We start from the raw sequence: 559,421 nt of genomic DNA, 5'->3' as shown, positions 1-559,421 counted from the left end.
ACACAGGAGCCCTGGTGCTCTGGTATTACAGTAAGCCTGTTAAGCATGAATTTCCAGAAGTCTTTGAAGCCTTTATTTAGAAAGAATCTGAAAAGGGAGTAGGCTCTGGTGAATCAACCTCTTTGTGGTGAGTAGGGAAACCTGATCAGGCAGCTGTTTATCTTCTGCAGTGGCTTTTGCACCCAGCATGGAGGGTGATGCTCCTGCGGCGGGGGCAGAGGGGCTGGCTGGGGACAGAGCTCGTCAGACCTGCTCCGGGCTGTGGGGAGAGTGGAGCAGGGCTGGCGGTGGTCGCGCAGAGGTGTGTTCCCAGGACATCAGAGAGCTCAGCCTCCCTGGCTGCTCCTTTTCCATGGGAATCGCAGCTTGTTCTGCCAGCAAGGTGGGAGAATGTGCCAGGCTTTGCACTTGCTGGGAAAGAACAATTGAGTTTGTTAATGAGTTTAAAGAGGTGTTTTCTTACAGCAGCATCCAGCACATCCCCCCTGGGACCTGCAGTGCTCTGTGGTAGGTTGAGGTGGAGTTTCTTGCCCAGGTCTTCCTTTTTTAGACAGCCAAGCCAATTGTACCAGAATATCTTAACTCCTCTGGTCTAAAGTAGTGTTAAGTGCTGGGTGGAAACCTATTTCACTTTGGGTAAGCTATAAAAAAAGAGATTCCTCACTTCTGTTTTAGCACTGCTCAGCCTGAGGAGGGGTGGCTGTGGTCCCTGGCTGGCTGAAGTGTTGAGTGCTGGCAGGTCCTGGCATCCATCAGCATTCCTGTGAGCCAGGGCGAGCTGCTGATTCTGTTCCACTTGTCTGGCTGCATGTTGGGCATCTGGGACTTGCATTCCCTTCCCACAGGGCTGCTCTAGGGGCCAAGTGCTGAAGATTAAGATGCTCTGACTGCTTGTGTATGTACAGCCTTGTTTTGCTTTGAAGAGCATCGCTTAAATTCAGGGCTCACAAAATCCAGCTTATAACCCAGGTCCCCTGAGAAGGATGGAGTAAATTAAATCTACATTAAATTTATTAAAATAAATCTGTCTTTTGCAGGGGATCATGAGTAAAACTTTTCTGGACCCTGCTGAGGTCCTAAATATGAGATGTTCCTGTGCCAGGCTGGCAGCTGCAGGCCCTGCCTGGAGCTTGGTCCTATCCTAGTCCATCCTATCTGAGAGCAACAGAGGCTGCTTCCTCATGGATGGGGTGAACAGAAGTGAGCCTCAAATGCAGGTCTACGAGGAGGACAGGCACTGCAGTCTCCAAACAGGTCGCAGTTTCCCCCCTCTGAATTTCTGTCCAGAAAGGAAAGAAATTTCTTGAGACTGAGCTGGCTTCACACCCTGGAGCAGCTGAAGCTCCACATGAAATGCTGCCTCCATCTCTCCTCCATCCTTCTGCTCCTCTGCAACCTCTCTGCTTTTCCCCTCCAGTACTTGGAGGGATGGATGCTGGGAGAGGAGGAGGCTGTGAGTGCTGGAAGTGTGGCTCAGGTGGGTGGCTGGCATGGAGATGTTCCCTGGGGAGCTGTGAGATCTGCCTCTCTCTGCCAAATAGTTTCTTGCTGCTGTTTGATCTGGCTGTTCCCAGCACTCAGGGGTGCCTGTGTCTGCCAGCCTGGCCTGGGAGGAGGAGGATGGTCCCTCAGCATGCTGGGGTGGGGCACAGTTGCTCTCCTTGCAGGAGGACCCAAGGAATGGCATCGCTGACCTCTGTCCCGTGTGTGGCAGCAGGGACTGCGTGGAGCTGCTCTGCTGGACTGTGCCACCTGTTTAGGATGGGGTGAGAGTTTGGGCTCCCAAAACTGGTCTGAGGCACTGCCAGGACATGTCCACAGACTCTGCTCTGTCTGGCTGCTATGGTACAACCACCTCTGCCCTTGTGGGCTCTTGAGCAAAGCAAGCCCACTCCTCCCCACCTCTTCCCAGGCTGTGTCACTCAGCACTGGGGCCTGCATCAGTCTGAAGCTTAAAAAAGAATCCCAAACTTGTCCTGATTTTGCAAGAGGCAGTTTTGGAGAAAGGATTACCCCAGCATCCCCTTCTGGAGCATGTTTGGGGAGCAGTGAGGTGGTTGTAGCAGCAGTAGCACAGAGGGGATTGGGGTGAGGGGCTGGGTGGGGTGCAGCCCCTCGGTCAGGCCCTGTGTGCAGGTGCTGTGGTGTTTCATGCCTGTTGCTAAGGAGCTGCCTCTGGCAGATCCAAGGCCCAGACTTTGTGGCACATGTTCATCCCCCTCCCACAGCAGCCCGTGTGGCCTTGTTCACTGGTGAGCTTTCCCCCTGCATGTGTAGGGCCAGGCTTGCTCAGTGTACTCAGCTGAGGATTTAATTCCAGATGCTCGAGATGACCCCCTTCCTCTGAGGGCAGCCAGCGTGCTGATAAAACACTGTGATGCTATAAATAAACATGTCGGCTCCACAAGGGAGAAAAGCCTTCAGTATGAGCAGGAGTTTGTTCTAAACAGAAGCCCAGGAGTTGGCTTTCTTCTCTCAGGAGGTACATTGACCCTTGGTTTTGGGGAGGAGCTGGAAAATGTAGGTTTCCCTGTTGCTCTCAGCCTGATGGAAGAAAGTGCTTGCAAGAGGGGGAAGGATTGACCTGCCTGGGAAAGGATTCACACAAGATTTGTTCTCCTGCTTTTCTGCAGGCACACACCTGCCCAGCCTCCCTCTGGAGACTTCTGTGTTGCTGGAATGAGGACATCCTTGTGTGCCCATACTACCTGCCCCTCCTCGTGCTGGGCTGGACTCTAGCTAAAGAGCTCGTGCATAGCTGAAATAATGGCTGTGGGTCACTTTGCCCCTGTGGCAGAGCTGTCACTCCCCTGGGGTTGCTACAGGTGGAGTTTTTCCAGGCTGTGCTGAGGAGCTGCTCCAGCCTTCCTACAGCATGGGGCTGCTTTTGGAGGGCCTGGGCTTCCTGCAGCCTGTGTGGGACAGCCAGGTGGGTCCTCCTGCCTCAGCCTGGCAGTGGACACGTACAACCCTGTTGCCACAGCCAGGGCGACAGGCACTGCTGGCTCTTGGGATGGCATTTGTTGAGCTTGGATTTGCAGGGCTGGAAATGAGCTCGCTGGGAGGTCGGGAAGGGAGGGACTGTCCCTTTCATTGCTGTGAGTGGTTTGGCTGATCCAACCCCTTGCAGGGTGCAGAGGGCAAGTGCCAGCCTGGGGAAGGAACAGCTGAGCAGCAGAGCTTGCTCTTGCTCCTGGGGGCTAAATGATGCTAAAGTTTGTGCCACTGCAGAGGGGCTGCAGCTGGGCTCGTGCGTGGCAGGAGCATCGCCACCAGCTTGGGGACAGAGAGGGGTCAGACACAGCAACCACTCTGTATTGCACAGGGAGCCTGTCTGGAGCTCTGAGCAGAGAGCTGAGCTGGGTGTGAGCTGTGTGATGGCTGGCAGGCTGTGGGAGGTGGGATGCCCCCCTGGGTCACTGGGAGCAGCAGCCAAGTCCTCCAGGAGCTGCAGGCTGCTGGTGCTGTGGGAGATGCTGCTCCGTGTGTGTCAGCTCCAGACAAATCACTTCCCGGAGCCCAGCTACAGGCTTGGGTTTGAGTTGAGATGGAAAGCATAGGCGATTCTTCCAGACAACTCCTCTCTTTCCACATGAGAGGTCAGATCCGTTTCCTGCCCCTATGCTGGGCTCTTGTGAAGGAAGAAGATAAAAACCTCCCCAGACAATCCTTAACCTTGTGCCAAACCTGCTGCTGCCTCCAGCACTTGTTGTAAGCTCTGCTCTTGCCTCACTGGCTTGTGAAATGTGCAAGACTATTTGTGTCTCAAGAACTGACAGGATGGACCCAGGAGGATGGGGACAGCTGAGATTTAATTAGGAGCTGTGGGTTTAATTAGTAGTGTCTCAATATATTCATGCTCAAGAGAGTTGTGTATCTTGTGAGTTTTCAGTCTTCCTGCTCATCCCTTTCTGTCTGAAGCTGTTTGGGTGTGTTTCTGTGTAAGGGCCATCAGTAGAAAAACCTCATCCTGCCCCTCTTTGCTGCCTCAGCTCCCTCGGTGTCTGCTTTTCATGGAACTTTTCTAGGAATTACCCAGTCTCTACAAACTGAGAGTAACTTCCTCTGCCTGTGGGTCTTGCTCTCTCCCAGGCTTTCCATTTTTCCAGCGCTATCTGGTCCTGCTTTTCTGGCAGCGTGGGGAGCCTCAAACCCCTCATCTTCATACCGATCCAGGGCTGGAGGATCTCAGGGTGTACCCAAACTTGTGATCTTTGCTGAACCCAGAGGTGTCACTCCAAGGTGGAGCTGTGGTGCTGTGTGTTGAGGTGACCTCCTGCTGCCCATCCTCTGTCGAGCACGGGTCCCTAGTACCATACTTTGGGGAGGGGTTGGGGCTCAGGGGGATCCTTCACCCCCCTTCTCCCAGGGCTGCTTCTGGCCCCTAGGATGGAAAATGGCTCATTCCCAGCTCATGGATGCTCTGAGTCCCTGCAGCTCTGGGTACTCGGATGGCAGCTTGAGGGAACCAGTTAAAATGTGGTGATCGCTGTCTGCCACGGCTTTGATGGAGGGGGACGAGGGAAGGGGGCTCTGGCTTCCCAAGGCTGGTTTCCACAAAATTAAGGCTTCTCTGATGCAGACTCACTTGACTCCCACAACTGCCACAGCACTTTCTCTTCCCCTGCTCTCTTGTTAGCCGCATCCAGGCGTGCGTGAGTCTCCACGTGGTGACCTGGGTAAGCTTCAGCTGGCAAAATCCCAGGGCTGCTTGTAAGTGCCACTTCAGAGCTCAGTTGCCAGCTCTTCGTCTGTCCTTGCAGAGGACAGGGAAGGCTGGGATGGTCTGTTTGTCCCGCCTAAGCTGCTGCCAACTGCAACAACCACCACCTCCAACTGTGTCAGGGGAGGGTTAGGTTGGATATCAGGGAAAGGTTCTTCCCCCAGAGGGTGCTGGGCACTGCCCAGGCTCCCCAGGGAATGGGCACGGCCCCGAGGCTGCCAGAGCTCCAGGAGCGTTTGGACAGCGCTGCCAGGGATGCCCAGGGTGGGGCTGTTGGGGGGTCTGTGCAGGGACAGGGGTGGGATTGATGATCTTGGTGGTCCCTTCCAGCTCAGGATATTTTGTGATTCTATGAACTGGTTTTGCTGCTTCCCCTGCCCAGCCTAGAAAATCCAAACTGACTAAGAGGCAGCATCTCCTTCCCTCCCCCTCTGCCCATACCTGTTGTGGCAGGTGTGTGACACAGGTGGGACTTGAAGTCAGAGGTGTTCCCTTGTGACTGGAGCTGAGTGCAGAGTGGCCACTGAGCCTCTGCATGCTCAGCACATGGCTGGATTTTGGAAGCAGGGGTGTGCACACACAAGCTGCCCCTGGCAGAGGAGGGTATGCGTGTCCTGTGCTTTCCTCATGCCCAAGATGCCATGCCAGCTCCCCCGAGAAGGGTGGCTCTCTGGGTCAGGAGAAAAAGCAGTTTGAAGTCTACGGCTGCTCTCCTTAAATCACCTTGGAAGAAGGCAGACGTGTCCAGCTCCTGGCATCTCTATTTTTACTTTGTGCAGAGATGGATATGGCTGAGCTGTCTCCTTTTATTTCCAGCGTTTGGCGCGTGCTGCAGCGCGTTGCTAAAGATGTGCCTCGCTGGATGCGGAGCTGCCCGCTTCCCTCAGTCCCTGAGGGACTGCGGGGGTGAAGGGCTCTTGCCTTCTGCATGGCTTCATCATTCTTTTCTTCTCTACTTGCTGCTCTCTGCCTCCCCCTCCCACTCCCCGTAGAGATTTTGGACTTTGCTTTTTTCCTATATTTATTCAAATCAGCCTGGATAAACAGGGAGCAGGAGGGAGGTGACTGGGGCCACTGGTAACACTGGATTCCTGAGGTGTTTTTAATGGGTTTCTAACAACTGGAACTGGCCTATTCTGATGCAGAAACTCTTGTTATTTCCTGTGTCTGCAGCCTGATAGTTCCAAGATTTCCTTGGAAAGGCCCAGACTGTGCATTTTGCTTCCTGACAGGCAGGCTGATGAGCTCTGTGCTCAGGTGGGTCCATTGCAGCAGCTCTGGTGCTGCTGGTTTTGCCAGGTGTGTCCTGGCAATGCCATTTTTAGGTTCCAGCTGCCCCCAGAACCATGTGTCCAAGCTGTGCCTGTCACACATCCCTGTCCCTCGTCTTGCTTGTGGGCAGGAGCCTGGACACGAGAGAGCCAGGCAAGTCCCCAGTATCTCACTCTGCCCATGGGATGCTCATGAGAGGCTGATTTCATGGTTCACTGCTCCAAAACTTGGTTAGAAGTGAGATGAATTGTTTGATCTGTTGAACCAGGCACCTCAGAAACCTCCCAAATATCCCAGCCCTGCAGCCCCCAGGTTTTCCTGCTCTGGGGGTGAAATTGGGGGGGGCTCTCTGGGGGTCCTGGACCTGCTGCCCCCAACATCACCCACCCTGTGGGGGCCTGGGGATCTGCTGGGCTCCTCCAGGAGCCAGGGATATGCAGTCCCTGTGTCCAGCCACACTGTCAGCTGTGGGGCAATAGCTCAGAGCTATTGTCCACCCCATTTCTTCCCCAAGGAGGTGGGGGGAGCTCATGTGTCTGGAGCAGGTTGGAGAAGATGCTCCATAACAAATCTCTGCCCCCTGAGCTGCTCCAAGGCTTGTCCTACATGTGGTGACTTCGTGTGCCTGATGATGGGACACTGGGAACTTTGGGGAGCGTAGAGGGAAGGGGAGAGTGAAATTCCTTCAAACTTTTCAGCTGGAAATGCTGCTTTCTGTCCCTTGGGGCTGACATGGCAGCCCCAGGGTGTGTGATGGTCAGGGAATGTGGCTGGAGAGGGTTTGGTGGGGCTGAAGGACTGGAACCCCTCAGAGCCCCAGAGCAATCCCTCCAGGGACTGTCCCTCCTCTCTAGGCACAGGCTGCCTGTGACCACACCAGTTTGGGATGTCAGTGATTAATTGGGAAGCCTTGGAGCTGACAGCTCCTGTGCTGGAAAACTCCTTAGCAAACTGCAGGGGTACTTTTGGACACGGTCTGACTTTAGCCCTCGTGCTGAGCCATGGCAGCAGGGCCCACCAGCCATGGGCTGGCTCTGAGTGTCAGACTGCAAACCTTTGCTTGCTGAGCCTGTCTGCTGTGGGAGGGGAGCTGGGCCACAGCATGTGTTCCTGAGCATTCCCACCCGCCTGCCTCCCTGGAGCAGGAGAGCCTCTGCACCACAGTGCAGCATCGGGCTGCAGTCAGAGTCTGTCGGCCCCTTATCTGGGCGTTGAACAGATGGTGGTGATCCATAAACTCCTGTGGTGCCGGGAGGCTGAGGGGGAGCCTGCTCAGGGGCTGTTGCTCCTCAAGGATGTGAACGTTCTCCAGTTTTTGGTTGGGTTTTTCTTGCTCGCCATCTCCTGTGTGAAAATGTGGGAATGGAGCGGGTGAGCCTGGGGTTGATTTGGCTGGATCCATCTGTGTTACGTGGGCTAACTGAGAGTGGGACAGGCTTGGTGTGAGCCCAGAGATGTGGCAGTGTGTCTGATGTGGGAGCATGGTACCAGTGTGTGGATACACAGGACACCGCCCTGCTAAAACCTTTCCTGCTCCTGATGCTGAGGCCCCTCCGTGGCTTTGGCTCTGCCATCTGGCAAAAGAGAGCATTGGATGTCACCTGGGGATGTGTGGAGGGTTCATTGGATGCTTCACCTCGGGAGGGTACCTGCATCTGTTCAGATGTGCTCTGTGCTGTGCTGGGTGAGTTCCCATCCCAGGCCACGGTATCCTGTTCTTCCCCTGCCTTGGAAATGCCGAAGCACATCACAGACACAAACAAGCCAGGGATGTGTCAGCCTCACTGCTGTATTGATGTTTGGTTAATGAGAGTTGGCATCTGGAGCTGCTTATCCTTTGTCCTTGAGTGTAGAACAACACTTGGACTGCAATGGGCTCTTCATCTCACAGCCATGATCAGCTGTGAGGGTATGGCAGGAGCTCTGATGGGGGAGGCTGTTCTTCCTTGTGGGATTACAGACTTTAAGCCCTGAGGAGCTCATTCCATCTGACTGCATGACCCCCCTCGCTGTGACTGGGGTAAGAACTATGTGTTCCCCCCGCAGAGAGGGCTCTATTTGGGGTTCTTTCCACCCTGTCTCAAGTCAGCATGGGAGACAAGGTCACATTGGCCAGGCAGGTGCTCTGGAGAGCTGTTTGAGGTGGTTGCAAGCAGCAATAACGTGCAGCCCTCAGTGTTTGGGTAGATGGCTGGAGGTGTTGATATCAACAGGGCTGAGTGCTCTTGTGGAGGGGAGGGGGAGAGCTCCTAAGCCGAGGCAAACTGGTCACCTGCTTCCCAGGGAGATGCTTCCTGTGGATGCAGCTGGAATACGGGGCAGCAGATAGGTCAAACAGGCAAAGAGTCTGTCTGGTGGATCCTGTCACCTTTCTGCCAGCAGAACTATTCACCTGGCAAATGGGGCTAAGGACATTCTGTGGGCTCCAGTTAAGGTCTTGCAAAACCTGATGGGATTCAGGTGGGAGATGTTCAGTCTGGGACAGCCCTGAAGGCTCTGTTTGTGCCACAGATAGGTCTGCCTGTGTGCTCTGCATGGGGGCAGCTCTGCAGATCGCCTCTTGCTGTGCAGCAAGGCCAGTCTGTCACGTTTGTCTGTGTCTGTGGTCTGGTGTCGACATCAGAATCTAATTTCAACCTGCTGAGTATTGGCCAAGACTAACTGAAAATGTCTGTGGGGAGCTCCTCTGAGAGCCACGTAGCTCTCCTGAGCCACGCTGCAGGCTGAGCTGTGGGGTGACTTTCTCCAGGCAAGGCACAAACATGGCTCAAATTACTGTCCTTGCTTTTGGGAGGGTCAGATGGCACCTCTGATGCTTCCAGACCTTGCTGTGTGGCTTTGCTGAGCCCTGTGTCTCTAACAGAGGAGGAAGCCACTCCCTTGGAAGTGGCTGTGGGGAAGCAATGTGTGTGTGGACATTTTGGAGGTCCTGATGCAGGACAGGTGTTAATGGGCAAAGTGCTTTTGCTGAAAGCCTTTGAAGCTGAGACTGACCCCAGGAGCTGGGCGCAGGCTCCCAGGGGCTGGGAATGTCCTCTGAGGGTGACAGGGCTGTGAAATCAAGCAGCAGAGAGCTTGTCCAGGCTGCACTGGAGGGTCCAGCTCTCTGTTGCTGCTTCAGATAGGGCTGTACCCCTTGTTCAGCTGGTTAATGGGCTTGTGCCAGACACGTCTGTCCTCCCAGGGACAGTGAGACACTGTGGGATGCCTGGCTCCTTGTGGGGTGGGAGGCAGCAGAGCCTTTGCTGCTCATCCCTGTCTGGACAGGGACACCCAAGGTTTCTGCTCTCAGCCAGAGTGCCAAGGCTGGTGCAGGTTTTGGGAGGGAATACTGCTTCATTTTGGGGGAAAACTGGAGCGAGGTTTACCTGTCAGGGAGCTGCAATCACAGCTGGTAAGGGCTTCCACAGTGCAAGGAAAGCAGCTTGAGGATTTCTAAGGTGATAATATCTAGGAATAGCACTGGGGTAGCAGGGAGTGCTCAGTTGTGCTGGGAGTGCTGAAAAACAGGCTTTTGGAATGAAAGCATGACCTGCTTCCTCTGCTCCATTTTCCCACCCTGTGTGTGTTTTTCTGAGACACTGCTCCTGCACAGTACAGTACCTGAAGCAAGTCTGAAGCTGAGGTTTTGCTTTCTCCCAGTGCTGACGTGTGTCCTGTCTCTTCACAGCCATCAAGGTGAGCTGCATTGGATCCTGTGGGGTGTCCAGCAAGATCAATGACACAGCATGGACTGTGGAGGAGCAGTACTTCAACAGCACGCTGTCCCTGGCAGACAAAGGTACGGTCTCAAAGGCCTGGTGGAGATGTGTGGTCCAGAGATGCTTTACAGAAATGTATCACCAAGACTTCAACATCCCCTCGATGTGAAATACCCCTCACAGGCTGCCTTGGCTTGTGCACAGAGGATGTGAGCCAGGATTAGAGACTGCAAGAGCTTAGTGGGAGCTGTGCAGGGAAGGATCCTGAGCAGAACTTGGCAGCCGCCCTGCAAGCACTGCTGGCATCCTGTGGCCCTGAAGCAGAGCTGTCACAGGGACTGCTCCCTGTCTCAAGGCTCTGTGGGCTCCCCCTGCTCTGCTTCCTGCGTGTGTTTATGATTGTCACGAAACACTGATCAAAGCTGGTCAGTAGCAGGCAGGAGTTTGTTCTGAAGGGATGTGGAGGTGTCACTTGTGTTCCAGGAGAAGCGCTGGCAGCATGGCAGGACCAGCCTAGGACAGCTACCTCTGCTCCCAGTGAGATGGACAGAGATAGCAATGGTGTTGTATTGTCCTGTGGGTAAAGTGACACCAGCAGCCTCTGGGGGGACCTGGGCCTGAATGAATGCTGTCTTTCTGCTGTTAAATAGGTCAGCCCTACCACAAATAATTCATGCTGTGCCCTGGCTCCTGTTGAAATCAAGATGTGCCAGTACTCACCTGCTGAAGGCAGTGGCTGTAACAGGAACATGGCAAAAGCCCAGGATAGCAGAAGCTCAGCCCTCTGATACTGTTTTATCTAATAACAGGAAATGGGTAAAACTGAAATGGCAGTTTCTGCTAGCTCAGCAATTTTCCAAGCAGAGCTTTTAGCATTGAGGGGAGACTGAGCTCATCCTCACAGCAACTGGTGCGAGTGCTGCTTGCTCTCAGGTCCCTGCCAAGGGAGACAGTTGCCTGGCTGGCTCTTGGCTCACGGCCTGGGGGCTGCAGTCAGAGATAAACTGCCTGGGAGGGCAATGGGAAACATTCCTGCCCGATTCTGGATGTGCTGAGCACAGAGAGCCCAGCTGTGAATGTCGGGGGGCACAATCACAGAGGGGTCTATAAGGTGCTGCAGACCATTGGGCTTAGGTGAGTTGGGAGCTGTAGGCTGTGAGTGAGTGTGGACTTGTGGGGAGGTTTAAACCTGCAGCTGCACTGAAAAATGCTCCTTCCAACTTTTGTTCCTAATATTTAATGATTTGAGGGAGAGCTGTGATCTTGTGGGCAGATCTGTGCCGGTCAAGCTGAGCAGTGGCAAAAGCCAGGTGGGAGGGTGGAGTGGGAGGAGGTGGGTGTGCTGTTTGTTGGGTTTGCAGCCTCTGGAAGACTTTGATAGCTGCCTTGGCAGTCGGTTCTTGTGAGGTTGGCCTTGAGAGCCATCCCCTTGATAAATAGGACTAGAGTGAATTGGGAAGGATGGAGGGAAAAGCCATGTGCTGAAGTGTGCCCTTTGAAGGCCTGACATCCAAATGTGGCCAAAATTTGGTGTTCCCAGTTCTTAAAGTGTTTGTGGGATACCCTGGTCTTTTGGCTCTTGCTTTTCTGGGACCCAGACTCGTGTGTACCTCCCTGTGCATTGCTGTTATCTGTCACCCACTGGTATCACAGGCTCTGCCAGCCCTGATGTGGGTGCTTGGGACTGGCAGCAGGGCTGGGCTGCTGGCTCTGCACTGGCGGTGGTCACAGAGCCATGTGCCTGGGCTGTGAGTGGGACTGGATGGGCCAGCTGATGTCTCCCAGAGCTGCCACAGCTGCCTGCAGGTGAGGCAAGAAACTGCAGTGCGTGACTTACCTGAGATGTAATGAACTGAAGGGAAAATCTGTCCCTGTAGAGCCGTGTGATCAGAAACTGAGCTGTGTTGTGCTGTTGTTCCTGTCCTGCCTTGCAGAGTGCAGTGAGGTTGTGAGGAAAGCCCAGCCCCAGGTACCAGCAGTTGGTCTGGAGCAGTGTGCTGGGAACTCACAGTCACCGACCTCTGTTCCTCAGCTTTTTGTGTCCAAAAACTTGTGTGGACACAACTGCTGGGAGCTCTCAGCCCAATTCCCAGCTGTAGGGAAGCAGAGAGGGAGAGAGTGGGCAGTCCCTGTGTGTGGGACTGCAGCCAAGGGGGGATTTGCCCTTCATGCTCAGGAATTATTGTCCTGGACTTGCAGGTTTGTCCCATGTCTGCATTCAGGCAGGACAGCTGGGCCCTGGGAGGATGGAGAGGGGAGCAATGGGATGTGGATGGAAGGGACAGTGTCGATGCTGCCTTTGGACCCGAGTCCACCAGCAGAGATGGCTTCGAAGCTGACCCTTGCATTTGCTGCGCTGGCTTGCAGGGGTGTGGAACAAAAGCCCTGGGGGCTGGCACTGCTCCAGCCTGCGGCACGGGGACAGAGAGAGCTGTCTGCTGTCACAGCCCTCGCTGTGACATTGATGCGTGTCTGGGCTGGCCGAGCAGAGGGAGCTGGGCTGCGTCTCCGTGTCCCTGCCTCTGTGTCTGCCTGTCTGTCTGCCTCCTCCGAGGGGCTGCTGGCAGTGCAGTGTCCTGGCACAGTGAGGCGGTGGCAGGGCTGTGCTGGGGGAGCCCTGCGATGGCCTTGTGCAGGCACAGCCTCGGCGCTGACTCAGCCGTGGCGTTTTTAGGCTTTCCAGGAATAGCTCTCAGCTGTCCTGGCCTTTCCTAAAGAGAGCATGAAGGAGCTCCAGACAGATGGAGTGTCCCATGTGGGTGTTCCCTGGGTGCCTCCCTGCGGGGCTGACCCGGCAGGGAGGGGAAACTGAGGCAGGCTGGATTCCTGGCTCTTGGGGCATGGGGTGGTGAGGGTGATGGCAGGGGCCCAGGGTGAGGGTGAGTTAAGGGAGTTGGAAGCATTTCCAAGCAAGGACTCCTAAAGGAGCATGAGGCCAGCCTGGCCACTGGCCCAGCACACAACTGCTTCCCTGGCCAGCACCAGCAGCCACCCGTGACAGAGCCCCACAAGCAAAGGTTACTGTGGTGGCACCTGGTATGGTCCTGCAGGTGTATAAAAACCATGCAAAATCCTCCCAGGGTGAATCCGTGCTTGTTCTTCCAGGTGAGGGTTGGCTGTGCCCGCCTCACCTCCTCCCACCAAAAAGCAAACAGCAGAAGGGAGGGCAGGACTGTGGGAGGCCCTGGTGTCAGGTGGAGGGACTGCCTTCCTGCTGTGCCCCCAGAGGTCTTACCCACACAGGAGATGTCACTGCCTGAGAATGAGTTGAGGAAGGCGAGGAATTTGCTTCTGCCTCAGAGGACTCTTCTGTTCCTGCCTTCCCCCCACTACAGCAGTGCTGTTACCTCTTCTTTTTGAACAAGTGCATTAACAAAAAAGAGGTAAGGAGGAGCAGCATGTCCCTGCTGGGGGGAAGCTGGCAGCCAGGCTGTGCCCTGGGGCAGAGGGGGATGCCAGGCTGTCCTCTGACACCATCCCCAGTTCATCCAGCCTGATAATATTGGCTTGGCTAGAGGAGGAATCCCAGGTGTCCCCAAGGCCACACAGCGAATGGGGCTCTGTCTTGCCCATCCCTGGTGAGTGGCCCAGCTCCAGCGGTGCCACCGCAGTGCTGGCACCTGTGGAGGTGGTGCAGGGAGGCAGGCTCAGCCTGACAAACAGCCCGCCTCGCTCTCTCCCTTCCCACATCCTGAGCAGGAACTTTAAAAAACACAAATCCGTGCTCTTTGAGGACACGGTGGGGGGGAAGGAGAGAGGAGGTTTGCAAAACTGTTGAGGCTCAGATTGCTCTTTAAGCCTCCAAGAGTGACTCCACACTTCTCGTCCCACGCACCTTTGCATTGAAATAAGTGAGGGGGCAGCTCGTCCTCTGTGGCATCAGCCGCTGCTGGTATTACACACTGCTTTGGGTTTTTTCTTAAGGCTGTACATTGCATGAAAAAGGAGGCAGGCCCTGAAATAACCCAGATGCCCACTTTGGCACTCATTTAAGGCACTTTCCTTTCTCTCCCCGCCTTGGAACAGGGTGTGGAGGACCCGGCTGTGCCACTGGAGCATCTGCAGGTTGGTGATGAATGTTGCTGCAGGGGACCCTGCTCCCCTCAGGGCTTGTCCCCACTCGAGCAGGGCATCCTCTGTGCTCTGGGAAAGCCTCTGGTGGGGCAGGGCAGGAGCTGGAGGCAGCAGGCAGCCGTGAGGAGCAGGGGATTGTGCTGTAGCCTTGGCAATCACACACAGGCCAGTGGTTTAATGAACTCGGGCTCTTTACATAAAAGCTGCTGGGAAGTGCAGAGTGTGCCAGCTGCTCCGGAGCCTCTCGCTGCTCTGTTTGCTGGAGAGGCTGCTGTGCTACAGAGGTCACTCAGCCCACTGAGGGCTCCCAGCGGGGCTCATTGTTTGCCTCCTGGAGGGCAGGCTAAGAGGGTATTTACTTTTCCCACTTGGACTTTGATTGCTTGCTGGTGTTGGTTTTTCCTTGCGAGAGGGGTGGGGGCTGCTGGGTTTCTGTAGGTGCCAGCAGTGCAGGGGATCAAGTGGCAGCGAGCACAGAATGGCACCGCTTGTACCCACTGCTCTCGGGCACAGAGATGCTTCTCTTGATCCAATATAATGGAGTGATTCAGCTCTGTGGAGCCTCCTGCTCCTCTCCCCCTCCCTGCTGTGGCTCTGCCCTTGTTCAGCCAGAGAGGAGCAGGTCCATCCTGTGCCTGTACCCCCATGGGGCTGTCCCTTCCCTGCATCTCCAGCTGCATGCACAGCTCTTGCCCTGTGGAAGGGTTGTGCATGCAAAGGTAGACTTCTGGTTTTTTCATTCCCTCCTTGTACCTGAGTTGAACTTGTGCAGGGAGCTGGATGTAATTTCCAGCTGACCTTTCTTTTGGCAGCTTGTTAGTTAGCTTGAAGGCGCTGCAGGGATTTCCTGGCAGCTCCACATGCTTCCTCTGCTGGCAAATTTCTTGCACAAAGAGCTGAAAAGGGGCAGCTGTGCATCACCTCTTCCCTGGGGTGGTTCTCTGTCGGCCTGGCACAACACCTTCATGGCCAGCAGTTGGCACAGGGTAACAATCTTGGCTCCCAGCTGAATTTAAAAATCTTGGTGACCTGACTAAGCAGCAATGTGAGACTTGTGCAGCTTGTTCTGTGCGAGCAGGAGGTCTCAGAGCAGCAGGTGATGCTCCTGGACAGCCCCTGCCCAGGTGAGAGCAGGAGGGTGTCCATGGGCAGCAGTGAGCCATTAAGGGTGTGCTGGTGCCAGCTCCTGGCCACACTGTGCTGCCAGGTTCAGGAGCAGTAGCTGCAGGTTCAGCCCAGGAAAACCTCACCGAAGGATCTGCAGTTGCCTTGGGCCACAGCCGCTTCCTCAGCACTTCCCAATTTCTTGCCTCAGTAGACCAGTTAATCCTCTGGGGTTTTTTGCAGCGTTGCCATACTGCCAGATCCTGCTAATTCATTGAGAATGTCTCTGGAAACTGCTGACACAGAGGTTTATGAGCAGTGGAGCTCTCGCCTCAGTGCTGGGCACTCTGCTGCACCTCCTGTGTTACAGAAAGGTTTATCTCAGCAGCATTACCTGTGTTGGAGTGCTGGAGGCTGTTCCTGCGGTGTGTTGTGCGTTTGCAGAGCTGGAGTGAGCGAGTTGCTGCCTTGAAAGGGAGCGTGGAGCCTGCTGGGGCTGTGCTCCATCGCTGCCACACAGAGCAGGAGAGCTCTTGTTGGAGCTGAACACTGAGGTTTTCCCAGCAGCTTTGGCTGTGCTTGCTGGCAGGTTGCTCTTCTGGCTCTTGGCTGCTCCCTCTGTGGCACCTGTGCCTGCTGATGGCACGAGCAAATGTGTGCATTTCCCCTCCTTTGTTGCAGTTTGTAATCCCCTGTATTAACTTCATTCATCGGAGGCCGAGTTGAGTCCTGTGCTAAAGCTGCAATGGCTCAGCATCACCTCAAGTGCCCTGGCACAGACTTAATGGTCCCTTCTGACAGCTCTGATAGAGCCTCCTGAGAGCTAAGGAGCTCTGGCCTCCTGCTTACATCTAATATTCAGTTTTCTGGCAGCAGAAGTGGATGAGGAGAGAGGGGAGGACAGGAGTAAGCGGGGTGCTGGCTGCTGGGACTGCAGTGAGAGTGACATCTCTGCCTGTGGCTGGGCACTTGGGGTCCTGTGGCACAGTGCAGAGCTAGGGCTGCTCATTTCTCCACCCCGAAGTGGAAAACATGAACCTGCTGCTTCCCTGCTCTCTGCCTGGAGAGCCTTGAGAGGAGAGTACTCAAGCCATGCATCAGCAACACCAGAATCAGTCTAACTCAGCACCTTTGGAGGAGCTCGCCTTCCCCAGGGCCGATTTTAGGCAGCAGGAAGAAAGACCATATTGCTACAAGTGATGGCACAGGGACCAGCAGGCACTAGGTACCTTTCTATACTCCTTGAATTGGCCAACACAGTTAATGCATCACTCGTTAAGTAGCCAGGGAGAAATTGCCATATGGTCTGGCCTGCTGTTCCTCTACTAGAAGAACCAAAAAATCTGTGTACTCCAAAGGTGCAGCCTGTTCCCATTCTAGCATCCGTGTGTGCAGCAGGAGGGAGCAGAGCTGGGGAGGGACTGGTGGGGAGGGACGGGGGTTGGGGCAGGAGCCCCATTTCAGCCACTCCCTGTCTCCTGTGCCTGGGGTGCAGGGACACCTTCCAGGCTCCTAGTGGTGGCTACAGAGCTGATACCATCCTCCTCTTTGGGGGATGGAGGGAGTGACACACAGAATATTCACCTCTTTTGCCCTGCGTAGCTGTGAGTGAAGCTTGGTGAGGCAGAGGTGTGTGCTGTGCCACACGCCGTGGTTCCTGGCCTGCAGCCTGCTGTGTGTCACACGTCTGGGCTGGCTGTCCCAGCACACCGCAGGGCAAACCCTCATAGGAGAGGAATGAAGGCTCATCCGAGTCTGCCGTGTCTGTGCAGGAGCGACCAAGGCACCTCCCAACTCCCTTCTGCCATCCTGGAGGTCCTGGCTTTGTTATGGTGGCCGTGACCCTTGTGGAGAGGTGGCTGTGACTGCCTGGTACTTCCAGACGGAGGCTCTGGGGCTGGGGCAGCCAGCGTGGGAGGAGGGTTTGGCAGGTGTCCCTGCAGTGGCACTGGTTGGAACGTGCAGCCCAGGCAGATCTGGCCCCGCCGGTGCTGTCAGACTGGGCTGTTTGCACAGAAAGCTGCCAGACAGCCCTGGGAAGGTGGGTGGGACACGGCAAGCAGGGCTGTGTCCTTGTTCCTGTGGGGTTGGATCCTCCTGAGCCCCAGCCCAGCCCTGCTCTTGTGCTGGGCAGAGGCTGCTGGAGGACCTTTCCCAGCCCTTGGCCAGCTGCAGGCAGGGCAGGGTGTGGGCAGGGAGCTTCCCCTCGCTCTGGAGGGATGATGGCTTTGAAGGGTTGGTGATTTCTCTGGCTGCCAACTCCGCCTGGGTGGGGGCCTGGCAGCACCAGCCGGGCATGCTGCACTGCTCGGACCAGAGCCCAGACACTTCCAGCAGCTGTGGTGGAGTAAACTCGACTTGGATCATTTGTTTAAGAGTGTAAATACAGACCTGTGGTCATTTCACCCCCAACGGGTGTGATGGTGTCAGTTTTCCCTTGCAGTGGTGCAGCAGTGCTCTGGTTTGCAGTGAGTGCAGGGAAACCTTTGTTTGCGTGGGAAGAGACCTTAAAGATCACCCAGTTCCACTCCTGCCATGGGCAGGGACACCTTCCACTGTCCCAGGCTGCTCCAAGCCCTGTCCAACCTGGTCTTGGACACTTCCAGGGATCCAGGGGCAGCCCCAGCTGCTCTGGGCACCCTGTGCCAGGGCCTGCCCACCCTCCCAGGGAACAATTCCTTCCCGATATCCCCCTTGTCCTGGCACTACATGCTCTTGTCCCCAGTCCCTCTCCAGCTCTCCTGGAGCCCCTTTAGGCACTGGAAGGGGCTCTGAGGTGTCCCTGGAACCTTCTCTTCTCCAGGTGAACACCTCCAGCTGTCCCAGCCTGGTTTCTGAGAAGAGGGGCTCCAGCCTTGGAGCGTCTTCATGGCCTCCTCTGGACTCTCTCCGGCAGCTCCAGGTCCTTCCTGTGCTGGGCCCCAAGGCTGGAGGCAGCTCTGCAGGTGGGGTCTCACCTGAGCAGAGCTGATGGACTGAATCCCCCCCTTTCCTGCTGCCCACACTGGGGGCTCAGCCCAGCACGCAGGGGGTGCCTGGGGTCAGCACACACAACGGGGGCACACTGAGCTTCTCATCCACCAACATTCCCAAGTCCTTCTCCTCAGGGCTTTTCTCTATCCGTTCTCTGCCCAGCCTGTGTTTTTGCTTGGGTTTGCCCTGACCCAGCTGCAGGACCTTGCACTTGGCCTTGTCAAATTTCCCGAGATTCTCACAGGCCCAGCCCCTTCAGCCTGGCAAGGTCTCTCTGGATGGCAACCCAGCATCACCAGGGGAGCCAGAAGACTTGGCATCAGCCCTCTGGATCGAGGCATTTCTTTTCTGTAAATGAAATATTCCGGGAGTCCTCCACATCCAGTGGTACAAGTGAACAACCCCAGTGCCTGTGTGGAACGGAGGGGAGCAGCTGAGCCATGAATGGGAGAGACCAGACAGCTTTCCACTGGATTCAGGGAAATCTCCAAGGTTCTTCTGCACTGTTAGTGTGTTGTTGCTGCTCCTGCTGTCTGGACTTGGGTTTTTTTCTAGGCTATCTGGGGCAGCAGCTTCTTTCCCTTCAGGAATTTTTCGGGAGGAAGTTTCCCAAGGCTGTGCGGGGGCGGCCAGTCTCTGCTGGCTTGACTCCTACCAGGGGGAAAGGCTGCTGCAGGTATGGCCCCACAGCAGAGCCCTGCTAGGCCAGCTGCCTCTGCTGCCTAATGACTTTCTCAAGGTATTTTTAGCTGCACATAAACTTCAGGAAAAGCTTTTTTGCAGCCGAGGACACTGTGGCCTTTGTTCCGGCTTCTGGGAATGGGGAGGTGCTGGCTCAGCGTGGCTGCGGTGGCTGGCACAGCCCTGTCCCCTCACAGTTGTTTGTGACCTGCCCCTGTTGGAGGGGTCTCAATGCCCCCCTCGAGCAGTGCTGAACTCCTGCTGACCTGCTGTGCCCTGCCCAGGCTTGGGGGTGCTTTGGCAAAGCCTCTGGTTCTGGAGCAGCATGGAAAAGGCAGCTCTTCCCAAGTGTTGGGATGGCCATGGGTCCCACCATGGCTGGAAATCAGCTCACCTCTGCCTGCTGCCAACAGCTGTCTCTGCTGCAAAGTCCACTTGTAGATGAAATTAGCACATTAAACGTCCTGGATTGTTGCTTCAAGCTCTCTGGGCTGGAATGACAGGGGTGATGAGTGGCTTTCCATGGGCCATGTGTTCCCCTTGCTGCTGGGATGTTGGGATTGCACAGCAGATGCAGCTGTGGAATGGCTCTGGACACGCTGCCTGATGCTGCATCTCCCCTGCTGTGATCTGGGGATTTGCAGGCTGTTCAGTGGGTCACACCCAACAGGTCAGTGGGCACTTGGGTTTGGTCAGGACCATCAGGGTGGTCTGGGCTGACCTGTGGGCAGTTCCCATCTGGTGACCTACTCAGAGCTTGGGCTACCTGTGCAGAAACTGCCTCAGTGCCAGCGAGTCGCATGGTGGCTCTGACAGCCAAACCACATCCTCCATGGGTGATGCTGCCCACGCGTGTTCCTGGGAGAGTTCATGGCCTTGCTCAGTGATGCTGTGTGAGTTAAAAACTGTGAAAGTGCTCACAGGCTCACTTCTAGCCCAACTTCCTGTTGGTGCACCTGAGCTGGGCAGGAGTTGGACAGAAATGGCTTGTTGGATGGTGCTGCCTGTAATGTAGAATAGGGGCTTTTACTTGGGTCTGTGGGCTCATCCTAAGGGTCCTGGAAAGGCTGTGAAGTTTCATGCTCCTAGCAGGAGACCTGGAATCACTGCCTGCACCTTCATTTGGAGCTCTGCAGGTCACACAGCTGGGAATTCTCTTGGTGGAAACTCGGTGACCGCTCCCCTCTGGAACTGCCACCTCCCTCCCTTCTGCAGGGCAGGAGCAGGACTCACTCCCACTCCTTTTCAGGTGGAGAAAGTCCCTGTACTGCAATGCCCGGGACAGCTGATGTATTCCAGTAACCCATTTGCTTTCTGGAAGTAGAGATAATGGGTGTAAGATCAATGTTGAATGGTGCCCATTAGAAGACAGAAACCCTCAGGGCACCAAACAAGGGCTGGGTTCATCTAGTCATTCACATTAACCAGGCTTATCCTGGAAGCAACCAGCCAAGGCACCAGCTGCATCTCACCTGGCACCTTTGCTGAGCCAGGCTGCCCAGGAGGGAACAGGAGAGGCTGTTCCACACCTGCCTCTGAGCCTGCCCAGATCTGGAGCATCAGGCCTGGCAGCGAGGGCAGAGCCTGGCTTGGTGCCTCCACCTGGTGACAGCGCCGGGTGCTGCATTTTAGCCTACATAATTCAGGTTTGTTTGGAGGACGGGAGGGGAATCAGCAGGGAGGTGATGGCGATGAGCAAATCTTGTTCCTCTCTGTGAGGACAAAGTGTATAAATAGACATCTCTGATGTTGTCCCGACGAGCCTTTGCAGAGATCCGTGATGAGGCGCGTCTTGGATTATTTATCCCGCTGTCCCTGCGGGCGGGACGCACTCACTGGGGTGTCCCTCGTCCCCATGGAGCGGCTGAACGAGCAGAGAGGCAGAGATCCAGCTTTTCATAGCATGAATGATGCACCAAGTCCTGCCTGGGCTGCGGTGTCAGTGGGGGGGATTTACTCCTCTCTTCCCCACCTCCCCCTTCCATGTAATCCACTTAATCCCCTGACGACAGGACTCGATTACTGTCAGCTCTGCAGAGCCAGCACTGCTAACCAGCAAGCTGCCTCCTCCTGTCTTGCAACAACAAAAGCACCAGCCAGATCTGGGGTTTTGGTACCTCCAGCAATGATCCTACAAAGCAGAACAAACACAGCTCAATTTACTGGGTATCCAGGTCTCCTCTCAGCTCTGACAAAACCTCTTGTATGTATGTGGATTTGACAAATGTGGATAAACCTCAAAGGTTTTCTTGCTGAAGGCAACTTTGGGAGCTGCCTGGTGTTACTGGATCACACTGTGGGTCCAGTTCAGCTGTGACACTACCCTGGAGGGAATCTGGGATCTGGGAGTGCTGGAGGGTGGATGGAGTTGAGGAGTTGGAATCTGTTGTTTTAGCCATGAGCTGGATCTTGGCTCTGCCCTGTGCCCTCGAGGCCATTCCAGAGCAATGGTTGAAAAAAACAAGTGCTGAGGTTTTGATGTTGTGGCAATATTTTTCTGCTCTCCTGTTGTCTCAGAAGCTGGGCTGAGGTATCGCAGGTCCCTTCTTGGGACCAGGGGTGGGTGGACCTCTGGTTCCAGCTCCTGAACCCTGTGCCTCTGTGAGGGGCTTGGCGTGTAGCTGGATGGCCACCAGAACTCCCTACCACCCTCAGACTGTGCCTGTGATCTCTCACATTCCCCCTGACTGCCTGACAGGGAGAAGACTTGAGGAAAAATAAACCCACAGTGGCCCTGCTGACCCCTGTGTGGACAGCCTGGGATGACCACTTGCTGTGGCACTGGGATCCCTTGGACCCTGCCCCAAACCACTTTATTTACAGGATATCTTAATGCAGAACCTCTCCTGTCCCAAGGAGGGGTGGGTGGCAGCAGGTGCTCCTGGTGGCTCAAGCACTGCCCATCGGATCTGGAGCTGTCTGGTGGCTGTAGGCAGCTGAACAGGCTGCGTGTGATTCCCTGGGTGGTGGCCTCTCTCCCACAAGATCACACATTCCAAGGAGCAGCCTCTCAGCCTGTCTCACTTACCCTTCACTCTTGTTTCCACAGGGGTCCTGACGGCTGGAGAGCACAACTTTCCCTTCCAGTTCCTGCTGCCAGGTAAGATGCAGAAATGTGGCTGAAGGCCCTTCCCTGGAAGCCTTGGCTTTTGCATATCCTTCCAGTTCAGAAACTGGCCTGACTCAGCCTTATGATCTTTTCTTTCTCTCTCGACTCCAGCTTCTGCTCCTACATCATTTGAAGGCCCTTTTGGCAAGGTCCTGCATCAGGTGAAAGCTGTGATAGACACACCTCGCTTCTCCAAGGACTACAAATGCAACAAGATCTTCTACGTTCTCTGCCCTCTCAACCTGAACGACATCCCTGACATCGAGGTAAGAACGAGGAGGGGCTTGGCTGGGAAATGCCAACACTTCAGCACTTGTCCTTGTCCTGCTGTCTGAGGAGTCACTGTGTGGCTGGACAGCTCTGACTGCATGCTGTGACTATGCAAGAGCATAGTCCTCATCTCTCCTGCCTTGCTGTCAGTACCTGCTCCAGGTGATTTCTGACTCTTGTGTGTGTTGCTTTGAAAGGTTTCTCTGAATTTTCGCGCATGCAAGCCAACAGCTTCAGGTGCTTGGAGAGACCTGGGTTTGGGGAACCTGCTTTGGAGGGGGACGCAACTAATAGGACAGGAGAACAGTGGGGCTGGGGAAGTGAGACCTGTTGTTTATGGTGTTGCCATGTTTCTGATTCTTTGCATCCTCTTAGATGCAAATATTTCTGCTTGCTTGTTTTGAATCTCTTGAGTGTTTTCCCAGAGGCTCTCTGACTCTCTTGAGCCAACACCTCTGTCTGTGCCGTCCTGCAGCAGCCCAACACTATGTCCATCACCAAGAAGTTCAACTACAAGCTTGTGAAAAGTGGCAACATCATCCTGACGGCCACGTCGGATCTGAAGGGCTACATCGTGGGCCAGGCCATCCAGCTCCGCACGGACATAGAGAACAAGTCTGGCCGGGACACCGGCGCTGTGGTGGCCAGTCTGCTCCAGGTCAGTGTCCAGTGGGGCCATTCTCTGGCTTGTGCTGGTGCTCCACCCCATGGAGGCCTCTGTGAAACTGGGGTCAGCGAGGAGGCCAAATCTCCAGCTCTGTTTCTCTGTACATTCCTGGGGACAGAAAAGGTAGAACTTGTCTTGCTTATCCCTGCTCAGTCTTTCACAACAATGGGTATTCCTTGGGTTTGTGCTTGTGCCTATTTGACAAAGCAGTTGGGTGGGTTTGTGTCCTGACTTACATTTGGGAGACAGGAGACCACCTGCAGCCTCTGTGCAAGCTGTGTTTCCTCCTGCCTGTGCAGAAAGTGGCCTATAAATCCAAGCGCTGGATTTATGACCTGAGGACCATCGCCGAGGTGGAAGGCTCCGGGGTGAAAGCCTGGAAACATGCAGAATGGAAGGAGCAGATCCTGGTTCCAGCACTGCCCCAGTCCATTCTGCAGGGCTGCAGCCTCATCCACATCGACTACTACATCCAGGTGAGTTTATCCACAGTATCCCTGGGCTGGGCTGCAGCTCTGTGCCCCCTCCCAGGCTGAGCTGTGTGGTGTGGGTGGTCCTGACACCAGGTGAACCTTCCCACTGCCATGTATAACGAGGATGCCACTGTTTTCCCTTCTCTTCCAGGTTTCCCTCAAGTCCCCAGAGGTTTCTGTCACTCTCCCCATCTACATTGGTAACATTGCTGTGAACAGAGTCCCGCTGAGCCCCTCCCGCTCCATCCAGCACATCCCATCTGTGGTGGTCCCCAGTGCCCCCCCGGAGGAAGAGGAGGCTGCCAGTGGCTATCACCCCATGGACAATGTCTCCATCCCCACCAAAAGCCATTCCCAGCAGCAGCCCTTTAGCTACGCCCCAGGACTGAGCTTCCAGGAGATACGGGCGGACTCGGAGCAGACGGGCTCCCCAAACCACCCCACGCTCTGCCTGTCCACGGGAGCCACTGTCCCCTACTACGCCGAGGGGAACGTGGTGCCTGTCCCCACAGCCAGCTCGCTCATCCTGCCCCCGGAGTACAGCACGTGGGGATACCCCTACGGTGAGCAGCGCTCCTGGGATCTGGGACTGGGGGGAAATGGCTCCTACCACCAGACTGTGCTAGCTGTGAACTGTTGGGAATCTGGGGATTCAGTCAGTCTGCTGGAGGCTACTGTCAGAGGGGATTGTGACATCTCTCTGCCTGCTTTATCCTCTGGAGGAGTCCCCTCTTCCAGCTGTAAAAGCCAGCTGTCCTTCCCATATCCACGCCCATGCCTGCCCTGGGCTCCTCATGAGAGGATCTCCCTGCTCTTAAATGAGCTTTCAGCCTCCCACTGATAGAAAAACTTCTTGGCTTGTGGTGAGGCTGGTGGGAACAGAGCCAGGAAAATGATGTCACTGAAATCTTCTGTCTGACTTGGAGTGGGCCTGCAGCTGGTCTGAAGCTGTGGGGGTGGGAGCTGAGGAAGTGTCCGGGGTGGAACAGCTCAGGGAAATCCCAGCGTGCCAGAGTCCTGTGGAGCTGTGCTGGGTTCCTGGAGCTGTGCTGGGCTGGCAGGGCCAGCAGTGTCTCTTAGCACAGTCCTACCCAAATCAACCCCTCTGTTTGCACTGGGGTAACGGGACACTCCATGTGTCACTTCAGCCCTGGGTTGGGGCACATGGAGCATGGGTGATCTGGAGCTGCTGGAGGACAGGAGGATGCTTGGGAAGGAAAGGGAGGAACAGAACAGGACTGTGAGGTGGTGATTTTAATCTCTGTGTGCATCAGGGCAGGGATGGGACTGGCTGACTCAAATCCTACAAACCCCATGTACCTCAGCAGGGCAGGCTGTGGGGCCCTGGCAGGGAGTGTGTGTTGGTGGATTGCTTAACTCTGCCCTGGGTTACACAGACTGGGGTGAAGGGAACCTCCCAAACACACACCATAACCTCTCTCATTCTTCCTTTCCTCCGCAGAGGCACCTCCGTCCTACGAGCAGAGCTGCAGCAGTGCCAACTCCAGCATCAGCAATGGCAATTAGCCCTCCCCTGCTCTGAGCCCCGCCGGCGCTGCCCACCCTGGTACCACGGGGCACCCGCCTGTGGCAAAGTCTGGTACAGCACAAGGTGTCTTCTTGTCTCTCTGGCTGCTTTGGGGGGGGAGCTGCCACATCCCAGCCTGGGCTTTTTAAGTCTCTTTCTAGGGAGGGGGGTAAAAAACCAAAAAGAGCGGCCAGAGCAGCCTGCATGCGTGTAGGAGAGGTCTGGGAAACCGAACTGCCTCCTGCTGCTGCACCAAGTGCTGGAGAGCTGGGTTTGCCGCCGGGGTGCCCTGGGCAGCAGCCTGTTCCAGTACTGTAGTCAACACTAACTGCTTTACTATCAAAGCACCTGCGATGCCTTATCTGAAACACTCCTGACTTGGCACAGCTCCACTGTAGGGGAAGGCTGGGCTGTGTGGACTTTCTCTCCTCTTTCAGGGCCCATGTGCTCTCCACAAGTGGTTTTGACAGCCCTTCCTCCTTGTCCTCAGAGGTCCTAAGGGTAGCAGGAGGTTTCTTGGAGTAAGCAGGTTCGGAAGGTCAGGGACTTTTAAAAAGCCAAAAGCACAAGCCCTCGCTGTACCTGAGCTGTGGGGGAGTGACTGGCAGTGTGAGTGGCCATGGGCAGGGGGGGGTTCATGGGGGCACTTGCTGATAAGCCCTGATGAACTGTGGGGGGAGCCTGGTGTTCCATGGGGTGCCCTTTTCCACCACGGGTGGCTTTTCTCCACAGAGCCCTGTGGGACACAGCCCATCCTCGCTCGCTGCTGGGCCCTGGCACACAGGACAACAGCACTGGTCACTCTGCGAGCGGGGGGACCCCATCCCATGTCCCACCTCCCGCCCCTGCAGGGTGCCCTCTCCTCCCAGGCCAGAGTTACGTGACCATCAATCACAAAAGTCTGTCTGATGCTACCTCTGAGTCTGCCCAGGGGCCCGGCCCGTGGCATCCCTTCCCTCTGGGCCCACCCTCTGCGGGGCTCAGCCTGGGCTGTCCCCAGGAGTGGCTCTCCCTGCCAAGGCAGTGCACGAGGGTGTGTGGTGGCACTGTGTGTCCCCTGAGCCTCAGCAGAATGTGACAATGAACACAAACCGCGTGGGAACTGCTGTGCCTCGCCCGCAGCCTCCGCTGCACCCGGCAGTCAGGGCAACAAGCTGGGGTTTCTTGCAATTTTTCTTTTGTGCTTTCCCCCACCCCCCCACCACCTTGTTTAGCTTGTTTAGCACTGACTACCCGAGCTGAGGAAACCACAAGTCACATCCTTCAGAGCCACAGGTGCCCAGCCAGGCTGGAGTTGTGGCCGCCAGACCTCCGGCACCTCAGAGTTGGTCCTCACATGGCCTCAGGCTGGGCAAGCAATATCTGACAGACCTTTAGGAGCATTTCCAGCTGCTGCTCCTTGCTCAGCCACCTCTGCACACCCCTCAGGCAGCTGGGACAGGCCCTGCTTTGCACTCTTTCTTTGCAAATGCTTTTTTATTTTGTTTTATTTTTTTTTTAAGCATCGAACTGCTTTAAGGGTAACGTAGCAAAGGTGCTGTTCTGAGCAGTGCTGGCACAACCACGCTGATAGAGTGATTGTCATTGTCCCTGAATATATATAAATATATATATATATATAGATGAAGTTTTGTTTTTAATGATTGAATTCAGAAATACAAATTTTAATACTGTATTTAATAAATTATTCTAAGAGAAATGCTGTGCTTTTCATCCATTTCTGATGCTGATCCATGTGCCTGTTCATGCCAAATCCAGGAATGCACCTTGCTGATTTCTTACAAAATGAAGTGAGGTTTTTTTGCTCTCACCAGGAAGGGTGGTGACCTCTGCCAAGGCAGCTCGGGGAAAACAAACACAGTGTGGGCTGACCACAGTGCCAGGCTCAAAATTCCACATGGCTGGAGGGAATTTGGCATCACGTGGGCTTGGCTCTGGAGAGAGCAGCCTCTGCACTGCTGCTCCCCAGGCTCTGTGTCCTGAAGCCAGGATTTGTCCGAGTGGCCCAGGAGTCTTGGGCAGTGCTCACTGCTGGTGGGGAGGAAGAGGAGAGCAGACTCTGCCTTTAGGAGGATGGAGATGGCACAGCCAAGGTCTGGCTGGAAGGGCTCGAGACCAGCAGGCCGAGCCCTCTCCTAAAGGAATAAATTTATTGAAAGTGGAAGAAGGCTCCTCCCCACACCCCCTCTTTGCTGATCCCATGTCTGAGGCATGCAGGTGTTCCCTAAATGCTGTCACTGCAGGCTGTGATCTGTGTCCTGGACACAAAGATCCTTCTTCATTCTCTGCTCAGCTTATGCCTCTGCCCGGCTTCCATGATTTCACTCTCCTTTGCCTGCCATGAGCAGCATTCTTGATCCACAATGGATCAAAGGCAGGTACAGCTCTTCCCAGTGCTCTTCCTCTTCCTCCCACTTGGCCGAACCTGTCTGGCCTGGCTCAGCCTGCCTGCAGCTCCCGTGGCCTTCCTTGCTGCTGGCTGTGCATATCCTTCAACCCAAATCCCTTCCACACCTCTGGAAAAATTCCTATAAAGTGTCAATGCTTCTGGAGCTTCTGGGCTGGGCTGCAGGCTCCTGACCCAGCCAGGCTCTGGGAGAGGCAGATGGAGCTGGGACCAGGACTGGTTTCCCAGCTCCTTCTCCGTCCCTGGAGCTGAGCTGCTGCTGCTGTGTCCAGCCCACGTTCCTTGGCTGGAAAATGGGATTGCTGTTTGCTTGCTGTGGCCAGAGCCCCGGGCTGTTTTTCCAGACTCCCAGCCAGCATCTGTCCTGTCCTCCTTGTCTCACCTTTGCTTTGGGCACATCCCATCCACGGTGGAGGCTGTGGAGGAGGGAGCCCTCACCCAGCCCATGCTGTGCCCTGTGTCTCTGCAGTGCTCCTGAACTTGCTCTCCCAAATTATATTTGCTACAAACTGGTCCTTGGGAGCTCTCCTGTACACGGAGTCCCCGTTGGAAAGCAAGGAGCAAACGCGAACGCTCCTGACCAGTGAGGAGTGTCCATCACCACCGGCTGCTGTGGAGGGAGCAGGAAGGAGCTGGAGCTACACCTCAGGGTGGTCCTCAACCTTTTGGATGCCAGGGCTGCTCCACAGCACAGCTGCTGTGCAGGGGCCCCTCTCAGCCCTGCAAGGTGGCTCTGGCCAGGGTGAGCAGGTCATCACCCCGGGGTTGTCTCTGAGCAAGAGAATTGACATAACAAATGACAATCAGTGTTTTCCAACCCTCCTGCCCCGCCTTGCCTGTCCCAGGCTGCGCAGGGAAGTGAAGCCTGACACAAAGAGCCTTGCTGATGTTTTATCGAGCCCTTTGAAATGGGCCAGGACTGAAATGGGCAGGATGGAGGGGTTAGTCCAGCTCTCCTCGAGCCCCCCTTGCAGAGGTGGCCCCAGGGCACAGTCAGCAGGTCCTGGGGTGTATGAGGGCTTTGGATGAGCACAGTGGGACAAACCCAGTATTTGGGTTTGGATTGGAGTTTGTCTGCTCACCCTCTCCAGAGAGGATCAACCCCTCTGCCCTCTGTCCACAGCCCCTTGAAGTCCTGGGGAGCTCCTTTAGGGCCTTGGTCATCCCTGCCTCCTCTTGCTGAGCACTGGAATAAAGAGGGGGGAAAAAGCACCCATTTTTCCAAACACAGCTCTGGGTAAAAAACCTCAGCACCTGGGGATTCATTCAAATTCCTGGCTCAGATTTTTGAAGCAATTGTTGCTGAGTTTGTTTGAAATGGGGAGGGGGAGCAGTGGGGCATGAGAGAAGCTTGCGAGTTGTTTCCAAACTCAAGTGTTCAATGGAAACAACCAAAAATACCATCAGTTCTTTTTTTTTAATTTCTGTTGCTTTTATGTCCTTCATGGTTTTGTTCTTTTCCTGCTCTCCACATGCCCCACCTCTGTATCTTTGGCTTTTTCAGTGTTTGTGTCCCACTAAACTCTACTTTGGCATCTGCTGTCCCGCTGCCTGCAGGGGATGGGGAAAGGGGAGTCGGGGGATGCAAAGGCTCTTCTTTCTTTTGGACAGTGATTCTTTTTTAACTTTCCACTGAACTTCCAGGAGTTTTGTAAAAATAGATATTTTCTGCTAGGACGTTTTCCTGTTAAGCCAGCACAAGACAGGAGATACAGGGTGTTCCAGGCTCCATTTGGGTTTTATTCTATATTTTAAAATATTTCAAACTATCTGCAACAGGAATGACCCATCCCTCCTCCCCAAGAGATACTGGTGAGGTAAAACCCTCAGAACTTGTGCCCTTTCTTGTACCACTACTCATGGCTGTAATTCCTTATTCCTGTGGTTCTCTTTACGGATTTTGGGGTTTTATACAACAATTTGTGATGGCTCTGTACAACCTAAGACTTCTGTACAATTTATAACTGGGTTTTGAAATGTAAACTCGCAGTTTTCCATGTTAACCATGGCTTCTGGGGGGTATTTTTGTCCTGGGTTTTAACCCCCCAAATGTAAAGAACTGGAAAAATGTAAATAAAGATGATCTTTTTTAAGACCATGGCTGTTTTGCTTGGGGTATGTGATGATCATAAATGATACCTCAGCTGTCTGGATGCTGAGACCTGAGAGTGAGAAGTGGTTCAGGGCTGTCACTGGAGGCATCCCCACTGGAGCTGGAGCTTGGAAGGTGGTTTAGACTGGAGGCTAAAGCGAAGGCAGAGGAGTGGCTGGGGTGGGAAGACCATGGTGGGCTGAAGGAACTGTTGCTCGCTCACATGGTGAATCACAGAATCATGGAATATCCTGAGCTGGAAGGGACCCACAGCGATCATCCAGCCCAACCCTGCACAGACCCCCCAACAACCCCACCCTGGGCATCCCTGGCAGCGCTGTCCAAACGCTCCTGGAGCTCTGGCAGCCTCGGGGCCGTGCCCATTCCCTGGGGAGTCTGGGCAGTGCCCAGCACCCTCTGGGGGAAGAACCTTTCCCTCATCTCCAGCCTAAAACCCCCCCGACGCAGCTTGGTGGGCAGGTGCCGCGGGAAGGACGCGGCTGCGGCCGGAGGAAGCGCCGGGGCGCTGGGGCTGTGCTCTTCCTGCTGCCAGGAATCCCAGGATGTGGAGCTGCGGCTCCGCTCGCCCGGCTCGGGGCGGGAGAGGGCGATGTCCGCCCGGCTGGAGCTCGGCGCGGCCGCGCAGAGGCTGCGAGGCGGCTCCGGCTGCCCAGCCGAGCCCCGAGCCCTGTCCCGGCTCCCAGCAGCTGCTCCAGGAAAACAGGGAGTTCTGGCACAGCGCAGCCCATCCTCGCCCCGCTGCCCTTCGCTCAGGATGGGCTTGAGGTGGACAAGAGCCGTGGCCGATGGTGATGGGCTGCAAAGGCTCTGTGTGTTCCCGGGTATTTCGGCTTCTTTTGGGAGCCTTTCCCTTCCCTGATGGCTTGGGGAGGTTTGTCCCAGTGGCTGCCGCGTCCCTGTGTCCATCTGGGAAAGACAAGAGCTGCAGCAAATGCTGGAGAGGAGCCACCAGAGCCCGTCCCGATGCGCGTCCGCCCTCACCCACCGCCCTCATCCCCGCCCCGGTGCCACCCCGGGGTGCCGGGTCTGGTTTGCAGGGGCAGGGATGAAGGCAGGCAATTCCCAACATCCCACATGGAGCATCCCCAGTGCGGGATGGGGCGATGCTGGGTGTCCCCAGTGCGGGATTTGGGGATGTCCAGGCTGACACCGGCCCTTGCTGGAGCAGAGGTTTCCAGAGGTGGTTCTTTGTGCGGGGAGCAGTCGCCTCATCCCCGGGGAATCCCAGGGGAAGGACACCCACCCTGCCACCACCCTCCTCCGAGCTTCAGCTCATCCCCCGGGAGCGATGGGACCCCCAGGGCCCCTCTGTGTCCCCGCCGAGCGAGAGGCACCGGAGGGGCCGCGCCGGGGGCTCCGCGGCGACGCTGCCACGGCCCTGCCGGTGCGCAGGGGGTTCTCTGGGGGGTTGGTTAATTAATTAATTAATTAATTAATTAGCTGCCGCTGCCAAACGGAGGGAGAGGCTGCTCGGAGGGGGTGGAGCGGGCGGGGGGCGGGTCCCCAGGCCCGGGGACTCTTATTTTGACCGCGGCGCTGCCGGGCGGGCGCTGCTGCCGCTGCCGGGCCGCGCTCCGGGGCCGCCGCCTCCTTCCCCTCCCGGGCCGGCAGCGCCCGGAGCGGCCCCGGAGCCGCTCGCCGTGTCCTGGGGGTTCGCCCGAGGCTCTGAGCGGCTTTGGGAGCCTCTCGGGGTCCCTCACACCCCCCGAGTGCCTCCGCTCCCCGGCACCCGCGGGGTCCGGGCGTCCCCGTGGGGACCGGCCCGGGGTGACCGGGAGGGACACGCAGCCCGGGCTGGCCCCGCTGCGGATGCTCCGGTAGAGCTGCGGCGCTTTGCTGTCACAGCTCGTCCCAAAGCCGGGGTGGGTCAGCGCGGTGTGAGCGGGCAGCGGGGGCACCGCCGCCCCAGCAGCACGGACTGCCCGGTGTCACTCCGAGCATCGCGACAGCGACGGCCCCGGGGCTGGCACAGCTGTGCCAGGAGGGGCCAGGGGCTGAAGGTGTGGGGCGGGAGCGGGGTAACCCCGGCCTGGCCCCAGCACCGGACAAGGGCTCCCCATGGCCGCTGCCCCCGGCCCGGAGCGCTGCAGGGTGAGAGACTCCGGCAGAGCAAAGTGAGAATATCCTCGGTGGGGAGGGACCCACAGCGATCATCCAGCCCGATTGCACAGACCCCCCAACAGCCCCACCCTGGGCATCCCTGGCAGCGCTGTCCAAACGCTCCTGGAGCTCTGGCAGCCTCGGGGCCGTGCCCATTCCCTGGGGAGCCTGGGCAGTGCCCAGCAGCCTCTGGGGGAAGAACCTTTCCCTGCTCTCAGCCTGAGCCTGCCCTGGCCCAGCTCCAGCCGCTCCCTGGGTGCTGTCCCTGGCCCAGGAGCAGAGATCGGAGCTGCCCCTCGGGAGGAGCTGGAACAGAACTGGCCATTTGGCCACTCAGAGGAGCGAGGTGACAGCTGGGGCTGCAGGAGAGCGGCCTGAGGACCAAGGGATGGTGTGTGTCCTCCAGAAAGTGGATAGTAAATGTGTAAATTGACTTCAGAGCACTCAGAGGCTCCTGTTTCCCTCCGGGAAACACGGATTGCTCTGTCCAGGAGGCTGGTGCAGCAGTACCTGCCCATCCCTGTGTCTCCCTGGGGCAGGTGTGATGTCCCCTGAGTGGCTTCTGAGGGCAACTGTGGGGTCAATGAGCCCTTGCAAGTGTTTATCTCCCCCCTTGTGCTATTTTCTGCTTTACTGGAGAGCTGTAAAAGCCATAATTGTTTTACAATCATGGGTTTAGGGCCTGGGCATTAAAGGAGGAGTCCTGTGGGGTTTGGGAGGGTCGAAGCTGCTGTGGGTGCTCGGGGTGTGGGAAAGGGAGTGAAGAGGCTGGAAGTCACCCTTCTATGGGGCAGAGCCAGGGCGAGCTGCTCCCTCTGCCCCATCCCTGACTTCAGGTGACACAGACACAAAAACCTTGCACGAGCTGGGCTGAAAATGACCCAAATGTGGGAGAAGCTACAAAAGGAGGTGATTTTCGATGGTTATCTTTTTGGCAGGAAAGACAGAGGGACTTTTTGACTCGTTCTGGGATCTTGCAGGGATTTTGTGTAGGTTTTTCGGCAAGTTCTGGTGCTGGGTGCTGCTGAAAGTTTGGGAAGCTCGTTATGTGTTCAGTTGCGAACGGCGGCTGCCCTTCCCCCCGCAGTCTCGAGGTATGCTGGGGACCCGGGGCTCTTGGCAGCAACAGTGAAGAGCCGCGGTTTGAGGGTGCGGGGAGCGCGGGGTCTGTCCCCGTGTCACCGCTGTCCCCGTGTCACCGCATCCCCGTCCCCGCGCCGGCCGTACGGCACCTCCCGATGGGCGCCGCCATGACGCCGTACGGACAGCGGGGCCCCTGGGGGCCGCCATGCTGCCGCGCGCATGCGCCGTGCCCGGCCGAGCGTCTCCATTGAGAAGAATGAGGGGCAAGGGGCGGAGCCAAGGCGCGAGGAGCCGCCGGGGGGGCGGGGCTGCGCTCCGGGGCTCCGGCCATGGCCACAGTGGATGCCGAGGTGAGTGAGAGCGGCGGCGTCCATCTACCCGGGCGGGGGAAGGAAGATGGGGGAGCGTGGAGTGGTATCGCCCAGGGCCAGGCGGGTTCTGTCGGAGGCCGGGAGGGGGGCCGTGCCCCCGCCGCCCCATGGTTCAGTCCAACTCCTCTGAGGGGAAGAATGTGGGAGCTGCTGCCATTGTGTGTAGGGGGGCCCGGGACTCTGTATAAGTTACACCCCTCCACGGTGAGTCAGTGGTATGTGCCATACAGATTCCGGGGCTCCCCCCAATGGGAGCGAGTGCGTGTGGCGGAGGCGGGAGGGGGGAGCGGCGGGGCCGCGATCCATGTTCCGGGGCCCCCCCATGCGGCGGGGCGGCGCTGGCGCGGCTCCATCCAGAGTCCGGGGCTCGGCCCGGCGCGGCGGCGGCGGCGGCGGGCGGGCCGGTGCTATGAGCTATGCAGGGTCCGGGGCGGCGGCGGGCGGGAGCCATGCAGGGTCCCGGGCCCGCGGGGCGGGAGGAGCCCCAGGGGGGACCCGGGGCTGCGCATCCCGGGGGAGCCCAGCTCGGGAGTCTGTGCTCCCGGTGCTCCCGGTGCGCTCCTCCGGGAACAGAGTAACAGCTCCGTGCCTCCCCTGGGCCGCGCCGACCCGCCCGGCTGCTCCCGAGCGGGGCCGGGGCTGCCCTGCCGCACTGGGCATGTAGAATCAGTCATGGAACGGTTTGGGTTGGAAGGGACTTAAAGCTCGTGCAGTCCCACTGGGACACCTTCCACCGTCCCGGGTTGCTCCAAGCCCCGTCTAACCTGGCCTTGGACACTCGCAGGGACGGGGCAGCCCAAGGATGCCTGTGCCAGCCGGAGCCGGGCCGGGGGTGGCTGTGCCCTCAGAGCCCCTCAGAGCCCCTCAGAGCCCCTGTCGCCCCGCCGGGCTCGGGGGCACATGGGCACCGGCCCCGCATCCCCCGGGAGAACGGGCACTGCCGTGGGCTGGCAGCCGGCCGGGGCTGTGACCGTGCCCAGGGAGGCGAGGGCGCGCAGGGCTGCAGCACCGCTCCTCGGGCCGGGCTCAAAGCCCTGCCCGGCTGGGCGAGAGAATACAGAGGTGCTGTAAGTCCGTGCCCTCCGGTGAGCACTGGAGTGCAGCCGGGCTGGTGCTGAGCCTTCGTGCACGAAGGGAGCCACGAGGTGATGGGACAGGTGTGCATCGTACACGGGCTGTGACACAGGTGTGCAGGGACTGTCGTGCAGGTGTGCATCGCACACAGGCTGCGGTACAGGGGTACAGTCGTTCACAGGCTGTAATACAGGTGTGCATTGTATGCAAGGCTGTGGTCCAGGTGTGCATCATACACAGTATTACATACATAATATAGGTGTACACTTGTGTATGGACTGTAATACAGGTGTGCAGTCACGCACAGGCTGTAGTTCAGGTGTATGTCATACACAGATGTGCACTGTACATAGACTAACACAGGTGCACGGTTGTACATGGGCTGTAATACAGGTGTACACCTATGTACAGACTGTCATCCAGGTGTGCATCACACTCAGACTGTGATCCAGGTGCACACTCGTGTACGGACCAACCGGAGCTGGGGCTGAGTGGCTGCTGGTGACCGCAGCCAGGTGTGGTCACTGATCTGTGGCCACCCAGGTGTGACAGGCTGGCCGCTGTCTCTCCCAGCTCTCTCTCTCTGCAGTACCTTGTTGACAAGGTTGTGCTCTGGCCCAGAACGTCTGCCCTGGGTGGGGTGAAGTTTGTGGCACGGCCACGCAGGTGACACTGGCAGGGCTTTGAAAGTGCTGCAGACAGCCTGGATTTATTACTCAGACAGGATTCCCATCGTTGTTGCTGGGAGATTGTCCAAGGCTTCCTTTATGTTTTCTGTTCCATCACAATTGGCCTGATCCTGGTGCCTTTCCCTTGTGCTTTTGAAGAGGATCAGTGTTAATTTTTCCCTGTGATAGAGGAATCAGCCCTTGAGTGCCTCTGTGACTCCATGGTCCAGTTTTGCTTCCAGGAGAGTGGCACGGCTGTAACTGGGGCAGGAGTTGGCTCATAACTCATCAACTCCTGATGTACAGGTCAGTCCTAACCCTCCAGACACACAGGTTTTATTTTGGGAAGCATCTCCCAGGAGCCCTGGTTGGGTCTGCCCCGTGTGCAGAGCATTAAGAGCCACTGCTCTTGGGAGTCAGGCAGAATATCCACAGATGTTGCTGTGGATTATGGGGAGGGAACAGTGACTCATTTGGAGTTTAATTCCTCCCCTCCCCCATGGACTCAGTTCTGTCTGAGGCCACATCTTGCTTATACCCCTCTGAGGCCAGAGGGGAGGAAGTTGGTGTAAGTCAGGCTGGAATGTGGGGACTGGAGGAGAAGCTCTTTGCTTCCCCAGTGCTGGTGTGGGAGAGCAAGGAAAAACATCCCACATCCACGGTGTTCTGCCACATGCAACACGGAATTGTTTCACTTGGTTAAGAGAGGTGCAGAGGTGTGTTTTTGGGAGGAGATCCTTGCTCCCAGCAAAGAGGGAGGGGGCAGGTTGGGAAGGTGATGTCTGTGTGTCTGCAGGGAGTGCCCAACCACCTGCAGACAACTCTGCTGGCGGTCACTGAACTCCAGACAAAAACTCCCAGTCTAGAACAGCTTCTTGACAGATCTTAGTGTTGATGATGGGTGAGGGAGAATCCCTTTAAACACCAAGTTCTTGCTAAATCCTGTGACCTTCAGTGGTTGTTCTCTTCTGTTACCTGCCCCAGGTGATCTCTGTGTTGGGGAATGGCTGTGCTGCAGTCCTTAGGTGCAGGAACCACGAGGCTGCAGAGAAATCTGATTTTGCTGTTGGTTTTCTTTAGTAGATATCTTACATCCAGTCCAGTTTGGCATTGTTACGTGCCTTAGACCTACTGTACTAAAGCTTAAAATTTAAGGAGTTGAGTTTTGAGGAATTGAGCCTTGCTCAGCCAGTTTTGTGATGGTGCATGTTCATCAGATTTGATGCTTCTCCTCCAGTGTGCATCAGTTTGGTGAAGAGCTGCCCTTGCGTTTGTGTGTTTCCTAAAATACTTCTTAGGTGCAGTTTGAAGTTCAAGCTGTGATGTTTTTCCTGGGGCTCGTGGTAACCTGGGGAGGCTGGAGCAGGAAGCGAGGTGCGTGTGTGGCTTTGAGTGAAGTGGTTCCCTTCAGAAGTCACACTGCATTTTTCATCATTTTTTCCCTTCCGTCTGTTCGGATCTGTAAAACCTCTTTTCTGGAGGTGCAGCTTTGATCTCTAAAGCGACGAGCCGGCAGAGCGGGCAGGATTCCCGGCTGGATCTGGGATGGACTCAGCACCCAGCAGCTCCCCGTGCTGGGGCTGAGCAGTTCTCAGACCAGCTGTGATGCTGAGGCTTTGCCCTGGCTCTGATCCCGGCTTTCATCCCCCTCCAGCCGGTCCTGGGAGTTCTGCTGAGCCCCCTGCCAGCTCAGTGACCTCCCCATGGCATCAAGGGACAGCATTTCCCTGGCTCTGGCTGGAGAGAGGCTCCTGTGGCAGGTGCTGAGTGCAGGAGGGATCACAGGAGCAGCCAGGAGCTGAGGAGCAGTGCCTTGGAGCAGCGAGCAGGGAGGGAAGTGCTGCAGATTCCCACTCTTTGTCTGGCAGGTGTCGCACAATGCAGCTCTGCTTTCAGGCCTGCCCTCCCTCATTGCCTCCCGCCAGTCAGGAGAGGCCTCTGTGGCTTTTAATTCACATCCCGTTTAAATCAGTTACCTCAGGAAAACCTGGTGCACTCCAAGCCCCACCATCCCTCCTCAGAGCTGTGTCCTGCTGCTTCCCTGGGGATCCGGAGTGCACCGAGGTGTGTTCACACCGCACTGAACGCGGGCAGCACACCTGGCTTTCACTGGTGTTACATTTCTCCCGGGGCACCAGGTTAATACATTTTAACTGTGTCTTTGTGCAGGGAAAGAAGGTGTTTGTGGTTTTTTTCCCCCCTCTCTGATACTCATAAGGTGGTTTTAGAACTTTCCTGAAGTTGGGGAGGTTGCTTTGTTAACATGGTTATAATTACCCACAGCCCTGGCAAAGTCTTACCCGCTGTCAAATGGGTGCTAACTTCTAGTTTTTCCATGAATTCTCACATGCTATGGGCTAGCAAAGGCCTGTGGGGAACTCATCCTTTTCTTCCATCTAGAGAAACTTTAAATAATAACGGAATGAGCAAATACGACTTGTGAAGCTTTAAGAAAGCCTTAGAAGTGCCCTTCAGTTGTGCTAAGCTGATGTGACTGAGCCAATGTGACTTAAGAGAGCATCTGAAGAATGTTTTGTCAGTCGAGGCAGAATCAAAGGCCTGGGTTATACTTTAAATAAACTCTTCCAATATAATTATGCTGGCTGGGGAGGATGATTCTTCATTTCTTCTTGCTGAAATTGTAATAAAAGTCCTTGCTGTGGATGCAGCTTTATTAGTTTAGAGGTGATCCCAGACCAAGGTGGCTTATTTTTTGCTTTCCAAAGCAGAGCCTTGGTCTCCATTTGGGAAGTTTTGCCCACTTAATTCTCTGTCCATGAATACAAAGCAATTGCTCTCCCACTGCTGTGTCAGCAGAAGCCCTGGGAGAGATGCAATTACCAGCAAAAACCCCACAGCAACAAGGAAAAGAAGCAGCTCCTGCATGGAGGGAGCCTGTTGGAGTCTCTGGAGCTGAATGCCTCCCCTTGGAGCAGCTGGGCCAGGTGAGGAAGGCACGAGCATCCCTGAACCAGTGCCATTTCCAAATGTGCACGAGGACAGCTGGTATTGCAATGATCAGGGAATGATCTGGAACGCCAGTCCGAGGCTTTGCTCTTTATCAGCTTGCCTGGCCTTTTGGCCTTTTGTTCTCTGTCCCTTCCCCTCTCCACCCCAGAAATGCTCTTCCCCTCTTCTTTTTCCCGGCAAAGTGTTGGTTTGGATCACTGCATCCCAGAAAAGGAGGAGGTGAGAGGGGATTGTGTTTTGTGCAGGGCTGTGAGAGGTTCAAGGAATCTGTTTGGGTGCTTCAAGACACATTTGGCTGGAGAGTTCCCTGTTCCTGACTGTTGTGGAAGCCAAAGATCACCACGAAGGTGGAACAGGGAGCAGTCCTGTGACTCTGTCCTCCCTTGGTGTGGGGCTGTGTGGGTAGAAACATCCCACTGGTGATGGCTGGAGTCTGGTTGAAGTGGTAAAGAAAATCCAACAGGGAATGAAGAGTTTGGTGTGGCCCTCCTGGCTCTGGGAAGTTCATAAACCTGGAACAAACCCTGTTTGGAAAAGCGCTCGCTGTGGTACTTCTGTGTCTGAAATAGAAATGCTTTCTTGCTTTTAAGTAAAACTTTGTAGCATAGCAAAGTATCAAGCACATCCAACATACCCTCTTCAAGTGGAAAATGTTGCTCCAAGAGGATTCCTGTTTCCTTAATGCCCAGCGTGATCCCCACCATTGTCTTGCTGTCTGCTTCCATCTCAGCCTGGGTTTCCATCTGGGATGGTTCAAAGCTGCTGCCTGGCTCATGGTGCAGGCAGTCCTGAGCCAGGTGAGCCCACCTGAGTTGTCTGTGTGTACCAGGGGCTGGCTTGGGAGTGGGGATGGGCTGTTCAATATTAAATGCATCCTTTTTCAGTGTCTCCTTCTCGCAGGAGAGCTCTCGGACGCAGTGTCAGTTCAGGACAGGGAGATGCTGAGTGGCAGAGCAGAAAATTCAGGTCCACTTCTGTTTGCATAAGGCTGATCATCCTGCAGAGCCAGCACATGGACAGGGAGGAAATTTGCAGGTGGTGCAGCTGGGGAGGAAGTAAATATGGAGCAAGATAACCAGGCTGACATGGATAAACTCAAAATAAAGCCAGGTAAGTGACTTAGCGTTTAAGGGAAATGTGAAATTGTGCGAACAGGGATAAAAGTAATGACAGTGATTACATATCCTTGGGTCAGCTGGGCCTGTACCTGCTCCAGAAGGTGTTGTGAGCTCAGTACAGCATTTGCAGCAGCAGCAGAGACTGGGGAGCTGAGCTGAGTGGCGATCAGTGGTGCCAAAGACAGTGCAGGCCCATTTCTCTGGTGTGGGGAGAGTCAGTCCAGGAGCCCTGGGATGCTGCAGCAACACTGCCTGCTCCTGCTGCCCTTGCTGGTGAAAAGAGGAGGAATGAGATGTTTATTGCTTCTGAGAGCAGGGGGCAGCCAGGATCAACCTGATGGGCTGAGCCATCCCTAGAGCCAGAGGGAGCAGGGCACCAGGGCACCTCCCTGGAGAGGGAATGGCAGTCCAGGTGTCCGAGCTGCAACAGGCTGTGCTGGGGCCTTGGCTGTGGTAAGAGTTGTTCAGAGTGCTGCTGCAGACTTTTAATAATTTGGAACTCAAGTGCAGATGTGGACAGAAGGATTTGAGCGTGTTGTCTTGCAAAAAGGAGCCCTGGTCTCCCCAGGCTCTTGGCCGTGACCTGCAGGTGCATTTCAGTACAGCCTTGAGTGCAGTGAAATAAATTTTTCCCTCCTTCTTTTCATTTTTAAGCATCAAGTCCTGGTTTCTTGAGAATCTGAGCTACCTTCTTCCTCTCCAGTTGCACATTTCCAATCCTTGCAGTTTCAGAGGAAGTTTTAATAGGTAATTTCTCCCACAGGCTCAAAGCCAAAAGGCAAATTACCCCCAATGCTTTATCCAGCTTCAGTGGGAATTGGGGATGTTTCATACTGCTGACCCAGAGCATTCAGAAGCTCTGCTTCTCTCAAAAATCATAATATTGTTTCAAGAAGTGGGAAATTAAACATGCACGTGGTAGAAGACTTAGAAAGGATTAATGGGTTTCAAAATTACATGCTTCATCCAGCTGCTGATTTGGGAATTGAAAGTATGCCTGTTGCAGGATTGGGAGGGAGTTACTGAAACGTGGTGTTCCTTGGTGTCTGATGAATGCAAATGTCCCAAATCTGTGATTCCAAAGCTTTGCCCAACCTCCAGACTGACTCCAGGTTTGATGCTGGATTAGCTCAGCCCAGGTGGGAGCAGCTGGGTGGAAAAGCCCTGTGTATATTTTACTTTTTCTTTCCTGTAGTTTAATTCATCTTTTCTTGATTATCTCAGCTCCTGGGGTGTCACCCAAGGCACGTTTTTAGGCTGCTTTGACTGAAGTTCATTCTCTGTCTGTGAGTTTTGCTTTAGGCACATGGAAGGGACTCATGGAAGGTGCTGGAGTCTTCTCCTGCCTTTTGAAGAGGATTTGCCATCTCAAGGGGCAGCACCTCCAGCCTGGAGGTCACTGGGACCTGCACTAAATAGGAGATGGGTGTTTAAGTCACTTGCATTTTTGGGACCTGAGAAATTAAGTTACTGTTTTGGTGTATTTCTTATGTCCACTGGGCTTGGCAGCAAATTCACAGCCTGTCAAGTGTGAGTTTGGAGGTGTAAAGAAGAGAATGTATTTGGGAGATGAAAGCATCAACAATGGTCTGGGAGCTGGTGTGTGTGGTTCCATGTAGGATCCTGCCAGTTTGCACATAAACCTCCAGATTATGAGAATATAAAACATGGGTCTGAATATTTTATTAATTGAAGAGTATTATTAATATTTGATGGATTAAATCAACACCCAGAAGGCTCTGCAAAAAGCACCACTGCTAAACTGGTAACCAAGACATGAGGTGCTTCTGATTGAAAACTTGTTTGTAATGGCTTTTGTCAGCTCTGTGTTTTAAATGTTAAGGATCCGTGAATCCCATACACCAGAAATCCTTTTGTTCTTTGGGTTAGGAAGGGTGTTTTTCAGTCTTGCTAGGCTGGATTCAGATTGGTGCTTTAATGCCTTCTTAGTATGCAAAGGTGATTGTTTATAAGGTGTCCCGTCGGGCCTGGAGGTGACATCTGGAATATTTAATCCCTTTTGCCACACTTTGAGGACAAATAACGACTGTTCCTTTAAAGATGGCCCTCGGATGAGCTGGAATATTTCCTCTTGCTGTGGTGCCAGCTCCTGTAGCTCCGGGAGCGTGTGTGGAGAGGTGAGGTGACCATCCTGGCTGTCCTTTAATCGACATCCCCCTGCACCAGGGAGATGCCACCAGCGAGCAGAGAAACTGCAGATCCGTCTGCTTTGAGTTTGGGAATTTACAGCGCCAGGAGTGAGCGCAGCCTCCGGCGTGCAGCGTTGGGAAAGGCCAGCGAGGGGGGATCATATTCTGTCTTTTATTTCCACTCTGGTTTCTAGGAACTGCAAGTTATATTTCTTATGTTTTTTTCAAGATTTTTTTAAGATTTCTGCCACACACAGTGAACTCCATGCCTATCTCATAGTTCTTTTGGGGTTTTTTTGTGAGTTTTGTTGTCTCCTTCCCTATAGAAGGTGCCCTTTGTGCCGGTGATCTGGTTATGTTCCTGTGTTTCTAGGAGTTTGCCTTTGATAAGAGCACATTGGTCTTAATCATTTATGACTTTCATTAAAACCTTCTTGGTTTGATGTTTTCTCAGCCCTCCAGACTGCCCTCACAGAGGCTGCTTTATAGATATCATTTATCTCCTGCCCCTGTTGTGACAGCAGCCCCACATTTTCCCTCCTGCTGCAGATGCTGGTGCTTTGTGCAGGGAGGACGTGCACGTTCCATGGCTGTTGCTGCTGGGATTGTGGCTCGTGTCTGACCTGGAACTGGGGTTTGAGGCTGTGTGAATGACATGGGACACTCGGATCCTCCCCATCTCCATCCCCATCCCTATCCCCAACCCCATCCCCAGCCAGCGTGTGGGCTGAAGCACCGACCCAGTGTGATCCCAGTGCTGTGGAGGAGGAGGAGAAGGGCAGGAGGTGATGAGGAATGAGGTTGATCCGTCAGGTCTGGGCCTTGGCCAGTGCTGGAAGTTTCACCAGCCAAGTTGCCTTTCTTCACCGGGCCTTTGTTCCCAGCCACGCTTCCGATGAAAGGCAGGAACGGCGGCTGCTCCGCTGGCTGCAGGAAACCTCCTCCCCACGCTGCACTGGAGCCCATCCCCTCCAGGGCTGCCTTGGGGCTGTGACCCCCAGGCTGGCACTTGTGGGGTGCCCAAGCTGCCTCCTGCGACAGGGAGGAGAACCAGCTGGGAGGGGGGATTTCCATTGTCTGCCTTGGGATGAGCCTCAGCCTGCTGTGCCTCTCCAGGGTGGGCAAACCCTAAGGAAATGGCTTGGATATTCCCAGTGACCTCCCAAGAACAGGGAGGTTTGATCTGGTCCCCCCCCACTCGTGACCCAGAAGCTCGAGGCCGGCGTGGGCAGAGCTGCAGAATTTGCAGATGTGTCCAAAGAGCTGCAGGAGGATGCCCCGTGTCTGTGTGTATTTATACACTGGATGCCGAGGGATAGCCGAAATTCTTCTTTAAATGACCAAAACTCCACAAGTGGAAGTTGGCGTGGGGCTGCCAAGAGTAACTCCTGATGCAACAGTGTCTGCTTTAAAGAGCGATGTAAACGTTTCCTGCGTGTGTCCCCGGTGACTCAGAGCCCTCCCTGCCCCATGGTGATGCTGATGCAGTTGCTGATCCCTGCCAAAGCAAGCAGTCCACACAAGGAGATTAGACAACAGTCCCTGCTCCCCCGCTGGGTGCTCGTTAACATTTCCTTGCTGATGTATTATTAATTAAGCTAATTTTTATTGCCCTGTAAGTATGGAGGGTGTTTTGCAAGCGCAGAGCGTAACCTGCTTGTGGCCCAGGGTTCCTGAAGCGTGGTCCCATGTGCGAAATGAGGCTTGGACTGTGTGGTTGAGTGTTGAGAAAAGGTAAATCTGTGGGTTTTGCTTTCTTTTTTCCCTCTTGGCAGCTTCCTGGCTCTGTGTCTGGGGCTGGTGAGTGTGGTGCTGTCTGAGCTGAGGGCTGAGGAGGTGCTGTCTATGCAGAATTAGTGCAGACAGATAACAGGACTTCAGTGCAAGCAGCGTTTGCAGCATTGACCCTCCATAAGACAGAAGATTACCCAGATGGGAGTATAATATTAAAAAGAGTTTTGGGACCTGATCCAAACCTACAGGAGTCAGGGAGGGATTTGCCATCAGCTGCAGTGAGAGCAGCCTCCCTGCAGCGTACCCAGGCAATGGGGCAGTCAGCAGCTTAAACAAAAGAAGTGAAAGAAGTGTCCCGGCAAGGCTGGTTGAGGTTTTGCTGCCTGTGATGCTTTTCCCATCTGTAAAACAGAGGTAATATTTTCCCAAAGTTCAAAGGCCTGACTTGGTGTTGGAAGCCTTTAACTGGAAGTGTTGAAGAACTGCTGAATGTTAATTTTTAAATGTACAGATTATCTTCATTAGGTAAGAGATGGCGAGTTACATAATGGTCACTATTATGTGTGCTCTGGTTTTTGGCTTTATTCCTTGACATCATGGCCAGGCCTGATGAAGGGAATAGAGAACTTCTAGAAGCACTTTGTAAAGTATGATCTATTTGTGATCAAAGCCAGTGTGACTCTGAATGTCCAGCTCCTCTTCTTTGGACTTGTGATAGCAGCCTCGGATTCACCTTGAAAATGGGATCTGTGATCTTTCATATGGTCTTATTTTGTTCTTAAATTAGGCTAATGCATTCTGTTCCAGCCAATGCAATTATTAACAAACCTGGGCAATTATGGCACCTATTGTACAGACATTCTGTGCTCCTTGCTAGGAAAAATACACTTTTAATAAACAAATCCACTTTGACAACCTGTCAAGGACTTTTCTAAAGCAAAATTGAAAGTGTCACCTCAGTGACCTTTCCTTTTTGTTCTGTTGTGTTTGGTTTTTTTACGTGGCTTTGCAAGAGCACAGCAGTTGCAGCTGGAGGTTCAGGTCTGGTTTCACAGGGCAGGGGAGTGGAGGAAAGCAGGGAGGGGATCACAAGGGCTGGGTCCCCCCACCAGCATCCCCTGCCCTGCTGTGTCACAGTGCAGCATCCTCCTAGCCACAGGCTGCATCTGGCCTTGCAGAAACCCTGGGAAAAACCCTGCTCTCTTGGTTGGTGCAGCTGGTTTACTTTGTAATTAAAAAAAAAAAAATTTTTTTTGAATGAGAAAAAGCCCTTAAAATGTTTTGGCACAAGTTCTCTGTGCTTTCTTTTATTCCACATGTGACAAACCCATGTGGTTGCAGTCTCTTGCTCAGCCTGGGTAGGATCCACTCGGTCGTGGGCTGCCACCAGGAGTTCAAGGCAGTTCTTAAATCCTACTTAAACCTCCCTCTCCAGCAGATTGGCTTTGTTTGGCTCTGGGCACAGGAGTGGGAAGGAGTGTGTTATATTCAGTACTAGAAGTTAAATTGCACGGAAGGAAAATCAGCCAGGATTGTTTTCTCACTGCATTATCAGAATTGTGTGAAGGTTTGGCCCTTGGTGAGGGTTGTGCTAACTGGAAATATCCCTGCGTGTCACATCACCCGGGGAGGAAAGAGAGGGTTTCCTGCCTCTGCCAGGCATTCCCTGCTCCCTGGGTGTCTGAACAGATTGTTCTTCCCTTGCTGCCCAGGGACTGAGAGGCACAGGCCACCTCTGCAAGTGAATCCCCAAAAAAATGGGTAACTGCAGAATCACTGAATCAATCAGGTTGGAAGGACCACAGTGGCTCATCCAGTTTCTTTCCATGGGAATACTTGAATCAAAATGATTGTTAATCTCCATGTGAGTTGAGCAGTGAGTTTTCCCAAGCTGAGTTTCAGAGCTAATCCCCTGTAACTGCTGCTGTTATCTGGGTGCTGTGTCTCCTCCCCTGAGCTCCCCAGCTGCGCTGTGGCACTGGGCACATCTGTCCCTCCCCACAGGAGGCTGTATCACATCACGGCCTGCTGGTCTGGGCAGCTGCTGGGAGGAGCAGTTAACATCTCTATCTTTTCTAATGCATCTTCTGAGTTGCTGATGTGACAGCAGCAGCTTCTCCAGGGATGTGGTGCCCAAAATCAGATTAAAAACCCTTTCTTTGCCCTGCCATCTCTCAGGAGTGTGGTGGGGGATCTACCTGTGGCGTGGGTTGTTTGAATGGACCTGGGGAGGAGCCTGCAAAGCTGCTGGAGTTGCTGAGCTATATGGGGGAATAGCCCATGGTCCAGCACAGACCCAAAGCAGGAGAAAGAGGATCAGGGCTGTGCTGCTGAGAGCTCTGCTCTGGAATTACCCAACGAGGCCACACAGGAGGCTTTGGGACTTGCAAACATTAATGCTGCAGAGTAATAATCACTAATTATTACAGGAATACTATGCCAGAGCTTTCAGCAGTGCAGGGAGAGGTGTTTGTGGTGACACAATGGCCCAGACACTGGGAACAGGGCTGCACGTCCAGGCCCTGGCTGTGTGGGCAGGTGTGAGCCATGCCTCCATCCAGGAATGCTGCCTCGGAACGCTGTGTGGGTGTCTTGGATGGCTTGAACGTGGCTGCAGTTTTTGCTGGCAAAATTAGCCTTGCTGAGTGAAGTGAGCCACTTCCATGGCATAAAGATAATTTTGGATGGGCTCCTGGGCTCCTCCCAGCCCTCCTCAGCAGAGCAGGAAAGCCAGGAAGAAGCAGATGTGGCATGTTTTCCCCTCAGTTACAGGTTTTTACCCACTGGATTTGTGGAAATAATTGACAGGATGATCATGGCAGTTCCTTTGCATTTTGAAAGCAACAGCTATTGATGAGGACTGTATTTGTATAATGCTGGTACCCAGACTGAAGTTTTTTGTGGGAAGTCTTGGGGCTCGTTCAGGCTACTGAACACAGGTGTGACAGGAGAGCATGTCTGTTGGTCTAACTTTGACCTGTCTCAACAGAACTGTCATGTATAAAGGTGCCTTTATCAGGGATGGCTAAAAAGTTGCCAGAATTGTGGCTGGACTAGTGTTCAGGTCCTTGGAGTAAAGTACTCTTTTTTACATGATACAGATCCAGCATTTGTCATTCTGTTTGAATTTTTTTGTATTTCGCTGTGGTTTTTGTTTTATTGGTAAAATGGGGAAGAAGCTATTTTGGAATTGAAAAGCTGGGCTGTAGGTGCCAATTGAGGTGAGGCTGGAGCACATCCCAGTGCTCTGTGTGCCATGGGAGAGGTGCATTGCTGAGCAGAGCAGAGGTGGGGACCGTGATTCTCCCAGAGCTGTGAGCAGGCACGAGGAGACATCTGAGCAGTGATACTGGGCTGGTTTGGAAGGTCACAGCCACAGCCATGGATATCAGGGCCTTGGATCAAGTTGCAGCAAACCCTTCAGTTTTCCTGAGGTGTGGAGCCTCGCTCTGGCAGCCTTGGCCATCTGTTCCCAGCGCCAGGCAGGCTCCGGTGCTGGGATCCTCAGCAGCTCATGTGACTTCTCCACCTCTGAATTTTAATCCAGAGGGTGGATAAATACTGTTCATCCTCTTTGCTGCTTGGTCTGTAACCTGTGCAGGTGGTCACAAGGAGGTGAGGCCGGCTTTGAGCCTCACTTCCCCGAAGCTGGTCCTCATTTCATAAGCCACCCTGAGGATTTTTGTGTCTTCATCAGCTTCACTGAAGGATTTGCTTAAGATTTGAAAAAAAAAAGGATTTGTTTTTTTGCTTTTATACTTCAAGCCAGACACCTCCAGGACTTCTCCTGATGCTGCCACTTAGTTTGTCTGAGTGGTTTGTAATCCCATGTAGCAAATGTGACTCCTGCAAGGGGCTCACTTTCCTCTCAGAGCTTTCTGGAAGCTGTTGGCAGCCCCAGGGTTAAAGCCACTGGTGCAGGTGACAGGAAGACCAGGCACAGAGGGACAGTTTTTGTTACATGACAAAGATTGCCCTTAAACAGTGCTTTTTTATCTTGAGAGACAAATCAGAGTTAGCCAGATCCTTGTGACCAGTGCAGAGCAAATGACTCCAAGTGTGTGTGAAGGATCTTCTGAGCTCTTCCAAAGTTCTCCAGGATTAGGGTTGGGCTGCAGGCAGCCCGATGCAGCAAACACAACCCTCCATGGGTGGGTTTTGGCAGTGGGTTGCCATCATCACACAGCAGCCTGGTGTTTGCGGTCTGTCCCTCCCCAGCTCCAGGGGGTGACAGTTCCGATCAGGACGCTCTCCACACACCTTGGGCGCAGTGTCCCCATGCTGAAGGTGCCAGAAGGGACAAAGGGAATCCCTGAATCAGTTTGCTTTGAGGATTGTTTCCTAAAGTATCCATGTTCCTTACATCAAGGGCCACTCTGGTAAGGCCTGCAAGGTGCAGTGGGATCCCATGAAGAGACTGATGGTGTCTACCCAGCCCAGTGAACTTCTGCACCTCATTTGGATTTCTGACCATGTCTGCTGCTGCAAGGACAACCTGCTGGACATGCAAGCAGGGATTTACTCTGCCTTGACAGAAAAGTCTGTTCCTAATTCCTGCCTCTGTGCGCCAAAGTCAGCTGCGAGTGGCATCCTCGTGCTGGGCATGAAAGGATGGATCACGGAGAGGAGCAGTGCCCTGGTCAGTCATGGGGCTCCTGATAAGAAGCAGATGTGGGGCTGAGCTGCTGGAATTTCTTACTGGCATGATCTCCTTGCTAAATTACCATTCTGCCCAGCAGAGGATTGGAGATAGCAGCTCCCTGCTCCAAGGGAGGTCTCCTGGTCCCATTTTACATTGTTGCTGTCTCCTTGATCACATCCTCGGTGGGGCTGTGGAGTCCTTTTGTTCTCTGCTCTACTTTCCAGCATTTTTGTTGCTCTAGCAACACTTTCAGCCCCAAAGCAGCAGGATCCTGGTGCTAACACAATGCTGCATTTGAAAGAAGGAAGCAGAGCACGACAGGTGATCTCCAGCTTTTGTATGGAATGGCTGTGCCTTGAGATGGGAGGATGAATGGCAGGTTGTGATATCTTATTGTTTTGCAACTGGCATTGCTTTTGTCATAAAAGGTGAGAAAGAGTCTTGTGTTACTGCCACAGCTGTGGTTTGTGAAGTTGCTGCATTATTTTCCTTGTGTGGAGTAGAACAGCACAGGTTCGAGTGGGGCTGTGGGAGCCAGGCCCATGGCAGGCAGCTCCTTTCTGGGCAGATAAATAATGTTTTCCATGCTCAGCAACTCCAGCAGCTTTGCAGGCTCCTCCCCAGAGCTGTGCTGCCACTGGACTGTCCTTACGGCGTGGATGCACTGACCTGCTGTTCATCTGAAGGAAAAGGGTCCATATTTTATATCAGAAGACTGCAGGTATTGTGTGAAAATCTTTCTGGTGGGTTTCCTGCAAAACTCAGGAGCCACTGGTGCTCTGCAGTGCAGTTTGTGGGATCCCGTCGGCTGCTTTGGCATTTTGTAGCTTCTCTATAAATGGTGAGAGTGATACAGGAAGATGCATTTAACACTTTTTTTTTCTCCTGAGTGCTCTCCTGTGCTTTGCCAGGGTGCTGCAGACAAGGCTGGCAGTGTAGAGGCCACCCATAGGTGCTCTGTGGGTAAGAAGAGAGGAAATCCTTTTCAGATTTTGGCCACAGCTTCCCACAGCTTCCTGCTGGCCCAGCCACTGCTGAAAGGACCCGAGTGCACCGTGTGTAGATGGAAGTGAAAACCTCAGTAGGCTCCCCCTCAAGAAGTCCGTCCCAACTACCAAGTACAGTTGAAATAATCCATTATCTGCTGCCTTTCACCCAACCTTCCCTCCCAGACCACTGAAAAGTGTTGAAGACTGAGGACATTTAGAATGTATCCTCAGATACCTGAATTTCGTGGCAAATGGAGTATGAAGAGTGAGTACCAGTTATGGGATTGATCTTGTTTCCAGTGGGTCACCCCTTTTTATGCTTATTATGCTGTTCTTTTGGTACTTTTGGGGTGTTTCCATGACTTGTGCAAGAAGCCATGGACAAGCAGGGAAGGTACCAGAGTTTTTGGAGTCTCCAGAACTAGATGGAAGGTTATGATTGCCCTTGCAATGACAGATAGATAAATAGATACATTAGATAGATAGATAGAAGGTTGCCATTGCAGTGGGCTGGCATTCCAGCTGCGTGCTCAGTCTTTTTCAAATTAAATAGGCAATCTTTATCTCTTTTCATATAAATGAGCCTGTAAAGGGAGTGCACTGAGATCATAAAAGCCTCCATGAGTTTTCAGCTGGTTTTCTTTGTTGCACTGTTGGCACCGCTGGGTTTAAACCCTCGCCCCTGGGTCACACTGAAATGCTCAAGAGGAGCCTTTGGCTCGTGTGCTTGTGTTGTGTTTAGGCCATGAGAAAGCAGGGAAGCACATTTCCTGGGATGAAATGATTAATTGTACACCCAGGGCCCCGAGGTCACAGCAGGGGGATAAGAGAGGTGCCATTAATTTGCCGTCTTGGTGGTGTTAAACACGTTTTTGTTGGGGTTTGAGGCTCCTGGTGAGCAGCAAGGTGTGTCCCAGGGATTGGTGAGTGTTTGGGAAGGCTGCCATGCTCTGCTTTTCCCCTGCAAGTCATTTTTCAAAGGAGAAGGGTTTTGCTTTCTCCTCTCCCTCTCATCATCTTCATCCAGCTGCCACTCATGCTACTCCTGAGAGATAAGGAGTGTCGGGGTGGATTTCAGCACACCACGTTCTATCTCCTGTGCTGTAAATTAGTGATAGCCACCACATGTTCTGCAGGAATCTCCCTGACCTGGCTGCTCTTCCAGCCAGTTTGAAGGCTGGGTGGGTTTTTAAATGATGATATTTTAAAATTTGAGAACAGCTTTGATTTATTGACCTGCTGCCTCCACAAATCGAGCTGTCTGGGCTGGCATCTGCAGATAAGAGGCTGTCGAGTAATTGCTTATTATTGACTGATTGCCAGCTTGGGCTGTTTGCTTGCAGAAGAATCAATAGTAGTCAATCTTCAAAGTCTAAACTCTCAGGGAGTATGACTGGTTTCCAAATTAGGAACGACAGGTCAGGATAACTCCATGTTTGCTGTCCCACCTTCATGGGTGTAATCCTGCCGTGGAGGAGGAAGCGTGGGACATGTTCTTCCTCCATCGAGGCTTTTTCACATCTGCCTTCTCCAAAGGCCGGGGTTTTCTTTGCAGGGGTTTTCAGGGTCAGATCCCACCCTGGCTCCAGACCTTCCCTGGAGGAGCTGGGGCAGGCTCAGCAGCACCTGAGATCCGTGGGAGGAGAGGGCAGGGTGAAGTGCAGCCATCAGTCATTAAGTCCCCGAAGGATGGAGCAAGGGAGGGGTGGCTGAACAGCCTGTGCTCTGACACATCCAAACCAACCAGTTTGGATGCTTTATAAATAAAACAAAGCCTCTATTTTAATGCATGATAACAGAGATTCCCTTTCTGGGGGTGATTCTGTTTAGGTGGCAACAGAGCAAAATATCCAGTGTCACCACAGGTTTTATCATTTCTTGCGGGGATGGTCGCTATGGTGAGTGCTCGTTGTCAAACGCAGCCATAGCCCTTCTTTAACACTCTCCTGACATCCTGCCTTTCTGTGGATTCACTTGTAGGGCTTCAAACATTAAAGGGGCTTCATGGCATCAAAGACACTCAGGACTTCTGGAAAAATAAATACATGTTTAGGTGGTTGTACTGGCTGGGGTGAAGCCTGGCGCTGGATCTGGGAAGCGATCGCAGACCTTGAGCTGCAGCCCCCTCTGGGTTTTCCCTGGGCTCAGGGGTTGTGATTTTCCCTGGACTCAGGGGTTGCAGTCTGGTCTCTATGTGTCCTAGACTCAGGCTGGGTTTAAAACTTGAAATAAGAGCCTTTGGGGGGAGGGGGAGGCTTGGATCTCTTTCAGCTACAAAGAGCAATTAAGCAACAGGACATAAAATAGATAAATGGGAAGGGGAAGGGCAGAACCCTGGAATATGAGAAGATGAAAATGGAAGAAACTTCCATTCTGCAGTGTATTTGTCCTTAATTTTGGAGCTTTATTTTCACCAGGAAGGCTTTGATTCGAGGTGCATCATTTGAGGTGAGGGAGAAATATCTGAAATAGAGCAGTTTAATCTACAGTGGTCTAGGAGAGAATGGACAAGATTACTTGAACAGCCTTGCTTAGGTACTGGATTTGTTGTCTACCAGCAAATCCTCATTTGCATGGGTCCTTAATCTGTGGAGTTAAATGTGTCTCAGGATCTGTTACCAACTGTGATGCAGAGTTGAGAACTAGATTTTTTAAAGCTGTTCCTTTTTATTTGAATGTTTCCCCTCCCCTCCCCCTCCCTGCACCCCAAATTATCTTCCTGATTTTTTTCTGAAAAGCAAAGATGAGCCAACAAGTGATGCAAAAGGAAAAATCTGCCAGCGAGAAGAAGCTGGTTTTGGCTCCAGATTCAGTGGATGAACTGTCCACCATCCTGTAGAGAAAAGCCAAGGTCAGACATTTCGAACGAGTGTCGCAGGGAAACCACCGCCCCCCCTTCCTGAAAGGGGCCATGGACGTGAAATCTTTCAACCTCCTTGGAGCTGGAGGCCTGGGCAGAGATCCTTTGTGGAGCCCTGGGAAGGGCTTTAGCCCTTGGTTTGGGGGCTGCTCGCTCTGCCTGGAGCCCTGAAATGGCATTTCCTCATGTGTGCAGCAGCCCTCACTCATGAAATGGATGCAAGTGCTGAAAAAGCTCCCGCGTGAGCATGCTCACTGGAAGATTAATCCTTTAGAGGGAGTTGGAGAGTTAAGCTACTGTAATTTCTCTGCAGTTGGCTGCAGTAAACAACTGCTCTAAAGACACGAGGAAAAAAATTGACGGAGGTATATGGCATTAATGTACATATCTTTTTGTGTTTCTCCTTTCAGGTTGAGGGTTTGAGAAAGGTTTTTTTCTCTAAGAGCCGGGGAAGAGGGAGCTGTGTAATGATTTTATGGGTGACCTTCATGTTGTGGTTTCTTTTTTTCCTCCAGGCCAAAGTAATCCTATTTCCGTGCAAGGCCATACTGAGGCTCGGGCTGACTTTCTAGAGCTGGGGTAGAGCACCAGGGTGGCTTCGTGTTGAGTTAAATGATGAGAGGAGGTGAGGCCTTGCTGCTCGTTGAGCTGTGTTGGCAGAAGGGAGCTGAAAACACCTCGTCCTGTTTAGTTGTGAGCAGAACCCAGTGGGACTCGATCTATCATGCTTCTGTTGGGAAGAAAATGTGTGACAGGATTAGCTTTGCCTACAGAAGAATAGTCTTTTGCTTTTGATTATTATTATTATTTTGCTCCCCCTCCTCCCCATGCCTGAGGAGCTGCAATCCCGTGTCAGATGGGGGAAGGAAAACAATCCTTGAGCTATTTTGGCTTTGCTTTGAAGGCTGATGACTCTCGGCGTGTTGAGGAGGGATGCCTTGGCAGCCAGGTAAGTGTTGCAGGCACAGGGATTGTGTCAAGGTGAAACTGAGCCCCTTCCTCCCCAATCCCTGCTTTGTGGGAGCATCCTGGAGGAAGGGAAACCTCGGATAGTTCCTAATGAGCAAAGAGTGTTTTCTCTACTCTCCTCCAGAAGCGTGGGTGAAGGAGGATGTGATTTACCATCCCTGGTGCTTTGTATCAGCTTCCTCTGAACGCTGCACAAGCCATGGAGGGCCAACCTGGGGCTCCCAGGACGTCTGGGTGGCTTGATTTTTGTCAGGCTGCTCGAGCTGGGGGAGGCAGTGCTCCCCGGCCACGGCTCGTGTCCTTACCTCTCACAAGCATCGCTCTGATCCTTGGGGATGGTGAGGAAATGGAGGTGATCTGTCAGCAAAACTTGCCTGGCGTGGGGGCGGGGGTGGGGAAGGGCACTGTTTTGTTCTGTACCTGACTGGGATGAGTGGGAGCTGGAGGGGCTGGAGGTCACCCCTGGGCAGTCCCCCAGGACTGAGCGTGGCTGGAAGGAGGGCACACCCTTCCTCCCTCCAGGAGGGAATAATCACTGGTGCAACGCTGCCTGTGCCACTGCAAACCTCTGGCTCTGGGAGCAGTCCTGGTGTTGGCCGGTGTGAAATTTATGTCCAGCGGCTTTTATCGGAAAATGGCTTCACGTTTCCTTGGTGTGGTGTGAAGAAGGGAATAACAATAATTCAATAATTTAGCAAATGTCAGTGGCTCCCACTAGGTTCGTCCTGAGGTTGCTGTCAGCTTCCATGTGATACCCAGGTGGATTCTAACACTGCTGGATGAGTTCAGAAGGGCAATTCTATTACAGACTTGGCTGAGCTTGAGATGCTGCAGATTTGAAGAAAATTTTGCCACCCCAACGTTGAGGTTTTTTTGCTTAGTCCCTCCTTTTTCCCTTCCTTTCCAGAAGCTCTGGCTAGCACAGACTGTCTGTTCTGTGGATGGTTTTAGGGAACATTGGTGGCTGTGTGCGTAGGGGGAATAATTAGCTACCAAATGCAAATAGATTGTTTCTTGCTGTTTCAAAATCATTGTAATTTCTATTGATGATGGGTTAATTATAACTTCATTTTGATGGGCGTGAGGGAAATGATAGAGATACAGCAATATAAGTCTATATAGGGAGGGATGTTGTTGTCAGAATATTGTTTTGGAGATGATGGTGGGAACAAAGACTCGTGTCGTGGAGGACCACGGTTGTGTCAGGATTTGGTGGTGCTGCTTGTTTCTCAGTGGTGGATGAATGTTTTCTCTTTCACATATTTTAACTGATGCCAGTGATGTATCTGTCACCATGACAAGGGGTTTTAGTTCAGAGAAAAATGATCAAATTCTATTTAAAAGCCCATTTGGTAGAAGAACTGGGAAGTAGTATTTTTGAGAAGCAAAGTTGAAAGCAAGAAAGTTAAAGGAAACCTTAAAAATCTGTGATCAGGGTATAACAAAATTGCATCTTTAGGCTCTGAGGTGTGTGGGTGGGGGCTGCTTTACCAGGCCAGGGCCCAGAGGCCCCGAGACACCAGGACTGGTCCTTGGTCTGGGACAAGGTGCTGGGCCCTGGCCTGGATCCATCATCTCATTCATTATTTCAGCCTCACTGGGAAGAGTAATCAAGTTCATCCCTGAAATGGTTTGGAGCAGCTTTAAACATTTTCCTCCCATCTCCAGTCCCAGAATGGGGGAAAGGCTCAGCAAAGGGACAAAGGTGACACGTTCCTTAGTGCCATGGGTTTTGGCTCAAAGCAGAGGATAAAACCCTCATCCTCTTCTTGTTTTAGAGTAGAATGGGGGAGATGAGCTATTTTCAGTGGCTGAGGAGAGTCTCCAGCACAGAGGACCGTGCTTCAGCCTGACCAAGCCTTTGGTGGCCTGGGGCCTCGATGCCTCTGGATCGGAGCAGCTTTTGGGAGAGCCTCATCCCTCCTGTGCAGGGCTCCTCTCTTCCAGGGAGACATTCAGCTCCTTTCCAGCAAGCCCTGGAACAGACAAGTCTGGAAGGAAGAAAATAGCTACGACCAAATTTAATTTCAGTTTGTGGGTTTGTTCTTGGGCTCTGCCAGAGGAGTTCTGCAGGTCCCCACTGGGTGCTCCCATGGAGTGGGGGCCTCTCTCTCGTTGCAAACCCCGAGCACTCTGGTGTGGCTGAGCCGAGGGAGGTTCTTCATCCCATGGAACTGTGTCCAGTGCCTGCTGCAGGGTGTGGGATGTGCAGGGAATGCAGGGCAGGGACTCCTGGATGCTTTTTTGAGATGGGTGACTTGGACTTTGCAGGAGGATTCATTGCTTGAATTTGCACATTCCTGTCTTTAGATTTGTGTGAAAAGTTCTGCCTGTGTGGCCAGTTTTGTCTCTTTCTCCACCAGCACAGCTTTGTTCAGTGGAGGAACTGAAACCTCAATTTGGGACTTGCTCACCTTTTTGGTATCGTATCAGCCCAGGACTGTATTCAAACCAGAAAGAACAAGATGGAACTGAATCCTACAGGTGTACCTAAAAAAACCTCGTGCAACCTTGGCAATCCCAGGGAGGAGGAAGTGACTGCTGGATGTACGTGGCATGCAAGTCCCAGTCTTTAATAATCAAATGGTGGCCACTTCAAAGCCTGGTGGCTTTGCTTCTCTCCCTTCCAACTGCTTCAGCCAGCCTGGACTCAAATGGCAATGCCTTTAAGAGGAGACATTATGACATGAGCCTTGTAATTATTGGCTGTGATGAATCTTCTCTGTGGGGATGCTGGGTGGAAGGGTTTGCTGTCACGCACAGCATTTCTCCACCTTCAGAGGAGTTTTATTTCCTGCTCTCCTGCCTTCCTGGCCAGTTTGAAATGTAACTTATGGCTGAATTTTGGCTTCCTTAACACCCTGGGCTCAGTCCTTGCTGCTGCATCCTTGTTTGGTGTCCTTTGGCAGTACTATCCACCTGCCCAAACGCTCCTGGGTGAAGCAGGGAAGGGTCTTGGAGCATCCTGTGCTCCTTGGAGCTGATGGAGCCCTGCATGGAGAGAGGACCTGAGCAAGCCTGAAAGCACCAGCTGGCAGAGGGGACTCCTTACCCACTTTTCCCTGAGGATTAGTGAGTGAAGTTACAGACACGGGAAGGAGCTGCGATTTTTAACCCAGATGTGAAATTATAGAGTAACTCCGTTCCTATGGTGGATGGGATTTAATGCATCGACCAGCTCAGAGGACATCTGGGTTTCTGAGGGTGACAGAAGCAGTGCACAGGGTACATCATGCTGGGAAAAATATGGTTGTGGGAAAGGGAAGATGGAAGAAAAATCCTGCTTTAAGGACCTGCAGGGGAGAGGTGGAGTTAAACAGAGCTGGGAGAGAGCAGAAACGCAGGAAAGAGGGCTGTAAGGAGAGGTCTGGGAGGGATGGATGGATGGATGGATGGATGGGGTTTGAAGGTGGTGGTGAAGTGATTTGGTGGCTCCTAAAAACCCAAAAAGGCAGAGAAAGGAGGAGGAAACAAACTGCAGATGATTCTTCAGGCGCTGTCAAGTCTGTGACCTACTTGCTGCCACAGTGCTCTGCAGCTGGAGGAGCACACAGAAGAAATGGCTGTGCCCTGTGGGAAGCACAGGGTGCTGGGAGGTGCAGGAGCTCTTCCCAGTGGTGCTTCCTCCAGCTGCTGGGATGTGGCTGTGCCAGGGCACCTGGAGTTTGTGACTGGAGGAAGGACAGGGAGCGGTTGGAGCCATTTCCTGCTGGAGGGAGACAGTGCTGGATCCTGGAACCAGGCTCAGATTTGTGAGCTGCCATAAACACATGTGCTCCTGGATGCTGGAGATCCTTCCCTTAGGGATGTGGAGCACTGGAAAACTGGCCTGTGTGGGGACATGGCTCACCCAGACACCCTGGACAGTGGGGATTATTCATCCCTCACCTCCTCATAATCCATCGCAAACTGAAAGTCTGCCTTCTCCTGCTTCTGCTCCTCCAGGAGCCCCCACTAACCTGATCATTCTTAATCTTGTGTTATTTTCCAGATCATCAATTTGATTTCTCAGTACTTCTGCAGTCCTTAGTGTTCCTGGGAATCTGTGCCTCCATCAATTATCTCTGTTTCTTTTCGAGGCTGTAGCAACCTTGAACCACAGTCTCCATCCTATTTTTGTAACTCATTCTGCTTATTAGAGGAGTCCTCCAGAAATAACTCTCCAGTTCTTACCAAGATACCCCACATTTTTCTCAGTAAATAATTTCATCTCTTGCTAATACGAACTTGAAGGCTCTCCTCTTCCTTTTGTTGCCTTCTCCCTCTGGGGTTTGGGAGTGAAATACCTTTAATTTAATCCATATATGTAGGTGTACATGTGTGTCACAGGGTGTCAGAGCCTCCTTTAACCACGTTAATTGTGATGCTGAACATCTGCTGCCAAAGGCTGGTGTCCAGTAGTGGCTGCCTCAGATTTACCTCTGGTCCAAATGAGATTGGGAAGTGGCCTCTGTATCTTTTTGGGGGCCTGTTCTGATTTGCTGTATTAAATAAATATATAAAGTGGCTCTAAGAGTGAAATGCCAGCCTTCCTTCTGCTGAAGGCATAGAGGCAGTGATTAGTGAGTCAGCAGTCCAAGGTTAACTCCAAAACTTCTGCACTTCCCTTGCAAACTCCACCCCAGGAAATAATTTCTCTGGAAAGGAAAATGAAAGAAACCTGTCTTCTGTTTTTCAGAAGTTGTGAATTGTGCTCTTGTTTAAGCTGATTATTTTATTTATTCCAATAATCCTCTCTTCCAGAATAAAGGAAAATTAATTGTCTTCCTATTTCCATAATGGTTTGCCCTTCAGACAGTTGCCAGGCAAAGTGCTTAAAACTGAAATGAAAAGATGGTGAATGCTTAAAATCATGGAGCTACTGTAGGAACATGTTTGTATTTAATAGGGTGGTATCACACAGTCCCAGAGTGTTATTTGCTCTGGGTTCTGGAGGATTATGAGGGTTTTTTTTTTTGCTTCTGCATATGAAAATGGGGTCAAGCCTGCTGTGGTAGATAGTGCAAGTCTTAGGTAGGATTTTGCTGGAGAGATGGACTGCCTGCAGCTGAGACCCTAAAATTATCCAGCATTAATGGGGAGAGTTGTCATTGGGCTTGGTTGTGTTTGTCTGCAGGGGCAGTGCCTGGAGATGGGCAAGGACTTCCTTCCTTTCAGGTGTGATGGGACAAGATTTTCCCTGCTGGAGCTTTTCACTGACACCTACCTGGCTCTTGGTTATTTTAAACTCTGTCTGGCTAAAAAAAAAAGTTACCTGATTAGTATGGGAAAATGCTGGAATGTTTCCTTAAAAGGCTCCAGAGTGATGCAATATTCAGTGCTGAATCTCAGAGCTAAATGAGTGCCTTGGTGGGTGCGTTGGTTGGGGAAGGGAGTTCTGTGTTTTATCATCCAACACATTTATTTTTCATCCCAGGCCTGCTCTGGGGAAGGTGCTGTGGGAGCACTGACAGAGCTCCACCCTCCAGGTCAGCATCAGGGCAGTGCTGGATCTCCCCTCTGCTTTGCTTTCTTGTTTTATCCCAACAAGTTTTGGGAAATCAGTAAAAACCTGGAGCTGAGGATGGTTGTGCTTCCAGTGGGGTTTACCCTGAGGGTGGGTGAAGAGAAAAAGCCCAGTGTGGTAACCTGAGAGTCTTGTGTGATGACCAGGGTTTGTTGCCCAGTCATTCATGTCCCCACAAGCCTTGCACATCCAGGTGGGGCTCCCAGGCACAGGAACAGTGGAGGTGGAGCTCATCTCCTCTGTATCCAGGGAAAAGCTGCTGGCACTGGATGTGGCCCTGGCTCATTCCTCACCTCGCAGCGTGACTGGAGGCGTGGGGCAGTTCCAGCGTTGTGTGTCCACACAAGAAACCAGATGGGAATAAATTCTTCATATCTCTCCCATGTTTCCCTCTCCCCTTATGTGAAACTGCTCTGAAGGAGCAGAGTGTAATCCATCACAGAAGAGAGAAGGGCAGGAGTTAATTCATTTTCATGATCTCTCCGTAGCACTTAGTCCAGCTATAATAGTGAATTGTCGTGCTTGGCTGCTGCCTAATCCCATAAGGGACCCACAGGGAGAGGGCTGGGCAGGAAGGACCCGTGGCCCCTGGGTATTTCCATTAGCTGAGGAGCACATGAGATCATCTGCTCCATTTCCAGCTAGTTTTGAGCTGCCATCTCAAGCAGGAGAACAACAGGGGCATCTCAACACCACCCAGCTCCGGAGACCACTGTGCCCAGGTGGGACAGTGGCTCATCACCCGAGTGTCCCTGAGCACAGGGCAGGGAGGGAGCCTCTCCTGCTTAGAGGGAGTTTAGGGAATATAAAACCAGGTGTGTGAGCAACCTCCCCAGGTCTCACCTGCTCTGCTGTGCTTGCAGCAATGTTTTGTTTTCCTTTAAACATCATAAACCCAGCAGGGGAACTCATTACCACGAGTCCCCACAGACTTTGATTTTGCCAAACATTGATTTCAAATCACTCTCCCTCCTTTTAATAGGGGAGATCTCTCTCCTCTCCCTGTGCAGGCATCTTAGGAAGGTGTAGGTGTGGGCTGCAGCAGAAACCTGCCCAGTTTTGTTCGTTCTGTAGCTGCTAGGGATTGCTGTTTCTTGCTGTTGGTGCCTTTGGCTCGTGCATAGCATGGAAGAAGTTATCCCAGACAGAGAACACCCATGTGGCCAGCTCCTGTCAGTCGAAAGCTGCTGTTGATTTCAGTATTTTAGGCTCAGTCCCTTCAATCCCAGATGGAGCTGTATTTCCAGCTAGTACACACCCATACAGTTCATTGAGGGAGGTGAAAATGCTCCAATTTGCAGCAGTTATGGCCCCGATCCGTGGGCAGTGTCAGCTCCCTGTGCACGACGTGGGGAGAGGAGCCTGGATGCGTCAGTCACGCACTCGTGTAAAATAGCTCCCTGCTTGCTGCTGTGGCTGCCAGAAGGACTTTTGAAATGGCAAAGGTTGTGAAATCATGGCAGGAAACACCAGAGGCTGGAGCTGGGCCAGAGGAGGAGCTGCCCCTTCCTACGGCACAGCCAGGACTGGAAAAGTGAGCGTTTGTGGCTTTATTTTTGCAAGACCCCTTCCTTGTGCTGCAGGCACTCCGTGTGCCAGGCCTGTAGGCCTCTTTCAAATGGCAGGAGTTTCACAGATGTAGCCTTTGCTCCTGCTCTTTGATGCTCTGTGCAGCAGGAGCTGTGTTTGGGACCTGGGGGCTGTTACCTCTCCCAGGAGACAAAACAGCTTTTGAAAATTAATAACTGTTTTCTAGTCCCCACCACTGTACTGGTAATCATGTGCTTTTGTCTCCTGCTCCTCCCTGCGGGAGTTTTTGCCTTTCCTGGGTCTCATTCTGATCCCTTATTGCAAAAATAAATCCTGGACTGGTGCTGAAATGAGTTGTCTGATGCTCTGCATCATCTGTGGCTGTCCAGGGAGGGAAGGAGCTGGTTAATGTGTTAAACATTTTGCTTTGGACAAGGGCACCCAATCTCCCTTTCTCTGTGTCCTGTCTGGCTGAAGGAAGAGAAATTTATCACATGTGGGCATTATAAAGCATTGGAAGGGGCTGCCTAGGGCAGTGGTGGAGTAACCATCACTGGAAGTGTTCAAAAACCATGTGGATGTGGGACTTGGGGACACAGGTTAGTGGTGAACATGGGGGTGGTTGGATCTGATGATCTTAGAGGTGTTTCCCAGCCTTAATGATTCTGTGATTTTCTCACGGCGCTGTGGTTAGGATTGATTATTGCACAGCATTTCCCTCATCCTGTCCCCTCCCAGCACGTCAGGTCAGTGTCACATCTGCACAGGGGGTGGATGGAGGGGGCTGACAGATCCCCATCGTTACCCAGGAGCCTGTAAAGGAACGTTTAGCACTGGCAGGATCACCATGGGTTCTGGTTTCCATCCTCTGGAGCTCATGGACAAGAAAATCTCAGAATCCCAGGCTGGTTTGGGTTGGAAGGGACCTTCCAGATCATCTCATTCCAACCCCTGTGCAGGAACACCTTCCCCCAACCCAGGCTGCTCCAAGCCCCAATGTCCAGCCTGGCCTTGGGCACTGCCAGGGATCCAGGGGCAGCCCCAGCTGCTCTGGGCACCCTGTGCCAGGGCCTGCCCACCCTCCCAGGGAGCAATTCCTGCCCAATATCCCAGCTAAACCTACTCTGCTTCAGTTTGAAGCCATTCCCCCTTGTCCTGTCACTAAATAATAAAACTGCTGAAAAGCAGGTGTTGGTGGGTGCTCCCTGCTTGTGCAGCTCCCTCAGGAAACCCCTTCCTAGTCCTGCTGTTTGCTGGGAACAACTTCTTCCCACTGTCCATGGAATGGCCTGGTCTGACTGGTTTTTTTTTTGGGCACCTTTGCTGGTGTCCCAGGATGGCAGCTCCATCCTGGTCCCTTGGGGAACTTCAGGAGGAGAGGAATTCACAATGTAGACTGCATCTCTATAAAGAAAATACAGTTTTTTCTGTAAGTTTTGTAAGATCATTGCTGCTGTTTGCTCTGAATGCTGTATTGTGCCTCTTCATGGTTGTGGCTTCCTTTATCTCCTCACACCTGTAATGTCAAAGCACTAAGCATGAACTTTAACTATAAAATTTGAGCCATCTGGGACTGGGGGTGGGGAGGAAGGGGAGGAGTTGCTTCCAAAAATCTGGTTAAAAATCAAGCTGCTGGATTCTGAGTGACAGTTCAGTCATAGCTGCTTTTTCCTGTTTACTTTTCCTTGGGATTTGGAAACTCACACAGGGCCTGGATGCTGCACTAGGAGATGGACACCTAAATTTGCGGTGTTTGCTATTGGTTCTTTCTTTGGAGAGGGAACTGGAGTAATAGATATTTATATATATATATTATACATCAAATTGACTGAACAAACTCCTCTTACCAAGTCCCTGCTGCATTTTGAAGCAGGTGGAAGAGTTGCCATGGCTGCAGTGATGGTTATTGGGCCTTTTTGAGGTTTCCACGGCTCAAAAAGAATAAAAAAAAAAAAGATGATTTAGATTTAGGGAAACACCACCAACAAAACCCCCCAAAACAAACAAATCTTTATCACATTTCCAATCTTCCATCTCCCCCCAGTTCCAAATGTGCTTTTTAAAGAGTTTCAAATGCTTGTTGGCATAGAAACTGCAGAATGGAAGTGAAGCATGCAAATGTAAAAGGAGCCATTCTGCTGAGCAACATGGCCTGAGCCTCTGCAAAGCTGACTGAAATCTTTTACGCGGCAAAGAAAATTGTCCAGATGTTGCTTGAATTATAATGGCACTAAATATTTCAGTTTTTCAATTTACATAAATCCAAAGAGGCTTGAAATGTAGGCAATGCAGCTCCATTACCAGTGGGCTTTCTTTTCTTATGAAAGAATTTGTAGTCCAAAAATATTACTAAAATGTGTTTGGCTCCGAGTAGTGCCAAATCCTCATTAAAACATGTGGATATTTCTGTGGTTTAATCTGTTAGAAATGCATTCAGGATCCAGTTATGTTAAATTAAGCAACAATATTGGCCTGGATGTTGTTTGAAATATTAAATGTGGCAGTCGGAACACCAAGCAAAATGTTTGCACATTTTAATCGCTCGATGAGCAATTTTTTAAAATATATTTTATTCCAAGGAATGATCAAGAGTGCTTAAAAACTGTCCCTGCTCTCCTTGAGCTGCTTCCTTCCCCCTGCCAGGCTCTGGGAGCAGCACAGGATCCTGACTCCTCCGTCCCACCGTGGGATGGGGATGGATTTGTGTTGTGCCAGGAGGATGCTGCTCCTTTGAGCATCTTCGTCACCCCCTTCCACGCTGTGGAACTTCTGGATAAACCCATGTAGGCTCCTTGTTGGGAATGTAAAAACCCAGCATGGCCTGAGGGATTTGTCACCCCAGACTTGCCCTACGAGGTTTTTCCTGCTGATGCTTCGCTCTCTTGGGGATTCCCAAAGATTTCCTGGGACCAAACACCTCTGAACTTGCCTGGCTCCTGGTTAGTTTATCCCTGTGCTGGTGGCTCTGGCAGGATGGAGGCTCTGTGCTCTGAAAGTGCTGTGGCAGGAGGGCTCCTTCCCAGCACGGAAAGCCATGGATTGCAAGGACACTTTGACTTGCTGAGGATTTATTTCCTATTTATTTCCCCCCTCCGAGGTTTTAATTGCCCCATGGTAAGGCAGGTCCTTCTTCCTGCTTTAATGCAGCCAAGCCAAGGAGGGAATTTGCAGTTGGGAATGTGGGAGTGGCACAGGGAGCCATGAAACTCTGCCTGTGCCCTAGGACACGTTCATAATACATGTGGGGTATAGAAAATATCCCTGTGGGAGGGTTTCTAACGGGGCAGGAGGGGCTGTTTGATTTTAAATCTGACACATTGCCAAAGCAATTCTACACTGGCGCCTTTGTAACCCTCATTTAAAGTTAAAAACGAGGGAAGTGGGGTATATGGGCAGGTTTTCTGAAGTCTTTGGTTTTGGGGCTTTTTGAATTGCATGGCAGCTTGTGCTGCATCAAAACCAGAGCAGGATGGTTCTGCCTGTACCTGTGTGTGACTCTTTGGCATTCACACCTCTGTTGTCAGGCATCAAAAGGGGTAGAAGATTGGTGGGCTCAAAAAATTCAGCCAGGTTTGACTTTGCCTTTTTAGTATAACATTCATACTTTTCTATGGGATAGTTTTGCAGCTTTGTTTTTTTTAAAAAAAACCCCTCCAAACCCTGAAGTTCAGTGCAATTTTCTTTATTATTTTAATTTCAAGCATATGCAGAGTTATATATATATATATTAAAAAGTCAAGCTATATATATATCTATATCTGATGATAAATGGGGATGGTTAATGATTCATGATGGAAGAAAGCAAGTGAAAGTAGAAGGCACAGTGGAATGGGGTCATTGCTGAAAATGTCTTCTGCAAAAGCAAATGGGAACGCTGGGGAGGGCAGGCAGAGCTCCAGAGTGGGAAGGGAATCAGCAGCAATCCCAATTTTGGCTGGGTTTTGTGGCTCTGGAATGCACCACGTGGAGGGTTCCACCAACACCGAGGGGTAGATTTTGTGTTGTGGTAAGTCTGGAAGGCCTGAGCTCGGTGGAATTTGGTTCTCCCTGCAAAATTTGGCTTTCACCTCTAGAAAAATTCATGACAAAATATTTGATGAATTTTTCGGCGGGACACAGGCTGAGTTGACCTTAATTTTGGAAGGATCTTGTTGCAACACAGCTGTGCAAATCAGCACAGCTGGATCCACAGGGAAGTAGCTCTTTAAAACAAAATGATGGCAACAACCCCCCTTCTTCCCAAGCAGACTGACTGAAGGTGAAGTCAGCTGCTGAGAGCAGGGCGGCGTTACTGGGGTTGCAGTGGGGTGTAAGAACCTGGGAAAAACAAATGGATACGAATCCCTTGAATTACTGGACTTGGCTCCTTGCCTCCCTGCAGAGTTAGTCCTGCTGTACAAACACCTGGCATTTATTTAGGCTGGTGTGGAGGGATGATGCTGTTGAAGGAAGATTTGTGTGTACTTGTGGGTTTTTTGCTTGTGCATCGCAGTGGATGCAGCCTCGTCTTGAGTTTTTCGAGTCAAACTTGGATTTGTGGTATCCATTCATTCCCTTGGGAATGGGGCATGTTTAGATTCACAGAGGGATGTGCAGGGCTTTACAGGACCTTCTGCAAGGCTTTTTTCAGTGTGGAGAGGAAGAGGAGTGTTAGATGCAGTTTGAAATGACAGGCACCTTGGGCTGCTTTAGAGCTGATCCTTAACTCTGCTCCTTCTAAAAAAGGATTTAGGAAAAAAAAGTATTAGTGCTCCAGGCAGGTCACAGCATATTGACCTGTAAACATCCAGCCTTGCAGGTTTTCCACACGTCAGGAAAGGGGAATATCAGAAATACTGCAGTGGTGGTGGCAGTACCTGAGGGATATTCCCTTTATACCCACCTGGCTGAGCGGGGCTTTCCCTCCTCCTTCCTTAAGGGAGGGAAAAATGCCACGGAGTGATTCTGCTGCTGGGATGGGAATATTGTGCTTGAGGCTTAGAAGCATTTGTGTTTATCTCAGGTGCCTGCTGATAGACCTGATCCAGGAAGGAGGGGACAGGACAGCTGGGAGGGTCCCTCTCTGTTGCCTCGGGGCTGCCAATGCAGAATAGGGAAGGGTGCACATCCAGGGAAAAGATGATGAAGGATTTGACTTCCTCCCAGGGTTTTTGCTTTGAAACACTGTATCCCTGAGCCTAAATGAGGGCACTTCTATTTGGAAGCCTTCCCATGAGTGGGATTGTTCTGGAGTGCCCTGAGCAAGCCCCATCCATGCCTGCAGCTCCTAGTGCTCTCCCAGTGCAGAGCCACAGCTCCCATGGGATCTGTCCTGAGAGCTGAGCACACCAAGGAGGCAGTAAAAGCTGGGTGATGTTTGCCAGGTGATGCAGCAGCTCTGGGCTCCAATCTCAGCGTCTGGAGAAGGATCACCCCATAGACTGTGGATTTGGGGAATGTGCTGTGGTGATGCCGTGAAGATCCCCCCTCTGCTCCTGGGGTCTGGCTGGGTATCCTCAGCTCTCACAGGCAGGGAATCCTGGAGATCTTCTTTGGAGGGCCATATTCTGCCCCCCTGGCTGGTTTTTCTTGGCTTTTGCATGAAAACACTGCTGCAGCTCCATTCCCCAAGTGCAGCAGAGTCATTATTGAAGCTGCCTTGGTGCACTGCTCTGGGCCTGGCTTTGTGGTTGTGATGCAGCTGCTGAAAAGTTTCACGTGAAACTCCAGAGCTTCCAGCCACCAAGTTAATGTCTTACAAAACTGCTGGAGGAAGGGAAGCTGACTCCAGCAGTCCTTGAGTTTGTTTAACTGGAGCTCAGGGGTGATCAAGGCTGGCATTTGGCTTCCTGTTGCAGAACAGAAATACTCAGGATTTTTTTTTTCCCTCATTGCCCGTCTGCTTTTATTTTATTTTATTTTTGGTATTGTCACCAAACCAGAACTAATGACTTCTGCTTGTTCTTTCTCTGGGGTGAGGCTGTATGACAGTGGACGAGAAGCTTCCAAAAGTCCATCATACTTTTGATGCACATTTGAATTCAGCAGATCGGCACTGGGAGGGAGAGTCTGGGCCCTGCACAGCCCTTTCCTGTTTCTTGTGTAATAAAAATAGTGCAAATGGTCTTTTTCTCTGTGAGCAGAACTTCTCCCTGGTAGAATCCTGCCTTCCCTTGCTTTGCTTCCCAAACAGATTCTGGTTGCTGTGGCCGAGAGTGGGCAGAGGAGGAGAGGGGCTGCTGGGCAGACGTTCTGCAAAGTTCATCTTTCCCAATCTCTGGTTCACAGCTCTGAGAGCTGCTTGTTATTGCAGCATTTTGTGGTTTGTTTGGCTTTTTCTTCCTAGTGTTTCACTGTATTTTGAGTCCTTCAGTTTAAAATGTTAACAAAATGAAGCTCTGTGCCTCCTTGTGAGGCAAATGAATGGGTTTTATACAGGGGGGTGGGAAGGGGGGAGAACTGGAGGGAAGTTATTTTTGAAAGGTGGTTTAATTTTTGATGTGAAACCACTGCCTAATCTTCAAGTGAATGGACCATTTGCATCTTGCTGTAATGTCTGCACATGGGGAGGAGATGCTCTCCTAGAAGAATGGTGTGGAGCTGGGCCAGGGAGGTTCAGGTTGGATGTCAGGGAAAGGTTCTTCCCCCAGAGGGTGCTGGGCACTGCCCAGGCTCCCCAGGGAATGGGCACGGCCCCGAGGCTGCCAGAGCTCCAGGAGCGTTTGGACAGCGCTGCCAGGGATGCCCAGGGTGGGGCTGTTGGGGGATCTATGCAGGGCCAGGAGCTGCACTGGATGATCCTTGTGGGTCCCTTCAACTCAGGACAGTCTGTGATTCTAAAAGTAGATTTGAAAAACTTTGTCTGAGCTGGCCACTCAAAATCAGTGTGTGACTTTTGATTTAATTTTTTTTTGTTGTTCTACAGAGCCTTCCTGTGGGAAAGCATCACAATGAGCTTGTCAGTCTTAGCCTTGAGCTCCCCAGAATGCCTTCGCCTCTTGTCTTTCAGAATACAGCAAGGCTGTAGTGTTGTGGCTCTGGGAGCCCAAGGAAATAGGATGGTTTAATGCTTCAGATATTAAAATAAATCCCATGAGTGTCATCCCAAATTCAAACCCGAGTTCTGAGGTCTCCAGACACACCTGGGGCTCACAGCATCCATCAGCTCATTGTCCCTCCCAAACCCACAGCGTTTAAACTGATAGGAAGTGGTGTCATCTCCCTCTATTTCCACATTTCCTTTTGTTTGGTCCCATCTTTTCACCCCAGCCTTTGCCAGGTGTTTCATGCATCTGCGTTAAAACCCCATAACGGAGCTCATGCCCTTGCCCCAGGGGCTTGACTTGCAGCCCAGTTATCTGACAAAACATTTCTAAGGAACTTCTGGGAATTTATTGCTCCTGTTGGTCGATTCCAACGTGTCTGACTCCTTTTATGAGTCTGGCCTGTGTCCTGGTGTCACAGATTCACCCACGTGGCATCCACCCACTTTCAAACTTGGCAACGGGCATAAAGAGCTCCTCAGTGATTGCAAGGTCACTGTTCTGCATAAATATTTCCCCTCCCCTCCAAAAACTTGTTGGTTAAGGGAATATCAGACAGAGGGAGAAAATACTGACGTGTTTGTTACGTACATGATGTGGTTTGGGGTTTTCTGGTTGTTTTTAAATAACGGAGGATTTTTTTCAAGGGAGCTTGAAGTGCTCAAACTTCACTGGAATTTAAATTTGACTCATCCCATATGGACTGTCCAGACGCATTTCTTGCTGGCCCAGCTTGGCCAGTTGAGGTGACTCAGTAAATCAGCAGCAGAGCATGACTTCACATCCAGTTCTCCTGTATCCTGTTCCTCTGCTCTGTTTGTGAAGGACCACTCCAGAAATTTTTGGCACTTAATTCTCCAAACCTTGAGTTTTCCCGTCTGCGAAAGTGGATACATTAATATTGCCTGCTATTCCCATCTCTTATTATAAATTGCTTTATAAAGTCCTAGTTCTTTTTATTGTTACAATATCTCTAAGCAAATCACCATGTATCTCTCAGATTCTTTTTTACCTGGTGATGTTTAGATGTTTTTTCAGTACTTGCTCTGCTTTTGATGAGGAAGAACTAGGTGGCTTTTCTTGGTCTTCCCCCAGAATTCATTCAACAGTCTCCAAAACTCCTTGAGACTGTGGCATTGGTTGGAATAAAATGTAGTAATTACAATACTTGGTAAAGGGTGCACATTGTTGTTGGGTGTGGGGGATTTGCTTCCAGGATTCCCTGACAGCAGCAGAAATGAAACCCTGAGCTGGTGGTGCTGAGTGCTCTTCAAGTCAATGTACTGAACAGAGATTTTAATTTTTCAAGCTCGAGGGTGAGACCCTGTGGGAGTTCTGCTGGACATTTGCCGGGTTTGGGGTTTTGGTGCCTTTTGTTTACAGACTGCCCCCCAGGTGATTGGTCCTACTGTGGGCATGTTGAAGAGGAGAGCAAGGCTGCTCTGTCAGGGAAGTGGCCTTGCCAAGCTCGGAACCCCTTCGGAATACCTGGAATGTTGGAGTTCCAAGGCCTGAAGTGTGAAGCATCCAAGGTTCACATCAGATTTAGTGCTGGCCATTTGCTCCAGTATCAACTCTGGAATTCTCCAGGGAGAGGGAACGGCAAGGCTTTGTTCCTTATGTGGAGGAAGGAGACTGTTCTTGTTCTGTCACCTCCTGTTTGTGCAGCTCCCATGGCTTTTTCTATCCAGTGATCCTAACAGGAACAGGAGAAGTTTGGGGCTCTGTTCCCTTGGATGTGAAGATCACCTTCTCAGGTAGAGATTGCAACCCAGGCATGCTGAGAATGACGTTTGTGCTGAGCAGGCCTCGGGGAGGGTGTGTTTGAGGAGCCATAATTTTGTTTGCTGTTCTCACGTGTCCATTTTACTCCGTCTCTGACGGATTTGTGAGAGGTGCTGAGCTCCTGACAGAGGCTCCGGAGGGTGGGGGCACCGACTCCCTTTGTAAATGAGCCTATGGATAACTCAGCTCTGACACTTTTGCCCTCCCTCCTGTTTCATGCCCTCACAGAGAGGTTGTGTGTCATTGCTTTAGGATTTACTGCCCTCCCTGGGAGGATCTGGTGGGAGTGGGTCTGGGAGAAGAGTTATGGCTGCACAGAAAATCTGGCTTCCCACTTCCCTACTGTGTGTCTAGGGGAAAAGTTGGGCTTAAAACTGCCAAAACACATTTACAAGATGTTATCACTTTTCTATTTTATTAAGCTTGTGTTGACTCTTCAGGCTGTGTTGGAGGCAGGTGTGTTTGAGCTGTGTCTCCTTTGGAGAGATGTGGCAGGAGCAGGACAGGATTTCCCTCTTAGATTGCTCCTCCACTGGAGCCACCATCCCTAGCCCAGGGTAAACAAATCACTCTGGTTTTTGTTGGTTTTTTTCTACCTGTCCCCAAGGAAACAATATAAATGCCATGCCTCGAGTGTGCATCCATTGAGGGAAAACAGGGTTTTTAAATAGTAATGAACTCTGGTTTTCCCTTAGTGCAGCAAACCAATGGTTCATTAGTGAAATACATTAATAATTCTCTTATGAACCGTGTTGGTAGGTGAATCTGCTTTAATTCCTTTGTATCAGAAAGAGCTGCAGGTATGGATGTCTTCGTTACATAAAATAAAAAAAAGGGAAGAAAGCAATGCTTGCAAATTAGTCTTTGTTTCCAAGGAAACAAATTTGACATGCTTGAGCTGTGCGAGATGCAAACACCGCTCGATTCAGCAGACATGCCTCGGGATTTTATGGTCTGAATATTATTTTTAAACTACCTTCAATTTCAAGGCAAGGCAGAGGATGGGAATAGAATTTGTTGGCAGGGTGTATCAATCTGTGCTTAATGAAGGCACTGGGCGGTATCTGGGATTGCCCAGTGTGGCGTGGAGGGAATTGATCCTGCTCTGGGAGCAGAGGGCCCTGATGAAGGTCTCTGGTAAGGGGCAGCCTGGGGCCAAATGGCCTTTGGTGGCATCCTTCAGCAGGAAGAGAGGTCTGAGGGGAGCTCAGCACGCTGAATTAGTGTGGTTTATCCTGGGTCACTTTACCAAATGTTTTGTGCTCTAAAAATATTTCAGTAAAAAGCAGCTCGCCAGCGCTTGGCGTGCCAGGCTGCCTGGCGCTCCCGAGGCGGACACGGTCCCAAAGAATTCGCTAAAAAGCTGTGGCTTGGTGTTGAGGACTGGGCTGTATTTATCAGGGAAGGGATGAGGGAACAACGTCATGAGTTGTTTGCGTAGTGCGTCTGGCACAGATGTGCTGGGGCCTGATGAAAATCTTGGCTTGAACTTGGCTTGTGGCATTGTACAGAACGGCTGTAGTGCTGTTGTGATTCCCTTGGAAGTTCTGTTCAGGAAAAAAGCTGGTTTGGTGTTCAGCTGCCACCCTGGTGTTTCCTGAAATGCTGCGTTGATAAAGTAAATCGTTTTATTTTTGAATTTTCCTCAAACTCCAGCTCTGGGGAGACACTGCTCGTGTGCCACAGGAAGCGAACATCGCTCGGCAGAGCACACACAATTCACGGATTTCAACATCCAGAGTTGGTTTTGGCCTGGGCCCAACATGAGGAACAGGATATATATGTTCCAACTTTGTTGGGATTGAATAACCACTTTTTGCCCTGGCAAAGCTTTATTTTGCACCAACTGTCTTTGCTTTCTGGAGTAGTTCAGTGAGCTGGAAGGGATCTGTAGGAGACATGCAAAGGATATGTGGGGAAATACAAGTTTTTAAGGAATAGTCAAGCTCCATGTGCAGATCACTCAGAGTATGCAGGGCTGCATTCCCCAGGTGTGCTCCAACATTGTGTGTCTTTCATATTTTGTTGTTTGAAAACCTGGGAAGGATTTAAAAAAAAAAAATCCTCTATTAGTTCTTCCTTGAAACAGTCCTACTGCATCGAGGGGACAAGGCAATGATGGAGGAATTTCAGGGCTGATGAGTGAAAAACAAACCTTTCTTAAAATTCAGGTCCTTAGGAAAGCATAGCATGAAATGTGTTACACTGCACTCTCTTTCCTCCTCTTTCATCCTGCTGTTTAACTTTGTTGCAAATGGAGTTAAAATAACCTTCAAGGAGCTTAGGGTAGACTGGGGTAGGTTTAGCTTTAAGATGGCTGGGAAGCACTATTTGCATTGCCAGCTAAAAGCCTTGCTTGAAGCCTGTTGGGGGAAAAAATAATATTAATGGCATTTCATGAAAACATTGTAATTTGTGGAAGGCCCAGAGTGACAAATTGGCTGGTTTGAGTGTCACTGGGAAATGCTCCTCTTGCACAAGGCTTGCCTGAGACAGGATTTTCCTTGCTTTTGTTCTAAAACGAGATGCTTGCTGCCTAAAAATGCCTGCGATCCCTGCAGTGAGAGCTTCGCCTCCTTGACAAGAGGATGGGAAGAGGAAGGTTGGCTGGATCGGGATGAATCCTGCACCTTTTTTTTTTTTTTCCCCCTTTTTTTTTTTTTTTTGCTAATGACACTTCCTTATGCTTACATTTCATTAAAGCTCTGAAATGGCTGAAGATCAGCCCGTACTGAGCATGCTCCGGGGTGGAGGCTGCACCCATGGAGTGAGATGGATTTGTGGCTGGAGGAGGGATAGGCCTGGAGTCAGGACCTGGAGGGACCCGCAGCCGGGATGGAGGTAGGGCAAATCCATCGGTTCCTTGCCGTGCCCCTGGGCTGGGGGAGCCAGGAGACCGGATGGAGTGAAAACTGTTGGAATTGATTCAAAAGCAGTGTAGTTAAACCACTGACACGAGATGGCTTCAAACGCTTCCTGCGGATCCGCGGGGAGGGGTTTGGAATACTGACCTTTGCTGGCTGGCGGGCCTGCGTGAGGAAGGGACCTGTGTAATGTCAGGGTGGTGACATGAGGTGACAGCAGGCAGGGGCTGCAGCCAGGGCTGAGCCTTCATATTGGCAGGCACGTGATTGTGTCTCATCGTGGGCTCGGGCGCTAATTATTATTAATGGGGAGCCTCACAGGGCTCAGACCTGCTCTGAGCAGTTTAAACCCAGATCCGTCTGGGATTGTGGGAGGGTGAAAGAATGTTAAGCTCAAACTCCCCTCTTTCAGACTTATTTTGCATTCCAGTGATGGCAAAGAAACCTTGCCACATCAGGTCCTCCAAACTGGCATGGAGAGGAGGGAATATGCACGTTTATTCCTTTGGCTGAGGGATTTTTCTGTGCTTCTTGCAGGGGTTTAATGTGTTGGTGAGTGGGTTTGGGGGAAGGCAGTGCGAGTTGTGCTCGGTTGGGCTCTTGGATTTCACCCGTAGTTGCCAGCTTTTTACAAGGAATGTGTAAGCACCAGCAGGTATGTGCTGCACGAGCCGATTGACTCCAGTTGTTGTACAAGCACGCTGCGTGGTGAGGTGCCAATAAAACATTTACATTGGCTCTGGATGTTTGTGTTAGCGAGGTGTAGGGGAGCTCTGGGTTGGTGTGGAGTTGGTGTGGAGTCAGCTCCCTCTGACCTGTCCCCTCACACATGGGAGGTGTGACACGGGGGGCCCACCCGGCATTCCGGCCTGGCTGTAGAGACAGGTAAGGCAAGGGGTTTGCTCTGTCAGGGCACTGTGAATCCTTGGGTGGTACAGCGTTATGTGTTTGACTTTCTGAACAGAAATCTCTGTGATCATGGGCTGTCTGTGTGCTGTAAGGTAGATCAGCTCTTCCTTCAGGGCAACTCTGGCCACTTTCCACAGCATGGTTCAGGGGGTGACTGGCAAAGATTTGATTTTATTGCTGTGTCCCTGGTGATGGGCATTCTGCATGATGAGTCTCTTCATTACCTAAAGCTACTTGCCTGTTTATTGCCTGGTTCCATCTTTCTTGTGAACCCAACTCTTCCTCGGTGCTTTCTGGGCCTGTTTTGCTACCTCAGCCCTGTGCTGAGCTGGTGAGCAGCTTGCTTACTGAGCTGGCTTTTATGTTCCCTGCATAAAATCCTGCTGGAGTCCAGCTTGCTGGCCAGGCAGAACTTCTCCTACTCTTTAATGGTCACTGGCTTGTTTATGGCTGGATGAATGCACAAAGAGAAGCGTTTCTGTAAAACAAACAGCTTTGTGATTGTACAGAGAGAGGGAAAAGGGGCTGATTTTCTTTGGCTCAGATGGGGGCTGCCTTTATGGCTTTGCAGAATTCACCCCGGTGGCTTTTCCTCCTTGTGTGACTCTGGCAGTGGAGGTGATCTCAGCCCCAGGTTTTCATGTAGGGTCTGGTTCCCTTGATGAGGAAATTGGACTTAATCAGTTTCAGCTGCTGGAAGCCCACTGGTGTGCTAATTCCTATTGTGCTGTGGGAAGGTGTAAGGTAGCCTTAAAGACCCACTGCCACCTTATGGCAGTTGCTGAGAAGCAGCGTCTGTGGAGCCAATTCCGTACACACATCATGCTCGCTCTATTTCTCCTCTCCTCTTAACCAGGGATATTTGCATGGAGGCAGGAGCTTTGTTTTTACAGAGTTCATCTGCTCCTTCTGTTCCTTGCAGAAATTTGATAAAGTCAGCAGGATGGCTGGGAGAGCCGTCAACGGGCACTGTTCCATAGGAGCTCACGATATGGGGAGAGACACAAAGGCTTCGTGGAGCACTGATTCTCCTCCAGTGAAGAACTTGCTTATTTTCATGTCAGTGCCTTAATCCTTAAAAAAAATAGGTGTGAGGTCAAAGAACAGGGCCACACTGAACACGTGAGGCTCGTTGGCAGGATCTCCAGCGCTTGTTGCAGCAGGAGGAGGATGGAATGTGCACAGCCATTTTCCCAGCCTGCTGCTGGCAGGGCACTGCAGGATGGCTTTGCACTGACAAATGGGGCCACTGTCCCCAAATAAACCAATAAAACATTTGTCTGTGGAGCAGTGAGTGTGCTGGAAGCACAAACTTGCTCGCTGTGCTGGGGGTAGCATGCTGGATTTAGGACCCTTCTGCAGCAAGGCTGTGTTTGTACTGTAGGAGCTCTTGCTATGCCATAGCTGAATGCAGGGGAGAAATGGTGGATTTAGAGTTCCAAAATAGAAGGAGCTGTGGTTACTGTAAGTTAAAGCTGAAGGAATTTATAATTGGGAACTGTTAGGAATACAGTATGTTCTAAATTACAGCTGTCTGGCCAATATGCTGCTAAATAAAGTTCTAGGATTGCCCTGTAAATGAAATATTCAACACATATTCTTATCAAAACATAGCAACATCTCCCAGAGAGCTCACATCTCAATTGCTGTCCAAGAGGATCTTTTTTCTGCTCCTTTTTTTTTTCCTTTTTAGTGTGTATGATGTACTCAATGCAACGTCCCGGAGAACATTTCTTGTTTCCTATTAAGTAAAAACAGTTTTCAGCTCTGCTGGGGAAAAGGGGGGAAGGAAGGGAGATAGCTTGGAAGCTTTGGGGGGAAAAAAACCAGGTTTTGAAAGGCAGGGAAAGCTGTGATTCCAACAGATGCATTAATGACTGCCTGTTCTTCCAAAGCTGTTACCTGAGCCTGGAGGTGCACATTGGAGGATACTGGGGATAGCCAGTGTGCCCTGGGACATTCTGATTAAGAAATGTTGGATATCATGGTTGAAGAGCGAAAGGAACATTTGAATAGCTTGTGGTGGAGCTGGAGAATGGTTTATAGCAGTGCAGAAACAATCGGGATTCCTGCAGAAATGCTCATCTCATACCCAAAGTCCCTTCAGCTTGTTGTGCTTTTGGGATTGCTTCCGAGGAGGCTGAAAGGGAGCATCAGATTTGATCAGCTGGAGGGTCTGCAAGAAGAGGAGCCTGATGGAAAAAAGGAAGTAAGGAAAACCCTCTGTATTTTGCAGAGCTAAATATTGTTCTTCCTATAAAAAGAAAAACCTCCCTTTGCCTCCCACTTTGGCTTCCCCTGCAAGGGAGCTGTGAAAATGCTGGACTTAATGGTGTCATTAAGCAAGAGCCCTGAGGAACCCGGTGTCCTTTGTGAAGGGAGGTGTTTGTGCTGCTCCCTTCCTCCTGAAAATGTGGAATTTCTGAAAGGGATGTTCGAGCCTTCCATCAGAGAAGGGAGGCCAGAGAGACGTGGAGTGAAAATACCCTGTAATCTGTGGGCCCTGTGAGGAATGTTTGGAAACGGGGGTGTCAGGCATGGTGGGAAGGCTGCTGGAGAGCACTTGGGTTAAATAAAGGGCACAGCTTCTCGGGGCACGGGCCTGTTCTCATCCTCCATCAGCAGCAAAACCTCTTCCACAGCCAGCCTGGAGATGGGTCTGTGACTGCTGGTGTGCAGCACCTGACCCCTGCCAAGGGGGGACAAGGGGGTCCCAGGCAGGAGGCACCTCTCCCACAGCCAATGGCTGTGCCCTGGGAGCTTCTTGCTCCTTTTGGATGACATAAATGTCAGGTTTCACTGACTGACACCCAGGCATTCCCTGTGGCAGAGATGCTGCTACAACGCCGATCGATTGCTTTACTCAAGTTGGTTGTTGAAGCATCTGCAGTGCCCTGACGAGCTCTGCTTTTTCCTTTTTGTTTCTAAACAGTGTTTAGTGCTTTCAAGGATGGCCATGAGATGTGAAAAGCGTCTCTGGTAGCATCTGCTCTCAGTGTATATTTAACCTCAGCAGTGAAAACATGTCTGGTGTGGAGATGCAGTGGGGAGGCTGCGGCTGTGCTGCCGGTCTCGGAAAGGGAATGTTGACTGTGGTGGATCATTGACACTGCCTTTGTTAATATCTTCGTTTCTATTTCTGGGTTTTTAATGAAAGCTTGGTAATTTCATGCTGCAAGGAAGGGCAGCACGTCAACTGTTTTAAAACCATCTTTGGTTTGAAGTACAGTAATCTTTCGATGCGGTGGATAATGCAACTTCTCTCTGAATAGCCAGGGTTTGTTGCTTTTGTTTGGGGATTTTTGAATTTGTCTTTAAATGAGTTACCTCTACACCTCTCAGCGGCTGAGAGAAAGGCCAGGAAAATCTCATTTTGTGTATATTAAAACTTAAGATTCACATCAAACAAAAACCCAGTGGGTGAAGGAGTGATCCTTTCTTTATACTGTTACCTCAAATACTCCTTGCCTATGAATTTCAATCATCTCGATTTAGCCTTGTGTGTTTTAACTGTTTAGTAGTGAAACTTCTCCAGAGTGTGGAGAGGAAAACAACATCCTCATAGCCGAGGGAGATCTGTAGCAGCTCTTTGCTGCTTTCATTATTGCAGCTCTGCAAATGTGCCTGGCCACGGTGGTGAAAGAGCTGCTGGGACTGGAGGAAACGTGGCTTGTGGATGTTTCCAGCCTGGCAGAGCTGGCCATGGCTTTGTGCTGTGCTGAGGCCTGGACTCGTCTGGTGCTGGGGCAGGGCAGACACCATCCCCGGGCTCCTCCAAACCTCCCTATGGATTTGGATGGCTTCTCCCTCCCTACAGTGCAGGCTGCTCCCTGCCCTCCCCAGCTCACTGTCACACGTTACACTCCACTCGTCTTCACTTTAGTTTCTGCTCTTAAAGAGAACTCTGTCTCTTAAGGAGGACGCTCTCCTGTGCTCTCCTCTTTTGGAAAGCTGTTTTTCCTTTGGCCAGGAGCATGCGGGTGGTGCCACGGGGCCATGTCGGAGTTTCCTTTTCCTTCTGGCCTCTTCCCCGAGGTTGCCGGCCGCCCTCCCCCTGCTCGGGGGGAGGTTCTCCAGCCTGACACCCGGCTCCAGCAGCCTCCTGCTCCTGCCTTCGATAAATGCCAGTCTTCCTTGAATCCCTTCCAGCCGAGCTCTGCTTACAGATGTTCCTGCGAGCTGCTCTGGCAGTTTTACTGGGAGCCTGAGCAGATATGAAGGTTGCCAAGAGTTTATGCTTAATGGTGAAGTGGAACAGAGTCAAACTACTTTTATTTTGAAGTTAAAATTTCTTCTGTTATCTTGCTGGCTGGGCCAGCAGTATCGTAGGGTTTGACATAGGTTGATCTTAGAGCTCCTGCACCTTGAAGTGAACTATCCCTTCATTAGGGTGAGGATGAGGATGGATCCATGAAGATGTCCCTTCATTCCATTCCCCCCCCACTTTTCCATGACTGTGTTTGTGATACCCTTTTAAAGTCAGTTGTACCAGGTCAGGTTATTAATCCCCAAAGTGAAAATGATCTCCCTTTCAGATCAGCAGTTCGGATCTCGAAGACACTGTCTTGGACACTGCTCACTGCATCAGTTTAACCCATGTGCCTTCATCCCAGCTCTCAGAGGTCAGGGGCTTTGTTAAGCACAACAAAATCAGCCCGGGGACATCCCCAAGCCACTCACATCCCTCCGTGTCCCTCCTGCCTCTCCTTTTCCCACGGGCAAGTGCTACTCTTGAAGGCCACAGGACAGCACTCTGGTTTAAAAAGCTTTCTCTTTTTTTCAGGCAAGTGATCAGTTTTGAGGCCTGGCGCCCTGTCAGAAAGTTGACAGATGATCTGCATTACCGGTGCGTCCCCGGGATGCCCGGGATAATCGCGCTCCAATGGACGCCCTGGAGCCGGCAGGTTCTCTGTGAAATGGCTGCAGTGGAGGGAGCAGTGAAATGGGCTCTTCTGGGCATGCTCACTCTGTAGAGGGAGCTTTATCACATGAGCAGAAACTGAATCACTGCTCATGAGGATCTGGAATATGCAACTCTTGGAGTCTTCACCAGAAGAAGACAACAGCTGCCCGCAGGTACCGCAGGGTCCGTCCACCTCCCGTGCCTGGTGAGGCCCTGGCAGGGCAGGCTGTGTCCTGCCGGGCAAGGAGAAGCCTTGGAGAGGAGGAGCAGAGGCCGGGGAAGCATGGCCGGGGTTATTTGTTCATTTGTTTGGATATTCCTGCGCTCGGCTGCCCCGTGCGCGGGAGGGCAGGCGGGCTGGGATGCTCCATCCTGCTGGGATGGCTGTTCCAGGGGCTGTGCCGTGGGCTCCGAGGGGCCTCAGCACCCGGCATCGCTCCGGGAAACCTCGGGCTTTGTTCCTTCGTGCCTTTCGTTTGTCTCCTGGGGTGGGGAGGCTTGCTTGGGGTTGGTGTGGTTTTGGGCTTTTTTTGGGTATTTTTAGGGTTTGTTTGTGCTTTTAAAGTGTGAAGTTTCTGGAAAATTCTCCAAGGAGCCCTCCCTGCTTGTAGCTCTTAGAAGAAAAAGGAGCAAAGCTTTGGGTGTCCGAGCTGCTCGAAGACTGATCTTCTGAAGGGGAGGAGAGGGCCTGTGGCCACATGGCACCTCCTCACTGGGTCTCTTGACAGCCTCTGCCTATGGCTCACTTGGGTGGAGGCCAGAGCCAACAAAATTTTACCAGGAAGAAACAATCCTTTTTATTTTCGGGTGACTTCCTCCCCTCTCTTCTTCTTTTTTTTTTTTTTTTTTTTCCCTTTTCTTCATAGTAGCAATCCAAGGAAACAGCTGATTAAAAGGAAACATCCCCGGTTGATTTCATGGCAGGAGGTCCATGTCTGCAACATATTTTAAAATCCAGCCCCCTGGTTTTGCCCTTGGGAAATTTTTTTTTTTTTTGCCCTGTGATTTGTGTTAGTGCAAGAACTCTGTTGGCTGCCACAGACCTCGGTGAGATTTGGGATGGACACAGAAGGTCCCAGGGCCGTGGAAGGCACGGACACCCCTGCAAAACACTGGCCTGAGCTTGCTGTGCTCCAGGGAGACCCTCAAAGCTGCAGTGCAGACACAATATTGAATTTTCAAGCAAGGAGCAAGATGTGAAGATGGCATTTAAAAGATTAGGAAGCTTACACAGGACAATCTGTGATACCTGATCTAAATATCTATCGTGTCTCCACTGAACTATAAATGTGCTCGTTGTTCATCATCCAGAAGAAAAGGAAAAGGCATCAGAAGTCACGAGGAGAGAGATGAGATTTCTCTTTAACAGTGAAGAGCTGAGGCCTTGACCTGCTGCCTGAGCAGCTCCACCCAGGGAGAAAATGGGTTTTAGGCTTGATGAAGGCTGAGGAGACAGCCAAAAACCCGCTGAGGTGTGTGAGGTGTGCTCCTGTGTGGTGGTGACCACAGTGACACCTGTGTGGCACCGGCTGAAAGCACCCAACGCTCCGTCCCTGCCGGCTGGGGCCCTTTGGAAGCGTCTGCAGGGACGCAGAAAAGCCTGACCTACTTTGGAGGGAAGAGAGCAGCCGAGGTCTGGGCTTGGCACTGCTTCTCAGCAAGGGTTAAGAGCCCAAAGTGGGGCCTTTGGGTCTTGGTTTTGTTCCGTTTCATGTATTTAACTGACTGTGCAGTGCCAGCATGAGCTCTTGCCCTTGTCCCAGAACATGTTTGGGTAGAACTGGCTCTGTGGCATACACGGGGCATATTCCTGCTGCTCAGCCTCTGTGGGACCAGCCCTGGGCAGGGGGCAGAGGCAGCTCCATGGTCTGGCTCCCCTGAGCTCTCCCATGTGGTGCCATCTCCTAAGGAAAGAGGATTGTGTGCACCTCATGCAATGGCAGCGAGTTGTTTTATTCAGGTAAACAAGGAGTTTTAAGGAGCTTCACTCTCCTGGCCAGCTGGTTTGGGGGAGGGCTGGCTTGATTCCTGCTGCTCCTCTTTGTTTTCCTTTTGCTGCTTTTCCCTGAAGTTTTTCCTTCTCGCCTTCCCGCTCCTGGAGCTGAGAGTGGTCGAGGAATGGCCGCAGCAGGAGAGTGACCGTGTGTTGGGGTCAGCCCAAAGGCTTGGGGCACTGATGGCGTGTGCTCCCTGCTTGCAAGCCTTGGAGGACCATATGTTCCTGCAGTGACATGGAATGTCAGTGATTTGGAAACGAATCCCTGAGTTTATAATCCTTAACTCCCATTTTCAGCCAGTTATTTTCTCTGACTCCTCTGAATTCAGAGTTTTGACACCAGCCCCTCTTTGCAGACCCTTGTGGCCCCTCGTGTTTCCAGTGGGATTTGTCCCTCTTGTGCCCGTGTGAGCTCCTTGGTCCCTCGGGTGGAGGATACGTGTCTGGCTTTGCTGTAGGGTGGTGTTGGTCCTGGAGGGGGGCAGCGTGCCAGGATTTACAGTAGTCAGGAAAGGAGCAGGAGCGAAGCTCTCAAACTGTACGAGCTAATTGGAAAGTATCCATTAAAAAAAAAAAAAGAAAAGGAAAATATAGAAGGGGAGAAAATGTTGAGCAATCTTTTAAAAAATATCCTGGACTCCAACACAACAGCTTGCATCCCCCAAACCAGGTGATTTATTTATGTTTTTCCTTCAGTCCCCATCAGGAGGGGGAAGGACGTGGAGAAGGGTTGAGGCAGTGGGGGTTAAGAAGGTCTGACGTGCAAGTGTCCTCCCTGCAATGCTACCATACTGTGCCCAAGCAGCACAGTGCCTCTTGCAAAGGAAGCTTTTCACAACTTGTCCTTGTTCCAAGGATGAGGAAACCTCCAGCTCTTCTGGCATTTTCTCTCTGTCGTAAGTCAGAGCTGCTTTCACCTGTGAAGTATGATCAGCACAGACGGGGAGAGGGCTGGAACGGAGTGGGGCTCTGAGCAACCTTGCAAGGCTTTTCATGGAGTTCTTGGTGTTAAATGAGGAACATTTCCCCTCCTCCTCTCCTCGTTTTCCTGTGTGCCTGCAAAAATACTCTGGTTTGCATTTAAAGGAGAAAACTGTATGTGCTGGGACTAAGCCAACTTGTTTATTTAAGGGAAATACCATATTTCCAACCCCTTCTCTCACAGAGGAAGGCTCAGCAGAGGATGGCAGACTGGGCTGGGGATTACATTTTTAGGTGACATCGAAGCACAGTTGTGATTCGAAGAAGCTAAAAATCATGGCTGGCATTCTGCATCGAGCCCTGCGAGTTCCTCCTCCCCACAGCCCCCACAGGGGTTAACCTCTCCCTCCAAAGCAGGTGGATTTTCACCTAAATCAAGGAGGAAAAAAAGGAGAAAAAAGAAACAAAACCCACCAGAATAAACAACAAACCCACCACCATCACCCCCCAGGCTTCTACTTGTCCAAGGTTTCGCAGTTTGCCTTCCCCCAAGGGGGTGTTTGTGGCGGGGGCCGGGGCGCTGGGCAGGGACACGGGCCCTGTGTCCCTGTCAAAAGATGGCAGGTCCGTGTGTCCGTAAACAATGCGGTTATGAAATGGCAGCGCGGCCGCGCTGAGCATGCTCGGGAGCTGCCTGTAGGGGGAGGCGAGCCAGAAAGATGATCTAATTCCGTGCAATTCTTGGGATTGAAGGAAAAGACCAGGCTCCACTCTTAATGACAGAGCAGAAAAACCAGGCCCCACGCCGGGGACGAAGCCCGTAGGCCATGGAGGAGAGGGTGTGAGGATCTCCCACCTCCAGGACTTCGGGTGCTGGGCAGCGCTGTGTCGCTTTCTCGCCCTCCAGCAGAGTAAGGCCTTGGTGAGGTTTTGCTGTAGTTATTAGAGGGACAGGCCCGAGGGTGCAAGTTTTATGATTATGATTATTTTCATTATTATTTGTCTTTTTTTTCCCCCCTTCTCTCCGTCCGCTTTCCCGGCTCGCAGGCACTGCTGTCTCGCTGCTTGGCCGCTCCACAGCCGGAGGTGACCCAGGTGGAGGTGGTGTGGGCAGCTCAGCCAGGTCCTTGTGGTCCCACAGGAACCCACGAGGGGCTTTCCCTCCTCTGCTGCCCCATGTGCCCTTTGGCTGGGCACTGTGGGGATGAGCAGGGGGACAGGGACCCGCTCCACTGGCTGTGGTGCTTTTGGGTGGGAGGAAGAGGAGAGTGGAGGCTGAAGAGGTACCTGAGCCCCATTGATGGGGATGAGCTGCCTCCCAGCTCCCCTGCCCTGGACTGCTGGATTCTGCTTGCTCCAGGCTCCTCTTGGTGCTCTGGTTTTGTCCTGGCTCAGCCAGTTCCTGGGGACTGGGTGTTTCTGAAATGGCTGGTTTGCTTTTGCTAGAGATAGTGATGAATCTTGGTCTCCATTTTAGGGTTTTCTTCCCCCCCTCCCCTTCTGGGGGCTAGGAGAAGGCAGGCAGCAGCTGGACTCCTTGCTACCCTCAGCCCATGGAAGGAGGGGACGCCTTTGTCTGCTCTGGATTTACATTTGCCTGCACACACAAGTTGCACTGGCTTTAACTCTACTGGGATGCAGCTAGATGGGCCTGGAAGCAGTGAGGAAGTGTAAATCGATCTCCCCTTTCCAGGAGGGCACGGGCTCTGCAGACCCCCCTTGCCTGAAGCCTGCACGCCGTCGTGGAATGCCTTGCCTTGGGAGAAGTCACTTTAAGTCCTGTTGTGTTTCGTGCACGTGTCTCCGTGTTCCCAGCTGTTGCATGCAGGGACTTGCACCTCTTTCTGTGCTTCCCCCCTTCTGGGGAGTTGACGTGTGCGGCTGGAATAGGAGAGAGGACATGGGGGTTGAGAAGGAAATGTTTCTTTTCTATGGAGAAGAGTCTGGGTGAAAGGATTTCAGGAGACAAAAGCATGGCAAAGAATTTGATTTGGGAGCAAACTTCAGGCTGAGGGCAGTGCTTGTTGTGAGCTGCAGATAAAATTCCATGTTCACATGATTGCATGAGGCTTATAAGGAAGTGGCCTTAGCCTGAAAAAAAGGAGCTTTGAAACTGGTGACTGCTTTGTAGGCCAGGTATGCTGGTGGTTGTGTTTCTTTCCTTCTCCAGATCAAATGCTTCCGTTGTTTCTAATGACAGGCCCGTGGTCAGCGTCCCCACGAGCCTTGAGCCCAGGCCTTGCCCAAGCACAGTGGCGAGATCTGAAATGAGCAGCCTCCCCGTGCCTACAAAAGAAACACTCTCTTTCTACAAACATTCTCTTAATCATTACTTCCTATATAATTAACTACAAAATGTTTGTCTTCTCTTCAAGGCAAAGGTTATTATGAGCAGGCTGGTTTGGGTTGTGTTATTTTTATTTATTTTTTTTTTAGGAGAAGGAGGGAAAAAATGAGTGAATAAGAATCTGCTGCTGCTGGGGTTGCATCATTTGTTGAGAGATTTGCCTGTGCCTTGCTCCGGCGTTGCTGCAGCCCTCGTTTTCCTGGCTGGTGGGAGCTTTCCCTGGGGCTGTGTCCTGAGTGGGGTCTGGTGTCACCTCAGAGGGGTTGGTGACCAGCTGGAGGCTTCCAGGCAGGATCAGTGCTGGCCATCCCGCAGAGGTGTTGGTGCATCTGCTGCCCCGGATGGGAACGGGCCACTTTGAGGGGTCTCCTGCTCCCAGCCCTCTTCCAGATGGACCTGCTGTGTGTGCACGGCTCTGCTCACAGCAACGCTGCTGCCGAGCCTCAGGTTCCCAGACCGTTGATTTTTAAGACATAAAAAAAAAAAAAAAAAAAAAAAAAAAAAAAAAGACCCTGGTGAAGGTAGACATCTTGGCACCTCAGCCTGCGCTCCTTCCCGGGCTGCCGGGAGAGCAGAGAGCTCGGGCTCATGATGTAACTCTGCTCCCTTGGGCTTGGTAAGCTGCAATATGTTGGAGTTTTGCTGTGCATGTGTTGTCTTTGCCTATAAAACCTGTTTGGACCTTTGCGAAGGGCACCCGGATGGCTGATGAAAATGCCATGGAGAGGAGGCTGTGAAAGCTCTTTCTGTGTTTCCCAGCTTTGTTCTTTTTCTTTTCTTTCTTTTCCCCTTTCTTTTTTTTTTTTCCCCCCTTGGTGGGCTTTTTTTTCTTTTTGGTTTTTGTTTGTTTTGTTTTAAAGGCACCACTGTAGTTTGTAGTCATCATCTGTTTGGAAATGCTGCAGAGCCTTTCCATGGCCGGTCTGACCTGTCTTCCATCCCCTCCAAAGACCTCATGGAGGAGAGGAAGCTTGTTTTCTTGTAAACAGAGGCAGAGAGGAAAAAACTAAACCAGCAGTAGCCCCTCTGCTTGGCTCCTCATGGCTCTTAAAGCCCTTTCAAAGACCCAATCAGTCTTTCTTCAGATGCACTAATTTTTTCTACCCTTTGAAACCTAAAAATTAAGGGTTGGGGGGGGGGCAAGAACGCTTCGTGGCTGGTGGTGTGTGCTCTTTATGGAGGTTGTCCAGCCACGGATGGTTAATAATCAGTGTGGGGTGGGCGAGGGAATGGAGGCAGACGGCTGCGGGAAAGGGGGAAAGGAGGAAAAAAATAAATGGAGCGAGTGAGACTTTTATTGTGAAGCAGCGTGTGCTTGGCAGTTGGCTTTGTTGGGACTGCTGCAAGAGCAGACATTTCTCGGCGGGGAGGGTGGGTATAGGATTTCCCTGCCAATCGGGAGCGGACGGATGGGGCATGGGGAGGGTGAGCAGAAAGGGAAGTTTGCTCTGGATTTAAGGGAGGGGAGGGCAAAAAAAACCCAACACACACACACACACACATACACACAAAAGCTGGAGGTATTGACACTGGCGGTGAAGTTGGTGCTAAGTTGGCTGGGTGGAGCTGGGTGGGAATGAATGGTCCTGGGTGCCCCGTGGGTGCCCCTCGGTGCTGGGCGCATCTGCCGGGTGCTGATGGAGCAAGGACGGGAGAGCGCTGGCCTGGGGGGACGAGGCTTCGAGTGCTTCGCAGGGGTTTCCTGTAGCTTCCTTCTGATCAAAAAATGCTTCAAAATTCACAGTTGGCTTTTTATTTTGTTTTTCAATTATTATTTTATTTTCTACCTCGATGCCGAGTTTTTGTTGGGAAGTTGTAACGTTGTCACCTCTGATTTGTCTCTGAGATAGGAAGCAGGAGAGCCTGTGAGATGCCACCTCAGCCAGCCTTGCCTTGGCACCCAGCTTTTGTTCTCTTAAAGGACAAAAGTGGTGGTTTCTCGCTTGGAGTTGGGAATTCTGCTTTGAGAGCTGGGCAGGCAGCTCTGAGCTCCTGGTGACTGCAGTGAGGAGGGAGGGTGGTCAAGGTCTGATTGACTCCAGGGTTCCTGCAGTGGCTTTTCTTCATGGGCGAGCAGCAGCAACGCCTCTGTGGAAGGGAGAGTGTGGGCGATGTGTGGAGTGAGGGTAGTGCTTAGAAAATGCAGAAAAGCTTAGGCTCAGATGGCTAAGAATGGCCTCTGGAAATCCTGGGGCTTCTTGTATGAGTCAGTGTAGTAGCAGGAATATCAAGACCTCTCCTTGTTGCAACAAAGGTTGGGAAAACAAACTGGTCCCTGTTAGACTGACTGAGGCTCTTTATTTGCTGCTGGTGCCTGTGGCGAGGGCCTGGGTGCCCCTGGCTGTGGTGGGAGCCAGGGGTGCCCTCGAGCACTCAGAGCTCTCTTTGCTCAAGTCTTGCAGCAGGATAGTCCATGAGAAAAACCGAGGTTACTCCCAGTTTACAAGAGGTCTGGCTAGAGGAGAGGTAGGGTTTACAAGCTCATGTTTGCAGCAAGGATATATATTACTGGCTCAGCAAAGAAATAAATAAAACAGCTGCTCAATGCTCAGACTTTGGGCTGTGTTTTATGATCATTTCTCAATGGAAACTGTTGGCCAGTGTCTGCTGAAGGTAGGTTCTGTGTCAGGCTGGGCTGAGCTGAGCTTTCTGATGCTCACAGCAGCTTTTTGGTCTGTGACTGGAGATCTGAAGGTGCTGTGCTTGGAACACAAGTTCCTGGTGCTGAGAGCACTGAGATGGGGCTGGGTTTGTGTCTGATTGTGCTCAGGGCAGGCTGGGGACAGGCAGGGACGGGCAGCCACCCACAGCCTCTGTCCTGTGCTGCAGGATCCATCCTTGAAGTGCTCTTAGCTCCAGGCCTGGCAGGTGGTGGAGGCTTTCCCAGGAATCTCTCTCCCTCCTTCCTTTAGCGTGTGTCTCCTTGCCATGGTGGCATTTGGGCGCAGGACAGGGCAGTCCCGCAGGGATTTGGGGCTGGATGAGCCCTGCGTGGGGCTGGGGGCTGCTCTGGCAGCACTGAGTTCACAAACCTGGCAGGGTGGCTGGTGACTGAAACAGCAGCACCAAAGCCCTGCTCCCCTGCCAGGCCTGGACAACCCCGCATGGGCATGGGCGAGCTGCTGTGGGAAGGTTTGGGAGCTGCCACGCCGGGCTCCGTGCGTGTCTCATCCCCCTCACTTGCTTGAAGGGAGGTGGGCAGGTTGTTTTTCTTTCTTTATCACCCAGTGTGCTTTAAACCTTGTGATTTGCATGGCTGCAGGCACCATCTGCTCCCCGTGCTGGCCTACAACAGTTGGCTTGACCTGGGCTTATTCTTGTGCCGGCGGCGCCAGCGGCGCACGCTGAACCCGGCACCGACCTCCAGCTCTGCAGGGCACTCCCCATCTCTGCCTCCACACCAGTTCTCTCCTTAAACACAGCTGTGGTGAAGACCCCTTCTAGTTTATTATTTTTGAAATACCGTTTTCCTTCTGGTTTATTTTGGTAGGTTTGGTTGGGTTTTTTTTGTTGTTTGGTCTTGCTACTTCAAAATAGAAGGAGAAGGAGAAGGTACTAAGGCTGCAAACCTGAGCTAACAATGTGATGCCAGGCATGTGAAAGGCAGAGGAGATGAGCAGGTGTTCCCTTTTTACATAAAATTTTTTTTAAAAAAGGAGGGGAAAAGAGAAAAATTGCTTTCTATAGAATTAAAAATAGAGCTCATTAACTTTAATGAACATGGGTGTTATGAATGAGGAGTTAGCTGTAGCTGACTGATGGTTTGTGTTTTGGATGTTCATTTGAATGAGCTGCAAAAAAACCCAACCAAGCCACCAAAAGCACATGGGCTGGAAATGTTGATAAATGAGGTTGTAGTGAGAAGTCTGATAGATCTACCTCCCCCACCCAAAGCCTAGAAACTTTTGGGGGAGTCAGAGTCACCTTCTCGAGATGCCTTCCATGCAGATGGACTCAGCTGGATTCCCAGGCACGTTGTACTGGGAAAATCTGTCTGGCTGCATCCAACCCAGAGCTGGGAGGTGCCAGCCCTGGGCACAGCCCGCAGCCCCTGTGCTCCTTGGGCTGTCAGCCGGGGCCAGCCTTGCCGTGTTTTATCTGTGACCTGTGCCTTGGTGGCAGCTTCCTGGCAGCCTTATTTTGCAGAGGGAGGTTTGGCCGTGCTGTAAACAGGATGTGTCCATGATTGTCTCTTCTTTTGAATGCAACGCGTGTCTGAGCACTGAGCTCAACCCTGATATTGCTGTTTTTTCTGCCCCACCACAGCGAGCAGTGCTGAGTAAGGGAGAGCCAAGGAAAGACGGCTGCATGAAGACTGAGCTGCTGAAAGACATCACCAACAACAAAGAGGAAGGTGAGCACCTGCCCTGGTTTGAGAGTCAGAGCTGGCTCGTGAGGTGGGCACGTGATGGGGACATAAGTGGGGGCTTGGAGCTGTGCTCAGTCCCCCCAGCACCTCAGGTGTGCTTCCACAAACATAGGCTCCCTTCTCCTGTGTTTATTCTCAGCAGGGCTCTTCCACTGAGGATGCAGATTTGCTTTTCAGTCCATCCCTCACCACTCCCCTGAAGGAGATCTAATTTTCACTTCTGCTTTGCTTTGAAGTGCACAGGAGTTACTTTGAACTTCCTGTGTGTGACTGGTTTTAGCTGAACTCTGATCCCTTCCCATGCTGACCTTTTCCTCCCTCTAGGAATGTTGACTTTCTGTTTTGCTGTGGGTTTCTCTGTCACTGCAGAGCAACCCCAATGGCTGCAGGGTGGCTGGAGGGGTCAGGCACCCTACACCTTGTGGCTCCTGTGTGGGTTCTGCAGCTTTCACTGTGCAGGATGCAGCACAGGTTCATTTGACAAAGTCTTTTCCTGCAGGGTTGTCTGTGAGTTACATGCACACAAATCTAAGGGCTTAATAAATGTGTCAGTGGGATTAGGGAAAAAAACCCCACCACCCTTTATCTCTCCCCCAACTCCCTCCTTTCTTTCCATGGTTTTGTTATTCCTGGACTAGTTACTTCTCGTAGGTCTTCAGGGATTTGGTGTATTTTTGTTCTCCTTTCCATAATAGAGCATTAGGAAAGCACTGAACTGGCCCCATCGAAATCCCTGCTCTTATCTAGAAGCGAAATTTTGGACTTAACTCTGTTGTGTGTGAGTACAGCATTGCTTTTTCTTTCTTTTCTGTCCAGCATAATGTTTTGTCAAGCTGCTCTAGTTAGAAAGTAAAGCTCAGAGGAAGCAGAAATACTGAATGCTGTGTCAGGTGCTTGGATATTAACTGGGAGCACAGGAATCCTGCTGCCAGCAGTGGTGGCATAGGGACCTCTGGTCTGGGCAGAGCAGAGACAAAGTGTGAGGTGTCAGGAGGTGTCAGTGGGAGGTCGTGTTGCTCTGGGGGAGACTCACTTTGATCCCATGCCTTGCTTAGCTCAGGACTATAAAGCTTGTTTGTGTAGCTCTTGGCTGATCCTAAGGTGTCAAGAGTCTGTGGAGGTAAAAAACCCCAAAGGAGGGTGGGAAGAGACATTTCTGTGCCTCTTGGCTGATTTTGACTTGGAGCAAATGCTGTGTCAGAAGGAAGCTGGGAACCCTCCCTGTGCAGGAACAGCATCGAGACTTCACAAGGTGCTGAAATTCCAGCCACTCCAGTTCATTGTCCAGCTCTGTTCCCAGGGAAAGGAGGCTCCTAAATGTGAGCTGGGTGGTCTCCATTCTTCTGGAGCGTTCAGAATGGGTCCTCCCTCCCCAGGCACAGTATGTGTGTCACAGACCATGGTGTGTGTGGTGCAGTTCTGGGACGTTGTCCCTCCTGTCCTGGCTCCCCAGCTGGGATCCTTGGAGGATCATCACCACCAGAACGTCGGTTCACATCCCAAAAGCCTGTTAATGACAGTGTTTAGAGCCGGCACAGAATTCACATTTTTGACTGTTGCATGAACATGAAATCATTCCAGCAGACTTGCAGGATGGCATGGAATAGTTTCTTTGAGCCCAGTTTCCTGGCTCGGGGATGGAGCTGGGATGTGTAGAGGGAGAAGCACCCTGAAGTCTCAGCTTTCTCTCCTCAAGTTTTCTTGAACAGTCATTTCCCTTTGGTAGGAGGATGGTACTGTTTAATATCTTTGTCAGTGGCACAGACTGGTTTCGTTTGGGCTGCTGAGGGTGTGTTTGATGGCAGCCATGGCCTGCAATGTGTGACTGAACCTGCTCTGGATTGTGTTCCCTTTGGGAAAACCCCCTTGGCAGGTAGCCTGTCAATATTAAACCTGGCATCTAAACTTCCAGAGGCTTGAAGCTGCAGATCCAGAGGCTGACTAAAGGTGCTGTTTGGGCTACAGGCTGAGTGTGAATTGCTGTGTTTTCCCCTTTTCACTCCCCCCTGACTCAGAAAGGTGCTGATGCTGAGGGGGCAGGTCATTCCCCATTGGAATTGTGCCTCTGAATGGCCTTGCACCAGTTACACCTCTGTACAAACTTCAGCTTTCCCTGAATCCAAGATGAGACAGGAAATTCAGGTAGCTTGAAGCCTTGGCCGATATTTAGGGGTCTGACCCCAAGCAAGGCCTGTCAGCTGCAGTGGTGCCTGTGAGCACTGCCTGGCTCCAGCTCTGGTGAACATCATCGTGTTGGAGATCTCCATGAGGATCTCCTGTTGCAGGGAGGGCTCCTGCTCTGGTTTCATAGAATCCCAGACTGGTTTGGGTTGGAAGAGACCTTAAAGCTCATCTCATTCCACTTCCTGCCATGGGCAGGGACACCTTCCATAGACCAGGGTGCTCCAAGCCCCATCCGGCCCGGCCCTTGTTAATGTGCTGGTTTGAGGTGGTCCTCAGCCTGTCAACCTTCATTTGGGACATCTCAGCAGCTGGGGATGGGTTGTTGTGTTTGGGATGGGGTGGGTGCTCTCAGGGAGCATCCTGAGGGTGGGAGGCCCTTGGGTGGGCAGTTGTGGTGCTCTGCTCTCTGTTCCTCGAGAGGGAGGTGTTGCAGAAATGCCCTGTGGTTCCCACCGGGGCTGTCCTCTTCTGCCTCCATCCTGATAAAGACAAATAATTGAACTCTAAATGTAGCAAATTTGTAGGAATAAGCTCTTTGCATGTTCCAGCGCTTTCATTTCCAGTTCTGGGGGTGAGTCCCAGCTTGTGGAAGTTGCTCACTAGGCTCAGTGTCGCTGTCTGTGTAAAATTGCTCAACACAGATAGAAAAAAGCTGTGGATGAGGCTGTTTTGTTGTCGGTGGGAAATGTTCCAGTTCAGTTTTACGTGTGGGTGTGAGCTTAGGTCCGTATTTCCCTTTGACAGGGTGGGGAAGGGGGCAGGGAGATGGGAGATGAGTGGAAAAAAGCTTTTATTAGGCCATATTGTCTTTAGTCTGACTCAGAGAGAAACTATTAAAAAGTGGTTTCTTTGCAAGAATCGCAAGTGAATTCAGCTCTCCTCATGTGCTTCACTCCCAGCTCTGCGTCTCCCTTGACCTTTCAAGGCAAACCACTCCTTTTGTGATTCCCCAAGCCCAGGGATGGAAAGTTCCAGTAAAGCAGCAGCGCAAAGGAGCAGGAATGGGTGTTGGGAATGAAGTTCCCCATTAGCTCCGGTGTTTCTGAGCCTTCACCCAGGGCAGCTGCTTTACAAGAGCCACGGTGCTGGAGCCTAGTGCTGGGTGAGACCTGCACAGTCACTGCTCTCAGATAAACTTCAGCCTGCTTTGAGAGACTGTCAGGGGTTTAAACTCTTGGAGGGGCCTTTTTTTCCCCCTTTTTCTCCCTCTAATTATTGCAGGTAGGAAGCTGCTGTGAGCACGGGAAGTGCTGCTTTCCACTGAGCAGCTGCAGCTTCTGCATGCCCAGGTGCAGGGATGGCAGCTTGAAAGGAGGGAAGGACTGATCTGCTCTCCTCAGGTACTTGGCACTGGGAGCCCCTGCTGAGGCTGACAGCAGGAGAGCAGGCAGAGCAAAGTGATGCTTCAACATTTGAGATGTTCACCCAGCTGTGCACCCAAGCACTCCCTGGGTTTGGGACTCTTGCTCCAGGAAGGATGCTGGCAGCTCTGGAGCAGGAGCATCCCTTGGGCACAGCTGGGCTTGGGGCCTCGTGGCCAATATTGTTAGCAAAGGGATGAGTGAGTTTCCTGGAGGCTGTTAACCTGCTCTGAGTCATTAAACTGTTGAGCCAGTTTAACTGTTAATGTTCAAAGTGTGTCCTGGGGGCTAGGAGGGCCAAGGGAATACTGGAGGGCATTTTGGTGTGGCCAGCAGGTCAGGGGAGATGATCCTTTCGTTCTACTCGGCCTCAGCATCTGGAGTTGTGGGTTCAGTTCTGGTCTCCATGGTTCAAGAAAGACAAGGAGCTGCTGGAGAGGCTCCAGTGGAGGCTACAAAGATGATGAGGGGTCTGGAGCATCTCTCATGTGAGGGGAGACTGCAGGAGCTGGGTCAGGTTAGTGTGGAGCAGAGAAGACTCAGAGGGGATCTGATTAATGCACATAAATATCTCCTGGGGGTGTCAGAGGATGCTGCCAGACTCTGTTCAGTGGTGCCAGTGACAGGACGAGAAGCAATGGCCACAAACTAAACCACAAGAAGTTCCACCTCAGCATGAGGAAGGTAAAAAGAGCCCTGGGACAGGTGCCCAGGGAGACTGTGGAGCTTCCCTCTCTGGAGATGTTCCAAACCCACCTGGATGTGTTCCTGTGTCACCTGCTTCAGGGAGGAATGACATCTGTGGTCTGGAAACACCTGGACACCACCCACCTTCACAAGGGGTTGGGGGGGAAGAAGAGACCATCAGTAACTCATCCCAGAGAGGAACTTTTGCCTGAAAACATTCATCTGTGTTTCTTGGCTTCAAAGTGCTCTGCTTTTTGGCTTCGATCACAGAATCCCAGAATTCCAGACTGGTTTGGGTTGGAAGGGACCTTAAAGATGATCCAGTTCCAACCCCCTGCCATGGACAGCGAGGCCATTCCCTGGGTCAGGCTGCTCAGGGCCCCTTCCAGCCTTCAGTGAGAGGTGCTTTCCTTCCCCATGGATTCAGGGTCCCCAGCTACCACCTCTCTCTGATCTGTGTGGTTTCAGCCCCAACATCTTCATCCTTTTGATGGCAGCTGGGCTCTTCTCTGCTTGGCAGTTTTGCTTTTTGTTTTTGTCAGAGGAGGAAGAGGGGAGGGAACTGCTGTAACACAGGGATTAAAAACAGGTGCATTTCTCACTTTTATCCAGCAGGACAGTTGGGTATTGAATCAAAGTCTGTGGGATCTGCAGTGTTATGAGGATGATCTGCAAAGTGGTTAAGGTGGAACATCTGTGAGATGTGTGTGTAAATACAGCTGTATGCACTGCTTGGACTGTACTCCCAAATCCTGAGCTTTTCCTTTAAGCTCTCTCTGTGCTTAGTTCATTTAAGCTAAGTTCATTTAAGCCCTGTCTTTGATTAAACGTTTCTCTTGCAGCAGCTGAAGCCTCTTGGCTCTGCCAGGGCTCTGTGCTGGGGGCTCTGGAAAGGCATGGAAAATCCCATGGGCAGAGTGTCTTGCCTCCACCAGAGCTCAGCACCAAGATACTCAGAAAAATGTGTAAAAGTTCCAGATCAGATAATAGTGCATTTGTTGGAGAATAATTTTTTATTTCTGTTTCTTTTCTTCCTCTCTCCCTTTTCCCTCAGACCTGGTGGCAGCAGTTTGGCCTGGAGTACAAGGGCTCCTAACGCTTGCATATTTTTCTTATTTTGTCTCACTGAGCAGTGAACTCCAAACTTTAAAAATACATTTAAGCCTTTACATTTTTCAGAACATTGTCAGAATTACACTGAGTTTGGAGTTGATACCTGGCCTGCCCCAGACGGGAAGTTTCTGGTGGGTGATCGTCCCCTTGGGTCCCCACAGAGGTGATGGTGTCCCCTCCAGCTGTGGCCAGGATGGCTGGTGGGGACAGTAACACATCTGTTAGACAGCCTCTGCCCACAGATAAGTTTTGGCAGGCTGGACCCAGCTCTGGCAAGCTCTAGGGCAGGACTGGAGCCAGGTCTGGCTCTGCTGAAAGGGCTGGAAACCCCAGCAGGCAAAGACAGCAAAGAAAGGATGTCTGGGCTGGGAGAGCAGAGGTGGGTTTAATTTTACCTAATTTAGGGCTTTTTTTGAAGTTACTATTCTAATTCTGAATTAATCCAGCTTGTTTCTGCTTATCCATGGTAGCAGGCAGGTTGGACATGGTCCAGGCAGGGGTGAGTTTGTCCAAAGATGTCTAAAGTCAGCCTGGGCTGCTTTTGAGCTGTTGGCTTCTCTCCTTTGGTTGCAGCAGTGGCTTAGGGACACCCTGAAGTCTGACACCTAAAATTAGATGAGGTGGTCTCATCCTGTCTTGGCTTCTCTTCACCAGAGTCTGTTTTCTTCAGGGCAATTTTAATTCCATTTTGAATGACTGTGATATTCTGAGAAGAAAACTTGAGCCTGACCCTTCTGCTTGAGCCTGGGCAGGGCTGGGAGCTCTGCAGTGCTCTCAGGGGGTTGGTAACTCAGAGGAGGGATTTAAATTTATTATTGGGTATTCTTTTTGCCACGTGGAGTCATGGGGATAATGGAATAGCCCAACTTCCTGAGTCTTAAACTGCTTGTGTTTCTAGAACATACCCAGCCCCTAAATGATGTTTTTACTGAAGTTTGTGCCAACTTGGTATCAACTTCAAACACCACCAGTAAATCTCTTGGGCACATTACCTGCGTTTTAAATGAATCCAGGCTCAGATGGACATTCAGGCAGTGTTGGGGTCCATGGGAGAAGCTTTTCCTGTTGCATCTGGCACTGGGGATGCCTAAAGGAGCTTTGAAAACACCGGGATGCTTCTAATTAATAAGGTTACACTTCATGGATGCAGGCTAGAGCTTCCTACCTTTTATTTCTTTTTAATTAAAGAAAGGATGGTTGTAGGTTAAAGAGCAGTGAATGAGTGGGAGAGAAAACTGAATGTGGAGAAAACCTCGTTTTGGCCTACTTAGAAGGGATGAGAGCTGTAAAGTCACAAAGTTTTAGAGAAGTACCAACTTTAGTTTTATAATTCCCTTGCACTTGTGGCACAGGAGCAGAAAAGCAGCTGAGCAGCGTTTTCAAGGTGAGAACTCACTACCACGAGGTGTAGTTGAAATGAGGATTTTAGCAGGTTTTCAGTGAAGCTTCTTTTTGGGAATGGAAAAGGGGGGGATGAAAAGGCCACGTCAGGAGGAAACATTTCTTTAGGTGTCTGGAGCTGCTGAAGAGCTTCTGTGGGCTGCTTCATTCAGTGAATTGTCATTGTGAGGCACCTGCTGGCTCTGGTTTGTGTTCCCATCCCTGTCTGCGGGCCACAGTTCAGCCAGGCTGTAAAATATGTTGAGTTTTGTCTATTCAGCAGTGCTGTGCAGGTGCCCTCGGTGAACCTGAGGCTTGCTGAGCGTGGTCAGAGCTGCAGACGTGTCCTGTCACACGGGGATGGAGCACACGGAGTGCCAGTGGAGCTGGAGCCAAGCCTGGGATGGCAATTCCTGTTCTCCTCTTACCAGATCAGGTGTTTTGGTTGGGAAAACCAGACCAGCTCACTTGAGTTGGCCACAGAAATTAAGTGATGCAGCTCCTGACATAACTGGTTCTCTGTGGGCAGCTCTTTAACTTGTGTTCAAATTTGGGACAATGGGGTGGTGCTTCTTGCAGGAGCTCAGTGTGTAGAAAACAAAGCCATTCCAAACTATTCATGGATTTTAGTGCTGCCAGAAGAGGGAGTGGGAAAATGGAGAGGATTTTTCCCCAAACAAAGGGAAGGTCCTGCCTGCGGTGTCTCAGACTTGTTGGAGGCTGGAGGGGGACACGGTTTCTCTTCCTATTCCGTCCCTGCCCTCTGCTATGAAGTTCCATCTCTCTGTTTCATCAAATCTCTGCTCACACAGGGTGGGAAGGCTGGTGCCTGTTTATAGGGGACTGATGCCACTTCCACAGTCAGTCAGATTGCATTTCACAATAAGTGAAATAAGTGTGTGTGTGTGTGTGATTTTAATTTTAGCCTCATGGATTTTTCATAAAGCCCGTGATGCTTTCTGGAGTAATGCAGTTACTTTTTCCCCAGGGCAATGCTCTAATTCACATTGTTTTGGTTGTCTTCATGGCAGGTAGAGCAATTCTTGCCCTCTGCTTATTCAGTTTATCTCACAGTCAGCCACTGAGGTTATTTGACTGCTCTGGTGGGAGAGCACAGTATTTAAATCAACAAATATTGAAGGCTTCATTCAGCCAGGTGCCTAAAGCTGAGCTCTAGAAACCTCCAGCTGTGGTTAGAGATCTTATTTTTTGTTGTTTTGTTTTTTTTTTTTTTCCTGGCACTGACTTTGCTGCAATAATTGCTTTAATGGCCTTTTAAAGACACTGAATGCAGAAAGAGAAACAAGAATTGAAAGAATAAAGGCATAGTTGTGGCTCCCTCTGCCCACAGCTTGTCAAATAGTTAAATAAAACAGCAAAAAAAGGAGCACTTTATCTTCTCTCAGAGTTGTAGCTATCAAAACCAAACCCTTGTGCCTCTTTCTGTGCACAGGGGGGTCTGGGTGGTGTGAGAGGGAGCAGGTGGAGGTGATAACATCAAATCCTGCTTGGAGAACCTTCAATCACTGCTCCTGCAGGTGGGGTTTGTGTCTCTGTGTGCTCCAGAGAGCACTGGTGAGCGATTTTTGAATGCTTTGGAGCTCTCTCTGGATGCTGTGAGCCAGCAGGGGCCACATGGGAGGCAATCCCAGCCTGGGCTGCCTGGAATTAGGGGGAATGAATCTCTTAGTGCAGGTGTCACATCAGGAGAAATGGCCAGAGCTGATCCCCAGGGAAAAGTGAGCACTCAGGGTTTGAAGAGACTTTCCAGATGTGTCTGGAAAGATGCTTTGTGCCAACATCTGTGGCTTTCAGCTGGAAATCAGAGCATCAGTGGGACTGTCCCCCTCTTAACTGATGAGCAGGATGAGGCTGGAGGGGTCGGATGCTGCAAGAGGTCTTTGATACCCCCTGGGCAGAGCCTGGTGAGAGTTCAGCAGTGACCATGGGACTGTGTGTCCATTGGATGCTCCATCTACTGACCAGGCCTAAGAAGGCTTTCAGTTTGCTGGAAATGTCTTTAAATCTCAGATGGGAACCAAAACCCAGGAAGTTTCGGGAATAAAAGATTGAGATACTGGAATGCATCACTTTTAGAATCTAGAGCTGCCAGTGCTGTTTGGGCAGGAATCGTACCCAAATCTTTCAGGTCAACCCAGTGGGAAGGAGGTGTTAAATATCAGGGAAAGGTTCTTCCCCCAGAGGGTGCTGGGCACTGCCCAGGCTCCCCAGGGAATGGGCACAGCCCCGAGGCTGCCAGAGCTGCAGGAGCGTTTGGACAGCGCTGCCAGGGATGCCCAGGGTGGGGCTGTTGGGGGGTCTGTGCAGGGCCAGGGTTGGACTGGATGATCCTGGTGGGTCCTTTCCAGCTCGGGATACTCAGTGATTCCATGATTGAAATGGACTAAACAAATGCATTAAAAAAGGGTGGAAAAAGGAGGAGATTTCTTTTTCCCAGTGGAAGTGGAAAGAGAATTTGGGTGGGTTTTGGGAGGAGCTGTTCTGGTGAGCTGTGCAGTGCTGGGTCTCCTCCCTGCTGACCTTTGCAGGGAGCTGCCTGTGCTTGGAGCTCAGCTTTGCAGAGTCAGCCCAGGCATGCTGGGCTTGGCATCCCAGGATCCTGGTGGTCCTTCATGCTTTAGCCTGGCACCAGGTTTTGCCAGGTCAGAAGAGACATTTGTGAGTCCTATGAGCAGCAGCTGAGGGAGCTGGGAAAGGGGCTGGAGCCCCAGGAGAGGCTGAGGGAGCTGGGAAAGGGGCTCAGCCTGGAGCAGAGGAGGCTCAGGGGGGACCTTGTGGCTCTGCACAAGTCCCTGACAGGAGGGGGCAGCCGGGGGGGTCGGGCTCTGCTCGCAGGGAACAGGGACAGGAGGAGAGGGAACGGCCTCAGGCTGGGCCAGGGCAGGCTCAGAGTGGACAGCAGCAGGAATTTCTTCCCTGGAATGGGCTGCTCAGGAAGGTTTGGAGTCCCCATCCCTGGAGGTGTCCAAGGAACACCTGGACGTGGCACTCAGTGCTCTGGCCTGGGTGACAAGGTGGGGGTTGGTCACAGGTTGGACTCGATGGTCTTAGAGGTCTTTTCCAACCTAGATTCTGGGATTCAGAATGTTTTCCTTGCCTGTTTGTGCTTCAAGGGCAGTGTGAAATGAGGTGCTGATACCCAGTGGTCTGGCGCTCATCCAGTGTGACTCCAGGCTCTTTGGATCCTGCAGGTGAAAATTGCTTTGGTGGGAGCTGGATTGAATCAATCCCCCCTGCTCTGACAGTTCTTGTGTTTCTTTTCATGACTGTCTGGTCTCTGGAAGGAAAACAAGCCAAGGAATCCCTAACAGCAGGTTGATGTAATCATTGCACTGAGCGTGCCAGTGAATTGTTATCGCTCCTGGTTGCCTGGGGAGCTGCTGGTTTGTCGTGTCAGAAACTTTCCTGCCAGTACATGACATTCATAGTCGGATTTTTTTCAGCTTGGATCTGAAATCTTTGATAGGATGAAATCATTGATGGGGGAGCAGGGAAGTGTTTGGAAGGGAAGGAAAAGGAATGTTTTACATGGGCATTGTTGAGCATGAGCTCTGTCAGGCTATGAAAACCTTGCTGCATTTGAATCATAGAACTATTTTAATCAAGAAATGCATTTACCACGCTTCACTCCTGTGTTTACTCCTGCTGTTACCTCTGAAATGACACCACGAATCCTGGTCCTGTCGTGCTTTGTCGTGCTGAAAGAGCCAATTCCCACTGAACAACATTCCCAGGAGAGCTGGGACAGCCAGGGAGTTATTCCTTGTGATGTTCCCTGCAGCAGCAGAGCCCTGATGTGGTCATTTGGCTGCTGGGCTGTGTCTGTGCCACAAAAGCTCACAGGGACAGCTCTACCAGCAAAGCTTTTCCATGTTATTGTGGCTCTGGGAAGGGCTTTGCCAGAGATCGGGATGCAAGATGGGGCAGAGTTTTGTTTGCCAGGCGAGCTGTTGACATATGGTCCAATAAATGCAGTTATTGGAAAAGCCAGAGATAATATTTACCTTGAGAAATCCGTTGTTGGGAATAAATGGCAAGTGGGAGTGAGTGCACTGCTGTCACCTGGGCCACCCACCCCAAATGTCACCGTGTGAGGATCCAGGAGGGCCGGGCACGTGAGTGAGGGAACAACCTGACACTCAGTGCTGTGCTTTAGTTGATGTGGTGGTGGTGGTTGATCCATGGTTGGATGGTCTTGCAGGTCTTTCCCAACCCTAAATGTTCTGGGATTCTGTGATCTACATCAGGCAGGCTGCTGGAGGAGAGGGCTGCTCTTACACTGTGAGTAGCTGTATCTCCTCCTGGGAGTTTCAATACCACTTGTGACCCTTTTCTCCTCTCTTCCTCCCTGTCCTCCCTCTCCCTCCAGGGTTTAATGCCATGGCTGCAGATGAAAGTGCTACAGAAAAGCAAGTGGGGGAACCAAAAATGGCAGTAGACGGGGAAACCAACGGTTCCTGTGAGCACAGCGAGGGTGGGGGCCACCCAAACCCAGCGAAAAACACTCAGGACAACACGAAAGTGAGCCAGCAGGACTCTACTACTAAATTAAATAGGATAGCAGAGAACGGCATTTCGGAGCGGGACGGCGAGCCTGGGAAGCAAAACCATCTGAAAGCAAATGACTTCACACAGACTTCAGTCACAGGGAGCAATGGATATATCCTAACCAAGCAGATGGCACAGGAGCAGCCTCTAAGGACTACCAGCTTTGCTTCTCTCACTGGCCACGCTGCAAAAACCCTGCCTGGAGGAGCAGGCAAAGGCAGGACTGTGGGGTCCTTTGCCCAGCTCCAAGCCACGATGCCAAGCAAGCTCGGGGAGGGCAGTAAGGACACGGATGCTAAAAAAGGCCCCGCTGCTAACGCTGAAGTCAAGGTCCACCGAGCACGGAAGACAATGCCTAAACCCACCCCCAGCCTGGTAATGTACCTGCCCAGCACCCAGTGCTGCTGCTGGGCTTGCTCTTGGCTTTCTCTGGGGGTGTGAGGGATACCTGGCTGCATGGCAACACGTGGCATTCAGAGCTTGCCCACTGAGTGGATTGGTTTTTTATTTTATATATTTATATATATATATATTTATTTATTTTAATTTTTTCTCTTCCTACAGACAGACAGAGATGTTAAAATAGATGGTCACATGGCCCCCACCAGCTCCTGTCCCCAGTGTGTTTCTAAATATATAATTGATCAATTGCCTCCTCCAACAGATCTATGTGAGACACTAAATGGCCTTTCTCTCATGGCTCTATTGCTCATCAGCCTCTGCTGACATCCAGAGCTGCTTGTGAAACAAATTAGATTTCTTCTAAGGTCGACCCAAAGGAAATTAAGCATAGCATGTAAACTTGAGGCTCCTCCTAAGCTTGGAAGCTGTCAAGGAGCTGATCTGTTAGGCAGCTTGATTGCATTGCTGTAGGAATCATTATAGGGCTAAAGCAGATGATGATTTCTCTCCATGCTGGGAAATGTTCTCTCCAGAATCCTTAGGAGTGGATTTACCATCACTCAATAAAGCAGAGCCCTGCTTTTTTTTGGGAGGTGTAAGGAGGTGTCATTTGGTGCATTCATGTCATAGAGGGGAGGGCAGAAATGGGCCTTGCTTTGTCATGGGACAGGTTTGGTTATTTTTTGTTCTTTGCCAGAGGCAGGGAATAGATCCTGCAACAGGCAGATCTCCACTACAAGCAGTTGGTTTTCATCCCAGAGATGCTTTATGTGACTACAGTGAGCTCAACCCTCTCTCTGTGCTGTGCCTGAGGGTGGAGGGAGACTGGCCTTTGGGTCAAGGGAAGGATTAGCCATGGGAGTCATTCCCAGAAACGCATGGGAGCTGCTGCAGCCTTGGTGGGTTCTCTGGGATGGATTGGTGCTGTGATGCAGCAGATCCAAAGTGGCCCTCAGATGCCTCCCACATCATAGCACAGCAGTGGTGTGGTGTGAAGGGCTCAAAGCTGTGAGTCCCTGTGGTCTGGAGCAGGGAAAGAGAGAGAAAAAAGGGAAAAGAGAAGGGTGGCACCTTGCCAGCCCCAGATGGGGAAAGGTCTCTTGGCTGCGGCACCACCTGTGCCTCCGGAAGCAGCTGGGAGTCCAAAGAGCACAGCAAGATCACAAACCTGTGGGCACCAGGCTTGGGAGAGGGGCAGAAACCACACCTGCCTGCCAGGATTTCCAGCCAGCCCTCCCCAGCCACTCATTTCCCCTCTGCCTTCCCCTGGCCGTATTTGAATTCTCTGCTCTCACCCCGGCTGTGCGTCCTGGCTTGCACAGGGAAGCCCAGCTGCCATAAATCTCCCGTGAGGATATCTCTCACCCAAGGAAGGCTTTGCAGCCCAAACTGCCTCCAGCCCCCAGTTGTGCACTGGAATTAGGCCGGGCAAACTCCCAGACCCTTGTGGAATTTAACACACACAGATCCCATGGGGCTGAGCAATTGAAAGAGGCAATTCCCGCCTAAAAGGCGACTGCTAGATTAGGAGGGAGTGTTTTCCTCATTCATATTTTATGATACATCAGAAGAATATTTATATTCAGCCCCTTGGGCTTCAAGGTTTGTGTCTGGGAAGTGCCGTGTGGTGTTCAGGAGCTCTGGGAGTGCTGGGACGTGGCTCGCTGGGATGGTGCTGCTGATCCTAATTTGCTCACAGGACAAAAGCAGCTTCAGAAACCCAAAGCCTGCAATTGTTGGGCTGCTCTAGAAGGTACACAGCCTGTCCTGAGCTCCTCTGGCCATTTGCCTTGGGCTTAAAATAGGGAGAGAAGCAACATTCCCAGGAAGGGTGGTGAGAAGAGGTTGTTCCTATGTTCTCAGCTCAAGCCTCTGCAGCTGAATGGGAACCCAAGATTTGATCTCAGTTCTGCAAGACAATGAAACATCTGTTGTGTTCAGCCTTCCTGATAATTACTACCTCATTTTCCCCCATTGTCTCTGGAATTTACATGCTATTTTCTTTGGAGCAGCAGAGTCCTTGGTAGTTGTCATTTTTCTATCCCGATTATTTCTTTGTTGAACTGCTTAGAGGAGGCTCCTCAGCCCAGCAGCTCAGGAGCTTTTCCTGCACCAACCTTCACACCTTTCCCCTTCAAAACTACCATGAAATCAGGTGCTGTATCCCAGGAAATAAATTGTGGAAATCACCCAGAAGCTGATATTACAGAGGAAGTTTGCTTGGCTAGTATTTTTTAGAGCATTGTTGTTTTCTTGGTGAAACTGTTCTTGCAGAACTGTTCTGCCCGGGAGGAGGAGGGGAGGAAGGTATTTTGCTGCCTGCAAAGTGTGAACATTTGTTCCCCCTGGTTCCTGCAGAAACCCACTGGGGCCAAAAAATTGTTTTCTGTAATCCAATAGCTGCCAGGGGACCTTGGTAGCCTTTTCCTGCACACATGAATTGGTCTCTGAAAGGAAGAAGAGAATTTTCTCACCAATTTAACGAGCTTTTTCTCTGTTTAGGAGTTGCTTCCTGAATTGGGATTGAAGCTGAATCTGAAACAGGTGACAATTTTAATTGATGTTGTCGCATGTTAAGGTGGTTTTTGAACAGAGACCTCGGCAGAGTTGTTGACAGCATCATTTCTGCTCCCCTTCTGAACAGAGCAGTCACACAAGCATTGCACCTTTTGGAGGAATCTTTCTTTCACTCCTAATCCATTTTACAACCCTGTTAAGTACCCAAAAGTTCCCAGGGCCAGGCCACAGACTGAAAGGCAAGTGTGTGTCTGTGTGTGTGTCCTGTGCTTGGAGAAGGCCCCTCCTGCTTGGAAACCACAGTTTCTGAGCTTAACATCAGGAAAACATAAGGGATAAAGGATGATAAAGGGAGTGAGAGCATCCCAGAGGAGCAGGTGTCTGAATTGGGAATCCCAGGTTGTGTTCCCTTTCCTTGGTGACCACAAGGCTGGAGTTTGGGGTGTGTGTCTCTGGTGGTATTTTTTTATGCTGTGCAGAGGATTGGGTCAGGAAATAGTGCAAAAATCCTTTAAATGAGTGTTTTGGCCTGATGCACAGTGGGCCACATCCCTAAAATGCCAGGTACCAGATTAACTGGGGAGACAATGTGGACTGGGAGGAAGAGCATGGAGCAGGAGATGCTTTGCTTATGTTGGTCTTTCTACCAATATTCATCAAACTATTCCTTTAAATTCCTGATCCCAGAGCTTTTAAACTTCCTCCTTTGTGTGTGCACACAGGTGCTGCTGTGCTCACCTGCCTGGGCTGGGGCTGCTCTGCGGGAGAACACCTGGCCTGAGAACACCCTGTGCCCGTCTCTCGAGGCCAGGCAGGTGGCAGCTGGGGAATTGCAGGGGTCTGGGATTGCTCAGAGAGCTCTGACCCTCCCGTGTGCAGCAAACGTAAAGCAAAAGGGCAGGGCCTAATGGGGTGATGGTAATGGGGATGTTGTGTCCTTGGGGAGGACTGAGAAGGTGCATCCAGGACCCCCTCCAGATGGGTATCCAGGTGTGCTCCACGGGACTGAAAGTGTGAAATCCATCAGTGTGAGCTTGGGCAGAGTTAAATGCCATGGAATCACAAAATATCCTGAGCTGGAAGGGACCCACCAGGATCATCCAGTCCAACCTCTGGCCCTGCCCAGCCCCCCCAACAGCCCCACCCTGGGCATCCCTGGCAGCGCTGTCCAAACGCTCCTGGAGCTCTGGCAGCCTCGGGGCCGTGCCCATTCCCTGGGGAGCCTGGGCAGTGCCCAGCACCCTCTGGGGGAAGAACCTTTCCCTGCTCTCAGCCTGAGCCTGCCCTGGCCCAGCTCCAGCCGCTCCCTGGGTGCTGTCCCTGGCCCAGGAGCAGAGATCGGAGCTGCCCCTCGGGAGGAGCTGCAGCCCCCGGGGAGCTCTGCCCTCAGTCTGCTCCAGCTGAACAATCCCAGTGCCCTCAGCTGCTCCTCATGGGCCCCTCCAGACCCTTCACCATCTTCCCTGATGGAAAATCTCCTTCAGGAGTGGCAAGGTTGCCACTGGGCTTCTTATACAGAGGGGTTGCTGTAGAGGGAAGTGAGAATGAGGGCTGTTGTGCAGTACATTTAATTCAATATTTAACCGGTTGTGCTGGTGCTGCTGAGGCGGCCGTGCTGGCTGGAGGTGCTGCCCCAGCTCTGACCACAGCCCACAGAAATAACGGCCCTGGCCCCAGCAGAGGAGTTTATTTCTGTCAGGAGCCCTGGTGTCACATCTAGCTTGGGCTCCCCTGTTTCGTTTTGACTGATGTGTGACACTCCCTTGCCTTGGAGCTGCTTGGTGCAGGAGGGGACAGGGATGAGATCCCACAGCCCTGAGTGCTCTGCTTCAGAAACACATTGAATGCAGGTTTGGGGGAACAGCTACGCTTAAGCTCAGTCTACCTGGCTGCCCAAATTATGTTTTTATGTAGATACATGACTGCACTAAGATCAGTGCAGTTGCAATCAAGTCTCAGTGGAATCCCCCCTCTAATGGGCACATGTTAATCAGCAGATGAAAGGTGGATCAGCCTTGCAGCTGGTCTGATCTAGACTAAGACCAAAGCCTTGCAGGTTTGTTGCTCCAAGCAAGACTTGATCAGGCTCCTGAAATTCAGCAGTGAAAAACACAATCCTACAGCAGCAGAGCAAAGGCAGAGCAGCACCACTACCGCTCCTATCATCTGCTTGTGATCAATTTTTTATAGCAGACTGATATTTCTTGCTTAACCACCACTCACCAGTTGTTAGAGGCGGATCCCCCGGGAGCTGCTGCTTTGTGCTCTTCAAAGGCAGCGCCTTGGTACAAATCTCCTCACCCTGTGCCTGATGGATGGAGAGGCTGAGCTGCTCCCTGGCAGCTGCCCTGTTCCCAGTGGCAGTGCTGGTCACCTCACTCCTCCTGCCCGGTTGGCTCTGGTTTACAGCTCTGGTTTACAGCTCGTTCTGTGCTGGAGATGCAAGTCCTGCAAAGAAGAGAGATAAGGGAGCGTGTAATCTAAGCCTGAGGTGGTTTCAGGCCTAAAGAGCCCTTCTGCAAAGGGCTAAGAGCTGCCCTGCTCCCAGGCAGGACCTGTGTTTGTGTTCTTCCATCAACACTCTGGTTTCTCTCCCAGCCTGCTGATTCTGGTAATGGAAAAACCCTTTAGATGCTGAGCAGTGGGAAAAATGCCACGTGGGGTTTAGGGAGCCAGCACAGGGATCCATTACAGAGGTTGGTTTGTTCTGTAGTTTTGCTTTCAGGAAAAAAACCAAAACAACTGAGGGTACTCTATCTTTTGCCATTCTTAGTAACTTCTCCCTGCTGCTATTGGGAACTTCTGTGCCAGTGATACAAATGTGGTCGATCCCATTAAAATGTAGACAGCACTTGAGTTTAATTTTTGTAAACACATCGAATGTTGTGTTCTTGCCCCAGTCTAAGCAGATTTCTTGGCTGTATTTCTCACAAGGGGGTTGGACAAAGTGGTGTTCCCATGTTTGCTGTTTGCAGGCACAAGCATTTGTTGGAACATCTGCCCACCTTCTTCACTATTCCCAACATGAAATTGTGACTTTACAGTCTTTTGCAGAGGATGAGCTGATACCACATGAGAAGCTGCAAGAAATGAAGATGTTGCTGTTGCAGTTTCTTTTTCTCTCTCATTTATAGTCCTTTCTTGGCCTCCAGTGGCCCACACGTGTGGGGTTAGGACAACATGTGCCCATGGGGAGCTCAAACTGCATCCTGGAGTTTCCTTTGCATGGGATTCTGCTCTCAGTACTTCTCTCAAACTGTGGGTAAAACCTGTTAGTAAGAACAGCAAAGATGGAACTGTTTTATGTAGCTGAGAACCAGGAAGGGTGGTGAGAGGACTGACTATGGGTGTATAAAAATTCATGCTGATCCTTTTTATTACAATCCTTAGATGGAACATTTTTTAATGTGTATATATATATATATATATACACACACACATGAGAGATCTCTTCACCTCTTTCTGGGAATTCTTGCTCTTTACCATTGTTGCACATGCCTCCAAGTAAATCTTTATCTCACAAGACTCAATTTAATTTAAAAAAACTTTGACCAGAATTGCCATGAAGCAGTCACATTTAGCAGTTGTCATGCAGCCTGTTGAAGATTTTAAATTTATTTCTGTGTTGTAATTACAGAGGGAAAAAAAAACCCCAAGCTAATAGCATACTACTTTTTAATTTAAAATTTGGTTTGTATTCTTTCAAACAGCCTGGCACGTCCTGAATATGAATTCCTGATGTTTTTGGAGTAACAGCACCTTTTATCAGAGACCAGTTGCAAAACCCTGCACTTACAGGACACAAAGTGCAGCCCTTGTTTACACTTGTGTCAGATCTGCCTGTCCCAAGCTCATTTTTCTAATTTTAAGTTAGAAATGGAAGGCATTTGGAACTTGGGAATTCTCAGAATAATTTGTAGCCCACAGTTACTGTTAACCTTTAGATCTATAAACTCAGGACTTTTCAGAGGTATAAATAGTGTTGTTGAGACTATTCTTGGCATACTGTACCCTGCACTCCTGACGTGCATTTTTTAAGGGGTGGAACAACTGGGAGCAGACTCAGGAGTGATCCGAGGTCCAGCAGATGATCCTATGGGCACTTAATTTGCTCATTCTTTTAAAATTATTGAGGAGGAAGTTTAAAAAAAAAGCAGCAGTTAGTCATAGTCCATAAGTATCTCCTGAGAGTGAGAGGTTCTGATGAGACAGGGCTTTTTAATTTAGTTGCAAGAGCATGATGCATTTAATTATTTGACAGTGAGAGCAATTAAGCATTGGAACAACATATCAAAGGCTGTGGTGGATTTGTCGTCTTTGAAATCGTTAATCCAAGACTTGGTGCCCTTTTTAGAAAAGCTGTGGCAATTGAGCCATAAGTTATGGGCTTGATGCAGGAATCATTGGCACTTTGATGGCCTTTTGCTGTGGGTCATTTCTGATTATCATTAGAGCTTTGCTTGGCCTGGCTCTGCCAGCACCACACACGTGGCACAGCCTAATTAGGGGAATCAGCCTCTTCCCAGTTTGTTCCCAAGGTCACATTGCTTGAGAGCAGTGGCTGAGGGTGCCTGTCTGAACCTGAGTGCTTTTATTGCTTCCTGCTTTTTATTCCAGCCTTGCTTTTGCCTGGATTCCTCTTTCTGTTTGGGTTTTTCAGCTGTTGCTTCACAGGTCCCCGTAAGAAGAGTTCTCCTGCAAGTGGAGCAGCACTTAAACCTTGGAATCATGGAATGGTTTGGGCTGGAAGGGACCTTAAAGCTCATCCAGTGCCACCCCTGCCATGGGCAGGGACACCTCCCACTGTCCCAGGCTGCTCCAAGCCCCAATGTCCAGCCTGGCCTTGGGCAGTGCCAGGGATCCAGGGGCAGCCCCAGCTGCTCTGGGCACCCTGTGCCAGGGCCTGCCCACCCTCCCAGGGAACAATTCCTTCCTAATATCCCATCCAGCCCTGCTCTGTTTCAGTGGGAAGCCATTCCCTGTGTCCTGTCACTCTGTGCCCTTGTAAAGAGTCTCTGTCTTTCTTGTAGCTCCTTCAGGTACTGGAAGGCCGCAGTGAGGTCTCCCCAGAGCCTTCACTTTTCCAGGCTGAACAATCCCAGTTCTCCCAGTGTTTCCTTGTGTTCTGCTGCCTGTGCTCCTGTTTTGCTGGAGCAGCTCTGCCCAACGTGCCTGCTGTACAGCTGGATCACCTGTGGGATAAATCAGAGGACAAATCCAGTGTAAAATGTCATGGCAGAGGCAGCTTTTACCCCACTGGCTGTTGACACTGTGGGAGAGAAGGACAAGCAGTGACTTTGTTTCAGGTTCCTCCATGTGTTTCCTTTGCTCATGTCAGGAAAATTAATCCACCAACACCAGAGGTTTATGTCCAGAAAGGAGACAGAGGAGTCCTGTTACTTTATTCGAATAAAGGGAAAGGCCATGGGGCATTCCCGTGGGGTCTCTCAGATTTTTGGAGGGCGCAGCCTCCTTTTTATCCCAATTTCCCAGCAGCATTTCCCTCTCTCTTTCCCCACTGGCTGAGGTACTTGAGAGGTGCAGACTTCCCAAAATGCCTAATACCTAAGGTTCCCTTCTGATGTACAACCCCCCTTTATTTTAGTTCTTATGGAATTTATGGCTCTTCCCATTGTTTCTTTCATCTCTCAATATCCAATTTCATTTATCAGCAGACCTACAGTTTATTTGTAAAGACAAATCTCTTTCTTTCCATTCATCTATCAGTGGAATCCTTCCCATTGTTTCTTTTATCTCTCAGTACTAGTTTTATCTTCCAGCAGGCCCACAGCTTGTTTGTAAAGACAAGTCCCTCATTCCTTTCACTCACCAGGGACCTCCTTGCTGGGCTGAAACAGGAAGATGTTTCAGTGAGCTGGGCTGAGGGGCCTTGCACTGACCTTGACTTCCCTTTGCCACACTTGCCACGAAAGGCACAGGAGTAAAAGCGCCATTAAACCATGACTGTTTAAAGAATAAACACAGATGGAAAAGGGAAACACAAATACAGGCTGGACCTCTCTGAGGCTTTTAGGGAACACAGAATGGAGTTAGACACTCAGGAAGGGAATTGTTTCCTAAATTAGAGGAGAAAACATTGAAGTAACAACAAAAGCTGAGAAATGGCACTCAGGGACGTGGTTTAGTTGTGGGCTTGGTACTGCTGGGTTAATGGTTGGACTTGGTGACCTTAAAGGTCTTGTCCAGCCTAAATGATTGTCTGTGGAGCTGCAGGAACCCTTCTTTCATAACCAGAGGTGCAGGATGAGACTTTGTATTGAGTTCAAGCTTAGATCAGAGGTGTGAGAGGCTGTGGTGCCTGAGAGGGGCTGCAGGAGCAACTACAGAATTCCTGTAGTTTGCAGCAGGAACTTGGAGCCTGTCTGGGGCTTGGAATAGCAACAGCTGGAGTGGGAATATGTGGTTTAAGGGCAGCTTGGACAGGTGTCTGTAGATGCACCTGCAGTGTCACACAAAGAGCTTCTTTGCCTGTGTTTGTCGTGTGCTGGGCTAGAGGGGGGAGCCTTTGCTGAGGCTCGATGGTGCCAAATGCTGTCCAGAAGGAAAGATCCCTTTCCTTTGCTGCCTGCTCCTCCAAAACAGCTCTCCATGAGTGTTCTGAGCTTGCTTGGCATGACAGCCACACTCAGGGTGTGTTCCAGGTGCATTGGTTGCATTGGTTCCTCCCTTCCAGAGTCACCCAAAGCTGTGTAAACAGGGTCTGCTCCTTGTCATTACCTGTGCAGGGTCACCTGTCACCAGCACAGCCTTCAGCCAGTGAGGGACTCACCTCAGCCAGGCTGGCAGTGTTTGGGCAAAGCCCCCTGATGTGCTGGAGGAGGGGCTGTGTGCTTCTGCTGGGAATGTGGGGTCCTGCCTTCAGATGGAAGTGATTATGGTCGAGAGAAAGGAATTGAAATTCATTTCCTAATTTTTTAAAAATTACTTATTCAACGCAGGAACTCAATTTGACTGCCTTTTGTTTTCCAGCATGCAAGTAAAGACCCCAAAGATGGGAGAGACAGCAGAGATCAGAAGGAATCCAAGGAGAAGGACTTTGAGAACATGCTGGACTTCGTGAAGCCGTTGTCGTTGCCCTCTCTCCCGGGCCTTCACCAGTCACTACCTCAGAACCAGAGCTATGTGGCCACCACCAAGTCGCAGACAGGTAAAAAGGGAAGGGTTGGAATGTTTTAATCCTCAGCATCACCCACCTCCCAAACCTGTGGGTGGGGCTGAGGAGATGAGGAGGTTAACAAGGACTAAAACCTCTGTTAGCACCTTTTTGCCCCTCAATCCCCTCCAGGGTTCCCCTCCCTGTTGCTGTGCTGCCACAGCCCTTGTCTGTCAGAGTTGTCTCTTCTGAGAAATCGTGTCCCCAGGCTCCTGCTGCTCCCCTCTGGGTGCTGGACAGGGGACATCCCTGCAGCCCCCTGCTGAAGTCCCCTCCCAAGTGAAGGGAGCGTTTCCCGTGCAGTCCTTGCTGCCCCACTGTGTCCTGGCATGCAGGGTCCCCCAGGTGTGCTCTGCCAGGCTCCTCTCGTGCCTCTGCTAAAACCTTTCCTTGGAGGGGACACTTCACTCCCTTTTTCCTCTGGGATATTCTGAAGATTTCTAACAATTCTGAAGGGCTTTGAATCTCACCACAGCTGCTTGGCAAGAATTACAGCCTTATAAATAAAATTAATTTGGTTTGCAGAATTTTTTTAGAGGTCTCTTCATAAATTTTGGTGAAATTTCATTATCATGGAAGATGAAGAAATGCTTTCAAGGGACAGGCTGTGCAAGTGCAAACAACACCAGTGGTGCTGAAGCTGGCTGTTCCTAAAAGAGCCTGCACCAAGCATCCTTCTGCTGGGCATTCACCAAAGACAGCAGCAGGCAGGGAGCTGTGATGTCTGCTTTGATTAGAAGGCCAAGAGGGAGATTTAACAAATTAAGACCCAATCTAAAGAGTGAAAGGAATCAAACAGGCTTCCACAGTAGGTGTGAAATGAGGTTAAGTGGCAAACAGCTCTTAATGTAAGGTGCCTTTTCCTTTTGTGTTCTTCAGTTATTGTCAGATTGCTTCCATTGTCAGTCGGTATTGTTGGCCTTGCAGTCTCAATTTGAGCAATTGGATTCCATTCAGCCTCCTACAACATCAGCAGCATGGCCAAATGCAGGATAATTTAAGGATTTGTGTGGTGATGGAGGGGCCAGAAGGAGTGTGCAGAGGGTACTCAGAGTTTGGGAAGCTATGCAGCCCTGGCAGGAAGCTGTTTGTGTGTCTGCATATCCGTGTGTGTAATCTTCTGCTCTGCTTGACTTGTAAATAGATGGTTGGAGTGGGAGGTTTCCTCAGGTCGTGCCCTCAAGTGTGATTTCATAGAATCACAGAAGGTTTGGGTTGGAAGGGACCTTTCAGATCATCCCATTCTGACCCCTATGCAGGGACACCTTCCACTGTCCCAGGCTGCTCCAAGCCCCAATGTCCAGCCTGGCCTTGGGCACTGCCAGGGATCCAGGGGCAGCCCCAGCTGCTCTGGGCACCCTGTGCCAGGGCCTGCCCACCCTCCCAGGGAACAATTCCTTCCCAATCTCCCATCCAGCCCTGCTCTGTTTCAGTGGGAAGCCATTCCCCCTTGTCCTGTTACTCCAGGCCTTTGTCCAAAATCCCTCTCCAGTACAGCCCCTGCTCTCTATCCCATCTTTTCATTCCTGAGCAAACTTTGGGTTCCTTCTGCTTCTCTCTTCCAGCTGCTGCAGTATCTCGGAAGAAAAAACGGAGAATGGGAACCTATAGCCTGGTTCCCAAGAAAAAGACCAAAGTGTTAAAACAGAGAACAATGATTGAGATGTTTAAGAGCATAACTCATTCCTCTGTGGGTGCCAAGGTAAGGGCAGCACTGAGCCCGCTGCACATGTCTGTTGTCAGTCACATGTCCCTTTTTCTAGACACCAAACCCGTGTGGAGGTGCAGGGATGTGCTGCTTTGTGCAGCTTTGCTGCTTTGGGAATGACAGCTTCAGAGTGGCTGCTCACATACCAGCTCCTAAACAAACCTTTTCCAGTGAGTGTTCCCCTTCTGGCATGTGAATCCTGGGCAAGTGGAGAGATTTCAAGCGTGCCCCTTTTTGTTTTGGTTCTCAAGGTCTTGTGTTGCTGCTTGAGGCTGTACAGAAAAACACTTGGTTACTTACAGAAGTTTAGACAGGGACTCACCCCTGATTAAATTCTGCTTTTGCTGCGACCCATGCCCTGAAGTTTTGGTCTTAAAATGCAAGGAGAGCAGTGCTAGGATTTCAAGGAGTGATACAAAAATCCCAATGTGATATAACTTCCCTTTCCATTCCCTGGAAGCTTTCCTGCACCCCTGGTGGAGCTGCCCCTCCATGTTTGAGTGGGGTTCTCCTCCCCTCATGCCCTGTGCAGTCTGGAATGACTCCTTGTGGTCCCCAGGTCCAACAGGGTGAGGTGACACATGAAGGGACACAGAGCCAGCTGTAGAGCTCCCAGCACAGAGCAGATCTGGGATGGATCCAGCTGCTCTGTCCCAGGAATTGATGTTGTCTTTGCGTCTCGTGTGCTTGGGCGACTTGCAGAGTGACAAGGAGCTGGGGGATGGCAGCCCTCACGTGAACGGGGAGAGCATAGATGTGGACTCTGAAGAGGAGGACTCGGATGAGCTGGAAGAGGAGGATGATCACGGAGCAGATCAGGCGGCCGTGTTCCCTGGGGATGACAACAGGACCTCCAAGGACAGCGCGTCCGACGCAGACAACGCCAGGAAGGTGATTTCCATGCCCTGGGGAGCAGGATGGGACACTGCTGGGGTATCAGGGATAGGAGGGCCATGGATGGAACTAATTTCTAGGTTTTTTCCTCTGCAAGATGACAGAAGGATCAGCATAGGTAGAGAGGCTCTTTGGTGACCATTTCCTGCTTCCTGTTGCACCTGTGAGGGTCTTCCCTACACAGGTCTGTGATCCACTTTGCAGAACCCCCACCTCGTGTGGTTCTGGGGTTCACTGAACCAACAGGAGACATCTTCCCAATCTTGCTTGGGAAAGCACTAAAATAATTTAGTTAGGGTTTTTCCCAAAATTTTGATACGTTATACAGTCATGATGCTGGTTTGGGATTATCAAGGAAGTTGAAATTTGGTTGGGAAACTTTATTCTGGAGTAGAATTTTTTTTTTTTCTCCCTCTACCATCCCCATGGATTTTCCTTGACATGATTGGAATGTGCTGAGGTGCAGCCTTGGAGCTTCTGCCCTGTTTGTGCATGTGCAGGCTGAGGCTGGGGGCTGGGGGGATGCTCTGATGGGTGTGGGGCTCAACAGGACAGGGCAGGGGGGGATGCTCTGTTTTGGGACTCCCGACCTGATTGACTCCTTCTGTTCTCGGGCAAATGGTGGCTGCAGATCGATGATGGCGAGTCTGAGGAAGAACAAGAGTCTGTAGAATCTGGGGAGGAGGAGGAGGATGGAGACGAGTCTGACTTGGTAAGCTGGGCTGCTAAATGTGTTTCGTGGCCTGTTGATAATAATTTTTCCCCTTTGCACCGCTGCCAGAAAGAGAGAGAGAGGGCAAAGGCAAAGCGCTGCAGTTTCAATCCTCCTTGACAAAACTCATTCTCTGAAACCACCCACACACGGAGTATTGTTTTCCACAAGGTGCTTAACCCTGATCCGTGGCACAATTAATTGCTTTCTGATGCTAACTAATGGGCTTTTGTTGTTTTCAACAAGGTGTTGACTGCTTTTAATCATTTGAATGTTAGCAGAGGTGTTGAAGGGTGCTTGAGTTCCTCCAATGCACAGTTGGCAGGTGCAAAGCTTCCTTACCAACCTGAAGGTCTGCTGGGGTGGGGTTGTTCCCAAACCCATTGGCCCAGCCTAAATTCGCTGATCCTGATGAGCAGCTCTTACCAGGGAGACAAACACCCCACAGACAGACAGACAGACACACACACACTCTCCCTGGGACCTTGGTTGTACAGCACCAGGTCAAGCCTGTCAGCAGCTGCTGGGGATTTCTACTTTTTATTTTTAGATGGTTGGTGAAGAGAACCTGATGGGTTTTTTTAATTTAAATTGTTTGTTGATTATCTCTGTCCTCCACCCTCCCCTTTCCTTAAAAACTGTGCTCCTTTTCCACAGCCTCTCAAGTTTAAGGCACCCCAACTCTTCAGTCACCTTGAGAAAATTCTTGACTTCATTTTCTTGGTGTTTTGAGCTGAAGGTAGAATCATACACACAAAACACATCAAGTGAATCACTGAAGCTCTTTAGGGTCTTGCTCCCTGTGCTCTGACACTCCAGCAGCCTGGGAGGAGCAGGGGCTGTGCAGCCTGTCCCTTTTTTGGGTACCTGAGGCCAGTCTGTCGTGTGAGCCCGCACCAAGGGTTGGGCTGGGACTCGCATCCCAACTGCAGCTGAGATCTCCACATCCTGGACAGTGTTTGAGCTCTGCTGAGTCACTCAGCTCCCAGACAGGACTGGCTCACACACAAACCTCTCCCCCACGAGCAGAGTGATGCAGCTGGGGTAAAGCCACGTGCTGAGCCCACACTCAGGGATTTTGGGGCAGCACAGACACCCCAGAGAGCCAGGGCTCAGCTCCACGTGTTCCCTCACGGGGAGAGCAGGGCCCTGCACAGCTGCCTGTGGAGGTAGGGCCTGATCCAGCTGCTTGTAGTGGTACCAGGAGGTTTTTCCAAGCCTTTGCTGGCAGCTGGATAAGCATCAGGAGCCGACAGTTTCAGTCTGAACATGAATTTTATGATTGATGTGTTGAACCCTGGCAGGGTTGGGGTGCCTGATTCCCGTTCTGCTGTTGACTTTGAAACCCCGCCCCACACAACTGATTTTTTTTAAACCAAGCCCCAAAGTCTGTTGAGATTCATACATGTGGCTGAATACTTGCTGCATGATTGGTCTGTGCTGCCCTGTGCCTGGCTCAGGGAGGGGGCTGCTCTGCTGCTCTAGAGTTCAGTTCCCCCGGGTCCACCCTCACAGGCGGCTCTTCAAATGCAGAACGGTTGAGAAATATGAACATTTTAGTTTGAAAACCCCACTGCCAGAGTTCAAGAATCGTTGGGACAACACTCTGAGGCACAGGGTGGGGTGTTTGTGCAGGACCAGGAGTTGGACTTGGTGATCTTTGTGGGTCCCTTCCAGCTCAGGATATTCTGTGATTCTGTGATTCTACAATTTTTTTTTTGGGAGAAGCTGGGAGTGTGTGTGTGCGCCTGCCCACTTGCAGTGCTGCTCATGAGTGTGGTGTGAGGGCCTCCATGGAAGAGAAAGTGCAGCCTGCCCTGCTGAACTGACAGGAAATCCACCCACACGTGTGCCTGAGTTTCCTTTTCAGTGCTATAAAGGCCTCTTAGCACCCCTTGGTTTCAAACCCCTGGTCCTTCTCACACAACTCGAGCTGGGTGAGGGCTGTTCCACAGAGAGACCCTGGTGCCACCATGCCTGACGTGCACGTGGCCTCTCTGGTCCTTCAGAGCTCCGAGTCCAGTGTCAAGAAGAAGCTGCTGAAGAGGAAAGGGAAGACGGACAGTCCATGGCTGAAACCCACCCGCAAGAGGAGGCGGAGGAATAAAAAGAAACAAGGTGGTGTGCTAGGTAATTAATGGGGTTTTGTGCCTTAATTCCACCCCAATGAACCTTCCAGGTGCAGGGCTCACTCTTCCTTCCCGAGGTTGGGCTGTGAACTTGCCTCTCACTGGCAGGACCTGCTGGTGTCACTTCAACAGCAGAACACGTGGCTTTGTCCTTGGCATGCTGGAGGAATTTTACTTTATTCATGAAATCCCTTTATTTTAGAGTATCCAAAAAAAGGCCTCATGGGGCTTACAGAGAGGAGGAAGAGGAATTTTATATGGGTAGATAGTGACAGGACAAGGGGGAATGAATGGCTTCAGACTAAAAGGGGGAAATTGAGGTTAGAAATACAGGAGAAATTGTTCCCTTTGAGGGAGGTGAGGCCCTGGCACAGGGTGCCCAGAGAAGCTGTGGCTGCCCCTGGATCCCTGACAGTGTCCAAGGCCAGGCTGGACATTGGGGCTTGGAGCCACCTGGGATAGTGGAAAGTGTCCCTGCCCATGGCAGGGGGTTGGAATGAGATGATCTTTAAAGTTCCTTCCAACCCAAACCAGGCTGTGCTTCTGTGACTCATGTCCATGTGGACTCCTGTCCCATGAGCTCAGGGGAACATGTTTAGATGAAGAAGGAGATGAAAGAACCACCCTGGAATGGTGCTCCATTGCTTTTGTGTGGATGTTTGTGCAGCTGAATAGGATGTGCAAGCTTGGCTTTGCTTCTTCTGGAAGCACCACAGTGTCTGGGAGGAGCTGCCTCGGGCCCATCTCAAGTGTGGGTGTTGTTCAGGGGGTCACTCTTGTTTGTGCTGAGCCACCTGGCACCAAAGAAGGTTTCAGTGAGCTCTGTTGGAAGCTGAGAGGTGAGGAGAGCCAGGAATGCAGGCTGGATGTGATGATGCTTCTTTGGGAAAGATAACAGCATGGGAGAGATGAAGTGGATAGTGCAGCTGTGCCTCCAGCCTCATTGCTAAGGTTTCATACATCCACTGCCACTAAAGGGTTTATTTTTATCTTTCTGGGCTCACTAATTCCATGTAAAAAGGTCATTTTTGTGTCAGCAGCTTTTTGGGACTTTTGAGTGAATTGATCGTTCCAGCCCCTGCTCTGTGCCTGGGCTCTGTCAGACACCTGGCTTGCTCCTCTTCCTCCCAATGGCTGTAGGGACCCTTGGTCCCTGTCACTGCAGATACCTCATTCTGCATTTCACATGCAGGCTGGTTCTCTGCCCCCAGTAAAGCTGGGAGCTGGTCTTAGAGAGTGACCAAACCCTCTTGGCCAAGCTGGACTGGGAGAAACAAACCAGGAGAGAAAGCGAAGCCAAGGGAGTGTGAAGAGACTGAAAATTCCCTCTCAGGCTTTGAGGGGTCCCCCAGAATCTCTTCCCAGCAGCAGCTCTGTTCACATAGAGCCAGAACTTGGCTTTTATGTGTTTCCCCTCCCTTGAAGCTGGGTGTCACCTGTCTCATCCTCCTCCCGAGGTGGCTCTGCATGGCCGGCCTGTACCTGAGCCCTGCGCAGCAGGTGGATGCTCAAGCCCTGCTTCTGCCCTTCCCTGTGCCCTTGCAGAGGCAGAGCTCGGCTCATTTATTCCCTTTTCTTGTCGTTCCCTGCCTGGGGGCAGGTGGAAGCTCAGTGTGGCCAGACCAGTGCCCAGCCATGCCCCGTGTGCCCAGATGTGTTGGCACATTCCCTGTGCTCTGCACTCCTACAGGGAGCCCCCACAGCCCGGGCCTGAGGCACGGCCTCACGGCCTCGGGGTGGGTTTACCTGTGGGCTCTGTGTAAATCCCCTGTTCCCATCCAGGTGCTGAAGCCTATAAACCCTCGCTGGGCAGCAGGGAGGGCCCTGGCCAGGAGAACAGCATGGAGTACATGGAGGTGTCCCTGGATTCCCTGGATCTCCGGGTGAAGGGGATCCTCTCCTCGCCAGCAGGAGGTGAGTGCTGGGGCTGGGGTTGAGGCTGGGGTTGGGTCTAGGTTTGGGGTTGGGGCTGGGGTTGTGGTAAGGGCTGGTTTTGTGTCTGGGTTTGGGTTTGGGGTCGGGGTTGGGGCTGGGTTTGGGTCAGGGCTGGGTTTGGGGTCTGGCTTGAATTTGAGTTTGGGGCCTGGTTTGAGGTCAGGACTGTGTTTGGGGTCGGCTTTGGGTTTGGGGTCGGCTTTGGGGTCCCTTTGTTCGGCGGGCGGTGCCGTGCGGGGCCCCGGCTGCCCCCTGGCGGCCACAGAGCTCGCAGAGCAACAGGAGTGGGGTGGGATTGGGATAGGGATGGGGATGGGGAGAGGGATGGGGATTAGGGATGGGGATTAGGGATGGGGATTAGGGTGAGGATAGGGCTGGAGCTGGGATAGGGATGGTGGGGCTGGGATAGGGATGAGAGTGAGGATAGGGATGGAGTTGGGATAGGGATTGGGATGATGATAGGGATAGGGATGAGGACAGATACGGGCTGGGGCTACATTGGGGATGAGGATGAGGATAGGAATGTGGCTGGGATGGGGATGAGGACGATGGTGGGGATGGCATTGGCTGGGGTAATGACAGGGATAGGTCTGGAGTAGGGATGGGAATGGGGCTGAGGATGAAGAGGAGATGGGAATGGGGCTGGGCTTGGGTTGAGGATGAATGTAGGGTGGGGCTGGGATAGGGCAGGGATAGAAATGGGGATGGATTTGGGATGGGGATGAGGCTGGGGATGTGGATGAGGATAGGGATAGTGCTGGGATGGAATGAGGGTGCAGAAGGGATCCCAGTTCCAGTGGGGCACATTACCTTGGGAATGCACTCACCAAGGGTCCAAGGCACTGCCCCAGTCCCCCTGTCCCACTCAGCAGCTCCCCTCCACTCCCTGAAATACCCCCCCAAAATCGCTGCTGCCTCAGGAATGTCTTCTTCAGCCCTGGGAAGAGCAGGGACTGGAGCTGGGCCCTTTGTGCTCAGCCCCAGCTGCTGCTCTCAGTGCTGATCCAGCATCCCCTGGCTGGATCCGCCCGCTGCTCCCTCAAAGGTTGTGTGGCTCCTTTGATAGAGCCACATCAAAGAGAGGGTGGGAGCCTTCCCCGCCAAGGGAGGGTCAGGAGGGACGAGGGATGCTTTCACCAGAGCCTGTGGATGTCAAACAGATTAGGGAAGTGACAGCTCGGAAGGAGAGCAATGAGCTTTGTGATTTGTGCTCCCAGAGAAAACTCTTAAACCTTTAAGATCTTGACAGGATTTTACATGAAAACGGCAAGGACTTTTCCTGGGCTTGTGTGTCTTGGGATATCCCTTTGCTAGGCTTGGGCTTGCAACTCGTTGGCCAAATTCTGTGAATTTCTGTGATTCTGTGATTCCGTAAAGGAATTCCTGTTGGGATGAAAAGGGCTTGTGCTGGGCTGGTGGGGTCAGAGCCATGGGCAGGGGAAGGCTGCCATTGCCAGGGCAGCTGAAGAGGAATCTCCCCCAGGGATGAAGTTAAATCTGCAAAACCTCACAGCAAGATAACTCTCCATTCAAAAGCTTAAAAAACAGCAGCGAGCTTCCTTCTCAGTGTGAGTCAATCCCGTAGCAGCGGGTGGGGAAAGCTTGGGATGCTTCAGGGTGAACCAGCCCAAAACCCAAAGGCTTCTGTGTTGTAAACATTGCAAAGAGAGAGTTTGGGGCAGGACTGGAAGAGGAGGGTAGGGCTGGAATCAACCCCTTTGTCACTAGGCCAGTGTTTTGCAGCCTTGGGTAACCCAGTGGTTGATTTCAATCCAGAGGAACCGCAGGAATATTCCCACAGTGACCCCCCTCAAAAGCCCTCATCCACCTTTTCACAGGTTTGTAAATGTTCAACATCTGAGCAAAAGAGATGAGGAAAAGGCAAGAACATGGGAGCATCTTGCTGCTTCCTTTTCCCTGGTTTGTTCTCTTTCCAAAATAAATAATTCTTGGTTGGCTGAGACCAAACAGTCCCAGGAATTTTGTTTTCCCATCTGTGTAATCAGCCTTTGGAAACAGGAGTTTGTACTTTCCTGATCATCTCTATTTATCACTCCACACTGCCTATTCAAATTTCCACCTCCGGGTGGTTTCCTACAGATTTCCTGGTGCCGGAGCCCAGTGTTGTGGGGAGGAGAGAGAGGCTGATAAAAACCTGCACCTCACTGCTTTGCCTTCCTGAGGTTTTCTCAGACTAAACTGATCTTAACTTACCATTCTTGATTTCAGCACAGTCAGCTGAGTGTGGCTGGACTTGGAGAAGCACAGGAGGCTTTTGCAAACTCCAGCTGGTGTTCAAGGGTCTCTTTTACAGGGCTAAAGCCTTGAGAGCATTTCAGGACATGGAATGGGAAGAAGTCACAGGACATGGCTGGTGTGGATGGACAGAATCCTTTCTTTTGGAAGAGGATTTGAGTTGATTCCCTGGTTTCGTGTGCCCCAGGTCTCTCCAATGGCCCTGAAGCAATGGAAGTGGATGGTCTCCAGGAAGTGCCCCTGTGTAGCTGTCGAATGGAAACCCCCAAAAGCAGAGAGATCACCACGTTAGCCAACAACCAGTGCATGGCCACGGAGAGTGTGGATAACGAGGTAGGAGCCTGTCCTTTAGCTTCCCACAGCCTTTCCTGCCGAGGACAAGGCCATAAAGAGTGAAAAGCTGTGCCAGGAGCACGTGTGGGGTCACACAGGGGCTCTGGGCCTGCTAGACTGGGACCCTCTGGTGTGAGGAATGGCAGGGCCAGGGTCCCCCTCACTCAGCTGAGGGCTCCAGCACTCTGTGCCTGTCTCAGCGCCGGGGTGAGGCCACTGGGAAGGGAGTGGGTGCTGTGTCTGCGCTGGGAGAGGCTCTGGGTGGGTCTCTCTGGCTTGTCCTGGCCTGTGTGGCTGGATCTGGTTGGTGTAACATTCACACTTGAGGCCAAGTGAGCTAAAATACATGAACCTGCATCAGAGGGAGCAAATCCAGTCGAGGATTGGAGCTGGTTTGCCTTGACCACGAAGGAACTGCTGCAAACCTTTCTGTGGCGAGGTGTTGAGTTTCAGGAGCTTGGCATGGCCTCTGCTGCCCCAGCCTTCCTCTCTCCTCCTCTCGTTCTCTCCCAAAGCTTCCATGTCCTGGCAGCTCTGCAGCCCCAGGTCTGACTGCCTGACAGGGGTTGCACTCTATGCCTTTGGGTCGCTCACAGCTGGGCTGGTTTGGCTCTGCTGGTTCCAGAAGTGTGGAAGGAAGTGGCAGAAGTGACTCCATTCCAAAATGTGGGAAGTGAGAACTGCAGGGCAGGGATGCACTTGATGGATTCTCCTTTTACTGGGAGGCGCTGGGGTTTCTTTTCAGCTTCAGCCTCACTGCAGCTCTCTCACACTCACTGGTGGTGGCACAAGGAGTGAGAACATCCCTAGTTCTCCTCTAGGATCCCAGGAGAAGGGAGGATGGAGAGACAAAGGGATAATCAGGTTTGTAGACCAGCTCTATTAGTATGTTAGACCACTCTGTTAGTGTGTGCTGGAGAGAGGAATTTCCAAAGAATGGCAAAATTGATTCATCAAAGAGAAAATGTCCTGGGAGACATCTCTGTCCAGAGAGAGGGGGGACCCCAGGGTTTCTGAACAAACACAAGGTGTGGGAAAGCATTCCTGCTCCTGGCTGCGGTGGGTTGACAGTTCTGTCCCTGGATAAATCACAGGGAGGAATAGCAAAGGCCATGCTTTATGTTAGATTCTTTTTAATAATGGGATAAGTGACTCAGAGATATTATAGGAATATTTTATGTGTGAACAGTGGCTTCTCCAGACTGTCATGTCCTTGGAGAGTGTTATAAATAGCTATGAGCACCCTGCTGCACTCTTTAATGGTTGGAAAACAGCAATTAATCATGTTGAACTTTTCTTAGAGTTTCTAACAAATAATAAAGTGTGGCATAGTAGTGCAGGGTCTTCCTCACATGGGTGGCGCAGCTTTCCACTTGTTAATGGCATTTCCTCAGCTCAGTAAAATCCCTCCTCAGGAAAAGATCCATGGTCCCCTCGTGCCACCCCTGCAGCCCCCGGGGTCGGGGTGGTGACAGGGATCAGTCTGGCCAAGGTGTCCCAGCCACAGGAAGGCTTTGCAGCTGGAATTCGGGAAAGCTGAGTTGGAGATGCTGGGGTGAATGGTGAGCCTAGGTTAATATCCATTCTGTTTTCCCACAGGGGTGTTGTTTCTGCAGGAGTGGAATTAAAAAAAATTAGAGAGAAAGTTTAATTTTGTTGAGAAAAAGCAGCAAATCCTTGGCTGGAGCAGAGGGACAGTCTGTGGCACTGAGCCCCTGACTGACCCTGTCATGAGGACAATAAACTCTGCACCTTCCCTGCAAGGGACATTTCCTTGGAGCAGCCTCTCACTTTCATATTCCTAGTTTATAAATCTCCTTTGCCAGGTATTTGGGGAAAGCAGGATTATTATCAAGGGGAGCTTGAAACAGGATGCAGAGAGCGCTGTGTCGTGCTGGCAGGTGACAGCTGGGCTGGGACAGTGTGGTGGCTGCAGGAGGTGCTGATCCCTCTGTGCAGCAGAGCAAGGAACACTGGCTGGGAACAGGGAACCCCAATGATGGAACCTGCTGCCAGTGGCAGGACAAGGTGGGGCACAAGAAGGCCTGGAGTGATAGGAGAAGGGGGATGGCTTTAAGCTGTAGGAGGGCAGGTGAAGATTGGATATTGGGAAGGAATTGTTCCCTGGGAGGGTGGGCAGGCCCTGGCACAGGGTGCCCAGAGCAGCTGGGGCTGCCCCTGGATCCCTGGCAGTGCCCAAGGCCAGGCTGGACATTGGGGCTTGGAGCAGCCTGGGACAGTGGGAGGTGTCCCTGCCCATGACAGGGGTGGCACTGGATGAGCTTTAAGGTCCCTCCAACCCAAACCATTCCATGATTCTGTGATTCTCTGATTTTTAAGCCCAGAGCTGTAGATTGGTGAAATCCTTTGGAAAACCTGCTCCAAACACGACTTCAGCTGAGCTCTCATGAAAGCCTGGCTCTTCATCCCTGTGGTCTGGGCAGAGGCCAGTGCTGGAACCAGCACAGACGATAACTTCTCTGGCAATGAGGAGCAATTATTTTTCCCTTTATCTTGCTGTGACTCCGACTTCTGAGCAGTAACAAGATTTAGTGCGTACGGTCTCGTTCTCTTGGTCACTGACACCCGCTCTTCCTGGCAAGAGGAGAGTGTGTGTTGTGTGAGTCAGGCCCCTGGGACTGCCCCTTCTGCTGCTTGGCTGTTGCCTATTTCCAGTTATGATTTTGTTGTCGTTGTTGCAAGGAACAAATGACTCGGGGTGCACATGCATGTTAGTTAGTAAATGATGCATTCCTTCCTGAGAGCAGCTTTCACAGCTTCCTGCTGCACTGCTAATGCTCTCTGGCACACAGCTGAATTCCTGTGAAAAAGCCAGGCCTCCTCGAGGCAGCGTGCAAAATCTTCCTCCGCACAAGCACAGGGAGTGTTGTGGTCTCCAGTAATTTCATTTCCTTTAATTTCTCCTGTTCCAGCTGGGCCGATGCACAAACAGTGTGGTTAAGTATGAACTGATGCGCCCGTCTAACAAAGTCCAGCTTTTGGTGCTGTGTGAGGACCATAGAGGGAGGATGGTGAAACACCAGTGTTGCCCTGGCTGTGGATACTTTTGCACTGCAGTAAGTCCGTGCTCTCAATCTAGGGAAGGGGGTACCTGTTGCAGTAGCTGGAAGCTGAAGGTGGAGATGGTCCCTAAAGGGGTTTCCTGACTTCCTGGCATCAGCCCCACCTCGTTCCACAGCACATCAGGAGGTGTTTTCAATAGGAATGTGTGTGAGGGTAGCTGAAATCATCAGCTTTATCTTCCTGGAGACCCCCAAGGGGTGCTACCAAAGGGATTTCACATGCTGGAAGTGTTGCCTTTGGAATTTCTTTGGAACAAGGGTTTGTTGTTTTTCTTTCTGTGTACAGATCAATCACATCAAAAAATGTCTTAGCTTGGTTTGTAAATGAACCTGTGCCCCCACTTCTGTGTCCCCTCAGGATGGGGATCCTGAGTGGTGGCACTGGACCAAGGCAGTGTTGGAGATCTCAATTAGATCAGATATTAGGAAGATTAAATATTAGGAAGAAACTCTTCCCTGTGAGGGTGGTGAGGCCCTGGCACAGGGTGCCCAGAGAAGCTGCGGCTGCCCCTGGATCCCTGAAGTGTCCGAGGCCAGGTTGGAGCAACCTGGGATAGTGAAAGGTGTCCCTGCCCATGGCAGGGGGGTGGAACCAGATGAGATTTAAGGTCCCTTCCAACCTAAACCACTCTGTGATCTCCTGCTGCTTCTTCCACCTCTGCCACCGAGGCTTTTAAGGGACTTGGTGCAGTCCTTTAGTGGCCAGTGTCCTGCTTTCCCTGTGGATAAAGCTGAAGGGCACCAATCGAGGCCTCACGGAGTGATGATGAGGCTTAATTGTGTGATGCTGGTATTTTCGAGATGACTCAAGGAAAGATGCTGCAGTAGTCTCAAGCGTTATTGTAGTAAATGGAGCCATCCTGGGTTTTCCTGCTGAGTCAAAGATCATTTAGAAGATAAAACCCTCAAAACCCTTCAAGGCATTTTGCAAAGCTGAAATAGAGTTAATTAGATGGCTTGGGAGGACTGAATTCAGGAGAAGAGGGGGTTTGACTGGCCTTTCCTTGCACTCTCTCACATCTCTCAGTGCTGTGTCCTGGTGCACAGAGGTGAACCTGGAGTGTTTGTCTGTGCCACCCATCACCAGCCCAGAGCACAGCAGGGCTTCAGGCAGCACTGACACCACAGGGCAAGGAGTTCTGGGGTCCTGCACAGCAGTTGCAGGGACTTTGCTAGAAAGGGAAAATAATTAGAAGAGGAATTGCCCAGTTTGTTGCATGAGCAGACAGCTTGGTTGGGTTAATTAGGCTGGTCCAGGCAGAAGAGTCACATAATTTGGGTTACAGTGGTGTCAGTGACAGATTCTTGCAGATTCTTGAATGCTTTGTGTACAGCTGTGTTTTAGGTAGCTTTAATGCTGGCTCAGCACAGGTCTGAAGTTTTCTTTTCCGGTTTTGGGGGCGTCCTTACAGTGCACTGGCACTTCTAGAGACAGAAGCGAGAACTTCAAGCGTTAGAGGGAAGAGCTGGAAATTGGGACTCCTTTGTTCTGTTTCCCAAGCACAATTCAAAACCTTGCTTTGCAGTCCTTAACCAAGTGAGTTTTTCCCCCTTTACCTTGATTTTGTTCTCTTCTAAAGAAGTGGCAGTGCTTGCTTTACTGTACTGGACGCAGCGGGGCCGAGAGAGGTGGTGAGAGGAGTGGCATGGAGCGTGTGAAGGGGTGAGGCACGGCCCGAGCCGGGGCTGAATTCCTTCTCTGTGGTTTTTTAAGGGCACTTTCATGGAGTGTCAGCCTGAGAGCAGCATCTCCCACCGCTTCCACAAGAGCTGTGCCTCGCAGGTGAATGACACCAGCTACTGCCCACACTGCGGGGAGGAGGCCTCCAAGGCCAAGGAGGTGACAATAGCCAAGGCTGACACGACCTCCACGGTGTCCCTGAGCTACGAGCAGCAGAAACCGGCGGCTGTGGAGGGCAGGGCCGACACCACGACGGGGAGGTGAGCTTGGGAGCATGGGGGGATCTCAAACCTCCAGGCTCTGATTTGAATGTTTGGGCTCCTCCTGACGAGCCAAGTGCTGCCTGCGCCGGCTCAGCTGCAGGAATCCGCAGGGGTGTTTTGTGTCACTTGCTGGCCCAGAGCTGAGGCAGAGGCTCTGGAGGTGGGAGGGTTCAGGAGTTAAACCATTCCTTCCTCTTATTGCTAGGAGCGGAATAATAGTGGGATTAGTTGATGTTGCCAGGTTTGCTGAGTGGCAGAGATTCCCATCTGCAGCTCCTGACTTGCACCCGTGAGCACAAGTGCAAAGAGAGGAGGAAAGCACAAATCAAACCAGCCCTGTGTTGCACAGTGCTCTGACTTCCCATCCCTTCTGGCCTTGTTTAGGTGGCTTTAAGTCTTGTCCCATGTGCCTGGGTCTCCCGTAGCACAGAGCACATCAAGATGTAATCACAAGGCAGTGCAGTTCCTTTCTGGGGCAAGTTCTTACCGAAAAATATATTGGTTTGTGTTTTGATTTCAGTTACACTTATCTGAATTTAAAATGCATTTGCTTTCCTTTTTTGGCATAAGAGAGACACTGTTGTGTATTTTTAATGGTTGTGCTTTGGCTGTCTCTCATTTTTCCTCTTCAGTGGCACTGGGATGAGGTTGTCAGAGGAAGACAAGCCAGAAAGTTCGGCTGCCGAAGGGTTTGACATGGCTGGGTCTTCAGTTTTTCCAAAGCCTACTACTAGCTTGACCCAGGGACCAGTTAAAGAAACTCTGGAAAGTGCCCTGATTGCCCTGGACTCCGAAAAGTAAGAAGAAAAACCATTGGGTCACTCCAGTTCCCAGCAAAGTTGCTTAGCCTAGAGAAAATGAGATTTAGCTTCTCTGGATTTTGGTCCAGCTCAGAGCTTTTATTGTTCACTTTGCTCATTAGTCATCCCCAACAGATTTGGGAGAACTGTTACAGCTCTAAATGTCTTATTGATTACTCTGGAGGATTTAGTTTTTCACTGGCTCTTCAGCTGCAGCTGTAACTTCTGGGGGCTCCTGTTCACAGCAGTGAGACCCAGAATTTGTTGCTGAGCTGCACTGAACAGATCCAGTCCTCATTGGAACAGGGCTGGCTGGGGCTAGAGCTGGAAATTTTAAGACCTCATTCTGGAGACTTGTTTTTCTGGAGCTGTATCAGAGAATCAGAGAAGGTTTAGGTTAGAACTGACCTTAAAGATCACCTTGTTCCACCCCCTGCTGTGGGCACAGACACCTTCCACTATCCCAGGTTGCTCCAAGCCCCAATGTCCAAGCTGGCCTTGGACACTTCCAGGGATCCAGGGGCACCCTGTGCCGGGGCCTTCCCACCCTCCCAGGGAAGGATTTCTTTCATATATTTAATCCTAAATTTCCCCTTTCAGTCTGAAGCCATTCCCTGTGTCCTATCTCTCCATCCCTTGTCCCCAGTCCCTCTCCAGCTCTCCTGGAGCCCCTTTAAGCCCTGCAAGGGGCTCTGAGCTCTCCCTGGAGCCTTCTCTTCTCTGGATAAACACCTCCAGCTGTCCCAGCCTGGTTTCAGAGCAGAGGGGCTCCAGCCTTGGGAGCAGCTCGGGGGCCTCCTCTGGATTCACTCCAGCAGCTCCACATCCTCGTGCTGGGGATCCCAGATTTGGAGGCAGCTCTGCAGGTGGGGTCTCACCTGAGTGGGACAGAGGGGTAGAACCCCCTCTCCCCTGCTGCTCACACTGAGGGATGAGCCCAGAACTCCCTAGGCCAGACTTTGTCACGCCCATGGGTGGCCGTGGGGGAGTGACATTCCTGGTTGTTTTCCCTGGGGATTAATTCCATTAATTCACCTTTTCCCCGCTCCTGCAGGCCCAAGAAGCTGCGGTTCCACCCGAAGCAGTTGTACTTCTCTGCCAGGCAAGGGGAGCTGCAGAAGGTCCTGCTGATGTTGGGTAGGTGCCTCCTCCCCACGCCAGGGCCCGTCTGGCAGCACTCCCAGCTCCTGCCAGGCAGTGCCAGCGGCCACTTCCCAGCATGGCATCACGTCACATTCCCACTGCCCCCGGGGAGTGGAGCTGGAGCAGAGACACTCCCGCAAGGGATGTGTCATTGCAAAGGGCTTCATCTCCCTGGGAAATGTGCTCTGTTCCCCACTCGTGTCTGCATTCGAGTGTGGGTTTATCCACACAAGCTGGTTGTGTCCCCAAAATGACCTCCATGGGGTTTTTCCCATCCCCTGTCCATGCAGTGGATCCATATTTGCATCCAGTAGAGAGGGAAAAGATGGGAGTCAGCTTAAGCCAAGACCCATCAGCAAGAGGGCAAAAAGGAAGAGCTCAGTCCATGGGGTTTGTTTTGGGGTACAGAGCTGCCTGTCACCAGATGCCTTTGAGCTGCTGAGCTTGTTTTTACCAAGCAATATTCCCCAGGAATCTCCCCCTCTGAAGGACACGATGTTTCCTCAGGATGCTTCCTTTCCTCTCCGGTACTTTGCTGTACATTTTTGGACGCTTTCTGTTCTTGCCCTTTATCAGTTCATTCTTTTTTTTTTTTTTTTTTTTTGTCTAGCAAGTGTTTGCTCCATTGTTCCTGTCTTCAATAGCACAGAAATGTTACTCATTGATATTTAACTACAGCCTCATCATACACAACGTGTTATCATGCCCAGACATCTTTGTCTGGCTGTCAGCATCATCTGTCAGTCTCTGCACAGCTGTGAGAATCTCTGGCCAGATCCTGAGCCTGCGTGGACAAATTCCATCCATGCTGCAGCTCTGTCTTTGCAGGGGTGCAACAAGGATCACTGACATTAATTGCAGTTAACAGTGGTGGGACAGAGGCCAGGTGGTGCCAACCCTGTGCTGTTCCTAATTTCTGGGTTGCTTTAAACCTAGCAGTGATTTTTTTTTCTTTTTATCCTCGTGCGCTGTTTGTTGTTTTTGAGAATCTGAGGGACGTGGATTTGGAGAGGTAGCAATACCTTAAAAAAGTATTGAATTCCATGGTGTTTCTAAGCCCTGGGTTTGAGGGCTGTTGCATATTGAATGTTCAGGGGACTGCCCTGGGAGCTTTCTGGTGAAATGTGCACTGAGACGTGAGCAGGGCTGAGGACGGGCTGGGAACCCATCCTTTAAAAGCCTGTGGCTGAGGCATGATTCTCCTGTTACACTTCAATCTCTGAATTGTGGTTGAAAGTGTCTCTGCTCTGTTTTGCAGTGGATGGAATTGACCCTAATTTTAAAATGGAGCATCAGAGTAAGAGAACCCCTCTCCATGCTGCCGCCGAGTCTGGCCACGTGGACATCTGCCATATGCTCATTCAGGTCTGTCTGCACTCCAGTCCTCTGTACGAGCCATTTGCTGTGGGCTTTGGTCTGTCCCACATGGAATCAGCAGTGGAAAATCCCTCCTGTAAAAAACCTCCTCAATGCCAGGGCTTTGCTGAGGGAGGAGTGGGGCAGAGTAACGGGAGGGCTTGGAGGACACAGCTGAAATCGTCCTTCTGGGCTGTTCTCCAGGCAAGGAGCAGGGGAAGACTGGATGCAGGGCACTGTGGGGCAGGTGGGGATCTGTGCCTCAGCACAGCCAGAGCTGGGCGCTGCCAGATGTGCCAGCACAGCCTGCTGCACTGCCAGGTGTGCTGCCAGGCTGCAGGGGATCTCCAGGCTCTTTGTTTTGACCTCCAAGCCAGGCTGCTCTTTGTGACGAGGGCAGTGAGGCTCTGGAGCCTGGCAGCTGCCAGGCCCTGCCTTCCCTTCTGTCAAAACCTGAGGAACTCCAGCAGGATTTTCCTCTGCAGTGTGAATGTCTCACCTGTGGAAAGGAGTGAAGGGATGGTGTAAGTTTGGTTTCTTGTCTGGGATATGGATTCTGACTGAGGGAAGATGGTCAAAGCTGTAGAGATGTCGTTGAGCCTTCTCCGAAACGATGTGAAGAAGAAAAAGAAGGATTAAAAAAAGTTACAGTTTTTCTTCTTTGTACTGGTGTACCTGCTCTGGAGTGACTGGAAGTGTTTTGTTTACCCTGTGGGATTGGGAAACCTTAAAGGGCTGTTGAGAAGGCAGCAGTGACTGACCCTTGGAAATGATCCTGCTGGGAGGATGCATTTCAGCACCCGGAGCTGGAGGCTTTCAAGTGCTGTTTGAAGGCAGCAATGGCTGCTCTCACTGAGATTACTGCATGTGAAGACAGTGGAATGAGGAAAAGGAGCAAAACTTGTGAGATACTACAAACAATTTAATTATCAGTAGGGTTGGTTTGTTTCCAGAGTGCTTCATCTTGTCTCTCCCTGATGTCTGGCTTCTGCACCAGCCAGTGTTTGGCTGGGCATGGCCCCAGCCTGTTCCACGTGAAATGCCTCTCCTCTGCTTCAAATAGCTCTGGCTGTGCAAAAGAATCAAAACAAAGGAATTCAGTGGGAGGCACCTGAAAGCAACTCCTTGTGCCAGGTGAACCTGAGTCAGCTGCTGTGAACAGGTCTGAGCCTCACTCACACACACACACACACACACACACACACCCCTGCCAAGAGCTGTGTGCCTGAGACCTTCTGGGTTTGAGTTTTGGGTGGTTCCTGAGCTCAGCCCAAGGGTTAAAGCAGGCAGGATAACCTGACAGAGCCACGGGTTGGAAAAGAGTGAGGTTTTGGTTGAAGGCACTCTGGGTTGAAGTGAACATCTCCTCAGAGACCTCTGTGGAAATGGTGCCATTGCCTTCCACAGGAATATTTAGCCAATCCCCAGGATGTTTTTTACAGCTCCTGCTTCTGTTGCAATCAGCAAGTTGTTCCTACTGCTTGTGACATTGAGAAGAGCTGGTTGTTTTAGTCTAAATGATAGACCAGGGAAAACAAAGCTGCTGCAAGAAGGAGGAGGCTGATTCTTCCAAATTGTTACACAAACAATATCTAGAAAGTAGGAGTACAAAATCTATTAATAACAGGAGTTATTTAATACCAGCTGTTGGCTTCCTTACAGTTCCTTCCTGGCTGGGGAAGGCAGGAGAGGGGGCAGGCAGCGTGTGCTGTTTCCAGAGCAGGTGGGGTTGCACTGCCTTCTTTCCTGGTTTTATTTCTCCCTTTTTATTCTTTTTTCCCCTGCTTAATATGGCTAAATTTCAGGAAAAAGTCTTGTTATTAAATCTCTACTCCCACATCCTTCCTGTGCTAATTGGCCTTGTCTTTGGCCTCCCAACAGGCTGGTGCTAACATTGACACCTGCTCCGAGGACCAGAGGACCCCACTGATGGAAGCAGCAGAAAACAACCACCTGGAAACTGTGAAATACCTGATCAAGGCTGGAGCACTTGTAGATCCCAAGGTAGTTTATTCCTTATATTTTTCTCCTGAGGAAGCCTCTGTCCAACATTTCTTCCTTGGAGTTTTGGGTGGAAGTGCCCAGGCTGAGGAGAAATGGGCTGGGTTGTTTTGGAGCAAAGGCTGGAAGTGTCATAATCTCATTTTCCTGCTGGCCATGAACTGTTTGGGGCAAGTGTTGCCACTTTGTGGCACCAACTGTCAGGGGGATTTGATTTCATAAGTCTTAGTGTCACAAATCTGTTGCAGTGGAGTTGGATTTCAGAGTTCCCTTCTCTGTAGACTCTAATAATGAGACTTTTGGGGTGATGTTTTAAAGTGGGCTGGTAATTAGATGCTTGCCAAGCCAGGAAAAATGACAGAGGAAGCTTTCCTTTCCAAAGGACTGATGTGTGGATTCTTGCAGTCACGCAAGTGGCAAAGCTGAACCCCATCTTTAAACTCTACCCCTTAATTTAAACCAAAACAATAAAATGCAGCTGTCTCTTTGCCTTTAGCATGCTCTGGTTGCATTGCAATCTTGGAAAATATACAGATCATTTATTAGTCACATAAATCAAATGCTATTTGGAGCACAGGAACCCTCCCCATGTGAACTCCTTATTGTCACAACCTGCTGCTCTTGGCTGGGTTTGGGAAGGAACTGGCAGGATTGCACAGGGTACCAAGTGCTGCCCAATCCAAGCCTTAAATGGATCCTTGGGAGGCTGGTTCCGAGCTGGGAAGGGGGAAAGGACAAGACAGGCACGTGTGGGTTCATGCTGGCCACTGTCCCAAACGTCTTGGAGCAGCCCAGACATCTCACCTGATTTATTCCCATGGGAGAGAAGAGAGGGGAATTTGTGCTTCTGAAGGTAAAGGGAAGGAGATAAATTCTGAGCTTGCAAAACCAAACTAGAAGCCTGAGATCACACCTGAGGACTAGGCTGGTTTATTATGTTAATTAGTTTCTTGTGCCAGCTCAGGCCTCTGTTTGAAAGCAGCAGCGTTGGTTTGGAAGCAGCTCCAGCTGTTTCCATGGGAAATCCAGCCCTTACCTGGGGCAGGTGTGTGTGGAGCCCTGGGGCTGCAGGGGAGGGAGCTGGGTGGGGGCTTCCCAGCCCCCAGGGGGAAGCTGTTGGTCCTGTTACCAGGATGGAAAAGCCCCACTCAAAACCTGAAGAGATTTTACAATAAAATCTGCCTGCTCTCCCAGGGCTGAGGGGCTGTGCTTGGGCCTTGCCAATCCAAGGGGAAAGCTGTGGAATTCTTCAGATGGAGCAGGCACTTACACGGGTGGAGAAACTCCTTCTGTGTCCCAAGGAGCCCCCATGCTGCAATCCCTGACCTGAGATGTCCCCTCCTTTCTCAGAGAGTTGTTCCCTCACCCTGCATCACATCAGCTCCATCCCAAAGCTCTCACCTCCAGTGGTGCTTCCAGGGATTTAGCTGGAAGGAGTCATTTGGTTTTCAGTCTTTTGTTTCATCCTCCTGATTTCCTGCTCTCCCAGCCTTACTCTGTGCTAAGCTCTTGGGATGTAAATGCCTGATAAAATCAGGCTGCAGCCAGAGAGATCTTTGGTGTGAGGGTGGGAGCATCTCCATCATGACTCACAGCCTGTCCATCTCCTCCAGACCTTGTATTCCCAGCTCCCAAAGGCGTTTTTCCTTTCAAACCTCGAGGCTGTTTTTATCTCCTGTCTGGGCAGATGGCTGTGGGCAGGCTGGGGACAGACACCACACCCCTGTGCCCTGCTGCCAGGTGCTGGGATAAGACCTTGGGCTAACAAAACCCAGCAAAAAACCTGGAGAAATGGAGCATTTCAAGTTGAGACAAGGCGACTTTTCTGATGTAAAGTGCAAACTTTGCCCGCGTGAGGAATTTCTGCTTCCCTTTGGCTCTCCAGTACATGGAGAGGAGTGGGGAAGGGGGCATCACTGCCAAAGTTTGGGGCTGGTACCTTTGCCAGGCTTTGCAAAGCCCTTTGCACTCTCAGCCTCCTTCTCTGCGCGGGTGGCACCTCTTTGGTGTGAAGCTCCTGAGCTCTGCTCAGTGCTGGCCCTGGCTCCTGCTCTCTGCCCTCCTGCCAGTGGGCTGGGGGCTTTTGGAGTTCCATCTGGGAACTTCTCTGCTGTTCCTGAGCGTCCCTGAGGGTTTGTTCTGTGCTTGCGTGCAGGATGCCGAGGGCTCCACGTGTCTGCACTTGGCAGCCAAGAAGGGGCACTATGACGTGGTTCAGTACCTGCTCTCCAATGGGAAGATGGATGTCAACTGCCAGGTGAGGCCTTCCCTCTGCCAGGAGCTGCTTTTCCCAGGCCAGGGACTCCCTCAGCACTGTGCTGACTGCCCAGGGCTCACTTAAGTACGGTCCTGCTGCTGGAGGACACCTCCACATCATTCCAGGGTGACAATCCTGTGGGCCTCCCGTCTGCTGGGGACTGCGATGCCCTCACTGCCCTCAGGGAAACTTCCCTTGGTTTGCAGTTTCTCCTTGGCCCTGACTTTGCTGTGGAGCAAAGTTGCTCCAGGGTGTCCTTGTGCTTTTCCTAGTGGGGGGATCATGGACAATGGTGTGGGATGGGTCAAGCCTGGCACTTGTCATTGTGGGGTTTGTCCATTGCTGTGGGGTTTGTCCATTGCTGTGGGGTGACACAGAGCTGCACCTGAGGCAGGTCCTCCAGGCTTCTCAGGGAGTTTCTCCAAGATCTTTTACACAACCTGGGTGCTCATTGTGCTTTTTGGACAGTACTTGGACAACCTGGAGATGCAATGCCAGCCTGCTGAGCCGGAATAAACTCCAGCTGGCTCAGGTGTGCTGCTCCAGTGACGCTGGGTTCTGCAGGACCTGAGGGACCTGCAGCAGTGCAGACTGAAGGGGAATGATGAGAGGGACCAGGGGGAGGGCAGGGGTGTGTGGGGAGCCCGCAGGAGGCTGTGTCTGTCCTGTGTGTCACCCTTTGCTGTCCCTGCCCAGGATGACGGGGGCTGGACGCCGATGATCTGGGCCACGGAGTACAAGCACATTGAGCTGGTGAAGCTGCTGCTGGCCAAGGGCTCGGACATCAACATCCGTGACAACGTAAGGCTCCTCTGGAATCTCCTTCAGGAATTACAAACAATCTCTGTTTAAACCCCAGCCACGCTCGAGGTGACAGATTTTGGGCTCAGTCCCTTGCCACAATGTGAGTGAGAGAGTTTTCCTGTATTCTGGGAAGAAGTTTGGCGGCTGCTGGGCTGTCGTTTCCCTGCAGCTGCTCTGTCACAGCCTGTAAGGATGCTGTTTGGAATTCTCAGCTCTGAGCCTCGCCAATTCCCATCCCTCTGGGTCCATTGTGCTGCCGCTGGACACTGCACCAGGCAGATCCCCTCGAGTCCAGACCTACCAGCTCCATGTTTGTCCCAGGCCAGTGACTCTGGGTGTGGGTTAGGGGCACTCTGTGTGCCTTTTGAGGGGAATGAGCTCGTATTTGTGTTTCCGGATGGGCTGGGCACTCTGCCAGCAGCTCTCAAAGCCTGGCTTTTCCTGGGCGTCACCAGCACAAAGCTCTGATGTGTCCAGAGCATGGCCAGGCTGGAGCTGGCTCCTGGCCTGCTCTTCACCTCCATAAATCCTGCTGCAGTGGGATGCACCCAGTGCTTGAGTCCCTGGGAGCTCTGTGGGACCCACAGCACTGCCTGAGGGGCTGTGCCTGCTGCTTTCCCAGGGATTTACAAGGAAATGGAGAAGATACAAAGGAGATACTGTCTGCTTTTCTCCCAGCTTCTTCAGGAGTGTCATTGTAGCAGCACAGCTCCTCTTTTTCCTTATACTATGTTTCTCATTTTTTCTTTGGAGTCTCTACGGATATTGAAGTGTGGTGTCACCCCATTCCTGGAAGTGTCCAAGGCCAGGTTGTGGACAGGGCTTGGAGCAGCCTGGGATAGTGGAAGGTGTCCCTGCCCATGGCAGGGGGTGGGACTGGATGAGCTTTGAGGTCTCTTCCAACCCAAACCAAAGCAAACCCTTCTGTGTCTCTGTGATTGTGTGGTTTTACCCCAGCCAGTCACTGAGCCCCTCACAGTCCCAGTGGGGAGAGAATCAGAAGGGTAAAAGGTAGAAAAAGACTTCTGGGTTGAGATACAGACAGTTTAATAAGGAAAGCCAAAGCCACACACACAGGCAAAGCAAAACAGGGAATTCATTCCCCTCTTCCCATGGTTGGACAGGTGTTCAGCACTACCAGGAGAGCAGGGCCCCATCCCACAGAGCGGTGACCTGGGAAGACAAAAACCATCACTCCCAATATCCCCCTTCCTTCTTCCCCCACTTTATATCCCGAGCTGATGTCAGATGGTCTGGAATATCCCTTTGGTCAGGGTCACCTGTCCTGCTGTGTCCTCCCAGCTTTCCATGTCCCCCAGTCTCCTCCCCAGTGTGGAGGAGGGCTCTGTGTCAGCCCTGCTCAGCAACTGCAAAACCATCTCTGTGTCACCACCCCTGTGTTCAGCACAGCCCCACACCAGCCACTGGGAAGAAACCACAGCTAAAACCAGCACACTTAGGTAGTTCCCAGTTCCCAGGCAGGTCTGGATCCAATGCTGTTCCTAAAAACAAGGTGAGAGGGGGCTTCTTGGGCTGTTCCATCTGATTGCTGACTCGGAACGAAACGGACTCGTTTGATCTGTCACAGCTTCAAGATCACACGTTAATGATGAACATCAAATCAACTCAGTCAACAATTTACTTGAAAGAAAACTGTGCTCTTAACAGCTGTGCATGTCACACATCCATCCTGGACCTGCAGCTGGGGTGTCCTGATGGATGTGGTTTAAGGACATTTAAGGACAAATGTCACTCGTGCTGGGAAACATCCCACTCTGGGAGAAATGCTTTTGATTGTGATGCTGCCTTTTAGGCAGGAGCAATGCAAGGCAGAGCCCCAGACCAGGTGTCTGTGGCCTGTCTGGGCTGCAGCATGTGGATGCAACCCACAGGATGGATGTTTTCTGTACACTGGTATGGGATTTTTCTAGATGATACCATAAAGGGAGGCAGGAGCTGGGTAGAAAAGTGTCTCCCCCTCCTTGGTGGGTAGCTCCCCATTTAAGGCAGGACCTTAAGTTATGTGGTAACCCCGCAAACACTCCAGCAGCAGCTTTGTTTTTGCTTTAAAAAGAAGAAAAAAGCAGAATAGCTGTGTGATCATTACTATCATTTCACTGTTGTCATCGACGTCTTCAGAGCCTGTTGTGGGGAAGGGATCGACGTGTGCTGCAAATTGCAGTGTAACAGAAAACAGCATCATCACTTAAAATATCCCCATCAGAAAGATGAGTGTTCAGCTATTTCCAGTGCTGCTGGTGAGAGATGAGTACACACAGTATTTAAGAGATGCCTGGAGTCAGATTGATTGCTTACCCCGTGGCTCCTGATTCTCTTTCTGGCACCTTCACATACCCTATGCGCTCTTTTTCTCCTTAATTTCGTGCTGTGCTCTTTTTCTCCTTAATTTTGCAGCCCTGGGAGGCACAGTAGCTTTCCTGGCTGTTGGGGCTGGGGAAACTCAGCTTCCAGCCTTTTCCAGCATGTTTGTTCATGTCTGTCACCTCTTTCCTGGATTGATCCAGATTGGTTTGCGGCTTAGAGACAGACGAGCTGTCTGTGTGTGTGTAGAGAAGGTGATGGATTGCCTTGTGTGCAGCCTCCCTGTGCTTGGTATGCAGAGGTGGATGGAGTGGGAACTCCCTCCTTTGCTGCTCCAAGGTTTCCCTGTCCACCCTGGCACTCCCAGCCAGAGGGAGCAGCGTGGGGATGGCAGCCACACATTGAACGCTGCAGGTGCGGAGCTGAGGAAGGTGAGGTCCCGAAGCCAGGGGGTTTTAAACAATCTCTGCTCTGTTCTCTTTCCTTCCAGGAGGAGAACATTTGTTTGCACTGGGCTGCTTTTTCTGGCTGTGTTGACATCGCTGAGATCCTGCTGGCAGCAAAGTGTGACCTGCACGCCGTGAACATCCACGGCGACTCGCCCCTGCACATCGCGGCCCGAGAGAACCGCTACGAGTGTGTGGTGTAAGTGCACTGCTCACCCCTCTCCCTGCCTCTCTGGCTGCTGCCTGCCAGGCTCAGGAGAGCCTCTGGAATGCCTTTGGCCTTCACACACAGCCCAGGATTGGGATGGAGGGCTTGTTTTGCTCCCGGGGTGGTGGGCGCGAGGTACCAGCTGCTGCCAGAGCTGCTCAGCAGACGTGGCGCGTTCTGGAGTCTGAGGGGCTGTGCTCAGCCTGGGCTTCCCAGCAGGAAGGTGTCAGGCTTCCTTGATTAAAGCTTTTTTTTCCCCACAACTAGCATGGTAACAGGGCTTTTCCTTTGCTTCATCCCTGCTCTGAATAAAACCATCATGCTCTCACCAAAAGCTGGTGAGTGTAAACAAGGGCCAAGTCCAACACCAGTTTCCTGTGGGACTCTTCCATTTCCAGCCTACTCTTCCCACCCCATATCTTTCCCTGCCAGAGAGAGTTTCAAGCCTGTCTGAAGTTAGGCTGGTACCAGCAAGGTACCTGAAGCAAGGCAAGGTTTGCCCAGAGCTCTCATGGGTGCCCAGAGCTCCAGTCTGTGGCTTCTGTCAGAAGAATTCACTGAACCATGCTTAATAAAGAAAATTCAGGTGATTATTCACTACTACAGATTCTTCCTCGTCCCTTAAGGGCTGGCTGGAGGATGTGATGCAGCTTGGTTTCCCCTTGCCTGGTTTCTCCTGGGGAATCCTTATCCTTCCTTGCTGTTTTGCAGTCTCTTTCTTTCCCGTGGCTCGGATGTCACTTTAAAGAACAAGGAGGGTGAGACCCCGCTGCAGTGCTCCAGCCTTAACTCTCAGGTCTGGGTGGCCCTACAGATGAACAAGACTCTCAAAGAATCATCTTCTGAGAAGCCTGCCCAGATAGAGAAGGTGGTGAGCAGGTGAGAATAGGGCTGGCTTTGCTTGTGGGTCATGAAATTGAGCCCTTGCACAGGGAAGGCTGGGGGCCTGGTTTAAGAAAGAATTGGTGTGAAGGTCAGTGTGAGCTTAGCCAGAACTAAGCCCATGCTGATTCAGTCCATGGTTTGCAAATTCGTCCTCCAAATGGAAATATTCACAAGCACAAAGAACCATCTATGAGGCAGGGTGGGAAAACATGAGCTCTGTTCTAGTCTGAATGGCTTTGAGTGCTCAGTGCTCAAGGATGGTGTATGAATGGCCCCTTCTTTGGGGGGACTTTCCTTCTGTGACAGTTCTTTCTCCACTGACAGAGACATTGCCCGGGGCTACGAGCGGATCCCCATTCCCTGTGTCAATTCCGTGGACAGTGAGCCCTGTCCCAGCAACTACAAATACGTGTCACAGAACTGTGTCACCTCCCCGATGGACATTGACAGGAACATCACTCATTTACAGGTGAGGGATCCTGGTTTGCTCCTGTTCTGGGCTGTGCAGTGCTCCTCAGAACAGATTTGGCATTCCAGTTGGGAATGCTGAGTCCTAATATTGCTGTCAAATTCCAGCTAAGGTTGAGTTCCTCACCTCCAGCTCTTATGTAGGAGATGGGATTTTGATTTTCTTCAGTTTTGAGGCTTAAGCTGAGCTCTGTGTTCAGCTGTAGCACCGGCCATCTGGTGCTGGCTGCTGTGGCTCCCATTTATCCTTATCCTCTGTTCTGAGGCTGGAGAGTCAGGGATTTGTTGGGAGACCTTTCCCATGGACTGCAGCACCCAGGCCGAGGTCTTGGCTGTGATGCTGCAGTCCTGGAAGGGCTGGGTGGGGAAAGTTTAGGGTTAGGGTGAGGGTGAGCCCTGCTGGGCACAGCTCTGAGGTGGCTGAAGTGACCTTCCTGTGGCCAGTCCCTGTTGTGCAGCAGCTGGTGGTGGGGCTGTGCTGGCTGGGGGATGCCGGGGAAGCAGCCAGCTGGAGTGGGAAGTGGGAAGCAGCAGGGGAGGACTGAGCACAGTTGCATCATCTCCCAGCTCTGGTCCCTCCTTGGAGCTTTCCTTGTCCCCAAGTGTGGAGAGCAGCTCACAGGGCATGGGGGAGGGTTAATAACAGGGACATCCTCCCGTGAGCAGTGAGGCTGGCTCAGAATGAGATCCCTCCTTGCAGGGCAGAGTCCTTTGGTGCTCAGTGCACACAGAAATAAAGAATGGAGTTAAACTGCCACTGAATGGTGGAGCTGCTGATCCTTCTGGCCGAGGAGCTGCACCAAGAGGAGGAGATGTGGTTTCAGTAGTGTGAGTGGTGTGGAATTGACCCTTTGCTTCTCTTGCAGTATTGTGTCTGCATAGATGACTGCTCCTCCAGTAACTGCATGTGTGGCCAGCTCAGCATGCGCTGCTGGTACGACAAGGTGAGGACACACAGCCCCCTCCTGGCTCACACCAGGGCTTGAGAGCTCAACTTTGCCTAATTCAGTTCCTTTCACTCAAAACCAACTCAAAACCAGGTCGGACAGGGCTTGGAGCAACCCTGGTCTAGTGGGAGATGTCCCTGCCCATGGAAGGGGTTGGAATGAGCTGAGCTTTAAAGTCCCTTCCAACCCAAACCATTCTCTGCTTCTGTAATTCCAGCTCCTTTCTTCTTGACTTAAAATGCCTGAAGTTGTAGTCTCAGCTCTGAGACATGTGTGATAATCCAAACTGCGTGCTTAGGGCAGCTTTTCTTGTGTTACTTATTTGTGTTCCTCTCGTGCCAACTGAGCCATTAGTTACACCCACGTGATAGGGAGCATTTAATAACCCATGCGTGAAGTCAGCTTCCATTTCAGAGCAACGTGGAAAGTGCTGTAAGATGTAAACAAAGGGAAGGGAGGAGAGAGAGAATTTGTTTTTTTAGCTGCTTTTTATTTATTGTGATTCTTGTGGTTGAAGGCAAAGTAAAGATGTTTTCACTGCCACACTGCCAGAAGTCAGGTTTGTTTCGGGTAAATGCTTCAACCCTCCAGGGAGGTTTGGAGATTCTTCTTTGGGCAGGTGCTGCAAAGATCAGAAGTTCTGTGAATCTCTGCACGTTTCTCCCACGAGGAATGTTGGCATCTTTCTTGGCTTTGTAGCCATTTTATTTACACATTAATAGGTAATTACACCTCTCAAGCCTTAAAAGCCAAATTTGTTAAATAGGATAAATTGCATCCATCACTTCCTTAATCCTGTATGTTGGTAAATAATTGAACTGAATTTTTTGGGACTGTTATTTGGGAAGGTAATGTGGTTCACAGAACTTGGGTGTACTGGCCTTGGGCTCTGGAAGTTCAGGCCTTATTCCAGAGGCAGACTAAGCATCCACTTCTCCCCTCCAGCACAGCAAATGACAATAATGATGATGATGCACACCAGTTTTCTGCACAGCACCGGGAGGTATTTTTTAGTGCTGTGTAGGGTGATGCCAGGCAGCAAAAATCTAAATTCTCTGGCTGTTTGTCAGCTGTGGGTGACAGTGCTGCTGTCAGGGTAGAGCAAAATCACTGCAGAACCTGAGCTCTGACGCTGGGTTTGGGGAGGTCAGGGCACGACTCTGCCTTGGGGTTCTCTGGCCTGATTTTACCCTGGGGGGAATTTCTCCCTGTGGTTTTGGGGATCCCAGTAGCAGACAAATAACCCAGTCTGGGGTGGCTCTCTCCTTCAGGATGGCCGACTCCTGCCTGAGTTCAACATGGCTGAGCCCCCCCTGATCTTTGAGTGCAACCACGCGTGCTCGTGCTGGAGAACCTGCAGGAACCGGGTGGTGCAGAACGGCCTCAGGTGAGCAGGAGGGGCCAAACACAGCTGATCTGGGCAGGACCAACCCCAAACCCATGAGCTTTCTGCTCTCAGCTCACCCATAAACCCACAAAACCCAGCACAGAAGCTGGGGCTGGTGGATGAAAGTGGGTTCCTGCCTGCTGCTGGTGGGAATGAAGCAGCAGTGGGTTGATGAGCTCAATTAACATCTCAATTAGTATTTGCACCCTGCCCATAGCACCATCAGGTGGGAACTGCAGTGTTCTTTCATCAGCTGAGCATAAAACATACAAATGGCTTGTGGGTTTGCATGCACAGCCCAAGTGTGGTGTCTCAGAGGGAGAGCTGAGAAGGATATGACAGCAACAGAGCTGCAGAGTCTTAATTCCGAAGGTCTCGTGAGCCAGCAGTCTAGATCAGAAATACAGGCCAGCATGCCCAGACTGGGCTGCTTAAAATTCCCAAGTTAGTGGCATGATTCCCCCTGAACTGGATACCTGAACACCTGATGGCTTCGCTGCTCCAGGTAAGACCAGTGGGATTTTGGTGCCTGGCTAAAAATGTCCATGTTTTGGTTTGGACCTCTGCTGTGGAGGAGTTTGACACTGCACTAAGCTCAAAGGGATCCCACTGGAAAAAAAAAAAAGACTTTTTGGATTTTTTTTATAGTGCTGACAACACTCTTTTTGCAAGCTTTGTAGTTTCAATGACATTTTGCAATGTTAAAAATAAGCAAGGAAGAAACTCGATGTGTTTCCACAGAACTTTACCTCTCTCTGGTTTTCCCTGCCAAGCTCCCAAGTTCCAGTGCCTCCGTGGGTGTTTCTTCAGGAGCTGTACAGCCAGAGCTGTTGCTTTTGCATTTTTTGCCTTGCTGAAGCATTTTTTCTGAAAGATGGGAAGGGTTGGAAGCCCCGCCATGAGCCAGGGGGAGCAGCTCTGCTGGGAAGGAGGGTCAGGTGCTGGGCAGAGCCCGCGGTCCCCAGGGAAGCAGCGGGAAAGGCTCCTGCTGTGGGGCTGCAGCTGACACAGGGGTGCTGCTGCTCCATTTTCAGTGCTTCCTTTGTCAGATTCACTCAAATTAACTCTGCCTGGCAGAGCACACGTATCCAGCTGGCAGCCTGGCCCAGCTCAGCTGGCAGGCTCAGCTCAGAGCCGTGGCCCCACTGCCGCCGGTGTCAGCTCCAGTGCAGAGCCCAGACCTGAGCTGGGCTCTGCTCTGCTCTGCTGGACGAGGCAAAACCTGGGGGAGCTTCCCCAAGCCCCAAACCCAGTGTTAGACCCGGTGTCTCTGAGAGCAATCATTCTCCTGAGGTCATGGTTTGCCTTGGTGAAGTTGTGGGCAAACAGGATGAAATTCACATCCCATGGTTTGAGCTGACAGTGCAGCAGGGAGTGGGGAGGGGGAAGAGAAGTACTGGGAAAAGCAACAGGGTGAAGTTAAGGTGAGCATCAGATTTCACTTAATTCCGATAACAGCATTGCTGAGAGTGGTTTTGGGTTCCCTCAGGGACAGAGCAAGCTTTTCCTAGCCCTGGAGACTGTTCATCTTGCACTTAACTCAGGTTCTGGCTGAGCATGAGGCAGAATGACTTACAGGATTGTTTCTCTGCCTATAAACCCCATCAGTAAAATTCCACAGAGCGGCTGTTACACCAAGAAGTCTTAAGTTGCAGCGTTTCTTCCTTGTCTTTCAGCCAGGCAGCTGGATATGGTGGAATTGCTGAATGCCCTGGTCTTGGCAGAGGGGCAGAGGGGTCAGAGCACTTAGCTCAAGGTGTTCTTTAGTCCCTGGGAGCTCCCTGCCTTCGCCCTCAGCACCACTCCCTGCACAGCTCCACTGCCCTAAATCCCCTTCCACCTTCCCTGCTTCTCCTAGGGCTGCATGGAGGGGAAGGAAATGCTGTGAGATTCTGATATCCTCTGTAAATCATCATCACACAGAGCATCCAGCCCTGTCCCCTCTTCCCCAGGGGTGCAGCTGGGCAGGCAGAAGGGGCTGCCTGGCACCTGTCCCTTGTCTCTGGGCTGTTTCCATGCCAGCATCTGCCTGCAGCTGGGAGCTGTGGGAGTGGAGCATCCCTGCAGTGTGAGAACGGAGGGTGAACATTCAAATCCTCTGGGAGTGCGTGGTGGTGGAAGGTGCTGGCTTTTTGCTCACCTCTCCACGAAAATCCGTTCTTTCCGTGGAGTGCTGCCATCAATGTGGCTTCATTTCCTCTTCTCCTCTTTCCCAGGACTCGGTTGCAGCTTTACCGGACACAAAAGATGGGCTGGGGAGTGCGGACGATGCAGGACATTCCTCTGGGAACCTTTGTGTGCGAGTAAGTTGTGCAGCTTCCATCAGCCCAGCAGATCCAGCACTTCCCAAATCCAGCACTTCCCCAGGGCACACGAACTTTGCTCTTCTTTAAGGAGAGGTTTTCATGCAAATCAAGCTGGCATTGAGCCCAGCTGCTGCCCTCAACCAGAGGTTTCCTGACTCCACTTCCTGCTCTGTCTGTCCTTTTCCTCACAGCGTGGAGCTTTCTCCACCCCCCTCTGTCTTGCTGGGATCTGGGCTCAGCTCTTTCCCCTCTGGAACCCAAGTGATGGGGGAAAAGCACATTTGGGTTGTGCTGCAAATGCGCTCAACTCATTCATGTGCCGTGGATATGGGACACTGCAGGCCAGGGCAGTTTGGAACAACTTTCTCTGCTTCAATCCTGACTTCTCCAGAGGTTTTCCAGTGTCACAGCTCTGGCTTTAGTCTGATTCAGCAAAACAGTGAAGCACTTGGGGTTAAGCACATGTTTTGGCCCTGACTCAATAAAGTACTTAGGCACAGAAATGTTCAGATTTATGTCAAGTGAAAAACCTGTCATCAGACCTCACAGTTTTAGGCTTTAAAGTGGTATGTGTGCTTTATTAAATAGTTTGGAAAGTGTTGTCTTCATTGCAATACAACAGTGAGTGAAGACCTTCTAAATAAGGCTGGACTCGTGTCCGTCATGGAAATGGCTGCTGGGGGTTTTTAGAACTAGTTATTGATGTGTTATGGAATTGGGGTGGGGGATTGAGGGAGATTATTGCAGTATTAAAGAAAAAAGAAAGGAAAAGATAATTCTGCAGCAAATTGGCCAAGTATTTATTCTGTGTCAGGAGCTGCCAGCTGCTAAAATTTTTTTTTAGAGATAAAGCCAAAAGCTGCTGTTTGTGGGGAGTGGCTCAGGCCTGTCCTCATGCAGGGCTTTCTGTAAGTACCAAAGGTCCCAGAGTCCCAGTGCAGTGCCCAGGGATGAGCCAGAGCCCGTGAATAAACTGCTCCCAAAGGAAAAAAGGCACTGACTTCAGCAAATCCTGCTGGAATGGCAGCACACAGCAGGAGCAGGCAGTGAGGAGGCAGCCCAGGGAAGGTGTGATGAACACAGACATTGCAGAGCACGTGGGGCTGATGGGGTGCAGATCCCACAGCCTGACTCTGCCCCCACGCTTGCCGGGAGCTGCTGGCACTGTTTCAGTGCTGGGCACTATCTTCGTTATCTAAATGAGCTGCTTACTAACCAGCTGAGCTAATTAACGTGGTGCCCGTGCACATTCCTCCTTGTGCCACACACTCATTTACTCACTCACCAACTCAGTCCTCTGCTCCATGAGTCCTTCCTGTGATTCTCTATGAGCATCCCATAGACCTGGCTCCTTCTTTTCCTCCTCTCTGGAAAGCAGCCCCAGTGCTGGCAGTGCCTGGGGCTGCCAGGACACAGCAGATCCCGGGATCAGCTCCTCTGGAAGAGCATTTGGTGTTAAACACCTGGATTAGAGCCCTGGGAGGGCAGTTGCTTTGTCCAGGGGTCGTTATCTGCTTTGGAAGGATGATTGCATTGGTGTGACCTTTATTCTGTAACTCTTCACGGGCACCAGGAGCGGCTGAGGGAGCTGGGAAAGGGGCTCAGCCTGGAGCAAAGGAGGCTCAGGGGGGACCTTGTGGCTCTGCACAAGTCCCTGACAGGAGGGGGCAGCCGGGGGGGTCGGGCTCTGCTCCCAGGGAATCAGTGAAAGGGAAAACAGCCTCCAGCTGCACATGGGGAGGTTCAGATCAGAGACAGGAAAATGGCTTTTTGCTGAAAGAGTGGTCAGGCACTGGAATGAGTCACCCAGGGAGGTGTTGGAGTCACCACCTCTGGGAGTGTTCAAAAAGAATCTGGATGTGGCAGCTGGGGATGTGGTTTGGGGTGATTGTGGTGGTGCTGGGGTCATGATGGGACTCGATGATTCTGAGGGTTTCTCCCAACTGTGATGATTCTGTGACTCTGTAGCTGCCTCCTGTCCCTCCAGCACAGCCCTGGAAGCAGCAGCTTGGCGAGGGGAGGTGGCAGTGCCACCCTCCTGTCCCACTGGGCTCCCCCAGAGCTCTGCAGCTCCTCAGGGCTGTGCTCACATGCAGGTTTCTCCCTGGCCTTGGAATTTGGTGCTGTTCAGAAGCTGCTGTTGCTCACCCTGTGCAGCTGTTGCTGTGGGCTGGGTTGAATCTGTTCTGTTCATGTTGGTAGGTGGTGGAGCTGCTCCTTCTGCAAACAGCACAGCTGCTGCTGACTTTTGTTGGAAAGGCTGGGAATTAGTGGGATGCAGAAAGCAGAGGATCTGCTCTGTTCCTTTTGCATCCATTTATGGGTTTGGAATATTCACTCTGTTTCAGCAGTGCTTTAGGAAGGTAGCAGCTGCATCAGGCCAGGTGTTTTAGCCACACCTTCAGCCAGAGAAGCCCCAGGCCTCCTGCTCCCACATCCTGTGGAAAACACTGGAGCCTGTGCTAGGGACTGCTTGTTGCTCTTGGTTTTTGCATGGAGTGCCCTCTGATCACAGAGTCGTTAAGGTTTGAAAGACCTCCAGGATTATCAGTTCCAACCCCAGTCAAGGCCAGCCTGTTTGAGCAGTGCTGAGTGGCCCTGTGAAGCTCTGGCATGGAGTTATTTGCCATCAGCCTGCTGAACACCCTGGTGGGAAGAAAGACACTGCCTTGACCACAGGAGCTCTTAAATGAAGGGGCTCCTGCTGTTTTTTGGGTAGGAACATGCACCCCTTGCATGTCCTCCCCTAACTTTGGGCCTGGAAAATCAGGAACCTGTTGCTATCTGTGAACAGCCTTGGAAAGGAAATGAGTTACAAGAAACAGGCTTTAAAGGAGCATCAAACTAACAATTTTTCATTTGATTGTGGTATTTTATTTCATGGAATTATAACCCTGCAGTGGCTGTTCCTGGGCACGAGGCCTCTCTGGGCAGAATTATTCAGCTGTTCTCAGCTGCTGCTGCTGCCCACTGGGCCTTTCCACAGCAGCTTCTCCCTCTCTGGCCACGTTTCTGTGCTTTAGGCCTCCAAGGAGTGGGTGATTTCCAGCAGTAGAGCAGTGAGGGCAAACAGGAGGCTCCCAGTTGGGAGCTACAGCCAAAAATCCCTGGTCACAGAGCACAGGGATCCTCTCCAGGTTTGTGTTTCCTGGCTCTCAGCCTCCCCAGCCTGGGAGTTAAATGCTGCCTTGAGCCCCAGGGGGATTGGAGGCCGTTGTTTAACACTTGGAATGTGCCTGAGGGCTGTGGGAATGCTGTGAGAGGACTGCTGGTCATGGGAGTTCTGTTGATGCTGCAAAGAATATTTATTCATGTGCAATAATTTGTGTTTCACTGCAGGCTGGGAACACTCACATACCAAAATCAGAAACACTGACTGGTTTGGGTTGGGAGGGACCTTAAATCCCATCTCATTTCCACTGTCCCATGGGCAGGGACACCTTCCACTGCCCCAGATTGCTCCAAGCCCTGTCCTTGGACACTTGCAAAGCTGCTGTGCTGCTGCTTCTTTCTCACATCCTCCCTTAGTCCCTCCACTCTGAGTCTGTTACTTTGACTGAAGCAGCTCAGGGCAGGAAGTGTTGAACCTTGATGGTCCCAAGCTATTTAAAATGGAGACAGGGAGATGTGGGAACACCAGTGCCATGGGGACTCCTGCAGCAAGGGAGGTTTGCACCAAACCCAGACCTCTCTGGCTGTGAAAGGTGGGGCTGCATTTGGAACTTCTCAGCAAGCCCAGGCCAAGCAAAATCTGCATCATTCTGCTTGGAGGACTTGCCTGTCACCTGTTTTTACAACAGGGCGGTTGTAGCTGGGGTCACAGCTCGGATTTATTCTGAGAAGGAAGCCCAGATCCTTCCAGGGATCCTGCCAGGACCTAGGACTTTTAAACCAAAACTTTTTAAGTTGTGTAGCCTATAATTGCTCAAACTACCCTGGGAAATACAGGAGGGGCAGACACAAACGTTTTGTTTTGGGGTGTGAACAGCACGAGCACTGCAGTGGTTGTGGGACAACCTGAGTCTGAACAGGAACTTCAGGAGACTTGGATTCGTGTGTTGATCTTGGCCAACAAAGAGATTTGCAAAAGGAAACTTATTCCTCAGGAAAAATGTAAATTGATTTTTAATATTAAAGTGGTTTTAATATCATTAAAGTCATTTTCAATATTATTTAAGTGTTGCTCTGAAGGGAAAAGAGTTTGGAGCCAGATTTTCACTGCTGGACATTAACAGGGCTCTGTTTGGTGGCTCGGAGCTGACCAGCACTGTGGCTGTGCTTGCCCATCTGTGGCTGGGCTGCCTCCCTGTGCCTCTCTCTTCCCAAAAAGAAGTGTTCAAACCTGTGATCACAGGAGCCTCTCATTCCTGCCTGTCCTTTGCCCACAGGTACGTTGGGGAGCTGATCTCCGACTCCGAGGCCGATGTCCGTGAGGAGGACTCCTACCTCTTCGACCTGGACAACAAGGTACGGTGTCTGCAGGTGTCCAGAGAGACAAACCCGAGGTCCTGCCTCCCCAAAAGAGCCCAGAGAAAGTTTGTCTCCGTCTTGATGTACAGCAAAATCCTGCAGAGAGCACAACTGCTGTGCTTTGTTGGAAATGTGGTTGAGGTGAGATTTAGGGCTGGTTAAAAGGGCAGCAGAACCAACTCGTGCTGCCCACGCTACTTCTGAGCAAGATGCTCCTCTGTCAAAGCCCTTGGAGCATCCTGAGGTCAATTGTCCAGGGCTTGGTACTCCGAAGCTGGCACCTGTGTGATTGGCAGCTCTGTGAGTTCTTCATAAAGTGATGATGAGCTGAAGACTGAAAAAAAAAACCCCAGCAAACCCTGTTCACTCATAAAGGATCCATGAGATACCCTGGCAGGGGCTTGTCCTGCTGCTTGTTTCCCTGCACTGCTCTGTGAGGGCTCTCAGGGCAGCAATTTGGCTTTGCAAAGCACCATCTGAAAGTTTTAAGCAAGGCCATGACTTCAGACTCCCCCTGGGGAAGGAGAAGTGAGAAAAGGTGAGCTGGGGACTTGCAGGAGTGGGGTGCCTTCCAAGGAAGGCTGTAAAACACTCTGTGCCTTGTTTCTGTCATCAGCTGGTGACAAAGAAGCTGGGCTTTATTTTTTGTTCTCGTCTGTTTTTTAAAGCAACACACGTTTGAGAGCTGAAAAATGATAAACAATGAGTCTGGTGTGAAAACAGGGGGTTGGACTGAAATTAAGAAGTTGAAAGGGACTTCAGCCTGGTTTGTGCATTTATGAGCAAGAGCCCGCCTGGGCCCTGCCCTGCCTCTTGCATCCCTGAGGGAGAACCTCTGTGCTGGCTCCTGGGAAGCCATCAGGGAAGCAGGGAGGGAGGCCAAGGTGGAGCATCTTTAGAAAACCAGGCACCAAATCACTGAGGGATGGTTAAAGCTGCCCATCAGGCTGGGCAGAGAAGGGCAGGGCAGAGCCAGCAGGTCCTGTGTCCTCCAGAGCGATGGGGCATTGCCAAGGGTGTGAATCCCAACCCCAGAGGAGCCTCGAGGTCCTGGTGTGTCTGGAAGGAATGGCCTGAATGGATCTGTGCTGTGGTGAGAGTGCTTGGGCTGTCCTTGCTGTTGTCTGGGTTGTCATTTGTTGTCCCTGTTCCTTGAGTTGTCACTCACAGCCCCGTGTGAGGTGATCATGGAGTGTCCCGGGTCCTGCTGTGGGTGTGGGAGTGGTGCTGCCATCCTGCCCCACCATGGTATTTCCATGGATGAAACTGGGGGAGTGAAATCATTTAAATCATTGATTTATGGAATCAGAGCTGGTGACACCGTGTGTGCTCCAGGCCCGTTGGGGTGGTGCCTCCCCCAGTTTTTGGGATGATTTCCTGGGCTCCTGCACCCCTGAGTGTGACCTGGCACAGCTCATCCGTTAATGATCCGAGGTGCTTGTCCAAAAGGGACTTGGAGCACCACTAATGGATCCTTTTGCTTTTGGCCTCTTTGCAACTGAAATTAGCTGCTGTAATTAAAGCCTCTGCTTTGCACAGTCATTCTCTGCTGGAATAAAAAAGCCCTGAGGGGAGTTCTTTTATTTTCAAGGAAAACAAAGTATTACTGCTCTCTGGGCTCTCTGGAAAGGGAATTTCTGTGTTCTCACTTTCACTCTTATCTGCAAAACCCTGTGTTTTCTCCAGGCTCTGGCTTTGTGTTTCCAAGCTGTCATGTTCAATTAGAGGACAGAACAGATGCCTGTTCCCCCATCCAGGGGCTGGTACCCACAAGGTGTCTGCACTGAACATCAATCCCGTTGTGCCAAACTGGTGCTTGGGTTGGGAGAAGTGGCGTGCCAGAGTGTTAAAAAACAGCTCTTGGGGTGTGTGGGGGCAGAGCGCTGTGCAGAAAACTCTTTTTTCAGGGTACTGTTGAATATAAATTGATTATAAAAGTGTGTGTGTGTGTTTTCAATCCTTCCAAACCCGCAGTGAGTGCCCTGCCCTGGCTGTTCCCGGAGCTCTCCAGAGTATTAATGGGGACACCAACAGCCTGGTCATTTATTTAAATCCAGTAACTCCCAAGGCCAGCGTGTTCTAACGAGCGCTGCCCCGTTTCTCCCCAGGATGGAGAGGTTTACTGCATTGATGCCCGTTTCTACGGCAACATCAGCCGCTTCATCAACCACCTGTGCGAGCCCAACCTCATCCCAGTGCGGGTGTTCATGTCCCACCAGGACCTGCGCTTCCCCAGGATCGCCTTCTTCAGCACCAGGCACATAGAGGCTGGAGAGGAGATCGGGTACGTGCCACCCCCCTGCCACCATCGAGGGGGATGAGAGCTCTGGGTCTCTCCAGCCCTTTGCTCCAGGGGTTGTGTCTCGGGGATCCCCCTGAAGTTTGCAAAGCCCCAGGCTCAACCTGGCTGTGTCCACTCAGAGCCCTGAACCCCCTGCCCTGGGCTGAGCCCCAGCGTGGGCAGCAGGGGAGGGGGATTGTGCCCCTGTGCCCCTGTGCTCAGGTGAGACCCCACCTGCAGAGCTGCCCCAGCCCCGGGGCCCAGCACAGGAAGGACCTGGAGCTGCTGGAGAGAGGCCAGAGGAGGCCCCGGAGCTGCTCCAAGGGCCCCTCTGCTCTGGAGCCAGGCTGGGAGAGCTGGGGGTGCTCACCTGGAGAGGAGAAGGCTCCAGGGAGAGCTCCGAGCCCCTTGCAGGGCCTAAAGGGGCTCCAGGAGAGCTGGAGAGGGACTGGGGACAAGGCATGGAGGGACAGGGCACAGGGAATGGCTTCCCACTGCCAGAGGGCAGGGATAGATTAGATTAGATTAGATTAGATTAGATTAGATTAGATTAGATAAAGGATCCCCTACAATGAGGGTGGGCAGGCCCTGGCACAGGGTGCCCAGAGCAGCTGGGGCTGCCCCATCCCTGGAGGTGTCCAAGGCCAGGTTGGATGGAGCTCCAATGGAAGATGCCCCTGCCCATGGAATAGGATGATCTTTCAGGTTCCTCCACCCCAAACCATCCCGGGATTCCCCGAAGCTGCAGCAGCACCGACGTCCCCTCGCTCCCCTTTGCTGCTGCCGTTCCCTGACCCCTCCTGTGTCTCTCTCTTGCAGCTTCGACTACGGGGACAGGTTCTGGGACATCAAAGGCAAATTCTTCAGCTGTCAGTGTGGTTCACCCAAGTGCAAACACTCGAGCTCAGCGCTGGCCCAGCGGCAGGCGAGCACCTCGGCCCAGGACACGCAGGAGAACGGGCTCCCCGACACCAGCTCCGCCACGGCCACCGGCCCCTTTTGAGACTGACTCCTTCCAACCCCATAGATTCACATACTGTCTGAATTTCCATTTAAAAGAGAAAGAAGAGAGAGAGGAGGAAAAAAAAAAAAAAAAAAGACACAAAACCACACAAAAAATTAAAAAAAAAAAAAAAAGAGAAAAGAAAAAAAAATAAAAAGAAAAAAAACCCGCTCAAGGAAAGCCAAGGGTTTGTGACACTTAGGGCTGTGCCACCGACTGTTACTTGAGGAAGGAGTGAAAGCAAATCCCGCCTCCGTGATGTTGTTCTCCCCTCCCTGCTCCTGGAAAGCTGCTGGGTTTCACAGCTGTGTGTGCAGGGGTGGCTGTTGCATTTTTTTTTTTGCCACCCGAGCTGTCCTGGCCTCCTCTCTGAACATGCTGAGTGTTGTCAGAGCCAGGGGGAGCCGCCCGTCCTCGGAATGTCGCTCATTGCCTGGATCCCTCCCGCCCACTCACTCCAGTTCACCCACAATAAACTCTGGATGCTTGATGGGACTTCGTTTCTGGGAGGGAGCGGGAGGTGCTGGCTCTGGGTTTGCTTGGCACAGCCCCGGGGCAGGTTCTGCTGGTTGGGTTTTTGTTGGTTTGGTTGGTTTTTTGGTTGGTTGGTTGTTTTTGGGTTTGGTTTTTTTTTTTTTTTTTTTGATCTATAAATGAATTAATTCCTCCCCCATCTCGCAGGACGTTGTGGTGGGGCCTTTCCAGGGGTGTTTCCTACAACCACCCTCAGTTCTCTCCAACCCCCACGGCTTTTTTCTCATCTGATGAGAAGAATGCCAGAGTCCTTCCAATCCCTGTGACCCCTGGCTCTCTCCCTCCTGGATTTTCTCCGTTCAAACCAGCTCTGGTCCAGGCCCTGGTCGTGTCTCAGTGTTGGGTTCCTCCGTGAAGGAACTCCCCTCACCCCGTCCCAGGAGTGGTTTTAGAGAGGGAAGGCTGAAGAGGATTTTACAAGACACTAATTCCTAAAGAAAACCAGTTTTCCCCCCCCTTTTTTAAAGATAAAATGAATGATATATATATTATAGAGAACCTGGACTGGCTGGGGTGGACAGATGTGTCACGGTGAGAAGATCCCAGATGCCACCAGCTCGTCTGCTCCCATCCCTTTGCTCCACGCCGGGCACCTTGGATTGATTTTTAAGCCACATGCTATGAGGTTTCAATAAACTGATTTATTTTTTACCATTATTGAAACATCGGGGACAAGCATTAAAAACATGGAGAAAAAAAAAAAAAGCTTAAAAAAAAAAAAAAACAACAAAAACACCAACAAAACAAAACCCACAAAAAAACCAAAAAAACCAAAACGACAACAAAAAGAAACCACAAAACAAAACGGTGCTGATTCTGGTGTGATTTTTGCTCACCACGTGAATATAAACTTATCAATTGTATAAAAAGAACAAAGTGATTTTAGTATAAAAATGCAGGAAAAAAAACAAAACTTTTTTTAAATTGTTAGTATTGTAGTGTGAATAAATTTGCCATCACCTTTTGTGTGGTGGCTGGGCAGGTCATTATCTTAATTTTTTTTTTTTTTTTTGCATATATCTTTAAATACTGTAATTAGTGCAGTAACAAGTTTTTGTTTTTGTTTTTTTTTTTTGTTCATCTCTTCTAGAACATTCATAATGCCATCATGTTTATTATTATTATTTTTTTTTCTGTTAATGTTTTTGACAGTTTTAAAGGAGCAGCCTTTTGGCTCTGATCATTTTCTTGTTCTGTTTTCAATGAAATCAATAAAAAAAAGAAAAAAAAAGTGCTTTAAAAGGAGTTTGGCTTTTTTTATCTGCTGGGGTGAGGGATGGCGCAGGCTGGGACTGAACTGCTCCTTGGTGGGCTTGAAAATGAAGAAAGTAACAACAAAAATCCCCATTCTTGCAAAGAAAAGCAGCCTGAGTGACTGTTTGCCTTTTATTTGGGGGGGGGAGGGGGTTTGAGGCTGTTTGTTAAAATTTTGTGTAATTAAAAGTTTGGGAGCCTGAATTCTGGATGGGCACCCTGAGGTTTGGCGATCCTGGGATGTCTCCCCACCCCGTGCCAGGGGGAAATGAAATGGAAAACGCCAGGGAAGGAGGTGAGGGGGAGAAGCTGCTTGGGAGCAATCCCTGGGGGTGTTCCCAGCACGGGGCTCTGGGGCTGAGCCCAGTCCCTCACCTGCTCCCAGAGGGTTTTCCTGCTCCAGGGCCAGGGGTGTGGGGCGTGGAGGGGTCAGAGCCAGCTCGGGGGGATCACAGGGCACTGAAAGCCCCTGCACACCGAGCTGAGGAGTTCTCCTGGCTCATCTCTCGGGGTGCTGGTGGACAGGGGGGTGTTAAAAAGCACCCAAAGGCAGCGTCCATCGCCCTGGGCTGACCTGGGCCAGCAGAGCCATAAAATTACCCTGGACACCCGAGCTCATCTGGCTTCTCTTTATAGACTCCTTCCCTCTCTTTGTGCTGCCGTGACCTCCTCTGAGGAGGAAATATGAGCGAGGCTGATGGTTATCCTGCAGCCCAGGTAAGAGTTATAAAAACCTCTATAAATGTGGAATTTCACCCCACGTCTCATTCCTGAGCCTTTGCCAGAGCTGGAAGAAATATTGCTTTATCTCCCTGCTAGCACAGAATATTCCCTCGTCTGCTGAAGGAGCTCCCTTATCACCCTTTTAATTTCCTATCTGGTGCTCCAAGCAGGATGAAAAGCCTCGGCTGCTGTCACTGGAGGCAGGGAAAGGCCTCGATGGCTGTGAGAGGGAGAACCAGCCTGGGGTTTAAATTTAAGGCTGCAGGAGGGATGGGAGTGATGGGGGGACAGGAGCTGGTGCCAGGGGAGGTCAGGCTCGGCCTCCCTGTCCCTCCCCCGGGCCCAGAAACGGCCTGAATGCCCAGAAAAACCCAATATTGCTGGGTGCTGCCTGCGGGGAGAGCTGTGCCTCACCTGGGAGGGGGAGGTAGGACGAGCTCAGCCCCACACATGCGTTTTTGCTATCTCTGCCTTTTAATCTCTAATTAACCAACGTGAGAGTCATTAAGGAGGGCTCAGGCCCTCAGGACTGTGTTAAACATCTGCTGGGGCTCCCTCTTTGCTGGTGGCACTGGGGACACACAGGAGGTGTTGCTCAGGTGCCATGGGAGGGGACAGCACCCGGCCAGGGAGGGGCACCTGGGTCACCTCTGCTGTCCCTGCAGCATCAGAGGGGCCCAGCAGCCCCCACAGCAAGGAAATGCCCCCGTGCTTGGGAGGTTTTTAATGGATAAATGCCCTCCAGCCCTCTGGGATGGGTGTGGGAGTGGAAGGAAGTTGGGGCACCAGGAGTGTCCCCACCTCGCCACGCCCTGATCAGCACCAGCAAAGGTGGGGTTTGTGGAGCTGCTCCTCTCCCTCCTTGCTCCTGGAGCCCCTGGAGGTTTGCAGGGAGCTGGGATGAAGGTCCCACACCTGCACTGGGGGGTTCTGCCCCAGGGCTGCTGGTGAAGCCACCAGAGCCTGGTGTTGAGCTGGGATTAATTTCCCCTTGTCACAAAGTGTCCCAGCTGAGCTGGTGGCAGCAGGGCCTGGGCAAAGCCAGGCTTTGTTTAAACACTCAGCGCTCTGCTCTGTAGCAGGGATAAGAGATTCCATTAAAAGGGCTGCTGTTGGACAGGATCCATTTGCCAGCTTTCCTGGCTGCAGTCTGCAAAACCCTGCAGGAATAGACAGCGCTGGACACGTGGAGCCTCCTGCCCTGTTCCCCTCCAAGAAGGGTTTGCAAAAGCTACAAAATTCCTCGGAGCCCAGCAGAGCCTTTGGGATGAGCTAACTTCCAGGAGCTGGCAGGGAGCTGTGGGCATGCCAAAGGTTGAGCTCTGCATTTGGGATGCTTTTCCCTTCCCCAAGGAAAGGAGGGACAGGGGAAGAACCACCCCCGATCCTCTTTTCAGACCAATCTACCCCATTTCCAGCCCCCCTTCCCGGCCATACACGGCCAGTGCTGGCAGCTGGTGCCTGCCCTGGGCTCTGCTGTGTGAGCAAAGGGCTGGAGGGATGCTCTGTAACCAAATAATGTGGAGCAGAGCTAAAATGAGGATCTGTGTTGTTGATCAGATAGAAACCAAAACGATTTTGGGGCTGGAGTTTTTCCCTACTGGGGGTTTGCTTTTTGCTCTGTGCTCATCCCTTGGGAGCCTGGGAATGCGGAGCCCACTGTGAGGAGGATGGAAAGCACCTGGATATGGAGAGCTTTCCCTCTGGAGGAGCCTCCATCTGTGAGCTCAGAATGAGGCTGATTTAAATGGTGATTTATTTGTCTGCAACGTGCAATGAGCTCGGAAAAAAAACTCTCAGCAATCCTGGATTGAAAAGCAAGAAATCATTGAGGTTTTTCTCCCTCCTTTCAGAAAATACAGCGGCAATGAAACAGCAGTGATGGGTGAATAATAAAACCCTTCTGTGGAGCTCACTCGTGCTAGATAAAGTATAAAGCCCCACTGATGCAGGGCTCAGGGTGAGCAGAAAATATTCCACCTGAGCAACAGCAATTAGTGCACTCGGCTCTGCCTTTGTTGTGCTCTGTAAATACAATTCTGAGCAGCAAATAAGCAGATAAGCTTTACCCAGACGTAACAGGACAAATATCCTTTTCTCCTGCCTCTGCTGGGAAGAGAATTTCTCTCTGGTCGTGCAGCTGCTGGGGGAAAAGAGCTGGAATAAATTGCCTGGGAGTTCGTGAGCAGCGAACGTGGCCCGCACCATTAGCAAAGTGACTTTATAAATGAGCAAAAGGGGAGCGGGGAGAATATTCTCATTTATATCGTGAGAATCCCTCTGGCACAGGCATGAGCTGGAAGAAGTTGAGGAACTTCTGCGGCGTTTTGTTCTCCTGATGGCTGCGCTCCCCTCCTGCTCCAGGGAGCTGCTTTTCTGCCCTGGAGCAAATCCCCGGAGCTCTTGGGGGGAGCAGGACGAGTCAGGGACCCGAGGGATGCTGGAGCCGCGGTCAGGGGTGGAGAAAGAGCAGGAGATCAGCGGGCAGGGGTTTGATGCTCAGCACCAGCACGCAGGGACTGGGGGGGAAATGCCGAAATGATGCATTTTAGTGGGAGGCAAAACCCAACTGAGGCAGCTTTGTGCTGATGCAGGTTGTGCCTGAGCTACCCCGCCTTTCATTAGGGTGTAAATGCTCCTTTTGGGCTCAAATAGGGTTAAATTGCTCACTGTGGGACGCGGATGTGCCCTGCCCTGCCCCGGGGCTGGCTGAGGTCGGTGCTGGATGAGCAATTCCTCCCCTCGCTGGCTCCTCACTCACCCCCCAGGAAGGTTTGGGATGTTTTAAGTGTTCTTAGAGAGCTCTAATGAGTGCCGTGCTGGTGCTGGGCAGAGGATGGGGACACAAAAGTGGTCCCTGGGAGCCCCCCGGGCGGGTCCATCAGCCAGACCCCAAATGAAACATTTCTCTGGAGCGACAGTTGTGCTGCATATTGGATTCTGTTAAAGGAATTCAATTTAGAGAGCATCACGCCAGGCAGAGGAGGAGGAGAAGGGCAAAACATTATGGCTAAATAATTCCAATTAACCATTCCAGACCCTTCTGGCTAATTCAGTTGGAGTAAGTGTGGGGATCTGCAGGGCTGAGATCCTCCCGCAGCACCAGGGAGTGTCTGGGGGCTGGAGCTGAGGAGAGGCTGGTTGGATGTTATTGAGCTTTATTTCTTGAGACAGAACAGAGAAGGAAGAATCTGGACTGTGAGGCAGAGCTGGAGCACCTCTCCTGCAGCCAGTCCTCGCTGCCGCTTCCCTTGGCACATGCAGCGATTTCCAGGCTAATTCCTAAATCAGTGTAAACATCAAAGCAGTGCCTGGAACGGGGCAAATGATCCAGCTCAGCTCTGCTCTGGAAAAACAACCCAGATCCCGATGTGGAGCTTTACCAGAAGGCTGGAGATCAGCCCTGGGTTTTAACGCCAGATCTTTGTGGTAGAGAAACTTAATTTCACTCTTCAGGTTACTGATTATTCTTCTTTGACTTCCTGAGTAGTTGCCCCTGGTATTGAGACCAACAAGTGTCAGGCCCTTTGCTTTCTCCAGCTGCATTTCAGGCCAATTCCCAAATCTGGGTGGCAGGAATTATTTATTCATTGTTGAGTGGTGAAAAATCCCGAGATTTCAGCTCAGAATCAAAGGAAGTTCAAACACTTGGAGGTTTGGGAAGTGCTTTGCAGCTCTGACCTGGGTTTTACCCTCCCCACATCTCCAGAATATCCTGAGCTGGAAGAGACCCACAAGGATCCCCAAAGTCCAGCTCCTGGCCCTGCACAGAACAGCCCCACAAATCCTGCAGGGAATATTTTCCCTGAGCTTCTAAACCACCTCTCATTCCTTCAGTCCCCTCCTGTGGCATCCTAAAAAAAATGATGATGAAGACTCAAAAGCAGTTGTGGGTTGTTTTTTCTCCCCCAAATGTTTGAATAGCTCCCCATGCCTCTCTGCAAACCTCTTCCCTCTGGTTGTTGTCTTTTCTTGTTGGAAGTCTTAATTTTGCTAATTAATTAAACAGCCCCTGTGTTTGTGTAAGTTCATGAGGTTTGTGGTCACTGATGCAACAACCTCTGAGGGTAAAGTATAAACCCCCAAATCTTTGGGTGCCTTTGGTTTTGAGCCTCATGGAAAACACTGTTTTTCTGCTTGATTTATCATCTTTCTCCTCTTTTCCATTTTTCTGTGTTTTCATTCTCTAGTTTGATACTTGTCTCTCCCGTTTCCCTTCTGAGGCTTCTCCCCTCTCTGGCTGTGAGGGGGGAAACACAAAAGCTTTGGATTTTCTCCTAGCAGGAAAGGCAGCTCCCACCTGGGCTGACCCAGCCCTGAGCTGCTCAGGCTCTGCCAGGGGCTCAGGGCTTAAAAACAAAGTGCTGCTGCTATTTAACAACAACACAAAAGATCCACAAGTGCCATCAGCTCGGGGGTTTTGCTGCTCTGAGACCTCCAGCTCGTGAGGGTACCCAGAGCTTGGGTTTCTTTAGGGGGCTTTTTCCTCCTTCTCTTCCCAGAGTAGCTGAGCTCTTGATGTTGGTTCAGGAATCTTCGCTCTGCTGGAGAGATGCAGGTCTGGAAGCTGTCAAGGAGCTTCTTTTATGAGCACTTGAAAGTGAAAAAAAATACAAAGAAATGGGTGCTTGAAGAGTAGAGGGGACTAATGAAGCTTTTTTATCTTGGCAATTTGTGTGTACACAGAGTGGGGGCAAGGGGAATCCTACGGAGTGTAGCAAACCCATGTAGGGCAAGGGAGTTAATAGGATGGAAATGAAATCAATATCCAGGGCTTAATTAAGAAGCTGTTTGTATTCCCAGCCCAGGAAAAAGCCCCCCCCAAGATCAGAGGTGCCAAACACTTGCTGGAGTGCAGCCTCACATGGGCTGCGTCCTGCAGGCCCCTGACAGCCCAAGGGGCTTGGCAAAGGTTATTTTTGGCTGTTCCTTCAGGAAACAGCAAGAGGAGAAGGCAATGGGGAGAAATGAGGACGCAGCCCAATGGTCCTCCAGCTACGGCTTCAAACTGGAAGAGAGTAAATTTAGTTGGATATTGGGAAGGAATTGTTCCCTGGGAGGGTGGGCAGGCCCTGGCACAGGGTGCCCAGAGCAGCTGGGGCTGCCCCTGGATCCCTGGCAGTGCCCAAGGCCAGGCTGGACACTGGGGCTTGGAGCAGCCTGGGACAGTGGGAGGTGTCCCTGCCCATGGCAGGAGTGGGATGAGATGAATTTTAAGGTCCCTTCAACCCAAACCACTCTGATTCTGTGATCCCATGATATTTGGGGTTAGTCACAAACCCCAAACACCTTCTGAGCAGGGAGAGGACTTGTAGGGCCACAAGGTGGGATGAGGAGGGAACAGCACTTGGGAAGTATTGAGTTCTTTTGCTTTCATGCCACTCGCAGAGGGAGCCTGATGTGTTTATTTCTCAGTGAAGGGAGAAATGCAGCTGTTCCCAAGAACTAATCCTTCCATAAACCGTCTGAAATAGGAACAGTACAGACCCACTAAAGAGAAATATTCTAAACAGAGAGCTGGGCTGCTCAGATGTTGGGTGTTAGCGGTTGTTTCAGGACTGGAGCAAGCAACCAATTTCTGATTAAAACACTGATGTGTTGTTGTTGTGGTTACACATAAACTGAACAAGGCACTCAGAAGGGTTGGGAGATGAAGGAAATAAGCCCATGCCTGGCAGGGTGAGCACGGGCTGGACCTGGTGTTTGCAGGGGAGGCTGCTGGGGCTGGGAGTATATAGAAGAGCAGAACTGTTCACAAACACCCTGGAGGGCTGTCCCCCATCCCAGCAGGGAGGTGACACCTCAGGGTGGGCAAAATGGTCTCGCTCCTGTCCGGTTTCCTCTCCCCAGGCAGTGTAAATCAGTCTCAGTGATGTTTGCTGGTTTATATGGGACTGGTTTCACTGGTGACCGCCCCACTTCGTGCCCTCTGCTGCTGCTGGGATTCAATTCCTGCTGCTCCCAGCTCTCCCTGCTTTAGGGAGCCACCTTTCCTGCAGGATGAGCTGCTCCCTGGGTGGTTTTGGACAGAAGAATCAGCCTGTGTGGCTCTGGCTGCCTGTTCCATGCTGCCATCCCTTTCCCTGCCCTGCTGGGGCTGTGTTCTGTGGGGCTCATCCAGCCTGTGTCCCCCCAAACCCCTGCCTGAGGGGCTCCTTGGGAGCAGGGAGTGATGCTGGCAGCTTCGGGAGCACAAGGATGTTCTGTTCTCCTTTGTTCCCACTCAGCTCAGCCCCCAAAACCAAGGGGGGCTTGTCAGGGGTGTCTTGGGGACACTGCCACGACCTCGCTGCCTGTGCAGGAGGTGCCACCAGCCGTGCTCAGACACCCAAGCCCTGCTCCCACAGCAGCTCCCATGGCACTGAACTCGGTCCTTGTTGCTCTAAAGCATAAAGAACTCACTCCACCCTTACCAAACCCTTCTGGTGATGGACTGACCCCTGCTTCTGGTGTTTTTGGCCTTCAGTCCTCACTGGACAGATGACCCACGGGGTGGTGGCAGTGCTGGGAGCTGAGCTGACCCCTCAGCTGCCTGGCACGAATTCTCATTTCCACTCCACCCAAGTGATGGTCCCTCTAATTCTCAGGTTCCGGGAGAGGATGTCAGGTGGATTCTGAAATCCCCTGAAGTTCCTTGGCAGGGAAGCTGTCCCTCCCCTGAAGGCCTGGGAGCTGCAATTAGTGTGTGCAACCGGCAGAGATGCCAGGGCTGCAGATCCTGGCTGGACACCTGGATTTCTCCAAGGAACAGCAAACACCATCCCTCGACAGGAACACGGGGAGGGCAGAGGGACAGGCAAAAAAAACCAACCTGAGGAGAGGACCAGTCCTGGCTGCATCCAAAGGCCCTGGATTAGCTCTCTGGGGGAATATTTCATCTGAGGATCACAGAGGTTTCTTGGGTCTTCAAGAAAACATCGAACACCTGGCGTGAAAGGCAGAGTGAAAGTGCCCCTGCTGGACGGGCTCCTCCACCCAGCCCACCCTCCCCAGCACCAGCTCTCCCTGGATTTCCGTTTTCTTCCTCCAGGAGAAGTCCAAGGCTTGCAGCAGACTGAGCTGGGGTAACCGCCAAGGGGAGAGAGAGGCCGTGGGGTTTGGAATTTTTTTGGTTGGGATCGTAATAGATTATTTTTGTTATTCTAAGACTGTGGGGCATTTCTGTGACCGCAGAAAACCAAGCCATGGCACAGGAGCAATAATAGGATAGAAGTTGCTTTGTAATAGAAATAATAATGCAAGCACGGGCTTGAATTGAACCTTTAAAACCACATCTGACCTCCCTTTGGAATCCCACAGGTTTTCAGAATTACTTTAATTTTTGTCTTGTGAAAAAACCGCAGTCAGGTGTGAAAAGTCTTGGAGCTCCAGGACTTGGGTGCCTCTCGCTGAGGTGCTTGTGGGAATCCCACAGGGCTACAAATGCTTCTTGAAACTTTGCCTCGATTTTTACAGATGGAAATGCTTTAGAGACACTGACAGCGTGTTTGTGTTCCAGAAGCTGGCAGTGGGTTTAGTGCTTGTGAAAAGCTGCCAGATCCCTTCAAGGCCCCTCTCTGACCACTGGGCTCCACTTGCTGCCAAAGCTGAGACAAGAAAATGGCCCTCCTGGTCCTACATCTGCTTTGCTTCACTTTATTTATTGTTTTTAACCCCTGTTCTTGCCAGTTCTTGTGCTGTGGAATTGTCAGCTGCGGTTTCTTCCTCTAATTTCCCATTTTCTGGCATTCCTGGGCCTTTCCTGCAGCACTCCCAGTGAAAAGCTTGCTCAGCTTTGCTGCATTTGGGCAGTTTTCCCCTCCTTTCTGGGCCAGCCCGTGCAGTTCAGTGGCGTTGGAAACATCAACTCTTCAGCCATCTGAAGAAATAAATGTTTGGTTGTGCTCTGTTTGCTGATTAAAATGATTTTCTCAGCAATAGCAGCTCTCAGTGTCTCCTCTGATGTGAGCAGGAACAATTAAGTCCTCTCAGTAATGCAGATAAATAATGCCTTTGGAGAGTCCTGAGTGCACCATAAATCAGCAGCCGTGTTCCTGAGGTGCCACCTCCTCGTGTCCTGGCGCTGAGTGGTGGCAGCAGGCTCTGGTCACCTGCTGGCCCCTAATGCCACCCGTGATGGCACTGCCTGAAGGCTCTGGCGGTGCCACGGTGTCCCCAGGGCCCGCTTGGCACCTGGCAGGGCTTTATGGGATCTGTTTCTGAGGATTTGGGGCTGTCCCTCCTCCAAACAGCCCCAGCACAGAGAGAAGCGCTGCCAGCCCTACGCCAGTGAAACCTGGCCTGGCCTGGCAGGACCCAGGGCTATGGACACATAAATACACATTTACATTTAAATATATATAGGTTTTTATGTATATCCATGTAAATAGCAACATTTGGGGGTTTTGTCTTTAGTTTTGTTGTTGTTTGAACTTTGGGAGCCCGGACTGAGTATCTGTAAGGGAAGAGAGAAGTGCCTAACAAAGAGATTATCTGGGGAAAACCGGGGGAAATATGGGAAAGGAGCAACTCTTGCACCGACTACCCAGCAGGACATGGCTGTGGATTCTGAACTTACTCTGTGCTTATTCCTTGAATCTTAACTCATTTGCTGTCTGCTCGAGGTTGTTCTCAGAAGACTTTCTGGGTCAGAGGAGCTGATGGTGCCTCTGTTTTAAAGCATCAGGAGCTCCTAACGGGGTCCATCGTGTTAGGAGGGAAGCGTCTCATCCCTGATTGCTGCTGGCTGTTTGTGCCTGATTCTCTGGGCATGGTGAAGGCTTGGGTGGTTCCAGGCATGGCCAGAGGTGGGGGTTTAGAGATGAGGGAAAAATTTCCGCTGGGAGCTTGGTGTACAGATTTGGGTGGAGATGTCCAGGTGTCCCCTCTGCCCAGCTGCTCCCTAAATTTGGGCTCCTCTCAAGACTTAAAGGCACCAAGTTTCCACTAGAAATTTTTGGGGTGGAATGGGCAGAAAGAGAGCGAATATCTCCATAAACAGCCGAAGGAGCTGCGTGTGGCCGTGCAGGGGGTGGAGGAGCTGCCACACGGCGCTGGCAGCGCCTCCATCCAGCGCCATTCCCGAGGCTCCCTCCTGCTCCTGATGCAGCCAGGACAGGGCTGGCGGCAGAGACGCTCCCGGTGCCCCGAAGAGCCGCTGTCCCCCGGCTGGGGGGACACCTCCCCCGGCGATTTCCCTTGCAAATAATTAGGCTTTCAAAGACTAAGACCGAAAGGTGTCTAATTGAGGCCGCCCTGCTGAGTGCCGGGTGAGCGCGCAGGTGACAGCCGGGGTGACAGCCGGGGTGACAGCCGGGGTGACAGCCGGGGGAAGCCGCCCCCAGCCCCTGCCCCACTGCCCCGCGTGGGGTGAGCGGAGCTTCAGTTCTGCCCGTGCCGGAGCAGAGGGCGCTGGAGCCCCAGAAAACTCCCGAGGATGCGGCGAGCGGCTCCAGACCCACCCGATCCCGCCGCTCCTGCCGCTGCCAGGGTTGAGGAGCGGATTCTGCGGGATGCAGGCGCTCCTTGAGGTTGGACAGGGATGGGAAGTGCTCCCATCTGGGTGGTCCCTGTCCCGCGGGGTGCCCGTCTCGGCAGCCTGGGGCCGGGCAGGGGACAGGCGGCGGCGGCTGGAGGTGATGATTTTCCTCCGAGGCATTTTCCCATCCTCTCCCAGCAGCTCCGCGCACTCCGAGGAGACCAGACCTTCGCTGGGTCTGTGTCCCTCGGCCATCAGCTCAGGGCAGCGTGTGCTACTGGCCCTCCACGGCATCTCCTGGGGTTCCAGGCTCTTTTCCTTGACATCCTGAAAGGGAAAAGCACCTGAACATGATGGTGGTCACCTGCTTACGTATTTGGAATCGACACTAATTAGCACCTTCTTAGCCCCTCCCTGCTGGCTCTCTAACCCATAGAAGATCCTCACATTGTTTATTCATCACTTTAATGCGGTAATCTTGGTTCACTGACAGTTTTTCCCCTGTTCCGGCACGCTGGGAGTTGATTTTCAGGCTTTACCAGGTTTCTGTTTGGCTGCGCTCTGCTTCCCTCCGATATCTTGGTAAGACAATAGGAAATGGTCTCAAGTTGCTCCAGGGGAAGTTTAGATTGGATATTAGGGAAAATTGCTTCCCTCGAATGGTGTCAAGCACTGGAACAGGCTGCCCGGGGCGGTGATGAAGTCACCGTCCCCGGAGGGATTTAAAAGTCCTGTGGATGCGGCACCTGGGGACATGGTGGCCTTGGCAGTGCTGGGTGAACGCTTGGACTCGGTGACTTTAGAGGCATTTTCCAACCCGAAAATTCCGTGATTCTGTTTCCAGAGGAGCTCTGACCCCTTCGCACTCTCCCGCTTGCAGCGAGTGAAAGCGCGGCTCCCGCCTGAGCTGCCCCGGTTCCGTGGCACTGCCCGGGGAGGAGCTCCTCAGGTGTCCCCCAAGACCTCCGGGCGGTCTCTGGGCATCGACCCCGGGGCTGCAGCTGCCGAAGAGAGCCTGGGAGGCTGTGGGACTGTGGGAAGGGGGAAGAGCAGCCCCGGTAGCTCACAAAGGTGGGGCAGGTCCCTCCTTCCCCGCTGCAGCCAGCGCGTCCCCGGGGCTGCGCTCTGTCCCTGTCCGGGCGTGACACCGCTCCCGGGCAGCGAGCTCAGCTCACCCTGAGGGGTTTTGCGGAGTTGTGATCCCAATTTTCTCCCATCAGCCAGAGAGAGCAGCTCCCCTTCCCCCCTTTCGCTTCCCGTCTGTGCAGTGGGGATCAGCTTAAGGGATTAACTCCTCCTGTTCCTCAGCCTCTCCTCCCTGCGCCGGGTGAGCCAACGGAGAGAGTCATAGAGACTGTGTGACCACAAGAGATTAATTAAACAGTAAGCCCTAATTACCGAGGCTAGGGCTGACCGACTTACTGTGTCTGTAAAACAGCTGAATACTTAATTTAGACCGGAATGTGGACATAACTTCCACCATTAGCTGAATAAACAAGGAGCACCCGAGCTAAACGGATCGGCTGCCTGGCGGATGCGGGGCCGCAAGCGGAGCTGTCTCCTGGGCAGCCTCGGGTGCCCTCCGCCTCCTTCCGCGGGGCCGCGGATTTTGGGGCTGGGAGCTGCTTTCTGAAGCACCAACCGGCCCCAGGCCTGGGGGATTCCCAGCCTGTCAGTGTTACTCAGCTTTCAGGCTGCTTCTCCAAGTCGTTGTCATTTGCATTCCACTGCAGGTTTGGAAAAAAACAAATGGGGGAGAGACTGAAAGGCGTAAAAGCAAACCCCAACCCCAACTCCCATGTAAGGCAGTGGAAGTAGGGCAGCCAGCTCCTGCTCCTGCCTCTCAATATCTTCCTTAATAACAATAACAGATCCTAGGAAGTGAAACTCAATCTGTGGCTGCAGAGCTTTTTGTTGTGTTTCTCCCTTTCCGTGGGCATTAACCTTTCAGATTTAGGAGGCTGGGCAGTGGGCATTGCTTTTTTTTTTTTTTTTTTTTTTTTTTTAATTCCTACTATCCGTGCTTGCTGCAAGGCTCCTGATCCAGTCCTAGGCAGAGTGACAGCCATTCCCCCATTAACTGCAGCTCACTGAGCACCTCACCAGACCTTGAATTGGTGGCTTAGGTGGGCTGGAGGCGCCGAGCGGGTTTGAAGCCTCACTCTGCAGAGGAGGAGAGAACATCCCAGGATCATGGAGATAACAACTGAAACAGGGAAGACACAAGCAAAGGGATCCTGATGCCTGTTTTGAGATGGAGGAAATGGTGATGTAAAGGCTGGAGGTGTGGCTGTGTGCCTGGGGGGTGTTGGAAATGCTCGTGACAAAGCCTTGGGGACCCCCAGGTGTCCTGGCTCTGGTTTCAGCCCTTGGCCAGCGAACCTCAGCCCTGTAAGAGCACAAACAGCAGCACGTTGGCCACAATAACTCCTGCACCTGCAGGGCTTGGGGAAGGGGAGAGTTACCCCTGCCCTGCCTGTGTTCCTGTGTATGTGACGTGAGTGAAGGTATCTGCAACCTCACCTGAGAAAAGTTAATTAAATACCCAATTTTTAAGGCAACTTCCCCACATTTTTGCAGGCAGGATGCATTTTGGTTTGTGCCACATTGAGCTGAAGACCCCATATGGGAAACTGATCCTTCTTTTCACATGGCACTAAACCCTATTCCTTTTCCTAGTTAAAAAGGCCAAAACCAACTTGAAAATGGGAATATTTGGGATGGATTCGAAGACATTCCCGGGAACATTACCCTGCGCTGATTTCCTGCAGAGGTGGTGCTGTGTGAGGTGGGTGCCACCAGCCTGGCTCGAGCTGCCCCGGCATTTCCAAAGGATGAAGGATGAAGTGACTGCAGCTGCAGCAGGTTTGGTGCTGTCATTGCTCCAGGTTGTTCTCTGCTCCATGGTGATGCCCTCAGGGAGCTGGGCTTGCCCAGCCAGCTGTTTCCAGCTGTTCCAGAGCAAAGGCTTATTTCTAGTACAGGAAAACACCACAGAGGTTCTCTGCTCTCCCTCCATGCCCTCCCTCAGGCGTGTGGCATAAGCAAGACCCTGATTACTGATGTTGCAAACACATTTTTGCCACATTTTTGCAGCTGTTGGGTGCAGAACCCCCCCCAGCAGCTGCAGGGGTCTGTTTTCTCCCTTAATTCCACAGCAACAGCCGTCCTCTAAGTGAGGAAGGAGAAGGCTTTGCAGTGTGGCCCTCTCCTTGTGAAATATTTGGCTTGGCCCCAAGTTCTTCAAAACTGTGGATGGCTTTGGGAATCTGGGCTCTCCTGCACTTTGTCTTTGGGCATTTCATCCCAAGGTGTGGCAGCTGAGAACATGGAGCCGTGTCCCTGGGTGTTCGTTTCTCTTCTATGCCTGAATAGTTTCTCTTGCCCATCACTGAGAAGAAGAAAAGCTCTCGGTCTTTAATCAATCTGTATCCAATAATAACGCTGAAAATAACCCAGGCAAGGTGTGACTCCTGCTGCAGCGGGATTTGACACCTGATGTACTGGGAGATTTGAAGAATGTCCAGCAAACTCCTGTGGGGGACAAGCACAGAGGGCTGGGCTTGTGTCTTCAGCTGGAATTAACCTTTGGGCAAGTGACTGGTGAAATTCCCAAATTTCTCCGGCTTCTTTTGCCCATCTGGCTCCAGATCTGGATCTGGTGCTCCGTCAGTTCTTATGATGCTTCTCCCTCCTGGATTTCCAGAGTGAAGCTCACGCAGAGCTGAGCCTGTACACGACTCGAGTTCAGAGAAAGTCAGATTTGAAAAGCTGTTTTGACATCGAGATGCTGAGATCTGAGCTCCAGGCAAACGTTCAGAAGAGCCTGAGGAGAGGAGAGACCTGAATCTTAAGGAGGATTAGATGTCTAATCATTTACCACAGACAGGGATGTGCTGTAAGACAGGCAAAGACTCCCCAAATCTCCCTCTCCTGGTGATCAAGTCCTCAGTTAAACTGAGGCCCAAACAATGGAAGAGAAGGTGTGAAGTTGTCTTTTCCTGCTTGGCGGGTCTGGGAGACCAATGGGGGAGAAATGATCTTAGAAATGCTGAGGGAAATAAAAATATGAAGCCTGTTATACTTTTAAGTCCCTTTTATCTCTCATCCTCTCAGAGTTAGTTCCCTGCCACAGGCACTGTCTGTGTGCAAATGTTCCTTTCCCACAGAGCAAACCCTTCTCTGGTGGTGCTGGAGCTCAGGAGGGAGCTCTGAGCACCACAGAGGTTTCTTGTCCCTCTCCATCCCACGGGCAGCTTTGCTTCCTTGTGTCCTGTGATTTCCTGGTTATTTGCTGTGCGTTTTCCTGCATGGTGTGGTGCAGACTTTGGCCCTGCTTGTTGATGCATTTTCTGAGCTGGAAACCTCATTTTTGAGCTACCTGGGACTGAGCTCAGCTTGCTCCTGCCACATCCAGCAGCTGGGTTTCGAGTCGTGATCCACCTACAAAGGAACCAAGTTCAAGAGGAACAGAACGAGCACACCAGCTCCTGGTCCCCTGGGGCTCACTTGGGGTGGGGAGGTGACGTGGGGAAGGTGCTGAGCAGGGACTCCCAGCTCCTGCTTTCCCTCCCTGCCCTGCTGGGGGCTCTGAGCACTAATCCATTCCCCTTTCCTCAATTCTGGCCATTTCAACCGATTCTTTAAACACCACCCTTGGTCTGTCGTGGCCTGGGAGAGGCCTGGGAGAGCTGTGTGGTGCTGTGGGATTGGGATGGCTCCAGCCTGGGAGGTCTGTGCAGCCCCTCGTGCCAGCCTGGGGGCTTTGCCAGCAGCGTCTCCCCTGCAAGGGGTGAGCTCAGGGTCTCTCTCTTGCTCCACGTTTGTGCAGCAGCTGAGGGGAATTGGCCCTGGGGGTTTAGGACACTGAACAATGCCATGATCAGGACTTTCATAGGAGGAGCTGTACCTTCAAAAGTCCTCTTTTGCCTTTGCTCACTCTCTTATTCTTGATAAAAATATCAGAGCATCTTCCTTGTGGCTTTTGCTCAAAGCCGTTCTACATCCTCTGGCAGACCTGAGCACCAGCTTTAACAATTTCCTCTGCCTGCATGGCAGCAGGGCTTTCCTCCAGCACAGCTGGTGCAAAATGAGAGCAAGGAGAGCAGAAATCCCTGGCCAGGAACACCTTGGGAAGCTGCTTTTCTTGGCCCGAAGCTCTGGACCTTCCTGTGGGCTGGAAGGAGATGTACAGCCTGTGTTGTTTGTTTCTTTTTAAAGGAAATGTGGTCCTGGGAGCTGCTCTGCTGGGCAATGCCCTGGGCCCAGAGCCTCGAGATGGGATGGAAGAGGCTCCTCTGTTCCTCAGTCAGGAATTCTGAGTAAATAACAGCCTTCCTGCAGTTCCTCAGCTCACCTGGACACAAGTGGGCTTTGCCCTTCCCTCTGAGCCACTCCAGGTGTAGGGCAGGATCCAGGGAAGTCACGGCATGGTGGGAGCCCTTTCGTCTCTTAAAGGCTGAAATCTCCTTTCCTGCTGCTCGTTTTGCAAACGTCCCCGCTCTGTCCTGCTCAGGGGTTGTGTCCCTGAATTTTAGCCACTGTCCCTCACACTGGAAGCGTGTGCTGCTGCCTCTGGAGCACAGCAAGCTGGAAATCCACCTTGTGATTTAACCAGAAACCCCTCCAGAGGTGGATCCAGACTGTCCCAGCAGCTCCAGGGAGCTGCCCTGCCAGGGCAAACAAACAGTGCCACGGGTGCCTGCCATGATCCAAGCGTCCCAGTCATCCGGCAGGAAAACTCCTGCAATTCCGGGCCATTTCCTCTGCTCCAACTGCACCTTGCCAGATGGAAGTGCTGCTCCATTAAGCCCAGTCATCTGCCTCAGGCTTGGGATGCAGGTGAAAGTCCAGGGAAACGCTTGGTTGCCTGGCAAAGCTGCTCGGGGAGGAGGAAGGCTCCTTGCTGAGCAGTGCTGGAGAGCAGAGTGATTCACTCACCTCTGTCTTCGGGGCTTGCGAGGAGGAGTCACTCATGACCGAGTCCTTTTTTAGAATTTTCCATGGAATGCTCTTTGCTCTCCCATAATGGGAGATTATGGATGTCTGACCTGTTTCGGTGCTCTAAATTTTTTGCTTTCTCTTAACTCCCCTGCTTTTCTTCTAATCTTGAAAAGCCCAACTAAACCCTGACGCTTCCCCTCTCAAAGCCGAATAATTAATCCTCGCAATCGCGATCTCCTTCTCTTCTTTAAGGCTTTCAGTGCTTAAGGTTTGCGTGATCTTCCTTAGGGTGTGAAAGAGAAAACAATCCAGGGAAAAAGCCCTGAGCATGCAGATTGAGGAAAGGGCAAACTGGTTGAACAGAGCATCCTCATGATACACTCACATCATTTTCTCGCTGTCACGAACACCCCCACCACCCTGGCTGCTGATTTCACTGCAGTGCTGTGGTGGGGAGTTTGTTCTGGGAGAGGCAGAGTGGTTTGGTGGCTGTAGGAAAAGGGAAGGGGACGTGGAGGTCAGGATTTTCCCTGATTCTCAATAAGACCTGATGCAGAACCCAACATTTTTTTGTTTTTCACCTTTTCAGAGCTGTTGTGTCATCCATCCATCCCCCTGGTCTCGTAAGCACAGGAGGATGAAGATTTGTGGAAACCAATGTATTTTTTTCTCCAGATGCTGATTTCTGTCTGAAGAGGTGAGGGATTATTGAAAAGGGCGTTTTCTCTTCTAGTGGTCACTAAGAAGAAGTCAGGTTTTCCACTGAAAAAGGATGTAGGAGATGTAGTGGCCAGAAGCAGAAAAGTGAAAAATTAAACCACTAAATAAGTAAGTTTAATAAGAATGGGACGACTAAATAAATCAGCTGGAGGAAACTTGGCTTTCAGCTGAAAGATAAATCCATCATAGAATGAAATGCAGTGAGGATAAAAATGTTTTTTAGGGAAAATTTTAAAGGAAGAAGAACTCCCTGCACCCTCCCTCTCCGTCCACGAAATAAGGGAACTTTCCCATTCGTGTGGATCAGCTCAGCAGTGCTCAGGGGTGAAGACTCCTAGGAGGAAACACTCGTTCGAATCCCTGCCCGAGGTCTGTTTGGGTGGAACAGGGCTGCTGAACCACTCCAGCATCTGTCTCCGGGCAAAGTTTTTCCCAAAGACTCCAGCACTCAGCTTAATCTGCAAGTCCCAAACCTGGGGTGGGGAAAACGATCTTTTATTGCATCGCCAGCAAGGGCAGGGGAAGGCAACCTCCAGACCGGAGCTGCTTCTCGCTGCCCCGGTCCCCCAGGGCTCGCAGAGCCCTGTCCGTGTCCGGGGCTGGTGGCTCCTGCTGCGTGCGACCCTGGAGGCAGCAGGATGTGATTCACCTCCTTCCCTCGCTGTTCGCCGTGTGTTAGAGCCGCTCCCGGCTCCCCTCGGCTACCGGGTGCTGCCTCCGGGAGCGGCTCCTGGCTGTGCTGCAGTGTGCGAGCCCTTCAGACACCCAGCCCCGGCGCAAGGAGCCGGTTTCTTCCGGAGAGTCACCCTTTGCGTCTTGCCAGGCCTTATTTGTGTCACTTGTGGCTGCTGCCAGCGCTCTGCCTGGCTCCTGAAGCCAGCAGATGTTATTGCTCCAGGCTTGCCTGGTCGGTGGGTTGGTTTTGCACGGAGACAGCTTGGATGACTAAGGCAAAAACCACATCAGCGGCAGAGTCCAGGCTTTCCTTGCTGTGGAGGAAGTGAAAATGTCCCCCTGTTGACAGCCCTGACTTCTTCGGAGGGTCCCTTGTCAAAGTTAATAGTTTCTATCCCAAATTTAGCCTAAATGCAAAAGCATTTCCTCGCCAGCTACCGCAGTGACTGTTGCCGTGCGGCGCTCCAGGAACAAGGAGGAGTTATCTCCCTGACTTGTGCTGGAGGGAAGCAACAGAGGGTGCTGGAATAAACAGGATTAAAGGATTTCATCCATAAATACGGGATTAAAGGTATCCAGCGCTCTGCAGGAGTAATTCAAACCAAGGAGAAACAAAGTAAGTTGTGCAGAAGGGCGCAGCTCTGCTCGCGGCCAGCCCGTGCCGCACATCCCCGCACCGACCCAGCCCCGGGAGCGCCGCGGGGGCCGCATCCCCCGCCCCGCACCCCTCCGTGCCCGGCCCCGAGCCCCGGGGGCTGCCAGCTGAGCCCCCCCTCGCCCCGCACCCCATTTCCCACTGTGACCCCCCCCACCCTCGCGGCCGCGGGGTTCTGATGGCACAGCGGGGTGACCGGAGCTGCGCTGCCCAGCGCTGCCCGCGCCGAGGCTCGGGGCACCCGTGGGTGCACATCTGGGCAGCGCACATCTGGGCAGTGCACATCTGGGCAGCGGCGCGCAGGCGCGGGGGCTGCCTCGCCCGTGCCCCCCACCCATCCAAGCGGCGGCACCTCCGCCCGGGGCTCTGCGCGCCCGCGGAGCGCTGCGCAGGGGCGGGGGGGGGCATCGAGCCCTCCTTCCCCGGGGAGTGGCCGCGGCTCCGCCGTATTTACCGGGGTGGGCGGCGGCGGCCGGGCCGGGCCGGCTCCATCCCTCCCTCCCCTCCCCGCCCGCCCCCGGTGCCGGTGACTGGAGCGGGCGGAGCCGCGGCGGCCGATTGGCTCCGGGCATCACATGCGGCGGGGCCGGGCCGTGCCGGAGCCGTGCCGGGCTGGGTTGGGCACGGCGGAGCGCTCCCGCGGCGGGCACGGCAAGCAGCGCAGCCCCTTCCCAGCCCAGCGCCCCGTCGCCGAAGGGACCGCGGCCACCGCGGCCACCCGCCGCCGCCCCGGCCATGAGGTCGGGCCGGAGAGACGCCACCTGTGCGGGGAGGTGAGCGGAGCTCCGGCGCCTTCCTCCTACCCCCGGGCAGCCACAGCGGCGGGGAAAAGCAGGGGGTGGAGGAAGGAAAAGGGATATTTTTTTGTTTTATAATATATCGATCTATTTTTGCCGCGATCCATCCCGATCCCGCAACTGAAGCCCCCGGAGGGAGAAGTGCTGCGCGCTGTGATGCGTCTTCCTCTCGCCTCGGCTGCCAGTTTGGATTGTAGCGCCCGGCTCCGTGCACTGCGAGGATGGCTCGGTTTGGGGATGATCTGCCAACCCGCTATGGAGGTGGAGGGCCGGCCGGGGCTGGAAGAGGGAGCAGCCGGCAAGGTGGCCCCCAAGCCGGCCAGAGGATGTATAAACAGTCGATGGCTCAGAGAGCCAGGACTATGGCTCTCTACAACCCCATCCCTGTCAAACAGAACTGCTTCACAGTCAACAGATCCCTCTTCATCTTCAGTGAAGATAATGTTATACGGAAATACGCCAAGCGAATAACAGAGTGGCCATATCCTTTGGGGGAGGCTGTGTGGGCACGGAGGGGAAGGTGGGGAGGGGAGAGGGAGGCTGAGGGGCAGAGACCCCTCCAGGCAGCGCAGAGCGAGTGTCTGGTGCTGCTGCAGACGGTGTGATCGGGCTGTGCGATGGGTGTGTGTGCCGGGGAGCCGTGTGCCCGACATGATGCACGGCCGTGGCAGTGGGAATATGGGAATCAGGGAATCGCTTCCGTGGGAGCACCGAGGGTGCTTTTGGTGTGCTTGATACCAGGGGTGTGTGTAAGACGTGTCAGGGTGTCTTTAGGGGTGAGATGTACAGGTGCACGGACTGACATTTCCTACAATTCAAGTCAGGTTCTGTGAGATTCGTGCCCATGAATCCTGATTTTTATTTCCATCTTGGAGCCTTTCTACTCTTCTGTCTTCCTGTGAATGGTAGAAGGAACGTGGGATAAAAATGGTGACACCTTGGCACTGAAGCTGCATTGGTAGTAGGGGACATTGACAGCCCAGGTAAATCCCCGGAATGCAATCATTGCAGCTCGGTTTTAGCACATCCCCTCCTGAATCCATTCGAATCAACGTGAATCACGACACTCTGATTAGGTGCGTAGCCTGAGCTTAGGCTGCACGAAAAGAAAAATTAAAATTAGCAAAACCTTGTGGCAGAAGGAGGCAGTAAGTGGGGAGAGGGATCATCTGCTGTATGGTGAAAGAGGCAGATACTTTCTGTCTGAGACCCAGCTCCCAGGCCAGGCGAGCTGCAGTGAGAAGGGGGCTTTGCTCGGAATGATGGTTGTAAGCTGTGAGCAGAGGGGAGCAGGCTGAGGCTCCCAGGGAGCGGATTTTGTGTGTGTGTGTGTGTGTGTGTGTGTGTGTACAGGAGTGCTTTACACTGGGGGTCTCGAGGGAGCCGCTTGTTTTCTTTTCATTTCATATCACACCCCTGTTAATCCTCAGCTAACAGCAGCAGGGCCTCCTTCCAGCCTCCTAGCAACACTTTCAGTTGCCACAGAGGCCAGCTCCTGTTTAGACTTCCCCAGTTTTCACTTCCTGAGAGGCTAACAGGAAAAATACACCAGTGGAGTCAATGCACTTCCCTTCTCTTTGAGCACACACACACATACACACACGTATTGCTCTTTCTGTCCATATTATACAATCCCAGCGACTGCTGCATTTCCTCATCCATTTCTCCTTCCCTGCTTTTAAGTGTGGATAAACAAGCCCCCAAACCCCCGGTGACGGGCAGAGCATCGCCTGGGCTGTGCGGGTAGACTCAGTCTTTCCCTCTCCTGCCTCTTGGGCGATTCGGCTGCGCCTTTCCGGGGCATGTGGGGAGGGGACCCCTGGCGCTGCGGAGCCGGCGGGACCGGCGGAGCCACCGGCCCTTCCCCGAGCCGGAGCGGCGGGGCCGGCGGGCGGGCGGGGCCGGGCGCTGTCCGCCGTGCTGAGCCGGGCTGTCCGCGGTGCTGGGCTGAGCTGATCGCGGTGCTGGGCTGAGCCTATCGTGGTGTTGAGCTGAGCTGACCACGGTGCTGAGCCGAGCTGACCACGGTGCTGAGCCGAGCTGACCACGGTGCTGAAGCCAGGCTGACCGCGGTGCTGGTCTGAGCTTATCATGGTGTTGAGCTGAGCTGACCACGGTTCTGAAGCCGGGCGGACCGTAGTGCTGAGATGAGCTGACCGCGGTGTTGAGCTGCGCCGACCACAGTTCTGAAGCCAGGCTGACCACAGTGCTGAGCTGAGCTCATTGTGGTACTGAGCCGGGCTGATGGTGGTGCTGAGCCAAGCTGACCACGGTGCTGAGCTGAGCTCCCCGTGATGTTGAACCAACCTCTCCACGGTGCCGAACCGAGCTCTTTGTGGTGCTGAACTGAGCCCTCCAGGGTGTTGTATCTGCGGTGCAGCTCAGCGCTGTCCCTGCTGCTGAGCAGAGCTCTCCGCGGTGCTGAGAGGAGCTCCCCGTGGTGTTGAGCTGAGCTCCCTGTGGTGCTGAGCCCATCTCTCTGTGGTACTGAGTCCATCTCTCCACGGTGCTGGGTCCATCTCTTCATGGTGCTGGGTTCCTCTCTCCATGGTGCTGAGTCCATCTCTCCATCGTGCTGGGTCCATCTCTCCATGGTGCTCAGTCCATCTCTCCATGGTGCTGGGTTCATCTCTCCATGGTGCTCAGTCCATCTCTCCATGGTGCTGGGTCCATCTCTCCGCGGTGCTGGGTCCATCTCTCCATGGTGCTCAGTCCATCTCTCCATGGTGCTCAGTCCATCTCTCCATGGTGCTGGGTCCATCTCTCCATCGTGCTGGGTCCATCTCTCCATGGTGCTCAGTCCATCTCTCCATGGTGCTGGGTCCATCTCTCTGTGGTGCTGGGTCCATCTCTCCATGGTGCTGGGTCCATCTCTCCGCGGTGCTGGGTCCATCTCTCCATGGTGCTCAGTCCATCTCTCCATGGTGCTGGGTCCATCTCTCCATGGAGCTGAGCAGAGCCATCGCCTGCCTGCGGCCCCGCTGCTGCCCGTGGCGTGGCTCCGCCCTGGGAGAGCTGGGGCTTGGCACAGCTCAGGGTGGGAGATGCTGGCAAAAGGCAAGGGGGGACCTGGCGCTGGGTTTGGATCCTTTCCCCTTCCCACTTCCCTCCTGCAACCCAAAAAGGTGCTGAGGGTTTTATTTTCGCTGGGAAGTGGACATTGCAATCGAGCAGTAATTGATGTTTTAGACCTGTGTAGATACTCTAAATCAAACTTTTCGTGCCCATCACTTATTTGCACCACGTGCTGAAGTTAAATGTTTCGGGAGAAAAATTCAGCAGACGGTGTTCAGCTGTATAATCTATTTGGAAGCAGTTTAGCTTATCAATCTCATTGAAAATCGATAATGACTAGTAGTTTTTATTTCCTTTGGGCCTTTTGCTTTCTTGCTCCCAAATTCTTTGAGCAGCTCAGACTGCGTGTGAGTCTCTAACTCTCTCAAAGAAGAGAGGAGCCAATTGCCTGCTTTTCTTCCAAACACACCCCGGAAACAACCAAGGAAGTCAAGGAGTCCAAATGTCTTAAAAAAATATGAGAAATCTTAGAATGCTCAGTTAATGCAACTCTGTGGGGAGAAACAGGATTTGGATGGGGTTCTCCTTGTGTGGTCCAGTGTCTTCTTTAACTTGTGGTCCCCACTCCATTTGAATACATGATTTTAGCTACAATCATAGCCAATTGTATCGTGCTGGCTCTGGAACAACATTTGCCGGATGGAGACAAGACACCGATGTCAGAGAGATTGGTGAGTTGCATTCATTTATTTCCAGCTATTTTTTGTTCCTGGCCTAATACAGAAAGCAGTCGGCCACTGGGTGTTGGGAGTGTTTGGATCTATTTTAAAGATCCACGCGTAAACAAACAGGCATTGATCTGACAGTCGGGAAATATCTGTCACAGCAAGGATAACTGTCCCCTCCCGATCCCATCTGCACAAGAATGCTTCATCACTCCAGCCAGCCCTGCCCAGCTGCAGGAGGGAGCTGGAGCTTGTGTTATCATCAGAAGGGCTTCAAACTTAGGTTGTCTCTAAACCAGGACAGCAAGGGGCTGATGAATGCTTAGAACTATCTCTGGAATCAAATGAACTTCTGTGTCATTTCCATTTTCCCAGGGAGTGGTAGAACAGAGTAACCTTTTAGGATTCGTGTGTCTCTTCCTGCCACAGCACAGATCCTTCAAAGCAAACTTTGGGTTCAGATGATCAGACTTCCTTTCCAAAAAAAAAAACAACCCGACAATGGAACCGGCTTACAGAGAAAAATAATTCACCCGCAGGCTTTATGGTAATGAGCCCAATTACCTTATTTCAAAAGAAAATAGAAGAATAGCTTCAAAACAATTCTCCCATTTATCATCACTGTAGGAAAACTGTGTAATTCTTGGTTTGATTTTTCTCCTGCTTCTAATGATCTGGAATGTCTTGCATGCCTAAATGCATTAATCCTGGTGAATGTTGAAAGGCTGGATAAATATGGATCCATATGTGTTTTCCATGTAGATACTATATTATGCAAACAAAGATAACATTAGGCTTGCTGCCAGAAACGAGAGCCTCTGAGTATTGGTTGCTGCAGTTCCTAAGGATGGTCCATGCCAGTGGGCAGCTCTCAGAATCTCATTCTTCAGAAGCAGGAAGAAGTGTGTTGGTGAGAAATCTGGAGAGCCAGGGTCTGAATTTGATGCTGGTTTGGAAATGGATCTGCTCTTGCGGGGGGGCTTGCTTCCTCTCCCTGCTGGAATTATTTTTAATGAAGAAGATACGAGGATAAAATGAATAAATGATTGTATGTAGATCTTTCTGCCATTAAGCCTGGCTTTGTGTGCTTTGGGGTTGGGTGGCAAGGCCAGCCTGGGGGTGTGAGAAAAGCACAGGTTTAGAGCCAGGACTGAGCTGGGAAAGTGCTTTCTGTGGTTTTAAACATATGGATTAGTGAGGGGAAAAGTAGTTTTGGGGATGTTCTGGCTTGGCAATCCTTTGGTTCATGTTGGTTTTATGTTCCTCTATATCCTTTGATTTATAAGGGCATCCTAGAGGTGTTTTCTTGTCCTTTTCCCCATTGTAATAATTCCATTTTACAGCACACACACCTTCAGATCCTGCCTAAAACATTCCAAAGGGGGGCAGTGGCATTGCCACCGAACAGCGCGAGAGAGCTGTGGGAGTTGAATGCACAATCTCTGCCCTGTTGGCTCTGCCTTGGTGTGGAGGGAAGAATTAACCCCAAATTTTTGTCCCAAGCACCGTTGTGTTTGCTCCAGGTATTCTGAAGCCGTTTTAACCACAGCACATTCCTACCTCTGAAACATAAAGGGATTTTTCATAGAGCAGCACTGCGAATCTTTACAAGTCATGAAATAGTTTTTATTTTCGACATAAGCTGGAAAGATAAGCACTGTGAGCAAGAAAAACTGTCTTCTAGTTTTCAAAGTGAAACCTCTTTAGAATTCTCCTGTTAGGTCTATAAACTGAAAGTTGTTTCATTGCAAATGTTACAAATCCGCATTGACCACAGTGGGGGAACATTCCCGTACATTTCCCATACATTTGCAGGCTTGCTGAGCCAAATTCTAAGTCCGTGCAGAACAGCAGGTGCTTTATTGCTGTCTTTAGCAGGAATGGAATTGGTCTTTTTTTGGATAATGGTTAATGCATACAGCTTTTCTTCTCCTGGGTTCACTAAAATCTCCAAATTGGAGATCATCATTGAAGAGTTAATCAGATATTAAAGATACGAGGTGCACATCACAAGCCTTTTGTGGCTGGGAGATGTAGGCAGAGTTGTGGAAGGAAAACTGAAGTTGCCTTTTGTCTTTTAATCAAAATTTTCCTCTTTTTATCTCCCCAAGAGCCAGGATATGATCCTGCAGTGCAATCTCACTGGGATGTTTTCTGTGCTCCTGTTATTATCAGACAGGGTTAACTGAGCACAGGTCTCAGTACATGAAATATTCCAAGGTTTTGAGTGGCTGAGTTAGGATAATTCTCTCTCTGCCCATTTTCTGCATGCACAGAAAAGCATTACTTGGCTCTGGGCTGGAAATTCTGGTCAAAACAAAAGCACCAGTCTGGTGATCAGAGCATTTAGTGGTGAACCGGAGGATTGGCTCTGGTCCTTGATCATCCAACAAGAGGAATAAAGCCATTTTCCCACCAGCAGCAGACTGACCCAACCCCGAGGCTCTTTCCTGCTCCGAGCTGGAAGTCTCACATGCTCTGGATGCTGGGAATGTTTCCCTCACATCAGGAACTGTCCAGTGGAACAGGTTTGCCCCTGTCCATCTCCACCCAGTGGGCTGTGGAGTCAGCCTCCCTCTATCCCAATAAATATTGCATTGTTTGTACACACTGGAGTGATGCCAGCTGCGAAGATGCTGAGGGAGCTGTTCTGAGCAGCCCAGAGCCTGGTGGGGAGAGCTCCAAATGTGGGAATGTGAACTTCCCATCGCAGCCCCGAACGGCCTTGCGGGTGCCTTGCTCTCGAGGCTGTCCAGACAGAGACCTCCTTCTCTCCCTGACTCCTTCCTGATTGCTCAGTTTTCCGTGAGAAGCTTCAGGAGACTTCTCCCAGAAGGACAGCGATGATTTCAGCACTCGCAGGGTGGGCAATCCCTTTTCTGCCCCTGTTTGAAGGCACCAGAGGGGCTGTGGGGTGTTCGCTGCAGGCCCGGGGTGTTTGGCTTCCCTGGGTGTTTTGGAAGTGAGGACAGAACATAACTTTTCCCAGATTTTCAGCATGACAGCTCCGGCAATTTCCTAATGGATTTAATGCTTTCTCTCATCCACAGGCACTTAGAGCAGCAATATGTCAGCTGCTCATATTAACCTTTGCATGAACAAAGCCTTTCACACCCAAACCTCTCCAGGCTGTCACATCTGAAGGCCAAGGAAAGACACTAGGACGTGAAGTAGGAATGGTAATGACTTTCCAGCCTCAGAAGTTGTTTCTGATCAGAAACATATTGATTAAATGTGTGTTTGGCCCAGTCTCAAGCTCTGCTGTGTCCACAGCAAACAACTTGCTGGCACAGCTCTGGCTGCTGCCCAGATTCTCCGCCCTCCTTCCAAGCAGGCACGCGGATCCTCATTATCACCTGCTCTGCCCCTCTTGAACCCGAGCAGGGGCACAGACTGGTCTGAAGGGGCTGCAGGGTGTCCTAGCAGGGACTCTGAGCTGAGGCAGGGCCATTTCAGTGCTGCACAGGAATCCACCCACATCCTTCCCTCCTTCCATCACACACAGTCAGGCAAATCCTTTTTTCCAGCAGAAGGACCTCTCCCCATTGGGGCATAAATTTTATTTTTCATCTCATCGTTACTGCCCTGATTCTTGGGCTGAGTCAGTGTAAATTTAGGCAGGCTTTAGAAAAGACCCTCTTTCTTTCACCTCTTATTTCCCCAGCTACTCGCTGCCAACCCTACAGATGAGAGTTTTTCTTTGTAACAAATACCCAAATCCATCTGTGAGCCTTCCTGCTTCCCTAGAAGCTGACAAAAACTCCTTTGACCCACTTCCTGAGAGCTCTGTGTAGCCCTAGCTTTGGGAAGAGCACATCCCATCAAACCCTGGAGTACCTGGAGCCTGGCTCTTTAAAGCTGGGAGCTGTAATCACCAGGCACCTGACCTAGATTGAGCAGAGACTGGAGTAGATACCAGGCTTCAAGGAAGTGAGGGAGTAATGTGGAGGAGTGGATGTGGGTAAAGGTAGCTTTTTTTGTGTGTGTTAGAAGAGCTATTTTTAGAGGTATGCGAGTAGTTGTGGGATGGGAATTTGGGATGGGATGGGATGGGCTGGGAGGCCTTTGTGTGCAGGGATTATTTGGAGCTGTTGAACCAGGAGCTGTTGGGGGGTTGAGGAACAGGCGGACTGGGCTGTCAGAGGGCTCCTGTGTCCATGAGGGAAGGCAGAGGAGCAGCAAGGTAATTCCTGGAATCACAGAGGATGATTTCTGACCCCTTCTCCCCTATTCCCTCTTTTCTGTACTGGGTTGGAGCCCTGATGCCTCCAGCTCTTGCTGTGGAGCAGCTGCTGGAAGAGCATTGTAGGATTTCTGCTGAAGGTCATAAAAGGTCTGATGGCCCTTGCTGCTGTTTCTCTGTGGGCAAACAGCCCTGAGATGGGCAGCTGGAGGTCTGGCAGTGCTGGCTCCTCTGAGCATCCTCTGAGCAGCATCAGTGAGGGACAGAGGGCTTGGAAGTGCTGCTGCTTGTGGAAACCCCTCCTTGTCTGGAGGGAAAGGCAGTTTTGGGTGTGGGTTTCATTTTCTCCTCTCCATTTCAGCCAGAGGCTCAGTGGGAGCTCAACAGGCCCCTGTTCTGTTTTGCTCTCTGGCCAGCAGTGAGTGTATCTGGAGGTGACTGTCATCTCACCATGGGGCGTGGGAGGTGGAGCTGCTGGGGCTGTGAGGTCAGAAAGGTGGAAGGAAATAGAGGTAACATGGGGTGAAAGATGGAAGGTGTGGAAGAGCTCTTCCCACTGAGGTGTGTGGGGATATGGGGACCAAAACTTGAATTCAGCCACTGATGGAAAAGCCTCTCCAGAGGTTGTATTTTCCAGCAGCTTGGAGGCATCCTCAGTGATTGGAGCTCTCTGGTGGCCTTGCTGAGCTGGGTTTAACCAGCCAAGCCTCCCTGGCAGGGCTGTGCTGTCATGTTACAGATCCCGGTGTGGGTCAGGCTGGAAGGGACCACAGGGGCTCCTCCTCCCTCCTACCTGCTCCAGCAGGGCCATCCCAGAGCACAGGGCACAGCATTGTGTTCAGATGGCTCTGGAATATCTCCAGTCAGAGAGACTCCACCCCTCTCTGGGCTCTGTTCAGGGCTGGGCACTGCCCAGGGCAGCAGTTCTGCCTCCTGTGCAGGGGAATTGCTGGGATCAGTCCCTGCCCGTGGCTCTGGTGCCGCTGCTGGGCCCTGGAGCAGAGCCTGATCCACGCTCTGTCCCCTCCCTGCAGCCAGGGACACCCAGGGCTGAGGACCCCTCTCAGCTGTGTCACCTCTCAAGGCTGACCAGGCCCAACTTTCAGGGGTGAAAACCTTAATTTCTGGAGCAAGTGCTGTCCTGAAGTGCGGGTCTGTGCCGGAGCTGAGCGGGAGTTGCCGTGCTTGTGTCAAACCTGCTTCTTCCTTGGTTCTGGGGCCACAGGCCTCAACATCCCTGCTCTTTTTCCATCAGAGAACAAACAATCCCCTTTTGTCCTTGGGAGAATTGCAAAATAGAAACAACTGTGCCTCGAACAGCAGCTCAGCTCTTTGGTTCTGGTGGCCAGAAATGCCAAAGCCACTGGAAAAAGGATTTCAAATCTCTCAATGTGGAAGTTTGCTTCTTTTTGGGTACAGCTGCTTTACTTCCACTGAGTTCAGCTGAAAACCAGGATTTAGGGCACATTTGGAATTGGTTACTGGTGCCAGAGCTGATGAGCACGTTCTTGAAATTGATGCCCATTGCTTTTACCTCTTGCTTTGTTCCCGTTTCTTGCCCAAATCTTCCTTCCAATTGTGGATGCTTCCATTTGGCTCCGAGTTTGTGGTGAAACTCCTGTCAATAGAGGCTAGTCCCCCGAGATCTGCTGCAGAGATGGAATAAAGGCCTTAGTAAAACTGTGGAGACTGAGCTTGATTTTCTCTGTAGTGAGCTAGGACACGAATCTGCCATCCCAAGGGATGTGTTAGTCTGCACCATGGACCTGAGACACAAATCTTGCTGCTCCTGCTGTTCATGGGAGGGACTGGGGATTTCTCCCTGAACCAGATCCCCAGTGAAAGGAAAACAAATGAGGCTGCAGCTGTGAAAATTGATAAAATGGAGGAGAAAGAGCGAAGAAAGAACTGATGGAATAAATGATAAATAAATAATTTCCTGTCAGTGTTGTCAGGCTTGCTGTGCTAGCTGTTGCTGCCCAAGACACCCTCTTGTTTCATGTTCCTGGATGAATTGTGGAGCACCTTCTGTGCCAATAACTCCAGGAATCTGTGATCTCTAATTTAAATATACCCTTGGAGCAAAATTTCCGCATCAAAATTCCCTCCGGAACATTCCGTCAAGGTGGAAAGTGTGGGGTGAAACCATCGGGATGAAGGCCAATGGAATTGCCAATTTGAAAAGAAAATTAATTTCAGAGAAATGATAATGAAATTCCTCTCTGAGCTGAGTTCCAGTAAACTTAAACCTTCTAATTCAGCTCTGTTCAAAGAGTGGGAAAGGTGTGAAGCTGGTGCCTGTAGCTGTTTAGAGGGCTGGTCATCAGAGCAGGAGCATGGATCTCTCCTTGACTCCTTTAATTTTCCTTCTTTTCCAGGACGACACTGAGCCGTACTTTATTGGAATATTTTGTTTTGAAGCTGGTATCAAAATCATCGCTCTGGGCTTTGTTTTCCACAAAGGCTCTTACCTGCGGAATGGCTGGAACGTGATGGATTTTGTCGTGGTCCTCACAGGGTAAGCGACCTCCCCTCACCCTGAGCTTAACGGGGGCTCTCGCTCTGCTTTGTGGTGTTGGTTTGCTCTGGGTTGGGCTGGGATTGACTGGAGTGAAACAGCACTGAACCCCTGCATTTCTGGCTGGAGTAAATCTAAAGAATGGCTCTTGTGCTGAATGAATCACTTGCCAAGCGTTTGAACCAACTCAAAAGTGGTTTTGAGGATATTTCTTTGTAGATATTCCAGTGCGTATCTGATCCCGACACTTCCTGACATTTCCGTGACTTTGCAGCTTCTAATTGCCACTGGCACTTGAACCTGATTTAAATCAATTTCTTTTCTGACGTTACAGGATGACTTTAAAAGTCAACCTGGAGTGTGCTAACAAATTAAATGCATCCCGTTTTTAGGCTGTTACAACTCTGAAATTGGCCAGGTTTCTGCAGGAATGAATTTATTCCCCTGTAACATAACTTTTCTCAAAAGAACTCGAAGATGTTTGAAAAGAATTCAAAATGTCTTATTAAGGATGGAGGTGAAAAGGTTGCGTGTGCGTTTTGTACCCTGGTTTGAGATGATATCACTGATTTCTCTCTTGAAAATGCTGATGATATTTTACATTATGCATTGCAGCAGTTTCTGCCTATTTATATAAAGAGAGGTGGATAATGCAAACATAAACATGAACACTTCTAGTTGACAAATTGGCCTTTAAAGCTTCAGAGGAAACGATCCAAAGGTCTGCGTGAGGTCCTGAGCTTGCAGCCTTCATCTTGGAAGGATTTCAGTTCATTTTCCCCCAGAAACTGCAGCCTGGCTCCTGGTATTGATATGCTTCCCAAATCTATCCTTTCACACACCTTCCCTGCCTGGTGAACGTGGATATTCCCTGCTCCTGGTGGTGGTGTGGAGCAGGGAAATGCTTGCATACATATACAAATGTATTCATTAGCTACATGATCACTGTAATTCCATTTGCATTCAGGGCACCCTGTGATACAGCACTTGAGAGGCCAAAGGGAATTCTTGATGTATTAAGAGGAAGAGAATAAATATGCAGGGCTTGATTCTCCTGCTGCTGGGGCTGGGTATTTAATCAATAGAAACTTCAGTGGAGGCACAAGGAGAATCAGATTTCCATACTTAGAAGCACGGGGGGTACCAGGATGAGAAGAGAATTAGCACAGATGCTACAATTATTCTCACTGACACTCTGTTCTGATTCCTAGTTAGCTCCACACGTTAAAAAAAAATATAAAATCAAGGCCCTGATTCTGGAAAGGGCTTTGGCATTGGTTGAATTTATCCTACAGCAAAGCATTCCAGTGTATGCTGGGATTCAGCTGACTCCAGTGGTTCTCTACTGACAGCTAAGGCTCTACAGAAAAGCTTTTCTGAATCCCAGCCATATTGTTTAGGCATGGCTTGTATTCCTTTTATTTTTTTTTTCTTCATAAACACAAGACTCCAGAGTTTGTTGGCTTTGTTTTACAACCGAGACATTCAAAGTTTTGCAGCAGCGGCTGAGACGGCCGCGGGATCCCCCCGGAACGCGCGGTGCCTCCGGCGGCTCCCCGGTGCTGGGTTCATTGTGGGAGCTGTTTGCAGCACTGTTTGATCCTGGAGCATAATTGTGGAATATCAGCTCAATGAGGCAGCTGGAACAAGCTGGAACAAGGACCCCCGGTGCCATCTGCGAGCCCGCGGGTGCCTTTGAAGTGCCATCCTGTTAACGTCACCGCTGCTGTTTCCAATGGTGACACCAACTGGGCCCTGCTGAAATTGTCTTGTACAAGGGCTTCCCACCAGGCAGCAGTGCAGGGGTGGCAAAGGCTGAACTCATCGGCGTCAAGTCCAAGAGTCATCTCCACCGAGGAAATCCAGACCTCTAATCCTTGTAATTTAACAAGGCGCTTGAGCTGGTGCCCGGTTTTTGGTGTTAGGGGGAAGGTACTGAAAATAACAGTTACTCATGCTTGGTTTGATGCTTTCCTGAATATTTCCAGCCCAGGTGGAGGGAGCACTGAAAGCTCTGCAGCTTCACACAGGGGGTTGAATTAGTGTTTTCTCTGCTGCCTGGTGTGTTTTGCTCTGCATTTCCCAGATCCTGATTAAGTTCTTAGCTCACTCCTGTGTTGCCATGGGGTTGTGCTGGAAACCTGGAGTTCCTCTTCCTTGGGTTTCCTTCAGTGGCCAGAAACCCTTTCACGTGCCCACTGCCTGGCTGAGCTTGGTTGAGAGGGGAAACCTGGGCAGGGGTGTTTATTTGAGCCAAAATCCTCTTCATTTCTGCATCAAGACTTTAAAGTCAGGTTGTGGAGCAAGAAATTTACTGCTGGCAGACCCTCCAGGGAGGGGCTGCAAGGTGGTGACATGAGTGGGACCTTCATTTTCACTTCTGTGGAAGGCAGACTCGGATCTGTGTTTCAAAAAATGATCTAGCTGTAATTTATTAGGGAATAATAAAAAAGGACAGTGCTAAGCCAGTCCTTAACGTGTTCTTATAAATATAGATAGGTAGGACATCAGTTTTTGAAATATCACTTTGCTACTCCATCAAAAGCTTCCCTTTGCCATATGTGCAAGATTTCAACTTGAAAATGTTACTTCGTGTTTCCCAGGCAGTGCTCAGTTCCCAAGCTCAGTTTTACATTGATCTTCAATATTAAAGAGGGATTTTGATTCCTCTCCTTTTATTTATATTTTTTTTTTATTTCTCTGTAAGCACAAAAGATCATGACAACGTTCCATGATGCCCCACACAGGGTTGTGTACCAGCTAGTCCGGCCGAGTGCCCGTTTCTATTAAGGTAAATGGGGAATGGCAGAAAAATCTGATCTCATTTTCAGCTTTTAGCTAAGCCCCAGAAAAGCAAAGAGCAGCTCTACTCTCGTTCTCTGTTTCCATAGGAAAAAGGCCAGCCAGAGTCTGGGTGTGTTTTGGAGGAGGCTGTGGGGGAAGGCTCTGCATCGACTGAACTTAGCCTTATGTAAATATTCCAGTGATCATGCAGCAATCCTTCCCACCTGCTTTTTCCAACCCTTTTCTGTTTTTTTTTTTCTTTCTTTTTTTGGATTGCTACTCAATGCCTGCACCCTGGAATTATTGATAAATATATTTTTTATCTACCTGCAGCGAAGGAGATTTTGTTTGTCAAAAGCAGACAGCAGAACTTGTTAATCAGGAAATACATCAGGGCTGTGTTCCGTGCAGCCAGGATCAATATCCTATTGAGCTAAACTCGAGTCTAACAGATAGTGGCCCAAAATGGCTTTGGTTTGTTGTTCCAGAAAACACTCCCTCGGTTTCTTTCCCCAGCAATGCTGTGGTGCCTATTTCTCATTTGCTTCCAAGGAAACCTGCGGATCTGCTCTTAATAAAGGCCTGGGAAAAGAATAGGTTGCTCTTCTTGCAAGATTTGGTTTCCCCTGTAATTTTTTTTAGTGATTTCTTGTGATCTCCATCAGTTGTAGACGCGTCTCAATGGAAGCTGCCCTGCTGGGATGGGCCTGTTGCTGTTGGGGAGAAAAACACATATTTTATAGGTCCTGCTCATTTTATTTCCATGTTTCTGTGGGATTGCATTGGCTCCAGTGATGACATCACCCATTAGCAGCTCTAAATCACACAAAATTGCAGGTTCTCAGTTGGCCTGGGACTGGATGATCTTAATGCACTTTTTCCAAGGTGGAGGCAAAAGGGATTTTTAAACTCTGTTGCTGCAACGTGTTTTGGGTTGAAAATCTCAGAAATCCACAGTTGTCTTGGGAACAAATTTGTCCTGTCCTCAGACTCCTCAGCTGGAGCCATGAGCTCTGCTTCAGGGCTTGGGGGGTTCAGACCTGCTCCTCTTGGAGTTCATGGGAGGCTTTTTCCTGGGCTTTGGATGCAAAGCCTGAAGAACTGCTGGGTTTCCATAGAGCTGTGTCATGTGCTGCCTGCTGAGGGGAAGAATGGAGAACAAGGCATGATAAAATGACATTGATCTTTGGTTCCCAAAATTCAGATATCTAGGGATTTTTGAGGGGGAAAAAAAGGCTTTTAAACCGTGATGTCCAAGGGGTCCATGCGCAGTTGTGTTTTGGGGCTTGTTCAGCCTTTTGGTTTCATCATATCATGGATAACGGGCCTTAGGGTTTAATTCCATACCCCAAGAAAGGAGCTGCTTCTCCCTTTTTCATCACCAGCTACCTGAGATTCCCCTTGGTGCCTTCTAGCAAGGCTGGAAGAAGAATTCCTTCTTCTGCATGCCTATGGTTTTATGAAATGCCAGCATTTCCCCAGTCAGAGATTTATGCTGCCCAACCTCCCTTGACCTGAGGGCTTTTCTGTGCACCACAGGCCTTTGCTGCTGCTCTGCTCCTTTCCCAGATCTTCCATGTCCTCATGGAGTGACCACAACCATGTGATGTTTGTCCAACACCAAGAGTGGCTAAAGGCTGGTATGAAATAACGGAGCGCCTGACAGGATCATGCTCTGTCCTTTATGAGCAGAATTAATTCCTTTTGGCTTCCAATCAGCCTGGATTAAACACTCTCGAAGAGTCCTGGTGGCTTCTTGAGCCAGTTGGATCAGCTGCCTGGATCTCTGGGTGGGACTGGCAGAGACAGCATGTGCCAGGCCCGGAGCTGCCAAATGATGTGCACAAAGTCTCGGTGTGGGTACGGATGTCTCAGGCTGTCTGGAACAAATCACAAAAGCCAGAATTATCTTGATTGTCTGAGAAATGTGCTCCCAGCTCCTGATGCTGCTAATAATTTGGAAGGCAAGTCATTTAGTGACAGCATAAAGCCCTGCTCATCCTCGATGGGAGCGTTGCTGGTTACCAGGATCATCCTGCTATGTGGGCAGTGGGAGCTGCTATTCCTGGTGCTGTGTTTGAGGAGCAGCAGCCTTGGATGCAGCAATGACTGACAGAGTGGGAGGCACAGGAACCACCCAGCCTGGGCTGTGCAGCAGGTTTGGACCTCGGTTCTTCCCCTCTGAGGTGGATGTACCTCCCAGACAGGGTGTGGGGGGGGACATGAGAGCAGGGAAGTATTTGAGAAGGAAATGCCTGGTTGAGGCCTGGGATTCTTAAAGCTGGCAAATATTCATGGATGCTTTGGCTCCAACATTTCTTTTTTTTTAACATGTGCATGTTCCTGAGCATTCAGAAGCCCCTAAATGAGGATATCTGAGCTATGGGGTCCTGTGGGACTGGCTCTGGTGTACTTGGTTTACAAGGGTGACAGGACAAGGGGAATGGCCTCAAAATGGCAGAGAGTAGATTTAGATGGGATATTAGGAAAAAAGTTCTTCCCTGGGAGGGTGGGCAGGCCCTGGCACAGGGTGCCCAGAGCAGCTGGGGCTGCCCCTGGATCCCTGGCAGTGCCCAAGGCCAGGCTGGACATTGGGGCTTGGAGCAGCCTGGGACAGTGGGAGGTGTCTCTGCCCATGGCAGGGGTGGCACTGGATGAGCTTTAAGGTCCCTTCCAACCCAAACCAGTCTGGGATCCTTTGATTCTATATTCCACCTGCAAGTAACCCTAGAGCTAATGAGAAAAATGAAATTCAGATGAAATCAACCCTCTTGGATGGCCTGCAGCCTCCCTTTAGGTGGTTGCTCAATGCTTTGTTTATCAGCTGTGGGTCTGGAGATGTAGGCAATGAAGGGGTCAGAGCAGGGAAGTGCAGATTTCCCTCTGCTTTCCTGAGGTGGAAATTTTGGCACTTCTGTGCTAGAAAGCAAAGCAGAGCAGCAACAGGAGCTGGGGAAAGGGATACTTTGAGAAGGGACAAGCTCTGTCCTGGCTGGCTGTCCCCAGGAGAAGGAGCCCTCTGGTCGGGGTGCTGATGGACTCAGGGCGAGCGCTGTCAGCACCGTGCATGAGTCATGCCAAGAGCAAAGCCTTTATGGGTTTTAATGCAGCTGATCCCTGTTTTCAATTTCTTTTATGCTCTGGTTATGGATGGACACTTGCTGGCGCTCAGAAAAGCAAAGGGTCCCTTCTGAAATTAAATCAGATAAAGGTGGACAAGACACAGGGATTCACCTGCAAGGTGTTACCCGGTGTTCTGGCTGGGGGGTGAGGGCAGCAAGGGAGGACGGCAAGCAACCAAATTTTCTTTTTTGAAGCAGAGAGAGTTTATAACTGGGAGGGAGGAGGTCTCAGGTTGAACAGAAAGTTTTCCTATCCTCTGTCCCTTGGCTGTCTGGGCTCCTGGAAGCTGCAGAATCCATTCCCTTCAGAGAAGACCCTGGACAGGGAGGAAGAGTTTGAGGGCTCTAAACCCATCTGGCAAATGTCCCTGTTTCCTTTTTTGCCCAGTGGGGCAGCAGCTTCCTTGGGACTGGATCTTGTTTTCTCTCTGGGCTTGTTTCTCCTGGCAAAGGGGGACCCAGGCCGTGCTGAGCCTCTTGGAGTGTTAATTAGGGCTCGTGTCTTTTTTTGTTGCTTGTAGTGGCTTTTCTGCATCGATTTTGGTGGGGGATGGCTGGAGGCAGGCTGAGAGAAGCGGGTGGGTGAGTAATTGTGTGGCTGGCTGCTAAATCAGGAGACTTTCCTGGGCAGAGGAGGACTCGGGGCTGTGCTTAGAGGAAGGCTGCAGATGGTCCCAGCCCCTCAGAGGAGCTGCAGGTGGGGACAGCCCTTCCCTGGCAGAAATTATCCTTCTCTGGCTCTGCTCTGGTGGTGGCAAACGAAACGTTTCAGGTCAGAGAACTTCTCAAGGGCAAGCAGATAATGAGATTGATGTGCTGCTCTCTTACTTTATTAAAAGGGACCGCGAGGTATCGAGTACCTGGGATGGGAAGTGATAATGATGGAACAGCACGAGGAGCCAGGAAGCTGAGGCATGAACAACCCCCTTTTTATTAAAGAGAGAGGGAGCAAAAATATCCAGGTTTCCATCTTTGTTTTGTGCCTGTTTGTGCTGCCTGGAAGATTTGTGCTCACAAAGAGGGGACTGCCAGACAGTATTTGGGGGTGGTCACCTCTCCCTGAAGCTGGGCAGCTGCCAAGGAGAAGGGATCATCCCAAGTGAAAGCAAGGGATGCTTCTCATGGCAGCCAGGGCTTTATCAAAGGCAGGCAGGATTGTTAGTCCAGAGTCCAGACAGTATTTTTAGATTTTATGGCTCTCAAAGGCAGGTGGGTGGCGGGGAAATATTTTCCCTTGTGAGGGAAGCAGCTGCACAGGCAACTGGGGAGCCTGCAGGTGGGAAGAGGACTCTGGACCTTGGGATCTGCTCCTAATGTGTGACCCTGCCCTGGCAACCGTCTCCTGTGGGCACCTAGAGGTGGAAAACATTGGTAGCTGCTCTTGGAGCTGGGTCTGGACACTGGGAATTCAACCCCAAACCAGCAAATCAAACTGCAGCTCTGAAGTGCTCTAATTTTTTTTATTTTTAATGCTTCCTAGTTTAAAAACAAACCAAAAAAAAAAAATCGCCAAGCCCAAAATACCCGACTCCTGTGTGTGGTGTGAGTGCTGTCCCATAATTAGATGAGGAGGAGGGTGCAGGTTACCTCAGACTCCTGTTTCTCAAATGGTGCTTCTGCTGCTGTGTCCCAGTTCCCAAAGGACCAGCTTTGGATGGCAAAATGCTCCTCTGAGAGGAGACGAACCTGCTTGTGACTGTGGAAAAGGCTGAGGATTTGGAAAATCAGCCTGGTTTTAAAGGTAATCTAAGCCTGAGCGCCAACGGTGTCACCTCTGCACACACATCCTTGGATCCATATCTCACCCCAAAGGCTTTGGGTGGTCTCAGGCCATTCCCTTCCTCAGGGCTCTCTGAAAACATCATGAAAACTTGGATTTGGAAAACTTGGATTTGGAAAACTGATTTTCCATTCTGTTCTTGCTGAACCACCAGCGAGGTGTGTAGGATGCTGTGGCCAGGGCCAGGCTTCAGCACTGAAAGCTGGAATCAGAGGATCTGTGAATTCCAGGTCAAGCCAAGTCCAGGATCAGCACCTGGAGATGCTTTTCCACACAATTCCACAAGATTTTTTGCTTAACTTCAGCTCTCTTGCATCTTCTCTGTGCTGAAGGGTCTGACCGAGGTGGGATGGAGGGAAGGGATCCCATGTGGATGAGGTCAGGCTTCAGGATGACTCCCTTGGATGAACTCCTGACTGTGGGAAGGCCACTCTTCTGCCCTGGGGAAGCCCAGCAGCTCAGGCTGAGAACGTCCTGCTTCCTGTGGCACACCTCAAACCTGTGGGGTGAGCTTAGAGGCCTTGGAAAATCCCCTGATCCTCGCAAAGGAGCACGGCCACCTAACCCATACACAGGAGAAACCTTTCCTTCCTGGCATGGTCAGCATCAGCTAAATGGATGCCTGACGCCATGGTGTCTCCTCCCTCCTCCATTTTCCCATATTTTGGTGGCCACAAACATCACCTGTCATGGGTTTAGGATTAATTAACCAAACAAACTCATTTTCTCGGTGATCTCAGGGTGGAGCGTTCAGGAAACAGGTCAGGCTTTTCTGGTGGATATTCTTATTCTGTCAGTGCTGGAGTTGTCTTGGTTTCCGAGCTGGCTGCAGGGCTGGGTGTGTTTGTGTGGGTGGTTCTCGTGATCAGCTGCAGAATTTTAAAAGCCTCCCTCTGGAGCAAGAAGTTCAGGTTACTCCTGAGTTAAACCCAATTTTAGACAATAATGGGTTTAGCTGTTGGCTCAGCTCGAGTCAGTTCAGGTTGGGCTGGGTGAGATTTAAGCAAGGAAGGGATCAGGAGTAGAGATTGGAGCAGTGCTGGGCTTCCCTGGGAATAGAAATTGTTCTCGGGGCTCTCAAAGAGGGCAGGGCTGCTCTAAATCAGGAACCTGTGGGCAGAAGGTCGTTCCTTAGGGAAGTTTCTGAAGAGGGGCTGAGGTTGACTCCCCTCCTTTGCCTCGTTACACAAGTTCCCTGTAGGGCCCTGCACAACTGGGAGCTCCCAGAGTCAGGCTGAGGCTTTAGGAGCACGTTGATGGTCCATGGGATGGTGTAGAAGTACAGAACTGAAGGACAAAATGAGCTGCTTGGAGGAGACAGAGACATTTTCAGCTACAAAATGTTCCGGGGCTGAAGAACTCTGATAATCAGAAATACTTGGTTGGATGTAGCTTGCTTCTGGTACAATAAGGACTTAAAAGAACTTAAATTGGGGCTCTCAGCTTATTTTCCAATTAAAAAGAAGAAAAAGAAGGAAGACAGTTCAATCTTTCATTCTTTTGGCTTAGTTTCCCCCTCTCAAACACCTCTCAAACATCCTTAAATAAAGTTTGGGCATGGGAGCTTAGGATGAAGGCTGCAAAAATGATTCAAGGGTCAAAGAAATGTCCATTTAAGGAGAAATGAAAAGGCTGAGAGAGTTAAAATTAAGAGCAAAGTCTCATAAGGGTGAGGTAGATAAGGAAAAGCCAAGAGGAAATCATGGTTTGGTAGGATTCAAAAAGCATCAGTGACGAAAATGAAGTTTTAGAACTTCTTCACTAATGGAAATGTAATTAACCCATGGAAATCATCACAAGCATTTGCTCCAGCTGAAATGGGCTGGTTTGGGTCTTGAGACCAAAGCAGCCTTGAGATCATCTTCAGATCCACCAGAGGGGAAATGGGTTTTTTTGAAGGGGGATGATTAGACCCTTTCCCTGGTGCTCCCTGGAATAAGTTAGGTGGAAATGTGAACAGGCTGTTTCATAATTGTCCTTTTCTTTATCTTGTAATTTCTTGTGAATCCAGCGGGAGCCACGGCTCGGGAGCAGGATCCAGCCTGTTACAGCCTGACCTGGGAATACAGCTGTGTCAGTTCAGACACGAACCAGTATCAATAGGAGTGCTGCTATTTCATCTCTTAATGTCTGATTCAAAGATCAAACATCTCCCTGCTCCAGCTCAGAGAGAAACTTCAATGCTCCAGCGCTGAGCGCGCCCTCCAACCCCGCGAGCCTCAGCTGCGGGAAAAGATCTGGGGTTGAAAACTGTCACTCGTTTAAAATGAATCCCAGGTGGTTTCTGGTAATGGGGATGTCACTTTGATAAAGGAGGCCTTGTTTTGTGCAGGAGGGAGGTCTGGCACCCTCAGACCAGGTGCTGCAGGGGTGTCACTGCTCCCTTTCCCTGGTGGAACATTCCCCTGACCTTGCTTTGGGAGGATCTCGGCCGCAGCCTCCCAACTTTGCAGGATTTGGAACAGAGGAGAAGATTCTGGCAGGTGAAATTATCTAATCAGAGGGTGGCCCTGTCCTCAATGAGGCTTCAGTCAGACCTGAGAGCTCGTCCAGCTGCCGCAAGTCAGGCATGAAAGCTCTCCTGCTGGGGAGGAGCATTAACAAACCTCCCTCCCAGTGCCAAAGACAAATCTCTGCTGCGTTTCTGGCCTCCAGCGCTGGGAGAAGGGCGGCAGCCAAAGGCTCTGTGAGATTGCAGGGAGTTATTTCTGCATGGGGAAGGCATCTGCAGTGTCGGCTGCTGGTGGGTGGGTAACACCTTTCCTGAGGGTCATAGGTGTGGAGAAAAGATGAGGTGAAGTATCGGCTTGATAAAGACATGGACTGCTGCATCCTGGCTCCTCTGGCTGCAGGAGGAAGGCTGAAGTCCAGAAAACTCCTTGAATTTCTTTTTAATCCCATTATTTTCAGAAGTTCATATCCATGTGCTCTAAGTAAGTGATGCTGTACCTGTTCAAAATCATTTAGCTGATAACATCCATAACCTCACCACAGATCTCTGCAGCTTATCTCTGCCCTGGGAAATGTGCTGAAATGAAAAATTTTACCTTCTTTCTCTCCTGATGCCAAATCTCAGCCTTATTTACCCACTTCCTGGGCAGAAGCATTCCAAATTCCTGAAGTTCTGGGGCCAAATTTACCTCCAGGACTGGCTGGAGGAATCCCAATCTTCTTTAAATGTCTTTTTCTGTAATAATCAATAAAGCCCTAAAATTGGATAGGTACAATAAAAGAGGATTTGGAAATGCTCAGCTTGGTTACCAGTTGTAAAGACAGGACCACCCCAAGCCTATTTTTAAAAAACATTTAATTTTTTTCTCTCTCAGGTTACAACTTCAACTATGACAGGTACAAAATGATGGTAACCCCTGTCTTTCACAAGGGGTGAAAAGGACAAAGGAAGCTCGGCCTCATCCAATTTTTTGTTTTAATTTGAAGCATGAAGGAATATGAGACTATGGGAACAGTTAATGCTGAGGCAGATCCAGGATAATGCAGTTCTAGTTCTCTTCTGGAGCAGATTGGGCAATGGATGGGATTTTGGGTGTTCTGTTTTTCTCTTCTGCTCATGTCTTTGGCTGATCAAGGATTTTAGGCTGTTGCTTTTCCCTTTGTTTCCACATTTCCACCTCTTTAAAAATGAAGGCAGCGCTGGTACCTGACTTTGTAACGTACTCGTGAAGGAGGCTGGCTGTCAGCACTGAAAAGTAGTGAGTTTAAAACGTCTCAAAAGAAGTAAAAATAAGTCTTTAAAAATGTTAAAGTGTGGAGAATTTGAATCAGAAGTAAAAGAGATGGTAACAGCATCATCTCCTAGAAATGCAGCTGCTCACTCACAGTGAGTGGGAGACTCTTGCACGGAGCTCGGCGTTCGTGTTCCACGGGGAATGTGTTAAATCCATGGCGTGGCACACGCAGAACTGCAACTGTGGGTGTCTGTCAGAGCTGAACCCGAGGCTGGATTGGACCTTTGGGGGAGGTGACATGTTCTGAGCCAAAATGTCCATGAGTGTTGTCGCTGGCTTGTGGCGTGACACTGCTCCCCTTGGACGGAGCAGGTGTGGCTGAAGGGAGAGAGGGGAACGTCCCCCACGGCAAAGTCAGTGCTCAGGATCTTGAATTGCTTTGAATTGCTGGAATCACAGGTAGATTTTCAAAAGTTGTGGCTCAAGAATGGAAGGGGGAAGCTGGGAGTGTTTTCCTGGTGCCTCTTTCCATAGGAGAGGGATGGGGCTGTAAAGGTTTCCTGCAGCACAAGCCTCCCCAGGGGTCCAGCAGTGCTGAAGCCACAGCTGTGACCTCAGGCCAGGTTCAGCTCTTTGGGTTTCAAAGGCCACGTCTGAGCAATCAGCCAAGGCCTGCTTGGCATGAAGGTGCCCAGGGGACAAAAGAAAACAAAAATTGTATTTATTTTTCCTTTTTGGAACCTGGAAGCCCTCCAGCTCATCAAACAGCACTTCTGCTTCTGATCCCTCTAGGGCTGCCCTCTGATCTGGCTTGTGTGGGAAGGATGAGAAACCCTTTCTTTGTAACTACAAACCTCTGGTGTCCCACTGTGAGGGGTGGAAAATGCAGAATTAGTGTCCCTTTTCCTCAAATCAACCTTCTTGTCCATTAGCAGGAATGGAATAGCCCCCCTGCATCTTTGGAAACCTTTGTTCCACGGGAGGAAGGTTTGGGTGAGGCTTAATTTCCATCTAATAGCCTGTTAAAACCTTCCCATGGTTTCTTGGAGAATGCCATTAAGAATCAATTACATTAATGGGGCTCAGTTGGAGCTGTGCTGAAATATGGATGGGATCAAGGAAAGTGACTTTGCAAAACAGGGCCCTTGGTGCTGCAGCCATTTATTCCTCTTGATCTTCCCAGGTTTCTGTGTGGACCAAACCTGCCTTGGATGTTGTCAGCTCGGCAGAAGCTGAGCTTGTTCAGGGACGAGGGGTCAGTGTCATGAACTGTGGTGTAAAGCCACTGCCAGGGGGGTTAGGAGGGAGTAATTCCCTTCTCCTGGTAGCGATGGTGTTGGACTGCTCGGTTAAAATCCTCCCAGCATCACTGGCAGCTCCAGGAGATCCTCCAGGCCTTGTTCACCCAGCTCTGCACAGCTTGATCTGCCACCTTAGAGGTGTCTGGGACTCCTTGCTGCTGACATTGCAGAGTGTCCATGAGCTTATCATGTGACAAAGGGCCTGGAGATACGAGAGGATCGAGAGAAGAACTTCCTGTCCGTGGCTGCTGGGTTGTTAAACTGATTGTAACGTGGGTTGTGAAAGAGGATCCTTATCCGTGGAAAGAGGATGGTGACAGAGAGAGGCTGGATGTCCTTGCAGGAGAGGTGCATGGAAAGGTGAGTCCTGCTGTAAAGCTGCTCAGGACCTTGTGTAAAGGTGGGACCGAGAGGTCACTGTCCACTGAGAGGTCACTGTCCACTGCCCCTTCCATGGGCTGGCATTTAATGGGTGCCCCACTGCTCAGGGCTGTGCTGCAGGGGCAGAGCCTCTTGCCTCCCCATACAGCTCATGTTTGGCTGTGGTGGCACTGCTTTGGCCCTGCTGCTGGTGTAGGAAACACGACTGGAGCTGCGATTGCAGTGAATATGCTGGGGAAAGCTCCACCTGAACCCTCGTGGTGTTGGGATGAAGGATTGAGGTGGGGTTGGGAAGGAGCCTGTAGTGGCCACTGTGACTCAGAGTGAAGACAGCTCAAGAGAGGGACAGAGACGACGCCTTGGTGTGTGTCTGTTGTGCACTTTCCATTGTACTTTGAGCCTCTTGGATGTTTTTTTTTGCAGGAATGTTCGTAGAAAGGGATCTGTGGAATCCAGCTGCCTTGTGCCAGTGTTTCCAAACACTGCGTGGGCAGCTCAGCTGCAGGCGAGTGGCCTGAGGGACTGAGCTGTGAGGCAGAGCCCCGTGGTGTTTGCATCCAAGTGCCAGGCAGTGCATGGGTGTCTGTGAGGTGCAGGGAAAGCCACAAGTGTTGGGTGCTGCCTCTTGTCCAGGAGGAGCTTGTGACTTACAAGAGCTCATCATCCCCAGACTCATGAGGTCACACTTAGGTCCGGATTCCTCTTTACAAATGAGGGGCTCGAGCAAAACCAAACCGAAATGTGTAAGAGATTTAAAGTAGAACCGGGGTGAGCATCCCCCTGGTTTCTCTGCGTGCCTTGAGTGAAGGACTCACGAGCCCCAGCTGAAGAGAACCCCCCGCTGCCGGAGCCGCGGCATTGACGCAGGCGACAGGTATGAAACTGCTGAGCTGGTACCCTTCAGCAGAGCTGCATCCCGGGCAAGGGCTCCACTCGTGTCTGACTGCCCTGAATATCCCAGGGCTGGGATCTCAGCTGGCACCTGAGCTCCCGGGGCTGTCTGCCCTGCCTTGGCACTGCCCGAGGAGCGCCCGGGGCTTGGCGCGCACCGAGTGCTGCAGACCCCGCGAAGGTGACTCCATGGAAATCACTCTTGGGATGCTCAGTTTGCTTTTGGAATTGGAGGCTGGAGAGCTGTGCCTTTTCTGGAGCTCCTCCGTTAGGGAACCGGCTCCGGCATGGAGCCTGTGCCGGATGCGGAGCCTCTCCCCCCGTGCCTTCATTAAATGCAGCAGAACCAAACCCACCTCTTGCCACTTCCCACCTCATCCAGCCCGAGCTGTGCGTGTGGGGAAGATCCGTAAATCCCTGAGCTCAGGCTCGGTGTAACCTTGGAGCAGAGTGATGGGAAGGGCGTTGCTGAAGACCAGCCCCAGCCAGACTTAGCTGTGCCTCGTTCTTGGAAACGAGCTGTGTTTCAGGCAAATATCCTGGATTTTTTTAGCCTGTCTCTTGCTGTTCATTTTCTCCCTGGCACTGGGACTGCAATTCCAGGAACCCTGGCTATACTTGAAAGCGCCTCTCAGACAGAGATAAAAGTAATTAAACCTCTCAGCTATCTCCGTTTTTTGGGTTTTTTTTTGACTTATTGTACTTTTTCAAACGTGGATTTAAGATGGGGACAAAATGTACGGGCTGAGATCTGTGAGCCTGTTCCAACATCAGGTGAGCAGGTGAACGGAGGATGAAGAGATCCTTCATGAAAGGGCTCCAGAGCTGCTCCTGGAGCAAGGAGGGGTGGTTGGCTGCTGCCAGGTGCAGCCTTTCTTACACTTCCCCTCTTCTCCCCACGTAATTAACTCGTTAAATTTAGCTGTCTGAGAGGTATGGAAATGCATGTGGTGCAACTGCTTTGGTTGTGCAAATCACTGTGATTTCAGCTTCCTTGAAAAATCAAGGGAATTGTTTCATGCCGTGCAGACGCACTGAAAGAACTGAGTTTCGTGTGAAAAGCAGATTAAAAAGGCAAGACAACTGGGGAAAATGAGGAGTAACGTTTTTGTCTAATCTGGATTATGATGATTTTGAGCTTTTAATGTTCTCAATTTTAATTTTTTCACTTCGGTTTTATTTGGGAAATTAAACTGTGACATCCCTTCAAGTAGAAAAGACCAGACTCTAAAGGTTCCAATTTAACAATGCTGGCACGTAAAATATTCTCCATGCTCCCTTTCTTCAAGGAAAGGTTTTGGCAAACTTGGCTTGAGTTACTGAAGTGTTGTGGTTGACATAAATCCAGGAGGAATGTGTGTGAGGGAAGTCAACAAAAACTATCCAGCAAAAAGTTTCTCTCCTGCTGCTGTGCTACTCAATTTCTGGGCAGATGGAGCCAGCTGAGAGTCAGAGCATCCTTAAAAATGCAGTGTTTGGATGAAATGTTTTCTCTGTTAATAACTCTTCCTGATTGCCCTGTGCTTGCCCGTGTGGAGTGATGGCCCGGCCTGCAAAAGCTGAATTTGAACTTACTTAGGTTAATTTTAGGGTTGCACCCCAAAGCTGTGGTCCTTGGAGTTGTTTTGACTCATCACAGAATCATTTCGGTTGGAAAACGCCTGAGAGATCATCAGATCCAACCTGTGACTGACCTCCACCTGGTCGCCACTCAGCCCAGAGCACTGAGTGCCACGTCCGGTCTTTTCTTAAACAGCTCCAGGGATGGGCACCCCACCACCTCCCTGGACAGCCCCATCCAAAGTTTAATCACCCTTTCTGGGAAGAAATTCTTCCTGCTGTCCAAGCTGAAACTGCCTTTGTGCAGCCTGAGGCCGTTCCCTCTCCTCCTGTCCCTGTTCCCTGAGAGCAGAGCCCGACCCCCCCGGCTGCCCCCTCCTGTCAGGGACTTGTGCAGAGCCACAAGGTCCCCCCTGAGCCTCCTTTGCTCCAGGCTGAGCCCCTTTCCCAGCTCCCTCAGCCTCTCCTGGGGCTCCAGCCCCTTCCCCAGCTCTGTTCCCTTCCCTGGAGACGCTCCAGCCCCTCAAAGTCCTTCTTGTGAGTGGCCCAGAACTGGGCGCAGCACCCGAGTGCTGAGTCCGGGGGGAATTTTATGGGTCTCCATCTGCTGAGGAGCTGGGCTGCTCTGAGCCAGCCTGCCCTGCCCATCCCTGACGGAAAACCCTTGGTTGTTGTCATCCGTGGAGAGGGTGAGAGGCCGGTGACGGAGCACACGGAGCAGGTGAGGTCAGCTCAGGTGCCCGGTGGGGTGGACGTGGTTCATCCTGTGCTCCCGGGGTGCACGTGGCCTCCTCACGCTGTCAAACATTAACCTGCCCCTCCACACACACCTGTCCCTGAGCCTTTCCCACCTGTGCATGCAGCACACACCTGGTGGGTCCTGTCCCAGCTCTGTTTGCTCTCAGGGCTCAGCTCCTGAGGGGTACAGCACGTAGGGAGGAAGGCTCCAGGTCTGCCTCATCCTGACCATGAACGGGAGGAGATGACCTTCCTGGGAGCACAGAAACACTCAGTGGGGAAAATCCTGGAACAGGGACATCCCACCAGGCACCTGCTCTGTGCCCAGAGTGTTTTGCTCAGGTGCAAAGCAGACTCGGTGCCCCAAACCCATTTTCTGCCCAGCAGTTTGTTGGCAGTGGGGCAACGTTGGCATTTACCTGCCTGGCTGCTCTTTGATCACCCCCACACTCCTCCACCGGGCTCCAGCTTTGTTTGAGGTGGCAGAAGGGATTGTTCTAATCTCATTTTCCATCTTTATTGTTCAGTGCACAGCCCTAAGTCTTATTTACAGTCTTATTCAAACCGTGGGCTGAACATGGGAATCTTCATTTCCTTCCAGGCCTCTTTTTTATGGACCTCATTGCTGCAGTCTGAGAGCTTCACACCAACATTAACTCAATTTCACAACACCCCTGTGAGACAGACTTTGATGTTTCCTATTTTACGGTGCAAAGGGAGGTATAGGAATATCAAAGACAAAAGTAACCATTAATTTTCATTTAATGCCTTCAAAACCTGTTTTTGGGAACAGCAATAGGCTCGTTTTTCCTGCATGGGCTCATTCCCTGGCAAGTTTTAGGGCACTAATCCAAACAGAAAGATTTCTAGGGCTTCTCATGAACTCACACCAGAGTTTCCTTATGGTTTTTCTTGATTTAGGGCTCGGACACCACCTAGAAAACTCCACCTAAAAGTAGGAAACTATAAACAATAAAAAGAGGTGGGAGTGTGTGGCTTTAAGCCTGTTGGTAACTTCATGTATTTCTCATCTCATGATGCACACAGGAAATAAAAATCCTGTAGGTGATGGTGGCAAAGAACGTCCTAGTGGACATTTTAACTTAAAACTGACAGTTTATGCAACTTGTACTGAATCTCATCTGGAACCTTCCACCACCCATCCCATCACTGAGCCCTCTTTGCCATCTGTTAGCCAACAGTGGGTTTTGAAGTTGCTGCTCACAGAGCTGTGCTGTGGAGGAGCAAACTTCGTGGCATTATTTCATCCCTTGGTGTATCTGTGCTTCAGGAGGAAAATGTCCAAGAATAATTGAGATGAATCAGGTTTCTATATGTGGCTTTTTTGAATATTTAACATCTTAGATCTTGTGAAGCAAAAGGGGCAAGGAACAAGCGCTGTTTATTTTTAGGGCTGGGAAGGGGATGAAGATGCTGGCCTAGATCCTGTACTCCTTCCAGGAGGAGCAAGGCAGAAAGCAACCATGAACTGAGCGAGTCTTTGTGTGATGGGCAGGATTTCTTGGGTTTATTTGAGCTGACAAAACCCAGTTGGTTTCCATGTTGAGTTGTTTGAGTTGCGGAGTGAAAAAGTAAGAAAGAAATCATGCGAGAACTTTGAATAAAACCTCTTCCCTCTCTGGTTTTGTTTCAGTTGTCCGAACTGAGAATTGTCTAAACACTTAAAAAGGATGAAAGTCAATAAAGTAAGAGAAGACTTTCTCCCTGTCTCCATCTCTTCCCCCATTCAATGCCAGGTTTACACCTTGCTCAGCAGCAATTCCAGGGTTTTGCTTTTCCCAGCTGGGAAATCTTGGGAGTTTTGGGGGCTCTTCCTCTTTCCCTCCTCTTCCCTGTGCCGTTCCTGATGCTTTGCACTGGTTCCAGTGAAAATTCACCTTAACGCTGCTGACCTGTTCTCAGAAATTCAGCTGGGTCATACATGGCCCCCAAATTAATCTCTAGTTAGGGATTGGGGAAAAATCTGTGTTTGCAGTGCATTTCTTACTGGGAGATATTGCTGTTACTTTAAAATTAAAAATAAGAGCAAGATATCCTGAAAAAAATAGAAATAAGTGGGGTGAAAAACTGTTCTTCAGCCGAGACTGAGAATGGAAAATTTCTACCCAAAAGAAGAATATTTCTGGAAATGACAACTCAATGGAAACATAGTTCTCTAATGCATTCACTGTTAAGTGAACATTATTTATATTGCAGGAGAGAAACACAATGTGGCAGAAGTTATTTGGTTGGAAAAAAAATAGAAAACCCATGAGCAGACATTCACCGTTTGCAAGTGGGGAGCCTGGGATACAGATGAGCTAAAGGATGAAGACTCCAGACTCTTGCTCTTGCAATTTGCATTTTGTTGGTATATATAAAATGAAATTAGGTTTATATTTGTTTCAAGCAGAAGTGCTTAGCAGGCATAGGAAAAGCTGTCTGCAACGTTAAGCATATATTCCAAGTTTTCTTGGAACGAGACCGTCAGGAGGAAATAGCTCCTCTTTTTCTATTCTTGCTGAGGTAGGATCATGTTCTTTACATTGTCTAATAGCAAGTCTAATGCCATTTTTGAGACTCTTTTTTGGAGAGGCAGCACATTCTCAGCCATGTGATCCTGCATTCTGCTGTTGTTTTGGGGTAATACTTGGGTGCTTCTTGTTCCAAAGGGGAGATGCAAATCCCTCCTGCTTTGGGCTGACTTGTGGGACTGACAGGAGAATTCAGTTCTGGGGCAAATCTACACAGGGATTTTATTCTTCCTTCTCTTTATTCATCCCTTCTAAAGCTGTTGTAATGGTTTGGGCTCTACAGTCGTGTGGTAGGCTCTGGGTGTGTCACCGGGACCTACAGCCCCAAGGATTTTGGTGTGTCAAATTCTGCATGGAGAATGTGATGGGAAGCTGAGGGAGCTCCCAGCGCTCCTCCTCTTTCCCAGTTCTGGTGTGCAAAGGGAGTTTTCCAACACACCCGTCCATCCTGCAGTCTCTGGGAAGAAAACCTGACTGAGCAGCTGCTTTTTCAGGGCTCACCTACCTTTGGAAAGAGCTTTTCCTTTTGCCAGTGGGAAGGGCAGGGTTTAGGGTTTACATTTTAGCAGTTTGCTGTGGGTGGCAGATCCTCAACCCTCTTATTGCTGATTTCAGTGGGTTTCAGATCAGATCCCAAAATCCTTTGGCCATGTTGCAGGACAGATTTCCCAGCTGAGAGCTCCTGTATCCTACGGAGTTATTCCCTCAGCAATAAAGAGAGCCAGATTGGCAGCTAAAATATTTTCTCTCTTTGCAATGCCTTTTTAACATTCAAAATTTATGGATGTCTTTATGCCCATAAAACACAGCAAGTATATCCTCTGTCCCATTCCAGCATCACTTGCCTAAATCTGAATCCATCACTTTGAAATGATATCCTTGCAAATGGGGTGCATGACGAATAATGGAATATCTTGAACCCTACTAACTTCAAACTAATGTCCTTTACTGCCCGGTAATTACTGTCCCATAAACGAATCCTTTGTGCCTCTGGATGAGGCTTTCTAGCCCCTCATGCCCCAAAGTCCTTCAAGCTGTCCCTTTCAAGCTGGCCTGAACCAAAAATATACAAGGACTGTGGGTCCTGATAAGATTTTAGCCCTTTAATTGGTTTTTTGGAACTGTTGGAGGCTGGGAGTGTGGCTGGAGCAGATCTCTGGATGACTTTGTCCCGGACACTGGAGTGATTTGCAAGGGCCCTGTTGCTTTTTAAGGCTCAGCCTGGTGCTTGTGACATCAGCTTGTTCTTGACCCTCCTGGAGCAAAAACCAGATTGTCGTGGTCATCTTTTGTTGCAAATATGTTCTCCCCTGTCCTTATGGCTCTGAGTAGGTGCTTCAGGAACATCTCAGGACAAGAATTTTGCTGCTGAAAGGAGAGAAGAACTCCAGCCCTGGGCTAATGTAACTCTCATCCTTCCGCGTGCCAGGTTTGCTTCTGTTTCCCAGTGCCCCAGGCACACGGATGGAAAATCTGACCCCACTTATTTCATGTGAGAAACACCTGGTGGCACTGAGCATCAGGAATTTTCAATTGTCTGTCTTCCAGGAAAGGCTTTTCTCCCACTTCCCCAGTGCTTTGTGCTTGATCTTGCTGAACTCAAAAGTTGCTCTCTTGGCTGTAGGTGAGGAACTGACCCTGGTGTCCAAAAGAAGCCATATCAACAGGAATATCTCCCCTGTTTTAGGATGCTCACTCTGTCTTACACTCTAATGATCAGTGCTCCCCATTTCCCCTTTTGTGGCTTTTCAATTTGTTAATTTTTACAGTGCTATTCAAGCTATTCTGTACAAATCTGAGCTCCAGGGTGGGGCTTTTTGCACCTTCTTGTCATTTGATACAGAAAGATCATGAGCAGGAAGCCAGGCAGATACGTTCCTTCTATCCCATCCAGGGCATCTAAGGATGCAGAGGGATGGACAAGGTATGTGGAACGACCTGAACCTGTCTGGGGGCTAACGAATCTGCTCCAGAATTACCTCATGTCATAATGACTTCTTGGTGCCAGAATCCTCAGGAAAAATCCACCCCAACCTGAAGGACCATCAGTCTGTGTCATTAAACAGGACCTGACCCAATCAACCAGAGCTATTTAAAATTTAAATATAATCTCTCGGGTGTCTGTGTCCTCATGAATCTCCGGACGCTGTGAATGTGCCTTAGTTCTTCCAACAGAAGATTTCAAAAAAGGTTTAACTCCTCTCTCTCATGCTTAGGATCACAAGCGAGATGATCTAAATAAATGGATGTGCTGCCATTGGGTTATTTCATCTTCATAAGGGCCATTTAACCCCCTTCTGCTTTTTCTGCTGGTGCAAGGGAGCTCTCCAAAGGAAAGGGTCAAGGAACTCGATGCAGACAATCGATGCCATCCTCGGAGCTGTCCTTGCCAGGCCCCCAGCTTGAAATATCTCGGATGACACTGAAAGACTCCCCGCAGAGCTCTGAGAATCCGGGATGAATGAGGATCCTTGGATTAAATGATGATTAAGTGCCTGATGAAATGAGATGAATGAGGTGCTGCCAGGCAAGAACTCCTCCATTATCACAGCTGACCCCGGGCCAAATTTCCTCCCTTTCCCCATCTGTAAAAATGGAAATTTATTGCGTCACGAGTTAAGGGTGAAGTTGTGTCTTAGAAACCTTCTTGCTCTGGAGGGCAGAGAGCACCTTTCTGTTCACAGCTGCTGCCCAAGTAATCATGGAATCATGGAATAGCCTGCGTTGGAAGAAGCCTTAAAAACCATCTTGGGACACCTTCAGCTATCCCAGGCTGCTCCAAGCCCCATCCAGCCTGGCCTTGGACACTTCCAGGGATCCAGGGAGAGCCACAGCTTCCCTGAGAAACCTGTGCCAGTGTTTTATCCCCCTCATAATAAAGAACTTCTCCCTGATATCCCATCTAAACCTAGATCCTAGGAGGATCCCTTCCCATCTTGTAAAGAGGGGGAAAAAAAAGGAGGGACATAAAAAAAGCAGATTGAAAATGGCTCCATGGCAATGACAGACACCCGTGGCGTTCTTCTGGAGATTTTTTTCCTGGAAGGGACTGTTTCTTGCACAGTCAGTTGATTCCTGTCCCTTCCTGGATGATGCTGTTTCCCTGAGCCAGGCAGAAATATCAGCTGTGACTCTGGTCTTGTCCCATGGTGTAAGTCATGGCCACCAAGAGAAACTTGTCCTCCACCTGGTTGAGGGTAGAATCACAAGAGCTTGGTTTTCCTGCATTCCAATTTATTTTGGTTACTGTGGACCAAATACTGAATGATCCTTTATTTCAAAGGAAGCCAGAGATCTCCCTGAGATTGTTCCAAGTGAGCTCTACAAGCTTCTTCATCCAAATTTTAGTCTGGGAGCAGCTGAGGTGATACTTTCTGCCTCTTTGCACAGACGGATTGTCCAGGAAACCCTCAGGAAAATCCTGGCGAGTCAGAGTGGAAAATGTTGACCAGAAACAGCAAAAGGTCACGGCAATGTGGGACAGGGAGAGATGGACAGGGCTGCTCTGGAGGGCTCCAATGGTTGGGCCCAGGTGATTTCCTCAGTGCTGTGGAACCTGGTTCATCCAGAGGGGCTGGAAAGTGGATCTGGGAATTGCCTTTGGTGTCAGACAGATGATTCAGCTGGGCCTGGTGGCTGGAGATGACTCAAGTGAGAAATGGCAGGACCTCTGGTTATGGGCAGCTGAGTCGTGTGGTGCTGGGCAAGGCTGAGCTTCCTCAGCTCAGGTATCTTCTAAAGACAGGGATTACCTGGGAAAAGAAATTATTGTCTTTGCCAATTCCATGAAAATTCAGCAGGAAACGTGCTGGTTTTGCAGGTGATGATGTTTTACAGGTTTGGGTGCTGTGAGCTTGACACGAGGATGCTCTGAGGCTGTTGGCTCTTGCCAAGGAGAGACAGCAAAGGGCTCTCAGCTGGGCTGTGACCTTCTCCAGGGGCTGGGCCACCCCAGGTCTCCTTCACCCTCGTTTTCTAAACTCGGACGTGTTCGTTAAGAGCTGTTGGCAATTTGCTCCAGCACATTTTGCTGGACAAAGGGCTCTCCTGAAGGCCAAAAAGTCTGTTCAGAGCATACACAGGGAAACAAGTAACACCATGAAGAAAACATGAGATTTCCTTTTTTAATCTCTCAATCCATTTGGTGAAATATGCACGTTTCAAGCCAAAAATGGAGAAAGAAGAAAATTGAAAGGGTTTCATTTTGAAATATATTGCTTTTACGTACTTGAAATGGTTCTTTTGACTTTATGCTTGGAAACAGCACTGATCTAAACTGTAAATAAAAATTAATTAAGTGACTCAGACACCATAAATCTGTTCCCTTCAGGTCAAATGAAATATTTGGTTGGCCTTAGGTGGCTTTTCTCGGATGCTTTTCCCCCGGGAAAGCACAATGTCTGCAAATGGTCTTTCACTGGTGTCTCTGCCCATGGCGTGGGGTTGGAATGAGAGGGGCTTTAAGGTCCCTCCGAACCCAAACCATCCTGTGATTCTATAAAATTATTTTCTCCAAATTATTTAGATCATCAAACTGAAAAGCTCGTCTGGATCATCCAACTGAAAAGTTCCCTTGTCCAGCTCCAGGTGGCAATAATTATTTTTCCTGTTGTTTCTGCACTCAGAGATACAATTTTCCCCTCAGGAAGGTGACAGCAATTAGGATTTTCCTTTGCCAGTCTCCTCTGAAACACATTCCTCTTGGATTAGAAGGGATCTGCCTTGGGAAGAACTTGGACCCGACAGAGAAACACAATAAAGTAAATAGAGGAGAATCAGGAAATGGAGATTATTTGTCTTGCAGCAAGCCCTGAAAGGGATTCTGGGGGGAAAAAAGCATGATGTAAAAAAGAAGAAGCTTTTATTCTGTTTATCTGGGCTGTTTTAAAACCTTTTTTTGGGAAGGATGTTGATAGGAAGGATATTGTTCTACGCAAAGCCGTGTTGGGTCTGTGGCCTGTAATTCCAGCAGAAATACCTGGAATAAACCCAATTCCTCAGTGTAGCATTTGGGCACTGCTGGTGGCAGGTCCTGGCTGTTAAATTCAGTTCAGAAGATCTGAAGGGGCCACTGAGAGAGCTCAGGTCTTAGAAGGAAACAAGAAAGGGATGCTGAAAGGTTATGGATCTCCTGCCAGCATTTTCCTGGAAAACATGGAACGTTACAGTCGGTTCTTGTGCAACAAAGAGAAGCTTGAGCAGGCTTCAAACACAGGAAATCACAGAGGGCTGCAGCCAAGGAGGAGGTGAACCCAAGGCAGACAAGAGGTAGGAAGATGCATCTCCAAGCAAAATTCCCAGGAGGTGGAAGCACAGGTGGCTCTTGCCTCATAGAGACCTTTTATTTTCTCTTCTTTCTCAGGAAAATGTTTGAAAATCCCCGACTCTGCAGTGATTATCTCAAGTTTAAGAGGTTTAGAAAAAGGACAGTTTCTATCCTCAGGCCTGTTCCTCCCAGGACAGATGAATTGCTGGAGAGGCACTTGAAGATTTCAATCCATTTTGGTTTTCCTTCATCTCCTTCAGCCTCTGTGCTGCTGATCCAGAGGGGCATGGAAGTTCCCCAGTTTTCCTTGGATTTCAATGAAGTTGTAAGAAACCAGCCTTCTCTTCATTTTACTCTTCACCAAAAGCTCTGAAGCTTTAATGCTCCTTTGGAAGCTGTGGCTCATAAAATGGGGCTTTGGTGGGGAAGGGGAGGAACAACTTTGGAGGCAAAACCCCCTTTCAGTAACCACCCCCTCTGCCAAAGCAAGAATTCACCCTCTGCCTCTCCCTGAGAGGGAAAAGGAGCCGAGCGAAGAAGGAGCAGAGCTTTCCTGACGAATTCCTGGCTGGAGCGGGTGTGGCAGCCCCCAGTCACCGCCCCGAGTGCCGCACTCCCGGCTCCTTTTCGCTGCTGTTTTCTGGCCTCTGAGCTGGGCAGGATTCTCTCACAGCCTCTTTGTAACTCCTCTACAGAACAACTTGCCCCAGATGGCCCTGGGCCGGTTGTAGGCCAGTCCTGGGAGCCCTCAGGCAGGAGAGGAGCAGCTGGGCTGTGCCTCCTTTTCCAACACGTCTTTCCCAGGCATTTCCTCTGCCCTCAGTGTGCGCTCATTCAATATTTACAGATTTTGTTGTTGTTTTGAGCTGGGAGGTTTGATCCTCTCATTTCTCAGGGTCTCTTCTCTCCTGGTGCTTGCCACAGCAGTTTCACCCAGCACAAGTTTCATCTGATTTAGGAGGAGGGACGTAAAATCTTGTTAGAAATTGGGTTTTGTCCATCTTTGGTTTTTTTTTTCCCACTGGGTTTAATCAGTTGTATTCCCCATCCGGGACGAAGAGCTTCTTCCATTTCACATTGGATCTTCCAAAGAGGAGCCATTTCTAGAACTGTTGAGGTGGAAAAGTATTTTTTTATACGTAGAATCATGGATGGTTTGGGTTGGGCTTGTTCCACCCTCCTGCCATGGGCAGGGACACCTCCCACTGTCCCAGGCTGCTCCAAGCCTTGTCCACCCTGGCCTTGGACACTGCCAGGGATCCAGGGGCAGCCACAGCTTCTCTGGGCACACACAGTCCCCCTTCCCCTGCACACACCACTGCCTCTGAGTGCTTTCTTCCAGTGTTCCTAAATTCAAAGCATCCAAAAAGTGCTTTTATTGAAGTGAATTTCTTGTCACAGCTCTTCAGCAGAAGCAGGGCTCTGTCCTGGGTGATCTTACATTCCAATCATCACGTCTAAAGTATTTTAATTTAAGGAATTATTACCTAACCTTTCATTTTATGAACCTATTTATCTCCATTTGGAAAGACCCCATAGATGATCCAGGCCTGTATTTTACTCGATCCTATGCGAACAGGAATTGGATCTGAAACCAATTAGAGGCTCAATTTTGACCTGTGGGCTAGTTATTAATCTTTGGTTTGCCAGACAATCCAACTCCTTCCTCCAGCACAAGAGCTCCACATGTGGATTTTGGGAATGGGATTCAGAAGGAATTAAGCTTTCATGGAAGGCGGGAATTGTTGCATCTCCTCTGACAGGAAACCTCGGTTAGCACTGATGGAGAATGTGTTAACGGTCCAGAAAAGTGGGGTGTGAGGATGCAGGGGTCAAAATCTCATGGAATTAGTGAGCTTAGCCAAGGATTTCAGGATTTCAGGAGGGGGGGACCAAGCAGGCAGGATGGGAGCAGGGGAGTCAGTGCTGACAGCCATGGAAAGACAGCTCACACCATGGAGGGGAAAAATTGAGTTTCTAGATGATAATGCACCCTAAAAGAGTGGTAACTGTGGAGAAAGGGGTGAGAGATCTGGGTGAAGCTGTGAAGAGTGAGTGGAAAATCTCCTCAATGCCAGGCAATAGTGACAATAGTAATAAACCCATTAGCATTACACTGGGATAAAAAAAAAGTCAATATATCAGCAAAAGAGCCTTTCCTGAGCTGCTCTCTGACCCCTGTGTCTAATGGAGTTCATGGAACAGCAATGGAAGCTGTCAGGATGAGAACCAGTAGCACTGGAGCAATATTAATGAAAAACCTGGGGTCAGTTAATGTAAAAGATGACTAAAAGGGGACAGGAGAGATGTAAAAAATAAGAAACAACAGGCCAGTGAATCAGCAGCTCCTTTTCTTCCTCATGATGCACACAGGGAAATTGCAGGAAATTACTGAAAATCGGAACAAGAAAGAAACTCCACGTGGGAGGAAGCGTCGTGTTTGTACCCACAGAGGACCAAAGGACTTCTCCTGAGTCCAGAGGATGATGAGAGGGATGGAGAACCTTCCCTCTGAGGAAAGGCTGGGAGAATTGGGATTGTTCAGCCTGGAGAAGAGAAACTTCATGGAGACCTAATTGTGGCCTTCCAGTGCCTGAAGGAGCCAACAGGAAAGATGGGATAGAGACAATTTACAGGGCCATGGAGTGCCAGGGCACAGGGAATGGCTTCCCACTGCCAGAGGGCAGGGATGGATGGGATATTGGGAAGAAATTGTTCCCTGGGAGGGTGGGCAGGCCCTGGCACAGGGTGCCCAGAGCAGCTGGGGCTGCCCCTGGATCCCTGGCAGTGCCCAAGGCCAGGCTGGACACTGGGGCTTGGAGCAGCCTGGGACAGTGGGAGGTGTCCCTGCCCATGGCAGGGGATGGGATGGGATGAGCTTTAAGGTCCCTTCCTGCCCAGAGCATTCCATGATTCCAGGATTCCATGACACAACCCAGGACCTCGGTCTCCAGGCGCTGTCAGGGCTGAGGGGCTGGGTCTATGATGTCTCCAAACAGCCCAGCACTGCTGGTGCTGCACGGAAGATGAGCTGTCCTGGTTGTGTTTCATGGCACCTGCAGGCCTGGAAGGGAGGGAAGGAGGCAAATGTGAAACACTCCGGGATTTCCTGCCTCTTCTCCAAGGAATTTGGGCAAGGCCTCAGTTGAGGATGGATTTTCTCAGACATCTCTCTGTCCAGAAAATGCCTTGTCACACACAAAATTGACTCCAGAGCGGAGATGGATTTCAATCTGTGCTATGGGTGGAAGGTCCAGGGGCTCTGTGGTCTCATCCCACGCCAGTTATTCCCTCCCTCCACTGAAGGAATGTGCAGGTGACAAGGAAAAAAGGTGTTTGGTGCCCGTGGGTGCCTGCTGGGGGTGTGCAGGGCCAGGCAGCACCACGGCAGCATCCTGGGGATGCTTCCAGAGGCCTGGTGGGTGGCTGGGGAGGAGACCTGTCTGTGGCTAAAAACACAGCCCGGGGGGCGAATGGGGGATCTCCCCAGCGGGACACAGCTGCTGCGGGGCTGGCCCTGCTCTGGGCATCCCCCTCACCCACCCCACCCCACCCGGCCCAGAGGGGCTGGGCTCTGCTTGCTGTCACGTTGAAAGGAGCTGGGGAGAGCCACTTCCCCCAGTTCCTCGCCTGGTTTCTATGGTGATGTTGCACTCAGCTGTGTTCAGCAGGTCTGGGTTTATTTCCCGGCAGATAAGGCAGCCTGTGCTGATCCACTGCAGCCTGGGCTCTGGGGCTTGGCAACAAGTCAGGCTGGGTGCCCCTGAGCTGGAGTGGGTCTGGGTGCAAGGTTTTTCCACGCTGGATTCGGCAGTGGAGGGAATTAGCTCATAAAATCATATTTTGGTCGTTTGTTGCGGCTGTTTGGTGCCCCGAAGCCGGGAGGCCGGGAAGCACATGGAAATGTGCGTTCTCCTGTTCCTCCTCTGCGTTCCCTGGCGCAGAAAGCTCAGGGACAGCCAGCTCGGGCTTGGCTGGAATGCAGTGCATTATGTGGGAGGGAAAACGTGTGAGAGAAGGGTGTTGGAAGCAGTGGGAGAGGGGCTGGGCTGGGGGTGTTCAGGCTGGATCTGTGTGGGCTCCAGGTGAGTAATTCACACCCTTTCCCTCCACCAGGGAGCTGCAGCATTCCCAGCCCCACTCCACCTGGGGGATCTTTGGGAGCAGACCCACCTGTGTTTGTCTCCAAGGTGGCCTGAAGGCTTTGGGTGCTGGTGAGGGAAGGGGAAGGAAGGTGATGAAGGGATGATGGGGTCACTTCTTGCTGCTCTTGGGACTGGACACCTTCCCTTTAGTTGGCTCACACGGCTGCAGCCCATCCATCCCCACAGGAAGTGCCAGTCATGGAGATCCCCCAGGATCCTGTCCACACTCAGACCCCGGAGAAGAAGGCTCAGTCCCACTGTTGGTGCAGCAGCTCAGCTTTGACAGGGGTGTTATTTGGGAACTGAGGTATTTTCTTTAGCCTTCTCCAAAGGAAACAAAATTCCAAACTTGCCCTTGGCTGTGCTTTTTCCTTTTGCTGTGTGCAGAGCTGTGACCCTGCCACACGCCAAGATGAGCTTCTCCCACCTGAGTCGTGCTGGAGTGTTTGCTGCAGAGGGCAAAAAATAGAGCTGGGGAGAAAATGGGACCCCCCCCCCCAACCCAGCAAGCCAGGCTGTGACCTTTGAAAAGACCTGAAAAGTGAATTATTTTAATGATTTAACATGTTTTCCTACAGCTGGGAGACCTGGGGGGGAAGAGGAAGACTGAGAATATTGCAGCAGAACTCATAGCAGAGAGTGATGCTGCTCCTCTGAGCAGGAGAAAGGGGACAGGCAGTCCCACAGGCTGGGGCTGGGCCCTGGGGACCCTGCAACCCCAAATGCTGGGGCTCTGTGTGCCCTGGGGACCCTGCAACCCCAAATGCTGGGGCTCTGTGTGCCTCGTGGAGCTGGCAGTGCAGAAGTGCCAGCAGCTCGTGAGCCATCTCGCCGTGCCCTGTTGATTATCGGGCTCTCAGCTCCATCTCTGTCACTGTCATCTCTTCCCCTCCGTGCCCCCGGGCTAAAGCCCAGCTCAAGGGCTGGGTTCCCATCCCAGGAAGACTCTTGGAGCCTGCTGAGTGCTGCCTGTGTGAGGCAGAGGCTCTGCTGTGGGCTCACACGGCATCTGTGCCTTCACAGGCGGCGTGGTGGCACCAGCCAGGCTCCCGCACGGTGACGCAGGTCCTTGGCTGCCTCGCTGCTACACTTCACACCTCTCCCAGGCACGACTGATCTCAGCAGTGGCATTTTAACATCCCCACCACCGCCACAGCTCCGGGCTGACGCTTCCAGCACATTCGATTCCTTCACAAAGGGCCGTGGTTTGGAGCAGACCTGTGAAAACAAGGGAAGGTTTCACTTAGGAAGTTGCAAATTTAAGCTCATCCCAGGTCCCTCTCGAAGTTGCTGCCCACATCCCGCAGTCTGAGGGTGGAGCATCATCAGCAAACGGAGGGCTCAGCTCCAGCCACCTGTGATCAACCCTCAGCTCTTTGGCCAGTTTGGCACCAGGGACCTGCCTCAGACTGGAGAAGGGACTGAGGGAAAACCAGCCCTGGTTCTGAGGGGCTCAGAGGCAGCTGGGAATGAATGCTATGGAGAAAACACAGCACATCTTGAGGAAGCTCCTGAACCCGGGGCAGCTCCCAGGATGTCCGGGCTCCATAAGGAGTACAGGCTGGATGAGCGTGGTGAGGCCCTGGCACAGGGTGCCCAGAGCAGCTGTGGCTGCTCCTGGATCCCTGGAAGTGCCCAAGGCCAGGCTGGATGGGGCTTGGAGCAGCCTGAGATACTGGGAGGTGTCCCTGCCCCAGCAGCAAGATGAACTTTCAGGTCCCTTCCACCCCAAACCATTCTGTCACTCCACGATATTTCTGGATTCCATTGATCTTTTTCCTCTATGTTTTCAAGACCAAAATATTTTCTTGGCCCCAAGATGAGGATATTGATGTTGGCCAGCTCAGGAAGCTTCCTCAATTTCCTCCAGGTCTCCAGGACACTCCTGGATCCCAAGCACTGCCCAACTCCACGTTTCATAAGGGAAGTTCAGCAAGGTTATGGTTATAGCCAGTCAGAGCTGCAGACGAGTGACCTGGGGTGCAGCTAATTGTGCAGCTTTGGTTTATTTTTGTCCATCCCAGACTAACAGCTTGTATGTCTGACGGGAGCTCGCTTTTTCCTTTCCCCTTCCAGTGGAGGATTATTAATAGATGAGGCTTCAACAAAGGAAAGACCATTTGAGAAATAAGATGGGACACTTGCTCCACAGTGGAAAAAAACATCAGCACACACCCACATGAAACATTCTTTTCTTTTTAAAGCACATTGACAGTGAAGGCCTCTCTCCTTCGGGAGGCATCCGTGTTCCCCAGAGTTCATGATTCAGCCAGCATTCCTGCCCTCTTCTAATAGATACAGATTGGAAGGACTTTCCCCCCCTCCCCATTGTGCTTGAATGATTTGAACTCAGGTCAGCTCCTGACTTGCAAAAGGCTGGGCTTGAGCATCATCTCCTTTTATCGCTCCTAGCTGAGACTTCATGGTCTCCAGGCTCTACATAAAATGGGACTAAGCATAATAAAATCTCCTGCTGCAGGGCAAAATATAATTACCTGAAGGGAGCAGGCAGAAACTGTTTTTCTTTTGTGGACAGTCCTGATTAATACAAAGTGGGTTGATGAGGGTATTTCTGACAAGCAGTTATGGGCCATCACTGGAAATGGACTCTGTGTGCCAAAGGTCTTTGCTGCTGATACACTGAAGGCTCATTTCATGGGGCTTGGGAGGTGAATTTGGAGAAATAAAGGAACTTTAGGCTCTGGGAGGCTTTGGATTCAGAGCTGAAGGAGAACTTTGCAGCAGAGTGGTACAAAGTGTCTGTGGAGAAGGAAACGAGGAGCTCAAAGTGTTTATGGAGAAGGAAGTGCTGCCTCCATCCAGGCACTGAGCCATTCCCAGGGTGCCACCACCCTGCTGGCCTGGTCACACATCCAGCCTGGCCACCTGTGAGACCCATGAGATGTATTTGTCCTCAAATCTTGGCCCCTGTGGTGCTTTAACACCCTTTCCTTCAGCTCAACAAGTGGCCTCCAAATGGAGGGATTGGCTCAGGGCAGAATTTATTTTGTCCATGCAGCACCTGCCCTTTTCCCCAAGGATCCTGGTGAAAGATCCCATTTGTTAGGAAAATGCCTGAGAGTGTGGGCAGCACTGATGGAAAAACGAGAAACCACTGAGCTCAGCAGGAGGGGTTTTGTTTGAAGGCCTCGAGACACCTTTGGCCCAGCTACCAGGTGAGGAATGGCATGGAGCTGATCTTTTCCAGGTGGTTCAAACCCTCCCGGAATTCTGGGACCAGGGGAGTGAGGGGAAGGTTGAAAAAGGCAGAGGAGGAGCAGCTTCTCCCTTGATTTCAAAGAGAGAGTTGCTGCTGGCTGAGCTTGGGCACAAAGGCTGAGTTCTGGATTCTAGCACCACCTTTGAGGCCAGAGATGTGTTTGCTCCTGAATTCCTCCTCTGGGAGAACAGCAGGGAACAGCAGGTATCTGGTTGACATCTTTGAGTGTTGTGTCTCTTGAGAATGGAGGTTTTTGGGGTTTCTTTATGTGTCATTTGCCTTTAAAACTCTGTTTGGGTGAGGGGTGATGGGGTGGGGGAGTTTGTGGGCCTGCTGTGGTGTCCCAGGATGCGCTATGGGAAGGTGCCCAGGTTTCAACTCCAGTGATGCTGCAGCATCCCTTTGAAACTGTCTCTTGTTTTCCTGTTGGTTTGATAGGGAAAGCTGCTGGGGCTTCTTTGGAAAGAGGAAAAAAAAGGCTCTGTAGCTCTGCTGTTATCCTTAAAGTTGGGCTGTGAAATTCAGGCTCCAGGGAAGGCAGCCAGGTCCTTCTGCTGAGTTGGAGACTTTTAAAGGCCTTTCCTCCTGAGTTAAACCAAACAAGAGCTGTATTTCCTTGGAGAACCAGAGCAATTTGGGATTGTGTGTTGGGAAAGAGGCTCAGCCCTATGTCAAATCCTTCTTGCTTTGCTCCATAGCTGCATCTTTAATGATAATTTAGTGATCCAGCCCTAATTTTCCTGTTTGTGTGGTGCAAGTGAAAATAAAGTTGCCACAGGAGCAGGTTTATATAACCCCTCTGTCCTGCTGGGCTGGATTTCTTGTCTCTCCTGTTGGCTGCAGGTAATTGGTGCCTCTGTTGCCATTAAAATTTTAAAAAAGCCTCGAACAAAGTGATACAAACTGTTCCAGTTTTGGAACTCAGCTCTGAAATACAGCAGAAAATAAGAAATATAACCTCTCCAAAAGCCCTGTTAGCTCTCCACCCATGAAATACGGAGATCTGCTGAGATTCCAACTGTTTTGCCGGAAGTGTGGCACCAAAACTAAAAACCTGTGGGCTATGTGAGGACATGCACAAGCAAGAAGGGTATGGAACAGGGACCATGTGATTCATAACTTGGCCAAGTGAGTTTTTTTTCTTGGAGTTAAATCCTTAATCTTGTTAAAATTTTATTTATGAAGTACCTTCTTGGAGGCACTTAAGGTGTTGCACAAGCTATAAAAATGCACTAATAAAGAAAATAGCCTCATAAAAAAGTACAGAAATGAAAAGAAGTACTTAAAAGGTGCTATCACACAGACAGCAGCTATTACAGGTCATATATTGATGTCAAAATTGTCCCTCCTTATGCTGTAAAGATTAATAATTTGCCACTGGGAGCTCAGGTACCATGGTGACAGGGCCAGGGTTAGATTTGGAGGAGAACAGAGGAGATGAAAAAGTTGGAGGCAAAGTAAAGGATGCTTTGTTGGCCTTGGAAAGTGGGGAATGTCAGCCTGGATCAGAACAGGGTTCTGGGGACAGGAAGGGAATTGGTTCTCCTTGGGCTTTAGCCTGAAGCTTTAATGACCAGAGCAACCTGGGAGAGTAGAAGGTGTCCCTGCCCATGGCAGCGGGTGGAAGGAGATGAGTTCTAATGTCCCTTCCAACCCAAACCAGTCTGGGATTCTCTGCACACAAAAAATTCTGTCCAGTGAGTGCCGAGGTGTCCTCTTGATGTTGGTCTTGAACTGGGATCTCGTGGCTTTGTGCTTATTTAGAGGTGGAAAATCTGCATCACCCACTCCTCTCTTGCTGTTCCTATTCTGTTCCCATCCTGCAAAGTTTCTGGTCCAGGGAGTTCCCAGCCTGTGGTTCCTCAGGCTGGGATAAAGGCCCCGGGTGCTGGCAGGGACGTGCAGGGTGTAGGAGGTTAAAGACTGCACAAAAAGTGACTGATGCAGCTCCCTCTGCTGAGCCTGGAGACAGCCCCCACTATTGTTCAACACTGGTGCTCAGCAAATCGTGCCTTTTGTAAGAAAAGTGGGTTTTTTAATCAGTGGCAATTGGTATGTGAGCTCCCAGAAAGAGGAGCAAAACATCCCCCCACTTCCCTCCCCACCCCCGTTTGCAGCCCCCAGTTTATTCTGCCTGCTCTATTTTTGCCTTCCCAGAGTTACTGGGAGAACAAGATTAGCAACTGATCATTTATGCTGATTTTCCAGGCGCTGAGATGTCTTTCATTAAAGCTGTCATTCAAGGGGAAACGTTACCTCGCGCGTTCGCTTTCGCCGCGCGCTACAACTCCGGGTGCCACTCGTATCCACGGGACGGGGACATCTGGGTGTTCCTGGCTGGGGATTTGATTTGTCTTGAAGGGAAGAGAGAGGCCTGGGGGCAGTCGGTCCAAGTTGTGTCTGATTCCATCCCTCAGCGCTCCCTGGAAAGCTGTGGCCTGGCAGAGGTGGCAGCAGGAGCCGGCCGTGGTGTGCTGGAGCCGTGCTTGTGTGATCCCAGCTTTTATCCAGCCACAGGTGAAGGTGCTCCCGTGGCCTCAGGAAAGCAAGGGCTTGTTGATCAAGGAAAGCCTGCATTTGCCTCCCAAGGGTGTGGAAAACGCTTCCCAGCCTTTGATTTAGAGGCACTTACGGGCTGAGGCTGGGGGTGTGCCTGTCTCCAGGATGGAGGTGGGGTGGAAATGTGCCAGCTCCGTAAAAGCTTTCGGGAGGGCTCCCCCGAGGCGCTGCAGCAGCCCTCGCTCCGTGCTGGGGATGGGAGGCTGGGAAGGGATCTGCCTCCTGCTCCTTGCCAGGCCAGCATCCTGCTGCTGCTGCTCCCTGGCACCCGGCCTTTGCTGAAGGTGTTTCCCTGCTTGGCTCTGGAGCCGTGCGTGGCTTTGATGCCCCACGGCTCTGCTGATATCCCACCAGGCTCCCAGCCAGCTCCCCCTGCCCTTCCAGGCTCCAGCACGGGCACTGGGCTCAGACACGGGGATAATTGGGCCCAGCCTGTGATCACCTCCGTTTTTATTCCCTTTGTCACCACAGGCAGCATCAGCAGTGGGCAGAGGCTGCTGCCTTCCCCCACCTCGCCACCCATTGCTTCTCTCCACGAGCTCCATTTTGATCCATGACACTCCTGGCAACTTGTAGCATCACCTACCCAGGCTTTGATGTGCAGGGACTGAAGTATGTTAGAGGCAGCATAAAAATTGCATGTAATTATCCTTGGTCTGGTTCTGTGGGAACAGGGAAGCATCAATATTGATGGGTGAGAGCATTTATGTTTTATGTGAGCATGTATCTCCTCTCCTCCATATTCAGCAGGAGTTTTTGATCCCTGCCTGTGTGCTGCACCATTAGAACTACTCTTGTGCTGGTTCCTCTCCCCCTGGGGCTGGGGACCGAGTGCTGAGGTGCTTCCAGAGCTCATGACAGTGGCTGGAGCCTGGCCCTGGGGGATCTGCAGCTGGGAGCGGGGCGACAGCTTCCCCAATGCCCCTGGGTTCTGTCTCTGACTGCACTTCTGCACCGCTGCTGACACCCGTGAATAATTCAGGCTGGGAGATGGAAGAGGGAGGATGAGCGCTCTCAGGGCTGGGAGAAGGGGGGTGCTGGCAACAGGGAGTGGTCACAGCCCTGTAATGGCCACGGACTGGGCAGGGAGGGCATCAGGCTCTGCTGTGTGCTTTGGGGGTTTATCCCCTGGTGCAGGGAGGGCAAGGCTGGCCCTGGAGAAACCTGAACTCTCTCCTCACCCCGAGGGTGGAGGGGATGTGCTCTAGCAGGGGGTGGGTGGTGCAGGGAGGGGCTGGTGATGCTCAGCAATGTTTGTGCACCCAACATCCCACGTGGGAGAGAATCCTCCTCCTCTCTGCTCCCCCCTGCCTTGACCAGGACCAGGCATTTCCCACCTCACTTTCCCTTCTGCACCCAACCCGTGCTGCTGCTCTGGCTTTTCTTTCCCGTGGGGATTGTGTTTGGACCCCACTCAGTTCAGTAAGCAGCTGCACTTGAGGAATTTGTGCCCTCGATGTCTTTAAAGGTCTGTCCCTTAAGAGGAACGTGCTGGGCAAACCCTGGGGGAAGCGTTTAGCCAGGAATGGGATTATTGGATGAGATGCTGCAGCACTCTGGGTCATCCCCAATTCCTGATGTGACCCTTGGGGTGTCCTGTGCAGGGCCAGGAGTTGGACTCGGTGGTCCTGGTGGGTCCCTTCCAGCTCAGGATGCTCTGTGGGGACAGGACAGTGGCAGCAACCCCGGTGTGAGCTTCCAGAGGGACCTTTCTGTGCCCAGTGGGGTTTGCTCTGAACCAGAGCTTAGGAATGAGTCTGGAAAAGCTTTTTGAGAGGGTTAAATGACCAAGAGCCACACAACAGAGGGACACTGTGGGACAATCATCCCCTTTGGGGCAAAGCACAGGGTCCGTGGGATCTGTCTGCTCCTAGCACCATCAGACACTTCCAGCACCGTTGGGCTGCACCCTCAGGCTTCCAAGCTCCCAACGTTTTGCATCTTTAACAAACCTGGATCTTGAATCTGGTGTGCTGGAGTGTTGCTGAAATCCATCCAGTACATGGAAAACAGGCTGGGGTTTCTGGATGGGGCAGGACAGAGACAAACTGATGATGCTACAGGACCTGAGGTGTGGACAGACAGAGGCTCTGAGGCCGTGGGATGGTTTTTGGGGTGTCAGTCTATGGAGTGTGTTCCTGTTGGTGTTTTATGGTGCCCTGGGATAAAGGAAACATTCCAGCTGTGCTGTAAAGACATTTATGCTCACCCAGAGGTCGTGCCTACCCCGCGTTTCTGGCCCTGGAGTATCTGTGCTGATGATTCCAGACCTGCCCAAGTCTTCAGGGAGCTGTGCCCGTTCTGCAGGGATACCTGGGAGCACGCTCCAAGCACAGCCTTGCAGCGGCTCCTTCCTCCTGCCACTCGTTATTCCTGCTCTCAGCCCTCGGAGGAGGGACTGGATGGGAAATGTCACTGCTCTGGTATTTGTAACTGTGAGTGGCTTCTCCCAAGGGAAGCTGCCATTTTGCTCATCCTGCATCAAAATGGATTTCCTGCCCAGAGATGGAGGAAACCACAGAAACAGCAAACAAGGGAAATACTCCCTCCTGGTCACTGTGAAATGTATAATCCTCCATATACATGGGAAGAGATTGACATTTTCCTGCTGCTTTGCTCCTGTGGTGACTTTAAAAATGTCCTTTGTGTGAGATACCTGTGGAACTTTGGTCCCTTTAGTAAATCCTGTGTAGTACAGAATCACAGGATACTCAGAGTAGGAAGGGTCCCACTGGGATCATCCAGTCCCACTCCTGGCCCTGCACAGAGCCCCCAGCAATCCCACCCTGTGCATCCCTGGCAGCGCTGTCCAAATGCTCCTGGAGCTCTGGCAGCCTCGGGGGTGCCAATAGTAGATACTATTATAGTACCTACTACCTAAATACTCATATTATAGTGTCTAGTGCATAGTGTATATATCAAATACTATTTGCAGTGTCTACAGAACTCGGTACCTCATCAGGCTCTCAGTGGCAGCTCCTCTTGATTTTTAATTCTCTCCTAATTACAATCAAGGCCCCCAGAAACCCCCTTTTTTGAGCAGTTTGCTCCTCTTGCAGTGAGCTGCTTTGATGAGGAGACTCCATCCTGCTGGGTGGTTGTGAGCAGTGCTGTAAATGGAGATCCCCAGGGGCTGCTCACATCGAGTCAGAGTTGAGGATGGAGGTTTTACTCTCCAGTTGAATCCTGGAGCTTCACTGGCTGGTGCTGACAACTCTCCTGGAGTGTGTTGGTTCAATGTGACATTTCCAAGAAAAATCAACTCAATCAATTTCGCAGCTGTTTCAAAAATATAAAATTTTTAATGTTGGACTTTGTGTGTTGAGTGTCCCCCATTATTTCATGGGAGGATGGTGGAGATTTGGGTGAGTGACCTCCAGAGCTTCTCTCTGCTGTCCCTTCTCTGGTGGATTCCTCTACTCACCAGTCCAATCTGATTGCAAACAGGCTGGAAAAAGTATTATTTTTGATTTTTAAAAAAGCCTCTCTTTGCCAAAATGCATTATTTTAAAGACTATTACAGCTGATATTTGTCTGAGTTGTTTGACTCTTGAAAGAAATAACTTTTTGGCTTTAAAAACAGGAGCCAGCTGCCCACAGCTTTTATTTCCAGCATATTGTAGCTTCTCAGCGCAATTAGAAGCAGCCTCTGTTGCAAGGCACTCATTTAGACTCTGACCTAGGGCTGAGATTAAACAATTCCTCTGCAGGTTTGTCCCTGTGTTGGCACATTTGATGCATTGCTGATCCAATTAAGTTTTCACACAATGGCTGTATTGTTACTGCAGGACTTCTTTGTTTATTAACCTTTCTTGGGGAGAAATTCCTTCCCTCACCTTCAGCACATTGGACATCTGCTAATGTCCCTCAATGGGGAAGGAGCAGAGTCAGGAGGAGCTGGAGGAGCCGCAGTCAGGCAGGGGAGGTGACACGGCTCCAACAGGGCTCAGGTGAGGGGAGTCAGCAGTTTGTAGGAGAGGATTCCAGCTGGTGAGAGAAATATCTTTTATCCATCCCTTCTTCCATTAAAGCTTTCCGCGTTGGGTGGTTTTTGCAACCTTGAATCGCCCGTGGTTTTTGTGGAAATAGATTTTGCTCTCCCTGGTGGCATTTCACCCCCGCTGTGTTTGGGCTCTGCTACTGTGGACTGATGGAATCTCAGAGGGGTTTGGGTGGGAAGAGAGCTTAACATTTATCCAGTGCCACCCCCTGCCACGGGCAGGGACACCTTCCACTGTCCTAGGCTGCTCCAGCCTGGCCTTGGGCACTGCCAGGGATCCAGGGGCAGCCCCAGCTGCTCTGGGCACCCTGTGCCAGGGCCTGCCCACCCTCACAACAATTAATGTCGCTTAATCACTTGTAATGTTGTTTCTGCCCCATCACTGACTTGTGTCTGATGTGTAGTGCCAGGATTTTGGCTACAGGGGTTTGCAGAATCACTCTGTGTGTTCTTTTACTATCCAGCAGCACAATTATAATGATCCCTCCAATTGCAGGCGTGAAATCCTCTGATTTCTGTTTCCTGCCGTTGTTTTCCCTGTGCAAATTCTGGCAGAGTAAGAAGTAAAACTCTTGTAAAATATTAGTAAAGCAAAGCTTCCTGTTCAGTGCCACAGCAAGAGGAAGGGGCTGCAGGTAACCCAAGCACCTCTTTATTGTAATTCTTGTGCTCCAGGTCTCTGTCCCAAGTCCAAAGCACCAGCCCGGCTCTGTCCCTACCAGTGAAACATTGAGAACACACTTAAGCAGGGTTTATTCCTGGGGTTCAATGCACGCTTGCCTTGGACCCTTGGATCAGGGCCTGCACAAACATGAACAGGAGAAGTTTGCTTTCCATGACTTTGAACAAACCCCAGGCTTATTTCCTCATGGTTCTGTCCTGCAGCCAAAGTTCTCTGGCCCTTTTCCTTTGCTCTTCTGCATCGACCCTGGAGCAGTTCACGACACCCCAAATATCTGAGCAGCTGATTTCCCTGCTCAGCTATTTGCCACCCTGCAACAACCCCTTCAGGAATTCTGGATTTAAGCAGCAGCCTGGCTGAGAGCAAGCTGTGGTGAAGGATGTTTGAGTCCCCAGGAGCTTTCTTTATCAAAGAACCAAAGCAAATGGCTGCTTCAGCCTTTACTCCAGTGTTTGCTGTGCTTTGACTGCTCTCTTTTGGAAATGGCACCTGTGGTGTCCATGGCACCCCCTGAGAGTAGGCAGAACCCCCTCAAAGATGAAAAACCTTGGAAGGGGCTGGAAAAGAACAAGGCTGGCTCTTAAACTCAACACACGGTTCTGTTACGTCATTTAAAGGGAATTTTCTTTCCTCCAGTTACCCCTAAAAATACAGATTATTCATTCCAGCAGCACAGCTCCACTGGCCATCAGTTGGGAAGCTGAGGAAGAGGGGAAATCTTCAAACATCTTGGGAATCCTTGGCAATCCAAGAGGCTCATCAGCAGACAGGCAGCAGGATCCCATTCCCTTCCCTTCGGATGTTCACCAGCTGGAGCTCTTCCACGACATCCCAATCCCAAGAGCACAGTGAACCCCACCTGGAGGGGTTTTGTGCCTCTTGAGGACCTCCAGTTCTCCCAGCACTGCCCTATTTTTTTTTTTTTTAATGCCTTAGATATTTTTAGCTGTTGAGGGACAAATTTAGTTAATGCATTCAGCTCTGACGTCAAAGCCAGAGCCAGTGGGTAGCTGGAATAGATAACATTTTATTTAATCATCTTGCTAAGCAATTTTTTCCCCCTTCCTTTCTTTTTCTAGAGGATCTAGAAAGGCAGTTCAGGCTGGGCCAGACTGTGACTACAGGGGAAGCTTGGTTTGTTTTGGTCTCCACGAGGAGCCTCATTCCCCACCTTGTTGCTCTTCAGGCAATGAGTTTTGTTGGAAAAGGGAGGCTGAGGTGCTTTGCTGTGGGTCTGACATCATCAAAAGTTTGTTGTTGATAAGTGGTCAGTTGTGTTTGGCCCTTTCTGGGCCTGGTGCATGGAGGAGGTGAATTACAGAGCAATTACTGAGTTCTTGCTTTGCTCCCTGGCTCACACCCCGGTGTGTTGGGCAGTGGCATTTCAGTCAATTGTCCCTTCCTGAATTAGCCAGTGCTGGGTTAAACCATAAACTGGGCCCAGCCCCATGGCATGAGACCCATGGAGAGCTGGTGTGGGAGTTAATCCAAGGAATAACTGTACAAAAACACCCTCCACGAGCAGCAAAATATCATTATCATTATTATCTCTGCATGCAGAGGTTCTGCCCAAAGTCAGGTTCTTGCTAAAAGAAGTGAAGGAACAGAATAAACATCTCCACTCACACAGCTCCAGTGAGGGTACAGGCACATAAACTTAATGCTAGGAAATTTTGTGTACATCTCTTTTCAATGAAATTTTCCTGCTCAAGTCTCTCTTGGAAGGGAATGTTTGGAGGAGCAGCGAGTTTGGTTTGACACTCCACAGGGGAGCCTGGGCTTTGGCCCTTGGCACTGCTGTTGCTGTGGCAAAGTGCTTGATTTCCCTTTCCTAACACATCCCCCAAGGAAAGGGGAACACGAGGCTGCCTTTGGGGCTGGCTGGAGATGGAGCAGCTGTGCTGCTGAGGTTTTGTTGTGCTGCTGAGGTGTGTTGTGCTCAGAGAGGACTAAACCCCAAGCTGCGTCCCATTAGCTCCCAGCAGCCAGCTGAAGCCTGTGAGCATCTTCACACTGAGTTAAATCTTGAGGATAACACAGGAGAGAGGTTCTACAGGTAGCTTTAGAGCTGGGTAATTGTTTCCCCTTAAAGCAGCCCCGGGACTTGCTGGAGCCTTGGCTGTGCTGAGCATTTCAGCCTCTGAGGTTGCTGTGAGTTGTGCAATGCCATGGGACCCCCTGTCTGCAGAGCACTGAGGTGACAATGTCCATGGGAATCCCAGTGCCAGCTCTTCCCAGCCAGCCAGATGGGGACAAAACCTCTCTGGTGACTCCAGGTGACAGTCTGGGCTTGGCTAGTCCTGGTGCCCTGTGGTCCCTGCTCTGGCTCTGCCATGGTTGGAGCTTGTCCTGCTTGGTAACAACTTGAGGTTGTTTCACCTTCTGTGCCAGAGAGGCAAAGATCTCCTTTAGGGGCTCCCACAGGCTCAAGATGAGGAACACCACGAATCCTCCTGGGAGCTGGACCTGGTTTCCCTGTTCCCTTGGCTTTGCTGTGCAGGCAAAGCTCAGACAGTCAACACCACAGCAGAGCCCTCCAGGTTCTCTCATTTGCAGAGGATATTGGTACAAGTGACTCCAGGGCCCCTCACAAGCAGCTCCTGCCTGTGCCCAAGCCTGTTTTGCCTTCTGTGATCCATCCAGAGTTCCCTCCCCTCCTGCTGCCAGCAGCTCCCATCATTCTGGCTCTGCCTCCAGGCTCATTCTCCAGGTAACAATGTTCTTTCTCTGCGACAGTAAACCCAAACATTTTTCTCAGCAGACAGGTCTCTTTGTGCTATTATGTGATTTTATATCTTTTTGTCTCTGTAAGTGAACGCTGCTGCAATCTGCATCGTAGGAGATTTTTAGGGGGTCTTAGAGGAATTCAAGGATTGGGGTCTGGTCACTGCTATATGGGGTACGTTGATGCAGGAGTGAGCCGGTTTTGTGATTTACATGCTGCTCAGCCTGGATTTGGGCCCTGACCAGCACTGCTTCAGCCACAGAGCAATGACTTTCTCCCCTAAATTGATTCCTGTGAAGGGTTCTGCTGGGATTCCTCCTCACATCAGGCAGGTGAGCTCAGCTGGAGCTTGCCAAATCTTTTAATTCTGCCCTGCTCTGGCTGTTGCAAAGCTCAGCACGTTTATACTGAAGTGAAGGTCAGCTGCACCAACTTTCTTCAGCCCAACTTAGACCTCGAATATTTGAGGAAGGACTTTGGGTGTTGTGTTTTTATTCAGGATCTCCCAAGCAGATTTTATAGCGCTGCAAACTCTCCCCAGGTCTGGGATGCCTGGAGGTGCCACTGTGATACAAATACAACAATTTCCCTGTTCTCCAGGGGAAGGAATTGGGCTTGTTCATGGTTTTCCTGCTCTTTATGGGGCAGAAGAGCCAGGCCAAGCTGTGAGTAGCTCAGCACAGCTCAGAGGTTTCAGCCAAGAGCTCTACATGGTAATGAAGCTGCATCTGTGGCTCTGAGCACGCCATGAAGTCAATGCCTCCAGTTCCTCTGCAGACACCCCCTGCCATGGTATTTATAGAGCACCTGCTGGTGGGTGGTGTGATTCTTTCTTGTATTGCTTCTTTTTTTTTTTTTATTTAATTTTTTAAAATTTTTCATTCATGAAGGATGAGGCTGCGCCGCCCACTCGGGAGCGGTGCCGTATCCTGAGCGCTGCAGGAGCAAGGCTCCGATCCCTCCCTCAGGGAGCAGCTCTGCAGGGAGCTGGTGAGGATTTCAGGAGGGATGGATGAATTCCCACTGCTCTGCAGTGTCTGGGTGCCTCATGGGACTGTGGTCCTAGGCCAGGCTGAGCTGCTTTGGGTTTTTGGCTCCCACCTCCTCTGCTCTGTGCTTGCCACTCTCTGAATCTCTCCTGTGATGGGCAGACTGGGATTTTTTTGTTGATTGTCCACATTTTCCCTTCTGCAAATCACGGCTGCTTTACCAAAGTCTCAAATTTTTACACCCAGAATCCCTTTTTGCTTTTTTTTTTCCCCCCCCATCACTCCACCCCTTCAGCAGCTTCCCCAGCATCTCCAGCACCCACCCCTGCTCGCCTGCGGTCCTTCCTTGCCGGGTGTTCCTCGCCCCCTTCTCCCTGACAGCTTCTCTGCTGTTCCTGATGAACCCTGATGCCTTCCTGGGGGCCTCAGGCCTACGCCACCCTCTTGGTTTCTCTTCCATGCTGTGGCCTTCCTGGGGAAAAAAGCAACTTCCCTTTGCTTATGGAACAGGGAAGTCCCAGCTGCTTGAGAGCCCCTCCAGCACCTCCCTGAGCTATGCAAGGGAAGGGAACTGGGATCACTCTGGGGCTCTGTGCTGGAGGGAACTGGGATCGCTCTGGGGCCCTGTGCTGGAGGGAAGGGAACTGGGATCACTCTGGGGCTCTGTGCTGGAGGGAAGGGAACTGGGATCACTTTGGGGCTCTGTGCTGGAGGGAACTGGGATCACTTTGGGGCCCTGTGCTGGAGGGAAGGGAACTGGGATCGCTCTGGGGCTCTGCTGGAAGGAAGGGAACTGGGATCACTCTGGGGCTCTGTGCTGTTTCCCTTGGAGCTGGAGCATGGAAAAGGGATAAAGCTGCATCCCCCAAAGGGCAGGAGAAGCTTTTTGCAAGGTGTCAGACTTGCCTGAGCGTGGGGCAGGTGCTGGGAGGTGCCAGCAGACCTCAGAGGACCCCGTCCCGCTCGTGCCTGGCACCCTCCCAGCCCGGTTCTGGCAGGCAGCAGCTCTGAGACACATGGATACCTGCCTGCCAGGACCTGGATCAATCCCACTGGCTTCCCACAAGGCCCCAAGCAGCCATCAGATGGTGGTTGAGCATCCCCACTGTTCTGGGCTGGACTGGGACCAGCAGCTCGTGGGCTGGGCACGTGCTGGCCACGCTGGGCGGTGTGTGCTGCATGTGGGGCTGCCCAGCATGGCGGCTTCCAGGTGGGTTTTTTTTGGCCTTGCCCTTCCTCAGGGATAGGGAATGTCAGTCCCATCAAATCCACTTCAGTGCCGAATGTGGGATGAGCCATCCTCTGAGGACAGAGTTATTTTGTTGGCTTTTTAGAGAGCTGCTGAGCACTTTGGAGTGAAGCTGGGATGCAAAGGAGAAAAAGGAATTGCCATTAATTGGGGAAAAACCTGGATTCATCCCAAAAAAACTGGAACGATGCACCTGACCCTAGTGAACAGAATTCTTTGAAGGTAAAAACTTCTGGATGCTTGTGCCCACAAGCCCTTTAAATCAGGACATCCAGGGATCAGTCTCTTTACTTTTGCTTGTGTAACTTCACGTGGGTTTTATTCCTCTGCTGAAATCCAATAACAGAAAACATTTGGAAGAAATTAAGTCAATTTAAACAGTGAGCTGGAGAGAGAATGCTTCCTCCAGCTCCCAATCCATCTCCATCCCTGCCAGGGGAAAGCTGAACTTCCAGGGAGACAAAGGGACAAGGCTGGAGTCCTGCTCAGGGGGGTCTCTGGGGCTGCCCGTGCCAGGGTACAGGTGGTACCTGGGTTTGAGCCCTGTCATGCTCTGCAATATGGGATTGCTCACACTGGGGGACAAGTCTGAGCTGTTCCCCTTGTGGGGACACTCAGTGGTCCTGCTCCATTCCAGGAGGAGCACTTTGTCCTGTGGGGATGGATTTCTTTGCCAACAACCCCTGAGCAGGAGGAATAGGAATGGGAATGGAGGCAAAGAATGGAGGTAGAGCTGTAGCAGGAGGGCTGGAGGGAAACTGTGATTGAGCAGCTACAAACCAAGGCCCTGCAAAAGGTTTTTTGGGTAAAAGATTTGAGGAATTGAGGACGAATTCTCCCAAATTTAGGAGCACTTGAGCCAAACCAAGTGGTTTTACCTGGACCCGTGGCAGCTACCAGGTCAAGGCAGCTGCTTTCAACCTTTCTGAGTTCCTGGCTCCCCAGACAGGAGATGCAGTTTGGAGTGTCCATAATGAACTTGGGGTTTGCATCTCTTTATATCCCCTCAGGGATAAACCAGAGGCCTTCCTGTGAGGTGTTTGGCAGATGAGGGACAGTGGCAAGGGTGGGACATTGCCCTGTGCTGGGAACACCAACACTTCAGGGGTGTCCCCCCCCTCTCTGTCTCTGGGACACCTGGAGGAACAGGTCTGTGTGTCACCAAAGACAACTGAGCAGGATTTGGCTGATTTTGCTGGCTCCAAAGGCAGAGGGAGGAGCTGGGCAGGCTCAGGAGCGGTGCTGAGAAAGGAGAGCTGTGGGCAGGGAGGGGCTGCTGCTCTGAGCTGGTCTGGGAAGTCTGAGTGCTTGGGATAATGACCTCAGACCTCTTCAGGGTGGGCTCTGCTGCTCTCTGCTCACTGCTGCAGCATTCCCAGCTCCTATAACCATGAGGGCTAAAACTTTGTGTTGTTTTCGGCTGGTTTTTTTGGGCCATTCTCTTCGGAGTTGGACTTGATGATCCTTATGGGACTCTTGAACTCAGAATATTCTTTTATTCCATGCTACCCATGAGTTTTTTGGTATTCTTTGCTTTTTAAATAAATGGCTCCTCTCTACCAGTGCTCTTGGTTGCAGAGTAGAGTTTCAAACCAGGACTGCACTGGCTTCAAATGTGCAAGAAGGAACCTGATGGGAACTCTTGACAAAGCCTCCGTGTTCCCCAGCCTGGCTGCAGGAGGAGGGGAGGCTGAGTGCTGAGCTGTGAGCACATGGCAATGTCAGCAGGGTCATGGGGACAGGCCCCAGCCACCAAATTTCACTTCAGGTTTGCTGTTGCAAACGTAAGCTGTGAATTCCTGCCTGGAAGTGTCAGGCTGTCCTCCTGTATCGATGGCATTCCGAGCTGGGATCGCGAATCCCGCGCTGCAAAAACACGATTAGGAGGGAGACAATAAACAGAGCAGCCATTGCTGATGCCACAGAATGCATTCTGCCCTTCCAATATCAATTTTTCCATTTCCTTTTCTAATTTCTAGTAATTGAGCTCAATGAGCCTGCTTGGAGCTGATTTCTTGATCCAGTTTTCTTTACATCTATTTCTGATTTTTGGCCTCGCTCCAGCTGCTTGCTTGATGGTGCATTTTATTTCAGCTTCTTAATTTGCTGTTGGAGTTGTCAACACCGTGGGGCCCCCTTGCTGCTCTGCTCTGCTTAAGTGGAGTGGATATATTCCTTGGATTTGTTAACCTTGGATTTGTTAACCTCTTGCTTGCTGCTGATGCCACAGCCCTGGCAGGTGGCATCAGGGGACATCAGGTGAGTTTAAACAGCCAAGGTGAGGCTGGATGAGCTGGGAGAGGGAACAAGCCACAGAGGTGGGGCTGGATTCACCAGGCTTTTGGGATTCTGGTGATGTCCTGGTACAACTCCCAGCTGCCTGCCCTCAAAGGGAGAGGAGCTGTTCCCTCTTCCCCATCCCCATCCAGGTAATTGTGTTTGGAAAAATATGTTGGGCTTGCAAACTGAACTGCTCCAAGCCCAGATCAGCCCGACCATGGATGCAGGGAGGTGAAATCCCCCTGGCTCCAGGCAGTGTGAGGAGTGCTGCAGAGCAGCGCTGCCCCGGAGCTGCTGGCAGCTGGCTCGCTGCCCGTGCAGTTCTTTCATGCTGCTTTTTGTTGATGCAACAGAAAGCATTTCCATCTTCTCTTTATCCAAGTAACAGACAGGATCCAATCAGGCTCATGATGAAGCAAAACAAAAATACGAGGCATAAAGCAGAAGCACAAATGCTTGCCTTCATGGTTTCTTTCATCCCCTCGGTGGCTCAGGGTTCTATGGCTTCACAGAACTTCCCCCAGCACATTTTTCTTGCAGTACCCATTTAAATTTTTCAGGGCTTGGTTAGGCAGGCAGAAGGGAGATGTTTTGCAGGTGTCCTGCTACATTTTCACTTCTCCAGAAGATCTCTTTTGACACAGCCTGTTCTCCTAGGCTCTGCCACGCCAGTTGAGATGTCCCAGCTGGTTTGTGTTCGCTGCTGCCTGGATGGAAAAAGCTGCTCCTGGGACGTGTGATCCCCTAAGGGCTGATACTTTTTTAAAAAATTTTTTCTTTTTAAAACTTTCATGTCAGCCCTTTGGGTTGCTGGTGTGGGGAGCTCTGGACACTGGGGCTGTGCTGTTGCCTGGTGGCTGTTTGAGACATCTTGTTCCATTGCTCGCGGGGGAATCGTCACTGGGAAAATCAAGCCCATGTTTGGAGCCTGTTACTCAAATGCTGCTCTGCTGCTTTGGCTGAATCATCACCCCCATGCACATAATCACTGTTTATTGTTTACCTTGCTCCCGAATTAATCAGCCACTTTAGAGAGGAGGAAGGAAGAAGCAATTGTTTAACCTTGCTGGTGGCAAAATCTCTTTGGGCTCCTTAATCCTGCAGAGTTACTTCTGCATCTTGGGCAAAACAACTTCCCTTGCGTTTCATCCATGGGGCTCATGGTGTGGGACTGTTGGGATTATTCTGGGCTGGAAAATGTCTCACTGGGCTTAGTTTTGGGTAGAAATTAGGAAAAAATCAGCTGGATGTCGCTGTGTTGTGTGATACAGTGAGGAATGGGGAAGAGCGACAATCTCTGCCATCATTATCTGGGATTTGGGGCCAAAAGGGATGAGCAAGAGAGGTGTGGTTGTGCTGGGGGCAGGGTTTAGAGGGGACTATAACCAAAGGTACAAATCAGCCCCTCTCAGGCAATGCTGTCAGGCAGCAAAGAAGCCAAGTGCAGTTCCTTTCTGTTTATTAGCCACGAGAGGATCTCGCTGCTGCTGTGTTTTCTCCCCTTGAACACAGACAGCTGCAGGAGATGTACAGCAGCCCACTTGTAGCTTGAATAAAGAGTGCTTAGAGCTCGATGGTGATGGAAAAAAACCAGTGATGGTTAATAGCTTCTAGCTTTAATTCTCTGCTGGATACTTGTATTGGCAAAGGCTGTCCACCCTTGGAGGCAGGTGGGTGGTGATTTGCATGGAAAGACAGACAGGAGATGAGGTTGGGATGCAAAGTAGAAAAAGAAATTGCCATTAATTGGAGAAAAAAACCTGGATTCATCCCAATTAACTTTAAGCACTTGAGTGATGTACCTGCATTGGAAGATTAAGAATCAGAGAGGTGTCTCCACACGGTGAAATGGCCTCGGGGCACCTCTGTGAATTGAAGAGGGAGAAATTTGGGAAATTGTACAAGGGCAGCTGCTGGGCTGCTCTGCCTGAGGTGTCCTTGTGCAAACCCTCCGTGGCCCTTTGTGCTTCCCTTTCCCCCAGCTCTTCAAGTGAGGAAATAAAAGTGGATGTGAAAATAGAGGGAAAGACCTGGGTGGGATGGGATCACAAACCCAACAGAACGAATCCTTGGAAACATCCTTGGCTCCTTCAGGTGGCTTTTGCAGTCTGCAGTGCAGCCAAGGAGCCTCCAGAGAGCTGCAGATTTGTAGGGCTGGGGCCGATTCCCATCCCTGCACTTCTCCAGCCTGGATTCTGGGATGTGAGGACGGCAGAGTGGCACGGTGCCGCGCAGCACGTGAGCCCAGCGCCGATTTCCATTCCTTATGCAGAGCACATCAACTCCAGCTTTTACAGCCTGAGGTAAAACTTTAATAGTTGTTTGATGGTAAATTTCCATGTCAGCTGCTCTGGAATTTGGTTGCAGGGCCGAGCCAGAAGCAGCATATTGCAGCGGGGGGATTCCTGGTTATGTGAGAGCCACAAATGTGACCCGGCAAGGCAGGGATCCAAGCGAGGAATGCAGAGTTTGACTGATAACTGTTGCCTCGTTCCAAGATGCAAATGAAACACCAAATGTTCAAGTTCAAGCTGGGGTGGCAGCTTTTTTTTCTCTCCCCTCTTGAAGGATCTGGCCACCCCCAGACTGGGTCTGATGCAGTTTCTTTCTTGAACATATTGAAGGCAGAATTCATCATCTTGGTAACTTTTTCCATATGGCTGTTATTCCTCCTGGAAATAGTTCTGTGTTTGGCTTCCTGTTCCCTGGTCCTCCCTTCTCATGTCTGATTTCTTCTTTTTTTTTTTTTTTCTCTTTTTCTTTTCTTCTTTGTTTTTTCTTTTTTCTTTTTTTTGCCTGCTCCAGTGTGATTGTGGGTCCTTTGCAATTCATAACGTGGAAATGAGCCTGCATTTGGGACGAGGGCTGAGCGGGAGCTGTTCGGGATGCGCTGCTGTCGTGGCGCTCACGTCTCTGGCCCACTTGCTCAGACGTACTCGCTCATCCACATGGATACAGGCTCAGTCATCCCAGCCTGCATGCACACACTCATTCCCCTCCTTTGCCAAGTCCTCAGCTCCCCCTCAGAGTCCAAAAGCAGCAGAATTAGATCCCCACAACTTTTGCACTGCTCTGCTTGGTGTCAGAGCTGCTTAGTGTGGATGTGTTGTCACTGGTCGGCTGCTGGAAGGGAAAGAGGTTCTGGGGACTCTGCTTCTCTGATAAAATCAAACCTGCAGCATGTTTTGTGCTCCTTTATTAGAGCAGAGCTTCCCTCTTTGGGTGCTGGGCCTGGGGTTGGGATTCAGTCCTTGTTCTTTGCAGTGAATCCTGCTCGGGATCCTGCAGGTGCAACTTGAGCAGGGGAGGATTTGTTGACAGCGGTGCCTTCCCAGTCCTCTCCTTCCCTCACTGTCCCGTGACTCACACCTGCTGCTGGCATCACCTTTGCTGGAACAACCTTGAGGTGTTCTCCTGCTGCTGAAACCCCTGCACGAGTGCCAGGGCCTGACTCTCACACAGAACCGTTCAGGGTGATGCCGGGAGCTGTGGGCTCTGCTCAGCCTGGACGATTGCAAAGTGACATTTGGCAGTGTGAACTGGCTGTGCACGGAAGCGAGAGCTGGGCCTAACTGGAGAGAGAGCAAGGGAATTTCGGCCGCCCTCCCACACTGCTCTGCCCGACAGCTGCATGGCACAGGAGGGCATCACCTTGGAATGCCTGCTGGGCAGACTGGGAAGATCCATCAGAGAGCTCTGGGGTTCACTGGATCTGTGCTCGGCAGCAGCCGCTTCTCCACCAGTGCCAGGCACTGGCAGTGCCCCGTTGGTGCCAAGCACTGACCTCATGGGGACATCTGGCATCGCACAGGTCAAGCTCTCAGTGTCCAGATGGCAGCAAATTGCCCATTAGGTGAAGAATTGTGTTTTCTGGAAGGGAACAGGCCCTGGGGCTGACCTGTGTTCCCAGGAGATGCTGCTTGGTAACCTCAGATGTGTTCCTGGAGCCTTTGGGGCACACAGAGTGCTCCTGGCTCTGCTGGCTGCGGGTGGTACCCTGTGTGCGTGTGCTATTCATGGCAGAAAAGGCACTAAAGGATCTTTATTTCTCTACTGGCTGGAGCATGGAGGGGCATGGAGACCAAGGAAAGCTTCACTGTCAGAGCTCCTGAGCTCCTGGCTGGGGGAGCCCTGAGGTTCAGAGGGTATCACGGGGAACTCATTAGCCCCATTTAGCAAAGGGTGGTGAATAAAGTCCCTGAGAGCAGGCAGGAAGGGATCAAAGCCCTGAAACGAGGAGGGAAGAGTCCCCAACTGAGCTGTCTTGGCCAGGAGCTGGTTCCTGAGATCCCAGACAGGAGGGACAGACAGAAACACCCGAATTACTGGCACAGGCTTCTTGGCAGGTGCTCCCCCCAGAGCCCCCAGGGATGGGCTGCTGTGGACACACCAGGACTGTGCAGAAACCACTGGTCTGGCCTGGTAAAGCTGGGCTTGGGGGTCTCTGAAGGAGCCTGTCTTTAACATCTAACAGGAATCAAAGCTTCAGAGCTCTGGGAAACTGCTGTGTCCTCACCCAGAGCAGGGGATCTTTAGGAGAACAAAAGAGAAATGGTTTATTTTGCTTTTTCTCTTGCTCCTTGGCACTGTGCTCCCCCTGCAACCATGAGATAACGACGGGATAACCCAGATAATCCCGAGATAACCACGTTGTCTCAGCAGAGCTTTGCCCAGGCAGTGCAGCCCCTGGCTGTGAGGGCAGTGCTGCCTTCCCAGCTGGGATGTGAAGCACCTGAGCAAGCCTGGGGAGAAGGGGGTAAGGGGTGGATGGAGGAAGCCTTTCCTGGCTGTTCCAGGCCTTCCCAGATGGAAGTGGCAGAGGCAGTTTCCTCGCCTTCCCTGTGTGTTTAATCCACAGCAGGATGACACCGGGGCTGTGGCAATCTCAGTATTTCTTCTTGGAGCAACTCAAGGCATTGCTGAGGTGGCAGCAGCGATGCCAGGATCTCACACTTGGCATTATCCTTGATATTCAGCATTGTTCTGTTAATTTTTCCCATTCAAAGCTGCTGTCCTTGTGCAGGAAGGAGGAGTGAGGACAGACACTGGCTGTGCCACTCTGCTGTGGCCCACCTGCCGCCAGGGAGGCACAGACACGGACAAGGACAGCTCTGTCCCCTCCAAACAGCTCTCGGGACACTGCAGACACATGGCAAACGTGTGCAAGTGGTAACTGAACAATGCCACGTGCTTTTAGCTTCCCTCATGGAGCAGCTGGAGAAATTAACTCAGCCTTGCAAGAATCCCTGGAAGTTGGGAGGCTGCTGTTGCTAATCCCGGATTGTGCCTGTGGGGAAATCAGGCAGCCACTGTGAGAATGCCCCCAGGAGCCTGAGCAAGGAGCCCCTGGGTCTAAATCACTGATCTGTTCTCAGATTCTCTCTTTCTCTCTCTCTCTCTTTCTCTCTCTTTCTCCCTTCCTCCCTTTCCTTTCCCTCCCTCAATAATGCCAGGTTGTCACTTGGTGTCACCCCCATTTGAGGACCGATGCCATTGCAGCCTGAGGCAATGAACTGTCAAATATTCACATGTGACCTGGGACTCTGGGTGTGTTTGCAGGATCCTCCTGTTCTTTTCAGCCTCTCCCTGCTCCATCAGGGCTTTCCCTGGCTCTGTCCCTGCCATTAGGAGCGTTTGTCTCGAGAAATGTTTTGCTCTCACCCAGTTTTTGTTAAAAGTAACATTTCAAGAGCTTGCTAAGATCCCGTGTTCCTCCCTGGAGTGCCAGCCTCAGCCATCTGTGCCCTTCCCACACCCAGAGCTGGTGCTTTGCTTTTGTTTGCTTCGAATCTCCCACCCCAGGGGAGATTGGGCCTTGACCATCCCCTCTGGCTCAAAGACTGTGACTGTCATAGGGTGAACTCCTGTGGCATCTGGATTTGGAGTTTTAAGCAGTTTCTCAAAGGTTAATATTGAAGATGGTGAATAAGTAACGAGGCAGGCTGGTGGGGTGATGGAGATGCCCAGGAAATCCCCGGCTCTTGGTGAATTATCCCTGAAAAGCAGCACAGCCCGTTGTGTTCAGCAAGCCCTGCTCCGTGTTAAAGTGTCCCTGACTCTGCAGGAGTTAGCTCTGGCTGGGAATTTATCTGTGGAGGTTTCAATGTTTTTCTTTGGCGGCTTTATTTGAATCCCTTGTGCTGGGCCAGGTGGCAGATGCTGCGGGAAGAAAAACCATTCCCATTCTGCTGCTCACCCTCGCAGCCCTGCTGTTTGATCCCATCCCTGTGGGAAGCTCCCAAGGGTCGGACTGAGGGGTGTGAGGGAGGCCTCAGTGTTTGTGGATGGATCAGATTTGGAGTTTGGTTATAAAGCCACAGATTTTCAGTCTTGAGGGCTCCCACGAGCATGAGATTTATAAGAGTTTGTTGTTCCATGTGCCTTTCTTGCTCTTGCTGTTGGCACATGAGGAGCACCCTAAATTCCTGAAACATCCCATGACCCGTCCTGAAAGATGAGGATTCAATTCCCCCTGATGGTTCCCTTTGAGATGAGGTGGGAGACAGGCAAAGCATTCTTTAGGAGGCTAAACTGGCTTGGGAAAGATAAGGAGAAGAAAGGGGATATTCATTAAGGGGTATTCATTAACTTGGCTGTGCCATGGTCACTGCCCAACGTCTGCCTCCTGTGCACCATGGGGTGGCCAAAGGGTCTGTTTGGGTCCCAAAGTGGCTCTTTTGGTCCCTAAAGCAGGGACAGAACCTTGAAGGCCAAAGTCCTGCTTGCAGCAGCAGCCCCTGCTCTGCTCCCTGGACGTTGGCCCACCCCGGATGAGGGGACACCTGGAGTGTCCCCAGGCCTGGCACTGGGGCAGAGAGCAGAATATTTTTGCCATTCCCATCAACACAGGACCCTCCAAATAACCCCATTTTCTCCCTTTTTCTCCTTGAAGTTCCATGTCCTTCCCAGCTGAGGGGGTCAGGGAAAGCTGGATGCTCTGTTTTGCTTTTCCAGGCCAAGTTTGTGTCAGTGGAGGAGAGGGATGTCCTGTGCTTGAGTGTCCCCGCGGATGTGCCGCATGGGGACTGCTGCCCTGCATGGGACATCTCGTGGTCCTTGCAGCTCCTTGTGGGGCCGGGCCAGGGGACAAACGTGGCTCTGGAGCACTTGCATAATGAGCAGAGCATCTCAGTGGGCTCTGCTGAGCTGCAGCAGGGCTCAAATGCTGCCTCTCCTCTATAAATAGAGTGAGTAGGCCAGTTTGCCTTGAGACAAGAATCTTCCCTCCCCCGAGAGCATCCAAAACTTTCATGCCTGATGGAGCTGGAGCTGCTAAAGAAGCCAATTCCTGCCCATTAATTGCCCCCTGGTCTTCCCTCTCCCTTTGTTTGGGGTTTTAAGCTCAGCAGCAGGTGCAGTGCTCCTGTTCCGGCCAGCTCTCTCCAGGGGAGGGTGAGGATGCTTTGGGGATGGATTTTGGAGGTGTTTCTTGGGGGATTTGATGGTGGATACTGGAGGATCCTTCCACAGGTCGTTTCCTAGGAAAGAGGAGAACCTGGGGCTCACTCAAAGAACAATTTTGTAGGGTAGCTGTAGGAGATTTCCTTCTGATAAAGGCAGGGACCATGAAGGGCGAGTGGTTGAAGGACTGGCTGGGTTGGGGAACTGCTGGAAGCATTTCCAAAATGGATTTGAGCTGCCAGGTGCTGACCCCACAGGACCAGCGCTGTGGGGAGGGCTGTGCTCTGCTCTGTGCCTATCCCTCACTGTCATGGTCCCTTTGGGTGTGGAGTTCGGTGCCTCTGCCCCCTCAGGGCTGAGTGAGCCTGGCACAGGCTCTGCCACGGCCTTTGCCTGGCACTGACCCCCCGTGCCCGTCTCCAGCCCTGCTGTGACCTCGTGGGGTGTTTGCCACCACAGCATCCTGCCAGCAGCAATAACCCCCCTGCAAAACCCAAACTGGGCTGAGCCAAACTGAAACACCCTTTTGGGTTCTGAGCCTTGGATAAGTTCCCATAAATTCTCTTGCTTGGATGTTCCAAGTCCAACCTCTTTTATTTTTTAATTTATTTTATTTCTACTGCTCTGTTCATCCAACCCTTGAGAACTTGGCGGAAATTTAGAGCAACACCCTCCCCTTCCCTCTTCCCAGCTTGAGAATATTGCTGTGTTAAAGCCTCCAAGTGGCTGGCGAAACACCCATTCAATTCTAGTCATTGCTGCTGAAAGGGATAACGCTGAGGAGCTGATTATTTGGGGACGTTTTAGACCATTTCTGCAGCCAGGTGTTCTAGTTCTTATTTCTCACTTGGCCCCGGCTCTGCCTCCTGCCCGCTTTTCCCATCAGTGCTGTGTTCTCACGGCCCTGGAAAATGGTTTGGATTATCCAAGGCAGGCTGCCCTGCTTCCCCTGATAACGGGAGCTGGGGGCTCAGCTCCTGTCTGCTCGGCCCCAGAATCTGCCCTGGCCCTCCACTGCCTTTTACAATCACACCACGACCTCAAATTTCCATTTTCTTTAGTAAATGATTCCCTTTTATGGCTTTCTGACACGATTTGAGGGAGGGGGAGGCCTTTGCAGATGAAGCACTGCCTGTGTGCAGCTCGGTTCTTGCGGAGCTTCCTGCATGTGCTGGGGAGAGAAATAAAAATAATAAACTGCCTGGTCTGCCCAGGAGCTGAATAAAAACATGTAAAATATGGTGTGTCTGTGATATATAGATACATTTTTATACATATCTATATATGCATACACACACATAAATATCTGATGAACTGCAGATGTGCCTCTTGAACTTAAAACCAATTTTGGAGCCTTGTTCCTGCCCATCCTTGGAAGTGCTCAGGGCCGGGTTGATGGAATTCTGAGCAGCCTGGGATAGGGAAACGTGTCCCTGCCCATGGCAGGGGTGAATGAGATGAGCTTTAAGGTCTCTTCCACCCCAAACCAGTCTGTGATCCCATTATTCCTCTCTTTTCTCTTTGGTTGGAGGCAGAGTTTGCCCCTCAGGTGGCTGTGGAAGGTCAGGGCTGAGGGGGATGTCCCTGTTGGGGCCAGGTTTAGGCAGAGGTGGTGACAACCGCTGGCCTTTCCCTCACACGTGCCATGAGATGGTTCGTTTCATGTGTTCATCCTTCCTGCCATGGGGCTGGGCACAGGAAAGCACCACAAACGCTGCTGTGGGCATTTTTAGGGCACGGACCCTCTCCAGGTGTGGGAGTGTTGGGTGCTGGGGTGTGGTGGTGGGAAGCAGCAATCCCCAGGGACAGGCAGAGCAGCTGCTCTCAACTGGAAAAAAAGTACCCTCAAGGAGCACCATTCTTATTTCCCCCCCTTCTAAATGCCATGCCACGTGTTTTTGTGTTTGTTTAACTTGTCCTGCTGCTTCCTTGCGTTCATCCTCGTTCCTTATCTGTCTGGGAAGCGGGTCTGGCTGCCCTTTAGGAGTTATTGCTTTTGGTTTGCAGCACAGCTCTCTGTGTCCTCCAGACAGAGTATTTAGGGATTAGAGGGTATCTGTATTTATTTCGTGCTGCTTTCTCTCTGGCTTACTGACTTTAACACCTTTCAATCCCACTGAAACATGTTCCTTGTCCCCAGACTTGGAATGGATTCTGCTTCCTCCTTTTTTGGTGGCTTTCCTCGCTGGCTCATAAATTCCCCCAATAAATCTAGGGGTGGCAGCTTTAACGTTGTCAGCTGAAAGCAGGTTTTAAAAAACCCAAAAATCTCTGCGTAAGGAGCCAGCTCGTCCTTAGCTGTGATTCTGATCCCTCCATCCTGAAATTAGGGCTTTTTCAGCGGAGGGGGGGAAAAAATAGAAGCGACGAGATAGGTTTGCTGCTAGTTTTGCTCTGTCATCCCAAGGTGGATCTGCAGCAGTTACCAGAAAAATCCTCCGGAGATGGGGATGAATCATTGCCGAGTCGAGGCGGGCGCTGGAGGAGCCGGGGGAAGCCGTGTGCTGTCTTTAGGCTCCTCACTGATAGGAACTTGTGGCTTCCTTTTGGGCCACTTCCCACACGGAGACAGACTCGGGAGGCAAATGCTCCATGGAAATGTCTCTTTGCCTTCGAGCTCTGCCTCCTTTATTCCCTCTGGAAGCAGAGGGGGATTTGTGGGGCTGGCGAAGCGTGGGGTGGGTTTTAAAGCTGTTTGGGGTGGGGGGTATCCTTTGGGGGCAGCGGGACATCGCCCCTGCCCCGGCCTGGCTGCAGAGGGAGGACCAGGGGATCCAGGGAATGTAACACGCGCTCGGGAACAGCAGAGGGAGCTTGGAGATGGGTGCGGGATCCAGCCCGGGGGATTTCGGTCTTCGCCTGCTTTGGAGGCTCGGGAGGAGCCCAGAGCTTGTCCCGGGGAGAGAAAGGACATTGGGATGAGCAAAACCTGGGAGTGTGAGACCTCACTGGTCACTCCCAGCATGATCCTCCATCTCCGCGTCATCCTGGAAGCTGTGGCTCTTGGACAAGACCTTGAGAAGCTCCGTGTTAAAGCCTTGAGCCCGAGCTCAGCTCTGAGCACAGGTTTAAGTGTTTTGCAGAGCAGAGCTCCTGTCCCAAATCCCTCTCGGGGAGCAGAGGGAGCCTGGGGGGACACGAGTGATGTGGCACCGTGGCCCAGTGGGAAAAATACATGGAAAGGGACCAGTGGGCTCTTTCTGCCAGGTTTCCAGTGGCTTTTCCCATGACCCTGGACAAGGCAATTCATGTCTATCCAGGTTGTGTGCCCGGCTGGGGGAGAGGAGCCGGTCCTGGGATGCCAAGTGCTGGGGGAGCTGTCGGTGAAACCCCAACCTCGTGCCGGGATGGGCACCTGGGGGGACGTGGGGCTGCACCCCGAGGCCTTGGCAGCACCTGCTGCTCCCCACCAGCCCGTTTTAGCTGTGGGTTATCCTGATTTCTTTCCAATGATAGAAGTTGGTTGGTTGGTGGTGAAAATAGACCTTGCACGGGGTGTTTAGTGCAGCAGACGAGGGAAAGGCTGGATCAGAGGGATGGCTCAGTGCCACGCTGAGCCTGATGAAAAGCTTTCCTTTCAAAGAGCTCCCCTATATTGTTCCCAGCTCGTGTGTTTCGGGAGCTCGTTTGTTGTTTTGCTCTGTTAATCGCTGCTGATAGTTCTCAGTCTAATGATTTGGGGGTTGTTTTCTTTTGGTCGGGTGCTTTTTCACTTTAGGATAAAGGCTAAAAAAGGCCCTAAATCCCACAGAACCCGTAAAGCTGCTGGGGTAAGCGAGGGCCAGAGGGGCTGTGCAGCTTCTGTGTGGTGCTGTGCACGCAAGGGAAACGCCAGTGCTGAGCACTCCCCACGGGAAAAGCTGCCTGGGTTTGTTGTGCGGGTAACAGAGGTGCTCTCTGCTTCCCTGGAGCCCTGCTAAGCCGGGTCTTACTCACACCCTGCTCCTGTTGCTGTGGAATTCCCGCTCAGCGCCAGGGAACAAAGCCAGGAGGGCTCTGTGGGGTCAGTGTGGGGCAGCTGCCACTGGCCAGAGCATGAACTGCTCGTGGTGTTTGGGGCACAGAATCACAGAATATCCTGAGCAGGAGGGACCCACCAGATCATCCAGTCCAACTCCAGCCCTACACAGACCCCCCAACAGCCCCACCCTGGGCATCCCTGGCAGCGCTGTCCAAACGCTCCTGGAGCTCTGGCAGCCTCGGGGCCGTGCCCATTCCCTGGGGAGCCTGGGCAGTGCCCAGCAGCCTCTGGGGGAAGAACCTTTCCCTGCTCTCAGCCTGGGCCTGCCCTGGCCCAGCTCCAGGCCGTGTTCAGGATGTGTTTGTTTGGCAAGATGGGCTGAGCTGCTGAGGCTGCCTGGGTACAGGGGTTGTTTTGTGCAAAGTGCTGCAGACATGGATCCTATTCCTTCTAGGAGGTGATCTTAGGGAAAATCATGGGAAAATGCTTTCCCTCTTTAAGGGGGAAACACAGAATGGTTTGGGTTGGAATGGATCTTAAATCTCATCCCATCCCACCCCTGTCATGGGCAGGGACACCTTCCACTATCCCAGGTTGCTCCAACCTGTCCTTGGATGCTTCCAGGGATCCAGGGGCAGCCACAGCTTCTCTGGGCACCCTGTGCCAGGGCCTCCCCACCCTCGCAGGGAATGGGAGAAGGTAAAATCAGGTCACCCAAACCCAGATCCAAAGCTGGCTCCTGGCTCACTGCGGGTGAAGTGGAGCAGCTTGGCTCAGTTCTGTCTCAGTGTCAATTTGAGCTGAGCTGCATTAGGAACCACGGCCCTGAGGTGGGAAATGCCTCCAACCAGGACAGGAGTTTCCCGCCTTGTCCCAGAGAGACCCGCAAGAATGGGTGTCTGTTCTGAGGACATGAAGTGCTGGATCTGCTTCACCTGCTCGAGGTGTGGGTGCACAGAGCCCTCTCTGCCCTGGATGCCCCTGGCTCCACCTTTAGAAGAAAGATCTGAAGGTGCTGGAGAGTTAAGAAAATGGTGAAGGGTCTGGAAGGGCCCGTGAGGAGCAGCTGAGGGCACTGGGATTGTTCAGCTGGAGCAGACTGAGGGCAGAGCTCCCCGGGGGCTGCAGCTCCTCCCGAGGGGCAGCTCCGATCTCTGCTCCTGGGCCAGGGACAGCACCCAGGGAGCGGCTGGAGCTGGGCCAGGGCAGGCTCAGGCTGAGAGCAGGGAAAGGTTCTTCCCCCAGAGGGTGCTGGGCACTGCTCAGGCTCCCCAGGGAATGGGCACGGCCCCGAGGCTGCCAGAGCTGCAGGAGTGTTTGGACAGTGCTGCCAGGGATGCCCAGGGTGGGGCTGTTGGGGGGTCTGTGTAGGGCTGGAGTTGGACTGGATGATCTGGTGGGTCCCTTCCTGCTCGGGATATTCTGTGATTCCATGAATTTGTGTCAGTCACACTGTACTGTTAAAAACACTGTGCAGGCTCCACCGCTCCTGTCCAGCCCTGAATACCGGGGAGCAGCAGGGTTTGCACCTGGAGCTGCGTCCTCTGCATTCAGCTTTTGAACTTGAAGCGTGGTTAATGCAGGGGGGGATTTGAAAGGCAGCTGCTTCCCCCTTTCCTCTCAATTTCAATTCCCGCTGAAGAACGGGCGTGTAACGAGATCAGGCTGGGGTTTTTGCAGTGCAGCTGAGGCTCATTTCACGTGCTGAAGGCACCAGAATTCAAAAGAAATGCTTTTAATGCCTGAAAAAATGGAAATGAAATGAAATGCCTTCGGAGTACCAGAGGGAACAAGACAAAGGCGCTGGTGAATGAAATCAAGTGTGTGATGACAGGGGAGAGGAGAAACAGAGTGAAAAACAGGGAAAAGAGTGGAGAAATAATCTCCAGCCTGCATCCATGAAAGGTTTGCTCCTGGGCACTTTGGAATCAGGAGGAGTCAGAACATAAACACTCTTGTGGCTCTGGTGCTCATAGTTTTTGCCTGATTTTGTTGCTATTCACACTGCAGGGCTTTGCTCTGTTTTGGCAAGATCTGGAAGAACGAGCCCCCAGTGCTCCCGTGGGGTGTGCCAGCCTGGAAAAATCAGGGATGCCACTGCCACCCATCCATCCTGCTGGAATGGAGGGATTTTGTCTATTCTTCTGGACCAGGACCTTGATTTGTGGCCAGTAACTTAAAAAACCCCACCCAACAAAGGAAAAAAACCCCAAAACTACCAACTGCAATAACATTTCCTCAAAAGTCCACCAAAGATCCCCTCAGCCTCCCCCATTCCCATGAAAAGTGTGATTGCAATTGGTGTCAGTTTCAAAATTAAAACAATTACTACAAATACTCCAAATATTCTGCATAATTTATTCATCCTATGAACCTTCTTGGGCAAGAAGTGCAGGTTCAAAGTCAGGGCAGAACCTGGAGTTTCCACCATGCCAAAAACATTTTGCAGCGTCAAATTCCCTCTTTGGAAAGCCAAAGGAAGAATTTTCCAAGGAGAAGGGCTTGTTTAGGTGGGGATAAAAATATTTTAATTTTGTTTTTAGAGTTTCTTTCTGGTGTGAATCTTGATAAAATGAAAATAAACATGTTGTCAAAACAGGAACAAGTGTGTTTAACCCAATCAGTCAGATTGTGGCTGTTTTCCTAAACGAGCCTTTGATAAGTTGGACCCTTTCCAGCAGGAAGTTTTGATATGATCATATTGTCGTTTTCTGTCAGAAAACCGTTCTTCCAGAAAATCTGCAGCCACTTCCAATCAATATTTTCCTTCCTCGTGCTCTGGGCAACCTTGGGAATGAATGTCCTGGTGTGGTTCATTGTAATGTTTTTCCAGTGCCTGAAGGAGCTCCAGGAGAGCTGGAGAGGGACTGGGGACAAGGCATGGAGGGACAGGACACAGGGAATGGCTTCCCACTGCCAGAGGGCAGGGCTGGATGGGATATTGGGCAGGAATTGTTCCCTGGGAGGGTGGGCAGGCCCTGGCACAGGGTGCCCAGAGCAGCTGTGGCTGCCCCTGGATCCCTGGCAGTGCCCAAGGCCAGGCTGGACATTGGGGCTTGGAGCAGCCTGGGACAGTGGGAGGTGTCCCTGCCCATGGGATGAGTTTCAGGATCCCTTCCAACCCAAACCATCCCTGGATTCCATGCTCTGTGTGGTCAGAGGTTTGCAGGCTGCTGCTGCCGCTGTGGTGATGGGAAGGTGAGGAAAGGGGAGCCGGAGGTTTGTGGGGAGCAGCAAAGCTCCCTCCGTCCTCCCTGTGCCCAGGGATGCTCCCAGGAGCTGCAGCTTTGCTCAGGATTCAGGTGGGAGCCAGGTTTGGGTCCTTGCACATGGAAACAGTTGCTGGGTCAGTGGGAATTTCTGTGCTCGCTGAATTCCCTTCCTGCCTTTGATCCCAAATTCCAGAGAAGGTTTTTGCTGCTGGCCTGGCTGTGTGAACACACTGGCCCAGTTACAGCCATCTGGAGCCCAGCTCTGCCTCTGCCCCGCCGGGAGCCAGGCTGGGAAATCCCAGCAGGAGCTGCACAGCCCCGGGGGTGACAGCGCTGCCTTCCTGCCTCTGTCCTCCCTGGGAGGGGCTGGGGGATGTCCTGGGTGTCCTGGAGCCTCACACGTGGCAAGGCTTCTCCAACCTGAGGGATTCCATGGAATGAGTCCCCCATGTTCTCTGCCTCCGTGGAGTGCTGGTGGAACATCTCTTGAGGTGGTGACACGATGCAAAGTGATCTGGAAAGGGGATGAGCTTTGAGGAATTCGTATTTGATCCTTAATAATCCTGTTTTGATTAAGGATAAAATCCTTATTTCGATCCTGTTTTGCCTGAAATATAAAACCCAAGCCTGGCGAGCTCCTGAGCTGAAAGCAGGGATTTCCAAGGCTGGAGCTGAGCAGTGTGGGGGGAGCAGCTGTTTTGGGAGGGGTAGAACAAATGATATAACAGCAAGAAAACACACAGGATTTTAATTTATTTATATATTTATTTATTTTTACCTTAAAGCAGTCACCAAATGGCAAATGAATCCCTGAAAGCTGCTCTGTTTTCCCAGAGGGCCTCACAGGAAACATTCCCTCTCCCAGCAGCTCTGCTGCTCCTCCCCACTGCCATCAGGAATTCAGGAGTGGTTCCACAACATGAAAACCACGGAAGTTTGATGGTTTAATGGTGGCCTTAACAGAGGCCTGAGCTGCTGTGCAGGCACTGAGGGGGTGTAAAACATTCCATGGGGAATTCTGGATGCACCAGGGGGAACGGGAATGCCAAGGGCGGCACAATCAGAGCTTCCAAGAGGCCAGAAAGCTCTGGGATGTGCCTTTCCCAGGACACTCCAGTCCCACAGCAGCCCTCCCAGTGTGGATATCCATCACCTATGGTGGGGACATGCAGCAGAGCTCTGCTAATTCCATTCCCCTGGGATAACAGGGATCCCAGTGCAGGTGTTCAGGCACCAGTCTGCAACTGGGAAGCTGTTGGAGTGTTCCTTTTGTGTGCTGCAGCACCTTCTGCCTGTCTCCAGGGTTACCCAGTTATCCCAGTGGAGTTCTCCTTCTGCTCCTAGTGGGTTTTGTGTCACCTTCTTTTAAATTCTCCTACTTTCAAAGCAGCCATTGCATTTTCTTTTTAAATCTCCTGGTAAATCCCAGGGCTGGTCCCAGTTGGTGGCTGCAGCAGAGGCTGCTGGAGGATTTTAATGGGATTTTTGGGATCACTTTTCCCCACTGTCACTGGGTGCAGAGGAGGTGTTTCATTGCCCTGTCCCTGGGGGTTCCTGAACTCCACAACTGAACAAACCACGGAAACTTTATCCTGATTTTGGCTCTGAGAGCTGCAGGGTGAGCAGGGGCGGTAGGACACCCTTCACCCCGTCCCAAACGTCACATGCAGGTTACACCAGGGCAGACTGGGAATTCTGTTACCCACAGGGATGTGGGAACCCCTAAAAATGTTTTACAGACACTGCCCCAGCCAGAAAATCAATGATGGAGCAGAACAACCTTTCCCCAGCCTGGGAGATTCATTCCTGCTTTGGGTGGCTGGAATGGAGAGCTGAGGATTTTTTCCTGGAGGAACGAGATAAGAACATCTTGTCCTGTTTTAAGCCTTTCCCTGCCCTGGTTTGGTGTTTAACCAGACAGGAGTGGGGGTGTCCTGCTGCAGGGGTGAGGCTGTAACTGCTTTGATAACCCCCTGATGGTTTGAGGGGATTTATGTCACAGGGAACAGCTCCGGGGGAAGGGGCACAACTCACCCAGGAGCTTCCTGCAGCTCAGAGCTTTTGGAGTCAGGAGAGCAAACTTTGGAGCTGAGCTCTGCTGGATTTTAGGGCAGCGCTGCATTTTAAAAGAGGATCTGATCATCAGCTGCCAGGAGCTTTGAATCCCTTCTGGGGGAGCAGCTCCTCTCCTCCTCTCCAGCAGTGCCGTGAGGAGCTGCTGGGGCAGAGAATGGGCAGGATCCCTCCAGGCTGCCCTTCGCCTCCTGCCCACTCAGCACAGCTTCATCTGCACCCACTGAAGCACTTTTAAGGGCAGATACTGAGAAATACTTGTCCCTGCTGCCCTGTCCTAGGACATTTTGGCAGGAGTGAACCCAGATGTGCTCCCCAGCATGGGAATTGTGGCCTCCTGTGCCCTGAGCTAACCTGGAGATCCTGGGAAAACAGGGAGGACATCGGTGCTTTGCCCTTCTCTGGTGTGGCTCTGGATTCAGCCCCCCACATCCCAATCCCAAATATCTGACCTGAGGGTCAGCAAACACAGCTGAACCTGATTGGGAGGTTATTAGGGATGAATTCCTCTGGGGGAAGGTGCTCCAAAGCCATCACCTGGATCAGCTGAAGGCTTGCTCTGAACACACATTTTTCCTATCAAATCATTATCTCCTGATGACCTGAGCAGCTGAAAGGAATCAGCTCCACGGAGAACCAGTGAAAAGGGAGAGATGAGTGGTGGCTGGGAGCTCCTGGAACAGTTTTTCTGAGTTTTTACAGCTCTGCCTGTCTCTGGGATGAGCAGAACCACCAGGACAGACTTGCTGTCTGTATGGGGCAAGCACTGGGATTTGGGAGAGATTTTGGGAGCAGCTCTGGTACAGAGCCCTGGGGGTGCGGGGGGTGACTTTGCAGCCTGGTGCTGGTGCTGTGGTGGCTCTGCCAGCTGAGGGAAGGCAGCTCTTACTCCAGGATATCTAGCCAAGGGAGGGTCCAGAGCTGGAGTGGGCACTCCAGGGGCTTCCAGGCATCCCTCTGATCCTGATTTTTAGAGCTTGGCCTGATATTTTCCACTTCTGCTGAACAATCTGAGGAAAATCAGCTCAGTGTGCTCATTGGACCCAGGTACTTCTCTCATTATTTTTCCTCACAAGGTGTGAAAATCAGCTGTTGCTCCATTTTTCTGGCTTTATATATAAATTTAAAAGCTCATTTGTGCTGACTCATGGAGAATTAGCCAAGTTAAAACACTGTTTTGAGCCACCTAATTGAGCAAACACCAAAAGGAAATGTTTGATTACTCCTTCAGCTCCTCATTTTTCCTGGCTGAGGCCATTTACTGCATTCAGCTCAAATTAACCAGCACTTTTGGTTTCACTCCACATGCAGTTTCCTTTGATAAAGTATTTTCCAAAAGGACTTTGCTCAGCTTTCTTCCATTCCCAGTGTTTAGAAGGAGAATGAAAATCAGATTTCTCATCCTCCCAGGGTGTTGAATAGGAATCTTGTGTTATTTAGGCTGCACACCAGTGCTTTTGTGAGGGATATTCTGTGTGTGGAGGGAAGAGGCTGTAAAATATTGTAAAGAGATTTTAGTTTCCTTGAGTTCACCCACAAGCTGGGAATTTGCATGCGTGTGTGCTGGCAGCTTATTTTTATGATTTTTTTTTTTTTGTATAAATGAGACCTGTCTGGACATCTGGATGTTATTGGGAGCTGACTCTTAAATTTCTTTCTCTAGAAGACGGGTTTCCTATGTTGCAAGTCTTGAGGCTAAATCTTACCGAGTTGGTTTTATGTGTGCTTAAATTTTTATGGAGGTAATTACCGGGGAATAATTGAGAGCCTTGCTCTGGTTTGACCTGTATCAATTAATTTGTTTTTCCCCTCAGTGGAAGAGGATGGGGCTCTCCACCAGCTGAGGTAGAGAGTTTAAAAATAACTTTTCTGCTGCTGTGATCTCGATGGGAAGAGAGGCCCAGTCTCTTTGTGAGGGCTTTAATTGAAATCCACGCAGCACAGAAATGCTGCAGATCTCCCAAGATGCTGCAGTTACTGGGCTGGGCAGATTTTGTATTTATCAGACCGGTTTGGGTTGGAAGGAGCTTAAAATTCACCTTGTTCCACCCCTGCCATGGGCAGGGACACCTCCCACTAGACCAAGCCCCAATGTCCAGCCTGGCCTTGGGCACTGCCAGGGATCCAGGGGCAGCCCCAGCTGCTCTGGGCACCCTGTGCCAGGGCCTGCCCACCCTCCCAGGGAACAATTCCTTCCCAATATCCCATCCAGCCCTGCCCTCTAGCAGTGGGAAGCCATTCCCTGTGCCCTGGCCCTCCATGCCTTGTCCCCAGTCCCTCTCCAGCTCTCCTGGAGCCCCTTTAGGCCCTGCAAGGGGCTCTGAGCTCTCCCTGGAGCCTTCTCCTCTCCAGGTGAGCAGCCCCAGCTCTCCCAGCCTGGCTCCAGCCCTTGGAGCAGCTCCAGGGCCTCCTCTGGACTCTCTCCAGCAGCTCCAGCTCCTTCCTGTGCTGGGAACGGCCCCCATTGTGTCCCCCAGGGGTTCCTGCCCTCAGGGAGAGGTGCTGGAGGGTGGTTGTGCGCTCATTCCCCCAGCCTGTGCCACAGACTGTTCCCCTGGAATTCCCTGCCTCCCTTCCACCGTCTCTGGAGCTCCTCTGTGGGTCACTCACAGACCCCAGAGGCTGCAGGTGAATCCAGCTGCTCCCAAAACACCAGGATAACAAATGACAGAGGGATTTCAGTGGTGCTGAGGCGGTTTGCAAGCGCAGGAGCTGGAGTCCTCATTAGCCCCGTTAGATCTGGGTGCGCTGCGCACGGAGTTCTGCCTTTTGTTCTCTTTTATGCTTTTTAAAGATGAAAAAGCTCCCTGAGATCCCGGCAGCCGTTTGCCAGCCCGCTGCGAGGGGAAGTGTGCGATGTCCTGACTCGATGTGCGCAGGGTCTGAGGCCCTGTCTTGAAAGCCTTTCCCCTGCTGGCTTTGCAAGGGGTCTCGTTGTTTTTGTGGGGTTTGGAGGGGCCTGGAAGTGCTGGGATGTGTGTGAAGCTGGGCTGTGTGGTTTTTTTTAAGGGCTTCTCCCAGATGAAGCAGAAAAATGGCATTTTTAGGGCATCTTTAAAATGCCAGGGACTGAGTAGGACTGGCATCACCCCTCTGCCTCTCCTCAGGTGGCTTCATGCCTTTTCCTGACTCCCCACCTGATGCCTGAGACATGGGGCTGCTTTTCCATGCCCTCAACCTCCTTGGGGTGGCCAGGAGGGAGGGAGACGCGGCTTCTCCTGGAGAGCAGGTCTGTGCCAAAGCCAGAGGCCTTTTGGAAGTGAAATAGGAGCAGGCACCAGCAGCTCCTCGTTAAACGCCGTTTATAGCTGGGACTGGAAGCTTTGGAGCAAAGGAAGCTGCTTAAATGGGGGAAATAGAATTTATAAGGGAATTTGGCACTTAGAGCTTGGAGGGGGAAGGCCAGCACGTGGCTCCTGGTAGAAATGCCTGGCCTGGGCCATGGAGGTCACCTCATGCAGCCCTTTCCATGATCCTTCACACTCTCACCCTTCCTGGGTGCTCCTCTTCTCATTGGGGGATGTCCCTGGAGGGACCCTAAAGGATTGACTTGAATTTTGTCAGCTTTTGAGGATCTTTGGGGCTGAACTGAATGCTGTGTTCAGGTAGGGACAGTCCCTGCCTGGAGGAGCCCTGGTGCAGTGCTGGCTCCAAGCTCAGCTTGTTTCTTGCGCCTGAGGCTCTTAAAATCTTTGCTAGCACGATTATTGGTGTCTTTCTGGATCCATTCCAGGGAAAAGGAGGTTCCTTGGGGCCAGGAGGAGCCAGTGCAGAGTCTCTGCCATTCACTGAGAGAGGAGGTGGCTGTGGCCACCATGTCCTGGGACACCAGGGCTGGTCTGACCTGTAGATATCAGTAAAATTTACCCAGGGATGGATGGACTCAGTCTTAGAGGCCTTTTCCAGCCTAAATGATTCTGGGATTCTGTATTTGGAGGTTTAGACTGTATTTAATTTTTTTTGTTGTTGTTGTCACTGGTGATCACCACAGGTTCTGGTTATCTCAATCAGGGGTTAATCTCAATCAGGAGCAGATGTTTAGGCCCAGCTTATTTATTCCAATCTGTGAGTGTGTGGTGGCAGAGTAGTGCAGAAATGGCAGGTTGGGATGTCAGAATTAGAAGATAGAATGGAGACACCTGATGTAGAGCAGGCTGGGAATAGCTGGGTGTGTGGAAAGCCTTGTCTTACCTGGGCAGGGATGGGAGATGTGGTCTGTGAGGAAATTTGGATGATGGTTTTTGTGCCCACGACCGTGTTTTTGGGGCGGATGTGGTGCCTGATGCCCGGTTGGAGTGTGCAGAGCCTGAGGGCAGTGGGGGACTGTAACAGAGAGCTGGTATTGCTTGTGAGCCTGAGGGTTGAAACAGCAGCTTGGAGGGGTGAGAGGCTTCAGGACAGCCCAAAGAGATCCCTTGGGACAGAATTCCTGTTGGTCAGTGCTGCCTTGTTCTCCCTGGAGCCAGCACTGCCTCCCCATCCAACCCTGAGGCTCCGACTGCGGCCATGACTCGTCCTCAGGGGGTTCTGAGGGGACAGGAGAAGGACAGGGCGGAACTCTGATTATAAAGCTGTTCCTGCCAGATATTTCATGCTCCTAATTGCTGACACAGGCTGGCTGGGGATGTTTTCCTCTCTCCTTTCCTGTTGGAATAAATAAGTAAAAAGCAGGTTAAAGGCTGCTCGTGTTTCAGAGCAAGCTGGGTGACAGATGAGAGGGGCCACAGCCATGAGTGCTCAGGCCTGATTTTTTCGGAGCTGCAAACCACAGGGTGAGGGTGGGAGGCATTTATGGACTGGCAGGGGTGGCACGAGGCAGCCGGAATTGGGAAGGTAGAATTTGACTTCATCTTCCCAGCGTGGGGAGGAGATGAAAGCTACGGATGAGTCAATTATCTGAGAGCACAGGCTGAGCTGGGGAGGAGCATTTGCTGACCTTGCACCCTGTGGAGAGGCTGGATATTGAGATGGAAGACAATCTGTCATTGAGGTGGGGGATGTGGGCTCCAGGGAGAGCTCAGAGCCCCTTCCAGGGCCTGAAGGGGCTCCAGGAGAGCTGGAGAGGGACTTGGGGACAAGGGATGGAGGGACAGGACACAGGGAATGGCTTCCCACTGCCAGAGGGCAGGGCTGGATGGGATATTGGGCAGGAATTGTTCCTGGGAGGGTGGGCAGGCCCCTGGCACAGGGTGCCCCAGAGCAGCTGGGGCTGCCCTGGATCCCTGGCAGTGCCCAAGGCCAGGCTGGACATTGGGGCTTGGAGCAGCCTGGGACAGTGGGAGGTGTCCCTGCCCATGGCAGGGGGGGGTTGGGATTTAAGGTCCTTCCATCCAAGCCATTCCAGGCTTCTCTGATGGGCTGGGCCCTCTCCTTCCTGCATTATTCAGCAGCATCAAAAGGCAAAACTATTTTTTTGTTTGAACATCCCCTCAGCCTTCCTGAGGGTTTGGACAGAACCCGAAAGATCAGGATCCACGGGGCAGGTGCTTTGAAACAAATGTGAATTTGGGCATGTGCTGAACGCCTCAGGGTGCCTTGGCTCTGTGGTGGGACAGAGGCACCAGCAGCTGCCAGGAGCTCTGATTTCTTCTCCTCTTCCTTCCTTCTCCTCCCAGCCTGGCTCTGCTGGCTCTCCCCTCAGAGCAGACAGTTCTCTCTCATGTTCCTAGCAAGGCTGTGCTGGCTGCTCCTGTGGCTGCAAACACGAGCTGGAAACTTCATTATATGAAGAAAGCCCAGAGTCAGGTGGCAGAAGAGATAATTACCTTTCTAATGCAATAATGCCAGGCCCGGTGAGCCTTTTATCTCACTCTGTGTTCCTCTCTACAATCACAGGCAGGGATTAAAATTTCCTGGGTTATTGCTCGCCTGTGGCAGCCAGGGCTGTTTTCTCTGTTTGGTTTGAGGGGATTTCAGGTAAAAGGAGAAGAGGAAGGAGCAGAAAGACAAAACCCTTTGTGTTTTTTAGCAGCTGGGAGGGAGATGCAGCAGCCTGTGAGTGGGATTGTGTTCAGAGTGGTTCCATCCCATGGGAATGGGGCTGTGGAGCAGGAGCTCAGCAAAGGAGGAGGAAAACACCAGGCACAGCTCCCTGTCCCCATCCCAGCCAGGGACAGCACCTGCTTTAGACTCCAGGGAAAAGCCTGGGATTGGGATTGGGTCTTGGCTGGGCTCAGTGGTTCTGTGGAAGGCTCAGGACTTCACTGCATCTCCACTTCCCAAAGGGAATCTGTTCTCTGTGCTGTGGGAAGAGCTGACAGCCCTCTCCCCTTTAGCAGCACCAAAGTGTTTTCCATTGCTTTCTTCCCCTTTGAAGCACAAAACTCTACCCCTGGGACCTTCCTGGGGTGCTGTGCCCTCGTTTTCCCCACCTTGGTCAGGGATGTGTGGCAGGGACTGGTGAGAGCCTCCTACATCCATCTCTTTCCCCCTGGGGTGATCCCTATGAATGCTGATGCTGTGGGAGGCAGCTCCTTGTTCTTCTCCCAGCAGGAAAACCCCGTGGCTGTTTTACTCTGAGCAACAAGGTGCTCTTCCTGGCTGTCCCCTCTCCCTGGGAAGGGAAGGCGTTCTGGACAGCTGCTGGAATTACAGAGCACCGCAAAGGTCAGAGATCTTTTGCAGAACATAAAAGCCGTTAAAATTCTGCTGCCTCATCCATGTAACAAGGGAGAAATGAGGAGAGAGAGGAAAATGAAGAAAAGGGATAAAAGTCATCCCTCCTGCAACTGGGACAGGGAAAGGCTGCAAGTTGTACTCAGCTGTGACTCGCAGGGGTTTGATGTAGCTGCGTGTGCAGATTCAGCCTCTCCTTTCTGTGCAAAGGAGTCACAAATCCTGCTCCAGGGCACTCATGGCTTTAATGAGTTTGGTGCCTTCAGTTTTCTTCATTTTGGGTTCATCAGCTTGGTCTTTGGCAGGGCTTGTGCTCAGAATCTGGGAGATGCTGGGGATGGGGAGACATCGATCCTGGTAGGTCCCTTTGGTGTGAGTTCAGCTGGAATTAGGGGATGTGAGGATGAGCTGCTGAGGGCTGCGACAGCAAAGTGCAGGATACTCCAGGATTCAGCATCTCTTGTGGAGGAGGGGATAGGGTGGGACAACAGTGATGGCACTTGACTGGGTGTCCCACTGCCAGGAAACTGCAGCTGAGATAAAGGAAAGGGGGAGCTGTGTCCCTCAAAACCTGCTCATTCCATCCGAGCAACTCCAGAGTGCATTTGGGGAACTTCCAGGCTAAAATGCTCTTTTTTTTTTTTCCCTGAAGAAAGGCAGTGTCTGAGATAAAATCCAAATCCTGATTCTAGCCCAGCCTGTAACTTTTGTCATGTGCAAACCCCAGGTGGCAGCTTTGTCCCTGCAGCTCTTTGCAAAGCCGTGGCATCGATGGTGCTTGGCACCCTCCAGCCTCTCTCTCTGCCCCCTCCTTTTCTCCCCCTCCTCAGCCTGACTTCCCTCATTTGCTGGAGCTCTGACCCCTGCACATCCCCAGAACCTCCAGGAAAAGGATGTGTCTTTCCAAGTCCCTCTGAGGTGGACCCTGCTGGATCCCATTGATTCATCCCCCACATTCTCCTCCATCCAACCCCCCCTGGAAGCTCTTCCCTTTCTCAGTGTTTGTGTCTGGCTGAGCTTTCCTTCCTTCCACACCAGGCTCTGGGGGAATGTGACAAGGAAAGGGCCATCATAAAATCCATCGCTTTTCCATGAGCTGCAAGGAGCTGAAGGAGTTCCCTTGCCTGCCAAAAGTGTGATGTGCTGAAGGCTGCTGTGACAAGCAGCACGCTCGGGTAAATATCAAAGTGCCATCAGTCATGGGAGCTGTCACAGCTGAAAGGTGAGTGGGATTCCCTGAGCCAGGAGAAGGGGAGCTGGGAATGGTGGCTGGGGACTCCTCCAGAGACTCCTGCTGTCCCCACCTCTCCTTGTGGCTCTGAAGGGGAGCTGGAAGCACCGAACTGTCTCCGTCCCAAATTCTCAGACCCCAAACCCCATCCCAGTGGGGAAGGGGTGATGAGCTTATTTAGGGTGACAGTTTTTCCCTCCAGGTTTGAAGATGGTCACGCAGAAATCCACGTTCTTCCCTGCTGAGAAATACTGGAGGAATAATCCTCATTCCAAAAACTTTCGGTTTAAAAGGTAGAGATTCCCCCTGGGAGGTTTCAGCCTGATTTTAAGTGGAAATGCTGCTTTCAGCCAGCTTTACAATATTGCTGCAGTTAAAAGCAACCAAATAAAAATAAAATCCGAAGTCATATTTGAACTTAAAGCGAAACCAAAATGTTTTGTTATTTCCCACTGGAAAACTGAAATTGATGTTTCCCTGAAAACAAACATTTTTGGTGGGGGGGGAAAAAAAAAGGCTTTCTCCAGCTTTCTTTGAGTGCTTTTTCTAAGAACAAGCAACACTTCTTGGTTTGCTGGAGTTATTGCCACAGAGATGTCACTTGTTGGAGTGACCTGGAAGGTGTCCTTGCCCTTGGGAAGGGGTTGGAATGAGATGAACTTTAAGGTCCTTTCCAACCCACACCAATCTATGAAAGGGAGGAAATTTAGGTGCGCTATTGGGAAGGAATTCCTGGTTGGGAGGGTGGGCAGGCCCTGGCACAGGGTGCCCAGAGCAGCTGGGGCTGCCCCTGGATCCCTGGCAGTGCCCAAGGCCAGGCTGGACATTGGGGCTGGGAGCAGTCTGGGACAGTGGGAGGTGTCCCTGCCCATGGAATGAGATGGACTTTAATGTTCCTTCCAACCCAAACCATTCTGGAATTCGGAGTTTCCCTTTGCATTTTGCCAGGGCAGCTCCTAATGCTGGGATTGAGGGTGCGGTGTTCTGTCCTTGTTTTGTGCTGTTTCCCCTCACCGAGGTGGCACTCAGAGCCTGGGACACGATGGCAGCGTCCTCGTGCTGGGCACTGGCTGCTGCAGAAGTGTCTGGCCCGAGCTGTGAACTGCTCCAGGGAACCTGGGGAAAACAATCGGAGCAGGGACAAGGCAGAACGAGTTACTGGAGGGGAAGGAGTTGAATTTTTTTAGGACTTGACTGCTTTTAGGTGCTGGTGCCTCCCCAGCCCGCAGCGCCGTGGGTGCCCTCCCTCAGCATCCCAGTGCCCTGCCCTGAGGCTGGATGCAGGAATTACCAAACTGAGCTGTCCCCGCTGCGCTGTGGGGAGTTGGACTGAGGTGGTGACCAGGGGGGATAAATCCCAGTCCCCCCAGTGCCACCTCGCAGCTGCCACGTCTGGAGCTGCCTCCTCCCGCTGCTGTCTGCAGGGCTGCGGGCCGAGGGAAGGGCTCCGGATCCCGGGCGGAGGGAAGGCGATGACTCTGCAAATGTCAGAATCGCTTACTCGGGAAACCACCGAGTCCTCCCGCACCTTCCCGGCTCGCAGCTCAGCGCTGTCTAGACGCTGGTCTGTTCCGTGCGAATCCCAATTATCATAATGGCAAACGGCTGGAAAAGTGCTCCCGGCTCCTTCCCTGCCTGCCGTGGGCGGCTGCAGCCCCGGAGCTGCTCCCATGGGGCGTCTTTGTGCTCGGAGAGCAGCGAGTCAGGTGGCTTTGTGGACATGGACTGAGTGGGCAGAGACTAAACCTGGGTGGTACCAGCCCCCTGAGATTTAAACCCAGGCAAACACGAAGCATCTCCTCCCTAAAAATCCCAACTTGAGCAAGACCGGTATATTTTAGAGAGGAAACAGCAGCAGGGAGTGGAATGGTGACTTGTCTTGCTGATGATTAAACCCATCAGGTCTTAAACCCAGCTCGCACATTTAGGACCCCAGGGACTGCCAGCGCTGCTCTGGGTTTCTTTTTCCCTGCCTGTGCTCTCCTCTGTTGGCTTTAGAGTTAGGCCCGGGCTGATTTAGCTCCTAACACAACGCTTAACTCGGCTGCTGAAGAGCTGGGGGGGTTTTCTGGACCATTTCACAGCAATGGGCTGCATCAACAGCGAGCATCTGATGCTGTTGGCTGCCATCCCAAAGCCTTCAGCGCGATGTTCTCCTGTGCTGCCTCGTCACAAGGCTGCTGTGGGCCACGGGCTGCTCCTCTCCTGCAGCTGGCTAAGAAATCCCTCATGGATCTGTCTCTTTTTCCTGCTCCAGAAATTCAGGTCTGAATTTGCAATAGGAGGAGTGGCTGCAGCAAATCAGCAGCGGCAGCAGCACGCCCAGGGCTATCCCTGCTGGGTGCTCTGTGTTTCAGGTGGCTGCAGCACATGGAAAAACCTCCCTGCCTGGGCTCTGGGACCTTGGAAAACTGCAACTTCCATCTCTGCTCTGTTACTGCCCCAGGGGACTGCTCTGGAGATTTGGAAAACACAAACATTTGCTGCCATGCTGGGAGCTGGGATGGCAGATCTCTGCCCACAGCATGGTTTTTTTAAGGGCTGGAATCTACAGCCCAGAGATGTGGAGTTTGTGATGAGAACACTGCCAGACTTTTATCTGCAGCAATTCCAGGGTTGGTAACAGCCCAGCGGAGAGCGGCAGCCTCTGTTAGCTGAGCAGCCAATTAATTTCAGCACGTTCCCCTCTCCTGCTATAAAGATGTCACTTCCCTGTGCCAGTGACATCGCTCTGGCCCCTGAGGTCCCACCTGCCCTTTGCATTGTCCCTTTCATTCGCTGGAACGGGAGCCCAGAGAGGTTTGGAGCCTCTTCTCTGGAGGTATCCAAACCCCATCGGGACACGGTCCTGGGTGACAGCTCCAGGGGACCCTGCTGGGCAGGGAGGTGGGACTGGATCGTGGAATGTCACAGGTTGGAAGGGAGCTTAAAGCTCATCCAGTGCCACCCCTGCCATGGGCAGGGACACCTCCCACTGTCCCAGGCTGCTCCAAGCCCCAATATCCAGCCTGGCCTTGGGCACTGCCAGGGATCCAGGGGCAGCCCCAGCTGCTCTGGGCACCCTGTGCCAGGGCCTGCCCACCCTCCCAGGGAACAATTCCTTCCTGCTCTTCCTCTAAATTTCCCCTCTTTCAGATTTTGTTTGATGACCTGCAGTGGTCCCTTCCAGCTTGAGCCATTCTGTCATTCTGTGATTGCTGCCCAGGGAGTGTCTGTGAGCTCTGCTGGCTTTGGGAAGGGCATTTTGGTGCTGTGCTGGGGGAGAAGGGATGGGTAACGTGGAGAAAGACGGGGTGGAAAAGGGGGAAAGCAGGATTGGCAACCCAATACCCAGGGAGAGTGTGACCATGGGCGTGTGTTGGTGTTGAGGTGATCCTTGGGGTCACTAAATGTGGCCTTTGGGCACACAGAAGCTGTGCTGGCATCTCTGGATTCTGGCCCATGTTTACCTGCGTACGTTGAGTTCTTTAGATTTCCTCTGCTCTGAGTTGCTGTTCCTCCCAATTCTCTTTATCCAAAAAATTCTGTGGTTTTGGAATCCTGTGCAAAGTAGTGGAGCACTGCTGCTCTCTCACAGACACTTTGTCATGTCCTAAAGGTTATAAATTCACTCAAGCATCCTCCTCTGGCTGCACATCTGGCAGCCTGGGCCTGTAACTCACAGCTGGGTCCCTCTTTCCCCAGCTTTGCCAGCAGGGAGTGGTGTGGTGGCTGTGGGAGCTCTGCTCCAACAGGGCAAGAACAAGGGTGAAAAAATAACAAAATTCCTTTGAGCTGTTGAGTTGGTCCAGGCTCAGTTTGAGTGGGGATGGGGAGATAATTCACCTCATGGCCCATTGGGACAGTGTTCCCAGGCTCTTGGTGGGGTTGTGCGGGGCCAGGAGTTGGACTTGGATGATCCCTGTGGATTCCTTCCAGCTCAGGATATTTTGTAGGATATTCTGATTCTCTGAACTCCCCAGCAGGTTTGGGTGCTGGGAGCTTGCAGGCTGTGGTTCTTGCAGCTGACTGCAGCCAGAAGAGACTTTTTAATTAAAAAGAATTAAATTTTCTGGGAAGTCTCCTCTGTGGGGGTGTGAAGGGTCTCATGCGGTGGTGGCAGAGGCAGCACCCACCTGCAACTGCCATGCACCTTCTCAGCTACAAAACTCAAATTTATCTATGCAAAACAGGGAAAAAATGGGATTTATTTGCTACATTCATGAATTACTGCTCCCCAGGCACCCAGCACAGGTGCTGTCATGGCTAAATTATCCTAAAAAACAGAAGGGAGGGAGTTACAATTTCTGGTTTCGATACTGAAGGAATAAATTCTGACTTTTCCCTGTCCACAGCCCAGCTTGCAACAGGTTTAAAGCACGCTGCAGATGGCTATGAAATTATTGCCAACAGCTACTCATTAGATTAGATGAGGCCCTGGGTTTATTTAGGAGAAGCAGATGGAGGGAATACACAATATTTTAGATGTCTTGGCAAACTGTGCTTTCCTTAGAACAACATTGCATGTTTGGTGTGAGAGTTCTGGCCAACAATAAAAAAACAAATGAAGAAAGAGGAATAATTATATCCCTTGAGGGGACAATAAGGTGTGTATTAAAAAGAGAAATATTATAGTGCAAGTCAGGTTAGAATATCTGAGGCCTTGTTTTAATCCTTGTGGCAAGAGGAGAGTTTTGGATTTTAGTTGAAAAATCTGTCTTTTTTGTGGCTCGTGGATAAAGCTTGAAAACCCAGGCCCAGCTGCCTCCAAAAGTTGAGGAATCACAAGGCAAAGAGAGAGTTTTAATTTCATTTTTTTAAGGATCTCATGAGCTTTTGGTGGTTTGGGGGCTGCCTGTCTGTGCGAGCACTGGCACCATGGGATGTCTGAGCGAGGGGCAGGTGGGAAAGTGCTGGGATTTGGGATCTCTGAGGCTGCAGGATGGGACAGGAGGTGTTTGAAGAATACCAAATCTCTTCTTGCTCAGGGCATTCATTGGGACAACCTCCCCCAGAGCCTTCTCACCTTGGAGACAAAGGGTCCTGAAGCTCAGAACCAACTCCCTCCAAAGGGAAAATACTGTTCCCACTTGGAGAGGTACCTGATATGAGTGACCTGCCACGAGGTCTCCTTTCCCTCCTTACTGAGGTGTCCAGCACTGGCAGATGTTTTTCCTTCCCTTCTCTGGCTGCTGCTCCCACCCCTCTCCCAGCAGCACCAGGGGAAGGCTGAGCTCTTCTTCCCACCCGTTTTGTTTTGCTCTTCCAACACTGATGTGATTTGATAGCGCTGACATTTTCTGCCCAACTCGTGAACAGCTCCTGGGGGCTGGCCAAGTGCAGAGGGTGAGGTGGCTCTGCCTCCAAATAACACAGCCTTCGTCACAGCTCCCAGGGCAGCCTGGCAAGGAGCTGCTCCTCCGTGGTCCTGGAGGGAAGGAGGCTTGGGATGTGTTCTGGTGACTCAGAGCTCTCTCCTCCTGCAGTCTGTGCTGCCCTGTTAGCCCACCTGGCAGGAAAATCCATCCCCCATCCACCCACCAGCTGGCCTGTGCCCCTTGCTTTGTGCTTCCAGCTCGTGGAGAGCTCAGCCCTGCTCCTCCAGCATTGCTGGCACGGCTCTGAAGGGCAGTCTGGGTCTGGGTGACGTTTTTCACTCACCCAGGGCTCAGGAGTTTGTATTTTTTGGGAAAATGGCAGCGTTAAATCAAGGCAAAACTATTTGCAGGCTTGACAGGAATTGCTTCCACTAAAAAGGAAAACATATTTAAAGCCGGGAGTGCTTCATTTTAGAACTTGACAAATGAAACAATCCCCAAATGTTGTTCTGTTGCTCTCTCTCATTTACATCCCCTAAAGTAAAAATACTTGAAGCGTTTTGCTGATCCTGAAATTCCCCTTGAAGAGCCTTGTCTGCTACTGAGACAAAACCCTTCATGTCTTGATTGTGGGCTGGGTGACACCAGAATTCTCCAGGAAATGCTTTCTGCTCCCAGCTCCTGCCCTGGGGAACCTCTGGAACAACATTCTGGGATTCCCATTCCCAAGGGCAGAAAGCAGCGTCTCTCCTCGGAGCTGTTCACGGGGTGAGGCTGAAGGTGTGACCTCCTTTCCAAGCCCCACTGAAGTGCAGGATGGTTTTAACTCCTCTCTGTGAGCTCCCTGGGATCTTCTTGGCCGTGTGCATTTCCCTGCCAGCTGTCAGTGCTGATGGCAAAAGAGCCTCCTCTGCTGCTCTGCAGTGGGGCACGTCCCTGTCCCTGTCCTTAGCAGCACCAAGGACTGATTTGAGCAACTGCCTCACAATCAGAACATCTTCCTCCATCCCGGGCACCATCCAAGCCCTGCAAATCCTCATTTGGTGGATTTGAGTGGCCCTCCCTGCTTGGCTGGAGCAGAGGAGTGTCTGTCTCCAGATGCTTCCCTCCCTGTCTTCTCCCTGGAGCCTGGCTTGGGAATTATGCCCACAAAAGTGGGTTGCAGGTGGTTTGGGGAGGGGATTCTGTCCCCCTTTTTGCTCTGTCTCCTCCCAGGACTTGGGAGCGTGCAAAGAGGAGGAGGAGGGAGTTTGTGTTCACATCTGGGCACTGCTGGAGGCTGGTGGTGAATTTAGCGATGGCTACAAGAGGCTCAAAACTGCATCTGTTTGGGGTGAAACCAGGGAATCAGAATCCCAGAACAGCTGGGCTTGGAAGGGACCTCTGGAGATCATCCAGGCCACGGCCGGGTCACCTGGAGCAGGTGACACCGGGATGTGTCCCGGTACGTTGGGAATGTCTCCAGAGAGGGAGGCTCCACAACTCCCTGGGCAGCTGTTCCAGAGCTCTGCTGCCCTCAGGGAAAGAATTTCCTCCTTGTGCTGATGTGGAACTCGTTGTGTTTTAGTTTATGGCCATTGCCCCTGGCCTGTTGCTGGGCACCGCTGAGCAGAGTCTGGCCCCATTCTCTGACACCCCTTGGAGACATTTATATGGGTTGATGGGATCCCCTCTGACCCTTCTCTTAGGGACGGGCTGTTTGTGCCTCTGAAGCCCTTTGCTGTCAAATACTGTGATTTCCTGGGTGTGCTTTATTTTGCCCTCTGTTCCCTTCGTGTCAGAGCTAAAAAGAGGTTCATCCCTCACCACAGCAAGGCTGTTTGGATGGATACAATCCCTCTGGGAACAACCACGTTCATCTGAGCCAGGGGATCAGCCCGAGGTGCTCTGTTGTAAGGAAAGGCTGGGATCTGCCCGTTGTGCTGTTGATGTGAAAGTCAGGAGCGGGATTAGCTGGAATATGCAGGGATTTGTTTGGATGCTCAGGCCTGGTGTTGGTGATCCAAAGGAGAGGCAGAGCTGCCAAGCTGGGCCCTTTGTGTGGGAGGGACAGGACAGCTGGTGGGGAGTCACCAGCGCAGGGTGGCAGTGCCACCCCAGCTGAACCTGGCACCGCCGTAAATTAAACGCTGCAATTAACACCTCACATCGACTTATCAGCCCAGACCTGGGCTCCACTCCGTGCCTTTGGGAGTCAAGATAAAGCTCCCACGCCATGGAATCAAACTGAGTGGGAAGGGGCACCTTTCCAACTGCTCCGGTCACCGCGTGTCCCCGCTCTGGGCTGTGGCACTGCCAGGGCTGTCCCCCCAGGCCTGGCACAAGCCAGCAGAGCAGAGTGACAGCCACATCCCAGGGCATGGCCACGGGCACGCCTTGGCTGGACGCCTGTGCTGCCCTCGGCTCCCGGGTGGCCACATCCCTGGAGTGACACTGAGTGGCGTCGCCAGGCTGTGTGCGGGTGGCAGGAAGGTGACAACGGCTCATTCTGCTGTGCCCTGCAGCTGAGGGGGCTCTGAGCTGACAGAACCTCCTAAAACACTCCCTGCACCTCCTGCAGTGCTCAGTGGCTGCAGCTGGGTGGTTTCTCCCTTGGCCATCGGCTCCCTCCTCTCCAAACCTTCGTGATCCGCTTGGAAGCTACGGGGAAATTACCGGAGTGCCCTGGTGGCACAAAGTGCCAGGGATTGTGGCACCTCCTTCTCCGTGTGCTGCCTGTTTGCTCTTGGTGCTCTGGTGGAGTTCAGTGCCACCATGATGCAAGATTTCTTTTCCCAATGCCTGTGGGCAGCAGAGGAGACGTTGGGAAGGAGAGGGTGGGTGACAGTGACAGATGGAAGCGACAGCCAGCCCGAAGGTGACCCCACAGAGGGGGAAACACCTTTGAACTACTCAGCCAATCTTCATGAAGTGATTTATTTGGTTTGTCCCACTGGATTCCATTCCCAGGGGTCGCTGGGGCTTGTTAACCATCGGTGCTCAGTCAGGTTTTGGGAATGGGGGTGATTTACTGGAGTTTTCTCTCCCTCAGAGGTTTTGGGGTTGATGCTGCCAAGGTTTCTGTGTGGGTGGGGTTGAATCTGTGGCACAAAGTGACAATTGTTATTTCTTTTCATAAACCAGCTGCTGGTTTTATCCTTTTTGGGGTTTTTTTTTGTGGGAAGCTGTCTAGGGAGTGTTTGGTCTTTCCCCTAATCCTGCTGAAGGGATTGGTTTGGAACTTAGAAAGAAATGTTTGGGATAAGGTCTCTGAAAAATTTACTGTTCCCACTTATTTCTAGGGCTGGGGTTTATAAAAATTAGCAAGGTTACATTCAAATACCCACAAGTTATTCCAGTGATTCCTCCTCTGGAAGAACTGGTGAGATCCCATGGGAAGCAGTAATGGCTCTCAGGCGAGGTGGGGCTGCTCCTGAGGAGCAGGATTAGCTTTTCCCCACTCTAATCCTCAGGATTTGGAGCTCTGGGGTTAAACCTGAAGGAATTCCAAGGCATTTCCTTTGCACAGGGCTTCACTGAGAACGTTCATCACCTGTGTCTGGCAGCGTGGGTCTTGCTGAACCAGAACAAATCAATCCTGAGCTCCCAGATCCTTACAGGAAGGGGTTGCTAATTATTTATGTTATCAGAATGTTCAGGGAAGGAACTTTCCCTTCGTTCTTTGCTTTCTTTTATCCCCAGAGGAACAAGCTGCTTTTATAATTTATTCCAGGCTCTGCTGGAATAGAAGTCATCGAGCATTTATCCCACAGCTGGGCTGTCTCTGGGAAGAGCTGTCAGTCAGGGCTCCTCAGTGGAGGAGAGAGAGAGGAGAGCAGCTTTTAACCAAGGGATGGTGAAAATCAGGAGTGAGTGCCACGGTCCTGAGCCCCCAGGGAGGGCAGGATGGGTGCTCAGGTCCTCCCCAGCAGCATAAAAAGGAGAAAAGTTGGGTGTTTGGCCATCACAAAAAAGAAAACTTCCATGGAGGAGTTGATTTTGTTGTACTCAAACCCTTGGAAGTGGCAACATCCCAACCACATCCGATCTCTGTTTCTGCACAACCCACCAAGGCACAAAAATGGCTGCAGATCAAGGCATTCATCACCTAAAATCTGATTTTTTAAATTTTTTTTTTCACTTTTCCCAGCTGATTTCCTCTTCTGGCACTGGCTCCCCCACCACCTCTGCTTTGTTCTCAGCTGTTGGCTGAGCCAGGGATGCTCCAGCAGGATTTTGGGATGTGCCTGTCAGCTGGCTCCTTTGATCTCTGCATTTCTCTTATTTTTAAGGATCATTTCCCTTTTGCCCTGACCTAACTCACAGTGGCTTTTATGAGCTTTTGGAGGGAAAAAGTAAAGTGGTGCTTTGGCAAATGCCCCAGATGATGTTAATTAAGTTCTCCCCCTCACCGGGATGTTTTTCCAGCTTAGGGCACTGTAATCCTGTAAATCAATTTTGGTTTTGTGGGGGGAAAAGGCCCCATCCCCACCCTGGCACAGCTTCTGAGCTGCTTTGTTGTGCTCCAGCTGCTGCCCCTGGGTCCTTCCTGACATCCGGAGCCTTCCTGGGGTGGATGCTGACACCACAACACTCTTTAAAAGCCTCAGGGCCCCCTGTGCCCCGGTTCCACGGCTGGCACAGCCTGGCTGGGGCTGCAGAGCCGTGGGGGTGAGCGTGGAGTGCCAGGAGGCTGCGGGATCCAGCCCTTCCCGCTTTGTCTGGAGCAGGGAAAGTGCTGGATGCCCAACCTGGCCTTTCTCAGCCTCTGCCTCGTTGGTCTGCAAGGTTCACATGGGGTGTTCAGCCCCAGAGCTGCTCCTCAGCACCTCAGTTTCTGCTGGAGAGACTCCAGAAGAGGCCACGGAGCTGCTCCAGGGCTGGAGCCAGGCTGGGAGAGCTGGGGGTGCTCACCTGGAGAGGAGAAGGCTCCAGGGAGAGCTCAGAGCCCCTTGCAGGGCCTAAAGGGGCTCCAGGAGAGCTGCAGAGGGACTGGGGACAAGGCATGGAGGGACAGGACACAGGGAATGGCTTCCCAGTGCCAGAGGGCAGGGCTGGATGGGAGATTGGGCAGGAATTGTTCCCTGGGAGGGTGGGCAGGCCCTGGCACAGGGTGCCCAGAGAAACCCAAACCATTCTATGATTTTTTTCCAGCTTTGTTCAGCCTGCAGCTGTTTTTTACCTCTCCAGACAACATCTGGGCTGTTTTGTTTTCCCAGAGTGCCTGATTCACGGGCAGAGGGAGCAGGGACAGCCCAGCCCTCCTGGGTGGTCTGTGGGATTTGGCTGGGATGGGATGGAATCCACGGAGCAGCCACGGGAAATGGTGGCTCTGGGGTGTCCCATGCAGGTTAACTGGGGGCTGACGGTGAAAACAACATGGGAATCCATGACTTAAATGGCCAAACCCAAGAGTTTTCCTGGGAAAGGTGGTTTGTGTGTGTTGCCAGAGTTGGAACAGGCTGGATTTGATATCAAGCCTGTTAGGAAGAAAGCTCTGGAATGACAACTTCAACCCATTGGAGACTTTACTGGCACCCATTCCCTCCCATTTGCTCTTTGAATTCAAAACCAAAATAAGGGCATGAAGGACCCTTTCCCTCAGCTTGTCCCGAGCCTGGTGACAGCACAAATCCATCCTGGCTCTCTGGAGGCTGATTGTGCTGTTGGGAACAACCTCCAAGGTGGATGTTCAGGTTTATCCCTGCCCATGTTACTCCCACACTGCACAGGTCTGTAAGTGAGCAATTAAACCGTGGGGATGGAGGGAAGGGAGCAGAGGATGAAATCTCTGGCACGGGAGCAGAAGATGAAATTAGAAGTCTCTGCATGTGCTGGTTCTTGGTTTAAAGCGTCTCCTGTTGCTTGTGCTCAAACTGCATCCATGGAGCTGATGTCATGGGAATTTTAAGGTCGTGAAAATGTGGGAACAGGTGTCCTATAGAATAAATACTCAGCTCCTCAGGACCTGGCTTGCTTCTGCCTGCTGCCATCCAACATCCCAGCAGGTTTTTTTCCTGACCTCCAGCACCTCCTGCTGATGGAGTCTGGCCCTTTCCGCCCAGCAATGCTGAGCCTGCTCTTCCCTAGGCCAGGCTTGGCAGCGGGGCTAAGTCAGTCAGTAAGTCAAGGACAGGGATTTATCCCGGGAGTGCTCCCTGTGCTGCCACGGCCTCCTCCGCTGGGTTTGCAGGCATCCTGCGCAGGTCAGAGTGCAATTATACAGCTGGGTTGGGAAAATTCTGCTTTCCCTTGGATTTGTTTTCATGGTGGCTGATTGCTGCTGGATGCTCAGCAGCCTGGTGTCAAGAAACTGAGGAATAAAGGGCTCCTGCTATTAAGAAACTGAGGGAAAAGAGCTTCTGTTATCAGGAGACTGAGCAAAAAGAGCTCCTCTTAGCAAGAAAATGGGAAAAAAGGCCTCCGGTTAGCAAGAAAGTGGGGAAAAAAGCTCCTGTCACCAGGAAAGTGAGGAAAAGGGGCTCCTGTTATCAGGAAAGTGAGGAAAAACAAGTTTCCATTATTCCTTGTGGACACTGAGACAATATTTCTTCCCTTGCTGTGCCCTAAACCAGGGAATCCATTTCGTTTTCTGTGCAGAGCATCCCATTTTTAAGACTCCTTCTGCTCTGGGGACTGGATTTTGTGGGGTGTCTGACCCACACCCTGCTCTCTGCACGTTCTCCTCCAAGGAGATGCTCGGAACAAAAATTAATTTCACACACAGAGAGGAAGGAAACCATGAGCAGAAACTGCTGCAGGTGTTGGGAGACGCCAGACATCAAACGGAGCGACTTGTGGGTTTATTATGGGAAGTTCTGGCAGGTGATTCCCAGCATAACTGAGGGGTTTAGTTCCCTCCCTCCGTCTCCTTTTGGGGTGAGCTGTCCTGTGGCACAGGGTGCAGCTCTTCAGTGCCCTGATGATGTTCCAGTGGCCTCTTAAACAGGCAGAGATTGGGGATTTTCCTACAGCAGCCCCGGAGTTTTTGGGAGTTGATGGCTTTCAGGGATCACAGGTACAGGCACAACGAAGTCTAAAGCAGCTCCAATATTTGCTGCTTTTACACCACACTTACCCACGCTTTGGAAAGAGGAATTTGCAGTTAATCTCATTTATTTTTTTGCCTTTTTCCCTTCAGGATTCTGGCGACTGCTGGGACTGATTTTGACCTGCGGACCCTGCGAGCCGTGCGGGTGCTGCGGCCCCTGAAACTCGTGTCGGGAATCCCAAGTGAGTGTGGTGACAACGTCGTGTCACAGCCCAAGTGCTCTGTGGATTTGGGGTGTTACTGCTTTTCTGAGCCACATTTTCTTCTCCTGGCTCTTTGGGGTCAGTGGTTCCTGCCCCTTTTTGGGGTCTGGGTGTCTCTCATCCCATTTCGTGCTGATTTCAGTGCTGCGCTCCCAGATCTGCAAGTGAGGGGCAGGGATTTGTCCTAGGATCCCTTTGCCTTCGGGGGTGAATGAATTCTCTGGGGTGTGAAGACCTGAGAGCTGAATTTTGCAGCTTTCAGGCTTTTCAGCTTGGATCTTCTGATGGTTTTGATCAGCTGAGCTTCTTGTGCCAGGGATTTTACCCTTTTAATATGGGGGGAAAGTAAAGGGAAAAGAGCAGGTGGGATTTAGCCTTCCCTACTCAACTTTAGGTATTTTATGTGTGAGCCTGAAGGGTCTGAGTGCTCCAGTGAGGAGCTGCATCCTGCCCTGAAACCATCCCAGTGCCCACACCATGGTTTCTGCCTTTTTATTTGTCACAGTCACAGCTCTGTCCCCCAGCAGGGATCACTTCCAGGAGCTGTTTCATTTCTGGAAGTGGAATAAAGAGATTTTTACCCTCCAGCAGGAGCTGCTGCAAGGAGCTGCAGCACTGTGGGATGTTCTGGTGTCCTCTGCATTAACCTGGGGACAATGACAGCACCAAAAATTCCTGAAATCAGGATCCATTCATGGGCAGGGCTTCAATCTGAATTCCCACCCAGGAGAGATCCTTGGAAAGGTGGCATTTGTTTGTCTCCAACGAGGAGATGCTGCTGGCTGATATTTCCTGGACCTTTTGCCTGGGCAAGGCGTAGTAATGAGAGTCTGAGGATGTCCCAGAACTGAGGTGGCCCCTCAGAGCTGGCCCTGTCCTGGTGTGGGGGACAGTTTCCCACCTGGGGACGTCTCCTGGACCAGCACAACATTTCCCCACAATATTTGCTCTCAGGGTTTTAGTGATGTGGTGAAAGCTGAACATTTTATGGTCGTTGTGTTTTTTTTCCTGTAGTAAATACACAACCTCGAGGTGCAACCACCCAAAAACACGGAATATTCTTCTCTTTAAACCCTCAGCATTTTTCCCATCAAAGACACCTTGACGCTTTTTAAAATGTCTGTGCCCATCTTGGTCTCGCTGGTGCTGTACAAGGTGGCAGGACAAGGATGGTCCCTCACCCCCCACCCCTCAGGACAGGCCAGCGAGGGAGCTGCTGCCCATCACTGCAGGGTTTTTGTGGTGTGCAGGGCGTTATCTGCCAGCCTTTCTCGCCTTATCTCGCCTGGCTTTAATTGAAAATGAGTGTCAGGGCTGCTGGATGATGGAGAGCCTGAGGACAGGGTTTGTTCCTGCAGAGCAGGGTGCGATGGGGACAGCGTTGAGGCTGTTCTGGTTGTGGAGGGAGAGGCAGCTCCTGAGCGCCCCAGACTCTGTGGGACAGGGGGATCACACCCATCCACGGGGTTTTCCTTCCCTCCTCCACTTTCAAGCTAAGTGGCACCATCAGGTGCTGGGAAATTCTCTCTTTGCCCTCACTCTGAGTTTCTCAGGACAGGTTTTCACTGCAGTGCAGATCTCTCCAAGAAACACCTTAACCTTCCTCCCAAAGAGAGCCTTGTGTGAATAAACACAAACTGGAATTTATTTTGGAAAATATCTGTAAGAGACCCCGGTGCATCTAAATAATACTATTATTTAAATTGTATTAATTTAATAAATAATTGTATTAGCTGAGGTTTGAGCTCCTGCTAAGGTCTCACTTCCAACACAGTCAGATAATAATGGTAATAACAATATTTAGCACCAATTTCTTAATTACTGCTCAATCCAGCCGCTGTTGGAATTTAGTGGGATAAAGCTGACACTTCCAGCATGTCTGTGGAGAACAGGGAATGAGCTTTTCATCCACTTGATCTACAACAGGCTGGTTTGCTTGGCCCTAAGGAGTCCCAGATAGGGTTCAAAGGTGCACAATTGCCCTGGTTCAGCTCCAGGCTGAGTCTTGGGACTCTGGCAGCTTCAGGAAAAATCCTTTTAGTGCCTCTGAAGCTTAAAAACCCCATTGAATCTGTCAGCTGAAGGAAAGCCACCAGAAAAGGAGAGCCCCCAATTGTCTCTCCTGCTCCTATGGCAGGAAATGTGTTTAAAGCAGTGTGGGAGAGCAGCATTGCTCGCTATCGCCAATCCCAAATTGTCCCTTGGACAGCCCCTCTCTCCCACCTTCTCTCCAACCCCATGTCCTTGTTTTCCTTCCCTCCCTGAGGTGTTTTTGTGTCCCCCCAGGCCTGCAGGTTGTCCTCAAGTCCATCATGAAGGCCATGGTGCCCTTGCTGCAGATTGGGCTGCTCCTCTTCTTCGCCATCGTGATGTTTGCCATCATCGGGCTGGAGTTCTACATGGGCAAATTCCATAAAACCTGCTTTTCCAACGAGACAGGTGAGCTCTGCCCTTTGGATCTTTCTATCCTGCTTCCCTGTTGCTTTTCCTTTGGCCTCTTCCACATTCCCTGCCTTCTCTCCCTCTTTAGCCACATATTTTGAGAGTTACCAGAATTTTGTGCCCACCCTGCATGGACTGGGACAGATTCTCCTCTCTCTGATGCCCCTGGGCTGCTCCCAGTCTGCCTAAGAGTGAGATGAAAAATTCTTTTGGGATAGGAGGCCCTAAGAACTTTCACAGCAGAAGCCCAGAACCAAATTCCTGTTGTTTGATTTTATTCTTCAGTGTCTGCATTTTCATTGGGTTCTGCTTTATGCGCCCAGAGTGTCCTGGGAAGGTTTCTGGGCAAACTTTGGTGTGGAACAGTAAAAGATCAAAAAGTCTGGGAGCAACCAAAAAATAAAAGGACGATAAATGGGAGGTAAGGAGTCCTTTGATGGAGAAAGGATAAAAATGACCTTCAGAGAAGGGAAATTGGGCACTGGAGAGTGAATGATGTGTGTGCCTGTGACTGAGCAATAAACCCCGTAAAATGGAGGCAGAGAAGGATGATCCCAGAGAGTCTTGGCTGGGAACAGCTGTGTCAAATCATGGAATCATGGAATGGTTTGGGCTGGGAGGGACCTTAAAGATCATCTTGTTCCACCCCATTCCTTTATAGTAGTGTTAATATGTTTATTTTCTGATAACACACATAAAAATACTGTCCTTGTCTCCAAACCATTGCATTTTAAGGTGCAATTGACTTTCTTTAAACACAGCCTTCTATTTTCACTTGTTATCGCTAATAGGTCTTAATATTGATTTATTTCCGTGCAATCCAGTGGTGATAAAACAATGTCCCTGCCAAATCTCAGAGCTTTCTGATGGGAACACTTTAATACACTCAGTGTACACAGAGATTTGCAAAGGGAGTTCTTGCTCGAGTTCCTATGGAATGCTGGAAAAACATAACGCAGGTCACGGAAGACCGTCGGGAGTTACGGTTTGTGAGAAAATCCCAGCGATTCCTGGAGGAAATGAGTTTTTGGACTGGATTTGTAGGAGGAAAAAGCCTCTTTGTGGGTAGTGTGGCCCCTGCGAGGGGCTGCAGCAGTGAGGACAGGGGGACAGGGACAGCGGTGACGATATTGGTGTGGAGGAAGCAGCAGAGTTTGTGCCGAGGTGGTGGGGAGGATGAAATCCTGAGCAGGTCGGGGTTTCCTAGGAGCATTTCCAGGTCTGTTAAACTGCAGACGGGGTGGGGGATGTTTGTGCATCCTCTGTGTGCAGGAGGCAGCCAGAGCCCGAGGCTCTCCCTCACGGCTGACACACACAGCAGGGAGGATTTTCTTCTCCCCCAGAACCTCGCAAGTGCAAAAGCGAAACATCACCCCCAGAGTGATGGACTTAGCTCCCTGCAAAGACTGCGTGCTCCCTGCAGACTCATCTCTGCCATCAGTGGGGACCAAGAGGTCTCCATGCCAGGTTTTGGGGACCGAGGACAGGTTTTTGTCACGGGTGATGTCGTGTGTAAGCGCCTCTTGCTGGCTGGGTGTGTTCCAGCCCGGAATTGGGAGTGCAGCCGAAGCTCTGCTGCCTGTGCTGCATTTCTCTGCATGGCAGCAGCTGCCAGCTCGGTGGGAGCTGTGGCTCAGCTCCCAAATCCCCTCACCAGGAGGGGGAAAGTGCCTGTGCCCTGGTCACTCCGTGCTCTGAGGCTGCCAAGCTGGATTTGGGTGAGTTATGGGGATCCATTCCAGCTGCTGGGCGGGAAATGGTGTTTCTGGAAAGGAGACTGGGGGAGGCTTCCTGGCACTGCATCCCCAGGGAGCAGAGCAGCCACAAAGCTTTTTAAAACCTAAAGTGCTCCTCATCCCCACAGAGGTGCATTAAGGAGCCCAGGCAGAGACCACGGGCTCCGAACCGGCCTGAGCAGGGAAATGTGAACTCATTAAAGAGATGCCTCTGGCAGCGGCCGGGAAATGGGAGGAGGGAAAGCTGCTCGTGCTTCTTGCTGTTCCAAATCCCCAAAGTGAGCAAACCCCTGGGATTTTTCCTGGAATGAGGAGCTGCACGAGAGGTACCAGCTGGGCATCGTGAAGGGCACCGAGCAGAGGTGTCAACACCGAGTGTTGCTCTGCTGAGTCAATAGCCTGGGTAGGTCAGGGCACCAAACTGGCACCAAAATATGGCCAAAGGGTTATTCAAGGCCTTTCCCCCTCAGCCTGAGTGTTCTAAGCTGGAAACATGTCATTATTTTAATGGAAATTGGGCAAAACTCAGTGTCAGTGCATGCTCCAGTCTTGTTTCCCTCTCCCTGCACCCTCCTTGCTGTCCTGTTCTGCTGACACTAGATTATTTTGAAGCACCTGACCCAGCCCAAGTGCTACTCCAGGAGAAAGGGCATCACATTTATTTCCCATTTTTCCTTGAGATTCATCTTTCCTCTGTCTCTCCAGCCATAAGGAGTAAGGGCCAGTTTTGGTCACTGCTTTAAAAAGGAAAAAATCCCCCCTTCCCACCCCTTTGTGGTGGATGTGCACTGTGTTTTCAGAGAATTCCCTGGCAGCAAAAGGCCAAACTGAAATGAAACTGGATCCTTTTTCCACAAATGGTCTGCAGGAGCCAGCTTTGGCATTTTCTTCTCTCACCAAGCCCTCGTGAGAGCCTGTGGTGACCCATATGGGAGCTGGAGCTTTGCCCTGCACCGAGGCATTGAGTCAACAGGGAAGTGTCCCATATATATTTATATAAATCCACGCACACTTTGATCCTGCTCCACAGTGACAATTTTGTTTTCCTCCTGCAGGCTCTGCTCTGTGGAATGATTATTCCTAATTCTTGTTAGGGCTGCTGCTGCTTTTCCCCCGGTGAATTGGATTTTGTTCTGTTTGCTGCTCCATTACCAACCATAACCTGTCCCTTTAAAAACCCTTAAAAAACCCTTTAATCCTTCCCCAATCGCAGCTCTCCAAACAGGCTATGACTTGGGATTTTTGTTTACTCCAAAAACCCAGCGCTGGAGTTTTCCAAGCTGCTCTGGATGGCTGCAACCCTTCCCAGCTGAGCCTGGAAGATGCTGGGCACCCTCCTGGCCATTCCTGGTTGTCCTTCCCTGGCAGATTTATCCACCTTGGCCTTCTCTGGGTCTGCAATGAAACTCAGCAGAGAAGCACCATCCCACAAGGATTCTTTCCCTGCCACATGTGCTGCATGTGGAGCAAAAATGTGGAGCCTGGGCAATTTTGGGGCAGTCCACACCCCAAAATTGGCACTGGTGTGGAAGGTGCCCTTTTGATTTCATGTTATAGAGCCAATATTTAGCACTTTCGGGTGTTTGAGGTGTGTCCCATTCCCAAAGCCCTGCTTTTACCACGCTCTTGGTTTTATTTTTTTGTGGTGTTTTTGGGGCTTTTTTGTGTGTGTGGTATTTTTGTGCTGCTCTTACACCGTTTCCAGGCCTCTCAGATGTTTTGAACTGTCATGAGCCAGGAATTATTTGCAGTTTGGAAGCCTCTTCTCCCAGCTAACAGGTGGCAGGACGACAGCAAATGGCCTCAAGTTGCACCATGGGAGGTTTAGACTGGAGATTTGGGGAAATTTCCTCACTGAAGGGGTGGTCAGGCACTGGAAGGAGCTGCCCAGGGTGGAGTCCCCATCCCTGGAAGTGCTCAAAAACATGTGGATGGGGCACCTGGGGACATGGGTTAGTGGTGCTGCACTGATGATGTCACTTGATGATCTTGGAGGTCTTTTCCAACCTAAACAATTCCACGATGTGAGACGGCAAACTGCGAATTTTGGGTGCTTCAGGGACGGCTCTGCTCCACCCTGCACTAACCCATCTCTCACAGCCCAGCAATGTGGAAACTTTTCCACGTCCATAGTGGCACAAAGAAACCCAAAATGTGAATTTAATCCTTGCAGTGGTGCCAGGAGGATGCAGCAGCACCAGGCAGGAACTACTCAGGATGGTTTCAGTAATTTTCAGGATGATTCCAATCAGGAATTTTCCAGGATGGTTCCAGTCAGGAACTTCTCAGGATGGTTTCAGTAATTTTCAGGATGATTCCAATCAGGAACTTTTCAGGATGGTTCTAATCAGGAACTTCTCGGGATTGTTCTAATCAGGAACTTCTCGGGATGGTTCCAGTCAGGAACTTCTCAGGATGGTTTCAGTGATTTTCAGGATGGTTCCAGTCAGTACCTTCTCTTCCCTCTCTGCAGGTGAGGAGGTGGGAGATTTTCCCTGTGGAGAGGAGCCTCCTGCCAGGCAGTGTGAGAGCGGGACCACGTGCAGGGAGTACTGGCAGGGCCCCAACTATGGCATCACCAACTTTGACAACATCCTCTTCGCCGTGCTCACGGTCTTCCAGTGCATCACCATGGAGGGCTGGACCGACATCCTCTACAACGTGAGTCCTCTGCTGGGGCTGGGGGTGTTGGTTGGGAAAAGATGGTTCTGGGAGAAGAAATTAATTTAGTTTGTGTGGTTTTCACCTCCTGCTCCCCTGGTTTTCAGGAGGATTGTTCCTGTTTTCCTGAGGGGCTGTTTCTGGTTGAATCCGTGGTGCTTTGAGGCTGCAGATGGGATGTGTGGTGGCAGTGGGGTGGTGCCAGTGTTGGTGTCACCCCAAGGTGCTCCTGTGCTCTGCTGGGTGAGTCGGAGCAGGTTCTCACAGTCCCCCACAGAAAATCCAAACTGTACAAAACTGGGTGGCAAAAGCAGCAACTCCTTAATATTCTGTACCTGGAGGTTTCCTCTCCTGATGGGTGGGTGTAGTCCTTGTTGATCAAACTTGTGATTCTGAGCTCCAGGACTGGTTTTGGTTAGTCCAGTCCAGTTTTACAGAGCTCTGTCACTCACCTTCATCCCTGGTGTGACTCTGTGGGCTGCACAGAGGATGCACCAGGCTGGATTTCCCTGCCTCCTGCAAGGCAGGACCACGACTGTCACAACCTCTTGGCTGGCCAGTTTTGCTCTTCCCAGTTTGACAAAGAGCCAGACAATGCCACCCAGCCTCTGCTGGCTTCCAGGCAGTGCAATGCTCTCCTTTGAGGGCGTAGTTTCTGTGGGAAAATCCCAAAGTTGGGCATTCCTGATGCCCTCAGCCCATTTCTCTGGCTGGAGGGATGATGCTGAAGTGTTCTTCCTCATAGACTCCAGACCCATGCTGGGCCCTTTCAGTCCTTCCTGGGAGGGTTTCTGTAGCAGCAGGAAAGGATTATCCTCAGCCACAGCAATTGCCAGGTACAATTCTGCTGTGTTTGGAGCCAATAAATCTGATTTATTCCCTTCTCCCTCTGCTGCTCAGTTCCTCCATCTATTCCCAGTCTCTGACCACTTAAATCCATCTCTAGAAGATTTCCCCGTTACATTTCTCCCCTCACCCTGAAGCTTCCCTGCACCAGCAGTTTCTCCCCTCCTCATTCAGCATTCCTGCTCCTTCCTGCTGGTGCCAAGTGTTGTAAGAAGAGCCCATTAGCATCCTGGCTGGGATTGATTAATCAATATGTGGTGTATGAGATCATCTTCTCCCACCCTGCCTCTGGTACCACACGCAGAACCCCGAGCTTACCATGAGGGTATTGATTTTGGGGGTTGCTTTGAAGCTGTTGTAGTTGCATTCCAGATACCCATTAATCTAATTGGGAACAGGTGCCTGAAGCACCTGCAGGGCTGGATTTGTTGTGTCTGAGACCTCAGCTTAGGGTTTGATGCTGGGATCTGGCAGATCTGAGGGGCTCTGGATGTTCTGGTGGAGGGTGAGTGGTTTGTGCTGTGCCACGGGACACTCAGCAGAAGTAACTCCCTGTCCCTTGTCCCTGAGGGCTGTCACCCCCTCCCTGTGCTGCTCTGCTGGCTGAGAACCTGGCTGTGCTTTTGCAGGTTGGAAACTGAGAGAAGCTGTGGGTGGGGAAGATCCTCTCTGTGCAGTCCTCAGCTTTTTCACAGCTTCAGTCATGTGCTGGTTTCTGGCCACTTGTTTGTTGGTTTGGTGTCGTCTGTGCCTACACCAAGTTCATCAAACTGAAAAAGGAGACAAAAGCCCAGATTATACTGCAGCAGTGACTGAAAATCCTCTTTGGGGTGTTTGTGGATGCGTTGTCAGGCTGTGCCCAGGAAACAGCAGTGAAGTCGTGGAATTACAGAATGGTTTGGGTTGGAAGGGACCTTAAAGATCATCCCATCCCACCCCTGCCATGGGCAGGGACACCTCCCACTGTCCCAGGCTGCTCCAAGCCCCAATGTCCAGCCTGGCCTTGGGCACTGCCAGGGATCCAGGGGCAGCCCCAGCTGCTCTGGGCACCCTGTGCCAGGGCCTGCCCACCCTCCCAGGGAACAATTCCTTCCCAATATCCCACCTAACTCTGCTCTCCTTCAGTTTAAAATCATTACCCCTTGTTCTGTCACTCTACCCATACGAATAGTCCCTCTCCCTCCTTTTCATAAGCTCCTTTAGGCCCTTTAAGGGGCTCTGAGCTCTCCCTGGAGCCTTCTCCTCTCCAGGTGAGCAGCCCCAGCTCTCCCAGCCTGGCTTCAGAGCAGAGAGGCTCCAGCCCTCAGAGCATCTCTGTGGCCTCCTCTGGACTTACTCCAGCAGCTCCAGGTCCTCCTGGTGTTGAGGACCCCAGAGCTGGACACAGAACCCCAAGTGGGGTTCCACAAGAGCAGAGTAGAGGGGGAGAATCAGCTCCTCATCCTGGCCACTCCTCTGGAGATGGAATCCAGGCAGCTCAGCAGCTGCACAGGGATGCTGCCTGAACCAGCCTGATCCCTGCTGGACCCAGGCTGGGAAGAAGCTGGAAGATGTTTCCTCTTGAATCCAGAACTGTTAGAGTAAGTGAACACATGCTCAGACTTAGACAGAGAGGGAGTGTCAGAGATTATTCCTTGTTCAGGGAGCTCTGATTCACCACCTGAGTTCTCCCCTGCTGAGGAAAATCTTTTTTTGGCAGGAAAATTTTACCAGGCTCTGGACTCTTCAAGGAGAGCAGCATTCCCCTGATGCAGGATACTCATCAGAGCTGAGCTCTGGACCTACTTTTAATCTTTTGCTTAATTAAGATTTACAAAAGGCTGTGGGACCATGGCAGGCAAGATGTGGTCTGTGTAAACTGGGATTAAGCATTAGTAAGAAAAAAGGCTGGAGCTTTTTCTCCTGCTAACTCATGAAAGCAGGGAAAACCACACAGTTCTGGTGTCCCCAACATAACAAGGACATGGAACTGTGGGAGCAGGTCCAGAGGAGGCCACAAAGTTGGGAAGGGGATTAGAGCACCTCCCCTATGGACACAGAAGAGGTTGTGTGGAGACCTCAGAGCCCCTTGCAGGGCCTAAAGGGGCTCCAGGAGAGCTGCAGAGGGACTGGGGACAAGGGATGGAGGGACAGGACACAGGGAATGGCTTCCCAGTGCCAGAGGGCAGGGCTGGATGGGAGATTGGGCAGGAATTGTTCCCTGGGAGGGTGGGCAGGCCCTGGCACAGGGTGCCCAGAGCAGCTGGGGCTGCCCCTGGATCCCTGGCAGTGCCCAAGGCCAGGCTGGACATTGGGGCTTGGAGCAGCCTGGGACAGTGGGAGGTGTCCCTGCCCATGGCAGGGGTGGCACTGGGTGGGCTTTAAGGTCTCTTCCAACCCAAATCTGTGATTCTATAAAAGCTGCTGTCCCTCAGGCTTAGCTGAGCCCTTCCTTCACCCCTTCCCGTGTGTGCCACCACCACAGGCTGGCTCTGCTTGGGCTAGGTTTGTCCCTCTGCTTGTACAAACTCCTCCCTTGCTGGCGTTGGAGCAGCCAGCCCTGCTGGGACCGAAATCCCTCTGCTGCCAGGCAGTCTGGGACTGAGAACCATTCCAGGAAGGTTGAGGTTACAACTTCTTCCTTAATGGCCCGTTTGTTTCCTGCCACAAAACGGTGCTGGATTGATTGTCCTGCATCCACAGAGCTTTGTTCTCACTCCCCTCTCCCTGCTGCACCTGGGCTGTGGGGTGTGGAGGAGAGTCAGGGTTTTCATTTGCAGGGATCAGTCACTGGGTGAGATGTGCTTCACCAGTTCAGCATTAATTGAAATCTGGGAGGGTTAGCTCTGTCCTGAAAGCACATTGGAGGCTGAAAAAGTTGGTCTGTGGTGGCATCAGGCAAACTGAGGAGTTTGGTGTCAAGAAATGTTCAGGAAAGAGGGATTTGTGTTTGATGGTTTGGCTCAGGTCTGCCCAAAGCGAGGGGTTTGTTGAGGGATTATTCAGTCAATCCCAAGGGATGGAGGTGACTTTAGAGGTGGTCCAGATCCAGCTTTCTTACAGATTTAGAAAGTCACAGCATCAAAGATTTCAGCACAGCCTTTGCAGTTGGAAATCCACCTTGTAAATATTCACTTCCTGTCTTGTGATAAACTGAGGAATCGGGAAGGCAAGGAAAAAGCAAGTTCACAAATCTCAGCCTGTTTTTTCCTTGCTGATCCACAGTTTATTCTTCCAGAGACTTTTCCTTTTAATTGGGGCCCATGAAAGCTTTCTAGCAAAGCTTTATCTGGGAGGTGATTTATGCTCGGAGCAAAGAGGCTGAATCATCAGGAGGGTGAAATTCTTCAATCATAAGCTGGGGAAAAGACCTTCCTGCCTCAGCAGCACAAAAGCTTTGGAATAATGACTCCAGCCAGGCTCTTCTGGGAGCTGCAGGTTTGTCTCAGCTGTGGCCTGTTTGTGCTCAAAAGTGTCCAAGGAGCAATTTAGGGAAGCTGGTGATGGGGAAGAACCTTTTTTCCAGCACCTCCTGCTAATTCCAAGCTTCAGCATGGTCTGGGAATGTGTTAAAATGGAGTAACCCAACTGTTTTCCTCAGGGTGGGAGTCTGGTGTTGTGACCAGGTTCTCAGTCCAACCCAGTGCAGACAGCTCAGAGATCCCTCAGGCATGGGCAGAGCATTTTCTGGACCATGAAATTAGGGAAGAATCTGCTTGCTGTGGAGGTGGGGGGGAATGCTGCTCAGGGGCCACATGGCCTAGACCTGGCTTTGTGCAGCTGGGACCAGTCCAGTGCCAGGCTGGGACTGGTTCAGAGCCAGGCTGGGCCGGTGGCAGGAGCTGTGTCTCTCTGCAGCGTGGATTCGGCATGAACTGGGTTGGTTCAGCCGTTCTGCATCTGGAGTGGTGCTGCTGGGGCAGCCTCTGCTCTGGGCTCTCTTGCTCAGACCCTTTGAGCAGGTTGTGTTCCCCTGGAGCTCCCACTGGCCTTGGGGCAATGTGGGACACTGAGGACCCACTTCGCCTGTGCCTGTGATGCTGGCAGAGTGGGGCGTGGGGTGGCTTGGTTCTTCATCCCAAAAGCTATTGAGAGGCTCCAGCCTGTCCTGGCAGAGCCACCAGAAACTGATGCCCTTTCCTCTGGTTCCAGAAACACGAGCCAGACACAGTCAGGGTGATAAAAAGGGGTTACCTCTTTATATGAGGATCCTGAGGTGCACAATTCGTCAGGTGGAAAATGCTGAAGATGCACACTCCGCATAAAGCGTTTACAATCTTCATAGGTTTTGCAGATGAGCATATCTGACAAGAGCCCCCAGTTAGAAGCACACTCAGTGAAGTAATCCCCCCATCTCTAGCACCTTCTAAATCCTCCTCCCTCAGATGAGGACTAAACCCTGTTTATAAAAATATTGTCTCAAAGAGTTGGTCTCAACCTTGGTTTCTAAGGAGAACCAGGATCGCACAGGGATCCTGGAATTTGTTTTGTCTTTGTGCTTAGGAAAATGCTGGAGCTAAGGTGCAGTAACAGGCTACAAAGCTACAAATATGTGTGTAAAGAATACAGAGAATATATAAAAGAAACACAGCAAAAATCAAGAGGGCATCACCGGGGGTAAGAGGTGACTGGTGTTCGGATCAGCTCGTGGGCCCGTTATGTAAATTTCTTCATTAGTCCCCATGAAGTGTCTGGATATGCCAAGTGTTGCTGCATTCATCGTGCTTTGAGCATGGCTCTGTCAATAACCAGGGGCTGCTGGGGCTGGAGGATGTTGGTGCTGCTGAGGGAGAATATTTCCAGTGATGGACTCTGCGTGCAGAGTCTGGGTGAAGAAATCACCGTCCCGGGGTGGGAGGAAACAACGCCACTGCTCAGCAAGAGACACCGTGCTGCCCTGGGATCTGAGGCCTCCTGAGCCCTGCTTTCCCTCCAGATCTCGTTTTCAAATTAAGATCGTTCCTGGAGCATTTCAGATCCTCTTGTTTACGTGCCTGGTGTTTGTGAATGACAGTGATTCATCTCTTGCTAATATGGGCTCTGTGGAGGTGGGAAACCTTTTACAAAGGCAATAGCACAACTCCTTTTCTGGGCAGTAATTCCCAGTTCTGCCCGTGCAAGTACCTTATTGTCCATCACCAAACCCTCCGCTGGTTGCCATGGGAAGCTCCCTTTGTTTTGCAAAGTGACAAAAGCCTGAGAAGTTTTGTGCCTGGCCGTGAATTCCTCAATTAAAATAATTCTATTGCTAGGCTGAGTCTAAGCATTCCTGACAAAGAGGAGCCAGCTGGGGGCCCTCCCGAGGGAGGTGCTGTGGACCTGGCAGTGATGAGTTTGGAGCTCAGAGCTTTCCATGGGATCCTCAGTGGGTTGGGAAGGGGCTGGAGCTGCTTGCTGTGGTCCTTTGTGGTTTGCTCTGCTCCGTTCCCCCTGGTGAGGTGTGGGAGCTGCGCCAGGAACTTCCAAGGAATTGAGAATTATGTTTGTGGTCCCAGAAAGCCATGGGTCAAACGTGCTCCATCCGGAGCTGTCAGAAACCTCGGTGCTGACTTTCAACAAGCTGGGTTTTCACCTTTCATCTTTCCTCTCCAGGAGTTCAAAGCTCCACAGTGGAATTTGCTTTGCAAAACAGGGGCTGCTTGCAGGAGAGGAGAAATGTCAAAGTGTGCACCCTCGTTCTCTTTTGATCTTAATGGCAAGAGATTTTCCTGTTTCTTCTATTTCCTGCTGAAATATTAGTGTCCAGTGGGTCTTTCCAGACTGCGGGCTGGACCTAACCTAATCTGCTGGTGAGTAGGGATGAACAGTTCAAACAAAATATAAATCTGCCTTAAATTGGATCCCAACTGGAACTTTACCCTCCCTGAATTCTAATAGCTCATGATTCACCTGGTATTTTTCATTCCCCTTTGTGTCTTTGAATTTCTTTATTCCTATGAAGACACAGAAATGAAAGGCTGGAATTTCACTGTTGTTCCATTTCCAGCCCAGCCCAGAGATAGTTCTGTTGGTGGGATGGTGTTGGGGCTTGTAAGGGCAGAAGAGACTCTGTTGTCCCAGTTTGGAGAGCTCACATGTGTCTTTTTGGGGTGTTTCGTAGGATTGTAGAATGGTTGGGGCTGGAAGGGACCTTAAGACTCATCTCATTCCACCCCCTGCCATGGGCAGGGACACCTCCCACTGTTTCAGGCTGCTCCAAGCCCTGTCCAACCTGGCCTGGGACACTGCCAGGGATCCAGGGGCAGCCACAGCTGCTCTGGGCACCCTGTGCCAGTGAAAGGTTTATTTATGAAGATCAAACCTGTGACTCTTGGTCTCCATCACTCACAAGTGGGAGCTGGGGAATCCAAGGTGATGCTCCTCAGGAGGAGTTTGGATGTGACCAGCACTGGTTACCTGGAGCATGAGGTGATTTCCTGAGCAACCCCCCCGGGAGGTGCTGTGAGGGTGCAGTTTGAATGTGCACAGAGAACAGAAGGCAGATAAATAACATGAAGCAGCTCCCCTCATCTCTGACTTGGATGGAGGTTCCTCTTTGCTGCTCGTGAGATTCCTCAGGGCTCAAGAACCTCCACATTTTAAGCACCTCTGAAACCTGCCAGTTAAGGCTTAAAGGTGACTTCAGTGGCTTTTTGCTGGCCCTTTGCTCAGAGCATGGTTTCCTGGGGGGGTTTTGCACTTGGCTTTCCTCATGGGGACTGTCACAGCTGATTTGGTGGAGCAGTGAATGCTCCAGCAGAGCCTGTGGGACTCTGCAGGTGGCACTGGAATTGCTCTTCTCTCCTCGAACAACTGATGGGCTGTTAGAAGTGACCTGAAGCTGGTCCACTAAATCACAGACTCATAATTGCTAAATATTGAGAGGGGTGGGAAGAAATGTTGTGTTTGCAGTGCTATTGGTGTGTCCTGGGGCTGGCAGCAGTGGTGTGAGGAGGTTTAGGGTGGGTTCAGTCTCCTGGGATCACTCTCTGTGCATGATCAGCTCTCCTTGTTGTGAATAAATATTGAGGAGCAAAGCTGTTTAGCCAGCAAAAGTGTGAGCAGGCAGCAAAAGGAAAAGCTGCTGCAGGGATTTCCTTCAGGGAAAATAAGCACAAGGAGAGGCTTTGTTTTGCCACTCTGAATCCCACAGCGGATTTCTGACGTGGTTCCTTTGTTGTCACTGCATTCCCTGTCATGTCCCAGGACCAAGTTTTGCTCCAGGTGGATGAGGGGTGTCAGAATCCTGGGCTGGAAGTGACCAGCGCTGGGAGAACAGAGCAGGGAGCTGTGCCAGGCTTGGACAAGGGATGCTCTGCTTCCCCTGGGACACAGCTCAGGACTTAGCTGGGTCTTTGAAGATGTGGAGATCAGGGAATCACAGCTGAAAGGATGACCAGGAGCATCGAGGGCAGGACTGCCCAGGACACCCCAACAGCCCCACCCTGGGCATCCCTGGCAGCGCTGTCCAAACGCTCCTGGAGCTCTGGCAGCCTCGGGGCCGTGCCCATTCCCTGGGGAGCCTGGGCAGTGCCCAGCACCCTCTGGGGGAATCCAATAACAGAGCATATGTGGGAAGGGAGGAGCCAGCAGATGAAAAATGGGTGCTGAAACACTCAATGCCCACAGGTGTGTGAAGAAATGTCCCCATGGTTTTGTCTGTAGCAGAGCCTGCTCTGGTCTCTCAGCTTCTCAGAGCATCTCGGAGCCAAGAGCACACAGCATCTGCCTCACAGCTGGGCCACAGATTTGGCATAAAATCCCTTACAGCCCTGAGTTAGGGAGAGGTTTCCCTTGGGACCTGATGGGACCTCAGCTTGCCAGGCTGAACTCCTCTTGTTGCTGTGCATTTGTCCTGGAGATGTGCCGGGGGCCCGGGGAGATGCTGGGGCCAAGGCCAGCAGGGCATGGGGCACACGCTGGTGTTGTGCACCCGTGACGGAGGTGGGAGCTGTGCTGCCGAGCTGTGCCACGGTGTAATTGTGCTCTCTCTTTCTCTCTGCAGCTTCAGAAAGCAGAGAAAAATCTCCTAATGCTGTTAGTGCTCAATTGCACTCCCTATCGAGTTAGGGCGATTTGAATTTGCTAATAAGAAGCAGGCACCTTCGGCATGCACATAAATGATAATTGCCAGCCTGTGGCTGTGGGGTTAATGTTGATTTTGTTGATTTTGTGGCTCACTATCACCAATCATCTGCAGGAAAGTAGGGCAGGGATGGCAGAGTTTGGAGCAGGCAGCCAAGAGCCTGGCAGCAGCTCTGAGTGCAGGGTTGGTTTGAGAGGGAGAAGAAGGGAGGGAAGAAAGGAGAAACCTCTCCTGTGGATAGTGCTTTTGTAGAAGTGGCACTAAAAGGCAGGGACGCACTGAGGGGTGACCAAACCCTTGCACAAAAACCCCAAACCAGCTCAGCCAAACGATTGACTTGAGCACAAAACCACATTTGGAGCCCTGGATGTGTGACACCCATCCCAACAGAGAGAGCCTGTGGGTCCCCCACGACCCCCTTACACCCCTTCTGTTGGTACCTGGACCTTCTTCCAGCTGGTTATAGAGGAAATCCATAGAGAATTTTATAGAGAAATCCATATATGTGGATTTCATCCATGTTTCCTGCTGGATTTAAGCTTCCTCCCTCCCATTATGTTGTTACAACCTGTAGTTTTTTTGAGTATCAGCCAGGTTTATTATAACGTAGAAAAATCAGTGTTTTAGGTCAAACTTCATTCATTTAGCTGATCACCGGTGTGTGCCAGACATCTCAGCACCTCAAATCTCAGAAATTCTTGTGTAAACACACTCCCCTACCACCCACGTGTGTAAAAATATCCAAACTTCTCCGTGCCTTAAACTCCTCCCTGGAGCTCTGTGTCCAAACTCTCCTGAGCAGCAGATGGAGTGGATTCCTCAGCTCCCTTTTGCCCGGGGAAAAGCCTCACTCCAGCCTTTGGAGAAACAAACTCGCTGCTAATGAGACCTGGTCGGGTGTGTGTAACCCAGCAGGGCAATAAATTGGTGTGAGCATCCACGGATTTGTAGGAAAAATCCCTCGTGGAGCACCGAACAAGCAGCACAAGGTTCTGTGAGAGGAAAGCACGTGGTGAAAGGAGGAATCTGCACAGTTGATGGACCCTGTGCGAGCTGACAGCACAAGAATCCCACCCCAGTCTCAGTTCTGCCCTGGCTGATACCCATCACTCATCCTGGATTCCCGAGGGCTGCAGGGCCCTTTTGCCCAAGGGCTGAATTCCCGGCTGTTTTAGGGATGCGGGCTTTGCGTGCCTCCTCCTCTGGAAGATCTGCAGAAATCCAAAGAGCAGGAACCGTGGAGCAAGCCTGAGGCTAAAATGGCTTTGGAATATTGAAATGCCAAGAGTGCCACACGTTTGTGCCCACGCCTGGCTCTCCATCCATCTGGGAATGCAGCCTGGCTGACCCCGCGCCCACGTGGACGTTCCCTCCGAGGCTGGAGAGGATTGAGACGTCTCAACCCTGCTCCAGCAAATTGCCCTGCTCAGAACAGCACTCGAGCAATGTGTGAAGCTGAACAGGAGCTGAAGTGCCTCCCTGCATCTTCTGGGGTTTATTTAATGTCTCAGGGAAGATTTATTCCAAATGACTGTGGGGTGGCCAGCTCCAGGTTTAATAGGAGAGGTTTCAGACATACAGCAGGAGAGCGACACATATCAGACAAACTCCAAGAATCTCAGCAATTGCTTTCTGAAAAGCCATGAAATGTCTCCAAACAGCAGCGTAATCATGGGGGCTTGCCAAGGAAAAAAATCTCCAGCTGAAGAGATGCACTCGCAGCTCGGCAGCGTGAAAGCACCGAGGGTCCAAACAGCTCTGAGCGTGCCTGGCAGTCGCTTTCCTGCCCAGGATGAAAAAGGCTGCTGGGTGCTCACAGAACCCAGCCCTCTGCCATCCCTGCTGCGTCTGGGGCTGCGGTGACACGGAGGGACAGAACGGTTCTGAGGAAACCACAAGCGGAGCTGTCACTCGATTTTGTTGTTCTGAGGGCAGCCCCAAATCCGTGCTCCAGCAGAAGAGGCTGTGGGGGCTCTGGGCAAAAGTTTTTTCTCTTTTCTCAACAGATTACATGCCCTGGGTGCAGGGGGTGGGCAGGGACACCTTCCACTGTCCCAGGGTGCTCCAAGCCCTGTCCAGCCTGGCCTTGGACACTTCCAGGGATGGGACAGCCACCACCTCTCAGGCACCCCGTTGTTTTTCCTCCAACAGATAAAGTTCCTGGCATGACAGAGCCTTTCCAGTAGGAAATTTTAAATCCTTTTTTTATTACAGCTTCACTTTTATTTTTTTCTTGTGTCCAAGGCCAGGCTGGACGGGGCTTGGAGCAGCCTGGGATAGTGGGAGGTATCCCTGCCCATAGCAGGGGGTGGGATGAGGTGGGCTTTAAGGTCCCTTGCAACCCAAAATATTCTGTGATTCTAAAATCCAGCAAATCCCTTGCAAGGGAGGAAAATCACCCAGGAACTGTGGGAAGCAGCTCATCCCAAAGCCCCCTGGGTGTCCCTGCCCCTTCTGGGGTTGGTTTTTTTATCAGTGTGGCCTCTGGCAACACCTTTGCTGTCCATCCCTGTTCCCAGGTTGTTCCCTCCCACAAAGGACTCCTGGAATACAGAGATGAGCAGCTTTGAGCTGCTCTCATCGTTTTTTACAGGCTTAATGAATATACACTGGAGTAAACATATTCACACTTCAATTTGGAATTTCACAGGCAGTTTTCATTTGAATTTGGAACAACTTGGCAAGGCCTGTGCTTAGGAAAAACCTTTTTTTCTTTCCCTATAGCAGAGAATCCTTTTCTATTTAAAATATCTTCACAAAACCTTGTGAAACATCTTGAGATAGAGCCCAGAGGATTGTGACCAGCTGGTTTTTTGTTCTGTTTTGTCTGAAGCAGGGAAATGGGAGGGATAAAATACCTTTGGAATCTTGTTCTGAGTAGGGATTGCATTGACAAAGGGCTGCTGGGCCTCGGGGGCTCTGCTGTGCTCTGAATTCTGTGGGACTGAGCTCTCAGCTCCAGCTCCTGAGCTGCAGATTTATCCACAAGGATGTTTTTTGCTCATAATTAAGGAAAGTCTGAGCTGTTGGAGGTGTCTCATTAGAAGATAAGAATGAGAAGGTGGGCCCAACCTAAATAAATCGATGCTCTGCTCATTCCCAGACCTCTGCTGCAGAATGCAGGTGTGTAACAGCAGCCCATGGTTATGATTTTATGTGATGGAATCAAGGCTTTCATTCATTCAACCAATTTCCTGCTGCTGAAAACTTCTCGGGAATCTTTGCTGGCGATGTTTAGAGGGAAAATCAGGAGGAACCTGGATCTGCATTAGGATGATGAGGAAGCCTGGGCATTATTCTTAGGGCTGTTGTTACTTGCAGTGATTTTGGGCCTTGCCCCAAAATTTCCTCTGCTCAAAGCCAGAAAATGATGAAGTATTGAGTTGTTGTGGTGCTCTGGGAATCGCTCTGTGTGACTGGCTCTGCCCTGCTGACCGAGGGGCTGCACGGCCCAGGGGCTGCTGAGTGGCAGGAAAAGTTAATTCTGCATCTACTCACTAGACCAGCAAATCTCTGAGTGGGCCTGAATGATCCTTGTCTGGAAATCTTGTGTGTCCCTGAGCAGCCAAACTGAGCAGGGCTCTAAGTGTGTGTCTGTGTTTTATACAATTATTCCTGTGGATATTTCTCCCTCCTCGGGACTTTTGGAGCACATTTGGGGCCAGCTTTGACTCTTCAGACAGCTGAAGCCTTTGCAGAGTAAGAAAAGCACATGCAGAGAGCACTGAACTTATTCCAGGTCCTGACTCACACAGGAATTCTCTCAGGCATTGAATGGTTTGTGCTCGATGAGAATTCCAAGCTCAACAGCAGAGCCTGCTTTTCAAGGTGCTCCCTCCAACTGCACAACCCAGCCCCAGGAGCTCCTGTGCTCTCCTTGTGCCCCTTCCCCGAAAATGCAAGTTCTGTGTGCTCAGAGAAAGCTGAAGATGGGTGACTGAGGCACTGCTGGTGGGAATCAGAATATTTGGAGTTTTGCTGGATCAACTGGCTGCCCCTGTCGCAGCTGAGCTTGAGTCACGTCTTGTGAAGCTGTTGGAGTTCCTTGGTCTCGTGAGCTCTGTGGCTTTCAGGTTTGTGGTAAAATGTGTGAAATGCATCACCAGAGAATCACTGAATGGTTTGGGTTGGAAGGGATCTTAGAGATCATCTCGTTCCAACCTCCCTGCTGAGGATAGGGACAGCTTCCACCAGAGCTGGGTGCTCCAAGCCCCATCTAACCTGGCCTTAAATCCTCCTTATCTTCCAGATAAGTGCCCCGTGGGGCTCAGAGAGGGGCTGGGCAGGTGTTTGCTGGGGAAAAACTTCCTCTTGAGAACCCCAGCCAGAGGCCTGCCCTTCCTCACCCTAAATGTGCCTCACTTGTCCCCACCAGGAGCAGCTGGTAAAAAATAAAAGAAAGGGAGGAGAGGCTATGAAATAAAAACAAAAGCATTCAAAAAGAGGTAGAGTCCCTTGGCCAGCCTGTTATTTCTGATGGTGGCAGAGCTTTCCCAGTGCCAGGCAGGCTCATGAATAAAGCAGCTGAGTGAGTTCACGCTAGCTGGGGAGAGAATGAATTTTTTATTAAGAAGCCCTGCTAGCATATTTATGTATTGATATATTGGTGCCATAAGCCTTTGGATCAAGGCATAAACCAGCAGTGGTTTTGCTTTTCCAGCCTCCCCAGCTCTGGAGAAGGGGAGAAACAAAGGGGAGGATTTGCTTCTATTTAAACTTGGCTGAATTAACGTTATTATTGCCTGCAACAGCTACAGTCAGAACGTGTCCCTACATCTACTGCTATTGCACAGAGTTCAAATGCTGCCAGCTTTGAGGATTTTACCTGGAGTCTTCTGGTATTTGGGTTGATTGTATGCATTTGGGTGCTTTCAGAGGAAAGCCTGGCTCTGGATTGATGTGTTTGAGGGAATTACAGCTCCCTTCACTCTTCCGGGGACTTTCTGAGTTCTGTCACGGGAAATAAAAGGTGGAAAATGTGAATCCTAAAGGGGTGGTGATCTAGGTGTGTGTGAAGGTGGAAAGGAGGAGTGGAATAGCTCAAAGACTCCAAAGAGAGAGGATCTTCTCAGGAACATAGATTTGAGTAAATGTGCCAGGGGTTTGGGGTTCTCTTCCCGGGAGTTCAGGCTTTGTCAGGGCTCTGGTGTGAGGGGAGAGCAGAGGCCACTGGGGGCTCTCTGAAGGCTTTTCCCACAACTGCTGCCCCCATCCCAAAGGGCTCCCAGGAAACATTCTCAGCCATGGGATCTTTCCTGGTGTCCAAAACCCACCACAAAGGCACGGCTGTGATGTGCTCTAGGAGGAGATCAGATCACGGACTCACAAAATCAGGTTGGAAAAGACCTTTGGACTTGATGGTCTCAATCTATGACCTAACAGCACCTGCTCAACTAAACCATGGCATTGAGTGTCACCTCCAGGGACAGTGACACCTCCACCTCCCTGGGCAGCCCCTTCCAGTGCTCAATCCCTCTTTCAGTGAAGAGTTTTTTCCTAATGTCCAGCCTAAACTTCCCCTGGTGTGGCTTAAGACCAGCCTCAGGCAACAAGTGACAGAACGAGAGGACACAGTCTCCAGCTGCACCAAGGGAAATTTAGGCTGGATGTTAGGGAAAAGTTTTTCACTGAAAGAGTGATAAGGTCCTGGAATTGTCTGCCCAGGGAGGTGGTGGAGTCACCGTCCCTGGATGTGTTTAGGAAAGGATTGGATGTGGCACTCAGTGCCATGGGTCAGTTGAGGCAGTGTTAGGGCATGGGATGGACTCGGTGATCTTGAAGGTCTCTTCCAACCTGTGATTCTGTGATTTCTGGGAAATTGTTGTCTGGACCTTGTGTGAAGTTTAGAGCTTCCTGAAATCCCACCTGTCCCACTTCCAGCCATGGAAACCTCCAGCTAAGGGGTTTTCCTCGCAGAATCCTAAGAATTGGTGTTTGAGCTTGGCTCCCAGTTCCCTGCAGCTTGTTGGGGGCTCTTTTACTTTAATTCCCCCCTTTCCATGCAGTGGCACCTGCTCTGACCCACCTGATCCCACTGATCCCAGCTGGGGGGATGCTCTGAACCCCAACCCAGCCTCACCTGGCTGTACTCAGAGCACGGTTTGGACCAACCACTAATTTCATTAACAATCCCATTTTAGTGTTATCCTTCCCACAGAGCACCCCAGGCTCTGCCATCTCCCTCCTGGGAGTGGCACAGCCCCAGAGCATCCGTGGGGACGTTCCTGTGCCAGCTGAATTTGGCTCTGGAGGGTCATGGGCAGCGCTGCCCCAGCTGTCCAGGCCCTGCAGAGCTGAGCACCAGATGCTCCCTGAACTGGGCTGGAACATCTGAGAGTCAGAAACCAGAGAAACTGGGCTGGATTCGAGCCGAAATTGTATTTAAACTGGGATGGGGAGAGAAAGGAAAAGCTTTCTGCAGATCCTGGTGTGTTCTCTGTGGAGCAGCACATGGGGTCAGCACTTGAGAAATGAGATTTCTCTCGATGCTGTGCTGGGGAATGTGGGAGCAGCTCAACTTTTACCTGGCTGTGCCCCAGTTTCACCCCCTGTGAGGCTGGGGATTGCAGCAGAGACCTTCTCAGGGCAGGGCTTGGTGGTGTTTGTGGGGCAGAAAGGCTACAGAAGGTTGAAAAAATGAAAGCCTTTTTTTAAAAAAAGCTTTTTTTCTCCTTCTGTTTTCATCATAAGACAGGTTCCACTGCTCTTGTACATGCTTGGGACATTTTTGATTTTATTCTTAGCAATTTCTGCGTTCATTTAAATGTAAGAATAGGAGCAGAGAGAAATAAATCACCTGTAAATAGCTTTGCTAATTATCAGAAATAGTGAGGAGAGAGCTGTGAAAAATCAGATGGAGGGTAAAGAGAGTTCATCTCTCTAAGACAGCCGAGAGTTCTCCTCCATGCAAAAGCACTTAACTAAGGGAATATTACCCTTTAATTGCCCTGAATAAGTCAGGCTGTGCCACTGATTAGCTTCAATGAGTAAATCGAGGTGTGCTGTGTTTTGTATTTTGATTAAAAACACGGTAAAAGCAAATGGTCCGTGGTGCCTGGCTGTACCTGTCAAATTAAATCCCTTTATTGACCCCCGCTCTGGAAACATTTGCATGGCAGCCCCTTAATTGTTTGTCTTTCACATTAAAGGTTATTTTATGTGAAGTGAAGTTCCATCCCCTCCCAAAGCAGCTCCTGCTCCCTTTGATCAGCCCCAAACTCAGTTTGGAGTCAGCAGTGGGATCTGGGGGTGATCTGAGTCTCCCTGGGGATGGGCAGCAAGGAGCTGAAAGCAGGCAGAGAGCCTGGAGAGCCAGTGAAGGGATGGGGATGGGCTGGGAGAAGGATGCTGGAGCAGGCAAGGCTTTTTTGGTCATTTGCTGGCGATGGGATGGGGCTGGAGCAGAGCTGCTGCTGGTCCTGCAGCAACGAGGAGCTCCAGGGTGTGAATCCCAGACTGGCTGGGGTGGGAAGAGACCTTAAAGATCACCTCATTCCACCTCCACCATGCCAGGGTGCTGCAAGCCCCATCCAACCTGGCCTTGGACACTTCCAGGGATGAGGAAACTCCCCTTGGAGCAGCTCTGGGAACATGGGTAGTGGCCAGGGCTGCAGGAGAGGAGATGAAAGGAGATACAAAAGCATCTCCGGGCTCTGCAGCACAGCGCCAGCAGCAGTTGGCTGCTTTCAAGTCGATTGTTTCGAAACAGATCTTGAAATGAATTAATAACCAGACACAGCTGCCACCTTGTTAACACAGCTCTGCGTGCCTGAGACACAAAGTGAGGATTAATCCCGGCCTTGCTCTGTGCTGGACGAGTCACAAAAGGCCTGGTGGTGGGAAGCATCGTGTGCTGTGCTGGAGAACACCCCGCTCTCCAGCTCAGGGCATTAATCTCCCTGTGCGACAGCAGCCTTTGGCTTCTGAGTTTGCTACAGCTGACAAAATTCCCCTCAGATCCCTGCACCTCGAGGGGTGGCCGTGCTGTCACTGCCTGGGGACACCAGCACTGCATGTGGAGGGAGGAGAGAGCCCCTGGGTGTGTGGAGTGAACACAGAAATGTTGTCCTTTGCACCCAGCTGTGAGCAGGGACAGCAGCTCCAGGGTGGCTGATGGAGCAGGGGCACCTGGAACAGGCTGGAGGGAGGTTTTTGGGGATTTAGGTCAGAGTTTAGCATGCTGGGTGCATCCTGCTCAAGTGCCAGGTCAGGGTGTGGGAGCAGCCAGGGGCTGAGCAGAGCTGAGACTTTTTAGGGAGAGCACTCCAGGGGCTGGAGAGTTCATGTGGGCTTCAGATGCTTGAGGTGCAGATCACAGTGGCCCTGAAAGTGTCCCTTGGATGCCTCAGTTTCCCCCCGTGCAGCTGTGAGAGCCTTGTGATATCACATTTAGGGGACGTGGATCTTTCCATGCCCAGGGCACTCCTGGGGCCAGGTGTGGGCACAGCTCAGGAGGTTCTTGTGAAGAGCCCCGTGGCTGTTTTTAACCACAAGGCTCAGGAGCAGCATGAGAGGCACCTGTGAGCCCCTCCTGAATTTCAGGATGTAATTTTGCCACATTTTGTCAAGTATTTCATTTCACTTGCCCTCCTGTTATGTCTCTGTGGGCTCAAGTGGCACTGACAGGCAGGCAGATGTTACAGCAGTGAAATGTTGTAGCTGGAACATAGAAATTGATTTGATCTCTTGGCTCCTGCTGCTTAATGAGTGAGCCTGGAGCTCAGTGGATGGAGGGCTCAGGGCAGACAGAGCTGCCTGTGGGACTCTGGGGGCTTTCCCTGAGGGAAGGGGTTTGGTTTTCCTGGCAGCAAACAGCTTTTGAGTCATTAAAGCATCTCCCCGTGGCAGAGCGGGTGCTGTACTCTGTGCTTGGGTTCCAGCTCACCTGGGAGCACTGGGAAAGGTGTTGCACATCCATGAAGGCTCTGCTTTTTCAGGAGCAGTTTGTCACCACTGTTGCCTGGTGTTTGTCACCGTATCCAAAGTGGAGTTTGTCCTGGATCCCTGGGAGCAAGGCAGAGCAAACAGAGCCAGGCCCTGCCCTGCCCTGAGCAGAGGGGAACCCAGCAAAGGCTCAGGGAAGGCTGGGTAATTGCTTGTATTTCAACACATTTCATTTTTAAGGGCTTTGATCGTGGCATGGAGTTGTGGATCTGTCGCCAAGTTTGGGCTTCAGATGGATAAATAAACGATAAACGATCGTTTGGCAGCAGTGAACCCGCCGCGCTCCCTCTGCATGTTTATGTGGTTTCCCCTTCTCCCATCTGTTCCTTCCTCCAGCTCCTCCCCACGGGCTCTGCGGCCCCCCCTTGCCTGGCTGACAGCATTCCCAGCCTCGCAGAACCATGGAATATCCTCAGCTGGAAGGGACCCACGGAGCCCCCCCTGAATGGGATCTGCCTGCTCCAACCAGAGATGTTTGCTTGATGAGATGAGAACTGAAGAACGGCCCCTAAATGTAAAAACCTGTCCCAGGCACTTCCCCACTCCTCCTTTTTTCTCTTTCCAGACAAATGGTGCTGCAGGCAACACCTGGAATTGGCTTTACTTCATCCCTCTCATCATCACTGGCTCTTTTTTCCCTCCTGTGGTGGGAAGGAAGCACTGAGGATGAGTTTCCTTGTTCCCTCCGAGCCCATCTGCAGAGATGGAGAACAGGGCAAGGAGAGAGCTGAAAGCAAAGAGAGAGAGAGGACTGGGAAGACAAAACAGGGAATGAAGAAGTGGGGTGGGATGTCAGATACTCCAAACCTTCAAAACCCTAACTGGGCAGCTCAGAGCTTTCCCTGCATTTCTGCTCCCATTTTCCCAGCCTGTTTCTCCTCAGATCCATTTGTCCCTGCCGTGCTGGTTCTGCCTTGAGCAGGGGGGTTTGTGAGTGCCCATTCCTCTCCTCTGAGTCACTGATCAGCTGACACAGACACTCCTGAGGGTGTTTGCTATTCGGAGAGATGTTTGTATCGTGTTTGCAGCCTGTTCCGGGAGGAAGGATCGGTGCAGAATTGCACCCTATTAACAAACCCCAGGGGGCAATCACTTGTGTTTGTAAATACAAATACTTGTATTTACTTTTAAATGTTATCACCTGTGAGAAATGCTCTGACATCGTGGGGTTTGCTCTTTGTTGGGTGACTTCTTACACACAGACTTTTTGAGGTGGCACCAAGTGTGTGCACAGCTGAAACAAAGCACATTTAAAGTGCTTCTCTCTGTGAATCCTGCAAGCAAAACTACTCTTGGGAATATGATTGGGCACAGTGACCAAAAAGCACCACAGATAATAAGTCAAAGGCACCAATATCAGAATTAATGCAGTTTTTGCCAGTTGGTGTCTGAGCACTTCTCTGGGGGCTCTGCCTTTGGGCAGGGAGGTGAGCTCGGTGTTCCTGGATTTCTTTACCCCCTGCAGGAAGAGGGAGAAGGACAAGGAGAATGTGTTTAGGTCTTTCCTTTCTGATCCCTTTCCCTTACGCCCAACACCAGATCCTGAGATTGCTGCATTCTTTCCTCACAAGAGAGGAATTTGCATTTTCCTCAGCACTGGGATTCTGTCAATGGCCATGTGGCGTTTTCCTTCTCAGCACTTCCCCAAAGAGCTCCCTCGAGGCTGATGAATGCAGAAACTTTGTCATGAACTCCACCACCCTTCCCTCCCCTTCGTCTCCCACTGCTGCCACCTCAGGGTGGGTTTGGCTGACAGGAGCCCGAGGTGCTCAGCCAGCAGATGTGCAGTTCCATCATTCCACAGATCCCGGGTTTCTTGTGGACTCCTTGTCCATGTGTGAGCAGATTCTGGGCTCAGTTGCAGCCCGGCTGGAGGGAAGGCTGTGGTTCCCTCCGGGAATGGCTCGGTTCAGATGGAAATGCGGGGCTGATGCTGAGCCCGGGGGAGGGAGAGCCGAGGTGGGCAGGGAGGAGGCTGCTCTGGAGAGCCTGCACAGGCCTAGGCCACCTAAAAATGTGGTTTGGTCCTGCAGCAGAGTCAGCCTGGAGCTGTGGTTGGAAAAGGCCTTTAAGGTGGTGTCCAACCATTCCCCCAGCACTGACCCATGTCCTCTACACGGCTTTTAAATCCCTCCAGGGATTGACTCCAGCACTGCCCTGGGCAGCTGTGCCAGGCTGGACAATCCTTTCCATGAAGGAATTCTCCCCAATATCCACCCTGAGCCTCCCCTGGCCCAGCCTGAGGCCGTTCCCTCTCCTCCTGTCCCTGTTCCCTGGGAGCAGAGCCCGACCCCCCCGGCTGCCCCCTCCTGTCAGGGACTTGTGCAGAGCCACAAGGTTCCCCCTGAGCCTCCTTTGCTCCAGGCTGAGCCCCTTTCCCAGCTCCCTCAGCCGCTCCTGGGGCTTCAGCCCCTTCCCAGCTCCATTCCCTGCCCTGGACACGCTCCAGCCCCTCAATGTCAAACAGGATTTGAGGTGTCCCAGCACAGGGGATGGGCACTGCCCTGGTCCTGCTGGACACACCATGGCTGGGACAGCCCAGGTGCCACTGGCCTCTTGCCCATCTGGGCACACCTGGATCATGTCCAGCTGCTGTCACAGCACCCCCAGGGCCTTTCCCATCTTTCCCAACCCCTTTGGCCCAGCCTGGAGCTGTGACCCAAGGGCAGGACCCTTGCTGACCCTCAGCCCATTGGTGTGACCCCCATGGGTCCAGCCTGGGCTGATCCCTCAGCAGAACCTCCTGCCCTCCAGGACATCCCCTCACACCCAGGTCACCTCGATCCCCTCATCAGGTCACTGCCAGAGAGATCTGAGGGATCTTCTCACTGGAGCAAAGGATAAACCGTGGTGTGGATGTTGGGAGAATCAGTGCTTTGGCTGGAATTTCACCTGGTGAACACACCAGAACTGACCAGAACATCAGTGGTGGACCCTCCTATGGAATTCCAAGGGGAATCTCCTCTGCCCTGCAGGTTCTGTGTGGTGTTTTCTTTCCGAGGTGAAATAATACTTGTGTTTGTCTCTCCCTTTTCCCTTTGTTTCCAGACAAACGACGCTGCAGGAAATACCTGGAATTGGCTTTACTTCATCCCTCTCATCATCATTGGCTCTTTCTTCATGCTCAACTTGGTGCTGGGCGTCTTATCAGGGTAAGGCAACGACTTTTTGTCCTCACCTGGATATGGAAAGGGAAGATGTGGTGATTTCAGCACTGGGGGGTGATATTACTGGGAGAGATGGGTCACACATCTCACTGTGTCCCCTTCCCACATGTCCTACCTCATCCTCTCCTTGCAGGGAATATTTCTGTAGAGCCCTAGGATGGGGACAGGCTGGTGAAAAACCCTGAACTGAGATGACTCTGAATCCAGACCCAAGAGTTAAGTGAACTCCTGGAATTAGGCTGGTTTGGGTCAGTGCAGCCGACACTTCTGTGCTGCCTTGAAAAACCATCAGGAGCCTGCTGGTGCCAATAAAAGGCTGGAGTGGGACATGGAAATGTTGATAATGCAGCAACCCCTGGGGAAAGGGGAAGCTCAAACCCAAGGCAGTTAAAAGATCTCAGGTTTTGGCTTTTTTTTTTTTTGGTGGTTGTTCTTTGTTTTTTCAGGTTTGATTTTTTTGTTGCCTTCTTTTGTTTGTTTAATCTTTACCTGCTTGAGCCAATGTCTGGATTTTGGGGACACGCTGGTCCCTTGATGCTCAAACCCCAGGGGTCAGCCAGGGATTCGGTGTTTGTTGCAGCTGAGTTTTGGCTTTGGACCTTTGCAGGAATCAAGGTGCCAAGCGTGAGGCTGGAACATTCCCAGCATCTGGGGAGATGGGATCTGCAATTAACACACTCCAGGGCTATAAAGCTCTCGGACTTTGGCACCTCATTCTGCCTGAGTTTCTTCTGAGATCAGGCAGGTGATTGAGATCACAGAGATGTATTAAAATCTGGATTTTTTTTCTGCCTCTTGGCAGCAGGGGAAGGAAAAAGAATTGCTGCTGCCATGTGGTAAAAGCTGTTCAGTGCTGCAGCTTTTTAAAGTGACTGGAGAAAGGAAAGTGCTTTCCAAAGAACGTTTCCAATGCTGATTTGTATTATTTTGTTGTTATTTTCCTCCTCAAAGCACAGGCTGTGGGCAGCAGTGTGGTGGTGTTTGAGGAGGGGAGAGGGCTGTGGGTGAGGCTGTGTCGCACCCTTCAGCTCAGGAATAATCATCATGATCAATAACTGATCACAGCCATTTAGAACTGATCAATAACTGATCAAAGCTATTTATAGGGCATCTGGTGTACCAGAGGCTTTGTCTGATGGCTGATTTAAAGGGAGTACCCTCTACATGTGCTTCATCAGGTGCCTCGTCTCCCTCCTTCCACACTGGGGTCAGCCCACACTGGCTGAAACGATCCGTGGGATTTAAAACCAACCCCAAATCCTGCAGGCTCCTGCTCCTTTGTGCTGGAATCAAAGGGGTTTGGTGAGCAGGAGCTGGAGACCTCTGCCTGACTCTCCTGAAAGCCTCTTGTTGCTTGGGGCAAAATATGAATATTCTATAAATGTAAAAACACAGCTCTGTGCAGGCTTCCCTTTGTCAGCGGTGAGGAGGAGAAAATCTGCCTCACAGAGGGGAGCTTTTAATTTCTGTTTCACCCAGTGGTTTGACATCCTTGCCTGGAATAATTCCTGGGGAGAGGTTGAGGGAATAAACATCACAGCACAGGTGTGGGGTGCAGGGCTCCTGGTGGGCCTGGAGGTGCTGAGCAGGGAAGGAAAAAGGCATAAAATGTATAAAAAATCCTTCCCTGTGAGGGTGGGGAGGCCCTGTTTGAACAAATCCTGGAAAATTGACCCCAGTGGCATCCTCAGACTCCCAAAATGTGCAACAAGAGATGAAACCTGGTTTGGAAGAAAGAGCAAACAACCTTCCCTCTCTGCTGATCCCTCTGGAATTACAGGACAGGATGAGAGGAAATGGGTTCAAGTTGTGCCAGGAGATGTTTAGGTTGGATGTAAGAAAGAAGTTTTCATGGGAAGGCTTGGAGAGCCTTGGCATGGGCTGCCCAGGGTGTCAGCATCCCTGGAAGTGTTCAAAAAACCTGTGGATGTGGCACTTGAGGACACGGCTGATGGCTGGATTTGCTGATCTTAGAGGTCTTTTCCAACCTCAGGGATTCTGTGATTCTGTAACAGCAGCAAAGGCAGGGAAGTGCCAGGGGGATGTGGAAGTGTTGGGAAAATCAGAATATAAATATAAACCCCAATCTCGGGGAGCTCAGGAATTCCTGGTGGTGCCACAGGGATGTTGGGCTCTCCGTGGATGCTGGGCTGCACCTGCTCCCCCCAGTGCCAAAGGCGGAGCTCTGACTGGGGAAACTGGGATCGGCTCCCCCTTGGCAGGCTGGATCTCACCAGAAAACACAGAAATTGTATCCCAGAAATACAGGAAATACTGGGCTGTTTTCCAGGGGAATTGAGACTTTTCCTGGAGTGGTCAGAGGTGCACAAGGGAGCTGTGATGGAGACAGCTCCTGAAATCCAGGGAGTTTAGTTGGTTTTTATGGGATATCTGGGGCTCTCCAGCAGGAGTCAGCACCCCATCTGCTCTGGAGCAGTGGTTCTGTGTCCCTCGTGGGGGTTTTCCCTCTCTGCTCCTCACTTTATATTCCCTCCCTTTCCATTTTCCTTCCCTGCTGCTTGATTCTTCCGTGAACTGACAAAACTCAGCAGCCCTGCTGAACCCAACAGAGCAGAAAAATACAGATTATTTCCTTCTGCAGGAGCTTTTGCTCAGTGCCACAGCTGATTTGGGAGCTCAGGACTGCACAGGCCCAGGAGAGCAGGAACAGGAGGAGAAATTCCTCTCCCTTTTGATACCAGTAACATCCAGGAGCTCATTTTCCTCAGCTTGTGGAATTCTGGAATTCAGAACACGGGCTGGGAATTGTGCTGGGGTGACTCCCCAGTCACAGACACACAGAAAAAAAGGGAAAATATAAATGACAAACATAAATAATTGAAAACTAGGTGGAATTAGGAGACTTGACACCTGCTTTTGAAGCTCTGCTGGCTCATCCCTCCAGCCCTTCTGGTGATGTTATCCCTGTTCCAGAAAGCTGGGGCACTTTGCTTCCCAGAAATGGAGGTGGCATTTGGTAAGAGTGGAACAACTGCAGCGGTGAAAATGTTTAGGAATTTGTATCCATAATGTATTTCTCTGGGAACATCTTTCTGTGCTGGCTGCAGCAGGAGGTTATTTTTATTAGATCCTTTGTAAACTCTTTGGTAGCAATAAAACAGAATACGGCTTTTCCACAAAAAAAAAAGATTGGATGCCTCTGGTGGCACCATGGGATTGTTCTGACTGCAAACCACGTCAGGAAGTGCTGACCCCAGCTGCCCTCCCGTGTCCCTTAAACACGGGGGTCATTTGCTGCTTGGGATGTCACGGCTTCACTTCTGACCACAAAACACCCTGGGATGATCCTGATGAATTTTTTATTGAACTCTGCCCGTGGTTTGCAGCGAGGAGGGAAAAATCCCCACGTGGAGTTGAGAAGCGCTGCCCCACAGTGGAGCTTTTTCTGATTTAACCCTGGTTTCTTGCTCTCAGGCTCTTGTCCTGTGCCCCCAAGGACTGGGCACCCATCCCAATCCCAATCCCCATCCCCACCCCATTCCCACCTTGGCTTCCAGGTGTTCCCTCCCTCAGCAGCCACTCCAATGCTGTTTTCCTCCTCCTGCTGCTGTTCCCCTCCCAGCCCTCAGCCTCCCCTCATCCCAGCTCCCAGTTTTTTTCCACAGGCTGCTGGGATTACGGAGTTTCCTACAGCTCGGGTATTAATCCTGCCCGGTAATGAGCTGGCTGATGCCACACAATACATGGGAGAACTGTTTTGATGCTTTGGATTACAAAATGCAAAGAGGATAAACGTTATCCTGGGATGCTGGGAGGAGGATGATTGAACGTATTTCCAGGCTAAGTGCCTTTTGGCAGGATTTCAGGCAGGGCGGGGGGAGCATCGAGGGTGGCGAGACAGCTGGAATTTTGGCCAGAGAGGCCACGCTCCCGGAATGATGCATTGGGATCCTGGGAGTCTGCACCTCTCGAGTGTGAAAAATGCTGCTTGTCGTGTCCTCCAATATTTATGGTGGAGCCTGAGGTATTTCCAGCCCAGGCAGTGAAGAGTGATGGTTGTTGCCGGGGTTTACTCCTCTGGCTACGATCTCAGAGCGTGGGGAGGCTGCGCAGGGCCTGGGCTGGGTTCTCCTCAGACCTGCTCTGACCTGGATGTGCCACACCTGTGTTTTATGGGATCACCAGGGGCAGGGACTGCGGGGAGGCATTTGGAATGGGTGCAGCAGCTTTGTGACACTGGGAGCCTGGCAGAGGACACAGCCCCTGGCACCTTGCAGGGGGACATGGGGCAGGGAAAAAGGGCTTTAATTCTTCTTCTCACCCTTCTCTGAGCAGCCTGGATGCTTCATCCCATCCAACACCCTCCCTGAGGTGTGCTCCAGGCTCCCTGGGGGATCTTTGTGTCACTGCTGTCCCTGGCTCCCTGGGGTTTTTGTGGGGTTGGAGCAGCTCCTTGTGAGCCCCATCCTGACCTCCCTGAGCATGGCTGGCTCGGGGACTCGCTCTGCTGAATTTCATGACAAGTTTTCCCATCCTGAGGACTTCTGCCAGACTGAGATCATAAAACAAGACATGCAGAGGCCGGAGGAGAGCGGTGCTGATTAATTTGTCACGATGGCAGAGTGTTCTTCTGTCCTCCTTCCCCTCATTACAGGGACAATCCTTCATTTCCCTGCACATTTGTTCCGCGTTCACCGTTTCCTGCTGGGATCTGACTTTGCCTGGTGTTAATTATTTGAAGCAGAAGAGCTGCAGCATGGAAAGAGATGAGATTCTGCTGCCTTTCTCCTTGCTTTTAGTCTGGTCCAAGGCCGTGCTTAAAAGGGAGGGGAAAGAGAACAAAAAAGCAGATTTTTTTTCTCCTTTTTCTTTGCTCATCACCCTTTTTAACAAAGCCATCATTGCAAATGTGAAATGAGGGAGAAATGTGTGCTTCTTGCAGGAAGGGGGCAGAGAGCAGTGACTGATCCTACTGAATGTGGGTCCTTTGCTCCTTCTGTGGTTTTGGTTAGTCCAGGAGAGCTGGACTCCCTTTATTTGCCCTTCTCTTAAGCCACAGTGGAAATCAAAGCCTGGAATATAAAAATGATACGTAGGAGACCTAAATTTGAATTTCCTGGGGCCTCTGCTTTGTCCTAGGAGTAGAAACTTGAACAGAACCAGAAGTTCATCCCACAATTGCAGCAGGGTGAGGCGAGGAGATAAATGGGGCTTTTGAACTCCTTTTTCTTTGCTGGTGCCTCCTTCCAGCCAGGTTTGCCCAGCTGTGGCCCTTGCAGCTTTTCAAAGCAGCTTAGGTGGAATCAAAGTCAAATTGGCACAAGCTGAACGTAAAGACAAAGGAAAGGAGGGAGGAAGATGCATTGAAAGCTTCACCTCTGTGGTGTTCCTCTTTTCTTCCCAGAAATCCAGGATATATCCCATACCTGGCCTGCATTTGGAGCCTCTTGTTGCTGTGGCAGTGATTAAAGTGACTCTGAAGCCTGGCTTGGTGCTCAGAGATCAATCTCTCCGAGATACTTTCATCCCTTATCAGCTGCTGGAGGACAGCTGAGTTTTCCCCTCTTTAGGAGGAAGCAGGAGCAGCTCTCCCTGTGCAGGATTGATGGAGCCAGTGCTTATTCCTCAGCACTGGATATTGGGATGGCTTAAGCAGCTCTTTGGGCTCAGTCTGGACCTTTCCCAGTGGGATCCTGGCTGGCTGCAGCTCCAGGTGAAAGAGAAGCAAAAATCTTTGGGATTCCAAGCAGCTGATGGGACAGCCTGGGGTGGGTGAGGAGCCACAGAGCTTTGTCAGCTCAGGCCTCTGGTCTTTCCTTCTTTAATCAACTCTGACTTCTCAGCAAACTGCAGGAAAACTTATCTTAGAGGTGCCAACCGCCACCAGCATAAAGGAATTCTAAAATATTCATTCTGGCTTTTCAGGTGAAGCCATTGTTTGGTTTCCCATTCCAGCAGTTTTCAGTGTGCTCTCCCTGTGCCCCGTGCATCCTTTCAGCTCCCTCAGGCTTTTTCCTTGCCCGAATGAGGAGCATTTCCATGTTTTTTCTTCTTGTTCCACATGGCCTTTCCAATCAGGATGCTCTGCCTGTGTTCAGTGGTGACCTGGTCTGGATTTTGGAACTATTTGAAACCAGCGATTTCGCATCACACCACATTCATCTCTATTCATGTTTCCAGAGCAGTAAGGCAGAGGCATCAAATTATTTTTAGTTTTGCCTGCAGATTTTCTGAGCATTTTGTCTGTGGATGAGAATAATCAAAGTCAGCACATCCTGAACTTCTCCTGATCCTTGCTGTGGAACAGAGTTGATGTTATGGGGCGTGTTTTTGCTGCTCTCCTGTCATTCTGTTTGCAGCCCTTGTGGGTGCAAAGTGCCAGCTACGCCAGCTAAGATTTGTCCTCTTGGGTTTGCACCTTCCCAGCTGTGGGTCATGTCCAGGCAGCTGGAAATGGCACTGCTTTTCTGTTCACTCCTGGATATAATCAGATTTCTCTTTCCTGAGCCAAGTTTCTGACTTCTAACGTTGTATTTCTAACTCAGCAGCATCCTCCCAGCTTTATTTGCCCTTCTCTTAAGCCACAGTGGAAATCAAAGCCTGGAATATAAAAATGATACACAGGAGACCTAGATTTGAATTTCCTGGAGCCTCTGCTTTGTCCTGGGAGTAGAAACTTGAACAGAACCAGAAGTTCATCCCACAACTGCAGCAGCTTCGTGTGCCCCCAAAGCGCAGAAATTCAGACCCGTTTTTCCTGTGACCCCGAAGTTCAGGAGTTCAAACTGTCTGGGTTCTGCAACAAACCTGAGGTTGGGGGAGGCATTAAAACCCATTTCAAAGGCATCAGCACCCATTTCTCCTTAAAGACCCTCACGCGTCGAGGTGTTTGCAAAGCCCTCAGCACTCATCTTTCCTATCGTCGGGGAAATTCCTCCTGCGCGTTGCTCTGGCTCAAACCTCAGCGGGAAATCGGCACCAAGCGTGTTTTGAGGGTCCTTCCTTGCTGAGCGAAACACGAGAGGAACTTTAAACGCTTCAGCCCCTCATCCAGGCAGCCCCCGAGGAGCACAAGCCGGGATTTTGTCCGCAGCTGCTGCCGTGGCTCTGTCACACAGCCCGGGAGCCGCTGTTTGCCACCTCCTGCCTCCAGCCTGTCCCTCCCTGGGATGCTCCCAGGCTGCCGACAGCTCTCAAATCTCTTCCCGGGCACGGCTCCACCTTCCAGCAGCAAAGCTGCCACACACCGACTCCTGTCCCGGCCAGTTCGGGTTCTCCACCTGGAGATGCGATGGTTTCGGCTCGTGAGGAGCTCCCTCCACCACCTGCAGTCCTGGCCGCTCCCTTCGCCAGCGCTCCCGCACTTGGATGCTCCTGCTCTGGCTCCTCTCCACTCCCGAGGGCTGCGTTTCTCCAGGCAGGACTGGCTGTCCCCCCGAGATGTCACCTGCCAGCCAGGCTCAGCTTTACGCATTCCTTGGATATACTCGGGCTGGAGACGAAGCCAATCCAAAAACTCACTGGATTTTTTTTTTTTTTTTAAGATGTTAATTTTAAGACTTAAAATTCCCAAAGTTCTTCACAGCTGCTTTCCAGGAGTGGCTGGAAGTCCTTCCAAGACCTGCTGCTTTCTGAACAACACTTCAGCTCCGGGGATGGGGGCTGCTCTCCTGTGTAAAGTCTGAGATTTCCTGCGATCTGAACGTGGGATCCTTCTCAATGAGGAGCTAATTACCTGTGCTGTAATTACGAGTCGCTAATCACCAGCACTATTAGCGGCAGCGATGACAGTGGTGCTGTCTCATCTCTCTCTGCCTCTCCTCCGCCAGTGGGAAGCGTTTCTGGCTCGTTTCTGAGCAGCAAACCTGAATCGCAGAGGTTTCAGGATGTGATCAGTCTTGCACTGACGCCGCCCTGGGCGTGTGCCACGAAACCCCAACCAGGAGGAGCATCAGGATGCTCCATCCCAGCTCTCTGCTGTCACACAGAAAGCTAATCACACACTCGGGGGATGAAGACTGCTGACTTTTTTTGATCGCTGTGGCAGTATTTTTAATTTAAGGCCAGCGTGGATAAAGTACTTGTAAGAATTTTAGTTAGAATTTCATGAGTTTATTACGTTTACTGACCCTGGTGGTTATTCAGGAGCTGCCTCGGTCTCTGGTGTGGCTTGGGGGGCTCTGGAATTGCTCTGGAGTGGCTCTTTCAGCGCATATTTCACACCGAGATTTATTTCACTCTTCCACCCACCAAGGTGATAAGCAACAACCATCCATCCTCCGGGTGACATTAAGCACCGGCTGCTCTCGAGAAGAAAAATGGGACACCTTGAGCCTGACTGGATGTGGTTTCCATGATGGATGCACTGCCTTTGGATCCTGTTTGTCCCTGCTGTCTCTGTGGAATCGGCTACAACGTGGGCAGGGACACCTCCCACTATCCCAGGCTGCTCCAAGCCCGTCCAACCTGGCCTGGGACACTTCCAGGATCCAGGGGCAGCCACAGCTGCTCTGGGAAATCTGTCTCCCCACGCTCACAAAAAACATCATTCCACATTCCAGAACTGGCCAAAGCATGGGGGGAAAAAACCCCCAAAAACAAACCATCTCTTTTTTCAGCTCTGAAAAAAAGTCTTGGAGGTAAAACTGGACAGGAAGCAGAAAATTTCTGCTCAGGTTTTTTCCTTTCTGGTGATTTGGGAGATTTTTGCAAGTCAATGGCATAAATAGGAATTATGCTGAATAAAAGAGGAAACTTATTTACTGCTCCCAGCCCTTCCCATGGGGCTTTCTGTGTTTTCATTTGGAGTTGGCAGGGAAACTTCAGCTGAAATATTTTTAGATGAAATATGGCATTCTGAGATCGCTTTCTCCCCTTTCTTTGAATGTGTTCTGAAATTTGTTGAAGAGCTCTCAAAGGGAAATTCTGGGAGTTTTCCAGTTGCAGCAAATGGGGAATATTTCAGCTCCTGAATGGTGATGGATGGAGTGGAAGAGACACACATCGTTTATTATTACATTTCATATAGAAAACGTTCTTTTTAACAAGTCCCAGCTTCATCAAACCTCTCTCGCATCTCCTGAAATGAGAAAGGACAAACGGAGCTCCTTTCACCAGGAAGATCCTACATCAAGACCCTCCAGTCTTGAACCTGAATGTGCAGAAGCTCTGGAGCATTCAGAAGGAATTTAAGGGGCAGAGACCCAAGGAATCTCCTTCTCCTGGAAGTCACAATCCCAACTTCTCCAGCAATGCCTGGACAAAGACCTGGACAAGCTCAAGCAGTGGCCCATGGAACCTCGTGAGGTTTAACCAGGCCGAGTGCTGGAGCTGCAGCTGGGTCAGGGCAGCCCCTGGGATCAATCCAGGCTGGGATGAGCAGCTGGAGCAGCCCTGGGAGAAGGACCTGGGGGTGCTGTGGGGGAGAGCTGGACCTGCCCCGGCCCTGAACCCCCTGCCCTGGGCTGAGCCCCAATGTGGGCAGCAGGGGAGGGGGATTGTGCCCCTGTGCCCCTGCGCTCAGGTGAGACCCCACCTGCAGAGCTGCCCCAGCCCCGGGGCCCAGCACAGGAAGGACCTGGAGCTGCTGGAGAGAGGCCAGAGGAGGCTCCAGGGGGATCAGAGGGATGGAGCAACTCTGCTGGGAGGAAAGGCTGGGAGAGCTGGGATTGTTCAGCCTGGAGAGGAGAAGCTTTGGGGTGACCTCAGTGTGACCTTGCAGGGCCTGAAGGGAGCTAGAAAGATGGAGAGAGACTCTGTCCAAGGGCCTGGAGGGACAGGACACAGGGAATGGCTTCCCAGTGCCAGAGGGCAGGGCTGGATGGGATATTGGGAAGGAATTGTTCCCTGGGAGGGTGGGCAGGCCCTGGATCCCTGGCAGTGCCCAAGGCCAGGCTGGACATTGGGGCTTGGAGCAGCCTGGGACAGTGGGAGGTGTCCCTGCCCATGGCAGGGGTGGCACTGGATGGGCTTTGAGGTCCCTTCCAACCCAAACCATCCTGGGGTTCTGTGGTGGCCAAAGCCGCCAGTTCCAGGGAGCAGGAGGGCGCAGGTGGCTTTAACCTCACAGTGTCCCTCACTGGTGCCTTGGGAGATCCGTGTGTGGCTGTGCAGAAACTGCTGAAGGTTTGCAACTTCCACCAGTTTCTCCCTCATTTTCTTGCACTTTTAAAGTACAAACCTTCCACTTGAGGTTTTGGACTCTGATCCTTGTGGGTTCTTTCCATTTTGTGACTCTGAAATATAAAGTTGTGATTAAAGGGACAAGTAACTTTTACTGTCCTCAGGCCAGACAGGACCTGGCAGAAGATGAAAAGCTCTGCAAGGAGAGCTCTCCCCTTCCTGCTCCTGAGGGGTGAGGGAGCAGTGCCATGGCTCATCTGCTGTCCTTCCTGCCCACGGGGGTCCTCCAGGAAACTTCCCACCGGTGTTGTCTCCTCCTTTGGGAAATCTGTGCTGACGCCATGCCTGGAAATTGAAATTCACGTTGTCACCTCGTGCTGTCTGATCCCATTCCTCCTGCTCCAGGCAGAAATCCAGACTGAGGGAAGGTCCCTGGCCCCAACCAGCAGGGACAGGAATGAGAGCATCAAAAGAGGGGTGACCCAGCTGACACTGCAGGATCCCGGCTCGCCCCGGGGACGTGCTGAGTGCCACGGAGGAGCTGTCGGCTCAGAGCCGTGTTTTGACTCCCTCTGTTCCAAGGAAGGGGTCAGGGGCTGTCCTGGCAGGTGGGGACAGGAGAGAGGAGTCAGGAGCCTGGGATGTGCTGCCAGAATGAAGATTCCAGCTCAGCTCCCCATCAGTGTTAGGTCCTCCCCCAATCCCTTCTCTGTGGGTCACATTCCTGCCAAACGAAGCAGAAGTGGCACCTTTGAAGGACCAGCTGCAGATCGTGAGTGCAAAGCTGCCCCTGGCACCTGGAGCTCCTTTTTCCCCCATTCTTCTCCCAGCTCCTGCTCCTTGCTGGCTTTTGATGAGCCACGTGTGGGTTGATTAGGTGGGATTTTAGTAAAAATCATTAGTTCACTGATTAATTAAGAGTAAACTGGGGGTGTGAAGGACACAACGGAGTTAGGATGGGCTGGGGGACTGAAGCCTCATGATCTCACATTTATCCACACAAAGCTATTGTGGGAGACAGCCCTGTGTGTGTCTAAACCAGGGATTGCAGAGGCTGGCTCAGAGCTCCATAAATGGCACATGAACTCCTTCACGTGGGGAATCAGAAAATTCCCAGAGGTGTGGGACAATTCCCAGCCCCAGTGTGGGTTGTCTTAGGCTGGTGGCTGCACTTTCTCCTCAGCATCGTTCCAGTTAGACCAGCGGGATGCACTTGGACAGGATTTCTATGATGGTTGGATGAAATTTCCTTTCTGCCTGCCCTGTTCTAGTGATGATATCCAGATTCTTGCTTTCCATGGGATTTTAGCAAACAGCAGGATCATTTTTACCCTCAAGCCAGAATATCTGGGCTATTTCAACTCCGCCCGAGAGTATCCATCCTCACTCACTCACTTGACTTCTGCTTGTCACAATTACCTAAAGCCTGGGAAAACTTGAAGAAAGGCTGACAGGAAAGAGCAAATCTCCTCAGAAAAGTGCTGATCTCTTGTGCTTCTATAGGAGATGGTGCTGTGGAGAGAGCTGGAGGATGGCTTTTAGCGTTGAGGATGATAATTTGTATTTCATGACTGGCTGTGGTGCGTGCACATGGAATTTTGCATGTCTTTTTCGGGATGAGAGAGGCAGAGAAGCATCTGAGCTCCAAAGGAATAATCTGCTGGACAACAATAAATCCCTTGCTGTGGTTTCCACCCCCTACTCCCATCCTGGACTCCACAGGCTCCCCAAACCCCCCTCTGGAATGCTGAGGGAGGGCTGTGTGCCTGCCCTGGCTGCCCGTGACGGGTTTTTCCTCTCTTCTCTCCCCACAGTGAATTTGCCAAAGAACGAGAGAGGGTGGAGAACCGCCGGGCGTTCCTGAAGCTCCGCAGGCAGCAGCAGATCGAGCGGGAGCTCAACGGGTACCTGGAGTGGATCTTCAAAGCAGGTAAGGCAGGGATCTCCTGGCCTTGGTTGGATGTGTTTTGGGGCAAGTGAGGGCTGGTGATGGGCTCCAGAATTAGTCCTTGGTGCAGCCGAGCCTGGGGAGGGCCCAGCCAGCACTCGTTGGTTTTGTTGGAATTCTTTCTGAGCATTTGCACCGAAGTTACCGCAAAAAGATCTCGGTTTGGTTGAAGCGAAGCTAAAGGAGCTGAGCCAACTTTGTTGCTGAGATCAAAGCAATTGCCCTAATACAGGGCAATATAAAAGAGTGCCCAAAGCCTCCACCGAGGGGGAACTGAGTCATTTCTGCTTTATTCTCTCCCTGCCCCAGCTGGTGTCTCAGCCTTTCTTCCTGTGGTGGTAAAACCCACCCGAGGGGCATTTTTTACGAGCTGCAAAGATCCCTTGCGTGAAGCTCCCCCCAGCCCCTGCTAACACTGCTTTATAACCACCAGAACTGAACGTTGCTCCTCATTGCGAGGCGTGAGCAGCTTTAACCAGGACCCAGCCACACTCACTGAACAGAAAACAGCATTTTTATCAGACTGCAAGGATTACTGATAACCTTCCTGCCTGATGGAGCAGCTGATATTTATCTATTGACATAACCACAGTCAGTGCTTTCATGCAGCGGGGTAATTTCCTCCTTGCTTGCTTTTCAACGTCTGAGCCAAGGGAAAAGGCCTTTCAGAACAATGATGGGGAGGAAAAGAAGTGGTGGTTTCTCAAACAGATTCCTGGGTGCCTTTTTAGAGAGATCAGCTTCATCCTTGCTCTTTACAGCCGAACTGTAAAACAAAAATATCAGCAGTTTATGGCGTGGTTCAAACCCGTTATTTCTTGTAGCGCTGCACAGGGTGACAACCGAGGGCCACTTGTGTTGTCAGACTTTTATCCACTGTGAGGGTTCTACGGCAGCTCAGGCAGCCACCCTTCATTCTGTGGTTCTGGAGGCATCAGAAAATAAATAATTCCCTTTCCTTCCCATTTAGAATTTGTCTTCTCATTAGTTTACAGCTTCTGTGCAACCCCAAACTCAGATTAACTCCTGGTTTGCCCAGCAGCTGCAGCAGGGTTCTCTGGGGTTCTCCTTTTCTAGCCCTGTCTTGCTTTTAAGGCTCTTGGTGATTTTTGGTCCCTAAATCCTGATCTCTGTCAATAAAACAGAGCTGAGAATTCCCCTGCAGGGTTTGTGCCACTTTGGGGCCTGCTCTGCTCATCACCAGCTGAACTTGTGAGAAATTTAGGACGCAGAAATTATACAATGTACAGCCAACCTCTGCTCCAACTCGCATCGCTGTGGGAATTCCTGCCTCTTCCACTTCTTTGTAGCCAGGGCTGAATAAATGCCACACCAACCTCGAGTGAAACTGCTGCAAAAGACACATTTTTTAGCCTGATAACACACAATCCAGAAGGTTTTGTGGAACAGGGACGTGCATGGAAAAGAGCTGAATCAGGGAATGGTAAAAATACTCTGTAAAGGCATTGTTGAGAATATAATAGGAATACAAAAGAGCTTCCTAGTACAGCTGAATAATAACAGTAATTAAAATCAGCTTAGCAGCGTTAATAAAATCTTTGAATAAAAATGCGGCGTGAAGGCAAAGCAGAGGATCCAGGCTTTAGGATTGAGGCACTGAAAATTGGGACTGTGCCTTCGACGGGGACTTCCCAGCTCTGTTTTGGGAATTTCAGCTCTGAAATGATCTGCAATTCCTTGTCCAGGATTCGGAGCGGGGGATACAGCCAGGGAGGACAGTCCCAGACAGAGCTGGGCAGAAACCCCCTGCAGCAGCCCCAGGCAGGAGCTGTTTGCATAAAGGAAAGAGAAAAAGCTCCTGGGATTCTGCTCTAATGGAACTCTGGAGGATTTGGTCATTATTCCTGGGAATATCTGATTGGTTTTAAATCCTTCTGCCAGCCTTGACCTCGCTGACTCTTGGAGCAAAGAGTGCCACATGTTAATGCTCAGTTTGGTCTTAAAAAATCAACCAACCCCACCAAGCCGTGTCCTGCCCTCCCTTTAAATCCGTCGCCTTTCTGCAGTGAGAGGAAGAACTCAGGAGTTCTTTTAATTACTTTTCTTTCTCTAATCTCCCTCCACCTTGTTTCCTCTTATTTTTTCCTGCTCTGGAGCACCCAGAACCAATCAGCCCAATCCCCTCTCTTCCCCTGGAAGCCTCCCCAGCTTTCCAACATTTCTAATATCCTCCCTGAGCATTTGTTCATTTGTTTTTTCCCCTCATTTATTTTTGATGCAAGGCAGGGGAGAGTGGAGAGCTGCATTCCAGTGCTTCATAAAATGTCTTAATCCTGAGATTGTTTTTGCTCTGCAATTTTTTTACATATTCTGAGTAGTTGCTGGAGCTGGACAGGAGGAGCCCTTGTCCTTTGTAGTGCTCAGGTTTTTACCTCAAGGGCTCTTTTAGGACCAAGGGAAGTGTGAGGGACTAAAATCCCTCCTTCATCTGTGCCTTCCCTCCCCTCAGCCAACGATAATTTTAATTTAACGTCGTGGTTATTGTTCACTGACCACTCTTAAGCGTCTTTAATGTTTCTCATTCATGTCTGTAATTTTAATTATCACAGAGTCCCTGATTGGTTTGGGTTGGAAGCCTTGTCCAGCCTGGCCTTGGGCACTGCCAGGGATCCAGGGGCAGCCCCAGCTGCTCTGGGCACCCTGTGCCAGGGCCTGCCCACCCTCCCAGGGAACAATTCCTTCCCAATATCCCATCGAAATCTCCCCTCCTTCAGTTTGAAGGCAATTGTGCTTTCCAGAGGAATGAAAAAGTGGGCAAACCAAGCAGTGCAATCCACGCAAGTGATTTTTTTTTTTGCCACTTTCTCCACTAAACTCCTCAGAAGTGCAGGAATCCAAGGCTGGAATGCTGCATTTCTGGAGAACAGGGAACTACGAGTTCTCCACACAGAGTAAAGAGCTTCTGAGCCCACAAATATTCTTTTGAAGATGTTTCTCTTATCTTACAAGGACATGCAGCGTTTGGAAAACACTTTGCTCAGAGACTCAAAGTCTTCCCGTTCAGGGCTAATCAAGTTTCATGTCTTTTGCATTTTAATTCTCTCCAAACCCACCTTTTTCACACAAAACTGGAGTGCCAGGCTTTGGGAATGGTTTCACCTCTCTCTCCCAGCCTTCTGTCACTTCAAGGCCATCCCTTGACACAACAGAGCTCTGTGAACTCCAGGTTTCAGCTTTCTTTAGAAGAACAGAGCCCCATGATAGAGATGGGAAAAGACACCTCCAGCACTGAACCCCATGTGAGGTGCCAGGGGAGGATAATTGCCACAAAGACAAAGCAGAGTTCCCTGGGAGAGCGTGACAGCCACTTCTAAAGGCTGCATTTTAAAGAACTTTTTCTACTTACCAAGCCAGAAATTAAATTCCTTTATTCTTTGTTTTTCCTCACCTCTGCTGCCTGGTGAGTGTGAGTTATTTCCAGTGATCTGCTGCTCTTTTGAGCCCCCAGTGTCCTCCCTCCCCACACCAGAGAGAAGGAGAAGGGGCACCACATTTCTCTGCTGCTTTGCCTTCATTTCCAGCCCAGTCAGACTAACGACCAAAAATTCACCTTGCTGCCAAGACACCCCTGGCTCTGATACCCTGGTGAAGCCCCTGAGCCTTTGTTTGGAGGCTCAAAATCGCTGATCTGATCCCATCTCTCTGCTGAACATTTCTCCTAATGCAGAGGCACCTTTTTTGGGGGGGGTTTCAGGTGCCCAGTGATCTCCTTCCAGGCTCTGTTAGCAGTGATTAAGGCAAAGCAGCTCCTGAGCCTCTCTTCAGGATGCTGGCTGGTTAAAAACCCCTCCCAGCAGTGCTGAGCAACCTGCTGAGCTCTCTTTTTAGCCTTAAAAACCTCCTGGGGTAGTTGTGGTCCTCTGGATTCCCAGAGAACATGAGGCAGACAGGAATAATTATCAAGGGAGAGAACCCGGGAACACTGCAGGAGGAGAGCGAGGCTTGAGGGAATTTCAGAGGTGAAATGGGGTTGGATTATTTTAAGGGAACAGTAAAACTTAGCCCAGCTGTGTTTATGGATGGAGATTTGTTTGGGCACCAACTCAGGGCTCTTCATTTGGGGCAAAGGTTTGCAGAGTTGTGTAGTTTGTAGGTGAGAATATTTTGATACCAGCAGCCTGTGGGGAGGGTTCCCATGTCTAACCCATCCCTTCCTTGTGTTTTAGGGCAGTCACACTGGGAATTGCAGTTTAATTCCTCCCATATTTTAGCCCCCAAACATCAGTACAGGCAAAACTTCAGAAGAACCTTTTGGTCTGAGGTGCTGGTTGGTCAGAGAAGTCTCTTGAACCGTCCAAAACCACCCATTTCACTCTTCTGACCTGGCCTAGGAAGCCTTGAAAACCACCTGCATTGTAGGTGGGAATTGCAGGCACAACTTGTGGGTTTTTGGAAGGATTTTACACCTTTTAAAGTGCAGCTTTGAGCTCATCTGACCTTCTTAACCCTGTCAACTTTGCTGTCTTTCATATCTCTGGTGCATTACTTTGCACTTTCCTATTTCCTTCCCCTCTGCTTGGGTTTCCAGCCTTCCTCAGTGGTTGGTATTACTTTTTAGCCTTCTCAATTTGCTGTCTTATTAAAGTATCATTGCCTCTCTCTCCCAGATGATTAATAAAGAGATTATATAAGGCTTGTGTGGCTTATAAGGGTTTATATAAGGCTGATCCCTCTGGTATCCTTCTAGACAGCTCTCAGCCTCACACTTTGATGTTTGGCCTCTGGTTTGTTTGTATTTATTTTTCTGAAGTTGCTCTTCCATCTAGGTTGGCTTAAATGGACTTTAAAGCAAAATTTGGTGGGAACACGGCATCAGATGTTTTAGTAAGAACCCAAATTCGATGGAATTACAGGCATGTGGATTTGCCATTTTTAAGAACAGAAGGAAGTGCAGAGTTTAGCAGCTGCCAGCTCAATGTTTTGTTTGCTTTGGGTTATCCTTTAGCAGATTCCCCACGTCATTTTCCAGCAGCAAACTGAAAATCTGTGGTTCTGAGTGAGGTCTCAAGTACTGGCACAGCACTGCAAACTGGCCATGGGGGTGGCACTGCCCTGGGAAACCTCAGGAAATTGGGTTGTCTTTCACGCAGATGAAAATTATTCCGTTTGGGGGGGTTGGTTTTTAGTGTTTCCTGATTTTTTTTTTAACTTTAGGAAAGTGCACGGTTGTATTTTGGAGAGTTGCAGAGGAATGGGACACCAGGATGGTGTTGCAATCACTGAGCTCCCTCGTGGAAAACGTGCTGGGGATTTTATTTGGACAAAGATTGGATGCGATGGCTCAGTGGTGACACCAAGTCTCCTGCTGTCCCTGTTGCTGTCACCCAGTGCCACTCCTCTGCTCCCCATGGCTCACTCCTGGTTTTCTGGAGACAAAAGAGCAGCGATGGGTGTGGAGCATCATTCCCAAACTGTCTCCAGCGTGGATGGGCATGAGGGACCTTCCTGGGGCTTGTGGGGACTTGTGGTCCTGCCCAGTCTGGAGGAAGGTCCTTGGTGTCCAGAAGAGCCTTGGGGAGGAGAGTCGGGCAAAGAACCGGGAGTGGGTGGCTGTGAGGAGGAAGGGGTTTGTTTGGAATCCTCCCTCTGTGCAAGAGGGACACGGGCGGAGAAACACGAGAAGCACATCCCAGAGCCGGGAATGCCCCTGCAGACGCTGTAAGGGGGTGGCACTGGGGTGGCACTGGGGTGAGGTGGGTGACACTGGGACTGGCGCCTGCTGCCCCCACCACTGGTGTGGGAGCAGGGCCGTGAGGAACCTGAGGCTGACCCTGGCCGGTTTTCCTTTTCCAGAGGAGGTCATGCTGGCCGAGGAGGACAAGAACGCGGAGGAGAAGTCCCCTCTGGACGGTAGGTGGCTTTGCTGGGCACTTTTCCTCCAGCGCCACGGGAGAGGTTCACCTGCTGTCACTGCCACGCCTTCCTCCCGAGCAGGAAGGATCCTCCCGCATGCACCCGGCACAAATCCGGCCGCAGAGCCCCTTCTCCCGGGGCTCCTCCAGGCTGCAGGTGGCTGAGGAGCAGTTATGGGACACCCCACACCGCCCTGGGACGGGGATGTGCCCTCGGGGTCGGTCCCCACGCCCTGCCGAGGGTGGCTGGCTGTGTGTGCAGGGGGTAGAGGCTGCCAGGAGGATGGAGAAGAGAGAATGCGCTGACCGAGAGAAGGCAGGGCTCCGAACGGATTTGACCCAGGGACTGAGCCCCCTGTTAGCCGTAAGCAGTAAGACATAACAGGGTGTGGTGATCCTTCCTTCCGACGTGCGAGCCCAGCGCGGCAGGACGGCCTGAGGAGCCGAGCAGCGAGGCCACGGGGATGCTCCCCCTGTGCCTCCAGCCCCGACAGCTCTTAGGATGCGCCAGCCACTCAAAGCTCAGTTAAAGACTCTTCCCTCTCCCTTTTCTGACCATCTTTCGTCCTCCCATGTCTCCTCCTTTCCCCTCCCCTCCCTCCCCCTCCTGTTTTTTTTTCTCCTCCCATTCACTGTCAGGGAGGGCCGCCTCGGAAGGGCCGATTCCTCAAGGCACGGCGCCGGCAGAGACTGGCAGCGGCAGCAGCTACAACAGTGAGTGGATTGCAAATCACCAGGGGCTTAGGTGGCACACAGGGGCAGCTTCCCCCCACAGCCCCGCGTGCCCAGGTCACCGGTGACAGTCCCCAGGTGGTTTTGCACCTGGCTCCGAGCCGTGCAGCTCTTCGGAGCATCAGGTGCTTGGCTGCTGGTCCGCCTTGGCCAGCCCGGTGACCTGCGCTGGGGAGGATTTGGGGCTGGAAGAGCTGGGGCTGCAGCAGGTCAGGGCTGAGGTGTGCTTGGCCAGTCCTCGTGTGTGTGTCGGGGTGTGTGTGAGCTGGGGAAGCCTGTCCAGCACGTGGCTGTCAGGCTTCAGGTGGAATTTGTGTCTGGAAGAGCAGTCTGAGAGGTGTGAGAAACTCGAGGTGGGTGCAAGGCACGGAGTAAAGACCCAGAGAGACTTAGGCTCCTCCTATCCTAGAGCTAAAGGAGCCTGAGAATGTTCCCAGCCTTGGAGCAGCCCAGGTCTATGCTGGTAAATTCTCTGAGTTCCCAAAACAGAGGGACATGGCATCCAGGGTGCCTGGAGAGATGGCACAACCTCACTGCCAAACACACCAAGGAGTTTTCTGGGGGAGAAGATAAAAAGCTGCTCAATTCATGCTAGAGAGTTTTGGAAAATTTTAATCCCAGTGCTGGGGATGGCCCTGGACATGCTGGAGTGTACTGGGACAGACACAGCCGGAGGGACCCCAGAGCTGGTATTGCTGGGACGGAGGATTGAGCCTAGAGCTGGGTGGGGCAGCAAGGAGCACAAAGGGTTATTGGCAAAATAATGGATCCAGATCACAGGTTCAGGGCATCCTCTCTGGGTGACGCTCTGGGTGTTCCCTTGAAGTGACACAAGCACAACCCTTAGGAGGAGGAAGCGCATCCACGTCTCTGTCCAGGCAGGAAAATCCGCGTAGGGCGAGGGGATGTTGTGGAGGAGCCTCCCCGGGGCAGTCTCTGCAGCGTGAGTGGCTTTGCTGTGTGTGCCCACGGACCAGTCTGTATCACCACACCGTGGGGTGTCTTACTGCTGATAGAAAGTGCTGCTTAGTTACTGTATGTCTCGAAGCTGTCACCAAACTGTACCAACGTGATTTTTTTTTTTCTGCCACTTCTCAAGGTTCTGCAGGTAGGTGGTCCTGGGAGCAGCGTCCTCAGTGCTCCTGCCTCACTGCCCCCCCCCCCCCCCGTGCTCTGGGTGGACAGTGCAGAGCTCTCATTCCCTGCTGAGTAACATAGCGATGTTTTCCCTCCCCACAAAAGCTGCTTTTGGAAAAAATAAAAACCCGTGTTTTCAAAGAGTTCCGCCGTCCCCAGAGGGCAGGAGTTGCACACCGGGTGCTGCTGAGAGGCTGCTCACTGATGTGTGGCCGCTTTCTCCACGCAGCTTTTCTGCTCCTCGAGGCATCGCTGGGTGGTAAACTGAGCTCTGTAAATGCTGACTCCCTCATGGTGCCCACTGCAAACAGCACTGGCAGTTTCAGGGGTGGCAGCACTCATCCCCCAGCCCGGTGAGGCTCGGGAAGATCCGGTGACCCTGCCCAGCCTTTGTGCTGTGCTGAAAGGCTGCAGTGACTCCCCCACCCTCCTGTATCTGCTGCGTGCAGAGCTGTGCCTGGCAAACCTTCAAGAGCTGGAAGGTCAAAGGAATGAAGCACCCTGGCACCGAGGCGTGCAGAGGCCCTGCAGGGTTGTGGGTTTTGTCCGGTTTGCTCCCGGGTACCCTTGTGGGAGAGCTTTAAGCTGGCATTGGGAAGGAAATGCTGGCCCTGGCGAGTGAAGGGAGGGGGAGAGAGAATCCGCTCTGCACCCTCACGGGGCATTTTCTCTTTAATTTGCACGCAGTGTTGAAAAGAGCCGCAATAAAGAAGAGCAAAAACGACCTGATTCATGCAGAAGAAGGTGAGGACCATTTCACAGACATTTGCTCCGTTGGTGAGTACTGGCTTCGCATCCCCCGAGGTTTCGATCTCCACCTGAACCTGTCCGTGTCCTGTTTCCTCCTCTGGAGCGGCTCCTTTGCTCCAGAAGCTGCAGTTTCCTGAAGGAGAATGAACTTCCACTGCTCCTGCAGCAGCACTCAACTTCCCAAAGCAAAAAGCTCCGTGGCTTCACCCTGTCCCTGCGCTGCCTGGCTCAGCTCTTGCATGCTGCACCCTTTAGGGAGCCCTGCAAAGCCTTGGGACAATCCCTGCTGCACTGCCCATCCCGGGATTCTGCTTGGAACGTGCTCATTCATGCTTATGAACCCCAAATCTGTCAAACAACACTGTTGGAGGGAGGAGAGGAAGTGGCCACAGGCCCACTGTCCACTAATGCCCAGCATGAGGTGTCGCAGCCTTTCCCGTGGGAGTGGCCACTGGGAAGTGCTGGGCAGTGGCCTCAGTTCTCTCGTTCTTGCCTTCGAGGAAGATCTTAAAGCAGTTTGAAAGGCAGCTCTGGAGATAGAGTGCAGAGCAGGGCGTCCTGCCCTGAGGGGCATTGCTGGGGCTGAATCTGGGCTCTTCAGGCCGAGGAGGTGCTGCCCCTCCTGCAGCTCCCAGAGCAGATTCCCTGCTGAGACAGCCCCAGGAGGGGAGGCAGAGGCAGCTCTGGGGCTGGCAGGGGAGGCTCTGGGTGCTCAGCACCCACCTCAGGGAGCTACTGGAGCCAAAACCCTCTGAGCCGTGGGAGAGGCAACTCGTGCCTGCTCTGCAGTCAGGGTTTTGCTTATCCCCGTGCCTGTTGTTGGAGTCTGTTTTGGTGCTGAAGCAGCAGATGTTCTCATTATCTTCCAAAGAAATATCTTGGCAGCCTGGTTCCCATGAAGCAGCAAATCCTGGATGCACAGGAGGAGCAAACAGCACATTTGAGAATCCGTGTCCGTGGCTGCTTGCAAAGCATGAGTGCCTCGATTGCCCTTTGGAAAGCTGGCATTGATGTTTGAAGGGATCACAGCTGCTGCTGGGACTTTTTTCCCCCCTTTAAAGGAAGACCTGGTTGCGGGAAATGAGCGTGGCTTGGCATGTTCCTGACACCAGCACTGAGCTGCAGGGTTTGTGCTGAAACTGCTGTCACTTCCACGAGAGGTTTGGTGCTGAAAAAGGGCAAAAATGCAGCAGCCCGTGTGCATTTTTGGTTTGGTTTGTTGTTGTTTTTCCTCGGATCCCTGCATGGATAACAAGGAATGGTCATTTCTGGGGTATTTGCTCACGGTTGCAATAATTACGAGATCTTTGCCTTCAAATCCAAGTCCCTCCAGGCTCTGGGCAGCCAATGCCACGCCAACAGATCTTGGAGCTCAGCATTTCAGGTGGCAGCGGATGACGGAGCATCTGGGCTCGGGAATAATCCGAGGCAGAGCTGGGAACTGTCTCGGGAGCATATGGCAGGGAAAATAACAGCAGTGCTTTCCACCTTCTGCGAGCGCTTCACCCACTTGGGAAAAGTGGTTTTGATTTTGATTCATGGAACGAGGCAGAAAAGAAGGAATGGATCAAGCAGCCACTTCTGCAGGCTCGTGAAGAGGCTGAGATGCAGAGCATAAACAATCAGATCACGTGGGCAATTGTGCATAAAGGAGCTGGTTTGGAGAAAAGGGGTTTTTGGATGGTTTTCTGTAACGTGTTCAGATGGGAGCATAAGGAGCGTGGAGGAACTAACAAATGATCCCTGAGTGCCACGTGAAGGTGCAGCTCAGCGTGGGGGAGACTTTGCCAGGTCTCTCTCTGGCCATTGGCTGAAAATGTTGCACTTTAATTCAAACACAAGCAGCTTGATGAGCTTTATGATTGCAGGATGAAGCTCTGGGGTGGTAAACACTTTCCAGAGCATTCTCTGCAGTTGTTCTTAGCTTTTATTCTTTCCACATGAAGTGTGCAGCCTCTCACTGGCTTCACACCCTCTGTGCTGTGATTCATTCCCAGACACCAAAGCCTGAACAAGGGGATGTTTTCCATGTTAGAGCAGTTTAAATATCACTGCTCTGCTTTTCTGGAGGATCAGCGGGGGGCAGTGAAAGGGCAGCGCTGTTCCTTTGCCAGGCTGGGAGTACAGAGAGGCTTGGGCATCCAAGAGCTCTGTACCTGCTCAGGAGTGTTGTGCTATGGAGCAGCCTAAATCCCAACCTGTGGCTCCTTTTGTTGTCCAAAAGGAGGAGCACTGTGATTTCTCCTTTTCCAAACTGCCAAAGGCAGGACTTTCAAACCAACAGAAGAACACACCCGAGTTTTTCAGCAAGGAGTTTGTTCAAGGCCTGGCCAAGGCCAGCTCTGCTTTTGGTGGATGGCCAGAAGTGTGAAATGGAGCAGAGAGCTCACTTTCCACTGGGGAAAATCACACTTGTGTGGGGCTGTGAGGCTTGGAGAACCCGCTGCTGTCACATCTGGATGCCTCATCCTTTCTCCAGCTGCTGCGGTCGATGTTGCAGGATGAGGCTGGCTGAGATTCCCACCCTTTCCAAGTGTTGCCATGGAGGTGATCACACTGTGAGGTTTGGCTGCTGCAGCCAGAACGCTTTGTTCATGTCACTGGGCCCTCTCCAGCGCCCAGGAGAGTCACCTGCTCCAGGACAGGACAAGGTGTGTCCTGCTCATCCTGCTGGGATGCTCCATCCCAGGATGGGGAAGGGCAATCATGTGTTACCTTACCACAAACCACTGGCACAGGCACGGCCAGCCTGGCACAATCACCACCTCCCCAGGCTGCTGCAGAGGAACCCCAAGGGGTCCCTGTGTTTATTCCCTCATTCCTGATTTCTCCTGCCTCAGCACAGGCTGGAGATTGGCTTTTCATCTGAGCAGTGCCTCTAGCCCAGGGGGAGAGCTGGCATCAGGAGTCATTTCTTCCATCAGCTTCCTATTGTTGAAACCTTTGACTCTGTGCCAGGGTTTCAGCCCGGAGTGGAAATGGAGCTGATAGAGGCAGAATTGAGACAAATGAGTGGCTGCACCCAAAATCTGATGCACCGAGGCAGATTGAGCCCTCTGCTGAGCAAATACCTGAGGCTGGAGAGTAAAAGGAGGAAAATTCATTCAGTTCCATAGTAATTGGTCCTTGGAGCAGGGACAATAGGGACCAGCTTCCCTGTTTGCACCTACCCAGCTCCACGAGGATGCCCACAGCATGGGCAGAAATCCCCCTGTGCCTGCTGCTCTCTGTCCCTGCCAAGCAGGAAAAAGGGATGAGTTTAACTGGAACAACCAGGATTGCTGCAAAGGTTTGAAGCCCAGTTCAGACGGTGGAGCTGGGCACTGATCCATGAAGTTCGAAAATCCCAGCCTTCATCCCTCATTACAAGCGAGATGCCCTTGCTCAGCCCATTCTCAACATTTCCAGCTTTGTGCTGAGCTGTTTTGGGTGCTTGGAGAGGCTCTGTGTGTGCCCAGGGCTGGCCCAGGAACCCCCTCCAGCCTTTCCCCTGCTGGGATGGCGTGTGGTGACTCTTCTTTCTGTCCCAGGGTCTCCCTTCGCCCGTGCCAGTTTGAAGAGTGGCAAGAACGAGAGCTCGTCCTACTTCAGGAGGAAGGAGAAGATGTTCCGCTTCTTCATCCGGCGCATGGTGAAGGCTCAGAGCTTCTACTGGGTCGTGCTCTGCGTGGTGGCCCTCAACACCCTCTGTGTGGCCATGGTGCACTACGACCAGCCCGAGAAGCTCACCACGGCTCTCTGTGAGTACTGGCAGCTCCTGTTCCCTCAGCAGCTCCAGCGTTTCCGATCCCGCAGCACCGCGGGCACGTCCCGGCTCTGGGCTGCCCTCGGAGCTTGGTTCTACTGACTCACCAGTCATGGAATGGTTTGGGTGGGAAGGGATCTTAAAGCTCAGCTTATTCCACCCGCTGTGCAGGGGCATCTTCCACTAGACCCCATCCAACCCGGCCTTGGACACTCCCAGGGATCCAGGGGCAGCCACAGCTTCTCTGGGAATTCCATTCCAATCCCTCCCCACCCTCACAGGGAACAATTCCTTCCCAATATCCCATCTATCCTTGCCCTCTGGCAGTTTGAAGTCATTCCCCTTGTCCTGGCACTCCATCCCTTGTAAATCGTCTCTCCCCACCTTTCCTGTCAGCTCCTTCAGGTCCTGGAAGGCCACAATTAAGTCACTCTGAGGCTTTCCTTCTCCAGGCTGAACAATCCCAATTCTCTTTCCGATCGTATTTCAAATTATTGAATCGCACAATTCAGAAAAATATCCACCAGCACATGGAATCAGTTTGAGAGAGGATTGTTATCCTAAAGGTTATTGCAAAGTTGAGATTCAGCCAGATGTAAAGCCTGGAATGGGGCAGGAGGAATTGTCCTGGAATGGGGCAGGAGGAGTTGTCCTGGAATGGGGCAGGAGGAATTGTCCTGGAATGGGGCAGGAGGAGTTGTCCTGGAATGGGGCAGGAGGAATTGTCCTGGAGCAGGGCAGGAGGAGTTGTCCTGGAATGGGGCAGGAGGATTTGTCCTGGAGCAGGATGCACCAAAAGACGGGGAATGGTGCCTGGGAAGAGGCAGAGTTCTGTCTAACCTGTGTGCAGAGAACTGCAAATTTGTGTTACTTTTGCAGCTGACCTGCACCAATGGGTGATTCCTGTTGGGGACACACTCACAGCTCTGCCAGCTCTGATATTCCCGGGATAGCAGCAGGTGGAATGGCCTGGGAGATAAAAATCCTGCCAGTGCTTGTGGGATCAGGCACTAATTCCCCCCAGGTGCTGTGATTCCTGTCAGAGCCTTTGAAAGGTTGTAGCTTTACAGCTCCTTTTTGGTTCCATGCCCTCCTCCCTGCTGGGGTGTGATGACATGGGATGGGCGTCACGGTGCCCTGCTGTGACAGAAATAATCCCAGAGGGAAGGTTATCCTGTATTTGTGCAAAAGCTTTTATTTTGGCTGGTTCCTGTGGTCACCTGGTTGAGCTCAGAGTCTAGAAGTGCTTTTGAAATGTGATTTTTGGTTTTTTAAATTGAGTATTGCTTTGATAAAGAAGAAGTGGTGTCTCCCTGAGGTCTCATTTGCTCACAAAGCTTGGTTTTAAAAAACGTGGAAGGTGAGGGATGGAGCTTTTTTGTTTATTTTAATGAAGTTTGGAGGCTGTGACTCCTGGGAAACTCCTAGAAATTCCTCAGGTAAGAACATGCTGAACTTTTTGTTTCATGGGAGTTATTGAGGACAAAGCCATTCCTTTGGCCACTTCTGACCCCGTAAAATGGCCAAGAACAAATCTGTTGTTCAGCACTGGACCAGATGAAAATTCAAGTAAAACTTCTGAAAAAAGCAAACAGAAGACTGGGAAGAAAAAAAACCCAAATATTTCCAACAGTCTTCACAATGTTGGTTTCGATCTTTAAAGATGCTTATCTACCTAGTTTGCCTTGGTTTCTCTATAAATTAGATACTTAAATATTTCTTTCCTCAGATCCTCAGGTCTTAGGAAGGCAAACTTTTGAAGGTTTTTTTTTTTCACTAGACCTAAAAGGTCAGGAATACTGACTGCTCTGACATCAAAAGCTCCTTATTAATATTGGTTGAAATATTTAATGCCACCAGGTAATGGAGCTCTAATGAGAGATGCATAATAAGGACAGAAACTTCTTTCAAGTCTTTTTTTTGGGCAAGATTTCTAGTGAAAAGAGAGACAGACCATACAGAGAAGTTACTCTTGCTTATTCATTACCTCGATTTACCAGAGGAAATAATAAGCTAGATTGGCAGAGTAATTACAAGCTTGAGGATTAGGATTTCCTCTGGAATTGGGACTAAATGTTGAGGAAACAAACCCCACACTGGAAGTCTTTCAACTCCAAAAAAAGGTTTCAGATTTCCAAAACTCAGTTTTGGGAGCACCTTATCCAGTGGCTTTTCCAAGGGATTGGAAAGAAATCCATGAGCCAGAAACTCCTTAATGTTCCAGTGAGGGCTGGAAGGGCTGGTTCTGTCTCTTGGAATTAAAGATTCACCTCCAGGTGGGAAATTTATCTGGGATAGAGGCTGCAAATCAGATCTATCCAATCTATCCCAGCTGAAGACAAACAGTAGGGAAGGTTGGAATTAGGGATGGATCCATTTTTCAGGAGCTCTGCATGTGCCCATAACACCCAGTGAGGTCGATTAGTTTCAGAAGCACTTGGGCAGCAAGTTTGAATTTCTTGGTGTAGAATCCCACTGAGCTGGGAGTGGGGGATCCCACTGCCTTATATTTAATGGAAGAGGCAGAAAACCAGCAGAAATTGGGATTTCTTGGGGGTTAAAAGTCTCAGCATCCTCGCAGCCATCTTTGCACCATCACCTGTGAGAGCTCATGGACAGGGGTTTCACAAATCATCCCCTGCAATTCCCTGAAAGAAATCCCAGGATGGGGCAGGGAAGTGACCTGAGAGGGGTCACCTGGTGCCACCTCCCCTCTGCAGCAGGGCCATCCCGGAGCACAGGGCACAGGATTGTGCCCAGATGGCTCTGGAATATCCCCATGAGGGACACTCCAGACCCTCCTGAGCAACTTGTTCACCTCACAGGGAAGAAATTCTTCCTCATGTTCAGGTGGAACTTTCTGGGATCAGTCCCTGCCCGTTGCTCTGGTGCCATTGCTGGGCCCCAGGGAGCAGAGCCTGGGCCCTGCTCAGAGCCCTCCCTGCAGATATTTTGATAAGATTCCTCTCAGTCATCTCTTTTCGAGGCTGAGCAGCCCCAACTCTCTCAGCCTTGTCCTCGGAAGAGAGATGCTCCAGTCCCCTCATCATCTTCGTTGCTGTTCATCCAGGAGCTCCACGTCTTTCTCAGATATTAAACACTGCTGGAAACAACACTGGCACTGGGGAGGGGCAGCCCAGTGTGGGTCACAGGAGAAAACAGGTTATCCAAAAATAGGGAAAGGTTTTGTGGGTGCTCGCATCAGGTTTTTAGACAGGGTGGTACAAGATTGGTCACTGTGACAAAGAGAATAAAACCCAGAGATCCCAGACTGGTTTGGGTTGGAAGGGACCTCAAATGTCACCCAGTGCCACTCCTGCCATGGGCAGGGACACCTCCCACTGTCCCAGGCTGCTCCAAGCCCCAATGTCCAGCCTGGCCTTGGGCACTGCCAGGGATCCAGGGGCAGCCCCAGCTGCTCTGGGCACCCTGTGCCAGGGCCTGCCCACCCTCCCAGGGAACAATTCCTGCCCAAAATCCCATCTAAATCTCTCCATGAATGGTCATCATGGAAATTCTAATGTACACCAGATAATTTTTGTTTGTTGTGGGATTTTGGGGGGTGGTTTATGTTTTTGTTTTGGGGTTTGTTTTATTTTTTAAGATGGTTTTCTCCGAGACAGGAAGCAGAGGCTCTGTGGGTTCATTTTGGGGATGATTGTCTCTGCTCTGTCCTATGGAATAGTGCAGTGGAAGCTCTTGGCAGAAACCTATTTTAGTGTGATATTAGAACAAAGAACTTTGGAGACTTGTCCTGCAGAGGCCTATGCATTCAACCTCTTAAATTCCAAGTGTCCCACACCTCCAAACCCTCCTGAATTGCAGGATGAGGAGCTAAATTCACAGCTGGCTGTTCATTGGGGATGACCTCAACCTTTCTACCCCCTTTCCTGGGGGATGGCAGAGTTTTCATAGCATCATCTTTCCTACAAATCTTGAAGTGAATACTGACTGCAGGGAGTATTTGATGCCTTAAGGACTTTGCTGGTTGTTTTGCTGTTGCACTGATGGACAGACTGGATGTGCCCCCTCACTCCTGCCTGGGTAACTCTGCAGCACAAACAGCTGGGAAGGAGCCCAGCTGGGGTTGAGCCCTCCAGGAATGCTCCTGGAAAGCCCCGTTCTGCCCAAGATTTGTGCACAAATCCATTAGACAGGGGCAGAACGAGACAGCACAAACCCAGGGGATTTTAAACAGCTCCTGGAAATACTTGGCAAAATCCTTTAAGTGTGAGAGTGACAGAGTTTAAAAATGGCTTTAAAGTTAATCCATGATGAGGGAGCGTCGCTGCAGAGGAGCAGGATGTGGCTGGTCTGATGCAGAGCAAGAGAGAAATCAAAAATCCCAATGATGTTGTTCCACGGAAGGTGCTTAGGAATGAACCAAGGAGGCTTTTTGTGAACTGCAGCATCAGGAGAGGAGCATGGGAAAGCCTCTGAGGATCTGCTAAACCCTGTAACTCTGCCCAGGCACCTCTGATTCAATTATACCTGTCCCTCTGGGGAGAAGTTTAATTACATTACAAATTAATTTTACTTAAAGAACAGTTGGTAAAAGCCTACGGGTCTGCATTGATTTATTTTTCCCTTGGTCTTTTCTTTTAACTTTTCTGTTTTGAATTGTTCTGATTAGCTTCCTCTGCTTGATGCTCCATATCTCTACAACTGCTTTGGAAAAAGGACTGCCAGAGCTTTGGAGAGAGGCTTGGGATTTCTTTAGCCTTATTGAAAGAACTGATGAGGAATTCTTTGAATTCTTGTGGTATGATTAATAACAGGCCATACTTTATGCCCTTGTAATTATCCTCAAATTTGATCAGAGATTCTCCTTCTCTGTATGGAAAGGACTCCAGGGCCAAATAGGATTTCTTTCATGCTGTAGATGGACACTGCTCACTGAAGCACAGAACTTTGGTTAAATAAGCTGCAGTTGACTATAAAAGAATATATTTCGTGCATATATTTAATGATTTTATCATCATTTCTTCATGTTCATTTCCACCACTGCCAATACTATGAGAAAGAAGAGATTTCTGTCAGAAACCAACTCTAGGATGGCATCACTGAGGTCTGGTAGCAGCAAAGGTGAATTTTCAGCTGTGCTCCCCTCCGAATCCATCCTGGGGACCCAGCGGAGGTGCAGAGTGAAGGGTTTCACTCAGGGCTGTGCCTTTGGAAATGTGCAGCAGTTCCTGGTGTGGAAGCAGCTGGAGGCCCCAGGGATGGGGCTGGGGGTGCTCTCCTCTTCCTCTGGCTAAAGCTGTGGGATAAAGTTGGGACCAGAGCTCTCTGGACCTGTGGGGTGGGTTTTAGGGGCCGTGGGGAGGAGGTTTCAGCACTGGATCATTGAGGTTTCACTCGGGGCCTGTCCTTCCCAAAGCTCTCTCCCTTCTCTAGCTAATCCTGCAGGGATCCTTACTGGCTCCTTAATTTATGGAGGTCTGAACCCAAAATCCACAATGTCTCCTCTCTGATAAATCCAGGATTTGAGCCATTATGGCCCGAGAGCCTCTTCCCTGCCCAATGCTCATGTTTGAGGCAATTTGGCCTTTTTTTGGTGCTGTTGTTCCCTTTGAAGTGAAGACCCAGCTCCCTCTGGATATCAATATGCAGCATTTGCAAGGAAAAGGCTTTCTGGAGCATATTTATTTCTGTCTGCTGAGCATTTCACATCTGCTTGGTCGAAAAGGGGGAAGCTTTGCCCCGCTGAGGTTCTCCTGCTCGGTTTAATGGGAGAGGGAAGTGAGGAGAGGGAAGTGTCAGGCTTAGCACCTGCTTCTGATGGCACTGGGCTGGGAGACGGCAGAAATGGAATTAATGCATGGGTGATTGACAAAAAGGAGCTGGTAGCTCTAATTAGGAGCCTAATTCGAAGGTGTGGGGTGAAGGGGTGCTTGCATGGCCTTTGCCAACAGCACAACTTGGAAATGAAATAAGAGTGTTTGTATCAAACTTTGCCTCCTTAAATCACATCACAAAATGCTTTTGATTAAGGCAAATGAAATTAGCTGATGTCTGAACACCAGGAGGTCCAAACAACAAAATTGCATTTTCAATTATTTAGGCAGGGCCTTCTCAGAAGGAATCGTGTGTTGGATGCAGCAGCCTCTTCATGGAGCCAATTCCTTCTGCCCAAGGAGTTCAGGGTCTGGATTTTGCTTCCTTCCATGCCAGCCTCACTGGGCTGTGATTTGTAGCATCTGGTACCTGCTGAGACTCAGCTCTTGCTGCCAGTTCTGGGCTCTGAGCTGGAATTCATCAGCTGGGAAAGGCCAAGGGTGGCTCTTGCAAGAGCAGCAGAAGGAAGTTGGTTTTTAGATGCTCTGAGTTTTAAACATCTCCTGGGTTTTATATGTTGGTTTTTTTTAATAGAATCAAATATTTCTTGATTCTGTTTTGCCAGCTTTCTCGCTTTTTTCTTGTATGATATCCTGGATTTGCAGGATGTGTCAGTCTGATGGTGACACCTTGCACTTGCTGATACCCGGGGTTTGTTCAGCCTCCTGCTGGAGCGGGGACTGAACATTAATCCTTGGTTCCTTCCTCCTTTATTCCTCCTTTGGAATGATGGTAATTGTCTTGGCAAAGTGTCCTGAGGTCTGTTGGTGCAAATTTGCAGTTAAAAAATATCACTGAGGGTTTTTGTGGTTCTGTGGAAGAATCTGGGGGGCACCTGAGGTGTGGCTCTGACAGGTGAGGCTGGGGCAGAGATAAGAGGATGAGAATCTCCCTGCTAGACATGAGACAGAGCTGGGGGCTGTGCATTGCTTCCTGTAGGATCCACAACCTCTCCCTATGATTTTAAGTTTTTTATCAGCTGATTAAACAAGGTCTCAAAGCATTGGCTGGATATCAATCCTTGGGATAGGGAGTCTTCCCCTGGAAGTCATTCTGCTAAGCACCAGCTGCTGAGTGTGAAACCAAAGTTTCTGGAGCCCCTTCAGGCCCTGGAAGGGGCTCTGAGCTCTCCCTGGAGCTTTCTCCTCTCCAGGTGAGCACCCCCAGCTCTCCCAGCCTGGCTCCAGAGGGGCTCCAGCCCTGGGAGCAGCTCCATGGTTTGCTCTGGACTCTCTCCAGCAGCTCCATGTCCTTCTGCTGGTCCCAGGGCTGGAGGCAGCTCTGCAGGTGGGGCCTCACCAGAGCGGATGGACGGTCAGATGGATTTCCAGCATAATTGGGGGTAACTCCCTGCTCTGGGATCCTTGGTGCTGGAGACAGCGGTTTCCTCACTCAGTCCTTGCATCTCTCCTGTCAGAAAGGAGAGAAAAGTTGCAGCTTGGTCAGGTGTGAAGATGCTTCTCCTCAAAAGCTCCAAGCTCAAGGTGAGAGGCAGTTGTCCTGCTCCTGTGCCCATGCCCTTCCCTGAGCACTGAGATCCAGAGGGTGGAGCCTGCCCTCTTCCTAGGAAAAAGGCTTTGAATCTCAGATTTTGTCATCTTACTCCTCAGCTGGGAACACGTTGCCTTTGAGAGTCTCCTTTAATGATCTTGCTCCTGTTTTCAAGGAGAGCAGCTCACATGGGATAATTAAAACTCGCCTGAAATTTCCTCCCCGTTTGCAAATGTTGGCACGAGTGTCCTTTTGCAGGCTACTCACTAAGGTGTTGATAAAACCTCTCTCATCTCATTATTGCTTCCTGGATTTCAGGGAACTTTATGCCCATGGTGTTCCATGACTGGCTTTCATTTAAAATTTAAAATTTTAAAGCCCTTTTTATTTTTTGGGTAATTGAAGCTGCATTTTTCGAACCATTTCCAAAGACTCCCAGCAGTACAGGATGGACCTGGGCCAGCTCTGCTCACTCCATATGGATGTGGAAACCTGGGAATGGAAATCCAGGCAGGTGGGAAGGACCCTCATTCCCTCCTCTGTCTCTCCCCACACTCAGCTGAAGCTGCAGGAGGTCAGAGAATCATGGAATGTGCTGAGCTGGAAGGGACCCACCAGGATCATCAATCCAGCCCCTGGCCCTGCCCAGACCCCCCAACAGCCCCACCCTGGGCATCCCTGGCAGCGCTGTCCAAACGCTCCTGGAGCTCTGGCAGCCTCGGGGCCGTGCCCATTCCCTGGGGAGCCTGGGCAGTGCCCAGCACCCTCTGGGGGAAGAACCTTTCCCTGCTCTCAGCCTGAGCCTGCCCTGGCCCAGCTCCAGCCGCTCCCTGGGTGCTGTCCCTGGCCCAGGAGCAGAGATGGGAGCTGCCCCAGAGTGCAAAGCACCTGGAATCCAGGATTATCCAGCTGGAATTTTCCTTGTATCTGTTGCCCCTTGTCTGTCTCTGTGCACCTCTGAGTAAAGCTTGGCACCATCTCCTCTTTATGGTTCCTGGAATCATAAAACTGAAGTTACAGGAGACTTTCTTGTGGCATCTGTGCTGCTGCAGCCTCTGAGAACCTCCTGTGCTGTGCTAAACGAGGTGATTAATCCCCACCTTTCGAGGTTTGATTCTTGTCCTCATCTTTTCTTTAGAGAGAGATGTTTGCCTTCTGCTGCTTGGTTTTTCTTGGTAGTGTAGGTGGGCTTTGCCCTTTTTTTGGCTTTTTTTTTTTGCTTTTAACGTTTCACTCTTGCTGTTGCTTGTTGGCCTCCAGATCCAAACTTAAAATGCCAAAGGCAGCGTTTGCTGGAGCTTCAAGTCCTCAAAACTTGCTGTGGAAATTGAAGCCTCCAGCTCTGCTCCTTCTGCCCTTTGTTTCATCATAGGTGATAAATTTTCCCATCAAAAGCTTCCCAGCCTGGGATATGTGAAGGAAAAGGAACCAGAACAGGCTCTTCCATAATTACAGGGCTATAAAGGCATAATAAAAATAAATGTGGTAACAGGAGACACAACACCTCTGAATGTGAGCCCTCAGAGTCAGCGCTTCTGTTGGGTAGAAAGGTATTTTTATCATCAGAGGCTGCCACAGAAAATTACACCCCACACCCAAAAGTCTCCATCTCTTGCAAGTACAGAAGTCCCAAAACATCTTTGCAATTAAATTTGACCTTTAAAAATATCAGATCCAGGGCTTTCCTATGAAATTCCTTTACAGAGACGATGAGAATATTATTTAATGCTCCTGCCCCCACCCAGGAGTACAGGTGCAGCTCTTGAGGCTGCACACAGCTCATGGACACACAGAAATAATGGTGAAAAACTGGCCCTGGCTCCTGTTTGCCACTGCACTGGGATTTTCTTCAGCCAGGAGGCCCTCGGTGCTGTGAAAAAAGGAACAAAAAGTTCCCCACATGAAGAGCTCTGCCCACCAAGGGCTCGTGGATCGATTGAATCTCTTTTCCTGTTTCCAGATTTCGCAGAGTTTGTTTTTCTGGGGCTGTTCCTCACCGAGATGTCTCTGAAGATGTACGGCCTGGGGCCAAGGAACTACTTCCACTCTTCATTCAACTGCTTCGACTTTGGGGTGAGTAACCTTCAGCTGGGTGGATGAATCATGGGATGGTTTGGGCTGGAAGGGACCTTAAAATCATCTCGTTCCCACCCCCTGCCATGGGCAGGGACACCTTCCACTGTCCCAGCTTGCTCCAACCTGGCCTTGGTCACTTCCAGGGATCCAGGGGCAGCCACAGCTGCTCTGGGAATTCCATTCCAACCCCTCCCCACCCTCACAGGGAAGAATTCCTTCCCAATATCCCGTCTAACCCTGCTCTCTGCCAATGGGAAGCCTCTGTCCTGTGACTCCCTGTCCTTGAAAAACCTCCCAGTGGAAAGCAGGTGTCTCTCCCGTTATTCAGGAGCCGGGCGTTTAAGGATGAGTATGGAAATCCACGGGAAGTGGTGCTGGGAGTGTCTCCTGCGGGGAGCAGTCCCTGTATAAATTAGCAGCAGCGAAATGCATTAAGCTTCCCTCGTTATCATCCTTTTGGAAGGGATGTGACAGCTGGGGGATTTCATTTCCTCCAGCCCCAGGGTGTTCGCAGCATCAGCACCCCTGAGTGCTCTGATTGCCGGGAGATTCTCTCCCTCCCATTTCAATGAGCTGATTGAAAGACAAAAAAAAAATCAACCCCCACACATCTTCCTGCTCATGTCCCCTGTCACGCACTGAGCAGCCTTCACCCTGAATCACACAGGCAGCGCTTCTCAGACAGCACCAGGAGCAGAAGAGTGAACACCTGATGAGGTGACAGCAGGGCAATAATTCAAATCCTTTCAGTGCAGGAGTCCAGGCTCAAACTGCAGCTCTGGTGTGAGCAGCGGGGCTGGGTTTGGCTGTGCCTGACAAAGAGCCTCGCGTGTGGATGTTAATTTATTCATTAAAAGCTATTAGCTCTAATCTGTGCTCGCAGAGGAGAACTCGGCCTCTCTTATCTCCAGCGTGGGTTGAGCAGGACTCGGGCTGTTGTAACAATCCAGATATGGAGCTTTAGATGCAGCCACGGCAAAGGGAGAGTGGGGCAGGGCATTGTGCTCCTCACCCAGCCCTGCTCTGACATCCTCTGTTGTTTCTGGTTTTTATCTGCCAAAAGGAGCAACTCTCTTCCTCACAGAGCAAAATTCCTGTGCTCCCACGGGGAGGACGAGGTGTTGTCACCTTCAGCGAGTGACCCTCCTAAATCCAAGGCTCTGAGCAGGGCCAATTCATTCTCTTTTAGGCTGTGACAGCAGCAAAGCTCAGAGTAAACAGAGGTTAAATCACCCACCCCTGCCTGACAGCCCGAGGTGTTGCACGAGGCTGTCCCAAGTGTGGGACTCTCCAGGGTGTCCTGGCAGCTGTGGTGGCTCAGGGGGTTGGCACCGGTTGTCCTGCACAGCTCAGGGACAATGCCCAGACTGTCCACAAATTGTCCATTCGTGGTGTCGCTGCCTTGTGACTGACGTGAGGTTGATACCCTGCACTGGCTGGGCTCTGAGCTGCCCCCCAGGCTGGCTGCCAGTTTCCTTGGATCCCTCAATCCAGGGTGCTCCTTCCACAACAGGAGCTTGTCAGGGACAGGTGATTTAGGAGCTTGCACAGAGCAGAAGCTGAACCTACGAGGTCTCTGAGCTCTGTGGGGTGTGCAGCACTGGCAGCGAGCTTTGCCAAGGGTTTCCCAGGAGGGAAAGCTGTTGTTGATCTGTTGCTAATTCTTCCTCCTTCAGAGAATCCATAGGGATCCTCCTTCTGCTTGTGTTTTTTCCTCCCTCACCCACCTTCCAGCCCCCAGAATGAGTTCAGCACTGGAACATCACAGAGGGCTGTGCCCAGTTTTGTCTGACAAACCATCGAGATGCAAAGGGTGAAACAACAAATCAGAGCAACATCAGCCCGGGGAGCACCAGCCCGGTGGGGTCTGGTGTGAAACAGGCTCCCAGGAGGGCCTGCTGAGGAAAATTAATTACCAGTGGGATGTGGAGGGGCTGAGGAAAGGTTTGTGCTGGTTCATGAGGGATTCCCAGTGGTGGGAGAGAAGTTTTAGTTCCTCCTTCTTCAGATGGGAGACAGGGGAATCATCAACTGTTGGGGAGCTCCCTTTCCCTCTGTATTTTCTGGAAGCTCAGGGCACAGCGTGTGTTGCAGGGCAGTCAAGCAGTGCTGGAATTTTCAAAAGACATCCAAGCTCCTGTCCATGAAAGGAGCTCCCAGCCCTGCTCCCCCCATTAATGTTCCACAAACCAGCTCGGCTCTGGTGACAGCCAGTTCAAAACTGGTTTTCATGGTGGGGCCCACGGGCAGTGGGAGCTCAGGAATGTTGGGTAAATGTGAATTATAGAGCAACTGGCAGGGAAATGCCTGTTTGATCCTATTAACTCTGCAGAAAACTGTGTGGGCTTAATTGTCCTTCCCAGCTGTGCTTAACCCATCTCTGCTTGTCCTTTTCCTAATAAAGGATTTCTGAGGAGATTTTTTCCTTGCTTGAGGTGAATCCTCTGCCATCCTTAAACCAACGAGCCAAACCAAAACTTTAAAAACCCACCTTGATTCAGGACAGTTTTTTCAGTGCCCTGAGGCTGAGGGCCAGGCAGGTGATGGGATGTGTGTGCCAGAGGCTTTGCAGGATCTCATCATAATTATTGCTTTGATTGCTCTCCTAAAGACTCTCAGGTGCCAGAAGGTTCTGGTAGAACTTACCCAGAGCTGCTGGAGATGAGGAGTTTTAGTCCTTCTGATAGGGAGGGGAGGATGGGGCAATGCCCCCCTGCACCTCTGCAAGGTTGTGTGGGATGGGAAAATGAACTGTTGGCATTTGCAGTTGAGCCGGTGTTAAAAAATATGATTAAAAATTACAGTGTCCTTCAAAAAAAGGTATTTTAAGGTAGAGAAGAAAGCAACAAGTTCCTATCTGTGTAAAAATCACTGGGTGTTCTCCTCCTGGCTATGGCCAGACTGGGATGGAGAAAATTGGGATGAAGTTTTCCACTTCTTCTGGCTAATTTAGGATTCTCCTGAAATTTTTATAAGGAACAGCTCGAGCTGCGAGTCCTGAGCTCTCCTGAGCCTCTCTGGAAGCCTCACAGGGAGCTCAGCAGCAGTTCTGCCCTCTGTAAAGTGGTCTCTCCTTGCAGGTCATCGTGGGCAGCATTTTTGAGGTCATTTGGGCTGCAGTGAAGCCGGGAACCTCCTTTGGCATCAGCGTCCTGAGAGCCCTGCGCCTGCTGAGGATTTTCAAAGTGACAAAGTAAGTGCAGCTCCCTTGGCGCTCACAGCCACCTTTGAGCACCCCAGGACATCTGTGTCAGCAGCCCCAGGGCCAGGAGGAGTGCTTTCCACGCTTACCCACCACAAATTAATAATTAAATTGCTAAAAAGTTACAAATAATCCAAACAACCAATGCTCCACCCCCCTGGAGTAGCTGGCACAAAACCCTGCCTGTGCCATCCTCCAAAGTCTGCACTGGGGGACAGGAGCAGATTAAAGCTGCAGATGCAGAATTTCCCCTTTCCTTGGCTGGGCACAGTTGGGAATTTTGGGAATTCCTGAGCCTGGATTTGCATCCACAAGGAATTTTAGCAGCCCTTTCTCTCCCCAGCCTCACGTCCAGCTTTGTCCACCCTTGGTTGCTCAGTGGGCTGACAGCAGAATGTCCTTCCTTGCTTTATCTTGAAGCTTGTTTAAATCAAAAATCTCACGTTACCACTTGTATTTTGTGGTAAAAAACCCCAAGTTTTATGTAATTCCTCAGTCCCATCAGCTCCCCACTGATCTGCTGACAATTCCTTAAGTATTTAGGCTCTGGAAAAGCCTAATTCCCTGGGGATTGCTGGGTGCTAATCCCCGGGCTGAGCAGCCACCAAATCTGATCCGTGTTCCCGCTGCCTGGGCTGGGAATGCCGGAGTTTTTCAGCCTGGAGACTCTGAGGTGGAATTTTCACTCAGGTTACCACAGCTTTTCTGTTGTTTCCATGCTCCTGCCTTGAGTTAATGTGTGCTGGCATTAGCAAAGAGCTCCTGTGCCCCTTCCAAATCCATCCAGAGCTGTTCCTGCAGGATTTCTAAGGCGTGCTGTGGAAATTGATGACAAATTCAGCTGCTGCTGCTGTTTTCCACCTTATTTTTTACACCATTGCCTCCTCAGTCCTCCCTTCTTTCCATCACTCCCCGAATTCTTGAAGTAACAGGAGGAGGAACAGCCCCTCCCTCCAAAAATACCCCAACCACCTGAAATAGATAAAGAAAATTTGAGCAAAACATTTGAAGTAACCAGGAACAAGTTTTGTAGCTCTGTGGGGCTGATTTTTACCTGCTAATTGTTTCTTGCTAATTAATATTCAGATCCCGGGTTTGTGTGTGGCACTGTGTCATTTGTTGTGCTCTGGGACAAACAGGGTGGAAACTTTAAATTCTGTAAATGTCCAGCAGAACAGGTGGGTACCAGCACCAAAAATGTCACTGGGATTTACCTTGGCGCTGATTTCACGTGGAGAACACTCCTGGCTTTGCAGTGAATTCAGAGCAGTTATCACCAGTTCGTTGTACCCAGAGCTGCTGAGATTTGCTGCTGCTGCTTGCTGTACTTTGTAAAAATGTTGGACGTTTTTGCAAGTTACGATTTTACTTTTGCCATTTTTGACCACTGATTTTAGTCAGCACAATGAATAAAGGGAGGAATCATTTAGGTTGGAAAAGACCTTCAAGAGCATCGGGTCCAACCGTTGGGGTCGAGGCCACCACTCACCCCAAGCTCCACATCTGCAGCTTTTTAAATCCCTGCAGGGACTGTGAGCCCACCACTCCCTGGGCAGCCTGGCCAGGGCTTGACAACCCTTTTAATGAAGAAATCTTTCCCAAAACCCAACCTAAACCTCCCTGGCACAATTTGAGGCCGTTCCCTCTTGTTATTGCTCGTTCCTTGGGAGAAGAGATTTAACTTCACAAACCGACCCGAGGGCTCTGCCCCTTCTCAGGACAGCAAGTGCCACTCCCAAGGCACTGCTGCTGAAGTTCCCCTGCCCTAATCCAGTGGATTTTCCACCTGCCATGACAGAATTGAGTTGATTGTGTGACCAGAGCCAGCTCCCTGCAGCTCCCAAGGGGAATCCTGCATTATCCCAGTGCCTGAATGCACCGTGTCCCCAAGTGCCACCTCGATTAAATCCCTGCAGGGATGGGGACTCCCCCACTGCCCTGGGCAGCTTTTTCCAATGCCTGACCACCCTTTCCATGAAAAATATCCAACCTCAACCTCCCCTGGTGCAACTTGAGGCCATTTCCCCTTGTTCCTTTGGAAATAATTCCTGTTAGTTTCTCACCAAAGGCTCTTCCCCACTCATGTTCTCCCCTGGCTGCTCTGATCCAACGCAGGTACTGGAATTCCCTGAGGAATCTGGTGGTCTCCTTGCTGAACTCCATGAAATCCATCATCAGTTTGCTTTTCCTGCTCTTCCTGTTCATCGTGGTCTTCGCTCTGCTGGGGATGCAGCTCTTTGGAGGACAGTGAGTCTGAGGGATCTTTGTTCTGCCTGGAAGTGTCCACATCCCTGATTACAGGGCTGGTTTATAGGGAAATAATTCCCGTTCTGGTGTTCTCCCTGGAGCTGAATTCTTCCCTAAGGAGGAATGGCCCCAGTTTGAAGCTCCTCCATCATCCCATGGCCCCCAGTACACCCAGAGCTGAACCAGGACTGGGGGAGGCAGCTTTTCGTCCTGGTGCTTTCCCTGATAACCAGAGTGCCACAATATTTATCCACTCGGAATATTTTCCTGCTGGAAAACACAGTTTTGGTGGATCTGATTATTCTCATTAGAAATGGCAGCTGTGGTGGATTTTGCAGCAAGAACCATCACAGTGTTATTTAAACTCCAGCATCGGTTCTGAACTGAAATAATGAAATGGTTTTGTTTGGTCTTTGATTTTCCCAGTCAATCCTGATTTTATCTCTAAAATATTAAAAAGAAATTTTCTACTGAGAGGGGAATTTCAATTTGGGCTTTTACACACTTGAGGATGAAAACTTCTTGTAACGGTTCGTTCTGCAAAATCGTTGGAGATTTTGATTGTTCATTTTAATTGGGGATGGAAATGGATTTTCAAAGCACTGGAATTTTCTCTGGGAATGAAATTGAGTTTTTGCTGATGGTTTTGTTAAACACCTTCTGAGATGTTCCCAGCTGAGCTCGCCTGGGGTGTTGTATGTAGCCAGGTGGAACAAATGGTGCTCCCTGACTTGGTTTATGGGGTGTTAAAGGCTATTCCAAGGCTGCCTGGAGCTGCTTGTCCCTACCCAGTCCGGTTTTGTTTTCTCCCTTCTCCCCAGGTTCAATTTCCAAGATGAAACTCCAACCACCAATTTTGATACCTTCCCTGCTGCCATCCTCACAGTCTTCCAGGTAAAGCCATGCCTCGTCCTGGGGGGCAGTGTTAGAATTGAAATTCCTGGATATTTCTTCCTGCTTAGGGAGGGCAAAGAAGTCCCCAAAAACCTGTGGAATTTAAGAAAGGAGAGGCCCTTCCTTCTTGTGTGTTTGACTTCGCTGACCAATCCACGTGTCACTAAAAATCAAATTAAAAATCAGTGCTGTGGTATTAGGAAAAATGAGAACAAAAGATTTATTGCCAGGGGAAAAAAATACTGATAAGACAGATCTTTCTGTGCTGAATTAAAATCAGTGTGTGGCCAGGCTGTGCCACATCCGTGTGTGCCCTTTGTGTTCTCCAGCCCCTGCCCACAGAGTTGCAGCTCTGGCAGATGCAGTGCTCGGATTTAAAAGCTGAATTTCACAGCTTTTTTATACCTGTCTTTTTTAAAAACAATAATTTAAAATAGTTTAAAACCATTTAAAACTGTTTAAAATAATTTAAAATTATTTAAAGTAATGTTAAAGCAATGATTTCAGGTGTTTCAGCAGAGAGTCGGGGCTGCTGCTCCTGCTCCAGGTGACCCTCACAGATCCCAGCATTTCCAGCCTTATCCTGCACAATGTGGGCTCCTCCCAGATCCAAACTTCCCCAGATCTCAGCAAGGTTTGGCTGATGTATTTCGGTGTCACGACCCAAAAAGGAGATAAAAAGGGAGGGAAGGGGAGTGATGATGAGTTCTGGATTAAGACAGGAAAAGAATCTCGTGGCAAACGTGTCCTGTGAGCTCGGCAGGGGCGGCTGCCCGGATGTGAGGCAGGTTCTGTGCTCACCTCACAGGATATTGCCCATCGTGGGGGATTAATTTTTGCATAAGACTTTGATGCTCATCAAAGGAAGGGCTCAGAGACACATCCAGGTACTGCCACGGAGCTGGAACTGGGAGCAGCTCCGGATATGAGCCATGGGAATGTTGGTGTTGGTTGGCTGTGGGACTGGAGCTGTCCGTGGAATGCTGAGCTGGAATATTTCCTGTTAGTGCTGAGATAAACACCCTGCAACGTGGGGAGAAGGAAAACATTTGGGTTTAGGACATTTGTCTGGAATGTCAGAGGTAGGAATTAAACCCAGGAAAACCCACCAGCCCTGCACTAACTGTGGTCCTCCAGAGGCTCTTAGGTACCCTCTGCTCTCGTTCCATCCCACTCCTTCCCTGAGCTGCAAACTCCAGGTCAATGTTTCTTCTCTGTGGGGTTGGGATTCCTTTCCAAGCTTTTCTTCCATAACCTCAGCCAGGCTGAGCAGAGCAGCACCGTTCAGTGACAGCACTCAGAGTGCTGGATAAAGAAAGTTACATACACCCTGCCCACCCCAGAGTCCTTTGGAGATGCTCTGTGTAAGAAGCTTCTCAAACAATCTCTTCTGCCATCTGCTTCAGCCTGTTTTTATCCCAGCAGCCCTGGCTGGGTCATGGTCCTGTCATTGGACACCCAGGCTGTGTTTGGTCCACCCAGGATGTGTTTTGTCCCCTGCACTGGGAGCTTGGGGTTTTCCTGGGGCTCTGGGAAGTGACCTGCACGGCACTGGTGAAACCTGGGATCTCTGCATGGCTTAGAAACGGAGAGGAGAGAGAAATTTTGCTGGGAGTGAAGTGTCAGAACGTGGATTTTGTTTCCTTCCACCTGTGTGAGAGCCCCTGGTCAAGGTGGGCAGTGGGCAGGTGACCCAGAGGGGCAGGGTCAGCCAGTCCAGCCTCAACAGCCCCACCCTGGGCATCCCTGGCAGCGCTGTCCAAACGCTCCTGGAGCTCTGGCAGCCTCGGGGCCGTGCCCATTCCCTGGGGAGCCTGGGCAGTGCCCAGCAGCCTCTGGGGGAAGAACCTTTCCCTACTCTCAGCCTGAGCCTGCCCTGGCCCAGCTCCAGCCGCTCCCTGGGTGCTGTCCCTGGCCCAGGAGCAGAGATGGGAGCTGCCCCTCGGGAGGAGCTGCAGCCCCCGGGGAGCTCTGCCCTCAGTCTGCTCCAGCTGAACAATCCCAGTGCCCTCAGCTGCTCCTCACGGGCCCCTCCAGACCCTTCCCCATCCTCCTCTGGGCACTCCCTCACAGCTTTAGGTCTTTTTCTGATACTGAGACACCCAAAACTCCCCCAGCACTCGGGGTGAGGCCACCCCAGCCCTGAGCAGAGCGGGACAATCCCTCCCTCACCCATCTGGTGATGCTGGGCCTGGTGTCCCCACGTGTTCATCCATTTCCTGGGGACATTCCTGGATGGCTTCGCTCTGCCTGGCTCCTCCAGCCCTCTCTTTCCTGTGAGTGACCCTTTCTCTTTGTCCCTCCGTGCTCTCGTCGTGCAGATCCTGACGGGGGAAGACTGGAACGCTGTGATGTACCACGGGATCGAGTCGCAGGGCGGCGTCCACTCGGGAATGTTCTCCTCCATCTACTTCATCGTCCTCACCCTGTTTGGTAACTGTATCCTTCCATGGATGTCCTGGCTGGCACAGTCCTTCCCAGCCTCTCAGAAATGCCCAGTTTTCCCTAAATTCTCACAGCCTTATACTTTAAAAAGCAAATTATTGCCGTGACAGCGCTTTGGGGTGAGAGCTGAAGGTAAGTTGTCCAACTTGGTGTCGCTTTTCTTACACCAATGTAACTATTTTTAATTCAATTTAAAGAAATTTCATTTTAATTGTAATGTTTTTCCTTGCAAATGTTCTGTTAAGAGTTAATTTAGATTGTGGGAGAAAGAATCAAGGACAGGTCAGAGCAGGACCTTGAATATGTTCACAAAGAGTTTGTTTTTAGTCAGGGGAGGATTGAGATGGGTTTGGTGGAAACGAGTAGATGATGGTGGAGATGAGGCTTCATTCTCTTGGTGCCTTTGTCTGGGGCAGCTTAACCAGCTGTGCTCTCCCAAATGCCCCAAATTATCTCATCTCCACATAATTCTTCAAATTTAATTCTGGATCTTAAGTTTCAGGCTCTGGGAGTGTTCAGTGTTCCAAGCCTTGGCACAGGAAATGTCTGGTTTTTTATTCTGAGAGATGGAAATCTCCTGAGGGTAACAAGAATCTGGGAGCTTTCATCCCCCAGATATCCCAGGGTATCTGCTGGGGAAGGGGTGGTGTGTCCCAGAGGTCATGGGAGGCAGGAACAGAGGGACACCGGGGTGGGATTTGGGAAGGGAGGGGATATTTTATGTGTACGTTATATTTTATACATAAACAAGCAAAGCAGCTCCCTGAGGGAGCAGCTGGGTGTGATGAGGAGAGCCGGGAGAGCAGAGGGGCTGTGGCGGCTCTGTGCCTGTCCCAGGGGTGGCCGATGCTCTGTGACACTGCCACCATCAAGCAGGTACAGCATCACTGGTGTGAGGGCACGGCCTCAAGCTGCACCAGGGGAAGGTTAGGCTGGACATCAGGGAGAAGCTGTGCCCAGAAGCAGTGATTGGGCAGTGGGATGGGCTGCCCAGGGAGGTTTGGAGTCCCCATCCCTGGGGGTGTTAAAGAAAAGACTGGATGTGGGTCTGGGTGACAAGGGAGTGACAGGTCTAGGCTGGACTGGATCTCAAAGGGCTTTTCCAGCCTGATTGATTCTGTGATTGATTCTGTGATTGAGTGATTGATTGTGTAATTGATTCTATGATTGATTCTGTGACCGATTCTATGATTGATTCTGTGACCAATTCTGTGGCTGATTCTGTGATTCTGTGACTGATTCTGTGATTGCTGGCTGCAGCTGTGTGGAGCCAGAGGGAGCATCCCTAAAAAAGGAAACCCAGGAATTGTGGCAGAGACGAGGCAGCCTGGGCTGCTTTGTTTGTTCTGCTGAGCGGGACGAGAGGGCCCCAAAGTGGGACGAGAGGGCCCCAAAGTGGGACGAGAGGGCCCCAAAGTGGGACGAGAAGGCCCCAAAGTGGGATGAGAAGGCCCCAAAGCGCTGCTGCTCCACCCAGGAGCTCCCACGAGGATTTCCCGACCTCCTTGCTGGTTACAGTCCCAGCGTTCCTCTTTTCCTGGGAGTCTTGTTTGGGCTGGGAGATGCAGGAGAAAGGGAGAGGTGAATTGGGGGCAATACTGGGGCTGAAGACAGAGTTCCTGCAGAAACGGGCTGCTCCAGCTGGAGTGGAGGTGACAAAACGTGACATCGATGCCATCGGTGCCTGTGGATGGCACAGCTCCAGCCCTTTGGCTTTGCTGGAATGCTCTCCTCGGGATGAGGAGCAGAGACAGGGAAGAGCAGAGCAGGCAGTGGGAGCTGTGCCTGTCACATGAGTGTCTCCACGGGATTTATCCCATTCCCGGCGGCAGCACGGCCCTTCCAGAAGCACCAGGCTCTGGAAAACTGGGTCAGTGGCGAGCAGGGAGGCAGGGAGAGCTCTAAATCCTCCGGGCTTGGCATTTGGAAATGAGATTAAGCTGTAATCAGGCTCGACAGCACTGCTGAGGGAGGGACTTTTCACCTCAGATCCAGCGTTTTTGAGGAACAGGGCATTAATTCCCTTCCTCACCTTTAATTTCAACCGGAGTTCTCCTTTGGCCTTTGGTTTTCATTAACAGGGGAAAGCAGGGGATGTTCAGGAGGAGGAACCTGCTGCCCCTGCTGTGGATTTGGGATTTGGAGAGTGGAAACCTCATCCACCTTCTCCCTAAATCTCATCCTGGCAGGTGCAGCTGTCTTGTTTCCCTCCTGCTGCTGAGGTGATCCAGGGGTGGCTTTCCTGGCTTCTTCCAGATGTCTCCAGTGCCTTTTCCGTGCCCTTTTCCCACAGCCCCGTGCTGGTGGCACAGCTTGAGCTCCTTGGAAGCATTTAGGAAGGGAGGAGGATGTGCCAGGTGGGATTCTTTGATTCTCCCTGGATCCTGCAGGTTGGGATGAGTCTGCTGCACATGGAGTTCTGTGAGCACAGAGAGAGAGGGAAGAATTGGCTGACAAAGATTAATAACAGCCAAAAAAAACTTAGGGAATGTCCTGGGGGTTTTTTTCACCAACTTCTAAAGTTTTCCAGCTTTAAAGAGCAGCTGTGGCTGCCCCTGGATCCCTGGCAGTGTCCAAGGCCAGGCTGGACATTGGGGCTGGGAGCAGCCTGGGGTAGTGGAAGGTGTCCCTGCCCATGGTGGAGGTGGAACAAAATGAGCTTTAAGGTCCTTCCAAATCATTTTGGGATTCTGCAATACTGAGACTTCAATTCTTCAATTGGACTTTCCACTCTTATTTTCTTATCTCAAAGTCTGAGCCCTTTGGGATGCTGAGCCTGGGTTCCTCTGCTGGCAGGGGGTTTATTGTCACTTTGGGAGCTTTGCTGTTTGGTGAGGCCACTTGTAAGAGTTTGGGGATGCTGGATCAAACCTCGTTGGAGAACTGGGATGGGCGATTTGGGGTCAGCTGGCAAAACCTGCCCTTTTTAAACCTGAGGGACTCACTTCTCCTCCCAGAGCTGCTCAGGGCTCTGGGATTATTCCTTTTCCTGAGGAAGGAAGGTGGGATGCTGCTGGATTCACTGCACTTGGCTCTTGGAATCCATTTTTGGTTCTTTGAATCCATCTGCTTTTTCAAGGGATCACAGCAAGGAAAAGTTTGTTTTGCTAAGCGGGAAGTGCCTCATGTTACGTTTCCATTTCCAGAGAGTCTGTGTGGAACCAGAAATGGTTTAATGAAAGTTTTATGATCAAAGTAACAACAGGATTTGGTCCATTTTCCAGGAAATTACACCATGCCTGTGTTCACTGTTATCCACTTAATTGATAAATTGAGGCATCTGTTGAGGCCAAAAAAAAGGAAAAAAACTCCAAGAAAAACTGCAGAGGAGCCTGAAGGGAAAAGCAGGAACTGCCTGGAGGATGCTGCCCTTCCCTGCCCCTCAATGCCAGGCAGGAGCTGATTCCTGGCTCCAGGCACTGCTCATCCAGGTTACACAGCCTGAGCCAGAGCCTGGAGTTTGGGAGAAATCTGGGAATCCCCCGGCTCTGCAGAAAGGACTGAGGGACCTTTTTTGGGGCAGAAACTCCCAAATCTGCCAGACTGTGTCTGCTTGGAAATGGATCAAGCCGGGCTGATCTGATAAAAAGGAATTAATTCAATTTCCAGGGGTTGTTTGTGATGCATGAGCCACTTCCAGCATTTGTGTGGGAGGCAGGGGCAGGGAGACAGTTTTATTGCTGAGACATTTATTCTCAGAGGAGGAGGCTTGGAAGTGTTTCCAGCGTGTTGGAAGCACCCCAGAGGAAGAAACCCAAACACCCAGCACAGACCAGGAGCCCAGGGGTGCCCTCAGCCCCCCACCCTCAAAGGAAAGGGGGAATTAATGTCTTTGGAATGGAAAAATCTGGCTCTTTGTGGGAGGGGTGATGATTCCAGCACCATTTTCTCCTGTTCTGCATCCACTGGGTTCACTGGGATCGAGATGCTCCCAGCCACTCCTTGCTGTCCTGCCGGGATAGGGGAAGGAGCAGGGGATGGGAGTCACATTCCAAACCTCTCTCTGTCCCAGAGGAATCATCCTGCGATGGAAAAAACCTCCATGACATGGAGCAATGCTGGCTCCTGGCTGGAGAAATCCCAGGGCTCTGCATCCTGTGCTCTGCAGGGCTTGGAGACAGTGAGGATGCAGAAAACATCCGAAGGGATGAATCCAGCTCCTGCTTCCTGCAGGCTCCAGATCCGATGGGCATCCAGGCTCTGGAGACACTCCCTCAGTGGGAATTCGAGCTGGGAATGTCTGGTGCTGAAGTCTGGGCTGGATTCTGTTTGGAGAGGGAAAGCAGAGGGGCTTTGAGCCGCTGGTTTGGGCCAGCTTTGGTCCTTTGGGAAATCTCCTGATCCGTGAAAGTGGGACAAGGCTCTGGAGCACCCGAGGCAGGGTGGAGCTGCAGGGACACCGGGATTTCTGTCCGGGAGAGGGGGATCAGCCCTGCACCACTCCAGGCTCCTCTGCCTGGCAGCAACTCCCCGGTGCTCCTCCAGAGAGCCCTCGAAGGAATGGGAAACAGCGGGAAGGGCCCGGAGGCCATGGATGCCCAAAATTTCCCTGCAGGCTGACAGCACCCTGGGAGCTCAGGCCTGGCTGTTCCTGCTCTCCCAGGAGGGATTTCCTGCTCTCCCAGGAGGGATTTCTGGCTCCTCCCTCTCACCATGCTCACCCCAGTCCTGCCCTCACCCTCCCACCCCACAGCCCAAGGCAGGGGAACAGAAAATCCCAGACTGGTTTGGGTTGGAAGGGACCTGAAAGCCCTTCCCATCCCACCCCCTGCCATGGGCAGGGACACCTTCCACTGTCCCAGGCTGCTCCAAGCCCCAATGTCCAGCCTGGCCTTGGGCACTGCCAGGGATCCAGGGGCAGCCACAGCTGCTCTGGGCACCCTGTGCCAGGGCCTGCCCACCCTCCCAGGGAACAATTCCTGCCCAATCTCCCATCCAGCCCTGCCCTCTGGCACTGGGAAGCCATTCCCTGTGTCCTGTCCCTCCATCCCTTGTCCCCAGTCCCTCTCCAGCTCTTCTGGAGCCTCCTGCAAATACCTGGATTAATTTCCTAAAACTCCTGCAGTGCTTTCACTGGGTTTATGGACCATTCCCATGCACATTCCCATTTGGAGGAGCAAACAGAGCTCTGGAATGAGCAGCTCTGCTGTCCCCAGGTGATGTGCAAGAGCCAAATGCATTTTCTCCTTGGGAGAGTGGTTTTGCCGTGGTTTTGCTCTGCTTGCCCTCCTTCCCTGTGCAAAGGCAGCTGATTTATGGCTGCTCTGGGGCCGTTTTGCAGCCACGGGGCTGGAATAACAACAATAAAATCAGCAATAGCTGAAATCATTAAGTGGAAAAATGAAAGTTAAATAGGAATAAATAATTCCAGGCTGGGGTTATGTCTCAGTGAGCAAATGCAGAGCTCTGCGAGAGTCCTAAGCTGGTGTGGGCACTGCCCTGGTTTAGCTGGGCTCTGTGCAGTTTAGGCCAGGCTTAGGGGCTGTTTTATCAGCAGAGCTCGTTAGCAGGGCTGGGTGTGCTGCTCTGGGGCTTGGGATGTCTGGGGTGGCCTCACTGTCATCCTGACTCCAGTGGGATAAGCCAGGATCGTTGCCTCCCAGCAGCAGTGACCTGAGCTCCATTCTTCACACACTCCACGCCTTTATGCAGCTCTGTGCATATAAATATGCAAATACTGGCTTAAAATGACCAATTTCCTGCAGCTCCACTGGGTGTCCTTTTAAACAAGAGGGGAAAATGAGGGTGAAATCTGCATTTCTGGGCTGGAGGGATGGAAAACCAGGGCCTGTGGTGTCTGTGTGACACCAGGTGGACCCACATTGCTCCTCTGGTGTGGTGAAACCCCTCTGGCCCTGTTCCCTCTCCAGGGAAGGACAAATGTGTGTCCAGCCCCTGCAGAGGTGGCTGAGTTGGGAATGGTGGCAAAGCTTCCAGGGGTCAATCCATAAAACACCGAGGGGGAAAAGAGGGGCAGCAGGAGGGGAATAATTGCTGCCTGTGCTGTGTGAGGAGTTTTTCCTGAGCTGCTCCCACAGATACTCTGCTGAACGTCTTCTTGGCCATCGCTGTCGACAACCTGGCCAACGCCCAGGAGCTGACCAAGGTAGGTGGGAGATCCCTGTGTGCATTGAAATTGCTGCTGTTTAGGGCAGACAGAAAACTTCCCAGCCTCAGGACCAGAACATTTCAACTCTCCCCACTTCTGGATGCTAATCTGGGATTTTTTTATGTGGCATTTTGGCCATTTCTGGGCTTTGTGACCTGCAAGGGAAGTTACCAGAGCTGGGACTGTATTGAAGTGCAGCTCGATCATCCTGTGGCTGTTACAGAGCTCACCAGTGCTTAGGAGTGACTCATTTTTGGGGGAAAAAAACCAAAGAATCACCACCTTTGCTTCCAATCTATAAAAAAGCTCAGCTGCTGCACCCAAGGCACAGGTGACACCCTGAGGTTTCCCCTGCTCTGGTGACCAGTTTGCCCCGCAGAGAGGCACCTGGGGGTTTATTCCCCTGCAGGTTGCAGTGAATATTTTGTATTTAATGTTTTGTATTTAGTTTGGTTTATCAGCGTGGGCATTGCTCATCTCCCGTTTGCTGTTTCCAAGAGCACAGGAGAAGCAATTAACAGGATTTTTGGCTGATTGGAAGCTCAGACAGAAGCAAATTCAGGTGTTGTGGTGCTGTTTTTGCACCTCTGGTGAGCAGTTTGCACTGCAGAGAGGCACCTGGAGGTTTATCCCCCTTCAGGTTTCTTTATTTCAGGTTGCAGGGAGTATTTTGGTTTTGTGTGCTTCACCTTGCTGAGGTCAGTGATGGATTCAAGAATTAAAATTTTTCCAATCAGCTCCAGGCCAAACAGTTTGTGAGCACTCTGGGGAGAGGTTGGGATATTCCTGCCTCTCCCCAGGTGTGAGGGGATCCAGAGGCAGAAAGCCAGGTCCTGGCAGGGCATGGGGATGGATTCCTGGATGGGAATGGCCCCGATGTGACTCTGCTGGATGCAGAGAGCTGGATGTGCACACAGATTTCTGTTGGAGTCTCCCCTCTGGAGAATATTTACATTGGAGCATTCCCCAGGGAGAACAGCTCTCAGCCTCGGGGTTGTGCAGGAGCACTGCGAGTGCTGCACTTGGATTATTGCACAGTTTGGATTTCTTGGCGTGCTCAGATGGATTTATGAGGAGAATTGGGGGGGGGGGGTTTGCATATTTTTAGCTTTTCTCACCCATTCCTGTGCTGCTGCCATCAGCACCAGTCCCAGTGACCTGCTGGGGGCAAAAGCAGCAGCGGCCCCGTTGTGCTGCTTGTGTTTTTATAACTTTAATTTCTTTACTCCTTCCAGTGGCAGAGCTCTCTGCCCACGTGCCGGGGCAGCAGCAGGCAAGGGTGGTTTCTCTTTTTAGGGAAAGGTGCAGTAATTCACTTCTCTGGATTCCTGGAAGTGTCCAAGGCTGTGTTGGATGGAGTTGGAGCAGCCTGGGACAGTGGAAGGTGTCCCTGCCCATGGCAGGGGTGGCATTGGAGGGGCTTTAAGGTCCTTCCAACCCAAATAATTCCATGGCATTGTTCAAAAAAATGTTAAAAAAAAAAAAAAAAGATTTGGTGCTCAGGGTTAGTGCTGAGGTTTGGGGGTGAACCTGGCACTGCTGGACTTGATCTTTTCCAGCCTTTCTGGTTCTTTGGATCCCCACTGCAGCTCCAGGGACACAGAGATTTCTCCAGGTTTCCCACCCTCCTCTAGCTGCTGAAGATGAAAGCAGCCAAATTCCCAGACAAAATCCACATCCCTGTTGGGGCTGAGCTGGTCTTTGCCATCTCCCTGTTTCCTGCAGGACTGGCTCCAGCTCCCAGCTTTTCTGGAGCTGTTTCCCAACAGCCAAAATCCAGCACAGACCCTCCAAACATCCTGGTGGCTCCCAGGTGTAAAATAAATATTCCAATTCCATGTTCTGCATGCCTCCTCCCTTAAAATGCTGCTCAGGGCTGTATTTGATGGCTCTCTGTTGTTTTGGAGTTTTTCCTTTTGTGTTTTACATGGGAAATTTTTCCTTTTCAGCAGCTCAGCTGTCTCTGTGCTTCCTAAAGCTCGCAGAAATCTCCAGCCTGGAGACAAAGATCCTCCCAGATTTATGGGCATCCCTTGCCTGTGCTGAGAGGGGGGATGAGGCCCAGCACCATTCTTGGACAATGAAGCTCATCCTCCTTCTTTCTTAATCCTTTAAGTGCCTTCTTGTGAATATTTCAGCAGCTGACAGGGAGGGTTAGAAAAACCCGACTTTGTGGATGTTTATAAATTCTAATTGAATATTGATGGGTTCAGCAGCATTCTAAATCATAAAGCTTCTCCAGAAACTCTCTTGGGGTTTGTTTTTTTTTTTTTTTTCTTGTTTTAATTTTATTTATGATCCCTCCCAAAATCATTCAAAAGAAGGGGAAAAAGGTAAAATTCGATTAGACACGTAGCTGGAGAATGAGTGGTTTCCTGCTGAGTTAATACAATCATGCAAACCCCAAAATTGGCCTGGACATACAAGGAAGTTACTCAGGAGTTCAGTTGGTCCCAGGAGAATTTCCTGACATTTCTGCTGTAAAATTCATTGAGATCAGTGCTGAATGTAATTGGGAAAACCAGGAGCAATTGGAAGTGCCTCTGTTTAGGGCAGACAGAAAACTTCCCAGCCTCAGGACCGGAACATTTCAACTCTCCCCACTTCTGGATGCTAATTTGGGATTTTTTTATGTGGCATTTTGGCCATTTCTGGGCTTTGTGACCTGCAAGGGAAGTTACCAGAGCTGGGACTGTATTGAAGTGCAGCTCGATCATCCTGTGGCTGTTACAGAGCTCACCAGTGCTTAGGAGTGACTCATTTTTGGGGGAAAACAACCAAAGAATCACCACCTCTGCTTCCAATCTATAAAAAAATCTGCTCCCAGGCCCCTCTCTTGCTCCTCCTGTTCTGGCCTTGCACTGACTCAAACTCTGCCAACCCAATTTTTAGTGATTCCTGAGAACTCTGCTGAATCCATTGGGTTCCCTAACCTTTAGGTTTTCTTCAATATATTGACAGGTTTTTCTTCCTGTTCACTAATTCAGAGTGGAATCTACAATTGCCCCCTAAATTTGCTTCTAAAATCTCTCTGCTGCTCATCCAAAATGTCTCAGGTGACAGAAAGCAGCTCCTGCCTTCATCCTCATTAATCTGGAGTGTAAAACCACCACAACTGATGATTTATTTTCCTAAATCTCCTTAAGCGGGAAGTGTTTTCTCATCTCTGTGCAGTGCCAGTGATCCCTGGAAAAGCAGGATAAAAACACGTGCGAGAGATGTGTGAATTTTATAGAAATTTTTATAAAATTCTTGGGGAATGCCCAGAAATCCTGGACTGAAGGGAGTGGCCAAACCAAGAGCTGAACATCCATAAATCCCTCTCCTGCTGCTGCCCTGTGGAAAAGGCTTTAATTGTATTAATGTATTAAATGTATTAAAGCAAATTCAATGTTAATGATGGGTGGCACCAAAAATGGGTTTTACCACATGAAAAATTGGTTTAAATTAAAATTTAGAGATCTAGAAAACAGAAAGGGAACATAAACCAGGGTTGTCCTTATGGGCAAGAGCTTTATCTGTGACCCCTGTGAAACGGGGGTGAGAGTTTGAGCCAGTGTGAGCTGGAATTTTAAATATCAGGCAAAAAATTAATCAATTTCTGGAGTGATCCGCAATATCTGCGTGGAAGAAGAAATATTAAAAATATTCTAAAGCAAACACCTGCTGAGGACTGAGCTCGTTCTGAGTTAGGAATGGCTGCGTTCTGCTGCTCCTTCAGGATGGCAAATCCAGCAGAATTCCAGAGGCACCTGGGAGAATGGAGCAGAAGCCCCAGATCTGAAAGAGGCTTTAAAGCCTGCACCTGGTGCTTTAGGGGCAGAGAGAGAAAAATCAGCAGCCTTTGATTTTAAGGCTGCTGGAGAGCCCTCAAAGGAAGAAATAACTTGAATATACCTGGGGGGTGAAAGGAGAACCTTAAAGGTTTTGTTTTTTTTTTATTGGGGTCTTACTCCTTTTAAAACTCGTATTTGGAGGATAACATTTGTGCTGCAGTGGGATGGGAAGAGTTAATTTTCTCCACAAGAGCTGCTGGGGGATTTGCGTGGCAAACAGGGATTTGTGCTGGAAGCACTCAGGGATGTTTTGTTCTTGCTGAGTGGTGACCCCACAGAGTCCAGGGGGAAAGCTGGGGGGGCACGAGGATTTGGGGACACACAGTTGGGACAGCCAAGGGATATTCCAGACACTCAGAGTGACAACGTTGGGCTGTCCCAGTCCTGCTCCACGTGAGGGAGCTCTGCTGTCCTGGCGATGGCAAAAGCTGGGATGGGAAATGTGGAATGACTCCGTGGCTTTTTCTTTCCCAATTAAACTGAGTTTGTCCCAATCCATGGGCACTTTGCTGTTTTCCCACCCCACCAGGGTGACAGGACAGGTGCCCAGGGCTGAGCTGTAGGCCAGGATTAAACCAAACACCCTTGATTTGCAACAAGCTCCCAAACCTTTGAGAAATCTACTGGAAATATTGACTTTGTGTAATTGCTCAGCAGCTCTTTTATTCAGGCCTGGTTATAGACTTGCAAATATTTGCAAAGGGGAAAAAAAAAAAAGGAGAAACTTATACGGTAACGATTTTTTAAAATCAATTTCCCATCTTTTTTTTTTTTTTTCCTGCTGAAGGAGAAAAGGAAAACAGTTTCCAAATGAGTTCAGTTGGAGCAAATGCCAGCAAGGGCAGAGCGAGGAGCTGTTTATGCAGATGGTATTCAGGGTGGATAAATCTCTATAATTTCCTCTTCCAAAGCTGCTTCCATTATTTTAATCCTGACTCCTTCCAGCATCACCCTGGGAGAGCAGAGGCAGACCTGAGGCATTCCATGAAGTTGGGCAGAGGAGGCTGTGACTGCTCTCAGTGTGGTTTTCCCTGGATTTCTGAGGTGCTGGCATTGCCATCAGAGCTCTGTGCTTACCCTGCTGTGATTTGACTTTATTTTGGTTAAAAAATTCCAGGGAAGTTGACCCTTGATGACCATGGAAGGGGAACCAGGCTGGTTTTTTTGCTCTCATCTCAATGTTTAAGATCCTGTAGTTTGAATTTTAGTGGTGCTTTCCATGCTGGGTAGGAAGAGAGAAATCCCAGTTACAATCTTCAGGCTCTTCTGAGCCAACAGAGGTTAAAAATCCTCATGATCCAGAGAGATACAGGAAGCAGGAACATGACTTTGCTCTACAAACTACATTTAATACTGTTCCTTTTTGTTTTCTGAGTCCCCAGGGATCTGGGGCGGGTGGGAATATCTGGGGTGAAACTGATGGGAGCAGGACCAGGCTCAAATCCATCATTTTTTGTTGTTGTTTCAGAGAAGTCCCCTGGGCAGGAGGTCAGGATGGATTTAGGAGCCTGTCCCTGCCTTTCAGCAGGACATTGGCTTTGGAGGGTTATCACCCACACAGCCCTGGGATAACTGGGGGATTGTCCCACCTGGAATGGTCACATTCCTGCTCAGGTCCCTCCCTGCTCCATCAGAGTCTCTTCCCCAGTGCTGCGTGCTGAGAGGAGACCCAGGAGAGTCGAGACAGCTTTGTGAGGGGAAAAACCCTCTTGAGCAAAGCTCACCTTTCTCACCTCAGCTTGCACCAAACCTGGGGCTCCTTGCGAGAAAATCTGCCCGAAATTCAAATTCCTGTGTCCTCACAGCCCAGCAGGGACCTGGGGAGCTCTGCTTGTTGTTATTCCCTGATTTATTCCCTGATTTCTCTCCCTTTTGTGCCCCAGGATGAGGAGGAGATGGAAGAAGCCACCAACCAAAAGCTGGCCCTGCAGAAGGCCAAGGAAGTGGCCGAAGTGAGCCCCATGTCCGCGGCCAACATTTCCATAGCTGCGTAAGCACCCTTTGATTCCTTGGGAGAAAATCTGTTTTCCAGTGTCGCTGTGTGTCCGTCCAGCTGGAGCATCCCACGGGATCTGTGAGCCCTTCTGCACCACCTCTGGCACTCACAGGCCAAATACTGCAGTGCTCAGCACTTAATGAGGAGTTTAATGAAGGATTTCTTTCAGTTTGGTTCTCTTGGTAATGCCTCACCTTTGAATAATTGTATTTTAGGAGGATCTTTTTTTCTTTAAGCTGTCCCAGGATAGATTTCACCAGGTGAAGTGTTAACATCCCACTTTGGATTTTTAATGAGGAGAGGGGGGTGGGCACAGAATGAACTTATTTTTTAATGGTTTTGGGTATTCAAGTGCAAGGGCATCCTTTTAAATAGCTGAAAAATGTGCTGGAATTCTCTTTCCTTGCTGTTGGAAAGAGCTGGGTTAATAAAATCATGCCTGGGAACTGGTTTGGAGGTAGGAACATCCATGTGGAATTTTCAGATGTCTGGATGAGGACAAGCACAGGCTCTGTGATACCAAAATCCTTGGAAAGCTTTGCTTTGGGGCCCAGCTTTTCCTGGATCCTGGAGGTGCAAAGATGAGGTGGAAATAGTTGTCCTTTGTTTGAGACATCCCTGGAGATGTCTGAATGTTGGATGGACTTGGAGCACCCTGGGATGGTGGAAGGTGTCCCTGCAGAGGTCGGGATGGGATGGGATTTCAGGTCCTTCCAACCCAACCCATTCCACGATTCTGTTCTGTGCTACCCCACAAGGATTTGCTGAAAAGGTTCCTTGAACTCTTCTGGAATTTCAACAGCACCAAAATTCCTGCATTTTACTGGGAGCTGCTGATGTTTCCCAGACTCCTTTTACAGGGGAGATCTCCAAGCATTAAAAAAAAAAAAAAAAAAAAAAAAAGAAATTTCCTGCTTGATTTTATTGGAAAAAACCCGAAGTGGAGGCGGATCCCTGCTTGTTCCTTCACTGGGAATCTCTTTTTCCTGGGAGTTTAATCCACTTTAGCAAAGACAAAAGGCCAAGTGGAGCCAGTTTGTACCATGTGAAGGGAAAGAATATTATTAATTTGAATATTTTATTCTTCTCACCATTTTATTTTGTCGTTACTGCTGTAATCAGTTCCTATTTATGCTCTGGCTGTTTGATGGTTTTAAAGACCAATTTTTTTCCTTACAATTATTTTCTGGCCAGCCTTGAAAAGAAGTCAAATGAGGATAATTGCTTTTGCTCTTTGATGAATTTCTTGGTTCTGGTGTTCTAAAATGCAAGATGATGATGGTGCTTATTTGCTTCTGTTTTAATCAAAGCATTTTGCATTTGGGGAAGATTTCTTAGAAATCAGCAGAAAAAAAACCAACCCACTTCCGTGGAGCTGAGGTTGAAATGGCTTAAAATCACCTTTTTCCAGGATTTCTCACCAGTTTTTCAAAAGCACATGGAGAGTTCTGTGACAACAATTGGAAATGAGGGTAAAATGGTGGATTTTTGCTTATTTTGCCTCAAATTGAGTCTGCCCTGCCCCGTTTGTGCAGAAGTTCCCATGAGCACGGTGGAAAGTCAATGGTTTCCACATCTCCTGACCCTGGTGCCCAACCACTGGGCTGTGATGTCTGCCAGAGCCACTCACAAAGCTCGTGGGGCTTTGCTTTGGGGAAAAAAAGCAGCATTTAGGTGCAAAGGTTGATGCCCAAAGGGGATGAGACCCTAGAGGAAAAGGCAAGGGAGGAGTTGGGTGTTTTGGGAGATGGATGGACGGGTGGCTCGTGATCCCTGCGATTCAATGAATCCGTGTCCAAGCAATTTGTTTTATAGATAAATCCCGGAATATTCTGAGTTGGGAGGGACCCACAGGGAACAAATCCAGCTCTCAAGTGAGCAACCATGCAGGGATGGAATGTCCATCCATAGGGAGCTCCAAAGGGGCTTGGCAACCCCTAAATCTTGGCTAGGGGGGTGGTTTGCAGCATTTATCCCTTGGATATCTCTCTCCAGTGCAGCAGGGCTGATGTAGGGACCTTTGGGCACCCAAATCCACCCCAGCTCTTCATTTCTCCTGCTCTTCATCCCCACGGTGCTCTGAGGGCAGAGCCATGACAATGGCAGGTCCTGGCAGATCAGAGCCACAGCTGGACATGCCAAGAGGGAAAAGTGCTGGGTGTTCTTAAAAATGGGATTTTTGGCAAATGGAAATATCACCACAAACCAAACCCCTGTACAACTGGGGTACCAAGAACTGAGAATCCAAGCCCTGTAGGACTCAGTGAGCAAGGCCTGGCAAAACTGGGACTGAGCTGCTGCAAAGGAGCTCTCTTTATATTTGTATTTTCCCCTACGGAATATTATTTTAATTTTATAGTTTAATGTTGTTTTCCCAGCGTGTGAACATGGATTTCTCTAACAACAGCAGGCATCGATGGCACAGATCAATGTCCTGAAAACATTGGCGTTTTCCCTGCCTGCATCAGTCCAGGTGGCAGAGAATATAATGCCTTGGATTTTCTTAATCACAATGTTCCTGTTCCCAGTGTTTGGGAGGGGACAAAGCTGTCCCTGGGCTGGGCCTGGTGAAAAGTCACGTTGGTTGTGCTGTCTCAGGGGTGAGGAGCTGTTTCCATTTATTCCATTTTATTTTATTCCATTTTATTTTATTTTATTCCATTCCATTTCATTTCCATTCCAATTCCATTCCATTCCATTCTCTGTTAGTTTTGTCAGTCATGCTCCGAGCCCTGAGTGTGTCTCCCCCTAAACTTCCTTCCAGCCCTTCCCATGGTGTTGGATCCTCCACCTCTGGTGTTTTTCCCATGCCAGTACAGGGTGAGCTGTGCCTGCACTGGTTCTGCTGCCCCAGCTTCCCCTCCTAACCAAGCTCCATAAAATTTGCACTTCCAGTGCCTTGGAATTGTCCCCTTGTCCCCCCCTCTCCCTTCTGAGCTCCATTTATTGTGTTGGTCCCTAAACATCATTTCCCAAGCACAAAGAACTGGTTGTTACCCCACGTTCCAGCCTGAAGAGGCACCTCCACCTTCCCACCTGGAACTGGATGCTGTGGGAGCCAGGAATTGGTTTGTGATTGATGAACCCTGGGGATCTCTTTTAGTGACAGGTTCATCACTGCCAGGCTGGGGAGGGATCATTGATCTTGCATCTGCCTCACACTCAACATCCTGCACTGATTTGGAGCTCCTGCTCCATCCAGCTCCCAGCATTTTCCTTTTTCACCTGGTGAACTCTATCCTGAAAGGGCCTTTTTTATTTAGTGGCTTCTCAGGATGAAAACCAGGTGTGGTGCCACTGATTTGGAGCTCCTCCTCCATCCAGCTCCCAGAATTTCTCTGCTCCACCAAAGGGGTTCACCTGAGCAGATGTGTCTGACCACAGCTGGTTTTTTCACCTGATGAATTCCATCCTGAAGGATTTATTTAGTGGCTTCTTGGGATTAAAAGTGAGCCTGGTTTGTATGGTTGGTTTAGAGCTCCTGCTTCATCCAGCTCCCAGAATTTTTCTCCTCCACCAAAGGGATTCTCCTGAGCAGATTTGTCTGGCCATAATTCCTTTTTCACCTGGTGAACTCTATCCTGAAAGGATTCATTTTGTGGCTTTTCAGGATGAAAAGCGAGGGTGGTGCGTTGGTTTGGAGCTCCTGCTCCATCCAGCTCCCAGCATTTTCCTTTTTCACCTGGTGAACTCTATCCTGAAAGGGCTTTTTTTATTTAGTGGCTTCTCAGGATGAAAAGCAGGGGTGGTGCCACTGGTTTGGAGCTCCTGCTCCATCCAGTTCCCAGAATTTTTCTCCTCCACCAAAGGGATTCACCTGAGCAGATGTGTCTGACCTCAGTTGGTTCTTTCACCTGGTGAATTCTATCCTGAAGGATTTATTTAGTGGCTTCTCAGGATGAAAAGCAGGGGTGGTGCCACTGGTTTGGAGCTCCTGCTTCATCCAGTTCCCAGCATTTCTCTGCTCCACCAAAGGCATTCACCTGAGCAGATGTGTCTGTTCCTTTTTCACCTGGTGAACTCCACCCTGAAGGATTTATTTCGGATGAAAAGCGAGGGTGGTGTGTTGGTTCTGTCGCTGTTTGCAATGTTTGCCTGGAAACAGATGTGTTTGATTGGAGCCCATTGTTTCATTCTTCTTTTCTTGTGACTTTTTTTGTTTGTTTTCCGTTTAGCGTTTTCCTTGCTTTGTTGTTTCTGGAGGTGAGTTCTGGGTTTGCTCAGCCCCTCTGTGTCATTTGCCCCGCTCAGCCTCTGCACCTGAGGGACTCCACAGAGCGAGGGGTCTTTAGGGCAAACCATTGGTGCAGCTTCCTTGGCAGCCAGAACGGAGGAGGGGGGACAAGGGGACATTTCCAAGGCACTGGATGTCCAAAGCACTTTTTGGTGCCACTTCCAGAGGAAGGAAGAGCCCTCAGGCTCATCCCCGTGGGTCACACAAAGACCCCACAGCAAACACGGGGTTTTTCCCTGGTTTTGCCTGACCTGATGCCTGAATTCCCCGTGTTTGGGTTCCTCCTCTGCCTTTCCCATCCCAGCCAGGGCTGCACCAATGGCCCGTACAAAAGGGGCTCACCTGGCACCCACAGCCCAGGCATTCCCCAGCGCCCTCTCCTCACCTTTTCTTGGGAAAAGCCTTAAAACAGCAATTTTTCAGCACCCCTAAATTTGTAGGAGCCTGCCAGGTAGTCAGGCACGCTTTGAGGAACTTTTTACACTCTGTGATTTATGAGGTTTGGGGTTTTTTTTAATTCTGTGAGGTAATGGATTACAATTGTAGCCAGATCCAAGGAAATCATTTAATCCCGGGTTTGAGGGGTGAGTTTTGGGTGGGAGGAGAATGGGGGTGGTGGATGGAACGTTGTGGGCAGTGGCAGAGACAGCTCCTGGATGTGGGCACCAGACCTAAGCACAGTTTGTCCAATTGCCCACTGCTGCTTTCCAAAGTTACTTGTACTTCCCAGGACAACTTCCCAGCATCCAAAGACCTCCTTCTGTCTCCAGGACTGGTTTCTGCTGGTCCCACCTGGGGCTGTTCACAGCATTGGTGCTGTAAGTGCCGTCCCACAGGGGGACAGCGCCTGTCAGTGCGAGCAAGGCAGAAAAGCCACGAGAGAAGCACCTCAGTCCCTTCACCCTGACTTCTCTGTCCCTTTTGTACAGGTCTGGGGATGCAGGGGAGGGAGGGGGGACCTGCTCTGTTTCTCCAGGTTCTCCATCTCGGAGGTTTTCCATGTTTTCCTTCTGTCTTGGGAATACCGTGGCTGATTTCCACGTCTCTGTTGGGCTGTGGGAACCCAACAGGACCCAGCAAGAAGCTGCCTGAACACCCAGCCCGTGACCTGTGCTGTGCTGGGGGGGTGTAGATTAGCAGAGGTGTTCTTTTTCTCTTGCTGGCTGTGGTTTCTTCCCTCTCCTCCTGCCCCTGGAGTGTGTCAGTGTGTGAGGTTTTGTGATTCCTCCCGTGGGTTTTCCTCCCTGTCCTCGCTGTCGCTGTCACGGCCACTCGGCCACACCCAAAGCCACTCTCTGGGCTCTGTCCCTCATTCCTGGTAAGTAGCATCTGGTGAAAATCAACTCCTGCTGTCATTTTGCCCTGGAGAAGGAGGCTCTGTTGGCTTTGTGCTTTCACACACGGCGGTTCCAGGGAAATTGGTGGTTTCAAAAAGGCGGATCCAGCCACGGGAGCAGAGCGGTGACCCCGGAGTGCTGCAGGACTTGTGTGACAAGGACAGAGCGTGGCCTCCGTCCTGCTCTGCGCCACACGAGGCAGGGATGCACACAAAGGTTCATCCCAGCCTCCCACTGAGGGGTGTTCATCAGCTTTCAACAATTAAACCCAAAATCTCCACACGTACTGGGGGCTCGGTGCTGACTTCCAGGTAAATCAGGGCCAGCCCCGTGGGTTCTCCTCCATCCCAAGTTTCCCACCTGTTTTGCCAAAGGAATTTCTTGGTTATGCCTGAGGAATTCATGCAGTCAGGGCCTTGTTGTCTGCAGGTTTTTTGCTGCCAAGGAGTAAAAAAGGTCCCCAGCTTGAGCAGCCTGAAAACAATCATTTTCTTGGCCAGCAGGCAGGACCTGCCACCCCCACTCTGCTCCTGCTCCTATTTCATTTGGCACCAGACAAATACAGAAATCCTGAGGTTTAGGTAAAATCCTTCACCTGGCTGCTCAGCAGATTATTTGCTTCAAGCAAAACTTTTACGATGCCTTCCATAATTTCTCTAATATTCATTCCAGGTTTCTGACGCTCTGGATTTTGCCCTGTATGCATTACCTGAGCCAACACTTCTGTTTAGAACAATCCATTAATTTTAATAAATGTATATTTAAAACTCTACTTCTGTGATACCCAAAGAACATTGGATTTTAACTGGGCTTTCTGGTTTGCTAGAATTGATTGTTAACAGATCTAAATGCTCATGAAAGCAGGAGGAAAAATGCTGCAACTGAAAAGGCAAATCAGGAAGTGAAGGGATTTTATTTTCAGTCTGGGGGAGGGTCCTTGGACTGCTGTAGATTGATAAAAATGATCATTTAGAACTAGGGAAAAATTAATGCCTCAAGCCAAGATCTTTTAGGATACTTAGAATCCTGGTTTTCTGTGGATTCCCTGCCTTTTCTGTGTGATTCAGTGATTTCCATGTTTAGAACCCCCCCGTAAATGGTGTGGAGGAGATGGAGGAGAATCTACAAAATTTTTTGAGCTGCAAGAAGCTCCTTTAACCCTGGGCCCTGCCCCACTGAAGCTGCAGCAGAGCTGGGGTTTTGAGGCCCAGTGACCCGTTTTGGGGCAGTCTGAGCCAGGCACATCCCACTCCCTGTCCGAGGAGAGAGGTAGGTGCCTCTGAAGAGCCGCTCTGAGGCAGGGACTGAGGAGCAGCTGCCTTGCACCAGCTGCTGGAGCTCAGGTGGATTTTTGGAGCCCAAGGTCCTCTCTCCAGCTTCCTCCTGGTGCCAAGAGCAGGAATTAGCATCCTGCTCCACGTGGAGACGATGATTTGCAGCACAATCCCCACGTGGCTCCACTCCCAGAGGTGACCTCCTGCAGGACCTTGGCGGTGTGAGTACCAGGGAGGCGAGGAGCCCTGAGACCATCGTGTGCCTTTCAGTTCCCCTTTTCATTTTGGCCCCCTTTTGGTTCCATTTTGGACTCTTTGGTTGTGTCCCCGTTCTCCAGAGGGTGGTGTGTCCGTGGCTTCCACGATCCTGGAGCTTGCCTGGTCTCCTCCCCGTCTGCATCCGACAGGACACGGCCTGTACGAGTCTCCTCCCGATGTCTTCTATGGTTTCTCTGCTCGTTTGGTTTGGTTGTTTTTTGTTTTTTTTTGTTTGTTTGTTTGTTTGTTTTTTGTTTGCTTTTTCCTTTCTCACTTTTTGTTTTCTTTGTTTGTTTTGTTTTTTTGCATGTGCAGTTTTGTAAAGCAAACTCGAGGTACTGTATCTCGCAGCTCGTCAGTCTCCAGCGTAAATTCACCGTGAGTTGCTCTCTGTTACGATATTCACTGAATGGATTTCTCATTTAGAGCTCGATAAACCTTCCCCTTCTCCTGGTGCCTTCGCTCTCCCTGTGGTTTGGTTATTTATTTTTCCCCCCAAAAATCATTCCCATCATTGTGGAAAGCCTCCAGACCAACATCCAGGGAAAGGACTGGAAGGTGTCGTTGTCATTTGATGCTTGTGATTTGTGAGCAACTCTGTTGTGTTCCATACATTGACTGTGACTTCCCCCCCCCCCCCGCCCTCCTTCCTTCATTTTTCTCCCTTAATTCCTTTCCATCATTCCTCCTGAACTGTTTTCCTCTCTCCTCCTGTCTCCCCTCGTTTGATGGTTTGTCCTGTTCTCACCTGTGTTTATTTCTGTTCTCTGTGTTTATTCTGTGCCGGGCTGCTGGCTTTGATGTTCCACCAGTGTTTGCACTCCGGGTTCAGTGGGAGATCCAGGAGAGCCCTCTTGGAGGGAAAACTGGAGGAGGACTTCAAAAGGATTCTGGGAACGGGGTCCAAGTGAGACTAAATTGGAAAACTCTTGAAAAGCTGGTTGTCTTTGCTCTCTGCCCTGCTCGAGCTGGAGCTTAAAGTGACAGATTTTGTCAGAATGAGGCACTTGGCAACTCCTCTGGAGCTGGAGTTGAGCAAACACAGTGGAAAACTTCCTCTCCTTCCATGTGCTTCCCACCAATCCAATCCTGCTGGCTGTGCTGTGAGTCAGGGTGTGCTTTGACACCGAGGCAGGTTGGTAAAAACATCATCACTGCTGCTGACTAACCCCAAAAACTCCTCATCAGCTCCTCTCCCACCCACGTGAGCATCCTTTGGGTTATCCTTTAACTCTGTGACCTTGTCTTTCTTCTTTAATGCTCTTGGAGACTCAAGTAAGTGCAATTCCAACCTGGGGGTTTGTCCCGGCCCCACAGCAGGGACCAAGGTACTGTGAAGGTTTTCCAGCAGGTTTTCCTTCCTGATATTTCCCTGGCTGTTTTGGGCTCCTTGTGCACTGGTGGATCTTAGACAAGTTGGGATTTAAAATACGTTGATGCTTTATATGAGTTTAACTTCCGTGACCAAGGTTGAGCTGTTGTGACTGCCAGAGTAGGTGTGCTCTGTCTGTGCCCTGTCTGTGCCCAGGTCTGAGGGCTCACAGGGAATACTGGGGAATAAATCAGATTAAGGCATCTTTTGGATTGGTTCTTCCAATGTATTTCCTGGCTGCTGGGAGTTTTGACAGGCAGAGAGGGCTCAGCTGCACTTTGGGTGCCTCCCACCCTGACAGGAGGGAGAGGATGGGAGAGAGGGAGGTGCTGGGAGCTGCCTTCTCCCCAAAACTCCAATTTCCCCCAGCAGAAGTTACCCCAAACTGCTCCCAAGCACTGTTTTCCCAATTAGGAACAAAGCCTTGAAAGAATACAGAATTTTTCCTCTTTTCCAAATATCTAGAGGTGTATTTGGAAGAGGGGAAAAAGAGTTGCCTTTTATAAAAGGACGAAACCAAGCTGCAGGCACCAAAACCCTTTTGGAAGGAGGATCTGGCCACATTTTGAGGCATTTTTCATTGAGTTTTGTTGTTAACTCCCCACCAGAACAGAGACCCTGGAGTTCAACTTCTGTTTCTATCTAATATTGGGAGAAATATTATGAAAGAATAAGTTTTGTCTCTGTGAAGCTGCAATATCAAAATGATCAAATGTATAAATGTAGAAAAATAGATTAATTCATAAATCAATATATTAAATTTCATATAATGATATAGAAAATGAGTGCGATTTATTATCTATAAATTGTAATTTCTAAAACCAAAATCAAATTCATGAATAATTTTGGAGGGAGTCAGGAATAATTTTGGAGGGTAATTATCTCAAACCAAGATAATTCTTCCCCTCAGAGACAGTAACACTTTAAAAAGTGTTTTCACCTTGGTTCTGGTGTCTGTAATGCCCCAGCTCCCTGGGAATGCTGGGAGCGTCTCCCAAGGGATCTCAGGAAGGAGATGGAGCTCAGAAGGATAAAAAAGATGCTGAAGCATCCAAGCAACAACTCCAGGGTGACTGGCAAAGCACATTTATTTAAACACCAGTGCTGAGTTCAGCTGAGAGAAAATGGTTTTATCCAATCCCAGAGAGATAAGATAGCCAACCAACCCCAAAGTGAAATGTTCCATTGTGTTTTCCAAGTGGACAATGGAAACGTGGGGAGTTCACGAGCTCTGAGTTCATGAACAGAAAATAGGATTTGAGTGGAAAGGTTTTGTTGCATTTTAACAACAAATCCCCTTTGATTTGAAACACAGAATTTCACACCCACCGTGTAACACGTGGTTATTTTGAACACGGGATTCTTGTCTTTCCATAGGCAGCTTCCATTCATTATTTACTGGAGCAAAATTTTAAGGATTTCCATGAAGTGAAGCAGTGATTTCAGAGGTTATGGGAACGAAATCTTGAGTCATTAAGGAGCACCCTAAGATTAGAATCTGACTAAAAATATGCTTCCCTTTCCTCAACAAACCACGCAGTGCTTGCATTTTTAATTGATGCCATTATTAGTCATTGGTTCATTAATATGGATTTTATTTGATTCTCCGGGAACTGCGAGGTTTTCTTTCTAGCCACAGGCAGGACTTGTTTGGTGGTGTGTTAATCCAAGGAAGACCAGTGGAGCTGGTACCAGCAGTGGTATCTCCAACATTTCCAGCCTGGAGGATCTGAGAATGGAGCAGAGGCTTCAGAGAATTCCAAATATTCCAGAAAATAGGGCTGGGGAGTACAGCAATGAATTACCAGCAGTGTTTGTAGGATGTCTGCAGTCAGGAGTGATTTACAGGGCAATTTTCTTAATGGCTTTGGGGGGATTTTAAGGAGCCAGCAGTGAGCAGGGTTCAGATAAGGAGTTGGCTTTATGTTTTTTTTTAATGTGGAGTAAATATTTCTTATCACAAAGGCTCTTTTTGATCAGTTTTTTATCAATTTAGACAAGTCCTGCCCTGCTCGTGCTGTAGCTGGGCTGTGCCTGCCCCGATTTGTACAGAATTCACTGCCCCAAATGAGGGGAGGAGCAGAGGAATTCATTTTTGCCCCGCTGATGTATTCCCGTCTCCTCTGAAGTCCCTCCTGTTGCTGCATCTCCTCCCAGGCCGGCAGCTGGACTGGAGCCCTGCTTTGTTTTAAGAGGTGCCAAGAACCAGCTCCCAAACTGTCCTCATGGCCAGAGACCACCAGGAGAGGAGGAGCTGTCCCAAATCCCCGAGCTCAGTGGCTGTGGGGACTCGGAGAGAGCTGGAGCCGGATAAATCCCGGTGGACAAGCAGACACCACTTCCCCTCCCGTTGCTGCTGCTCTGGCTCTGGAATTCCCAGCTCTGTCCCCACAGGGCCCATCCTGCTCGGGTGCTTTACCCCATTCCCACAGCAGCCTCTGTGCCCTGGCTCTGGCTCCTGACTGGTGTTTGGATGCCGGGATTTGGGATGCTCCTCACTGCTCTGGAGATGGAATCGAGCTCGCAAGCGCCGCGTTTTCCAGGCTGGGTTTTTACCGCGCTTCGTAAATATCCTGATTTGTCTTTTTTGTCTTTTTCTTTTGGAGTGTTTTCCCTGTGGGAAGAGCAATGGCTGTGCAGGCATTGCTGCTGCAGCTCCTGCTCTGGGGTTGTTGGTGCCCAGAGCCAGCGGGTGCCTTTGTGCCGGAGTTTTTGGCACTGGCCTTCGTGCCTTGTGTCAGCGTTAAGGGTGCAGCTCGTTTCCAGGTGCTGGGAAATTCGAGGCTGGAATGTCAGTGCCTTTTTTTTCCACAGCAGAACAGGCAGAGCTGATGTGTGCAGTGCCTGGTTCCTGCAGGTTCTCAGGGGTGCAGTTCCCTGGCAGCACCTCTCACTTAGCCCTGAGTGATGGGCAGTGCAAACACCTCAGAGGTCGTTTAAAAGCTGATTTATGTTCTTGGTGTAACTAAAACATGAATGACAAACCCCTCCTGAGGTGACACAGCTTGTGTCAGAGCCGGGCTGAGGATCAGCCCTGCATCCCCACCTTCCTCCTCCCCACATCCAGCCTGATTTAGGGGATTTTCTTTCCATCATGGATGGGCTCAGCACAGGCAGAGGGGCAGGCTGTGTCCTTGGGAGCTGCCTGATGATTTCCTGGGTGTGTCACTTTGGGGAGTCACTGCAGGGACACCAAGGCTTCATGTCCCAGCCCTGCTGGTTCCTGTCCCATGGCAGTGGAGCACAGGATGGAGCAGGGGGTGGTTGTGCTCCTCCCTCTGCTCTTGGGTTGTAGATGAACTGAAGGTTTCAGCACAAAGGCACTTCCCCAATTAATCTTAAAGGCTGATTATCACTTCAGTGCTGCCCAAAGCACAGGGCAGAGGCCATTCCCCACCTCAGGACTTTCATTATGGAGTGAGGAATATTCCCTAAGAACAGAGGTGTTGGTGGCAGCATTCAGGGAGCTCAGCCAGGCCCAGAAAATCCCAAAGCTTTCCCTGAGCCTGGGTTTGAAGAGATTTGTAGCCCAGATGGGTTTAGCAGAGCTAAAATGTGGAGCAGGGTGGAGCAGGGCACCCAGCCATCCCAGAGGAAGTGCAGAATATCCCAGGATGCCCATCCTGGGCAGCTCCATCCCTGCTGGCTCTGGAGGGCTGTGCAGAGCTTTTCCTGTGGCTTCCCACGGGGAATCCTTGGTCAGGGCAGCAGGGCTGGGCAGGGGGAGGCTCTGCACATTCCTCATTCCTTCTCAAACCAGGGAAAGCTCCTGCTGAGTGAGAATATTTAATTTTTCATCATTTTGAACCAAAGAAAGTGGCAAGTGCCCACGGTAATGGGGCTTTTCATCCTTGTGCCAGCTTGGAGGGAGCTCTCCCTCAGGAGCAGCCTGTCCTCCCTTGGATGTGGGATTTGTGGTGAGCAGGGCTCTAAGCCGTGTCCCCAGGAGCTTCTGGTATTATTTACATTTAAAACCATGATTTTTGTCATTTGTTCCCCTGCCAGGCTGCAAATGGGGGACTCGGCTGCTGGGAAACGAGTCCAGAACTTGGCAACAGGGTGTAGATATTTAATTTTGGTGATCAGCTCTGATTTGAGGATTCAGTGAGGTTCCTTCACATCTGCCTGGCTGCTCTCATGAGGGTTTTCAGTGAGTTTTTGCCTCTTTAGCAGCACCAGGCAGCAGCAGCAGCTTCGGTAAAGAAGCAATTCCCCAGAGCCCAGTGACACAAAACCCTTCTGACAGCTCCCACTGTGCCACACGAGTGTGGCTGGATGTCACCTCCCCGGGGCCTGTGCACGGTGACAGAGCCAGACAGTCCCAGTCAGCACCAGAACACGCAAAAGGTGCTTTTTTCCACTGCCAAGGGAGCCCAGAAAATGCGTAAGGAAGTTGTGTTTGCCTCCCATGTGGGCTCTGCTCACTCTGGCTGCAAAGCTCAGGCTGCGCTGTGGGGAATGGAGATGTCAGAGCAGGCTGGGGGGAGGAAAATGCCTTTCCTGGTTTTGCTAGGAAAAGTTTTATTAAGGAAAAAAATGGGTGCTGAGCCTTCACGAGGTTAAATCCAGGATTTCACCCTGGCAGCCAGTGAAAAGCAGAATTTGACTTGAAATTTTTGGAAGAAAAGGAAAAGTCTTCCCTTCACACCCTGGTTGGGTTTGTGGTCACTTTGAATACGGTGGTGAGAACCCAAGTGCTGTGCTGAAAAATGAAACTCAGGGAATGCCAGAGAAGGAGTCCTCGTCATAAAGGGTGACAGAGATGAACAGGTGACTCCAGGGATAAAGGTGTTCCCATCTCAGCTTCATCTTGGGATACAGGGATGGGGAAGGGTCTGGAATGGCCACACAAAGAGGGACTGAGGGCACTGGGATTGTTCAGCTGGAGCAGACTGAGGGCAGAGCTCCCCGGGGGCTGCAGCTCCTCCCGAGGGGCAGCTCCGATCTCTGCTCCTGGGCCAGGGACAGCACCCAGGGAGCGGCTGGAGCTGGGCCAGGGCAGGCTCAGGCTGAGAGCAGGGAAAGGTTCTTCCCCCAGAGGCTGCTGGGCACTGCCCAGGCTCCCCAGGGAATGGGCACGGCCCCGAGGCTGCCAGAGCTCCAGGAGCGTTTGGACAGCGCTGCCAGGGATGCCCAGGGTGGGGCTGTTGGGGGGTCTGTGCAGGTCAGGGGTTGGACTGGACGATCCCTGTGGTTCCCTTCCAGCTCAGGATATTTTATGGATCCATGTGTGACTCTCCTCTCTCTGGGCTCTTTTCCTGGTGCACAGGACACTTTTCCTCTCTTACCTGTACTTTTCCATTCTCCAGTGATGTGTGGGCTGCTGGTCCATGCTCACCTGGAAGGATGCCGTGGGTTTAGAACAGTTCTAGACCTGTTCCATGAGCCAAGAGGGCAGCACAGCTGGAAGACAACCCCTGGGGCTGGCTGGAAGGGGAAGGGGCTGGTGGCAGGCTCGGATCCTCAGGTTTCATTTTCCCTGCTCCTCCTGCTGATCTAACTTCTCTTGCTCACCGCTGATTTCCTCATCCAGATGTTTCCAGGTTGGGAGAAAAGTGCTGCTAATTTTGGGAAGCTTTGTGGGCTGTTCCAAAGCTCTGGCTGGGGTGTGTGATTTCTGCGTGCTGACGTTTTAATCCTTCAGACTATTCCCGAGGCTTCCACATTTCCGAAACGCAGAATAACTCCTTTCCAGAGGGCTGATCTCATAGTGTGTGGGCAAACTAACACGGATGATCCCGCTGGCTTTCCCTGCTCGTGTTCTCTCTCCATCCCTGTTACACCTTTGGTTCAACCCTCTAATTCCCTACCTCGGCTGAAAATTCCCTGTTTTTCTGGGTTTTTTTTTTTTTTTTTTTTTTTTTTAGTTGGTATTTAGGGAAAGGGCGTGAATTCGAGTGCTGACTTCTCCCGTTTCTCCTGCCCTTAGCAAGCAGCAGAATTCCTCCAAATCCAAGTCGGTTTGGGAGCAGAGGACGAGCCAGATCCGGATGCACAACTTCCGAGCCAGCTGCGAGGCCCTGTACAACGAGCTGGACCCCGAGGAGCGGGTGCGCTACGCCACCACCCTGCACATCCGGCCCGACATGAAAACCCACCTGGACCGGCCGCTGGTCGTGGAGCCCCGCAGCGAAGGCAGGAACAACATCACCAAGCTGAGCCCCGTGGATGTCCAGGAGGTGGTGGAGCACCCCAAAGTCACCTCAGCTGACGGGGCAGAAGCACCACGGAAGCACCACCGGCATCGGGATAAGGAGAAGCTGGGAGAGCAGGAGAAGGGCGACGTGACCAAGGATGAGGGCGGCGAAACCGGCGTGGGCAACAAGGAGGAGCGGCACAGGCAGCACCGGAGCCGCAGCAAGGAGGTGGAAGGGGGCAGCAAGGAAGGGAAAAGCGACCGGAACAGGGGGCAGGAAGGGGGGAAGAGGCACCACCGGCGGGGCTCGGTGGAGGATGGCACCGAGAAGGAGCACCGCAGGCACCGCAGCCACCGGCACTCGTCCGACCGGCCGGGCAAGGAGGGCAACGGCACCGCCAACGGCGCCCGCGGCGAGCGGCGCTCCCGGCACCGCGGCGGCTCCAGGTCCGGGAACAGGGATGGAGAGCTCGGAGCCAAGGGCGACAACGGAGAGGAGCCCCACCGGCGGCACCGGCTCAGGAACAGGGCGCTGTCCACCTACGAGTCCGTGGAGAAGGACAACGGCGAGAAGGAGGGCGAGGCTGGCGAGAAGGAGTACCGCAATCACCAGCCCAAGTGAGTGAGTGCTGCCAGGCCCTCCCCGGGTCGGTTCAGGGGTCACAAAGCCCCAGAGGTGTTCCAAGAAATCCCGTTTCCCCGTCCCCGTGGAATTCCCTGCTGTCCCTGTCCCCACAGCGGCTCCCCCCACAACCCCTCTGTTTTGCCTCAGTCAGCAATGACAGAGGCTCCCAAAGACGATCTTGGTTCCTAAACCAGCTCAGGTTTAAGGCAGGACATGTCCTTGCTGTAAACACCCTGTAGGACCCTGTAGGACACCAAGTGGAGCAGAGAATTTCCCAGCTTCTGAAGGAAGCTCCTGAGGGACATTTTTAAAATTTCAGCCAGCCTTGCTTTACAGCCCTTTGATTTTCATTTTTCATGGGGAGCCTTCAGCTGCACCACCAGTTGTTCCAGCACGTGGCCTCTTCCATTAAGAGCAACGATGGCCCCCATTTGCTTTAATTCTTATGTAAGTCAAGTGAGAAAAACAGCCCTAGTGAAGCATTTGGAGTAGTTAATAAAGAAGGATAGATTGCCTTTTCAGCTTTATTAGTCTGATGGAAAAGAAATTGCACTGGGATTCTTTAGAATAGAGTTCATGTCACCGTGGAGAGCTGTGAGTGGCACTGAGATAATAATTTCCCTGTCTAAATTATCTTCCTTTCAGCTGAATTTCCAAACACTCTGCCTGCTGTTCAGCGTGCTCATGTGCACGGGCTCGCTTTCCTCCTCACTGGAGCCGAGCTGCTGCTGCTGCAGAGGAGAGCAGGAGCTATTTAGCTGCTGACAGCCACGTTCCAGAGTGCTTCCGGGCTGGAAAAGAGAATCCCCACGTTTAAATAAGGCCTGGGGAGAGCATTAGGGAGCAGCGTGTCAGGATTCATCCGGCAGCTGATCTGGGGGGTGGCTTGTGGCACTGCTACGTGCAGGTGCCACATGGTCCTGGCTTGGGAGCATCATCAGAAAGACCCAAGGGATTTTCAGTGCCTGTAATCTTGTGATTGGGGTTGGCTCGGGAGGTCTCAGAGGAAAATGTCCCAAATTTTACTGTCTGGAGGTTGTCCTGCAAAGGATTTCCATGCAGAAAACAAACCAAGCACGAGGTGCAGCATCAGGGATGCGTCCCTGAACCCTTCCTGGGCCATATTGAGCAAATCCTGCTTTTTCCTAGGGAGAACCAGTGTGAGCTGGAGGCCAGTGGCAGTGGGAGTGTCCCTGGGAGTGTCCCTGTGCACACCCTGCCCAGCACATACCTGCAGAAGGTGCCCGAGCAGCCAGAGGATGCCGACAACCAGAAGAACGTGACGAGGATGATTCAGCCCCCGCTGGACAAAACCACCACTGTGAACATCCCTGTCACCATCACGGCCCCTCCAGGGGACACCACTGTCATTCCAAGTGAGTGCCTTTGTCCCCTGCTTTTCCTGCTGTGAAATTGCCAGGAAATTGAAATTCCTGAGGAGCGATGGGGGCTCTGCTGGGCGCTGCCATCCTCGAGAGAGGCAGACAGGGAACTTGGTGACAGAGGATCTGTAATTCCCACACAGACTGCAGGAACTCAGCAAGGGTTCCTGGCTGCCCGGTGCCTCTGGAAAACACCTGAGTCCCTGGAAATGGCTCACCCAGAGCACGAAGAAAGGTGAAGGAGCAGGGAAAGCAACATCCATGTGTAATCCTGCAGCTTTGGGATCCTCCGTGAGATTCCAGAGCTTTTTAAAATCCTCTGCATCACAGCTGGAGCAGATCCACCCTCCCTGTGCTTCTCCAGAGCTCTCTGCCTTGGGTTTATCAGCACAGATTTACAGATGGCCCCAAGATCCTTGTGCCCAGCCACCACCAGCCTGTTCCCACCACCTTAGGGCTGATCCCTGGCAGGGTGGGATCAGCCTGGAGAAGTCTGGAGAGCTCAGGAGAATCCCAGTGTGAAATCCAAGAGGTCCACATTGGACTTCAGGCCATCGGGACTCTGCTTTCCAAGAGGCACAGCCAAAACCTGCCAGGGTCTCTGATTTTCACTCTGTTGTTAGCCACAAGATTTATCTTTTCTTTTGTTTCCTTCTCCTTTCTCCTTTTTTTCCCCCCCTCTTCAGTGGTAATTTTCCTATATTGCCATGCTGAGTTCCTGTCAATCACAATTTATCAGCCTCTCCCTTTTCCTGGCCGTTCCCTCTGGATCTGACTGGAAATCCAATAAGGAGTTTATTGAACGTGTTACTCAAACACAACGAAATGTCCTTTTCTTGCAAAATAAAATAAAATGTAATAAAAGCCCTGCGCTGAGCACATTCCAAAGGGTGGGGTTGTTGGGTTTTAGGTCCTGGGAATTAATGGAAGAGCTTTTATGTGTGTCTAAGAAGAGAACTTGCAGCATAAAATGTTACCCAGTTCATAGATGGAAAATGATCTTCAGTAAATTATTCCTGGAAGTGAAGTTAGGGTGAAAATGGGGGAATTTCCAACCTTTGGGAGGGAGGTTTGGAGTAATTTTAGAGTAGGAGATCTTCAAACCTGAAGGAGCTGCACACTTTTGCACATGGGGAGCTCTGACCAAACCGAGGCGTACAATGCAGGCACAGCTCTGAGGAAGTCCAAGAAGTCCTTTCCAGGTTTTTTTCCTAATTCTGGGAATTTCAGCAGTCTCAACCCCCAAATTATTAAACCTCATCCCTGAATTTGCTCTTTTGTGTGTTCCAAAGCCAGTTGTGCTCCTGATCCATGGGAGAAAACACCGAATTACGAGGTTGCTCAGATTCCCTTTTTCTTTCCTCTCAAGGATCCCGAGCTGATCCCTCTCCCTAAGAATTTGTGCTTTTTGGGATGGGTTTTCCAGCCCCAGTTTGACAGCTCTGGGATAAATAAGCTCATGGTTTCTTTCCATTTCCTGGCTGCTCCGTGGCTCAGCAGCAGCTGAGGGGTAGCACTGCCTCACTCGGGAGTGATAATAATCCAGTGATTGTTCATCCCATTTAATCAGCACTTCCAAAGGCTGTTTGCTCTCCCAGCTGCACTGTTGGCATTTCCAGCCGCTCCAGGCAGCGGGAAGGCTGTGGATCTGCTTTTTAACCCTCTCCTTCTTTGTGTTTTCCCCAAATTCCCGTTTCCAGTGAACAACGTGGAGTTTGAAAGCAAAACAGAGGAGAAGAAAGACGTCGATGACTTGACGAAAAATGGGCCTAAACCGATCCTGCCTTACAGTTCCATGTTTATCCTCAGTCCCACAAATCCGTAAGTTCCTGTAGCACCAACCTGGGTTCCAGGTGCTTCAAAGAGTGGGGTTTTCATCTCTGGAAACACACTGAGACATGAAATAAAAGCTCATTTCTGTGGGCCAGATGCTGCTGTTCAGCTGGGTTTTCCTGGGGGATTAAACTACCAGGACAGGGAAAAGAAAATGCTTTAGGCAGACCCTGCTGATGTAGATCCCAAAAAATGGGAGCAGAGGTGGTGTTGGGAAAAGACTTTATCAGGAATAACAGGCTGAGGACTGTTTGGATGCCAGCAAATTCCTGCAGGTTCCTCAGCTGGAATCCCTGTTCTTTCCAAAAAGTGGCTCTGCATCACTGCAAACTTTGAACTTCTGGGAAAACCTGGACATTTTTCATTTGCCAAGGCTGGGAGTGCAGCCTGTGGGATCTGCTGGGATTAGGGCATTTCTTCCCCTTCAGGCAGCGCTGCCTTCTGGGGAGCTTTGGACTCAAAGCCTGGAAATTCAGAATCTGTTCCTCTGGAGGGCTGCAGGACCAGGGGGGAGGCAGAGGGGTTGGAATAATTGTGGCGTGAAGGGCTGTGAGGCATTTTAAGCATTTTAAGAAAGGGCGTCGGAAACTTCTGGAGATCCCCTCGGAGCAGAGGTCTCTCTCTCGCTCAGGTAAACTTGCAGATCTCAGAGTTTCTCTCTGCCCAGATACCAAAGGCAACTCAGACCCTTCTTTGGCAGCTGGATTTAAGAGGAAAATGAGTTCTGCACCTCCTGCTGCTCGGAACTGTGACATCTTGTGCAGTCATGGAACAGAACAGGCTCCGTGTTCTCATATTTGACATCCAAAAAGCCCCCGTGGTGGAAGCACCCCCGGACACTGGGCAGGCTGAAGAGAATCCCAGAATATCCTGAGCGAGCTGGGAGGGACCCAGCAGGATCATTGATCCAGCCCCTGGCCTTGCACAGACACCCCAACAATCCCACCCTGGGCATCCCAGGTTGTCCCAACGCTCCTGGAGCTCTGGCAGCCTCGGGGCCATCACCTGGGGAGCCAGATTAGGATTATGGATCTTGGCCTCTATCTGCTTGGATAAGGAAATGGTATTTCCCTAACATTTGGTCTTTTTGTTGTGAAGTGACCACCAAAAATGAGCAGGGAAGGATCTGCCAAGGCAGCACCACTGGGTGGGGACGAGAGGGTGCTGAGCCCAGGGCTCTGAGCTGAGACCGGGCTGGGCAGGCAGAGAAGCAGCAAAACTTCCTCGTTCCCTATGGCTGCTTCTTTTCTCTGCCCTCATCCTGCAGTTAGGCCCTTCTGAGCCTCAGAGCCCGGGATCTGGGGGTTGTTTCAGTTGTTTTGCAGTTTTCTCCAGCTTACACCCTCCCAAAATAAAACCCCTTTGCTGAAAAACCACTGGAAAAACAAAATTCACTGGGAGAAAAAATGTGTTACAGGCAAGCCAGGGGGGGATAACGTGACCAAGCCCAAACTCCAGGAATGTCAGCAGCTTGTTTTTCCTCCTCTGGGCAAGATGCAGAGGCAGCTGCATCCCCCCAGGTGTTCTGGTGGTGGGAACTCCTCCAGAGAGCTCTTTCTGCTTGCTGGCCTAGGAAGCTTTTCCCATCTCCCTTCCAAGCCCTGCTGGGGATCCACGACCCGGCTGCTGCCAGAGGGGAAAACAGCTCAGGGAAGCAGAAATGAGTTCCCTTTTTTTTCTCCAAGTGCCATCACCCTCTTTGAGCACGCAGGGCTGTGAAGTGATTTCTCAAGCCTCACTGGCAGTTCACAAATGCTCCCACATCTCACTGCTGGTTATGAATGGTGAGGAGCTAAAAATAGGGGCTTGTTATTGCTTTGATGAATTGAGTTTGATGCGGGAATTACGGCTACAAATGTTCTTGGGAATGTTGCCTTTCACTTCTGTGGCTCCACGGAGCACGGAGATGATCATCTTCTCCTGGCAGATTGAAAACCAGAGTTAAGGGATCCACAAAAGCACTTTTCTCCAGGTTATTTTCTATCAAATTTGCTTCCCTGGTATTTGCAGCTCTTTTCTGCTCTGAATCCATTACCGAGCCAAAAAAAAAGGAAAATGTAAGCAGACGTGAAAAATAGACTTTAATTCTCACTGTTCAGATATTTGCTTAGAGAAAAATGGGATAAAGGAGCTGAAATACATTCTCAGATAACAAAGTTGCTGGCGAGTTAAATCTATAATTTGATTTTCGGGCTAAGTCCTTTATTCAGCTGACAAATGTGGTGCAAATGCAGAGCTCCATGTGCAGTTAAGGATTTGGGACTTGTGGTCAGATGGAATTATTAGCTGCAATTTGTGAAGAGATCTGGATTGCTTAGGAATGGGAGCGTTTACCACTTTCCTCGGACACAATTTGAGAATAAAAAAGATTAGGTGGAAGTCATCAAATCTAGTCCTGTAAAGTATTTGTGCTGTAAAGTGTGACTTGGAGTGAAGTGCAGGCAGAGAGGGATTGGTGGGAGGAACACTCAGAGCCACAAAGGCGGATTCAGCTGAGACTCTCAACATTTTAAAGGGATTAGTTGACATTAAAAAGGATTTCAAAGCTTGTTTTGAACTCGCAGGGTGCTAACCTGGGAGTTCGGAGGGAGAAGGATGGGGGAGTGCCATAAACGTGATTTGTAGAGTTGAGTGTGGATGCTTGAAAGCTGTTGGTGCTCTTTTGACAGATGGGTAGAGAGATAAATAGAGAGATAAACAGATAGGGAGATAAACAGGGAGATAAATAGAGAGATAAAGAGATGAGTGGATGTTGCTTTGCAGAGGGCGTAGAGAGCAGTGCAGAGATGTTGAACTCCCTCATTTAAATTTCACCAAGATGTGCTGCAAACTGGAATTTAAAGCCTGGTTTTAATTTTCTTCCCATTATTACAGCAGGAATGCCAAAGGTGCTGTTCCTGCTGGATTAGTGCCCGTTCTCCCTCACCTCACAGCCCTGTGCTCCTGTCCCCGCAGGATCCGGCGCCTGTTCCACTACATCGTCAACCTGCGCTACTTTGAGATGGTGATCCTGATCGTCATCGCCCTCAGCAGCATCGCCCTGGCTGCAGAGGACCCCGTCCAAGCTGAGTCTCCCAGGAATGACGTGAGTGCCACCCAAAATTCCCAGAATTTGGGCTTTCTTCTCCCGTTCCCATCTCCGCAGGGTAACGCTCTGTGCTGGCAGTGCAAAATTAAAGCTTTGGTAACGCACCCAAATTATCTTTGTTCCGCTGTCAAAATGCTCTCGATTCCTGTCCCTTCCTGCTGCTTCAGCCACATCTGGGTTGGAGAACTTGGAAATTGTGTGGCTGATGGGGCTTTGCTGGAGGAGCTGCAAAGCTGACAGCCCATCCCGCAGTGGGAAAAGCTGCTGGATAATCTCTTCAGGAAAGGATGTTCAAACATTTCATTTAGAAATTAAATCCCTTTTGCCTTGTTCAACCTGCCAGAAGTGCAGGTGCACTGAAGCCAGCCTTGGGTGCAGGCTGGCAAGGACTGGGGAAATGCTGCTTTAACTCAGATGGTTCAGGTTTATGCCTAAATTATCTGAAAACTTTCGCACCAGATGGTTTTTGTCCATCCCAGCAAACAGACCATTGCTAGATGAGATATTTAACCTTGCTCCTGTGCAGGTTATTTCAGGGCATGGCCTTCCCTAACACACATTTCCCTCTCCCATTTAGGCTCTGAAATACCTGGATTATATATTCACAGGAGTCTTCACCTTTGAGATGGTGATCAAGGTAAGAACTTTTCCAAGCGGAGAGAGTCACCTCCTCTTGCAGATTTATTTGTGAGAAGCTGGAGAAAGGGTGGAGCAGGACAGAGGTGGGAAGGATGGAGAGCTTGAACTTGGGAACAGCTCTTAAAATCAGATGGAGCAGCTCTCCTGGTTTCCTTCATCTCATACTTAATGGAGGAAGATCAGGATGTCTTTAGGAGCTGTGTAAGAGGGTAAGAGTTGGGAAGACACAGGAGCTGCCAGACCTTGCTCAGACACTCCTGATTCTTCCCTTTGCCTTTGGCATTGAGCAGGAATATTAATAACAGCTGATTCTTGGTTTGTCACGTTTCAAAAAGCTGAGAATGTCTCTTTTTCCTCAGCAGGGTGACAGGTTTTGCCAGGACTGGGGGGCAGTAACTTCCCAGAGAGCAGTCCCATAAAGTGGGGATTCAGTGTTGGGATAAGGCAGGAGCTGGGTTTCCCTGTCCAAGCAAGATGCAAAAGAGATGCAGAATAAAACCAGGATTAATGCATGTGTGTGGAAGGAATCCTAGGGAGCAGTGAGGCCTCATTTTGGCAGCTTTTGGTTAAGTTTTGTTGATTTGAGCTTCATTTTTGGGAGAGTTTTCCTGCCTGTTTGAGAGGAGCAGCTCGGCCGAGGATCTCGGCACTTTGTGAAGGGTCCTTTGATCCAGAACCTTCTCCTGCCCCTCGGCAGGGTGGATCTGGGCCATGCTTGATTAAAACTCTTCCTTCTCCTGGGTTTTCTCTGCAGATGATCGACTTGGGGCTGCTGCTCCACCCCGGCTCCTACTTCCGTGACCTGTGGAATATCCTGGACTTCATTGTGGTCAGTGGGGCCTTGGTGGCTTTTGCCTTCTCGTAAGTTCATTTTCCTTCTCCTCCCAAATTCCAGGGAATGAGTGACAGAGGGGGCAGGACCTGTAATGTTTCAGGGCTCCATTTCTCAGTGAGATGTTCAATTCCTGCCCTTTTTCCTCTCGTAGCTGGGTGGGCGGGGGGTGAAGAAAAGGAATGAACCCAACTAAATTTGTGTCATGGAACCTCTTGAAATTCCTCCCAGCTTGAGGCTGAGCCCATTCTCTGCTCATTCAAACACGAAGCCAAGATTTTTGTGACTCTTTGGCCAAGTTCTTTTCAGGAACTCACTGTAACACTTTGTGGCAGTCCAGTGTCTCCAGGCACTGGTTGTAGGAATTGCTCTCACTATGAAAAAACAGTGAAAGAAATCAGCTGGTAACTCCATGAACTCTTGGCAAACCCTTATTTGCAGAGTTGTGGATATTTCTGCTTCACAAACCTTTCCTATTTCTTTCCTTTTCTCTCCTCTCTCATTCAGGACCTTGTATTTCCACTTGTATTTCTCCCTCCCTCAACCCCTGCTCTGTATTTATGACTCTAAATAATACCCCCACGTCCTTCTTTAATATCGTGGAGGATTTTGAGCAACAAACACAGAGGAGTAACTCTTTAAAAATTAAAATTCGCTTCTCATTTGAGCCTTTTTTCTTGGAAACAACCACAGGAAGAGCAACACAGCTTCTTCCAACCTTCAGGAGCCGAGTGGACGATGGGAAGAAATTTCCCACTCGTTCTGAGGCGCGGGAATTGTTTGCAAATGCTTTGCTGAGAAACAAAAGATGACCTGGAAACAGGCAGCAGGACTTGACCACTTTAATCTTCTGCTAAATTAGCCCTGAGCAATTCTGGGAGTGTTTAGCAGCCCATGCCCAGCCGAGCTCACCTGTTTGTCGACATGATGATTAGAGGAGAGGAAATTGTTTAATTTGCTAATGAGAATTAGCAGCGTTTCACTCGCTAATGAGGAAAGCATCCACCTTTGTCAGGGAGCCACGGAGCGTGGCTGGGCTGCTTTAAATTGGCAGCAGTTTTGAAGCAGAGCCAAATCCCTGCTCCTCCCTCAACTCTGCACAAAAAAATTTGCACAAAATGTTGCCTTTCTGGTAAAATATTCCTCAGGAATTTTTCATTTTCAAGGTTCCTGTCGCATTGAGGTGGTGAGATTTGTATTTTCCATCTGCTTTTCTTCAGTGCAAATGCTGAATAGGAATAAAAACCCTCCAAGCTAAATTGACCCAAAAGTGAATGGACAGGATTGATATTTTAGGTGTGATTTTGGGGGATGTTGAAATCTGGGCTGTGCCTGATCCTTCACCAAATTATTCAGTTCTTGGAGGAAATCATATCCAACATAATTTTGTCAAAGGGCTGCTGCCCTCCCCTCTTTAAACATTTTGTCCCTCATTAAAAATCAGTTTTTTGGAGGAGCTCAGTGCTCTGTCGTAAGCAAAACTGGCTTGGTGAATGTCCCGCTGACCTAAAATTTAACATCCAAAACTGAGCTGCTTTTTAAGCTCGACTAGACATGTGTGGGCTTTTATTTCCCAGCACATGAAAAATATCCATGGAACATCTCTCAGAATGAGATTGACTTAAACCAGATTGAGTTAAGCAAAAGTTTAACTTAAAAAACCCAATTCAGCAACATCAGAACTTAACAAAGCTCCTCTGAATTGAAGAGAGGTGGGGAAGTCAAATAATCACAAAAAACCAACCTCACCCAAAGTCTGGGGTCCCAGGAGAATTCCCCTTTTCCTTCAGGAATTCAAACTTCCAGGGGGCATTTTGGGAGCCCTTCAGAGCAGCTCCCTGTGCTGGGAGAGCAAACCTCAGGCCCTGCCTTTAAAACACCTTCTCTTTGAACACGATTTTCTTTTGAAGGAGATTCTCCTTGCTGGAGTTACGGATTAAAATGAATAATTTTTAATCTTTCTGAGGCTTTTCGTGCTCAGGTTTTCTTCTGTTGCTCACGTTGGGCCATGAATATCTAACAGCACCTCATCAGCCTCTGAATAAATTACTGCTACATCCCCTGCCTGTGCTTTGTGATACGTGCCCCAAGCTGCTTTTATTTTCCACTGTGAGTGAGTCTTGAGCAGGGTTTTAGAGCCAGGGACTGCATAAACCCAGCCTAGTCGCCGTCTCCCAGATGAAAGTCAGACAAGCTTATTTGTAAAGCTTGGGAAAATTTGAATTTCTTCTGTGATTTTTCTGCTCTCTGTAAGCCCTGCTCCACATCCCCATTTCAGTGGGCAACATCCAATCCAGGGAATGCCTGCAGCCTCCCTGGTGTAGCCCAAAAGCTGGGAAATCAGACATTCCTGGGAAATGAATTCTCTCTGTTCCAGTTCGGAATCCTAACAGGGTAGGTGGTCGTGACTTAGGCCCAGCTCCTGGTTTGGTTAAACCAGATGGACACACAGAGCCAACTGAACGTTGATAATCCCGAAAAGGAGCTTTTGGAGACTCTTTGTTGTTCAATCAGTTGGATTTTTCCAGCAAATCCCACAGCCCTGTCACCCTCCTCAGTGGCTAAAAATGGGATTTAATGTGGCTGTCATTGCTTTGTTTGAACCCACAGCTGCCACGTGCAGGGTGGGATTTAATTCATGTTCTCGGCCTCCTCGCTGCCCACTGAGGGTGATGGGAACCAACCTCTTGCTGAATTAACCCATCCCTAAAAACCTGGGAATTACAGAGCTCCCATCTGGAATATTGCAGCAGCCTGTGTTAATTGAAGCATTTGAGATGATACCAGTCGCTGCTACAAGATTGATAAAGCCCAGCTCTCAAAGCAGCTCTGGGTTTTCTTTCTGCCTGCAGCTCTTGAGGAGCAGCTCTGTGCTTGACTGTGGTTAGGAAAATCAAAAACTAAATTTAAAACAACGCCCCCGGAGCGATGCTGGGAACAGTAATAATAATAATAATAAGATGATGATGATGATGATAATAAGAAAGGAATGTTTCCCATTTAGCAGAACGTTTCAAAGATAAATCCCTTTCTTTTTCTGGAGATAAACACGCCACAAACACCCAGACACGTTTGAGTCCTCAGGGATATCGAAGCCAACAAACAACCTGTGGAAAATTGTCACCAAAATCTCTCAGCCCCGTACTTGGGAGGAACAGCTGAGGAAGAGCAGCAAAGATCTGGCCTGGAAAAATTTGGAACAGAGGAAAGGTGGCTGAGATGCTCAGAATTTCAGGATGCTCGTGGAAAAAAAACAGTCGAGGTTCTCCCTCCCAAAGTGGGAGAGAAGAGAGATTTGGAGGTGTTTTTCCCAGTGGATCCAGCAGGGAATGCAGGATTTCTGCTGTCCAGAAAACCCTTCCCTGCTGGTTTATCCTGTCGAGTTGGTGGGAGCGGGCCAGGGGCTGGGGGACCTCTCTGATGTTTCTGTTTGTCATTGACTCTGCTCTTTCTTTGTCTTCTCCTTGCTGGAATCTCTCTCTAGGAGTTTCATGGGGTAATATGTTCTTCCTGTCTCTTGCTGCTCTGTCTTTGCCTGTCCAACCTGTCCAACCACACACTTTGCCACTGTGGAAACAACCCAGCCATGTTCCACCCATCACATCGACTCCTCCGTCCCTTTATTCTCATTATCCAGTGAATATCTTCCCTTAACAATCCTCATCCATCCTGGCTTTCCTTCAGCACAGATAGGAACAGAGTAAAAACCCAAGTCAGAGAGTCAACAAACACACGGAGATGTATCTGTACCAAAAAAGATTTGAGGGGTTGACTCAGTGGGCACTGATGGGTGAGTTACAATCTGTGAAAATCTGAACAACCAGGTTTAAAGAAGAAATTTTAGTCTCTTTTAGAGGATTTCACCTCCAAACAGCCAAGCTGGAAGCTCCAGGACTAATTCAGTGCAGTGTGGGCAATGGGACCCAGCTGGGATCCAGGCTCTGATATTGGGGGGAGGTCTCTGACGTGAGAACAGAGCTCAGGGAGCTTTTTTCAGGGGGATTTGTGAAGAAGGAGGTCCCAGAAGTTGTATTTAACCTTTTGCAAGTGGCAGTTCTGCTGTCAGCTCAGGACAGCTTCATTCAGGGATCCAGGCTCTGATACTGGGGGATGCCTCTGACACAAAAACAGCTCAGGGAGCTTTTTGCACAGGGAATTTGTGAACAAGGAGGTCCCAAAATTTGTATTTAACCTTCTGCATGTGGCAGTTCTGCTGTCAGTGCAAGGGCAGGATGGGAGGCAGGGCTGTGTCCTCTGTCCCCACATTCCAGGAGCTCCGGGGGGATCCTCCATAGCGAGGAAAAAGATGCCAAGAAAAGCCTTTGATGTGGTCCAGGAAATTTGGCACTGGATTCTTTCTTCTCTCGAGGAAAGTACAGCATTTAGGGCAGGAAGAGGGTGGCTTTGTGCTTGGGCAGAGTGGGGTGACCTCATTTATTCTTCCAGGAGGATTCCAGGCAATCACAGGCTCCACTTTACCCTGGATTTTTGACGCCCTGGCTCTGAGAGGTCCCTGTCACCTGAAATCAGAGCTGCTGGCAGCAGCAACAGCAACAAGCAGCTTCCATTTGAAAGAACCACTAAATTTTTAAAGGCCCTTTTATTTATTAAAGGGAGAAAAGGCTCTGCAAAGCTCTTTTAAAATATTCCTAATGTTTGAAATAAACAGGCAGCAAACTGACACAGAAAACAACAAAACAGCGCTGGCCTAATGCACCCAAAACTGAGCTAATGCTATTTTTTTTTTTTTTGTGGTATTCTCTTTTTTTTTTCCTTTTTTTGTTTGCTGTCTGCCTTTATCCTGTGCTCCTCTATAGCTCTAATTCAAGATTCAGCTCTCCTGAAGGTTGCAGTTGTTGTTCAGCAGTCCATTAAAATCTCGTCCTTCCACAACAATTTCTTTCTGTCGTGAGGAATATCCAGGTCAGATGTTTGCTTGGATTCACCTTTTGACTGCATCCCAGTTCCATCTGGACTTTTTATTTTCTGGGATATCTGGCTTTGTATGAAAGCAGTGAAGAAATCCCAGTATTGGCAGAGAGGGTTCTTAAAAACACCCAAACCCAACCCTTAGGGTTTTACTTGACAGGCAGAGGGTCCTTTTAATTAAAATGCAGTTTGCATCACTCTGGGTCAGAGGACCAGGAAAAGCTTTTCCTATAGCAGGGACCTTACTGTGACAAGAAATGGGAACTTTTTTTGTTCCTCAGGATTCTCTGTATGGTTCAGAGCATAAATCCCATTAAGATTTAATTGGCTCACGCTCTTTATTTGCTTAAGTGCCTGAATGGAAAAAAAAAAAATCAGTCAGCCCTTCTTAGTGTCCTCTGCTGAGGCAGAAGGAATTTCCTGTGACTGGAGCTGTCTGCCCTCCACCTCGGAGCTCTCCGAGCGCTCATCCCATTCCAGGGAAAAGCAGGAGCAAGGATTTGCTCTGCCCCACGTCTCTTTAACCTTCCTGGAAGTATTAAATCCACAGAAATTCTTGCTTCAGGCGTGGAGCCCACCCCGGGAGAACAGAGCAGGGAAATGTCTCTGTTCTCGTTTACACGAGGCCTCATTAGTGCAGTTGTTAATTGGCACAGCAGCAGCGTCCAGGTCTCCTGGAATCAGGAGCAGGCACCATGTGGGAATATTCTGGGGTTCTGAGTGAGCCCAGGAGAGCAGAGCTGAGCTTTGCTGGGCTGGCAGTGCTGATCTGCAAAGCAGCAACGTGGCCGTGGGCGCTGGGGAACGGAGCAGAGCTCTGGGCACGGTGTCCCCCTGTCCCACCCTCCTTTCCCGTCCTGCTGCCCCAACCACGTGGCCCTGAAGAGTCTCACCCTCACTCCTCTCTCACCCCCACCTTCCTCAGCTCCCACTGCTTCCCTGGCTTTCCTCACGTGGGAAACATGGAGCAGGGGAAGGGATTTGCTTGGCCTTGCAGAGGGGGCAGCCCCGGGGATGGGGTGGCCACCAGCCCTGGGGACAGGTGGGATGTCCTGTGGCATCTCCTCCTTCCCCCTTTTGCTTCCCTCCTGCCATTCCCATCCTCCTGGGGAGGCTGAACAACCTGTCCTGCAGCCAGGGCACTGCTGAGGGTCAGCCTGCGCTGTGGGGGAGCCCCAGCTCAGCTGGTGGCTCTGGTGACACCGAGGTGACCATGATAGCTGAAAGCAAATAGGCGAAGCCAGGCCTAGGTCAGACCTTCAGCTCTGCTAAAACCAGACAAGAAAGGCAGTAAAAGCTCTGCTGGCGGTGCCTGCTTCATCTAGGGCAGATCAAAGGTCTCTAATGAGAGTCAAATATTACTTCTTTAATATTTAATAGTCATTTTGTGCCTTTAAATCAGTCCTGTAGCTCTGGGAGTAAATCCCGTGCCTGGATTGAGAGCTGTGTTAGTGGTCAGGGTCCAGTTGGGATGGATTAAAATGGCCCTAAAACAGCCCTGAAGGATGGGAGAGGGAGAGGTCGGGGACCTGTCCATCCTGTTCCCCCTCTCCTCCACTTCTACTAAACCTTGTGGAAAGGGAATTTCTCCTCAAGTTATACATCCCTGGGATACAACCGACTCTCCAGAAATTCCTGTGTGTCTCCCTCTTACTGCATTTCCAGACAACTGCAGTGCCTGGCGATGGGGGAAAGGGACTGGAGATGAGGCAGGAATGTGGGTTTGGGTTGTAGATTCCAGTCCAGCATTAGATGTGAGTTCTCAATCCTTTGGAAGTGGCTGGATTTCCAAAAAGACCCTTCCCAGGGCTGAGCAGGGTCAGGCAGCCACAAAACTGGCTGGTTCCCTCCACCCTTGGTGCTCCTCCCTCAGCACAGGGTGTAGGGCAGGGTGGGGGAAGCTCTGCACTTCTTCCCAAACCTCCGTGGCTCTCTTGGGTCTCTCGTCCTTCCATTATTTCCCTCCTGGAGAAGAGGAATGTTCAGCAGCCTGGGAGAGCACAGGATAGGAACTACCAGCATCTGTCCCACCGTTCTTCATTCACACCTGTGTTCCCTCAGCGCAGTCCCAGACCCAAACCTCCAGCCATGAATAAAACTCCCGATTTCCATCCCATTTTCCACTTCATACGAAACGAAGGGAATGTTGTTGTTTTGCCATGGGGTTGGAAGAAGATGTACCTCTTGTCTCCTTTTGCTTATTTATTTTGGAAGTGCACGAGGAAAGGAACTCTGTCCTTCCCCTAAAACCCCTCTTGAAGTTAACAAGAGGAACGTTCTCGGGCCTTGCACTCGGTTTTAACCAAACCTAAGCCCCAAATGTGACTGACAGCACCTGCATGCCTGAGTGGGGAGTTGTCCCAGCACTGCTCCAGGCATGTAATATATTGTCATATTACATGGTCCTGCATGGGATCGGTGGCATGTCCTCCACGGGACACTCAGGGATGAGGGAACAGGCTCTGACCCCCAGGAGAGCTCTGTCCCTCACCAGGAAGGCTCCCAAACCCTCTTGGCACAATGTTCCCACCAGAGAATTGCACGGAGAAACAGCCCCTGCCTCATCCAGCTGGGAGGGAAGAGCCACATGTGGCTTTGTCCCTTCTCCTGCCGGGAATGCGATGGAGGAGCTGAGCCTCCTGTCCCGGTGCTGCTGCCCTGCCTGGGAGCCTTGTCCGGTGTGGAGTCGGGGCAGGAAGGGCCCCAGGTCCTGCTGAGCAGCTGGGAGGTGACAAAGCCTGGACATCCTGTGGCTGAGCCCTGCCAGGACCCTGTCCTGCCCCAGCCTTCTCCTTGTGCTGCTGGATCCACCCCAGGTGAGGCTGGGTCATCCTGCCTGCAGCCCTGCTGAGGATGGACACAAAACCTGCCAAAAAAACCACCCCCAAACCCAACCAATTGCACCACCAAAGCCACCCTGGATGCCCAGAAACACCCCAGTGAGTGACCTGAGGAGCAAATGATTCCCTCTGTTGTTCTTGTGCCTTTTTCTCCCTTGCAGAGGAACCAAAGGCAAGGACATCAACACCATCAAGTCCCTGCGAGTCCTGCGGGTGCTCCGGCCTCTGAAGACGATAAAACGGCTGCCAAAGCTAAAGGTTAGAAAAGAACCCCAAATTTTCCTTCTCTGGAGGTTTCTGACCGATCTGAGTGGCAGCTGGTGGACTCCACTGACCCCAAGTTGTTTCTGTTGCTTTTCTTTGGTTGCGATGCATCTCTGTGCCAGATGAGCACAAACAGCTGGGCAGATGTTGAGCAAATGGCAAACACTCGGGTGCTTTTGCCAACATTGTGGGTAACTTTAGGGATTCTTGTGGAAATGCCATGAAAATTAAACCTCTACAAATAGAAAAAAAGGCAGATAAATTAAATTACAGTTCATAAGTGGGATGGTCTTTGAAGTGATACAGGAAAAAATGGGGTTGGGAGGGTTTGGGTTTCCCTGGAGAATTTAACATGAATATTGCAAGGTTTTCCACAGGCTGTCCAAAGGGATTTGTCATTGCTGTGGGAGGAGCTTTAATTTATTCATCTTTCTATTAAAGAATCCATAGTCCAGTTCTTTTCTTCCCTAGAACACTGAGCTAAAAAATAAAATCAATTTAATGGCCTGTGGTTACTCATCCAACAGCAACAATTTGAGGTGCAGCCAGGTCCTGCAAAGAGAGAATGGAAGGAGTTAAAATTCCATAATTCCTGAGATTTAGGGACTCCTCAATACCTTTTGTGGGCTGTTGATGGGGAAAAAGCCATGGATGTTTTGGAACGGTGAAAATGTGTTTGACAATTCCTGTTTTCACATCAAACTAAGGGTCAGCTGCTCTGGAGATCTGCTTTTGTCTGAGCCCACCATTCATGCTTAAATAATTTTAGTTTTATGCACATGAAATTGATCTGAAAAGGAACGTTAATGTTGAACCATGTAGAAATTTCATGTTGGATTTCTGGGTTGATCAGTGAGATTTCCATCAGGATTCCTGGGCTAATTAAAAAGATTTCCATCAGGATTCCTGGGCTGATTGGACAGATTTCCATCAGGGTTCCTGGGCTGATTAGAGAAATTTCCATCAGGATCCCTGGGCTGATCAGAGAGATTCCTATCAGGATTCCTGGGATAGTTAAAAAGATTTCCATCAGGATTCCTGGGCTGATCAGAGAAATTTCCATCAAGATTCCTGGGCTGATCACAGGGATTTCCATCAGGGTTCCTGGGCTGATTGGACAGATTTCCATCAGGATTCCTGGCTTGCATCAGGAGTGTAATTCTGTGGGTGATTCACTTCCATTCAGAGGAACAGCAGCAGGATTGTACAAACCCTGTGCTTGGGCAGGGACTGCTCAATTTCTGGTATTATGACAAACTTCTGACTAAAATTAAACTGCAAATTACTTGTGATGAATCAGGGCCTCATTCCCACGTAATAATGAGTTTGAGAAGTTCTTTGCAGGGAGTTCAGGAGAGCACATTAGTCACACCTCATTCTGACAGACAGCTCTTCAGAAAAATATTTATTCAAAGCATTTGGTTGTTTTGTTTCCTGGTATTTTTTTTCCTTATTATTCCAACAGTTTTTATGCATCCACTGGAAGTAAAATCAAAACAATTTTCATTTTATAATGAAATGTTTGCTCAGGACTAATATTGTCTTGACAAGCTGTGATTGTCTTTGTAAACGTTATGAGCAGCATCAGAAAATTCAGTGGCACAGCCAAAGTTGTGGATAAAGCAGAAGATGAGGGAAGCTGGAGTTGTTCCTCACAGCTTTGGGAAGTGAAAATCCATCGAAGCACCCATGGGTTGTGGGATGGGGAATGAGTCCCAAATGAGGGAGATATAGATGGGATTTTGGGCAGGAATTGTTCCCTGGGAGGGTGGGCAGGCCCTGGCACAGGGTGCCCAGAGCAGCTGGGGCTGCCCCTGGATCCCTGGCAGTGCCCAAGGCCAGGCTGGACATTGGGGCTGGGAGCAGCCTGGGACAGTGGAAGGTGGGAATAAGATGAGCTTTAAGGTCTTTTCCAACCCAAACCCTCCGTGACTCCCCGAGTGTGGTTAAACAGTGGATGCCAAGATTTTGGATGAACTTTTCCTTTCTCCCCACCCCTTGACCGTGCTCCCCTCCACGCCCAGGCTGTCTTTGACTGCGTGGTGAACTCCCTGAAGAACGTCCTCAACATCCTCATCGTGTACATGCTCTTCATGTTCATCTTCGCCGTCATCGCCGTGCAGCTCTTCAAGGGCCGCTTCTTCTACTGCACGGACGAGTCCAAGGAGCTGGAGAAGGACTGCAGGTACAGCTGGGAGCAGGGAATATGACAGGGAGCAGCTTCCTGCAGCTGCCCAGGCTGGCCCAAAATCAGGGATGTGCTGAGTGGGAAGAGTCTCCTGTAAATAAGAGCAATAATTCAGCACAGCCAGCCCAGAGGTGAATTTGCCTTGTTTTTCTTGAACAGCTGTGTCACTCCTGGCTCTGATCTTCAGGATACAGGGGAGGCAGCTTCTTTCCCAGGAAAGCTGAGTGTGATTCCTAAGAGAAGGGTTTTTGATAGTGTGACTCCTCTTTCCACCTTGATTCTTAGAGCTCCAATGAATTAGAAAAACACACTGAATAAATAATCAGAAGCGTGGGATGTTAAAGAGCTACTAATTAGTGAGGAGAGGGACAGGATCTGAATCTTTTAAAAGCCCTGTCATGCTTTGTCCTTCCCAGCAGGCTGCCAAGGTGTGGTACTCCACAATGTGCATCTCATCAGCTTTTTCTTGGCACCCAAAGCACCTCCTCAGCACTGTCCTGCTCTGCCCGTCCCTCTCCTGCTGCCTGGCACGTGCAGGGCACGTCCCGGTGGGATCCCAGGGGTTGTCACTGCAGTTCTTCCTTGGAAAAATGCAGATAAATTACGGGGAGGAATGTGAAAGGACAGAAAAGGGTAGGTTGGAGAGGGTTCTCCTCATGCCAGGCCCCTAAAAGCAGGACACATTTAGGACTTAGATCCAACCCTGGAGTAGGAGCCAGAGATGTTTCCCTGTCAAGCAGAGGTTTTCTGTGGGGTCAGACAATTTAGGGGCCGCCCAGGTGTTGATGGCTGGCTTTGCCTAATGAATGAATGAATGCCTTGCTTAAAATTCCTTTCATTTTTAGTCCTCAGGTCCAGTTCCCGTGGCTAAAAGTGACTCAAAAATTGGCCTTTACTTCTGTCATAGGCTTTGAGGGGGTCTCCTTGTCTGTAATCCACAGCAGAGTCCAGACTGTGCTGCTGGGGCTTTCCAAAACTCCTGAGTCCTAAGAAATGCCTGATCTGCTTTCATTCTCTCACTGGCTCTCAATCTCTTGTTCCTAGGGGTCAGTACCTGGATTATGAAAAAAATGAGGTGGAGGCACAGCCCAGGGAATGGAAAAAATACGAGTTCCACTACGACAACGTGCTCTGGGCTCTGCTCACGCTCTTCACCGTGTCCACAGGGGAAGGGTGGCCAACGTGAGTAATGGGGCTGGCAGGGGCTGATGGTGCAGGTAAAGCAGGTCCCCAAAGCTCTGAGGGACAGCAGGTGACCTGGGAAATGAGAAAAGTCTTTTATCAGCTCAGTGCTGTGTGATTATTGGGTGAGCCAGCAGGCAGAGCTCTGCATTTTCCTGGCACAGGGATGCTCAGGAAGTTTTCCGTTCTTGCTTCAGGCTTTTGGGCTTGCACACCTTTCTCAGGGGTAAAACTGATATTGGAAATGTAAGAAAACGAGGGGGAAAAAGTATTGCGAGCTCTGCTGGAAGTCTGCTGGGCGTGACGGTCCCCAAATGACATTTCCTGTTCAGGACGTGACTTTATTTTGGCATGTGTGGAGTGCCGTGTGTGGCCAGGGTTCCTCCTCCTCCACAGTCAACTCTTTCATAAAATAAAGACTCAAACAGCATCAGCCTCCCTTTTCCAGTCCCTCACTGTGTTCCCCTGTTGGATGTCATCAATACCTCTCTTTTCCCACTTTTACTCCATCCCTGTTGACCAGAGAAGAGAAACCAGATCCAGCTGGATCCTCTCCCCTTGGCCAGGGGGGATCAGTGGATCTGGACACAGCAAATCTCCCACCATTCTGCACAATGGTGAGAACAAAGGGTTTCCCTAAAAATATCCTCAAGGAAAACTTCTCCCCAGCCACGTGGATGGGAGCAAGTTTTTCCTGAGCATATGTGGAAAACCCTGCACGTGAGTGGAGGCTGGGGATTGACTCTCAGGGGGTCCTTGGTGCTTCCCAGGGGTTGTGTTGACCTTTCCTCTCTCTTTGCATTTGCTTGCAGTGTGCTGAAGCACTCAGTGGATGCCACCTACGAGGAACAGGGGCCCAGCCCTGGCTACCGAATGGAAATGTCCATCTTTTACGTGGTGTATTTTGTTGTCTTCCCTTTTTTCTTTGTCAACATCTTTGTGGCGTTAATCATCATCACCTTCCAGGAGCAAGGAGATAAAGTGATGTCAGAGTGCAGCCTCGAGAAAAACGAGGTACCCACCTCTTCTGACTCCAGAGTTGGTGTTCCAGGGGCTCAGAGCACCTGGATACTGGTGGAAGGCCACTCCTCGTCCCCCCTGTGCTGGGGGGACTGGAGCGCAGTGGTTATTGGAGGGTGTGTGGTGTAGAGACCAAAGAAATGAGTGGCTGTTTCAGCTTCTGCATGAAAACACCACCAGGGAGAGCCCCCAAATGGTTCCTGTTAGGAACCACTGTCACCCGTCCCCCTGGACTGCACCAAAGGGGAGATGGATCTGCCCTGGCACAGGGTGCCCAGACAAGCTGCTCCATCCCTGGCAGTGCCCAAGGCCAGGCTGGACACTGGGGCTTGGGGCAGCCTGGGACAGTGGGAGGTGTCCCTGCCATGGGAGGGGTGGCACTGGATGGGCTTTGAGGTCCCTTCCAGCCCAAACCATTCCATGGTTTGATGTCTGCTCGAGTGTGGAGGTGTGGAAGGAGACAAACCTTGAGGCCAGACCTCAGAAACCAAACTGAGCTACAACTGCTGTGGCTCCCCAGAGGAAAACTCCTTTCCACAGGCTGGTTTTGTGCCCAGCTGGGACTTTTCCTCCTGGCAGCAGCCAAAAGGAGATGCCTTGAGAAGAGTGTAAGACCAGGGTAAGAAGCTGTGAGGTTTTTCCTTAATGCCCCCCAAAACCCCATTGTTTTCCACTCAGGGACCTCCTGAGTTGGTTTTTCTGTAGTTACTGGCATCTTTGTATCTTCCTTCTGTGGGTGTATCCAGTTTCCTTCTCAATCCATGCAGACTTTTAGCATCTGCAGCATCCTTCATCCAGGGTCCACAGCCTCAACGACCTCTTGTGGGAAGAACCATCTCTTTTCATGTATTTTGAAACTGGAACCTGATTTTTGATGGAAAGAGATGAATTTTTAAGCTATTCTTAATTAGTTCCTTGTTTGTCTAGATGAACAAAAAGTCCAAAATAAAGCAGAATATTTAGAGATGCTTTGTTATTTTCCAACTGGGCAGAAAGTGATTTCAGACTTGGAATTCTTAGGTAAATCCAAGATGAGAAAACGCTCCAGAATCAAAACCTCTTGTGGGTAGAAACCGCTTTTTTCTCATAGTTTTATATTCATAATAAAGTGAGCAGAAATGGCCAATGAAAGGGGTCTTTGAGAGTTCCCCCAGTGCTTTTGGTGGATAATTTATTGGTAAATTCAGTTCTCATTTTATGAAACATTCTGAGCTGTCCAGGTGTTGCTGTGCTGAGAACACACCTGAGTTCCACAGTACTTTTTGAAAACCACAGAGAACATCTTTACCAATCCTCAGTCGCCCGTCAGGAGGACTTGGAAGTGTTTTTAAAAGTGGGATCAGGACCTGTGAGGAGCTGGGCTCTAATGGAATGTTGTAGGACTGCATAGGAACGTTATAGGGTAAATATTCCAGGAAAATTGATCAGGATTTGGGGATCCTGTGCTGTGTTTTACAGGGAACAGTCAGTACTCGCTTGGTGTAAATGCTCTGCTCACTCTCCCAACCACATCCTGATGGATTAAGACTTCCAGCCCTTTTCCTGTCATCTCTTCATCCCCTTTTTGTTTTGTAGAGGGCCTGCATAGACTTTGCCATAAGTGCCAAGCCCCTGACCCGCTACATGCCTCAGAACAAGCAATCCTTCCAGTACAAGATGTGGAAATTCGTGGTGTCCCCTCCCTTTGAGTATTTTATTATGGTCATGATCGCTCTCAACACCATCGTCCTCATGATGAAGGTGAGTGGGATCTTCCTGTATCTGGGAATTTTGGGCTGTTGGCTGGAGAGATTCTCGCCCTGAGAGCTGAGGGGGGCTCAGCAGGAGCAGCCACCACTCCTCATGTGCCTACTGGGATTCCTTTGGCCCCCTGAGGGAGGTGGTTTAGCTGGGATGAGATCCCACCAGTGGGATTCCCTGCAGAGCGTTGGTTGGGCTCAGCCCCTTTGGGGTGTGAACATGGGATGGGAACTGGGATCTGCAGGTGCTGATCTCCAGCTCAGCCAGGGTCTTGGGGCTGCTCAAAGCCCAGTCAGGCCATGGAGATTCAAACTGAAACAGAGTAGGTTTAGATGGGATATTGGGAAGGAATCATTCCCTGGGAGGGTGGGCAGGCCCTGGCACAGGGTGCCCAGAGCAGCTGGGGCTGCCCCTGGATCCCTGGCAGTGTCCAAGGCCAGGTTGGACAGGGCTTGGAGCAGCCTGGGATAGGGAAAAGTGTCCCTGCCCATAGGGACTGGATGAGCTTTAAGCTCCCTTCCAACCCAGGCCATTCTGTGATTCTGTGAAATGACCCAACTTTGGAACAGCATCAGGCTCCTGGGATGTGATCCAGAGTGGAGGAGGAGATGCAGGTGGATACATGGTGTGGATGATGTTCCCTCCTGTCCCTTGCCTGGCTTAGAGTATCTTCACAGTCAAGGGGTCCCCATATGCTTAGGGTTCTCTGGAACAAAACCCAGCTCTGCACTTCCCCTCTGGGTTTGAAAATGTCCTTCCTCCCTCCTGCGCCGTGCTGTGCTTACACGGGAACATCCCCCAGCAACAGTCTCCAGCTCTGAGGATATTCCAGCTGCCCCCTCAGTACAGGATGGAGGCAAGAGAGACAGGAATAACTGTGTTGTAACCCCAAGCCTCGCTTAAAGTGAGCACAGAATCCTGACTAAAATGAGCAAACCTGCTGGGAAAGGTTTTACTCTGTCGGTGATTTTCACCAACAGCCTTTCTTCCATCCCGCTTTAGTTCTATGATGCTCCAGAAGCATACGAGGAAATGCTGAAATGCCTGAACATTGTGTTTACATCCATGTTTTCCATGGAATGTGTGCTGAAGATCATTGCCTTTGGTGTGCTGGTAGGTGCCTCCCTTGTTCCCTTCCACCTCTTCTCCTCTCTCGACGAAATGCTCGCGTTTCGTGACGCGCATTTAAAAACGAGCAAACAAAAAAACCCCCCCGACCTGTGCTGGCAAAGAGAAAATAACCCCTGGATCCCTCTATTCCCCTTGTGTTCTCATTTGGCAGAATTATTTCCGAGATGCCTGGAATGTCTTTGATTTTGTAACAGTGTTGGGAAGTATTACTGATATTTTAGTAACAGAGATTGCGGTAAGTACAGCTTGCTCAATTTCCTTCCTTTATAAACAAAGCCATGCCCTGTCAAGACACTGAACCTTCTCCCTACCAGCCTTATTCCCTGGAGCTGCCTCTGGGAGTCACGATGGCCTTGGCTGACCCTGTTCCATGAGCTCTGCTTTTCCATGGAGCTGAGCACAGCTGTGTGCCCCAAAGAGGGAAAGCTCTGATGAGAACCACGGTGCTCGTGACTCTGCCAGCAAGCAGCTCCCTCTCTCCTGCAGCCAACTACTCTATCCTCAGGCCTTTTCTGCCTATTCATGGAAAAATCCTGCTGGATTTAGAGAGGGAAAAGACCAAAGGGATTCTGCTGTGTTCGTGTGGGAGGTTTTCTGCAGGGCATGCGTCTGCCCCTTGGGGCTCCTGCCCAGTCTGGGTCACGGGGCAGAGTGAGGGTGATGAGGTGAAGGGTGTGGACTGGGGAAATGTTCCTGTCACAAAAGCTCTGTGGGGCAATGAATAAACAAACAGCTCTCCCACAGGATTTCTGGCCAGCCCTCCAAGGGCTGCTGTCTCCCTGCTGATCCTGTAGATCGCACAAAGTGGACAGACTTGGCGTTAAATCTGAAGGATTTTTCCATAAGGGCAGCAAATGCCTGTCTCAATCCCTGACAGTCTGATACTACCCACGGAATAAATTGCTCCTCTCCTCTCCCAGTGCATGTTGGAGCTGATGATGTAGCTGTGTGATGAATTTGAACTTGACCATAACTTTTCTCCTCAGTCCCAGGGGTTTGCCTGTAGATGTGTGCTGTGTGTGCTGAGAACTGTGCTCCCCACGTTCCTTTACAGGTGCTGGTGAAGACCATGTGACTGTTTCTAACAAAATGCATTTTTATTTAACCTCCTTGGTACAAAATAATGCACAACCCCCCAAAGTTTTCTTCCCCATACAAATGATGTTCGTTTATCTGCTGGTGAATCCTGTGTTGTAGGATTTTGGTTTCAGTGCAGCCAGGCTGAAGTTACTCAGCTCACCCACTCTGAGTGCTGCAGATTGTTGTCCCCACTCCCTCTCCCATGGGATGTATTTCCTTGCCAAGGGCACCCAAACTTTTGCCATGGTTTGAAAATCTGTGAAACCATTTGCAAGTCAGCCACAAACAGATTGAAGCTTTTCCACCCCTCCTCTGGCCACTTTTTCTGGGAGGAGGTAGCACTGACAGCTCTCACGGGGTAAGGGAGCCTCTGGTCTCTCACAGATTGGTGTCTTCTCCTTCAGGAAGGTTTTTCCTTCTCAACACCAAGCCCAAATGCTGCTAAAATCCTCATTTTTGGAGCTGTATCACAGTCAGGGAGCAGCCACAGTGTTGCCCCTTCCCTGCTCAGATAATGGGACATTGCCTCTCCCTCCAGCTCCCGTGGGATGGCCCAGCCAGGGATTGGATCAGGTTGGGCTGTGAGACATTTTCAGCATCAAAACCTTTGCAGAGGAGTGTGAATTCCCCCTAAAACCCCAGCAGGGCACCCATGTGCCTTTCCCTTCTCCTCCCGGGTGGGAAAGAAGAGGGTTTTTGGTTTATGAGGAGCTGGACACCTTCAGTCCTTAGAGAGGATTTTCTAAAGGAGGTCACCAGATTCCCCTGGCAGTGTCCAACATGCAGCTGACCACAAAACTCTCTCATATAAAAGCCACATGTCCCCAGGACACTCCAGCCCTGAGCTCTTGGTCCTCTGTCTGTGTCTGCAGAGCTTTTTGAGCTCAGCTCTCTCTAAACATTCCCTTTTGTGGGGCTTGATCTCTTCTCCCACATAACAAGCAGCCAGGCAAGAGGAAACAGCCTCAAGTTGCTCCAGAGGAAGTTTAGGGTGGATATTAGGAATAATTGCTTCATGGAAAGGGTGGTCAGGCACTGGAACAGGTGGAGTCCCCTTCCCTGCAGGGATTTAAAAGCTGTGTGGATGTGGCACTTGGGGACGGCATTTAATGGTGGCCTTGGCAGTGCTGAGGGAATGTTTGGACTCAACAGTCTTGGAGATCTTCTCCAACCTGAACAACTCTCTGATTTCTGTGTAGCCACCACATCTCCTCCCCGCTTTTCATTCACACAGAGTGCCCAGGGGTCATCCCCTGCCACTTTTCTTTCTAGATTTGGTTTCCAGCACTTCTTTTGTGCAGCTCCTGTCTGATCTCTCCCCAGAAGCACACATTCCTTCAGCCACACACATCCCTGTCAGCCTCCCACAGGAACCACGGACTGGGATCAGGGGCAGCGTGCACAGCACCCTGAGCAGCTCCATTTGCTTGAAGGGGGCAGTGAGGGCCAGCTCTGAGCTGCATCCCTGCTCAGTTCGTGGGTGTTGGCAGTGGTGCCCTGAAGATCACACTGATAACAGGGCTGATAACAGGGTTGATAATAGGGTTGGTAACAGGGTTGGTAACAGGGTTGGTAATGGCAGCTGTCAGGATGTCCCTCATGGAATTCATTCCACTTCAGCCAGTGGCATGTGGAGATGTGGTCTTGTACCAAGCTCTCCACTGCCACTGAAACCTTCCTGCCCTCAAAGCCAGGTTGGATGGGGCTTGGAGCAACCTAGGACAGTGGAAGGTCCCTGCCCATGAAGGAGATGAGCTTTAAGGTCCCCTCCAACCCAAACCGTTCCATGATTTTATGATTCTCCTCTTCCAGTCCTGAGGATGGAAAAGAAGCAGAAGGATGCAGCCCTTTGCTCCTGCCCTGTGTGGTCGGCTCCATGCGAGGTTGCACGTGGGTTATGCTGACCCACAGGGCACCAAGGGGGTCCCAAGGGCTCCCAAATCTGCCTGGCAGTGCCAAGACTGCTTTGCTGCCTACAAAGTGACACAGAGTGGCAGAGTTACACTTTAAACCAGCTTTGGAATATTCTGTCAAACTGCAGTTTCACCTGGGTAATTGAAATATTTCTGGTATTGAGAGCCAGTGTAGAAAAACTGAACCAACAGATCCAGTCTGACCCAGTTTTGAACCAATAGTTCCAAAACAGAAGCCATTTTAGAAAAATGTAGGAAAAAAAGGGCTGAAAGAGCTGATGCAGAGATGTGAACGTGCAGGGCTGGAGGTGAGGAGCAGGGGGTGCCTCATTCACAGAGCACAGCCCAGCTGTGGCCTCTGCCCAGCCTCTCTTTCCCTCTGGAATTCCAGGTAGGGCAGAGCAGGAAATAAAGGCTGGGGATGAGCTGAACCAACCCCACCTCACCTTCCTCAGGGCACGACTGGGGCGCAGGAGCTCTCATGGAGCAGGGAACAACCAGAGAGGAGAACAGGTCTCGGATCCTCCCTCCCAGAGCTGTGTCCCCAGCAGGGAATGGCCCTTTTTCCCTGTGACTTCCCCAGCTCCAGCTTTCCCTCATCTGCTGGGCAGAGTTTGGGACAGCCCCTTTAGTCCTTCCAGCCCTCCTGGCAGCCATTCCCGTGGAGTTTCCTCAGCTGGGAAGTCCAGGTGACAGCCACAAGGTGACTTTGCTGGCCAGTCTGCAGCTGTCCCTGTCCCAGCCACCCTCCAGGTCCCTGTGGAGATGTTTTCTAGGTGTGCCACTGAGCTCAGGCTCACAAACAGTTGCCAGAGCACCGTTTTCCTCCGTATTTTCCAGCCAGAAGTGTTCTCCAAAGGTAAATAATCCTGGGTGGCCTCACCTTGAGAGACTTAGCTTCCACCAGCCTTGTTTGGTACCTTTAACCCTCGGAGAAGTAAAGACAAAAGGAAAAGAAATGTGTGGATTAATTGCTTTGTTTTAATTTTTCTGGTCATGTCACATGTAATTTACTTTGTGATTGTAGTGGAATATCTCTTTTTTTTATTTCCTCAGGCAAAAGCATGAATGTCAGTTTTTTTACCCTCCGTAATTGAGGGAAAAGAGGTGGGATTAAGGAAAAGGTGTCCTTGTGGACACAGTTGGCCTCAGGAGGCCGAGTGGGTGTGTGGCAAACTGACATCTATTTCTATGCCTGGAAATAGAAAAAAACCACCCTGAGAAGTGTTTGTGAATTGTCTCCAAATTTGCATTACAAACTGAAATGCAAATAACAACTGCACTGTCTGTGTTACCTCGAGGATCTCCGAATCTCTTTTGGTTCGAAGCATTTTTTACTCCGGGAGTTCCCATAAAATAACACCTCCCCACCCCCGATAGCCCGACGGGTTTTTTTTTTTCCAGTGAAATTTTTCAGAGTTTCCTTTTTGCTTGTCCTGATTACTCATTTTCTCTTTTTGTTTCCTGTTTTTGTTCCTTATTTTCCTTATCTACCTGCTGAATCACGCCATCCAATCAACATACAATGCGAAAACCATGTCTCCGTCTGTATGTTGTGCACCTGCTGCTCAAAAAAAAAAAAAATCTAAAAATTTGTAAATAATCTTGCAAATATCCATCCATGACAACATCACATATAGGACACGGTTGGTTTCATTGAATTTAAACAATTCTTTAAATTCTCTGCTTTGATTTTCTCTCGTTTTTCTTTGATTTGATCCGTTTCTGTTTGGTTTTTTCTTTGATGAGAGTTCCGATTGCACTGGTGGAAAAGCCTCACTGCAGCGTGCCCTGAAGTGGCTTCTGTCCTGCACCTCCCTCCCTGGGCTCATTGGTGACAATGAGTTGCCAATAGCCCGTCCCTTGCTCCCTGTGCCACCCCCTGTGCCAAAGGGGACACTGCCACCTGCTTTATTTCCGTGGGAAGCGGGAGGAGATGGCGAGGGAAGGATGTTCTGGACCTGGAAACGCTGGGGTTTGGAGGTGGTGGTACCAAATTCAGCTCTGTGAAGGTGGGTTTGGGTTCCTTTAGGATGAGGTGATGGAGATTTCTGCTGAAGGAAGCACCTTCAGTTTTAATCTCTATATTGTAAGGCAAGAATATTATTGACGTGATAACAGACTTGCTTCCCTCAAATCAAAAATGGTGGGAAAGAAGGATCTTAAATTTGAAAATTCGCTGTGACACCAACCCATAGAAGAACCCATTTTGCCACCACAGTGGACACAGAGTCGCTAGATCCAAACCCAAAACTCCAAGTAAAATGCACAAATCATGTTATGAGCAGAGCTGAAAAGTACCAGGAGCCAGATCCCACTGGGAATTTAGTGCCAAAATATAAATTTATTCCAAAGATGCCTTTGGAAATATTGGCCTTTATCTTTGATCATCATCAGTTAAACAAAAGAGAATCCAAAAAGGAAAATGAGATCTGAAATATTTCTATTTTTCCATTCTTAAGTATCTTGGCTATGGTTGATAATGCAAATGAGACCAAAAGCTTCTCAAAAATCCTTGCTCAGCCACCTGACACCAGCTCTTGGATCTGGGAGCATCCACATTTCCTGTTGCACAGTTGCTGTTAAGAAACAAACCCGGGGGAATTTTCATTTCCAGGCTGCACAGAAGCTCCATGGATGTTCATGGAGGGTATTTTCTGCTGGGATGCAGCAGAGGAAACGACAATGTGTAAATGCAAAGTTTGCCCAGTGCAAACCGAGAGGTGAATCCTCCACAGTGCTGGATCCATTCCAGATGTGTGGGAGCAGTTGGGATAAATTTGGACACTTTGCTGCACACCTGGCCCAGGCAGCACAGAAAAGGGCTCTGGCATCAGCAGTGAACGTGAAAATACACTGGGGGAAGATCAGTTTGCTAAATTTGGGCTGCTGTCCCTGTTGCAGGTTAAAGGTTGAGAAGCTCATCCTGTGCTTTGTTAGGACTGGGGTTGTTACTCCATAGAGACAGGTCCAGGCTCCTTGGATCACTTGGCATCCAAGCGAGGTCTTTGGAGCACCATGGAGCTGCTGCAGGGACACAGCAGGAGCAGCAAAGCTGGGAGGAATCCTGGAGAGGAGCAAACTGAGGGCAGAGCTCAGCAGCTCCTCCCGAGGGGCAGCTCCGATCTCTGCTCCTGGGCCAGGGACAGCACCCAGGGAGCGGCTGGAGCTGGGCCAGGGCAGGCTCAGGCTGAGAGCAGGGAAAGGTTCTTCCCCCAGAGGCTGCTGGGAACTGCCCAGGCTCCCCAGGGAATGGGCACGGCCCTGAGGCTGCCAGAGCTGCAGGAGCGTTTGGACAGCGCTGCCAGGGATGCCCAGGGTGGGGCTGTTGGGGGGTCCGTGCAGGGCCAGGAGCTGCACTGGATGATCCTGGTGGTCCCTCCCAGCTCAGGAAGTCTGTGATTCTGTCAGGGAGGGAATGAGGAAAGTTCTGGGCATCACACACAAAATAATGTTTCCAGCATTCCTGACTCGGCATGGAAGGACTGATAGGATATCCCAACAATTGCAGAGTCCTCACGGCACAGACAAGGGTGGCAAAAATCTTCAGCCTCTTAAAATCAACAGTGGGTTCCTCAAGCTCCAGATGAAGCCAAGACCCTGTGCAAGGTTCAGGAAAACTTCTCCAGTGCTGGCAATACCATGGATATTTAAATGGGAACACAGCTGTTTCCTCATCAGTAATTCCTGAATTAATTAATGAATAAGGTGGTTCTTGTTGATGCCAGGTGAAGAGAAGTCCTAAAGCTTCCTGAGTGATCCCATTCTTGGCTTGGTCAGATGCCTCTTCCTGCAGCATCCCTGTGGGCAGAGGGAGCAGCTCCTGTGCTGGACAGGAGCCACTCTGGTGCTGAAGGCACTGGGAACAGATCCTGTGTGCCCTGTTCTCCATGGCTTTCCTGCTTTTCAGTATGGAAAACTCTGGGAGGACATGGAGCTCCTGGAGTCCAGAGGAGGCCATGGAGATGTTCCCAGGGCTGGAGCCCCTCTGCTCTGGAGCCAGGCTGGGAGAGCTGGGGGTGCTCACCTGGAGAGGAGAAGGCTCCAGGGAGAGCTCAGAGCCCCTTGCAGGGCCTAAAGGGGCTCCAGGAGAGCTGCAGAGGGACTGGGGACAAGGACACAGAGGGACAGGACACAGGGAATGGCTTCCCACTGCCAGAGGGCAGGGCTGGATGGGAGATTGGGAAGGAATTGTTCCCTGGGAGGGTGGGCAGGCCCTGGCACAGGGTGCCCAGAGCAGCTGGGGCTGCCCCTGGATCCCTGGCAGTGCCCAAGGCCAGGCTGGACATTGGGGCTTGGAGCAGCCTGGGACAGTGGGAGGTGTCCCTGCCCATGGCAGGGGTGGCACTGGATGGGCTTTCAGGTCCCTTCCAACCCAAACCAGTCTGGGATTCTATGAAAACAACCTAAGAAAGGGTAACGGAGGAGGCTCCCATGGTGGGACAGCCTTCAAGGGCAGCTCTTTATCCCTGGTGTCTATTCTCCCTGTTTCCCCACTGCTTCCCAGTTTTCTTCAGGGATGCATCTCCCATCTCCTGTTGTGGGAAGTGGTGGCAGTGCCCGGCCATGCCCAGACCCCCAGGCCCTGGCTGGTGCCTGGTTCCTTCAGTACCAGACCTGTCTGTTTTTGAAAAACAGCAACAGGCCACGGGGAAATGATTTTCCAAACAGAATTTGTTATTTCTCAGATGAATGATAAAATCCTAAAGCTCCCGTGCCTGTTGTGAGCACTGTAAGCATCTGTGCAACAGGAAAGCACAAAAAAACCTGGAAAGGATGATTTTGATAACCCAAATATCAGATGTGTGTCATGGCACAGAGGTGGCACAGTGGGAGGAGAATTGATGCCAAACTATTTTACCCGAGAAATACGGCAAGGTGGAGTTTCCCCTTTGGCTGCATGCGATCCCAATTCCTGCCTGGAGAGCTGAGGTGTTGGAGGATGGGATTTCTCCGTGGGGTGCTGAGGGTGCCACACCCATGGAGCCCTTCCGGCCACCACCAGCGTGGGGAACTTCGCCTCTCTCCGCGCAGTGCCGAGAACGCTCCTTCCAACAGTCTCAGGGTGTCGGTGATGGGGGATTTTCCTGGGTTGGGAGTGATTCCACACGGAGCTGAGGCTTTCACTGCTCTTTAGGAAGCAGCAGTGCCAGAGCCACATAGGGAATCTGGGGGGGAAAAAAAAATCTATGGATTGTTTGTCCATCTAAATCCCAGGGAATAGGGGTTACAGACATAACTGCACAGTTTCAAACCCCTTTTCCCATTTATATCCCTTTCCCATGGGCAGCACTGGGGTGGCTCAGCTTGCAGGGAGCCCAGCCCAAAGCAGGTGTTAAACATCCTGTCAGCTGGGATGATGAGGTTTTAGCAAAGCCTGAGCAGGACAACATTCCTGCTGTTGGGCTGCAGTTACGTGGGAAGAGGGAGATCCCGCAGAGATGGATCCTGTGCCTCTGCTCCTCCTTGGAGCCAGAGGATTGTGCACAGGAAAGATCTGGCTCGAGCATTGCTCTGAAGTTAAAATCAGACTTTGAGGCCTAAGTGCTGCCAGCATTACCCATAAGGTCTGACCCAGGTCCCACAGGTGGGGAGATCTTCCTGATTAAGAGGGGCTCAGGGTTAAACCTCTGCCCTGCCCTGGGACCGGCTCCCAGTGGGACCAGGGGATGAAGAACCCCTTTAGCGATGCCCCCGTTACCCAGCTCTGCCCCAGGGGCCTGCCCTGCTCAGGTGAGTGCGGCTGGACTGTTGAGGAGGGAAGGTAAGCGCTGTGAAAACAAACCTGGAGCTGATGCCGAGACAAACGGGACATTTTCAGTGCCTGTTTCACTGCCCAACCCAGGGGAATCCTCGCTTGTGCTTTGCCTGCTGGAGCTGGGTTCTGTTGCTGGCTTGAATGAGCTCAGTGTTGTCTGCTCTTTCATTGAACATTCCTGTGCTTTTCTCTTTTCTCTTTATTTGAAAGATCGAGTCTGATTTTCGGTCTGTGCCTAACTCTGAGCTGCTTGTGTTTTAAACCTGAGAGAAACCGAGTGCATGCCTGAGACTGAGTTCTGGAACTCTTTGATGGGATTGGTGGAATGCAATGCTAATGGCCCCAAAACTGAGCTGGCATTGAAAGAATCAATAGATCCAACAAGCCCCCCAATTTCAGCATGAGCTCTGTAGCCAAATGAGCAAGAAACATGGGTCAGTTCAATGTGACTTCTGGTAAAATAATCCAAGGGAAATCCTATTTTTGCTCATCTTTACCAAGCAGAGCTCCTTACGATTATATTTGCTGCTCCACTGCTCTGTAGTTTAAAGTGGGATGTTTTCTCTCTTTAGCTCACTCAGTCAAATAAGTGGCTGTGATCAGAGAGCCACAAATAAGTGAATTATGGAAAGGGGGAATATTTTTCATCTCCTTAAAACAGGAGGGCAAGAGGGATCTGGCTTTTGCATGTTTTGTTTTGGAAAGAACCCTCTCTAGATTAGCTCATTGGGGCAAGAATCCTCTTTTCCCTGAAGGAAAGAAAAAAAAAAAATGGGGTGAGGGGTGGGGAAAATCCTAGAAAACAAATGGAAATCAGAACCTGCCTCCAGCAGTTCTTTGATCCACCTGTGAAGACACATTTAATGAGAATTTGGAAAACCAGCAGGTTCCTAAGGCATCTTCCTGCTGGTGAAAGCTCAACCTCCCCAATTGACTCGCTGCCCTTGATCCATCTTCCAAACAAGCTTCTGGTGCCGTTTCTCCTTGAAAAACCTGTCCAGTTACACGCTGAGTAAACATTGAAAACCTCCAGGCTGGAAAACATCCTCATTCTTCCAAGGATGTTTGAGTCTTCACTGGACAATGCCTTTCTTTGTCACGCCGTCCCTTGCGAGTGTCTTGGCTTCAGTTCAATTCCCTGTGGAAACAGAGCTGACCAAGACTTCCAACCAACCTCATTCCTTTACGAAATGAAAATCCGGCACCATCCCCCTCTCCCTGAATGTTTAGGGGGAGAAAATCTGCCTTGCTCAAAGCAAATCAGCCCTCCCTGGACAGCGTGACAGGGCCTTTTCCTTTCCTCTCATTGACCCAGTAGCAGAGGGGAGGGCTCTTGTGGAGAGGGGTTTTCTCATTCTTGCTGCATGTGGAGTGATCTGCACTGACGAATGTTTCTTTTGGAAGGTTTTCTGGTGGCCGATTTGCTGCTTAGATCGTGAAGCTGGTAATTTTAATTTCTTTTTTGCGGGCTGTGGTTTCGGATCGCGGTCGTTTCTGAAGGACACAAAACCTTTACTTTCCGCAGGACAACTTCATCAACCTCAGCTTCCTGAGGCTCTTCAGGGCAGCCAGGCTCATCAAGCTCCTCCGCCAGGGCTACACCATCCGCATCCTGCTCTGGACATTCGTGCAGTCCTTCAAGGTGAGCCTTGGCAATGTGGGAGGCAGGGAAGAGACTTGGGGAGAGGCTCGTGCTTGGCGCATCTGGAGCATCTTCCAGTGAGGATCCAAGAGCTTCCCTTGCCTTGGAACGGCCTCTCTGCACCTCTACGGAGAGATTACAGGAATTCAGGGTTCAGGAATTATTCAGGAAAGAGGATTGGTGAGCACTGCCCAGCCCCAGGAATATTAATTCTGCGGAAAAGCAAACTGGTTAGCACCAGGAATATTAATTATTAATTAAATCGGTTATCATCACAAGGAAGATTAATTCTGCTAAAAGAGAACTGGTTAGCACTAACTATCCCCAGGAATATTAATTCTGCAGAAAAGCAAACTGGTTAGCACCAGGAATATTAATTTTCAATTAAACTGGTTAGCATCCCAAGGAATATTAATTCTGCAGAAGAGAGAACAGGTTAGCACTGCCCAGCTCCAGGAATATTAATTCTGCTAAAAGTGAGCTGGTGAGCACTGCCCAACCCCAGGAACATTAATTTTCTACAGCAAAGAGACCAGGTTAGCACTGCCCAGCCCCAGGAACATTAATTCTCCAGAAAAGAGACCAGGTTAGCACTGCCCAGCCCCGGAACGCTGCATTTTGGAGGATGAGGCTGAAGGGCTGCTTGCTCATGCGAACTCCAGCAAGTGCTCAACGCTCAGGTTGCCCTTGAAACTACCCCAAAATCCCTCTGGCAAAGTCTGGACGCTCAGGTATTTGCATAAAGAAGTGGTGGCCTGACTGATAAGTGCCCTGTTCTTCACCTGCAGCCAGTGGAAAGTTAAATTACCTTCCCGAGGATTTGGGTGTGGTGGGATCTGGCAGAGGTGAAACTCAGCTTACAGCCACAGGCCTGGGTTTGATGATGTGGAGGATTAAAAAAAATGAGGTTTTGTTGAGGTTTTGTGGTGAAGTTGAGGCAGATGCTTTGCCTCGTTTTCTTTACCTCTGCCCTTCCCTCCCACCAATCCTCAGCACACTGAATTAGCTGTTTCCTAGATCTAAATAAGAGCCCCCCTGTCCCAAAACTGGTTATTTTTACAGCTCTCTGCTGGTTTGCAGCCCATTTTTCATTGTTTTATGCTTTAACTCTGGTCCTGGGGCTTGCTCAGGTTCTGCAGTGCAGGGAGGAGAACCCAGAATGTGGAATTGGGATTTGTGGCTCTGATACCGGGCTCTGGCACTCCGGGATTTACGGGCTGTGAGCTGTGGGTGCAGACTCCCTGTCCCTGCTGTGGGGTCTGCAGGTGTAAAGTGTTCCCAGGCAGCACAGAGTGGATGGATACCGGGAGAGGGGGCTCAGCCACGGCCCTTTCCAGCACAATTCCAACCCTTCCCAAAGCCTGTGTCCAGAGTGTGGCCCTCAAGTGGAGCCAGGCCGTTCTGTGCTTCATGAGGACCTGTTTGTCTGTCTCTCCCCTCAGTGCTGAGCTCTCAATCCGTGTCCCTCATGCAAAGGTGTCCAGCAGACACCACATCAGCCCTTTTTTTCCCAGTTTTCCCCCAGGTTTTCCCCAGAGGTGCCTCAGGCCCAGCAGCACCGACCGGGCCAGGGATGGGATTGTCCCGCTCTGCTCGGGGCTGGGGCAGCCTCAGCTCCAGTGCTGGGCACCTCGATAAGAAAAAGACCTAAAGCTGTGAGGGAGTGTCCAGAGGAGGGACACGGGGATGGGGAAGGGTCTGGAGGGGCCCGTGAGGAGCAGCTGAGGGCACTGGGATTGTTCAGCTGGAGCAGACTGAGGGCAGAGCTCCCCGGGGGCTGCAGCTCCTCCCGAGGGGCAGCTCCGATCTCTGCTCCTGGGCCAGGGACAGCACCCAGGGAGCGGCTGGAGCTGGGCCAGGGCAGGCTCAGGCTGAGAGCAGGGAAAGGTTCTTCCCCCAGAGGGTGCTGGGCACTGCCCAGGCTCCCCAGGGAATGGGCACGGCCCCGAGGCTGCCAGAGCTCCAGGAGCGTTTGGACAGCGCTGCCAGGGATGCCCAGGGTGGGGCTGTTGGGGGGGCTGGGCAGGGCCAGGGGCTGCACTGGATGATCCTTGGGTGTCTTTTCCAACTCAGGATATTTCTTGATTCTGCAATGCCTACTGGGCTCCCCTCGGACTGCAGAACTCCTGCCCCAGGCATCACAGGTGCTGGCCCAAGGGCAAGACTTCTCAGGTTTTTGAGCTATTACTAATTAAGAGGCATTAATTACCCATTCATTTAGCCCAAGTGGAAAATAGCTGTCACTCTCAGCCTGGGTGATGTAATTACATTGCAGCCTTCACTGATTTCTTGCTAAAACTCAGAATCTTTTTGTCCTCCTGGGATCCCAAACTGTGCCTGTTTGGAACTCATTTCTGGGATGGACATTTCTTTTCCTCAGACTGAACTTACAGCAAGGTCATTAAAAATTAACGTTCCTACAATTATGCACACAAAGTTCCAGGGCCTGCTGGAAGCTCCAGTGTTCACTGCTGATCCTTGGACTGTGTTTCCCTTGCTTGCTGCTTCCAAGGATACAGAGAGCCCTTGGAAAGCCCTGACTGTTGTGTGATCAATGAGTACCTGGCTCCAGGGGGTTGTCTCCTGAAGGCTGCCAGAAGTGTTGATATTCTCTTCCCACTTCCTTCACCTGAAGGACAAATGCCTCAAAACTCAGTCAGTCCTGCCTGGGAATTGGATGTTTGCATTTGCTATCATTAATCCCACTTTTTCCTTTCCCACAGGCCTTGCCTTATGTGTGTCTCCTCATTGCAATGCTCTTCTTCATCTATGCCATTATTGGCATGCAGGTAAAATATGGAATTCTTTCATTCTGGCCATGGGTTTGTTCAGGGGGCAGATGGGTTGTTGCCTCCACAGCAGGAGGGATGATTTGGGATGAGGCAAAAGCTCTTCTTGTCTGGTGTCAGGTAAATTAGAAATGAAAAAAAGGCCTCTTTTTCTACTTTCATTGTCCCCAGTGAGCTGGACAAAGCAGCTGTGGGCACGAGCCTGGGTCACATTTCCAGCTGGACATCCACGAATCCCATGGGAAGAGACATCCCCTGGGTATGGACACATCAGGAGGCTGAGAGGAGGGAGCAGCCCAGGCACTGCACCTTCCTGAGAAGAAATAATGAAGTTTTCTGGGCCTGGGAAGGACCTGTGTGAACACAAAGCGCATTAATCTTGTGTTTGATCTCCAGGACACATTTTTATCTCCCTTTTCAGCACAGAAATTATTCCAGCTCTTGAGAGCCCTTAAACCAGGACAGATTCTTTCCCTGCCTTGCTTTCCAACTCCACTTGCTGTGCTTGGCTGAATCCCCTCTGTTTCCCGTGGCAGGTATTTGGGAACATTGCCTTAGATGATGAAACCTCCATTAATCGGCACAACAACTTCCGAACCTTCCTCCAAGCCCTGATGCTCCTGTTCAGGTAAGGAGAGGACAAAACACCCTCTGGTTTGGGTGTGAACAGCAAAACCATCTTGGTGCAGGTGCCAGCTGAGCTGCTCAGACTCCAGCACGCTTTAAAACAGGGATTTGTGTAAATTATCCATTCCTGCTTCCTCCTCCTCCTCGGCAGATCGGATTCAGCCCCTCCACAAAGTGTCACCCAGAGCTGTGACAACCCACAGTCACCTCAGGCAGAAGCTGAATATAGGGCAGGACCCCCCTGGTTTTGATTGATGGGTTTCCTGTCCCGAAGCTTCGTTTCTTTTAACTTTTGAAGAGAATTCCTTTAATTGGTCATTTTTGCATTACAAGCAAGCCAACAGTTCCTCCACCAACACCGTTCTCCTGTGCTTCACAATTCACATGTTTCCCTCTGGGTTCATCCTGCCTGGAAATGCAGCATTTCCAAGTGAAAAACCAATCTATTAAATAACAGATTTTCATTTTAAGAGCTGGCAGAACAGGCCCTGCTCCAGCTCGGGGCAGTTTGGGGGTGATGCTCCTCATCCAGCTGTGGAGACCCCCCCAGTGAACACCAGTCCCTGCCAGCCCTGCCAAGGCTCAGCTCTGAGGGCTCTGTGGTGCTTGGAACTGGATCCTTGCCTGGGATTTGGTTTCCATAATTTCTGTGAAGCCACAGAGCAATGAAATCAGTCCCCTCTAGCTCAGAATAATCACTGGGCTCAGAACTCTGAATTTTAGTAAAACTGGGTAATTGTTCAGCCTCGTGGTCCCTTCCCAGACCCACTGCAGGGGGGGTGAGGAGCAGGGGCAGCAGGATTGGGATGGGCACTGGTTCCTGCACAATCCCCCACAAAGGGATGGGACCTTTGGCACCCAGGCACCAGTGGGGAAATCCGCTGTAATTCACAATAGCCTGGAAGTTTTTCCAGTTTGGATGGGGCACGGAGTTTTCCCAAAGAAACAGGGCCAAAGTTGGTGTGCTGGCTGTGGGAATTCAAGGCAAATTAACACTGAGGGAAGCAGGAATTCAGAGCAAGTGCATGTGGAGAATCCCTGACTTCCAAACCAAGCGTGCACTTCACAGGGACTGCTTTATTCTGGGGACAAACCCTCTGGGCCTCCAAATTTTTTCCTTTTGGCTCTTTTCTCTCGATGGTAGAAGTTAGAGGGGGAGGAGGGAATTCATGAAAAACACCCAGGAGACTGTGATGAAAAAGAGACCCAAGTCCCACCAGCCCATGCTGGAATTTATCTGCCTGCTAAAGGAAATCAGAGATTCCAGCAGAGAAGCCTGGTTTCATTTCCCATCCTCTCCACTGGGTTCAGAGCCAGCACTAGGTTCAAAAGGCAACAATCTAAGCTCTGTTTACTTAGACTTGCAGTTTAAATCAATCTGGTTTTATCCTCCACAAAAGCAATAAAGCTTTTAGCCTACCTGAGCCTGGCTGGTTTCTTTTACCCCCCTATAACAGAGGGAAATGTCCTTTCTCCTTCCTTTTCCACGGGTAGTTCCAATTCCCAGTGTAAATACAGCCTCTCCTCCTGGACACAACCTCCCACCTAATTAATTTGGTTAATTGGGTGCAGCAATACTGTGAGGTGGCTGGCATGGGGAGGGGTGGATGAACTCAGCCTCTGCCCTTGTGTTGCAGGAGTGCCACGGGGGAAGCCTGGCACGAGATCATGTTGTCCTGCTTGAGCAACAGAGCCTGTGACCCCCTCTCTGGCCTCACCAAAAAGGAGTGTGGCAGTGATTTTGCCTATTTCTACTTCGTGTCCTTCATCTTCCTCTGCTCCTTCCTGGTAAGTCAGTCCTGATCCCCACAAAGTGGGGGTGCTGGCGTGGTTCCCCCAAACCCTTCCCAGCCCAGCCCTTTGCCTCCTCCTCATCCCTAATTATAATTTAGACACCACCAAGCCAGCTTTGCTAAACCCCATTTATCATCCTGCTGCTAAAACCCCCAAAGAGATCATTCAGTCATTAAAGGGAAGGGTTTATCTTTCTTCTCACAGCAGGGGCTACTATTTGGAATTAAGCACGAATCGGGTTTGTCTTGTAACATCCCTTTGGAGGAGGGCATTGGGGAAGGCAGGGTGACAACAGCCGAGGTCAGCAGCATTTCCTGGGAGCATCACACTCATTCCACAGAATCCCGGGATCTGCTGAGATGGAAGTGACCCACAAGGATCATTTGTTTGCCAAACAAATGTAAAAATCACTCTTTTTTTCTGCCAGAAAAGCTTTGGACATGAAAACACTCAGCTGGGCTTGGTGTTTACCCGTGGTCGTGGTGGAGCTGAGCTTTACAAGGTGCCAGGGCCTTCCTGAACATCCATAACCGCCTCCCTGCTCCTTGGGTCACTTCCCAGCCCTGCTGGGACAGAGGAACAGAAAAGCAGGGACAGGGACCCGGTTAAAGCTCGTGCAGGATGAGGTGAAAGCTCTGTGATGTTCCAAAAAGCAGCACACGGAGCCTTCGCTCAGCTCCATGGGTTTGCTTTAAAATCCCACATCTGATGCTCTGTGCAGCCAATCCCTGCTATCCTCAGAACCCTTCCACCAGGAAAAGGACTCCCTGTGGCAGTTTGGAGCTGGATATGGACACACCAACTTGAGTGCCCCCCCCCGAGATCCTTTGTGTGCCACCCGTGGATTATTTCTTGTGCATGTCTTAAAAAGCTGCAGCTCTGAAAGCTGATCCAAAGTTAATGCTCCATTTACTGATTCCTTCAGCATTCTGAACTTTAAACCCAAATTCTTCCTGTCTTCCCTTCCCTTCCCTTCCCTTCCCTTCCCTTCCCTTCCCTTCCCTTCCCTTCCCTTCCCTTCCCTTCCCTTCCCTTCCCTTCCCTTCCCTTCCCTTCCCTTCCCTTCCCTTCCCTTCCCATTTTCTTTCCCTTACCATTTTCTTTCCCTCCCCTTCTCCCTTCTCTTTCCCCTCTTCTCCTTTCCCCCTTCTCTTTCCCCTTCTCCTTTCTCCTCTCCCTTCTCCTTTCTCCTCTCCCGTCTCCTTTTCTCCTCTCCCGTCTCCTTTTCTCCTCTCCCGTCTCCTTTTCTCCTCTCCCTTCTCCTTTTCTCCTCTCCCTTCTCCTTTTCTCCTCTCCCTTCTCCTTTTCTCCTCTCCCTTCTCCTTTTCTCCTTCCCTCTCTTCCTTTTCCTTCTCCCTCCCTTTCTCCTTTCCCCCCTACCTTTTCCCCCTTCTCCTTCCCCTTCTCCCTCCCTTCCCTGACCCCATCTCCCCGCAGATGCTGAACCTGTTCGTGGCTGTGATCATGGACAATTTCGAGTACCTGACCAGGGACTCCTCCATCCTCGGGCCCCACCACCTGGACGAGTTTGTCCGGGTGTGGGCTGAGTACGACCCCGCAGCCTGGTACGTGCTGGGACACCGGGGTGGGACAGAGGGGACACCGGGGTGGGACAGAGGGGACACTGCTGCACCTGGGCACGCTCAGAGCCTGTTTTAATGGGAACATCTCCAGGATCTGAGATTATATCAGTGTTAAAAGCTCCGATTCCCTGAGCGCTGGAGAGGAACAAACCTGGTGTCACTGCAAGGGCGTTTCCTTCACACACCCCCCAACCCCTGAGAGCAAAGCACAGCCCAAAATTAACAGATTAACGGCCTCAATTCCACTGATCCTGCCTAAATGACCCTGTAAAAAAGCTATTTAGCACTTCGAAAAGGAGCTTCTGGTTCCTGCGTCCCAGGCCGGAGACGAAAATCCGCAAATCTCTGGCTGTTGGCAGCGCTGGAGGGAGTGGGAGAGGTTCTCCCCTCATTTGTGCAGCGTTTTTCTGGTTGAGATCCGCCTTGGTGGTTCCCCAAATGCTGTGCAGACACCTCAGGAGAGGATGTGCTGCATCTGAGTCAGGTTCTGATTCCATCGCCTGCCTTCTCCCACCCGCTCCCAGAGGGAATGAGATGATGCTCCTCAGCGTTAGGGTGGTTTCCTGAAAATATGGGAATTTTTGAAACAGCCTTTCCTCATTAAACACAACGTTTTCCCCTTGGAAGCCTCCTTGTAATGACATCAAACTCTGTGTGGGAATTTTGGTCTTTTGAGTGATGTTTAGCTCTGGACTTGCAGTTGAAACTTAGGAAAATAATCGGGATAAAATGAAACGGGCCAAAGTTTGGAGGTGTCTCATTCTTAGAGAACTCTGATAAAATATTCCTTATTTATGAGGGGGTTAAAGGAGGGGACAGTTCTCACACACTGGACAATGAGATGTTTATTTTATGGTGGGTTTGTTTATTTCTTTTATTTCTTCCAAGACACAGGGGAAGCTGCACGCTGGGCTTAGGCAGGGGAGCAGCAGCACAGACCCAAAATTAAGGAATTTTTTCAAACTGAGGCCTAATGGCCCTGCCCAGAGATCAATTCTAGAGCAGGACTGGTTTAGTATTTTGGTTTTCTGTATTGCTGCACCACAGGTGATGGGGTTGTTCTCATTTCTAGATGCTCCGTCCCAGGTCCCAGTAATTCCCTTGATAATTCCTTCTCTTTGGGAATTTGCCTTTTTGTTAATTTAAAGCTCTCCTCATTTTGGATCCCCTTTTCCTCCCCCTGAGTTCCTGTGCCATGAATCTCCTCTGGATTTGTGATGCCTCCCAGCTCCTCCAATCTTTCCCCTCTTTTTGTGTTTCCCTTCAGCAGAGACAGAGGCAGGAAGTGTTTGGATAACCAACATCTCAAACTCCCTGCTAGGATGCAATTAAACTGCTTTAAAATCTCACTTAAAAATGATTTAGGCCAACTTTAAATGGAAACTTGTTCCAAAAAACCTGCATTTCTCTGAACTGTGGGGGATTTTAACTGCTCCAAGCTTCCCCTACTACCAGGCTGAATATTTACTCCACAGTTACTACCAGCTTGTCATCTCCAGGCAGATTTTCATCCCCACGAGCTCTGTGACACAGCAAATCCTCTGTGGGGATTTAGGAGGCATAAATAGCTTTTCTTTTTCCCTTTTTCCAATCCAATCCTGCCTCTTCCCACTGGAAAATCTCAATGAGGCTGAAAACTCGGGAGTGCCTGGTTTAGAAAACGGCCTTGGCTCTACATCCGTGGGAGGAGGAACACGCCTGCAAGGGAAAAAATTGGGATCAATGTGGATTTTTAATGTTTCTATTCAGGAACTTTCCACCCAGAAGAGGCACCAGCGTTGAATTTACAGGAAGATTTCTCGCTCTATTAACTCTGAGCAGAGCCTGAGTCACTCAGGGGCCAAACCTTCCACTCCCCGAGCTGTTAATGCAGAAGATGTCAGATATTGAGATACTAATTCTGCTTTTTTTTCTCTGACCCTGTTCCCTTTTCTCTCCAGTGGGAAATTATTGAGTATGAATAGTTCCGCTGGAATCACATTTTCAGAAGTGGCACTAAAATCTCCACAAATCTGAAATCCTTTCACTCTTTAAGGCCAGAACTGATCCTTTAATGATTTTGATTTAATACCTTTCTGATCTTACAGGTCTTTTCCAACCCGAATGATTTTATGATTTGATTATTCCATGATTTGGGCTGAATGTGGTCACTCATTGATCACTTCTCCCAAGGTCTCTTCCTTGATTATCCCAAGGAAAAGGGAATTACAGTGTTTATCCACTTCCCATAGCTTGAGACCCTCGATGGGAGATGCTCTACAATTTCTATATCTTTATTATATAGATAATATTTTAAACACAACTTAATGCGTATTTTATCCCTATTTCTGGTATCACCTTCTGTTTTGTTACAAAACCCAACTCCCTGGAAACTTTCCTGGGGAAAAACGTTCAAAAGGAAGTAAAAAAGGCAGTTGGGAACTGTTATTCCAGCTGTGCCACATTCCCTAGGGGTGAACGTGGGAAAACTGCTGGATTCAGGGGTGACAAAAGCCTTGAACTCACAAAAAAAGAGGGATTGAGAGAAATGGGGAGCACAGGGTGGTTTGGTGGGAGTTAAGAAAGGAGGGAAAGCACAGGATTTAAGGATGAACTGGGAAAGAAAACATAATTGGATTTCTAGAAGCTTTAATTTGTTCAACATACAGAAAGTGAGTTCTTGATCCGTTTTATTCCTCTCCCAGTGCACACCCCATGGAGACACTGGGAATGTCGCTCTGGCCATCCCATTCCCATCAGTTGTCCCCCAGAGCACTCAGGAGGAGCTGCAGGAGCTCCCAAGGGAGCTCTGAGCTCGCTGGGATAATGGGATGCTGAGGAAAATCCAATTTAAACAAGAGGTTGTGGCTGCTCCATCCCTGGAAGTGTCCAAGGCCAGGCTGGAGGGGCTTGGAGCAACCTGGGATAGTGGAAGGTGTCCCTGCCCATGGCTTTAAGGTCTTTTCCACCCCAAACCATTCTGGAATTCTCTGAACCTGGGCAAGGATCCCTGTTTGTCCTAATTTTGTGCCGTGATCTCCCAATGCAAAGCATCTGTTGGTTTTCCAGCCTTCCACGGACTCTTAGAGAGCTCAGGGAAGTGTTCAGCCGTATTTTCCATGCCCTGGTTTTCCAAAATCCTTCTGAAATTGTAAGGAAAGCGTAAACTTGGGGCCTCAGTTAAACCAACACCTTTTTAGACCCACGCTTAGGCCTGGAGCCAAGACTTGATCTCCCTCTGAATTCAGTCTGGACTTGACTGGGGAAGGCTTTGAGCAGACCTGAATTTTCCACATCCCAAAAAGCAGCAACACTGAAGGAGTTCTCCCAGAATATTCCAGCCTTGTTTACAGAATGCACCTAAACAAACACAGGGAGGCTGAACCATCCCAGTTTTCTTCGGAGGCCATTTTGAAGTTCAGCTCTTTTCACCTGTGAGTTGGTTACTCATAGAAGATTAAGAAATATAATGCTGCTGTTCAGTTAGCTGGGAATTAATGAGAGTGAGCACAAAGCTTCCATGAGGTGTCTGATTTCTCCTACTGCTAAGGAAAGCGGGATTTTCCCAGTGCCAGTGCCCAACACGGCTCTGGAGATGCCACTTTCTGCTCTCCCAGCAAACTCCTCATCCCCCAGGAATGGCCCTGCCAGGGTTATGTAGGAGGTGACAGTGGCAGGGAAATGTTCCCAAGGTTTTTGAAGCAACTAATTGGAATCCTGGGAATAATCCATTAAACACCTGTCCTAAAATCCTGGGAATAATCCATTAAAGAGGCTCTTTGTGGGCTGCAGGCTCCGGGCGTTGGGCAGCAGAGCCTGGAGGTCGATGCTCAGGCACAGGGAATTCAAACACGAGTGGGAAAGGAAACCAGATGTTTGGGAAGCCTTGCACATGGCACTGAAGGTTTCCCAGAGGGAAATCCAAGGATATGAAGTTGGGTGAGCAGTTGGAAGTTCCCTTTGTGTGTGGAAGTGGCTCCTTCCTTTCCAGACTAACCTTTCTTTTCAGCGTGTTTTGCCCTTCCAACTTCTCCTGTTTGCCTGTGGAAAAGCTGATTCTTCCCTGTTTGCCTGTGGAAAAGCTGATTCTTCCCCGTTTGCCTTGGGAAAAACTGATTCCTGTTGGATTTTGCTGTCATAACCTCTGGTGTTTCCTTTCCAGTTGCCGGATTCATTATAAGGATATGTACAATTTGTTACGTGTAATTGCTCCACCCCTGGGCTTAGGAAAGAAGTGCCCTCATAGGGTGGCCTACAAGGTTTGGAATTCCAGAGATCCCTCCAGCACCTCTAGTCCTGGTTCTGTTTCTTTTTATCCCCTCTTCCCTCCCCCCCCCAAGTGCAAATGCAACTGGTAGAGAAAAGAAACTGGAACGTGACGAATCCCTTGCCTGAAAAGAAGGAATGATTGACTGACTGCCTCCTTTCTCCTCCGTGCATCCCTTCCCTGTCTCCTCCCACACCCCAGCTGGCTGGAACAGGCAGTTTTATGAGACAGGGAACCCTCCAGCTTCCATCCTGCCAGCTCCAGCAGGGAATTGTTGGGGAAAAGCATCCCAGCACCCCAGCACTTCAATATATCCCAGAGAGAAACGTCATCCCAAGGTTTCCAGGGAGCAGCGAGTTTGGTTTGGCTTTGCGGCATTTTTGCTCCAGTCAAGTGATCAACTTGCCCTTTCCTGAACTGGAAAATCATTGGATCTGGGCAGAGATGAGGGATGAGCTTTTCATGGTGCCACAGCCAGGGATCACCTGGGGGTTAAATTATGTCCCTAAATTGTGGTGGACACCCAGGCAAACCTCCAGCTCATGGCACAGGGAGAGTTCACTGTGCTTGGGAGCCCAGGTGGGGGATTTGGGATGGATCTGGCCAAGAAATCAACGCAGGATGGGCTTCAGTGGGGACCCAGTTCCAGGCAGGGAGTTTCTTGGAGAGCAGAGGATGAAGGAGAAGGCTGGAAGCAGCCAGCCCAGAGCTTGCTTCTCTCCCCCACTCCAGCCCAGGTGTTTCCCACACCTGACTGAGGATTAGGAGCTCAGAGGAGACCCCACAGCCCAGCCCAGGAGCACGAGGGGAGCCAGGGGAGGACACTGGCTCCAGTTCCCATTTGTGTCTGTCAGCAGCCTTTAAATCAGCTCAGGGCTGGGAAAGCTGGGTAGGATTTTACTGGAATAGATGTTTTGGGGCTGGCTGAGTTGTCTCCTCCTTCTCCATCAAAGCTTTCCATAGAAATTGAGATCCATGTCAGGGCATTGGGCTGGTGGGAAGGTTCCTGCTTGGGAAAGGGGTTTTAAATGGGTGCTCAGGTTTTCCCTGCTGGTATAGAGGAGATGATAACACAATCTTGCTTTTCCAGGGGTTAAACTTTAATTAATAACATCCCTGGGTTCCCTCAGATGCCAGGCAGCACAGATTTGCACATTAGAATAAACAGTCAACTCTCTGGTAAGAAAAACTGAGATTGTCACTGTCCTGCTCCCAGTTCCAATGGTCACAGAAAAGTGAAGCAGGAATTTCTTGCTGGTTTGCACCCCGTGTCCTTCAGGGCAGGATTTTATCCACCACCACCGTGTGCTGAAGGGAGATGCCCTCAGCAATGCTCCCAGCTGCTCTGAGGGCCTTGCCCCAAATCTCCACAATTCCCAGTTGAGGTCGGCTTGGTGAAAGACAGGCCCCACCGAAAGTGAGGGAGGAGCAGGTCCCCTTCCCACCACCTGCCAGGGCTGGGCTCTGCTTTCACCAGCCCTGGGTTCAGGAATTTACCAAGTCCCCCCTCAGCTTGGAGTGGGAGCAGTCACAGCGTGTCCCTCAGCAAACCCCCCCGACTGGAAGGAAAGCTGGCTGTGTTCTCCCAGCCCTGTCCCATAACTCTGCCTGCCAGCTCTCCCTGCCGTCTGACCTGACTGGTTCGGGGGGTGACCGGGGGAACTCTCATCCCCCACCCTGCCAAGAGCCAGCCAGACCCAGCCCTGCCACCCCTTCTCCCCTGGGGGACATCCAGCACTCCCCAGGGGACATCCAGCATTCCCTAAGGGGACATCCAGCATTCCCCAGGGCCGCCCCTGCAGGAGGAGGAGACGTTGGGCGCTGAAACAGCAATGGAAGTGGAGCCACCTTTCTCCTGCCCCACCTCCCGAGTTTGGTTTATGTTTCCCGGAGAAATCTGATTAACCAGATCTCTGTTCTCTTGTCTGCTTTCCCTTCTCTCTCTCCTCCTTTTCATTTGCTCCCTTGTGTTGCCTTTTCCCCCCACCCCTTCCCCATTTCCCCCCGCCTCAATCCGGTTGGATTTCTGTGTCCTGGTGCTTTTGCCTCCGTCCCTGTGATCCCAGCGGGCGCATCAGTTACACAGACATGTACGAGATGCTGAGACACATGTCCCCACCTCTAGGCCTTGGGAAGAAATGCCCAGCTCGCGTTGCCTATAAGGTAGAAAACCTCCCCAGGAACCCCTGCCCAACCACTGGCTTTTTGTGCCGTGGCTGAAGTGGAGTTTCTGTGGCATTGGTGGTGTTCTTCGGGACTTTCCTGGTGCTTTCTCTGCTTTCCAAGCAAGATTTTGGATATTCTGGTTTTTTTGTTGTTTGTTTGTTTTTTGGGGGTTTTTTAATACATATATATAATTTTTTGGGGGTCTTTGAAACTCTGGCACATCAGTTTGTCTTTTAAGTATGTCTCTGCTCTCTCTCTCAGTGTTTCTTTCTCTTTTTTCTCTCATTCTGCTTCCATTTAGGTTAATTTGGGGAGGGATGGTGCTAATGAGCAAATTACCCCCCATTAGATCCCCATTTTTCTTCCTGGAGCTCTTTGTCTCACTAACCCTGCAGGAGAATGTTGTTTTTCCCTCCTCTTAATTAGACTGGAGTAATTAGAGTAGGCGTGAGCAAGCAATTAAACAGAGACAACACCTGAAGAGCTCCTGAAACACCCTCGTGGAAGAAATGACTTTAACAGAAAACATTTAGGACAGGGAGATGGAGAAATCACTCCGACTCATCATTGATTTGGCAAAACATTTTCATTGAGCCACCAAAGTGAATTCTATCCCAAAGGCTGCTGCCTTTGGAAATTCAGATGGAAACGGAGCAGACCCCGCTGAGGCAAGGCTGCCCTCCCAAAAGCTCTCAGGGTGCTTGGAAACTTCCATTTCCAGGGCGATTCCTTGGAGTTTTCCCTCCTGAACCTCACAGGTTTAGAGGGGGAGGTTGCTCAGAACCATTTATCACTGGTGTGCTTGAGAATCCATCAACCCAACAGGGGTTTTTGGCTGTTGGTGTCATTCCAGCCACCCCAAAAACTCAGTTCAGTGGATCCAGATCACAACAGCCCCTCCTGTACTGAGGGATTTTTCACTGAGGCCACATAAAACCAAGATTTTTGTCTTGAAGATGCTAAAGCTAGACCCAAACCTGGGTCTGATTCATTTAAGGCACGCAGCAGCAAGAAGTAGTTCAGGTAAATCTTCCTACAAGATCCTTCCTCAGCGTGCCAGGATTTAAAATAAAAGGCAAATGAAAGATAACCTTAAATCTCTCCAGTTAGGTGGCTTTGCTGTATTTGATTTGATTCTGGCCACTGTAACTGAGCTTGAGGAACCCAACTAGATCAAAATTCCAGGTCTCAGCTATTTCAGACACCAGTCATCCACAGAAATCCACGGATTTGCCACCCGTGAGTTCCCACTGGTTTAGCGGAGCTGTGTCCTGCTGAAAGGAGGTGTTTGCAGCTGGGAAACCAGATCTGCTCTGTGGCTGGACTAGAAGGATAAAACTTTTTTTTCCCCCCCCTAAATCTTGTAGAATTCAAAAAGGAAGAAAACAAAACGGAGTTAAAGAGATCATGTGTTAAAATAGGCATTTTCAGTAAGGCTTTGGGCTGGTTTTCACAGCTGACTTTGTGCCCACAGGCACTTCCCCAGCCTGGCTTTTCCGTGAGAATTTCCTGATACCTCCTTTAATTTGTCTGTTCTTACAGAATAAATCCCCAGAACTTGAGTGCATAGGAATGGCTTCTTTTTATAACCCCGACTCCTAATTTTTTGGAGACATCGTTAATTTTTCGTCATCGTTAATTCTTCATCTCTGAAGAAACCTCTGGATTGTGTCTGTGTCTCAGAGATGGGTTCAAACAGCTCCAGTCTAGGCTGAACATCGGATTTCTGCAAGTTGGGAGACGATCACATTCATTTTACACCTCATCAAAGAACCCTGAATTACAGTAAATAAGGATTTAAGACAAGATCAGGATTTCCCCCATGGATTAAAGCTGCAGTTCGGGCTGATCTCTCCCCCAGTTATTGCTGATAAAATCAAACCCTCATGGTTTAGGACTGGTTTTTGCTCCTTCCCTCCTCCACATCCATGGATTGGTGCTGGGCATCTTCCCCCCATGACTCTGGTGGGATGTGGTGTCCCCTGCCCTGCTCCTGCCAGGTGTCCCCCAGTGGTGTCACTCACATCCTCCCACCCCCCAGGCACTGACCCCTCCCCAGAGCCTGGAGAGTGTAGGTGTAGCTCAGTCAGTGCCAACAGCAGCCAGGGCTTTGTCTCTGCCCTATTTTCACCCTCTCCCTCTGATTTTTAAAACCCCTGACTCTTCTGTCCAGCAAAAGCTCTTCTGCCCCACACATCTCCCCTTTTTCTTTCCATGTCTATTTTTCCCTGTCCTCTTCCAAGGTTTTGTGTGTTTTCCCCATGTCTTTGTTGCCTTCTCAGTACGTCCACACTGTTTTTTGTTTGGATTTCCTCCTCTTTGCAGCCTCCTTGGCTGCTGTCCTTCCTTTCTGCTGTTTTCTGGTTCCCCTTTCTCAACTGTTCTCCTCGGTCAGCCTGACCTGCCTCTGCAGCTCCGTGTGCGTGGCTTCGCTGCTTCCTGGGGCTGCATGCCTGGGATCCTCGGGATGCGCTGCTTGGGCACCGGGAGAGCTCCATCCTGCACTGGGCTGGGGGGAAAAGGAACCCAAATTCCTGTGTGCAGTTCTGGGCCACTCACAGCAAGAAAGGCATTGAGGGGCTGGAGCATGTCCAGGGCAGAGAATGGAGCTGGGAAGGGGCTGGAGCCCCAGGAGAGGTGGAGGGAGCTGGGAAAGGGGCTCAGCCTGGAGCAAAGGAGGCTCAGGGGGGACCTTGTGGCTCTGCACAAGTCCCTGACAGGAGGGGCAGCCGGGGGGTCGGGCTCTGCTCCCAGGGAACAGGGACAGGAGGAGAGGGAACGGCCTCAGGCTGGGCCAGGGGAGGCTCAGGGTGGATATGAGGAAAATTTCTCCACAGGAAGAGTTTTCAAGTCCTGGAAGAGGCTGCCCAGGGCAGTGGTGGAATCACCACCCCTGGAGGGATTTAAAACCCTGCGGATGAGGATGTGGCACTTGGGGACATGGGTCAGTGGTGGCCTTGCAGTGCTGGGCCAGTGTTTGGGCTCAATGATCTTAGAGGTCTTCTCCATGTGAATGATTCTGTGATTCCATGAATTTTAAAGTCTTTTTTATCCAGTCAGATGAGAAGAGGGAAGAAAACCTCTTTGACTTCACTCTGGTGTCTTAGGGTTTGCTCATTGTCCCTGCCCATGGCAGGGGGTGGAACTGGATGAGCTTTGAGGTCCCTCCAACCCAAACCATCCTGGGATGATCCCAGAGCTGGGCTGCTCCAGAAGGATGCAGCGAGAGGGAGGAAGGCCACGGAGAGAAGAGTTAAAGCAGAGTAGAACCATTCCAACTAGGTCGGGGTGAATTATTCATAGCCAATAATTTATTCACCAAACTCAACCTCATTTCCCACAGCAGTGCTCCATTGTCCCAAATTTATTCCCATCTGGGGATCATTCCCAGAGCAGTTCCTGTCCCAGAGGCTGATGTGGTGCTCTTAATAACTCAAATCCATCGGGGTGCCAGTAGTTTTTCAGGCATTGTGTGCCCCTCTTCCTGCTCAGGGAAGAGGATTTAGGGTGCAGCGACTTTTTCTGGGTCAGGCCAGGAGCCAGCAGGACACCTTTGATCCCGGGATGAGTTTTCCCCCTATTCCTCCAACCCTTTCCCTGCTTGTTGGGCCATTGTCCAAGGAGTTCCTGAGCTGAGCCGAACGGGAATTTATTCCTGCCACAGAGCTTTGGCTCCTCGTTTGTTTAGTGGCAATTAAACAGCGCCGGGAGCTGCGGCGGGACCCGGCCGCGCACGGACCGAGCGCTGTCTCCCAACCCCGCTTCTAATCAGCTCCCCCTTCGTTATCAGCACAGCGCTAATTAGGAGACTCCGGAGACAACGGCGCGGCTCCTGCCTCCGGGGCCCTCTCCTGCAGGAGCATTAACGAGCTCCAAATCATCCTAATTAAAACGCGGGGCTGCGGAAGGGATCCCCACGCGCGGCCGGGAAAGCGGAGCGGGGACTCCACCTGCTGCCGGCTGCGCTTCCTCACCCGCCCCCGGAGGGGAGCAGGACCGGGGAAGTCCCTCCCTGCCAGCTCAGGGCACCTGGGAAGGATTTCCAGCTTTTTTTGCTGCTGCCTGTCATGAATTCACCTGAGCGCCCCTGGGTTGTGGCTGGCGCTTCCCAGCGCATCCCAAGTGATGCCCGTTCTTTATCAGCGCAGGGAAGGAGCAGCAGGCTCCTAAAATTTCCTTCTGGGATCCAGAAAGATGGAAAACTATCCAAAGTAGAGTTGGGGATTTTTTCCTGTTTTGGTTCAGTTATTTTTGTTGCTGTTGGGATTTTTTGGTTGGTTGGTCTTTCTTTTCCCTTTTCCCCTTTCCTTTTCCCCTTTCCTTTTCCCTTTCCCCCTTCCTTTCCTTTTCCCTTTCCCCCTTCCTTTCCTTTCCCTTCCCCCTTCCTTTCCTTTCCTTTCCCTTCCCCCTTCCTTTCCCTTTCCCTTCCCCCTTCCTTTCCCTTTCCCTCTCAATTTTTTGCATCCTGTTTCAAACCACGGGCTCTGAAACAGCCTTAAAGCACAACTTTAGCCAGAACAAACAGCAAAAACGGGGGGGGAAATCAATTTTTTTTTTAAACTGAGCACACTGTAAACAACTGGTTCAACTTTTTAAATCTATGGTCTTGTCCCTAAGTCTATGAGAAACATGGAGATTTTCTCTTTTAGCCTGGTTCAGGATGAAAAACAGAAGTTCTTGATGAATTTTTCAAGGAGAAATTTTGGGTCAAGGAGAATATTTTGAGTTTGAGAAATGTTACCAATTTCAATTGGATTCCTTTTAAATGGATCCTTTAGAAATGGAGAGGAATTAAACACAGATAAAATTAGAAAGCAGCCTGAAAAGGCTTGAAATTTCACACTCTGCAAAAGGAGATACTTTTATATATAAGGTTATTTTATAATATTGAAAGGAAAAAATGAGTATCACTTTTTATATCTCTTTGTTTGCAGTTACAGCCTTTCAGCTGCATTTGTGGCATCAGGAAAAGGCCCCAGACAACGTTCAGGGATCCAATCCCTCCTGGCTGTGCCAGTGTCTGGCTGATTCCTTGGCTCCTCTGGGTGCCCACAGTGATTTGGGACGTTGATTTGGGACGTGGGGTGAGCCATGGTTCACCCAACCCCTCCCTCACCACCACAGCCGCAGTGGCAGAGGATCAAAGATGAATAAATTCTTTTCTTCCAACTGCTCCATCCTCAGCAGCTCCAGAAATGCCAGATATTCATTTAAGGAACACATTTTCCCAAGCCAGGGCCTTCCAAGAAAGGAATTTTCACTGCTTTTGGGAGGGTCTTGGGTGGATTTTAGCTGAGGCCTTTTGGCTTTGGCTGCAGCGAGTTCTGAGGCATTTCTGTCTCATTTTATGGCTTTTTTTTGGCCAAGAAATGGGCAGCTGGAAGGTGCAGCTTGCAGCTCACCTTGGCAGGGGAAGAATTCCACAACTACTGTCCACAGGGAGGTGAATCCCAGTTTGTCACCCCAAGAGGACAGAGGGACACATCCCATGACAGCCTCCCCTCTCCTGCCTGCTGGAGCTGCCCATCCCTGATGGAGGAACAACTCAAACCCCTCTCTCTGCTCCTTGCTGGGTTCTCAGACTGGGAATTGCACTGACCAGGAGCTGTCTGAGTTACCTGTTTGACCAGTTTGGATACTGGGATGGAGAAGATGGCAGCGCAGAGGGAAATGCAGGGAGGAGGGAAAAGAGGTGGGGTAGGGAGAGCCTCTTCCAGGTGCACAATGGGAGTTTTGCTCAGCCAGCCTTCCTAGAATCCCCTTGGAAAATGTTCCCCTAAATCTTCCATCCCTGGCTAAAATTGAGGAGGAAAGCACTGCTCTGGACAGCTGTGGTGTGGCCTGTGTTCTGCATCCAAATCCTTTGGGAATTCAGCCTGGAAAGACACTCGGGGAGCCCTGGGATGTGGCAGTCACAAAGTGCTTTTTGGTGGTGGTTTCTGTGAGGATCGAGCTCTCTTGGGAATTATTCCTCATTTGCCTGTTCTTCACTTCCATGCATCTTCTTTCTCTCTCCATCCCTTGACTCTCTCCCACTCCAGTGGGATTCTGGGACTCTGAATGGTAACTGTGGACTCTCGTTGGTGTTTTTTGTAGCTTTTTGTGTGCTGAGGGCAGAATTGGAATTAAATCCTGTTTCATTTGACACCAGTGAACAGAACAAACCCTGTGGTGTTGCCAGCACTTGATGGTCACACACTGCAAAGGGAGGAGAGGCTGGGCTTTGATTTCCCTGGTTCTGAGGCTGGGCAGACATGGAATAACCTCTGGGCATGCTGTGAGGGAAATCTTGGAGATCACAAGGATTTGTCCTAGACTTTAGGTGACAGGGACGTCGTTCCAGTGGTTTCTTGTCCCCGCAGGATACAGTGAGAGCTGAAAATGTGTAATAAGATAAACAAGGAGATTTCAGCTCCTCTGGAGCCCATCTGAGCAGATTTTACACTGGACCAGCACTTTGTGCCCTTTGTCTGCTCATGTCAACACCAACAAGTGTCCCTTCGGGGGGAATTGTCTCCTTGGCTGGCAGGAGGTGCCAGAGTTGGAGTCTGGAAGTGTCCAAGGCCAGGTTGGATGGGGCTTGGAGCACCCTGGGGTAGGGGAAAGTGTCCCTGCCCAGGGCAGGGAGTGGAATGAGATGATATTTAAGGTCTTTTCCAAGCCAAACCCGGGACTCTAAGGCAGCTCAGTTCACACATGTGGGAAGCTGGGAGTTGAAGCTGGGAGTTTCTCTAAGCAGGGAGGTTATCCCAGGGATGGAAAACCTGGCCAAGTCTTCATTCCCTGCTGTGGCTTGGGGGACAGGTACCAGCACACGTCTGGATGCTGCAGACACCCCTGGAGACAGTCAGGAAATGGCATGAGAGCATCCCACTGGCTGCTTTTGGGAGAGCTCGGTGGGATTGCAGCGCAGTGCTGGCAAATCACTCCTTAAACCACCAAAGTTCCAACCCAGACCCGCTCCTGGACCGGAGCTGCCATCCATGTGCCAAGAATTCCAGCTCAGCACACAAAAAGTTCCCTCCTGTTTGTATTCTGGGTGTTTTGGGGGTTCACAGAGGGGGCAGGGGAGGGTGGGGGGAGGCCTCGTGGCGCCCCCCCTCACAGCCCTGTCTGTCCCCAGCGCCTGGTGAGGATGAACATGCCCATCTCGCCCGAGGATTTAACCGTGCACTTCACCTCCACGCTGATGGCCCTGATCCGCACTGCCCTGGAGATCAAACTGGCCTCAGGTGAGAGAGAGAGAGAGCTGGGTCACCTGGACATCAAACTCACCTCAGGTGACAGGGACTGGTGGCTGAGGAGGTCTCTGGGTCACCAGGAGATCAAAATCACCTCAGGTGACAGGGACTGGTGGCTGAGGGGGTCACTGGGAGATCCAACTCGCCTCAGGTGACAGGGACTGGTGGCTGAGGGGGTCTCTGGGTCACCTGGAGATCAAACTCACCTCAGGTGAGAGGAATGGGGTGGCTGAGGGGGTGTGTGAATCATCTGAACATCAAACTCGCCTCAGGTGAGAGCGATGGGGTGGCTGAGGGGGTCTCTGGGTCACCTGGAGGATGCAGTGAAGACACCGAGGGCAGCTCAGCTCCTTGGAATGCTCTGTGACCATGGCATGGTCCCACAGGGTTAGAGAAGCTGAGCTCACCTCTAGGCATGGATTTCATTATGCTGCAGATTTCCTGTACATGGAAAAAACCCAGAACAGCACCAAGAAGAGACCAATGCCCTGCGTGGTCTCCTCCAGAGCTGTTCCCCAGCTCTGGCAGCCTCCAGCCTGTGCCCTGCAGGATGGGAGAGCAGTTCCTGCCACCTGAGCTCCAGAAAACCCGGAGAAGAAAGAAAATTGCAGTTTTCAGAGAGCACTCTTGGCTCAAAGCCCAACTCCTGACCCCGAGATCAGCTCAGCTGGTCAGAGCAAGGTGCCAGGATCACCAAGGGCATGGATTGATCCCTGGATGGGCCGTTCACTCAAGAGTTGGACTCGATCCTTGTGGGTCCCATCCAGCTCAGAGTATTCAGTGAAATCTGTGGGCTTGGTGTCCTCCCAAAACCATGGGAATTCTGCCCCAGGTGGGAATCCTATTTTTCCATTGCCTTCCCATGCCAGCACCTGAGGACAAGGGAGCTTGGGGACAGGACAGGGGGGTCCTGAGCATTCCCTGCCTTTGAGGGGGCAACGAAATGTGGGGAATTTTGCCCATCCCAGTTGAGAACTCCGGGAGGAGAAGCCCTGGGCGTGTCCTCGTTGCTCTGTATCAGAAATGAGACTTTCCACACCTCTTTTCTGAACTATTCCAGCCCTTCCTCCCCAAGGGCTCCATGCTGGGACTCCGAATGCCATGAACACATTCCGCCTTGAGATAAAATGTAATTATTGAAGTGGTTAATCAGGCATTTACTCGCCTGCCCAATTAAACTTTGCATGGTAATAAAACACATCGGCCTTTTCTCCGGGTCGTTACCCCATTCCATCAGCCGGGCTGGGGTCACAATCACGGCGTGCCTGGCCTAAGCACTTTTACACCTGATTTAAAAGTTAACAGGAGCTAACAACGCTCTCAGGAGCACAGGGCAAGGCAGGGTTAGGCTGTTGTGCTGTCCTAAGCAGTTTTAGGCCAGTGCAACCTCTCTCCTGTGCTGCTTAAACTTTGCCTTCGATGCTTTGGGGAGGCATTGCTGGAAGAAAACAACATTTTGAGGTGCCTGGGGCTCCCCAAAGGAGTGGAATCAAGACAAGGATCAGACGCTCATTTCTAAGGATGCATTTAGGACTTGCTGTGACTTTTTTCAGGAATAACTCCTAAATAATGATGCTGAGAGTTTGTTTAATTGTCAGTTTCTGGTTACTTGTCAGCCCTTTTTCAACTGGAAAAGCTCCCCCCACCCCTTCCTCGGACTGAAAACTGGAAGGGAGCCAGAGAGGGAGCTCAGCTGATACCCTGGGTTCTTTGTGTGGTTTCAATCTGCTCTGGGGTGTGAGACTCTGACCTGGTTTTGTTGTTAGGAGCTGCCTTTAAATAGGTTTCATGTGCTACATTTAATTGCATCGTTGTGGGCCTAACAGGCCCTTAATAAACCCTCCCTAATGAGTTCCCGTGTGGGAGTTCAAACCTCGGTGTAACCGAGTGCCCCGAGCCTCCTCCCCTTACTCTGCTCTTAGAAAAAGAATCTCTGTCATTCATTTGAACTCCTTAATTGCCTGCTGTGCCGGGAATTCAGCTGGGAGCTGGCCCGGGGCTCACACAGCTTTAATCACTTCCCACGTGTGTGTTTAGGCCCGGCTTTGGCCCTTAGAGCAGAGCCAAACCCAGCAGCTCTGCTCTGCCTTGGGGTGCAGCTGCTGGGACAGAGCTCAGTGCTCGTGGGTCACTGCCAGGGATTTTGGGAAGAGGTGGTGGCAGAGGGTTTGTGATCCATCAGTGGAGGGTGAACCTGCCCGTGGCAGAGGGGCTGGATTAGAGGATCTTTAAGGTCTTTTCCAAGCCAAACCAGTCTGTGATTCTGGGATTTTGTGACTCTGGGATTCCTGTCCAGGTCCTTTGCATCCCACCCTGGGAGGTGCTGCTGCCTCCACGGGCACTCCCCAAAGGAAGAGGCACCTACAGTTCCATGGAATAAGTTTGAGCTCACATTTAAGTCCCAGGTCACTGCTCAGGGTCCCCAGGGTGAGGTGAGGATGGTCCTGCCGAGTTCATGTGCTTCTGTCACGGAGGAATGAATGGATTCCCTCGGCAGGGAAGGGCTGTGCTGGCTCTCCCTTCCCAAGGAATGGGAAGAGGGGATGCAAAGGGTGGGATGTGGTGCTAGGACAGGATTTTCACTCCTCTCCCTCTCCCTCTCCCTCCCTGGCTGCAGGCGGGGTGAAGCAGCACCAGTGCGATGCTGAGCTGAGGAAGGAGATCTCGCTGGTTTGGCCCAACCTGTCCCAGAAAACTCTGGATTTGCTGGTGCCTCCTCACAAACGTAAGTGCTTCCAAGTCCTGAGTCCATCCCAGGAACCCTGGATTAGGTTTCTCCCTCCTCGTCTGCTCTGTCCTAAGCCCCGTCTGGGTCATCTGGAGGATGCAGCAAAGACACTGAGGGCAGCTCAGCTCCTTGGAATCCTCTGTGCTGCCCTGGCTCTGTCACCCAGGATTAGGGAAGCTGAGCTCACCAATAGGCATGGACTTTGTTATGCTGCAGGGGATTTCCTGTGCATGGAAAAAACAAACTCCAAACAGCACCAAGAAAAGACCAATGCCCTGCGTGGCCTCTTCCAGAGCTGTTCCCCAGCTCTGGCAGCCTCCAGCCTGTGCCCTGCAGGATGGGAGAGCAGTTCCTGCCACCTGAGCTCCAGAAAACCCGGAGAAGAAAAGTTAAAGCTTGCTGAGGATTTACAGAGTCATATGTGAGGTGTTTGGGGGCTGAAGGCCTTTGTGTTACTTGGTCCTGGGCAAAAGTGATGAGAAAATGGGAAGTTTGCTGTTACCTTGATTAGCTCTGGATTCCTGATTAATGAGAAGCAGTGCAGAGTAATAAAGGCATTGGTAATTAAGAAAAGAACAGTGGTAATTAAGAAAAATGAGGGAGCTGAGGAGGTGCAAATCAGTGGGTGCTGAAGTCTTTCCCCTCCCCTCCTCTCTTGATTCCCATGTATCTGCTGCTCCAGTTCTTTTTTCCATGGCGAGTGCTGCAGTGCTGGGCAGGGAAGGGCTGTCCCGTGGCTCTTGAGGGTGAAAAAAACCATCTGGAAAAATGAAATATTCCTTAAATGTACAGTAGCCCATTATAGCCCCATTTACTGCAACTCAAAGGAGCAGGAGTAAGGCTGCTTTGTTCATAAAGGGCCGCCTGCGGGTCTGGGATGAATTTAGGAATTCTCTCAGCAATGCTGACAATGCCACTGAGTTTTCCTGCCTGGTTTTTCCTCCACAATCCCTGGGTTTGCCACAGAGAGCTCCAAACCAAGGCAAGGCAGTGACAGGCAAAGAGCTGAACTATCTGTTGTAACCTTTTCTTGGGTTTTTTTTCTTTCCCCTACTTTTCTGTGTCTGTTTTGCCTCATTATTCTCACACTGCTTCCTCCCTCGTCCTGTTTCTCACACCCATTGGCTGTTATTTCTTATTTTTATCTTCTCCTCATCCTTGGAACGTCTCTGCCGTGTTTTCCCCGTGCTCTGGCAGCGGATGAAATGACTGTGGGGAAGGTCTACGCAGCCCTGATGATATTTGACTTCTACAAGCAGAATAAGAACAGCAGGGAGCAAGTCCAGCCCGCTGGGGGCCTGTGCCAGGTACAAACGGGGTCTTTCCATCCTCCCTCTCGGGCAGCTTTCACAAGAATCACCAGCAGGATTCATCCAGAAGGTCTGGCTGCTCCTCCAGGCAGGGTTTGAAAATGCTGGCTCAAAAATGGAAACCTCTCCTGAAAGTTTCTCCCAAAAAATATCAAAAAAAAGTCATTGCAGTTGCCTTTTCCAGCAGATCCTGAATGATCTTTTCCAAAAAATGACAACTGATCTTTGAAAGTCTAAATCCTGTGTTTAAAAGTGGCCTGGGGAACACCAAAAGATTTCCTTGGGAGACCAAAGAATTATTGAAAGCTGCTGATAGTTTGGCTATAGCAGGCTTAAGTTATTCTTGAAAATAGGAATTATTCAAAGTCATTTGGGCTCTAGAAGATTTGAAGGTTTTTACAAATTCTAGAAAATATTTTCACACAACTGGGATCGAAAGCCCAATCCTTTCCAGTAGGACAAATACCTGTTGGTTTTAGGATGAGCATCCAGCTGATCTCCAGCACGGGCTGGAGATCTGTCTCACACATGGAAGGCTACAACAGATCTGGAATTGCACAGCCCTTCTGGCCACATCTGTGTGGGAATTCCCTGCTGTGCTCTGGTGGCTGGGAGAGCATTCAGAGGGAAGGGGGATTGCAGCAGGACTTGGGAGAACATTGAGGGAAGGGGGATTGCAGCAGGACTTGACTTGTACCAGGTGTCCCTCAGAGCCTCTCCCAGCCATGCCCGGGCTGGGGTGGCCTTTCCACAGCACTGATGCCCCAGGGTGGCAAAGTGGACTTTTTATGGACTGGGAAAATCCCTGCAGCCCATCCCAGCTCTGACAACCTCCCCTTGTGCTTGGCAGCCCGGGCCAGTGTCCCTCTTCCACCCCTTGAAGGCCACCCTGGAGCAGACCCAGCCCGCGGCCTTCAGCAACGCCAAGGCCTTCCTGCGGCAGAAGAGCTCGGCCTCCCTCAACAACGGGGGAGCCTTGTGAGTATCCCTGACCCCCCTCCAGAGCCACCATGCCTTGGGGGCCACCCCATCCACCACTGCTGCTCCTGTGGCTCTGGTGACACCGAGGCCAGCAGCCCCTTCTCACCATGGCTGGGACAATCCCCACTGGTGGCTGCTCCCACTGTGGTTATCCCTGTGCTGCTAGCGTTGGCATCTCGGTGTTTCCTTCATGAATCCTCACTGGAGAGTTTCCCATTGTGAGTTTGCTCCCAGGAATTTGGGGCCATTGCAAAGCAACCAAACAAACCCCACCGACCATCCCTGCAGTGAGTTTTTGGGAGGCCAAAGATCCTTGGGAATAAATTCATCCCTTGAGCTCATGGCACTGGGTAACAGCGAGTGCTTGCCACAACACAATCTGTCTCTTTGGGAAAATTATCCCTCTGTGGAGAGCTTTCCAAACAGTCCTAGTGACAGTGATCCCTAATCAATTCTCCATTTCCTGCTCTCCAGGTGATTTTCCTCTGGATCATGAGCATGATGGATTTTTAGTGACACAGCTGAGGTTTAAACATCCCAAATATTCCTGATGGGGAAACCAACAGCTGCCTCGACAGCTGGTGAAGTTGTTTGACCAATGTCCAGCTGGTCCTGCACACAAAATTGCCCTGAACTCCCAAATTCTTCATTGTCCATCAGGAATTAAGTGGCAGAAGTTGTTTTCCTTAATTACCGAAAAAAAATTATGGCTGGTTTGATTTCCTCGTTCTCACGGGATCTTCAGGCTCTACAGGGCAAAAACCCAGGGGACCTCAGAGCTTCACCAGCCACTGTGCCCATCCTGCAACTGAGTTTCACAAGTGAACCCCCAAAGGGTGCTCGAGTTCGGTTTGCCAAATTCAGCAAAATCTCTTTGCAAAAGAATGAATCTTTTTCCCTCTTTTCCTTCGGACAGGCCACCCCCGGAGGGAGGGATCAAAGAGTCCAGTTCTTGGGGAACCCAGCGCACCCAGGACGTGTTTTATGAAACCAGGAGCCCAGCTTTTGAGCGAGGCCACTCCGAGGAGATCCCCATTGAGAGGGTGAGCAAATGGGGGGAAGGTGGCAAGGGGGAGGTGCAGATTTTAGAGCTGTGGGAGAAGTTGAGAAATTTAGGAAATACTCAGAAAAAACATGTGAAGACAGGGTGAGATGAGGGAAATTTTAGAACTTCAGAAATTTAAGAAAGTGTTTAGAAAAAGCAGGTGAAGATGGGGTGAGATGCAGGAGATTTTAGAACTGGTAGAACTTCAGGAATTAAAAAAAAAGTTTAGAAGAAACAGGTGAAGACAGGGTGAGATGCAGGAGATTTTAGAGCCATGGTGCAATTTCAGAAGTTTTAAAAAGTGTTTTGAAGAAACAGGTGAAGACAGGGGGACCTGCATTAGCAGAAGATCTATCCCTTGAGGGGGCATTGTTCTGTCATTGCTGGAGCACTGTGGAGAAACCCCAAACCTGGCAGCTCCCACAGCCTGATCTGGACGTGCTTTTCCTGGAATTCCATCTTGCTGCCATAGGTTACCTCAGGCTTTCCCTTCCCACTGTCTCAATCCTGTTACCCCAGCTCAGGTGAGGGGTTTCAGGTCAGAATGACCTGAGGGGTTTCCCAGTCACAGCTGGGGCTCGTGGCTGGTGGAAGAGCTCATACCACTGCTGGTGGGATGTTCTTGCTGAGGACGGAGTAACCTGGGCACTCCCCAGCTCTTCAGTCGCTCCCTTTCCCACACCAGCCTCTCTTCCCAGTCAAATCAAACTTCAGGAAGCTGATGGTGGCTTCAAAGCTCCTGTTCTTGCTACTGAAACCATTCCATGTTTTGGTCAGGTGGTGGAAATGAAGGAGATCAGCCCCACAGTTGCCAACGGAGAGCCCCAGCCAGGCCTGGAGAGCCAGGGCCGGGCGGCCTCCATGCCACGCCTGGCTGCCGAAACCCAGGTGAGAGACGGGGATTTCACCGGCGGTGGGAGACTGAGAGTGGGCCGAGAGCTCAGCATCTTCTCCCTGCTTGTCGTGGCTTGGGAATATTGGTTTTAAAAGATGTGGAGACAGGAATCCAGCCCTTGTGCTGGGATGGCTGGGATTCCCTGCAGGGGTGGCAGCTGTTCCTCTGCAGTCACAGCCCTGTCCCCAGTTTTGCTCCTCCCTGCTTGCAGCAAAAGCAGCCCAGGGCGATGCCTCTGGCTGGGCCACCCAAGAGTGTCTGGGTCACTGTTAGGGGACAAGGCCATTTGCTGACTGGATTCCCAGAAGGCACATTTCCCATTCATTGTGTGCTGTCTATGCAGCCAGCCAAGCCATGTTTCTGTGCTCTGTCCTTAAAAAAAGCTGGAATTATGCTGTGACACACTTGGATGGATGCAGTAGGCACAGGGTCTAGCTGGGAGCTGTGCCTGGAAGCTGCACTGGGACACTGAGCATGTTCCCTGTTTTTTCCTGTACTGTGACCTTGGCCAGTAAATGGTGTTAAGGATTTCCCTTGTTGATTTAACTTTTTTTTTTAAAGAAATCTCCTCACTAGAGTTGACTTTCACAGCAACTTGTGGGCGCTGCTTAGGATGTCACAGATCATTTTTGGCCATTTCACACATTCGTTGCTGTTTGTCCCCAGTGCTGCCCAGCCACCATCCTGCCTCCTGTGTCACAACATCTCACCACTCGTGTCCTGCCTCATTCCCAGGGCCTGATTCACACAGCCAAGAGGGAGCAGCCTGGGCTTGGGGTCTGTTTCTGTGGCTCTCCATGGTGAAGGAACTGCTGCACCCTAAAGTGAAACCCTGTGTTGTGCACACACAGCAGGAATTGTTGTGCCATCGTGCTGGGGCTGCCTCTCACCAGCCAGAGGATTTCCCACCTGGCTCCAAAAACTGCAGCCTTTGTGTGAGCCCTGGGATTCTCTGAATTATCCTCACCGTGCTTAATACAAGCAGCAGCCCACAAAGCAAAGCCTTTCTCCTTCCCTTCCCTGTTCCCAGAAGCTGTCCTTTATCCCAGACCACACATAACAACCTCTTTCCTTCCTTGCCAGTGCAGCTGGCAGAGCCTTTCCTTGGGAAACTCCTCTCCATGGCAGTCAGATATTTGCAGGAGTGTCCCTGATGCCTTTTCCTCTGGTCCTAAAAATACGAGTCAGACACAGTTAGGGTGATAAAAGGGGTACCTTTAGATGAGGATCCTCAGGTGCACAAATCCATCAGGTAGAAAAGGCCGAGGGTGCCCCGGTGTGATGCGTGCACAATTCTTAAGAGATTCTGCAAATTAGCATATCTGACAAGAACCCCCCAATTAGGAACCTGCCTGAAGTCATTCCCCCCATTCTAGTCCTGATGCCTCGATGTGGCTACCTGAAAACAGAGGCCAGACAAGAATATGAGAATAAAAGCAGGGATTTATTTGAACGGCCTTCAAAGGTTCACCCTGGGCAGGCCAAAGGCTCCACCCAAGATGGACCCTGGGTCATGGGTTCATCACACTTTTATAAGTTTGGTCCATTTGCATATCAGGGTTAATTCTCCAGTTATAACTTCAGTTAATGATGCAATTATTAACATAATTAATAAGATTATTATGATGATAAAATTATCCCAAGTTTGCCCTTCCTCTTTAGAGGCTTTTAGTTTACACTTTTTGGGGCCTGGGACAATCAAGGTGTCCTGGAAGAGCAAACCTGGAGGGGTTTGTTATGTCTGACCAGCGTGAGAGAAGAGCAGCTAACGGGCCACATGAAGCTTCAGAGTTACACACCAGGCAGTGCAGGATTTGAAAAATATAAAAGTTAAAACCGAAGGCATCAGTACTTCGTAGATTCTCCCCTCTTAGGATGAGATCCAGGCCCTGTTTACAAAACCACGTCTTAGAAAGCTGGTTTCAGCCTTGCTTTCTAAGGAGAACCAAGATAGCACCGGGATCCTGGAATTTTTGTCTTTCTGCCTGGGAAAATGTTGAAATTCAGCTACAATACGAAGCTACAAAGCTCCAAGTGTATGTGTAAAGGACACAGAGAATATAGAAAAGAAAAAAAGGGTAAAAAACCAAAATGGCATTATCCCTGACAGGAGCACAGCTTGTATCCTGCAGGGTGTCACTGCCCCTCGTGCCACACCTGCTTGTGCATCAGGCCCGGGATCTCAGGTCTAACCTCATTTAATAACACAACGTTCAGCGGTCGTAGCTTGGGTGAATAACTGATGTCCTTTCTGTGTGTGTCTCCCCCCTCCATGCCCCCCACCCTCCCTCTCACGTGCTGCTCTGCCCCTCCCCAAACTTTGAGTTCTTCCTGACTCTTATTTGCAACGCTTTCTGTTCCTGGACGTCTCCCTTTCTGTTTGCCTCTCTCTTTTTATGTTGCACTTCTTTAAAAACAACCCCTCCTCCTGTGTTTTTCCCCATCCCTCTTTGCTGTCCTGCCCTCATCACCTCCCTCCCTGGTCATCCATCATCGTGTCCGCTGCACATCTGATGTCTGACACTGGCTGTACTGTGGGGCTGCTTCCAATAATGTCCCTCACCTTGTCCGAATTGTTTGCAGAGGAGCAAAGCACGGTCACCTGGGAGTTACCTGGCAGTATGTAGTTCGCACTAAATTGTATCCTATTCATCTTAATAATTAATTAACCTGCCTTTAACCCTCGACTTTTCTCCCCTCTCATTTGGAGTTGCAGCCGCTCGCTCTCTCTTTCTCTCTCTCTCTATCTCTTCCCACTTCTCCGCCCTTCCCTCCATCCATGGTTGCTCGCTGCTGCCTCTGGGAGCAGGGCTTGGGTGGGTGCTTGGCTTTCTTTTGGTTTTTTTTTTTTTTTATTTGTTTATTTTCGTGCCTCGTTGCTCAGGAATTCAGGCAGTGAAAACAGTCGGGTTGGTAATGAAGAAGCAATTAGGAGCTCTCTGCAGGGGTGCCTGCAGCCTCCCGAGGCTTTTTGGGAGCTTGTGCCTCCCTTAACAAGAGCATTGCCAGGATTTATGGAAAAGGGATTCTTGGCTTTGGCCCTGATTCGTGTCCGTGGGACTTCTGTCCCTGGAGTAAGCATGGAAGCAGGACCAAAGCCCAAAAAGAAATGTTTATTTGACAATTTACCTGAGATTTTTTTTATGGTGGGTTTTTTTGTGTTGTTTTTTTTTGTTTCGGTTTGGTTTTTTGTTTGAGTTTTTTAGTTTGGTTTTGTTTGTTTGGTTTGGTTTGTTGGGGTTTTTTTCTTTGTTTGTTTGGGGTTTTGTTTCTCTGTTGTTTGTTTGTTTGTTTGTTGGGAATTTTCTGTTGCTTTCTTCCTGGCAGCTCCTGTATGGATTTTAAAACTCTGGATGTGTTTTTAATGGGAAGTACTTTCACCTACCATATTTTTGCCCATCAGACCGTCCAGTTTACACCCCCGTGCCCTCCCCCAGCTGCAGGCTCAGCACTGAGCAAGGACAGACGTGAAGCTCCTGAATATAAATTTTTGCCCACACGAACGAGGGCCACAAGAGGTGACACAAAAGCAGCACAGCGTGGTCCTGCTGATGGAGTTGGTGCTTCCAGGGACACACCACGGGCTGTGCTGGGCTCCCTCATCCCAGCTTTGTGCCTCTTATAAACCTTCCAGCACCAGGATCTTGACTGCCCTTCTGTGGGAAGCACCAAAATGTGGGTAACTGCCCAGATTGTGCCTTTACACCCGGGATAATCTTCCCTCAAGGGGAGGGAGAATGTTTTTTCCGCTCAAAGTAACAAGCAGAGCTGTGAAACAATTGCCTTTGCCTTGGGTAAATATCACAGGGAAGCAGAGATCTGGATTTCGGGATAAGCAAACAAAAGAGAACCGACAGGAAAAATAATACAGAGCTCTGAGGAAAGGTTACAGTGAGCAGAGTAAATGTTCTGTGAGAGCTGTTGTTGGAGGCACTTACTGGATTGGGAATTCAAACAAGTGGAAGGCTGAGGGACTGGGGAACATCCTGAACTTCCCTGTTGGGCTGGAGCGCTGTGCCCTGAGACCTCTCCTCTGGCACATGGCTCGGATGCAGTGGCACACCCAGGGAAGCATCCAGAGGGTGGATGAGGTGTTGTCCCCACATGGAGCCAGCCAGAGGCCAGCAGAGAAGGAAACGTGGGAATTGTCCTTGTTTTCTGAGCTTTATCCCTGGGCAGAGGGAAGGCAGAGGCTGTGAGAGGAGCTGTCCTGCAGGACGCTTGTCTGGGGTTCTGCAGAACCTTCGTAAGGTTTTGTACCTAAAGGGAAGGGAGCAGAGCCTGGAGCCGCCGGAGCAGGGCCTGGAGCCGCCGGAGCAGGGCCTGGAGCCCGCCGGAGCAGGGTCTGGAGCTGCCACTGGCACAGGGGGAGGGTCCAGCAGTGCTGTCGCTGCTCTCAGTGCCCAGATGTTTGGACCCAAATGTTTTTAAAATGGCAAAAGCAAACCCAGGTATTCCTTTCTGGAGGTCCTGGTAGGATTGCAGGATGCACACGGTATCCTTGCCTCAGAGGGCTTCCGAGAGTGATGGTGAGACCAGAGAGGTTTAAATGTTTGATGGGAGTTCTCTTCAGTTGCAGGGAGACAGAAGGAATTTCTCCGTGGCTTGGCCTGTACCTTGTCCCGATTCCTGATTTTTCTCCCCCTCCACGTGGTGCTCAGCAATGCTGCCTGCTTTCCCCTTCGGAGCTGCTTTGGGATGCAGGCCCTGGAGCAGCTGTGGGTGCCACTGGTGTTGGAGAGTTGCCCTTGGCTGCTGCTGTGCCCCGTGTCCCTGCTGAGCTCCGTGCTGTGTGTGCTGTGCAGTGCTGCCGTGCCTCTGCTCCCCGTGGATTGGCACTCAGAGACCGCTCCCCACATGTCACACGCAATCCTCCTGCCCATTCCGGTTATCTCCAATTAACCGTTTCTCTCCTTCCCCTCCCTGCCCCTTTCTCTCGCTGTTTAACCCCTTCCATGCTGGGAACCAGGCAGCCGAGCGGGGCCCGGCGCCTTCCCTCACCCTGCTCCGTGTCCCTCCCTGTTCCCCGCAGCCCATCCCGGACACGAGCCCCATGAAGCGCTCGGTCTCCACGCTGACCCCTCAGCGCCCTCACGCCATGCACCTCTACGAGTATTCCCTGGAGCGGATGCCTCCGGAGCAAGGCCACCACCACCACCACCACCGCTGCCACCGGCGGAAAGAGAAGAAGCAGAAATCCTTGGATAGGGCCGCCCATCACTTGGCTGATGGACAAGCTGGTGAGTGCTTTGCCAAGCAGGATTTGTCCCTTGTCCTCCTCCTTTCAAGTAGGATTTGGGGTCCTGCCTGCGTGGAAGGACCTCCCCACCCCACACACGTTGGTGACCCCCTACCCAACGTTCTCCTTTTCAGTAGCCCAGTCTGGAGAGTCTTCTTCCAAGGACAAGAAGCAGGAGCGTGGCCGCTCCCAGGAGAGGAAGCAGCACTCCTCCTCCTCGTCTGAAAAGCAGCGCTTCTACTCCTGCGACCGCTACGGCAGCCGGGACCGTGCCCAGCCCAAATCTGCTGACCAGAGCAGGCCCACTTCCCCCAACGGGGGCCCAGAGCACGGCCCGCACAGACAGGTGAGGGGAGGCAGGGTGGGGAAGCAGCCCTGAGGTCTGCCAGGGATTTGTGCACCTTTTCCATGTTTTGCTTGAATTAAAGGAGGTGGAATGGGGAAGGAAGGCCAGGTAGAAGCAGGTAAAGCCATTGAGGTCCTGCTTGGGGCTTCACACCAAGGTTGGAAAAATCCTCCAAGTCCAACCTGTCCCCAGTCCCACCTTGAGCTCCAGCCCAGAGCACTGAGCACGTCCAGGCCTTCCTTGGACACCTCCAGGGATGGGGACTCCAAACCTCCCTGGGCAGCCCCTTCCAATGACCAGCCACCCTTTCCATGATGGAATTCCTCCTCATGTCCAACCTCCCCTTGTAGGCTGTTTCCTCTTATCCTACTCCTCTTACATGGGAGCAGAGCCTAACCCCTACCTGGCTCCACCCTTCTGTCAGGGAGTTGTAGAAACCAAAAAGGTCCTCCCTGAGCCTCCTTTTCTCCACGCTAAAATTTATTTCTCCTTTCTTTTGTAATTGTGAGGTGCTCAGGCTCTTGGGAAAAGCTGGGCAGCATCCCCTGGATGTTGGGATGTTGCTGGGTCACTGGGAGAGCCAGGCAGGGCAGAACGAGCATTGGTTGACAGCCTGATGGGTTGATAGGAAGGAAGAAGTGCTCTTTAAAGCTAAAGGTCTGGTCTCAAAATGTTAGGTTGGGAAAGGCTGAGGGATTTTTCAATGCACTCATGTCCTGGCTTGGGAGAATGTAAACAGGAATGGGAAAATGGGCCTGTTCCTCTCACTTGTGGCATTTGTGTAAATTAGTGCAGCTTATTTCCCCCTCACGTGGCATTATCAGTAACCCAGGAAGCTGCCAAACCCTTCTACAACCCCAAAATCAAATGTGCAACATTAAAGAGGAGAAGGTGAATGCATTTCTCTTAAAGGAACTTGTTAAAGCCTATCCAAAAATCTTTCGGTTGTTATTTTTTCAGAAATTGGCTATTTAATCTAAAGGCATTTCATTCCCAACCTGCAAAAACCAGTCCCCAAGATCCTCCTTCCATGTGGAATCCATAATAATAATTACAATAATCATCATCATCATCAGTTTTGGCCACAGAAATAGAGTCATAGAATCCTAAACTGGTTTGGAGGGGACCTTAAAGCTCATCTCGTTCCAACCCTCTGCCATGGGCAGGGACACTTCCCACAAGCCCAGCACTCAAAACTGTGGGGTGAAGTTGTGCAGAAACCCACCCCGAGGCTGAATCATAAAAAAAATAACAAGAATTTGTAAAAAACACCCCAATAACCCAGGTTTCTGAGCTGCTCCCAGGCCAGGTAAGGTGCATGTCGAGCCCTGTATGCTGTGGGTGCCTCCCCTGGGCAGTGTCCCCCCTCTGTTGGAGCCGTGTGCCGGTTTGCGTCCTACCGATGCTCTGCCCCCCTCTGTTCCTACTGCTCCCAGACTTGAACTCTCCAGCTCTTCACATCTTGTGTTGAATTATCTCTCGAGAGCCTCCCCCACCTCGACTGTGCTTGTCTAAACTCTCTCTTTTTTTGCTTTTCTTTCCTCTTGTGACTCGTCTCCGCCTTCTGTTGCTTCTCCTTCTGTTTGATACCTGCCTGCCTTTGTGTTTGTCCGGCGTTTCCCTTTTTTTATTTTTTGATTTGCTCTGTTCCAATTTTGATGTAGGGCAGTGGTTCAGTTAATGGGAGCCCCTTGCTGTCGACATCTGGTGCTAGTACCCCCTGCCGGGGTCGGAGGCAGCTCCCACAGACTCCACTGACCCCACGCCCCAGCATCACTTACAAGACCGCTAACTCCTCGCCCGTGCACTTCACCACTTTCCAAACCCCCACGTTCTCCCCGGGCCGCCTGAGCCGCGGGCTGTCCGAGCACAACGCGCTGCTGCGGGGGGAGCAGCCGCCGCCCCGCCCACCGTGGCCCGCATCGGCTCCGACCCCTACCTGGGCCACCACGACGCCGCCGCCGACAGCCCCCAGCGCGCCGCGCCCGAGGACACGCTCACCTTCGAGGAGGCCGTGGCCACCAACTCGGGCCGCTCCTCAAGGACTTCCTACGTCTCCTCCCTGACCTCGCAGTCGCACCAAATCCGCCGGGTGCCCAACGGGTACCACTACACGCTGGGGCTCAACACGGGCCCTGGTGCCCGAGGACGCAGTTACTACCACGAAGCCGATGAGGATGACTGGTGCTAGCGGCTCGGCGGAACCCTGCGAGGTGTGCGTGCTTAATAAGGATGAGTTTTATCATCTGGAGGGCTGGGAGCTCCCACGGGGAGCAGCTCCAGCGGGGCAGCCCCGAGAACTGCTCAGCGCCTGGGGCCGGAGATGCCCCTGCAGCCTCTCTCTCCTCTGTTGTTCTTTAGTTTTTCCTTTTTGATTTTTTTTTTGTTTTTTGCACTAGACAGATGGAGGAAGAAGGCTCCCTCCTTCTGGGGAGGGCAGCGGGAGGAGCACATCCCTCTCTGCCCCCTCCCCACTGCCTTGTCTAGTCCCGAGACACGCACCAGGCGCCAACCCGGCCGCGGACGCGAGGAGCCGGGAGAAGAGCGATCCTCGCCTTCCACAGTGGAAAAGCAGAACTGTGGGTCCTTCTCAAGATTGGCGCAGTTTTGTTGGGCTATTTCTTAATTAATTTACCATCATAATTCCCCCCCTGCTAGGGCGGGAGCTGGGGGTCGCAGAGGGACTCGCGCGATCAATGCTCGCCCCCCGCGTTCTGTCTTGTTGAGCGCTGAGAAGGAAGAGATGCACCCAAGAAACTGGGAGAGGAGAAACACAGCCCAGAACAAAGGACAGTCCTTTGGGACTTGATGTTCAGCCACTGCAATCCTTTAGGGCAGAGCTGGTGCCACCCCCCCCTCCCCGAGCTGAGAGCTGACCCTGCTGTGACACCGCTGCCCCGGGGGTCTCTTAATGTCACTCACCACATCGGGTCCTTCACACTGACACACGATAAAGCCACAAGAGAGCTCCTTTGTAAGGACTGTTTCCTTGCTGCTGAGACTTTTCAATCCATCCCTCTCTCCTGTTGACTGCAACACGCCCTCACTGTTTTGTCTTGTTTACAATATAAGCTTGATTTAGCAAAAAAACAACTTAAAAAAAACAAAAAGTCCACAAAAAAAACCAAACCCCAACCCAAACAAAAAGAGGAAAAAAAGCGTAGGGGTGAGAAGAAGAAATGTTATTGGTTTTATATCAAGCTATTAGATAGAACTTTAACTTTTCATTGTGTGCATTTTTGTAAATTGTACAGTAAAAAAAAAACCAAAAAAAAAAGAAAAAAATTTCCTCTTTATGTAGAGAATTAGTCCAATTGTCATTCCAGGTCCCACCGTTTCTACCGAATGCTCCAGTTGTTCACTACTAAGTGCCTAACCTTTGAAATCTTTCACAGTGAAGATGCAACCTCTTGCTTGGAGGCATCAGAGCTTTGGCGAGCGTGGGGAGGGCAGAGAGGGCGGGGGCCGAGTGGCCGGAGCCTCGGAGGGGCCCTGGGGTCAGCACGCCCCGGACACTGCGCTCCAGGCCGGGAGCTTCCAGTGGGGAAGGCAAACGTGCTTTGGGGTTGGGTTGGGTTTTGTTGGCCTTTTATTTTTTAATTTTTTTTTTTTTTTTAGAATATATAAATATATATATATATATATATATATAGATATACTTTTATGGGTGGGAGGGGAGCGATTGCAGCAAACAAAGCTGGCCTTGTCTCATTGCCCAGTGGAGGAAATGCAGGTGGGAAAGGGCAGCAGCTGCAGGGATGCTCCTGCAGGAGAAGCAGCATCTCCCACAGGCTGGCTGAGAGAGCTCTGGCCGTGCATCATTGGTGTGGAGGGCAGCTGGAGTGAGTTGTTTTTATTGCCTGATAAGAGAAGGTTAAAAAAACAAATGATGATGATGATAATAATAATAATAATAATAATCCAAACCTCTTAACTCTGATTCTCAGGGATGAGATTTCTGCGTTCTTGCAACGACTCTTGTGTTGGCTGGTTTCTTTCTTTTGTGCCCGTGTGGATTCCTGCACTGTGAGCCTGGGAAAGGGGCAAACGCGCTGTGCTGGCGGGGAGGGAGGCTGGGGGCAAAGCCTCGTGCCCGGGGCTCTGCTGAGCCCTTGTGGGGCTGGGTCGGCGCACAGGGCAGCCAGAGGACACGGAGAGGTTCAAAGGTGAAAGGAGGAAGGGTGGGAGGTGCCAAGCACATCCCTAAAAACGCCGCTAGGAAAGAGGACAGGGTCGGAGAGGTGAATTTTTTCAGAGCATCTACCAAGCCCCAGACCTGTGGAACTTCTCCAGGCGCAGCGGTCGCGTGGGATGGGTGGAAATCTCGCTGGCCCTGGTGATCTGTTCTGTCCCTGGGGTACTTGGAGGGGATCAGATGCCACCAAAACGCTCAGGAGGTCTCCTGTGCTCTCAGCAAAGTCTTTCAGCCTCAGGCAGGAGCAGTCTGCTCTAGGGTGGTTCTTCACATCTCCTGTAGCTCTTCCCTTGAGGAAACTCAACCCCGTTTTGTTCCCTCCAGTGTTTTGTTTTAATTTCGTTCTGTTCAGTAGCAATCTCTGGCCGATCTCATCCCTGGATTCTGCTAAAGGATAACTCCTGTCTGTATCTCTGTCTCTGTATTCGTGTGCACTCGGAATAAAGGCAGTGTGGTAGCCAGAGGTCACGGCTGGCATTCCTGGCATTCCCAAACGGAGGGCTATGCAACCAGATGACACGTCCGGACACACACCCACCCCAGCACCACTCAAAGACCTTCATCCATCTGTAGCTTTATCTGCTGGATTTTCCTGTTTCAGGCTTCAGCACGATTGTGACCAAATGTTTTCTACATTTTCCTGAAATGAAGGCACAAACACTTTATTTGAAATTTTCCAACGTTCCTATTTTACTGCAGGAAGTCGAGGGGAAGGGACACCACCATCTCTCTGCCCGTGCATGCAAACACCGTCCCCACACTGGAAAGCAACAGAGATGTCCTTCTGTACGGAATAATTCTGTCTTTTCCCCCCTTTTCCTCTCCCATTTTCCATCCCCCAACCCCCCAGCCCTGCACTAACACAGCCTTGGGTCACCCCAATTCTTAGGCAGAACACGAAGAAGAATCTCAAGTTGTCCAAATCCTCCACCCACCTCGTAGGGGTCGATGACAGTGACAGAAAAGCCTGACCACAATTATCCATAACCCCTTCCCGACGTTTTTTTACAGCCTCTCTGCTGTCTCTCCATCTTTCCAAGAATCCTCATAGTGAGTTGCCAAACTTGAATTGCACCGATCAGTTTTCTGCATCCAGAACCAGTCTCATAGTGGCTGTACTTTGAATAAGTAATGTTTGCATGTAATATATATACATATATACATATCTATAAAAAGTATGTGCATGGAAAATGTTTATCTTCGTACTTTTTTGATACAATGTATTCATCAGTTGTTAATTTTTAATTATATTTGATATAAATTCGGGGGGTTTGTTGCAAAACTTTATATTTAAAAAAACCGTGTGAAAAACGATCGAAGTTCCAACCATGCAACACAAAGCGGAACTTTACCCAAAAAAAAGAAAAAAGGGGGGGGGAAAAAAAACCATTGAGAAAAACAAAAGGTTCTGTGATTGCCTAGTTTGCTGCCTGAGTAATATTTATCAGCCAAACTTTGAATTCTGCAGTTGTTTCTACAATTCCATTTTGTATGAAGCAAAGTCCTTGAATTAAAATAAAAACTTAGCAAAAAAAACCAAAACCAACCTGAGCAATTCCCAGACGGTGTGTGCGGTGTGCCTGCTGAGCGGGAGACGCCGGAGGGCCGGCTCCGAGGGCCTGCCCACCCCCAGGAGCGACAGTCCGGGAGAAACTCCATCCCAAACTGGGATCTTGTGAGGAATTGGCTGCGTCTGTGGGGTTGTGGTTTGGTTTTTCCATAGAGGCTTCACGGATGCTTGGTTTGAGTAGGGAGCTGTTTGGAAGTTTGTGGTGTGGATCCAGTATGGAGATGGCAGTTCCTGGAGTCCAAAAGGCAGCAAAACTGTAAAGCTGAGGGTTAAAACCTGCCAGCAGTGATTGATTCCTTCCAGGTTTTTGCCAGAGGGATGTTTCTCCTGTAAAACACTGGCACAGGTTGCCCAGAGAAGCTGTGGATGCCCCATCCCTGGAAACGTTCAAGGTCAGGTTGGATGTGGCTCTAAACAAGCTGAAGATGCCTCTGCTCATCCCAGAAGGGTTGGACTCGAGGACCTTTAAAGGGTCTAACCCTAAATCCAACCCAGACTATTTTATGTGCTAGGCACGTGGCTCCCTTTGGCTCTAACCCTGATTCAACCCTGACGCCGCTCCCAGCAGGTGTTCCAGGCTCCCTCAGGCTGATTTCCCTGGAAATCAGCAGTGAGGGGTTGGATTGGTGTCAGGCGTCTGTCACATGTCCAGGCCCTGCTGTAGCACCTGTAGAAACCAGAATTAATCCTAACAATACTCGTGGAATTAATTGGAAGTTGGTACTTCCAAGACTTGCACTGAGCAGAAAAACCCAAGGGCTGTCGGGACAGAAGGAAAGCACTTCTCATTTCTTTGGATAACTGGAGAATCCCCCCCATTCCTTTCCAGGGGCAGAAATCCACCGTGTTCCTCCTTCATCGGGGTCTGCTGGTGCCACACAACACCAAAGACTCTCCAGAAATTCTTGGAGGCTGCAGAGCACTTTCCAGGGCACAAGGCCTTGACTCTTCTCATCTCTTGTTGCATCTTTTCTGTGATGAGACCACCCAAGATCCCACCCGGGATTTGGTGTGGAATGAAAGGAAAAGGTCCTCAACTCCCTGATCTCCAGGTCAGGCTGGAGCTTGGGAAGGAGATGCTTTGCTTGAAGTCCCACAGTGCATGATCAGCAAGGTTTGGGGCAGGAGAGCTTTCCTTGGCTTGCAGTGGGGTCTGTGCGGGGTTTGGGGCTCTTGGGGCTGGATGACACGGAAGAGAAGGATTTTTTTAAAGTTCTTGAGATATCCCAAACATGAAACGAAGATTTCTGAGCAGTGTAAAAGGGTTTGAAAAACAGTGCAGGGTTTGGGAATCAGTGTGGGTCTGTGTCCACCCCGACCTCTGAGAGGACCCCGCAGGATTCGCTCCACCACAACCACCTGGGGAGCTGGAATCTGCCTGGGGGAGCAGCTGAGCAACGTCTCCCCTTCACACCTGGATCACAGAGACCTCCAAACCCACTTTACAACCCCATATGTGTTTTAAAATCCTAAAAGCCTTTCGGTGACTTTCTGCCCTTCTAAAGTATTTCTTTCCCCCCCCTTCCTTTCTCCTTATTCCATTTGTATTCTTTGGGTCCAAGGCAGCAACGAACCCATCAGCTTCTCCAGGGCTGAGGGAGCTGGAGCAGGCAGGATCCTTGGTCCCACATCCAAGACGCTGGAGCTGGAACCTTTGGGTTTGAGTTCAGCTGAATCCCAAAAACGGCTTTATTTCTGTTCCTCATCCCACTCCTGGTGGAACTTTTTGCTGCCAGGGGTTTGCACAAGTTCTCCCCTCAGGGGCACATCTTGCTAGCAGAGACCGCAGGATTTCCGTTCCCTTTATTCCCTGTGGATGAAACCTGGATCAGCTTTTCCAAGGGCAGCACCCCACGCTCGGTCGTGCCGTTAGGGGGAAGCATTTTCAGGCTTTTTCTACTTTCTAGGGAAACAGAATAAAAGGGAAAAAAAGAAAAAAAGGCTGATTCAAAAGGCTGGAGAGTCATTCCCTGCAATGTTCGTCTTAGGATGCAGAAAACTCAGGGTGAGAGGCTGAGCACAGCTGAGTTCAAGGTGCTCAGGTAATTCAGCTTTTTTTATTCCCTGGAGCACGAAAAGCTGGGAGCATCCGGCCGATTCCTCATTCCAGCCACGTTTCAGGCAGCACCCACAGACTCCCACACCCCTCCAAGGTGACGGATTACTCATCCCAGTGCATTTCATCCCTCTTTATCCATCCTAAGCAGATCTCCTGATATTTCCCAGGCTGTGAAAACACCATTTTCAGAAAGTGCCTGATCGTGATAACAAAACCTCAGCTCAATGCTGTCGCTCAGCACATTCCAAAATATTTTGCAGAAGAGGCAAATTTTGCATCTTTATGTGATTTAAAAAAACCTAAATTGAGGCCCTTGGATGGGACTAAATTTTCCAGGGTCACCCAGCAAGGGAGGACAAGGTTAAGGTTACTCTGCTTATTCCTTCGTGTTTGAAGTCACTGGCGTGTGCAGGAGTTTTTTTAAACATCCACAGGTTTTTAGTAGGATCCCAGTGAGGGGTCACTGGGAATTTGGCATCTCCGTAGGAGGGAATTTAAAGGGAAGAGCAGTAAGAGAAGTGCTGGAAGGTTGGGGACTGAGGGATGGCAGCAGTTGATGCACTGGGGGCTCTGATAAAGCTGTGCAGATATTTTGGCTGGTGAAGTCTTGGGGTGGGTGAGAAGGGAGATGTGAGGAAACCAACCGTGAGAGAAGGGATGGAAACTCCAGGCTGGAGCCCCAAGGAGGAAGGCTGGGCCAAGCTGGTGGAGCAGAGCTGTTAATTGAAAGCAAACAGTATCAATAACCAGAGTTTATTCATTTCAGCCTCACCTCCACTTTGTGTCATTGCTCTGAAACAGAACAGCCCAGCCCTGGCTTTGTCTGTGTCTGGTTTTATTATGTCTCTGCTGCTGGCAGTGGTTTTTCTGCCCAGCGCGGCACAAACAGAGGAGGAGGAGGCGCGGTCCTTGTCCAGCTACTCCTGCACAAAAGTCTGACACACCCACGGGGGTGTAAACCCGAATTTTCTCACCGAGGGCTGAGGAGGGGCGGGGATGTGGTTGTGTCGCTGGATCCAGCAAAGGAGAGGGTGCTTAAAGAGAGGATGCTGAGCTGAGAGACAGGACTGGGGCATAGGAATCCTGGGAATTTGACAAGGGGGTTTTCCTCCTCGTGGATTGGAGGGTGTTTGACACACCTGGTTCTGAGGGTGATCCACCTAAACCAGACCCGGTGGGATGGGCAAGGAGCAGAGGGCAGGGTCCCACGGGTCCCACAGCAGGAATGGGCTGCAGGACATGCCAAGGGATGGGACATGTGCTGATGGTCACATCCATGGAATCAGTGGGATTCCAAAAGGAAAGGCAAACCCGTGTCACGTGTTCTTGACAAATAAATCCTCTACATGGCAAAGCAAAGGCTCCTGGACTGTCTCTGACCTTCATTTCCTTGCCAAGCCAAGTCGGCGTGGCCGGGGAAGCGCCTGGAGAGGGGCAGAGAGGGGTGGGCACCGCACGTTTTGCACCGAGCTTGGCTCATGCCTCACGCAGCAATCGGGATTTCGGGTGAGGAGCTTCCAGAATCCTCTTTTCCCAATGCCACGGTGTGGCATTCACGTGAGCACAATGACAGCTGGGTTTCACACTGAGCACCTGCTGCTCCCTGGCAGGGATGCCCAGCTGGAGTTTGTCTCGCTGTCTCTTGCTGAAGGTTCCCAAGTTTTTTGTGTCTCCGCATGATTGCTGCAGGGAAAATGCTATCATGGATTGGGAATGAGCCTGCCTCCCCCATGGGCCTGAGCCAAAATCTCCACAGGGCACCTGTGGGCACCCAGGGCTTTGTCACATACGTTGGGCACAGGGTGGCTCCAGCTGTGGGGGCTGTGCCACTGGTGGCACTGGAGAGCTGAGCGTGAGGGGTCTGCTGTGGGGCAGCACTCCGGTCTGGGGGGGGACTGGGGGAACCCACTTTTGGGGTGAGTCTCCCACTGTGGTGGTGGCATGGCTGGGGAGGACCCGGCCTGGGTCAGATTTACCCCCTGTAATCCCAGTAAGGAGGGGTGGACTGGCCCAGACCCCAAGGAAAGAGGGGGTTGTACCCAGCCCAGCTCTCACTGGAGAACTGGGGTCCCTCGCTCACCCCAAAATGCCAGGTCAGGAGGCTGCTCTGTCCTTCCCACTGCAGGAGCAGGGCCGGGCACCCCCGGGGGGAGATGGGCAGAGCTGGGGGGGCGAAGCACCCCGAGAAACTCTTGCCGCGAGTATTTTGGGATGGGGAGGTGCAGAATGTCTCCTTTACCTATGGAGGGCAAGCCAGCACGGCGGGGGGGTGTCAGCAACCCCTGCTACAGCCGGGGGGGTGTGTCCGGGGTGTGTCTGTCTGTCCGTCTGTCACCCCCGGAGCCCTGCAGGGGGGGAAGGGCGACCCCCACCCCCAAACTCTTCATCCCCGGGGGGCGCTGGCAGCCCGGCTGATTTTGGGGAGGGGCCGATGTGGGACATTCGCCCCGGTGCTCCCCCGGCCCCGCGCGGTGCGGGGCAGGGCGGGGGCCGGGGGCGGGGGCGGGGGCGGGGCGGGGGCCGTGCCTGTCCCGGCGGCGGGGCCGGGCGGGGATGCGGCGGGGCCGGGATGCGGCGGGGCCGGGGCCGGGCACGATGCGCGGCGGGGCGCGGGCGCTGGCGCTGCTCTGCGCCCTGTCCCTGTGCCCAGCGGCGCTGGCGGCCCCCGAGCCGGGCTCCGGGCTGGACACAGGTAGGACGGCGGCCGCGGATCCCGGGGGGATCCCGGGGGGGGCTCAGCGGAGCTGGCGGGCGGTGGGGACATCCTGGGCAGGGATGCGGGCGGTCCCCAGTGGGATGCGCTGGGAGCCCGGCACGGCGGAGCGGCGAGCGGGGAAAGGGGAGAGGGGCTCGGCCGGGACCCCCGGGGTTCTGCGGGGATGCGGCGGCGGTTCCCGGCGATGGGGGTGCAGGGGAACCCCCCAGGTGCCCCGGCGTCCCGGCCACGGGGCAGCCAAAAATGTTACGGGGGGAAAAAGCGTCGAGCACGGCGAGGGGCGGCTCCCGTGAGCTGCTGGGGGCGGGCAGGGACGGAGCCTCTCGCAGTGTCCCTGTGGCACAGGGGTGCCTGGAGCGGGGGTGGAGGTGGGGGACAGAGCAGCCGGGTTTGCTGGGATTTGTGCGAGGCTTCTTGGGTGTCTCATGCCATAGAATCATGGAATCCTGAACTGGTTTGGATTGGAAGGGACCTCAAATCTCATCCAGTGCCACCCATTCCATGGGCAGGGACACCTCCCACTGTCCCAGGCTGCTCCAAGCCCCGATGTCCAGCCTGGCCTTGGGCACTGCCAGGGATCCAGGGGCAGCCCCAGCTGCTCTGGGCACCCTGTGCCAGGGCCTGCCCACCCTCACCTTTGACTGAGCATCACCCAGCTGTGAGGCTTTGCCCTTCGGTCCCTGCTGCCCAGGCTGGGGAAGGTTTTTAGGTTTTGTTGTGGATCCAGCTGGTGCATGGAGCGAAATCCTCCAAACGTGGGCTTTTCCTGGGCTTTGGCCTAAACCGAGACACTTCGTTGGGGCTGAGGCTCTGTTCCCCAGCCAGGCCCTACTGATGGAGCAGTTCTGCTCCAGGCAAGGCCTGCGTGGTGGCACAGCTCCAGGAAACACCCTCGAGGAGCAGGATGGGGAGTGAGGGGCTGCTGAGCCTGGCTGGACTTCCTGACCTTGGAGCTGGGCTTGGCTTCAGGAGCTGGAGCAGTGACCCGTGGCACTGCTGTGCCTGGCTGGGTGCCCTGATCCCGAGGCAGGTGGGGAATAATTGAAGTGTGGAGTGAGTGCCAGAGGAGAGCAGCTCATGACTGGAGCTGGGACTTGGTGTTCAGAGCTGGTGAGACCTTGTGGAGGTTCCGTGTGCCCTCTGCTCCAGCAGTGGCAGAGAAGAGGGCACAGCACGTGGCAGCTGTGACACCTTCGGCCTGGAAGGAAACTGGGATCCATTTCTTAGCTGGATCCATTAGGAAATACGGATCCCTGTCTTCTTTCCTCCCTCCAGCTCAGTCAGGACGTGGGGATTTGTGTTCCTGGTTCTGCGGGGTGGGCAGGGAGCTGTTGGTGTTCCTGGTGTCCCGTCCCCCGTGACCACAGCTCCCACTGCAGCCCACCCATGTCCTTTAGCACTGAATCGAATCCATCCCATGAGCTCTAATCCAAATGTCAGCTGGAGCACCAGGCTGGCCTGGGAATGGTGGAGAGGCTGATTTTTAAGGGAGCAATTATTGAACTTGTGTCTATTTTTTGTGGTTTCATAGAAACATGGAAGGGTTTGGGTTGGATGGGACCTCAAAGCCCACCCAGTGCCACCCCTGCCATGGGCAGGGACACCTCCCACTGTCCCAGGCTGCTCCAAGCCCCAATGTCCAGCCTGGCCTTGGGCACTGCCAGGGATCCAGGGGCAGCCCCAGCTGCTCTGGGCACCCTGTGCCAGGGCCTGCCCACCCTCCCAGGGAACAATTCCTTCCCAATATCCCATCCATCCCTGCCCTCTGGCACTGGGAAGCCATTCCCTGTGTCCTGTCCCTCCATGCCTTGTCCCCAGTCCCTCTGTAGCTCTCCTGGAGCCCCTTTAGGCCCTGGAAGGAGCTCTGAGCTCTCCCTGGAGCCTTCTCCTCTCCAGGTGAGCACCCCCAGCTCTCCCAGCCTGGCTCCAGCCCTTGGAGCAGCTCTGGGGCCTCCTCTGGTTCTTTTTATACCGGGAGCTGCAGCAATTCCTAAGAATTCCCCGTGCAGTGCTGTGGGTCTGGGATGGGGGGTGGCACTGGCAGGAATTTTTGGATTTGGGATGAGCGCCAGCTGCCCCTTCCTGTCCACAGTGCCCAGTGGGCACAACCTGGGGGTCTCCAGGGCTTTGCTGAACTCATCCCAACATTCCGAGGATGCTCTGGTTCGGAAGGAGGAGAAGGTGGGAAGCTCCTTGGTTCCGTGGGAGCCCAGTGGCTCCGGAGCTCCTGGGAGCCGCTTTTTCCTCATGAAATGCAATAAATAACAATTGCAATAAATAACAATTGCAACCCCACTCTGCAAAGCACAAAACTGCCCCAAATCAACCCAGAAAATCCTGTCTGGGAATGAGATCCAGAAAGGAAAGCGCACGAACAATTTGCCTTTAATTAAAGCTGGAGTCATCCAATTAAAATCTGCTTAATTAAGGGATGCATCCGAAAGCGCACGGCTTGGCTCCTGCAGATGGCATTTCTTGCTTGAGGGTTTGGGGGAAAATAGGAATTGCAGGAAATTATCCTGCTGGAGGTCTGGGACTCCGAAATGTCGGATCCAGCGTTGTGCAAGGTCCTCAAATCTGGGATCTTTTGGGAATGTGCACATGGACTTGGTAAATGGAATATCGAACCTGATGGAAATATGGAAAATTAGGTATAAATTGAGATGTATCAGCGCTGTCTGTGTACAGTTGCAGGAGTTTTATACAGATATAATTATAAAAATATATCTATTTATTTTATAGCACGTCTGTGTCCTGGCCTGATGCTGACAATCTCAACAAGTTCCAAATCCAACTTCTTAAAAATCCAGAAATCCCAGATTTGGACTCTTGGTGTCATTTCCATTTGACCCTCCATTCTAGGGAGGGTCATGATGTCCTTAATTAGGCAATTATATGGAATTACCAATTGTTTTCCCTTGACAAGACCCTAAATTGTGCATTTAAAGTGGAATAAACACGGGGGTCACTGCCTGTGCCCCCACCAGAGAGCAGCTGGGAGCCTTCCCCTGAGGCTTTTTCCTCTTTGAGGGCAGAGCATGGAAAACCAAACCCTGAGGGTTCTCAGGAGTTCTGGGAACCCCAAAAAGAGCCCACCAGGACATTTTTGCAATCCAGCTTTTATCCCTGAGGTTTTTCATGGGCTCCTCTTTGTGCTCCAGAGGGAGGAGGGAAAAACCTGCCTGGGTTTGTGCTTCAGGTCCATTTGAAGGACACCTTTATCTAAAATTTGGGCTTGCTGAGCTTCATTTTCCAGCTGGTTTCTGCTGGATGAAAGAGCCTTTTCCTAAAATCCTGCGGTGCTTTTATCTGGGAATAGGGAGGAGGTGAGTTCCTGCATTCCCTCAGAAAAACACCTTCCCTGGATCCCTTGGGATTATTTGGTTGTACCCCCCCTTGCACTGACCTCGGTGCACCCAGGTGCCTTTGGGAATTGCAGCCTGGAAGGGGCCCCAATTTCCTTGGAAAGTCTGGAGGAGAAGGTGCTGAGCCAGGACTTGGCCCTGCCTTCGGGATGTGGCACATGGGGGACGTTTTCCTGCTGTCCCCCCTAAATTCTGCTGTCACTGCCTCCTTGCTGAGGTGACAGGAGACACAACACTTACGGAAAAGCCCTAAGGAGTGGGATATTGGGGTGCAGGGACACTGAGGGGTGGGTGCACATCATTCCAGATCCAGCTGCTGGGATTTTCGCTGTGCTATTTAACTTTGCCTGGCTGGAGCTGTTGGGATTGAAAGGTCTCTCTCTGTTTGAAGTCTCTCTCATGCTGGATTATTTGAAAACTCCCAGCCCAAGCTTCCCAGCTGTTCCCAAGATCCCTGTCTTCAGGATATGTTGGTATTGCTGGAAGTTGGAGTGCAGAGGTGATGTTTGGCTGCGTCCCCACGAGATCCCTCCAGATCAGACCAAGTTAAAAACCTTACACTTTTCCTAAAGCCTCATTTCCTAAAGCCTCTTTCCCTCCGGATCCAGGCCTTGCTCTGAGCTGGCTCTGGCACTCACAGCCCGTGTCCCCTGTGCCGCCACAGAGCACAGATGGATTCCAGAGCTGCTTTCACCTCTAGTTTTTGCACCTTAGTCGGTGCAAATCATCCCAAATCATTCCATTTAAGCTCTGGGGTGCTGGGGAAGGGTTTCGAGTGCCGTTCCTTAGGGGAAGATTTTCCAGAGGAGAGGTGTCATGGATCATCCTGCGGGTTTGGGATCAGATCAGCTCACCAGGGGCTGAGCTGGGGGATACAAACCTCCCTCCCATGGGACAATGGACAGTCTGGGCTGAGTGTCACACCTTGTCCAGACACTGCCAGGACCTCCAGCCACTGGTGTCAAGCCCAGACTAAGCCAGGCTTTAGGTGGAAGATTCTGGAGGCAGACACGGAGTTTGGTGTGAGAAGCAGCTCAGAGTGGCTGCCCACACCTCCTTCCTCTGGGCAGGCTCCCAAAAAGCTCCTAATTTCTTGCAGGAGGAGCCGCCATCTGCTCCTGGTTGAGGTCCCGGCCGTGAGGGGTGACGTAGCGTCGGTCCCTCCCTGGCTGAGGCAGCTGGAGCTCTGTGTGCATGTTCAGGGTGTGCTAAATATATATATTTCTGTATTTATATACCCATGACATGGCTCTCACGGCCAGCGTGGGGCTGGCACTGCCTGTGTGGGCCAGGAATTCTGGCTGTGCTGTCCTGGCAGGAGCTGGGAATGGTTTTACAGCTCAACTCCCATCCCCTGGACACTGCAGGTTGTGGGATCAGCCGCTCCTCAGGGGGTTTGGGTGTCTGGGGCTTGTCTGGGAGGGAAATCTGGGGGGTGTCAGTGGTTCTTGGGTGCTGGGCTGGGTCTTTGTGACCCTGTTGGGTGCAGGTTCAGGGCTCAGCTCTGCAGGGAGTGAGGAAGAATCACAGATCAATCACAGATCAATCACAGAACCACAGAATCAGAGAATCAGCCGAGCTGGAAGGAACCCACCAGGATCCCTCCTCCACGGGAAGCCCCGGAATCTGGAAAGGGCTGTGCTGGTGCTGCAGCTCTTTGCAGGCAGGTGGGGAAAGGAGCTCTCCCTGCTCCTCCCTCTTGGCCCTGGCAGAGTGTTGGGGGACAGATTTGAGCACAAAAACCTCATTTCCTTCTCCTAAAAAGAGGCTGCTCACCCAACCCACCACCCCATTGTAGGATTAGAAGGGTTTTTGGTGCTTTGCCCCGTTTTTAGGCTGCCAAGGCTGGCTGTGTCCCCTTCCTTCCCATCCCATCCCTGGCTCAGTGGGATGCAGCAGCTCGGGGGGACCCGGGGCTCTGCTTTGCCGGGGGCACCTGGGGACACTGGCAGAGGGAAGCGCTTCCTGATCGCGGGCTGGTGGCGCAGGGATGCCGTGTCCCCGCTGTTCCCTCATTGTGCAGCGGCTTCGCACAAGCCGCGAGGAGCAGCCGCCTGGAAAGCTTCGCTCTCCTGGGGTCAGCAATTAAGGGGAAGAAAACCTCTCCGCGATTTCCGCACCCTCCTCCCGTGCCTTTGCCACTCCGGGAGCTCAAGAGAGCAACAAAGTCACAAAAATCAGCTTCTGTTCCGCGCACCTCGGCCCTGACAGGGCGTTCCTGTGCCACAATGACGGTAATTAGCGCAGCGCTAATTGCCGGCGCTGCCGGCAGTGTCATTCCCGCAGGGCTGAAGGCCACCTCAGGTCACACCGCGCTGATCCCGGGGCTGCTGGGGACAAGGGGGGCCCGGCACGTGGCTGGGGGGCGGGGGAGGGGAGGGGAGGTGGGGGGATGGAGGGACACGGCAGGACAGAGGGATGTGTTGGGACAGAGGGACACAGTGGGACGGAGGGACACGGCAGGACAGAGGGACATGGAGGGATGGAGGGACATGGCAGGACAGAGGGACATGGAGGGATGGAGGGACATGGCAGGACAAAGGGATATGGAGGGATGGAGGGACATGGCAGGACAGAGGGACATGGAGGGATGGAGGGACATGGCAGGACAGAGGGACATGGAGGGATGGAGGGACACGGAGGGCCTCCCTGGTTTCTCCCTCTGCAGGGCCCTGGGTAACTGTGGTGCCTCTCTGCCGCTGGTTCCCACCTCTCCAGCAGGGAATGGTGCGAGACAGACGCCTCCCCTCCTTCTGCAGGAGCTCTGGGCTGGGATCGGAGCTGGGAAACCGCAGCCAGGCAGGGATTTGGTTCCATTAGCTCCTCTCCTTTTCCTTTTTTAACCTGCCAGACGTGTTTGGGAGCGGGGCTGTGATCCTGCCAGCGTGCTCTGTCTGGCACTGTGGCATTGCAGCTCTGCCGCCCCGGCTGTGCCAGGTTTGTGCCACTGCAGCTCCAGCAGAGACCTGCAGGAACGGATGGATTTCCTTGGAGCAGATGCCAGCGGCTGGGGAAGCTGCCGTGGGGCAGGGCATGGGCAGGGCACGTAACTCACCCCTCAAATGCCCCTAAATCCAGAGGGAGTAGAAGAAATCCCAGGCATGGACAGCAGAGGGGTGAGGAGGATTTATTGGGATTTTCTCCATGTGCTCAGCACCCCATGGGACTCAGAGCTGAGCAGTTTTGGGGCGTGAGAGAGCTGGGGGTGCTCACCTGGAGAGGAGAAGGCTCCAGGGAGAGCTCAGAGCCCCTTGCAGGGCCTAAAGGGGCTCCAGGAGAGCTGCAGAGGGACTGGGGACAAGGGATGGAGGGACAGGACACAAGGAATGGCTTCCCAGTGCCAGAGGGCAGGGCTGGATGGGAGATTGGGCAGGAATTGTTCCCTGGCAGGGTGGGCAGGCCCTGGCACAGGGTGCCCAGAGCAGCTGGGGCTGCCCCTGGATCCCTGGCAGTGCCCAAGGCCAGGCTGGACACTGGGGCTGGGAGCAGCCTGGGACAGTGGGAGGTGTCCCTGCCCATGGCAGGGCTGGCACTGGATGAGCTTTAAGTTCCCTTCCAACCCAAACTATTCCATCATTCCCTGATTTCTCTTCCTCTTTAAACAATTAAATCTGTTTATACTGAAGGTTAGGATCACATGACACAGGTAATTGCTGCGAAAGAGATACATTTTATTTATCATTTTCTCTGCTTCCCTGCTGCTGCACCTTCGTTTCTCAGGCACATTTTCCATGGCAGCTCCCGCTGGGAGTGGGAAATGCCAGATTAAAGGCGCAGGTTAAACAAGCTGCCATCCAAGGGAGGCATCAGCGCCCAGGAGTGGAACCTTTGGTTTGACAGAGCTGCGTTATTAATCCTCGTTTGAAGTCCTGGAATGGATCAATGAAACAGCTGGGCCTTGCCTGTGGAAATGTGGGCTCTGTTCTGGCAGGGCTGAGGGAGATGTTCTGTAATGAGAGCTATTAAAAGGTCCTTAGAGATGCAGAGGAGTTTTGAAGTCAGATCTCAGTTTCTGGCAGCGACTTTTGTGTGAGCAGATTTTTAATCAGCTCCTGTGCTTTTGCTTTTTCTTTTTCTTTTCTTCTTTTTCTTCTTTTTCTTCTTTTTCTTCTTTTTCTTCTTTTTCTTGTTCTTCTCTTTCTTCTCCTCCTTCTCCTCCTTCTCCTCCTTCCCCTCCTTCTCCTCCTTCCCCTCCTTCCCCTCCTTCTCCTCCTTCTTCTCCTTCTCCTTCTTCTTTTCCTTCTTTAATTTTTTTTGCATTCCTGGGGCTTTGTGAATGTTTCAGTTTTGAGGATGGCAAATGGAAGATGGGATTCATGTCAGGAGATGGGACATGGTGTCCATCGTGCCATGTGGTCCCCCTTGGCCTGGCGGGTGACATTTCGAGGGGTGTGGAGTTCAAGCGAGCTGCAAAGCAAAGGGACGAAGAGCAAACCAGAGGGCTCACACACTGTAGAGTTTGGGGGACCTAAAGAGCTTAAAATTCCCCCAGAGGGTGCTGGGCACTGCCCAGGCTCCCCAGGGAATGGGCACAGCCCCGAGGCTGCCAGAGCTGCAGGAGCGTTTGGACAGCGCTGCCAGGGATGCCCAGGGTGGGGCTGTTGGGGGGTCTGTGCAGGTCAGGGGCTGCACTGGATGATCCTGGTGGGTCCCTCCAGCTTGGGATATTCCATGACTCCATGATCTCCCCATGCAGGTCATCCTGCTCCCACTGGGCAGGTCCTGGCAGATCACAGACCATGCAGAGGGCTGTGATGGTTCCCTCTTTTTCAGGCAAAACCTTGAAGCTGCTGAAAAGGCTTTGAGTAAAGCAGAGCTCAGGCTCCTGCCTGGGGCACGCAGAGCTCTGAATCCACATTAATTCATTCTCTAATGCCTCACTTGTGGTTTTCCTCTCCAGATGAGGAGACTTTAGGGAATCCTACAAACCCTCCACCTTCTGCAGTAAAAGTGCTGCTCATTTTCTCCCCCAGCTCTGCTGGTTTTAATTGTGACTCTCACGTCAGCTCTCACAACTCACATGTTCCATGTATTTATCATTTCAGTCGCTCCTGGCCTACCCCAGGGCTGGGCTGTGGTGGAGTTTCAGCTGCTGGCAAGGCTTTAAATCCAGATGAGATGTTTTTCCTGAAGGGAAAGATGTTTTCCCAAATTCAGCCACAACTGTTGGGCTTAAAATAGGAATTAAGCTGGAGATCTTCTTTGGCCTGTTCTCTGTAGGACACCAGGTCATAGAATCATGGAATTACAGAATGGTTTGGGTTGGAAGGGACCTCAAATCCCATCTCATTCTACCCCCTGCCATGTGCAGGGACACCTCCCACTACCCCAGGCTGCTCCAAGCCCATCCAGCCTGGCCTGGGACACTTGCAGGGATGGAGCAGCCACAGCTTCTCTGGGCCAGATCACTGTGGGGTTTTTTCCTGTATGGATAGGAGCAGATCCCACATTTGGTGACCATTCCATCATCATTTTTGAGTGCTGCTTGAGGAAAAAGTGACCCAAAATTCAACTAAAGCAGGAAAGGTGCTGTGCCTCGCTGCTCATCCCAGGCACAGCTGTAGGAGGCAGTGCTTTGATGTCCTATTTGTGGTTTAATGATTTAGATTTTATATTTTTCTGTCTTAAATGTACCAGGGGTCGTGGCTCTTGGTGGGCAGGGTGTGACGGTGCTCCAGCAGCACTAACTGGTGTTACTGGTGTAGTTCCTGCTGCTCTCTGGAAGAGCTGGGCTGCTAAAAAATCCAGTTTCATGGCTGTTGGGATATTGCAAGTGTTTTTGTGCAGGGGCAAGAGGGGTGGGAGGTGTTTTAGAGACATTTTCAGGGCATAATTCGCCTTGGAAGAGACTTCTGGAGATGCTGCAGCTGCTCTGGGCAGCTCCATCCTGATCCAGGGATCTGGATTTTGTTTCCCTGTGGGGGCAGGAGTGGCAATTCCAAAGCTCTTCCTTTGTGTCTGGGCTCTTGCTGCTGAGATTTGCAGTCTGGCTTTGTTTTACTTGGTCTGGAGCCTTGGGGAGAAGGGCCTGGGGTTACGTCAGAGGCTGCAGCTTCCTCCTGTCGAGGGCAAGGAGCCAACTGATGCTGGAATGGGCAAGGGGAGACAGGGCTGACACACTCCAGGAGGTCCCAGGGCATGAAGGGAACTCCAGACTTGGTCAAATTTGTGGGAATTGCAGCTCCCAGAGCAGCATTTCACCCTCACAGAGAAGGGACAGAGCAGAGGGGACACTGAGAGCTGGAGGCTGAGCCCAAACTGGGGATTTGCAGCTCTCCGAGGCATTCCAGGGATGCAGGAAGGAGCATCCCAAACGTGTGGGGCTGCTCCGCCTCCTCCTTTCAGCCCCATCCCTTGCAGCTTCCTGCCTCTCCGGAGCCAGACATGTGCAAACGTGACCGGGAATCCACCCGGGATGGCTTTTCCTCCCCCAGGCTGGTATTTCCTCCCGGCTGCCTCTCCCCCTGCACGGCCCCTTCTCCACGAACCCAGTCAGGCATCGCTGGCGACCCTGAGCCCCGGAGCCCCCCTCCCCTGCTGTGGAACGGGGAGCATCTGGCAGGCACGTGCTGCCCAGGGCTGCGCAGTCTCCCGGGCTCTGGGGTCTCTCCAGGCTCCCTTTCGGGATGTGTTCCCTCTGCAGCCTCGGTGTGCTGATGGGGACACCTCTCCAAGGGGTGGCTGCAGCATCCCTGCTCCTTTCATTGCTCGGGAAAAGGTTCCTCCCGTGGAAGGGTTTGGGGGCTCTGCTGGATGTTTGAGGGTCACAGGGTGAGGAGTGATCTGGGATGGCTCCAGCCTGATCCCCTCTTGGCTGCTGTGTACTCCTGGCTTCCCGGAGTGCTTTTTAGGGCACATTTTGAAGAGGAAACCTTCTCATTCTGGTTAATCCCTTCCTGATGCCTGCAGCAGCTGGGATGTTCTGTGGGCTGAGCTTCAGACCAGCACAAGGACACCCAGATGTCTCATTCCCATCTTCTCCTGACAATGCAGGCAGGGGAAAAGAGGTTCCTCCTTTTCCATGGGTGTTGGGGATGAGGACCAAGAGGTTCCTGAGAGGTTCCTGAGATGTTTCCCATGGCCAAAGGGTGGGGGTGACACAGTGACAGGGCAGGGAGAGGTTGGATCGTGACCTCAGGAATTCCTGTGAGCTGGGAAGGGTCTCCCTGGGGCTGCTGCTCACCCAGAAGCTCTCTGGAGGTGTCTCTGTGGAGGAAGCTGATGAGTTTCTCTCTAGGATGGGTCACTGCAGGTGTGAATTCCCCCTCTGGCATCTGTGGGGCCAACGTGAGTGTGGTGCTGCTGCCAGGGAGAAGATTTGGGGTTGGACAGGAGCGAGCAGGGACTGGGACGGGCACTGGCCAGACCAGCCTGGCTGTAGAATTATGAGGAGATGGAAACTTTCATCAGGGCTGGGGTGTGGTGGATGGACACTGGCATCCTCCTGAGCATGGAGAGGGGCTGGATGGTTTTCCAGATGGGATCATAAATGGGATGGCTTAAATAATAAAATAAATAAATAAATTTTTTTAAAAAACCGAATTATATTAATAAATAATAAATAATAAATAATAATAATAAATAAAAAGAAATGAATGGGATCCTGGCTTAAAAAAAAAAAGTCTTAAAAGAATAAATAAAAATTGCCTCTGAACTTTTGTGTTCAGTTTTTGTGCTTGCGCGACGAGCAGTCAGGTTTTCTGTGCTTTTTTTCTCTGGTTGTGAGGCTCAGGAAGTTTAATTAAAGAGAGGTTTAGTGCTGTTAATGAGCCCAGCAGCTGGAGCATTAAATCTTCGCATCAGCAAGTGGGGGGTGCCACCGAAAGCAGATCTGCAGAGCAGCAGCTCCAGGGCCCTGTGCCCTCTCTGAGGGGCTCCATGGTTTTTATCCTGGACTAGGCTGGGATTTCCAGTCCAGAGGATCCTGTCCATGTTGGAGAACATTAAATCTCCTCCCCAGCACTTCCGATCCTCACCACAAAGGTGTCTGTGCAGCCCAGGACAGCTCTGCAGTCTGAGCAGCAGCACAGGGAGTGGGCATGGCTGGGAATTCACCCTGGGATGACTTCCTGATCCTAATTAAAACTGCTCGTGTGTTGTTAGTTTGAATTTGCTGTCTTTATTTTCCCCCCTCAGAAACAGTTTGCAGAAGCAGGTTGTGAACACGGCTCTGCTGCAGCTTAGTAGGGATTGGAGCAGTGTTGATCCAAGGAAGCCTTTTTCAGGGAATCCTGGAATGGTTTGGATTGGAAGGGACCTTAAAGCTCATCCAGTGCCACCCCTGCCATGGGCAGGGACACCTCCCTCTATCCCAGGCTGCTCCAAGCCCCAATGTCCAGCCTGGCCTTGGGCACTGCCAGGGATCCAGGGGCAGCCCCAGCTGCTCTGGGCACCCTGTGCCAGGGCCTGCCCACCCTCATAGGGAACGATTCCTTCCCAATCTCCCATCCAGCCCTGCCCTCTGGCACTGGGAAGCCATTCCCTGTGTCCTGTCCCTCCAGTCCTTGTCCCCAGTCCCTCTGCAGCTCTCCTGGAGCCCCTTTAGGCCCTGCAAGGGGCTCTGAGCTCTCCCTGGAGCCTTCTCCTCTCCAGGTGAGCACCCCCAGCTCTCCCAGCCAGGCTCCAGCCCTGGAGCAGCTCCAGGGCCTCCTCTGGACTCTCTCCAGCAGCTCCAGCTCCTTCCTGTGCTGGGGACCCCACAGGGGAACCCCTGCACCAGATGGGCTCTCATGAGAGGGGTACAATCACCTCCCTTGCTGCTCTGCTCACTCTGGCAGTGATTTTTTATTTCTTCACCCTCCCATCCCTCCTCTCTGAAGGCGGTGGGACGCGTGGAGCTGCTCGCTGCGCTCCAAGGAGCTGCTCACAATCCCAATTGACATTTGCTCCCGATTTGTGACAGTTTAATGTCCCCGGGCTCCCTCCCAGCTGTGGCTGTGGCTCGGGGAGTGGGGACAGAGCTGCTGTGGCCTGGGGAGGAGCCCTGGGGGCACAGTGGGGCACACACAGAGCTCCCCGAGCACGGGAAGAATTCCTGCACCCCAACCTGGCTGTGGGGAGCCCCTTCCCCGGGCTCGGCCTCCCCCAGGCCCTCAGCATCCAGCGAGATGTGAGAACACGAACGCTGCTCCTTTTCACAGCCTTTTCCCAGCTTTAATCTCCCCGAATGTGTTTTTGTTTCATTTTTATATTCCTTCCAGGCTTTTGCTGGAATTCCCACAGGCCGGAGCGGGCTGGGGATGCTGATTGGAAACAGGATAGGGCTGGAAGTAGCCGAGATAAATGGGCTGATAAAGCAGCCAGAGCCCGGCTGATATGGGCAGGGCCAGCGTGGGACTGTCCTCACCCCCCTTCTCCCTGCTCCAGGGGGGCTTGAGGCAGCCTGGAATGACCACCCTTGGGAATTGCTGCTCCTCAAGGAAGAACAGCGGAGCTGGGAAGGGGCTGGAGCCCCAGGAGCGGCTGAGGGAGCTGGGAAAGGGGCTCAGCCTGGAGCAAAGGAGGCTCAGGGGGGACCTTGTGGCTCTGCACAAGTCCCTGACAGGAGGGGGCAGCCGGGGGGGTCGGGCTCTGCTCGCAGGGAACAGGGACAGGAGGAGAGGGAACGGCCTCAGGCTGGGCCAGGGGAGGCTCAGGGTGGACACCAGCAGGAATTTCTCCACAGAAAGTGTTGTTAAACACTGGAATGGGCTGCCCAGGGCGGTGCCCTCATCCCTGTCGGGTTTTAAAAGCCTGAATGTGGATGTGGCACTCGGGGCCATGGCTCAGTGGTGGCCTCAGTCCTGTGGGACAGCTGGACTCGGTGACTTTAGGGGGCTTTTTTTTTTTATGGGGAATTACCTTGGCATGAAGATGAATGTTTCTGTGCCTGGATAAATGAGTGGATTTTTCTCAGCTCACACCTAAAAGTAGGCTAGGCCTGGAGGAGAGTAGATGGATTTTTTCGAAGCCTCAACATCAACAGTTGTCATCTCAAAGACATCCCAGAGCTGCTGGGAGGCAGGAACCAGGAGATGACTGATGGCTGATGTCGTGTTTAAAGCCATGCCCTGAATTCCTTGTCTTTGGAGCTCCTTCTGCAGTGAGGCAGAGCAAAGCCTCACCTGGAACTCCTCAGGATCCTCCATACCCCAGCTGGGGTTTGTCCTCCTCATGATCCACAGTTTGCTGCCAAACATCATCACATGGGGCTCCCTGGTCCTGGAAATCCCATTTCCTTCCTGTGGTTTTTCCTAGAAAAGAAATTTCTCCTCGCTCTTTCTTGATAGGACAAGAGCAAACGGTCTCAGGTTGCAGCAGGGCAGGTTTAGTTTGGATATGAGGAAAAATTCCTTCATGGGAAGGGTTTTCAAGCCCAGGCTGCCCAGGGCAGTGGTGGAGTCGCAGCCCTGGAGGGATTTAAAAGCTGTGTGGATGTGGCACTTGGGGACACGGCTTAGCGGTGGCCTTGGCAGTGCTGATGGTTGGACTCAGGCAGGTGGGGGAGGCTCTTAAAATGCAGGAATCAAGTATTTTAGGGAGAAGAGGGGTTTGAGCCTGGCTGTCCCACATCCTGCAGCAGTGTCCTGGTCTCTGGCTGGGGCAAGGAGGGAACAGCCGCACGGAATTGCACGCATTTGTGATTTAACCTTTTTTTTAGATTTTACACTGAATTAATACAATTCAATCTTGAGGGCTGAGCTGATCCCTTGGAGTATTTCTCTTGCTGCAGGTTTGATGGGAATGGCACAGCAGTTCAAGCCAACTCCACTTTTCACATCGCTTTTCTTGGTTTGCTTCACATCCAAACCAGGGAAAAAAAGAAGCAAAGCCATTCCTTCACGTGGTCCTGCTGCTCCCAGAGCACTGGAGTGTGCTGGAGAGGCTGGAACGCTGCTCCAGCCCAGCGGGAGAGCTGCTGCAGCAATCTTCAGGACATTGAATCTGATGACATCAAAACAAACTCAGCCCAGTGGGTTTGGAAGAGCCCTGCAAGAGCTGCTCGCTGCTGGCTGGATAAATCCTGCAAGACTTGCTGGAGTTAGACAGGAAAATGATGTTTTCTGCCCTCAGGAAATGCAGGTGTGGGAGCAGGAGCAGCCAGCCCATGGTGTCTGCAGCACTCCAGACTCTCAGGGAGCTTTGGAGAGGGATTGGTTCCTTTTTTAGGGATATTTTTGGGAGAGCCCAGAGGATCAGAGCTGTGCAGCAGCAGGGGCTTGTCCATGTCCAAGAGCTCCCAGGTGAGATGTGCAGAGGGATTTTGGGGATTTGTATCCAGTGGGATCCCAGTTCTTCCACCCTCTCATTCCCTGGGGCCATGCTCGATGCAGTCACTGTTGTCACCTGCTCTGCTGTTCGTGCCTGCACCTCACATCTGTCCTGGGGACATCTGGGCTTCCCTGGCATGTTCCTGGCAGGAAAAGTGGTGGAGCCCAAGGTTAGGGAGCAGGGGCTGCCTTTCCAAGCTGTGGATGCTGCACATTGACACCGCTCTCCCTGGGACAGGGCTTTGCTGGGAGGGAGCCTGGAGGTGTCACCTCCACTCCAGCTCCTCCAGGAGGTGACAGATGTGCCATTGTCGATGCTCCCAGCAGATTGCCCTGACCCAGATCCATCACCTTTTCCCTCCTGACCAGAGACAGCACCCAGGGAGCGGCTGGAGCTGGGCCAGGGCAGGCTCAGGCTGAGAGCAGGGAAAGGTTCTTCCCCCAGAGGGTGCTGGGCACTGCCCAGGCTCCCCAGGGAATGGGCACGGCCCCGAGGCTGCCAGAGCTCCAGGAGTGTTTGGCCAGCACTGCCAGGGTGCCCATCCAAGGATGGGCAGCTCAGCAGCTCACAAAGCCCAGCCCCTTTGGGGCATCACTCCCAGGATCCATGGAAAACCCCCCATACCCACAATTTTTCATGGTTCTCTTCCTTCCTCGCACTGAGATGCAAAGCCAGGTGGCCAGGATTGCTCCTCGCCAGGTGGCCAGGATTGCTCCTCACCAGCTGGGAATGTTTGAATGTCTTGGAAAGAGAAACTCTGAAACCTTCCACCTGAAGGAGGATTTCTCCCACTGTGATACTGGATACAGGATATGGCTTAAAAAATAATTCCTGGCACTTTGGGGGGACAAGGTGATGAATTGTTTTGGTTTAGGAAATCCTTCTTTTCCAGTCAGGATGGTTAACTCATGGATTTAGCTTTTGTTCTTCTTTTTCAGCATTCCCCAGCAGTGGTGGAATGCATTAAACCCAGAGAGATCCCAGGGTGAGTTGTAGGTGATGTCCTGGTGTGTCCATTCCCATTCCTGTGGGAATTCCAGGGCTCCTCTTCATTGCTCCGGGGTTTTTTGTTCTGGAGGTGGCTTGAAAATGAAGTGCAGCAAAATCTTGGCTGCAGAGGTTGTCAGATGTGAGAGAATCCAGAGGATTCTGAGGCACTGGAACAGAAGGAATAGAGGGGTACAGAGGAATTCTCTGCTTGGGGATGTTCCTCAGGTCGGCTGCTTTCAGAAAAAGGAACGGGATTGAGGGAGAGTGGGCTCAGGAGTCTGGGGCTCAGTGGGCTTGGTGGAGGCTGAAGCAGGGCTGGTGAAACTGCGTCTGATCAGGTGAAAAATTCCCATCGGGAAGTGGCAGTGAAACTCAAGCCCGTTAAAACTCTTGGGTTTCCTGGGGTTTGTGAAAATAAGTTTTAAAAAGTGCTTTACTGGGAGAGGGAGGAAATGTCCTCTCATCTCAGGGGGTTAAAAATAACACTGATTTTTCCCTTTCAAACAGTTTCAGTTAATTCAAGTGAACTTGCACTGAGTTAAAGGAGACAAGAAAGAGGCAGCTCATCCACAGAGGTGAAACCTTTCATTTCTGGGCTGACTCAAACTGACTCATTTTCTTTTTTTTTTTTTTTTTTTATTTTTTTCTTTTTCTTTTTTTCTTTTTTTTTTTACTCAAATATTGGGAAAGTTTTCTGTTTGACACTGATTTATTTCCAGCAATTCTCTTTAACCCTGAGAGCTTCCTCACATCCCAAATCCATCCTTTTCTCAGTCTGGGCTGTTCAGGGAAGTGATGAATCACCAAGAAATGTTTTCCCCCCCGCTCAAAGGCAGAGGGAGGAATGAAGAGCAGATTTTATGGGGTTGGTTTTTTTGTGAGGCAGAGACATCCCTGCTGCTCAAACAAGACTTGTCAGCTCTGTCTGGGGCTCTCCCAAAATCCACACAATTCCCTGAGTGCAGGCAGCAGGATGGGGGAATGTCTCTGACCTGGGCCCTTCTCAGCTTTTCTTGTGATGAATAATCCAGGCTCAAAACTTGGAGTTTTAAGTGGAAAAAAAGAGATTTTCCTCTGGGTTCTACTGCATAAAAATGTCTGGGAAATTCTCGAGGTTAGTGAAGAAATGGAGAGAAAGGAAAATTGGTTTGAGCTGGGAAATCCTTATTGGCAGGTGGGTGGGATGCTCTGATGCAGCCTTGGAAGCTGAAAAACAGGAATGGGCTTTGGATAGGAAGTTTTTCTGGGGGAGAAGGAGGATTTTGAACCCTGGAGAGGAAGAATAGGGATGGAGATGTCTGCATCCAGCAAGGGGCTGTTGCAGAAAGGTTGGCCCGTGCCCATGAGCTGAGCGTGCTCTCCCTGGGATCTCCTCCACGCTGGAAGCTTCTCCAGCCCCATCCATGCTCATCCTCATCCAAGCTTCCAATTGTGGAGCCTCCTCAGCCCAGGATGTGGCCCAGGGAGCTCCAGAGGGTTCAGCCCCTCCTGGGGCTTGGAAAAGTGGTGCCTCCAGCACCGTTTGTGGGGTTTGGCAGCTTCTCTGCACTTGAATAAAATCCTGGTTTGTGTTTATTCACCCGGAGCCTCCTGAGCTCTGGTTCCAGCACCGTGGGCTCGACCTGAGCTGGTGAAAGGAGTTTACTGGAAGAAATCTTTTGGTTGGGGCTCTCACTGACTCCCACACCCAGGGAAGCAGCAGCTCCTGGCTTGGAGCAGCTTGTCAGGGAATCTGAAGGCTCCCAGGCACCCAAAGATAATTTGGGTGTAAAAATAAATACCAGAGGTGGGAGGTGAGGAGCTCTGTCAGAGGAGCTCGGAGGAGCTTTTGGGAGTGGAGTCAGGGTTGAAACCGCAACAATTGCATCGTTTGTGCAGAAAGCTGGCAGCTGCCGGCGCGGGGTGAATCACAAATGTGCACATGTTTTGCCTGCGGTGAAAATCTGAGCGCTTTTTGGCCGTGAAATGGCAGCTTGTGAGGCTGGGAAACACTTATTTCTAATTTTTTTATTTTTTTATTCCTGGGGGTTGTGTTGAAGGGAGAAGGAGGGGAAGGTCAGGGCTGGTGCTCCTGCCCTGCTCTGCCCCAGGCTCTGCTGGGATGAGGCTCTGCTGCTTCCTCCTCTCACTCCTGCTCTGTTCCTGCAGGGAAAATGATCCCCAGCAGCCAAATGCAACCTCCAGACACTGACCCAGATGCAGAATTTTAACACCAGGTCAGAGCCTGAGCGCTGACCCTTGGAACAGCAGCTCCTGGAGCAAAGGAAGCAGAACTGGGTCCCTGCGAGGTGCTGGGGGCTTCGCTTTCCTGCAGGGATTTTGGAGATTTGTATCCTGTGAGGTCCCAGGTTCTTCCATTCTCTCCTTCCTTGGAGCCACGCTCGCTGCGAAGTCACTGTTGTCACTTGCTCTGGTGTTTGTGCAAAACTGTCAAAACCTTCCCTCTAATGAAGTTCCCTGGCGCTAATTTGGGGTGAGAATTGGTCACACCCGAGTGACAGGAGCTGGGGGAGGTGCTTGTAGTGGAAAAGCTCAGCTCAGGCAGGTCCAGCTCCCCCAGGAGTCAAATGCAACCTCCAGACACCGACCCAGACACAGAATTTTAATACCAAGTTCCCTGGTGCTGATTTTGGGTGAGAATTGGTCACACCCGAGTGACAGGAGCTGGGGAAGGCACTTGTGGGTGTTAAGCTCAGCTCAGGCAGGTCCAGCTCCCCCCCGGGCTCCCAGGAGCAGCGTCTGTCTGTCCCCTGTCCCTCAGCACAGGGCCTTGTTCCTCCTCAGTGTCCCCAAAGTGGAGATTGCAGCATGAAGTGGCTGCATTTGGGCTAAAATCAACCTGCACTGCCCTGTGGCCGCCCTTTAAAGGGACAGTTGTCCTGGCTGGAGGGTGGCAGGGTGACAGACGAGTGTCCCTGAGTTGGGACGGGTTCAGACAGAGTAGGGACATCCTGCAATAAACCCCGCACTCCTGAGAGGATCAGGCAGGAGCTGCCTTTCCCTGCCAGCACTTGGGACCTGGCGTTTCCCACAAGCTCCCACGGGGTCCCATCACTGCTGGGCAGGCGGCAGACGGTGCCCAGGAGCCCAGACACGGCTGGGCACTGGCTCTGTGCCCGCTGGCACAGCACAGCAGCACAGTCCCTGGCAGCCTCACACCCAGCCCTGTGTCCCCTGCGTGTCCCCTGCGTGTCCCCTGCCTTTTGGCCTCAGGCTCTTTTCCTCAGTGCCAGCTCAGGGGAGAGCAGTGCTGGGTGCCCCCAGCTTTGTCACTTTGCCCTCCTCTTTTGGGACCACCGATTCCCCCCCAGCGATGTTTTCCAGGTTTTCTCTGCAGGCTGGCAGGAAAGCCGGGTTTAAATGTGAAAGCAGCTGCCATCCTGCCCCCCCGAGGGGTTTCTGGATCTCCCACCACCAACTCTGGGGTCCTGCTCACCGCAGGGTTTGTTGCTAAATCGCCTCAGTTCGCTCCCCTGACCTCTTATCTCCCTGAAACCTGTGAGTTTGTCTGAGTCCAAACAGCCCTGAGTGGGAATTTGGCAGCTCTGTGCTGGGTACAGGGTGTGTGATGGGGCTGGGGGCACGAGGCCAAGGGCACAGGAAATTCCAGGTGGGATTTCTGCCCGTTCTCCTGCCGGGATGTGATAACTCGGGGTTTCCTCGGCCAGAGGACCTGAGCCAGACCTTTGCAGGGCATTCTCTGATTTCTGCCTGGCTGAAGTCACTGGCTCTTATCAAGCCTGGAAAATGGAGCTGTCTGACTCCCCCGTCTGCCCTCGGGCAATTTGTCCCCTGGGCTGCTGCAGGGAGTTGATAAAACGTGTTTGTCATGAGTACACTGAGAGAGGGGGCTGGGACCGCCCGGCTGGATGGCAGGAGTGGAGCAGGCGGAGTTCTGAGCGCAGGGAAGGGGGAAGCTCTGGGAAGAGGCAATTGGGATGTCTCTGGCTCATCTGGGGTTGCCCTGAGCCTCTCTGGCTCAGCTGAGGGCTTCTGCCAGGCAGGTCTGCTGGATGAGGGAAAACACTGATTTTGTGGCTGCCATGAATGAAACAGCAGCCAGTTTAGAATCCCGGGATCACTGAGGTTGGAAAAGACCTCCAAGATCATCGAGTCCAAGCTGTGCCCGGTCCCCACCCTGTCCCCAGCCCAGAGCACTGAGTGCCACCTCCAGGCTTTCCTTGGACACCTCCGGGGGTAGGGATTCCAAACCTCCCCAGGCAGCCCCTTCTGATGCTTAACAATGTTTTCCATGGAGAAATTCCTCCTGATGTCCCCCCTGACCCTCCCCTGGCACAGCCTGAGGCTGTTCCCTCCACAGAACATCAGGAAAGCGCAAGAAGAAGAGAAGGAAAGCTCTGCGTGCCCAGGAATCTCTTGCAGGAACATCCTCCAGTGCTTCCCAGGACAGGAGGGATTTGAGGCCCGGTTCCTGACGATGCAAACACTGCCTTTGGATCAGCAAATCCTCACCCTGCAGGGAGGAAACAGCAGGAAAAACTCGCTCTGTTCCTGCTCTTTTCTCTCCTCTCCTGCTGTTGGAGCCAGGGCTGGGGGCTGGAGGCACCTCCTGGTGGTCCTGACCTTGGAGTCTTTCAAAGCCAGACAGTTCCTGGGAGTTTTGGGGTGTTTGCACACCAGTGTTCTCCAGGATGAGAGGACAGAGCCTCAGGCTGTGCCAGGGGAGGGTCAGGGGGGACATCAGGAGGAATTTCTCCATGGAAAACATTGTAAAGCATCAGAAGGGGCTGCCCGGGGAGGTTTGGAGTCCCCATCCCTGGAGGTGTCCAAGGAAGGCCTGGAGGTGGCACTCGGGGACAGGGTGGGGTTCAGGCACAGGTTGAACTCGAAGATCCTGGAAGTCTTTTCCAACCTAAATGATCCTGGGATTCAGTGATTGGAACAAGAGGATGATGAAAATCAGGGCTGCAAACCCTGGCTGTGTGCTCTTCCCAGCCTGGGGTGTCCATCCCACCCAGAGCAGCTTTTTGGGGTCATCCCTTCACGGCTTTGGTGTTTATTTCTGTTTTCCTCCCAGCCCTATAAAACAAAACCGCAGAGAGGGAAGCTGTTGGAAAGCTGGAAACCCCTGGAGAGAGTGGGAGGGTTTGGAGAATTTGCTGTTCATTTACTTTGACAAGGGAGCAATAATGAGAAGTTTATTTACGAGCGACAGCGAGGGCCAATGTTTATGGCACTTGTCCCCACTCAGTGTCACCCAAGTTTTATTGGGATGTTTTTAGTTGTTTTTAAATGAATCCCACAGATTGTAGACCCATTCCAACGCTGACTCCCTGTAATTCAGCAATTAATTTAATTGCTGAGAGGCCAAATTGAACAGGTCGAGGAGTGGTTGTGTGGGGATTTAAATGAAAACCATGTAAAAATACCCCTCCTTAAAGCTTTTAAGCCCTGAGTGTGGATGAAACATCATTTCTGTGGTGTTTGAACTGAGATGAGTGAAGGTTTGAGCTCAGCCCAGGAGCGTTTGCTGCCGGTGCTCCAGGAGGGGACAGGAGATGAATGCACAGAGCAGAGGGAGGAGGGTCTGGAGGGGAAATGTGGAGAACAGGGGGTGGAAAATGCACCCAGGTGCGAGTGTGGCCTGCGGGCGAGGGCTGGACAAGGCTGGGGTGACACCAGAGCGCCTCTCCAAGGACCAGGAGCTCTGGGTGGGGTTAACTCTGGTGGTTGCTCAGGAAGGAGATGGGTGAGGAGCTCTGTGGGGTCTGTGGGGTTGGATGAGGTGACCCTTAAATGTCCCTTCCAACCCGAGCTATGTCATGGTTCTGTGATCTCTCAGCACGTCTTGGGGAGGTTGGAAATGGCTTCTTTTTTGGTTTCCTGTTAAAAAACCCCAAAGCAAGGCAGGCCACCAAACCCTGCAGAGCAGCTCACCCTTGTGACCCTCCCTCCCAGCGCCTCCTTCACAAGGGTCTCCTTGCTCAGCTTCCAGGATATCCATGTGCTCCATGTCCCAAACCCTTTCCACGTCCCCACAAGGGCAGCAGACAATTTCTTAGACACATTCTCTCCCCCTCACTTAATGGGATGAGATTTTTATGCCGTCTCATGGCTTGGAGAGTTGGGATTTGCCCTGAGGAGAATAAAGGATAAAGCTGAAGGCTGAGCTGCCCCTTCCACACTCCTGTGACCACTCCGTGGCTTTAGCAGCCCTGAAACTCTTCCCTGCTCCCAAAGCTCTCCTCCTTTCCTGCCGCTTGCCCTATTTTTCCCTGCAGCCAGCTTATCCTTACTCGGGGTCATCCTGCCTTCCAGCAGCCCTTCCTCCTGCCCAGCCTTTGTCCCCAAAAGCCCCATCCCCACCCCGCAGAGCTGGGTGGGCACAAAGGAGCGGCAGCACAGCTGCAGAGCCGGGTAATGAGCTCCAGGAGAACCTGTGCTCCCGTTTTTCCTGCCCAGACAATGCGTGCAGCTGAGCTCTTTCTTCCGAGAAGGTTTCGCTTCCCTGGGATTCGCTGTCCTCTCCGTGGGTGGGTGGCTGCATTCACTCTTCCATAATAGCTCCAGCGTCCTCCGTGGGAAATGTCCTTGTTCCTTTTCTTCCTGCTTTGGCTCTGTCCCCTCTGGACTTGCAGCCTCGGGGTCAAACCCAAATTATCCCTGCTCTCCGGAGGTTGAAATCCTGTTGCATAACCAGCCCCGGGAGCTGCGTGTGCTGCAGCTTAGAGCTCACCTCAGGTGCCTTCTGGAGGTGGCCTTGGAAAGGGATGGTCGGATGAGGAGGGAAATGGAAACAGTGGGGAATGGATGTGGCACAGGGAGTGACACGGGTGGCTGCTGTGGGCATTGGCACGAGGAATCCTGGGGCAGAAGGAGAAGCTGGAAGAGCTGCCTACAAAAAACTTTGTGTCGAGGTGTCCTTGACCTTGCTCCATGTGTGGAGCCACCAGACAGTTCCAAACAAGTGTGAAGTTGCCATTTTTGCTGCCCTTGCTCCAGAAAAAAAATCAGGCACAACCTCCAACGTTCTTCCAGAGGCAAAAGGATGCGGGATGCCAGGGGCACGTGGAGGAGCACCGGTGTGCTGGGAGGGCTGTGCTGGTTGGCCTCTCGGTGCTGGTGTCACTGGTGTGAGGCCCCAGGACAGAGCCCTGGTTTTCCATCACTTCATGCAGGGAGCCTTCCTGATTGAATTCCAGCTGTGATGCCCGAGCCTCTCTGCTGCCGAGTTCGAAGTGATCCTAAGCAGAGTCCTGGCAGAACATTTCCATCAGGCACTCAGGAATCGGAGGGAGGAAAGGCCCATTAGGTCATAGGCTCCATTCCCCAGCCAGAGCTGTCCCCTGGGCTGGTCCCCAGGGCTTGGCCAGCCCTGTTACTGCAGGTTCCAACCAGTGCCACATCCAGGGGAAGTGACTCAGCCTGACAGACCCTGTTAGGAGCTCTCCAAGGCCCCAATTTTGGGTTGTTTAATACAATTTTCCCTCATTTGGGGAGAACATAAAGCTCAGTGGAAGTTTTGCACATTGAAACAAGCCAGAGGAGAAGATGGGTGGTCTCTTTTCTGTGTCTGCAACTGGAGGTGCCCCTCAGGGAACACTTTTTTCTGGGATGCAGCCCGAGGGACGGGATGGGATGGGATGGTGGAGAGTCACCACTGAAACCCATCTGATTCCTGAGAGCACTCATGGACCTTAATGACCCCAACCAGTCTCACCTGGGACCCCCAGCTTATCCCAGCAGCCCCATTTAAGCTCAGCCCTGTGCTCTCAGCCTGAGCTGTGGTGGTGGGGTCTTTCCCTCTTGGGTGGGCCATATATTGACCCTGGATGGAATTTATCTCCTTGTCTTTTTGGTCCCTGTCCCCTCTCTGTCCCTTGGGTGGGCTTTACCCCTCACTGTGGCCTGGTTTCCACACCAGCTTCTGCCTGTGCTTCCCTTTTCTGCTGACCGAGTTCCAGGAGGGATCTGGACCCTATTCCTGGCTGTCCTTGCCTGGGGCTGCCTGTGGAGCATCCCCCAGGGGCTGGCTCTGCTTAGGGCGTTCCCCTTTGGAATCTGGGCCTGTCCTGGGGTGCTCCTGCTCCCTAGCTTCCCTCCCCCAGTGCCCCTGCACAAGTCTCCCTGGGACTGGGACACCTGGGAAGATTTCTGCGCTGCTTTTCGGAGCAACTTGGATTTGGCAGCTGCAGCTGAACTCCAGGAATCTCCTTTCCAGTGCAGGAATAGCCATGCTGGAGGCATCTGGGCAGAGGTTGAAGGGCAAAGCTGTTGGTTTGGGATGCTGGATGTGCTCCGTGGGCAGTGGGATGGACAGGGAGAGCCCAAGGTGAGCCCAGCTGGGCTGTGAGCTCTGCTTTGGGGTCCAGGATGGAGGTAGGAGGGTGCAGGGGTAGAAAGAATGTTGGTGAGCAGAGCTGTTCCCTGATGGGCTCTGGAAGGAGAAGGGAAGCCTGGCTGTGGGGATAAAGCAACTTAGCCCTGGGAATGCTGAAAACTCTGGAGAAAGTGGGATTTTTGGAAAGGAAACACAGAATTCCTGTAACAGATGTACAGCCTGGCCTGTTCCTGCCTCTGGCTGCTGCAGCAACTGCACTCAGCAGCCTCAGCATCCCCTGCCTGGGGTTAATGTGCTCCCAGGAAGGTTGTGACCCTGCTCTCCGAGCTGGTGACTCAGCCCCTGCAGCTGGGAATGGCTTCCCAGGTAATCCATGTCCTTGGGAAGCAGCCTGCCTGCTCCCAGAGTTCAAGGCCAAGGGAGAAAATAAACCTGCTTGGCAATGGAAAGCAAATCTGTGATGTTCTTGTAAGAACCACAAATGCAGCTGTGCCAGGAGGGAGAGGAGGCCCTTGGTTAATCCTGGGGAGAAGCAGCAGGAAAAGCTTTGGAGTTAAGGCTGGTGAGCCCTAAATCCAGTGTCATGAACAACCTCATTGTGCAGCAGCTTCGGCCCCAAAACTGTAGGGCCGTGAGCTGCAGACAGTGCAGGAACCTACTCTTGGATTCCTGTTATAGTTTGGGTTGGAAGGGACCTTAAAAACCATCCCGTTCCAACCCTGCCCCAGGCAGGGACACCTTCCACTATCCCAGGCTGCTCCAAGCTGGCCTTGGACACTTCCAGGGATCCAGGGGCAGCCACAGCTGCTCTGGGAAATCTGTACCAGTGTTTAACCAGCCTCGCTGTAAAAAACCTTATCTCTAATCTAAATCAATCTTCCAGTTTAAAACCATTCCCTGTTTGTTTATTCCCCAGGGAATATTCCCTGTGTGTTAATTCCAGGGCTTTTCCAGCTGCAGCAGCTGTGGGAAGGCCCATCCCTGATGGGATCCACTGAACTCTCACTGCCCGTGATCTCCAGCAAAGCTTGATGCTGGTAGGGGCTGCAGCCCCTGGGCATGGAATTGTGAAGGTTCCTCCACTGATGGGAGGAAATCGCCTCCCAGAAAAGCTTGGGACTGGGAGAGGATGAATATTCTGGATGTTTTCCCTCTGTGAGCTGTGTTTGGTCTCAGATTAATTCACATGCTGTGCTGATAAACTCGGTGGATTTTGCATTTGGGGTTTCTGCCTGGTCAGGGCTCCCAGGGGCTCAGCCCTGCACCCTCTGGCTCACTCCTCGTTTTTTGGTGTTCCTGCTGCCAGAGGCTGTTGCACCTTCATTTTGCAGAGCTTTGGGTTGCCTGGAACCCTGTGGATGCTGTGCCCACGTGGAGAGCTGGGGAAATCCCAGGTGAAATCCCAACTCCCCCCAAACAGCCACATCTCCTGCAGGATCCTATTCCTTCCCATCTCAGGGCTCTTCCCATGCGATGTCTTCCGAGGAGATGGCATCAGGAGTGACACACGAGTGTCTGAAGTGGATCAAAGCAGCTTTCTGCTCCATTGATTTGCTATTTTCCCTCTCTGGGGTGTGGATATCTCCTGGCAGGTCGCAGCGTGCCCGGGGCTGTTTGTCTGCCCTCAAATAAATCTCACGCCTCATCCACAGTGGGAGTTACAGGGAATGAAGGGGCTGGATGCTTCCCAAGCCATGGCAGATGCTCATGCAGATGGTGCTGGCACAATTCCCACTGACAAATCATCGAGTGGGATTGTCCAGACCCTCCCAGGAAAGGGACTGTGGGGTCTGGAGTGATCCCAAAGGGTGTTGATCTGGGCCTGTCCCTTGTCCCCACTCCTTGCTGGTGGCAGGGTTGGTGCCACACTGGAGGGACCTGGTTTTAGTTGTCTGGGTAGAGCCAGAGGTCTGAAGGTCTTTTTGCTGATGGAGAGGAACAAGAAACCTTGAGATTTTAAAGACATTTTTCCTCAGGTGTTCCTGTAGTTCAAAGATCCTTTAGTTAAGGAATGAATTTGGAAAGGGAAAATCTCTGTTCGCCAGGGGAGTGAAAACTCCTCGTGGTGCTGCCAAACAGCCCAGGGCAGGGGCTCTCCCCCTGTTCAAATCATCTTGAATGTTCACAGCACATTCTGAGAGTGGATCCTCTCCTTTCTGGGAATTCCCTCTGGAATTCCTGACCTTGGAATAGGGCTGAACCCTGCTTTGGGCAGAGAGGGGTGTCCCCATGCGCTGGTTGGGACACTGCAACTTTTTCCCACTGCTTGGTCCAATTCTTTGTTTACAACATCAGCAAGGAAATCTGGGGCAGGACGAGCAGGATTCCTGTACCCAGCTGCTCCAGGACTTGTGGTTTGGGATGTTTGTGTCCCAGGCTCTGCTTTACAGCCCTGAGCATCCCAGCTCTGTGGTTGTGAAGGTCCCACCACTGCTGGGGAAGGAATGGCCCTTCCTGTCTTTGGGAGAGTGGCCTTGAAGCTCATATTGGGGTTCAGAAATCTCACCTGGCTGTAGAGTTGTCTGAATGGTTTTTGTGGGCTGAGTCTGCTGAATTTGTGTGCTGAATTTTAATTTTCCCAAATTTACACTCTTCTTCCTGCAGGTTTTGTCTGTTGTCCAATTTGTGTTTTTCTTTTGAAAAACGACCAGAGCAGAGCCCTGTAGTGGAGGTTTCTCAGCCTCCTGAGCATCTCTCTCCTCTCCCCCAACACAGACGAGGTGAACCTGCTGGACAAAATCACTCTGCATGCCCAGGACCTCAGCAATGTTTCCTTTGGCTACGACCACAGCAAGTGCAGGATCCTGGAGATCGGGCAGTACGCCACCCTCAACATCCCCACCAGGGAGGCCTTTGGGGACAGGTAACCTCCCTTCAGGGGGTGGGGATGGGCTGGTGGGGCTCAAAAATCACCTGAGGTGTGGCCGTTGGTTTGAGGAGTTCCTTGGAGAGCCCATTCCATGATGACATGGAGATAATTCAGCCACTCTGTGCTCTAAGTTTGGGCCTTCTTTCATTTCTTACATTTTGGAACAGTTTGTCCTGTCTCTGGAAGTGTCCAAGGCCAGGTTGGATGGGGATTGGAGCAACCTGGCCTAGTGGAAGGATGGGATGAGCTTTAAGGTTTCCTCCAACCCAAATCATTCTGGGGTTCTTTGATGGTTCTTGGTTGGGTGCAGGAAGGACACCTTGGCACGGCCCCATCACCCCATGCTGAGGGTGTGTGGGCAATGCTAAATTAGGCCTGGCTGCTTCTCTTTGAAGCTCACAACTGGAACAATTCTTTGCTCTTGTTTCTCTTTATTTTTCATTCTCACTCAGTTCCTCTGTGCTGTGACCCAAATTTTTTCATTTCAAAGGGTCGGTTCATGGTGACACAGCAGCAGCTGTGTAGTGTCACGTGTCCCCTCTGTCTGCCAGGTTTGCAGATGAGCTGAGCGTGCTGCTGAAGCTCAGGTATTCCCTGAAGGAGGACACCAGCCTGGTGACCATCCTCAGCCATCGGAGCCATGTGCTCTTCCAGATCAGGATTAACCCCTATGGCCTGGTCTTTGTCACCACGAGGAGGAGACACTATGAGTAAGTCCCAGCCCAGGTGCTGTTTTCCTGCCTTTCCATCCTTCCTTTTCCATTCCCAAGGCCAAGGGTCAGGGTTTCTCACTCTGGTGGGCTTTGGGCAGTGCTGAGCTCACCTCAGCTGAAGGAAGGTGATGGCCCTCAGACCTGGTGCAGGTTGTCTCTCCTCCAAACTCCGCTCTGCCAAAACGATGCAGCTCTGGAAAACAAAGCAAAGGACCAAAAGGTTTAGATCCCTGGGGATAAATCCAACCACAAAAGAAAGGCAGTTCTCAGATGTCTCAACTGGTTGTGGACATCCACAAATCCATGGAAGAAAGTGATGGTGTTGTAATAACTCTAGGATTGTTCATTTTGTCTGCACTAAGGATGGATAAGGAGTGTACTAGCTTGAAAACAAACCAGTGGGAGGCACCAAGGCAGAATAACAATTTAATGGGGAAATTAAAGAAAAGGAAAAAACTAAAAGAAAACACTGGCTCAAACTGACAGAGTCAAGATACAGCCTGAGTCCCTGTTAGGCAGGGTGGTGGTAGCAGTCTGGTAGAATGGTGGCCACAGTCCTCTGAAGCGGTGATCCTGTAGTAAAGGGGTCTGCTCTTCCTCAGAAGGTCCAGTGGTGGCTGTGTAGCTCCTGTCCTCTGGAGATCCAGTGGAAAGGGTTGTCTCTGGTGTTCAGAGTCTCAGATTATATCCACGATGGGATTCTTGGTTCCTCCCTCTGGGTGGAACATCTCACAATGGGGTAATGAGTCATGAGGCCAAGTGTTGATTAGGCTCATTAACAGAAGATAGTCCGGAGGGAGTTATCTCTGAGTCAGGCGGCAGGACAATGATGGGCCATGAACAGCAAGATAGTCTGGGGGGAGGAGGCAAGGAAACACTGCCCCACCTGATTTCAACAGCTCATGAGGATGGTAATAGAATACACTGCAACCCAGGACACCTGGGAGCTGCTGAGGGGTGAAGGCTGGTCCTGGATAAGGTGTGGGATGAAGTTTCCTGTTCTGCCTCTTCCCTTTCCCTCAGGTTCCCAGTGTCCTTCCTGGGTGACGGGCGCTGGCACCAAGTGGCTCTCAGCATCTCGCTGGAGAGGCTGGAGTTGCATGTGGACTGTCGGCTGGTGGACAGAGTGAGCTGGTCCAACTATTTTGGGATGGGAGTGAGCACCGAGGGACTGATCATCATCGGAGGCCTCATCGAGTCCTTCGAGATCCCCTTTAAGGTGAGAGCTGGGCAGGGTCTGCTCTGCCTGCATGAAGGAGGTTGCAAGCTCCCTCTGAAAGAAACCATTTCCATCACCTTCTCTTCCCGAAACAACATTTATGTTCATGCTTGGGCGGGATAAACTTTGCAAAGGCTTGGAATTGTGCAGAGGGCTTGGGTCAGGGCAGCACAAGTGGCAGCAGTCAGGTCACCTCTGGGTTTGACTTCCACTCATCCTCTGGTGTTGGCCATGACTTGGACCATGCAGAGAAGTCTCTGTGCAGTCGGCATGGAAAGATCTGGTTGGGGAGTGTGTCCAGTGGCTTCAAACTTCCAAAGGGCAGGGATAGATGGGATATTGGGAAGGAATTGTTCCCTGGGAGGGTGGGGAGGCCCTGGCACAGGGTGCCCAGAGCAGCTGTGGCTGCCCCTGGATCCTTGGAAGTGTTGGGCCACATCATTCCATGATGACATGGAGATAACTCAGCAACTCTGTGCCCTGAGTTCGGGGCTTCCTTCATTTCTTACATTTTGGAACAGTTTGTCCTGTCTCTGGCCAGGTTGGATGGGGCTTGGAGCACCTGGGACAGTGGAAGGTGTCCCTGCCCGTGATATCTCTGCATCCAACTCTTGAAGCTGCTGAGGGAATGCTCATTGCCCAAACCATCCCGTAAAGAAATCCCTGGCTATGAGAAGCTGGAGACGACCTCCCCTGCAGGCCCTTCCAGACCTTTCCCTCTCCTCTGGAAGAAGCAGGGGATCAACTCTGGTTTCTGTGTCTCTCCCAGGGCACTCTCCAGCAGCTGACCTTCGTGATGGGAGACCCAGCAGCCGCTGCCGAGCACTGCCACAGCTACAACTCAACCTGCCCAGGCTCCTTCAACCTCAACAGGGCCCCGTGGGAGCTCCCAACAGCCTGGCCAGAGGTGTGGCTGGGGGCAGCTGACAAATTTAGGGACTGCTGGGCCAAGCTTTTCCTTGGTGTCACACGATTCCCATGAAAGGCCCAACCCAGGGCTTTAATGCAGCCTGGAGGTGCTGGGATCCCCACTTCAGGGTGGGATGTGAGGAGGTGGAGTGGTTCTTTTCCATCCCTTCAAGTCACAGATTGGTTTGGTGCCAAGGAGAGTGAGTTAAAGGGAGAGTTTGGGATCCAGGGAAAGCCTGGGGGTGGGAATGACTGGACGTGCTCCTGTGTGTGACACTGGAAAGCTTTGAGTAATGCTGCAGCTGGAGCTTCGTTTCTGGGAGGAGGTCAAAGCTGTCCTTGACATGGACACCACTCTGGAATTCTTGCCCCCTCCCAGCAGCATTGCACCCTTTGGTGCATCCTCCTTCCAGGGGTTGTCCCTCTGTTCTGCCAGCATTGCTGGAAAATGGAAATTTGGGGGACTTCGCTTCCGTTGCAGTGTTCAGCAAATTTCCAACAAACTTTTCTGTGTCATAAAGCCCAGATCACATCATAAATCCCCCAAAACATGAAGCACCCAGGCTTTCCTCAGGAGCTGGAGTTGGCCCAGGGAGATTCCTCACATCTTAGGCCAGGTATCTCCATAGGAAGTGCTCCATAGGAGCCTGCAAAAAGCTGGCGAGAGGCAGGTGCTGGATGTCAGCGCTTGGCACGAGCCTCCCGTGTGTAACACCCGTTCCTGTGCTCTGGTGAGGAGCTGGGACAGCTGCTGGGGAAGGGCAGTGCCAAGGGAGGGAGCTGGGCGTGGGATGGGGCATCTGTCCTGTCTGGCTCGTGGCCAAGGTGTCCTTTGGGATGCTGGAGCCAGCATGCCCAGGCAGGAATCAGGGAGTGGTGACAGCCCTGCAGGGGCTGCTGCACTCCCAGCATGGGCTGCTTCGTTTTGTGTGGGTTATTCGAAGAGGAGGATTTTTGGGAAAGCCCTGCTCATGAGGGATTAAGGAGCTGGCTTGGCCAGGGAGTGTGGAGAAGGCTGAGTGTAACTCAGAGCTGGTCACACTGGTTCCCTCCTGCTCTGAGGGAAGCAGGAGTGTCCGAGTGTCCAGTGGAACCCCTGGTCATCCCAAAATGAAACCTGTATTATCCCAAGCTCTGGAGGCCTGGAGCTCTTCCCTGAATGGCTCTGGGGTCTCACCCAGCAAGGAGAAAATGTCACTTTAAGCATCAGTAAATTGGCTGCAGGTGAGACCCCACGGGATGATTCTGCCCCACATCTCCCCAGTTCCCATCCCTTGCTGGCCCTCCTCAGGGCTGAGGAGCTTCCAAATCAACAGAAACTGCAAAACCCACCCAAACTCTTGGGAGGTTTGATCAGAGGTCATTCCCTCGTGTTGCTGTGAAGGGTTGGCTCCCGCTGTGCATTCCCTGGATGTTTCCTGTGCAGAGGCAATTCCTCAATCCTGGAGCCAGCAGTAAGCACCTGCTGAAGTCAGTGCTGCTCCTTGGGCAGTGACATTTTTCCTCTTTTCTCTCTCCAACTCTCCAGGTGCCAAAGGAAATCAATGAAGTCCAGGATTCATCTGCTCAGGTACGACTCCTGCACTGTCCTTCCTCGTGTCCCTCTGCTGTCACCCCCAAGCTGTCTCCTGGCGACACGAGTTGCTTTAATGAGCAATAAGGCAAAGCCAAAATACCCAGCCAAGGCCACTATTATTATTTTCTTGGCTGTTACTGTTATTTTTTTTACTGCAACCTCTCTCTTTAATGGTTTGAGCGTCCCTTGCCGTGTCCCAGACCTGGTGGGGGTCACGGTGAGTGCTCAGGTGACCTCCGTGGAGCCAGAGGGGTGGTGGTGGAGCAGGGAATGAGATGGATCAGGCTTCGTGGATCTGCCTGGGAGCTGAGCCAGGCTGGGTTAGCCTGGAGGGAAGGAGGTGAGGCCAGCAGGGTGGCAGGATTCGGGATAAAGCAGGGTGACCACTACTCCTGCCCACAGTGGGGTGTGATGCGTGCCTGGGGAGGCATCCCCCAGGATGTCCCTGCTGTCACTGAGGAGGTGGGAAGGGCTGGAGCTCTCCATGGAGGAGGTGGTTGTGGTTCTGGAGCCCTCCTTGGTGTGGTTTCCTGGGATCTGGGGTGGCTGCTCCCCAGTCCCACTGGTGCTCCTGGTGCTGAGCTCCGTGTTGGAGCTGCTGTTCCCCAGCTGGCGCTTGGAGCGTGTCCCCAGCTCTTGTGCATGTGCTGGGGACATGAGGCAGTGCTCTGAGCGAGGCTGCCTTTGTGTTCCTGCTTGATTTGGGATTTTGAGCCAAGCTTTGTTGTTCGAGTCCATGCAGGCACATCCTGAGGGGAAAGCCGCCAGCAAATGCAAATGGGGATTTTTGTGTGTGTGTGACTGAGCAGTTCTTCATTCCCCTCAGCCTCCTGGTTGCTGTTAACTCTTTGGGGAGAGTCTCTCTCCTCCCACCTGGCTACACCTGGAGAATTCCAAACTGGAACTGGCCAAGTGACCTTTGGCAGCCGGGTCCATCCCGTCTGCTCCGGGCTCAGCAGCTCAGGGGTGAATGTGCCCCAGGTTTGCTGGGTGGGTTTGTAACGAACTGAGGTGGCAAAAATCACCTTTCCTGGGCACTTATGGAAGGTGGGCTCTGCCATCCTGCTGGATCCTGTTTGGGATGGGATTCCCCCCATCCGATGCTCGTTTCCCAGCCGGTTCTCCCAGCCCCTGGCAAGACGTTGCCATAACAAGGAAAGTGGTGAAATTCATTGGTCTGCAGGGGAAAATGAACAATATTCTGGATTTGGGACAAGTTTATTTTTCAAGCCCTTAATAAGGAGCAGAGACGCCTCGGAATTGTTGGCGTTAGGATTTATTAGGAATAAAAAAGCTGCTGCAGTTTGGGAGTAATGAGGAGCAGCCCAGCTCTGCTGCAGAGACAGGCCACAGCTCTGCCTTCTAGTTCCTTTGTTCATTTAGAAGTAAATTAGTACATTGGTGGATTCCTTAATTGTTAATTAGAGCTAAATAATTATGGAGGCTCAGGATGATGTAAGGGGGGCAAGGCAATAGAAGGGTTGTTGGTTACTGGCAGTGATACCTGAATTGCAGCCTACACCTTTTGGGATTTTTTTTCTTTTTTGAGGGTTAAATTGTCATTTCTGAACAATCTTGGGGATGTGGATGGTGTTGAGCCACTTCTCCTGCTTTCTGTTTTCTCTTTGGCTGCCTGCCCTAACCGTGAGCAGGAGGGCTGAGCTGGATCCTGAACTGAATGGCTTTTTCAAGGCAGCTTAACCTGGGATCCTAAAGCCATTCAGCAAACAGGCAAAGCTTAAATCCCACAGATTTCCAAAGAAACTTCAAACCTGGAACTTGAAAACTTGACAGGTTTAATTATCTGGGCAGTAAAAGTTTGGAAATTTCTTCTTGATTTAAAAATGCTGTGAAAGCTCCATGGAAACGCTCGGCTGGGTCGTGGCACCTCTGTTCTTCCTGCTCAGGTTTGTCAGTGAGCACAGCTGGGCTGGCAATCACTCCTTCAGGCTCACTCAACCCTAAAATTCCATCCTTCCTGTCAAAGCAGAGCAGTGTGGAGCCTGTGTAAGTCAGGCCTTGCATGTACTCCTGGTGCTGGGCTTTAAAATACCCGACACAAAAGGCTTGGGCCTGGCCCATCCTGACTGACAGAGACAAGCCCTCATGGGGGAACTGTCCCTCTTCCACCCCGCTGCTGCCCTGGAGCTCTGGGGCTGCTGGCTCCTTGGATAAGCTGGGATAATCCCAAATATCCCTGTGGGGAATGTGACTGACAGCTGGAGCCCAGCTCTATCTCCCCGCTCTCAGGCCTTATCTTGAGATGTTGTACCTGATAGCTCTGATATCTCAGCCCCCTGAAGAGCTCTGAATCCATTTTTTTTCCAGCAGGAGAAGATCTGTGGATAATTTATTGTCCATGAAACCCACTGTGGGATAAATGTAATGACAGGACTGCACTGAGCTGAACCCCAGAGGTTTTTAATCCCCAAACCAAGGTGCTGCTCCACCCAGCCAGGCCGTGAGGCATCCTCTGGTGGGAATTACTGCTGCTCTCCAGCCTTTTATGACCTGACCCCCTGCCTGAGGGCAGCTTTTATGCCCTTGCTGACTTTTAGGGCTTGTCATGTGCCAGAAGTGTCCCAGCAAGGCCTTGGTTGGTGATCAGCATCTCCAGATGCTTCCCAGGCCGTTGTTGTCCCACCAGTGTCTCGTGTCCTGCTGCAGCTTCACGGCCGTGTCCCTGGGGAGCCACATCCCCTGTGCAAGGCCCTGCTGAGGGCACTGAGGAATGGGGCTTGTCCTGCTTTTCCTTTGGAAAGGTGAGGCACCAGTGCTGCAGGAGAGTGGCAGGGAGCACATGGAATCCTCCCGAGGTTCCCAGGCTCAGCGTGGCCCCTGGATGTGGAGCTTGCAGGGATGTTTGGGATTTTGGGTTGCTTCAAGTTTGAGCCTGGGTAGGACATCAGGGAGCCCCAAACATCCCCCTGGGGGAATGAGGCATTGCTGAGGGGTCACAGGGATCTCCAAATAAAAACCATCTTGTTCCTGTGGGAAACCTTCCCAGGTTGCTCCAAATCCTTTCCAGCCTGGCCTGGGACATTTCCAGGGATGGGGCAGCCACAGCTTCTCTGGGAATTCCATCCCACCCTCCCAGCCAAGAATTCCTTCCCAATATCCCATCTAAATCTCTTCCAGTTTAAAACTGTTCTTCCTTGTCCTATCACTCCACACCTTTGTAAAAAGTCCCCTCTCCAAATTTCTTGTAGCCTCTTTAGATGCTGGCACTAGAAATAATTTACTTTGTTTATTTTTTTGTGCAGTCCCTTCCCAAATCCAGCAGCCAGGTGTCATGTGGGAAACTCGTGAGCAAACATTTCTGCCCCTGTGGGGTGGGGATCACTGTGCTGAGCTGTTCCTGGTTTCATGGAGAAAGAGGCTCCTGCTTTTCTGGCCTGGAGCAACTGGAGAAGGATGGAGCAACGTCTCAGGGCTGCAGCCCCTTCCAGGAATGAGGGCAGAGCAGAGGGAGGGATTTATCCCCTCCAGACTCCTGCTGTGGGTGCTGCAGCTCCACAGGTACAACTGTGTGACCTGAGCTGCTGCTGGACGCAGCCCACGGCATTTCCTGGCACTTATTCCTTCTTTAAATCAGTCCAACCTTGATTTCAAATTTTTTTTTCCCCATGATGCAGCCTCTTCTAGGGGCTTGATGCTAAAAATGTGCTGGAAAAAAATAGTTTAAAATTGTCCATCTCTGATCTTGAGTGAATCATGTTGTACCTTCGGCTGTTGGGTGGAAGAGGCTTCTTTTAACCAAAATATCTGTTTCCTGGGAGAAGACCTGAGCTTTGAACTCGGTTTTACCCAGCCTGACCCAGCTGAAAATTAGGGCCGAGTGGTTTGCTGGTTGTCTGCACTGCTGTAAACAGGGATGCTCCAAGCTGGGCTTTAACCCCTTTGTCATTTAGGAATTTTTGGATTTGGAATCAGCTCAAAAGCCCTCCAGAAGTCCAGCAGCACTGTTATCTTTGTCAGTAAAACACTCTTAGGCTCCTCAGGCAACATCCCAAGTTTGCAACTCTTTCCAAAACCATGGCATTAATTACATATCCGTGGTTTCTTTATTAATGAGCCCCATATCAGTTGCTCTGTTATTTTGCTTGGGCTCAGCTTGAGGGAAGAGGTCTGTAATTACTCAAAGCTTCCTGTTTGCCTTTTTTTTTTAAATTTAATTCCATATTGGCACAACACGAAGCCTTTTCCCAGTCAGTCCCCTGGAGCTTCCCCAGCTCTCAGAGCCAAACTGAAAATTCAGTGCTTGTCTTGGGGAGAGCCTGAGGTTTTCATGCTTTTGGGGTTAAATTATGGGGCTGGGATTGAGAAACCTCTGCTCTGAACCTCTGGAATGGGAAGTGTTTTGTTGTCTTTGGTTATGTCATCTGGATTTTCTAAGTGGGATTCTCCAGCTCTTCCCACGTCGCTGCTGTGGTTCTGTCACTGCCACGTGGCAGGTGACGAGGGGGACCCAAGATGTGGCTGGGGCAGAGACTTCTGCTCCTTTATTTTCCTTCTTTAATCAAATGTTCTGCAAATCACAGACCCTGCCTTGCTTGTCACGTGCCAATTCCTTCTTTTTTCCCTTCTGTTTTATCACCCTTAATGGCTGCTTTCAATCTGGGCTCCTTCCCCACTTCCCAGCTGGAATTTCTGGGAGCTCAAACTCACATGCCTCACTCAACTCTCACGCTTTTGGACAACTACTGAGCTGTTCCCAATTTGTCCCTCTCAGCTGGTTCTCCTCTAAATTTGGCCTGTTTGGAGGATCAAGGATGGGTTCTATTGATTTTGGCTTTAGTTGTGTTTACACAGCCAATATAATTCAGCCTCATGCCTCAGTAACTTTTACTTGAGACCCTTTTCTCGTGGAGTTTCCAGTGTGGACCTTTCCCATGTCAAGTGTTGAAGGTGAATTTAAAACCTCCTCGTCTGCACTGTGTGGGAATTCCAGGCTCCCAGTGCCAGCTGCCAGGCCTGGATGTGGCTTCCCACTGGGATTCCCAGGCTGGCACATCCTGTGGAGCTCTTCTGCACCAGCATCACCCACTGAGAACCCGAACTCTTCAGCTCCTGCCCCTGCAGCGCCTCACAGCTCGTGGTTAATAAGGTTTGGGAATTCTCACCGCACTGTTCCTCACCTGCTGGCTGAGTTGGTTGGAAATCTGAGCAACCTGGTCTATGGAAGGTGTCCCTGCCTGTGGCAGGGGTGGAATGAGATGGGATGTAAGGTCTTTTCCGACCCAAACCATTCCCTGATGCCTTCTACCAGCTGGTACCCACAGGAAACTGTCCTTTGAGGAACTGGTTTTTAAATGTTTGGCTGTTGAGGCCCTTGGGCTGAATCCCCCAGCCCTGTGGAGCAGAGAGGTGCTGCTGTCTTCTGTTAATTTTCCACTCCAAGGTGTACAAAATGAGGCACCAAGTTCTCTTCCTGAAAGCTGAAACTTTCCAATCCTCGGGGTTCACTGGTTGCAAAATGTGTTTTAAGGAAATGAACACTTTGGATCAAAACCAGAACAATTGGTTGGAGGGAGAAATACAGATCAAGTTGGAAAGCTGAAGTCCATTGATTTTTTTTTTTCCCACCATTAAAGGTGTATTTCAAGACCTGCTTTTATTCAGAAAACCCCCAAAAGCACCAAAAATGTAACATCAAAATGGCGCTGCTTCACAGTTTAATTTCTGCAAGCAAAAATTTTTGATTCCAACTCTTCATTTCTTTATTTCAACTCCAAAAGAAAGGGCTGTGGCTTTTATCCCTTCCAGGAATTGCTGCAAAAAGAACAAATATTCCCTGTGTTCCCCTCGAGGGAGCTACTGCCCTGTGGGGACTCTGCTGTCCCTTGTCCCTCTCTCAGGAGCTTGTCTGGGCTGTGGAAATGAGGAGTGGGGCTCTCGAGGTGCCCCTGGCAGAGGTGCCACCCTCGGGCTGCACAGGGAGGACCCTGGTGATGCTCCAGATTTTGGGCAAAGCCTCTTTGCAGCTCCACGAGGCTGGAGGGGTCGTGCCCAGGTGGGTTTAGTCAACTCAGGGACCCAATTTTAGCATCTCTTCAGGTGATTTTTGACCAGCCACCACCTCTGAGGGGACACTGTGAGGGTGGGGGGTGATGGGGTGAAGGGAGGGGAGTTTTGAATCCTCCTCTCTGGTTCTCTGTGTGGAGCAATGCCTCCACTGATTTATTTTAATTGATTAATTGCAACCCTTGCAGCCTCTTTGCTTGGGACAGCCGATCAGCAAGGGGCTTCTCTTTTTCGGCATTTTAACAGCAAAATAATAATAAAAAAATACAAAATTACAAAGGTAAAAAATTGCAAAAATAAAAAATTGAAAAATTACAAAATTTAAATGTTAAAAACCTACAAAATTACAAAATTAATTTTTTCTCCTCCACTCGGGATGGGAAGAGCTTGGAAATCTCCAATCTGCTGGCAGCAGAGCCAAAGCTTCAGCAGCTCCTGCTGCCTTTGGAGCTCCTCCACCTCCTGTGGTCATCCCAAATGGGCTTGGCCAGAGTCGGCTCCACTGGGACCGTTGGGTTCTCACCTGCAGGATCTCACCTGCAGGATCACCACTTCTGGCAGGAAAATTGTTGTTTTTCCTGCTTGCTGCTCCTGCAAATCCCCCTTGGTGCTTGCTCCCAAGCCAGTGGATCCATGGAGCAAAGCAGAACGGGAGCCAGGTGCTGGGCTCAGCCCATGGAATGTGGGAAGAAGGATGGGAAGGACTCTCCAGGTCTCCTTCCCGGCCCTGCAAGGCAAGCGTGGGGCTGCATCTCCCTCTAGTGACTTCTCTCAGCTGGTTTCTCAGCAGCTTCTCCACCAGGAGCCACCAGGCCGGGCTGGTGCCACCAGCTCGCGGTGCCACGCGCTGTGCGTGTCCCCACGGAGCCCAGGAGCAGCACGGAGCGGGCTCCAGGCAGGGCTGGTGGCCGTGTGGAGCTGCTGGAAATGCTGCAGCTGCTCCAGGAGAGGTGCAGGACCTTCACACCCACCCACCAGCCCAGCCTGAGGTGCTTTCACCAGTGCTGGGTGGAAAAGTGGTGGGATTTTGCAGTGCAGGGAGCTCTGAAGTTCAGCTCCTTTTCCACAGCCGGTGTTTTTGAGTCGAGTGGGGTCATTCCTCCCAGTGCTGCCGTTTTCCCCCATCCCTGGGCAGTGCCGGGGCTCTGCTGGAGGTTGTTGGGCAGAAAGAGCCCCTAAAGGGGCTCCAGGAGAGCTGCAGAGGGACTGGGGACAATGCACGGAGGGACAGGACACAGGGAATGGCTTCCCAGTGCCAGAGGGCAGGGCTGGATGGAATATGGGGAAGGAATTGTTCCCTGGGAGGGTGGGCAGGCCCTGGCACAGGGTGCCCAGAGCAGCTCGTGTCCCTTGTGGAAGGAGAGTTTTGGTTTGGGGGTGGATGAAGTGTCCTGCTCATTCTGGATGAGCTGCCCTGGAATTTGAGGGCTCCTGCCTGGGGCTCACAAGCTGTGCCCTGCTTCATCCCCCCAGCAGCATTCCAGCATGTGGGAAATTAGGAATTACAGAGTCATTAAGGTTGGAAATGACCTCCAAGGTCATCAAGTCCAACCTGTGACCACCTTGTCACTCAGACCAGAGCACTGAGTGCCACATCCAGTCATTCCTTGGATACTCCCAGAGATGGTGACTCCACCACCTCCCTGGGCAGTCCATTGAGCAGCAAAGAAGGAAAAAAATAAGTGAACCCTTCAAACTTCATCTTTTTCCTTTCTTCTTTTTCAGGACTCCAGACTCAGCAGTTCAGATTTGACCCTGGGGCCACCTTGGCCGTGGGAGGTTGCCCAGGGGACACTCAACCTCCAGCCTGATGGGAGCGCCCTGGCTTCCCTCTCTGCTCACAAGGTGCCACCAGCTGAGGAGGAGGAGGAGGAAGAGGGCAGCCTGTCCATTGAGGATGAAGGCTTTGAGCTGCTGAACTCCACCTACAACAAAATCACCGGCCCCGGCAGGCCAGCGCTCAGGAGAAGCTCCGGTGAGTCCACGATTTTCCTCCTTTTCTCCATCCCGGTTTCTGGGAATCTGACAGTGCTTCACCCACCCAGGAGCCTCCATCAAACCCCCCCAAGCAGCCAAGAAGGAGCGTGGCTCTGACCCCCGTGAGGAGAACGTCACCACCGAGAAGCTGGCGGGGGACGTGGGTACGCGGCAGCGGCTCCCGCCCGGCAAACCTCGCCTGGACCCCTTCCCCAAGGTGTCCCCATCGCCTCATCGGGGGGCTGCTCCCAAAGGAAACGTCCCCAAAGGTCCCCTGAGGGCAGGGGCAGTGGTGGGTGTCCCAGAGAATCCTCTCGGAGCAGGACATGCCGGATTGTGGGTGGCACGTGGACACCAGGGCCGTGTGAAGCCGGGACCACCGGGGCTGCCGGGACCGCCGGGGCTGCCGGTGAGTGGAGAAGGGGTAGGAGGGGTGGGTGGTGGGGAAAGGCTGCTGAGATGGGGGAAACAGCACAGGGACACCTTCTCCAGGGTGGGAAACCTTCTCCAGGATGGGGAACTTTCTCCAGGATGGGAACGCTTCTCCAGGGTGAGGAACGCTGTCCAGGATGGGAAAGCTTCTCCAGGGTGGGGAAACCTTGTCCAGGATAGGGAACATTCTCCAGGATGGGGAACCATCTTCAGGATGGGAAAGCTTCTCCAGGATGGGGAACCATCTTCAGGGTGGAGAACCTTCTCCAGGATGGGAAACCTCCAGGTTGGGGAGCCCTCCCCGTGCAGGCACAGTGGGGCTGGACACTGACACTGGGAGAAGATTTTTGGATGTCACTGAGGAAACCTCACTGAAAACTGGAGAGAAGACGATTCCCTTGTCCTCCTTGCTCTAGAGATGGTCTCAAATCATTCCATCAAACTTTGTTTTTTCACTTTTATTTTTTTTTTTCACTTTTATTTCACCCTGGTCCTGCCCAGAGTCAGGATGAGGGGATCAGAGGGGACCAAGCTATTCCCTCCAGCCCCAGACCCCACACAAAACCCCTGCCATCCACCCATGGACCCCACTGGCATCGCTGCTTTTGGCTTCTTCACCCCCAAATTGATGCCTGGTTCAAAGCAGAGCACTGGATTTATCTTGTAATACATTCTGAGTGTTTTTCAAGTCATTCAGTTGTTGTAGAGGATGAAAAAGGGAAATTTAGGGGAAAAAAGAAGGTAAACTTAGACTAGAGAAAGCTTTAGAGGAGTCACGTCTTCATTGAGGATGAAAAAAAAAAAGGTAAACTTGAAATAGAAGAAGCTTTAGAGGAGTCAAGTCTTCATTGACGAGAAAAGGAAAATTATAAAAAGGTAAACTTGAAATAGAAAAAGTTTCAGAGGAGTCTTTGTTGAGGAGTAGCTGAAAAATGTTTTTAAATATTTTTCTCTTTATTCATTCTGCCAAAATGATGTCCCTAATTTATTTATATTTTCTTAACGTTTCCTCTAGAAAATTTTATTTTATTTCATTTCCCCACTGCCAGAAGTGACCCCAGGCACCTTCTCTTCCCTTTTCCTTCCATCCCTGTGGAAGTTGTGGGCTCTGCCCCGGGACTCGGGGGGCTCCTGCAGGGCCGTTTCCATGGCCGTGTCTGAGGGACCTGGCACTAAATCCATCATCCCTGAGCCAGCCTTGGGATAAATTTAGGACTGCTAACTCCCCCTTCAAGCCACCTCCTTGCTGCTGCAGCTCTTGCCTGCAAAAATAGAAGAAAAAGGCAAAAGGAACAGATGCTGGAGGCTGAAAAAATCCCAGGAGAAGAGGAAACGTCACGACGTTTGACAGCCCTGCTGTCAGGAGGGACCCAGCCTTGGGGGGAGCTGCTTTCCTGTCCTGGAGAAAGCCTGGAGATGGGATTTGTGTCCTTGGTCCTGAGTATCCTGGGTGGAAACACCGGTACCAGAGCTCCATCCCAGCTTTAGGGGTTAGGGAGCTGACAGGAAAGATGGAGAAGGGCTTCTTACAAGGGCATGGAGTGACAGGACACGGGGAAGGGCTTCACATGGAAAAAGAGCAGGTTTGGATGGGATATTGGGAAAACATCTTTTCTCTGAGGGTGGGCAGGCCCTGGCACAGGGTGCCCAGAGCAGCTGGGGCTGCCCCTGGATCCCTGGCAGTGCCCAAGGCCAGGCTGGACATTGGGGCTGGAGCAGCCTGGGACAGTGGAAGGTGTCCCTGCCCATGGCAGGGGCTGGATGGGATGGGATTGAAGGTCCCTCCAGCCCAAACCAGTTTAGGATTCTGTGCAGGACTGAAGCTCAGTGGTGGCACGTGCCAGGCATGGCCAGAGCCATTATTTTGGCCCAAATGTGTCCCCAGCCTGGCAGCTTTCCCTGCTGCTGTCCTGCTGCTGCTCCCAAGGGCAAAGGGCAGGGGGGCTCCGGGGCCCCCAGGGAGAGGGAACGGAGCCATGGGGGAGCTCTGTGGGGTCAGACCTGGTGCTCTGCAGGCTCAGAACAAGGCTGTGTCTGGGATTGAAGCTGTCAGAGCTGCAGCTCTGCAGCAGAGGCTGTCAGGTAACACCTTCCAGGGAATTGTTGTCATCCCAAAAAGCCAGGATCTCCCAGCTGGCTGTTTCTGCCCACACAGGTGCCTTGGTAAGCCCTGAAGTGGGGTCAGCCCGTGGCCAAAATGTGCATTTTTGCCCAGATCACATCTCCCAGCAGTTAAAGGCAGCTGATGTTCGTGTCCCTGTCCAAACTCCTATTGGAATGTGGATATGATTCAATTTTAGGGGATTTTTTTTTCCCCTAACACGCTGCCTTTCCTCCCCAGGTGTCAGGAGATGTTCTCCTGCTCCCCTGCCTGCTCTGGGGTGTTTCTGTGGTGCCAGAGCAGGAGCAGCCAAACCAGGGGGCTCTCCCCACCCCACACTGGTTTTTGGGGTGTTTCTCAGAGGTTGAAGCTGCTGGTTTGCTCTGAATCCACCATTTCAGTCCCTGCTTGCCTGGGGCTGTGGCCCTGGTCACTCGGTCACTGTGGGATCTCCCCTTTGGGGTCACAGCTCTTCTCCTTTGACTTTCAGGGCTGTCCTGGCAAACGGGGACTGGTGGGGCCCAAAGGAGACAAAGTGAGTATCCAGAAAAACAGGGGCGTGTCCAGTATGGGGTGTAGGGTCTGGGGCAAACACCACTGACAGTTTGGGTTGGTTTGGGGGTTTTTCATCCAGAGGGCAGTGGGAGCTCTTGGGGCCCTGTCTGTGGGTTTGGAAGAGGGAGGAACTGGGTTTAGTGAGCACTTTAAGCCCAGGCTTAGGATTTCACCTCAAGTTCTGGGGCAGTTTTGGGCACCACAATATAAAAAAGGACATTGAGTTATTAGAGAGCATTCAGAGGAGGCCACGAGGATGGGGAAGGGTCTGGAGGGGCCCGTGAGGAGCAGCTGAGGGCACTGGGATTGTTCAGCTGGAGCAGACTGAGGGCAGAGCTCCCCGGGGGCCGCAGCTCCTCCTGAGGGGCAGCTCCGATCTCTGCTCCTGGGCCAGGGACAGCACCCAGGGAGCGGCTGGAGCTGGGCCAGGGCAGGCTCAGGCTGAGAGCAGGGAAAGGTTCTTCCCCCAGAGGCTGCTGGGCACTGCCCAGGCTCCCCAGGGAATGGGCACGGCCCCGAGGCTGCCAGAGCTCCAGGAGCGTTTGGACAGCGCTGCCAGGGATGCCCAGGGTGGGGCTGTTGGGGGGTCTGTGCTGGAATTGGATGGGATGATCCCTGTGGGTCCTTTCCAGCTCAGGATATCCTGGGACTCTGTGACTGATGTGCCTGGACAAGCTGCTCTCTTTCCTCTGAGCCACTCAGTGGCTCTGCAAAGGCAGCAGAGCTGGGACATGGAGCAGCTTCAGCTTAGGTCACCTGGAGGAGGGACACTGGTGTGTCCCAAAGCCCAAACCCATTTCATATCCATGAAATCATCTTGCAGGGACATTTGTCCTCCAGCCCTGCACTGGTCAGACCCAGGCTGCCCTTCCTGCCCAGACCCTGACAGGGCTCTGAGTCAGAGCTGGTGTCCAGCCTGTGCTGGGTCCTAAATCCCCGCAGGTTTTAAGGAGCTGCCCTTGTCTCCGCAGGGATACCCTGGAGCCATGGGGCGGACGGGCCCCCCAGGTGACCCCGGCCCTGCTGGCACCCCTGGTGTCCCCACCGTCGTCCTCTGGAGGAACTCCAGGGAGGACTGGCAGTTGTTCACGGTGAGTTCCAGCCACAGGGGGCAAGTGCTCCACTCACATCTCCCCAGCAGCTCCCTGCATCCCTCTGCTCTGTGGGAATGGGATGGGAATGGGATGGGAATGGGATGGGATGGGATGGGATGGGATGGGATGGGATGGGATGGGATGGGAGGAAGGGTTTGCCATGGCTGAGTTTCCTCACTGGTGGGTGGGAGCTGAGGGGAGATGCCAAGGAGGGAGGTGCAGCTCACTGGGGGTGGCTGTGTGGGTGGAATGGGATCAGAGTGTGCTCTGTCCCCTGTGGCTGACCAGGACGTCTTGGCCATGGTCCATCCATCACCCCCCTGGGACAGGGCCCAAGGAAGATCCAAGCCATGCACGAGCAGCCCTTTTCCTGCTCTGATTACAAAGCCTCTCTCCTGTTTCCCACCTTGTCCCAGCCTGTGGCTCGCAGGGTTTGTGCCCATCCAGCTCTTGCTGAGACCTTTTCTCACCTGATCCATTGGAGCAGGATCTGTGGGGAGGCAGGAGTGCCTCAGGCACTGCATAGCTGGAAAACTCCATGGGATGACTCCCAAACTCACTGAACAACCCAGCCAGGCTCATCAAGAGTTCCCAACTCCTCACAGCGCAGCCTCTGCTGTGATTAAGCTTAAACTCCCTGTGGAGCTGGAGTTATCTGGGCAGGGCAGTAGCTGAAGGAGTTGGGTTTCTAAGTGCCCCAGCACTTTTCCTGGGGCTGGGAATGCTCTCTGCTTTGTGGGGCTCTGTTTCCCTCTGGTCCCTGCAGTGTGGCACGATGGCATCAGTGGCTTCAGGGGCAGAGCACTGGGCTGGTGAGAGCTCCACACTCCAGCTCTCCAAGAGCTCCAGTGACCTTGGGTGGGATATTTGAGTTCTCCACAGCTCATTCATTGGTGAAGAGCCATCATTGCATCCTCTGCTCCAGGGGAAATGCCAGGAATTCTGGGGAGAGAATGCAGCGGGAGGATCTCTGCTCTGCCAGCACAGCACACCCGGGGCAGGGATGGTGCTGGAGGAGGAGGATGGTCCTGGTTTGGATCTGAGCTTGGATTGACCTGCTGGGAGTCCTTGGGCCAGACCTTTGTGGGTTTGGCTTGGATTGGATCAAAGCAGAGATCAGATTCCTGCTGGTCATCAGGAGAAGTCTTGGTTCACCTGGAGAACCTCTGTGTTCTGCCATCCTCCTGCTGCTCCAGGGCAGGAGCTGTGCAGCTCCCAGCGCTCACAGGATCCATTTCAGGCACGCAGTGTGTGCAGGAATAAACAGGGATAAGAGGGAGCTGGATATCTCCATGGTAGAGATCTCCTCCCACCCAGGGCAGACCCCTCTCTCACCAATTCCTGCTCTCAGGCCATGCTTCCAGCACTTTGCTCTGCAGTCAGAATTCCCTTTATTCTCCCCCTGCCTGCGTTTGGAAAGAGACCTCAAGCTTTGTTTTCCTGCAGGCAGAAACACTCACACCTACGGGCTGGGAATTCCTTGGTGTCCCCACTTTGGAATGCTGGAGGCAGCACATCCTGTCTGTGCTTGGGAAGCTGAAGTTGGAGAGCTGCTGCATCGTGGCTGAGGGCCCTGGTGCTGGCCCTTGTCCCCTGGGCCCTGGTGCTGGCCCTTGTCCCTTAGGCTCTGAGTGCAGGCCCTGCTCCCCTGGGCCCTGGTGCTGGCCCTGGTCCCAGCAGGGCTGGCCTGGTGCCATCTCTAGGGGAAGGCAATGTCTGCCAGGGGGCCGTGGGCCACCCCAAAGCCACGCAGGGCCATTGTGTCTGTGGCCCCATGACCCCGGCGGTGCCGCCGGCGGCAGCAGGAAAGCGCAAAGCCCTGGGCTGGGATTTGCTAATCTCTGCTGAGATAAGGCTGGGCTGGGACTCTGGCTGCTCTGGGGACGGGGCTGGCTGTGCCTGCAGCCCCACAGCGCCGTGCTTTGGGGCTCCCATGAGCAGACCCCATGGTTTGGGGGATTTGGGGTATCCTGGGGTCTGTTGTTGGCTTAGCCTTTGGAAATGCAGGGCAGGGGAGCCACCCCTGAGGCTCAGGGACACTGCAGGAGGATGGGCTGGGAAAACAAGGGATGTGGTGACTGTCCCAGAGCAGCTGTGGCTGTTGTGGTGCTCAGCAGCCTCTCCCGCTCACTTCCCATGAAAAACCCTTTGTTGTCGATGGGAATTAAGGAAAAGCCACTCAAGGCCGCTGTGATTCCAGCCTGAGCCCCTGCCCTGTGCTTTTGTTCCCGACATGCTGACAGATGTTGGCTTTGCCAAGAAGTTGTCTCGGAGTGGCTGGAGGGGCAGGAACTGCTGCTGGCTTGTTCTGGAGTTGATTCAGCAGTGGGGAAGTCCCAGAATCCTGGGAAGGAGAACTGGAGCTCCCACAGTTATGGGAGAGCTTAACCTGCAGCACCAGAGTCCTTCCCTTGCATCCATCCCAATGCCTGTAAAAGCAGGGAATGGTGCCTGGGAACCTCGGGGGGAAAGAAAGGGAAAAGGAGGGAACTTTTAGGGATGTGCTACTACTGCAGGGTTGGCATGTGCCCTGGGGGGTGGTTATGGAGTGACTGGAGAGCATGGCACAGGTGGGCATGGCCTTGGGGTGACTGCAGAGGGTGGCACGGGGTGAGGGTGGCCATGGGGTGACTGCAGAGGGTGGCACAGGGTGAGGGTGGCCACGGGGTGACTGCGGAGGGTGGCACAGGGTGAGGGTGGCCATGGAGTGACTGCGGAGGGTGGCACAGGGTGAGGGTGGCCACGGGGCAGGATAGGGTGACCATGGGGTGACTACAGAGGGCGGCACAAGATGGGGTGACTGTGGGGTGACTACAGAGGGTGGCACAGGGTGAGGGTGGCCATGGGGTGACTACGGAGGGTGGCACAGGGTGAGGATGGCCGTGGGGCAGGATGGGGTGACCGTGGGGTGACTACAGAGGGTAGCACAGGTTGGGCAGCCAGAACTGTCCCCAGGGCTGCTGGAAGGGCTCCCAGGCTGGAGGTTTCCGGGAGCACAGATCCCCACGGCGCTGCTCCCATCCTCCATCCCCTCCCCTCGTGCTGCTCCCCCTTCCCAGAGCTCCGACTGTTTCCTGCTGGAATTGCACAGCCAATTAACTGCTCTCCCCTGTCCTTGGCATCTGGTGCTCCGAAATCCGAGGCCGTGTCTCACGTGGGATTTTTTTCTTCCCCCTTGTTAAAAGCTTGGATGAAATAATATCCTGTCCTGAGTGAATCGGAGTTCACTGATTCCTGAGACAAGGCAAAAACGTTGGCCCTGCTCCAACCTCCTCCTGAAAGGTTTTGGGAGCGGATTTTGGGGGAAATGAGAACTGGCTGGACAGGAGGGACATGGAAATCAATTTGGGATCAGCTTGAAAGGAGCAGGGATTCCATCCATCATCTGCCTCCGAGAGTCCTGGTCACTGCTGGGAATATTCCCATCTGCCCAAAGCTCTGTGTTTCTTTCCCTTCAAGAGTTCCTTGGCTTTTGCCCTCTCTCCCCACTGCAGTTGGGGGGCAGATCCTTGGAGCAGGGGACAGGAGGAATTTCCCAGTGTCCTCGAGGCTGAAATTGGGGAGCACAGAGTGAATCCTGCCCCTCCAGCTGCCTGGGATTGGGGTGATGGATAAGGAGGGGGATTTCCTAGCCTCTGGTGCCAGCCAGGATTTGGAGGAGCTGCCTGGACCACGGGTCTGGGCTCACCATGGGAAGGAGGAAAGATGGAGTTTGCCTCCTGTGCTGCTGGTAGCAGGAGATGGGCGTTGTATCTCCTGGACATCTCCAAAAACTTGGGAAAACCCAGCTTGGAGAGGAGGATGCACCAGGAGGGTTTGGGACCTTTATGCTGGTTTGGAAACACAATGGGATTAGCTGTGGTTGGGGTGGGATTAATCCACCCTGGACCTTTCGGGTGGGTCTTTCCCTCTCTGTGGTCATCTGGGCTTAGAAAAAACTGGAAGTGCATCCAAGATTTGGCTGCTGGGAGCAGCGAGGGGAAAGCCTGTGGGGCATCTGCTCCTCTGGGTTTTCCAGAGGCTGAAGGAGATTCCCAACCTGGAACAAACTGCGGGGTCAAAAGAGCTGATTTTAGGCCAAACTCTGACAGTCCCTGTGCTCACCACTCTTACTTTTCCATATTCCAAACATTTCTGGTGTCCCAGGGCTGCAGGGCATCCGTGGAGGAGCTGAATTGCACCAAATCCCAGGAGAATCAGGTCTGCTTAATCTTCTGATGAAATAATTCCTTGTTTCCCACACGTTATCCTCAGATTATCCTTCCTCCCGTGCCTTGCTGGCCCAGAGCATGAAATAAATAAATGAATTAAACAAGTGGTTCATTGCTGCATCTTCCCAAAACGAGGAGAAAGACTTTAAATCCAGCCAAAAGGGATTTGGGATTATTTTTTTTCACCTTTTGCTTTTTCCCCCTCCCTCACTTTTCTTTCAGCAATCATCATTTTACCAACTCCTGCATGCGGGCTGGCCGGTGAGTGCCGCTTCGGTCACTTTGGGTTTGGGTTTTTCCTTGTTGGCAGCTGAATTTTCCCTGCTCCAAGCACTTGATGGGTTTTTCCAATGTTTTTCTTCTGAATCCAGAGAAAACCCGGAGCTCCTGGGCCCCCAGGACATCCCGGGAGAACAGGAGCACCTGTAAGTACAAAAGCCCTGCTGTTCCCTCGGTGGCCTTGCTGCCCTGGGGACACTTTTAGGGTCGATGTCCCCAAGCACTTGGGCTGTGCTGTAATTAAGGACTTTGGGATTGAGTTTCAAAGCAGCCTAATGGATTTGTTGTGTGCTTCCCACTCAAACCTGCGATATTTGATATCCAACTCTCAGCCCCTCTGTCTGTGCCAGCTGAGCAAGGCTGGTTTCCTTCCCTGGGGCATCAGCTTCCAGCCTTGTTTTTGGAGAAGGGACCACGTGGATCCCTCCGAGAGGCACAAAAACAAGGCAGGGAGGGTCTGGGGAAGGATTTGTGTGGGGCCAGCCCGTGCTGGGGGGTCTCAGCTCCGTGCCCACCACCCTGGCATTGCTGGGTGATGCTTCCCCCACATCTGGCCATGAGGCAAAGGGAAGGAAGGCAAAACTCCCTGTCCTGACATCCCATCAGGAACCAAAGCAGTGGGAAAATGGATCTGCTCCCCACTCCAAACCTGCCCTGGGCACAGACCCCGCCATGGTGGGCAGGGTTGGGGTGCCAGGCATGCGAATGATCCCACTCTGCCCTTCCCAAGGTCACCTCTGGGCATTGCTGCTTGTCCCCACAGCCTCCCCAGGGCTCGGGGCAGGATCTGGGGACACCTCGGGTGACTCAATCCCTGTTTGTGCGCAGGGACCCTGCGGAGCACCGGGAGAGCCGGGGGAGAAAGGCCAGCGGGGGTACACGGTGAGTGGGGACACTTTGGAGAGGCTGAGTGCACCCTCAGAGCTGTCCTGGGACCCTCAGGGACCCTGCCCCTCTTGGATCAGCCCCTGGCTGGGAGAGGGAGAGTCGTGACAGGGCTGGGGACAGTTTGGGAATGGTGGGCTTGGTTTGAAGGTGTGGGATCGATGCCCGGGTCCCCTCCCAGGCAGGGGTGGTGGCACAGAGGGTCCTTCCCCTGCTGCTGTTCCAGGGGTGGCTCAGTCACAGCTCAGCACGGCCCCTTTGGGTGCTGCACCCCTCCAGGTGATGCCCTCCCGGGCAGCTGTCCCAAAAGAGCTGTCCCAGAGTCCTTCTGTCACCCCAGCTCTGGATGGGATGGGTGAGCTCTGCTGTGGGAGCAGCTGTGCCCTCATGGGACCCCCTCTCCCCTGGCACTGCCCCGCTCAGCTCCCTGCGGGGTTCAGGTGCCCTCTGGGTACAAGGAAAGGAGAGCAAGGTCCTGCTGTGCCAGCGTGGCTGGAGCTTTGCTCCACACTCCTCTTTAACCTGCCCGGATTCAGGATTTCACTGAGCTCAGGGGTGAAGGAAAAGCTGCCCTGAAGCTTTAGCTGGAGATGGATCCTGAGGTGGATCCTGAGATGGATCTGCTCCGACTCCTGCACATGGGAAAGGACCAGGAACAGCTTGGAGCCAAGGAGCAGGAGGCTCCTAAAGCTGTTTCTCCTTCTCTTGCCTCCTTTAGAATATTCCTCCTCCTGGATTAGTGCCTCGAGGTTTAGGTTTCCCGGGAATAAAAGGCTTGTGGGGCATCCCAGACGTGCATTAAGGGGCTGGGATAACCCGAGCTGCAGCTCTGGGATTGTGGTGGGTCCGATGCAGGAGGCTTTCCCTCGACCTTCTCTCACTGCATCACTTCTTCCCTGCCCTCCCTGTTGCTTCCTGCTGCACACCCCTGGTTCCAACTATCCCAGGGTTTTGGTGGAGAACGTGCAAAGATCCCAGTGCCCAACGCTTGCAGCCCCTGGGTGTGGAAGCTTTTCCCCAGCTCCAGCTCCAGAGGCAGGCAGAGCTCGGTGTTTCATTTGCTGCTTTCCTCACGTGGAGTTTTTCATTTTCCGTGCTTGGATTTTCCTCCCCAGGGGGAACCCGGGCTCCAGGGCTTGCCAGGACGCGTGGGATACCCCGGCTCCGATGGTTTCCCTGGCTTGGATGGCAAACCTGGGCCGTGGGGGCTGCCAGGGGAGCAGGTGAGCCGTGAGCAGGGAGTGCTCAGGATCAGGGGGAAGCTGGAGCTCCAAACCCCGGGCAGGAGACAGGGAGCTCCTAAAGCTGTTTCTCCTTCTCTTGCCTCCTTTAGAATATTCCTCCTCCTGGATTAGGTTTCCCAGGAATAAAAGGGTTGTGGGGCATCCCAAATGTTCATTAAGGGGCTGGGATAACCCGAGCTGCAGCTCTGGGACTGTGGTGGGTCTGAGCACGAGGGCTGGGCTGCTGCACCTCGACCTCCTCATGCAGAACAACTGCAAATCATGAAATGGCTTGGGTTGGAAGGGACCTTAAATCCCATCTCATTCCACCCTATGCCATGGGCAGGACACCTTCCACTATCCCAGGGTGCTCCAAGCCCTTCAGGGCTCAAAACTTGGAGGGTGACCAAGAAATGAGAGTGATTGAGGAATGCCTGGGTAGTGTTCAATCCAGGAATCTGCTTCCTTGGTCCCTGCCCTTTTCCAGACCCCTGGCAGCAATCCCTGGGGATTGCAGGATACACCCCTGGGCATGGGAGCTTTCTCAGGGGCGTTTAGAGGACAGGGACTGATGGTGCTGAAAAGTTTGGGGCTCTCAGCAGCTGCTGGGGAATGGGGTGGACATGGGTGGGCACTGGGCAGCCCCTCAGTGCCTGCTCTGCTCCTTCCTCCCTCTTCCCAGGGCCTCCAGGGCTTCCAGGGTGACCGAGGGCTGGCTGGGGACAAGGGAGAAGAGGTGAGTTGGCTCTGGCTTGCGTGGGCATGGGCACGATGAGGTGCCAACCTCACCCACCCTCCCTGGAGGGGTGCAGGAGCCGGGGATTCCCACTGGGAAGAGGGGTCTGAGCAGGGATTTGCATCCAGGCACGTTGGGGCCTTGCCTCCAGCATTTCCCACAGGGACTTTTCCATCCCTGTTCTGGCTGGGAGTGAGGAGAAATGAGGAGAAATGAAGCAAATTGAAGAGAAATGAAGAGAAATGAGCTTTTCCAGAGCACTTTGGGATTTATTTTAGCCTGGAGGAGGATGAATCCCAGGCTGGCAGCACCTGGTTCTTCCAGCAGTGCCAGCCCCAGCCCCAGCACATGCTCCTGGTGCCAAACACCAACACCTTTCCTTACTGGTTTCACTGGGACCACACCAGCACCTGGTGCTGCCACTGCTCCCCAGGCTCAGCCAGGATGGAAAATGTCCATAAAAAAGTGAATGCTGGTGGTTTGTCACCCTTTAATTTTTTCAATTTTCCCCCTTAAGGCCAACATTTTCAGAGCTGCCCAGGAGACTTTTCAGGCTTCTCCAAGGCCTGATCGTCCTGGGAGGGGGTTGAGACCTAATTTCTTCTTTCTGAAGCAGCAGTCCCACGTGGGTTATCAGATACCTGGTCTGGGCCACACTTTGTCCCCTCCTGCCTGTGCCAGCCCTGTGCCAGCCCTGTGCCACCTCTGTGGGTGACACGGGGCACCAGGAGCTGCAGGGAGGTGACACCGTGCTGGGGACCTTTGCCGCTGGGCCTGCCCCATTTAGCACAACCTCGAGGGTCCCCATCCTCCTGTCCCACCCTCACTGTGTCCCTTGAGGCCCAACAGCCGCATTTGAACTCCTCACAGTCCTGTTTCATCCTCGTTGTTCCATTTCAGGGTTTCCTGGGAGACCCTGGCCCAGCTGGGGACAAAGGAGAGAAGGGAGTGAAGGTGAGGGTGGCTGTCCCTGCCCCTCACAGCCCTGCCAGGGTGCGCAGGGGTCTCTCCTTCCCTGCCACAGCCCCCCAGGTCCTGCTCTCCTCCTCCATCACTCAGGCTGCTCTTGGCTTTTCCAGGGGGTGAAGGGTGAGGATGGGCTGCCAGGTCCTGCTGGGCTCCAGGTGAGTTCCCTGTGGAGCTGGGGGTGTCTCACACCCCTCCTTCCATCCCCTGTCCCTCTCTGCCATGTCCTCAAGCTCCAGCCCACCTTCTCCTGCCTTCAGCAAAGCCCTCGTGGTCTCTGTGTTGTCCCTGCCCCTCCTGTGAGGGAGGGGACAAAGGCAGTGCCACCTCAGGGTGCTGACACCTCATTCCCGGCTTCTTTTCCAGGGAATGATGGGGCTGAAGGGTGTCCTGGGCTTCCAGGGCCCTGCAGGGCCAGAGGTGAGTGGTTTTAGTGTCACCTGCCCTCCCTGGAGGGGTGCAGGAGCCAGGGATTCCCACTGGGAAGAGGGGTCTGAGCAGGGATTTGCATCCAGGCCTTGCCTCCAGCAGTTCCCACAGGGACTTTTCCATCCTGTTCTGGCTGGGAATGAGGAGAAATGAAGATAAATGTATAAAAATGAAGCCAATTGAAGAGAAATGAAGAGAAATGAAGAGAAATGAGCTTTTCCAGAGCACTTTGGGATTTATTTTAGCCTGGAGGAGGATGAATCCCAGGCTGGCAGCACCTGGTTTTTCCAGGCTTCTCTCAGCACATGGAGAGCTCAGTGCTCCCACATCACTGCGAGCCATCCTGTCCAGGAAAGGGTTGGGAAAGGATTTAAAAGGAAAATCGAAGTGGTTTGGTGGTGAATGGATGCATTTTCCAACGTGAAAGGAGTCAGGGAGCTGGGGTTGGGCAGCAGCTGTGCGAGGGGGCATCAAGCAGCTGGTGTGAAGGAATGTGGGAGACGATGTGAAGAAAAAGGGGGATTTGGGATGAAGGAGAGGATCAAAGCGAACAAATGGCGTTTTTCTCTCTCCTGCTGCAGGGAGAAGGTGGCTCCGTGGGTCCCCCGGGCCCTGCTGGTCCCATGGTGAGTCCCAGGGCTTTGGTACAGATGGAATTTCAGGCACTGGAGCTGCTGCTGCCCAGAGCAGCACCTTGTCCTTGCCACTGGTCTAATTTACAGCTAAAAACGCCACATTTGGTTAAAATCATCGTGGTAGCGGGGGGAGGAACTGCAAAAGGACCAGTGGTGTTAAACCTCACCAGTAAAGCCCCCCCAGCATCCCCAGTAGCCCATGGGGGACATGCCCGGGGTCCCTGTCCCAGCTGCCCTGTGGGGGTTGTAGGGCTGAGCAGGGCCTTGCCTTGCAGGGAGAGCCGGGCCAGCCGGGATCTGTGGGATGCCGAGGCATCAACGGCTCTCAGGTGGGTCTGTCCCGGTCCCCATCCTTTGGCATTTGGGATTTTCCTGTCGCTGCGCTCACCCCGCCCCTTCCCTGCTCTCTCCGCAGGGGGAAATGGGCCCTGCTGGGATGCCCGGCCCCCGCGGCCCCAAGGTGGGTGATCCCAGGGATGAGATGTCCTGGGATGGGGGGTGTCCCCAGGCTCACCCAGCCTGGAGTGGTCTCCTCCAGCTGGGATGTGATCCCAACGCACCCCAAAAGCTGCAGAGGGGCTGGGACAGGGGTGGGAATAATCCCAACGCACCCCAAAAGCTGCAGAGGGGCTGGGACAGGGGTGGGAATGATCCCAACCCATCCCAAAAGCTGCAGAGGGGCTGGGGTGGGGGTGGGAATAATCCCAACGCACCCCAAAAGCTGCAGAGGGGCTGGGACAGGGGTGGGAATGATCCCAACCCATCCCAAAAGCTGCAGAGGGGCTGGGACAGGGGTGGGAATGATCCCAACCCATCCCAAAAGCTGCAGAGGGGCTGGGTCGGGGGTGGGAATGATCCCAACCCATCCCAAAAGCTGCAGAGGGGCTGGGACAGGGGTGGGAATGATCCCAACCCACCCCAAAAGCTGCAGAGGGGCTGGGACAGGGGTGGGAATGATCCCAACCCACCCCAAAAGCTGCAGAGGGGCTGGGACAGGGGTGGAATCCTTCCTGTACCCCTTAGTGTGCCACACAGCTGGGAACTCTGGAGCTCCTCGGGGGCTGGGAATTCCCGGGAGAGGCTTTGCCCTGCCAGGGTTTGATCCTAATGGCGGCTCCGTGTCCCCCCCTCTGCAGGGACCCCAGGGCTTGCAGGGCAGGCGTGGCCCCCCTGGCCCCAGGGGCTCTCAGGTGAGTGGGGGCTGTCCTGGCGTGGGTGGATCCCCCCCAGTTCTCTTCCAGGAGCTGCTGGGATTTGCCCCCCATGTGCTTTGGAAGTGGACACGAAATCCTCCACCTTGGGGGTCCTCGTGGCCCCCCAGGAGTGGGTGGGTGGGGAGGGCACAGGGGACAAAGGGTGACCTGCTGGGGACAGGGTCCCTGAGGTGTGAGGCAGCTCCTGGGGGGCTGGGCAGGTTCCTGTGGGCTGGGGTCTCACCCCCAGAGCAGGACAGGGAGCCACATCCCTGTTCTGCCCAACATCCCCTGCCTTTGCTTTTGCCAGGGTCCAGCAGGGCTGGAGGGATCCACTGGTCCCAAAGGAGACACGGTGAGAGCGTTTCTCTGGGCCTTGGTGGGGATGAAGGCCAGGTTTGAGGGATTTCCCTGAACTGTGGGGTTGAGGGGGTCCTCATCCCTGTTTTTGGAGGGGAGAGGGGGCAGCACGTCCAGCAGAGCTCCCAAATGCCACCTGGAGGTCCCTGGTCACCCTGGGGAAGGGACATGGAGGGGCTGGGTGCTCTGATGTGATCCCTCTTCACTCTGGGCCAGGGACAGCACCCAGGGAGCGGCTGGAGCTGGGCCAGGGCAGGCCCAGGCTGAGAGCAGGGAAAGGTTCTTCCCCCAGAGGCTGCTGGGCACTGCCCAGGCTCCCCAGGGAATGGGCACGGCCCCGAGGCTGCCAGAGCTCCAGGAGCGTTTGGACAGCGCTGCCAGGGATGCCCAGGGTGGGGCTGTTGGGGGGTCTGTGCAGGGCCAGGGGCTTCACTGGATGATCCTGGTGGGTGCCTCCAGCTCAGGACAGTCTGTGATTCCAGGATTCTTCCTGCAGGGTACAGACGGTGCCCCTGGGGTGAGGGGACAGCCAGGACAGGAGGGCCCTGGGGTAAGTAAGTCCATGGGAAGGGGGTGGTTGGGTGTGGAGTGCTCTCATCCTGCCCCTCACACCCCACAAACCCTGCAGGGAATTTCCTGTTACCCCCAGCTTCCCACGGGGCCGTTGGAAACGCCAGCCCCGTCCCTGTGGCCGCACTCCTCGTCCCCAACGCTCCTCTGACCCTCCTGCTTTCAGGGACCTCGATCTTTATTCTTTCCCTAAGGATTTCTGAGCAGAGATAGCCCAGCCCTGCCCATCCCTTCCCTTTTCCCAGGGGGTTTGGGTGCTCAGCTGCCCTTTCCAAAGGCTTGGGGCCGCCTGACCTCCCTCCTGCCTGGCCTAGGTGTCCCTTTCTCATGTCCCCAACCCACAGAGCTGAGAGCTGGGGTGTGGAATGGGGTCAGGGATGTGGGGTGGCATGTGGGGGGTGCATTTTGGAGTCTGACAAGGACCTCATCCTTATCTTAGGGGCAGCCTTGGGAGGGTTTGTGCATTTTCTGGTCCCTTTTTGGGGAACAAATCCCACTGTGGCATCTCAGCAGAGCCAAACTGGTGCCTCCCATTGACCATCCCATCCCATCCCATCCCATCCCATCCCTGTGGGGGGGTTGGTGTTTCCAGGAGCATGTGCAATACTTCCCTTTGTGTTTTTCTTTTGTAACTCACATTCCCTCTCTCCCTGAAGGGTTTTCTTGGCCTGCCAGGTCCAAGAGGTGCCCAAGGAGAGCGGGTGAGTGGTGGCATCTGTGGGATCCCTGCTTGGGATGCAGGAGAGCCGTGGCAGAGCAGCCCAAAGCTGCAGCTCCATGTTCTTTGGACTTGATGTTGGAATAGGTGGCAGCTGGAGTTGTTTGGGAAGGCAGAGCTGAGCTTGGGCTCAGAGGAGCTTTTAGACCTGAGAGTGTCCTGAGGGATCAGCTGCCTTGGGGAGGCCCAGGGAAGTGGGAATGTTTGGCCTGAGTTAAGGAACCCAGGAGTGTTCCTTAAGGATAAGACACTTGTCACTGTTTTGGTGGTGCCAGAGATGCCACCACCAGCAGGCAGCTGGGACTGGCATGAGGTGCTGGGGTTGCTTTGGTGGGGATTGAACCCAAAACCCTGGAGCCTCCCCAGCATGAAGAGCAGATCCAGCAGCTCCCAGCTGGGAAAGGCCCATCCACACAGAATCACAGAACCACGTTGGAAAAGACCTTTGAGATCATCAAGTCCAACCTATGACCCAACCTAACACCTCCTCATCAACTAAGCCATGGCACTGAGTGCCACATCCAGGCTTTTTAAAAACACATCCACCACCTCCCTGGGCAGACGATTCCAGTGCCCAAAATGCAGAGGAAAGCCCTGACAGGAACAGGGCAAAAGTCCCTTTATTTGGTGCCAGAATCAGATCCCAGCTTGCAACAGGGGTTTCTCAGTTTAACCTTCACTCGCAGGGCTGCCGAGGTCCGGGTGGAGCCAAGGGAGATTTGGGAGCCAGAGGAAGCAAGGTACGGATTCCCAAGGCTGTGGAGCCTCCAGCTGCTCCCTCTGTTGTTCAGATTCACCCCAGCTGTGGGTGGCTTGGGGTGGCTGCCCAAGGACCCCAAGCATCTACTGGATTTTGGGGACAGTGACAGCCAGGCAGCTCATCCTGTGTTGATCCCACCGCCTGATCCATCCTTCCCTGCTCCATCTCACTTGGGATGTTTAAAAATTGTATTTCCCCATTTTTGGTGCCCCAGGGATGCTGGGGGAGGAGAGTTTGGGGTGTTCACCCCTGCCAGTGATGGGTTCTCCAGGGGAATTCCTGCCCGCGGATCAGGGAATTGCTGTCCCTGCTTCGTGACATTCTGTGTTTTATCCCTCCAAGGGCCCACGAGGAGCACAAGGAGCAAAAGGCCCCCCAGGGACCCGGGGCCAGGGGGGCTTGCAGGGCTTCCCTGGCCCCCGAGGGGCGGCGGGGCCGCGGGGACCGGACGTGAGTGCCGCTGCTGGGCTGGGGTGTCCTGGGGTGGGAACACACACACGTGGCCTGTGTCCCAGCATGGGGACAGCCCTGAGGGGGCAGGCAGTGTGGCCGTGCTGATTTATGGGATCTCTCCTAAGGGATCCCTTTAACGGCATCGCCCACAGGGAGCTTGGCCCAGAGCCCCCACCCTTGGGGCTGCAGGTGCCCCCAGCACCCTCACCGAGCTTTGCCCTGGGTGCTGCAGCTGTGCCGCCATCCCAAAATTCGCTGCTGGGTTCTCTGATGTCAGAGCAGCTCCAGGCAGAGGATTCCCAGCCCTCCCCAGCTGCCTCAGCCCCGGCAGCTCTGCAGGATCCCGCTGAGTCCCTGCTCCCAGCCAGCTCCTTGGCAGGTTTTGGGAGCAGAGGACTCAGGGATTTCTTGATCTGTGCCCCTCTCTGACTCCTGCCTGGCTCCCTGCTCCTGGAGCCTGTGCTGGCAGCCCTGAAGCGCTTTGGGAACGCTTTTTCCTGCAGGGAGCTGTCTGGGTGACTGAACCCACCTCCAGATCTGTGTTTGAGCTGGGAACTGAGGCCAGGCTGGCTGCTGATCTCTAGTGATTCCCAGCTTCTCAGGAAAAGGAGGATTATATTCCCACCCACCTTTCCAGTCTGCAGGGGATGCCCTCCCACTCCCAGGCCTTCCTGGATCTGCTCTTTTGCTCTTCAGGATGAATAACAAGTCCTCCCACGTCTCCAGGAGCTGGGGATGCGGCAGGAATCCTCTCCCTGCCTTTTCCACCCTCCCAGGCAGCACAGGGGCTGGAGCAGGCAGGAGCCTTGGCACAGCATTCCTTGGAATTGCCTTTAATTTGTCCATCAGGAAACAAAAAAATTCAACTTTGGGCCACATCAAACTGTTGAGGTTTTTCTTTCTGCCCAGTTTTTTAACCCTGGGGGATGGGGGAAGTCCCCACTCCCACCGCAAAGCTGGTGACATTTACTAATGTCACCTCTGCTCACGCTCCCAGTGTTTTTCCCTACACCAGCACCAGACTGGTGACTCCCCCGGGATCAGAGGCTGTGTTTTCCCTGGATCATTCCTCCCCTCTCTCCCGGCAGGGGGAAGAAGGCCAGATCGGCCCTGCAGGGCTGAACAGCAGTGAGGGACCCAAGGTCAGCACCAGAATCTGCTGCTTTCCCACGGGCTGCCACTTCCTTGCATGGAAAACAGGGACGTGGCCGCCCTGCCAGGGTCCCAGCACCCAGGGACACCCTCCTGGGGAGGGTCTCCAGCCTTGTGGCCCCCTCCCTGTGCATGGCATCCCCCTGACCTGCCCCTGCCCCTATGGCTGAGTCCCCCTGGGGCTGCAGGCCTGGGGGACACCTGCAGATTTGCACTGTCTGTGTTTCCCTTTGTGTGGATTTTAGGGATGCCAAGGACCTGATGGCCCCAAGGGAACCCCAGGACCACGGGGAGCCCGGGTAACTAACGGGGGGGCTGGAATTTGGGGCTGGATCTTGGAGCTGTGAGGGATTGAAACAACCCTGGATTGAACATCCCTTGCTTGGCTTGGGATGTGCTGGGGCAGAGCACATCCACATCCTTCAGGCACCAGATTTTCCTCCCAGTGTGCAGCTTTGCCGCTGGCAGATGGATGTTTTTGTGATTCCTGGTGTTTTCCAGGGCCGTGTGGGGCAGCGTGGGCTGGTTGGAGTCCCTGGACTGCCCGTAAGTAGAGGATATCCCACATCCCTGTGCTGCCGTGTGGAGCTGTCGGCTCTGGGACATGGGAGCAGCATCCTGGGATGTGGCTGGATCAGAGGGTCGGGAATTTGCACAGGGAATGCCGGGGATGAGCAGCTCAGGCTGTTGCATGTTGAATTTTGACAAACCACTCGCCCAACCCCACAACTTCCCCTGGAACGCTGAGCACAGAAAATTCCAGGAAAGAGCTTTTCAAGGAAGCTCTGTTATCCGGAGCCATACTTGGTGAAGGAGCCAGGAATGGGGCAGGAGGAGGGAAGACCCAGCCAAGGTGTTCCTGGTGGGAATGGCTTCCCTCCCACACGGATGTTATTTCCTGTCCAAGGTGGGAGGAGCAGGGAGGAGCTGCAGGAGGAACCCACAGCTCCCACAGGCAGTGCCACTGCTGATGTCCCACCTTGGCACCCTGGAGGGAGGCTCTGGGGCTGGAGGAGCCCTTGGAGGGGCCACCCTGAGACAAAACTCTCCTTGCAGGGCTCGCGGGGTGTGCCAGGAGCAGAGGGCGCAGAAGGAAAGCCCGGTACACAGGTTCCCATCCTGCATCTGTACTTGGGGGGGGACAGGGGCTGGGATGTGGGGATGGGGACAGCTGAGCACATGGGGACACTTCCCAGCCTCCCATCCCCGTGTGGGACAAGACCTTGATGCCATCCATGGGGACACTTCCCAGCCTCCCAATCACATGTGGGAAGAGACCTTGATGCCATCCATGGGGACACTTCCCAACCTCCCATCCCCGTGTGGGAAGAGTCCTTGATCCGTGGACCTGGCCCTGATGGGGACTGGGAGAGGCCGTTCTGCCTCCCCATCCTCATCCTTGTCCTCATCCTGCAGGGTCACCCAGGGGTCGTGGGCAGCCCAGGCAGGAGGGGACCATCGGTGAGTAGAGCTGATTTCTGGCCTTCCATCCATCTGCTCAGCTTTATCCCTTTGGGAATGTGCCTCCAAAGCATGTCTGTGGGATGGGGTGGAGCAGGAATCCTGCTGAGGGGGGAAGGATTTGGAACACCCCTGGCACTGCTATCCTGGACAGATCCAGCAGCAGTGGGGCTGGCAGCGGGTTTTCCCTTCTGCAGGATTCTGTATATTTATCTTTGCTCTGAAATTAAAAAAAAAAAAAAAATTAAAAAATAAAAATCCTCAAAAGAGAGTATGAGAACTGGGTCAGAGACACACCTGAGTGTCTGGGGGCACGAGTGGGTGTCATGTGTATCCAACTGTGGTGATTCCATGAGGAATCCAGGAGCTGGATTTTAGGGAAAAGCCTCAGGGCTGAGTCTCTCCATCCTCCTCTCCTGCCTTCCCTCCATGGCTCCTCTGCTACCCTTTCCCCCAGGGATTTGCCGGTTTGCCAGGGAGCCGTGGGCACGCTGGAATTCCTGGATCCATAGTAAGGGAAAAAAAATGTTCCTCTGTGTGAACTCTGTGTTCTCCTTGGGGGGATGTCAGTGGGGCTGGTGCTGCTGGTGGGGAATGTGGGACTTTCCTTGGAATCGGGGCATCTGTAGGACCTGACCTTACCTGGCTGATAAAAACATTAAAAAGCTGCAGTGGTGGAAATAACTGGGGTAGGGAAGAGCAGAATCATTCCCCCAGGGAATCAGCCTGCTCCAGGTACTGTGCAGCCTCCCTGAGCCCAGCATGGTGTCCATGGGGAATGGCAGCTCATGGAAACCCTCCAGGGAGCTGGCCCTGGGTCCTGGGAGGAGATGCCAGTGGCAGAGGGTGGCACAGGGTCAGGGCGAGGGCACTGGAGCACTGCCCAGGCTCCCCAGGGAATGGGCACGGCCCCGAGGCTGCCAGAGCTCCAGGAGCGTTTGGACAGCGCTGCCAGGGATGCCCAGGGTGGGGCTGTTGGGGGGTCTGTGCAGGGCCAGGGGTGGGACTCGATCCTGGTGGGTCCCATCCAGCTCAGTGATCTGGGATGGAGACCTGGAACACCTCCTGGAGCTGGAACAGCTCCTCCCTGATTTCAGGGAAAAGCCCCAGTGCTGCCTTCACCACTCTGAGCCCTTCACCTGTGCTTTGGGTCGGGCTCAAAGCCAGGCCTGAGCCTCTCCATCCTCCTCTCCTGCTGGCCTTGAGAGCGAGGATTGTCACCTTCCCTGGTGACAGCCCTGCCAGCCATGGGGGCCGCTGTGCAGAGCCACCAGGACTGGCCACAGTGGCCGAGTTTGTCCCCTGTGACCCTGCTGGCCCCAGGTGACCCCTGGCTGTGAGCTCAGGGGCAGCAGTGGGGGCTCGGTGGGGCTTGGTGGGGCTCATCCCCTCTCAGCCCTTGGCTGATACCTCCTCCCCAAACAATCCCAAAGGGCTCTCCAGGAAAGCCTGGACCTGATGGAGACATGGGTTCCCTGGGCCCAAAGGTGAGAACTGGGGTTTGGGGGGGCCCTGAGTGTGTTTGGGGGACTGGTGGTGGTGAACAGCCCCCAGAGGCTCTGGGCTGCCACGGGGACACCTGGGGGGATCCCACGGACTCAGCCCAAGGGCTCACCGGATCCCATGGGATCACTGAGGAAGGGAGGGAGCCTGACTGCATCCCGGGAGTGGGGGTTGCTAATTCCCTTGTTTTGCCTGGCAGGGGCTGCCTGGGAAGCCCGGCCTGGAGGGGCCACAAGGACCTGTGGGCACCTTTGTAAGTGATGGAGCTGCCCACGGAGGGGACACGGCGGTGGCTGGACTGGGAGGGGGCTGGAGCAGCCTCCAGCTGGGCACTCCCCATCCTCCCAAGGCTCCTGCCTTTCCCTCAGCCACCTTTTCCCTAAAATCCAGAGGTGCCAGGCAGCCCCAGCTGCCTCCTAACCCCGAGCTCTTCCCAGGGCTACCCAGGACCTGCCGGAGACCGTGGGAAGTTGGGACGCAGGGGAGACAAGGTAGGGATGGGACACCCACTCCAGCACTGGGGAGTTCTGGGCTTTGGGAGCATTCTTGGGATGAGTTTTGAACCCAGTGGATGGGTTTGGAGGTGTCCAGAGTCTCCATCAGCCACGGTGGGAGGAGAAGAGCTGCATCTGTCTCCCACAGCAGGTGAACCAGTGGTTCTCCAGCACTTCCTCTGCCCAAACACCTCTGGATTGTTCTAAGAGCTGCTTTTTTGTTTGTTTTATTGTGCTTTCTAAAGAGGTTTTTGCATTAAAACAGAGGCAAGGGAATCTTTCTTGCCTCCTAACAGGGAGAAAGGGGAGCTCAAGGTCCACCAGGATTTCCAGGAAAAGCTGGTCCAAAGGTAAGAGCTGTTTGCCGCTGTTCTGGGCAGCTCCAGCTCCTTGGAAAATCACCCAGCAAGTTCTCTGTGCTGGGCTGGGAATGAGGAAAACAGGAACTCTTTGCCATGGGGAATGGTTGCCAATCTTGCAGCTAAACGGGGAGGGGCACTCAGCCAGGGCTGTGTCACTGAGGGTGCTCTTGTCCCCCAGGCCCTGCCAGGTCCCCCTGGTCCTCGTGGTGCTCCCGGCTCCCAGGTAGGGCTTTCCATGCTCCCTGTGTTCCTGGCTGCTCCGATCCCTCTGCATGGACGTGTGACCTGCAGTATACCCCCTGTGCTGCCTCCTGCATGGATGCATCCCAAACCCCTTTTTGGGAGCAGGCAGGACCCTGATCCCACTCCCTGCTGGCTGGGTTCTGTCCTGATGCAGCACAGACACCGCTGAGATGGTCCCAAGACATTGGGATTTATCTGAGCAAGGCCTCACCCCGATCTCAGTCCCTTGGTCCCCCTTTTCCAGGGACACCCTGCTGAACATCCTTCTTTTCCCAGGGCAGAACAGGTGACCCAGGTCCTCGAGGGCTGCCAGGGCTGCCTGTAAGTGCAGAGCTGCCCCTTGCTGGGGTGGGGCGGTGCTCCACAGGGTGCAGATCGCTGCCCACTCAGGGGCATTTTCATCCCTGGGGTGGTTGTGGGGCAGGGAACACCCCACACCCTGTATGTGGGTGGTGACAAGTGGGGTGTGGGGGCAGCAACCTGCAGGGATGGGGTCTGGAGCAGGTGGCACCTTTTGGACCCGGAGGTGACCCAACTGCATCAGCCACGGGGCTTCCCCTGGCTTTGCTCTCCCTGAGCTGTGTTTTGGGGGGCCTAAGGGGCTTTTTGGCCCTGCAGGGTGTTCCTGGCACAAGAGGGCTGGATGGCATTCCCGGGAAGCCTGGCTTGGCTGGAGAAAGAGGCGCTCCTGGAGCAGCTGGTGCTGCTGGCCCGGCTGGGTACCCGGTGAGTGCCACTGATCCTCTCAGGAGCACAGGGATAAAGGATTTTGCTGCTGCAGCACCTTTGGGGAGCTCCCTGAAGCGCCTGCAGGAAGGGAAGGAAAAGGGAAACTGGAGCATGGATCCTCTTCCTGTGGGGATGTGTGGTGTGCCAGGACATCCCAGACCCTGCCGGGGAGCTGCAAAGGCTCCTGAGCTGGGGCCAAGGCTCTCTGCTTGATGTGGGGTGTTTGTTCTCAGGGCCGGGAAGGTCCAAATGGACGTGAGGGGCCTGCGGGGATGAGAGGAGAGAAGGTGAGGACAGAGGAGGGGGTTTGGTTCCTCTGGGAGCCCCAGGGCTGTGGGGGCCAGCACTGCTCCCAGTTTGGCCCCATCCCAGTGGGATGCAGAGACACAGAACCACCACAGTGCTTGTCCTGATTTTGTGTCCTCTGCAGGGTGACATTGGAGATCCTGGGGGAGCCGGAGTCCGAGGGCTGGATGGGGAGCAGGTACAACAGCAGGAACCGTGTCCCCACCCTGATGGGGCTTCTCCAGCCTCCACCTCCCCAATCCCCCATTCCAGAGGTGGAAAAGGATGGGAGGAGGCTGCTGATCCTCAAAAAAGCCAGAAGGTTCAAGCTGGGTCAGCGAGCTGTGCTAGGGCTAGGCTTTTCTTTCCTCCCCAGGGAGCACCAGGAGCGCCGGGAGCAGAGGGTCAGCTGGGGCCCAAGGGGGAGCAGGTGGGTGCTGGGGGTGATGTTTGGGGTGGTGCTGGGCTCACCCTGCTCCTGCAGGGTCACACAGGCACCTGAATCCATGGGAAGTGTTGGAAACCCTCCCCCAGCATCCTCATGCCTGGGGATTGATGTGGCTGGGCATGGCAGGGGGGTCCCCTAAAAAAAAAGGGTTTTTCCCAGTATGGGAAATGATGGAAAGCAAAGCCAGGCTCAGCTGGAAAAGGCAGCCAAGAGTCATCCTGGTGATCTTCATCCTACCCAGGGAGAGGCAGGAAGCCGAGGAGCTCCGGGCATCAGAGGGAGCCCTGGGGAGCCAGGGGACGAGGGGACAGAGGGGCCAGCGGGACGGCCTGGGAAGCAAGGGAAAGAGGTACGTGTGGGATTGTCCCCCCAGGGAATGGGAATGGGACACTGCCCACGCCATGGCTCTGCCCCACACAGCCTGGGATGCTCCCATGGAACCGGGGGTTGATGTTTTGGGGTCCCCGTGCTGGGCAAGGTGTGCTCAGCGTTTTGTCCCCACTCCCTTTTGGGGCAGCGGGGTCACAGCTGGGGTGACCTCCCGGCACAGGAGGCGAGGCCGTGCCTTACCCAGCATCAAAATCCCAGCCAGGGGAGGGTGGAAAAGCCCATGGAAGTCAAAGCCCAACTTTTAACCCACCCTGGGATGGGGCTGGGCAGCAGCTGCTGTGTCTGATGTGGGCATTTCCCTCCGGGCAGGGTGACACTGGTGACACTGGAGACCCAGGCGAGCCAGGACTGCAGGGACGGAAGGTGAGGGGTGTCTGTGACTCTGTCCCTCCTTCCAGCACCTCTGCAACATCCCTGGCCTGCTCATCTGCTGCTCCATGGTGGGGACAGAGCAGCACAGGGGTGTCCCCATGGCTGAGGAGCACCATGCTCTCGGTGGCACCCAGCCAGAGGGTGACACAGCTCATCTCCCTGCAGAAGCTCATTTATCGCTGTTCCTTCTCCCTCTTTGTGGTGACACTTGTCTCCATCCCTGAGCAGGGCAATGCTGGCCCCAGGGGCCTTCCTGGAATTCCTGGTCCAGGAGCTGCCACGGGAGAAATCGGAGGGAAAGGCCAGAAGGGAGAGAAGGGCCGGGAAGGTTTGCTGGCAAGTACAGCTGGGGCCAGGTTGCCTCACCCTACAGGTGCCCAGTGTCCCCAAAGGCTGGGTGATGGGTGCCAAGGAGGGAGCTCACCCTCTGTGGGAAACCTTGGGCTCTGGGAGCTGCAGAAAGTCCTAGGAATTGTCAAATCCCCATAATTAGGGAGTTTCATGTTTCGCGGGCGTGACACCCAAACAAAAGGATGGTTTGGGTTTGTGGGGTAATGCTGCCTTCAGCCAAATTGCAGCTCCTGCCGGGCTGGGAACATGTCCCCCTCTGTGTCCCAGGGCCAGGGCGGTGTCACCGGAGCTGCAGGACCTGCTGGAGCCAGAGGATGGTTTGTAAGTCACATCATGTCCCCTCTCCCCTTTCACTGGTCACTGGCCTGGTGGGGGGACATGGGAGTGACTGGGAGCACTGGGCGGGGCTCTGTCCCTGTCCCAGACCTGGGGAGGGGACACTGGTGTGACTGGGAGCACTGGGCAGGGCTGAGTGACCCGGGCTCCTCTGTTTGTCCCCTGAACAGGGGGGGACAGGACTCCGAGGTCCTCCTGGGCCTGATGGTCCCGAGGGAGAGAAGGTACAGTGGGGTGATGGCTCCAACCCTTCATCTCTGGCTGGATCCCCCTTTTCTGGCTGCTTCCCAAGCTTTCCTGGTGGGAATGTCGTGGGACTGGCTGCATGGGTGTCCTGGGCAGGCTGGGGACAGGGGGACCTGCCATGGGACACCCCTTGCCTTGTTGCCTAAGTTACAAAGGCAGCAAGGCAGGGAAGGGTTTTTCCATGGACAGAGCTGCTTCTCCTCCTTTCCCAGGGAGATCCAGGGCCACGAGGTGTGGATGGAGCTGCTGGCGCTGCAGGATTCGAGGTACTGATGCCTGGAATTGCCAAAGGCTTCCCCAGTGCTTCCCTATTCCAAATACAACCCAAAGGATTTATTGCCCCTTCACTGGCCAGGTCAGGGGGCTCAGGAGCGAGGGGGGGAGGTTTAACACCTCAGATCTCAGCACAGACTCACAGGACCTAAACCCCCAAACTCTCAGGTCCCTAAAACCCCAAAATCCCAGTGCCTAAAACCCCAAATATCAGATCCTTTCCAGCACCCAGGGCTGCCCCATGGAAAACCTGTTCCTGCTGCTGAATCCTGTTTACTCCCAAGTGATTCCCGGTGCTGCCTTGGCCAGCTGAGTGTGGGATGTGGGACAGGATGCTCAGGGTCCCCACAGAGCTGAAGGACACGGTGCTGAGGGACTTTTTCTGAACCCCTGATGACCCCACAGGGGCTGGCCGGAGATGATGGAGCGAAGGGAGATGGTGGCAAGCCCGGCCCACTGGTGAGTACCCGCCCTGCCCCCCAAAAATTCCCCTGGGAAAGAGGTTTGGTGGCATTTTGGGACGTGTCTCACTCCGGGGGTGGCTGCACAGTGAGCTCTGCCAGCCTGGCCGTGGCTCCCAGCTCCTGCCCTGGGACTGAGTCACCGCTTCCTTGGATTTCCCACAGCAAATTCCCTTAAAGGAGTTTTAATAGAGCTGGTAAAAGCTGTGCCAAGGTGCCAGGGCTGTTGCACAGGTAACGCTCGGCTGCTGGAATCTGCCTGAGGCAGCTCCAGGGCTCTGGATTTCCCCCTCCTTGGAGCAGATCCGCCGGTGTCCGTGTGGCTCTGGGAACGCTTGAGGTGCCCCAGGATGGGAATTATGCTCATGGTAGAGAGCCCCAGATGGGTTATCAATGCCCTGACCTCAGCTGCAGGATAAATCCCACGTGCATCCCAGTTTTCCCACATTACAGTGCCACCCTGCCCAGGCAAGACGTGCCCTTATGGAATCCCAGAATCCCAGACTGGTTTGGGTTGGAAGGGACCTCAAAGCTCTTTGAATTCCATCCCCTGCCATGGGCAGGGAAACCTTCCACAGACCAGGTTGCTCCAAGCCCTTAACTTGGGTGATTTTCTGGGAGAGGTCAGGCTGTGAAATCCAGGGGCATTTGCTGTGAAATCAGCTCCAGGGGCATTTGCTGTGGAATCAGCTCCAGGGGCATTTGCTGTGGAATCAACTCTGGGTGGATTTGCTGTGGAATCAGCTCCAGGGGCATTTGCAAAGCTCAGTGTGGTTGAAGCCCCTCGAGGGGCGGCTGCTCGGGCCCTGCTGGGGATGGGGGTGAGCAGTGTCCCCCTCTCTGTGCCCTGCAGGGCTCGCAGGGGGCTCAGGGACTGGCGGGTGCCCCTGGGCTCCGGGGGTACACTGGGCACGAGGGAGCCAGAGGAGTGACGGGCACCAAGGGACAGCCAGGCCGGCAGGTAATGCCCGTCTGCTCCGTGGGGACGGGCAGGGGACATCCCTGGCACGGCTCTCCCTGGGGACCACAGCCCCAGCTGTGCCCTCCTGCCTTCCCCTGGTGCCAGCCTCATGTTTTGTCCCCAAATGAACTCAGGGGACTCTTGGGCCACCGGGCGAAGCTGGAGCCACCGGGCTGAGCGGCACCGAGGTGAGCAGGCTCCTCTCTGCCCCATTCCCTGCTCCAGCTTTTCCAGCCTCCCACATCTGTGTCCTGCCTGGGAATTGGGTGAATAACCCAGAGGTTTGGATTTGGCTTGAAGTTTGTTTTCCTTCTTAGGGCCTGGTGGGTGCAAAAGGGGAGCCGGGCAAGCCGGGAAAACCGGGACAAATGGTGAGGAGTGGGATGGAGCTGTGGTGGTTGTCCCTGAAAGAGGCTGTGGGATGCTGGGATCCCCTGGAGGTGTGAAAGTCCCCATCTCCTGCTGAACCCTCCCACAGCCCCACTCTGCCCCTCCTGCTCCAGAGAGGGGGGAAAAATCCCAAAGGGAATATTCCAGCCTAGAGCATCCTCCTGTGCTCACTGGGGCAAGGCAGGGAGGGAAGGTGGGAGGGGCATCCCTGGCACAGCATTCTCATGGAGGGGTTTCCTTCTCCTTTGGGATTTTAGGGGTCTCCTGGACAAGCTGGTCCTAAAGGATGGAAAGGCCGCAAAGGAGATAAGGTACCCCCAAAATCCTCCCCTGGGGGTGGCACCTGAGGGGCACTGCCCAGTGGGCACGGGGTGGGCAAGCCTGAGGTGGTCAATCCCATTTGGATCCAGTGGGAATTTCCCAGGGGGACCTGTTTTTCCCCACCTGGCAAACACAGGATGCCCTTGGGCAAGTTTTGGGTGAGGGGTTTGGCAGATGCTGCCTCCAGCCTGGCTCAGGTGGCCCTGGGGGGGCACAGGGGCCTCCCCAGCTCTTGGTGCCCATCCAGGGTCCCCGAGTGCCTGGTGGGCTCTGTCCCCATCTCCTGCAGGCAGCAGCTCCTGTTCCCCACTCCTGGGATGTGGCTGAGCTGTTGGAGACCCACATCCCCCATCTCTTCTCCCCCCAGGGTGACACGGGGCAGGAAGGGGAAGAAGGGGTCCCTGGAGAAGCTGGCAGACGGGTAAATGGCACTGCTGGCCCCACGGAGGGTGGCAGGCAGTGCGGGGCTGCTCCTTGGAGCCCGGGCAGCTTTTCCAGGGAGGTCCCAGTTTTCTGGGGGCTTGGAATCCCTGGAGGGATGAGGGGTGGCTGGATTAGTTTGGAATTACCTGTGAGTCTTTCACCTGTGGTCCCCAGGGCAAGCGAGGCAAGATGGGCCAGCAGCCCCCGCGGGGTCCCCGGGGACACAAGGTAGGTGGTGGCTTTGTGGGGCTGCCTTGCCCCCCTGGCACTTTGGGGGTGCTCCCACCTGCCTGAGCCCTGGTTTAGGGTTTAGGTTTAGATAACTGGAGGGTTCTGTGCTCCCAGACCCCCTCCAGCCCATCCAGGGGGTCCCCCACAGCCCCAGCCCCCCGTGGGCTGCTCTCCCTGCCCTGGAGCATCACCCTGGGCACTCCCTTTGCATTTCAGGGCTACCCAGGTGACAAAGGACTTCCAGGACCCCAGGGCCCGCAGGGACCCTATGTGAGTATCAGCTTGGGGTTTTGGGGTGCTGGCTGCTCCCTGCTTGACCCCACTGTGTGGCCCAGCTCTGCAGGGAGCCGAAGCAGGGAGCTGTTTAAAGTGAGGGGAGTTTTTAAGTGGTTCATCCATCTCCTCCTGTCTTCTCCTCCCAAATTAACATCCCAGTCAGGCAGATCCCGTCATTCCCAAAATGTGACTCTGGAGGCCAAATCCTTCTTTTTCAGGGATGTGTTTGATGCCAGGCAGTGCTGAACACTGGTACAGAGCTGTGCCCACATTCCCAGAGAGCTGCCATGGCTGGAGGAGCAAAACGCAGCCAGTAAAAAGGACTCAAATATTTCTTTTAATTACCAGAAATTGCTTTTTTCTCTACTTAAAATAAAAAAACCCCAACTTTGGCAACATCACAATAAAAAAAAAGCTGGATGTTCTCAGCCAGCCAAGGCAGCTCCAGTGCACTTTTACTGGGCTTTGCTGAGGGATCCTTTAAAGGAAAAATCAAAGGAATGATGAGAAAATGCCTCGAAGTGTCTAAAACTGCCTGAAATCCTCGGAATCCTTGGTTGTGGGGAGGTCCTTCCTTGCCAGGGGCTGACAGGAGCAGGGTGAGGCAGTTCCATGTTTCTCTCTTAGGGCATCCTGGGGCTGAAGGGCACCAAAGGAGAGCCTGGAGCGAAAGGACACAAGGTAGGGGACACGTGCCAGGCACAGCAGGGACACATTTAATTTGCTGGATGCCATCCCTGATTTCCCTCCTTTTGAACCCTCATGGCTGCACCATCCTTCTCTGGGGATTTTTCACCATGTCCCAGGTGCTGGGAGACAGAACCTTGAGATTTTCTCCCAAATCCCATCCTTTTCCAGCTTTTCCATCCTCTGGAGTTGCAGGCAGCAGTGTGGAGCCTTTAAATCCCTGCTCTCAGCATCGATGCACCACAAGCTGAACCTCCCTTGTGCCATTCCTGCGGGATCCAGCCTTGGCTGGAGAAGCTGAGCACATCCCAACATTCCCACCCCATCCCTCAGCCCCAGGGCCATAAATACGAGTGACAAGCAGTCCCTGGCGATGGGGAGCTGCTCAGAGCCTTCAGGAAAAGGAAACCCTGGGAATCAAATTTAAATTTAAATTTAATTTATTAAATTTAAATTTGTTGTGAGCTCAGTGAGCAGCTCCTGGGAGAGCAGGCAGAGGGGAGGCCACGCTGGGATTTTTCCCCTGCTTCTGGTTTCAGCCCACCAGGAATCTTCTTCATTCTCCCCAAGTGTTTCCTGGCAATTTCCAAGGTTTTCCTGGGCAATATTTCAGTCTGAAATCCTTTCAAGCTTGGAGCTGATCATCCCTCCTGCTGCCTCTGTCCCCCAGCAATGTGGGGACAGGGAATTCTGTGGAATCCAAAGGATGGGTCTTTTGGGGTTTTTGCTCCAGAAATTTTGCAGCCGGCCATACCTGGGAATTTCCCCACCCACGCTGGTGTCCTGGGGGTTCTGTCCTTCCCTTTGCCACCAAAGCTCTCCCTGACTCTCTCCTAGGGTGAGAAGGGCAGCAAAGGTGACCTGGGCCAGCAAGGGGACGATGGCTTCAAGGTGCGTGACAGGTTCTGCTCTTTTCCTTCCCCCCCAGTCCCTTGTCACCCTGTGTGACATCCTGCCACATTTCCCAGGGCAAGCCAGGACCTCATGGTGTCCCTGGGAGGCCGGGACCCAAGGGAAAGCAGGTAAGGGCAGGGAGAGAGGGATGTCAGGGACTAAAATCAGTATTTGGGGTGAATTTCTTATTTTTCCATATAAAATCCCCCGTGGGGAAGGGATTGGAGAAGGATGCAGGGCTGGGGAATGTCCTGTGCACAGCCCTGAGCTGTTCTGGTGTCCTTCCAGGGTGACACTGGCCCCCCTGGCCCGCGGGGACACCCTGGAATTCCCGGGACACCGGTGAGTCCTTCCCCCTCCTGCAGGTTTGGGGTTCACTGCTGGCCCCACAGGGATGGGGCTTTGATCCCACCTGCCTCCCTCTTATCCTGGTCCTGTCCTTTCCTTCCAGGGCTTGTCTGGACCCAAAGTAAGTGGTGGGGAGCAGCTGGAGCGGGACCAGCCCTGCCATGGGATCCCTTCCCTCCTTCCCCCTCCCTGGGGCCCGTGGGGGTGCAGCTCAGCACAGCAGCATCTCCCACCTCGCTTTCCTTCCCTTCTCCTCCTCCTCTTCTGGCAGGGGCTGAGAGGCTTCCCGGGCCTGCCGGGCCCCAGGGGCACACCGGGAGCGCCGGTAAGCGGAGCCACGAACACCCCTCATCCCAAAATTTGGGTGCCTCGCTCCCCTAACCGTGGCAGTGAGGCCCTGCCGTGCCGTGCTGTCATTCCACGGGGATGCCCAGCTGCTGGAGCTGTTGGAGGAGCTGCTGGGGGGCCCGTGGGCAGCAGCCAGTGCCACCAGCACTGTCATTGTCCCCAGGGTCTCGCCGGCCCCCCTGGTCCCAGCGGGCCCGCGCTGGTTCTGTCCCAGGAGGAGCTGGAGGTGAGTGACCCCTGACCAGGAGGGAAGGGGCTGCCAGCACTGCTGTCCCATGTCCTGCTGCTTCCGAGCTCCCCTGGGCACCAGGAGCAAGAAGATCCAGCTGCTCCCTCTACCCCCACGCTTGTCCTTGTCCCCTGCACGGGCCATCCCCTTCCTCAGCACCTGCTGATGCTCCTGGTGGGGGGATTTATGGTCAGGTGATGTCCCCTCCCTTTGCTTTCAGCGCCTCATTTATTCCTCCAAGCACCTGAATTACTCCGTGGTCTGGGCTCTGCTGGACACCCTGAGCCGGGAGCTCCGAGCCCTGGTGGAGCATCCCAACGGCACCAAAACCAACCCGGCCACCACCTGCAAGGAGCTGCTGCTGGCTCACCCCAGCCTGCCCGACGGTACCAGGGGCATGGGGGGTGCCCCTGGAGCTGGCCAGAGCTCCAGAGCCCCTGCAGGGACAGGCAGCTCTTTCAAATAAAGAGGGAATAAGGATTTTGGGAATGAGGTCGGATGGGCTTCACAGGCATTCCTGGAGAAACGGGCTGGCAGCCAGGCCACCAGCTGGGGTGGGATGGCACCGTGTGGCACTCTCCCTGTGCCAAACCTGCGTGCCAGGAGCTGCCCCCTCCTCCCTCCAGGGCAGTACTACATCGACCCCAACCAGGGCAGCCCCCAGGACGCGCTGTTGGCCTTCTGCAACTTCACAGCTGGGGGGGAGACCTGCATAGCCCCCGTCCACAACCAGGTACGGGGGGGCTTCCATGGGGCAGCTTCAGCCCCGAGTGACCCCTCAGGGTGGGGGGGGACAAGGGCTGGTGGGGCTGGAGAGGGACAGGGTGACCAGTCCCTTGCCGTGGTGGCCAATCCCTTGCCATGGTGAGCAATCCCTTGCTGTGGTGCTCAGTCTCCTACCGTGGTGGCCAATCCCTTGCCGTGGTGCCCAGTCCCCTGCTGTGGTGCCCAGTCCCTTGCTGTGGTGGCCGATCCCTTGCCGTGGTGGCCGATCCCTTGCCATGGTGGCCGATCCCTTGCTGTGGTGCCCAGTCTCCTACCGTGGTGACCAATCCCTTGCTGTGGTGCCCAGTCTCCTACCGTGGTGACCAATCCCTTGCTGTGGTGCCCAGTCTCCTACCGTGGTGGCCAGTCCCTTGCTGTGGTGCCCAGTCCCCTGCCGTGGTGGCCGATCCCTTGCCATGGTGCCCAGTCCCTTGCCGTGGTGGCCGATCCCTTGCCGTGGTGGCCACTGCCGTGGCAGGGAGCTGTTGGGGCACTCCGGAGTGAGGCTCCTGTCACGGTGCGTGCCCAGGCTGCAGGGACAGGCCACACACACAGGCCCTGTGCTGCCTCCTTGTCCTGTCAGTGCCACTGTGCCCTGCTGGGACAGCGTGACATTGTCCCCGCTCCCCTCAGGTCCCCATCAAGGCTTGGCTGAGCACCTACACCTCTGAGGGCACCTTTCAGTGGTTCAGCACCCTGCCCGGGGGCTTCCTGGTGAGTGCCCGGCTGGAACAGCCATGGGGACACACAGGTGAGGTCAGGGGTCCCCGAGTGCCACCCCGCAGCGGTGGGACAGCACCCAGGTCCCCCGGCCGTGCACAGAGGGATGTGACCCCTCCTTGTGCGAGGAACTCCAGCGCTTTAGCGGTGGCTGGACCCTGCCTGGGCTTGGCCTGGGGGGAGCACAGCCCCCTCCAAACAGCCCCCGCTTCCCGGCTTTCTCTCCTGCAGCTGGAATACGCGGGGGCCAGCCCGGTGCAGCTCCGCTTCCTGCGCCTGCACAGCCACCGCGCCGCCCAGAAGGTCTCGTACTCCTGCAGACCGGCCCCGGAGCGCGGCCGGCCCCAGCCCGACAAGGAAATCCGCTTCCTGGCCGACTCCCGAGATCACAGCTACGCAGCCAGCCTGCAGGGCTGCCTGGTGAGCCTGGCCCTGCGAGGTCTTTGTGCCTGGAAAAGCCTCCTGACCTTTGGAGAGCCCTTTGGAGAGGGTTTGAACCCCCACAGCTGGGATAGACCGGGTGGATGAGGCTGCACACGGTGATGGGACGGAGAACATCCACTCCCCGGGCCCAAGGAGCTGTCCTGGTCGTGGGATGGGGCAGGGGACATGGGGGAGGTCACCACCCTGGAGAAGCCGGGAGGGGCTGGGGATGGAGACTGGGTGCATCAAGGAGCAGCCGGGGGAGCTCCAGGCCCTCAGCTGAGGGGTTCGGTGCCACTCAGCTGTCCCCGGTGGTCATTTCAGCTGGACAACGAGTCCTCCATCACCGACACCATCTTCCAGTTCAGCACGGAGGAGCTGTGGCTGCTGCCCCTGCGGGACCTGGCTGTCTTCCACAACGGCGACACCTCACACCAGTTTGGTTTCACAGTCGGACCAGTTTGCTTCAGCTGAAACTGGTGCCACCCAAACCGAGCCAGCCGGTTCTGTCCCCGCCCAGGAGCCGTGGGGAGAAGTCTCCACTGGGGGTGGCACGGGGCTCCCACTTGTTCCCCAGAGCTGCCGGTTCTGTCCGAGCTCCGTGTTTGGAGCTGCATTATGCCCCGGACTCCAGTTCCTTCTGGAGCAGAGGAATATTGTTTACAAAAGTCCTTTTTCTATAAATTATATATATATATATATATATATGTATATATTACAGATGAGGAGGTGCTGATTTAATGACTGCCTGGGGGAGGTTCCTGTCATTATAATCGATGGGAACTGTCTGCTAAACGAAAGAAAAGCAAGGAGCAAAACTCCTGCCAGCTTGGGAAAAGGGGAGGGAAAGGGGTCAAGTGCACAAATAACTGGAGCACTGATTCCCCAGGCCTGGGCTTGGGAGTGGCCCTGATGAGCCTGGGAGAGCCCAGAGTGTGGTGCTGCTCCAGCCCAGCCAGGAACCTGGTGCTGCAAAGGGGTGAAAATATCCATCCCCCCAAATCCTGCCTCGCTTTTATCTCCATCTCACCGAGAGGGATTTTTGTGGTGTAGAGCCACGGCAGCACCGCTCTGGGTGGGCAGGGGTGGGATTGAAGCCCTTTGCTGCAGCACTGCTCTTTCTCACCTTTTTATTGTTGTTCCCAGCAAGAATTCCCCTGCCTCCACCAGTCTTGCTGGGCTGTGGAGCCCAGGGGGAGTCTGGGCCCCGGCTGGGTTACAGCACCCCCATTTCTCTGCTGCACAGCCCCAAAACCCCCCGATCCCAACTGGCTTTGTGGGTTCTCTCATCGCTGCTCGGGCTCTAACCCCCTGAAGTGCCTGTGCCCAGGTGAGGCTGGGCAGCGATGCCAAAGCCAGCAGAGCAGGGTGGCAGCCGGGTCAGACCCCGTGCTGGGGTCACGGAGAGCAGCAGGGGAAGCTTTTTGTGCCCAGGCAGGGGTTGAAGCAATGCCAGCTCACCTTCCCACTCAAGGACATACAAACAAACCTGCTGGCATGCCCAGGGTGCCTTTGTGGACACTGGCACCTGTGGCACTTGGGGAGACGGAGGCAGGGGCAGCTCAGCACACCCTGTTCCCAGGGGTAATGGGGATGGTTGGAGTGTCCCAGCAGAGAGCCAACAGCTGTGTGCTTCCAGTCACAGCTGGAAGGAAAGTTCCCCTTTGTCCTGCCTGGCTATGGGGAGAATAAAATTATCAAATCCTGAATGGTTTGGGTGGAATAGAGACCTTAAAGCCCATCCAGTGCCACCCCTGCCATGGGCAGGGACACCTCCCACTGTCCCAGGCTGCTCCAAGCCCCAATGTCCAGCCTGGCCTTGGGCACTGCCAGGGATCCAGGGGCAGCCCCAGCTGCTCTGGGCACCCTGTGCCAGGGCCTGCCCACCCTCCCAGGGAACAATTCCTTCCCAATCTCCCATCCAGCCCTGCCCTCTGGCACTGGGAAGCCATTCCCTGTGTCCTGTCCCTCCAGTCCTTGTCCCCAGTCCCTCTCCAGCTCTCCTGGAGCCCCTTTAGGCCCTGCAAGGGGCTCTGAGCTCTCCCTGGAGCCACCCAGAACCCCCAAAAAACCTTCACCATTTTTAGAGTGCAAACCCCGGATGCCGGGGGTGATTGGGGTGGGGAACCAGCAGAAAACCCTCGGGCGCTTTGGATCCGCGCCGGGACCGGGATGGAGCAGGGAGGGAAAGGAAAGCGAAACCCCGGAGCGCGGAGGGGCCGGGCCCCGCTGTCCCCAGGGATGCTGAGCCCGGACAGAGGACGAGGGGAGGGGACAAACACCGGCACCGCCCCGGCCCGTGCCGCACTACAGCTCCCGGGGAGCCCCGCGCGGCCGCGACAGCACCGCGACAGCACCGCGACAACACCGGGACAGCACCGCGACAACACCGCGACAACACCGGGACAGCACCGCGACAACACCGCCGCGACAGCACCGCGACAGCACCGCGACAGCAGCGCCGGAGGGGACGGGCCGGGCCCCGCGCCCGCTGCCGCCGCCACCATGCAGGTGAGCCCCGGGGCGGGCACGGCACCGGGAGTCCTTCCCGGAACGCCGGAGATCCCGCTGGAACCCCTTCAATCCCCCCCTGGAACCGCATGAATCCCTCCCGGAACCCTGTGGATTCCCCCTTGGAACTCCTTAAAACTCCTGCCGGAACCCCCTGAATCTCTTTTTGAACCCCGTGAATTTCTCCCTGGAACCCTTTAAATCCCCCTGGAATCCCTTAAATCTCCCTGGAACCCCGTGAATCCCCCCGTGGAACCCCTTAAACCCTCCTGGAATCCCTTAAATCTGCCTGGAACCCCTTAACCCCCCCTGGAACTCTTTCAATACCCCTGGAACCCTGTGAATCCCCCCTGGAACCCCTTAAACCCCCTCTGGAACCCCGTGAATCCCCTTTTGGACCCTGTGAATTTCCCCCTGGAATCCTTTAAATCCCCTTGGAATCCCTTAAATCTCCCTTAAACCCCTTAAACCCCCCTGGAACCCCTTCAGTATCCCTGGAACCCTGTGAATCCCCCCTGGAACCCCTTAAGCCCCCTCTGGAACCCCATGAATCACCCTGGAACCCCGTGAATCCCCCCTGGAACCCCGTGAATCCCCCCTGGAACCCCTTAAACCCCCTCTGGAACCCCATGAATCACCCTGGAACCCCGTGAATCCCCCCTGGAACCCCTTAAACCCCCTCTGGAACCCCTTAAACCCCCTCTGGAACCCCATGAATCACCCTGGAACCCCGTGAATCCCCCCTGGAACCCCTTAAACCCCCTCTGGAACCTGACACCGCTCTGTGCATTTCTGCTAAGAATAACTCCAAAACTGCAGCGGATCCGGCCCCTAAATGCAGGCTGAGCACAGGAGGTTTCCCAGCAGCTGTTTTTCCCTGGGGGAATTCCTGCGGAGGAGGAGCTGGGCGCAGCCTCACCTCAATCCCTGCCGCGTGGGCAGGTGGGGGAGGACAGGATCCCATCCCTCTGAACAACATCCCTGGGCCTGGGATTGGAAAGAATGCAGGGATTTTTAGGATTTCGCCCTCTTGGCCTTTGCCCACTGGAGAAATCTCTCTGTAGGAGAGGAGCAAGGTCCAAGGAGCATCGTTTTGGTGTCACACCCACACTGGGCGCCCAAAAATGTGGCTTCACCCCAGGCTGGGGCAGCAAAGGGATCTTCTGGATCTCTGGAACAGGCTGCTCAGGGAAGTGGTGGAATCACCATCCCTGGAATTGTTCAAAAAACGTTAAGAGAGGTGGCACTTGGGGACGGGGTTTAGTGGAGGCCTTGGCAGTGCTGGGTTAATGTTTGGATTTCATGATCTTACAGGGCTTTTCCAACCTTAATGACTCTGATTCTGCCCATCACTTAAATCCCTCTGGAACCCCTTGAATCCCCTTGGAACCTCTTAAATTTCTCTGGGACCCCATGAATGCCCTCAGAAACCCCTTAAATTTCCCTGGAACCCCGTGAATCCCCTTGGAACCTCTTAAATTTCTCTGGGACCCCATGAATGCCCTCAGAAACCCCTTAAATCTCCCTGGAACCCCGTGAATTGCCCCTGGAACCTCTTAAATCTCCCTGGAACCCCTTAAATCTCCCTGGAACCCCATGAATCCCCTCAGAAACCCCTTAAATCACCCTGGAACCCCCATCCCTGAAACAGTCACCTGCTCCTTCCACCACCTACAGACCTGTGGGTGAAACCTGTAAGGAGAAATAGCTTCGTTTAAAGGCTAATTATCATTAATTAGTGGCCAAAGGAGGCTTAAAAGGGTGAGCCAATTACGTGTGCTAATGTGCTTTGGGTAAGGAGGGCCCAGGGGTGTAATCAGAGCCGGGCTGTGGTGAACACCCCCAGGGGATTTATTGGATGGTATTTCTGGCTGAGGCAGCTCCTGGTCCTGTCAGTCACCTCTGCCGGTGTTGGAAAAGGCAGGAAAGAGGCTCCAGATGTGGATCCGTGCGGGAGAGGGGCGGCCACGAGCTCCACAAACACCTCTGAGAGAGATTCAATGAATGGAGGATGAAAAACCCAATGAAATTCCAGTTTTTGAGCAAGACCTGGCAGCTGGGTACGAGCTTGGAGCTGGTCTTACACAAGAGCAATTCCTGCTCCTCCTGTTCCAGCGGGGTGAAGGAGCAGGGATGGTGCCTTTGTAGGTCCTGGCAGGTTGGACAGTGTCGGGATTGATGCTCCTCTGCCAGGGAGCACCCCTGGGGTGGCACCCATCGTTGGGTGGTTGCACTGGCGGCTCTGGTGGTGCTTTGGTGGTGGAGTTTTTGGGTGTGCTGGCGGTGCAGGAGGTTTGGGAGCAGAGGCTCTGCCCACCAGCTTCACCTCAGGCTGTGGGTGGTGTTCCCAGGGACCTTCCCTCCTCCAGTCCAGCTGGATGAAGTCCTGGATTCAGCTCTCTTTGCCACAAGGGCAAACTGGCTTTTCTCCCAGCCCAGACATGCACAGGAGCTGCTGCTGGGGGTGAAAATTGTCCTGCTGGAGGTCACGGGAGGAGTTTAACCCAGTCAGCGTGACTGTGATTGTCCATGCAAGTTCCTCTTCCCGTTTCAGAACTGGGCAAAAACTTGCACCATTCAGTAAAACCCCAGATGAGCATCCTGGGGTGGGGTGTGAGGACCTGCTGAGTGTGGGCACCCAGCACCCCCAGGGGCTCCAGCAGTGCCCTTTCCTGGCCTCTTTTCCAGATGACCTTCTACTTCTCGGACACAGTGGTGCTGCTGTTTGACTTCTGGAATGTCCACAACCCCACAGGTAGGCTGCCAGCCCCTGGGACATCCATTTATCCATCCATCCATGGATCCATCCATCCCTCTGTCCATCATCCATCCATCCATCCATCCATGGGTCCATCCACCCATCATCCATCCATCCATGAACGCATCCATGAATCCATCCATTCCTTCATCCATCATCCATCTGTCCATCCATCCCTCTGTATCTCTCTCTGTCCATCCATCCATGCATCCATCCATCCATCCCTTCATCTCTCTCTCTGTCCATCCATCCCTCCCTCCACCCATCCCTCCATCCATGTCCCAAGAGGACACAGCCTTAAGCTGAGCCAGGAGAAGTTTAGGCTGGACATTAGGAAGGAGTCCTTCACAGAAAGGGTGGCTGGGGCTGCCCAGGGAGGCGGTGGAGTCTCTGTCCCTGGAGGTGTTTAAGGACAGACTGGATGTGGCACTTGGTGCCATGGTCTGGGTGACAAGGTGGTCTTAGGTTAGGTCACAGGTTGGACTTGATGACCTCAAAGGGCTTTTCCAACCTAATTCTGTGAATTAAAAAGGTAAATACCCCATTTCCTGCCATTTAACAACGCCGCTGCCCCACCCCAGTGCCAGGAGCCCTCCACTTCACCCCATGGATATCCCCAAACACCCCGTGCCGGGCCCTGCTGTGCCCCTGTCAGCCCCACAGCAGCGTGGGGATGTCTCTGCTGCAGGGATGGTGCTCTCTGTGCTGGTGATCCTGCTGCTGTCCGTGCTCTACGAGGCCGTGAAGATGGGCAAGGCCGTGCTGCTGCGGCGGGCGCTGCTGGCCCTGCCCCGCAGCCTCAGCCAGGAGGCCCTGACCGAGCCACAGGAGGGGGACAGCGGCCCTGCGCAGGGCAGGTACCACAGGGACCCCCTGGCACCCACCTGGGGGGCTCAGGGATGGCTCTGTGCCCCATGGCCAGCGCACGGGGGAGAGGGGCTGTGAGGAGGAGTTGCAGGCTCCCGGGGAACAGGGGTGTGTACAGCCTGGGGAGGCGGCTCCAGGGGCAGCCCAGCCCCTCCAGGTCCTGTGGGAGATGTCCAGGGTGGTGTCTGGAGGCTCATGTTCCCCTCCAGGACCCACTGTGGGTGCAGAAGGGTCTTCCTGGTTTGGGGATGGGCACGAGCAGCAACTCAGTTCCCACAAGCCTGGCCCTGGCAGGTCCTTCCTTTGGAGCCAAGCCCTGGATTTTTCCTCTTGCATTTAATCCCAGACCATTCCTGAGGCTGCTCTTTCTGCCAGCCTCACTGATTTCGGAGCAGGATTTCTCCCTGAGCTGCTGTTTGCAGCCCCCACCCCTCTCCCCACTCCCCAAACCCCACTCTGGCCGCTCCAGGATCCCGGTGGGAAGCGATTCCGGCTACCTCGGCTTCTCGTTGATGGCATTTCCCATCTCCTTGCCCAGGTGGTTTTGGTTCCACGTGGGCCAGACGGTGTTCCACGTGGTGCAGGTGGTGCTGGGCTACATGGTGATGTTGGCCGTCATGTCCTACAACGCCTGGATCTTCCTGGGGGCCATCGTGGGCTCCACGCTGGGCTATTTCATGGTGTACCCCCTGCTCGGCCGGGGCTAGAGCCCCCCGGGGCGGTGGCACACGTGTCCCACCTCCCGCTCCTCTGTCTGGAATAGCTGCTGTCACTTCTGCTGGCTCTGTCCTTGTCCCCGTGCTCTGTGGGACGCAGAACTCCAAGGACTCGCTGGGGGCCCTCGGGGCTGGCCCCGCTCTGGGGACGGGGAGCCCCATGGCCGGCACTCGCCACGCTGCCACCGGCCTCGGCTGGTGGCTGTGCCCCGGCTCTCAGGGACCTTTGTCCGGGTGATGATGGGGGGTGCTGGCATTTCCTCCCCTCCCTGCTTTTTGAGGAGGTTCGTCCTGGATGGAACGGGAACGATCTGGTGACTTGCTGGGGAAGGGACAAGCTGGGACAAGCTGCCCTCCTGCCCAGAGCTGCCCTGCACCGAGCCCCTCTTCACACAGTGCCTTTGGGGACACTGGGGGGGTCCTGCCACCCCCACCCCGCTCCTGCCAGCGCTTCAGGGTGGCTGTGCCAGGGGGGAAATGTTGCTCCAGGTGCCTCTTGCTGCTTCCTCAGGACACCCCTTTTAATAAAAATCATCTCAGCTCTGCTCCTGGTTCGTGTCACCCCTGGGTGGGCTCAGGCTGTGGCACCCCTGGGTTGTCAGAGTGGGACTGGGGATCCCCAGCCCTACCCAGGGAATAAGGAGATTCTCCTCTGGCTTTAAATAAAGCTTTTCCATTTTATTAATTATTATAAGCATATCTTTAAACATTTGTATAACTTTCTTAATAAAATATCCTGGAAGAGACAGGTTGGAAGGTCACAGAGAAAGGCACTTTGAGGGGGGCCTCCCGAGGCACTTTGGGGGCCCCCCTGAGTGGGTTAGGCTGGGCACCCCCCTTCTGAGGCAGCAAGGTGGCACCTAAGCACAGGTGGGTGTCGGGGCGCTGGGCCCTGCTCCAGGTGTCACACCCGGGAGTCCTGAGACCCCCAGCACCTCCAGGGCTTTTGGCATCGCTGTGTGGGGGCTGCAGCCGCCCTGTCCTCCTCCCCACATGGGCAGGGCTGGCGGGGGGGTCAGCAAACCCCTGCTCCTTGCTCGGCCATCACAGCAGGAGCCAAAATCTGCAACGCTGGAGAAACCATCCGTGGAAGGAGCTGGGGAGCTCTGGAGGGCAAGGGCTGGGATGTCTCCAGTCCCCAGGGATCTGAGCCTGGAATTAGCCCAGTCCTGCCAGGCACAGCTGGGACACGGCCCCAGTGCCACCTTGCCCTGGGGACTGAACTCTGAACTTAAAACAGCTGCCAGGAGACCTCGGGGTGAGGATGGCTGGGGGTGGGCTCTGGGTGCCGTGAGCCCAGCCTGGGTGCCATGAGCCTAGCCTGGGCACCAGGAGTCCAGCCTGGGTGCTGTGAGCCCAGCCGGGATGATGTAAGCCCAGCCTGGATGCCATGAGCTTAGCCTGGAAGCTGTGAGCCCATCTTGGCCACCAGGAGCCCAGCCCGCCCCAGCTGTTGCCCCCTCTGCAGTGGCTCAAGCCCCCAGCGCTGCTGGCCCCCATTTGGCCTCCCATTGTCCATCATCCCCTGCAGCCCCCGCTCCCACCGGCACTGCTGGAGCCGGCCGGGGGGGGATGGCAGTGGGCAGGCTGCCAGGAAACGCCCCAGATTGGGGCAGGGGACAACCAGGGGACAGCCAGGAGTGTCCCCACACACCCACCCTCAGCAGGGCTAGTGCCAGCCCCCCGGCAGCCCCGGGCACTGTGTGGGGGGCAGATAAAGCTCCTCAGTAAAGCATCTCCTCAGTAGGAAAGAAAATAAGGCAGAAGAAGGACAGAGCAGAGCGCAGGGGATGCCCCGTGCCAGGCTGGGGCCACCCCCAGTCCGACCCAGTCGGGGCTGTGGCTGTGGCCAGCCCCCCACGGCAGCGGGACCCCCGTTAGGCAGTAAGGTCTCGGTGTCCCCATCCCCTCCCTCTCCCGCGGTGCTGCTCTCCATCCCCGGGGGTCCTGTCCCCCTCCCCAGCCCCGGTGTCACCGGGGCCAGTCCATGGCAGGGGCTGGGGCTAGAACTCAGTCTGCACCCCCTCACCGCTCTCCGTGGTGCCCCTGGGCCGTGGGGGGCTGCGGTCCCCGGGCTCGCCTGGCTCGTGGTCACTGCGCTGGGCGCACGCTGCTGACGGGCTCTGGGCTCCGGGTGGTGCTGGCGTGGCGTGGGGCACCGTGGCCTCAGCTGGGACATCGGCTCGGGGGCTGGGTGGTGCTGGTGTGGCGTGTGGCACACTGGACACTGATGGGGGGTCAGCTCCGGGCACGGGGGATGCTGGCACGGACAATCTTGGTGTGGCTTGTGGCACCTCAGCCTCGGATGGGACATCGGCTCCGGGCACAGGGGATGCCGGCATGGACGATCTTGGTGTGGCTTGTGGCACCTCAGCCTCGGATGGGACATCGGCTCCGGGCACAGGGGATGCCGGCACAGATGATCTTGGTGTGGCTTGTGGCACCTCATCCTCGGATGGGACATCGGCTCCGGGCACGGGGGATGCTGGTGCAGAACGCTGTTGCCCAGCCCCTGACAGGACCTCAGCTCCAGGGCCAGGTGATGCTGCTGTGGCACGCTGCCCCCCTGCTGACACCTCAGCTCCGGGCACAGGCGGTGCCGGTGCAGCCCGGCGTGTCCCAGCTCCCGCTGGGACCTCGGCTCCGGGGACAGGTGACGCTGGCGTGGCACGTTGTGTCCCAGTCCCTGCTGGGATCTCCGCTCCAGGTGCTGGCGGTGCTGCTGTGGCACACTGCACCCCGTCCCGGGCTGGACCTTGGTGTGTGACAGCCCCTTGGGCAGCCCCTGCCAGCAGCACCCCCTCCTCGCTGGCACCGCCGGCGGCGTCGGTGCCGTTCGTCAGCCGCTCCTCGGCGCCATCCCCGCGGCTCTCCTGAGCCAGCGCCTCCCGGATCTCCTTCACCGCACCCGGGGGGCTCGGCGGCACCCTGGGATGTGCCTCCTCCGGCTCCCGTGGCTCGGGGGAGCCGGGCTGCAGCAGCGCCTCGGCCACCACCCCGTAGGGCAGGGCCCCCTCGTCGTCCTGGATGACCGACACCACCTGCTTGGCCCTGCGGCGCCGGTCAGCGGCCGGCTCGGCCTCGGGCTGCCCGCTGTACTCCTCGCTCCAGTCGATGGCCAGGCCCTCGCCCAGCAGGTGCAGGTTGGGATCGCTGTTGTGCATCACCATGCTGTCCCTGTACAGGTTGTGCTTGCGCTGCACGGCCGCCTCCTTCACAGCTGGGGACAGGGAGGGACAGGTCACAGGGGCTGCGGGCACTGCCAGGCCGGGGCACCTCGCCCAGTGCTGCCCGTGGGTGGGGGGAGAGCTGGAGCTGGGTGGAGGGGTCGGCATCCCACCCACTGCCCAGCCCTGCCAGTGGGGAAGCTGCTTCTGGGGCAGCCCCCAGCACCCTGCACAGGGTTACCCTCCTCGGATACACCCCAGCACCCTCCATGGGGTCACCCTCTCCTCACACAGCCCCCAGCACCCTGAATGGGATCACCCTCTCCTCACACAGCCCCCAGCACCCTGAATGGGATCACTCCCTCCTCACACAGGTGCCACAGGACCCTACCTTGCATGATGTCTTTCATCACCGACTGCAGCACCACCTCCTCGTAGGTGTTCTCCACCAGGATGAAGCTGGCAAAGTCCTCGAAGATCAGCTCCTGGAACTTGGCTAATTCCTGCCAGAGAGGGAGAGGCGGCTCAGCCCAGCGGGATGGGTGTGATGGATGCTCCAGCCCCTCCACGGGGGCGGGTGGTGCTGTCCCACAGCCCAAACTTTCCCCTCTTACCCCCTTGCAGGTGGGTGCCAGCTTTTTCAGCAGGAAGGGGATGGTGATCTGCAGCAGGGCCTCCCTGAAGAACTTCTTCCTCACCGTGCTGCTGTCGTAGTCGAATTTCTGCAGGATGAGAGGGTGGCCAGGTTACCCAGCGCTGTGGGCTGGCAGCCCCCGGCCCATGGGCACAAACCCCTGAGATTTGCCCCCCAACCCATCTGCACAGGCGGGAGCAGACCCCCCCTGGCCTCACATCCCTCTCCCCAGCTGTTTCCCAGTGTTTCTGAGCCCGGGTAGGAGCCACTGCTGGCTGCAGGAGGGCTTGGGGGCCAGTCTGAACCCTGGGGGGCTTTTACAGATGTGGTCAGAGGGGACCTGGCTCCTCCAGGTGATTTCCCACTTGCCTGCCCCCAGCAAAATCCATGAAAACCTCAATATAAAGAAGAATTCCCCCAGAAGACTTTTGTTGAAATAGGTAACATCACTCCTGGCCTCTTCCCTGGCCAAGGGACGAGGCGACCAAAGGCCACCAAAGGTCCTGACCCCCTGCCTCACCTTGAGCACCCTCTCAAGGATGCGCTGGATGGACTTGCACAGGTCGTCCTTGCCCTGCAGCTTGCCCAGCTCCTGGTGCAGCAGCGTCTCGAAGGTGTACACGGCATCGTCCATTTGCTGCAGCCAGAGGCACATGGTCAGCATGGGGGGCACCCCAAGGGTGGGCAGGGGGCTCTTGGGGCACTGCCACACCGAGATGAGCCTTAGCACAGACCCCCACGCTGGTTTGGGGTGGAAGAGACCTTAAAACTCATCCTCACCCCTGCCATGGGCAGGGACACCTCCCACTGTCCCAGACTGCTCCAAGCCCCAATGTCCAGCCTGGCCTTGGGCACTGCCAGGGATCCAGGGGCAGCCCCAGCTGCTCTGGGCACCCTGTGCCAGGGCCTGCCCACCCTCCCAGGGAACAATTCTTTCCCAATATCCAACAGGCAAAGAGCCTTCACTCTGGAAAAATCCCTGACGTCCCAGCGTGGCATCCACAGCCCTCACCCCGAGGATCAAGGCTGTTGGGAGAGGAGGGTGCTCACAGCTGGTTTGCACCCCCTCATCCTCCTACATCCCTCTCCAATCTTGCTGGATCAGACCCCAGAACTGGGCTACTGGTCCTGCTGGTGCCACTGGGCTCGGTGGCAGAGGGGCAGCGCTGCCGTGATGCCCAAGCTCACCAGGATGGAGCCCTCCAGACCAAAGGGGCTCCATCACCCCCCCCTGGAGACAGCACAGACCTCCCCTCCTGGGTTGGAGCAGCCTGGGCTCCCCAGCCTGCTGTTCCCAGCCCAGGGTGGCAGGGGAGGACCCTGGTCCCCATCCCACCTGTCTCATGTGGATCTGGGCCCTCTGCTTGAAGACAGACGTGCTGGAGACATCGAATCGCTGCTGGAGACCCTCCAGTTTCAGCTGGTCCATCTTCTCATAGCACGACTGCATCTTCACGGGGTGGAAGGCCAAGTGGGAGAGCTTCTCCATGTACTGGGGACAAAGCCAAGCTCAGCCTCTCTCTGTACTCAGGCCCAGACATTCCAACCCACACGGGTGACATCTTCTCAGCCTGGGGTGCCCCAGTGCTGCCCACACTGCGGGTGGCAGCAGGACTGGCCCTGTCACCCCCGAGCCAGCAAGGAGCTCCCCCAGGTCTCACCTCCACCAGCTTCTCCAGGCCGCCCTCGTTGACGACGTTCATGTTCATGTCGGTCACCTCCTTGAAGAACACCTCCCGCACCTCGGCGAAGCCCTGGCTCGTGGGGGTCATCAGGGCCTCCAGGATGGAGGAGATGTAGGGCTGGACGTGGTTACGGACACAGACCTCTGCCTTGGGCAGGACGAAGGCTGGGAGAGAGCAGGGATAAGCATGGTGAGGCTCCTCTGGCCTTCCAGCCCTTCCCATCATGCCCTAAACCCACCCCAGGCAGAAGGAGCTGCCCCTGTTCCCAAGCCCCTCCTGCAGGAGGCTCCCCCTTTCATGACAGCACCGGGAATTCTTGCACAGTGCCCCTGGGTCTGTACTGAACCCATTCCTGCCACGCTTGGGGCGTGACTGCCCACCTTATCCCCGACCTCCTGGGAGGACATGCACCCCGCCAAGGGTTGCCAGGAGCTGTTCTGCACCCCAGGAACAGCCACCCCAGGAGCCATGGGCACAGCCCCACATCCCGGTGCACCCCTGCAGGGCTGTACCTCGGATCTTGCTGGCCAGGTGCTCCTTGGAGGTGATGATCTGGTCCATGTCCGTGCGGATGGTGCTCTCCAGCTGCGGCCGCTCCTGCTCGCACCTGGCCACTGCAGCGTCGTACTGTGACTTGGCCAGCTCGTAGACCATCCTATAGACAGCATCTGACACCTGGGGGCACAAGGTGGGCAGGTCAGAGACCCTCCCACGCCTCCAGCTGCACCCCCAACCACCGGCTGCAGCACCAGGACCTGCTGAGCCATCCCCCATGCCCTGACAGGACCCTTTCCCACAGCCTGGCAGAGGTTCCCCCCCCCCAGCTGGGTGAGATGGAGCTCCTGCAGTGCAGAAGCTGCTTCAAAGTGGTGCTGGAGAGGCAGAGAGGTGAGCGCTGTCCCCCACCAGGCAACCTGCCCCAGGCAGGGCTGGGGGTGCTGGTGGTCCAGGGATGCTGCAGATCCAGAAATGCTGCAAATCTGGGGATGCTGCAGGTTTGGAGAAGCTGCAGGTCTGGGGATACTGGTGGTATAGGGATAGTGGTGGTCCAAGCAGGAGAGCCCCAGACCCCCCCTGAAATCTGTTCCCTGCCCTGTTCACCCTCGCCGGGATCTCAGAGCCAACCTCCTGAGCAGGATGGAGCCGCTCGCTGAGGCTTCACGCCCACTTTGCTGCCAAACACTGCGATTTTGGTGCTGTTGGGACTGGCAGGATGCAGAGCCTCCCCCCTCCTCCCTCCCCCGGGCTTCCCAGCGACCGCAGCTACTGGAAAAGTAGCGTTTGTATGTTTTCAGGCTGCTCAAGTGGCCCATTAGGAGCCTGGCGGTAATTATCTATCGGGGTTTAAGGTTTTAGCAGGCAGTTCTGAAGAGCCCTCAGTCTTTCGCAAGGGTTTGGGCTGGATTTAGCCCGCGCTGCTCTAAAAATGGCTCGCTAAATTTAGCCGGGACGGGCTTCGCTCCCGGGCTGGGCTTCCTCCTGTTTGCTTCCCTGGCCCCAGGGACGCGGCAGCGCGGGCGGGGCCGGGCAGGGCTGGGCAGGGGCACAGAGGGAGCTTTAAAAACCACTGCGGAGAAAGGACGGATTCTTTGGAAGGGGCCGCGAGAAGGGGGCAGCAGGAGGAGCCCAGCGGGGGAAGGGAGGCCCCCCCAAGCAGGGTCTGCGGGCAGGGGGGGAGGGTGGCAGGCGGTGGGGACCCCTCCTCCCCCCGGACAGCCCCAGCCCCACACCTGGATCCAGGTCCGCTGGCGCTCCGGGGCTTTGCCCTTCAGCCGGGGGCCGATGGTGCTCCTGAGCTCGGGGAGCAGCTCCTCCATCACCAGGTTGCTCAGGACCTGTGCAAGGAGGCAGGAGGGTTTTGGGGGAGCCTGCTCAGCCCTCCCCACGTCACCCCATCCCAGCCCGGGCTGGGGATGCGGGTGCTCACCTGGGTCTCGTTCCCGCAGAGCATGTCCCAGGTGCCGTACTGCTCCTTGGACTGCCGGTACATGCGGATGGCGTCCGTGAAGGCCGGAGCCTCCACTTTGGAGTCCTCAGAGATCCCTGCAGAGGGGATACGGGGACGAGTGAGCAGCCTGGAAGTGGGGATGAGGGGCAACCCAGCACCCCCAGCCCACCTTTGTGTGGTCCCCCACACCCTCGGACCCGTGCAAGTCCCCAGGGCTGTCAGCAGGATTGGGGGATGTTGGGTGGGGGGCGGCAGTGCTTGGGGGGCTCCTGCTATGTCCAGTGATCCCCTCCAGAGCCAGACAAAGGGCAAGGAGGCACCCAGGAGCCCCCTGGCAGGATGGGGGCTCGGTGACCCCCAAATGGTTCATGGGCACACAGGGCCACAGTGACCCCCGAAGGCACAGCAGGAGCAGGGGCTCAGTGACCCCCAAATGGTGCGCAGGGACCTGGGGGGCTCAGTGACCCCCAAATGGTGCACAGGGACCTGGGGGGCTCAGTGACCCCCAAAGGCACAGCAGGAGCAGGGGTTCACCGGGATGGCACCCAGTGACCCCCCCAGCACTGCGGGACGGGCCAGCTGGGGGGGACTGGAGGAAGTGGGGGCCCTGTAGGGAGCAGCGAGGCTTGGAAGGAAGAGGAAAGTGGCCAAGAGGCACCAGGAGTGAGTCAGGGCCAGGCTGTCCCTGGGGTGAGTCACTGCAGCACGAGGGGGGCTCAGATGTCACCCCCACCCTACCACAGCACCCATCGGGAGGAGGGGCAGTGCCTCACCCCACAGCGAGGAGGAGGAGATGGGGACAGCGGGCAGGCAGGACAGCCCGGGAGCTGTCCCACATGTCCCATGCATGTCCCTGCCTTGTCCCAGCCTGTCCAGGCTGAGGGGGTCCCTGCCAGACAGGGAAACACCCCTGGGAGAGAACCCTCCAGCCCGATTCCCCTCCCCATGCCCGGAGGAGGGGACCAGGATGGGATCTGAGCCAGGGTGACCCTGCTGGGAGGCTCCAGGGGATGATCCCTGCAGTGCTGACACGTCCCAGAGCACCTGGCAGTGCTGGGGACACAGCCCCGGGCAGTGAGCAGATCTCTCCCAGCGCACACAGACTTTCCTAAGGTGATTACAATTAACTCCAAGCCTAAGCAGCTTTTCTTAAGGGGCAGCTTAATAATCAGGGGGAAAAAATCCACTGAGAAAGTCAAATCTGTTCCTTTCTCAGTCTTTGGTGGGAGCCAGAGCTGGGCTGAGCTTCCAGGGGCCGGTGCTGCTCCATCCACAGCTCCTGGGATTGTCACCTTCTGTCCCTGCAGGGCCTGGGGCAGGATTTTTCCCTGAAAGAGCCCTCCCAGTGTCACTCAGTCCCGGCTGAGCCTGAGGCCATCCCTGAGTCTGTCCCCAGCCCTGTGCCCTGTCCAGGCAGGGCTGGTGCAAGAATCCCCCGTGACACTTCACAGGGCAAATTTAATGAGTTTCCTTCATTAATGTGTGGTTTAGGACCTGGAGTGGCAGGACACAGGGAATGGCTTCCCAGTGCCAGAGGGCAGGGCTGGATGGGAGATTGGGAAGGAATCGTTCCCTGGGAGGGTGGGCAGGCCCTGGCACAGGGTGCCCAGAGCAGCTGGGGCTGCCCCTGGATCCCTGGCAGTGCCCAGGGCCAGGCTGGACATTGGGGCTTGGAGCAGCCTGGGACAGTGGGAGGTGTCCCTGCCCGTGGCAGGGGTGGGATGGGATGAACTTTAAGGTCCCTTTTAACCCAAACCATCCTGCAACAAGGGGCAAGAACCCTCAGGGTGGGCCCTGCCCAGCCCCAGGTGACACCAGACAGGGCAAGGGACAGTTTTGGAGCAGCCAAGGGCTCCAGGGGCACCAGGCTGGACCCCGTGTGTGTGAGGAACAGAGCTGCACATCCCCAGTCCTCACAGAAGGCCTGCTGTTACACAAACCCATCCTGAGAAAGGGAGGTGAAAATTCCCACACGAATCACAACCAGAGGCAGAAACAGAGCCTCTAATTTAGGGGAAAAAAAAACCCAAACCAACAACCTCAAAGTGCTCTACAATAACAAAAGAGCCTTCATGGAATATGAAACAGGATCCTGGAGCTCCCAGGAGCAGAGAGGGGCAGGAAGAACAATGTCACAGAGAAATCCGGGCTGGAGGAATGCAGAAGCCCCGGCACCGAGCCCTCCTTGGCCACTGCCCACTCAGGAAGGCTTTTCCATCACATGCTGAGGAGAAGGAGAGGGAGGAGAGGATTTTTTGGCACAGCCATGGCTGGCAGAGGGGATGGTGGAGGGGCTTCCACCTCCCCTGGGTCCCACAGCAGCACCCAGCAGGTGGGAGGGGGAATTAGAGCTAAAAATCGGGAGTTTGATAGCAGGAGATCGATTCCTCTTTTATCCAGAGCTGGTTTTGCCCCCATTTGAGTCCTTGGTGCTTGAGCTCCATCCAGAAATGATCCTCAGGAGAATCCCAGGAGGATGAGGGGTCCCAGCACTCAGACCTCCACAAAGGAGTCCAGGCCCCAGGCAGGCTGAGGGGGCACATTCAGCCCAACGAGCTCAGACACCCCCAGCACAAAAAAAAAAAAAAAAAAAAAAAAAAGGAAAGAAAGCAAATTTTTGGGAGATTTAATCCAAAATGAGAGGATGGAAACCTTCAGTGAAAGCCAGGCTCCAGATCCCACCCTATTACAGCAGCCCTGGCAAAACTGGGGTGAAACTGAGCCTACCCAGGGCTCCCAGGAGTGAAAGCAGCATTTAAAAAATGGGCAGCATCTAAAATGCCCACTAGAACACCCGACTTTGAGTAGGTTTCAGCTCTGGCACCACCTTCCTCAGGAAATTTCTCACCATCCCAGGCACGGCTGGGATCTGGGGCTCAGCCCAGGAGTGCCCAGGCCACAGCCAAGCAGGAAAATCATGTTTTCCTGCCAGAGGATCACTGATGTGGGAGGCAGGTCCTGCCCAGCCCGGCTGCACAGCCCTGCACCCCCTGCCCACAGCCCCCTCGGGGGAGGTTGGGGTTTGATGACTTCAATTAACAAGGATTTTCTACCTCAGGGTGGGAAATAGGCATCAGGGCAGCTCTGGAGCCAGGCTCTGGGCTGATTCCTGGAAATACTTCCTGCCCTGGGCAAGTATCCTCATGGGCAGAGGATGGAGCTGGGCACAGGGATGCTCCAGGGAGCTGGAGGTGATGCTGGCACTGATGAGATGCTCAGTTGTGGAATCCCAGACTGGTTTAGGTTGGAAGGAACCTTAAAATCATCCAGTGCCACCCCTGCCATGGGCAGGGACACCTCCCACTGTCCCAGGCTGCTCCAAGCCCCAATGTCCAGCCTGGCCTTGGGCACTGCCAGGGATCCAGGGGCAGCCCCAGCTGCTCTGGGCACCCTGTGCCAGGGCCTGCCCACCCTCCCAGGGAACGATTCCTTCCCAATATCCCATCCATCCCATCCCATCCCATCCATTCCCAACATCCCAAGCCATTCCCCCTCATCCTGCCACTCCATTCCTTGTCCAAAAATCCATCTCCAGCTCTCCTGGAGCCCCTTTAGGCCCTGCAAGTGTCTCCCCACATCCTTCCCTTCTCCAGACTTGCTCAACAGCCCCCACCCAACTCCTCCTCATGAACTCCAAACCATCCCTTTGTCCCAAAAACCCCAACCTGGTCACCACAGGGCCTCCACCACGCTCTGTGACCCTCAGATGTCACTCACCGTTGTTGCAGTGCCGCACGCAGTCCTGGAACACCGCCCGCCACTTCTCCTGCTCCTTGCCCGTCATCACACAGAAATAGTAGTGCCGGGCATAGGGGTGCCACAGGATCAGCGGGAAATCCGTGGGGCACTTCAGGATGGGGGAGTGCCCAGATTTGGGGGTCACACCTGTGGAAAAGGGTGGATGGTTTGAGGGGGAGATGGAGCCGGGCAGGGATGGGGAAGCTGCAGGGTTGGGGGTGTCCAGAAGGGACGTGCAGAGCCCTCAGCTCCTTCCAAGGGCCTTTGCTGGGAGTTGTCTCCCAAAAAAAAAAAAAAAAAAAAAAAAAAAAAAGCAAAAAGGGCCTCATTTTTCCCAAAAGGAAATTGGAATGAAAACTGAAAAGTAAAATTGAAAGTAATTAAAAATCATGTGGTTCTCATGGAGCCATGGACATGTCTCCCTTCCTTCCTGTCTTCCTTCCTTCCTTCCTTCCTTCCTTCCAAATTCCTTCCTTCCTTCCTTCCAAATTCATTCCTTCCTTCCTTCCTTCCTTCCTTCCTTCCTTCCTTCCTTCCTTCCTTCCGAATTCCTTCCTTCCGAATTCCTTCCTGTCTTCCTTCCTTCCTTCCTTCCGAATTCCTTCCTGTCTTCCTTCCTTCCTTCCTTCCTTCCGAATTCCTTCCTTCCCTCCTTCCTTCCTTCCTTCATTCCTCCCTCCTTCCTTCCTTTCCTCCTTTCCTCCCTTCCTGACTGTGGCAGGATCTGAGCAGCAGAGACCCCGCACCCCACTGTGGGATGGGGCTGTTCTCCTTCCCTACAGCCCCACTACCCAAAACTGCCCCTTCCAAAGGTGCCCAGGGATGCTACATCCCAAATAAACCCCTTCCCTGAAGAAGGATTATTCCCCTCAGGGATTCTTCATCCTAAAATGATCCCTTCCATCATCCCTATGGATGCTGCACCCTAAAACAACACCTTTCTAAAGGTCCCCAGGAATGCTACACCCAAAACTACCCCTTCCAGAAGTTCTTTAAGGATGCTGCACCCCAAACTCACCTTTCCTAGAAGGTTCCCAGGGATACTACACCCCAAAATCATCCTTTTCCAAAGGCCCTCGGGGATCACACCCCAAACCTACCCCTTCCAGAAGGTCTTTAAGGATGCTACATCCCAAAATCACCCCTTTCTAGAAGGTTCCCAAGGATGTTACACCCCCAAATCACTCTTTTCTGAAGGGTCCCAGGGATGCTGCACCCCAAACCTATCCCTGTCAGAAGTTCTTTAAGGATCCTACACCCCAAACCCACCTTTCTGGAGGTCCTCAGGGATCACACCTCAAACCTACCCCTTCCAGAAGGTCTTTAAGGATGCTACTCCCCAAACCCACTTTCCCCATGTCCCTCAGGGATGTTACACCTCAAAACCACCCTTTTCTAAAGGTCCCCAAGGATGCTACACCCCAAAATCCCCCTTTCCCAAAGGTCCTCCTGGATCACACCCCGAACCTACCCCTTCCAGAAGGTCTTTAAGGATGCTACACCCCAAAATCTCCCTTTTCTAGAAGGCCCTCAGGGATGACACCCCCCAAACCCACCCAAAGGTCCCCCAAGGGCTGCCCAGCAGCACAAGGGCCCTCACCAGGCAGGCTGTTGTTGACCAGCTCCAGGTACTGCTCCACAGAGGTGAGGATCTTGTAGCCAGCACTGTTGACCAGCACCCGGGGCGGCAGCTCCCGCTCGTAGGCCTGAGCAGGAGAAACGGCCATGGATGGGGCGTCCCCTTGGGAATGACCCCGCTGGAGATGGCTGGAAGGGGGATTCTCCTCACCAGTTTGTTCTCGTACAGGACCAGCCCGTAGTTGTGCGGCACCACGCAGAAGCGGTTCCTCCACTTCTTGTTCTCCTCGATGTACTGGAAGATGTTGCCCGAGTAGATGACGTGGTCCTCCAGTGGAACCTGCAGGGAGGGGACAGGAGGTGGGAGGCACAGGGGATCAGCCAGGGGACAGCTCTGCCCTGGGGAGCTCAGCGAGCTCTGTCCACGGTGGGTTGGGTGGGTGTTTCTGCGCTAGGGCCGTGCTGAGGGTCTCCACTGCACCATCTCCCACAGCTTTGCGAAGTTTGGTGCCTGAATTGGTGCATCTGGGTGATGCCTTTGAGGGGCACCACGTGGTGACACCTCTGGTGACACCTCTGCCCTTGGCATCTCCCCTCTGGGACACACCGAGCTCAGCTGAGCCACCCCAGCTCCCCTGGATGAGGGGAAGGTTGGAGCAGAGCCCTGCAGGAGCAATTCCCTGCTCCAGCTGCTGCAATTTCCCTGGCATGGGGCACGGGGAGGATGTGTGGCACTGCTGCCAGGAGGTCCTGCCAGAGGCATCTGCAGGTGGCAGGGACCAAGCTCTGCTCAGCAGGGTCTCCAGATGGGACAGGGAAAAGCAAGAAGCCACCCTGTAGAGCCCAGCACCAGACGATGCTCAGATGTTCTGGACTTCACTGGGACCAGTGAAAGCTGTTTTAAACCCGGAGAGATTCTGAGTGGATTTTGGGAAGGAATTGTTCCCTGGGAAGGTGGGGAGGGGCTGGGATGGAATTCCCAGAGAAGCTGGGGCTGCCCCTGGATCCCTGGCAGTGTCCAAGGCCAGGCTGGACATTGGGGCTTGGAGCAGCCTGGGACAGTGGGAGGTGTCCCTGCCCATGGCAGGGGGTGGCACTGGGTGATCTTTAAGGTCCCTTTTAACCCAAACCATTCCATGATTCCATGACAGGATTCCATGGCAGGAACAGGCCAAGGACACCCCGTGTCCCCCTGGCTGTGCAGCCCCTCCCCAGCTCTCCAGCACCGTCTGGCCGGCAGCGTTGACACCATCCCAAACACAGCCTGCCTGAGGCAGCCAGGAATTCATCCCAGGAATTTTTATGATCCCAGGAACATAAACAGGAGCTGAGAGCTCTCGTGAAGGCTGGAGCGTGCGGCAGCCACCTCTGCTGCCGTGGCCACCCACCCTCCACCACGGTGGCCACCAAGAGGGACCAGCAGGGCTTGGATTCCACCCTGCCCCGGCAGCAGAACCCTTCTGGAGGAGCTTTTCCCACTCTTCTCCTGGCTCACAGGACCCTCACTGCTGTCCCCAAGGCCTGACCACACACCCCCTGGGCTGGGGGAGGTCTGACAGCAGCTTGGCTGCTCCTCACTGCTCCCCAAAGCCTTTGGAACGGGGAAAACCAAGCCCAAAGCGAGCCCTGCAGGGCTGGGGACCAGCAGGAGGAAGGAGAACCCAAACCCTGAGGCCACCAGCAGGGATGGGGACAGAAAGGAGGTGCCAGCTCTGGGGAGTGCCCACCAGTGACTCATGCGAGGGGAATGAGCCCTCCTCAAGTGGCTCAGGGCAGGCAGAGCCCCACAGACGGGCTGCTGGTGGGATAAAATCCAGGCTGAGCCCTGACACGGCTCTGGGGACCCTGGAGAGCCCCAGCACTGCTGTCCCCTCCTCACACACCCTCCTCACCCCCGGGAGGCACCGAGGGGGCTCCTCCCAGCTCCAGCAAATATTTGGGACAGGCAGGTGTGTGCCAAACTGCGGGGCTGGGCAGGGAGGGGCCGGGGAGCCCCTGGGCTGTCCCGATCCCTGCCACAGAGGGAGCAGAGGGTGTCAGGGATGGGTTTTCAGGAGCTCTGGATTGCTGGAGAGACCAAAGGCAGGCGTGTTTATTCCGTGTTCTCATTGCTGTTGTATCCTGCTGGTGTTTCAGGTGCCTGGATCATCCTTCACACCCTGTTCCTGCTGTCCCCCCCTGCCCAGGAAGGCCACCAGTGTCACCCCTGGTGTCACTGCACCGAGCACCACAGAGCTCACAGGAAAAGGGGAATAAATAAAGAACATTTAAAAATCCCGAGTGCCACATCCCAGCTGAGGCCGGGCAGGAGGACACCCTCCATCCTCGTGCCACCCACAATTTATTGGGGCATGTTTGGAGAGCACAAAGCACAGGTGGAGATGCTCATCCCTCACGGATGTGGTGTCTGGAGCACTGTGACATGCCAGTGGCACTGCTGGGTCCCTGCGAGGGGCTGGGCAGCAGACAGGACACTGAGCAGGAGGAATTCCTATTTCTCCACAGGGTTTTTCCAAGACTTGCAGTGTCCCTGACCTCCCGACCTTGCTGCTGTCCCTCAGACATTCCTGGGCTGCTTGCTGGAGCTTTTTGATGAAGCAACCAACCTGGGGATGGAGGCACCTCCCGAGGGGGCTGAAGGCATCCGAGGAACCCGGGGGTGCTGAGGACACTGGGCCCGGCTCCTCTCCAGGAACCTCCACTCCTTTATTTTTCCTAACACACCCAGCACCCAGGCAGGTCCCTGAGGGGATGGGGCACGTCCTGGTGCCTGGGCAAGGTGTCACCTTCATGGGTGGGTCAGGGGCACAGCCACTGTGAGCGCCCAGGGCTTGAGGCTGAGCTCAGGGAGGCATTTCCTCGATTGGTTTAACAGAGCCACCCCTTTAAGCCCCAGACAAAAGCAGATGTGCAATCCCATCTCCTCCTGCTTTCAAGGACAGCAGCTCCACCAACCTGGCCAGGGAAAACCCCAAGAAAGCCACCCCGGGGAGGACCCCAAGCCATGTCAGCTTGTGAGCAGCCCCACCTGAGGTGCATCTGCCTTTGGAGGAGGGAGGGAGGGAGGGGAAGGCAGGATCCACCCCGCCAGAAGCCACGGCCACAAATCCCATCCCTTCAGCCAGGCAGGACACACGTGGCTGCTGCAGGTCAGACTCGGAGCCACCTCTGGGATCAGGGATTTCCTACTCCTCCCTGGGAATTTGCCCAGGTGTGAGCATCACTCGCAGCCAGGAGCAGGAGGACACAGCCTGGCACGGCTGCTCAGGGCTTCTCTGGGCACTGAGGGGTCCCTGAGCTCCTGCGACAACCAAAGCCAGCCTTACCCTGCTGCCTCCGCGTGCTCCTTCCATGGGGTGGGAACAAAAACCATCCCAGGGAGCCCCACAGCATTCAACGCCCCAGGGACGGGCTGGACCAGGAGCACAGGGCCACATTCCACCCAGCAGGGTGGGTGAGACAGGGACAGGGGCCGTGCCTGGGCTCTGGGAAGGACGTGGATCTGGGGGACGGAGCCCTTACCTTGCGGTGGAGCAGCTGGGCCTGCGGGCCCCCGGCGCCCTCGATCTCATAGCGGACGCTGTTGAAGAGAGCTACCCCAAACTGCTCCTTGTAGCACCGGCAGAACTCGCCCAGCACCTTCCCCGTCTTCTCTGCAAAGGGACAGCAGAGCCACATCAGGCACGGGCTGGGTCTGGGGCCTGAAACCCCCCAGCACCCACCCAGACCCCTCCCCTGTCACCCTACAGCCTTTGGTGCAGGGACTACGGCAGAACCCGCTGCCTTCCGCCCTCCCTGCCCAGCCCAGGGCCCGATTCGGGGTCAGGATGATCTCTTTTTTTTGGCCTTTCACATTAATTTCATGGATTCCTCTCCCCGGCAGGAAATTCCTGACATTGAGCTGATTCCGGCGGTGCCGAGGCTTCCTGTGCCTTGTGCAGCTCCTGGCCCAGCTCCGACCACCTCAGCCAGCTGGGATTAGGGGCAGCCCCCCATTGCCCAGCCCAAACATCGCTCAAACCCCCCTGACCCCGCTGTGCCCCCAAAGGGCCATCCCACAAAGGGGCTCCCAGCCCTGCAGCTCGTGAAGCAGCAGGGTTGGGATTAGGGTTAGGGTGAGGGGAAAGGACAGCCTGGAGCCCCCCATGTGAGGCAGGGACCCCCACCAGGACCCCAAACTCCAGTCTGGGATGAGTCCAAGGTGTTGGGAGAGCTTGAGCTGCCACATAACCCCTGCACCCCACACTGAAGGAGACGCCCTCCATCCCACAGGCAGCCCCTCAATGCAGGGTGTGGGAGCACATTGCAAACCCACCCCCAGCAGCAGGGACGGGGCTTTACCTGCCCCAATGTGGCAGCCATGGGACTCTCTTGGGCACCCTGACCCACCCAGCACCCTCCCCACCCCTGCTCCAGACTCCCCATGGGGGTCCCACACCAAAACCCCGTCCCAAAGCATCCCAAAGCTGGAGAAACAACTCCCCCCGAGCTGCTTTTGGCACATGGGGCCTTGACTTTGAACTCCCCTGTCAACTTTGCCCCAGAGCCTGTGAAAAATGAAGAATTTGAGTCTCCTCCAACAATTTCTGACGGCTCAGGCTGCGCCAGAGTGCCGGCGATGGGCGCGGGGAGGATGGATCCTGGCTCTGCATCCCGGTGCTGGAGCCAGCGCGATGCTGGGGGCACGAACCCAGACAAAACAGCCCCCACACCCGCACGGCACAGCCTGGCAGCAGCCAAAAATTCCAGCAGGAGCCAAAACCTCCAGCGGCAGCCAAAACCTCCAGCAGGAGCCGGCCTGGAGCTGGCAGCCAAGGCAGCACAAGGAGCAGCTTTGCTGCAGGGTGCTGCAAATCCCCATGGGATGAGCGGCTCCAGAGGAAAATGCTGCCCAAGGAGGGATGGAGCCATCCCTGAGGAGATGCCAGCACTACGAGCCACAGGAGCGAACTACAGACCAGCATCAGGCTGGGAAACCCCTGGGAATTTAACAAATTCACAACAAAGGATGGGACACCCCAGCTCATCCCAGCACAGCAATTCCTCAGCCTGGGTTTTGGCCTTTCCTCCTGGCATCCCTGCAGCCCCTCTGTTGCAATTCCCGTCTCCCAAGCCGTGTGGTTTTGGCCAGGGCTCTGGGCAGCCATGCAGACAGCTGAGATTTAAAACGACGTTTTGAGGTTTCATTTCCTTTCAGTCCATGGGAAAAAAGGAGCCCCAGGTCCCCGGGCAGGCTTAGTCACTCATTCTTCCCTGATTAACAGTGGGGCCAATTAGGAGGGTTTAAGTAAAGGGGAAAGCAAAAGTCAATTATTTGCAGAGGTTGGAACAAGACTTGCAGTCAAACATGCGAGGTGACTAAATCTGCCCCGGCTCAGCAGCACTCTCCGGGGTGCTGGGGCGATGTCTGGGGCCACTGGTGTTCCCTGCCTAGTAGCCCTGGTGGCAAGCCTGGGGAAGCAAGAGGGACATGGACCCTCTGTGGGATCAGGAGGTGACAAAATGTGGGGTGCTAGTGGTGGCACAGCCGGGCTTTGCTTGAGCAGAGGATGGGAAGCCCACGCTGACGATGCCAGAGGGTGTCCTGACCCCTCACATCCGGAACACCCTGGCAGGGCTGATGTGTCACACTCAGGAACTGCCTCAGCCGCCCACCGGCTCCTTCATCAGGCTGAGCAAAGCCTCTCAAAAGTGCTGAGAGCATTCCCTGGCTCCACACAGAGCACAGGGGGCTATGGAGAGCATTCCCTGGCTCAGCACGGGGGGCTATGGAGAGCATTCCCTGGCTCAGCACGGGGGGCTATGGAGAGCATTCCCTGGCTCAGCACGGAGCACAGGGGGCTATGGAGAGCATTCCCTGGCTGCACACAGAGCACGGGGGGCTATGGAGAGCATTCCCTGCTCCAGCTCCACCATCAAAGCCACCCACGAGTGGCCGTCCTTCCCTGAGCAGCTTTGGCTGCACATCCAGCCGAGAGCTGGAGGGGTCTGGGGACAGGGGACACAGCCCCCCTAGATTGTCACCTGTCCTCAGACCCCTCACCATCATGGCAAAGGAGGGAAGGGACCCCACCCCACAACCAACAGCACACCCACAAAGTGCTTTGGCAAACAGGAGCACCCACGGGGACCTCCCAGGGACGGGTGTCCCCAGCCACCCACCCACAGCGCTTTCCCAATCGCGGTGTTTGCCAGGGGACCGCAGCACCCTCCCCCTGCCACCAGCCGGTCCCTGTCACACCCAGCGGGGCGGCGGGGCTGGCGCAGGCCCTGGCACGTCCCGCTGGCTGCCGGCTCCTGGCAGCGGAAGCCACCGCGGGGTTCCAAGAGCACCGGCAGCACCAACGCCTGGCTCAGCAGGATCCCTGTGCCAGCACCTCTGGTCACAGAGCTCCTCTGTCCCCAGCCTCCTGCGCCCCTCCTGCCTCTCCGTGACTCAGCCGCGCGTGGTGGCTGCAGGAGGAGGGGGATAAAGGGGCTGCACAGCCGGGGAGGGCGCGGAGAGGGCTCTGGGCATCGGCAAAGCCCGAGCCGATGTGGGTGTGGGATGCTGGGAGCAAGGGCAGGGCCACAGCAGCTCCCAGCCACGCTCCAGCCCTCCCTGCCAGGTCCCCAGGGACCCCCACACCCAGCCTGGGCTGGGGGCACAGCAGGGCAGGTGGCCCCGTGAGGACACGGGGACAGAGCAGGGCAGCACAGCTTTGTCCTTGTCGCGGGTGACGCTGGAGGAGCGCAGAGCCCGAGGCTCCTGTGGGTGAAACCAGCCAGGAGAGGAGGCTCCTGTCCTGCCCAGCCCCCTGACCGGCCACCGCAGCTGTCACTGAGCCCAGGCAGGGCACGGCCAGGGCACAGCCCTGGAGCCATCGGTGCCCCAAAGGCAGGTGCAGCCCTCGCCTGCTCTGAGGTCACAGCCCGGCCAGGGCAGCCTTGGCTGGGTCTTGGTCCCTCTGAGCCAGGGCAGGAGGTGGATTTTGCCTTCAGGGTTCCAAAGGCAAACTGTCCAAGCTGGTCCAGCAGCTGGGACTGGCTGTGTGCTGCCCTTGGAAACATCTCCAGGAGCGTAATCAGCCCCACACATGGAATCATGGAATGGTTTGGGTTGGAAGGGACCTTAAAATTCATCCCACCCCCTGCCATGGGCAGGGACACCTCCCACTGTCCCAGACTGCTCCCAGCCCCAATGTCCAGCCTGGCCTTGGGCACTGCCAGGGATCCAGGGGCAGCCCCAGCTGCTCTGGGCACCCTGTGCCAGGGCCTGCCCACCCTCCCAGGGAACAATTCCTTCCCAATATCCCATCCAGCCCTGCTCTGTTTCAGTGTGAAGCCATTCCCTGTGTCCTGTCCCTCCAGTCCTTGTCCCCAGTCCCTCTGCAGCCCTCCTGAAGCCCCTTTAGGCCCTGCAAGGGGCTCTGAGCTCTCCCTGGAGCCTTCTCCTCTCCAGGTGAGCACCCCCAGCTCTCCCAGCCAGGCTCCAGAGCAGAGGGGGTCCAACCCTGGGAGCAGCTCCTTGGCCTCCTCTGGACTCTCTCCAACACAGGCACATCCCAAGGCAGAGCCAACTCTGATCCCAACCTCCCATAAGACCAGAGCCAGCCCCACCTCTGAGAGATGGGGGAAAAAACCAATCCATGAGCTGCAGGTGTGACCCAGAGCCCTGATCACCTGGAGCCCAGCCTGCACAGCTGGACCTTGCTCTTCCCTCCAGCTGCTGCATTTGTTGCCTGCAGGTTGTTCCACCACAGCAGGAGCTCCAGAAACCCCATCCCGCATTCCCAGGCTCATGGAGAGCCCTTCCAGCACCAGTGTGTGTCCAGAGCTCGTTTTCCTCATGTCCTTGAGATCATGTGAGAATGGGAGTGCTGCTGGAAATAGCCCAGGCCTGGGCAGCCCGCTCAGCAGACTCAGCCATGGGAGGTCGGTCCTGCACAGGTTTGCTCCAATATTTCTTTGTCCTTCCTCCTCCTCCTCCTCCTCATTCTCTCTCAGTGTTCTCTCAACCTCCTACGGGGGTATTGGGGATGCCACGTGTCCCTGGTGGGACAGAGCCTGATGGGGACAGGGACGGGGCTCAGCCCAGGTGTGTCCCCAGGGCTTGGTCCCTCAGCTGCTCCCAAAGGCAGTGGGGACCAGAGTTCTGGGGCACCCACAGACACAGGCACACCCATCAGCAGGGCATCAGGGAATGGGTTGGGTTGGAAGGACCTTACAGCCCATCCAGTGCCACCCCAGACACACCTTCCACTGTCTCAGGGTGATCCAAGCCCTGTCCAGCCTGGCCTTGGGCACTGCCAGGGATCCAGGGGCAGCCACAGCTTCCCTGGGCACCCTGTGCCAGGGCCTGCCCACCCTCACAGGGAATAATTTATTCCCAGTATCTCACCTAATTTCCCTTCTTTCAGTTTGAAGCCATTCCCCCTTGTCCTGTCACTACAATTCCTCATGAAAGTCCCTCTCCAAATTCCTTGTGGCCCCTTCAGACACTGGAAGGAGCTATGAGGTCTCCACAGGACCTTCTCTTTTCCAACATGCACACCCACACACGTGTGCTCACACACCCCCCTCGGAGGGGCTGCAGGCCAGCAGCTGGCAAATCCCAGTAGGAACAGTCATCTGCATCCTCCTCCAAGCCCACATCCCGTCTGGCAGCCACGGCCCTCACGTGTCCACTTTACATCTGTCCAGGGGGTGAGGTGCCTTTGGAATCCCAGCCCTCCTCAGAAGCCCCCTGGGAGGATGTGGAATCGTGGAATCATGGAAGAAAAGATTGGTTTGGGTTGGAAGTGACCTCAAAGTTCATCCCATTCCACACCCTGCCACGGGCAGGGACACTTTCCACTATCCCAGGAGTGGAGTGGCAGCAGGAGCTGGCGTAGGGTGCCCAAACCCCTGTGGGTGCCACAGGGATGCCTCACCCCAGGCAGGGAATTTTCCTCTTGGTCCAGAAAAAATTAAGAAAAACAAAAAGGCCAAACCAGCTCATTGAAGCAGAACCCCCGGGCTGGGGGGGGGCTGTGGCCTGGCCTGGCTCCTTCCCCAGCTCTGTGGGACAGCCGGACTCAGGCCAGCTCCCCCCGGCCCCACGCAGTGTCCGGTGTCCCCCGGGCAGCTCCACCGGGGGGATTGGCAGGGCTGTGCTTGCAGGGCAGGGCAGGAGCAGACACGGCGGGGACACGTCCTCACGTCCCTCTGCTGGGTGTCCCTGCCCTGGGGACAGTCCCTGTGGGACAGGTGACCCGTGGGCAGCTTGCTGAGGCTGCTGGGTGAGGAGTTAATTACTAATTTAGCCAGTAAATGATTAGTGAGCGGGGGCAGGCTGCGGGGGGGCTCCCAGCAGCCCCAGACCACTGGCACTGATAGGGACAATCACCACGGAGGCACTGACAGGGCCAGTGATGGCTCTTCCAGCAAGGGAAACAAAGCCACTGCAGGGATGTGGATGCCACTGACTGTCCCCAGGTGATGTCCCCAGGTCATCTCTCTCTGTGGGGCTGCTCCAGCCCTCTCTGCTGTCTGGTCCAGGCACAGCCAGGCCATGTTCCCACTGTCCCTCAGCTGTCCTCCTGTGTCCCAAATCCTGGCATTGTGCAGACAGAGTGTGTGGGCATCCCCCGAGGGAACAGCACGGCGAGGATGGGGTGCACACATGGATGGGGGGCACAGGATGCCATGGATGAGGTGCCCAGGGCACCCCACGAGCTCTGAGGAGGACCCGTGGCCCTGGGCTGTCCTGGCTCATCCCAGGCTCACCCCAGCAGGAATTTGGGAAAGACAATGACAGCAGGAGATGGCTCCAGGTAGGCTGAGCACCAGGAGTGCAGTGCCAGCCAGCACAAGGGACAGTGCCACTACAGATGGGGCACAGGAACCCTGCAGAGCCAACGGGTGCACCCAAAGGGTTAAGCCCCAGCCGGCAGTTTAGGGTTTCGGGAATTTGAATGTGAGCTCATTTCCACCCAGAAACAGCAAACTCCTTCATATGGGCCTGACTCAGCCCGGCTGAGCACCCAGAGGAGATGCCAGGACTGGGGGAAGTTGGGCACCAGTTCCTCACCCCGGGGCACTGTGACAGAGAAGGGCTGGAGGAGGTTTTGTTCCTAATAACAGCAAAACCCAGGGGCTGACCCAGCAGCTCTCCGTATTTCCCTCTCTCATACAAACCAGGAGAGGCTGGAGCAGGGAAAGGAAAATGTGGGAGAGCAAAATCTGGGAGAGTTTCCCCTCTGACCTCCCCGCACCCTTCACACAAACCCACCCAAACCCACCCTGGGGTGTTCCTGCTCCGGGCTGCTCTCAGGACTGGCACTGAGCTTGACTGGAACAAGACAGGAGCAGAGGCTGCTCTGATGCCAGGCAGGGCTCAGCGCCAGGGAGGTGGCAGGACAGGGGCGCTGCCAGCCTCCAGCACTATCCAAAATCCATCGGGAATATTTTCAGAACTGAAAGTATTGCCCAAAACCAGCTCCGAAGGCCGGTGGGGGTGGAAAGGGAGCATGCCGTGCCTCCCCCAGGCAGCAGCTCGGGAGCGGCCGGCTGCGCTGTGACTCAGCCGCGCTGGGAAGGCTGGGCAGGCCGGGTAGGAAGGGATGAGGCAGCGGAGCCTCGCCGGAGAAACCAGCTGGGGCCGGGCCTGAACCGGTTCATCCTCTCTGGCCGTGCCTGTGCCGTGCCGGGCTCTGCCCCCGGATGAGTCAGAAGCGCCCGTGGTGCCAGCGCAGGACTGGGGCACCCGCCGGGGACACGGCTCTGAGAGAGCTGCCCCCATCCCCAGCACCCTGCGCTGTCCCCTCGGCCGGCTGGGACCCCGCGGGTGCTCCCAGGGCTGCGTGCCCACCCTGGAGCACCCAGCCCATCTCCCACCACCAACGCCGCTGCCCTCCCAGCCCACGGCAATCCAACCTGCCGGGACACAGCCATGCTCCCATGGCCCTGCGAGGCTCTGGAGCCAACCACGGGTTTAAAAATGAAGCGGCACATTCAGCAGCAGCTCCTCAACCTCTGAACAGCTGAAAAACACTGAAAAAACCACTTTCAGCCAAGCTTTGGACACCTTCTGCTGCTTCTTTGGACACCGCTGCTCCTGCTCTGCTATCCCGGCTGTGAGCCGGGCTCAGCCCCCTGCTCCAGCCCCTTGCCGTGGCTCGGGGTCACGTCCAGCCCGGCAGGACAGGGATCAGCGGCCGGCTACGTGCCGGCGGGTGTTTTCCCGTGGCGTGGATGCCGGTGTCCCGCTGCTTCCCGGGAACAAGGCAGTGCGGGGCTGCTGCGTGCGAGGAATGTGCCTGTGAATAACAAACAGCAGCGGGGCCTTCCAGCGGCTCCCGGGGCTGGGCCGAGGTGCCTGCCCTGAGCCTCCCTGCCCAAACAGCCTCCGAGGGATGTGGGAGGAGGAGATTCCTGCCCCCATCCAACCTGCAAGCCCCCTTTCCCCTTGGAGCAGCCTTTGGGGCAATGCTCCAAAGCCGTGGGGCACAGGTGCCCTCATAGCTGGGTTAAAGCCACCCCAAAGCAGAGAGCCACCTGACAGTGGGCACGGGGACCGGGCTCAAGCCACCAGCAGAGGTGACTGCACTCCCAGGACTGTCAGGATATGTCCCATGGACACAGGTGGCTGTGGGAGGATGGAGCATCCCTGTAGGGGACTTGGCTCAAGCTGAACACCAACCCCAAACCCTGAGCTGGACCAGCACCCACTGCCCTCATCCTGGCTGCAACCACATCACCCCACGTGTCCCTCGTTCCCCTGGGTGCCACCAGCACCTGGCCAGGGTGGAGAAGAGCTGCCACCGCTCTGGTTCTCACCACAGCAGGGTGGGAACCAGCACCACCCCTGCCCAGACAAGGTCCAGCTCATCCCCCAGCACCGGCTGGGCTGCATTGCAGCCCTCGGGAATGGCGCAATCCGGGGTGTGCACAGGCATCCACATCCTCCTGGGAGCCATGGGACGGGGAGCTGAGGTCCCCAAGGCAAAGGGGATGGAGCAAACTTGGGCATCTCCTATGCTGGGGGCAGCTGGGGGCCAGCAGTCCATGCTCCGGGATGTCCCGGCAGCCGCTTCCCTTGTGCCCAGCCCCAGGGAGAGGCACCAAACCTGGCACACTGTCCCTGTGCCCAGCTGGACAGTGCCAGTGGGAAACCCGATCCAGCCCCGGGGGAGGAGACCAAACAAAGATTTTTATGTGTATCCAAAAAAACAACCCAGCCAAGAGGGATTTGAAGAAAACAGCCCTGAGCCTGTCCTGGAGCCTGTCCTGGAGCTCCCCCCCCCAGCTCCTCCATACCCATCCCACAGGATGCTGTCCCGTCACTACTTTGGGGTCTGGGAGCTGGCTCACCTCAGCTTTGGGCACATTCCTTCATGCAGGGAAACCTCCCAAGGGGCTGAGCAGAGCTGGCAGAGGGAGAGAGGAAGCCAGGACAAGAGTCCTGTGTCCCAGGAACCACCAGCATAGCAGGAGATGGGCGAGACCCTGCCCCAGGTCCTCTGTCACCTCCAGGGCAGTGTCCCATCCATCCTGCTGTGAGGGAATGTCCCATCTGGGGACTCCCCTAGTGAAGGAGGCCGAGTTCCCAAGAGGAATTCCCCAGAGAGATCCCTGCCAGCGAGGGCAGGAGTGGACAAAAAAGGGCAGGAGGGCAAGGAGAAGGGCACGGTGCTCTACCAGAGCTGGGGCCTGTGTCAGATGTCGCTGCTCTTTCCCTTTGAAAAGGGGGAAAAGGTGGAGTTTTATTGCTTCCTCCCCTGCTGGTCCAAGAGACTGGAAGGCAGCAAAAGCTGCTCTGCTCTGCCCCTTCCTCCCTCCCCTCTTGGCCCCGCCACTGGGCTCTCCATGGAGCCACTGCAGGCACCCCCAGGCATGGGACAGGGCATCAAGGCCAGCCAGGGGCTGGGGACAGGGCACAGCTCCTGCTTGGGGACCTCACCAGGTGGGCTCTGGGGGCTGCAGCCCCAGGATGAGGTGAGATCCCCCACAAAGTGGGTGGTGGGAGCAGAGCTGGGTCCTGCAGGGGCAGAGCAGGTCCTGGAGAGCCCATCCTCACCTGCCTTCACACCTTGCCCCATCAAGTGCCCGTGGATAAACATCTCTGGATCCCTCCAGCCCTTCTTCCTGCTGGAAAGCTTGGAGACATGGAGCCTGTCGGTCCCAGGAGGGTGGAATGGAGCTGACAGGGGCTGTGCCAAGAGGCACCGAGCCCCTCTGAGCTCTGAGCCAGCCTCTGCAGTGATTTGGGCAGGAGGGGAGGCAAAGGCTTGGGAAATCCCAGCTCCTGGCTGTGTCCCTGCAGTGGGTTTTGGGGTGTCCGACACTGCCGTGGGGGTGTCCTGCTCTGGGGATATTTTCTCTCCCTGGGCTGGCCCAAGGAGAGCTCTCAGCTGCCATCCTGGCTCAGTTCCTCCTGTCCCAGCCCTGCCTCTCGCAGGCAGAGCAGGGATCCCCTCCGTGCGTGCCCCAGCTCGCTGCAGCCGAAGCCTGTGGCTAAACCCTGGCTGGGGGAAGCAGGGAAAGCCCTCCCCGAGGGAAGGCAGGCTCTGCCCCGGGGCTGAGCACGGCCGGGAGGGCTCCCATGGCCCGCCCACGTGGGAAGGCCACCAGAACAATGTCCCCTGCCCCAACACGCTGGCTCGGAGCGCGCCCCGTGCCCCGACACGACGGCTGCAGGTAAAGCCCCAGCTTGCCAGAACCAGCCCTCGCCGCTGGCAGGGAGCCCTGACGTGCCAGGGGAGTTATTTATTTGGCGATGAAAGACACACGTTTCGTTGGGAGAAACCACTCCACGGCTGCAGCGCCGAGCCCTCGGAGCCTCCCTGCGCGGCTCCCCCGGGGCAGGGTGAGGGTTTCAGCCTCAAGACCAACCCCAGAGCGCGGCAGCCTCTGCCTCCCACGCCGGCTGGAGCTGAGCTGCGGCAAAGGCTGGGAAATGAGTGTCACGCTTAGGGAAAAGCCACAGCGAACCTGCTCCCGCTGCCAGCAGGAGGAGGACACCGAGCCCTCCATCCCTGGGGCTTGCCACAGCCTGGTGCCTTCTGGCACATCTGGAGCCGGCCCTGCAGCCCACGCCATCGGCATCCAGCCTCCTGCTTGGTGGGATCAGGGATATGCAGACACCGATGCCTGGCAAAGCTCGCTGGAGCAGGGAGGCTGCAGGTCCGGCTTCAGGGATGAGGCTCGGTATCACCTCCGCCACCTCTGCGTGGGCTGGTGCCCGTGGAAGTCCTACCCCGAAATTAGCAGCTGCTTCACTCCGTAATTAACGGGCTGGCGACTCCCCGGAGATGCCAGAGCAAGGTGTGAGCTCCCCGGGACCCTCCCTGTGCTGCCGCCCACCCCCACATCCCTCTGGTCACGGAGACATCCGGCAGCTCCTGCTGCATCCCTGGGCTCTGCCACCCCTGGGCTCAGGAGTACCAGCTCCACCCAGACCCCAGCCAGCTCCTGCCAGCCACACTTCACCTCAGCCCCCAGCAGGAGGGGTCCATGGGATGCTCTAGGGAAGGAGTTACTCCAGCATGAGGGAAGAGCTTCATCCAGTCCCATGCTGAGAGCACCCACTGCCCCGGACAGAAGAGGACACTGCAAAACTCCAGGGCACCCAATGACACCCTGGTTTCCCAGGACACTCCATCCCTCCCCGAGGGAAGGCAGGCTGAGGGTGCCCATGCTGGGCGTCCTTGCACAAGGAGGATGAGCCAGTCCCTGCTCCAGCCCATAGAGCAGGTTGGAAGCAACTCCCAAACCACATCTAGGAGGAAGAGGAGGAGGAGGGCAGCCGAAGGGTGTTGACAAACAAACTGGATGACTCAGGCAGGAAGATGTCCAAAGCAGGGTGGCAGGAGGAAGCACTGGTCAGAGAGACCCTGGAGACTGGAGTGCAGGAGCTGCAAAGAGCTCCTCCAGACAGCCCCAGCATCCCCAGCAGGGAGCTGCCTCCATGCCTGCCTGGAGCCCTCCAGCCCCACCAGAGGGAGGAAAGACCCTGGTCCTGAGCCACCCAAGTCACGCGTGTGTGGCTCGTGACTTCTGGGAGACATTGGCACGAGCCTCACGCAGCCACAACCACGTGGGCCGGGACAGGGCATGGGACCCCACAGCCTGGGCACTGTGGGCATGGCAGGGCTTTTCCCACCTCCTCCTGCTTTTAACTCATTCCCAGGAGGGGCACAGGTCTGGCCCAGGCTCTCCCCCTCAGCTCTGCTGGTCTAAGAGGCTGCAACCTTGGGAAGCACTGCCAAGCACAAAGAGCTCCTGTTCCTCGAGCAACCAGGGGTCATGGCAGCCTGGACAGCAAATCCAAACTCCCCAAATTTGGGAGGACAAGTGGGAAAAGCTGCTTGCAGAAGGGCTGGATCCCTCCTGGGGCAGCGGCAGCGGAGAACAGGCCGAGCTAGGCAGGAAAACCCGGAGTTTTCCCCGCCACGTTGCTTTGCATGCCTGACAGCAAGTCGTGCCTTGCCTGCTGGGTTACAGCCCCTCCCAGCTCCGGGGGATCCTCAGCCAGCCAGGAGCCCTGGCAGGAGCACAGAGGTGCTCCAGGAGCCCAGTTTGCCCCTGTCTCTCACAGGGAGGTGTCCCAGTACAGGTGTGTCCCCCCCTACTCACCCCAAACCTCTGGAGCTGCAGCATCTTCCAGCCCAGTCTCCATAATCCTATTCCACAGGAATCTTTTTTTTTCCCTCAGGAAATCTTTTTCCCATTAAAACTTTTTTCCCACGAAAAGGCCTCTGCAGCCCCCAGGCATGGGTTAAAACCCACCCTGGGCTGACAGCTCAGCCCCTGCCGGGGTGCAACCATCCAGCCTGGCCTTGCAAACACCCAGTCCTTGACCCAGCAGAGACAGATCCCTGCACAGGAAACCCAGCCAGGCTTTTCCTTGTTATTCTTCAGGATTAGGATCACAGGGGCTTGCACAGGGAGCTATCTCTGCACTGACAACCAGCAAGTTTCAGGGAGATTCGGGATCTGCTTTGGATCCAAACACGCCACGGGCAGCCCCGACCCGGTGCAGCCTCGCAGATCAGCCGGGCTGAGCTTTAACTAATGCGAGATGAAAACCCCAGAGCGAGTTCCAAGCTCTCCTTCAAAGCTCAGAAACCTGCTGGCGTCCTGCTGAGCCGCATACCACGTAAGCATTCCTGCCAGGATGGGGCCTGGCAGGGCGGAGGGGCTGCACCGCGAGACACCGTGTCCCTGTGCCAGCCCCACGGCAGCTCCAGCGCTGCTCCGCCGGCAGCAGCTCTTCCCCCAGAGCCCTCGGGGACAAAAGGACTTCAGAGCCACTCCCGCGGCTTTATGGCCGAGACAGAGGAGTGATATGGCGGAGTCACCTCCAAAACATCGGCACTCCCCAGCCCTTGAGCTGCCTGCGAGACGCACAAGGTCCAGCACGAAGCCACCCTCGGCGGTGACACCCACCCAGGTGCGGCTCCGCTGGGTGCGGGGGTGGCTTCACCCACTGGAGACGAGGCTTTGCCCGCCTGGGGAGCTGAAACCAAAGCTGGGGCGTGAAAGGGCTCGGAGGTTACGTCCTGCCCGCTCAGCAGCCCCTGGGAGCCAAGAGCCCGCATCACAAAGTGGCTTGGGGGAGCCCAGCACCGCGACGGAGAGGTGACCCCACTCACAGGGGTCAGGAGTGTCACCACAGACCCCAATTAGCAGCCCTGACCTTCCCCCCAGCCACTGCTTCACACAATCCCAGCCTGTGCGGAGCCGTAACCCCGCGTTCCGCGCTTCCCAGGCAGCTCTGGCCAGACATCCTGTGCCACGGGCGAGGCGCTGCCGCCCGGGGACAGACGGGCTCTCAATGACCCCATTGTCACCCTTGCCCGTCCCACGGCGCTGGCGGGGGCACTGCTGTGTCCTGCCTGTGCCGGGGCAGGCTGGAGGCAGCCAGAACCTTTGAGGAGGGCTTTTCCTAATGATCTCCCAGCAATGCAAAGGGGGATGAGACTCATCTGCCAGCCAGCCCCAGCAGTCCCCGTGCTGACAGCGGTGTCCCCGCGCTGGACCCGGCTTCCAGCATCCCCCCGGAGCCCAGCTCCCCTCTTCCCTCCCCGCAGCCCGAGGGGTCCCCGAGCCCCGCCGCCAACACAAACACCCCCGGCACAATCCAACCTTCCATTTGGGAGGCAGACGGGCACCTCGGGTACCCCCCGGAGCCCCCCGAGCTGCGCCCAGGCAAAACCACGGGGAAGCTAAAAATTAAAAAGGTTAGAGAGCGAGAGAGAGGCGAAGAGCAGGCGTGGGGGTCCCGGGAACACTGAGCGGGGGGGTCCCAAAGGGATTGAAGGAGGGATGGGGAGATCCCGCCGAGGAGAAGCGGAGCGGGGGGCGCGTCGGGGGCTCACCCGCGATGTGCTGGCGGCGACCCTCGTCCAGGTGCGTGGAGACCACATCTCCCATGGCGAGCGGAGCCGGGCCGGGCCGGGCGGCGGGAGGAGCGGCAGGAGGAGGAGGGAAGAGGGAGGAGGAGGAGGAGAAGGACGAGGAGGAGGAGGAAGGCAGCGCTCGGGGCGGCCCGGCAGCGCGGCGCCCCACGGCCCCCCCGGCCACTCCTCCCGCACCGCCCCGCGTCCCTCCCGCCGCCCCCGGGAGCAGGGAGAGGCTGCGAGTGTCCCCCGGCGGGTAATTAGCCGCGCTAATTGCCGGAGGGGGAGGAGGGGGATGGGCAGGATGGAGCCGGGCGCTGGGCAGTGCCCGGTGTCCCCCCCGCAGTCCCGCTGGGAAAACCGGCTCCGTGCTGGCACCGCGCTGCCCCAGCCCCGGCATTGCAACACCCGGGCTCCGTCCCACCTGCGCCCACACCCCGCGGCCGCCAGCCTTGACCTTGGCTCGGGCGCTGCCAAGGTGGAGAGCGGGCGTGGGAGCCGGCGGGCAGCGGGCACAGCGAGGGGCCCCGCGCCCTCCCCAGCCCGCGGGAGAACGCGATGGGAAACGCTCGAGTTGATTTAAAACCCGCCCCGGCCACAGATTTGGGAGCAGGAGCTGTCCCGGGATGGGGGCATCTCAGGGAGCAGGAGGGCACACTCGGAGAGCAACACTAAACCCGGGAATGTTCCACCGATCCTGCAAAGTCTCCTCGGACACAGCCGGGAAGGGAGCAGCTGGAGCTGCGGCGCTGGAGGAAGCGGTGGAAAAGCTCCTCCTTCCTCTTGCTGCTGCTGCCGCGGCTCCTTTGCCGAGAGCAACAGGCGGAAACGGCCTCGCAGGATCCTGCGGCGCTGCCTGGGCACGATCCGCAGGGAGGAAAGGCCTCGCCGGCGTCATTCCCAGAGCCCGGGCACCGCCAGCAGCTCGGGGTGTGACCGAGGGAGGAAGAGGAGGAGGACGTGGTGGCGTGACCAGAAAGTTCAAGCTGTTCCCAGCCTCAGGGCGGCTCCGGGGAGTCGCTGCCGAGGTGGATGCACGCCTTGGGATCGCTCTGCTCCCTGGATGCTTCCAGACCTCTGGAAGCTGGGGCTGGGCTGGGCGAAGCTCGTCTCAGCTGCTTGGCTTGGAAACGTGGAAAGGGCTCCAGGAGGCTTTTCCTGGGCTGGACTTGTTTACCCGGGAGCGGTGGGAGGGAGGATCCGAGGTGGCCGGGCTGAGGCATCCTGTTTATCCTCCTGAAATAGCTGCCCTCGGCCGCCGCGGGGCTGGCAGGGGGCGGCAGGATGCTCACATCCCTCCCCGCCTGTGCCACCAGCCCTGCAGCGGTGCCACCACCCCGGGGGACACCAGCGGGTCCTTCCCCCTCGCAGTGCCAGGGGGATGCCACCCTGGAGCCAAGAATCCGCTTTTTTGGGCAGGGGCGCAGGGAGGGATGCGGGTGATCCCTCCGAGCCGAACACTCCCCACGTGGTCAAAATCAAGGACATCAACTGGCACCCAGATGCCACCTGCATCCGTGCCAGCACCCTCGGGAATGCCCACGGTGCATCAGCCTTTTCCATCCTAACACTGTTCTCAGCCCTCGGACTCATTTCAATGGGAAAATAATTCCAAAGCTGGAATATTTCCCTTTCCCACCCCCGTGATGCTCCGTAGGAAGGCTTTACCCTTAGCAGAGGGCTTGTTTGCAGTTTGTTTGCCTGGCCAAAATGCTGCTGATATCGAGGGATTCTCGTGGGAAATTTATCTGCAGCGAGATCTCATTTCCAATAGAAAATCATTCCTCTTTTAAACACTTTCCCTAGTGCTGGTCCCTGAGGAGTCTGGCTCTGAGTTAATTTGGAATTCTGTCTTAGTGGGGTGATGGTATTTAAGAGGCGATGAAAATGCATCCACTCCCTTCAAATTGAAAATAAATGGGAATATCTATCCATGTAAATAACTTCATTATTAGAAACCAAGCTTCATCCCTTCCAAAAAAGCAATGTATGGGATATGATTTAGGCAGTGCACACACAGTCCTGCTAAATAAACCGAGTAAGTGGTTTAAAAGCCTTATTTTTGAAAAATTAATCCACACAAGCACTGGAGCACTGAGTCATCACCCACCTCTTTTGCCCACTGGGGTGTTTCTTAAATAAAAAACTAAAAGCTGAATGAAGAGGTAAAAAATAGACAGCGTTGATATTGTTGGTTTGCAGACGGGAAGGGGATGTCTGTGGCACGCAGAAATAGCTGTCACACAGACACGCGGGTTGCTTTTGGGGCTCCAAAAACCACCTGCAGGTGGGCACGATGTGCTGGCACCGTCAGACAGCGTCACATGGTGGCACAGCACCGGGCTTTTGGCTGGCTGGTGGCAGAGACAGGCTCAGCTGCTAAAGCTTGGGAGAGGAAAGTAAAGCAGTTGTCTGAAGGGTTTTATTGTGACTGGAGACATTTGGGAACTCAAAACTCAGCAGTTGAGCACATTTTGGTGCCTTCCCACATGGCCACGGGCAGAGGGGGTTGTCCCTGGTGTGCTCCTGGTCAGGGTTTCCTTCACCCCTGATGCCCTGATGGATGCCTGAGGGGGATGAGGATGGGAATTTGTTCTTCCTCTCCAGCACGTTTGGGTTTATTCCCACATGGCCACATCCCCAGCGTGCTCCTGGTCAAGGTTTCCTTCCTCCCTGCCATCCTGATGGGTGCCCCAGGAGGGTTGGGATGGGAATGGGAACAGGAATGGGAATGGGAGTGGTTTGTTCTTCCTCTCCAGCACATTTTGGTGCATTCCCACATGGCCACGAGCAGAGGGGATTGTCCCCAACGTGCTCCTGCTCAGGGTTTTCTCCTTCCCCACCCCCCCAATGGGTGCCTCAAGAGGATGAGGATGGGGATGAGGATGGGGATGGGGATGGGGATGGGATGGGAGTGGTTTGTCCTTCTCCAGCACATTTTGGTTTATCTCCACATGGCTACATGAAGAGGGAATTGTCCCTGTGCTCCTGGTCAGAGTTTCCTTTGTCCCTTCCACTCTGATGGATGCCTGAGGAGGATGGGGATGGGGATAGGAATGGTTTGTCCTTCCTTTCCAGCTGCAGTTTCTGGGAGCCCAGCCTGGCTCTGCACAAGGGGTGCAGGCACAGCCCCCCACTGCCCTTCTGCCTCCCCTCCTGGCTCCATCCTTCCCGAGGATGTCTTTAAATCCATCCCCCTTGGCAGGCTCAGCTCCCAACTCGCTGCTCTCCTTCCCCGCATCCCTCTGCAAAGGCTCCAGGTGAAGCTCCTGGATTCAGGAGAACAAACCAGCAGCTCCAGCAGTACAAATGATGCTCAAATGGCTTTGTCACATCCTGTCCCACGCCTGTCCCCTGTGCTGGGGCTCCGAGGGACCCAGCACAGGTGTCCTTCCCATCAGAGGCTGTGCAGTGTTGGGGTTGTATGGAACTGCAGCCTGATAAAGTCTGATCATGCCAGCTAATTACATCTCGCTGAACAGATGGAAATAATGCTTATCTGCCTGGAGATGCCTGATTTATCTATCCCAGCTCGGAAATGAAGGATTTCCCTGGGAATCCAGCCGAGGGGAATAAGCACTCTTGTGGTTTCAGGCAGCTCCTGGGATGGTGGAGGTGGCAGCAGCGAGGTGAGATAGTTCCCAAATTATTAAAGCCTTCAAAGCCTTCAGTGCATTAGCCCATCATGATGAGCAAAGTGTTCCACACCTGTCCTTCACCCTGCCAGGATTTCTCGTGGATGATCCTGGTGCCACAATCCGTGGCCATGATGAAGAATTGGAAAAAAAAAAAAAAAAAAAAAAAAAGTTGTTTATTTGGGATATTTTTTATGCTCACAGCAGTCAAACCAAGCCTGACGGGGGCTGTGTGCTCAGCTCCCTGACCTCCTGCCCCCTCAGCTGATGCTTCTGGATTCGGGGCCTGTGGGGAGGATCATCCCACCTTGCTCCCGTGTGATTTTCCATGAATTCATTCCCACAGTGTAAAACCTGACCTCTCAGCAGCAGACGTGGTGGATGCACCTGCACAGTGCCCAGAACAGGCTGTTCCCCATTGCTCACCACCCCCAGAATCCTGCTGGGTTCCTGCAGCCACTAAACATTGCAGGATGAAGCTTCCAGCCCAGGAAAATGTGTTTCCCTCTCACGGACACAAGGAGCAATCAGTGGAGTTTTCCTTCCACTCTCACTGACCCTGGCACAAGGATTTATTTCCACCTCACCAGATCACCGGGAAACCCGATCACAGTGGGGGAAGAGCCGGGGTGGGGCGGGGGGTGGGGGTTGAGGGCAGGAGATGCAGCCAAGGGGAGGTCGGGGTGTCCCTCGCAGCTGGGCTCAGGTCCCCATGCACAGTGTTTGGTCACTTACAAACCCACCTGGGGTCACCTCTGAAGCCTTGGAGGTGCCTAAGGCATGTCCTTGTTAAGGGACCCGGGGTCTGAGCCAGCCCAGGCTGGGCAGGAGAGAGAAGCACCGGGCAGAGAAGGGGGTGAAGGTGCCCTCCCGCGCCGGGGGCCGCTCGCCTTCCCCAGAATTGCTCTCGGTGCAATTAACAGCAGCGTAATTGCAGCAATAAAACTTTCCACTGCTGATAAAGGCGAGGGCAGCTCTGCCCAGCCCCGCGAGCAGGGATGCTGTCCCCGTGGGCTGCTGCACCCTCCGTCCCGCTGCTGACTCCAGCGCTGCGCTCCCAGATAACAACGTGATTAAAGAGTGCTGAATCAGGGCTGCCTCGACCGGCTTCTGCTGAATCAGGGCTAAAATCCATCAGCTCCAGCCCCAGCTCCAGCCCGGGTGCGGAGCTCTGAGCAGGATCCATCAGCTCCAACCTGGACACAGAGCTCGGAGCAGGATCCATCAGCTCCAGCCCCAGCTCCAGCCGTGAGCAGAGGGATGACACTGACTGAGAGGCACCTGAGGATCCGCAAAACCCCCCAAGCCGGTGCAGCGGGGCTGTGACAGGCAGCACAGGCGGCGGGGGTGTCACCCACCCTCACCCTCGTGGGTGAGCACCCATCGCCCACCAGCGCCCTGGGGCAGGGAGGGGCCGGCGGGCCGGGGGAGCGCAGCCCGCGGAGCGGAGGGCACGGGAGGAGGAGGAGGAGGAGGAGGAGGAGGAGAGGAGGAGGAGGAGGAAGAGGAGGCTCCTGCGGACCATCATTCCCTCTGCCGGTCGGCTGGGATAACCGGTGGCCGCCAGCCAGGCGTTGGCAGGGAGCCGGGATCGGCTCGGTGCAGCCTGCGGAGGGTGCGACAGACTGGCGACACTGGCACCGGCGTGGCACGGGGCGTGGGGTGCGGGCAGCGGCGTGGGCACCGGGGTGAGAACAGGGTGTGGCCACGGGGACAGGCACCGGCATGGCATGGGACATGGGACACGGGACATGGGACACAGGACATGGGACACGGGACATGGGTCATGGGACAGGCACTGGCCAGGCAGGACAGCCTGGGCACTTGGATGACCACAGGGTATGGACATGGGCACCGGCATGGCACGGATGTGGCTCTGGCTCTGCTCCTTGCTGTGGGATACTGGGAAGTGTGGTTTTCCAACCTGTGGGTTCTGCCCCACTTCCAAACCCTGAGCAGGTGCAGGGGCTGGTGCCGGGTCACAGCCCTGGCATTTGCACCAGGGAAAGGAAAAAACATCCATGTCTGAGCACTGCTGAACAGCTGGAAACAGCGGGAAAACCCAAAGCACCCAGGCAGTGTCTGCTCAGCCCTCACTGCCTCCAGCAAAACCACCGGGCTCTTGGAGATGATTAACCCGGAGCAGCTGCGCCCCAGGCAGCTCGTGGGGACACAAACAACGGGTGACACTGTGCCCCCACTGTCCCTGCAAGCACCTTCCCCTGGGACACGTTGCCAGTCCCCGGGCCAGGTGTTTAACACTTAGCAATGCTCAGGGCGAGGTGGAAGTGCCCTCCCCATCCCGCATCCCGGACCGTGAATGCATTCCCCAGCGGATACTGGATACTCTCACACCCTCCCCTAGTGCCCTAAAATCCCAAAAGTTCTGGGGAAGTTCCCAGGGGGAATGGGCACAGATCAGCAGGAGCTGCCAGTGTTTCCCCCTTCAGCCCCAGGGCTCAGAAGATTGTGGGGCACCCCCATTTCTGCCAGTTAAACACATTTCGAGCACCTTAACAGTTTTTAATTGAATTTTTGGGGTTGAAAAAGCCCAGAGCGAGGCCTCCTGGCCTGGACTGCTTAGGAGAGGACCAGGAAGGAGGGATCAGGATGTGGCCCCAAGGCTGCTGGGGGAAGCATCTCCTACATCAACTTCCCCTTGGTACCACAGACATCCTTAAACTTCTCTGTCAGGAAAACCACCCTGAGCCAGCTCTGATCCCCAGACCAGTCCCTTCTCCGGCCTCCCAGCTCCCTGTTACTTCCCAGGGTTCCATCCCACACCAACAGCCACTGAGGGAGGGCCCAGTTGCCAGACCTGGCCATCCCAGTTTCCATGACTTGGACCAAACCAGCACAGGATGGAGTGAGGGGAGCAGCCACCACCTCTCCCAACCCACTCTGATGTTCCTTCCCAGCCCTGTGTGGAAAGGGGCTGAGGAAAAGCTCCTTTCCTTTCCTTTCCTTTCCTTTCCTTTCCTTTCCTTTCCTTTCCTTTCCTTTCCTTTCCTTTCCTTTCCTTTCCCCTTTCCCCCTTTCCCCTTTCCCCTTTCCCCTTTCCCCTTTCCCCCTTTCCCCCTTTCCCTTTCCCCTTTTTCCCCTTTCCCCTTTTCCCTTTTCCCTTTTCCCCTTTTCCCCTTTCCTCCCCTTTCCCCTTTTCCCCTTTTCCCCTTTCCCCTTTCCCCTTTTCCCCTTTTCCCCTTTTCCCCTTTTCCCCTTTCCCCTTTCCCGTCTGGCTGTGCTGGGGGTGTCCAGCCCCGGCTCCTCACTCACATTCCCTGAGCAGGGAAAGGCTTCTGGGGGTTCCAAAGGTTCCAAGGCCTGTGGCCACCAGCCCATGGTGCCTGCTCGGAGCACCCACCATCCCTAGGCATTTTGCTCTTCAGCAAATGCCCTGGATCCAGCCCCGAGGCCAGCAGGCTCCTGGATGTCAGGATGGGGGCTGTGTTGTCAGGAAGGCACTCCAACGCATCATTCCCACAAGCAGCCCTCTCCAGTCACCCTGGGGAGGATGTTCCCCTCCCTGTCCTCCCAGCTTTCCCCTCCAAAGGCTCCATCCCCAGCCTGACACCCTCCCCAGCCAGCCTGTGGAGCGGGGCAGCTTTGGTTCCCGATTTTTCCAATGAAACAAGTGCCACTTTTTCCTCATTTCTATTTTCTGCCAGGTGTGATGGATGCAAGAGAGCCACCGGGCTGCCGGGGAGCTGAGTGTCCCCAAGGGCAGCGGGACACACCTTGGGGACCCCCAGCAGCCAGGTCCAGCTCTCCTGCAGCTCCCTACACGCGCTGGGGCTTCTCGTTCAGCCAAGTGATGCTCGGCCTCTGTGGGAAGATTGACAGGGAGATGGAGGAGCAGTATAAATACCTCGTTCCTAAATAGCCTGCTGGTATTTATAGCCTGGCACCGAGTCCGGTGCCGCTGACAAACTCAGCCACGGATTATTTTTAAGGAAGCATTGAGGAGAGCAGGTTTTGTAGCAAAGGGCTGGGACTCGCAGCTGCCTGACCTGGGGCTACTGGAGCTGGATGGAGCACAGGTCTTTGTCACTCTGCTGTCCCTCCGGGTGCTCCTTCATTGTCCTGTGTCCCCAGGCACTCAATGATGGGGTGAACCTCTCCATGGCCATACATATATACATATATAAAAATATATCTGTATTTATATGAGGAGAGACACCTGCGGGCACAGCCTGGCTCTGGAGCGCTGCCATGTGCTCCAGCTCTGTACTAGCACCGCGCCATTCCCCACCTCCTTTCCCATTTTCCCCCCATCACACGCTGCCCAGGCTTGGAAAGGGAAGCACAGAAGCACCCAAATCCCCTGGGCACAGCCCTGGGAGGCAGCCACAGCGTCTGGCAGCCCTGGCACCCAGCCCGGCGGGAAAGCTCAGTGGGTGCCAGCCTGGGTGCGGGGTGAACACACATCCTTTGCCCCCAGATTTACAGCCCTGTCATGCCCAGCGTGGAGGGGTGGCCGGGGGGTCACTGATCCGCTGTGTGCATGTGTGTGGAGATACTTCACTGGGAAATAAGCCTGATTCACCCCAGGGACCCCTCCCCACTGCAGCCCTGGGGTGGGAGCAAATTCCCTCCAGTCCCATCATGGGGTGGGGGGCAGCGCTTTGCTTTGGCAGCGCTTTGGGGGCAGAGCTGAGCCGTGGGGCGCGGGGAGGGGAGGGTACCGGGTGCGGGGGTGATGCTGGATGCGGGGTGATGCTGGGGGTGTGTGGGTGATGCTGGGTGCGGGTGAGGTGCCGGCTGCGGGGGGATGCCGGAGGGTGTGCGATGCTGGGTGCGGCGGTGATTTCGGCTGGGGGTGATGCTGGGGGTGCGCCTGTGTTAATTCCGGTAGCGGGGGCGTGCCGGGTGTGTGTCCCTGGGTGATTCCGGCTGCGGAGGGTCCGTTTATGTCCCCGTGTCCATTCGCGTCCCCGTGTCCGTGGCGTTGCCGCGCGCGGGTGTCGCCGCTGCAGTACCGGCTCCGGCCGGCCAGGGGGCGCTGGCGGCGGGCGCGGCGCTGCGGCGCGGGGCGTGGCCCTCGCTGGGCGTGGCCGGGGGCGTGGCCGATGACGTAGAGCCGCAAGCCCCGCCCCCGGTCAGCTGAGCGCGCCGCACCGCCCCCCCGCGCCCCCCCGCCCCCGATCCCCCCTCGTCCTCCTCCCTCTTCCCTCCGCCCTCCGCATCCCTGCGCCGCCACCCGCAGCCTCGCCCGGCCGTGCGCGCCTCGGGGTGCCCCCCCCATACCCCTCCAGCCGCTGCGCCGCCCCCCCGGCACGGAGACATGGCCCCCATCGGACTCAAGGCTGTGGTGGGAGAGAGTAAGATCCGCGCCCCCCTCCCCTCCCCCCGCGGGGTTTGGGGGGTGGGGGCAACGCGGGGAAGCCGCGGGGGCGGGGGTCGGAGCGGCCCGGCCGGGGGTGGGGGGATGCTGCGGATGCGCAATACGGACCCTCGGGGGGGCGGGGGGACACGGCCACGCGGGACACCCCCGTGGGGACACGCTGGCGCTGTGGGCTAGGGGGGTCGGAGGTGCTGTCACCTTCCGGGGTTTATTTGTTTAATTTTTGCGGGTGTCGGGGTTTTTCTGCAGTGCTGGGGCGGGGGGGGATTGGTGACGGGGCGACGGTGGAAAAGCGGGGGGGGGGGGACCAGGGAAGCCAGAGACGCTCGAACCCCCACGGTTTTATCCCCCCTCGGCCTCGTGGCCCCCAATCTCCTAAAGGGCCGAGGGGCCTTCCCCCCACGGGAGGCTGAGCCCCGAGGGGGGGGCACAGAGGGGTGCAGACCCCCCCAAACCCTCCCCCAGCGCAGTGCCAGGCCGGGCCCTCCCGCTTTGTCTGCAGCGAATCCCGCTCAAACGCTGCTTTGTATTTTCATTATTATTATTATGATTTCTATTATTATGTTATTATTATTATTATTTCCCCGGATGCGCCTTTCCTCTCCCAGTTGGGGGTGTCCCTGTGTGTCCCCCTCATCCCCGGGCATCCCTTGCCCGCGGGGGTCCCGCTCCCCCGCGCTATTCCCGGCCGGGAATATTCCCGGGAGCCGCGGGCGGGGGCACGGCACCATCGTCCCCGGCTCCGCTTCCTCCTTCCCGGCTGTTGCAAGGCGATATTTTCCCGGGGGGGAGCAGGGGGGGGGTTTGTTCTCCAAAACACCCGAGGCTGGACGAGGAAGGAGGGGCGCTGCTTTCCCCGGGGGCGAAATTAAGGCGGAAAAACTCCGCATGATATATTAAAAAAAAAAAAAAAGGGGAAAAAAAAGAAGAAAATGAAAGGGCAGGAACCGGTGGGAACTTCCCCCCGCAGCCATGAGCCTTCCTCCTCCTCCTCCTCCTCCTCCTCCTCCTCCTCCTCCTCCCGCCTCTCGCAGGGTTTATTTCCGTGGCACCGTGGCCGGCCGCGGCCGGATCTTGGTGTTTTTTTGGGTTTTTTGGGTGATTTTGGGGGTGTTCTTGGCGTGCCAGCCGTGCCCGTGGCCGTCCCCCCGCCCTCCCGCGCCCGCTGCAGATGGCGCGGCCGGGGCTGGTGGTGTGATCGGGTGGGTGGTGATGGCGAGGGGGGGAAATCGGGGGGGATTCCCGTGGATTGATGGCCCTGCTGCCCTCCCGGCATCATGAGGGGGGGCTGCGCCATCCCCCCGCCCACCCCGGGGTGCTGCAGCGAGGAGAGAGCCCAAAATGGAAGGGGAAAAAGGCAGGGAAATGTCCCGGTGTTTGTCTGCTGCAGGATGGGCGCTGGGGAGGGGGGGTTGGCTCTGGGGCTTTGCTGGGGTTTATTTGGAGTGGGGACAGGGGCAGCCCCCAGCCCGGTGGGATGCAGGGAGGGGGGGTTGGTGCCCACGCACCCCGTCCCCTGGCAGTGCCACATGCGGTGCCCTCGCCGGAGAGGGGACAGAGCCCAGCGCCACTGCGTGTCCCTTATTTCCATTCATTGTCTCTGCGCCGGAATAGAGAGAGCACAGACACACACACAGACACGCAGAGAGAGGTTCGAGGCAGCAGCAGGGAAATCTGACTCAATCCTCCCCTTCAGGGTTTAGTGACAAACCGCTCCGTTCTTCCCTGAAAAACATCATTCCAGACTGAAAATGATAATGTGGAGCCGGGCAGCAGCGCCGGAGCGGGGCTGGCGGGGAGCGTGGGTGGCTGCAGGGGGGAGCGGGGTTTGTGCAGGCAGAATGCTGCAGAGGAGCGAGGGGTGGCACCGGGGGAAGCACCCTCGGGTCCAGCCCTCCCCCAGAGTTGGGAGCAGCCCGCAGGGTCCCCAAACCCCCTGTCCCTGGGCACCGCTGCGGCTGGCAGGAGATCTCCTGGGCTGTGCCAGCCTGCCCTGGGGCTGGCACTCCCTGGAGGTTTTCCTTCGGGAAAAGCAGGAGCAAGAGGGTCAAGCCCGGGGCTGACCCCGAGGCAGGACCTCTCCTCTGAGCTCGTTCTCCAGGAGGGAGGGAAGGATGGATGGGGAGGATGAGGAGCATGCTGCCGCGTTGCCATGGCTCGCTCCGCCAGCCCCCCCTCCCGAGCTGCATTCTGCCCTGGCTTCCCTCCAGACCCGGATTATTCCTCTGACCAGCTGGTGCCATAACAAGACGGGGTTTGGAGGCCTCTGAGGAGGTGGGAGGCAGTGGGCAGGAGGTGAGGTGGGCCAGGGCTGCAGGAGGAGAAGGGCAGAGGTGGATTGTCACCCCCCAGAGCTGTGGGGTGTGTGCTGAGGGGTGTCCCTTCACCTTCCCGAGGTATCCAGCGGCGGTGGCTGCGTCCTCCTGGACGTGCTGTCATCTGGGCAGGGTTGGAGCTGAGTGTGCTCGTCCCCAGAGGTGATGCCTGAGGACCAGGTCCTCCTGCTGTGGTTTGTGTTCCCTCTGTGTGTCCCCTCCCAGGGAGCCCGCTGGAGAACTGGCCCTGCTGCTCTGGTGCTGGTTGGGAAAATCTCACCTGAGAGTGGCAGCTCTGAGGACACCCATCCCCAAATCTTCACCTGACCCCCACCACATGGACACCCATCCCCAAATCTTCACCTGACCCCCACCACATGGACATCCCTCCCATCCTCCTGTGCCCCTTGCATCTTCTCAGGGCCACCTGCCCCGAGCTTCGCCTGCCCAGCCCAGTGTTGGCTGTCCTGCAGCAGCCTGCAGTGGAGAGGAGGAGGAGGAGGAGGAGGAGGAGGAGGAGGAGGAGGAGGAGGCTGGTTTTACTTCACTGACCTGTCAGCAGCGAGGAGACACGGGCCCTGCTGCAGGGGTGACACCTGTGCAGCTCCTGCTGGCACAGGACACGGAGCTGGAGCATATGGATGTGATTCCATGCTGGATCCAGAGACCCCTGTGCCCCTTCAGCCTCCCCAAAGGCTCCTTTCGCTCCCGCTGCTGTCCCCGGGCAGCTGGGAGAAGCAGAGGAGCCCTGGGATAAGGAAGCATCTTGCAGAGACAGCAAGAGAACACCTTTGCCCCAGGCTACCAGGTGATCTTCCCACACCTGCTCAGCCTCCCCCAGAGCTGGCCTGTGCCCAGTGCCTCCTGCCAGGGCCGTGCCCGGGAGCCCCACGGCCAAATCCTGCCTGGACAAGGTCTGACAGCGCCCACGTGCAGCACTCCCTGCCCAGTGTCACTCATGTCCCCAGCTGGGCCTCTCCAGGGTCCAGCCCTGCCTGGTGGTGACTCAGGGGCTCGGGTTGTGCTGCACCTGCAGGGACAGGGAGGTGGCAGGGGCAGGGCTGGTACCTGCTGGTACCTGACTCACCCCAGCTGTTTAGGGCACCTTGCAGCTGCCCCCAGCTCCTGCCGAGGGCACAGGGAGCCTTGGAGGGTCAGGTGCTGCTCGTGGAGGATGTTCTGAGCCTACCTCAGTGCCCAGGGGACACGGCTGGTGTGCTGCCCCGTGCCAGGCCTGGCAAGGGCTGTGCCAGGCAGAGAGGAAGAGGAGGCAGCGAAGGGCACAGGGACCATTGAGGGGTGCACGTGGCATCCTCCTGCCTGCACGGGGGCACAGCCTGCTGCAGAAGGGGATGGGTGAGGAGCAGGAGGTCTCTGCACCCTGAATGGGAGCAAACCTTGAATCCAGTGGCTCCCTGGGCAGCCCATCCTCGCAATTCCCACCTTCCAGGAGCCCCCGTGGTGCCACCAGCCTGGTGTGTGGCTACAGGAATGGGCAAAGCCTCTGCTGGGGCTGTGGCTCTGTCACCAGGCTCTGTCTCACCTCCGGTGTTGGCCAAAAGTTGGAAAAGCTTGAAAAAATCATTGTAAAATTCAGCGTTCACCATCCCAGGCGCTGCAGAACAATTTCAGTCTCCAGACCACAGCCTGCACCAGGGGCTGAGAAACTCCTGCCCTTGTGTGACCATGGAAGGTGACCAAGAGTGACAAACCTCAGTTTGGCAGGACTGCATCCCCTCAGCAGGGTCTGCACGTCTGAGGAGATTTAAAAAAAGCCACCAACGGAGAGAATTCAGAGTCTTTCCCTCTTAACAAGAAAAGAAAAAATGAGCTCTGTGTCTGATTCCTCCACACCTCTTGGAGAAAATGTCCCAGGAGAGATTCCCTCCTCCTTCCCACAAAATCAACACCTTTCAGAGGAGAATCGTCGCCATCACATGGCTTTTGGTCGCACGCTGAGGAGCAGATGCTGCTCCCTCCAACTCACGGTGCGGGGAAGGAGCTTGGCTCTGGAGAGTGCAAAAATAGAGCAGGGCTGAAGGTGCTTTAATCTGTGGGCTCAGGGTGTGAGGAAACCTGGGAATGTGCACGCAGGAACGCGGGAATGTGCGCACACCTGCTGGCACCTGGGCTAGAGGGGCTTTTGTGGAGCCCATCAGATGGTTTGACCCTGGGTCAGGGAGCAGCAGGGATCACTCAGCCACGTGCCAGCTGCCCTCCAGCCTGT

At 52.7% G+C, this 559,421-nt stretch overlaps 7 protein-coding genes across 25 annotated transcripts in view; 6 read left to right on the top strand and 1 right to left on the bottom strand.

Annotated features, from left to right (window-relative positions):
- Nucleotides 1-29,080, top strand: part of ARRDC1 (arrestin domain containing 1) — a 36,748-nt gene extending 7,668 nt beyond the window's left edge. Inside the window, exons 2-8 of the mRNA XM_039561773.1 lie at nt 9,666-9,776; nt 21,578-21,628; nt 21,749-21,903; nt 22,383-22,565; nt 22,874-23,050; nt 23,199-23,610; nt 24,510-29,080. Coding sequence (XP_039417707.1) covers nt 9,666-9,776; nt 21,578-21,628; nt 21,749-21,903; nt 22,383-22,565; nt 22,874-23,050; nt 23,199-23,610; nt 24,510-24,574 — 1,154 coding nt within the window. The 3' untranslated portion in view covers nt 24,575-29,080. The remainder of the gene's footprint in view (nt 1-9,665; nt 9,777-21,577; nt 21,629-21,748; nt 21,904-22,382; nt 22,566-22,873; nt 23,051-23,198; nt 23,611-24,509) is intronic.
- A 3,494-nt stretch (nt 29,081-32,574) lies between these two features.
- EHMT1 (euchromatic histone lysine methyltransferase 1) lies at nt 32,575-148,882 on the top strand. 13 transcript variants are annotated; one of them, XM_039561527.1, is made up of 28 exons: nt 32,575-32,628; nt 85,873-85,960; nt 97,091-97,644; nt 100,174-100,215; nt 107,179-107,356; nt 108,928-109,064; nt 109,773-109,961; nt 110,596-110,676; nt 112,686-112,806; nt 114,588-114,719; nt 117,184-117,329; nt 120,263-120,406; nt 122,127-122,353; nt 122,989-123,153; nt 124,211-124,293; nt 125,558-125,664; nt 127,537-127,659; nt 129,812-129,913; nt 130,610-130,714; nt 133,530-133,684; nt 134,405-134,572; nt 134,903-135,047; nt 135,913-135,990; nt 137,265-137,380; nt 139,597-139,683; nt 144,075-144,153; nt 146,265-146,440; nt 147,257-147,478. In XM_039561527.1, exons 1-28 carry the CDS (start codon nt 32,608-32,610, stop codon nt 147,438-147,440), a joined length of 3,933 nt encoding a protein of 1,310 aa, XP_039417461.1. In that variant the 5' UTR covers nt 32,575-32,607; the 3' UTR covers nt 147,441-147,478. The 13 variants fall into 13 exon arrangements, with proteins under 13 accessions (XP_039417461.1, XP_019140532.2, XP_010395922.2 ...); XM_019284987.2 differs by lacking the exon at nt 32,575-32,628 and adding an exon at nt 38,270-38,471; XM_010397620.3 differs by lacking the exon at nt 32,575-32,628 and adding an exon at nt 51,145-51,219.
- A 19,141-nt stretch (nt 148,883-168,023) lies between these two features.
- LOC104688232 (voltage-dependent N-type calcium channel subunit alpha-1B) lies at nt 168,024-429,416 on the top strand. The gene is given in 48 exon segments (XM_010397632.3): nt 168,024-168,679; nt 171,839-171,944; nt 178,500-178,639; nt 261,442-261,533; nt 263,841-263,993; nt 268,206-268,393; nt 289,275-289,378; nt 301,291-301,406; nt 307,239-307,295; nt 309,854-309,943; nt 313,447-313,656; nt 322,951-323,063; nt 326,147-326,259; nt 328,384-328,515; nt 329,337-329,409; nt 331,731-331,848; nt 337,893-337,960; nt 343,683-343,789; nt 358,200-359,024; nt 360,181-360,407; nt 362,114-362,234; nt 365,202-365,331; nt 365,912-365,971; nt 366,728-366,834; nt 374,736-374,832; nt 376,863-377,023; nt 378,071-378,208; nt 379,021-379,222; nt 380,804-380,968; nt 381,971-382,081; nt 382,251-382,334; nt 386,733-386,738; nt 392,376-392,492; nt 395,216-395,281; nt 395,818-395,909; nt 397,546-397,696; nt 399,140-399,267; nt 405,598-405,694; nt 412,821-412,929; nt 415,556-415,663; nt 416,864-416,973; nt 417,827-417,954; nt 418,874-419,000; nt 419,780-419,890; nt 424,930-425,137; nt 425,271-425,482; nt 427,147-427,393; nt 427,396-429,416. Coding segments are annotated over 48 exon segments (6,963 nt in total). The 5' UTR covers nt 168,024-168,419; the 3' UTR covers nt 427,674-429,416.
- A 6,482-nt stretch (nt 429,417-435,898) lies between these two features.
- LOC104688442 (collagen alpha-1(I) chain-like) lies at nt 435,899-509,679 on the top strand. Of its 6 annotated transcripts, XM_039561901.1 has the most exons (69): nt 435,899-435,998; nt 462,645-462,792; nt 463,350-463,508; nt 464,535-464,730; nt 465,500-465,637; nt 467,168-467,209; nt 474,965-475,214; nt 475,285-475,625; nt 478,240-478,284; nt 479,276-479,395; nt 483,832-483,870; nt 483,981-484,034; nt 484,717-484,770; nt 485,889-485,996; nt 486,679-486,732; nt 487,633-487,686; nt 487,812-487,856; nt 488,065-488,118; nt 488,709-488,753; nt 489,038-489,091; nt 489,178-489,222; nt 489,899-489,952; nt 490,266-490,310; nt 490,812-490,865; nt 491,542-491,586; nt 492,290-492,343; nt 492,706-492,813; nt 493,905-493,958; nt 494,214-494,267; nt 494,470-494,514; nt 495,025-495,078; nt 495,385-495,429; nt 495,887-495,940; nt 496,863-496,916; nt 497,132-497,185; nt 497,370-497,423; nt 497,723-497,776; nt 497,967-498,011; nt 498,308-498,352; nt 498,650-498,757; nt 498,994-499,047; nt 499,191-499,244; nt 499,422-499,475; nt 499,735-499,842; nt 500,193-500,246; nt 500,484-500,591; nt 500,874-500,927; nt 501,113-501,166; nt 501,401-501,454; nt 501,867-501,920; nt 502,776-502,883; nt 503,018-503,071; nt 503,201-503,254; nt 503,531-503,584; nt 503,962-504,015; nt 504,192-504,245; nt 504,465-504,518; nt 505,152-505,205; nt 506,049-506,102; nt 506,180-506,233; nt 506,394-506,447; nt 506,557-506,574; nt 506,725-506,778; nt 506,965-507,027; nt 507,251-507,416; nt 507,657-507,763; nt 508,429-508,509; nt 508,747-508,935; nt 509,263-509,679. In XM_039561901.1, exons 1-69 carry the CDS (start codon nt 435,902-435,904, stop codon nt 509,410-509,412), a joined length of 5,346 nt encoding a protein of 1,781 aa, XP_039417835.1. In that variant the 5' UTR covers nt 435,899-435,901; the 3' UTR covers nt 509,413-509,679. The 6 variants fall into 6 exon arrangements, with proteins under 6 accessions (XP_039417835.1, XP_039417840.1, XP_039417837.1 ...); XM_039561906.1 differs by lacking the exon at nt 463,350-463,508; XM_039561903.1 differs by lacking the exon at nt 489,899-489,952.
- A 1,557-nt stretch (nt 509,680-511,236) lies between these two features.
- Nucleotides 511,237-516,471, top strand: SLC31A2 (solute carrier family 31 member 2). 2 transcript variants are annotated; one of them, XM_039561672.1, is made up of 4 exons: nt 511,237-511,449; nt 514,138-514,204; nt 514,896-515,064; nt 515,613-516,471. In XM_039561672.1, the coding sequence occupies exons 1-4, from the start codon at nt 511,444-511,446 to the stop codon at nt 515,779-515,781; spliced, it is 411 nt and encodes a 136-aa protein (XP_039417606.1). In that variant the 5' UTR covers nt 511,237-511,443; the 3' UTR covers nt 515,782-516,471. The 2 variants fall into 2 exon arrangements, with proteins under 2 accessions (XP_039417606.1, XP_010395940.1); XM_010397638.4 differs by lacking the exon at nt 511,237-511,449 and adding an exon at nt 512,712-513,509.
- NIBAN2 (niban apoptosis regulator 2) lies at nt 516,444-546,318 on the bottom strand. The gene is made up of 14 exons (XM_039561671.1): nt 545,883-546,318; nt 532,063-532,193; nt 528,752-528,880; nt 528,563-528,668; nt 526,942-527,109; nt 523,204-523,319; nt 523,007-523,111; nt 521,789-521,951; nt 521,253-521,440; nt 520,928-521,083; nt 520,112-520,228; nt 519,572-519,679; nt 519,349-519,460; nt 516,444-519,010 (listed from the first exon to the last, which is right to left on the bottom strand). The coding sequence occupies exons 1-14, from the start codon at nt 546,301-546,303 to the stop codon at nt 517,794-517,796; spliced, it is 3,237 nt and encodes a 1,078-aa protein (XP_039417605.1). The 5' UTR covers nt 546,304-546,318; the 3' UTR covers nt 516,444-517,793.
- Nucleotides 546,319-554,726: 8,408 nt separating this feature from the next.
- Nucleotides 554,727-559,421, top strand: part of LOC104688235 (syntaxin-binding protein 1) — a 13,481-nt gene continuing 8,786 nt past the window's right edge. The window contains 1 exon segment of the mRNA XM_039561937.1: nt 554,727-554,856. Within this exon segment, the coding sequence (XP_039417871.1) occupies nt 554,820-554,856 (37 nt within the window). The 5' untranslated portion in view covers nt 554,727-554,819.

Source organism: Corvus cornix, chromosome 17 (genome assembly GCF_000738735.6).
Source record: "Corvus cornix cornix isolate S_Up_H32 chromosome 17, ASM73873v5, whole genome shotgun sequence".
Lineage (NCBI taxonomy): Eukaryota > Metazoa > Chordata > Aves > Passeriformes > Corvidae > Corvus > Corvus cornix.
The sequence above is the reverse complement of the archived record's forward strand: the minus strand, read 5'-3'. Positions and strand labels throughout refer to the sequence as shown.

Bases quoted from the DNA above. Each gene is read 5' to 3' on its own strand.
- EHMT1 (XM_010397611.3), top strand. From the start codon at position 51,711: ATGGGGGAAGGAAAACAATCCTTGAGCTATTTTGGCTTTGCTTTGAAG. The intron at 107,357-108,927 runs GTAAAAAGGGAA...TCTCTCTTCCAG, and splicing joins CACCACCAAGTCGCAGACAG to CTGCTGCAGTATCTCGGAAG. The intron at 117,330-120,262 runs GTAGGAGCCTGT...CTCCTGTTCCAG, and splicing joins CGGAGAGTGTGGATAACGAG to CTGGGCCGATGCACAAACAG.
- LOC104688442 (XM_039561901.1), top strand. From the start codon at position 435,902: ATGCGCGGCGGGGCGCGGGCGCTGGCGCTGCTCTGCGCCCTGTCCCTG. The intron at 478,285-479,275 runs GTGAGTATCCAG...TTGTCTCCGCAG, and splicing joins TGGGGCCCAAAGGAGACAAA to GGATACCCTGGAGCCATGGG. The intron at 490,866-491,541 runs GTAAGTAAGTCC...CTCTCCCTGAAG, and splicing joins CAGGACAGGAGGGCCCTGGG to GGTTTTCTTGGCCTGCCAGG.
- SLC31A2 (XM_039561672.1), top strand. The intron at 514,205-514,895 runs GTAGGCTGCCAG...TCTCTGCTGCAG, and splicing joins GAATGTCCACAACCCCACAG to GGATGGTGCTCTCTGTGCTG. The intron at 515,065-515,612 runs GTACCACAGGGA...CTCCTTGCCCAG, and splicing joins AGCGGCCCTGCGCAGGGCAG to GTGGTTTTGGTTCCACGTGG.
- NIBAN2 (XM_039561671.1), bottom strand. From the start codon at position 546,303: ATGCCGGGGCTGGGGCAGCGCGGTGCCAGCACGGAGCCGGTTTTCCCA. The intron at 523,112-523,203 runs GTGAGCACCCGC...CTCCTTGCACAG, and splicing joins TCTGCGGGAACGAGACCCAG to GTCCTGAGCAACCTGGTGAT. The intron at 519,680-520,111 runs GTGAGGCAGGGG...CTCATCCTGCAG, and splicing joins TCCTTGAGAGGGTGCTCAAG to AAATTCGACTACGACAGCAG.